The sequence below is a fragment of the Labrus mixtus genome, chromosome 15, assembly GCF_963584025.1.
Source record: "Labrus mixtus chromosome 15, fLabMix1.1, whole genome shotgun sequence".
Taxonomy (NCBI): domain Eukaryota; kingdom Metazoa; phylum Chordata; class Actinopteri; order Labriformes; family Labridae; genus Labrus; species Labrus mixtus.
The window spans coordinates 1,167,274-1,743,989 of NC_083626.1; the positions used below are offsets into that span (position 1 = coordinate 1,167,274).

At 40.4% G+C, this 576,716-nt stretch overlaps 7 protein-coding genes and 4 long non-coding RNA genes across 26 annotated transcripts; 5 read left to right on the forward strand and 6 right to left on the reverse strand.

Annotated features, from left to right (window-relative positions):
* Positions 1-620: 620 nt before the first annotated feature.
* On the reverse strand, positions 621-36,866 carry LOC132990298 (NACHT, LRR and PYD domains-containing protein 12-like). Of its 3 annotated transcripts, XM_061058468.1 has the most exons (14): positions 36,734-36,866; positions 30,855-30,963; positions 30,593-30,703; positions 28,093-28,203; positions 27,897-27,975; positions 27,540-27,744; positions 21,294-23,097; positions 21,015-21,188; positions 17,652-17,825; positions 17,385-17,558; positions 17,116-17,289; positions 8,421-8,588; positions 8,254-8,300; positions 621-1,808 (listed from the first exon to the last, which is right to left on the reverse strand). In XM_061058468.1, the coding sequence occupies exons 2-14, from the start codon at positions 30,929-30,931 to the stop codon at positions 1,264-1,266; spliced, it is 3,843 nt and encodes a 1,280-aa protein (XP_060914451.1). In that variant the 5' UTR covers positions 30,932-30,963; positions 36,734-36,866; the 3' UTR covers positions 621-1,263. The 3 variants fall into 3 exon arrangements, with proteins under 3 accessions (XP_060914451.1, XP_060914452.1, XP_060914453.1); XM_061058469.1 differs by lacking the exon at positions 30,855-30,963 and having other exon boundaries at positions 36,734-36,757; XM_061058470.1 differs by lacking the exons at positions 28,093-28,203; positions 30,593-30,703; positions 30,855-30,963 and having other exon boundaries at positions 36,734-36,784.
* A 52,004-nt stretch (positions 36,867-88,870) lies between these two features.
* On the reverse strand, positions 88,871-90,747 carry LOC132990323 (uncharacterized). The gene is made up of 2 exons (XR_009676045.1): positions 89,627-90,747; positions 88,871-89,440 (listed from the first exon to the last, which is right to left on the reverse strand). It is a non-coding gene; the product is annotated as an uncharacterized LOC132990323 (long non-coding RNA).
* Positions 90,748-100,164: 9,417 nt separating this feature from the next.
* On the reverse strand, positions 100,165-368,638 carry LOC132990324 (uncharacterized). Its single transcript, XR_009676046.1, has 2 exons — positions 368,538-368,638; positions 100,165-100,709 (listed from the first exon to the last, which is right to left on the reverse strand). It is a non-coding gene; the product is annotated as an uncharacterized LOC132990324 (long non-coding RNA).
* Positions 153,550-297,024, forward strand: LOC132990316 (kazrin-like). 6 transcript variants are annotated; one of them, XM_061058507.1, is made up of 16 exons: positions 153,550-154,101; positions 235,897-236,004; positions 266,481-266,672; positions 276,894-277,030; positions 277,244-277,414; positions 277,789-277,872; positions 278,797-278,986; positions 280,166-280,302; positions 280,658-280,781; positions 291,557-291,765; positions 291,907-292,025; positions 292,942-293,173; positions 293,283-293,384; positions 293,921-294,087; positions 295,565-295,706; positions 296,037-297,024. In XM_061058507.1, exons 1-16 carry the CDS (start codon positions 153,933-153,935, stop codon positions 296,193-296,195), a joined length of 2,442 nt encoding a protein of 813 aa, XP_060914490.1. In that variant the 5' UTR covers positions 153,550-153,932; the 3' UTR covers positions 296,196-297,024. The 6 variants fall into 6 exon arrangements, 5 of the variants coding, with proteins under 5 accessions (XP_060914490.1, XP_060914491.1, XP_060914492.1 ...); XR_009676043.1 differs by lacking the exon at positions 153,550-154,101 and adding an exon at positions 184,471-184,719 and having other exon boundaries at positions 295,570-295,706; positions 296,037-296,175; XM_061058508.1 differs by lacking the exon at positions 153,550-154,101 and adding an exon at positions 184,472-184,719 and having other exon boundaries at positions 277,247-277,414.
* Positions 300,328-305,805, forward strand: LOC132990321 (transmembrane protein 51-like). Its single transcript, XM_061058514.1, has 3 exons — positions 300,328-300,518; positions 302,036-302,476; positions 303,168-305,805. Exons 2-3 carry the CDS (start codon positions 302,079-302,081, stop codon positions 303,556-303,558), a joined length of 789 nt encoding a protein of 262 aa, XP_060914497.1. The 5' UTR covers positions 300,328-300,518; positions 302,036-302,078; the 3' UTR covers positions 303,559-305,805.
* On the reverse strand, positions 305,801-309,702 carry LOC132990318 (chymotrypsin-like elastase family member 2A). The gene is made up of 8 exons (XM_061058512.1): positions 309,634-309,702; positions 309,291-309,379; positions 309,006-309,103; positions 308,352-308,474; positions 307,754-307,890; positions 306,666-306,811; positions 306,332-306,484; positions 305,801-306,201 (listed from the first exon to the last, which is right to left on the reverse strand). Exons 1-8 carry the CDS (start codon positions 309,671-309,673, stop codon positions 306,184-306,186), a joined length of 804 nt encoding a protein of 267 aa, XP_060914495.1. The 5' UTR covers positions 309,674-309,702; the 3' UTR covers positions 305,801-306,183.
* On the reverse strand, positions 309,958-314,147 carry LOC132990317 (chymotrypsin-like elastase family member 2A). The gene is made up of 8 exons (XM_061058511.1): positions 314,017-314,147; positions 313,795-313,883; positions 313,027-313,124; positions 312,274-312,396; positions 312,022-312,158; positions 311,131-311,276; positions 310,500-310,652; positions 309,958-310,154 (listed from the first exon to the last, which is right to left on the reverse strand). Exons 1-8 carry the CDS (start codon positions 314,087-314,089, stop codon positions 310,137-310,139), a joined length of 837 nt encoding a protein of 278 aa, XP_060914494.1. The 5' UTR covers positions 314,090-314,147; the 3' UTR covers positions 309,958-310,136.
* LOC132990320 (chymotrypsin-like elastase family member 2A) lies at positions 315,460-318,310 on the forward strand. The gene is made up of 8 exons (XM_061058513.1): positions 315,460-315,611; positions 315,777-315,865; positions 315,956-316,053; positions 316,488-316,610; positions 316,723-316,859; positions 317,396-317,541; positions 317,698-317,850; positions 318,227-318,310. Exons 1-8 carry the CDS (start codon positions 315,575-315,577, stop codon positions 318,242-318,244), a joined length of 801 nt encoding a protein of 266 aa, XP_060914496.1. The 5' UTR covers positions 315,460-315,574; the 3' UTR covers positions 318,245-318,310.
* LOC132989205 (uncharacterized) lies at positions 325,197-329,240 on the forward strand. The gene is made up of 2 exons (XR_009675898.1): positions 325,197-325,346; positions 328,823-329,240. It is a non-coding gene; the product is annotated as an uncharacterized LOC132989205 (long non-coding RNA).
* A 33,419-nt stretch (positions 368,639-402,057) lies between the features above and the next one.
* LOC132990322 (uncharacterized) lies at positions 402,058-403,633 on the reverse strand. The gene is made up of 2 exons (XR_009676044.1): positions 403,500-403,633; positions 402,058-403,377 (listed from the first exon to the last, which is right to left on the reverse strand). It is a non-coding gene; the product is annotated as an uncharacterized LOC132990322 (long non-coding RNA).
* prdm16 (PR domain containing 16) lies at positions 403,370-574,521 on the forward strand. 9 transcript variants are annotated; one of them, XM_061058495.1, is made up of 17 exons: positions 403,370-403,616; positions 459,422-459,891; positions 493,992-494,042; positions 550,319-550,459; positions 555,115-555,217; positions 558,872-559,073; positions 559,220-559,385; positions 559,574-559,727; positions 560,241-561,903; positions 562,065-562,152; positions 564,037-564,209; positions 564,357-564,434; positions 565,092-565,261; positions 566,049-566,220; positions 569,510-569,761; positions 570,327-570,507; positions 571,069-574,521. In XM_061058495.1, the coding sequence occupies exons 1-17, from the start codon at positions 403,580-403,582 to the stop codon at positions 571,201-571,203; spliced, it is 4,236 nt and encodes a 1,411-aa protein (XP_060914478.1). In that variant the 5' UTR covers positions 403,370-403,579; the 3' UTR covers positions 571,204-574,521. The 9 variants fall into 9 exon arrangements, with proteins under 9 accessions (XP_060914478.1, XP_060914479.1, XP_060914483.1 ...); XM_061058496.1 differs by having other exon boundaries at positions 562,068-562,152; XM_061058500.1 differs by having other exon boundaries at positions 560,274-561,903.
* The last annotated feature ends 2,195 nt before the right edge of the window (positions 574,522-576,716 follow it).

The window sequence follows — 576,716 nt, forward strand, 5'->3', positions numbered from 1 at the left end:
TGGCCGAAATGAGTTTCCTCCGGAGGGTGGCTGGGCTCAGCCTTAGAGATAGGGTGAGGAGCTCAGACTTTCGGGGGGAGCTCGGAGAAGAGTAGCTGCTCCTTTGCATCGAAAGGAATCAGTTGAGGTGGTTCAGGCATCTGATTAGGACACCTCCCTTTGGAGGTTTTCCAGGATGCCCAACTGGGAGTAGGGGTAGATCAAGAGTTTGCTGGAGGGATTATGTATTTCGGCATGGTAACGCCTTGGAATCCCTCAGGAGGAGCTGGAAAACGTTGCTGGGTAGAAGGAAGTCCGGTTTGACTTAGTGCGCTTGCTGCCACCGGACCCAACTTTGGATAGGGATGGATGGATGGATATTTCTATATTTCTGTCTGGCCCCAACAAGCGAAAAAAGGTTGTCTGTAGGGATCATTGTTTGTGTGCGGAATACAGTTAATGTACCTAAGCTATCTTACAACCAGTTGATAAGTTACTAACTTAACTTGTGTATGTAGTGTGTCCATGTGTAGTTATATAAATATATATGAAGCAAACACACACGCTATTAATGCTGTGTGTTTGTATGTGTGTGGGTGACAGTTAAAGTTAGCAACTGGTAGCAGTCCAGCTAGCAAATATGAAATTTGATTAGCCTTTATTAACAAATATAAAATGCGTAAGTGGATGGGAATATTAAGGAAATGGCAACAAACAGTATAATGACCAAATATACCATTTTGATACTTATTTTTGCCTCAGGATTACAAGAGGATGATGACCGGGGAGTAACAACAATTTTCTTAAAATGCAACATTTTTAAAGGGACAGTAACCACAACAGAAGACCCCCACAAAAAGAGGTAGACATGTTTAATACATTCCTTCCATATTTTGTGTCTTTGATTGACAGTTTTCAGTGAAGAACCATCTTAGTTTAAAATTCAAAAGATACGTTTACACCCTGTTAGATGGTAGCCATCTTGGATTTCTGGGTCAAAATGATGTCATAACATGAAACTGATGTCAGCAGCAGAACCATCCGGCTCACTTTGATCCTGTTTGGATCACCCTGATCCATGAACACATTTAAGGATTATCAAATCCAGATTATCAGAGCTTTTATTTTGTCACTTTTTTATTGGTGAGATCAGCACAATACAGACATTACAGAAGGGGGTCCATTATTCACAACCCCACCCCCCATTACCACGCCCATCAACCATGAACCAGACCAGCTTGACAGAGTGATCAGAGTCAGCTGATCTTCAGTCAGCAGTATTTATCAGACCGACACACCACTCAGAGACACTGAAGAACCAAGAGACCAGAACATAAACCCAGGATAGAGAGGTTCAGTGAATGTGGTGTTGAAGGTGTGGAGGTGGATCAGTGTGTCAGAGGAGACTCTGTAGAAGGACAGAGAGCCAGCAGGACAGTCCACATACACTGCTACTCTGTTAGAGACAGAGGAGGAGGAGGAGGAGATCTTTGTTTTTCTTTTATTGTGACAGACAGAGTAACCTCCATCAGAGCAGATCAGACTCCAGGAGTGGTCATTACATCCAAACACACATTCATTACTGTCTCCTCTCCTTATGATTCCTTTGTAACTCACTGATATATCAACCTCTCCTCTCCACTCGACCTCCCAGTAACAGCGACCACTCAGACCAGTCCTACACAGCAGCTGAGGACACCAGTATTCAAATCTGTCTGGATGATCAGGATATGACTGATGCTCCTCTACACGTGTCACCTTCCTGTTGTTGTCAGACAGTTTGAGGGTTTTGTTCACTGTGTTTGTGTCCAGTTCCAGCTCACAGGCGTCTGATGGAGAGAACGAGACACAACACAGCTGCAGGTTATCATCTGTTCATTCATCAACAACTTTACTGACAGTTACTGAGAGTCAATCTAATTTACAGTTCATATTCAGCACTGAATGGTGTTTGACAGCACTGAAATGTAATAATCCACTTCTAATCAAGTTCAAATGGAGTTACCATGGCAGCCAGGATGTGTGGAGATAAGATGAATGGTGTAAGGACACACTCTCTAGCTTCTCACTGGGGTTGGTGACTGAATCACCAAAGTGCAGAGTCAGGTGTGTTTGTGGCTGATTGGCCTTGATTAAAGCCAGGTGTGGGAAGCTTATTTATACTCCTGGAATTCAGTGCTCTGTGCTGACTCATTATCTTACCTTCAGTGGTAGTGAGAGGTTCTCCCTGTGTTGTCTCTTGTTGTCTGTGTGTTCATAAACACAAACAAATAACTTTCTGTGTATTTGTGTCTATTGCTAAAATAACTTGGGGTGCTGGGTAGTTGATATACCCCAGCCTTTAGTGTTGAGTTTTAAGGCCTCCCTGGCAGCCTTTACTTTTGTGAATTGTTTCTGGGTCTCCCGGACAATTTAGTTTCGAGTCAGCTGCTTGGCAGCAGTGGTTTATTTTCGGTGCATTAGTTAGAAGGGTGTTTTGGCTCTATACTATTTCATTGTTCCCTACTGGAGAAAGCTGGAACAGCAGGTATATGAAGCTACAGCTGTAGGAACTCTGCAGGGCTAAAATATAACAGAAACACAAAAACTCAAAGGCTACATGTTTTCAAATGAATGCATCACTGCATGAAAATGTTCCTGATGAACATAAAAAGAGAACACATAACTAAATCATAATTTCAAAGTGTTGCAGAAAACCTTCAAATTGTGCATGAATATTGATCAAATCAAGGGAAAGACATTTCTGGTGCTAAAAATGTTTTGGGTGGGAGACCTCCAGACCTCCTACAAAGATGTTTTTCAAAATAAACATAGACATAGACTAAACTTGTCAGCACAGTTTTTGTGCATTTAAAAACATTATACAGAGAAATAAGTTTGGTTGAGCTGGTCAGTAACTTGCAAATTAGTCTTAAGATCAGTATGAAAAAATGGTGATAAAATCGTGATTTTACCCCAAAAAAATTGTGATAACATATTTTTTCAATATCGCCCACCTTTACTTGCCACACAGTGGAACAACTTGTCAACATCAGGTCCATGGTGAAAAGGGACTGGGCAGCCGGAAAGGAATATTTGGCTAAAGTGAACAACCAGAAACCCCCGGAACAAAACTAATACGAAAAAGAACAACCAGAGGCTCAGAGATGGTCAAGACATCACTTCCCCTCACCCCTCAAGTCACATGGCCATAGCCAAGGTAGAACCCCCACACCTTCTAGTGGTGCCCATAGAAACTTGTGGCTATACTGGTGAGGAAACTGGTAGCACCTACACTCTAATACAGAGCAGCCTGCGGCAGCAGTTTGCCAGCCCAGGAGAAAAAATGGATGTAGTTAATGCCCAGCCCTTTGTCTTAGCCGATGGAAAGCCCATGTAGCTCAGGGATTGGGAATGCTATCTTGTTTGGCATGCCTCTGTCTGGTCGGTGGAGACTTACATCATGGATGACAGCCACTTGTCTTTTCCACTGATCCTTGGATTCAACTTCAACATTGATGATATCATTGTATATTCCCCAAGCCGACAGCAACATCTAAAAGATCTGGATTCTGTTTTTAGCAAATTACATCAAGTTAACCTCACCTTGAACCTAAAAAAATGCCACTTCTTCAAGCCTCAGCTGAGGTTTCTGGGACATGCGATCTCAAGGGAAGGAGTGGAGATCAATCCAGACTAAACAGCAGCAGTGACAGGCTACCCAGTTCCCACCTATATTCCATTACTGAAGATATTTCTAGGACTGGTAGGCTGGTACCACAAGTTTACACCCCACTTTGCTGAATTGGCAGCCCCGCTTAACCGCCTTTAGCGTAAAGGAGAAAACTTGGAATGGACTGCAGAATGCCAGCTGGCCATGGAAAAACTTAAGCCGCCCTGGAGAATCCACCCATACTTTCATAACCGAACCTGTCTTTACATTTCCAAGTCCACAATGATGCTAGTGCTGTGGGCTTGGGGTCAGTGTTGAGCCAGTCAACTCCAGAAGGAGATAAAGTAATTGCTTGTGCATACAGAGGTCTCAGAGGTGCAGAGTACAATTACTTCACCTCTGAGACCGCGTGTCTGGCCTAGGTGCGGGTGGTGGAGAAATGGGACCACTATTTGGAAGGGGTTCCATTTGAAGTGTACACTGATCATGCAGCCTTGACCTGGGCTTTCAACACTCCCAAGACAACCTCAAGGTTAATGTGGTGGACCCTGAGGCTTCAGCAATTCCAATTTCGGGTCTGTTACCGCAAGGATTGCATGAACTCAGTGCCGAATGCCCTCTCCAGAGCTGCACAACCTCCAGGTAAGGTGCTGATGATGGAATGCGTGGCTACAAAAGCTGCCACTGACCTCCCTGTTACCCTGGCTGAAATTGCTCTGGCCCAAGATCTTGATGACTGTGTGCAAGATTTAAAAAATAACATTCCAGGTCCTCAGCAGGTTGACAGGATCAGATGGGAGGTCCAACAGGATATCCTATACAGAACTATTCCAACAAAGGATGATGGAAAAAAATATCAACTGGTGTTGCCGAAATCTCGTCAGTGATTTCCTTCGGTATTTCCATGAGAGTAATTATAGTATTGGACCTCATGGGGCCATTCCCAAGGAGCAAAAAGAGCTATGCCGACTTACTGTTGCTCGTAGACACCAAATGGGTGGAAATATTCCCTTTGAAAGAAAGCAAGACCCCAAAAGTCTGCCAGATCTTGAAGGATGAGATTTGCAACAGGTGGGGGGTGCCCAAGTACATTGTCTCTGATCGAGGGCCACAATTCACCAGTCAGTTACTCTCTGACCTCTTTCAGAAATGGGGAGTGATTCAAAAACTAACAACTAGCTACCATCCTCAAACCAATCTTACTGAAAGGGTTAATAGAACTCTAAAGACCATGATGGCTTCATATCAAGATGGCGGCGCGCACAGACGCTGGAGCCCGGAGCTCTCCGACAGCAAGCAGCAATTTTCCCAAAAATAGGACCTACACACGAACTGAAATGATAAATCTTAGACATGCTTCAACTACTAATACTCCTGAAGGATTTGGCTCATTCCCTGCGGAGATAACTCGCTCTGCCGATTGCAAAGCTGGAACGAGGATCGGTCGAACAGAGAGGAAACAACGGAGGCGATCCGAGAGGAGGCAGAAGCAAGGCAGACGAGCCGGCATCCGGGCTAGGCTGAGAGCAGCTCCGCACAGAGCTGCACTACCGAGCCTCTTTCTTGCTAACACCGTCAACTAAGTCGACGAGATTAAACTACGGATTTCTAACCGCTGCTTGAACAGCTGTGCAATGATCATAACAGAGAGCTGGCTCCATGAAAACATGCCGGACTCAGCACTGGAGCTAGCTGGCCACACCATCTATCGGGCAGTCCGCAAATCAGACTCCGGTAAGGCAAGAGGGGGAGGTGTGTGTGTGTGTGTGTACATTAATAACAGCTGGTGCACCAATACCACCATAACCCAGAGACACTGCTGCCCAGATCTGGAGTTTTTAATGCTCAGATGCAGACCCTTTCATCTGCCAAGAGAATTCACCGCAGTGTTCATCGCAGCAGTATATGTTCACCCCTGGGCTAACACCAAAATAGCCATGAGCATACTGCATGACAACATCATCAGACAGCAAAACAAACACCCAGATGGCATCTTTATTGTGGCAGGAGAATTCAATCACTCCAATCTTAAGTCTGTACTGCCGAGATTTTACAAGACTGTGGACATTAAAACAAAGAACAGCAAGACACTTGACCAGGCATTCACAAATATCCCTGGTGCATAAAAGGCACACTCATCCCCCCATCTTGGACAATCTGACCACCTATCCCTGTTCCTGACACCAGCAAAACCCAAAATAAAGACAGTACAGGTCTGGAGTGAGGAGGCTTCATCAGCACTCCAGGACTGTTTTGAGGACACCATGTGGGAGGAAACAGACATCAAGATCCACACCTCATCAGTATTGTCTTATATTAACTTTTTCCATGGACAATGTCACCACGACAAAGCAGCTCAAGGTATTCCCTAACCAAAAACCCTGGATCAACAACAACAACGTGCGAGTGCTGCTCAAAGCCAGGGATGCAGCATTCAGATCAAGGGACATGGAAGCATACAGCAGAGCAAGAGCAGATCTGATCAGGGGCATCAAAACTGCTAAACTACAATACAAGCAACAGATTGAGGCCTACTTCAAAGACAACAATCCCCGCTCCATGTGGAAAGGCATCAGGAACATCACTGATTACAAACAAAGTCACAAAGCCACAATCCCCACCGACACCTCTCTCCCAGACTAGCTCAACTCATTCTTTGCTCGCTTTGAAGACATTTCTAAAAAAAAAAAAAACATCCATCCCCATCACACCCTCAGAGAACGACCAGCCACTCATCCTGCAGACCCATCAGGTGAAGAGGGCCCTCCTCAGCATAGACTGCAGCAAAGCAGCAGGGCCAGATGGCGTCCCTGGACGAGCACTGAAGGCTTGGGCAGACCAGCTTGCTGCAGTCTTCACACAAATCTTCAACAGGTCACTACAACAAGCCACAGTCCCCACCTGCCTTAAAACAGCAACAATCATCCCAGTGCCCAAAACATCGGCAATCAAGCCTGAATGAATACCGGCCGGTTGCCCTGACTCCGGAAATTCATGGAGACACTGGTACTGTCCCACATCAAATCCTGCATTCCCGCTGGTTTTGATCAACACCAATTCGCCTACAAGACCAACAGATCCACAGACGACGCCATCTCACTCGCACTGCACACTGCCCTCACCCACCTGGAACAGCCCAACACCTTCGTCAGAATGTTGTTTGTTGACTTCAGCTCTGCATTCAACTCCATCCAGCCTAGCAAACTGGTCAGCAAACTGCACACACTGCAGCTAGGAACCCCCCTCTGTCTGTGGATCCAGGACTTTCTAACTAACAGACCTCAGCATGTCAGGCTGGGAGACAGTATCTCCTCCACCATTATCCTCAACACCGGTCTACCCTAAGGTTGCGTCCTCAGTCAAATCCAGACACCACCATTGTAGGTGGTGCACATCAATACAAAGAAAACCAAGGAAATAATTATCGACTACAGAAAAAAACAAAAAAAACTCCACAACAGTCTGCACACAAACCAGGAAGAGGTGGAACGTGTTGCCAGCTTTCAGTTCCTGGGAGTGCACATATCAGAGGACCTGAGCTGGAGCCTGAACACCTCACACATAATAAAGACAGCAACACCTCTTTTTCCTGAGGACCCTGAGACGTAACAGACTTCCTCGCGATCTGCTCAACCCATAAACACCCCCCCCCCCATTATGTGCAATAATTACCTAACTGCTGCTAACTGTTCAATGGTACTTGTGCAATAACTTTTTAATTCACTTTTATAATTGTTTATTTATTTACTAAGGCACTGCACTTTAACTGTCTATTTATTTATTCATTCATTGCACTAAATATGTTTATTTACTCATCCAGTCACAGCACAATAACAACTGTATATACTCTTTCACTGCACCATAACTTCATTTATCTGCACTATAGCTCTCTATATATCTTTGTTTACCTAATCAGTCCCTGCACAATAATAACTGTATATATTCTTTCAGTCACCAAAACTGTCTATTTATTTAGTATTATTACTATTCATGAACAGCAATTGCTCTGGCCACTTTTCACAAACATATTTGTCTTTCATATAACCACAAATATATTTTTATATAGGTGAACTGTTTTTATAAACCCTGCTGTATAGGATTGCTGCTAACGAAGTTTCGTTGTGTCCTGTATACAATGATAATAAAGATTCTATCTATCTATCTATCTCAAATACAACCACCGAGACTAGGATAAGTGGCTGCCCAAATTAAGATTTGCCATTAACAGTGCAAAGCACGAGTCCAAAGGACACACACCCTCAGAACTAATGATGGGAAGAATACTTTAAAGACCTCTGGAAAGGTTAACTCAAGCACCCAACCCAGCTCAACAAGGAAAGACAAGACACTATTAATGTGGTGAATGTCAAACCCTTCTTTGGGGCTTCACCCCTGATGCTGCTTTCTTTTCTTTTCAATGGAATTGCACAGGTTATAGGTCACACTAAAGGTAGAAACGATAGATTTTTGAGTAACAAAAACTGCATGTTGTCCATTTTGTATTTTAGATTTCAACTCACTTGAGTTTCCACCCTCGTTTTTATCATCACTCTGTGTTACTTCCAGCCCTCATCCAACATGTGCTGCTGTGTTCTGATGAATAGAAATTAAAACACACTCACACTCCCTCAGACCAGGATCCAGTCTGTGCAGTCCGCCATGGTCCAACCTGGAGGAAGAAACCAGATCAGAATCTACTTCATACATCTCCATTTAAATCCACCATCAGACAAGAAGCAGAGTTCATCATTCAGAAACAGTGAGACAGCGTCTGTGCGTCTGTGTGTACCTCAGTGTCTCCAGTCTGCAGTGTGGATCCCCCAGTCCAGCAGACAGCAGCTTCTCTCCTCTTTCTCCTGGATGATTGTAGCTCAGGTCCAGCTCTCTCAGGTGGGAGGAGCTTAGAGCTGAGGCCAGAGATGCACAACCTTCTCCTGTGATCAGACATTTTGACAGACTACACACACACACACACACGTTTGTCTCCACATCCTCATGAAGGACTTTCCTACTTTGTTTGCTTTCGTAATGTGTCGTTCGTGACCGATTCGTTTAAAAAGACCGAATCTTATGGGTGAACGAACTGAACTGGATCACTTGTGTAGTGGAAAAATACTATCTGTCTGTCGTTTTCATATGAACTTAAAAGATTTAGATGTCCGTGCGTCATTTAGCAATTAAAAACTGTTTCTCTGTATGGCCTTGGTCTGTATCTCCAACAGGAACTCTCCTCATTATCTGAGTACAGCATGATCCTAAATCAGTGGCCTCCGGACAAAGGAGTTTCTGTTGGTGTTCCTCTGTACCAGGTACCTTTATGGAAAGAAGGTTGCATAGATAAATCATCAGGCAAACTAGCAGAAGGCGTAGTCACTAGGGCAAGCTGAAACCAATGACGATGTATTACTCGTGTATATATAATATACCTACACACTCATGTATATGTAAAATACCTACACCCTGTGAAAATATAAATATGCTGTGCAACCGGGACTGCACCGGGAATCTTTGATGCACTTGTGACTGATGTTGCTTTTGTAGCTGATTACCCCTTTTGCAAAAGAACTCTTTACTATATGCAATCAAATATAGTAAAAAAAATTTTATAACTCATCGGATTTTATTCTATTAAGGAAAATGGCTATGCCCATATAAGGGTTGTGGTAGATTTGATTGATAGCTCTGCGCGTTGCATCTATCTGTCAGTTCAGGAGCAGGTCAGGAGGCTATGTGGCAGCTTGATCCGCCTGATTTCTCGTCTTTTTTACTTTGTTTGGAGAGTTTGTTTAACACATATCTGACAACATACATGGCTTGCTGTGCGGCTAACAGACCATCCAAGAAGTTGATGCTTCAGTTTTTTTCGGTAAGTGATATAGTAGTGTTATATTTACTGCATACTCATGTGTCGGTATTTATATTTACGGACCTAGCTTGTTTAGCATTAGCTTGTAAACCAGTCGGCTAACTGTACTCAGTGTAGCCCATTATTTACGGTCAATGGTTTAGCCGATCAAGACTCCCATTCATGCCAAAGAAGCTAATGTTAACATAGCTAGCCAGCACTATTAAACTGGAGAAAAAGTCCTTCTGAATTGTTAGAAATGTTTGTTGTTAAGATGTTGAAAATAATGAGTTTGTGTGATGTTAGAAGCTAAAGGTTCACCGCAGTGGTTAACCGCAGACTGTAAATACGGTTATCTGACATTATGATGAATGTTATACTCCACGTAAATGTCGACATTAAAAAACAAACTTTGTGTCGTAATTATCCGTCAGTACATAAACGTAACTCAACTGAACCTAATATGCTGTAGGTTATAGAGGATGACATTAAAGTGACATGGTTGACTTAGTGTCTTAAGATTTGTGCAAACTGTTACCAAATTTAAAAAAAAAATTCACATTGTATGAGTTCAGAGAAAATTTAATATGGCTATTAATATAGTTCTTAATCGTTACAGATACTCTTAAACAGAATATAGCAGTAGAAATATAAAATAAAAATGAGATATAAAGCAATTAGTGCAAGAAATAGTTTGAAGAATACAGCCATGTACCGAACTCATGTTAATAGTAAATGAGCTACTGTATGTTCTGTACTAAAGCACAGAGAGTTGGGACCTGTTAATGATTTAAATAATTCAGTTAGTATTTGTTTCATGTTAAGATGAAGTACTATCCACAATAAATTGCTTAATTTTTCCTCACACAAAATCCGAGGCAATTTGATGTGGAATATCATTGTGCAAGTGAGTGAGAGCTGAAAATAGCATGATTACAATAAGGTTTATCTTATTAACTTTGAATAGATGTTGATTACCTGAATACTGTACCTTTGTTGTCTGGGTAGTACGCTGTTGAATTCATAAATGTGCTCTTACACACAGATGAATACAGAAAATGCACAAAAAAACTGATTTAATGAATAACTGCTATTTTCTCTCTTTCTTTGCCATCCTGAAGACCCGCACTAAAAGTCCATATTCTCCTGGATCCATGTCACATGCTCAAGCTTCTTCAGAATGACATATCAACAGTCAAAGTTCTGGTGAGAGAAGATGGCCAGCAGATAAGACGGCAGTATATCAACGAGCTCCACAGGCTTCAGGAGGAGGAGGGTTTGCACCTTGGAAGACTGTATTCATGCTTCAGCTGCTCAAATAAAAATAGATCTCCTCCTAACAACTTGCAATCAAACCATTTTCTTCCCATTTTAAAACCCTTTGTCCAGTGTAGATGGGAGTAGTTGATATTATGTGATATTGATCTGGGAAGACTACATTTCTAAATCATTTTTAACTGTGTTTTTATTCACAAGTTACTGATCTTATTTACTCTTGATGTATCTTGATTTAAGAATGGGGCTGTGTTTAAGGGCACATTTTGCAATGACTCTGTTCCATCCCATTTTAAGAAATTAACTGAATTAGTATTTGGTAAAAAAAAATGTCAAAAGAATAAAAAGTAGACTTCCTTCCCTTAGCTATTGAGTTGAGCATTAATGCACATTTTAGTCTTGTCATTTCAAATCTGAAATGTATACTCATAAGTAGACACAAAGGAGTGCATTTATATAGAAATATTTATTTAATCTGAAAAACCACATTCAAAAAGTCTCTTTTTTACAGCAGAGATTAACATGTTTACAGCTTGGTACAAAAAAACCCAAATAGGTCTGATTAGCTCATGTCTCGAACAACACACACTGTAGGGGGTCGTTTGATTTGATGAAGGATAAGAGTTATAAACAATAAGGCGTGTAGCTGACCAGCTTGACAGGCGGGCGCGGTGTAACGGTTTGTCAGGACGTTTAAAACCCGCCTCAGCTCCAGCTCTCAGCCTGTGGGTGACATCACTCAGGCCATCCGGGGCAGACCTCCCTCGCAGCGAGCTGTTGAAGAGAAGCAACCGAAGTCCACCCCAGAAGAACCAACAAATGCAGATGTTGTTGAGGCCCAGGTTTCTTCCTCTGTCTCTGCAGCTCTCTGGGCACCTCGATGGACCAGTCACCAATAATCCACACTGTGTCTATAGGAGAAATAGAAAGGTGTTTAATTAATGCCACAGACAAGACAAAATGTACAGTTCACTACATGTGACAGCTCAGGGTGTTTTTTTGTTATTAGCCACATCTGCAGGAATAATATTGAACAAGGTAGCTGCAACTCATAATAATAGATGCCAGTCTTAAACACTATTTTTTCTAATACTTAAAGTTTTTGTGTGAAGCTGACACTGGCCACAGACTCCATGACTTCACGGGGTCCTATAGAAAACAAATGTCTTATAATAAATACAAAATAATTATTTTTCAATTGTCATGTTCACCGTCATCGCTGTTGACATCAGTAAATATAAGTCCAAGCCATTCCTCTTTTTGTCAGAACAGTAACATGAACTGTATGCATTGTAATATTGATTTCTTCTGGATGTCTCAAATATTTATTTACAGTCTATGGTCTAACAGTAGTTTTATCAACAACAAAAAGAAAAAAGATGCCAAAGCTCTCGTCTTTTATCGTTTAAAACAGACTTTTTATCCTTAAACATGTTCTTACACCCAAGTAATGATTTGTAACACAATGTGATCATTTAAATGTAAAGATTTGCCTCAAAATGTTTCTTACATGTTATGATAAAACTTTGCTAATGTATTGCTCTGCTAACCCTGACAAAGTCAAACTGCTCTGACAAATAACTAATAACCATAATTGTAGTTTTAAAACTTTAATTAAATATTTGGGTTGAATATAATTTGTTTTAACTGTGTTGTAGAAAAGTTAAATGTTAACTTACTGTTTATAGAATTTTCTCAGAACGAGCAGGAAAGCAGTAGGGGATGATAGCAGCCTAGCCGTGAGCTATGCTGTGAAGTGGACTGCTAATGTCGAGCTGAGTGGGCGGAGTTAAGTCCCGCCGGTCCTGCCTTACTGCTGTTGCTAGGTTGATCCGAAGTTAGGTTGAGACTGCAAACCCAATATGGATGCGGTTGTCGATTGGATTCATTTGCTGTAACAGACGGGTCAGGGTTTGTCCAGTAATATTTACAGTCTATGGTGGTAACATGCAGTAACTAAACCTTTAAACCACTCATTAACAGCACGACCATAAACCACGTTACTTGGTGGCTGACTGTTCAGATTGTATGACATTGCTCCGTCTTCTATATCTCATGGTGCTAAAAAATTGTTGCATATGCTCGGACAATTTCCGTGTTTACGTTAGTGAGACCACAAGCTCACGACTGGAGGTGACTTACAGGCAGACAAAACGGAAAATATTGATCTTCATGTTATGTAAAGCCTAATCCTGGGCCGATTTAATACTCCTGCTGATTTTAAAGCACAGACTGGACTTGGTTTTATTCATTTGAATGTGCACAGTTTAACCTCTAAACTTGATATGATGCGTATTTGGGCGCATTCAACTGATGCAGATGTTATTGTTTTATCTGAATCATGGTTGAGTAAATCGGTTATGGACAAAGACATTGGTATTGAGGGTTATAATGTTTTTAGGACTGATCGACCTAATGGGGGAGGAGGGATTGCTATTTATGTAAAAAATAAGTTTCATGTTAAAGTCCTACTGTCCAAATCACTGAGTAAACAATTTGAATTCCTGGCTCTTGAGATTTCAAAAAGGCTTCACATTACTGTTGCAGGCTGCTATAGAACACCTTCAGCAGTCAGTGATGCACTTCCCTCTTTAATGAAGTTCACATCAAAAGTAAATACTAATAAAATTGTTCTTAATGGTGATTTTAATTGCAACTGGATGACTTCAGTGTCCGATGATTTTAAGGCACAATTTGATGCATTGAATCTTTTTAAGATTGTTAATAAACCAACTCGACCCAATCTGAAATGTCCTGTTAAATCATCTTTGGTTGATCTAATTTTAACTAATGTTCCTCACAAGTACTCTCCTGTGTCCATCTTTGCAAACAATATCAGTGACATCTGTGCTATTGCCACAGTGAGAAACACCAAGATCCCCAAATCCAAACCACAGATCATTATTTAAAGAAATATGAAGCGTTTTGTGGAACAGCGATTTTTTCATGTCCTCTTTGACTGGGAGAAAATGAATCTTATTGTTGATGTTGAGAGTGCATGGAAGTATTTTTATAATGGTTTTGTAGGTATTGTTGATAAACATGCTCCTTTCAAAAAATTCAGGGTAAAAGGTTGTGATACTGCATGGTTTACTCCTGACCTATCTGTGTTACTGAATGAGCACAATGCAGCTTGGGCTAAAGCGCAGGGTTCTGGCCTGGACTTCGATTGGTTGATTTTTAGACAACTGCGGAATGCTTGTATGAGTGTGTTTTGTGTTTGTTTCTCTCTCTCCCTCTCCTGTTGCTCTGCAGGTTGGTGCTCTCCCTACAGCTGGTGATTGAGCTCACCTGATGTTGCTTTGAAATCAAGGGACTCAGCAATAAAAGCAGGAGAGAGGAGGAAGCAGTGGGTCAAACCGTGATTGGGAGGAAGCGAGTGCTTAACTTACTTCTTCAGTGGAAGAAGGGTGTAGCCATAGTTAATAGTTTCTTTTGTTAAATAGGATTTTGTGTTGGTGTTTAATTTTATCAGTGTTTGGCTTCTATTTAGTTATTCTTGACAGAAGCTTATTTTCAGTTAAATTGTGTATCCAGTTAAAGTTGTTAAAAAAAGTATTTGTTCGTTTTTCTAAATACCCGTCTTTTTTCTTCATTCCCAATTTTCAATTATTATTGTTACTCCCCTCCCCCTTAGCCATTTCGGGAAACGTAACAGGTAGCATCAAAAAAGCTAAGGCAAGCATTTCCATAGTGAAACTTCCATTAATCTCAATAATACCAGGTTGTTCTGGAAGACTATAAAGTCATTATCTGGAAATAGGAAAGGTGTAGAGCTTCCCCCTTGCATAGTCAATGACTCTCAAAACATTGCTGACAAAGCAACAATGCTTAATTTATTCAATGAGCACTTTATTGCCTCTGGGTCCCTGTTTGAAACAGTAAACCATGTGCAGACTAAATCCCCTGTCCATTCTGTACATCACGAAACTGTTCCTCTTTTATCTGATTTTAGGCCAGTTACCGTTGCTGAGGTGCACAAAGTCCTCAGACTTTTAGAAATAAAGACACTTGGTTTCACGAACTATACTTCTATGTATTCCCCATCCATCAAAATCCTGATTTGAAAAAACATTTAACATCAATTAATATAAGTAAATGGACAAGTTTCGGCATAAAACAATTTAGAGCTGTGTTTCATAAAAACTTACAACCAAAATCATTCATTGACTTAAAAACTGAATATGGCGTCCCGAACACAGATTTTTTAAAATATCTACAGATACGGAATGTTGTTGGATCACTAATCAAAGAAAAAAAGTTACGCTTTGGATTATCAGAAATGGAGGATACATTAATTTCCTCAATAACAACTAAAGGTAAAATTAGCGAAGTATATGGTACCCTATCTACAATGGGTCATTCATGTTTTCTAACTTTATTAAATATCTGAGAAAAGGACCTAGGGTTGTTTTTAAATGAAAATATTTGGTCAAACATTTGTGAAAGAATACATTTCCCATATACAAGTAACAAAATCAAGGAAGCTAATTTAAAGTTCATTCATAAATTCTATTTCACCCCAATAAAGATGCATAAAATCTCAGAAGATAACTCACCAAAGTGTCCGCGATGTAAAAATGAAGATGCAACATTTTTGCACATGTTTTGGCAATGTGATGTGCTGAAGGATTTTTAGAAGTCTATTCATTCCTTTACTAAATCTGTTTTGGAAATGGAATTTGATTTAAACCCTTGTCTGTATTTATTAAATGACTCCCCAGATTTTCAGTTAGATAGAAAAAAATGCAGAATATTAATAATTATAACATATTTTGCCAAGAAATGTATATTACTTTTTTTGGAAAAATGAATCTCCGCCTCCGCCTTTAAGTTGTTTTTGGATCAACAGTCACAATTCTTACCGTTAGAGAAAATAACTTAAGAAAAATATAACCGTGGCCATATTTTTCAGGACTTTTGGCTTCCATTGATCTGTTGCTTGGAGGAATTTTCTAAAGGTTGTTAACAATGATAATGCAATGATGTTATGATATCTAATTATTATTATTTTTTTGTCTCGTCTTATTATTTTTACTATCATTATGAAGAGATGATTAGTATTACTGCTAGGATTGTTTTTCTTGTTTTTGCTTTGTTTTTCTGTGTATGCATGGAGGCCTATGTATGCAGACATGTATGTTGGTGGAGGGAAGGGATATACTGACATTCTGTGTACAGTTTGTTGATCATTGTATACCCATACCAAATAAAAAGATGATAAAAAAAAAAGAATAAAAGCTAACTGTTCTCAAACAGTTTGTCCCACAAAAGAAATAAAGAAACTAGTAGGCCCAGATAATTTAGAGCCTTATTTTTAAAGTTAGCTGCTGATTTTATTGCATCACCATTAACTTATCTTTTAATCTTTCTTTGGTCTCCAATGAAATTCGTGTTGCATGGAAATCTGCCTTTGTTCTCCCCCTGTTAAAAGGAGGAGACCCTACACTTTTAAACAACTATAGGCCGATTTCAAAACTTTCTGTCTTGGCTAAGACTCTGGAATGTCTTGTAAGTGACCAACTTAAAGAGTTTTTATTAAAAAACAACATTTTATCTAAATATCAATCAGGGTTTAGAAAAAAACACATTACAACCACAGCGGCTTTAAAAGTAGTCAGCGATTTTGTTGAGTCCATGGACAATAAGGAACACTGTGCAGCTCTTTTTATTGACTCCTCGAAGGCCTTCGATACTGATACAACAACCATGCAATTTTAAAAGAGAGACTGCACACTATTGGACTGTCTGAACAATCTGTATGTTTGTTTGTCAATTATTTATCAAACAGATCACAATGTGTCCAGGTCAAAGGCATTACTTCCAGATGTCTTGAAGTAAAAAAATGGTGTGCCACAAGGCTCTGTCCTGGGGTCACTGTTACGTACACTTTACATTAACAGTATCGGTCAGAATGTTCCCGAGGCAAATTTTCATTTATATGCAGATGATACTGTTATTTATTGCTCTGCTCCTACACAGCACCAGGCTCTCTGTCACTTACAAAAGGCCTTTGATTCTGTACAGGACACTCTTCAGGAACTGAAATTGATTTTGAATCCTAATAAAACTAAACACATGATGTTTTCAAACTCAGAAAAAGCCGCTAAAACTGCCTTCTATTGTTACATCTCAAGGTGATGTGATTGAGTTTGTATCATCTTATGAATAACTTGGAGTCTTAATAGATGATACTCTGTCTTTCAAGCTTCATATTCAGCAACTTGTAAAAAAGCTTAAGGTGCGGCTGGGTTTTTATTTCAGAAACAAATCTTGTTTTTCTTTTGCTGCAAAAAAAAACAACTTGTTGCTGCTACTTTCATGCCTGATTGATTATGGTGATGTTTTATGTATGCACACTAACCTGAGAGTATCCAGTCTACAGAGTGGACTCTTTAGTCCAGCAGACAGCAGCTTCACTCCTGAATCATGCAGGTTGTTGTTGGTCAGGTCCAGCTCTCTCAGACTAGAGGACTGGGAGCTGAGGACTGAGGACAGAGCTTCACAGCTTCTCTCTGAGAGGCTACAGACACTCAGCCTGAAGTGGATTTTCAACCAATCATTAAAATGATTATTACATGAAGTGATACAGTGCTTAGATTGTCATTATTTTTTAAATACCTGCACACTAACCTGAGAGTTTCCAAACTGCAGAGTTGACTCTTAAGTCCAGGAGACAGCAAGTTCACTCCTGAATCATACAGGTTGTTGTTGGTCAGGTCCAGCTCTCTCAGACTAGAGGACTGGGAGCTGAGGACTGAGGACAGAGCTTCACAGCTTCTCTCTGAGAGGTTACAGCCACTCAGCCTGAAGAGGAGTTTTTTGTATAAAAATTAAAATATCAAATAAATAAGTACATGCAAGCAAATTGGGTAAACTTTTGCATGAACAAGTTCTGACCTGACAGTTTCCAGTGTACAGAGTGGAGTCTTTAGTCCAGCACACAGCAGCTTCACTCCTGAATCCTGCAGGTTGTTGTTGCTCAGGTCCAGCTCTCTCAGACTAGAGGACTGGGAGCTGAGGACTGAGGACAGAGCTTCACAGCTTCTCTCTGAGAGGTTACAGACACTCAGCCTGAAGAGGAGTTTCAACCAGTCAATAAACTGATTAATACATGAAGTGATTATGTGAATAATGAAGTGAATGTGCAGTGCGCATGCCCCAAGAGTGCAAGCTGCCTGCTACAGTTGCTCCTGTTCTTTTCTTACTTTTGGTACTTCACTGTCCTTATTTTTATTGTTATTGCTCTGTTTTTGTTGCTGGCAACTTTTTAAGCTGTACCCTTCCTATTCATGCTTTGGGGAGAATTCTGGACAGTTTATTACCATGGAATCACGTTCATTTATCCTCACCACCGTTGCGCAGCAACCCCGTATTGTTTACAGCCGGGACCAGCTGATCGCGCTGAAGACGGTCGGCTCGGCGGCTACATCATTGCTTATTCCAACGGACATATAGATATTTAGGACACATAGGGGATGCAGAGGAGGAAAGAAGCTGCGAGGGAAGGGAGTGGCGGACGGAAAGACGGAAACGTATAGAGAGGACTTTTAAGCCGTGTCTCCCTTCTCTTATCATGGGCAACGTGAGTTCCCTGGCGAACAAGATGGAGTCAGAGAGAGTATCGGGAATGCAGCATGATGTGTTTCACGGAAACATGGCTGCATCAAGATGTTCCCGACATCAACTTCAGGATCAACGGCTTCCATGCTGTCCGGGCCGATCGGGATGCCACCGGGAGCGGTAAGAAGAAAGGCGGTGGGCTTGCAGTTCTCATTAACAACAGATGGTGTAATCCCAGCCACTTAACTATTAAGGAACGTGTTTGTTGCTCGGACATTGAACTGTTTGCCGTGGGACTCATGCCTTATTATTTGCCCAGGGACATCTCCCATGTTATCATCCTGGCTGTTTACATCCCCCCCTCTGCTAACCCGACGATGGTGTGTAACATCATACACACCATAGTATCCAAACTACAGACTGACCACCCTAGTGCCTTAATCATTATCTCGGGTGACTTCAACCACGTCACCATGGCTAAAACACTGCCAAGCTTCACACAGTATGTGAGCTGCACACCCAAAGGGGAGAGGACTCTGGACTTGCTGTATGCTAATGTAAAAAACGCATACAGCTCCTCACGTCTCCCCCTCTTGGAAGATCAGACCACAATCTGATCCACCTCACCCCCTGCTATGTACCTCTGGTGAAAAGGCAGCCTGTGACAGTGGAGATGGTCAGAGGAAGCCTATGGCACACTGCAGAGTTGTTTTGAGGTGACAGACTGGCAGGCATTCTGTGATCCCCATGGAGAGGACATCAACGGGCTCACAGAGTGCATCACGGACTACATCAACTTCTGTGTGGACTGCACTGTCCCAGCCGGACTGTCCTTTGTTATTCAAACAACAATCCATGGATAACAAAGGACATCAAGGCCATCCTCAACACCAAGAAAAGGGCCTTCAGAGATGGTAATCAGGAGGAAGTGAGAAAAACTCAAGAGGTCCTGAAAGTGAAGATCAGGGAGGCCAAGGACAACTACAGGAGGAAGCTGGAGCGAAAGCTCCAGCAGAACAACATGAGGGAGGTCTGGAGTGGCATGACGACCATCACAGGCTTCAAGACGACCAGCAGAAAAGGAGTTGATGGCAGCGTGGACAGGGCCAACCAGCTGAATCTATTCTTTAATAGATTTGACACGGTCCCTGCTCCCACCCCCCCCGTCCCTGCTGTCTGCCTGCAGCCACTCCACTGCCCCCTCCCCCTCCTCAGAGCCCACGATCTTCAGGTGAGGGTCCTTTGCACCCCCCCTCCTCTGGCTCCCTGTCTTCGAGTGAGGGTACTTCTCACCCCCCTACTCTGGTTCCCAGTCTTACAGCCCTTTCTTAGCAGACGACTCATCCACCCCTCCTGCCACCCCAACCATGTCCTTCACTGCTGACCATGTTAGAAGACAGCTGATGAGACTCCACGCAGGCCCAGCCCCAAGGTGCTCAAAGCCTGTGCCCCCCAGCTCTGTGGAGTACTTCACTGTGTCTTCAGCATGAGCCTGAGTCTTCAGAGGGTCCCCGTGCTGTGGAAGACGTCCTGCATCATTCCTGTACCAAAGACTCCACGCCCCAGCGACGCCAAGGACTACAGACCGGTGGCACTGACGTCCCACATCAGACCCTGGAGAGACTCATCCTGGATCAGCTCCGGCGGACAGTCAGTTCCCACTTAGATGCCTACCAGCCCCAACTGGGAGTGGAGGATGCCATCGTGTTCCTGCTCAACTGTGTCTACCCTCACCTGGACAAGCCAGACAGCACAGTGTGGGTCATGTTTATTGACTTCTCTAGTGCCTTTGACACCATCAGACAGGCTCTACTGGGTGAGAAGATGGCAGGATGCCATCGTGTTCCTGCTCAACTGTGTCTACCCTCACCTGGACAAGCCAGACAGCACAGTGTGGGTCATGTTTATTGACTTCTCTAGTGCCTTTGACACCATCAGACAGGCTCTACTGGGTGAGAAGATGGCAATAATGCAGGTTGATGCTCCTCTCGTCTCATGGAGTGAAGATCAAACCAACTTTGCAATGATCACAAGGAGTTACCCCAAGTAAGAGCTTTTGTCTGGGCAGAAATAGTTATGTTTCTTTCATACCCACTGATAATTATGCATCATTGTTGACGAGACATCACATTCTGTTTATTATCTGTTGTAAGCTGATGCATTTGTTTTATTGTGATGAACCGCCGTGTTCGCCTATCTGTGTAATGCTATGCTAGTTTACCATCTTGTTTTCTCTCTCTCTCTCATCCACACAAACACATAACTACACTTTTACACCTCATTCACAAGTTTTGCTTGATAATGTTTGTTTGTTTAGATTAGTTTGTAATAGTTATTTGTTTGATTAAGTTCATAGATTTTGGATTGATGTTGCTCTGTTTAAATAAATTCTGTTATAATTTAAGAGAGCAGTTGTTTGTGACTACTGGTGTATTTGCATTGTGATATAAGCTGGGTGCGAGGGCTTTGTGTACGGATTTCACGCCTTCAATTTATTAAATATAGTTATTAATTATTAATAATATTAAGTAACTAATTTGAGACTGATTTTAGTGATATTTTGGTTATTTTTCCCTGATTTCAGGGTGGTGCCCCCGAGTTGATTAAACATAGTTTAATGATATTGTTATTTATATTAATAATAATTAAATATAATTATTAAAGAATATAACCACATTTTTTAAATACCTGCACACTAACCTGAGAGTTTCCAAACTGCAGAGTTGACTCTTAAGTCCAGGAGACAGCAAGTTCACTCCTGAATCATACAGGTTGTTATTGCTCAGGTCCAGCTCTCTCAGACTAGAGGACCGGGAGCTGAGGACTGAGGACAGAGCTTCACAGCTTCTCTCTGAGAGGTTACAGCCACTCAGCCTGAAGAGGATTCAGAAGAACACAAATGAAAGCAATTACAAACAATAGTTGTTATTTCTGAATAAAGAGAATTACATTTGACTGGATAGTTATGTGAGCACGTACAGAGCTTTGTTTGAAGCTTTGATCACAGGCAGCAACCTCAGAAGAGCCTCCTCTGAATCAGAGTATTTTTTCAGGTCAAACACATCCAGGTCTTTTTCTGATGACAGTAAGATGAAGACCAGAGCTGACCACTGAGCAGGAGACAGTTTATCTGTGGAGAGACGTCCTGATCTTAGGGACTGTTGGATCTCCTCCACTAGAGAACAATCATTCAGTTCATGCAGACAGTGGAACAAATTGATGCTTTTCTCTGCAGACAGATCCTCACTGATCTGCTTCTTGATGTACTTGACTGTTTTCTGATTGGTCTGTGAGCCACTTCCTGTCTGTGTCAGCAGACCTCGTATGTGATTTTGATTGGTCTCTAGTGAAAGACCGAGGAGGAAGCGGAGGAACAAGTCCAGGTGTCCATTAGGACTCTGTAAGGCCTGGTCCACAGTACTCTGATATAAAAGTGTTGTGTCAGGTTTTCCTCTGAATACTATGGACCACCAGGAGGTTTTTTGTTCTTCTGACATCAGATTGACTCCAGAGTTGATGAAGGTCAGATGGACATGAAGAGCAGCCAGAAACTCCTGAACACTCAGATGGATGAAGCAGAACACCTTTTCCTGGTACAGTCCTCTCTCCTCTTTGAAGATCTGTGTGAACACTCCTGAGTACATTGAGGCTGCTCTGATATCGATGTCACACTCAATTAGGTCTGAGTCATAGAAGATCAGGTTTCCTTTCTGCAGCTGCTCAAAAGCCAGTTTTCCCAGAGACTCAATCATCTTCTTGCTCTCTGGACTCCAGTGTGGATTTGTCTCAGCTCCTCCATCATACTTGATGTTCTTCAGTTTGGACTGAACCACCAGGAAGTAGATGTACATGTCAGTCAGGGTCTTGGGCAACTCTCCTTTCTTGGTGGTCTTCAGCACATCCTCCAGAACTGTAGCAGTGATCCAGCAGAAGACTGGGATGTGGCACATGATGTGGAGGCTTCTGGATGTCTTGATGTGGGAGATGATTCTGTTGGCCTGCTCCTTATCTTTGAACCTCTTCCTGAAGTACTCGTCCTTCTGTGGGTCAGTGAACCCTCTGACCTCTGTCACCATGTCAACACACTCAGGAGGGATCTGATTGGCTGCTGCAGGTCGTGTGGTTATCCAGAGGCGGGCAGAGGGAAGCAGTTTCCCCCTGATGAGGTTAGTCAGCAGCACATCCACTGAGGTGGACTCTGTGACATCAGTCAGGGTCTCGTTGTTTTTAAAGTCCAGAGGAAGTCGACACTCATCCAGACCGTCAAAGATGAACACATTCTGGAACTCTTCAAACCTGCAGGATCCTGCTTCTTTGGTTTCAGGAAAGAAGTGATGAACAAGTTCCACCAAGCTGAAATTTTTCTCTTTCAGCACATTCAGCTCTCTGAAAGTGAATGGAAATGTGAACTGTATGTCCTGGTTGGCTTTGTCTTCAGCCCAGTCCAGAGTGAACTTCTGTGTTAAGACTGTTTTCCCGATGCCAGCCACTCCCTTTGTCATCACTCTTCTGATTGGTTCATCTCTTCCAGGTGAGGCTTTAAAGACGTCTTCTTGGCTGATGGTTGTTTCTGGTCTGTCTGGTTTCCTGGATGATGTTTCAATCCGTCTGACCTCGTGTTCATCATTGACCTCTCCAGTCCCTCCCTCTGTGATGTAGAGCTCTGTGTAGATCTGGTTCAGAAGGGCTGGGTTTCCTGCTTTAGCAATCCCCTCAAACACACACTGAAACTTCTTCTTCAGGTTAGATTTGAGTTTACGCCGGTACTCTGCAGCGACTGTTCCTGAATAAAGAAATAACTGAAATCAATGAACAGATCCTGATATAGATCACATGACTATCTGAGTTTGGAACTTTAAACCTCTTTGTCCTTTTTCTAAAATACTAAATCAAATGTTCTTACTGATCGGATTCAACAAAGGGACCGCTAGGGTGCGTAGGGATGTAGGACGCGTTTCTCCGCTGCTCCTGGGAATGTGACTTACTTTTACAAACTTTTGGCAATATCCTGGTCATTTATAGTTCCAATACACAGAGTATATATTTACAAGTACTGTAGGTGACTTTTGTCAACCAAAACGACCAAAATGTCTTCTGCTCGTCAAAAATCGGAGCTGGCAAGAGGAGGCCGCAGCAAAACATCGCCCTGTCCTGAATCGGCTGCTCAATAGGTTGTTGATTCTAGTGCTAACGCTCCCAATGCCGAACTTCTGAAATTCATGATGGACTCCCTTAAAGCTGATATCTTCGGAAAACTTGACTCTCTGTCATGCAGTCTCTGCTCCGAGATTACCTCCGTTCGTAAAGAGCTGAAAGAGTCGATAGAACCACTGCAAAAAAAAAGTCGAGCAACACGGGCTAACCATGCTAGAGCTCGAGCAAGCAGCTACTGACCATAGTGGCCGTATAACGGAGCTGGAGGCTAAAGTTAGGCATCTGGATGATCGATGTGAGGACCTTGAGGCGAGATCCAGGAGAAACAATATCCGGCTTGTGGGTTTACCGGAGGGACTGAATTCATTGCCCAACTTCTAGAAGAGCTACTTCGCCTGGATGAAAAGCCGCTGCTGGATCGTGCCCATCGGACGCTGCGGGACAAGCCTAAAGAGGGAACTTCACCCCAACCATTTGTGGTGAGAGTGCACTACTTTCACCTTCGCAACAAGATTCTTCGCCGAGCTGGGGAACTCTCCCCTCTCCTTTATCGAGGCAAGAAGGTTTCCATCTTTGCTGACTACACTTCTATTGTCGCTAAAAAGATGGCTGCCTTTGGAAATGTTAAGTGGCTACTCCACTCATGCCCGGGCATCAAGTTTGGGCTGCTATTCCCGGCTACACTCAGAATAACACTGCCGAGCGGAGACACACTTCGGTTTGAGGACCCAGCCACCGCAAACGACTATTTCAACAAGCACCTGAAGAAAGCTGTCACCCCAAGTGATGTTTGAAGAGACATAGCTTATGTGAGTTTATGCCGCTGATTAACAGTGCCTTCATTCATTTGTTTACATTGACTTGGACTACATTTCCCAGTAAGGCATTGCTGCACAGCGCACTAAAGGGTGACTCGGTTAGCTGTCATTTACGGCAATGTTTCTCTTTTTTTCTCTATAGATACTCTGTTTATTCTATACGTGTTCATATTTGACTACGTCACTTTTCTCCCTCAGGTAGCTGTGCGTTATAGCTTATATATAGCCATGGCTACGATGGAGCATTTAGCACGTCTTATAAGGGTTAATGCGCGTGTCTCGTTTGGGGAGACACTTCCGCCAGGGTGGGTGGGGGCAACGTGGTTAATTTACCACAAGGGAATGTTCTGTTTTGTGTTCTTTGTTGGTTTTGTGGTGGGTCTGCTTGGTCTACATGTGCGAAATATATGCACTAAATACTGGTATCTTACCTTCACATCACTTTTTTTTCCCCAGTCCTTGCTTCTCATGACATTACCATAGCTTTGGCTAAATTATCACAGCATGATAGGGGTGGGATAAAATTTTGCAGCTGGAACTGCAGGGGTTTAAATAATCCCATTAAGCGTAGCAAGGTCCTGCACCATCTTCAGCACCTGGGTGCCCAGATAATCTTTTTACAAGAGACTCATCTTAAAGTATCTGGTCATTCCAGACTAAAAAGTAGCTGGATTGGCCAGATTTATCATTCTTCATTTCCCAGTAAATCCAGAGGAGTAGCCATTATGTTCCACAAATCTGTTCCCTTTGTTTGCTCTAAGGTTATTGCGGACACAAATGGGAGATACGTAATTGTTAGTGGCAAAATTCACAAAACACAGATGCTTTTTGTTAATCTTTATGGTCCCAATTGGGATGATGACGGCTTTTTTAAAACACTGTTCTCCATTCTTCCAGACATATCCTCACATTTTCTTATTGTTGGAGGAGATTTCCTCCAACAACCTCCAAGCCTTGTTGACTTGATCCAAAAATGGATCGCTCCTCTACCCAAAATTGCACTTCCTCAAAGTCCGCTAAGTTGATTCAGTCTTATAAAGATCACTTTGCCATATCTGACCCCTGGCATTTTTTTAACCCTTCTGGTAGAGAGTATTCATTTTTCTCTAATGTGCATCATACCTTTACTCGTATTGATTATTTTCTCGTTGATAATAGAATCCTTCCATCTGTAAAATCGGTTTCATATAATGCAATAGTCATATCCGACCATGCCACAGTCACTATGGACATAAAACTTGAAGGATTTGATAACCACTCTCTATGGCGTTTCAACAACCGCTTACTTTCAAACAAGAACTTTGTGGATTTCATCTCAAAGCAAATAGACTTCTTTCTCAGCGTAAATAAGTCCCCAGATGTGTCTGTATCTGTATTATGGGAGACCCTAAAAGCTTATATTAGAGGTGAAATAATTGTGGTTTCGAGAGGAAAATTAAAAAAGATAAGTTTAGCAAACTGACGAAATGCATTTCACAATTAGATGCGATATATGCCGTCTCCCTCTCTCCATCTCTTTTCAAAGAACGTCTTTCTCTGCAGACTGAGTTTGAGGTTCTAGCCACAGATCACACAACAGAAATGCTACTGAAGTCCAGATATACTTTTTACGAACAAGGGGACAAGGCCAGTCGGTTGTTAGCCCACCAACTGCGACAGACCTTGGCAACTCACCAAATTCCACAAATAGGTACAGCTTCAGGTGTGACTATTGATCCTAAGACAATTAATGACGAATTTAGGGATTTTTACAAATCGCTATACACTTCAGAAAATACAGCGGAGATTTCTCACTTTGAAAGTTTCTTTAACTCACTTAATATACCCAATGTCCATCCTGATGTTGCTATTGACTTGGAAAGAGATATTACTGTTGAAAAACTTGTTACAGTAGCCAAGTCTATGCAGTCTGGGAAGTGCCCAGGGCCGGACGGCTTCACATTCAGTCTTCTGAATCTATAAATTACTATCCAAACTTTTAGCCTTACGCCTTGACTCAATACTTCCATCCATAATTTCCCCCGATCAAACGGGTTTCATTAAAGGCATTCCTATTTTAATTTAAGACGTATGTTCAATACAATTTATAACCCACCTACATCTACTGTTTCAGAAGCTTTAATATCTTTGGACACCGAGAAGGCTTTCGATCGTGTAGAGTGGGGTTACCTTTTTTACACACTAGACAGATTTGGTTTCGGTCAAAAGTTCATTACATATGCCCAATTTCCAAACCTGCCTGCCGATACAACCCTAGATACTCTCTTTATTCAAGTCCCAATCATGAGAAGAGGTATGATTTCACATATTTATAGTCAAATTCAAACCCTATCCTCAACCTCTTTGAATATTGTGAATGCTCTCTGGGAGGAGGAACTGGGGGAGGGCATTTCAGACGAGCTCTGGGGGGATATTCTTAAACGGGTGCATACCTCATCTATCTGTGCCAGGCATGGCTTAATCCAATGTAAAGTGGTTCACCGCACTCACTGGACTAAGGTTAGACTCTCCAAGATCTATGACACAGTTGACCCGTCCTGTGAGAAATGTCACCAGATGCCTGCAAACTATGTCCACATGTTCTGGTCCTGCACATCTTTGTATAATTATTGGACTGCAATTTTTAAAACTCTATCGGAGGTAACTGGGCCATTTCTACAACCTAATGCTATGACTGCCTTGTTTGGCATCTCTCAGGTGCCCTTACCTAAACCGCAATCAGATATAATCGCCTTTGTTACTTTATTGGCTCGACGTCTCATTCTAATGAGGTGGAAATCAACAACACCCCCTTACCACACCCTCTGGATAAAAGAGATTTTTAATAACTTTAAAAATCGAAAGAATTCGATATACCTTGAAAGGATCCTCTCGTAAATTCAGAGAAGTCTGGGGCCCCTTCCTTGTTAATGCAGAAAATATTATTTTCCCACTTGTTCCTGAATAAGATCCTGCTCTGTCTGATGCTGCTAGCCTCTTTGTCAATTAAGCCTTGTAATTATTGTATTGATGTATGTATTTATTTATTGTTTCTTTTTTGTCTTCCCTCTTCTACTCTGCTTTAAGGACTGAGATTGTTATGCATACTAATCCATAGTATGACCAGACTGACCACCCTGTTCCAATGTTGTTTGTTTTTGTTTGTTGATGTAAACCTTGCAATACTGTCACTCACAAATACTGTGAACCTATTGGCTCTTTGTGTACAAAAATTTAATAAACAAAACTGTTAAAAAAAAAAAAAAGTTCTTACTGCTCTGCAGACAGTCAGCCAGCTCCTCCTGCTTCATTCTCCTCAGAAAGTGGAGAGTGATCTTCAAAAATGCCTCTTTACATCTTCTCCCCTGCTCTTCATCCTCACTCTGACTCTCTAAGCATTCTGGGTAATCTGGACTCAGAACCCTGTAGACTCTCTTTAGCTCATTCTTCACAAAGGTGGCGATGTTCTCCTCCAGCAGCTGGAACAGAAGGAGAAACTGGATATTTAATATAAACTGGTAGAACTCAACATGTGATTCATCTGTCAGTCTGAAGGTCAGCTGGCCAAAACAGAGCATTAAATTAAATTATTGTAATGGTAGTAAATTAAATAACAGTGTGTTGAACACACCATAAAGATGGAGTCCAGGTCTGTTGGATTCTGCTGGTCTGATTGATCTCTGTGAACCTCGGAGCTCTTCTGTTGAACTCTGTGACAGGAAATATTACACAAGAAAACAACGGGTCATATATTGTGAAGCTCTGAGCCAAGATATGAGTCTTTGAACAACAGACTCAGAACATTTACTTCATTTTTCTATTCTTACCTTCCATCAGCAGGATGTCCATCTTTAAAGTCAATAAGATGACCCTTAGAGTTGTCACTCTTCATGGACACACAGCTGGGTCCAGGAGAGTCTGGTCTCTGTTCCTGCATCCTGATACAAACAAACAGCTGGTTAATGAAAGCATTTAGAACAAAGATCAATTTTCAATCAGAGTGTTCCAGTTCAAACTAGCAGATGGATAATCAGTAATCAGGAGACAGAGGTGAAGTTCTCCACAGTTCTCTCTGTTTCTATTAGAACAGTATCTCACTCAGAATCAGTGACGTGCGGTGAGGTTCGTGGCTGGTGAGGCACTGACTTTTTTAGAGTCAGATTTACAAATATATGAACCCATTTATAGAGTAGTTTAAACTCACCATTCAATTGGCAGCTTGCACATTGACTACAGGTTGTGTTTCATATCTCATATCAGCATTATTTACACACACACATAGAGGTAAGGTGCATATTTGGCCAAGGAAGAACGTTACATTTATAGCGCCTCAGAATTTTTTTTCCATTACAATTCATACTCATTAAATAAAAATAAAAGTAGGCATATACTGCGGTGTATTCATTGTCTTACCTTTACTTGTAAACAAAGTCCATTTGCCTATCCTTCTGGACTAAAATATCCGTGACTTTGTTGTAAAAGTCCTCATTATCTTCTTTTAGTTTTAAAAGTCTTCCATTATTTATCACTTCACGTTTTGATTGAAAGTCCATTTTTGAGAAATCTTTAAGCTAGATATAAAATCTTCCTTTTCCATTTTTGCAATCAGAGCGAAATTTTAAAATAAAAATTCTGCATAGAAGAGGAGCAACATAAACTCTTGGCCTTATGAGCCTCACGCATCCTTCAGTTGAGGCAGAGGGACAGGCTGCCTCACCTCATGCTTTTTCAATGCGGTTTTATGTCAAATTAGAAAGATTAAACATGTTATAAACACATGTGAAATACATTACTTATTCTATGGAAAGTGAGGACGTATAATAAAAGTGTCTACAAACATTACATTGGTGACAAACAGTAAGAAAGCAAAAGGCATACGCTCAACCCAGTTTGTGAGGGATTGTGCAATCTGAGATGAGGCACAACTTGTCGCTGCCTCACCTCGCATGTCTCCGGCAGAGCCGTCCGGAAATATGCGAATTCAGCAATTTTCATCATGAAAATGATTGAAATTTTTGGAATCGTACAGAAATAACATTTATAACACAGATCAGTAGAAAATATATATATTTATTTTATTTAATCATTATTTGTTTTTTACTCTTGATGATGACAGGTGAGGCTCTGCCTGTCTCCCCTGACCACACTTACAGCCAGAAGAACTCAGGCTACCTACAGACAGAAGTTCATAAATATACTACCAGTGACCACCGGGGTGGGGGGGGGGGGGGGGGGGGGGGGTAGAAGGACAACCTCAACAAGATGAGTCACAGGACAAAGATTTATAAAATAATGAATGATTACAGATCAAATTAATCCCAAATAGGGCCCACAACTGGCTCAGAACGTAGTGTAAGATGTCCACTAATATCATGAATACAGACCTTACTGTAAGTCCACAATCTGCCCTAAATTACTATCAGGATACAGAACAGATCCTGATCCAGGACTCGTCCATAACAACTTCAGTGTCCTCAGCCTGTAACTTCTGGGGCAAAGTCTTCAGACAGACACCACTTCTGACGGGAATAAATGCTACTTGCACCATCACAGTAGTTTTTATCTTGCTGATCCAACAGGTCCCTTGTTCTCCACAAATACAGAGTTTTGTTTCAACTGGGCTTTGCAGGGTGCCCAGGTTCGAACCCAGCCTGTGGCTCCTTTCCCGCATGTCATTCCCTACTCTCTCTCCCCGTGATTTCCAGCTCTATCCACTGTCCTGTCTCTCCATTTAAGGCACATAAAGCCCAAAAATAAATCTTTAAAAAAAGGTACCCCATATTCAGAGGCTAAAGTCCTCAACACAGCAGTCACTGGCACCAGTCCCAGCCACAACCCTTTGCTGCATGTCATGCCACACTCTCTTCTCCCCACATTTCTCGTCTCTCCTCAGCTGTCCTGTCAAATAAAGTCAGGACATCCAACATCCACCTCTGGGACCATAATCCACTAATCACAGATATTCAAACTGTGCTTAGTGTGAAGCTCATGCAGATCAACAGAAGTTTAAATGATCACAAAAAAACCCACCAACAGAACAGAAACCACTTGAAATATACTTTTACTTGATCGATTACTCTGATCAGCACGTTCTGTCTTTGAAGTAAGCTGCTGCTCTCATTACTGGATGTGATGTTGTCAAAGACTCACAAACACACTGACATGGTTTATCATACTTCAATCACTGAATTCTTTGACAGGTGATTGTTGTACAGGTGAACAATGGGCTGCCACCTCCACCATTATATACTGATGACACTACAAAGTGCTGGACCCACGACATGAGTCTTAAAACAAAGAAAATAAACTTCAGTTTTCAGATCTCACCTTCCATCAGCAGGAAGTCCATCTTTAAAGTTCATATATAAATCTTTAGACCGGTCACTCTTCATAGACACACAGCTGGGTCCAGGAGAGTCTGGTCTCTGTTCCTGCATCCTGATACAAACAAACAACATTATTAGTTACTGTGAGCAGCAGATGAGAGTGATGATGATGATGATGATGATGCTGATGATGATGAAGGTGGAGTGATGTGAGTGCTGAGCTGTGACATGGAGAAGAGTCATGGACAGTTAGAGATCCTCATCTCAGAGCTTCATGTTCCTCACACAGAGAGGTTTTAAAGGGAGGGACTCCCTCCTCTGTGTCCTCACACTGATTCATAGCAGAACGCCCCCTGCTGGGAGAGCTGCACTCTGAGAAGAACGATCATTAAAGAGTTATTACATCTTCATATGAAACTTTCCAGAATCATCTTAAACTCGACGTATTTGGACCTTGACTGGGATAAAAAATAAACAGTCCTGTATTTGGACTGGGCCCTCCAATCTGTCCTGTGATCCATGAACACACCATCCTTTCAGCCCCCTGACATAAACACACTGCAGTATCCCCCAAAACCACCCTGAAGCTGAACAGTTAGCACCATGGACAAGAGTAGCAATTTTCAGATACGATTTAATCAGTAGTCTGTTTACCTCATATTGCCTATCTGTCTGCCTGTGTGTCTGTCTGCCTGTGTGTGTGTGTGTGTGTGTCTGTCTGTCTGTCTGTGTGTCTGTCTGTCTGTGTCTGCATGTCTGCCTGCCTGCCTGCCTGTGTATGTATGTATGTCTGTCTGTCTGTCTGTGTGTCTGCTTAACTCAGTCCCGCCTGTGTAGACAATAGACCACGCCAGAAGGCGTCTCTTTAAGGTGTCTGCCACATGTGGTTACACCGCCATCTTGCCCTCTCTCCCCCCCCCCCCTCTCTCTTTCTCTCATCCCCACACACACACATGCACTCAGGGGTGCCGCCAGGAATTTCAGGCCCCATGAAAAGATATCACATTGGGCCCCTACCACGGCCCAAACTTACCCGGAAAATTTCTATAACTGCACCTCCATCACACAAATGACCCATAAAAACTTTGAACAACTATGCTTTGTTTTACACCCTGAAAAAGGAAGATAAATAATCACTGTAATATTTCCTCATAGTTTAAAAATAATTTAAACTTTGTATCATTTGCACCTCTCAGACAGTTGAAGCATTTCCAGCAGCATTATTTAACTTGCTATAGGCTAGTTAATGTTCTAAAGGCTTTTATTGTCTAAAATGATCTTATTGGTTAGCTTATTGAATTAAAATTTCTACTGGCATTAATGATCAACTGTAAACATACAATAAATCAGAATTAGATTCTACCACACTTGTCAGCATGACTTTAAAATGAGGCTGAAATAGTTCTTCTCAGTTCTGACTTCACTTTAATTCTTCTTACACTGCATTACCATTTGTCTCACCTGACGTTCAAAATACTGTTTTTGGGGCAAAAGTAGTGGACTCAGTTTTGATGCTAGTTTTGATATCATATGAATTGACAGTTTACAAAGAATCTGTTGATATCAAACATGTTACTGTAGCTCGCTGGGAAAGATGCTAAATATCGCTCCAAAGTGGACTCTTTTTTACCGCGATGTAATATTTTTACAAAATAGGGTCGTATGAAATCGTTTCTATGAAGGGGATTCATATGATGAATTCATGCATAAAACACAAATATGATCCAAACGATATTCTTGGCTGAATTCCTCATCTGGTTTAATCTGCAGCCTGCCACATCTCTCACTCTTGACTCGACTGACCGCCGACAGTTAAATTCAGTCGAGAGGTGCGGGGCGGACAAAACCATTCTGCGCATTCAGAAGGGGGGGAGAGGGGCCTTTGAGACAGACTCCACACTTTTTCCAGAAAGTAATTCGGAATGTTTGTTTATTTATTCAGACAATTTTAGTTATCTTATTATGGTTATAACTAAGAGAAAAAAGAGAAATAAGAAATACATTTTTATTTCAGGCCCATGAAGGGCCCCCTCCCCACTCGGGCCCTGGGTAGTCAGTCCCACTTTTCCCCCCACTACGACGCCCCTTCATGCACTCACAACCACACACACAACCTACACAGAGGTGTAAAGAGTACTAATATATTCTACTCAAGTAAAAGTACTGTTACTTTGATAAAATTTTACTTAAGTACAAGTACCGTAAAATCCAGTGTATAAGACGCACTTTTAATACCTATTTTTTCGTCTTAAAAGTTGGCTGCGTCTTATACACCGGTGCGACCAATATACCAGTATAAAATACTGAAACACGCACCGTCATTACAGCGGGTGCAGCAGCCACTATCACTGCGACCTGACGTGATTAAAAACCCATCCCCATTCATTGTGTATTGAATGCTGGTTGCACGCTGTGCTGGGAAAGACGGCGACACAGACCAGTCTGGCTGCCACCTTTTTCCACATATTTTCTCCCTCACGAGGTCATAATCATGCATTTACAGAAACAGTGGTCTATTGTTCCGTAAATAAACCTTGTGGAGTTCTCTTTTGATTGAAAGATTCCTATATTAAAGTTAAAGAGTGACCAGTGGACTCGGGCAGCGCGACTCGCAAGCTAGCAGGTCTGTGCCTCACAACTTTTCCTGCAGGCTGAGAGCTCAACTACCGTACTGTAGCTAGTAGTAGCGCAAACTCCCGAAAGTGAAAACAGACGGAACTAAAAGAGCGACACAGCTGCAGAGAAAATGCACGTTGTAGACATTGCTGAACACAATATAAATCAAAACGCAAGAAGACAGTTTAAACTTTTTTTTTCTCTTTAAGAGACCTTCAAAACAGGGTCTCTTATATACCTTATACCCGTATCTTCACACTGCATGTAAATTTACTCAAAATGACCGTGATCTAGAAACGCAGTTAAGCAGTGAGTACAGTATGTCATTCTTCTTTTCTCTAGTCCCTCAATTAAACAACTTTTATACACGAGGGGCCAGCTGGCCGTCCCGACGATGTAAACAAACTGAAGATAGGACTCGGAAAACTCGGAAAGCATCACAGACAGTGGGACTCGGGTGTTACACCCATCGTAGACAGTCATGACTCACAGAGTTATTTTCAGAGGATATACTTGATTTCTATTACATTTATGTGTGAAAAATTGCCTTTAAACTATTTAAGAAAATACACTAAAGGGATCTTTGTCTCAATCATAAACAGTGTAAAGAGTATTTTAGTGTTTTTAGTTTTATTATTTTGAGGCTGGTTAGTCTCAAAGACAGCCTCGAAGGCTGACATAGCTGCAACTAAACCTGAGAAGAAAGATAATCCATTTATTGTTTTAAAATGAACCTTTATGAGCTTAAATATTAGATGTTTTAGTCAGTGTTTGTTTAACTATTAGCTACTGAAGCTTCTAACTGAATCTGTTTGGTTTTAAGTATTTACTTTCACACATCTCAGATGTGTTAAGTTGCAGCAGCTTATAACACCCAACTTCCTCATACGTCTGCTTCAAAATAAAAGCACATCACAGAAATGGCAATTAGGGACTTTTATTGTGAAAAACTTTCCGGACCTTAATGTGTTTATCACTCGGAGCTTTCGCAGAGCTGCGATTGTAGTCACAAATGCTGCAGTGGGAAAAAGCAGCCTCAGCCACTTCTTTGTCCAAGAGTAAGAACCACAGCCAACTTATTTTAATCATCTTGGACTTAATGAGACATCAGTTTATTAACACCTTCAGCAGGTAGACCCACAGTAGTGGAGGTGCTTATCCGTGCTGCACTAGCTGAAGAAAAGGGTCTCTGTCTCTCGTCGCTCAGGTGCGATGAGGGAAAATCATTCATAGCAGGCCTATTTTTTTACTCAGTAACGGATGTGATTTAAAATGTAGCTACCGTAAAATCCGGTGTATAAGTCGCAACGGTGTATAAGACGCACCCTGTTTTTAAGGTCTCTTTGAGAGAAAAAAAAAATTTAAACTGTCTTCCTGCGTGACGATTTATATTGTGTTCAGAGATGTCTACAACGTGCAGTTTTTGTACAGCTGTGTCGTTCTTTAGTTCTGTCTGTTTTCACTTTCGGGAGTTTGCGCTCCTACTAGGTACAGTACGGTAGTTGAGCTCTCAGAACTGCAGGGAAAGTTGGCAGAGGCACAGACCTGCTAACTTGCAAGTCGCGCTGCCTGACTCCGCTGGTCACTCTTTTACTTTAATATAGGACTCTTTCAATCAAAAGAGCACTCCACAAGGTTTATTTACGGAACAATAGACCACTGTTTCTGTAAATGCATGATTATGACCTCGTGAGGGAGAAAAGATGTGAAAAAAGTTGCGCAGCCAGCCTGGTCTGTGTCGCCGTCTTTCCCAGCACAGCGTGCACTCAGCTTTCAATACACAATGGGGATGGGTTTTTAATCACGTCAGGTCGCAGTTAGTGGCTACTGTACCCGCGGTAATGACGGTGCGTGTTTCAGTATTTTGTACTGGTATATTGGTCGCACCGGTGTATAAGACGCAGCCAACTTTTAAGACGAAAAAATAGCTATTAAAAGTGCATCTTATACACCGGATTTTACGGTAATTACAATACTTAACAGAAAACCTACTTAAGTAAAAGTAAAAGTACAGATTTTAAGAACGACTTAAAAAGTAGTAAGTACAGAAAAAAACTAAATTACAGTAACGCGAGTAAATGTAATTCGTTACTTTATGTAACGGATATGGTCAGGGGGGTGAAGAAAACCAGACTTTGACTGTTTTCCAGCTTTTACTTTCTGCCGAAGACAAAAGAACATTCAATTTGCCTTCTGGACATTTGTTTTCTGCACCTCTGCTCCCTCAGCAATGCAAAACGGCACTGTCCGAGCTCATAACCCATTTATATTACATAGAAATACATTACAATCATCATTTCAGTATTTTAACTACACGTAAATATTTATAACCAAGAGCTGCTACAAATGGCTGAAAAACTTAGGTTTTACAGTGTATATTAACAATAAATCTCATTAAAAAAACATGACAAACAGTATACCAAATGGTAAAACAGTGACACCTAGTGGACAACATAAACGACAACATGCGGCTGTAAAACGAAACAGAAACTATGAAAATACAAGGAAAAACATACCTGCAGAAGACAAAAGAACATTCAATTTGCCTTCTGGACATTTGTTTTCTGCACCTCTGCTCTTACACACGCAAAATAAATATTATTTCAACTGAGAATATCTGCGGCGCTACGTCAATCACGTGACACAGGGGCTGTAGGATATTACACAATTCGTGCCAAAACCGCTACATTCAAACAGTCTCCAAAGTGATATAAAACTCTCAAAACCTAAACAAAATAACTGATTAACATTGTATTACTATCAGTTTATAAAATAAACCGAACATTACAACTTACATCACTTATTTTCCACAGTAAATAAGGTAATGATGCAGCAACGTTTTTACATACAACTTACCCTCAGCAATGCAAAACGGCACTGTGAGGGACAGACAGAAGGAGCTACGGTAACCCAGGAGGTACAGAAGCCGCAAAGTGCCAAAAAGGTCATTCTCAAAGGAAACATAAATTTGATAAAATAACAGTAAATATACATAACTCGTTAAGATAAGTCACAAATACTTAACAGAAATGAATTATAAATGAAATCTCAAATATAAATTGTAAACTGTATTCAAAAATAAAGTGCATTTTAACTCCGTTACACCTACACCTTTGAACCTACATAACTACACTCTCCCACCTCATTCACAAGTTTTGCTTCTTTCATGATTGGTGTGTTTGACACATGAAGAATAAAAGCTGACAGTGTGACTCATGTTTCAGCTCCTCTCATGTGTCAGAGCTGCAGCTACAACATTACACTGTTTGATTTACACTGAACTCACTCAGAGACCCTCAGTCCTGTCTGAAGAGGACAGACTCCTCTTCCTCACTCTGCTGTCTAACTGTCCTGTTAGCATGGTTAGCATAGCCTGTGTGCTAAACTGACTGTGAGTCATCGTGATTCCTGCTCTTCTACTGTAATAAGAGCAACTAATGAACCTGGTGGCTAGCTGTTAGCTTACAGCTCTTTTGACACTTAAATTAAACAGAGAGTCTGAACAACAGTGAAAAGAGTCTCTTACCTTCAACCAGAGGCTTATAATATTTTACAGGACTCTGCCTTCAACACGGAGAACAGATCTGCGTCACAACTGGAGAAAGTGAAAGTAAAAAGTCCTGTCAACAGGAAATAGCACAGGGTGTTTATCACCATAGCAACGGGGTTTCAAACGTCCCAGCCTTCATTTCTTAGAGATAAAAGTGTGATTAAACATTTAATAAAACACTGAAAATTATCATAAAATAAACACAATGATTCAGTTCTACTCCTTCAATCTGAACATTATGAGGGCAGAGAGGTTCAAATCCTCCTTCAACAGTTGGTGTGTTTGTGTGGGGAGTCAGGACTTGAACCTTCAGCCAAACGTGTCTCACTGCAGCTGGCGAATCACTGCTGGCTGATCCTGACACTCAGTAGAGGATGGCTTCAATGTGGCGTCGAGTTTCATTGTAGCAGCCCTTGGCAACAACAACAACAACGAGGTGAATAAAGATGTCCACCTGTTGAACTCCACACCTCCTCCTCCTTGTTGTTGATCTGCTCTTCTCTAAAACTGTAACACCAATAAAACTTATCCACTCTGAAGTTGCTCCGTGATATTTTCAGCCTGTCGTCAACAAATCGTCCACAGTGTAAAGAATTAAAAAGTAGTAAAAGTTAAACTGTAGACAAACATGATGAGTACATCTGTAATCTTCATCGTTGTTCTGTTAGAATACTTGACCGTTTATTTAAAGTTTAATATTTATTCTCTGCTTGTCTTGATGTAATCCTCATTTCAGAATAAGCAGGACTCCAGTGTGTTGTACCATTGAATGACTTTATCACTGTGTGTCAGTGTCCAGCAGAGGGCGCTGTTTGCTAACATTGCAGTCACAGCAGCTGCTATCAGAGTCTGTGCACATTAGAGAAGCTGTGATTGAAATGTCATGAAGGTTAATGTGAACTGACAGACAGAGAGGAGAAACAAAGACGTTTCATCACATCCTGTTGTCTGTGTAAGAATGAATTCATTCATCTTGGTGATTTTGTAGATATTTAAATCTGTCTACCATCTTAGGGTGGTTCTTCTTTTGGGTCTGTGTATCTGTAGCAGTATGTGTAAGACTCTCAGAGCAGCAGAGCTTCATGTGGAGAGAAGCAGAGTGTATGTTGGGAGCTTAAAAAGGTAACAATGTTAGCTCAGACTGAAATGTGTATGTCTGACATTTACAAGTCAAGGTAATGTCACCTTTCTAGCCTTTTAGAAGTGTATCCACATAGAAAGGACTCTGTCGTTTGTACCTGTTGTGTGTCTATCTGAATACTGAATTAGTGCAACCTGAATCAAATCATGACATGTATGGAATCATATTTGTGCCAAAAAAATCAAACAAAACTTCTTAAATTGCAAACAAAAATAAGACTTTGAAAGAGATATAATCTCACTGAAGCAAAAAACAGACGTGGACGGCGCAGGAAAGTGACGTCAGACTCCAGCTCCCAGGCAGGTGAAAATATTTACAGTCTATGTCTATGAGGCGAGCGGGCAGAACGCGCACTACGAATGGGTGGCGGGGTGAATCTTTAACACTAGGGCAGACTTTAGGTCACACTGTGATACAGGTGGCGATCGGAGTCTTTTTTTCAGCGCACACTGAACTTTTAGCGAGCATGACGCAGCAGCTTTATAACCAGAGCTGCCAAGTCTCACGCATGACACCATGCCACTATCTCTGACCGTGAGAGTCACTCAATTAAGCATCTGCATGCCGTGAAATTCACACAGACGTGTCCTAAGACCGGTTTATTGATAGATTATAGATCACTCTCTTCTCTGCTTAACTTAGTTACATTAAAAAAGATTATCGATTTAATTTTCTGTTTCAAATAATCTCTCCAGCTCTGTACACAAAGTTTTAATGTCTCTCATCCTCTGTGCGTAATGGCACACACTCTCCCTCTCTCCCCCTTTCAGAGGTTGTTTTGTAGTTATTAAAAGAATAATCAACTACAACGCCAAAATTGAATAAAAATCAGGGCAACAACTAGTTTGGAGCTTGTACCAGCGTTAAAGATTCACCCCCCACCTATCGTAGTGCGCGTTCTGCCCCCTCGCCTCATAGACTGTAAATATTACATTCGCCTGCCTGGGAGCTGGAGTCTGACGTCACTTTCCTGCGCCGTCCACTTTGACAATTCATTTTCGAGTTGGTTTGAATTATGATCACTTTTTAGCACAGAAAGTTTAAAAACGAAAAGACCTTTTCATTTTCATTTGAATTATGTCATACAATATGCATACATAGAGAGTAAAAGTATAATGCAAACTGGATGAATGAATATTCATTTTAAATATAGGTCAAATAATGCACCTATATTCTGAAAATTAAAACGTCTTTCTGTTACTGTATTTTCATTTTAAAATGAGCTTTTTCATTTGAATTATGATACAAATTTAGCGGGGCATTTTTTTAAAATGAAAAAGCAAATGTCATTTTCTTCTTTATTTTAATTTAGTCAAAGAATGTGCATTTTTGAAGTTGAAAACTAAAATTCTAATTAGATAAATTAATCATCATTTTATTTTTGAGTCAAATAATACACTCATATTCTGAAAATGAAAAAGCATTTCTGTTAATGCATTTGAATTTTCAAATTAGCTTTATCATTTGAATTTTGATCACTAATCGCTTCCCTAACAAACAAGGTCACATTTGAAAGGTAACACTCTGAAATTTCTTCCCAAACAGCCATAATCAAAGTTGTTACTACTGGTATTGAATAATACAAGCTGGAACTCCAAAAAATAATATATTTTTTATTCCGCCTGAATATTTTCTCTAAACAAAAACCAGCAGATGACTACAGCTGGGAGCTATTAGCTTGAAAAATGAATTGGGCTGTGTCATAAAGCCTTACCTAGTTCAAGTCCAAATTTGATAACAAAAGCACAAAAAATGAATGTTTTAGAGCTGTTTTTCTATGGGTATATCAAGGCGTTTCCAAACTGTGCCATTTGGATACTCCAAAAGGACCCTTGGTAACCATGATGACATACCTGGGATGAAAAAGGCTGCTACTCCTGAACGCTTTGACGTACATGCATCTGGGTTCTATGGAAAGGTGACACTCAGAGCTACACTATACAATACCCAGAATCACTATCAGTATTACTGACACAGATTTATAGAAGCATAAACACATTTAAAGTGCATTTTTCTAGCTTTGTGCATTACCGTTCTGCATAAAAAATGAGTAGAAACAAGTGTTATGGTGGAAAACTATTTATATAAAAAGTAAAACTCAGCAAACTTTAAAAAACACACATATTTACATTATTTACACGGGCTACACACTATCTTCAGTGTGTACCATTTTACAAGTTATTGGCAACATGCCAGCCATTACAGCAGTCTCTTTTAGGGATAAGGCACAAGGGGTCATCACAAGAAGCACACTTTGTCACTTTGTGACAATACTTGCACTTTCGCCGACCAATGGTGCGGTCCCCGCTGATGTGCACTGGCCTATGGTGTGTTCCACTTGGAGGAGGAGTTTGTATGGTTCTGGCTGTGGAGCTAGACCCCGCTTTTGCCAGCTCCACTGCAAGGGTCTCTCTGAATGCCTTTTGGTGCAAAGGTACCTCTTCTTTACCCTTTGCAATCTCCTTGTGAAGGAAGACGGCATTCACAATTGCAATGTCCATGAAATGTGAAAAGAAGGTTTTATACCACTTCTGGGTTTTGTTGAGGACTTTGTGATAGACTATGGGGACTATGGGGCAGATGAGAACAGTGAGAAATATATACCAAAACATGATTATCTATAGTACAGACATTTTTGTTTTTCAAACGGCAAAAAAACACATTTGAATATAGTGTACATACCGGTTGTAGTCTTTGACAGCTGGGGGAACAGGAACATCCTTCAATTCCCAGTGCCCATCTGCACCTTTGACTCTCCTCTGGACTGTCACCTGCAAGTGCTGTGTGAAGAGTTGAGCACATGAAGACATCCCTTGTGTCTCCCTTGTGAAAATTAATAGATAACAGTTAGTAATTACAAAATTGGACAAACTTTCACGTACTTTTTGTGTTACCCCAGAGATACCAAAATACACACCCCTCCCTAAGAGACCAAAGGTAACACCTCAGGATACACTCCCCTCCCCCACAGATCAACAGTATCACACCTTGAGACACACAAAGGAGAGAAAGGGGCACAAGCACAAAAGAAAGAGACACAAACAACCCCCTCCCTCAAATAGCTCAGAAGACTCAATGCACATACACAGTGAAAAACAATCTAATGCGTATTCACAATTCAAATGCTAAAACTATATAGATATTTTATACATATATTATTACATTAGATATTCTCAGATGTACCTCATTTTGGCCAAATTAATTGTAGGATACTTTGTTGTCCCCCAGGGGGAATTTGCCTTTGGCAAAATTGCAAATAAATACACAGCTCCGTGCAATGGAATAAACAACCATAAAAATGTTTTTAAAAAAAAAATACAAAAACATACTAAATACAAATAAAAAAACTAAACCTGACATAACTACAACAATTACAAAAGTTAAAGACATATAAGTTGTATATAATAAGATACTCACTTGTCCAGAGTAACGTCTTCTCCTTCCAGAAACATTGCTTCTGCTTCAGAGTGATCAACGGAGATAATGCTGTCCTTTGACCATTTTTCCCCCGACTCATCACTATCACGGCATCTAGTACATTCCTCCACAGCCTGTGATAGTGTAAACTTAGTTTTTTCCTTACTTTTCGACATATTTCTTCCATTTCTTCCTGAAATCCTTCAAAGTATTCAACAACCGGCTTTCTGACACGCACACTGCTATAAAGCACGGAGAGCTCACAAAACACAACTTGTGATGTGTAGTTTGTGAATGATTCGTTCAAAACGAATGAATCATCTGGGTGAACGAACTGAACTGAATCACTTACTGAAAAGAGTCATTCATTTCTCAACTTCAGTTGCACTCTCCTCTCTCCCGTCTCGTGTCTCTCTCTCTAGACCATAAGAGTCGCTCAAAGCCCGCCCTCCCTCCTCTCCTCAATCAGTACAGTGTGTGTGTGTGTGTGTGTGTGACTGAGGCTGGTGACTCGCAGTCTCGCTCGTTCACGTTCAGTCAGTGTTTCGTTCACTGAACGTACTGAGAGGAAGACAGTGACTCGGAGGCGGAGCTCCCGTTCAGTTCGGCTCCGACGTGAATCACTGAACGAACTGAATGAGAGCTCCGACATGAATCACTGAACGAACTGAGAGGAAGAGCAGAGCTCTCGTTCAGTGAACGAACTGAACGTGTACCGAACGTACTGAACAGAACGGTCGGAGAAAATAAATGTGATTGTTTTAGCAGCTTTCAGTTTGCAAACTGTAGCTTTATCCAACTAAATTCTCAGCTCATTGGTTTATTATTCACCACCGGCTGTTCTCAGTACGATCGCGAGCAGAACTAAACGTTCGGCTGTGTTTCAGCTTATTAAATTCTGATTCACAGACAGAGCTGCTGAGAAGTACTGAACGATTCGGTGAACGAATCTTTTGAACGAATCACTTTACTGAACTGATTCTACTGATTCAGTACACTGAAAAGAACTGCTTTTCCCATCACTAAACACAACACAGACTCTCTCTGCTTGCGCACGTAGGTATCTGTTTTGGTTTCTGAGCTACCCATGGAAGCTGCATAGCATCTTTTTCGTAATTTTATTGGCTACAAGACAGGTCAATCATTTGCATCATCACTTGTAATTGGCTGGGGCTGTATCCATGAGAAGAGAGGCAGGCACCTCTCGTTGACCCCGGCACTCATTGGCTATTGAGGGGGCTTGGCACTGAATGGAAAGTTATTATTTGCTAAATGAGGTGTCAATCAAAAGGTCAGACTTCAGCCTCCATTTTGCTACATCACAATAGCATATTTTCGCTAGCATATGTAAAGTATTACAGATAATACCGTGGAATATTGTGAACTGACGCAACATATATGAAATTATATTACAGCAACTTGTGGACTTTTAAGATAAGATAAAATAATCCTTTATTCATCCCACAATGGGGAAATTTACATTTCCCATTATTTATGGATGTAATCATGTGTTTGGACTACTTTTTTCACTAGATTTAATTAATGTGGACCCTTGCTGATAAAGCAGCACCGTTTCAATTGGGATATTATCTTCAGAGATTTATACTACAACTTCAGAAAGTGAGTTGCGTCTAGGGTTGCCACCTTCCGAGCAGAAAAATAAAGGACACCCCCGGCAGCGGGGGTGCCAATCTGCAGGGGCCCGACCACCAATGGCCTAATAGTGGGGTGGGGCATCAGTTGTGGTAAATCATAATGAAGACATTGTTTTAATAACGTATTACTTAAAGTTTGAAGTACTTTATTGCACACTGTTTTTCAGAAAATATCTGCAAACGTAAAACTGTGTAAAAGCAGATACAACAATTAAATGCACATAACACAACTTGAGTAAATGCTTACTACAAGCTAGTTAACCCAAAACTTAACTTGAAATAACTTATTAACTTAGCATTAATTTATTAAATTAGAATTAAACAAATGCTTTGACACTTTCAAAAAATATGTGGTGCAGGAGAACACAACAACTTTTAGAAAGTAGGAATAACCATAAAATATAATCTCATCTCAGGATGGTGATGCTACTTGTGCACACATGACTTTGCATGTCAATAATTTTATATCCTTTCTCTTTCCTGTTTCACCACAAATGAAAGAAACCCGAAACAAATTCTAGGTGTGCAAATAACAAACATTAAAACTATAAAACTATCCTTCTGCCCACATCTCTGTTTTACAAAGTGATCTGTTTCCTAAAAATTGTTTTTTCTTTTATGTGTGGCGCAGTAGTCCATGCCAAAGAGTCAACAGCCTACTCTCTTCCTAAATGTGCTACTTCTTTTTCCATGTGTACTTCTTGTCACTTCTTGAAACACTGAGTAGCTGTTTGTCTTTCAAAACACTGTAGTAAAACTCTGAACAGGACTGCTCAAAGTTGAGAGTGATCAAGAGCTCACTCCTCATAAGTTCCACAGAGCACCTGTTCCTGCTGTCACTCCATTTGTTTGTCATTCTTGAAAAAATCCTTTCCACGTATCCTGTGGATGCCAGGATGCTCAGGATGTGACTGATGATGGCCAGCATGTTGGGCAGGTCAGCTTCATGAAAGAGAGCCACCCACCTTGCAGCCATGTCTTTGGACTTCCATTCATCTTCTGCTTTCTCTTTGAGCTCCTTCAGAATGGTATTTGCAGTTGTGCATTCCTCATATAGTTCATCCATGTTCACTTTATCAATGAGGTTGAGCTTATCAGTGATCTTCTCAATATCGCTGAAGGTAAGCATGCCACAGTGCAGAGAGAGAGGTTGCAGGGAGAACAGCCAGTTGTTGTCGGAAAAGTCAAACCATTTGTCTATGTATGAAATTGCCGTGTTGAGAAATGCAGTGAAATCTGACCTTGCCTTGTTTGCATCATGTGGGAGGAGACGTTGCAGCTTCACTTTTGTTAAGTAGCCATAGAACTGGTCATCTCGTCTGTGTGTGAGTTTTTTCTTGAACGTATCCATGATGGAGTATAACTCAACACAAGTTGTTGAATCACTCTCCAGCTTCTTTACAACTTCCTCAAAGAGGTAGAGGATGTTATTACAGAACAGGAGGTAAACCTCCACCTCATCAACATCTCCCTCAGTTGTATCTTCCCTGAGTTTTAACAGAGCACTGATGTGTCGGGGACACTCATCCCCCAGGCTTATGAAATGAGACCGGAGAGCAGTCCAGGTTTGCAGTAGCCGGGTGATGGCTGGATTTAGGGACAGCCACCTTGTTGTCACATGTCGCAGAATCTCCCGGAACTCCACATCACAAAACTGGCAGAAGTCTTTTAGGGACTCTCTTCGTTTGGCAGATGAAGAGAAGAAGCTGTAGATCTTTAGCACAACGTTTTCCTCATCTACAGTGAGCTGGTCGAGAGCATGCTTTACTGTGTTGTGCACAATGTGGGCATGGCAGTTCCCTTGCAGAAGATTCTTTTGCTTTTTCTTCAGGTTGGTGAAGACATAGTTGTGTATTCCATAATTGACATTAGTGTTGTCTGCACTATATGCTGTAACTTGATCTAATGATAAGCCAAATTTATCGAGGGATTTTTGTATACAATCTATAATGCCAGCAGCTGACTCATCTGCATTCTCAATGAAATCCAGCATTTTGTTGGTGATCCCACTTTCTGTCCTAAAGTACTGAACAGCTATGGGAAACATCTTCCTGTTCCCCTTATTTGATGCATCAGTTTGTATGGAGAATGGGAGGGGTTTACCTGATGTTAAGACACCAATTACATCACCCACTGCCTTCGGAGCAAGGACGTCTTTGACCATCGCTTCCGCCTTCGTTCTCCCTAGAGACATTTTCTTTCCAATTTTGGAATCATGGAGTATCTTCTGATTAAGTTTGTGTCCACAGTCTGCGCTGTTGTAGCTGAGGTTGTGCTTGACCGTGTGGTACACCTGTGTCAACTCAGCTGTTGTAACCTATAGGGGGGGAGTAGGTTGACAGATTTGTAATTAAATAAACAGTAAGGATTTTATAGTATTTATTTATTTATTCTGCCCTGTCTGTCTTTTTGTTGTTTTCTCATGAAATCATGAATGGTACTATCAATATTGTTTTGACCTTTTTTCTTATTGTATTAATGAAGTGTCTATTCTTGATGTATTGATGACATATATAGGCTACAGAAATAACCTATCTACGAAAATATATTAAATAAAACACTATGGTAGCTTAAACATAATTTATTCCTTTTTAACATCTCATACTGTTGATTCATCAGTAGGATAAATTTTTCCAAATGAATCATATATTATTATTGTTATTATCATTATTATTATTATTATTATTATTATTATTAATAATAATAATAATAATAATAATAATAATAATAATAATAAGCTTACTGTATCTGCCTCTGGAGATGCTTCAGGTACGAAGAACTGTGAGACTGCCGTTTGGTATTTGTTGGTCCTGATGTTGCGGGAATGTTGCTCTCCCGCAGCATGCTGTCGCACATCCGACAGGCCACCATGCGCCACAGAAAACACTCAGCGACAGATTTTGCTGTTTACTTTGAATTTGTTTTCACTGACACTGTCAAGCCAGTCATTTGAATTTTCCCACTCACGTCTGTATTTTTGCATCCGTTTGCGTTTCAATGGTGCACGGGGCGGAGTACCAGATGCAGCCGCAGGCGCAGACATGTTTGCTTCTGATTTCCTATGACTTGCTCTCACCCAATCAATGACAAGCACTCATTCCTCATGCCTAAAATCAACCAACCAAACCAACTGAGTAGGCGGGAGCTAGCTGATGTTGAATCCGGCGGAATGGTGCTGCGTTCAATGAAAATTGGAAATACAGGACAAACTGCGTCCCGTATTGATTCAAAACGGGACGCAATGTTTAAGTGTGAAATACGGGACAATTCCGTATTTTACGGGACGGGTGGCAACCCTAGTTGTGTCACTTCTATAATTGTTTGTTTGTTTGTTGCAGGTCTAATAGATGATTATATTGTGGTTGCTGTGGTGGTTGAATCTTATTGTGGTTAACATTTATGGAAAAACAGCAAAAAAAATCTTTCTGGCGATATATGGCATGTAGCAACAACCCTGGATGTACCTTGCATGTACCCCAACCCTGGGCGCACTAAGGTGCCCTCCATAACATTCAAAAAAAGGTCTGTGAATCGCTGTGCGGCCGTGTGAGACATGGCCAGCACCATCACATCAAACTATAGCCTGTAGGTTGCAGACAGAAATAACCGTATCTACAACGTAAGCATTAAAGTAGTATCCTATTTAACGGTTTTGAACAGAGTTCTAAATTAACAAGACAGTATAAATCAGGATTACTGCATGTTGACTTGACCCGGGTCATATTTAAAGCATCAGCGTCTGTTAGTCCAATGATAAACTAAAGGGGAGACGCTTCATCCCATAACCCATCACAGTCGTCAACCAAGCATTATCGGAGAAGATAAAAAAAAACAAAAAAAACAAGCAAAAACAGTCATATTTACAGCGCATTCTGTCGTTGCGAATGAGAGCTAAACATTAATTATTAATTTTAACTCAAGTAGCCTAAACTGTGAGATAAGTCTGGCGCACAGTGTCCTTTACTCTCATTAGACTGTTTTAGTTAGCGGGGAAGCCCCTAGATACACAGTAAGCTATATCGCAATCAGATGCTATTTATATATTGCACTGCCTTCTTGGGGTCCCTAAATTCTTGTTTACCTCCCGTCTCCGTGTAGATTCTCCTTCTTCTCTCGAGCTGCAGTCTGTATATGTTGGACGTCATGGAAGCGCAGAAACTTCGCTATTATCACTCTCTGAGGTTGTTCTGTGCCTTGTCTGGTGCCGCCTGTGCGGTGAGCTCGTTCTATGACCAAGCCCCTTGCGAAGTCCAGATTTAGCATCTCGGGGACAGTATTTTCCAGAAAGAGAGTGACATCTCGACCCTCACAATTGTTAGGGAAACCTACAAATCTTAAATTGTTCCTCCTGTTTCTGCCTTCCATCTCGTCCAGTTTGACACAAAGTATTTCCACTTCGGTCTTGGTCGCCGGGGGGTTCGCTTTGGCTTCTTCGGTGCCCTGTTCCAGATACTGCAGGCGACCTTCAGTCTCTGTGAGCCGCTCAAGCATGCCGGACAGCTTCCCTTCTATGGCAGCGATAGATTTATTGATGACTGCCAAAGTTCCTTTGTGATCAGTTTGACTCAGTTTAAGCAGTGCATGGATACTTGAAACTTCGTTTGCCAGGTCAGTCGGAGTTTCTTTTTCGCCACCATGTTGATTAGTATGGCTATCAGGTGCGTCTGTAGCTTCTGTTGTAGATTTTGTGGTCACTTTAGAGTGTTTTGCATTATCCTTGGTGGATTTATCAGGCATTTTTAGATAGCAAAAACAGCAATACAGCCACATACATACATTGTTCTGGCAGGCCGTCAAGGAAAGGAAAGTTTTAAGTCTATTCTTAAAAATACAGACTGTGTCTGCCTTCCGGACCCCGGCTGGAAGATGATTCCAGAGGAGAGGAGCCTGATAACTGAAGGCTTTACCTCCCATAGTACACTTAGAGACTGTAGGTACCACTAGCAGGCCTGCATTCTGGGACCGTAATGTTCTCGAAGGGTAGAACGGCACTAGTAGCTCCTTAAGATAAGATGGTGCCTGGCCATTTAGAGCTTTGTAGGTGAGAAGAAGGATCTTGAATTATATTTTAGACTGTATAGGGAACCAGTGCAGAGAAGCCAACACAGGAGTAATGTGGTCCCTTTTCCTAGTTCTAGTCAGCACACGAGCTGCAGCGTTCTGGACTAGTTGAAGAGTCTTTAGAGACTTACCAGAGCACCCTGACAAAAGAGAATTACAATAATCCAACCTGGAGGTAACAAATGCAAACTAGTTTTTCTGTATCATTTTGCGACAGGATATTCCTGATCTTGGATATATTACAAAGGTGAAAATAGGCTGTTCTTGAAATTTGTCTGATGTGAGAGGTAAAGGACATATCTTTATCAAATAGAACTCCTAGATTCCTAACAGTGGTGCTAGATGCCAGGCTGATGTCATTGAGGACAGTCACATCACTAGAAAAAGTCTCTCTGAGGTTTTTAGGGCCTAGCACAAGGCTTGTCATCAGTCTTGTCTGAGTTAAGTAGCAAAACATTTCTGGTCATCCAGATCCTAATGTCGTATGTAAGCCACGTTTCTAGCTTACATAACTGACTGGTGCCATCAGGCTTCATTGATACATAAAGCTGAGTATCATCTGCATAACAATGAAACTGTATGGAGTGTTTCCTCATAATATTTCCCAGAGGAAGCACATATAATGTAAAGAGAATTGGTCCAAGCACTGAACCTTGTGGCACTCCATGGCTAACTTTGGTGTGCATAGAGGACTTATCATTAACATGTACAAACTGAGATCGGTCTGATAAGTAGGATTCAAACCAACTTAAAGCAGTCCCTGTAATTCCAAGTAAATGTTCTAGTCTGTATAATAGGATCTGATGTTCAATAGTGTCAAAAGCAGAAATAAGATCTAACAAGACGAGCACAGAGAGAAGTCCCCTGTCTGAAGCTAGAAGTAGATTGTTTGTAACTTTAACTAGTGCAGTCTCAGTGCTATGGTGGACTCTAAATCCTGACTGAAACTCCTCAAATAAACTGTTGTCATGGAGAAAGTCACACAGCTGATTAGCTACCACTTTCTCCAGGATCTTTGAGATAAAAGGAAGGTTGGATATAGGCCTATAGTTAGCTAGAGTTCCTGAATCTAGAGTAGGTTTTTTAAGTAGAGGTTTGATTACCGCTAATTTAAATGCCTGGGGTAAGTAGCCTGCCAGTAAAGACATATTGATCATATCTAATATAGAGTTGCTAACTAAGGGAAAGACTTCCTTAAACAGCTTGGTTGGGATTGGGTCTAAAAGACAGGTTGACGGTTTCGACGCAGAAATAATTGAATTTAGCTCTGAAAGGTAGATTGGAGAAAAACAGTCTAGATTAATATCAGGTCCTGGAACAGTCTCTGCCATATCAGACGTATCTGCACCAGGTAAGGGCAGGAGGTTACCAATTTTGTCTCTGATGTCTAGAATTTTGTTGTTGAAAAAGCTCAGGAAATCATTACTGCTGAGGGCTAAAGGAATACAAGGTTCAATGGAGCTATGACTCTCTGTCAGCCTGGCTACAGTGCTGAAATGGTATCTAGGATTGCTTTTGTTTTCCTCGATTAGAGAGGAGTAGTAGGCAGCTTGAGCGTGACGTAGAGCCTTCATATATTTTCTATGACTATCCTGCCAGAACAAACGAGATTCTACCGTTTTGGTCGAGCGCCATATTCTTTCAAAATTTTGCGACGTTTGTTTTAGAGTACGGGTTTCTGAGTTGAACCATGGAGCTAGTCTCTGCCGTTTGATAACCTTCTGTTTTAGGGGAGCAATCGAATCCAGAGTAACTCTCAGCGAATCCACTGCATTAGCAACAAACTGATGTAGCTGAGAGGGACTAAAGCTATCATAAGAGTTTCCAAATGGGCTGAAACACGGTACTGAATCAAAAGCAGCTGAAATAGCTTCCTTAAATCTAGCTACAGCACTATCAGATAAACTTCTAGAGAGCACATTTTGTGGCGTCTGCACTTTTCTATGCAGTGGTCTGCTGGGGAGGAGGGAGCACAGAGAGAGACAGGAAGAGACTGAACAGACTGGTCAGGAGGGCCAGTTCTGTCTTGGACTGTCCTCTGGACTCTGTAGAGGAGGTGGGTGAGAGGAGGATGTTAGTGAAGCTGACATCTATCATGGACAACCCCTCTCACCACCTACATGACACTGTGGGGGCCCTGAGCAGCTCCTTCAGCAGCAGACTGAGACACCGACCCTGCAAGACAGAGCGCTACCGCAGGTCATTCATCCCATCTGCAGTCAGACTGTTCAATCAGACTCTTTAACAACATCACCACCTCATGCTACACACTGTGTGTGCTTTTTTAAGAACAAAACCTTTTTTGTAGTTTTTTTGTAGTTACTGTGTAACTTTACATTATTGCATTTTTTTATTTAACTGAATGTAAATATGTTTGATTTGATTTTAACTTCTATTTTTATTTTTAATAATTGTATTCCCGTCCCCTGTTTTCTGGAGCTGCTGTAATGCACAAATTTCCCCCATGGGGGATCAATAAAGTTTATCTTATCTTATCTTTATTAAGCAGAGATAATTCTGGTAGGACAAAGTCGAAAGTAATAAGGAAATGGTCTGATAGAAGAGGATTTTCTAGGAAAACTGTAAGGTTTTGGATTTCAATGCCATAAGCTACAACAAGATCCAGGGTGTGGTTGAAACGATGAGTAGGTTCGTTTACACCCTGGGTGAAACCAATGAAGTCTAATAATGACATGAAAGCTGTGCTAAGGCTATCATTATCAACATCCACATGGATATTGAAGTCACCTACAACAATTATTCTATCACTGCTAAGGACTACATTTGATAAAAATTCTGCAAATTCAGAATATGGGCCAGGAGGGCGGTAAACTACAACAACTAGAACTGGCTGAAAGGTTCTTGAGACTGGATGTGAAAGACTAAGAACAAGGCTTTCAAAAGAAGAAAAATTCAGCTTTGGTCGAGGGTTAACTAGAAGACTAGAATTAAAAATAACTGCTACTCCACCACCTCGTCCAGTGTCTCGAGGTATATGAGTACTAAAATGACTGGGAGGAGGTTTTATTGTGCCTGTTGATTTTACTGACCATTCATTGGTATGTTGTCACATTTCTATAAGTAAATTAAAACACGAGAGTGCTTTTTGGCATTTTAATGCTTCTTTGCTCCACAATAAAAACTTTTAGAGAGTTTTAGGTTTTTATGGTGGAATTTTAGAACTGCATGTCCTGATTTTAAGTGTTTAAGACAGTGGTGGGATTGTGGGGAGGCTGAAATCCGGAATCTCAGTCAGCAATACACTCTCAATGTCACGCAGGAAAAGAAAAGCCCTGACAGACCTGCTGGGCACCAGGGCCCAGGGAGCCCTCATCAGATCAAGGTTCCAAAGTGTGGCCCAGATGGATGCCCCATCCAAGTTCTTCTTTGGACTGGAGAAAAAGAATGACAGAGCAAATGCATCCATCACCTTCAATCAGCGAAAGGACACAAACAGAAAGAAACTGGAGACATCGGGAGACATGCTGTGGACTTCTATTCCGGACTATACAACAGTGACAATAAAGATCTGTTAGGGCAGTTATCACACTGCTGCCAAAAAAAGGTGATCTTCAGGAGATCAAGAACTGGCATCCTGTTTCCCTGCTCTGTTACATATACAACATCTTCTCCAAAGCTCTTTCCAACAGACTGAGGGCTGTCATGGACCAGATCATCCACCAGGGCCAGACCTAAACCCTTTTCACACATACAGAAATCTCCTGAAAAACTCAGGAGATTTGGCTACCCGGAGGTTCTTTAGGATGTGTGAACGCAAACAGCCGCATTTTTTGCGCGGACTTTACCCGAAGTTTCTCCGTCCAGACTCCTAGTATTTTTTCTGCAGAAAGTCAGAGTGAGCTGATGTCTGAACGTGGCAGCATATGTTTATGTTTATTTACGTCAAGTCTTACCTCAGGAAATCCCCCGACCCCCCTCCACAGATATAAAACAATTTACAGCAAGTGAAATATATTTTGCAGAATGTATAAAAAAAATAAAGAAAGTCAAATATATTTCGCATCAGTCCCTACATTTTGGGTTAGGGTGTTTTTTTTTAAATGTTTTTGTGTTTAATTAAATACTTTTGCATGTAGTGAAATGTTTTTGCAATCATGAAATATTTGCACAGTTGACCTTCAGGGCCACCGTTACTTAAGCTTTATTGTGCTGAAGGTAAGTTCGTTTAGAGCCTGGCATTAAACACACAGCGGATGACAGAGAAGAGAAAAATCAAATGATTGATTTGACAATGATTTATATAAGACCTGCATTTAACTCAGTATGTTCACCTTTCTGAATGATTTGTTGTGTTTTTGCTTTACTTATATGTTTCGCTCTTCTTTTGGGGGAATGGAAAGTCCTTTTTTTATCTCTACGTCACATATCACATGTCACATATCACATGTCACATTGAGAGTATCCTGGAATCTGCTATATAGCAAATTTGACAGTATCCTAAAAACAAATGTGTGAGTCACCTTAAACAGATATAATTGTTCTTAATTGTTGTATATATTGTCCATCTTACAACACATAATCTTGCCAAATCAGCAAAGCAGGTTCAAAATGGATTACAAAAGGGAGATTGAAGAGGATGAAGAGCCATAAAAAAATGCAGCTGCAGCAACAGTGTAACGTTGTCATCATCCCTATTCACACTTCAGTCAGGGAAGAGTCTGTCTTTTCTCTGCAGCAGGCTTCTCCTTGTCACCCCCCCTCCCTCTCTCTCTCTCTCTCTCTCTCTCTCTCTCTCTCTCTCTCTCTCCTTGTTCATGCTGTGTTTGCTGTGCTCTCTATCTGAAGCAGCAACACATATGAGCACTAATGAGTGTAGCAACCCAAACGCAGAACTTGGATCAGCAAAACAGCAGCAGCTGCTTGACAGCATCTCAGGCAAAGAGAAACAGGACTGATCTGCATTTAGCGAGAAGGAAGATTTGGCGTTAAGCCAATTACAGCCCTGGGAAAGTCGAACGAGAGGTGGTGATGTGGCTTCAGTGGTAAATAAGCAGTCAGTTTTGAGAGAGTGAGAGGAAAGGATTAGATCTAGAGTAACAGCTGACCTTCTCCACACTCTGAAGCTGACTCTCAGTGCAATAATTTATCTGGCTAAAGGCGAAGAACCTTTCCCCTCCTGGAGGAGTTAAGCGATGGAGGAGACGCTCACCTGCACCCGAAGCCCTTTCTCCCAGGTGTTTGGACGTCAGGGTCAACTCATGCAAGCCAGTGAGTATTGACGACAAGCTAAAGTCTGCAAAATATCAAAATGCAAAGGTTTGACAACCTTCTGTTATTCTGATTGAGTATACAATGGATGTATGCCTTGTGAATGAAGTGCATCTAGAGTTCTTTTTTTGTGTTTTGCTTTAAACAAAAACTAAGAAGCCATGAAAAGGAGTCTTTTAGTGGGATGTTCTGATTTTAAATGATAATATTAAATTACCTTTTTTATAATGCTTCTCTTTTATCAGTTGTATGGGGTGATAATGTATTTTCTGTCTTCTCTGCTCTGATTTCCTGAGGCATCATTCATAATGAGTATTTCATTCATGTGTTATATATTCTTTACTAAGAAATAACAGCCTAATACATTGTGGCAAACAAGTTAAGTAAAGATTATTATCAAATCATATCTGGTGTAATACAGTTTTACAAAGCAAAAAGTTAATGCTAATAGACTGTGATGTTCCTTTCATGCGCATGAGTGATGTGTGATGTGTGAGTGTGTATGTGTATGTGCTAAGGTTTGTGCAAGAGTGGAGCTTACAGTCCGAAATGACATCTTACTATGTGGGCTAATTTGAGTACAGCTGAATCATATAAGAGAGCAGATTGTTTTTCAACCTGGTTGACAAAAAACAGAGTGCTGACAGCATTGATTCCCATTAACTGAGAATTTAACATATTTCATTTACCTATTCCCATTGCATCTGTGTTAAAAACTGCCTATGTAATGTACTTTATGGGAATCACTTTTTGATCAATATCTGAATGGCTTATCTTCAGTATATGGTGCCAGACACCCACAGCCTCCAATCAACCCCTATGTGTGGGTGCATACATGCACTATTGTTCTTGTATATGAGACTTGGCGTCACTGTGTGCTAGAGCTTTAAAGCTCTTTGGTTGCTTTCTATTTTTTTAGGATCAAACCTCACAGCAGGATGAAATATGCCTCAGGCATTCTGTTCCAAGGTGTCACATTAGTTCCAAAACAGAAAATAGCACCTTTTAGCTGTGCAAGGTGTAGTGGGATGCAATTTGAAACTGAAACTAGATAATACTAGCTTGTATCTGCTGGGCAAGTTTCTTTAGTACAGAAAATTATTTTATTTCCCGTTCAACTTCCCATATAAGGCAGAATTGTTACTTTCTTTGTCATGAATTGAGCTGTTCTGGTTTTATTTTGTTATTGATTAATAAATAATGACCATTGCTTCTAGGCTGCTGGTCTCTACAGCATTGGAAATCTTTCTTTGAATCTAGAACAGAAGCTTTCCTTCCATCTTTTGTAAACCTGCTCCTGGTGATTTCCTCTGCTTTTAGGTCAATGGCTACATTTTGTTTGTTTGTTGGAGCCTTCAGTTATGTCCACATTGGCTAAGATTGGTTAGCTTCCCTAATCTGAAAGATTTAAATTATTACTCTCTTAACATCAAAAGAGATTGAGGAAAGCAGCAGTCAAAGTGCAGAGTTCTCATTTGAAATATCAGTCACTGCAAAGGTGATCTCCAGGTGAATTAAACCTAAATGTCACTCTCTGGTTTTGATAAATTACTTTATCATTGCATGTGTTGTGTTGTACTGCAGTCAGTATTGCGTTCCCAAAGTTATCTATGCTCTTTGAAGCTTGTGCTGCATGTCTGAGATTTTAGATACGCGAGGGAGGGAAGTGGAGGGAAAGGAGGGGATGATGGAAGGAAAGAAGAAGAAGCAAGGGAGAGGATGCTGGGGGGGTGAGCAAGCTGCAAATTGTGTGAATAAGATATGCATGTTTTTTATTCTATTTTTAGCAACAACCATACAAACTGTTACATAGCTTCTGGCAGACTAATCCACAGTAGCGCTGGCTGGTAATATCTGAACGGAAATTATAGAAGGATTTATTGTTATCTTTGGCTGTCACCCATCATTGGCTCAAAAGTCCCACAGCATATAGCTCTGTATATGCAGAGACCTGCCTGAATTGTAAAGAGAAAATCCATTACATGAGTGTTGCACATGCCCAAAGACTTGAATATTAACAAACTTCTTGTGAAACCCTAGCAGAACACACTTGACAGATTTTATTTTTCATGAATCCCATTCACGTGGCAGAGCCAGGTGTTTAATCCTGCTACGATTTATTTTACTCCTTGCTGAAGCTATTATCTGCTCAGTATATAGTGAGTGTATATTACATAGTGTATATGTGTTGTGTTGTCAAAAAAATCCCTGAGCATACAAGGCTCGCACTTGACAATAGAGTGTGATAACAACATTTTTAATAGTCATTTTCTTGGGGGAAAGTTTGTTTTTTATGTTTTGAACTAGTTCTGTATTTTTAAAATGTTATTTAACCTTTATTTAACCAGGAAAAAGTCTCATTGAGATTAAAAATCTCTTTAACAAGAGCGTCCTGACCAAGACAGGCAGCACAATTACAGGGTTTCAGACATAAACACTTAACAACAATTTACATAAATAAAGGAATCACAAAATTAACTATTCATCTGTCATAAGTCATCAGCAACAAAGCGGTCAAAAAGGGCAATATGAATTAGTTAAAACATCTACAGTCAGATGTTTCTGCCTACAGATCATTAAGACGACCTTTAAAAACATTCATGAAAACCAGCTCCCGAAGATTTAAAGTATCTTGCAACCGATTCCAAGAAGAGGGAGCAGCATACTTGAACGCCCTTTTTCCTAATTCAGTACGGGCTTTATGGATATTTAAAAGTTGTAAATCCTGCGAGCGAGGATGGTAACTTCCAGTACTTATTTGAAGTATGTAGCTCCGTAGGTAGGATGGAAGCAGACCGAGAATACCCTTATAAATAAAAATATGCCAGTGGTTTAGACTACGTGCAGACAAGGCAGACCAACCAACCCGAGCATACAAGGAGCAGTGGTGAGTAAGAGCTTTAAGATTGGTGATAAACCTCAGCGCCCGATGGTAGACAGTATCCAGCGCATGTAGGCTTTGCGAGGATGCGTGCATGTAAATAGCATTGCCATAGTCTAGCAGAGACATAAAAGTGGCAGCAACAAGTGTTTTTTGGCCTTAAATGAAAAGCAAGACTTCAATCAATCAATCAATCAATCAATCAATCAATCAATCAATCAATCAATCAATTTTTATTTGTATAGCGTCAACTCATAACAAGTGTTATCTCGAGACACTTTACAAAAAGCAGGTAAAAGACCTTACTCGTTGTCTGTAACATTACAAAAGAGCAGGTAAAAAGACCATACTCATTGTTATGTTACAAAAAGCAGGTAAAAGACCTTACTTATTGCTATATTACATCTACAGCCTATCCATCATGAGCACTTTAGCAAAGCAGCAAAAGTTACAGTGGTAAGAAACAATGTGTTGTTCAGGCAAGCCGTCCATCAAGAGTAATGTGGTCCCTTTTCCTAGTTCTAGTCAGTACACGAGCTGCAGCGTTCTGGACTAGTTGAAGAGCCTTTAGAGACTTACCAGAGCACCCTGACAAAAGAGAATTACAATAATCCAACCTGGAGGTAACAAATGCATGAACTAGTTTTTCTGCATCATTTTGCGACAGAATATGCCTGATCTTAGATATATTACGAGGGGAAAATAGGCTGTTCTTGAAATTTCCTTGATGTAAGAGTTAAAGGACATATCTTGATCAAATAGAACTCCTAGATTCCTAACAGTGGTGCTAGATGCCAGGCTGATGTCATTAAGGACAGTCATATCATTAGAAAAAGTCTCTCTGAGGTTTGTAGGGCCTAGCACAATAACTTCAGTCTTTTCTGAGTTAAGTAGCAAAACATTTCTGGTCATCCAGGTCCTAACGTCCTTAAGGCACGTTTCTAGCTTACATAACTGACTGGTGCCGTCGGGCTTCATTGATACGTAAAGCTGAGTATCATCTGCATAACAATGAAACTGTATGGAGTGTTTCCTCATAATATTTCCCAGAGGAAGCACATATAATGTAAAGAGAATCGGTCCAAGCACTGAACCTTGTGGCACTCCATGGCTAACTTTGGTGTGCATAGAGGACTTATCATTAACATGTACAAACTGTGATCGATCTGATAAGTAAAGATAAAGATAAGATAAAGATAAACTTTATTGATCCCCCATGGGGGAAATTTTTGCATTACAGCAGCTCAAGAAAACAGGAAACAAGAATATAATTATTAAAAATAAAAATAGAAGTTAAAAATCAAACATATTTACATCAGTTAAAAAAAAAAAAAAAAAAAAAAATTACACGGTATCTACACTTCCACTTGTGGAAAGAGTTATTGTTATTAAAAACACACAGTGTGTAGCATTATTGAAATGGGTCATGAGGTGGTGATGCTGTTAAAGAGTCTGATTAAACAGTCTGACGGCAGATGGGATGAACGACCTGCGGTAGTGCTCTGTCTTGCAGGGTGGGTGTCTCAGTCTGCTGCTGAAGGAGCTGCTCAGGGCCCCCACAGTGTCATGCAGGGGGTGAGAGGGGTTGTCCATGATGAATGTCAGCTTCACTAACATCCTCCTCTCACCAGCCTCCTCTACAGAGTCCAGAGGACAGTCCAAGACAGAACTGGCCCTCCTGACCAGTCTGTTCAGGCTCCTCCTGTCTCTCTCTGTGCTCCCTCCTCCCCAGCAGACCACTGCATAGAAAAGTGCAGACGCCACCACAGTGTCATAAAAAGTCCATAGCAGAGTCCTGCACACTCCAAAGGACCTCAGTCGCCTCAGCAGGTGCAGTCGACATTGGCCCTCTTGTACAGGACGTCTGTGTTGTGAGACCAGTCCAGTTTATTGTTGAGGTGAACACCCAGGTATTTGTACGTCTCCACCCTCTCAATGTCCAAGCCCTGGATGTTCACCGGTGCAGTCTGGCGTTGAGCTGAAGTTGTTTGAGCTCACTCCAGTCTACAAAGTCCATGATGACCTGCCTGTACTCCTGTTCGCTCCCCTTAGACACACACGCCGCGATGGCTGTGTCATCGGAGAACTTCTGCAGGTGGTAGCTCCCAGAGTTGTAACTGAAGTCCGAGGTGTACAGGGTGAAGAGCAAAGGTGAGAGAACTGTCCCCTGAGGGGCCCCTGTACTGCAGACCACATCAGACTCACAGTCCTGAAGCCTCACGTACTGTGGTCTGTTGGTGAGGTAGTCCGTTGTCCATGCAGCCAGGTGACAGTCCACTCCCGCCCTCTCTAGCTTCCCCCTGAGCAGTGCAGGCTGGATGGTGTTGAAGGCACTGGAGAAGTCAAAGAACATGACCTTCACAGTGCTGCCGGTGTTCTCCAGGTGAGTCCAGGATCTCTGCAGCAGGTAGATGACGGCGTCATCCACCCCGATGTTCGGCTGGTAGGCAAACTGCAGAGGATCCAGATTTGAAGTCACCAGGGGGCGGAGGTTGTTGAGGATGAGCCTCTCCATGGTCTTCATCAGGTGAGAGGTGAGGACCACAGGTCTGAAGTGGTTAGGCTCCCTGGGGTGAGATGTCTTTGGGACTGGCACCACGCAGGAAGTCTTCCACAGAGTCGGTACCCTCTCCAGTCTCAGGCTCAGGTTGAAGTACGCAGAAGAACCTCACAGATCAGGTCTGCACAGTCCTTCAGGAGTCTGGAGCTGATGCCGTCGGGACCTGTGGCCTTCCTCGCCTTGATCTTCCTCAGCTGACTCACCTGATCAGCTGTTATGGAGAGGCCGTCGGTGGAGGAGGAAGAGGAGGAGGAGAGGGCTGTTGAGGGGGGTGGCAGGGTACTCAGATGGAGTGTCTGAGAAGCGGGCTGGTCTGTGCTCTGGTGGGTGGGGGTGGGGTTGGGAGCAGAATCAAATCTATTGAAGAACAGATTCAGTTCATTGGCCCACTCCCTGTCTCCTGCTTCAGGGCCCCTCCCACGACCTCTGCTGTGACCTGAGATGTTAATATGGCCCCGCCAGACTTCAGTTGCATTTTTCTGTTTTAATTGCTCCTCCATCTTTGCCCGGTAGCTGGCTTTCCTCTCCTTGATTTTTTTCTTGAACTCCTTCTGCACCCTCCTCAGCTCCTCTCTATCTCCAGATCTAAAAACCCTCTTCTTTTCTTTGAGCAGGGTTTTCAGCCCAGGGGTCACCCAGGGTTTGTTGTTGGAGAAACACTGTATTTTGTTGGTGGGTACAGTGTTCTCAACACAGAAGTTTATGTAATCTGTGATACAATGGGTTAAGCCGTCGATGTCCTCTCCATGTGGGCTGCTCAGCACCTCCCAGTCAGTGGTGTCAAAGCAGTCCTGCAGCGCCTCAGTGGCCTCCTTAGACCACTTCTTCACATACTGAGTTGTGGGGGGTTGTTTTTTCACCATAGGTATGTAAATGGAATGCAGTCTCACCAGGTTGTGGTCTGAGCGGCCCAGGGGGGGAGGGGTGATGATCTGTATGCATCCTTGGTGTTTGCATACAGTAAGTCCAAAGTTTTATTGTCCCTGGTATGGCAGTCAACATACTGAGTGAAAGTATGGAGAGTGGCAGACAGGGAAGCGTGATTAAAGTCTCCTGAGATGAGATTAAGAGACTGGGGGTGTGATGTCTGTAGCTGAGACACTACACTGTGGATGAGTTCACAGGCTGCTGCAGCGTCTGCCGAGGGGGGGATGTAAACAGTCACCGCGATCACGTGTGAAAACTCCCTCAGCAGGTAATATGGCCGAATGCTCACAGCCAGCAGCTCCACATCCTTAGTGCAGCGCTGTTCTTTAACGGTGATGTGCCCAGAGTTACACCATCTCTCATTCATAAACATTGCTATTCCCCCGCCTTTCTTCTTATCACTCTCCCTCATGCTCCGGTCCGTTCTGACGAGGTGGAAGCCGTCCAGAGTTACGAGCGTGTCCGGAGTGAGTTCATTCAGCCATGTCTCCGTGAACTGCATGATGCTACACTCTCGGTACTCCCTCTGAAGCCGGGTGAGCGCCATCAGCTCCTCCATCTTATTAGGGAGAGATCTTACATTCCCCATAATTAAAGACGGCACGGATGGTTTGTACCGTCTTTTCTTTCCCGACACTCTGCATCCCCTTCTCCTCCTCCGTAGTTCTGCGGGGATGTCCGGTCTTTTGGCTGGATGTATCTGAGGTTGGCACAGCGCAACCAGCTGTTCGCGGGTGTAAACAATGGAGCCATGACTGAATGGGTCTCCCGAGGAAGTTTGAAAGAGTCCACAGAGAAAGAAAAACAGCACCAATACTCCAAAAATATGAATGTCCATGTTTGTTGTTTGGAGTTGGAGATACTCACAAAATTACAGCAACAAAAAGTAAATATTAACAAAATAAACTAAAAAACAATAACGAGGGGTTATGGAAGTGAAACCAAGTAGGATTCAAACCAACTTAAAGCAGTCCCTGTAATTCCAAGTAATTCTTCTAGTCTGTGTCATAGGATTTGATGGTCAATAGTGTCAAAAGCAGCACTAAGATCCAACAAGAGCAGCACAAAGAAGTCCCCTGTCTGAAGCTAGAAGTAGATCATTTGGAACTTTAACTAGTGCAGTCTCAGTGCTATGGTGGACTCTAAATCCTGACTGAAACTCCTCAAATAAACTAAAATAAAATCCTAATTTTAACTTTTGTTTTTACCAATTGCTGTTTCTGTGCCCAGGAGTTTGAGGGCTTTGAGCACTTCTGAGACTGTAATGACTTTAAAACTGAAGGATTGACTACAGAAAAAACAGAAAGGGACTTATTGAGTTTGAGCTTATTGCTAAAAGAGCCAAACAAGGAGCCAGAGGCTATGCAATGTTCATTAAAGCAACCAAGCATTTTGGACTAATCAGTGATTTTAAGTGAGTCCTTAACAATGCATGGAGGAAGCTCAATTCCATTTTTATTTCCAGCCAGGGATTCAATTGTCTTCCAGAATTTCAGGGGATTGTTGAGGTTGCTTGAGGTTTCTGAGAGGAAACGATCAGCTTTGGCTTTGCTAATTGCAACTGTGAGGGCATTGCACATCTGCCTGTAAAGCAGCCAGCCTGAATCCAGACCTGATCTCCTGGCCTTTGCCAATGCTATATTTAGCTCATGAAGTGAGTTAGATAAATCTAGGGTGAACCATACATTATTTCAACCTTTAACTCTGTATTTTCTGAGGGGAGCATGCTTATCAACATTTTTTGTTAAACCATCATAAAATAATTTCCATGCACTTTCAACATCAGGAATATGATGCATTTTCTGGCAGTCAGAACGAAACAGGTCATGAAAAAACCCTTGTTCATTATAAATTTTCATGTCACACTTTATAATGGTGTGTGGCTTGGTTTTGGGGATTTTTATTTCTCATTGAGTCAATAACACAATGGCCACTAATGTCATTTGCAAAAACAGAAACGGTTGTGTATTTATGAGGAGTGTTTGTTAGAATAAGATCAATTAGAGATGATTTTTCAGGACATTTAAGATTGGGTCTAGTGGGGCTATTGACAATTTGAAAGAGGTTTAGCAAGTCACAATAAGCTTTAAAATCATCAGATACTTGTTTTAACCAGTTCCAGTTAAAATGAAATTAATCATAACTCATAACTATGCGCTTTGCAAGGATTTGGGACATCAGCTATTATTTTTTCAAAGCAAAGTATATTTTATTACTTATTATTGGTGTGGAACACTAAGCATAAAGTACAAATTATTTCTTTATAAATCTCATTACCAGTTGGAATTCCCTGTCAGGGATGTGCACTCATGAACAATATACTTGGCTATAGATTAATATTCATTACAAATGAATGATGGGATAATAGTTAAATAAATGAGAAGTAATGGTGGAGAGTGCTCAGATCTCCCCTCTGATGTCATGCTGAGGACAGAGTTATTTCCTTACTTTAATAAAGAAAAATAAAACATACATCTCACTATGCCATGTTTTAATTATTTTGGTACTGAGACCATGCAGGGGATAAGCTGTGAGCCAAGGAATGGAGCAGAGCAATTCAGGTGAGTTTGATTGATAGAACTTAATTGTCAGACATGGTCTGATATTTGTCTAGCATCACAGCGGGTCCATTAGACAAGTTTAAGATACAAAGAGGCAAATATTTGACCACATTCAAACGCCAAACATTCAGAGGCCTTCAACTTGCTTTGCTCGGGGATTCAGCTCTGCATTCAATTTTAGAATTGGCTGGTGAACAAAAGATTGTCTCAGTCAACTTGGGACCCTGTAAAAGACCATACTAATTGTATAGATAAATTATGCTGAAGTATAGTTTAAATCCTTATAAAGGACAAATGTCTGTTGTTCACAAATTGAACATGATTTTGCTTTCAAATGAACTGAACATGTTCTGTTCCTTATTTCAAATAAGATGTTATTCCTTTGTAAGATCAACAAAAAAAAAATCTGGTAAAGTAATACATAGTAAAAAAAATCTTATAGGAACAACTTTTCTGCTCAATAAAGGTACCTTATAGCTTTTACTCAATTTGAACAATGTAAATAATGTTAGATTTAATAGATAAAAACCTCACTTTGAAAGTAAGTTGTATGTAACATGATCAATCTCAAAGACAAAGTTTAACTTGACCTTGACAACTTTGTCCTATTTTTGCTTTCCTCTGATTTGCATTTCTTTATTTGTTTAAATGGATTTAACTGAGTGAGAGACTAAGGTATAGATAAACTAAGGTAAAATTCCCCCTGCAGTTCTCCATTATGTGTATTTCAAATGAAATGCCAATGAGATTAATGACTTTCAGAGGCAAGATTAAAAAAGTACATAATTTAGTAAACCAGACTGTCTTTTCTTACCTTCCACTTTAACCTTGAATATCCCCTTATACCTCCATAAACTTTCAGTAAATCCCAGCTCAGGAGAGGTGGATGTGATTTGAAGTTTTAATACGTGACCACTGAAGATGTAGAACACATTTTTGGTCTCCTTTGATGTGAATAATTCCTCTCCTTCCACTTGTATTCTGGCTTCAGCATACTTAAAAATTCCTTGCTACTCCTTACCCGGTGGGCTTTCCCTGCAGCAAGAGATTAGCTTCATGCTCCTGGTTTTGCTAATCATGTAGAAAGAGTCACATTGCATAAAGTTTTAAGTAACAGTCAGTGTGTGCGCTCTCAGCAAGGTAACTATATTTTTTCCTCCCTGGTGAGTCACAGATTGGATTCTGTTTCTGTAATAAAATAGATGTATTGGATGAGCTACAGCAACAGGCCATAATTGAAGCAGTAAAACAACTGTTATATCTCCACCTTATCTGGGTGCCTGTATAACAATTAATAGTCGTACTCCGACTGAACGTGTTACCGTTTATTGGATGAATACAACAGCGTGGTGTAACCACGGCATGACTCGTAGTAACAAGGTAACATAGCCCAAGTCCCAACATTCAATGCGCGACTCTTCTACGGAGGTCACAGTAGGCCAAAACACATAACAACAACAATACCCCAAAGTGTATATCATGAAGAATTCTATATCCGAGACAATATTAAATAGAGAAAACAAATCTAATCGGGAGACCTGTCACTGTGTGAAAAATAAAGAGTGGGACAGAGGATGTTAAAGGGGTCATATTATGTTTTTTCTGGTTTTATATGCTCTTTAGTATGTTTTCCATGTGACCTGTTAGGCACATCTATTTGCAAAAATGAAAAGTATGCGGAAACGCGGCTTCTCCTAAGTCCTCCTGATAGCAGCAGCAGTAGCTGCATATAACGCTCGGTTCTATGGAGATTCTGATGCTTCTGGAAGTTCACAACCACAACATCATACACTTCATTTATTGTATTTTTTATTTGTTTGAAAACAACTTTTTAGCTGCTACGGATACATTAGTTCTGTGAAGGCTGTCTGTAACTAAACTGTAAGCCTCGGCTAACATGCTAAGTAATGCTATTTTTTCTAAATATGAGCAGTACTAAACTATTTATCAACTTTCACCAAAGCGGTAACAGGTATAGCAGTGTTAACCACCCTTAAGCCCAATTCACACATACTCCGTGCGCGCTGCGGTCCGTCAGCGCCGTGCACTACGTTGTACTTAGCCTCCACTCTAGTCAATCATTGTGCTCACACAGAGCACGCTGTGGTCCGTCTCCGGCGCGTGCCACCGACGGCACTGCGCTCTGCTCCATTTCAAATACGCAGCAAGTCTATTTTCGCCGGAGAGCGCTGCAGGAACGCATCAAGCTGGACAGAATATGACAGCCCGGACAGGAAGTCAGACAAGGAAACACACAGAGCATCCAGTCAATTTAAAAATAAAACACAATATACGGACTCGCGATCATATTTTTCATCACTTTATCAACATTACGTCGAAACAGGAACCGAATTAACAACAATGCATCCTCAGAATGAGAAAGCAATATGTTGTTTGCATGTTTTTCTCTTAATTCCCGCGGGATCTTGTAGTTCTCCTGTGATGTGTCATGAGTGCGCTCCGCTGTGCTGACGTCGCAGAAACGGATCCAGTGTGAATGGGCGCGAGCCGTCCGACGGAGAAAAACCGTGGCGCTGACGGACCGCGGCGTGCACGGAGTATGTGTGAATTGCGGGTCAGACATGTAAGTAGTGTTTTGGGGGTCCAGATCAGCTTTTTACGGACTCAGAGCATTATTGGACTCTGCAAAGATGTGTGCAGCAGGCACTTTGTTTTGAAGATATGTGTGGTCTGCTTATTTAGCTATGAAAAAGAAGAGAGTGCATATCTGAATCTTTTTAGATTGCCATGCTAAATTTAGCATTTTTTCAGAGTTCATCACAGCAGATTACAGACAACAACCTCCAGTATCCCATCGACTGTACCAAGGTTCCATGATGAGGTTTGGTGGCAGACAGACTCCCCAGAAGTCTCAGAGGCCACACAGACATACCTACCTCCAAAGGGGTCATCAGTCCACACACAGTTGGCCTGGGGTATACTAAGGGACAAGCAAAGGTATGCACACAAAAATAGTCCAACTGCTGAAATCTGAGCAAGAATATCAGAAAACTATGATTTCATTACATATTTGCTGATTTTAGCTTTTTGTATTTTAGCTTGTTGCTGTCTGTGATGCATAACAAAGAACATGCTGAACGTGATAAAGCAACACCCTCTACAGGACAGCTGGTCTATAAGGTGGCATTCCTCAAATTAAAAAAAAAACAGAAACAACAAACAGTGAGTTATAAATTATTTTATTTTTTCAACCCAAAAGCACAATCTATTTTTAGTCATTTTTAAAGTGATAAATACCTATTTAAATATACCTTCAAAGTCTTTGTAAACATTTCCAAAAAACAGATGAGTATGAAATCCAACATTTCATACTCCATAATCCAACATACTGTCCAGTCGGGTCAGGAAGCTCGAGGAGAATCCTCAGGACGACACACAACAGGATAACCACTCTGCAGTTGTGTTACCTGGGCTTTTGTAGTCAAAGTAAGTAAGTCTATTATGTCATTGATACTTACAATTGCTCATTTAATTTTTAATCACATCAAGGAGGTGATTTAAAATGCAGAACAAGGTGAGTGGCTGCAATAAACAACGTTCAGTACTAATGTAAATACAATAAAATTGTATTGTACAGAACACATTTGTGGCCAATAATCATATTGTAATCAAGCCAAACTTTGTGAAGCCACAAGTAAGATATATATTTTTGGATGAGGGGAATATGCTGGTAGCTCCAGTCAGTGAAATTGGAAGAGGCTAACATATTTTTCAACACAATAATAGTGAGAGTTTTCCTGATAAAAAGACTTGATACAAACATAAGGCATGTGTTACTGTTGCTATGTTCTTGTTGTAAGTTATCATGGTATTCTGCAGCACACGGTGTCTGCTTCGGTAAGCATTTAACTGCAGTTTCCACACTTAGCCTACACCTAAACAATGCAATGAAGCTACCCGATTAGCATATATTAAACACATATTACATCTGAAAATTCTGCAAAATAAATACCTACAACACTGAAACGTCGTGCTCATGCCTTCGTGGCAAAGGTTGTTGTGTTTGTTCCTCCTCTCTTTTGTCAGATTGGTGAAGTTGAAAACCGGCCATTGCTGTTTGCATACCGGTGTTTTTGCTCCCCTCGGAGCCAAAGTCTGCATTCCCAATATACTGTATATAAAAGGGGCGTGACATTTCCGAGAACCGTGCTGAGCGACTGACCAATTACAACAGAGCCGACCGGCCGACCAATCAGATCAGACTTGGCACACGTGGGGACCCTGAACGTGGGCACTTCAGAGCCTTAGAGAGAGAGTCAGAAGCGAGCCGGAGCGGCAGTACATGAAAACACACTTTTTTCGAACTTTAGCGATTGTGAACATACTTTAGTAGGTACATAGATTAAATATACGAACCCATAAAAGGGCATAATATGACCTCTTTAACAAACACTGTTATAGTATGATCTAATGATTCTCCGACAGACTGATTCGCTGCACTGCAAGTCCACACTGAGTTGAAAACGTGCGTACACGAGCTGAGACCTGCTGTGGGATTTGAGCGTAGACCTCCGCTCACGTCCAAATTGTGCCGAACTTTGCATGGAAATGAACGTAAACCCATTTTTCTGCTGCACGTACGTTAGATATGTGAGGGCCAATGTGCTTTACATTGAGGTTAAAAACAAAATCAAAACACAGCAATACACAAAAAAAAGTGTTTCCACAGTCATTAACAAGATACAGAAATCTAACCGATGAAGTCATACACACCACAAAGCAAACATCAGCTAGCACAAAGGTGATCATGCACACACACATACAAAAAGTAACTACTCATATGCTTTGGAGAACAGATAGGTTTTGCGTTTTGCTTTAAAAGTAGAAATAGTAGTGATGGACCTAAGGTCAGCAGTTTGTTCCAGAGAGAAGGACCACAGTAACTAAAGGTCCCCTCTCCGGACTTTGATCTGATTCTGGGTATGGCTATAACACCTTCACCTGGGTTGTAGTCTGTTCAGATTCAGAAATGTACTCAGTAGCTGAACCATGGAGTGCTTTATGGACTAATAATAGGATTTTGAAGGTGATTCTGTGTTGTACGGGGAGCCAATGGTGAGTTTTGAGGACTGGACTGTCAGGACTCTGGCTGCTGAATTTAGAATAAATTGAAATGTTCCAACAGATTATTTGGATAATCCGGCATATAGACTTTTGCAGTAATCTTACTTGGCTGAGATGAAAGCATGGACTAATTTCTCAGCATCAGTTTGGGATATGAAGGATCAGAGTTTTGATTTGTTCCACAAATGGTAAAATGCTGTTCTGGTAATGTTGGAGAAGTGATTGTCAAAGCTAAGAATCCCAAATAATGCAAAGATTTCTGGCCTGCTCACTGTATTTCATGGACATGGATTTGAGGTGAAGATGGATATGCTGTCTCTGATTGAGGTGCTTGTTACTGAGGTGGAGGCCAGAAAACACATTTAATTCGGTGTTCTTTTCAGGAATCTATTTCCACATACTCTGCGTGCGCTGCTGACTGCAGACTTTACCATTAGGTATAGGTAGAATTGCCTTAGGCCCCCAAACTGCAGGGGCTGCACAAAATGCCCTTAAAGACATTTTAAAGATTTTTTATCTATTTATGGTTATCTGTTAGTGATTATTTTTCTTAAAACTCCCTACGCAAAAAAAATGTCATCAGAAGAATGGCATATTCATATAAAACTCATATCTCATGGCCCCCTCCCCCTTTGTCTGCACTACAGTGACTATTCCATGATGCGCAGCCTGTTTGAGGAAATGATTGATGCGGCGAACACATTAGGCAGAGAGTTTTATTTTATTTTTATTTAACCAGGCAGGTCATTAAGAGACGTCCCCTTTTTATAAAGACGGCCTGGCAAAAGACAAAAGCCTTTTGAGGGGAGGGGGGAAGGTCAATGTTAAAAGGACAAACAGCACAGAGTGAAAGAGAGAGAGAGATGATAGGAACTTACAAACAAGTATATAGGAGAAGCGAAGCTCATCTAGCAGTGCAGAAAACAAGGATATGACGGGAGGAAGAGGAGCGCTGTTTGTTGTTGTCCTCACTGCCAAAAGTTATAAAATGTTTTATAACAGGCTACTGTGCTGCCCCAAAGTCCGTAACGTCATTAACACAAGCTTACAGATTGCTTCAACTGGACATGGTGAAATAAAGAAACAGACAGAGAAAAAGGAGATGAAGAGAAATGAAGAGTTATTCAGCAACCTCACTTCGGCTCACTTCAGCTGTATGAACCTGAAAAAGAAACAGACTTTCTTGGGATTTACTTGCAATTAACAGGAATGAAGTTTGCAGAAATAACAACATCATTGTGCAGATTTGTAATAAAGTAAAAGTCAAACTTTGTCAACTCTGTCCTCAAGAAGAGCAGATAAACAACATTTAAAATGCTTGCCAATTGAGGCGGTGGATGCGTTTCAGGAACTGAGGGAATCTAAAGGCTCATTGGTTTTTGTGACGGGGATGAAGAGAAACACAGACAAAGGCAGAGAAAGGGTAAATAGTTGTAACTATAATAGCATTGTTTATTACTTTTGTGTCACCATAATTGTATTTTCTTGTTTGTTATCCTATCACTGTAGTAGCCTTACAAAAGATATAACACAGTAGGATGCAACCTGCTAGAACAGTAGGACATTCTCAACTGGTCTATCTTCAGGAACCACCGCCAACTCCTTCATGAAAAATCTGTAACAAAATGTCTATTACTTTTAACCAATCACTTTTATTTAATAGAAAATTCTGCAGTTTGCGCCCAAGCGGCAACCTCCGCTCTTGAAAAATGAAGCCAATGCTTCCGCAAAATTCTGCAGTTCATCAAGTGTCCGCTTGAGGCTGGCTCCAGGAACCCCGGAAGTTACATACACACCACGGCCAAAAAAGCATAAATTAACATGTTTACAGCTGTGTACAAACAACGAGATAGGTCTGATTAGTTATTGTTATCATGTGCACACACTTTTGTAGGGGGGGGATTTTTTTAATTTTTTTAAATGGCTCTGTTTTGATTTAATGAACGATATGTGTTATTCATAGTTAGGTTAGTTAGGTAGGCGCGATGGAACAGTTATCAAGAGGGTAAAACCCGCATCAGCTCCGGCTCTAAACCTGGCATTAGGTTGACTGCAAGTTAGGCTGGGGCAGCATTTCCAGGTTGGCGGCTCCTGCTGGAATCACAGAAACTGATTTGAATAAGACAAAATATATATGCTGTCATCATGAATCTGATTTGCTCTTCTCATTTGTGATAATTTTTAGCTTTATATGTTCATTCAGAATTAGCTGTTTACAGTTCAACCGTGAGCTTAGATGAAGTACATGATCCAAAGAGTATCTGAGATCATTTCACCACTAGAGCATTTTTGTCTTTAAAGGCTTTATATGCGATTTTTTGATCCAGCATCCTTGAGCACCAGCATTAAACCAAAACAACTCGCGGTGCATTGTTGTGTTAGCATGCTAATGCTAGCGATCTTTATTATGCACGTATCTTCACACTGCATGTACATTTATTTATTATTGATCTAGAAACACAGTTAAGCAGTGAGTACAGTATGTTATTCTTCTTTTCTCTAGTCCCTCAATTAAACAACTTTTATACACGAGGGGAGGAGTCAGCCGGCCGTCCCGGCACTATCAACAAACTGAAAATATGACTCGGGAAAACTCAGAAAACATCACAGACAGTAGGACTCGGGTGTTACACCCATTGTAGACAGTCATGACTCACAGAGTTATTTTCAGAGGATATACTTGATTTCTATTATATTTAAGTGTGAAAAATCGCATATAAAGCCTTTAACGACCTACCTTCGCAGAGAAAATATGAGTGACGCATTAAAAAAAATCATGCCTTGTGGATGTGAGATGTCTGGGAGTGCATCTGAAGTTTAACTCTTAACCTCAGTTAGAGATGTTTATGCTGCTATCCCCATTTTCATCGTTAAAGTCTGAAAGATTAAAAAACAAATGAAAGTCTGTTTTTAGACAAAACACAGGAAAAGATTCACTGAGCCTCTAGATACTTGGCCTAGATTGAAACTTTGACAGTTTTTTTACCAAGTCACTTCTAAACATGCGTGAAAAACAATGTAAGAAAACTTATCAAAGTATAAAAGTCAGACAGTTATGAAGTTGACTTAAGAGTTTCTCATATTTAGCAGAGGACTACATGTATTGAATCATTTCTGTTTGTGCAGAGCTTTGTGTTTGCTGTGACCAACACAAACTGCAAAGCATTGCACATGACTTTTACTTTCAACAAGTCTGTTTATGAGCCCACAACTGTTTATAAGGCTATATTATACGAATAAGTTATTATTGCACAAACAACCTTAGTCTAATTATGTTATAGCTGCTGTCCTTTTGTGCCCCATCATCAGATACAGTTTCTGTTTTTATTTCTCAAATACTTAAATGGACAATATGAGCCCATTCTGGTCTGTTATCCATTCACCAATTGAGGGTATTGTTTCAACTGCAGCAGAAAAATAAAGGCAAAGAGAAGACGGGAGCTCCAATCATTTAAAGCACAGCACAGCACATGCAGGTTGAAAAAAATAAATGCGGATGTATTCTCTACTGGAGGAAGAAATGTGCAGATATGGTGAGCCACATCTTTCTGACACACAAATACACCCTAACTCACACTTAAACATGTAGAAAAAACATTCCTAATTGCAGCGCTAAACCTTCTCCTGGAAACAGCATGCCATTTTTGCTTCTCTTTCTCTATTCCGCCTATTACAGGGGCAAGAGACACGTTCAGTGGGGTTTAATGAGCTCTGCTGAAATAAGAGTTGTGCTCGCTGTTTTCTACTTCGCAGCTACAGAACCCCCAGGGTTCGTCTCCTCCAAACGAATGATGTGCATTCCAGAGCCTGTCTCATTGTAGTCACCATGTAAATCTAGTTTTGGTGGGAAGCCCGATGGAATTATGTGGATTTGTGTACATGCTTATAAACATGTATGGGTGGTAGAGTCGTCGCCTCTCAATCGGAAGGTCGAGGGTTCGATCCCCAGCTGAACAACATGTCCGATGTGTCCTTGGGCAAGACACTTAACCCTGCATTGCTCCAGTTGTGGTGGCGGTGTATGAATGGATTAGTGTTGTACTTAACTCTCTGATGTACATCGCTTTGGATAAAAGCGTCTGCTAAATTAATTGTAACATTGTAACATGTATAAAGTCTGCCCAAGGTGCCCATGACCTGTGGTTTAAACATGTATGACATGTATAAAATCCCAAAGTCCTGTTGACCAGAATGTAGTTTATCCTTTACCAGATGACATTAACTGCAGGAAGGTTAATACTTGAAAGCATCTCAAAAAACAAGAATATGGTCTGTTGTTACTGTATTTGTTTCTCACTATTTCATTGCTTCAATATATTGAATATGTTGTACTTTTTCATTTAACGTAAAAGTTGTATTGCTTTATATCTTCTTTTTTTTTACAAACACCAATAGCCTATGTGTTCCTAGCCCGGCTCCACTTTTCAGAAAATGTGTGCTCAAACAGGCCGTTTGGAGATTTTCCCTTCATGACATCACAAAGAGCAGTTACCCCTCCGCCAGGTGGGTGTTTGTTCTGCCTTCTCACCGTAAAGAAGAACGCCCAAGCAACATCCCTTTCCAGAGGGGCGTGGTCGAACACGGCTCACTAGTATTAAAAGCTATATGGACACAGAAACAGCCTGTTCTGAGCCTGACTGAAATAGAGGGGTTTACAGTAATGCTAAAATACAGGATCAGTGGATTTTTCATAAGAAACTTCACAGACATGTTTTGTGGACCTCTGAAAATTTTTGAAAAGGAGTATAAAATGGGATCTTTAATGCTTTGTAGCTGAATACTTTTCAGCACATTTTTATGTATTTTGTATGCTGATGATTATTGTGCAAGGTTTTCAGTGAAGGTGTTTGGTTCCCTTTGAAGCCATAGTTCATAAACTCCCACCAGCCCCAACACTGAAAATCCACAGAGAACTTCTGAAAACCATTCAAACACCAGTGCACACAGCAGTAATAATCCCTTAAGAGAATATAAAACCCTAAATGTATCTCTCTGCAAAGTATTAGTGATTCCCTGCATAGACATAACCAAGCATAAAAAACTGCACATTTAAACCAGTAATACACTGCAGTAAAATTGATTTTCATTTAAGATTGTTTCGCGCCTGGGAGTGTTTCTCACTGTGATTTCTCTGATTTACAAAACATTTAAAAAATCTAATTTAATGTGACTGGAGTGCTGTAAACAACATAAAACTACTCTGGTTTACAGGTGTTTAGATTAGATTGATTCCTATACTGTGGTGTTTGATTGTTATCAGCTGGGGGCAGTATTGTACAGTATAACAAATGGGTATGTTATTTGTTCAAATGTGTTTTGATTCTGCATTCCTTCAATTACAATCTGTGCCAAAGTATTTATTATGATGATAACCACTTTAGTGAGTTTAGGGCTGATGTCTCTTGTTTGTACAAAATACTACTACTTTAGAATCATGTGCTGGCCTACAGTGTCTGCTCAGACACAGGTACTGACAGGCAGTGCAGGGACAGTGCACTGTTTTATTTAAGTTATGATATCATTATCAACAACAACATTGACCAACTGAAAATATGAGTGAGTGCGTGTATCGCGAGAGTCGGACAAAGCGAGATTCAACATGGCGGCGCCCTGACGCTGGAAAACACATCAAACAGAACGGGCTTTCTCTCATTTATTTTGTAGCCTAAATCTAAAGTAATAAGTCAAAGGATCTGAAGACAATTAAAAATCATCAACATCCCATCTACCCGGAACGTAAGACCCTTACGGTGGAGGACTTAACAGACCTCGAGGCATTCATCGATCACTGTTTCTACCAGCTGCAACCCACCATGGACCCGGACACAGCAAACCCCAACACGCGCAAAAAGACAGACTCCTCTACAGACACTGATGACCTACAAACAACAGAAATAGAGGTGAGTGTACTGGCGAGCATCAATAAAAAACTAGACCTCCTTCATATCACTGCACGAAGAAATTAAAGACATTCGCAATGGCCTGGAGTTCGCTCATCGAAACATCGTCACACTACAGATCTCAAACCAGGAATTAGTAAACTCCGTCGAAGCTCTCAATGAACAAATGCATGCTGTTACTAAAGAAAACAAACTTAAAAGAAACCGTGCTGGACATACAAACCCGTTCCATGCGTGACAACCTCATCTTCTCCGGCATTCCCGAACAAACACCCGACAATCCGGAATCTCTCATCAAAAACTTCATGACAACTCGCTTGAAAATACCAGCCGACACCGTCAAAAACATAACATTTCACAGAGCTCACCACCTCGGCAGATCATCAGACCAAGGACCCAGACCAATTATCGCAAAATTTGAACTATCAGCAAAAAGAACAGGTAAAAAAAAAAGGAAGGGACCTCAAAGGAACATCATTTGGAATGAATGACCAATACCCAAGAGAAATAAATGAACGCCGGAAAATACTTTACCCCATTCTGAAAGAAAACAGGAGCAACAAACGGGCATCTCTGGTCGTTGACAAGCTGTATATTGAAGGACAATTATTCCGAAACACAAAAATCACACCATGGCTTTTCTGAATGAATGGATTTAATCTATCTCAAACATTCCTAAAATAAAATAAATAACGCTCTCTTCTATTGTACTCTAAGCCCCCCCCTTCTCTCCACACTGGCTCCTCTCTCCTTTTCCATTCAGACCAAGACATACTGTACATAACACCCAACAATGCACTCACTTAACATGGAATGTACGTGGCTTCCGCACTCCATCCAAAAGAATCAAAATCATAAATCATCTGATAAAGTTAAAGGCTGATATATGTTTTTTTTACAGGAAACCCACCTCACACACTCAGAAACACAACACCTCAACTTCAAACAATTCGATAAAATATATTCATCAACATTCAACAGCAAACAAAGAGGTGTCTCAGTCCTAGTAAATAAAAACATCCCATTCACACATACCTCATCTCTCACTGACCCAGATGGAAGATTTATCATCATTAATGGATCTATAAACCAAACAACATTCACACTTACGAACATTTACGGCCCCAACAACGATGACCCATCCTTCTTCCAAAATTTATTCTCACTACTAAATAACTCATCCAATATCATCATAGCTGGAGACTTCAATACTGTTATCAACCCCACAACTGACCGCTCAAGCACCCCCACTAACTCAAGAATCTGGCACTCCACTGAAATAATTAAGCAATACATGAAGGATCTTGGACTTGGCGATAGTTGGAGAATAAGAAATCCATCATCCAGAGAATATTCTTACTTTTCACCCCTCCACCAATCATCCTCCAGAATAGATTTCTTCCTCATAAGTAATTCACTCTCCCGACACATTAGAGAAAATACAATTCATCCCATCATAATCAGTGATCATGCTCCAGTCTCCCTGTCAATAAACATCAAATCACACATCAAGCCGTCCACAAGATGGCGCTTTAATACATCACTTATACAAGACCCTGATTTTATGTCATTGATTAGGAGAGAGTGGGCTTTCTTTCTGGAGATGAACGACTCTCCAAACATTTCACTGTCACTTTTATGGGAAACAGGCAAAACAGTAATAACAGGAATAATAATATCATATTCATCACACAAGAAAAAACAGCAACAAAAACAGGAAAATGATCTAGACACAAAAATCAAACAATTAACAAGACTACACAGCGATAACCCCAGTGAACAAACACAAAATGAATTGAATCAACTTAAATGCCAACTGGAAAGCATCATACATAAAAAAACACAGTTAATTATCCAACAGCTCAAATATGAGAACTTTCAATACAGTAACAAATCAAGCAAATACCTGGCTAATCTTCTACAATTCAAAAAGGAAAAAGCAATAATCCCATCTATACCTAACACTGACGGCACCATCACCCATAACCCAGAAGATATAAATAAAGTATTTTATAAATTTTACAGCAACCAGTACTCCCCCGATCATGAACCCAACCAATCAGAAATAGACACCTTTCTGAATAACCTAGAACTACCAACCCTGCCATCAGAACAAGCCAACTTTTTAGATACACCCATCACCTCTGAAGAACTACACAAAGCCCTACAAGGGATGTCAGACATACGGCCCGACAGCAGGTTTCATCTGGCCCGCGAGACGTTTTGGGAAGGAGGAAATGTATTGAAAAATATTTTGAGATTTTTTATAAATTAAATATTTGTAATACGTATTTTCCCCGAATTGTATTAAATGTATTGTATGTAAAATGAGCAACGTAAAGGTTGATATCATGATACGAACATTAATTAAACGGGGCACTTTGAATTATCTTCTCAGCAGGGAGTATCATAAAAAAGACGAGTGGCCGAGCGCACAAGCTGCTCCTGCATTACGCTAATCAGCAAACAGGCTGAACACCTGAGAGAGGTGACCGAGAATGCAGGATTTCAAGAGAGATCGAAGGAGTGATATTTCTTCAGTTTAATTTGCTCACAAGTTGCCAGAATCGTATCAAAGCTACGGGACTTAACGACAGGCACACAGCTGCACTGCGCCCGCATCATGACGGTCTTTGGTTCTGTGCACACTTCTTACCAGTTTCTCCTGTCTTGACTGATGTAAAGCAAAAGTTTGACTGATAATAACAAAGCTTCCTATGGAGTGAGCCACAAAGAGCAGCTCCTGCAAATAAAAAACAATCATCTCTGCCATGCGTAATGGCCCAGACCGTCTCCACACATCCAGACTAAGTGTAGGTTGTGGACACCGGCGTTGAGCCTGATGCATCTCCTGACTAGTTTTACCTCTGGTTAGTGTAAAAATAGTAAATTAAAATTAATATTAACTGATTTTATTTACAGATGGTTCATTTTTAGGTCACCCAGAGAACGTGTTGTGTTGATCACCTAAAAGTTTCAGCGCGACATCACTTCTAAATGCAGTAGCCTGCTGTTGCGCTTTTATCACCAGCTTTCATCAGACTGTAAAAATATAACTATTACTGAACATTCTTATCTTATTCATTCTTATCCAAAAACGATATCACGCACAGGCTGTCCGATCATACAGAGGTCCGCTGGTTTAACCGTGGAGCAGCGCTAAAATGCTGCCTTGAATTGCGCACGGAGATGGCACAGATTCATGGCGCATAAAAAGTGACAGAGTTAGATTACGATAGTGCGGACACGTAGAAGAACGGACTGCCAGACTCATCAAAAGTCGTTTAACTGAGTTTACTTAGTTGAAAAACGTGCACTCCACACGGAGCTGATCAGACTGCAGTGCGCAACGCTGAAGGATCAATTCAAGTCTGTTCGTTTGGAAACATGTTATAATTTTATAATGCCTAACACTAAAATACCCGAAGATGACTTCGGTCTTGCATCAAAGACACTCTGTTTGTTTGTGATAACTTATTCATGTGAGCAGGTTTTATCTGTAATGAACCTTAACAAGTGCAAACTGTGCTGTGGCCTGACACACACAGATCTAAAGTATCTCTCTCTCTCTCTCTCTCTAGTAATGCACTGATCCCAGGGCAGGTAGAATAACCTGTGTCAAAGTTTGTATAACCTTGAACAGCAATATTAAAACATAATATAATAATATCAAACAAAACATAATTATTGATTTTTTCTTCTGTTATGGTGTACAGAAGTCACTTCTGGTCAGACGCGGGAGGAGCCAGGCCCGGAGGCAACCCACAGTGCCCAGAGCCTCCTAGTACCGCCAACACCCGCTGCCAACAGCTCACATGCCACCCTAAGCCCCCAAGAAACAGCAGCACCTCCCAACAACCCATAGAGCCTCCAAAGCCAGCAAGCTCCAACCATAACAACTGGTTGTGCACCTTCGGCCCGACCAAGGATCCAGTGGCCCCAATCCTCGAAAAGAACTGAGTGGCAGCAGTTCGATGAGGATATAGATCAGGTCCTGGAAGTGACAGCCAAGGGGGATGTGGACCGTCGGATGAAAACGATGACCACCTTCATAGTGAACATCGCGGCTGAGCGATTTGGAACCGAGACACCCAAGCCCACGCCATCGGCCTATGCTCCAAGCCATAGAGCAAGGAAGATCAGGGAAGAACTCAAGCTGCTAAAGACGCAGTACAAGACAGCAGGGGAAATTGAGAGACTTGGCCTAGCGGACCTGAGAGCAATCCTAAGGAAACAACTCTTGACCCTGCGGAGGGCAGAGTTCCACAGGAGGAGGCGGAAAGAGAGAGCCAGCAAGAGAACAGCTTTCCTGGCCAATCCCTTCAAGTTGACCAAGCAGCTTCTTGGTCAAAAGAGGACTGGCCGCCTTACTTGCTCCAAGGATGTCATTAACAACCACCTCAAGGCCACGTACAGTGACCCTACTAGAGAACAGCCGCTGGGCCCATGTGATGCACTGACAATACCACCAGAGCCTATATCGGACTTCAACCTGAAGGAGCCCTGCCTCAGTGAAGTGGAGGAAGTGGTGCGGAGAGCAAGATCAAGCTCGGCACCAGGCCCAAGCGGAGTGCCTTATAAGGTGTATAAAAACTGCCCAAAGCTATTACACTGGCTTTAGAGGGCCCTGAAGGTGATCTGGAGGAGAGGAAAGATCGCCCAGTCATGGAGGTATGCGGAGGGAGTGTACATGAACACTGAAAGATGAAAAGTCTGAGACCATCGACCAGACTCTCTAACTTCCTGTTGAACAATAAATACATCGACACGTCAGTGCAGAAGGGAGGAATACCGGGGGTTCCTGGTTGCCTGGAACACACAGGCATGGTAACCCAGCTCATCAGGGAGGCAAGAGAAGGCGGAGGGGATCTGGCTGTGCTATGGCTGGATCTCACCAACGCCTATGGCGCGATACCCCACAAGCTGGTGGAGGTCACTGGAGATTCCATTAAGGCAACCAGTGCTGACTTGGAGGGCTGGTTGAGAACAGTGGACAAGTCTGGGCTCCCTGGAAGATTCAAGGCCTGGGTCTACCAGCATGGAATCCTCCCAAGAATCCTCTGGCCTCTGCTTATCTATGAGGTCCCCATGACTGTGGTGGAAGGATTTGAGCAAAGGGTAAGCAGCTATCTACGCAGATGGCTGGGATTGCCACGCAGCCTAAGCAACATTGGGCTGTACGGGAACACCAATAAGCTTACCCTAAGTGTCCGGGGCAGGGATTGTTGTGAGGACAGGGAGGAAGTGGAGGGCAGCGGATGCAGTCCAGCAAGCAGAAACTCGACTGAAGCACAAGGCCATCCTTGGAACAGTGGCGCAAGGCAGAGCCGGACTTGGGAGCCTAGCAGCGGCCCGATATGACTCTGCCAGCGGAAGGGAGAGGCAGATGTTGGTGCAGGAGGAGGTGCAAGCTTCAGTCAAGGAAGAGCGAACCAGCAGAGCAGTGACCATGCGGCAGCAGGGCGCCAGGATTAAGTGGGAGCAGGCGATGGAGCGGAGTGTCACCTGGAATGATATCTGGCAGTGGAACCCCCAGAGGATCAAGTTCTTGATTCATGGGGTCTATGATGTCCTCCCAAGCCCATCCAACCTATGCATATGGGGCAAAATAGAAACACCTACATGCCCCCTGTGTTCCAAGATAGGGACACTGGAACACATCCTGAGCAGCTGCTCCAAGGCGCTGGGTGAGGGCCGGTATCGATGGAGGCACGACCAGGTCCTCAAGTTCATCGCTGAAGCAATCAGCAAGGGGATCAAGGGTAGCTGACACACCCAAGCCACAGCTAAGGCCATTCACTTTGTCAAGGAAGGACAAAGACCGGAGAAAACACCAAAGAACCGCTCTGCTGGAGACTGGGTGATGTCAGTTGACCTGGAGAGGCAGCTGAAAATTCCACCACACATCACCCAGTCCAGATTGAGACCTGACATCATCTTGGTCTCAGAGGCCACAAAACAACTCTTCTTGCTGGAACTGACAGTTCCATGGGAGGAGAGGATGGAGGAGGCTCAAGAAAGAGGGAGAAGTACCAGGAGCTGGTGGAGGATTGTCGGAGGAATGGGTGGAAGACCAGGTGTATGCCAGTGGAGGTGGGCAGTCGGGGGTTTGCCAGTCACTCCCTGGACAAAGCCTACGGCACACTGGGGATAACAGGTGCAAACCGAAGAAGAGCCATAGGCAACAACGTGGAGGCAGCGGAAAAAGCCTCCAGATGGCTCTGATTGAAGAGGGGAGAGCAGTGGGGGTAGTAGAATGCCACTTGGACACAGGCCGGGGTCTGATCAGCCTCGGTCGGGTCGCCTGGAGGAGGGTGTCTGTTGCAAGACCCGAAACACCCAGTGACTCCAGGAAACAACACTGATGATGTGTCCAAGTCTGTGCATCAGTAGATGTATTATTAACATTTAAATATTTCCATGTGCCAACATGCAGTTTGCAATGACAGAGTTAACCCCTCTGCTTAATGTACTTTTACATTTTATGCGTTAACATACAGTTTTCTATACAAGTACCTTTTTTGGTCTTTTTTTTAAAAATCATACATTAGCCTATATATCCATGTGTTGAGTTATAGTGATGTCTGCAAAATTAGTACGGCTCACTTGAGGTCTCATTTGAACAAATCCGGCCCCCGACCCAATAGAACTTTGACACCCCTGCCCTACATAAAATGCCAAGCAATAAATCTCCCGGACCAGACGGACTTCCTGCAGAATTTTACAAACACTTTTGGGACATATTATCACCACTATTCCATAGAGTAACTACAGAAATTAAAGCAACCTCCAACATACCCACACACATGAACACTGCTGTAATGACACTACTTTTGAAACCCAATAAGGACCCAACCCACCCCTCCAGCTACCGCCCCCTCTCACTTATCAACACTGATTTAAAACTTATTACAAAAACACTAACAACAAGAATAAAGACAGTCATTCCAATGATAATCCACCCTGACCAAACTGGTTTTATCAAAAACAGACAACATCCGCAGGCTTTTCAACTTAATCCACATATCACAACAAAAACAGGACAAAACCATGATCGTCTCATTGGATGCAGAAAAGGCCTTTGACAAAGTCAACTGGACATTCTTATTCAGCGCCTTATGCAAGTTTGGTTTTGGAGAGTCGTTCATCCATTGGATAAGAACACTGTACACGTCACCTAAGGCCACAATAATCACAAATGGGATCACTTCACCGAACTTCACACTACACCAAGGGACCAGACAAGGATGCCCATTCTCTCCATCCCTTTCCGCAATTTTCATCGAACCACTTGCAGCAGCAATAAGACAAAACAATAACATTAAAGGAATCTACAGTGAACAAGCAGAGCATAAAATAAGCCTTTACACAGATGATTTATTATTACACCTACAAAACCCTTCAACATCATTACAAAAAACCTTCAATATTATTACAAATTTTTCTTCCGTCTCTCACTATACCATAAACTGGAATAAATCAACCATCCTGCCATTATCAGAAGGAGCCTGGCAAAAAGAAAAACGCAACAACCAATGGCTAGAACTGGAACAAAACCAATGTAAAACCACTTCAATTGCAGACCTTCCCTTCCTATCGCCAAGATCATCTATCAGAACTGGAAATCAAAAAGATACTGCCACATAACCCACTGGACCAACCTACTCACAGAACACATTGTAATAGAAAGAATCGCAGCCTGCAAAAATAACAATATATCAGCCTGTAATAAAACCTGGAATCCATTCATAATTCACCTCAACCTCAGAAATAACATATCTTAAACTGAAGCCACATACATGACCAAAATCCCCTGTCTAATAATAACCACACTCCACACCCTCATTCTCCACATCATTTTGATCCTTTAACTTACTTATTTAATTCCGACATATGACACACTTATATCCCACAACACTCACACGCCACCACCCCTATTTTTTTTAAATATATTTGTTTATTTGTATTTATTTATTTATTTTCCTAAGAAAATTGTTATATTATCATTACCAATAGTGATCACTGTTATAGTTGTTATTATTTCTTTCCCCCTCTCTTCCTTTCATGGAAACATTACTTATGCAAACAATAGTTACTTAAAAGAACAATATTGACCATCATTTGTATTATCACTGATTATATATTATTATATGTATATTATTGTTGTTATTATCATAGATAATAACAACATTGAGATATACATGCATATATACATGTATATATATATACAATTTATGATTATGTGATGTTATGATCCCGTATTATTACTATAATAATTATTATTGCTATTGAGGAGACGGAACTTGTGGGCGGACAGTGTTGGCTTTCAGGGGTTGGGTAGGGGGTTTCACCTTCGCCTTTGGCACTCTGGTTGAAGTGGCTGGAACGCAAAGGCAGTGTTTGGCTGCAAATGCCAGTTTAGGGTTGCGGCCAGTGTTTTGCTACCACCATGCAAGTGGAAAAAATGACCATTTGTGTGTTTGTTTATGTGTTTATAAGGTTTATATAGAGTTTTATACCACATACATCGTATTATCTCACACTGTCGCCACTTAGTTTGTTTAATTACCACAGGAATTATTTTGTCTCGGCACTCTAGCTGATGGCTGTGCTCTATGGAGAACACAGCCGGTGGGTGTTGACGGACGAGGGTGCACGCAGACAAAACGGACCGGAGGGGACACGCAATGCACACGTATCTGGTGGAAGTTCGGTGTGAGATACATTCTGCTTCTGCTGCACTCTCACGGTCACGACACACCCGACATGCAGGAAGTGCGAGGGCCCTTCATCATCGCATGCGGTTTTAATTTGGTTATTGTTCCCTGATTTCAGGGTGGTGACCCGTTGTCATCAGTTCAGATTAATAATATTGTTAATTTATATTAATAATAAATGAATCAGAATTATTAATATTGATTTAAAAGCCAAATTGACTACATAAAAACCCAAGATAATTTTTGCTTGCGTTTGAGCTCTTCAAAACCCCTACAGCCTCCAGTAGATTTTTTTAAGGACTCTAGAGAGAAAGAGAAAAAACTGCTTAGTTTGAATATGATCGCAATACATTAACAGCGACACATTATATACAGTAGCATCTTGTAGATATATAAAATGTAAACCTGGGCAATAGGTTGGCAGACATAACTTGATGCATTGTAAAACAACAATAGAAAAAATAATGAATTTATTTTAAGAGATGTAATGTTACTGACATCTGAAATGAGACATGCATTCCCTTCTAACACAGAATATAAAATTTGACTTGCACAGTGCATTTCAGTTAATGAACATGATGATTTGAAGAGAGAACTACTATGACTGTAAACAAAATCACATACTCATTAAAGGTTATGTTGATCATAGTAACCCTAACCCTAACCCATAGTTTTTGGATGTCTTTTTACAAAACTCAGGTGAGTTTGACCTCGCACAACTCGGTGCATGGTAGTAAATGTAAGTCTGAAATCAGAAACGCACAAAAGAATTGACTTCGGATTATAATTTTTCCATGTTTTTCAATATATTTACACCTGTAAGTGTGCTGGGAAGAATCCCATGACATAAGCCACTTTTAACAGACTTTAGATTGACTACTGCCCAAATGCTGCTACCTTATCCTGTTAGGTTTGTTACATAGACACTCATTCCAAGTTTTTACATTGGCAGTCTGCATGTTATTTACCCTGTAACCCAGAGTTCTCCCTCCTGAACAGATAAAGACCTGACGGTGCTGTGATGTCCCCTGCTCCTCATTTTTCTATTTAGTTCATGCTAGGACATGTAAAGCACTTTGAGATTTTCCTCCACCGGTGAGACATAATATAAATATATATTTATATCTATATATCTGTTTATTTATATCTATTTTAAAAAACAGTTGACAGAAAGAGGACAGGAGACGATAAATGTGAAAGCGCTGACATAGCATGACAGCTTTCTTTTTTCTTTGCACCCATTTTACTCTACCTGATGCAGTCTCCATAACTTTGCCTTTTTCCATCTGTTTTTGGATTAGCTGAAGGAAAGCTGTCGGTAAAAATATATTTTCGTTTGCAGATGAAGACATAAAATTAAAATCGTAGTTTTTATTTTTCATCATAACCTTGATAACAATGTCTCTGCATTTGCCCGTTTGACACATGGTGCACTGAATTACTTCGATAATAGAGAACATTTGATGGAAAGTAATATATTGAAAGTAAATATTTGACAACATCAGTAGAAAATAAATGTCAGTTAAGGCCTTTAAATGTTATAATAATAATGACATGCTGCAACAGACTGTCCTGATCGAGCAGTTGTATCCACCAGATTACCAAGTTATATAATACCTAATGGCCATTAAAGGATACATTTAACAAATTATGTTATATGTATCACAACATTGGGTTCTAAATACAATTTTATCAGGATTTTTTATTTTTCCAATTTTTTGGAAAAAAGACATGAGCTATAGTCAATTCATGAATCAATATTATTCTTGTATTTAAAATATCTGTCAATTAATATGCAAAATATAAATTTTCCTTATTCTTTATAGATATACGTTTTTAATTTTGAAGTTGTATACCTGGTAGCTATTAATAAAACAATTCATCGTTTTGTCTTCATAAAAAGTGACACTGACTAGTGCTGCGAGCGGAAACAATAGTCAAATGCCTCTGCTGGTTAAAAGAAGAGTATTGCTATATATATTTTTGACGGATTAAATTGTCCATACAGTATATCTGTATATTTTTTTATTGTATTGGGAGGTATTACATTACATTCCCAATCTATAATATATAATTATAATTTTAGCTGTGTGTGTGTGTGTCTGTGTTTGTATGTTGGTCACCCTTTTATACTGCAGAAAAATATCTTCATTATTTCATTGCAACGAGTAGCTTTTATGATCAATGTGAATTTCTAATGTATCAGTGATATTTGAGCTACAGTGGCAATGTGTGCTTAATCTGTTCAATACATGCTATATGCTTTTTGATTTCCCTTTAACTAAAAAACGAGATGACTTTCATTTAAAATTATCAATTTAAAATTTTCATTTAAAATATAACATGTTGCTTCTGTTCATTAATATTGAAACAGTAGAGAAAGCTCTTACAATTGTACCCAAATAGCACAATACTGTTGACTGATTTTACCTTCTTGCCTAACATAGCTAAAATGGAGCCAAATTATTTTATTGACAGTGCTGTTGCATTCTTTGTGTCTGAGATAAAATTAATTACAAACCATCTTGAAGATTTGCTGGCTCATACAACCAAAAGCTATTCTTTGTTGTCAGGATTTAAAAAAGGAAACCTATTAATATTACACAGCTTTAAATCCATTCATTGCCTGAATGTTCATTCCTTGTCCAGTAGGGGGCACTAAGAGTAAGCTGCAGAAATAACATCTGCAAAAGCTTGACTTAAAGGGAGAGAAGTCTTAAAATATGATTGTGCATCAAATAATGTGGCTTTTACTTCAGTGAAGTATACACAAAATAGTTGGAAGAAAAAAATAGCTTTTAAATCGACCATAATTGAATCTAAAGTGAAAGATGTATGAGAACACACTTCCACTGCCTCACCAGTTCACTGATGTCCACCCATGTCTGTATTAGACAGTGGTTGTTGGAGGGGTAATCTGACTGCATTGTCTGTGAATGCAGGTAACAACCAGCCCACACACGTCTTCAAACATCGAATGTCTGTCTGTCACCTGGAGGGGACATAGTTGTCCTCTTCAGCTCTATCTCTCACTTCTTATCTCTGAGGCCTTAAGTTCCAGCTTGTCAAATTTCCTATTCAGAGCTTGTTTGCTTGGAAATGTAAGTAAAGATTAAATAATTTGTCAGTTACGTAACACACTATTCTAGCTGTCTCTTTTTTGCACATGGTTTTGTGTATGGTCAGTCCATGATTTAAAAAGAAAAAAGAGTGGGTTAGCGTCAAAAATCAAGGTCAATTAATGTAATGATACATAACGGGACATTTGGAGTTAGCATAATAATACATGAAAAAAAATAATGCTTATTTAAAACAGCATAAAAATTTTCAACTTGACTTTTCTCCTGTTTTTTTTATTTATCCAACATATCGGCCAAGTGGTCAGGATCGGAAATAGTTTTGTTGACCTTTCAAGGGCCGAGGGGGATTCATGTTAAATGGAAGAGGGTGAGGAAGTCTGTATGTGTGTGTGTTAAAAAGAGGAAATGGGGGAGGGTAGATTGTAATGTGGAAGCCTTTACTGGAGAGAAAACCTGGAGAGAGGTTTGCCAGGGATACACAAGGGCATATAGGAAAACAAAAACAGGATGGCTCACAGGCTGATATGGAACATTATGGACCAGAAAGGGAGTTGACAGAGAAAGTTGTTGACAGTGTGACAGCAGGAATCTCACTTCTATCATTGTATTATCACTGTTGGTACTATTAGGTAAAGATGCTGGTACATCCATGAAAGAAGAAGTAATTATTGTGTGTGCATGTGTGCGTGCGTTGTGCTGCTCTGGTGTTGAAAGCATTTTATGCTCCAGTTAAGCCTGTCTGCACTTGACAGGGAGGACATATAAAAAATGTAATTATTCTTTTTTTTCCTTTTGTGTTCTGCTATTGTTTTAGTAAAAAACTGCAATTTAGTTTAAATCCACCAGAGTAACCACTGATATCTATATCAAAGTAGAACAAATACACTTTTGTTTACAACCCTATGTAAAGCTGTTTCTTTTTGCTCCTTCCTCTAGCTGTGCAGTCTCTGAACAGCCTGAATGACCAGATTGCGAGCCTCATAGTGACTGGATCCAAGCCTCTTGAGCAGGAGGAGCCTGCATTTCACCCTCCTGAGAAGGAATCAATGCAGAAGTCCATGACCCTGATGAGGCACCTCCTTGTGGATGCACAGGTGAACGGAACAGTACATTCATTACCTCATAGGATACAGGGGGCGCTGCAGAGGGACTGCTGAGAGACCTACCTGACAAAATTGTTTGATTAACACAGGTTCTGAAAAGCAGCTCTTGTGGTAAAACCTCAATTAGAAATTGTTGCTGTTTCTACAGCTGGGCAAATAAGCATTCATGCAGTGTCCGATTGAAACTAGGGTTCAACAATGAATTTAAATATTATTAAACTTTAATAAGTCACATAATACCACCCTAATTTAAACATTTTTTTATTAATATAAAAGTTCAAATGCTTCAGTGCAGACCCCAACGAAAGACATCTCTTTGATCATTTTCCAGTTAAAATGAAAAGCAAAAATTTCAATTCAAGCAAAAAGCGTGAATCAATATCCATTCCAAATATTTGTAATATTATACATTTTCTATATACTGATGAGACCTACTTAAACCAAAAGTAGGGTTTTTATTTTTGTATATTAATGTTATAATGTTTCATTGGCTTATCGTTTTCTTAACAGATGTGCCCATTTTCATAAGCAGTCAATATAACTCCAGTTGTCTTTTCATTTCAACATTGTACATCGAAATATGAAAGAAATTGATTTTACTTCACTGTCCGGAGTGTCAGTTTAATGAACAGGCTCAGGTTTAATGTGTACAGACTCCAACCCTAGTCTACATAAGTCTCATGTTTTACCAGTTAGACCAACGACTGATTGCTTTCTTCACCATCTAAGGTGTGAAAATGTCTGTCATGCCCATATAAGGGTTGTGGCAGATTTGATTGACAGCTCTGCGCGCTGCATCTGTCTGTCAGGTCAGGAAAGGTAGCAGCTTGATCAGTCTGATTTCTCGTCTTTTTTTCTTCGTTTGGAGAGTTTGTTTAACACATATCTGACAACATACATGGCTTGCTGTGCGATTAACAGACCATCCAAGAAGTTGATGCTTCAGTTTTTTTCGGTAAGTGTTACAGTAGTGTTATATTTACTGCATACTCGTGTGTCGGTATTTATATTTACGGACCTAGCTTGTTTAGCGTTAGCTTGTAAACCAGTCGGCTAACTGTACTCAGTGTAATCCATTATTTACGGTCAATGGTTTAGCCAATCAAGACTCCCATTCATGCCAAAGAAGCTAGTGGCAACATAGCTAGCCAGGACTATTAAACTGGGGGAAAATGTAATTCTGAAGTGTTAGAAATTTTAGTTGGCAAGATGTTGAAAAGACAGAGTTTGTGTGATGTTAGAAGCTAAAGGTTCACCTCGGTGGTTAACAGCAGACTGTAAATATGGTTATCCGACGTTATGATGAATGTTATACTCCACGTAAATGTCGACATTAAAAGACAAACTTTGTGTATAAAGTTCAACATTAATCAGACGATACTCGCTGATTAAACATGTTATAGAGGATGATACTAACGTTACATGACTTCGACGGCCCACAAACTCAAACTTCAACATTTTCTGTCATTATTATTATAACATAAACAAGCGATAACAAGTACAAAACTAAAAATGTCGACAGACAGAGATCAGCTATATGTTGAAGCTTGAACATAAAAATCAGATTTGTGCAAACTGTTACCAAATTAAAAATTTTTGTGTCTTTGTATGAGTTCAGGGAAAATTAATCTGGTTATTAATATAGTTCTTCATCGTTACAGATTCTCTTACACAGAATACAGCAGTAGAAATATGAAAGATATAAATAACATATGGAATGAAAATAAGATATAAAGCCATAAGTACAAGAAATAGTTTGAAGAATACAGCCATGTACCGAGCTCATGTTAATAATAAATGAGCTACTGTATCTTCTGTACTAAAGCACAGAGAGTTGGGACCTGTTAATGATTTAAATAATTCAGGTTATATTTGTTTCATGTAAAGATGAAGTACTATCCACAATAAACTGCTCAATTTGCCCTCCAAAATCTGAGGCAATTTTATGTGGAATATCATTGTGCAAGTGATTGAGAGAGCTGAAAATAGCATGATTACAATAAGGTTTATCTTATTAACTTTGAATAGATGTTGATTACCTGAATACTGTACCTTTGTTGTCTGGGTAGTACACTGTTGAATTTATAAATGTGCTCTTACACATAGATGAATACAGAAAATGCACAAAAAATTGATTTAATGAATAACTGCTATTTTCTCTCTTTCTTTGCCATCCTGAAGACCCCGCACTAAAAGTCCATGTTCTCCTGGATCCATGTCACATGCTCAAGCTTCTTCTGAATGACTTTTCAACAGTTTGAAGTTGTGGTGAGAGAAGATGGCCAGCAGATAAGACGGCAGTACATCAAGGAGCTCCACAGGCTTAAGGAGAAGGAGGGTTTGCACCTTGGAAGACTGTATTCATGCTTCAGCTATTCAAATAAAAATAGATCTCCTCCAAACAACTTGCAATCAAACCATTTTCTTCCCATTTTAAAACCCTTTGTCCAGTGTAGATGGGAGTAGTTGATATTATGTGATATTGATCTGGGAAGACTACATTTCTAAATCATTTTTAACTGTGTTTTTATTCACAGGTTATTGATCTTATTTACTCTCAATGTATCTTGATTTAAGAATGGGGCTGTGTTTAAGGGCATGTTTTTCCAATGACTCTGTTCCATCCCACTTTCAGAAATGAACTGCATTAGTATTTGGTAAAAAAAAATGTCAAAAGAATAAAAAGTTGTGTAAAAGTAGACTTCCTTCCCTAAGCTATTGAGTTGAGCATTAATACACATTTTATTCTTGTCATTTCAAATCTAAAATGTATACTCATAAGTAGACACAAAGGAGTGCATTTATATAGAAATATTTATTTAATCTGAAAAACCACATTCAAAAACCCTGTTTTTACAGCAGAGATTAACATGTTTACAGCTTGGTACAAAAAAAACAAATAGGTCTGATTAGCTCATGTCTCTCAGACTGTACGGGGGGGGGGGGGGGGGATGTTTTGATGACTCATCAGTTTTGATTTGATGAAGGATAAGAGTTATTCACAATAAGGCGTGTAGCTGACCTGATTGACAGGTGGGTGCGGTGTAACTGTTTGTCAGGAGGTTTAAAACACACCTCAGCTCCAGCTCTCAGCCTGTCGCTAGGTTGAATGAAGGTAAGGGTGAGACAGCATTTCAAGCATGGAGACCGCCATCGATGCAGGAACATGTGGGTGACATCACTGAGGCCATCCGGGGGAGACCTTCCTCGCAGTGAGTTGTTGAAGAAGGGAAGCAGGCCTTTCAACCGAAGTCCACCCCAGAAGAACCAACACATACAGATGTTGTTGAGGCCCAGGTTTCTTCCTCTGTCTCTGCAGCTCTCTGGGCACCTTGACGGACAAGTCACCAATAATCCACACTGTGTCTATAGGAGAAATACAAAGGTGTTCAATTAATGCCTCAGACAAGACAAAATGTACAGTTAACTACATGTGACAGCTCAGGGTGTTTTTTTGTTATTAGCCACATCTGCAGGGATAATATTGAACAAGGTAGCTGCAAGTCATAATAATAGATACCAGTCTTAAATACCATTTTTTCTAATACTTACAGTTTTTGGTGTGCAGCTGACACTTGGCATTCATCACTGGCCACAGACTCCATGACTTCATGGGGTTCTATAGAAAACAAATATCTTATAATAAATACAAAATATTTATTTATCAATTGTCATGTTCACCCACATCGCTGTTGACATCAGTAAATAGAAGACACAGACATTACTCTTTTTGTCAGAACAGTAACATGAACTGTATGCTTTGTAATATTGATTTCTTCTGGATGTCTCATATTTACAGTCTATGGTCCAACAATAGTTTTATCAACATCAACGAAAAGAAAAAAGACGCCAAAGCTCTGTCTTATATTGTAAGAAAACAAACTTATTATCCTTAAACATGTAATTACACCCAAGTAATGATTTGTAACACAGTGTGAGAATTTAAATGTAAAGATTAGCCTCAAAATGTTTCTTACATGTTATGATAAAACTTTGCTAATGTATTGCTCTGCTAACCCTGACAAGGTCAAACTGCTCTGACAAATAACTAATAACCATAATTAGATATTTTTTAAAAAGTGTAGTTTTAAGACTTTAATAAAATATTTGGGTTGAGGATAATTAGTTTTAACTGTGTTGTATAAAAGTATAAACCCCAATAAGACTGCAATTCCAATATGGATGCGCCCGTCGATTAGACTCATTTGATGCCTACGTAACAGACGGGTGACGTCACTCAGGGTTCGTCCAGTAATATTTACAGTCTATGAGTGAGACAAAGCCTACATGGCACTGTGCATCATCATCATTCTAAAAGCCTTCTCTGTTTTGATCAAAGAAAGTTATGCACCAAGTTGATTTTCAGATGAGACTTGGTACATTTAATTTAAAGCTTACATAGCTGTTGCATTTCTCCATTACTCAGTGACTTAGTTATAAATAAGTGCATTGAAACAGTTTACTCTGTCCTCTTGACTAAAATGTTTTTTTTCTTTTTATAGGGTGGTCTTTTAAATCTTGTTCACTGTAATATGGAATTTGAATTTGTATACTATAGATTCAAAATCTTTTGCCTATTATGTGTAAATCTGGCCGAGACTTCCCTGATATAACCATGGCACTGAAATTTATACATTAAAGAAGTAGCCTAAATACTGATCTTTGAGGTAACCAAATAGCCTGACTGCTTAAATATAATTGTAGCACATGGGGGTCCTAACCTGGTTGGACAGATGAGATACTAACATCGATCTAGGTCCTAAGGAGTATACACCTTGAATTACCCACGCAGGGAGTTAGTGTTGGTTTTATACTTCACACTTTTTAATGCCTTTTTTAGCATCATGAAACATTTACATTAGCCCTGTGTGTACAAAACAAAACATAGAAAAACATAGAATGCTCCTCTATATAGGGGAGTTGTGAGAAGAATTTAAAGCTCAAAAAGAGTTCAGTTCCGGGGAATAAAATAAAAATGTGTGTGTTCAGTATCTTGTCTACTACCAGGGTAGGTGAAAAGTGTGCATCTGTCTTATCTGGATTTAGAACGAATGAGTCACGCAATCTATCGTCCTCTGGGGCAGATCCTGCAGCTTGCCACACTGTGTAACGAACGTCACTGGGCTGGGCTCGCCATCACTAAGTTCATCTATGTTATGTTATTTTCTGCTGTTGCACCTGTAAACACAATTCTCAGCCAAATTGCCATGACAGATGCATGACAGGCTGCCGTCAACAGTGTCAACCTGGATGAATTTTGGAAAAATTATTTATTACTGCTACAAGAAAACACGGATGTCAGTTCTTCAGAACCTTCCTGAAGTAGGCAGTACAGAATTTCCCTGTTCCTCAAAACATAAAAGAGCTCCAACGATTTACTGAAAAGAGTCGTTCATTTCTCAACTTCAGTTGCGTTCTCCTCTCTCCCGTCTCTCTCTCCAGACCGTAAGAGTCGCTCAAAGCCCGCCCTCCCTCTCCCTTTCATGTCCGTGATATGTACTGACTGAACCAACAGGACGGAGTCGGTCGGGAGCTCTGTGTCGCTAAAGCTCCTGTTCAGTTCGTTCAGCCTCACTCTTTCTTTCAGTCAGTCAGTGAGTGATTCATGTACTGAACGTACTGAACAGAATGGTCGGGGAAAATAAATGTGATTGTTTTAGCAGCTTTCAGTTTGCAAACTGTAGCTTTATCCAACTAAATGCTCAGCTCATTGGCTTATTATTCACCACCGGCTGTTCTCAGTACGATCGCGAGCAGAACTAAACGTTCGGCCGTGTTTCAGCTTATTAAATTCTGATTCACAGACAGAGTTGCGGAGAAGTACTGAACGATTCGGTGAAGGAATCTTTTGAATGAATCACTTTACTGAACTGATTCTACTGATTCAGTACACTGAAAAGAACTGCTTTTCCCATCACTATTGGGCTATGGCTTTTGAGGCTTTGAAGCAACACCTGGTGTCACAACACAGAAGCCCAGCACTTGCCTGATCCAGTTGGCCCTCCACCTCTAGGAATTCTCCTTTACTGTGGAATATCGAAAAGGAAAGTACAATACTGTACCGGACGCCCTGTCAAGAGCTCCTGTTGTTGACACCCAACAACTACCTGCCACCTGTGCTGTGGAGCCCCGTTCAAAAAACACCACAAAAAATCTTCAAGTGACTGATGAGGACATAAAGGAAAGCTCAACAAGAAGATCCTGACGCCCAGTCATTGTATGATAAAATCATGGAAATGGGAGAAGTAAATGAAAATGCAGATACAAAGTTTTCATTGATTCACATCTCTGGCAGCTGATTACTCAAGCCTACAAAAAGGCAAAACGCAGGAGAAGGACAAACTCTGTGAGCCATTGTGCGTCTGCTCAGCCTGTATGTATGTGCGTGGTCCCGCTGTGTGTATCTGTCTCTCTCTCTCGCGCGCACAGGCTGGAGGGGCGCAGCACGTTTAAGGGGTCATATTATGCTTTTTCTGGTTTTATATGCTCTTTAGTGTGTTTTCCATGTGTCCTGTGCATGTTTAGGCACATCGATGTGCAAAAATTCAAAGTCCGCGGAAACGCAGCTTCTCCTACATCCTCATGTTAGCTGCAGCTAACAGCCCCCCTCGAAAATTTGCAAGTGTGACGTCTTGTCAGTGTGATATCACTGATCTAAGCCCATTGGCTCGTTGTGGCAAGCCCAGCAGCTCATGTTGCACGCCCATTAACTTCTGTAGCACGCCCACAATATGCCGCAGCCTGCGGTAGCACAGTAGTGCTAAGGTGCTAATGTTTTTGGTCCCCTGAGCCAAAGTGGCTGCATTCCCAATATGGTAAAAGGGGCGTGACATTTCCGAGAACAGTGCTGAGCGACTGACCAATTACGGCAGAGCCGACAGGCCGACCAATCAGATCAGACTTGGCACACGTGGGGACTCTGAACGTGGGCACTTCAGAGCCTTAGAGAGAGAGTCAGAAGCGAGCCGGTGCATGGAGCGGCAGTACATGAAAACAGACACTTTTTTCGAGCTTTAGCTATTGTGAACATACTTTAGTAGGTACATAGATTAAATATACGAACCCCAAAAAGGGCATAATATGACCTCTTTAACATATTTAATAAATATCCCTGTAATATTATTTGGTCGCGGAGGGATCATCAGGTGAGAGTCTGTAATCATCATTTCAGGGAGAATTCAGCTGAACAGAGTGAAGCAGTAAACTGTAAAAAATATCGCAATATAGTTCGCAGGAAACAAAAATATTGCAATGTAAATTTTTCTCAATATCGTGCAGCCCTACTTTGAATCCTCCAAGCACACACCAGACGACTCGGCCCGATCGGGAGACCACACACCTGCCATTTGTTGTCACGATTTGACAGTGCCGTTTTCAGACCTCACAGAAAGTCACGTGATTAGACGTGACTTCAAAAGACACGAATGATGATCATCGTCAGCTGGCTGTTCTCTGCTCTGCAGCAACGAAACAAAAAAGGAAAAAAAGAGTGTTGGTGAAATCCTGGCTGAGAAGGGGCTCAGATGTTCGCTGCCATCTTTGTGATCTGTCAAAGTGCGCAACATCCGGTGGCTTCCCTGTCCGCTTGCTCTCATTGGCTGTTGCAGGTATTTCCGTTTGAAGCAGCCCGACTAGGAATCGTAAATATCAAACAGGGAAGCTCCGAAATGATCGTGAGCAGTAAAATAATCGTATGACACCACACACTTAAGGATTATTCTGACAAAAAAAATTGTATGCGACAAGCCTCGAATCAGGACACACCCCCCCGATCGTCGGGAGGGGCAAATCGGGGCTAAAATCGTCTAGTGTGTGGCCAGCTTAGGTGAGGGCCATAGACATTACTGCCAATAAAATGGGGAGGTCAATAACTGTAGTAAAGCGATGCAGAAAATACTTTAATCTCACTGAAGCAAAAAAAGTAAAAGTTTTCCTCTTAAAAGTAAAACGTATTACATGCAATTCAAATATTTGTGTAATTGTGTAAATAATCGACCTTTTACTTTTCTTATCATCACTTCTTTTGTTTACAGTTCCCTCTTAAGGGAACTGATTTTGCTCTTACTGTCGGCTTTGAGGTTACAATGTCAGCTTTCTCATTTGCGCTGCCTGACTTTTTGTTTGCAATTCTGGCACAAACCTCTCGAGTGGGTGGGGTTTGAGGAATGCATCGCCATTGGCTAATGACAGCTCAATGCCCTTAACGTTCCAGGAAGTCTTTTTATTAACAGACCCGCCCCTTTATCAAATATCACTCATTGATTTGACACTGCAGAGGATCAGACTTCAGTGAAACTTATCAACATCAGCTGAGTTTAATTACAGAGAAAAGACGGACATTGAAAAGACGGTAAACAGACCGTCGGACATTTAAACAGACTGGAAACATCTGTCAATTTATAAAGAGTCAGTCTGTGATGAGCTGGGATTAAAAAAGTGTTTGACATGAGGATTAACAATGATCAACCCCAACTTTTTTAATTGATTGGTTTCCTGATTCCCCAACAAACAAAAAGTCTGTTAATTGTAAGTGTTAAAACCAAAGGATCAGAAACGACTCCATTATTAGAACAATCTGTATTCAAAAAAATGCAGGTTCTTGAGCGCTTTAACTGATTTTGGGTGTCAGTGCTGTGCTACTTATAAACATTGGAAAAGGCAGTAAAAGCCCTATTCGCACGGGACTAGTATTACCTTGGTACCTCTAGTAATTTGTAATAAATGCGGAGGTCGTCTGTGATCTTAAACCCGTGCGAATCTGCCATTTCCGTAATTTGTAAAGTAAAAATTCCACCTACTTATACTACCTACTATATTTCGCCAAACACAGAGGTTATGTGATAATATTAGTCCCGTGCGAATCGGCATCTCTGTGATTTGGGGTAGTTTTTTGTTTTTGTTGTGTTCTCCACACCTTTTTTCTGCCTTTTTCCCAGTCGAGAATTATGCAGTCTGCGTTGGCAATTATAAATGAAAGTTTTGACAGCATTTTGGGTGCAAATTCAGAAGGCTCATCTAGCTACACAGCATGGAGACCCATTCGCAGAAAGAGCAAGCTCAAAACCATCAGTAGAGAGAAATCTCCAAAGATCACAAGATGCATTACATGCATGGAACATTTTTCTATCTGTTACGCATAGATTACGCAGAGCCTTGTGTTATACGAGTAACGTATGTCTGTCTGTGAATGGCTCAGTGCGAGTGAGGAAAGAGAGAGAATGAGGGGAGTGTGTGTGAGAGGCACGTTACTGATGCTGGGGACTGGAGTAGAAAACGCGTAGACAAGAAATTGTCAGCATCTGAAGTGTATGTATAGTTCGAGCTCTGTGTGCGTAAACGGCCCGACACCTCAAGTTACAAGCCGGACTCTCCGTGTCTGTTTACAACTTGCTGCACCCCAGTTAAAGTGAGGGCTACAACTTCGCCCCTGGAGCAGAGCAATGCAGTCTCCCCTGTGTGCTCCGACCAGGTCGGAACGGCGAAGCAGGAGAGGTTAACACTTGACATCATATCCAGGGGATAATGTCAGTAAATTTGAGTTAAAACACAGACTTCGCTTATCCCGTGCGAATGCTCCGCACGAAACACAGATGTGGTGGGGTAATTTCTAAATCACGAGGTCCCCAGGTAATACTAGTCCCGTGCGAATAGGGCTTATGTCTGAAGTCCTTTGTTAATAAGTTCTGACCACATCAGAGTTCTTTTATATGATATCTGTTGCTCTATGTCACTGTCGGAAGTTAGCAGATGGTTTCCCAGTTTTCTCTCAACTTCAAATGTCTCCAACATCTCTTGATGTCTTGGGAGGAGGAGATGGGGGTGGGGGCCACAAACCAACTGAGAAAAAAACTCAATTAAGCCCCCCCCCCTTCCAAAACTAATAATAACATATAAGAACATGATAGTTTTATCACACCATTAATATTGTCCAACAAGACACTGCAGATGGGGCTTCATGTGCATCTTTATTTTCCTCCCAAGGCCCATCTGGTGTTCATCCTGCAGTCAAGCTGGGAGGAGATTGTCTGCTGAGCTTTTGCCACAGACCCTCCCTCTATCTGCCCTTCCCTGTGCCGTACCTGGCTGTGATTACATTAACTGAGCTGTCACTCAGTGGAGGGAAATTGGGGGAGAGAAAGGGAGGTTTTAAGCACTGGGGGTGACATGGGCACATTAGAGAGGCCAGTAAAAGTGACTTTGACAGTGACTGAGTGGAAACGGATAATAAGATCCATCTGACTCCCTCTGACCTCCTCTCTGCTCTAATCACCAGTGCATAGCTGCAGCCAACATATGCCTGCCTGTAATAATAGTGTCCAAATTAATATTTGAAAACAAAGGATTGACTTGGTCAATTGTGCTTGTACCTGTCCCAAGGGTCATGGAAGAGCAGAGGTGGCTAACAGTCTCAGAGGACTTAGGGGAGGTGCTGTTGATGGAGTGAGTGTGTAATGGGTCCGGCTGGGTCAGTCTGTCCCTCCCCGACTGCGGCCTCAGCTGGCCTCCAGAGCCTGGTTCTACCCAATGCATAATACATCACCTCAGTCCCATCTGCCCCCTTAACCTCGCCTCAGACTCCACCAGGCCTGTCTAATAGGCTTGACAGGGAGATGTGCAGTCATGTGCCAAACAGCTGATGGCTTATTGTGGGCCAGCTCCAGTTTGTTTTTTCAATTACAAAATTATTTTTTCAAATCAAAAGGAGCTTAAACTAAGAACATCATTTGTGTCGTTCTTTTTCATATTTTAGTTAACTTTATATTTTCTGTTTGCCTTTCCACATAGTTACAATTGCTTGTTCATGGTGAATGCAGTGGGCCAGAAGGTACTTAAACAGACAAGGTCAAACCTTTATTTTCTACTTGCTACTGCAGTCAAGATAGTAGAGCTTAATGGAATTTCCAGGAATATCTTCCTATATGTATTCATTGACCAAAGAGTATCAAGAAGGAATATTTAAAAAGGACTGTTTTGATTTCAATCTGCTGCTTTAAAATATGTTCTTTTTGGGGAGAGGGACACAAAATTTGAATTATCCTGAGAAATACATGATGTTTCATATTACATGCACATGGTTACATGTGTCTGCCCAGTGTTGATTGCCCTGATTGTCTTTACCTGTTAGATTATTCTGTCATGATTCAGGAAAACACGAGGTGGACCCAACTGCAGAACAAACAAACAAAAATATATTTTATTTTAAACAAAAAGGCCAAAGGCAAACAAATTTTACTTTCTTCAAACCAAAAAAGGGAAAACAAGGAGCCACTAGAAAACACTGGAAAATCTGACATAGACTGACACTGACATCAAACATAGGACAATTTACATACAAATTAACAATGATCTGACAACAAGAGGGAAGGAACACTGAGACTAAATAGACACAGGGGTAATCAGACACAGGTGAGACTAACGACACAGGTGAAGACGATCAGGGCAATCAACACTGGAGGGAAACACACAGGCTGTTTTTGAAACCACATACTATACTACTAGTATATCCTGATTTGGCCAAAATGCAGTATGCAGTATGCGAACAACTGCGAGATCCGCAGTATGGCAAAAATACCAGAATGTCATACTGATTCGGGAAAAATTTACAGTATGCATCGGACCAGTCTACCTCGCGTACTGTTTCCCAAAATGCAAAGTGCCAGGTTAGAGATCAAAATGCCGGAGCGCAGCTGTTTGAACTCATCGTGGTGGTGACTGAATATCTTGCCACATTATGGGCATGAACCAATAACAAATATGAACTGTTCATATATTTATATGTCTTACCACCTCAGATTTTCCTGCTTTTTAGACTGTACAGTGCATTTGCCACAGCTGGACAAGCAGCTGCAGTTACAGGGTCCTTGGCTTGCTCTTCATATTATTCACAGCTGAGTAAAAGTTAAACCTGAATGTCTGAAAAGTATTCTACAATTTTAATAGCATGCCAATCATATTTCAACCCAGGGCATTGTGTATAAATTACAGAATATATGAGAGATTGTAGACTTGTTTTATTTTAACTATGTTAATTGCCTCCAGATGGGCTGTTGTTTACTTCCGCATTCCAGGACCGGAAACCAGTTTAACCATGCCAAGCATATTACAAATTAACCAACGACTGGCAGTCATACTACATACTACTGTTGAACTACTGTCGTATGCAGTATATACTGCATACTGATTTAGAAAGTAGTATGTTGTACGCGGTTTCGAAAACAGCCACATTCAGGAGAACCAGAACTACAATATAAATCAGGATACACTGAAGATACACAGAACTCAAGAATGTTACAATAACAACACTAGATCATAGAGAAACACAAGGATAACAAATTACAAAATAAAACAGGAAAGACTAAACTATAGAAAACATTTAAAGAAACACAATGGAAACAAGCAACACTTGTTTCCAACACTAAAAGGCCAAACAAGAGGAGAGGACATTCGTGTGGCTGTTGTGAAATGTTTAAAAGACAAACAAATAAACACCAGCCACATGGTATCAGTGGCTACAGATGGAGATGGTGCACCAAGTGTGAGAGGGACACATAAGGGCTTTGTGACGATATTACAAAAATCCCTGGATCGAAAGCTGCTCACCTTTCACTGCATCCTACACCAAGAAGCACTGTGCGCTCAGAGTGTGTGGCGGTGACGGACTTCGTGATTCAGATGGTAAATAAAATTATAGCAAAAGGCTTAAACCACCGTCAGTTCCGTGCACTGCTGGAAGAGGTTGACTGCGCATATTCAGACCTCCTGCTGCACAACAAAGTCCGGTGTCCAGAGGTGAGGTGCTGAAACGTTTTGCTGCATGTGTGGAACATGTGAAAACGTTTCTGCCTTGATTATCATGAACTGGACGATCCGGAATGGCTGGAAAAGTTGCACTTCATGGTGGACATGACAAATCACCTCAACACGCTAAACTTCAAACTGCAGGGAAAGGGGAGCACAGCACTGCAGCTGCTGGATGATGTTTTTTTTAGCGTTTGAGCGCAAGTTAATGGTTAACGGTGTACAGAGAGGCACATTCTGTCATTTCCCCTCCCTGAGAGAATTCAAAGAAGGCCAAAATCACATAAACTGTGATTATTTACATCTTGCAATCACCGGAATGCAGAGGAAAGATTCAGGGAGTTCAGAAAGGAAAAAGCTACACTCTCCTTTCCCATCACACCATTGGATACAGACCCATCACTGCTGAACATGTGCACATTTACAGGAGTAAGTCAAGCTGAGCTTGAAATGGAACTGGCCAACATAGACCTGTGGGTGTCCAAGTTTAGGCGCCTTACAGCTGAGCTCCAAGATGTTGCCCGTCAGAAGGCAACTCTCGCACAAAACCACGTGTAGGAGCCGCATTTAAGTTTATTGTATATGCATTTTAATTTGTAACTAATTTTGTGTGCGCCCTCTATAGGCAGAGTGGCGCGTCTATAAGGGGCAGTGCAGAGCGCACCTGGGAGGAAGACGGGTCACGGCGCATACCGTCATTGACCGCAGACTCAGCAGTCGCGTTTAATTATATGAATTACATGTTTTTTAGGTCATTGGAGACACCACACATACTTTTTGGTTTACTTTGATTTGCAATAACACTATCAGCATCTTTAAGAATCAACTCTCACTGGATTTATTTTGGATCAAGTCTGCGCGTTTGATGAACTGTTCCTGTTTCTTGGTAAAAACAAGAAAAGAGCTTACAGGACAAACCTGATTTTTGAGTTTTTGCTACTTCACCACGAATGGAGCGACATGGAAAACCTGACAAACTTGTCTTTCAAACATGGGATGCCATTCCCAACAGTTACAAAAACAATAAAAATTAAAACCGCAAGCGGTGATGAAGGGCCCTCGCACCCCTGTGCATGTCGGGGTGTGTTGCGACCGCGGGAGTGCAGCAGCAGTGGAACGTGGCTAAGCAGCAGGCCGTGCAGTCCGATTTGTGTAAAAGTCGTACTATGGTATGCTGAAACAGTGTAATGAAGATCCAGGGGTGCAAACTGATCAGGGATGAAAAAGGTGACATCCAAACCACCTAGGGGGGTCCGGGGGCATGTTCCCCCGGGAAGATTTAAAAAAAAAATATATCAGCTTTAAAATGTGAATTTACAGACAATTTTAGCATTCAGACCGACAAAAGAAGCAGTGCAAACAATAAGAAAACACAATTGCTTGTCTATAACTATGTTCTGTTTTAACTTTTTGATAAAGCTTCAGTGAAACATGAAAAACCCATTCTCCCAACCTTCAGTCCCTTTGTATAAATGGGATGAATTTGCAGAACAGGGCTTACCATGTTCTACTAAGGGGTGATGTGAAGGGCAGTCACTATGCAAGTAGCTCTCAGAGCAGAGTCTGAGAGAGCATCATAATACTAACAGTCATCAAGTATGGCAATATTTTCCCATCTTTTCTATCATATATATGTAACATTATCAATCAATATCATTATCAATATATTAACCTGATGTTTTGCTCCTGCTGATTTTCATTAAGTTTATATTCCCTCTCTTATTACATGTGTTGACCAGCTGTCACTTTAATGTTGCCTGAGATAATAATGAACCAGAAAGCTGTATGAAGTTACCTTCAAGCTAGCACGCATTTCTCTCAACATCTTTACCTATGGCTACCAAACAGTAAATATGATCAGACAGTATGTTTAACAGAAAGGCTGGCTTGCTAGCCAGACTTCAAATCTTTCCACAGTGTTATTACGGGAAAATAACTTTATGTAAATTAGCCATGTGCTGCATATTGTGACTCATTGAATCATGCTTCTTACCTCATCTGTATCATGGGTCCTGTATCATGCATGAGAAATTTTAATATGATTGAACACTAGATGGCAGAGATATAAGCAATTACTTTTTTGGCACCTTGCCAAAATGCTCAAAAAAGTTCAAACGCATGCCACAGCCACAAAATAACGTGCAGAGCACAACGAGATATGCTGAACCTGTCTAGAACACACTGACACTGAGTTTGCGCTGATCGGATGAGCGCCCTCGGACAAGTGCGTTCAAATAGGAAGGCTGAAATCGTCGATCTTGAGCAATTTTGGGCCATTATCATGTGGACAACATCCAGCTCATGGAGCTGGATGTTGTCCACTGGAAGGACCAGGTATTGCCCCACGCCTCCTCAGAAATCTCAATCCCCGATTCCCTTTCCCATTTACCTTTAATGTATAAAGTGTTATTATTATTGGCATGGGAAAGAGCTGTGTATAGTTTTGAAATTGAGTTAGAAGGGGTCATGGTCATGGCATTTTTCAGAATGTGGAAAAATTCTGATTCAACAACTGAAAGGTCAGTCAATTTACATTCATGATCAATATATGATCTTATTTCATATGTTTCGGGATAACTGAAATAGTTGCCTCCGTCCAAGAGGGTGGGATTTCTCCCTTCTGTAGGACGTAATTAAATGTCTTAAGTAATAGTGGAACTAGTTCTGTCCTTAGGCTGCGATACCACTGAGAATTGTACCCGTCCGGCCCAACTGCCTTTCCTGACTTTAGTCTGGTGATAGCTGCATTAATTTCCTCCGCTGAGATTGGTTTTATTAAATTCTCATTTTGAAAGTCTGAGAGTGAAGGTAAGTCTAGAGAGCTAAGAAAGGCATCAATGCAATCCTCTAGGAGCACTAGGTTGTGAATATAGATCCCTGAAGAAGACCTCAAAACATTCCTGAATTCTTTCCAATTTAGTTTCCAGTATATTAGTTTTAGGGTTCTTAATTTTGTATATTGTACTTTCCTCCTGTTGTTTACGTAGTTTGTGCGCCAGGTATTTTGCTGATTTCCCTCCTATCTCATAATATTTCTGCCTCAGGAAAGTTAAATTCTTCTCGGCCTCCTGTGTGTAAATATCATTGATTTCACCCTGTATTTTCCTGATTTCCTGCTTCACAGTGGAATTTGGGTTGTTTATATCTTCCTGTTGTTTCAGCTTTAAATTCATCTGTAGATCCACTAGTTTTTGCCCTTTGGTTCTCTTTAGGTGAGAAGTAATAGAGAGTAATTTACCTCTCATTACCGCTTTAAGCGTATCCCATAGAATAGTTGCCGAAACCTCCCCTGTGTTGTTAATTTCTAGAAATTATTTTATGTCTTCCTTTATTTTAGATACTATGGCAGGGTCATTGAGTATATATGAATTAAATTTCCACAGAGTGTTTCGTTTTTTCCTAGCCACCTCCAGAGACATAGAGATAGGACTACGATCAGATAAATCCCTTGTTAGTATGTCACATTCTCTAATCTTAAATCTATCCACATTAAACATAAAAAAAGTAATCCAGCCTAGCATAGACTTTAAATGAACCTGAATAGTGTGTGTAATCTTTGATAGATGGGTATAGCTCTCTCCACACGTCTATTATCCCCATTTCTACCATATCAATCAATCAATCAATCAATCAATTTTTATTTGTATAGCGTCAACTCATAACAAGTGTTATCTCGAGACACTTTACAAGAAGCAGGTAAAATACCTTACTCATTGTCTGTTAACATTACAAAAGAGCAGGTAAAAAGACCTTACTCATTCTTATGTTACAAAAGAGCAGGTAAAAAGACCTTACTCATTCTTATGTTACAAAAAGCAGGTAAAAGACCTTACTTATTGCTATGTTACAAAGATCCGGCCTATCCATCATGAGCACTTTAGCAAAGCAGGAAAAGTTACAGTGGTAAGAAATATATATATATATATATATATACATGAGTTAACTTTTCTTATGAGTGGGTTAATCTGAATAGTCGGATTGGAGGAGTCTAGTTTGGGATCGAGCCTAAAATCAAAGTAACCCCCACAGATAACCGTGCCCTGAGAGTCCACCATTAAATCAGAAATATTCCTATAGAATACCCAATCACTCCCGGGTGGGGCATATACATTTAATATTGTGATTTCAGACCCCTCTATCCTTCCTGTTATCCTGACAAATCTGCCTTCATCATCACTGATTTCTGAGATATGTTCATAGTTAAGTGCACTAGAGATAAGTGTAGCCACACCCCTTTTATGTTTAGATATGACAGATGAGGAGAATACATATTTTAAACCCTTTCTTTTCAACCTCAAGTGGTCCGCTTGGTTCATGTGTGTCTCCTGAAGTAAGGCAATCTGGGCTTTTTCTTTCTTTAGTTTAGACAATATCTTACTCATCTTAATCACATTTATGACCCCATTTACATTAAAAATAAATAATTTTCACTGGCTTCACTTTTACCAGGATCAACCTGGGCTGGGAGCCGTCTGGTGGGGGAGATGATAAAGCTCTATGCGCCCTCTGGATCTGTAGTGTTGTTGATGAGGGGATGTTGAGATTCTCCCGAAGTAGCTTCTCCACTAAATGGATCATAGATTGTGATTCTGATTCCGCTCCCTCCGGGACCCCTTATCAATCAATCAATCAATCAATCAACTTTTATTTGTATAGCGTCAACTCATAACAAGTGTTATCTCGAGACACTTTACAAGAAGCAGGTAAAATACCTTACTCATTGTCTGTTAACATTACAAAAGAGCAGGTAAAAAGACCTTACTCATTGTTATGTTACAAAAAGCAGGTAAAAGACCTTACTTATTGCTATGTTACAAAGATCCAGCCTATCCATCATGAGCACTTTAGCAAAGCAGCAAAAGTTACAGTGGTAAGAAAAAACTGCCTTATTAAAAGGCAGAAATCTTCGGCCGGATCCCCGGCTCATGACGAAACAGTCTTCACAGGCCTAGACTGTGCCGGGCTTGGAAAGGGATAGGGGGAGAGATGGGATAAGATGCAGGAAGAGGGATAGAGAGCAAGGGGGTGGGGGGAGGTAGACCGTCCATCAGCAATCTGGTGGGGAGGGGAGGGGGTGTGGGGGGGTTGTTCTGGCAGGCCGCCAACCCACGATCCGGTGGGGAGGGGGTAGTGGTGGGGTAGGGGTTGTTCTGGCAAGCCGTCAACCGACGATCTTGAGGAGCCTAGGAGAGCTCAAGAGCTCCCAGGAAAGTAGGTGGTTAGTGACTGAGATTTATAGATAGATACATGCAGTAATATAATGTACTGTATATGCAGAGAGAGAGAGAGAGAGAGAGAGAGAGAGAGAGGAGCTCAGGGTGCCAGTTCCCCCGGTAGTCTAAGCCTATAGCAGCATAACTAAGAGCTGGTCTACACCAGCACCAGCCCTAACTATAAGATTTATCAAAAAGGAAAGTTTTAAGTCTAATCTTAAAAATACAGACTGTGTCTGCCTCCCGGACCCCGGCTGGAAGGCGGTTCCAGAGGAGAGGAGCCCGATAACTGAAGGCTTTACCCCCCATAGTACACTTAGAGACTGTAGGTACCACCAGCAGGCCTGCACTCCGGGACCGCAACGCTCTCGAGGGACAGTACGGCACTAGTAGCTCCTTCAGGTAAGATGGTGCCTGGCCATTTAGAGCTTTGTAGGTGAGAAGAAGGATCTTGAATTCTATTCTAGACTGTATAGGGAGCCAGTGCAGAGAAGCCAGGACAGGAGTAATGTGGTCCCATTTCCTGGTTCTGGTCAGTACACGAGCTGCAGCATTCTGGACCCGTTGAAGAGTCTTTAGAGATTTGCCAGAGCACCCTGACAAAAGAGAGTTACAATAATCCAGTCTGGAGGTAACAAATGCATGAACTAGTTTTTCTGCATCACTTTGCGACAGGATATTCCTGATCTTGGATATATTACGAAGGTGAAAGTAGGCTGTTCTTGAAACTTGACTGATGTGAGAGCTAAAAGACATATCTTGATCAAAAAGAACTCCTAGATTCCTAACAGTGGTGCTAGATGCCAGGCTGATGTCATTGAGGACAGTCACATCACTAGAAAAAGTCTCTCTGAGGTTCTTAGGGCCTAGCACAATAACTTCAGTCTTGTCTGAGTTAAGTAGCAAAAAATTTCTGGTCATCCAGGTCCTAACGTCCTTAAGGCATGTTTCTAGCTGACATAACTGACTGGTACCATCGGGCTTCATTGATACATAAAGCTGAGTATCATCTGCATAACAATGAAACTGTATGGAGTGTTTCCTCATAATATTTCCCAGAGGAAGCATATATAATGTAAAAATAATTGGTCCAAGCACTGAACCTTGTGGGACTCCATGGCAAACTTTAGTGTGCATAGAGGACTCATCATTAACATGTACAAACTGAGATCGGTCTGATAAGTAGGATTCAAACCAACTTAAAGCAGTCCCTGTAATTCCAAGCAAATGCTCCAGTCTGTACAACAGGATCCGATGGTCAATGGTGTCAAAAGCAGCACTAACATTTAACAAGACGAGCACAGACAGAAGTCCCCTGTCTGAGGCTAGAAGTAGATCGTTTGTAACTCTAACTAGTGCAGTCTCAGTGCTATGGTGGACTCTAAATCCTGACTGGAACTCTTCAAATAAACTGTTGTCATGGAGAAAGTCACACAGCTGTTTAGCTACCACCTTCTCCAGGATCTTCGAGATAAAAGGAAGGTTGGATATAGGCCTGTAGTCAGCCAGAGTTCCTGAGTCCAGAGTAGGCTTTTTAAGTAGAGGTTTGATTACCGCTACTTTAAATGTCTGTGGTACATAGCCTGCCAGTAAAGACATATTGATCATATCTAATATGGAGTTGCTAACTAAGGGAAAGACTTCCTTAAACAGCTTGGTTGGGATTGGGTCTAAAAGACAGGTTGACGGTTTCGATGCAGAAATAATGGAATATAACTCTGAAAGGTCGATTGGAGAAAAACAGTCGAGACTAATATCTGGTCCTGGAACTGTCTCTGCCGTATCAGACGTATCTGCACCAGGTAAGGGCAGGAGGTTACCAATTTAGTAACTTATAGTCTGAGTGTCTCCCTCCTCGAGTAGGCCTCCAACGATGTCAGTTTTAAATTAAGCTTTTCCTGCGTTGTTGTCATCTCGGATAATAGCTCATCGGTATTTTGGAGCTTATCTTCATGCCCAGCAACCCTGGTTTCCACTTCGTTGAACCTCGCGTTGGTTTTGTCCAGCTCTCCTCTGATGTCCTGTAGTTGTGTTTTCGTGTCTTTTCAAAAATCTTTTACCTCTTTCTCAACGCCTCTTAGTTTTTCCAGTATCAACATCAAGCTTACCGGTTCGTCCTCGTACTCTGTCCCAGCGCCATCATAGCTAGGAGCGGAGGAGGCACCCCGGCTAACCCCGGGAGAGCTAATGTTAGCTTCTTCTGTTAGCTGCATCTCGTCGTCTTCAACTTGTTCGATAATTGACTTTTTACCTCTCCTGTTCTTTTTGAACATCATTTGTGCCCCTTCTGCCTTAGTTTCGTGTACTTCGCTGGTTAGTTAATGCACTTTGGGGCAGTTTTAATTCATTCTTGTCGAGAACTCTCTAAGTTGCCATCCCCTCTAGACCGGAACCGGAAGCCCCTGTTAGTTCACTTTTATCAACTATTTGCCTGCACACTTTATTTATCATCAAAGCAGGTTGCTTTTCTTTTCTTTTGCACAACTGGAGAGGACTCAGCCTGCGTGTTCTAGCCTACGTTTTTGTTTAATTTATTAATAAAGCAGGAAAATTATTCTTTTTATTTGCACAAAGAGGAGGAATTTAGGTAGCTTACCTAAGGCTTCTAAATGTAAGCTCCATTTGAATGTTTGAATTGTTTGCACAAAACATGCAGCTCTTCGTTGCTCTATTTCCAAAGTTAATTTTGTATTTTGTTGATAATAGCACTTTGCAATAAAAAAATATTTAATCATTTTATTTTTTGTGGTTATCTTTCCATAAATGCATTACAATTATTGGAATGGACATAGGCTACCTTTGACGGACAGGGTCATAAAAATTCCATCACGACGTGTTATTACCCTTCATTTTTAATTTTTACTTTTCCAATGTAAATGAAACCCTGACATATTAAATAGCATCAAGTTAAAAAAACTAAACTTTGATCAACTTAACAGTTTTATCCATTTAGAGAGAAAAGATTCAGACACATGCAGTGGCAAAGGAGCACACTAAAACGGTTTGCAGTTTCCTAAAACAGGTTTCCTAAAACAGTAAATATTATTGATGCAATTTTAAAACGCTATTACAATTAAATATGGAAAAGCCTTTTGTCTTAATGATACCTTCTTTGTAAGGTTAAAATATATATGTAGAAGAAGAGGGGCCTGATAACCAAAGGCTTTACCTCCCATAGTACATTTAGAGACTATAGGTACCACAAGCAGGCCCGCATTTTGGGAGCATAATGTTCTCCAAGAGTAATACGGCACTATTAGCTCCTTAAGATAAGATGGTGATGGTGATGGTGAAGGTGAAAATAGGCTGTTCTTGAAATTTGTCTGATGTGAGAGGTAAAGGACATATCTTGATCAAATAGAACTCCTAGATTCCTAACAGTGGTGCTAGATGCCAGGCTGGTGTCATTTAGGACAGTCATATCATTAGAAAAAGTCTCTCTGAGGTTCTTAAGGCCTAGCACAATAACTTCAGTCTTAGTTAAGTAGCAAAAAATTTCTGGTCATCCAGGTCCTAACGTCCTTAAGGCACGTTTCTAGCTGACATAACTGACTGGTACCATCGGGCTTCATTGATACATAAAGCTGAGTATCATCTGCATAACAATGAAACTGTATGGAGTGTTTCCTCATAATATTTCCCAGAGGAAGCATATATAATGTAAAGAGAATCGGTCCAAGCACTGAACCTTGTGGCACTCCATGGCTAACTTTGGTGTGCATAGAGGACTTATCATTAACATGTACAAACTGAGATTGATCTGATAAGTAGGATTCAAACCAACTTAAAGCAGTCCCTGTAATTCCAAGTAATTGTTCTAGTCTGTGTAATAGGATTTGATGGTCAATAGTGTCAAAAGCAGCACTAAGATCTAACAAGACGAGCACAGAGAGAAGTCCCCTGTCTGAAGCTAGAAGTAGATTGTTTGTAACTTTAACTAGTGCAGTCTCAGTGCTATGGTGGACTCTAAATCCTGACTGAAACTCCTCAAATAAACTGTTGTCATGGAGAAAGTCACACAGCTGACTACCACTTTCTCCAGGATCTTTGAGATAAAAGGAAGGTTCGATATAGGCCTATAGTTAGCTAGGGTTCGTGATTCAAGAGTAGGCTTTTTAAGATGATGGGTAATTACGGCTACTTTATGGAAGGTCTTGATTGGTTATGCACTACTTTTATTAAATGTTCTCTCCTTAAAGCCTTTTGGTGTAATGATATGGGTGGATACGGCTGTCCTGCTGCTACTTACACATTGTGTCTGTGAAATTATAGTTAAGAAAAACAGTCTAGAAAGGCACATGGTGCTGACTGATGTGAAAGTCCAGGACAGAACATATATTTCACTATGGGAAGAGAGCGCATTTCTCTCTATTCATTGTTTTAAAAATTATTTCTGGGAAGATGATGGATGTAAGGATTACAGTGCAGAAACATTTGCTTTGATCTGGGATTAGATTTTGTTGTTGAGCCAGCCATGCAAAGGAAAGAAAATATCAGTGTTTATTCATGTTACTGAAGGTTTTGGGGGATTAAATCAGGAAAAATCAGTGTTGAGTGTCAGTGGGAGACTGAATGTAAAACCAAATTAATAATATTAGCATAGCTGCAAATGCTCACGCATTGGCCGTGAGACACACGCATTTGATTGGCTTCACACGCCACTCCCCCGATTTCTCACACTGAAGTGTGCAAAAAAAAAAAAATCTATTCTATTATCTGTTATCTACTGTACCTGTTGAGCTATGGCTTAGAGTGACAAACGCCACCTGTGATCGATTAGTTAAGCTTTCAAAGCCAGTGAGGGGGTGGAGCTCGGATCTTGCGCTGTCGGAACCAGAACCAGAGACCGCTGTTGCATTGTCACAACAAAGTCACAACCACTGGTTACAACTTAACATTCTCCACTGAGGTGGCAGAGAGATGTCGATTTCCCCCTTTCCAGGTATGTATGTTTTAAGTATTTATGCCCTTAAACTTTAAGAAACGTTTTCTTATTCGTTTTGTGTGTTTTTAAAGGCATTTCGAGAGCTTTGTAAAATATTATTTTGAGGTCTAAATTCAGCTAGCCACTACTAGCCACAGCAGCTGTACGGCAAGGGTTCGCATCACTGCTGGTGTCATTCTAGAAAATAGAACACTCTCCCATTTTTTGACGTGAACTGCGAGAGTAAAGAGACTCTGAAAACAAGTTGTAGGTCTACTTGTAATCGTCAGGGCTGGCAGCAGCATCTCATTAAGCTATCATACGAATTTAGCTATTGTGATTGGATACGGTATAGGCCATGAATTTAGTTAATTTGGAAGCCATCACACTGGGAATATTGTACAACAACTTACAAGGCAAGTAAGAAGCAGCCTAACATGACAAATGCAAGAGACAAATGTTGTAGTTTATTTTGCAGATATTTTAAAATGATTTATTTATATGTAATAGCCTATATTATTTTAAATGACAGTTTCATGGCTATTTACCTGTTACATTTTATTTTCACCTGTTAAATGAACAATGAGGAATTTAGACACATCAAGCTGTATGTGGAAGTAACTGAACAGCAAGAACGGGTAAGCTATATTCAAATTAAATTCAGAATAAGCACAACAAACTTGTATTCCAGAAAAAAGCATGTTGTAACTGATACACTAGTGTAGATTTATTGTACTAACATGACTTTTATTAAACCTAATTCTTAAAGGGTTCAAGGATGCCCAGTAAAAAAAAAAGCATGGCCAGCAGCAGGAGAAAAGAGAAACCTTTTCTTTTATTTATCTAAAGACCAGCCACATCAGAAAAAAGCTGCAGAACAGCAACAGACAGAAGAGCAACCAACAGAACAGCAACCAGAACAGCCACAGACAGAACAGCAACCAACAGAACAAGTGCCAGGACAAAAACTTCCTGCATTGTAAACGAGGCACTGGCACCACATTCTATGAGGGAGTTGGTCGTTCTAATGAGGGAATAACCATACACCCTCATCACAGATGGATCCAATGACACAGGTATTTCCCAAACTATTGAACGAGATGTTTTTCACCTCCACAATAATCTTCCATGATTAAGTTTTTAAATATGTATATAAGAAGATGGGATGCTTTATATGTGTAGCAATGCTGTCATTGTAGGAGTAGAGAAGATGAACCCCCTGACTGTCTGGATCGTTATCAAAGATAAGGTTGCACACCGCTTCCTGGGGATGTGTACTACTAGTGGGACAGCAGAAGTCATCTTCAGCAACATCAAGGCCACCTTGGAAGAAAAGGCTATCCCTTGGCAAACCTTTGTTGGTCTCTCTGTGGACAATGCCGCAGTGAACACAGGTTCACACAGGTTCACACAACTCCATTTCCTCCAGAATCCTGAAGGAACACCCTACCATTTATCTTCATGGTTGCCCATGTCATATAGTCCACAACACCGCTAAATCAGCAGGAAAAGGGTTTTTGGAAGTAAGTATAGGCCTATGTAACTTAATATTTGTGTACTGATTACATGCACTAACCTTAATGTTTATGGTCTGATTTATATATTGCAGGTTTCCAAATTTGATCTGGAGGACCTGGTAGTGGATGTTGGCTATTGGTTCAAGGGTAGCACCAACCAAAAGGGTTATCAGGTATGCACTTTTGACAGTCCCAATTATAATATTGAAATACCGTGCTTTTGAATACATATGTTTTATAATGAAATGCCTGTAACAGAATTTTGTGAGCTCCACGAAGCCGAATATATGGAGATCTTCCTGCATATCTCTGTTCGCTGGTTAAGCCTTGAGCGCTGTGTGACCCGGATTCTAAGGCTGTATGACCCTTTGGCCAGCTACTTCAAATCTGCTAGTATGGTCCCTCATGTCATTTCCCTTATGCAGCGACTACTAATACCACAAGATTGTTAACTGTACATATTGACAAACTCCTTTTTTTTAAATTCAAGATGACAGTCAGGCGAGGTTCAGGAGACTTCGGGAGGCGTTCTCCAACCCCATGACAGAGGTGTACCTGCTCTTTTTCCAGGCCACCATACCATCATTCACATCTTTTAACCTCCTACTGCAGAGAGAATGTTCATCAATATTCTTACTACATGATGAGGTACAATGGGAGCCGGGGATATGCTTCTGCTGTTGTTTATTTCTGTTCTGTTGGGTTTTTTTTGCTGCTATCTGCCACAACATGTTTCACCCACTGTTTTACACCTGTAAATGTCTGTGTTGTAGATGATTAAGTTCATTCGCAAGGTGTGCAGTAAATTCATGGTGCCTACAGTGCTGATAGGCCATGAACAGCCATATGAGATTGCTTTCAAACAAAAGGACAACCGTTTGCCAGGTGAGTGTTTGATATTTCACTATCATTATTATTAATACTTCTAATTTGATGAGACCAAACTGCAGGGGAACCAGATGTCATGCTTAGCCTTGTACCTAGCCTTTTTTTATATCATGAAGAGAGAAGCTTGGTAAGATTGTCCTAGTTTTTTGGTCTAACTAGAAGCTCAGCAAAACTTTGAACTTCATACCCAGTGCGTCATGCTGATATTGTATGATTCGCATGACACAGCATATCTGTTAACCTTAATTTGTTGTATCTGTGACAGGAAGAAAGCTGAATATTGGCTTCACCACTAGGGCCAAACTCAACAGATTGCTTGATGATGGAAACAACACACCACAGCAGATGTTGAAATTCCATGGAGCTGCCTTGGCTTTTCTGATCAATGCTGTAGATTACGCTTTGAAGAAGCTGCTGCTACAAGAGCCACTGCTCAAGCAAGCCAAGTTTGTAGATGTCCGGCAAAGGTTGGAATGTGGCATAGAAGATGTTCTTTACTTTGTTGAGAGGTCAGGATTTTTTTCAGCAATTTATGCTTGTTATCTGAGACTAAATGCCCTGAATTCTATACCAAAGCATTGTAACTATAGAATTTTGCCTCTAAGCACATGAGCCATCCCTAAGTGTCTTTAAAAAACCCAATTCTTTAGGTTGATGACCATATATCAAAAATAAATGACATGTAACTGTGCTTTCTTAAATTAGGTTCCCTCACCTGCTGCCCTACCATGGGCCACAGGAGCATGAACTACTGAACGAAGAGTTCCTGGAATACCAGGCTATGACAATGCCACCCCTGCAGGACTCAGAGGAAATTGAGATGGAGAGCTTCTGGGCTGAGATGGCAACCCGGTGTTGGGGTTGTATCAAGTCAACTTTGGTTATATTCTTTAATAATTATATTTAATTATTAGTAATATAAATAAAATATCATTAAACTATGTTTAATCTCGTTTTGGGGCACCAACCTGTACTCAGGTAAATATAACCAAAATATCACTCAAATCAGTCTCAAATTAGTTATTTAATTACTAATATTATTAATAATTAATAACTATATTTAATAAATTGAAGGCGTGAAATCCATACACAAAGCCCTCGCACCCAGCTTATATCACAATGCAAATACACCAGACTAAGTCCTTAGCAGTGATAGAGTAATTGTTGTAGGTGACTTCAATATCCATGTGGATGTTGAAAATGATAGCCTGAGCACAGCTTTCATGTCACTATTAGACTCTATTGGTTTCACCCAGGGTGTAAACGAACCTACTCATCGTTTTAACCACACCCTGGATCTTGTTTTAGCTTATGGAATTGAAATCCATAACCTTACAGTTTTCCTAGAAAATCCTCTGCTATCAGACCATTTTTTTATTACATTCGATTTTATCCTACCAGAATTACCTCTGCCTGGAAGAGGTGTGCTCTCTAGAAGTTTGTCGGATAGTGCTGTGGCTAGATTTAAGGAATCTATTTCAGCTGTTTTTGATTCAGTGCCGTGTTTCAACCCAGTTGGAAACTCTTATGATAGCTTTAGTCCCTCTCAGCTAGATCAGTTTGTTGATAGTGCAGTGGATTCGCTGAGAGTTACTCTGGATTCGATTGCTCCCCTGAAACAGAAGGTTGTCAAGCGGCGGAGAGTGGCTCCATGGTTCAACTCAGAAACCCGTACTCTGAAACAATCGTCGTGGAATTTTGAAAGAATATGGCGCTCGACCAAAACGGTAGAATCTTGTTTTTTCTGGCAGGATAGTCATAGAAGATATATGAAGGCTCTACGTCACGCCCGAGCTGCCTACTACTCCTCTCTAATCGAGGAAAACAAAGGCAATCCTAGATACCTTTTCAGCACTGTAGCCAGGCTGACAGAGAGTCATAGCTCCATTGAGCCTTGTATTCCTCTAGCCCTCAGCAGTAATGACTTCCTGAGCTTTTTCAACAACAAAGTTCTAGACATCAGAGACAAAATTGGTAACCTCCTGCCCTTACCTGGTGCGGATATGTCTGATACGGCAGAGACAGTTCCAGGACCAGATATTAGTCTCGACTGTTTTTCTCTAATCGACCTTTCAAAGTTATATTCCATTTTTTCTGCGTCGAAACCGTCAACCTGTATTTTGGACCCAATCCCAACCAAGCTGTTTAAGGAAGTCTTTCCCTTAGTTAGCAACTCCATATTAGATATGATCAATATGTCTTTACTGGCAGGCTATGTACCCCAGGCATTTAAAGTAGCGGTAATCAAACCTCTACTTAAAAAGCCTACTCTGGACTCAGGAACTCTGGCTAATTACAGGCCTATATCCAACCTTCCTTTTTTCTCGAAGATCCTGGAGAAGGTGGTAGCTAAACAGCTGTGTGACTTTCTCCATGACAACAGTTTATTTGAGGAGTTCCAGTCAGGATTTAGAGTCCACCATAGCACTGAGACTGCACTAGTTAGAGTTACAAACGATCTACTTCTAGCCTCAGACAGGGGACTTCTGTCTGTGCTCGTCTTGTTAGATCTTAGTGCTGCTTTTGACACCATTGACCATCGGATCCTGTTGTACAGACTGGAGCATTTGCTTGGAATTACAGGGACTGCTTTAAGTTGGTTTGAATCCTACTTATCAGACCGATCTCAGTTTGTACATGTTAATGATGAGTCCTCTATGCACACTAAAGTTTGCCATGGAGTCCCACAAGGTTCAGTGCTTGGACCAATTATTTTTACATTATATATGCTTCCTCTGGGAAATATTATGAGGAAACACTCCATACAGTTTCATTGTTATGCAGATGATACTCAGCTTTATGTATTAATGAAGCCCGATGGTACCAGTCAGTTATGTAAGCTAGAAATGTGCCTTAAGGACGTTAGGACCTGGATGACCAGAAATTTTTTGCTACTTAACTCAGACAAGACTGAAGTTATTGTGCTAGGCCTTAAGAACCTCAGAGAGACTTTTTCTAATGATTTGACTGTCCTTAGTGACATCAGCCTGGCATCTAGCACCACTGTTAGGAATCTAGGAGTTCTTTTTGATCAAGATATGTCTTTTAGCTCTCACATCAGTCAAGTTTCAAGAACAGCCTACTTTCACCTTCGTAATATATCCAAGATCAGGAATATCCTGTCTCAAAGTGATGCAGAAAAACTAGTTCATGCATAAATCTTATAGTTAGGGCTGGTGCTGGTGTAGACCAGCTCTTAGTTATGCTGCTATAGGCTTAGACTACCGGGGGAACTGGCACCCTGAGCTCCTCTCTCTCTCTCTCTCTCTCCGTGCATATACAGTACATCATATTACTGCATGTATCTATCTATAAATCTCAGTCACTAACCACCTACTTTCCTGGGAGCTCTTGAGCTCTCCTAGGCTCCTCAAGATCATCGGTTGACGGCTTGCCAGAACAACCCCCACCCCACCCCTACCCCCTCCCCACCGGATCGTGGGTTGGCGGCCTGCCAGAACAACCCCCCCACACCCCCTCCCCTCCCCACCGGATTGCTGATGGACGGTCTACCTCCCCCCACCCCCTTGCTCTCTATCCCTCTTCCTGCATCTTATCCCATCTCTCCCCCTATCCCTTTCCAAGCCCGGCGCAGTCTAGGCCTGTGAAGACTGTTTCGTCATGAGTCGGGGATCCGGCCGAAGATTTCTGCCTTTTAATAAGGCAGTTTTTTCTTACCACTGTAACTTTTGCTGCTTTGCTAAAGTGCTCATGATGGATAGGCTGGATCTTTGTAACATAGCAATAAGTAAGGTCTTTTACCTGCTTTTTGTAACATAACAATGAGTAAGGTCAGTTTAAACACACCTTTAGCTGTGATGAAGATGCTAATCCGTGCTGCGGTCAGCTAAAGAGACACCGAGGCCGTATCCGAATTGCCAAGTACATACTCAATCTTTCAGTAGGCAGTAGTCAGTAGGCAGTACGTACTATCCGTGCTGTATACTGTTAGTACCTACTATTCAGTATGCACACACAGTAGGCAGATATTTGTGCCTACTTCGTCTGATTCATTCAGTATGGAAGTGACGTCATTTACGTTTCCAGAACCGCCCGCATCCACCCGTTTTTTTTTTTTTGTTTTGTTTTTTTGTTTAGCTTTATTCAAGAAGAGAAATGCGCATATACAGTCAGATAAACAAAAAACAATATCACAATGTAAATCAAGTAAAAGGCAGATTAAATAACTAAATCACATACAGTACATACAGGAAAGTACAAATGAAAGACAGTAAGATACGGAATATAAAGTAAAATAAACAAATAAAGACGCACTTAAATAGTGAAATCATTATTTCAATAGAGGGGGAAAGGTTTTATAATAATGCAGATATTTGTTATATTTTCTGTTGTTAATTAAAAGTAGCGATTTCAGTCGGGACTTTAACTCTAGATTAAAAATTGATTAAATTAATCCACGCTCGTTTGTTTTGATTTGGAGGCGCATGTGACGTGCCGATTTACGTTTAATTTCGCACAGCATTGTGGGTGGTAAAATACAATTCATTTCCTGAAAGCACGCATCCGATCCATACTGCATGAAACCCGGAAGTTAGTATCCATACTGAAATGTTCAGTATACTGCACGGACCCAAAAAATGCATACTGAATGACCACGAAAGTTCAGTATGCTGAAACTCCCTACTGAATAGTACATACTGCCTACTGAACTGTGACAATTCGGAAAGGGCCAGAGTCAAGCCGTTTCAGCCTGCAGCGGAACACTGTTCTGAGCCTGCAGGACCAGCTGACTCTGCTCATAAAGTCAGCAAGCACAGGAGCAGAACTCAATTTACGTTGTTTTCTGTCACATATCCCTCTGTTAGCCTACATTACTTTCATTACACACCACTGTGTGTGTTCAGGTAAAACAAACTCACTCAACGCTGCGCAAAACGACCGCATTTAGCGGTTAGCAGATGCTTTTCTCTAACCCTCGTCATAATCGATTACGTCCTGTCCCTGCATCGATGCATTAATCGTCTAGTCTGCATCGCAATGCATCGATTAAATTATTAATTTCAACAGCCCTATCCTTTACATTAAGTTTCTTACCTTGTAAAGTCCACATTGTTCTGCCGAATTTAGTGTGGGGATGTTCAAAAATGTTAAAACATTACCTAGCTTTTGGGGTTTTTCATTTTTATTCAAATGTTTCTTGCAACATATCTGTATACTACATATCTGTTTACTATTTGATGACTTTTTTTTTATACAGAATCCCAAAGTAAACATGCACAAAATGAGCCATGCTGTGTCTTGTATCTTACTGTTGGGTCAATTGGTTCTGTTTGTACACTCTGACTAAGGCTAATACATTGAGAACCACTGATGTATGGTAAGCACTAAAAGTTTTTGCTTATGGTTATGATCCTGAATGGGCCAAACAAAAAATTGCTGTGTATGCGGCAAAATTTTGGTTGGCCCCACCAAATCTCACTCCAAGGTTTTTTGAAAAGTTGACAGCCCTGTATTAGGATTCATTTGCTGACAACCAGAGTCTCGACTATCACAACATGTAATCTAGCGCGGTCAGACACGATTTAAGAGTAAACAAACATGAAGGACGACGAGCAAGAGGAATCGATGTTGGTGGTTTTTGGACTCCTTTTAACTGAAAAGTCGTGGAGACGGCATGAACATGGGCTGTACATGCTACAGCGCGAGTTGGAGGTGAGTAGCCCTACAAATGGTCACAAAGATTACAGATGGCTGGAGAAAGTTTAGGGTGTCTGTTAATCCTCATAATGTCGTAACGTTAGCTCTGGCCAAACACTAGAATAAAACCATCAATATTTTAAATTCGAATGGATGGTGCACGAAAGGGAAACCCTGGGGTCTAGGTTCCAGAAAGCAGAAAACTGTAAGATGAATTAAACTTTAAATTTCCCCTTTCGCGAAACAGAGTTGAAGTCGCTGACAGGTTTCTTCAGCAAACCTAAAGTTCAAACGCTTACAGTTTGTCAAATCTCTTTTCTGGGATAGCCCCCTTGTTAAACATAGTGTATGACTCACGACTGACTAATGTCACTTTATATCACTTTTATGCATGACACAATAATAAAATAAAATTCATCAATGTCTTCCTCAAAAATGAAATCATAATCTACAGTATACAAAACAGAAACAATGATTATATATTTTGCTGATTTTAGTGATTGATGAATGTTGTTAGTTATCTAGGAAAATGTATTATTTGATAAATATGATATATTTACTTTTTATTTATAAATAAAAGGTATTTTCAATTCACAAAATGGACTATGCATTAAAACTATTTGTTGTTTTTAGCATGTTTGTAGATACATTACTGCCAAGGAGAGACTGGCAGTTACACTCTTGGCAACAGGTCTGTCATTCTATTTGAAGCTGTTGTGTATATTATGTTTACTGTTGCCTAAATACCGGCAAGTTACATTTTCTTTTGTGTTTCTTTTGATTTTTAGGAGAATCCTTTTCATCCTGAAGTTACCAGTTCAGGGTTGGAGAGATTGTGAGTGAAACATGTGGAGCCATGCATCAGACACTTCAAGAAGAATATCTGAAGGCAAGCTTGATTAATGTCTAAAAAGATGTACAATAACAAGAAGGCTAAATTATGGGAAACATTCACAAGATAATATTAATGATATTTAAGCAATATTGCATGAGAGGGAGCGCTGTTGTACTGAACATCGGCACGGCTGTGATTTGGTAGTAGCTTTGAGACTGCATGCCGAGTACTGAGAAGAATCACAGCCGCAGTGATATTAAGTACAACAGCACAAACTTGGTTTTCCATGACACTTCTACAAGTACCATGTATTAGAGTTCAGTAATAAGCAACAAAAAACATTATGGCTTTATTTATTTAATTCTTTATTTGGTTATGCCAAAAAGTTCTAATACCGGTTTGGACTGTTACAGTTCCACTCAATATAAGTACTCATGGAATACCTCTTGTGTGATAAAATGACTTGATTTAAATTAAATGTTGTATACATTAGCATATATAGACTTGTTTTTGTTTTTTTGTCGTATGGCTACTTAGTAAGGCACTGTATGTAGTGCAAGCATGAAAAATATTTTACTCATTTTTCATTCATTACTTTTTATGCTGCAGCAGTCTAGCAGACTGAAATGTATATATTTGTATTTGTGATCTTGGCACTAATTATGAAACTGATATTTTCAGACACCCAGTACAGAAAAGGAATGGCTAGAAATTGCACAAGACTTCCATCAGAAATGGCAGTTTCCCCACTGCCTTGGCGCCATCGATGGAAAGCACATCAACATACAGCCACCAGCACATAGTGGAAGCACCTTCCGTAATTACAAAGGACGATTCTCTGTGTTGATGATGGCGATTGTTAATGCCAAGTACAAATTTCTGTATGTCAGTGTCGGAACACAGGGCAGAGCATCAGATGCAGGAATATTCGCTGAGTCAGATTTCAAGCAAGCACTTGACAGGGGTCTCCTCAGTATTCCTGCAGCAAAACCCCTCCCAGGCTCTGACATAGAAGCCCCTTTTGTGTTTCTGGGGGATGATGCTCCTTTGCGCACTGTTCTAATGAAGCCATACTCTTTCTGCCAGATGGACCATCAGCAGAGAGTTTTCAACTATAGACTTTCTCGAGGACGCAGAGTGGTGGAAAATGGGTTTGGCATACTTGAAAACAGGTGGAGAGTTTTCCTCAATTAAGCTCAACCCTGATAAAGTGCAGGAGATGGTTTTAGATTGTGTTTGTCTCCACAACTATTTGCGTGGGGTTCGGTCTGACACATACACTCCTCCAGCCCTTGCTGATTCAGAAGATGGAGACCATGGTCTTGTCGAGGGTACCTGGAGAAATGATGGCCTGGGATCCATGCTCCCTCTTCAACCTGGAAGAGCTGGCAACAGCTCTATGGCTGCCAAAGAACTCAGAGACAAGCTGAAGAGTTACTTTGTTACACGTGCAGGCCAGGTTTCCTGGCAGGATAACTTCATTTAGTTTTCAACTAATGTGGGTTGTGAAGCTGTTTTCAGTGGGTCTTAAATGTGTCTGGAAAAACATTGCAGCAAAAAGTCTGATGTATAAAAGTCCTAAGCAGACATATTTAACTCTGTTTTGCTGTGATAAAGAGCACATTTGAGTTGTGTCTCAAGAGCTCCACATTGTTCTTGGTATCTTTGGATAACAACGTTGGTTTTTCCATTATAATGTGTTGTAATTTTATTTTTTTAGAAGTTTAGAATACATTTTTTTTTGGACTTATTACAAATCTGTGTGGTTTACTAGTATTTATTAAACAAGAAATTGACACTTAGCTGCTTTAACTCAGCTTGTTTTATTTTTGTAAATAACAAATAAAAATGTATTTCCAGTACTTTTCTCTTGTTGTAAATGTAGGAAATGTGAACATTTAAAAATTATATTCAGAGTGTAAATAAAAGGCATTAGATTGCAATACCAATATAAAGTTCTTTTTTTTATAGAAATCTTGAAAAAAACTGGTATAAATGGAACATTTTCCTACTCAAATATGGCAAATGGCATCATAAAAGTGCTAGTGTCTTGGAACTGACTCAAGAAGTAAAATGTAAACAAAGAATATGAAAAGCCATCAGAACACAGACTGGCTAATAATCTAAACAATAACTTTTGCTATACACAGTGGAAACTATTTCAGATGTGTCACTTCATTGTCGTCATCAGCATCCTCCAAAAGCTTGTCTGGTGGTTAATCTGAGGAGGCTGGTACTGATGGTGAGGTAGTGCTTGTGTAGGTGTGTATGTGGATAGAGACGATAGCTGTGTTGGGGGCATCTGTACAGGTGAGGGTGGATGGGGTGGTAGAGGGTATGAAGAGGATGGCATTACATCGTGCTGGTCACGCTCCTGTGCCTCATATAAATAGTTCATAGTCTTCTTCTTTACTCCAATCATTATAACATTGTTTTTAATTGCCCTCAACTCCTCTGCAACTTGCACCCCAAAGGTGCTGTCACTATCTGCCACAGGCCTGCTCCTGCCTGCCTGAAAAGCAGAAGACATCTGCTGCAAGATTTTCAATTTCTCCAATTCAATTGAATCAGCTGATTGGATTTTTCTTCGCTTCGTGGTTTGGTTGAGGGGTGTAGGACTGCAATGTTCATCATCTTCAGGAGTAAAAGGTTCAGACACGCTTGCTGACATTGCTTCAGAGGTTTCAGAGATATCATCCTCTGGCTCACTTGTGGGGTCCTTCTCTGCAGCAAGGGCATCTTTCAGTGATTGGTGAAGCTGTATGAAAAGGATATGTTAATGTCTCAATGTCTATATAGGTGGAATGATTACATAAATGATTACATTCAACAACAAAAAAGCTACTGTAATAGCACTTACACTACTTTCAGATGTGCGTTGGGTGTCATGTTTCTTCAAAAAATGACCTCAACAGTCAATTTTGTTTCCTTGTCAATGTCTTGTCCCCACTCCTGCTGGGTTTGATTTTCAAAAGCTTTGAGTACTGCGTTCTTAATGTTGTGGCCCTCGTCTGGATTACGACCACTGCATATTGAGCACCAAATACAATAACATTTTCCGGTAAAGGTTGTGACAGTGCACGCACACACTTTTTCTCAAACACACCAGTGCCTATCTTTCACTCATCTAACAACAAACGTGAGCATTCAATTCAATTCAATTCAAATTAGCTTTATTGGGAAGACAGATCAACAAGCCATGAAGCCAAAGCAGTACAGAAAAAAATTAGATCAACAAGCAGGCTATACATTCTCTCTTATTCTGAAAAAAGGATAAGTTAATGTCTCAATAGGCTATATCTATATGGTGGATAAAGGGATGAATGATTGCATTCAACAACAGTATCATTCACAAACAACTCTTACATTCTGATACTCACACAAACGTAAAGCAACCGTTACGATGGTAGAGCTGAATGTGGCTAGCTGTTGGCTACTTGGTACATCCGTTGCCATATCGATTTCTGTCCAACTCCTTTCCTTGTCAGTTTGATTGTGGTACGTTTTACAGGATACGTTAAACAAACACTCGTGTTGTTGCCACAAGTCAACGAGTTGGCCCCAATCGTCTTCTGAGCAGATCGGGGAGGTTAAAATCACTCCTAACACACCTCACACCACAGGAGAATCTGGCCAGATCATCTTTAGAACATCAGATAGTTGGGCCTTTGCTGACTTTGGTCATGAGGGGGGAATCGGACCCAAAATAGGCCCGATTATCTTGTAGTGTGTACCCCGCTTTAGTCACAACTCAGTTGATGAGTCAAAAGTTATCCACCTTGTGACAGCAAACATTTCACCTTTTTAACGTTCCCTTTAGCTGTTTTTATTTACTTTTCGATTCATAACAAGTTTCGATTTTCCGTGGTTAAGTTAATAACCTTAGTGTCATGATTTAGTCTGATTTGGTTCTATTTCATCCCTGCTGACCGCCAGAGGCGGTGCTTAAAGCACTGAATATTCCCTTCGTGCATGCGCAGTTCGAGTATGTATACCAACAATGTCACTTGGATGACCCGAGAGAGGTTATATCTTCCGGTGTCATCCGGGGTTCTGGTCCTTTTTTTCTTCTCGCGTGCAGTTTGCATCTACTCCTAGAGCATTAGCTGAAGCTAATTGTATGGAACTTACTAAAAAAAAGAAAAAAAAGAACAACATTTCTTGAACTACTTAATAACAGTCGCTGGTAGCCTTGGCACTGTATCGGTCGGAGCAGTGAAGTTTTCGCCCTCCAAGGGCTACGACGGCCGTCCAACCCTCTTAAGGGGACGGTTTTGTTTGACACCAGTAGGGTAGCCTCTCACTCCCCTCTACGGACGTAAGGTACGTGTTTAGTTTTATTGAAATTTCATGGCAAATTAGTGGCTGTGTTTCGCCGAAGCTAATTAGCCAAAGTTTAAGTTTGTGTTTACAATCCTTGACGGTGAAGGCAGCGTTGCGCTTCCCGCTCCCAGTACCGGTGGGTAGCCTACTTTGTTTATTCTGTAACTCTGTCAATGAAAATAATTAACGAAAGAGTGATAGCAGAATTTCTCGAGTTAAGCCTCTGCGGGTATAGGCGGCGTGCTTGTCCCTTCCCCCCGCTTATGGTACGTATTATTACCCTAGCCAGCTGTGGTTTCCAAAGCGCTGAGTGAACGGGTACATTACTTTTGTTTGTGTTTAATTATTGCAACCTCTGCCGGTGTAGGTGGCTCTTCTCCCAGCTTACGGTGCCGAAATTGTTTGGTTAGCGGCAGCTAACTAGTTATAGGCTACCATTAGTTTCTCTCAAGCCTCTGCTGGAGAAGGCATCGTTCGCGCCCCCTTTCCCAGTTTATGGTGTGATGCTAAATTGCCTGTAGCATCCGTGATAGGGCTGACTGGAATTAAACGTTAAACCGAGCATTCACTCAAACCTTTGCTGTTGTAGGCAGCGTCCGCACCCCCTTCCCTCAGCTTACGGTCTTATTGGCCTAGTTCATGGTCGCATCCGAACCGAAGCAAATCACTGTAGTGACAGCTAGTCACTCCCACATCTGCTGTGCAGGCGGCGTTTTATGCCCTCTTCCCTCAGCTTACGGTAGTGTCTACCACAATGGACGAGTGTCATTACTGTGCTGCCTGTGGAGTTTGTCTTCAGGCTGATGATGGCCATGACCTCTGCCCGATGTGCCTCGGTCCTGACCACCTGAGGGAGCTGGAAATACCTCAACAGGCTGAATCAGCTCCTGAAAGTGCCTTCTTCAGGCACAGGCGGGCAGGCCCGTCTCTCAGCTGACGGTCGAGCCCTGGCTGCCATGCATGAGGTGGCAAGAGTTGGCCTTGATCGGATGCCGGCTGTAGAGCCTACCATCGCATCCCTCATTGTGTCTCCTGAGGAGGCACTGCGGCCAGCTGTCAGGTGCCCTCGACCCCAGTGTCGGGTCACAGATGACCTTCTCACCAGGGCTTATAATGCCGGAGCGTGTGCCGGCCGTACTGGCAACTCCCTGGCTCACCTCATGTTTGCCCTCTCTGCTTCGCTGCAGGAGGGTGGACTCGAGGCTTCCTCCATCAGCCTCAGTGATGCATCATTGCAGGCTTTTGCCCTAATGTCAAGGGAACTTGGAAGGATGATGTCCTTCCTGGTTCAAACTCACCGCCAGGTATGGCTCGCACAGTCACTCCTGACGGAGGCATGTAGGAGGACCCTCAGGAGCGTTCCGGTGGCACCAGGGGAGCTGTTTGGTTCAGCTGCGCTGGAGGCACTGGAGCGAACCGTTCAAGCTCGGCAGACTAGGCAGCAGCTTTCGAGTCTCAGCAGAAGCATGCCTCCCCCCAGCAGGCCTAGGGGCCCCTCAACTGCCCCTCGAGCCCACCACGGACTCACTCCACTGGGACTTTCGTGCCAGGGACTTTCGTGGCACTGCCCACTCGTCCTATAGGCCACCTCGAGCCCCGGATCCTATCCGCCACCCCTCCAGGGCCTCTAGGGGCCGGAGGAACCAAGACTGAGGTTTCGGGGGCCGGCCATCGGGTACTTTTCCCACCAGCAGCTCGGATATTGGGCTGCACACACTTCAGACCCCTGGGTGGTTGCCACCTTAACCCACGGGTACAAGCTACAGTTCTGACGCCGGCCACCTTCGTCCGGCCGGGACAAACACACAATCATCAGCGACCCGGCAAAAGCCCTAGCGCTGGACCAGGAGTTATCCGCTCTCCTGGCCAAGGACGCGATCGAGGCCTTAGATCCTCTGTCGCACCACAGAGGCTTCTATTCGACATACTTCCTCGTCACAAAGAAGACCAGCGGATTCCGTCCAGTTTTGGACTTGAGGGGACCCAACAGGTATATTAAAGTATTACCATTCCATATGATAACCACTGTGGATGTTTTGCGAACTGTCGCCCAGGGGGAATGGTTTACGTCCATAGTCTTGAAGGACGCCTACTTTCATGTCCCCATTGCACCGCAACACAGGCAGTTTCTGCGTTTTGCATATCAAGGCCGCCACTGGCAATTCAGGGTACTTGGGCTCTCCCTCTCTCCAGGAGTGTTCACCAGGTGCATGACGGCAGCCCTTGCACCTCTGCAGTCTCAGGGCATGAAGATTCTGCCGTATCTGGACGACTGGCTGATCTGTGCCCCATCCCAGGCTCAGGTGGTCCAGGACACAGCTCGTCTTCTCTCCCATGTTGCCCAGCTGGGCCTCAAGGTAAACCTGGAGAAAAGTTGTCTAAACCCCTCCCAGACCACGACCTTCATTGGTGTGGCCTTGGACACGACAACCATGAGGGCATGTCCGTCCACTCACCGTGTGGACGACATCCTTTCATTATTTCAAAGGGGCAGGTTACTGCCGTATGTCACATTCCTGCGTCTCTTGGGCAAGTTAACATCAGTCTCTGCTGTTGTTCCGTTGGGCTTGCTATCGCTGCGCCCTCTGCAGATATGGCTGAACAGCTTACACTTGGATGCCAAATGGCACAGACACCAGAAGCTCCAAGTGTCACAGCAGTGCATCCTTGCCCTGGTGCCGTGGAGGGACATGTCTTACATGTCCAGGGACGTCCCTATGGGCTCAGGCCCATCCCGAAGAGAGGTTGTCACCACAGATGCCTGCCCCTCAGGGTGGGGTGCAGTGTAGCAGAACAGGACAGCTCAGGGACAGTGGTCGGGACGAAACCGCACCGAACACATCAGCTGCGAGCGGTGCATCTCGCTCTCCAGCACTTCCTGCCGTATCTGAGGGGAAGGCATGTGCTCATACGGTCGGACAACAGCTCGACCGTCTTCCATATCAACCATCAGAGCGGCTGCAGGTATCCCATGACCTCCTGACTTGGGCAGCCCCCCGTCTGGACAGCCTGCGGGCAATGTATTTACCGGGAAGTCAGAATCAGCTTGCCGATTTCCTCTCCCGTCACAAGCCTACACTGGGGGAGTGGCGCCTCCATCCAGAGGTGGTGCACACAATCTGGGGCCTCTTCGGCCAAGCAGAGGTGGATCTCTTTGCCTCAGAGATGTCGACCCACTGCCCACTCTGGTTCTCCCTGACAGAGGCAACCAGCCCTCTGGGCCAGGATGCACTAGCTCACCCTTGGCCAGAGGGTCTTCTGTATGTTTTTCTGCCGCTTCCTCTGATTTGGCCAACACTTCAGAGAGTGCTTCAAGAGGGTCACAGGATGTTACTGGTAGCCCCCTTCTGGCCAGCAAGGACGTGGTTCTCTCTGCTTCACAGACTCTGTCGCGGCACGCCGTGGTGCCTCCCCGACAGGACAGACCTACTGTCTCAACTGGGGGGTCGGATCTGGCATCCCAATCCTCAGCGCCTCAAACTGTGGGTTTGGCCGCTGGAGGTCCCGAACCGCTGCGTGGACCCTGTCAGGCAGACCATAATGAACACCAGAGCACCATCCACCCGTCTAGATAGAATAAATAGAACGAAAGTTACGAATGTAACTATGATTCTATGAATCCCGAATGACCGCCAGAGTGCTCTGTCACTCAGAATCATTGTGATCCCGCGAGAAGATTCTGTAGAAACAGAACCCCGGATGACACCGGAAGATATAACCTCTCTTGGGTCATCCAGGGGTCACAAGTGACATTGTTGGTATACATACTCGAACTGCGCATGCGCGAAGGGAATATTCAGTGCTTTAAGCACTGCCTCTGGCGGTCATTCGGGATTCATAGAACCGTAGTTACATTCATAACTTTCGTTTTATATTATGTATATTTTCAGAGTAAGATCTTCTTGTTTTATTTTGTTTGTTTCCCTTTTGTGTTTCTTAGTTGAGTCTTTAGTGTTTCCTGTGTTATTTTGTAATTTTCTAACCTTGTGTCTCTATGTTCTTGTGTGTATTATTATTGTTACATTCTTAAGTTCTCTATGTCATTAGTGTTCCCTGATTTATTTTTTAGTTCTTGTTGTGTGTCTTGTATTTCTTCCTGCCTCTGTGTGTGTTTCTCCTCCAGTCCTGATTGCCCTCATAGTCTTCTCCTGTGTTTGATTACCCCATGCCTATTTAGTCTCAATGTTCCTTCCCTCTTGTTGTCAGTTAATTCATAGTTGTCAGTCAGTTCACTGTCAGATTTTCCTCATGTCAGTTGTCAGTGTTTTCCTCGCACTTCGGTTCTCCTCTTTACTTAAAGGTTCTATATGTAACTTTTTACATGTATACATTTTTTTTTTATGGCCCAATAATAAGCGAATGGTTAACTGATGTGAAAAAGTAGTTGTTCACTGTCTATCTGTGTTGCCTGTATGAAATGATTCCCAGGGTCGTATTTTCCGCGAAAGCTCCAGGAAGTGACATTTTATGCACTTTCTCAACGTCCTCACTCCGCTCCGCTTACAGAGATCTACAGCACAAACTCATCACATACTCCCGGTCTTCACCTGCACAGCCAGAGGCCGTCTTCCACGCACTTCTATCCAAATATACAAAATATAAAACCAAATCAGACCAAATCATGACTCTTAGATCTATGGCATTATGTCAGTATGAGAAAAATTACATTTAATTCATATTGTATTGTAATAAGCCCGTGTGGCACATGCATTTTGATTGGCGCTACATGGTAAAGCAGTCATTGGGTCCTTTTTGAAAAGTAAACCGAGTTGTTTTTCCTGTTTTGGTGCTTATCCTTAAAGGGGTTGTTTTTATGATTCTTCAGAGGTGACTTCTTTGTGGGAAAAGCTTCTGACAAACTTTCTCTGAAAATAAAAAAAATAGTGGCTGTTTTTTCATGAATACAGTTCGGTAATTTTAACATTAGTAGACTGAGTGTTCGGCATTGAGCATTAAGCATGACAAATCTACAGTAAAAGTGCTCTGAATTGTGTAATTTTGCACAGCCCTGCAGCAACTGTCTTTAGCCAATAAGCTGCAGTTTGAACTCTCTGTGAATACAATCCATTCCATTCAGTATCAAAAAAGGGTAAGCTAGGAGTCCCCCATGGTCTGCATATGGAAATAAATGGCCTGCAAAAATGTACATTTTAATTCCAGAGACCATTTGAGAAATTACACTTCTGCAAAACATGAGCTGATATAGTGTACAGGAACGTGATTGCCATTTTTCCATAAACAGTGCAGGATGAATTAACACGTTTGTATATTAATTAACTTGAGGAAATGGAAATGACCCTAGACAAGGTAGAGTAAACTTGATTCATTTAATGTTCTGCTAGGGTCGATTACCAAGCTTCAATCAGAAGAGTCAAATAATGTTGCATCGTTTTTGACTGATGTCCGTTAATGGCAATTTTGATTAAAAAAACTGATAACATCACTATGAGTCTGAGTTTAGGCCTAATTAAATAAAGGTCAGACTTTCTATGTCTGACTTCCTCACTGAGTTTGCAGTTCTGAGGCTCTGTTTGAAAAGGTCAGATTGTCACAGTATGTAAACAGAGGCCTTATAATAAAATAACCTGCCCCATTTTGATGCATCACACAGCAGTGGGTGAGGTAGTTGTTATGCTTCAGAAAAGATGGAAATTTGTTTCCATCATGTCATATTGGTTGAATGAGGCTGTAGCAGAATCAGGTTGAATTATAACTTAAAGAGTAAATGCCACAAATCAGCTGATCACTAAAGTAGGGAGATGGTGGAAGTGGTAGAGAGGTAGTGATGTGTAGTTCGTGAACGATTTGTTCAAAACGAACAAATCATCTGGGTGAACGAACTGAACTGAATCACTTACTGAAAAGAGTCGTTCATTTCTCAACTTCAGTTGCACTCTCCTCTCTCCCGTCTCGTGTCTCTCTCGAGAGACACGAGTCGCTCAAAGCCCGCCCTCCCTCTCCCTTTCATGTCAGTGATACGTACTGACTGAACCAACAGGACGGAGTCGGTCGGGAGCTCTGTGTCGCTAAAGCCTGCCCCTACTTCTCCCTCTCATGTCTCGAAAATTGAGGAAGTAGCAAATATATTATTTAACATTTAGGTGTCGCGAAAATGTATGTGCTTTTTATAGCTGCTGTCAGTTTGCAAACGGCTTTTATATGCAACTCAATTTCACTCAGCTGACTATTTTAACATCCACTAACGATCGTGTTTCAGTCAGTACAGTGTGTGTGTGTGTGTGTGTGTGTGTGTGTGTGTGTGTGTGTGTGACTGAGGCTGGTGACTCGCAGTCTCGCTCGTTCACATTCAGTCAGTGTTTCGTTCACTGAACGTACTGAGAGGAAGAGAGTGAACAAATCTTTTGAACGAATCACTTTACTGAACTGATTCAGTACACTGAAAAGAACTGCTTTTCCCATCACTATAGAGAGGGAGTGGCAAAATTGAATGAAGAAATTGAATAAATGTGTGAAATATAACCAGTCTCCCTGCTTGAACTAACACTGAGCTCCATACAAACATTTCCCTTACCTGCTAATCTAACTCCTTTATGACTTTTTTTAGAATTGACTTCACATGGGGTTTACTCTCATCACTGAGTAAAAAAAAATCATATTCTGATAAACAGCTAGTAAACTAATCCATTACCATGAAAGACTGGTCTGGATAAACAACGGCTTTAAAGCATCTTTAAACACTGGGACTGCTCTCCCTATTTGCAAAACTCAGATTAGTCTGCACAGACATTTTTTGTTGCACTTTTGAGCTAATCATTTTGATGGAGGCCTTTAGAGCTAATGCGTCAATTTCTTCATTTGTTTTCCAAAGCCAGCTGTAATGTTGTGTTGTGTGCCGCTCTGTTAACTCATCATACAGTGATGACCTTTTATCTGGCTCTGCATACACAGGAGGAATTACTTACAGCATACATATGTGAGTGAGGCAGAGGTGGTAATAATGAAATATGTACATTCATCTGATGTCTGCACTACTCATGCATACATTTGAGGCTATTTGATCTGTGTTTTGTTAGGTTTGTTTTTTCGCAAGAAATAATCACTCTGAATTTATGATAAATTGTAAAACAGGTTGCCATGACAGCACCTCAAAATATTACAAGGTTTACACATATACTGTATATACTAGTGGATAGCGTTAGTCAGCCTCCTTCCGTTGAACCGGATGAAGCCAGAATATCGCCGTGACAGGCACTGGCATATTGCAAACTTGTAGCAGAATCCGAGCAGTAGGGATTGGCTGTCGCAGTATTGACCTCATGCTGTTTCCGCTAACAAAAACACACATTTAACTTACTGATAAAACAGCAAAAGTCCCTTAGGTGGACACAGTCCAAAGGTTTGATGCACACACTCACAGATATGGAAGTTCAATGACTCTTGTATTAGCATTTGTTTTGTTTTCTACTGTTGTTTTGTTGCTCTGCAGTACTCAAATAACAAACAAAGAAGACCCTAAACAACAAAGATGACTTGACAACAAAATGGTGTGACAATAATGACTAACTATCATGACTATGATGTGTATTTAGATTTTATAGTTTGACCCATCTGTTATCACTGATGAGCATCAGCGACAAAATCAGTTTAATTCTATTGTTTCCTACCAAAGTGTCCTAACTACCTGCAAGAAACGCAGCGCGACGCGGCGTGCCGTTTTCACCTCGACACCCTGTTTCTATTTTCCTCTCTATCGCAACGAACTAAGGAGGAGGGGGCTCTACACAGTGCTGTCACCCAACAGAGCTTGTTAGCTTGCTTGACAAAGCAATATACAAGCTCATGTCCATTTACCATTTAGTTTAACAAAGTGGAGTTATTATCCACATCCTTGATTGAAATGTCTCTGCAGCAGGTGCAACAGATACATTGTAAATGGTAAATGGACTTGAGCTTGTAACAAGCATTTCTAGTCTTCTGACTACTCAAAACACTGGAACACCATAGGTCACATGTACCCATTCCCACACTGAAGGCAGAGGTTGCTATGTAAAGTGACCAGAAATAACTAATCCCATTCACACACATTTATTCACAGACAATGAAGTAGCTGAGGATCAAACCCCCGCCATTCCGTTTGAGAGATGACTAAAATTTAAATTATCAATTGTCTGGCCATCAAGGGGCTGTTGCAAACGTGGGCCCAGGCTGCAAACCTTGGCCAGCCTTTGGATGAATCTACGCCAGATTGTTGTCGCTTACAAAATGAGTGGATGTTCTTTCGGAAACAAAAGTCACACCAAAGATCTGATTTGGGCTTTTCTGTGCCTCCTCACCTCATGCTGTAATCACAAACCAGCCATAGTTATCCTCATCCCATTGTTTTATTTAGTTAATTTGCTAAAATCTGCATATTTTGAGAGAAGTTACAAAGGCAAACACCAAGAATGATGGAAAAAATCAGAAGTTAGACAAAAGATAGTAAAAGAGTTAGTTTTTGGAGCATGTTCACACATTTAAACTCCAGCTTGTGTTAAAGGAAGAATATGCGATTTTTCACACTTAAAGGCAGGGTTGGTACACTTTTGAGAATTTGGTTGAAATTGTCTTTAGGTCCTGACAGAAATTAATAACTCATGTGCTCTGAAAAAGGAATGAAGAAAATCATCTGTAGCAGTTCAACCAATGTCTGCCCCGAGGTCCCAATCTGATGAACCAATCAGGCGCCTCCTTGTTTCCCTGCTCGTTCTCTACCTCATGCATGGCGTACCTCAGGCGTGGCTTTTGAGGGAGCACAGAGGGGAGGGGGTGGGTGCAGACGGCGCACTGAGAGAATGCTACTTTCAAAACCATGCTAGTTTTCGAAAATGACCAACCCTGCCTTTAAATGTAGCAGAAATCAAGTATGTCCAATGAAAATAACTCTGAGTCATGACTGTCTATGAGTGAGAAGCTCCAGTCCCACTGGCTGTGTTAATATAGAAGCAATGTTTACATGGATGGAAAATCCAAACGCGGAAGAGGACGGGATACAAGATGGTAGAAGCCAGTAAGAAGTGTACTACTGAAGACCTTCCACCTTGTCCCCTACCTAAAAAAGGAGGATTTATTTAATTAACTAATTTACACAAAATGTATGCATCTATTCTGTTAGTCTCTGGACAGGAATCATCCACCATGGTTGTGGCTGTCACACTTGGTCTGCCATAATTGATCATCATGACCATCTGGAAGATTTCTGCCATAAGGAGTACATTAAGGAGAAGTCAGAGGCAAACAACGCTCTCCTGAACATTGTACACAACAAAATATTCTTGAAGGATGCAGAGAAGTTTTTGACCTTCAGGTAAAGTTTGTTAGTTTGTAAAACACAAACAATTGTAAGGCCATGCGTTAAAAATGTGTTAATTTTCCTTTAGATCTACTGCAGATTTGGAGGTCTTTCCACAGCCAACTGCTGATGTATGTCCGCAAACGGTATGCATTTTCACCGCCAGTCTATGAAGCTTGAGTCCTTCTTCCATTGACTAGAACTTCCAAAGGAAGAGACCATACAGGATGTCAAAAGATGACAAGAAAATGTCAGTTATTCATGCAAAGAGGGGCTTAAAAACTTGGAAAGTTGTCATGTGCATACACGCTTACTGTGTTATATGTGGTGTGCCAGCAATACTCCTTGCAAGAATATAACTGTCAACTTATGTGCCAATATTTTTTTTGTTGTTGACCCAACTGTCACATTTTATCCCATCCTTGGACAAAGTATAAGCAAGAAAACATATTGGCTTACTTGTTACAATGTGTGTTCACTGGGTAATGCATAAAGGAGAGAACATTTTTCTTCCTACTAAAAAACATGTAAGTGGTTTTCACAAATCATGATGAGAATATGCAATCGATCACACCTTTTTTTCCACAAATTTAGATTTATTTAAAAAAAATATATATATATATATCATGATAAAGTTGTGTTCCAGGACCATAACCAGTGTACTGTGATCAGGCCACTGATCCCTGATCCTCCAAACGCAGCAGCTAGGAATGACCGCTCAGTTTCCCCGCCCTACTGCACCAAGTTGCCAAAAGATAAAGCTAAGCCCGGCTCCCTTGCCCTGCCGAGTAACGTGATGTTCTTCTTGAAGTTCCTATGAATATGCAGAATACCTGCATCAAGGCAGTACAGGGAGAAAGATGCTAAACAGCTGAAGCAACGGGCCGGCTCCTGGCCACAGCACATCCTCTCTGCGTCTGTGGGCATGTCCCTGAAATGCCCACACACACTCACCACCCTGTTCTTTGCCACCCTGCAAGTGTATGGGCAACATGCCTTCCCAGATGCATCATAATCAACAACATGTGTTTCTATCTATAGCATATCATGCTTCAATAGCTTCCATTCCTTCTGCTTCCAGCGCTGTGTGAGGTGGCCGCCGGTTGCAGCAGCTCCCGTTGTCTGTGTCGTTATATCATATTTTTTGATTAGTTATTATTTGTTTTTACCGTGTGTTTTTTGAGTATTAGTTTAACCTATTGTGTGGAAATGGCTACTTTCGCTCTTGGAACTTTTTGCGCTGTTTTTCTGTTACTTTGGACATTCTTTCTAACGGAGAGCAGCGCACAGCTGAGTGAGGGCATTGTTTACACACGTGATCAGCTGATGGCACTCTCCAAGGTGCTACTGCCCGGAGCAAGGCCTGTAATTCCGGGGGAGCTGAGGAGGCGACGCCGGGGTTGCAGAGCTGGAGCTAAGAGAAGAGCTAAGAAGAGAAAGCATAAGCCTTCTGTACCAGCAGTGATTATGGGGAACGTGAGGTCTTTGGGCAATAAGACGGACGAACTCGACGCGCTTGTTACTGCCAGTGCAGTATTATGTGCTTCACTGAGACATGGCTGCACTCGGACATCCCGGACCACAGCATGGCGGTACCCGGCTGACAGGGACGTTATTAAGAGCGGTAAGAAGAAAGGTGGATGGATTGCACTGTATGTGAGTGAGAGATGGTGTAATCCTGGCCATGTTAGTGTGAAGGAACGTCTCTGCAGCCCGGACATTGAACTGTTAGCTGTTGGAATGCGCCCATATTACCTGCCCAGGGAATTCACATGCGCCATTGTTATAGCTGTTTACATCCCACCGTCAGCTGATGCAGAGTCTGTGAGTGATGCCATTCACTCTACTGTTTCACAGCTTCAAACTAAGCATCCAAATACTTTTGTAGCCATTACCGGGGACTTTAATCATGTGAAAATGGACAAAACACTACCCATTTTTCATCAATATGTTAACTCCCCCCCAGGCAGATCAGACCACAACCTGGTCCTACTGACACCAGAGTATATCCCCCTGGTCCAAAGGCAGCCTGTGACCACAAGGACTGTTAGGAGGTGGACACAGGAGAGCAATGAGGCACTGCAGGACTGCTTTGAGTCCACAGACTGGGATGTACTCTGCAAGCCACATGGTGAGGATGTTAACAGCATGACTGACTGCATCACAGAATACATTAAATTCTGTGAAAACACTGCTTTACTGGCCCGGACTGTACGCTGTTTTCCTAACAACAAACCCTGGATCACTAGTGACCTGAAAGCCCTTCTCAACAAAAAGAAACAAGCCTTCAGGTCTGGAAACAGGGAGGAGCTGAAAAGGACACAGCACGATCTGAGGGAAGTGCAAGGACTCATACAGAAGAAAGCTGGAGGCTGCAGTTGATGGGTGTGGACTCGTCCATCACCTCCTGGATTACTGACTACCTGACAGACAGACCACAGTTTGTCCGACTTGGCAGTGTTCAGTCTGGAATGGTGGAGAGTAGTACAGGAGCTCCACAGGGGACTGTGCTGTCTCCTTTCCTTTTCACCTTGTACACCTCTGACTTTCAGTACAACTCCAGGTCATGCCACTTGCAGAAGTTTTCTGATGACTCTGCGGTGGTGGGGTGTATAAATGATGGGCAAGAGGGGGAGTACAGAGAGCTGGTGGATAACTTTGTGGAGTGGACAGGAAGAAATCACCTGATTCTGAACTTGGATAAGACCAGGGAGATGGTGATCGACTTCAGAAGAAAGAGGACAGAGCCACCACCGCTGTGCATCCTGGGAGAGGATGTGTCTGTGGTGGAGGAGTACAAGTACCTGGGTGTCAACATAGACAACAAACTGAATTGGAAGGCCAACACTCAGGCTGTGTACAAGAAGAGGATGAGCAGCCTCTACTTTCTGAGGAAGCTGAGATCCTTCAACATGTGCAGCAAGATGTTGGAGATCTTCTATCAGTCTGTTGTGGCCAGTGCTCTGTTCTCTGCTGTGGTCTGCTGGGGGAGCAGCATTGGAGCTGGTGACACTAAGAGACTGGACAAACTCATTAAGAAGGCCTGCTCTGTGATAGGCTGCAAGCTTTTGTAGTGGTGACAGAGAGGAGGACTCTGAACAAGCTGTTATCCATTATGGATAATCCTGATCACCCTTTGCACACCCTACTGGACAAACAGCGGAGCAGCTTCTCCAACAGACTGATACAACTCCGCTGTCACAAGGACCGATACAAGAAATCCTTCTTACCGAAGGCCATAACTCTGTACAACAGCTCACCTCATGCGAGCAGAGAACTGTCATCATGATAATATCTGTCTCTCCATACTGTAATCTGTTCTGCACATGTTAAATTTACAAATTATCTCTGCACTCATATTCACTTCATTTGTCTGTCTACTCGCTGTTATATTGTATAGTTTCTGCTTATAATATGTCTACACTCATGCACTTTAACTTATGTCAATACTGTCCATTTACTACTCTGTTTTTGCACATTTACATTTAATCTTTCATATTTAATTTACAACCATTTACAACTATGTTTTTGCGCATTTATATTTAATTTTTCATATTTAATTTATAACCATTTACGACTCTGTTTTTGCACATTTACATTCAATCTTCCATATTTAATCTTCCTATTTAAGACTAGTAATGCTTAGTTGCTGGTTGTATATATTCACATTCTTATTTTTGATATCTTTTAGTGCTTATTTACTTTGTATCTAATATTATATTGTGTTTAAATTAGCTAACATTGTGTTTTTTTACTCATATTGTGTGTTGGATAACCTGCTGCTGTAACGCCACAATTTCACAGTTTGTGATCAATAAAGTAATTCTATTCTATTCTAATGATTGCAATACCATTATATGGAGGAAATACTGCTAGCAATATAAATTATAAAACTATAGTTATTACTTAGCCTACATTTTTTCAGTAAATGAAGTATGTTTTCCCCATTAGGCTACAAGGATGGTACATCTCCTCTCTTCTTTCATTACGGGGGGCTTCTATATGGTCTGCCTTGGCTCTGTCTTCCTGCCTTGAGCCTCTAGTTCTTCGGCCCTTCTGTCCCCAGCTTTGGCCGCCCCGACCCCGCCTGCCTCTCCCCAAGGTTGCCAATGGCCGCCGCTGGCCTTGTCAGCAGGGTCAAAGTCAGACTATGAGAGTGGAGTGAAAGATTAGATGATTCAAGGGGGTATTCTAGTGTGACAAAAAAACGACATAATGGCGAGACTTTGGATTCTTCTAAATATAAGACATAATTTCATAATTACATTTTTGGTAAGTTTGAAAGAATCAATACAAGATTAATGATGCATGAGTGTGACTTGTGTATGATGGATGGTTTTCAAACATGCATTTTCTCTGAATAGTTTGTGCAATTAATATGCATTTGGTTTAGGCTTAGATTTGGTAGTTAAGTATAAATATTGAAAATATTTTTATCACTTATTTTGGATTTAATCACATTGTTTTACCACTTTTAAGCTGCCACTGTTAACAGTTAACTGGTTAAACTTCAATATGTTTTTATTGTTACTTGAAATTGCTCACTGTTAGTGATAAATGGTTTTACTTAAGTAGGCTATAACTTGGTTAACAACTATGTATTCATGAGTTGTTAACACAATGTCTGGATGTGTTAAATAAATGAGAGGCATTGAAGTCATTTATATTGTTTGGGTTCTGTAATCATTTTTATCTAGGACAAAAAAAGGTTTTGGTGTTTTGAATGTGTTAAATGTAACACAATCTGAAGTGTTAGTTTAGTTTAATCGTTTATTTGAATCAGGGACAGTGTACAAAAAAAACAATCTGTACCAGATTTAGCTAACTAGCTAATTTCCATCTGTTGTCCCTGGGTAGATGATGGCAACAGCAAAATACAAATCAACCAGACACACACACACACACACACACACACACACACACACACAGAAAGAGTAAGTTATAAGTTTAACTAAAGATAAAAGTTATTTTTTCCTCTAAATGGGAGTAGTATGTATTTTAACTGCCACAAGAGTTCAATTTAAATCCTGATAAGAGTTTAAATATCAACTGCCAGAAAAGAGTTACTTTAACTAAGCTCTGACTTGATTCGATGGTCTCACATGTACGCTCATATTGAGTTGATTTCAAGAGAGAGTTTATTCCAGAAGCCAGAATTTGTTGTGTATTTAAATGTGATGCATATTAATCAAGACTTCTTACAAGTTTTTCCACAAGATCAACTTTATCAATTAACCAAACATAATTTGGGTGTTTTCTTTCAACTTAAGATGTTTTGTGTCCTACTATACATATTACAGCAACTAAAATTTGGTTTTGACATATTCTCTCATATCATGCTGCTGATTATGAATACAATCTGAACATAACCATTGGTTGAGCAGTTATATCACAACATTTCTGTACTATAATTGTGAACCCATTTCCTTATAAACTCATTTCCAGTCCATGTAAGTCATCAAAGTAATTTGGATTAATTTTCTGTAAAATATATTGGAACTAAAAGGGACACTTTATAACTCATTCCTGTGTAAAAGGGCCACACAAACCTTTGTTTGAAACTTTGAATAGATTAATGGACTACTTTTCTATTAAAGCTACATCACATACATGACAAGGTTTCCAACAAGCATTAGGTCATGTTTTGTGTTTTTGCTATTTTTTTAAATTATTTATTTCATGGTTAATGTTGTGTTTTTGTACTTAACCTTGTCTCTGTCTTTCAGATCCTGCTCCTCATGTTCCTGCCTTGTGTGTCAGCCCCACCCTGATTACCCTCACCTGTGTCTCGTTGTTCCCTGATTGCCTGTGTATTTAATTCCAGTGTGTTCTCTCTCTGCATTTTGTATTTAGCTCCTTGTGTATGATTCTCACCTGCCTTTTGCCTTTTACCCTCTGGATTTGTTGTTCATTTGCTTACCTGTCCAAACCCCTGCTTGTCTTTTGAATGCTATACCCCTGAGTCTGCGATTGCTTCCATATACTGTGTCTTTGTGTCAATACACTTTTAATTACATTTTTGCAAATGCATAAATGGTCAAATTAAATGTGAATTATCCTTATTTTCTATGATAGGAAGTACAAACTTAAAATACTAGCTATTAAACTGTCATTGCTAACTGATAATACATAAAAAATTAAACAATTAGGAAGATGGCGGTAAACTTAACTGGTGTGCTATAGACATGTTTGTTTTTCACTGAATGGGCTTAATGAGGGCTAGTTAGCTTAGCTAGGGAATGTTAGCATGGTCCCCATTTATATTACTTCAGAACTTGCAGATTCATCCTCAGACCTTGCACACTCACTGCTGTGCTTGCTCTGCATCATAAATGGAGTATAGCAGATGACTAGACTGTTAAAGCCACATTAAGTAGTCCATTGACCTCTAGTAGAGGAACAACCCCCCAAAAAAGGCTTTAGTTTCCGAGATACCCCTACCCGAGGTAGAACAAAGCACAACCATATTTTTTCATAACTTGAACATGTCTAGTTTATGAAACGGATAGTTGTATAAAAATATTTTACTGCAAAATAACTTTTTTGGGATGTTTTATGCATCTTACCAAAAAACGAAAATAGGTCAAATTAGGGCTTCTCCAAAAGGGACAGCTCTAGCCTTATCACATGTATCTCTGGGAATCAGAATCAGAATTTCACCAAATTTGGACAGGATGTTCACAGATAGTTATTAGTTACAATTATGCAAAGTTTTTATCAATACCATTTTCATTTTTTGAATATCTCACACTTAAACATACATACGGAAATTGAAAATTGAAACAAAAATTCAAAAGGTATGTATATCAAAGTCTGTCATTTTTTAAGTAAGGACACCAAACATTAAAATATGTCATTTTTATCTTCTTTAGACTGTTATCTCAACATAAAAGCAAGTTATTTGACTTTTCACTTGACCCTATGCTGTCACCAGCCCCTAACAGGAAACTAGTGCAGCCAGGATTTCAGGGTGACCTGGTACAATGGGGCTCTATGGATGTGTATGTGGGAGGAGGTGTATTCTGTAATATATATATAATTAAAAATGTAATGGTTATTCCTAATACATTTTGTCTCATATTTTCTATCTTACATATGATTTATATGATGACACTCAGAGTCAACGCGCTGCTTTCAACAATATTGTCACCTATGACATTGTTTCTATTTCATTCTAAAAAATTAAAGCATTGTCTTGACATCAGTTGTGAAATATTAATGAACTAAAAAACACTATTGATATATATAACCTTGAGTTCTTAGAAATTAAATATACTTCATATAGTGTATTTGTATATCGGCTATACAGCCTGTTGTAGTTTTTTACATGTATTTCAGTCATATAAAGATGGTGTGTAGTCACCATATCTCCTGCTTTTAAGAAGAACCCTAGTTACTCCAGAGGATACACTGGATGAAGGGATAGTTTTTATAATACCCTAAGTATGATAAAGTGTTAAAAAAAGCTACAATAGCTATTTTTGTTGAATGATTTATCAGGCAACCAATGGAGCTGGAGACAATTCTTATGATGGCGTAAATGTGTGTAAGGTAAATTAGGATAACAATCATGCAAACATGTTTATAAAAAACTTCTTTATACACTTATTTTACCTCATTATATATAATGACATTTGATTTTAAATGCTAATTACAAAGGATGAGTTCCACTTTTAGACAAAATGACTGTGAACCTGAGAGCTTAACACCTTGCAACTAAAAACCTTTGTGTCACACTAAGCATCCCCTGGAGACAAAGTTTGACTTCTTGTCTCTTCGCTGATCTTGTCCTGTGCTTGTGTAAGTTGTGTTTACTGATGAAAAATCTCCTTCTGCCAAGTTTGAACCATCAAATGTATCCCTAACTCTGAATCTTGGCTGTAGAAAATGACACCAACCCGCTGAAAGAAGTAACGAATAAGAATAACTTCACAGAAGAAAATATATTCTATCTTAAGGTCTTGTTTGCTTTTGTAAACCATTTCATAATATCAGTATAAGTTTAAGTGAGCTCCATAACCAACCAAAACAATCCTCCCTGGATCTTTAAGAAAACAACTGCTGCAGAAATTAACCATCAACAAAGTCAACCAACTAAACAAAGATAACACAACCAAATCAGGACAAAACAACCAAATCAGGACAACACAACCAAATCAAGACGCCATAACTAAATTAAGACACCACAACCAAATCAAGACACCACAACTAAATCAAGACACCACAACCAAATCAAGACACAATAACTAAATCATCAATAGAAAAGTGGTGTCTTGATTTAGTTGTGGTGTCTTTATTTAGTTGTGATGTCTTGATTTGGTTGTGATGTCTTGATTTGGTTGTGTTGTCTTGATTTAGTTGTGGTGTCTTGATTTAGTTGTGATGTCTTGATTTGGTTGTGATGTCTTGATTTAGTTGTGATGTCTTGATTTAGTTATGGTGTCTTGATTTAGTTGTGATGTCTTGATTTAGTTATGGTGTCTTGATTTAGTTGTGATGTCTTGATTTAGTTGTGGTGTCTTGATTTAGTTGTGATGTCTTGATTTGGTTGTGGTTTCTTGATTTAGTTGTGATGTCTTGATTTGGTTGTGATGTATTGACTTGGTTGTGGTGTCTTGATTTAGTTATTGTGTCTTGATCTAGTTATGGTGTCTTGATTTAGTTGTGATGTCTTGATTTGGTTGTGATGTCTTGATTTGGTTGTGGTTTCTTGATTTGGTTGTGATGTCTTGATTGTGATGTCTTGATTTGGTTGTGATGTCTTGATCTAGTTATGATGTCTTGATTTAGTTATGGTGTCTTGATTTAGTTGTGATGTCTTGATTTGGTTGTGGTGTTTTGATTTGGTTGTGATGTATTGATTTGGTTGTGTTGTCTTGATTTAGTTATGGTGTCTTGATTTAGTTGTGATGTCTTGATCTAGTTATGGTGTCTTGATTTAGTTGTGAGGTCTTGATTTGGTTGTGGTGTCTTGATTTAGTTGTGATGTCTTGATTTGGTTGTGGTGTCTTGATTTGGTTGTGGTGTTTTGATTTGGTTGTGATGTATTGATTTGGTTGTGGTGTCTTGATTTAGTTGTGATGTCTTGATTTAGTTATGGTGTCTTGATTTAGTTGTGATGTCTTGATTTGGTTGTGTTGTCTTGATCTAGTTATGGTGTCTTGATTTAGTTGTAATGTCTTGATTTAGTTGCGATGTCTTGATCTAGTTATGGTGTCTTGATTTAGTTGTGATGTCTTGATCTAGTTATGGTGTCTTGATCTAGTTGCGATGTCTTGATTTAGTTGCGATGTCTTGATCTAGTTGCGATGTCTTGATCTAGTTATGGTGTCTTGATTTAGTTGCGATGTCTTGATCTAGTTATGGTGTCTTGATTTAGTTGTGATGTCTTGATTTGGTTGTGATGTTTTGATTTGGTTGTGGTGTCTTGATTTGGTTGTGATGTTTTGATTTGGTTGTGATGTATTGATTTGGTTGTGGTGTCTTGATTTAGTTGTGATGTCTTGATCTAGTTATGGTGTCTTGATTTAGTTGTGATGTCTTGATTTGGTTGTGATGTTTTGATTTGGTTGTGGTGTCTTGATTTGGTTGTGATGTCTTGATTTGGTTGTGATGTTTTGATTTGGTTGTGGTGTCTTGATTTGGTTGTGGTGTCTTGATTTAGTTGTGATGTCTTGATTTAGTTATGGTGTCTTGATTTAGTTGTGATGTCTTGATTTAGTTATGGTGTCTTGATTTAGTTGTAATGTCTTGATTTAGTTGCGATGTCTTGATCTAGTTATGGTGTCTTGATTTAGTTGTGATGTCTTGATTTGGTTGTGATGTTTTGATTTAGTTGTGATGTTTTGATTTGGTTGTGGTGTCTTGATTTGGTTGTGATGTCTTGATTTGGTTATGGTGTCTTGATTTAGTTGTGATGTCTTGATTTAGTTGTGATGTCTTGATTTGGTTGTGATGTTTTGATTTAGTTGTGATGTTTTGATTTGGTTGTGGTGTCTTGATTTGGTTGTAATGTCTTGATTTGGTTATGGTGTCTTGATTTAGTTGTGATGTCTTGATTTAGTTATTGTGTCTTGATTTGGTTATGGTGTCTTGATTTGGTTATGGTGTCTTGATTTAGTTATTGTGTCTTGATTTAGTTATTGTGTCTTGATTTAGTTATTGTGTCTTGATTTGGTTATGGTGTCTTGATTTGGTCGTGGTGTCTTGATTTGGTCGTGATGTCTTGATTTGGTTGTGATGTCTTGATGTAGTTATGGTGTCTTTATTTGGTTGTGATGTCTTGATTTAGTTATTGTGTCCTGATTTGGTTGTGATGTCTTGATTTAGTTATGGTGTCTTAATTTGGTTGTGATGCCTTGATTTATTTGTGATGTCTTGATCTAGTTATGGTGTTTTGATTTGGTTGTGATGTCTTGATTTGGTTGTGATGTTTTGATTTGGTTGTGGTGTCTTGATTTGGTTGTGATGTCTTGATTTGGTTATGGTGTCTTGATTTAGTTGTGATGTCTTGATTTAGCTATGGTGTCTTGATTTTGTTGTGATGTCTTGATTTAGTTATGGTGTCTTGATTTAGTTGTAATGTCTTGATTTAGTTGCGATGTCTTGATCTAGTTATGGTGTCTTGATTTAGTTGTGATGTCTTGATTTGGTTGTGATGTTTTGATTTAGTTGTGATGTTTTGATTTGGTTATGGTGTCTTGATTTGGTTGTGATGTCTTGATTTGGTTATGGTGTCTTGATTTAGTTGTGATGTCTTGATTTAGTTATTGTGTCTTGATTTGGTTATGGTGTCTTGATTTAGTTGTGGTGTCTTGATTTAGTTATTGTGTCTTGATTTGGTTATGGTGTCTTGATTTAGTTGTGATGTCTTGATTTGGTTGTGATGTATTGATTTGGTTATGGTGTCTTGATTTAGTTGTGATTTCTTGATTTGGTTGTGATGTCTTGATTTAGTTGTGATGTCTTGATTTGGTTATGGTGTCTTGATTTAGTTGTGATGTCTTGATTTGGTTGTGATGTATTGATTTGGTTATGGTGTCTTGATTTAGTTGTGATGTCTTGATTTGGTTATGGTGTCTTGATTTAGTTGTGATGTCTTGATTTAGTTGTGATGTCTTGATTTGGTTATGGTGTCTTGATTTAGTTATTGTGTCTTGATTTAGTTATTGTGTCTTGATTTAGTTATTGTGTCTTGATTTGGTTATGGTGTCTTGATTTGGTCGTGGTGTCTTGATTTGGTCGTGATGTCTTTATTTGGTTGTGATGTCTTGATTTAGTTATTGTGTCCTGATTTGGTTGTGATGTCTTGATTTAGTTGTGGTGTCTTAATTTGGTTGTGATGCCTTGATTTATTTGTGATCTTTGGTTGGTTGACTTTGTTGATGGTTATTTTCTGCAGCAATTGTTTTCTTAAAGCTCCTGTGAGGTAAGAGGTCAAACTTTGTCTCCAGGGGATGCAAACAATGCTTTGCCCACTTAAAAAATGACAGACTTTGATATACATACCTTTTGAATTTTTGTTTCAATTTTCAATTTCCGCCTAAACTACATGTATGTTTAAGTGTGAAAAATTCAAAAAATGAAAATGGTATTGATAAAATCAAAATAAAAAAAAATAAAATTGCATAATTGTAACTAATAACTATCTGTGAACATCCTGTCCAAATTTGGTGAAATTCTGATTCTGATTCCCAGAGATACGTGTGATAAGGCTAGAGCTGTCCCTTTTGGAGAAGCCCTAATTTGACCTATTTTCGTTTTTTGGTAAGATGCATAAAACATCCCAAAAAAGTTATTTTGCAGTAAAATATTTTTATACAACTATCCGTTTCATAAACTAGACATGTTCAAGTTATGAAAAAATATGGTTGTACTTTGTTCTACCTCGGGTAGGGGTCTCTCAACTTCTAGGGGCCCAAGTTCCTCTACTACTCAGGACTCCTAAAGTTAAACATGTCTTGATTTAAGTACGAGAGTTTATTTTTCTGATGAATTGACAGATTCAATGATCTAGACCTTAGACAACCTTAACATGTTTTGTTTAACTTTCCAACAAGAACTTCATTTTAAATTCATTTTACCTTATAATGTGATTTATTTAAAAAGCTATTCAATGAATAATTGAAGAGGATGATTAACAATTGTGTTTTATTTTTTCACCTCCTTTGTTGTTAAAGTGTCAATTGGCTTCATCTTTATGGTGAATGTGGTTTTGATGCATCAAGCAAGCTAGCCTCGACCCCCCTAAAGCACCTAAACAGAGCTCTTCTCAATCCTCGTCTCAGAGACAACAGCTGCTGAATACTGAGTAGAAGAGACAGGAGCTGCCCCTCGACCTGAAACACCCAATTATTCTCCCTCTCTCTCTCACACACACACACATACAGCCAGACATTCATGAATATGCAAACACACGTAAAATTAACTACACTTACTGAAAAAGCACACACCTACTCAGGTTTTGTAGTTCACAGTACACTAAGAGCATCAGACGTGCAACCACACACTCCCTTTCAACAGGAAAAATGAACCATCTGTGAGCTCTTCAGGCCACCAGCCAATGACATTGTTAAGGACTCATTTTAACAGCAGTCGTGAACTGCATTTTGAATCTTTGTTCAGCGTCTGTGGTATTTGGTGTTTGAAAAGCTTTTTTTGTTCTTGTTGTTTTGCAAACATCTGTGTATGGATTCAAAGCGATAATAGCACTGTGCTTCACACATACCACTATAGTTGTTATTGAACAAATTTGCGGAGGTAGTAAAACACAACTATAATGCCAATGAGTTTTAGTACTAATACATATGATTGAATTTCTATTTCAAATACATTATAGTCCTCTGATATCAGCAAATTTCTAAGTTATAAAGAATAACAGAAACTCACTGTCCTCTCCTTCACTATAATAAGAAGGGGTGTTCCAGTCTGATGTAAACTACGATTTAATGTCTATAATTTAATGTTGTTAAAAGATGTATCTGACATTAGTCTTCCTCATTTGATATTTTCATGAGTTATGTGGTACAAATACCACAGATTTTGATTAATAAAATAATTCACTTTTTTTTTTGCCACTTCAGTATCAGGTTGACTAATGAAAAACAGCAAAAGCCCTTACAAAGGTTAAAATAAAAGCAAAGTATGAAAAACACCAAGCTTAGCCATGTCTGAATGTAGGTAAAACATCCACCTTCATTTAAATTAAACTGTACATGATAAACATATGTGTCTATATGTGCATAACATAAGGTATGGCATGCTGAACAAACAGTGAAGTCTGTTAACAATAGGGCTGAGAAGCCCTTCACATAAATATGAAGCGGTGAAAATCAGGAAATGACATGCCTACCATTGTTGTTTTCAGGGCTTTTTTCCAGCATGTATCAACGTTTCCATCAAAGACCAAAAACCTGTCTGTATCTGAGGTTAGCCTCAAGTCCTACATAATACAGTGAGCGTATTGCATCACTTCCTGTTCTCTGCTGCTACTGTGTTGTTCTGCGCTGTCTATAGTTATCGAAAGAGAGCAAAATTGTTAATTTTTCAGTTTCTTACCACTGTTGTTTCTGAAACACTGCACGTTTAAACACAAGGGAGTTATCAAAAAGCATTCTTGCATTCTAGTGACTACTCTGCTAAATAATTTTCTTAATTTATCTAACTACTCTACCTTTTTTTTTAAATAGAAATCCAAACATGGAAAATCAAAATTTTGAAAACTACGAATAAAATTTAGCAAAAAAAAAAAAATCAGACAATTAAATGCGGACTATTAAATATTCGATCATTGCTATCTAATCTCTATTAGTAAATGATCTGATATCAGATAATAATTTTGATTTACATTGTAAAATGAAACCTGGCTGTGTCAAGATTAAATTATTATTATTAAATGAATCCACCCCTCCCAGTCATATACCTGGCAAAATAGTCATAATAATAAATATATGAAGGCTCTACGTCACGCTCGAGCTGCCTGCTACTCCTCTCTAATCGAGGAAAACAAAAACAATCCTAGATACCTTTTCAGCACTGTAGCCAGGCTGACAGAGAGTCATAGCTCCATTGAGCCTTGTATTCCTTTAGCCCTCAGCAGTAATGAGCTTACCTGGTGCAGATTCCTCCTATAACTCTGATATGGCAGAAACGACTCTAAAATCTTATATTACCTCGACTGTTTTTCTCTAATTGATCTTTAAATTCAATTATTTCTGCGTCGAAACTCAACCTGTCTTTTAGACCCAATCCCTGCTGTTTAAGGAAGTCTTTCCCTTAGTTAGTAACTTTATATTAGATATGATCAATATGTCTTTACTGGCAGGCTATGTACCACAGTCATTTAAAGTAGCGGTAATCAAACCTCTACTTAAAAAGCCTACTCTAGATTCAGGAACTCTAACTAACTAACTTTAGGCCTTTCTCTCTCTCCCTCTCTCTCTCTCTCTCGCTCTCTCTCTCTGTGTGCATTCACATCATATTGCTGCATGTCACTTTTTACTGTATAAATCTTAGTTACTAACCATATATTTTCCTGGGAGCTATGGAGCTGTCAGGTCTTGTAGGTTCCTTGGGATTGTCTGTTTCAAATACACTGCAAGTCTATCTGTAAAGGAGCCTGCTGCAGCCACGTGTTAAGTTTGACAGAATAGAAATATTGAAGATTTTAAAATGTTGACAACCTTACAGTAACTGTTAGATCAGTTTAGATCCAGTTCTATTTTGTCAAATATTAACAACACAGGTAAACGTAGTCACAACCAGCAGCAATCTTGGTTATGTAACTGAATAATAAAAACTTGGGCTGTTTGGCTTTAGTAGTAACTCATGCTGTAGACAATAATTTCTGATGATGCTGCCATGCAGGATCTGTTGCATGAGCCAGGGGGCATTTTACTCTCCTTGTGATGCTATCTGCTGCCTCTACCCACAAGAAACAAGATGTAAAAACATTTCAATACTGTGGACATAAATGTTGTGATCCTGTTCAGAAACAGTCTCCCTCCCAGCGTCTCTTTCCCACAATGCCTCCTTCTGATCCCCCCCACACACACACGCACACTGTTTGTGTTTAGTGCTGTGTTCTCACTCTGCAGAAAAGCTCTTTCTTCCCTGAGCCTCATTCTCCTATAAAGTAATAACATATGATGTTAATAACATAACTAGATAGTGTTCAGTTACAAAACAAACACACACCCATTTACACATTTAGAGACATTAAACCTTTTTGTTTTGTTTGAAAACAATAAAATAGAAATTAAGAACCAGAGAATTCACATGAACAAAGCCCTGCATTACAACATCTTTCCACCTCACTGATTGGACTTTCCAGATACTATCAAAAAGCAGGTGATTTTGGTGCAGCCCAAGCTCTGCATTGCAGAGGCATTGTTGGAATCACTAAATACAGAAAATGGCGAAGGACTCTTTTCATTGTGTTTGGCCTAGACTGTCTGCACAGCAGTGACCCCCTACTTAGAAGCAGAACCTTGACTTCTGATAGTATGAAAATCAGATTTTCAGATTTTTTGTCTTATGAAAGATGCAATGTTAGTGTAGCCTATTATTTGCTTTCCGCAGACAGCAAATGTGTTTGAACACACATTAGCAGATCATTTTCTCTGTCCACCATATTAGGTTCCCAGCTGTCTGTCTTTGAAAATTTTGAAACGCCATAGAAAATGTGTCATCATCTGTTGACAGGTTGACAACAACGCTACAACACAAGCAAATACAGTTCTACCTATATTAACTCAATGAAACACACCTAGCAGCCTTTGATTTGTACACTTAAACGCAAAAATGGCTTATAAGAGTAGTGCACAAATAATTTTTTTCTGTTGCAAGTCCAGAGGAAGATACATCAGCTTCTTACAACACTACTCAGTGGAACTATAGGAAGATAAAACATATTTTTTCAGAGAAAAATTATTCCAATATCTTCAGAGCATAGTAGATTTTTATACGATGCTCTGAATGGGAACACAACCATGAAACTCTGCCTTAAAAACATAGGACAAGCACACATAGACAAATTATGTAACAAATATAGATGTATACATTTTGGCATTATTTATCGCAAAGTTGAACTGTGTTTCTATTGTTGCCAGACAACTAATACTATCCCAATGCTAAATGTACTAGTGAGTTCCATCCCAGCAAGTAGAAACACTTAAAGGGATACTTCACCCGTTGAAACATGAATCTGTATTGACATTGGGTCATATATGTAGAAATGTGAAATAAATTTTGAATTTGGTGCCTTCTTGGCCGAGAAAAGGCAGAAAGTGTCTTTTTGGATCATGTAGATGAAAGGCACGTAATCCCAGAATGCACAGCACCACAGGCCACTCCCACTAAGGTCCTCGATTTCAGAATCAGAAATACTTTATTAATCCCAGAGGGAAATTTGATTGTTACAGTTTCTCCAAAATATACAATATAGCAGTAGAAATATAGTAATAAAAACATTTACAGACATATTTACTTCAACACATAAGACTGTTTCCTCAACTGATTCAGAGATTTCTTCCAGAATTGATCTTGGAAATTCCTGTCAGAAAACAGACTCTATGTCTGTGTCCATAGACAAACAGTGAGAGCACCGACACTACCAGTCTGCCCCAGCTCGAGCCGGCCCCGGCTCCTCATCCTCACCGCCGCCGACAGGCAGGCCTTATGTCTTGGCTGCTGAGCTGGCAGCGGCCAGCGGCGTCCAGCAATATAGCTGCGAGACGGTGGCTGTCGACAGGCCGGTCTTGTGTCGCTAGCGGCCCCGGCGGCCAGCACTCGCGGCCCCGGCGTCCGCAACTCCTATTCACCGCTTCCACAATGGAGGCTTTGAACATGGACCACTCGAACTCCATATCTCCCCGGCGGCCAAAACACAAGACTGGCCTGTCGGCAGCAGCCGTCTCATCGCTATATTTATATTTTTTCGCCATTATCAGCTTTCTCCATAGAGCCTTGTATTTAGATAGAAAAGTCACATTTACATTGGTTTACTTTACAAAAAGTGTTTTTCATACATTAATTTCCATAATTACACGGATTACATATGTTGCATGAACTTATGGGAGGGTATGAAGAGCCAGATTGCATCTCATGTGTACATCATGCTGTTCCTAGGTCAAAAAACGAAATTCCTATTTTAATTATTCTCATTAATATAAGAATAAATGATCATTCCTTACCTTGCCTGCAGGTGAAAATATAGTATTCTAATGTACAGTATGTGTATTTATGTAACTTACCAACAGCTCATGAATCCTCCTGCAGCGCCTCTACTGTCTGTCCAGCTGGCTGTAGAATGTGTTGCAACGGTTCATATTTGTCGAGCGATGGAACTCAGCAAACACCTGCAGACACCCGCAGACATACAAACAAATAAATGTACATAGATTAATTCATAGGTTTTAACTATAAAACGTGACAGCGGAGTGCACCCATGACACGTCACAGGAGAACTACAAGATCCTGCGGGAATAAAGAGAAAAACATGCAAACAACTATAAAACGTTGTGTATAGATTATTTGTAGTGTTACTTTAGCTTGATTCTACGGAAACAGGTTCAATTAGCAATATGTAATACTTTATATTATTCCAGTCAAACAGAACATCATAATCAAAAACTTAACTTCATTAGATTAAAATTAATAACAAATCTTATTTACCAATACAAATGTTTCTATTTAGTGAGTCAGGTGACTTTGGAATGATTAAATGCCTTTATCTCCCTGTGTCCCTGTGTCACAAAATGAAAACAAGCTTAAGATTAGTTTACAAAATAATGGCCTTGTAAAAAACTGCTTGCACTGTTTGAAACTTTTTTACAGTACAGTTCATCAGACCAAAAACTACAGTTTCAACAAACAACGCTCACCAATATGAAACTTTTGTTTCACAGTGGAAAAATGTCCCTATAGTAGCTAAGAAAGATGATAACTCTACTTGTGGGGCAGACAAAAAGCTATGGGTTCACAGTTAATAATATGACACTTTTAAAACAGCTTCAAACCATTTCACATTACCTTTTACCAGAAGTTTTTAAAGCTTGAAAAACACAGTGCTCATCCAATTAAGAACCATGAGCTCTCATCTAACAAACATATCTTAGTTAGTTACACAATTCTTTATTCGAAGGTAAGTTAAAGCTATATAAATATGTGTGTGTGTGTATGTGTAAGACAACACTTTTAATCTCCTTGTTGGATACTTGTACAGTAATTCAATATCTAATATTTTAAGTAGTATTTATAACAATTTTCAAAAATAAATCTCATACATCATTATATCAATTTGATGTTTAAGAATACTTCAAATAAATGGACGTTACTCCACATGTTTTGTACCCAATAACAAAACCCAAACGAACAACAAAAATGGCCTAAGCTCTGTTCTTCATGATCATATGTTTTGACAAATGATTACAACGTCAACAAACATTATATTTGATCTCAAACAAGTTACGTTCAGTACAGCAGCTTCCCTGCCTTCACAGTAGGGCCACGTTAAAGCTAAATAACGTTGGTGCAGTTTCAGTTAGCTCAAGGTATTAGCATGCTAACGTTATAGCTTCTGTTAACGTTACCTTTTTTTCTCTTTTATTTAACCGGGAAATAAAAGAGATTAAAAATCCCTTTTAAAGAGTGTCCTGGCTTAAACAGGCAGCAGCACAATCAACAGAGTTTCACACAGACAACGAGCAGCCAAACTACAAAAAAAATACATCATTGGACATTAAAAGACACAAACAACAAACAACAAATCTGAACAGCAAATGTTTGTCAAAATCATCCACAAACACATCAGGGAGAACATCTACAGCCAGATGTGTCCACCTCCAAGTCATTTAACTTCCTCTTAAAAGCATCCAACAAGAGAAGTTCATTAAGTTTCAGCTCTTTTTGTAATTCGTTCCAAGTAAAGGGAGCAGAAAACTTAAAGGCCCTTTTCCCCAGTTTAGTTCTGACTTTTGGAACAGACAGTAAGAAAAGGTCCTGAGATCGAAGATTATAAATCCCTGTACTCTTCTGACTGATGAAGGTTAGAAGTTATGAAGGAAGTAGATCCAAAACAAACACATAGTGATGAGTGAGGGATTTAAGATTAGTGATGAACCTCAGAGCTCCATGATACACAGTGTCCAGAGCATGTGAGCTTTGTGAGGAGGCGTGCATGTATAAAACATCACCGTAATCCAGCACAGACATCAAAGTGGCGGAAGCCAGCCTCTTCTTAGATTCTATTACAGGCTAGATTTTATTCTAAAGTAGTAGTTACTACCCCTGCAAACAGACAAGAGAAGTTTAAGAAACTTTTGTACTAACCACAGCAGATCACTTATGGAACAGCCCCAGACTTAAAGGCAGAATGTGCAACATTTTACACATCAATATAGCAGAAATAAAGTGTCCTCTGTAAATGTCTCTGAGTCATGAATGACTTGAATGACAAGTAAGACATGTTTACATCATGTTTACATTGACACGATGGCCTTGTTAAGCTGTTTTAGTCAAGGAGAGAAAAGAAGAATGACATAGCCTACTCACTGCTTATTTGGATGTCACGTTAGTGTCTTTAGATGACACTCATTCTGTGTCAATTATGTGCAATTTGAAGCTATGAGTTAACCAAAGTGTGCTAACATTAGCCAGCTAGCACAACAATGCAGACCACAGGCAATAGCAGCTCGAGCCAAAAACAATTTTGTCCGCCGCTTGCGCTTAATGTTGCGTAATTATGGTGCATTCTAATTGATAACCCCTTGGTGTGAAGGCGAGTGGAGAGGGAATCTGATGTGTGTCTCTGGAGGAGAGCGGAGGCTTCAGAACATTTGAGGTGTCAGCAGTGACAGCAGGTTGTTTTGGTTTCATGCTGGTGCTCAAGGGCGACATCTACTGGATCAAAAATTTGCACATTCTTCCTTTAAAATAATGCCGGCAGTCAATGAATGGTACAGTGGCTTCAGTCACATGTTGACGTTAATATTAGCTTTATTTCAAACTCGTGTTGCTTCACAAAGCATAGCCATCGTGAGTTTTTCAACAGCGTCACCCGTTGTGTCCCTCTGTATACTATAAATATAAATAATATGATTTAGACATGGATATTTACTCAATAACATTGATCCACATAAAATTAAAACATCACTCGTTCAGAGAACAACATTTTTTTTATTTTTTTTATTTTTTTTTTAGGGTCCGGTCACATTGGCCATCCGTACCGTGCCCAAGCACGCTTCAACCCTAAAGTCCAGTTAGTTTGTCAAGTGTGACAGCTCCGTGCCGTGCTCAGGGACGGTACACTTCCTTGGCTTTGGCACACTTCAGAGAGGTGTGCTTCTGCACGGATAAAAATGGCTTAAATTAAGCCGCAAACTATGTATGTTTTTGAATGCTGTACCCTTAATATCTTTGAGTAGTAAAACTTTTCGAGTTCACAGTCAAGCTTTGGACTAATGTGTACACATGCAGTTTATTGATGCAATACAGTCTCTAGGAAAAAAATTAAGAGTCCTGCAATGTCAGATATATCTCTAGTTTAAACAAAACATGAACACGACAGGTTCCTAATAAACAAGGCACCCAACAACAAAAGTAACCAATAATCAAAATATTTTAGACGTCTTACCACCCTTGTGTATGTGTGTGTGAATGATTGGACAGAAGATGTGTGTGTCTGTGCCTGCCCTCCCCTGTAACTAATGTATTAAAAACCGCAGCAGGGTCGTCTATAAATAACAGCATGATGTCCATATACTGACGGGGAGAGGTGTCCTGTGTCTGAGCGGATGGATAAATGTGGAATATGTGTATATTGTTACCCTATTTGATTGTGTGAGTTGTTTCCTGCCCCTTTGCCAGCAGTGCATACTGTAGCAGGCTGTCAGTAAGTTTCTATTTGAAAGAACACTGTGGCCCTTAATAATTAGCCCACACACACACACACACACACGCACACACACACACACACACACACACACACACACACACACGCACACACACACACACACACACACACACACACACACACACACACACACACACACACGCGCACGCACACACAGCAGTTACTCGCTGTGTAGTGCAGATTGGTGGCTGATCTGTGCTTACCACATGTACCATGGTTCTGGGTCTAAGTTCACATAACCTTGACAAAATATAACAACACAGCTGTACTGCTGAGTAAGTGGGCATGCTTTGACAGCCGAATGTTGGTTCACAGCTGAGAATTTAAGGATAGAGTGGGGTTGTTGGGTGGGACCTGGAGCTCAAGTCTGCAGCCCAAGGACAACTACTCGGAGTTGTTCTAGTACTTTTTTTTTTTTTTTTACAACCTTCAGTCAAAAAACATTTCCTGGGCTATGAGAATATATTTTTTCTTCCTAAAAGAACGTTTTCTTCTAGAACTCAATACTGTCTTAAACCAGACCCTGACTGTAATCTCTAACTGTTCAGTTGATAAAGGTTTTTACTGACCCTGTGGTTTGAGTTTCGGAAGAGCTCTCGTGTCCAAAACTAAATACTCATTCTTTACATGAACCTTTTCACACTAAGAATATTGTAATTGGTTATTTTCCAATCCAACCGGCACAGAGAAACATTTGCATATGTTATATCCCCAAATTTATATTTAACTATTTTGCTAAATACCATGTTTGTGCATGACGATTATTTTACATATGCTCAACTGCCTCTTTGTATAACTAACAATTTGCCCCCCTTCGCTCATGAGAGCACACATGGTGTTGCATTCAGGATCTGTAAAGGTAGTAGGAGGAAAAGCTACAGTGTTTCACAGGAATGGTCACGTTTCCTCTGTCAGTTTAGCTAAACTTAAAATCCAAGATTCTTACAACAGTATCTCCAGAATGAAGGACCTCAGATTTCCATGTTCTCAGATGGTTTAGCTGACCCCCCCTCCGACTTTCTCTCCAAATGGTTCAGTCCATTTAAAAAAGGTGCTTGTCATCTCTCAATGCTCTGTGTGCTTTCAACAGTCAGCTGGAGGGAGCACATATCACAGAGACAGTGCTGGCTGTCCACACACACACACACACACACACACACACACACACACACACACACACACGAACACAAACGTCATGCCGTTACAGAACTCAAATACACACACAGGCATGATCGCATACTGAAACACTCACCACTTAAACATACCTCCTGAGAGTGCACTCCCTTCGGCAGATACACACTTCCCCCTGAACCAGATGCCTCTGTTAAAGGTGGAGGACATACTGATTTGAGGATTTAACTTGGCTGTCTCCGTAAAAGGGGAGTGAGAACAAGACAGAGAAGGATTTATTTGGGGACACCTTCCGCCACAGGAAATGGTAAACTTGTCAGCATGACACGTTGTCTGGATTCCCCTCTCCACCTCAGGCAAAAATCCTGAAAATGATGGATGACAACAAGCAGTTGGCTCAACGCATCGATGGTGCCATCCAGTCCGCCAGTCAGGAGGTGACAAACCTGCGGTCAGAGCTGAGCGCCACCAGCAGCAGACTGGCCGAGCTGGGGGCTACCGACTCCGGCATGGTCGAGATCCTGCAGCACAACCACAACGGTAAGAGAAGCGATATGAGTGTGGAGGGAACAAACTGCTGAGAAGCTGCAAACATGTGTAGAAGGATGAGTTCACTCGCTATGTCTAGTCTTGCAAATGTTCCCAAGCATGTATTTGTGTTTCAGATGTGTATCTGTGTGTAAAGGAAGTTGAAAATCCTTCCCTCATGGGAATAAGTGCATATCTGAAAGTCATGACTGAATGAGTTGAACAAAATGATGATTTTTCTGTTGGCTTGTATCCACTCTCAGTTCCCCAACAAATCCCTTCTCATGTTGAATAATTAACCTCTTGAACCTTTAAGAGGGGGTAGAGTCACACTTTAGTGAGGGTAGAGTGGGTAAAGTTACAGCCTCCTTTCACTCTCTGGCACACCGTCTGCTATAGCTCATTCCATTCTCCCTTAATGGTGCAATTGATCTGTGTCTCTTGAGGAGGAAGGGAAAGGGTGCAGGTTTTAGGGTTGCCATGGGTTACTGTTACCGAGAGCTGTTTAAATGGCTACCCAGGCTTTAGAATGCTGTAACCTGTGTGTTTATATGTACTGCAGCTGCACATTTTGCCCGTTTCCAACGTTTTTTTTTACTAAGATAGGTAACGGATTTGTGTTTTTGTGTGCATGCATAAGCATGGGTGGCTGTATGCCAGTATGTGTGGGAATGCACACCCATGGTTGTCATGTCCATTCAACTTTTGGCACACACATATTCTCACACTCTTGCTGTTTCCGAAGTAGTCAGCTGGTTAACTGACCTGTCAGAAAGGATATTCTCCATCCTGGCTCTGGCAGATTTAAAACTACATATCTCTCATATACTTCAGTGACCAAGCTCAGTGAAAGGTCTTATGTATTTCCTCTCTCACATTCACAGGGAAAATCTGTTGGCAATATATTTACCTTTGAGATGACAGTGAGCCTTTTGGTTCTTAGTTGACCCCTGCAGGGTTTTTTAAAGAGGAAAATATGATTGCATGTCGTCTTACCCAGTTGGTCAGGGACAGTTCAGTCATGTGTCAGCATTGTTTTTTTAAAGACTGCCCCTGTCACTTTGTTTTGCAATTATTTAGTTCTGGCTGTGTGTCTGTGAATGTGCCTTGCTGTATCCCTTTAACCCTGATGCACGCTAACACTCCTGCTGTTTCCAGAGCAGTGTGTGTGCCAGTGTGAGTGACGACAAGCATTCCTACGGGAGGGTTTGATCACTGATGTCATTTTGCCTTGTAGCTGTTTTTCTGCTAAGCTGAATTTCTGGGTGCAATATGCAATGTTCAGTTGTGGAATCTTCATCTGTAAAGATGATTCACTACATGAACAGAGATGACAGAAAAAATACTTATGAGTGGTCCATTTTTTAAATGTTGCATGATGAGTATGAAATGATACACTTTCACAAACTGGCACCTGTCTCTCTTGAGATAGATTTGTACAGACATAACTGTATTACATTAGTGGCCGTATTGGTTCTGAGTGCCCCATTTTTAAATATCAAGAATGACACAAGCACATTCACAGACAAACATGGACACACCCCTCTCATACTGAAAAAATGGTTGCTGATTCTTGCCTTTGTTGGCTTATATATCTTTACTGTCATTGTGTCTCAGTCAAAATGACTTTTTTGTTATTACACATCCACCTCTTAGTGCCTGTTCTGAACTCCCCCCACCCCTACCCCCCTCTGCCTAGCTGTTCTTACAAACCAAGGGTATACAATGGAATAGGGTGGGGGGTGATTATGTCATTTATCACCAATGGTTGTGTTGGCAAGGGAGGTGTTTGCTGGAGGTTGCTGGTTCATTGCACAGCCGACAGAGTGGGAGTCCTGGGGGAAGCTGCCTTTGGGGGGATACCTGGCACTTCCATACTGGCAGCACTAACCTTGCTAGGAGGTTTGCTTACCTTATTGCATTCCTTGTGCATGACTGTTTGGATTTACATGTTACAATTATTGGAACAAGAGCTGAAATTGTGTATAAAATGGGAATACGACATGTAATTTCTCGTGTGTGCACGGTGAAGCAAGTGCTACTCATAAATTAACTTCTCATGTCTTTATGAAAATGACAATTTTGATACAAATCAGGAAATAGTTAAGCACATTGGGATATCATCCTTATCATGAACCCAGAATTGGGATTCATATGGTATCGTTGAGGGTACATCCCTTATGCACTGAAGTTGTCCATTACACAGTCTGTCTCTCTTGAACGCAACAAGCTGCTTGTTACATTTTGCTCAGGTTGTTTCTAAGAGCTCAACATGTTTTAGGGTTAGACCTAACTAATTATTGTTTCAAAATGATTGGCTGAGGTCATTGAAAAAAGATGACCTTGTTATTAAAACTGGTGACAAAATTAAATGATGGTGTTTCAGGATCAAAATCTGTTTCTTAATGCTAGAGGGCCTGCTTATTCACCTCTTCCACTTATACCTTTAATTACATGGGACTGAGTTTAATTTGGCACTTGCAGTCATTCTGCTTTCCATCCAAACTCTCCATGACGTCACCAATAAAACACCAAAAGTTGAATTAAAATCCTTCCGCCTACACAATCTTTGCACCTGTTATCATACACTTTTTCGATCACCCGCAAACAACCAAACGTAAAATTTTTTTGGAGTGAACACGCAATTTAGGACTCTTTACGTGGGATCTTAGCAAATAATGCCCAGAGTGTTTGGTTGCTTAGCTGCTACTGTCATCCATAAAGTTGATATCCTGAGTCAAATGGACTTGAACACTTTTCTAGTCTTCTGACTACTCGAGCTCTTTTACACTGCAGGTCACACCTACCCATTCACACACTGATGGTAGAGGTTTCTATGTAAAATGACCATCACAAGTAACTAACCCTATTCATACACACTCATATGCTGCCGACGATGCAGCGGGAGCAGTTGTCTTGCCCAAAGACACACCAGACACGTTGCTGCAGATTCAGGTGACGGACTCTACTAACTGAGCCTCAGACGCACGGTGTCAAAGACTCCACATCTCTCTTGCATACCCCCATGTGCATCCTCTGATTTCACTAGTGTCTTCATGTTGTTGTGCATATCTTTCCACTGGACTTAAATTGACAACATTTAGCTTTGATGAGGAAGAGCTTTGTGGGGCTTGAAATGGTAAATGGACTTCAGCTTGTAAAGCGCTTAGTCTTCTGACTACTCAAAGTGCTTTTTACACCCTAGGTCACATTCACCCATTCATTCACACACCATATTCACACCCTGATTGCAGAGAATGGCACCTAAAGTGTGCATCAGAAGGAACCAATCCCATTCCTATTCACTTTCCCAACTAACTTGACAAATGCTGACACAGCAGCGGGAACAATTTGGGGTTCAGTGTCTTGTCCATGTGACTGCCGGAGCTGTGGTTCGAACCCCTGATTTGCCCATAGTCCCAATTAGTACAGTTCTTATTTTGTCTTAATTATTGTATTTCAGACAGACAACTCACATTTGTATCATTTAAAATATTCATTGCAGTAGAACATTTTGAAGTAGAAATTTGTGTTTGGCGGCTAGGCTTATTATTTTTATTGATGCAGTGACAGTTTTTTGTTTGCATTAACTTTAAACTTGCACTTTAGATTTAGACTGTAGGACTTTAACATTTCTTAAACATAATCTTTATCTTTAGATAATAACAGACATCTCTGAGATAGGCCATAGATATGCAGTTGTCAGATCAATGCAGTGTTGGCCACCAATTTCATCAGTAAAGAATTTGAAATCTTTCTAATCTAATCTTTTCTCCAACAGAACCCAATGGCACCTTAAAATAGGAGAGGGGGAAGCAAATTTCTGCCTCACCCCTGAACGTGTACTAGAAAAGTAAAAACTGCTATAGAGTTTGCCAATGTCTGTTTAATATGCTTTAAAACAGGAGTCACCAACCTTTTTGAGCCTGAGAGCTACATGAAGAATAACGAGTAATATACTACTACTACTATTAGTTACTTGTTTGATAAATATGCATGACTAATGTAAATTTGCACAGCCTACCTTTTAAATAATGAATTTAATGCATTTAATAGGCTATATGAGACTGTATGTTTTACTATGAATGATTCCTTAAATTCATAATGATTTAACCATCAAAGGAAAAACACATATATGTATTCTAATTATCGTCTAATCGCCCAGTCCTACCTCTACCTCTTCACCCCCTACTCTGACCACTGGAGAGGGTGAAGAAATAAGGCTGAGGCACTGTGGGCCTCACAAAAGATAACTTTCTCCATTGTCTTCTTTACTTCTTTGATTTCAAAGTTGTGGTTCTATCAGAATCCCAATTAATTTGGGTGAAAAGCGCCTCATATAATCTAGATTATAGGTTTCCCCATGAATTGTAGTTTCCACTGTCTGTTGTCTGCTCAGACGATGTCTGAAAAACCTGACATTTTACAAGGTGCCATTAACCTTTCATACTCCCTATCACCAACTTGATGAAGAGGGATTGGTGTAAAGCTGCTGCCACTCAGGGAGGCATTTGATGCAGAATACAGACTGAGTTCCTGAAAAACAAAGAAACAAAAAGAGAGAAGAGATATAACAGGGTAACGCATTTACAAGAGACTGCAATGAATCACCACAAGCTGTGAAATGGCACCAAATCTCATAAGTGTTTTTCTTCAATGGAGATGGCTTGCGACTCCCTCTCTATGTATGGCAATAATAAACTTAATGACTTGTGTGAGGAAAAATTATAATCCTCCTCAGGTTTCATGTTTATGGCACCATTTATGGACATTTATTTGACAAAGTTACCAAACAGATGGCTTGTCATCAAGGCAGTCCTCACAAGTGCAACAAAAATTGGAAATGCTGCAATAGCCTTTAGCAAACTTAATTTAGCTCATCTCCTGCTGTCATCTGCAGTAACTTTCCCAATGAATCCCAAGCTTAGAGGGAATCACCACCCACCGGAGGATGTTTATCAAATGGAACAACCCATGTTGCTTTAATTAATAAGGCTGCAACCTGAACATGTGGTTGTTGGCAGTCATTACTTGTCTATAAAGCATGGTAATGATATGTGATGTTAACCATATGTTTAAAGGTCATTCATTACATACACAAGTAGTCATTAACTGAGTGAGAGAACCTTGTGATTTGTAATTGTCAGATACAGTTTAAGACATGGTGGGGTGTCTCTTATATGTGTATTACATTTTCTGGGTGTTTATTCAAAGCCCTGACACACATGCATACCTCTCTGAGGCCTGGTCAAAAGTTGGAGAGAAAAAAAAGAAAGAAAAAGTTTTCCAGACTGTCTTAAGCAACCGTGATAGTCGGGGCGGCTGTGGCTCAGTTGGTAGAGTCGTCGTCTCTACACCGGAAGGTTGATGGTCTGAGCCCCAGTTCCTGCAGCAACATGTGTCCTTGCGCGAGACACTTCACCCCGAATTGCTCCCACTGCTTCGTCGGGATGGGATTAGTTACTTCTGATGGATGATACTACATAGAAACATCTGCCATCAGTGTGTGAATGGGTGTGAATGGTTAGGTGTGACATGCAGTGTAAAAGTGCTTTTCATAGTATTCTGAAGATTAGAAAAGCTCAAATCCATTTAGGATTTATACAATACTGATTAACTCATACCCTCACATCTATACCACACATAGTATTTGTCTCTGTCTGAGTAGACAATATGGTGCCCTTCATCGTGTTCTGGTAGGTCAAGCCTGTAGTCCATATTTGATGTTTCACCGTATGCATTAATGAATTTAAGAAACTATCGGGTATGTACATAAATGTAGCCCTCTGTCCTTCAGATTGCCTTTGCTGGAAAGGGATGATCACAGCACTATCATACTTGGTGGCAGATGGCATGAGGGATCGTGTATGTGCAATGTCACCCTTGGTAATGGGTGACATTACATATTTATACATATTTAGGTGTCATGAAGTACAAACTCTGAGATGTGTCATGCATAACTGAGTACAGGGTGAGAAAGAGGGAAAAAGTTAGACAGACACTTTAAGGGACAGAACACCATATGGATAGACTAGGCCTGCCTCAGACTAAGGATTCACATATTTGATCCTCATTCGTCAGATACTGCCTATCGTTGACTGATAGTCAAATGTTTTTGCACTCGTTGATCCATATTGTCATTAGAGTTTAACAACATAACTTTTCTTCAAGACTTGGAATAACAATTTATTCTATCATAGGACTTGATCCATTGTTTTTTTCTCATGCATTAAGTCCGCGTTAAGGTGACCTTAAAAAGATCACAAGAAAAGAAGTCAAACACACTGATGGCCCAGTTTGTGCGGGTCAGACCACTGACAAACAAACAGCATTTTTAAACTGAGCATTTAAAGATTTAATGTTCTCTCCTGATCATAATATTCCACCAAAATGATTCCCCACGATTTGAATGCAGTAATCGATTTAATCAACAAAAAAAACATTACATCCATAACGATCAAAGAAAATGTTGCAAAAATTCTGCTATTCTGCTGACCTTTAGATGACACCTAATTACTGCCTGTAACAGTCAATGCGAGCCTTTGTTGAAAGGATGTGCCTCCACCTCTTCTCATGGCCAATTGCATGCAACCGTGCCGATGACTGACATTTCTTGTAGCCAATGAAATTCTCAAAACATGGATCTGCTGCTTCTATCAATACTTCATAATCACAATAAGGAGATGGATGTAAAGTACGAGTGGTTTTCAGAACTGCATTCAAAGTATTAAAAAGGTGATATTTATACCAAGATAGCCATGAATTATGTCTGTAATCTATCTAAAATGAATCATTGAACACCCCCATAGTTGGAATGGAATGGTCCTTGTGCTCGACTTTGAGACTGGCAGTCCAGAGAGCCTTGGGGTCACCTCTAGGATAGACTTCTGAAAACAATGATTACAACTCAAATTAAATTGATAGAGAGGTTCATTAGTGGGTGATAGTAGGCAATGGGACCCCCTTTTGTCTCTAGATTGTCTTAATTTCACATGTTTGCCACAGGTCCTAGCTCCCTAATCGTATCAGAACAATCCAGATAATGTGGGCAAGAATCCTTCCCAACAGAAGTGTTGTCAGTAATCCATTGATGAGGAAGGGAATAAAAGGAGACATTTGAGTAGCTAAATCTAGGCAAAGCTTTACTGCAATTACAGCAGATTGGACTATGGTGTAGAAATCTGCTAAGTGTGAGCTGATAGGTCTTTTCTGTCGCCCCAGAGAATGTCACTTAATAGGCAGAGACAAGAGATGAGGGTGTGTGCTCCTCACGCACCAAGCCCCCAAGGGATTTTTGAGTGATGTGATGTGATGGAGACAGGGGAGGGGGAGGGGGGATCACTGTGGGGCATCCTAAGATTTCGTCAGCAACTATTCACAATAAGGTGCAGGCATACATCAGCTGTGTTAGCAGCAATTATGAAATGACATTTTCTGTGTTTAGAATGCGTTTTGGGGAAGGACTGGATTGAAGGAATGGGAGTTTGGCTCTCTGTTCTGCGTCAGTAAAACTGATACTGTGCATACTGTACAATTAGAGTTTCACCATTACAAAGTGCTGCAGAACCAAGTGGAGATAGTGTAAATCTTGACATCATTCTGATGCTCTGTCATTGCAGGACTCATAAGTAAGTGCTCGTCTTTTTCCCTGTTTAGGGAGCTCAGGTCAGCCAGGCGCTTAACTATGCACAACTTGTATCCTACTTGCTGGATATGAAGAGAAATGCTTAAATGATATCTTGTTAAAACCAAAATGATGGACATGTATTCAAATTAAGCACAATTATGTTACTGAATCATATGTTAAAGCAGACTTATCAATAAGTCAGAAATCTTTAGTTGCTCAGTTGAAAACAGGAACCCTTCCCCTCACTCTTGAAGTTGGCAGATTGGAAAACATCCCAGAGGAACACAGACTGTGATTTAGGAGAATGAATGTATGAATGAATGAATGAATGAATGAATGAATCATTATTTGTATAGCTCCAATTCATAACATGTGTTATCTTGAGACGCTTTACACTTCCTTGCCGCTGAGGTGTCATTTTCTTTTGTATTGTCCTTTTTATGACAAGTTACGAAAATCTGTGTTTAATGAAATGTAAGCTTAGAATCTTAAAATGATTTGGAGCAATGATGATGACATGATGTAGAGCTTGTTTAATTTGTATTATTGTCTACTTTTGGTCTTTGAGCATTAATAAAGGTGTCTTATAAGCCTGTTTTGGGTTGGGCATTTTGTTAATGCCTAACAAAATACAAAAAATTAAATCAATCAATCAAAACCAACCTTCCTAAAATAAAATCAGATGAGTTACAGTGTATGCTGATGCAGACAATAACTAATCAGACCAAAATTGTTAACATATTTATTTCAAAAATAAATCTTAAAAAAAAAGAAAAGTTTATTCAATTTCAGATTGCTAAATACAGTTTTCAGCTTATTGGAATTCAGTCTCAAACTCTTTTTTTTTTAATTTCAATTCATGCGGTTTTAGATTCAGTTTTAACATTAAATATTAAAATTATGTGATTTAAATTAACATATTTTATTCAGTTATTTAAGTTGAACAATTCGAATACAGATATTCAAAATTCAAATTCAGTTTTTGCTGACACAAATTATTGCCCATATTCTCCCCTGATCCTTGTATACTGGGACGAGTAGAGTAGCCCAAATAAATGGCCTGAACAGGCTTTTACCCTAGCTTGACTTAACTGTGCATGAACATACTGAATGTACTTGTTTTGTTTTGAGGGCTGCAAACAAATTAAATTAACAAAGGCTCACAAACCTGCTTTCTTTTCTTCTCGTCATACCTTTTGTTTTCCTTTATAATTACCATATGAACAATCACATAACGTGTCTAAGTCTGTGTTTGTTCTAGTCAGTTAGTCTGGCCTGGCTGCTGTGAACATGACTGATCATCCTGCCCAGGATCATCTTTCAATATGCAAGCTGGCGGTCTGGCCAGCTGGTACCTGCTGGGTTGGAGAGGAAGATTGGGCAATCCTGTATGTGGCTATGGTGGCAGGTGGGCGCCTACTTCAGGTAGCATTATGCCCACTGGAACAGACTTGGCGGTCTCAGAGCGGCTGGTATAGGGAAAGAGACTGTTTATGTGGCAGAGAGAGAGAGAGGCGCCTTGAGCGGTGTGTACGCTAACCCTTACAAATTGGATAAAGCTTCAAGTGGATGGGAAGGGCAGTGACAGTGTGAGGCTGAAATATCAGGATGACTGGCACGGTTGGTGGAGTGGGCAGAGGGATGGAGGAAGGAGAGCAGATGTGGGTCTTTTTCCAACCCTGGCATTAGGCTGAAGGGGAGGAGGCACTGCTTATATTAATGAATGTGAGAAATCAGACACACACATGCACAGAGAAATTAGCAATGTGTGTGCGGACGTGTCAGCATGTGTGTCTGTAAGAAATAGGAACAGGCCTTCTGTAACGGGCTAAAAAATAATGCTTCTTGTGCTTCTTCTCACACATACACTGCAGGTACTCTTCACCACATTAGTTATTTCACATATCATACATTCTTGCGTTTCTAATTCCATTTCCTTGTTTGAAAAATTACTTTCAAGTCCTGTGTTACCTGCTGATGCATTTATGCTTTGAAAATATTCACATGTTGTGTCAGATTGGCTGCACTGCAGTACTGAACAATCTGCATTGTTACTGTTCATAAAAATAAAAATGGTACCTGAAGGTAGTTATTTTTTTGCCATTTTTGCCTTTATTGGACACTACTGATGACAGGAATTTGTTGTTTGGAAAGAGTCATCCCCAACTCCGGGTAGTCTATTTGGACTGACAAGGCAACCCTCAGCCGCTATGACAAGGACTGTAGCTTGGACATGGGGCTTGCAACGTAACCGCTAGGCCATCCGGCAACCCAGAAAGTGTGTTTCTGTACCTTTGTCTGTTGTAAATTATCCTGAACTGCAAAGTGTTCTAAATGAATGTTTCTCCAGAGTTGCCTATTTGCCTAGACATATATTTTCTATTCACTCTTATAGCTTTTTGGTGTAAAAGGGTTCATTCAAATTGATTTATTGGCACGACCAAAATTATCAACCAAGGCTCAGTCTCAGTCTCAGTTTCTTTCTTGGTAGCCTGAGATTTGTATTTGCATTATTCCACTTACAGATCTGTCCTGTGTTTGGTTTTCATTATATAAATCAGAGCAACACTACCATAACCAATCCTGCTGTAGGAGTACAGTATGTTGATTATGCGTAACAAACACATTACAAGTGGATAAGATAATATGTTGAAGGCAACTTGCAGTCTATCTGTATTGTTGAATTGAAATGTCATTGATTATCTAAACTGCATGTCCGAGGCAGACTCTCATTGAGCCCACATGACCCTTAACCATGGGCCACACAACCTGCAAACAGGAAAGTGATCAATGTATCACTGTACCTGTTTAAAGGCCCAGTGAATCCTTATTAGCAGCAAGGCAGATATTTGATCTGTATAGAAAAAAGAAAGCACACACATTTTTTTGAACTCACAGAAAGGAAGTGTATTCACTACTTAAAAGGATACTTCACCCATTTGAATTAAGCTTTGTATCAATAGAAACCTGGTAGTATTTTTGAATGGTCGTGCATCCCTCCCTCATTTTCCCCTGAGACGAGAAATCTTTGTATTTCTAAGTCTGAAAAGGAGCTTCCGATGACGCACAAATCATAATTTTGCGTCACTGGAAGCTGTTGCGGTTAGCGGGGTGAAACTACAACGCTAGTTCCTCATATTTTCGACCACTGAAGCTACAGACCAATCACAGATCAGTGGGTGGGAACTCACTCCCAGAATCGAAACTTAACGTCCCCCATATTGCTTGGAAGCTATGCTAAGAGGCTCTATGGCGAAAGCTGAGAAGAAACGACAGTGGAGAAAAAAGTATGTTTCAACTTCAAACTGATATGGATGAAGGGGACTTTGAAGGTCTTGTACTCGAATCGGATGTTTGGGCTATCTCTACGAGCCGCAATATAGTGGCGAGGCAGCTGCTGCAGGCTGCCGTCGCCTGCAGAAACTCGGCTCGGCTGCCTCGGCAAGGACGAGGAGCCGGGGCCGGCTTGAGCTGGGGCGGACTGGTAGTGTCGGTGCTCTCACTGTTTGTCTATGGACACAGACATAGAGTCTGTTTGCTGCCAGGAATTTCCAAGATGCCAATTCCTTCTGGAAGACATCTCTGTATCAGTTGAGTAAACAGCCTTATGTGTGTCTGTAGAGGACCTTAGTGGGAGTGGCCTGGGATGCTGTGCATTCTGGGAATTGGTGTCTTTCATCCACATGAGCCAAAAAGACACTTTCTGCCTTTTCTCGGCCAAGAAGGCACCAAATTCAAAATTTATTTCACATTTCTACTACATATGACCCAATGTCAATACAGATTCATGTTTCAACGGGTGAAGTATCCCTTTAACAATAAAGCTACATGCAGAGTACTTTATATGTTCCTGTTTTTAAGCTTCTAGCAATCTAGAATATATTCAAGATATTTTTCACAATAGCTTACTGACAGTGGCTTGTCTAAAAGTAAGAAAAAAATGAGAAAATTGTCAAAATCATTTATGGCAAAAAGCAGTCCAAAACTAAATTGTGTGTAGTCTGTTTAATTGATATTTGAAACAGTTCATCACAGTCCTCAATAACAAAAAGAACAGATGTTGTAATTATGTTGAAACTGGAATTTGCAACATGTATTACTCTGCAGGTAATTAGGTCAAATTGGTTTGCTAATGTAGCTAAAATTTGCACTGCTACAGTAGCACCACCGACCTTTGGTCCACCTTGCATATTTACACCCGCCTGACTGTTCTTGTTACACGTCGATCCAGTCAAATGGTAAAAGCTTCAATGATCTCCACTGTGATTATTTAAGTTCCGGCAGTAGAGTGGACAGAGCAGGCCCAGTAACCGAGCTGCAGTCCCTGCTTATGGCGGAAAGCTGCTGTCAAGCTTAGACACAACATTTAACCAGCAGTTGGGCCTATATTAATAAAAATACCAGAAGTTTTCCCCTCACAATTAATGTTAAATAAGCAGGCAGGTCTTCTAGCTCCACCAAGTCATCTTGCTATATTACTCTCTTTCTTCTGCGTTTTGTTTTATAGCAGTTGACAAACCACTATGAACAGCACTACCACTTGGATTGGAGTGTGTAATACTGCCATGTGTAACTGCCAAGTAATCATTGCTGAGATTTTTGGCACTCAGAATTGTACACTCTGACCTACAAGCTTGTTAACAAACCCCTACATTGCTGCAAATGCAGCTTCTCAAAGAGGGAGGATGTTGCTACAAGCAACTTTATAATGTAAAACCTTTTTGCAAGCTTGATTAGCAGATTGTAAAAAGTACAGGACAGTTTTATTTTTGTAATGACATTTCAACCCCATCTCTGCTATAATATGCTAGATTTTTATCTTGTGTTAAATTGGTATTTTCTGTCCTTTACCTGACCTGTTTAAGTTGCATTTCCATGCAGATTGTCATTCAAAAACCTTTATGTCACGTACTTAACCATCAATTAATGCAAATGTTTCTTGCCACAGGAAAGCCTCCTAATGTTTTGTCATGTCCTATTTGAACTTAGGTTTTTTCTTATCTCAGTCGTAACACAGGGACAGGTACTGCCAGCTGCTCTGTCTGTCTTTAAGTAGTTATGACACTTCAACTCTCGAGCAAAGAGGTTTTGTCTGGTACCAACCATCCAAACAAGCAGAGTTCAGCCAGAGTTCATTAGAAAGTTGAGCGGTACAGCAGGGTTTTCATTTCCCTATGTGTTAGTTACTCCCCACCTTTTCGTCCCACTTCTATGGCAAGAGGAGTGCTTCAAAGTTCTGGTAGTTTGTAGATGTGAGGGAGCTTTCTTTCTACCAGCCAGTTTGAAACAAGAATGCTGCACTGGAGGGTTTGTCATCTTTCAGGGAATATCAAGAGGAATATTTGACTCAGCTGGCCTCAGGGGAACACTTTTATACTTATCAAAGATGCACTGCAAAGAAATGCTTGCACAATCCACCTGGCCCAGGAAAAACCCAGGCGCTATAGTTTAAGTAAAACTAATAACGTTTAGAAATGGTGTTTGAAATGGTCATAATTTATCCAGGGAGAAAAAGGATGACAGCATAAGGAGTTTCTATGTTGAGTGTGTCATTGTGCGAAAAAAGACGAGTGTGTGCACATCCAAGCAAACTGTATACAGGTGCAGGACAAAAAAACGTATTGAAAGATTGCCATTAATAAAGTTTGTCATTGGGAGCTGAATAGTGTGCAGACCTTTCTTTTTTTTCTTGATTGTTCAAAAGGACTGGGACTTGGTGGTTGAATGCCTTGTTGTTGCTTATATGGATGCATGTACACACATTACTTAGTGTTTTATTAGTGCATTCTTCCATACACACACACATACACGCACACCTTGGACATGTGCTTTGTGCAGTTAGTGATCCATGTGCTGGCATGCTCTGTGGCCGTTAACTGATGTGGCTGGAATTGTAGACAGAATCAATTTTTCTCAATGACCGTAAAGCTCAATGCTAAAACTTTATTCTGTCCCAACTTACAAGGCCATTATTTGGTGGCACCGTTATAGAGATTCATAGAAAATGTAAAGTATACCAAAAAAATCAGCTTTATTTATATGATAATATAATTGCTCTCTATATCAACACTGCTCATTTACAATTGCACTGTTGACATCATTGACATCTACCTCCAGCAAAGTATGTTTACATTCAGTTAAACATGACTGACAAAATGTTGGATTTCTTTTTTCATATTTTAGACTAGGAGTAATATTAAGTTAAATCCTGGATGTATATATTTCTTATTTATGTGTATATATATATATATATATATATATCTATATCTATATTAGTGCTTATTTACTTTGTATTTAATATTATATTGTTTTATTTGCTAATATTGTGTGTTTGATAACCTGCTGCTGTAATCAATAAAGTAAATCTATCTATAAACAACTGGGTCCATAGCAATAGCTACTATAGCCTAAATGTTGTCACATTACTACTGTAAATAAAATCTATGTATACAGAGACAACTACCTTGAAAGAAAGAGGGATTTTGGGCCTCAGAATATAAAGACTCCCTGTGGAATTTTATTTAAGTTTCACAAGATTCACCAGGGCTAAGTATTTTATTTTCAGACTATTTGTGATTTTTTGTTATTTCTCAAATTTGGTAGAATACTCCAGCGTCTTAGCCATTCAAGTTTGCTTCAGTTTTGAAAAAAGTTAAGTAAAAAATGAAACCCTGAAGGCTAACGTTAAAATTTGCAAACCAAATTGTTCAATGTTGATGAAAAAAAGAAAGAATCAATGCTTCACTTAGGCCCGGGCGATAAAACGATAACAATAATTATCGCATATATATATTTTTTCTCAACATAAATATAAAAAGTGTTTGATAAAAGTTTGATAGATTCAACCTGTAATCACACCACCCAAACACTGGGAATGGGGGCTGCTAATGCGCCTTAAACGCTAGTTGTCAACTGACATTGAAGAAAATAAGAAAAAGACGATGGACAGCCAATCATGTCGCAGGGGTTTTGGTAGGCGGGCTTACAGACGTTTGGAGCAGAATAGAAACACAGCTGAAATGAGCTACAGCGACGCTGAGCTTACCGGCTCAAAGCAGGAGAAAACATCGTTGACAAGAAAGGGTGCTCAGCTGCTGGGGTTTGGAGATATTGTTGGCTCTATTTACAGTCCGACAAAAAAAACGAGCCACGTGATAATTAGCGATATTGACTAATATGTTTTTATCGTGATAACATTTTTAGTCATATCGCCCAGGCCTAGCTTCACTTTCCTTTTTTTCAAAGCTCCATCACAGTCTGAAGTGATATGAAGGGCACAGTTTTGGAACTCAGGCTATGGAGGTCAGTACAACACGTCTCTTCAAGATTTTGTGAGGGATGTGTATATTACATGAGAAGTGTTCATTTACAAGTTGCCAATAAAGAAATACAAATACCTTGAGGGATTTTCTTGTTACTTCCATGCAATTTATTGTAACAGTAGGAACCAGCAACATTTTGGTAATGAAGAGAAGCTTAAGACTCCAGAAATATTACATTGCATCTACAGTGTGTGTGCTTAAATCCTTTTTTATTATATCCCTGATATTGATGTCTCTGTGCATCTGGAGCCAAAGCAATAAGCTGCTTATACAACATTACATATCCTTCAGATCACAAAACAACATCTTGGTTCTCCCTTCCATAATCCATAATCAGACCATTCACACAATCTTTAACTGTTATCTCCAAAATTCACTGATGCATTTCCAAGCTCTCAACCTTTAATGTCCTATAATTCTACAGACTGTAATGCAATCAATGTTTTCCCTTTGCTTGTCCTATTTGACTGAATAGATGGATGGGCAGCTCTAGGTGGTTGGTTAAAGGCTTGGGAGGAGGAATAACGTCTGACACACAATCGATCTTTGTCAGGGATGACATGCCAGCTGTGTCTGTTTCCCTGTACAAAATTGACTTACATTAGGCTTAGTGCTCAGATATTGCTCTGCTGCTCAGGGTGTCAAAGAGTGATACCGTGGCTTATGCGCCACACCAGGATGCCAAAGTTTATCATTGATTCATTGCTTTTCGGTTTATCAGCTGCACAAAGTCTCATTGTCAGTCTGGTTTATGGTTTATGAAGCTAAGCTAACAACACCCAATACTCCTGTTTTATTCTTAGGCTATGAATTTATGACACTTCCTTCACAGTAATTGTATTAGTTTCATATGTGTGAGTGAAGCATGAAAATTGTTAACACAACTTTCACAACAAGTTTGCATTAAAATATAACATTATCATGAGGGCAAAATACGCTTCAAGTTACCCTCCTGGGCAGGCGCGGTTTGGACGTCTGGAGCACAGGGACATTTCCCAGTGGCCTGAGGTACAATTTGGCCTGCTGTGAGCAGTCTGCAAAAAATGACGTCATAGCATCCCTATACACATTTACCTTTATCATATGAATGCTGCTTTTTTATTTTGCAAATGATTGTGCAGGGCAGTTAGCTTACACAATTGATTTCATAGTTATATATAATTATTTTTTTAGCAAATTGGGTGTAAAGGTCAAACTTTGAAGTAACAAAGGTCAAGTGATGGAAATCAAAACTACCTTCTAGATGTCATCAGAACATATTTATTACACATTGTAAGAGTTTCTTTTTTAAATGTGGCATCTCATTGTTTTTCTGTGTTCACCTTTTAGAATGACAGGAGTTTGGTAAAGTTAATGTTGTTTTGTATCACTGAAGCTTCAAAATAAATGAACAATTTTGTTTGCACTTTACTTCCTCTAAGTCAGGTGGTCTCTAATTGAAATAAAATGTTGGTTAAATGGGAGATAGAGCGACTCAGTAGAGAGGAAATATGCAGTGATTATAAGAAATGACCCCTTGGCTATAAAGAAGGAAATTGAGTGGAAAGAGCACAGGTTAATTTCCAATGTTCCCTTCCTGAAGCTGAAATAACATACAAAGTTTGTGGTTGTTTGGCAGTGTTTGTGTTCATGCTGCTTTTCTAGTGTCAGGTTATTTCACTGGATAATTATATTATTACAGTTACTGAAGGTCTGCCTGACTGCCTGTCATTTTTTTTACATTTGACCTTGCATTTCTGTCTACAAATAAGCTGGGGGGGTGCCTTGAAACCTCATACATTCTCTGGTTAAAACAAATACAGACAATTTTGGTCCGAAATCTAAACTTATTAGGAGGACATACTAGCTGCTGCATTGTTGTCAGAGAAGCCAGCACTTCAACATAGCATGTTTCCTTAATGTCTGATCATATAGTAAAGTAATTTTATGATTTAATTTAGTCCATATCTTACGTATTGATCGTTTAATAAATCGATGTTTCAAACAACTGCTAGAGCTGTTCAGGGCGGCCTCTGTTGTGATCATTTAGAGTTCATTTTGTTTGTAAAATGCAGCAAACCTAACTGTGATAAAGATGAAACCATTGCTGGCATGGCCTTGTAGACACTGTGAACCCTTAAAAATATATTTTCAATCTTCACTCTAGGCCTCTGAGGGCTTTGGCTTTCTGCCCCTGATTAGAGCATTGCTTGAAGATTAAAGTCACTTTCTAAGCATTTGCCTCAAATCCAGCACCATTTATCACAGAGTAATGATCATACTATCAAAGCGTGTGCTCAAGCATCAGATCAGATTTTCAGATTTTTCTTTGCATTTTTTCCCTTATTGGAAAATGTTCAGGAGAAGATGCAGGTTGGACAAGAAATGGTATGATATATAGGTCACCGCCCAGAATCCAATTGTCAATGTTTCACAAGGACTGTTACAACTCAGATACCTTTTAAGATCTTAACAGCTCAGTAAAATTAATCTTGCAAAGACGCTTAATTGTATTTCTAGCTGGAGGTGTGGTTACACTTATGTGGAAGCTCAGTGACAGTATATGTAGATTGAAGATAGGAGCAGCATGGCAGTATGCTTGCCGAGGGCACTGAGAGAAGAATAGCAAGTTTTCTCTGCTCATTAAGATTCTTGTGTGACCTGCTGAGTGGGGCTGAGATGAGAAGATGTGATGAGAGGAGAGGCAGCAGAGGGCCAGAAATAGATCAAACTAAACTGTAGTCCAGAGTACTGGTGGACACAGGGAGAAATAGAATGCTGGCCCTGTAGGCTGGCAACACTAAATGGAGCTATCAAACTGGATTATAGAGGCAAACAGGAGAATGACAGCAATAGCGAACGAGCTAGCCAGCTAATGATCGGAAGTATTAAGGATGGCTGATAAAAGTAAGAAGGGGTACTGGCTGTGATTGGCAAGGATGAAGATTATTGAAACCCTCAAGCTTTTCTCTGCTCTGACTTCTTTTACTCCATCTCGTTCCTCCCTCTGTTATCTCCTCTTGGTATTGCTGTTCTGACTGTGATTAGTGGAAAGATAAAAGGCTCATGATTTCTCTATTTTCTGCTCCATTAGTCTGACTCATTTCATGCGGTTGGTCTGTGTCAGTGGCCAAGTGGCTGTTTGTTCTCTGGCCTCCTTCATCTTCCTTCTGTTTTTTTCAAGGCGTATCACTCCTCAGCCTTTCATCTGGTGTGCTGCACAGCTCTATGCTGCTTATTCTTTTCAACATTTTTGTGAATTTCACTTTCTGTTTGATGTGTGTTTAGAGCGGTGAGGGCCAAAAAGTACATTAACAATTCCGTGATCATGATTTTTTAAAAGGAGGTTTTTAAACATTTCAATTTGAGCTATGCATCCAGTATCTGACTAAGATATTTGTAGCTTCTTGAAAATGTGACCAAAGAAGGTCTCCATCTCTCTAACTCCTGCATTGTTGTCCTCCCTTCTTCCAAACAGACTATTAGAACTGTGCCAGTCCAGTGTTTCCCACATGTAGACAATACATGGACAGGCCGCCCAAGTATATTTCCGACGTGTTTTTATTTATTTATTTATTCATAAAATTGCTGCTAGCATGAGAGAGCGGGGAGAGAGGGAGGACCTTACAGCTCTGGGCTCAGTGCAGCATTACAAAATGAAAAAAAAAAAATAGAGAGAGAGAGATAAGACACAGCAGAACCAAGAGAGCAGAATCACATCAGCTTCAGAGAGAGGTCAAGAGAAGGTCCACTGTCCATACATCCCTCTCCATTGAGGTACCTTGCTCCATCAAAACTGAAGCTTCTCATGCCTTCGTTTTAATAATGTACAGCTGCTTGCTGCTGATTCTGTGCTGAACTCCTATAAATAACTGAATATCGAGTGGAACTTTTCAAAATGCGAGTTGTACTCCTTGTGTCTGTGCGCATGCCAGGTTAAATTGAGCAGATTAAAATTGTTGCAGACTTAATTAATTTACATATAACTGGAAAAACACATTTGATATACGTAAACACAAACCTAATATTAAAATATACTGTAAGATAACAGTAAAAAAAAAAAGTATGTCGATCCCCTGCAACAACACCCCCCCCCCCAAACTCCACCGCCCAGGTATCGCGTCATTCTGTGGGAAACACTGCGGTCACTCTACAGCTCTGTAGATGGTCAACATTTAAGACACATTGCCTTTAGCAGTTCCTCCCCTTCAAAGTTCTTGTTTGTGAACCTTTCTCTCCCTCTTCTCCCTCTACTTTGTCATTTCTCTTGTTCTCTCATTTGCTGTCTTCACTTCCGGTCCTTCGTGAGTTTCTGTGAGCAGTTTCATTCTTAAAATATATTTTCGTCTCCCCTCATCTTTTAGCTTCCCTCTCTTGTTCTTTCTCTCTGTCTCAATCTCTGTTGTATTTCCGTGGTTCCGTGAGTGGAATGGAGGCAAATAAAGCCAGACAGTGAGGTAGAACCCACCGCCTCGTCTGGTAATGAGCCTGGAAAGTTCCCAGTCACAAGTACACCATCTCCATGGAGACTGAAGTAAAGTTGCTGGCTCTGTCTGCGCCCTGTGTCTTTGAAGGGGCCCAACTTGAGTAAACAATGCCAAGGTCAATGTTTCCAGTGGTCTGTTTGAGCATCTGTGACCACAAAGACACATCGCGGTCTCTGAGGATGTCGTGGGAGCTTGTTTTGTCTGTCATCGTTTTCATCCAGGAGCTTTTCATTAGATTTCCTGGACCACCCTCACAGTCATTTACCGCCCAGGTCACTTTATTTTATTTTATAACCTGCCAACTGTGTGTTAACCCTTTTCCTTGTCTAAGAGTGACCTTTCTAAACCCTGTTATATTCGAGGCACACATGTTGTTTGTGTGCTTCTTTAGGTTTATACCTAGGCATATTGTCTCTCTCATATTGTGTCTCTTCATGTTTTTGCATTATTAAATACCCTCTCTATGTCCTTCTGATGCCTGCTAGTGTTCTCCTTTCTCTGCTACCCACCCCTCTGCATCTCCCTTGGGCAAGCTCCATGTGTTGTTCAATATAATTATACACGTTCTTAGTTCTAGACCGGGGGACAAGCTGCTCTGTTGTTTATTCATGCCTTTGAGCTCTGACTCATTCACGCTCTCACTTTAGCACAGTAGCTGCCGCAGAGTCACAAGCCATTACTAGTTGGCTAATTACATACAGCAATCCCTGCCCACATACAAAGCACAGTCAGCTGGTTTTGTCAATTTCGTTGTCAAGACAGCCTCTCTGGCACGAGGGTATATTTGGATCTGCTGTTCAAAGCTGAGTCTTGACGATTTAACAACACAGTTGTCATTCATTCAATCAATCAATCAATCAATCAATCAATCAATCAATCATTATTTGTATAGCGTCAATTCATAACAAGTGTTATCTCGAGGCGCTTTATAAAATAGCATATTGAGTCGCTGCCCCTAAGGTAGGGTCGGAACTGGCCGTGCATGAATGAGGATGGCGGTGGTTGAGGGACGATACAGTCCGATGGTGGAGGCTGGGAAACAGGCGGTGGTTGAGGGACGATACTGTACGATGGTGGAGGCTGGGCGTCGGGCGGTGGTTGAGGGACGATACGGTCCGATGATGGAGGCTGATGAAAGAGCCATTGCAGTATATAGGTTTCATCAAAGTTCATTATTCCAACATTTCAATTTTTTAAACCCATGCTTAAATTAATAAATAAACACAGATACAATTCAAGCAAATTCAAGCAAAGACTTATTTAATTTATAATTCACTTTCATTTTTTGTCTGTTACGAATGTATTAAGTGATGCTTTAAAAACAAGCTTTAAAAAGAAACAATAACAGAAAATTTGACTAAGTTCTTGTACAGAACAAAATAGTTTACCAGCAATCAAAACCATTTAAACTACTTTTGCTTTTTGTGAAGCATTTGGTCTGTGCATGCTGCTCTAATGTTTACTTAGGTTGAAATTCTTCATGAAATATTTGGTTTCCAGGCTCACTAAACACATACTGTACGTTGATCATGAAAACAAATACTACTCTTATCTTTCACCCTTTGCAAAGTGCATTTCTCTGCTTGTTATCCACATGGGAATATGCAATGCAGCCATCATAATACTTAAGAAATACATTTGCTGATAGTTAATATGAGTTGTTTTTGTAACAGAGGGTTGGTAGACGGTAGAAAGTTTTGTTTTCCTTGTCTACTGTTTTGGATATGGAGCTGATCCAGGGTTGAAAGACAAGGACACACTAACTGGTACATCCTCAAACGCCTGCTTCAACTCAGCCCATACCCAAGACTGAAACATAGTGAACCTGGCTCCTAAGGTGAAATCACACCATGATTGATTTAATTCATGTCTACAAACAGCCCTATGAATAATCAAGTTACTTAATTCATTCCCACAGACCGCAAGTTGCCAATCCCTGGTCTAGAATAAACATGGGAACTAAACAGAAAAACACAATCCACCATTTTTTTCTCTTGCAAGCCTGCACAACAATACTGCACTACCATCTGTCTTCAAAGTTACCTTTTAAGAGCTAGTTATAAAATGACCAATTTGTAACAGCACATACATCTCAACAAAAAAATAATGATACTTGATGTTTATTTGTTTATTACGATCATAAACATACCTTTTAAGACTCTGAAATCGAGTTGCTGGGTTCTTCTGCTCTCTAAAGTAAAATAAAATTAGCTAAACCCACATGTTTACTCAATAAGACACTTACATATGTAAGAAAACAGAAAAAAAATCCATGTATTTAAAAATGTTGTTGCAGTAAGTATTAAAAGATAGCTAATATTTTTTTATTAACAACCTCTAGTCCATGACTCATAATTATAAAATTACAAATCTGGAAAGGTCATGTGGGCTTATGGGATTAATCAGTGCACAACACTTTTACAACCATCCGGTAAAGGTCAGACAAAATGTTCATGTGTCTGTCTAAATCTGAGTTACAAGCAATTTGAGACTAGTGCTTTCAAACTCATCAAAATCTACATAAACACAAAGCTGTGTGACAAACCTTGGCCGCTTATGCAACTCTTCCAACGGGTATATATGCAGGAGATTGATAGTCGGCCCTGTGAAGCCATGTTTGCATATACATCGTGCTGCATGTCCAATGAAGTCTCAGATTCTACAGGGCACAAATCCAAACATTAATTGGGGTGATGGGCAAACCCAATAGAGATGATATTTGCACTGATGAAGAAGAGGATTCTCTGAGTTTACTGCAAAAAAGAGGAGAGGAGAGACCAGGAGGTCAGAAATTGGAAAGAGAAATAAAAGAAGATTTCCGAGAGAAGAAGCAGGAATGCATAGAGGAAAAAGAAATAAAAAAAATGTGCTTCTTCTTGGCTTTTGTTGGTTGCTTTGTTACAGCTCTTTGTTCTTCAAGCATAGTCATGAACATTTTTTTTTTAATTATGCGGTATATAATGAGCTAGATCCTTGTTGTTGTCTTGACTGCATGATTTCACATGCAACACCATAGTTACGTACGGTAAGGGTATACCCACTTGAACCCCCCCACCCCCACCCCAACCTCTCTCTGTATCCCAGATCATCCTTTAATTACGACTGATAGAATCTCCAGGAAACTCATTCAACTTCCTAAAGTGCAAAGTTAACTTGATGAACAGAGAGCAATAATGCGTCTGTGCCCTCCATCAGTCATCATTAAAACAGAGAGCTGGCCATTGCATCTCATTATAGCATTATTAGCAGTGGGAAATCTCAAGAAGATGGAGCGCTCTGCATGCTAAACTGGACAGCACGCCTCAGTCCCATGACTAGAATGAACAGCTACTCTACTATTAACTTTTTAAATGATCAGAAGCACCACCTTCAGGCATTCATATTTTCATCTCTGATATTTCCCTCTCAGGACTTCTGGATCACTCAGAGGCACATCATTTTGCCATGAGCATCACTGCATTTAAAATTTACCGGCACACAAAAAAGACTCTAAGGATGCAAAATACAACCTGCATCTCCCAGATAAATCACTTTCACGACAGTCATACTAATATTTTATTATCCAAATGTTGCAGAAAACAATTGCATTCCACAGAAAGCCTCACAAAAACATTGGATCTTCGTACTGGGCATTGTTTATTCCTCTATTTTGCCGTCAACAGCTAAAACAGTGTTTTCTGAATTGACTGCCATTTTTCCTTTTTCTGTTTCTCGAGACACCTGTTGGGGTTGTATCAAGTCAACTTTGGTTATATTCTTTAATAATTATTTCTAATTATTAATAATATAAATAAAATATCATTAAACTATGTTTAATCTCGTTTTGGGGCACCACCCTGTACTCAGGGAAATATAACCAAAATATCACTCAAATCAGTCTCAGATTAGTTATTTAATTACTAATATTAATAATTAATAACTATATTTAATAAATTGAAGGCGTGAAATCCATACACAAAGCCTTCGCACCCAGCTTATATCACAATGTAAATACACCAGTAATCACAAACAACTGCTCTCTTAAATTATAACAGAATTTATTTAAACAAAGCAACATCAATCCAAAATCAATGAACTTAATCAAACAAATAACTATCATAAACTAATCTAAGCAACAAACATTACCAAGCAAGGCTTGTGGAAGGGGTGTGAATGTGTGTGTGTGTGTGTGTGTGTGTGTGTGTGAGAGAGAGGGGGGGAGAAGAAAAGGGGGAGATAACTTCGTACCCACGTGGTCGCTCACAATGGCGCACCTAACAAAGGCCTGGGTGTATGCGTGCGTGTGTGTGTGTGTGTGTGAAATAGAGAGAGAGGGGGGAAGGTTACTCCGTCCCACGTGGTCGCCTTTCCGATGGCGCACACCTAACAAAGACCTAATGTGGCCTTAATGTCTGAAAGAGACCGAGTTCGGCCCTACACGATCTGTGTCTCTGAGGCGTCTGGATGGCCTCGAGTGTATAAAGCTCTCTCTTTATGTGTGTGCGTGTATGTGTGTGTGTGTGTGAGTGTGAATGGCCTGTGTGCGTAATGGCGCGGTGGTGGAGTTAGTCTCCCGATGTACGTCTACCCGAGAATATGTGTGTGTTAGAAAGAGGGAAGAAAATGGGAGAAAATGGGAGGAAAAGAGGAGAGTAGAGGAGGAGAGAAATGCGTGCCTGAAGAGGCCGGATCACAGTCTAACTCCCGCGCCACAACTCGGAGTAATTCCCTTCATTCACAGAAACAAACCAATGGCCGAATTCAAGTTAATACGGCTTACACTGGCCTTTCTGATCAGAAGAGTAATACCCGGTTATAACGCTGTTACGCTGAACACATACAGGACGCAGCGGTCCGAAACAACAACAAGAGTTTTAAACAGGTAAAACTCAGGACGCGACGGTCCAACAAAGAGAAAAATTACAGTTTCTGCTTCAATCAAACAATTGTTAAAAACACTCTCTAAAGCTAATTCTGCCCAGACCTAATTAAGCCTCACTTGTGAATCGCTTTGCCTGCGATCGGTGAAGGAAAAAGGAGTCCGGCGATAAAACAGATCTTCTGTCTGTCCTGGTGTAGAGGCGTCTGATGGCGGCGAGGGTCCCTTACGGCAAGAGCGGCTTCGTTGGTTCTCCGTCGAGGGGAAAGATGTCCGTTGATGTCCTTTCGTTGCAGGACGGAATAAGACCGTTATCTTTCTGATGATCTGTTATAGTCTAACGCTCTCCGAGAAACTGAGATGCGTTCACTGGACAATCCGAGCTCGGAATTTGGAACACACGTAGGTGTGAAGTGCCGCAGGGAATTCTGGGATAAAGAGTCCTTTTAGGCCATCTCAGTAAATAACTCAAAGGCCCAAGTCCATGGTTTGACTGTCCTAAGCCTGCGTGGCCCAACACACCACAAATTTGCAAAAATTTCTACACTTCTGTTTTTTTTTCTGTCAAGATGGGGTGCTGAGTGTACATCAATGAGAAATACAATGAACTTTTTTGATTTTAGCAAATGGCTGCAATGAAACAAAGAGTGAAAAATGTAAAGGGGTCTGAATACTTTCCGTACCCACTGTATATGGTACTGATTTTACTATTCAGTTATGACTGTCACACTTTACTATTTAGTGTGTTTGTATTGAATACTCGTACACTTGGCCTGGAAGTAGTTCGGCCTCTAGGGACATTGGTTGGGGACCTGAGAGCTGACAATACAATTCCCGGTCAGATCAAAGTATGAACATGGGTCTAGTTGCTGGTGAGAGGCCAGCTAACTTCAATGCTGTGGTTCCCTTGAGTAAGGCATTACTCCCTGCTTGCAATCAACACATTTTGTATTTGTATAGTGGCAATTCATAACAAATGTTATCTCAAGAAACTGTAGAAGAGAAGGTCTAGACCATACTTTTTAGGTTAATTGACATTTCTTCATATGTGCATGTCTGTAAGTTCCTGTTTTTGAATGTTTGCGTAATCCTGGCCTATGCGTCGATGTGTGTTTAGCATGTTGGAAAAACTGAATGTAAAAACAGAGTTTCCCTACAGGGATAAATAACGTGCTATTCCTCTCCTTCTCCTTCTCCTTATCCAAAGTCTTTATTTGAACAAATCTTGTCTAGAAAAGAAAATAGCAAATTATGAAACGAAATGGCCATTTAACTTTTATTTGAATTCACTAACGTATGAGTGTCTGTTTAACCAACAATAGCATGATTTTAATTTTATAATTTAATAAATAGTTTCTGAGGCTTTTTTAGGCTTTTTAATTTGTTAGTTTTATTGTTTAGATGAAGTTTGTTGAGAATCTCCATTTAATCTCAACTTGAAAATCTATATGTGTGGTCTGAAAATGTGTTTTAGTTAATATCTTTGACTTGTTAAAGTAAAACAATCTTACAAGAATACAATACTTCTCACATTGGCCCCTTTAACCTTTGACTGTGTGGGAGGCCATGGAGTGGCAGCAGCAGCACAGTCACACCTGTTTTGCACACATGATGGACCGCGATGCAGGCAGTGTCTGGGAAAACAAAGCCAGCATTTAGGCCCACTGTTCTTCTCTTTTGTCCATGACATAAATCTCAGTCAAGGCACACAGAGCATTCCTAAAAGAGTGGGCAGGAGTTATTTGTTTTACTTTACAGGGAGACTGTTGGAGGTGGGTGGTGAAGATTTCACCTTGTCTTTGGAAAGGTTGTTAGAGCATGATAAAAGAGTTAGGACAATAAAAAAGATGGTAACAGATATGGATGCATGATGCCTCAAAATGCATGTTCACTGTCATACTGGAAGGCTTCTTATAGCCTTCTGAGGCTGTGTGGCTACTGTATGTTGTCTATAGATTAGGTACATTTTGACAGTGAATGGTTTTGGTAGTGCTATAGTGTGTGCAAAACTTTTGCGAAATCAGACAGCAGGCACATTTTCTCTCACTGCGTACCCATATATACAAACACACTCGCATGTAAAATCTCATATTGGCAGATAAATAGGTAGCTGGAGATTGGTTCAACCCCATCAGCAGCTGCTCATGTCTGGCCACTGCCTTGTTAGCTGCAGCCAACCATGCAGTCAGTGGATTGGATGACAAAGACTGCATGGTCTGACTATGAAAGCATGTGTTGTGTTTGTACAACACAACATTGAGACAAGACAGACCCTGAATTATATATATTTTTTGTTAGTTATAAATGTATATTGTGATGGAATGCATATACAGTCAGCTCAATGTATAAAGACAATGAGGGCTTCACATTTCAACACACTCATACACACCAGTGTTTCCCATACATTGGTTCTTCTTTGGCAAACACCAAGGTGGTTTAAGAACAACCTACCCCCCAACCCCACAAGAACCCTACTTTTCCACTAAAATGTAGAAATATACTTTAATAATGCAAATAAACAAGCAAACTTACAGAATCAAATTGTGCATTGACCATTTGGAAGTATAAGAAAGAGAATAAACTTAGCAACTTTTAGTGATGCCATTGGCTCTTGTTTTCTGAATCTTCTGAATTTAAAAATATGTTTTTTTAGATCCATTTACCTAGATTTTGGGTGTTAAATATAGAGAGAATTGCACAACATCATGGATTTTCCTAATTAAGCAAAGATCCTGATCCCACTACAACAAGGAGAACATCTAAATGTTAATGTTTTCATTGAGATATCTCCTTATCTATAGCCGTTTTCACATATGCACTCCAGATAATATCTAGATAATTACAGGAGGACCGCTCCGGAGATTCTCCCGACCTAGCCGTTCACATATGCTCCTCACAGCGGGGGACTTTCCCTGTCAGAGGGGAGGGGGCTCGGGGGATTTCCCGACGTAAGATGTTACGTAAATAAACAACGTGGAAGTAGCGGCCGAAGCAACAGAGTCCGCTACATGACGTTATAATGAGAATATTTGTCTTTATATCGATGCTATGTGTAGTCCAACTGAATGACAACATCCACTACAGAGAGGAGAACAACATACTGACGAATAGAAAACAGAATGCAGCCGTTTAATTACGTGCACGGAGATCGTAGTGGTCGCGTGCAGACACTTTAGACAGTCACTATATAAACGTCATTCTCTTTCTATTGGCTCGAGTTGAAATCTCCAGAGTATATGCTGCCGCGTTTAGACATCAGCTCACTCTGACTTTCTGCGGATAAAATACTAGGGGTCTGGCCGGAGAAACTCCGGGTAAAGTCGGTGCAAAAAATGCGGCTGTTTCACACATAGCCTAAAGAACCTCCGGGTAGCCAAATCTCCTGAGTTTTTCAGGAGATTTCTGTATGTGTGAAAAGGGTTTATCACCATAATCCCCTGTGTGAAATAACAGCTCTAGGTACTCAGATACTGCACTACTCTAAAACATACACAAATGATTGGACACACATTCTTCAAACACAGTTAGGTTGGTGTGCGGCCACATTTCTAAAAGTCTGATGGGTGCAGCTGTTCAGATGTATTTTACAGAGTGAGGAGAAATTAAGAGGAAGCCTGAATGCAAAGCCAATGGGAGCATACAAATAACGATCAAATAGAACTTGTGGTGACAGGTTATCCAGGTGAATCATGTAAAACTTGAATGAAAACATGCAGATGTCCCAAGATTTTTCAACAATTACCATCACTTCATCTGACTTATAATCAGTAATTGTTACTTTAGTTCTCACGATACCAGATGTTTTAATGGTTTATGTTTGGGCTTTGTGTGCTTTTATTTAGAGATAGGACAGTGGAAGTATTCTGAAATCAGGGAGAAAGAGTGGGGAATGACATACGGGAAAGGAGCCGCAGTAGGCCTGGGCGATAAAAAATAACGATAATTATCGCAATATAAATATAAAAAATGTTAAAAGTTTTATATATTTAAATGTGTAATTACATCATCCAACCACAGGGAAACAGGGGGCGCTAATGCTCCTTGAACGCTAGTTGTCACCCGACATTAAAGAGAAGAAGAAAAAGACAACGAATAGCCAATCATATTGCAGGGTTATGGGTAGGCGGGCTTACAGACCTCAGGAGCGGAAAGGAAACAGCCGGAATTAGCGATAGCTACTGTGAAGGAAACGCCGAACCTACCAGCTCAAAGCAGGAGAAAATATCCTCGACAAGACAACAAGAAAGGCTGCTTAACTTCCAGAGTTTAGAGACATTTTGGCTATTTACAGTCCAACAAAAAAAAACTGAGTAAAGGGCTATGTTAACTATGCCGAAGAGAAGTGCAGCTAAAACGGCAACACGAACCTGTCCCCCCATTTGAAACAATATGACCCATTAAAACACACTGAAGGAAATAAATATCCAAACGTCCAAAACGAGTGTTAGTGTGGACCGTATTGTCAATAATATAAACTGTTTATGCATGGTGTGGACCCCAGCGGGCCAGTGAGTGTAACAGCAGCAACAAACTGTCATATCAGCGTTTTCCAGCTCCATGCTCTGAGCTTATGATGCTGAAATGTTTCTGTTTAATTATAATTCGTCATGTTCTTACAATAAAGAATAATTATACCATAGTTAACCATCTGGTTTCTTCAACTTTCACTCAGGAGCAAAAATAAGCTTTTACATTTTAAAGAAATAATTATTGACAATTATCGTGATGATTATCGATATCGACTGATATAAAAAAATTTATCGTGATAACATTTTTGGTCATATCGCCCAGGCCTAAGCCACAGGTAGGATTCAAACCCAGGCTTCCCACGATACCAGAATTTTAAACTTAGATATTAAACTTGTAAAAAGCAATTGATATTGATATCTATTTCGATACCACAGCCATAAAAAATTAGTTCTATAGGCACCACATTGTGGGTACTTAATTGTTTTAACCAACAATTGCAAGACAACTCCTACACGTTGGCAGATTTCAGAATTTACAATATTGCTCTCAAGAAGTATTATCGAAAAGTATCAAACATTTAGACAACCTTACTTGATACTGATGTCAGCCTCACAGTACTTAAATTTCAAGTAAAACTTCAGGGAGCTTTCAATCAAAACAATTACAAAGGTGATGTTGAGGTTGGCCTAACCTCCCCCCACCCTCGATGACAACAAAATCTGAGTTGACTGTAGTCAAGACAAACGGGTAAAACACACCTGAGTAAGTGATTGTGTTTGTGACTATGTATCCAAGGATAACTGACATGCTGTTTTAAGCACAGCAGCACATACAGCAACAGTACGGCAGCTTTCCCGCTTCCTCATGTAGCGGTCTATGACGTAAAATCCTGTGTTTCCACGGCAAGTATAAACATGTTGTGTCTGTCATGGCAGCTGCTGCGACAAGACATCCCGTTACAATTATAAATTCAGGATTTCTCTGGATTTGTAAACTTGATAACAAAACAGTAATATAACATAGGTTTAATTATTTTTTTAATTAATTTAGATATTTGTGTGTAATACAGTTTCATTACCTATCTAACCTAATCTGCTCTTATTGTCTTTTAAAACCTTTTCTCTCTGTCATTTCTATTTTTTCTACAATCATTGTATGAACAGTTACTAATAAAACAGGTTTTCCAATGAGGCTGGTACCTTTTTAGCTTTCCCGAACAGTTTTATAAATCTAGACTAAGGAGGTGGACACTAGACAATATTGTGACACTAATATTGCTCCAATCTGATGTCATTGCTTGAATACAGCATCGATAAAAAACAATCCCTGCTTTCAACACAGTTTAGGGACTACTTATGTTGCCTAAACAAAATCATAGTAAAGGGGTAGACATCATTAAGGGATCCATAAGAGGGTTTTTTTTGTGTCATTTCTGAAGACACTTAATAAACCTCAAACATGCTGAAAATGAACCTCCAGTTCAAGCACAATCTCTGTCCTGAAAGCCCTCGGTTTGTCTCCTTTGTGTGTGAGAGTGTCCCTGCTGATCAAGGCGTGTCTTCAGATGGTGATCAGGGGGCCAATGAGAGGATGCCTGGGACAGAGACACACATACACACACACACACACACACACACACACACTCTCACTCTCGGGCTCATAGACACACTCACACACAGATTAGCAGGGTAAGCTGTGCCGCTCATCTGGGATAAATGCGGTCAGAAAGGGTAACAGCTGAGCAAACAGCTCTGACAAGAGGCAGAGAGCAGAGCGGAGAGAGGAAGGCAGGGATGACGAACTATTCATCCCGGCAGAATGTCGGCGACCGGCTGCCACGCTGGATATGCATCAGTCCTGAACCTGGAAGAACAGTGACCAGTGGAGGTAATGGCTAAGAGATACTCAGATTCATAGTGCAGGCTGATACAGTTAGATACCAATTTCCTTTTTGTCGTATAGCCCGGAACAAACCGTGCTGCAAAATGGAAATAGTATGATGGAAGTAGTTCATTGTGCCCCTTAGGAAAGAAATGATTGGTCTTTTTTACAGTGACAAATCAAGGACAGGTGACACTGCAGATGTATTCTATGTGTATCAGTCCAACACTATGGCAGTAATGAAACCTGCTGTGTCTTGTGTAGAATAAAAAAAGTAACACTTAAATACCATTCAAATTTTAAAAACTCTGTTGTAAAATGTTGCTCTGAAAAGAGAAGATGGCGCAATTTTATGCCTCCATTTCAAAGGAAAACTTTTGTTTTTAGTGACGTGGTTTGTAGCACTCCAGATGTGGCACAGCGGTTAAGTGAGCTGTTGTAGATGGAACAAGCAAAGGTATTATGCCAGGACATGCAGCCTTGCTATGCACTACATTATGAGGCCAGATGGCCTAATGCTGACAGTCAGTTATAGAATGGATAACAGTGATATGCCACATAAATCCTGCATCGATGTTCAGATGAAGGGGGGAAATCATTGTTTGATGATTTACATGATTTAAATGCTTAGGGTTTGATTCTGGGATAGTAAACACTTAAAATGGTAAAATGGCAAATGGACTTGGACTTGTATAGCCCTTTCTAGTCGACTACTCAAATTAACATTTTACACTACATGTCACATTCAACCATTAACACCACATTTACACACTGATGGAAAAGGCTACAAAAAGTGCCCATCAGTATTAACTAATCCCATACATAAGTGTACACACATCGCTAGCTGTGCCACTCAGGAGGAATTTGGAGCTCAGTGTTTTGCCCAAGGAAACTTTGACATGTCGCTACAAGAGCTAGGGATTGAATCCCCAACCTTCCAGTAGAGAGACTACACACTCCACCATTGAGCCACATCCATTTCAGCTTCTAGAGAAAGTGATCCTGTATGGAAAGATAGGCATTCCTATTAGATAAGAAGGACTAACTGCATTTGCTCCACTTCATTCAACACTCCTGAAATGTCAGACACATCAACCTGTCCCTCATCTCTCCATACAGAGAAGTCTAAACTAATAGGTAAGGCTCAGTGCATTTTGTAAATTGAATTGTGACACTTAAAAATAAACTCCCATCTCAAGGCTTTCAGAGGTTGTCATCTTTTGAACCCATATTGTTGCCCAACTTAATTTACTCATACTGAAAACCTAATTTTCAGTGTCACTGTTTTAGGAATTACACAGCAAAAACATGAACTGTGATCTTGCACGCTCTGTTGGCATGTTGACATTTCTGGGATGGACTTGTTGTTGTTGAACCTGCAGAATACTGCATGAACATAAAAAACTTTGTCATATACTAAAAGAAAAAGGACATACTGTAAGAAAAATATGCCTCAAGAGTAGTATTGACTTGAAAGTCTTAAGACTTCTTGTGACACCTAAAGTGTTTGTTTTGTTTGGTTCTCTGCAATGGTTCCTTTTCATGTCTAGAAACACTTGACATCCAAACAGTCGTTTGGGTTTTAGAAAAGGCCTTTGTCAACTGCTCCTCCTGGTGTAAAAAGGCATGTAATGTATACACCATCTATAAGTTAAACGCTAGGTTAGTCTTAACAAACTTTTGAACTGCCTTTTTAGCTAGATGTGACTTACTTGTGGATAGCTGTTTTTATGTTTTCAGTTGGGTTTTTTTTTTACTGCTGCTGCATGTAAATGGTAAATGGACTTGAGCTTATATAGCGCTTTTCTAGTCTTCCGACTATTCAAAGTGTTTTTACACTGCATGTCACACCCACCCATTCCCACCCTTTCACACACCTGAATTCAAAGGGTCAGTTGGTGTATGGTATGAGCTTTTTTTGCAGAATGATATTGGAGTTCAGCTAATGATAAAGTAATGTTTTCATTTTTCTGTTGGTAGAGTACTTCTGCTTCCTGCTTCATTCACTAAAATGTAATGTTGAACTATTTAATCATCTTTGTGGTTTGTCTCAATCAAAGCATTAATCATTCAAGTTTAAGGAAAACAATTGAAAGCCCGATTATAATTCAATGGATTATAAATGATGACAAGATCACAAGAACGGACATATTCAAAAGTCCTGAGCAGATGGCTTACCTAATGATGCAGATCAGACAAAGCTGGATGTGTGCTGGTACAGATGGCTGTCCATACTTGTTTGTTCATGTCCTTTTTATTTGTCCACTTGTGTTGGTCTGTGTTTGTGTAGGTGTACATATGTATTTGTAGAAAAACCTTGGTCTCCTTTCCTGTGGCAGTCACAGTCTTGTTGTCCTGTGTCGTCATCCTGCCAGATCGGTAGAGCAGCTGATGGTGGTTATCAAATTCCCACTGCTCCTCCGTCAGTCTCAACCATTCTACAAACCTCCTGTCAGCGTCTCGGGAGGCTCTTGTCAGGTTAAATCAAATCAATTCCCATGTCCAAATGATTAGGCCTTACCCAATTGTAAATTACCTAGAACATGAAAGTAATGTGGATGGGATGAATGGCAGGGGGACACATGACTGGTAGAGTCATGTGGTTGTGAAGATTTTTCTGCAGCTTTTCTTCTGTCTAAGCCAAATAAATTGAATATTTTAGCTGTAGTTTGGAAACCTGTGATGGTTACTTTGCAATTATTTTTACAATTTATGGTTTTAGTGCCTACATTATTGTCAAAAAATAATTTGAAATAGAGATGAAGAAAGTATGTCTTTTGACCTAGTAATGACACTGGCCTGGCTAATTGTTATAAAACTGGGGTTGATGTCTCTGTCTTACCAAACCAACTGCTTTCATGAATATGAAGGTCTGCCAGAGACTTTCATGTACTCTGCACTGCACATCCATCTACCAGTATTACAGTAATATCAGACCAACAACCAATCATTTTACCCCCAAGTGAGTCACTTAAATTTTAGGTCCGGTTTCTGAGTTTTCCTTCTGTTGCTCTGCCAGAAAATGGCTTTGTCAGGCTATTTTAGCGGCGGCTTCAAAGATTACATTTCACCAGATTTGCTATTCTGGGAGGAAAATTGCCTTTGTGGTGTAACAGGCTTCTGATGGGAAATGCTGGTGAAGGGAGAGAGAGCCCTGGGTCACTGTGACTTTGGGCCTGCAGATATACTGCAAGTCTGTCCTGCTATTTAATGTTCAAAGGCTTGAGTAAACTGTGAGACTCAAACACACAGACAAAAATACATCCAAGCACAAACATTCTCTTATTTTGTTACAGACACTGTTTATTCCCGCCTCTGTGATGGAGACTGACAGATGAACTACTCATAAACTTTGGTCCCACTCTTGCTAGCTGGTTTAATCTGCCTACACTTAGCTTTCCACATAATCTCAAGAACCTTTTTTAATCTGTAGATGTCTGCAAGCTTTCAGTATAAGCCTCTATGACGCCACACTTTGTGTGTTTGTGTGTGTGGTTTTGTGCATATTTCCATGCTCCTGCTCTGTGCATTTGCTGACTCGATGTTTCTCACCACTCAGTAGTTATCATGAAGCTGGTTTGTGGCAGACTTCACACAAGCACCATGCATTATTTAGCTAATGGTCAGGTGGCAGATGCTGGAGTGCTCGTACCAAAACCAGCATCCCAGTGGGCAGAGGCTGTCCTCCTTCATGCTACACTCACCTATTTGTTTTCTGAATAGGATCAGTTATGTTCCTCTCTGTCGGTCAGGGCGGCCGGTGTTGCGTTCCTGGGTATCCTCCCAGTAGTTAATGTAGTCTTTTAGGACTTTGTGTTTGAATGCTTGCGGCCACCCACAGTTTCAAGGATGTAGAAATACCAAACACATTTACATGATCAAAAAACCAAAGCAGAGCATCCACACCAAATTGCCAAAGCAGTTTGGAGATGTATTTTACATTTCAAGGGAAAGCCAGCTTTAAACATTACTGCATATTTATACATTAAATATTAGGTTGGACTTTGAATCACTGAGTTAGGGATTCTTTAAATTTATTGAATTAAAAAAATATAAGATTTACTGCTTATGGGTCTAAAATAAAATGAATTAGAGCATTACTGCCTTTTACCACTTACTTGTTTAATAGACTTTGAATGTATTCTGTCAAATCAGATGTGAAAGGAATTCTAACTGCAACTTTTGTTAGTGGCATCTATCCAATTTCTTAATGGTTATAATTGTAGATTGTATTTATTTTAATTGTTGATATATTGTTTTTTCCTGTTTAGTTATTTCTTTAAAAAAACATAAATGTGATTGATCATTTTACTGTAGAGTATCATTTTATTGTCAATGTGTTCTCAAGAAATAATTTCTTGAATTATGTGGCCAAAAAAACAAAACGTATCCAACTTTACAGCAATGTGTTTTCAAGAAATAATTGACTTAAGAGAATGCAAGTTATTACAAAGAGGAAAGAAACATAACACTGGCCATTTCTGGTTAAAAAATCACATGTTTAGTGTTGAAATTGTATTGGTCGGTTAGTTGAAGGGTGAGCACGTGACAGGAAATTATTCTAAAAGGGGTTATGATCAAATTTTTTTCAGTCACATTTAAGACAAAAAATGCTACTGCCATACAGCTGGTAGAGTCTCTCAACCATAAGGTCGAGGGTTCGATCCCCAGCTCCTGCAGCAACATGTCTGATGTGTCTTTGGACAAGACACTTAACCCCGAATTGCCCTGCTCTTCGTGGTGGTGTATGAATGGGATTAGTTGCTTCTGATGGTCTCACTACATAGCGACCTCTACACAGCAAAAAGACCAGTGTTGAATTAACTCCCACAGAGTTGATTTCAACCCTTTTTCAGGGTTTATATAGCTCCACACTTTCTAGAGTCAAATTAATACTTTTGAAATAGTTAAACATTTAACACAGAGAGAGTTCTGTTTTCAACTCCCTAAACAGAGTTAAAATAACACTTAGGGATTAGACAAGTAACTCTGCTACAACACTTTTTTTTAAAACTACCTGGCTAGTGTTAGTTTAAATCCATTAAGTGTCAGACTATCTACACTACAAAGTGTTAAAATTAGAGAAAGAATGATTTTCAATAAAAAAAGTTATTAGTTATTTTCAAACAGTGACATTTTATTTTCTCTGTAAATCAATACATTGTGAATGAAGGGACAATATACAACTTCCACATTTTTCAAAAATGTGTAAAAATTCACTAACCCAGCATCATAAGACATGTTAAACACAAAATGTGCTTTGAAAAGTTCATCAAATGCCCAGAGGAAGCAGTTTGCCCAACATGGGATGAGATGCTTATCCATGGTGATGTAGAAGCTGTCAATCTTGCTCTTCTGACGTCCAACAGGAAGGAGGAGGTATGGATACAGACTCTGCTGGCTGCGGAGATGCTCCTCCAGACTGCAGCATGACTGGGGAAAAATAAATTATACACAAGGATAATGTTAATAAAGTTCCCTTACAAAATTAAAATCAAAGTTAAAATAATTATTAATTTACTCACCTTTTTCATGAAATTGCATGTAGTCAACCTCCTCCAACTTCACATACTTCTGTAGTTGTTTGTATTTTACTGGAACCAGCATATTCTCTGAAATAAAAGTTTGACCAAGTTAATTAACACAAAGGGAGGAAATAAAAAGGGTAATGCTGGTGATGCTCACAGGGCAACTATATGCATGTGAAACATGTGCCTGCATGCTGGGACAGTGCGGTTAAAAAAACCAAAAACAGAAATATTAGCTTCAACCTCAAAATGTAAACCTAAAAAAACATATTTTCATTGCTACCAGCTTTAAAAGTGTCTTATTTATTTACATTTATAACGTTTAAATGATTTTAAGGGTTAGCTAAATGCACGAGGCAGCTTGCTAACATTAGCTTATCACTCTGTTTGCCATTTAGTTCATGGCAACACACAAGTCCTTTAAAAGTAGATCATCTCCACAGATATAGTATTTTACAGTTGTTCAGAGAATCACATTACTTTTTTACATTATAGCATTTATTTTACATACCGAGTAGAACTGCAGAGGAGGAACATTTCTCTGTGTCTCAAACTGACAAAGTGAACTGAGCGGGAAACCTGGGGGCGGAGCTTGGATTAATTAATTAATTAATTAATTAATTAACTCTCTGCAGAGTTGGACGACAGTTGACCAACACTAATGGATTAACACTGTAAAACAACTCCAACAATAAACACCATTTCAATCAGAATGAGTTAAAATCACACATTGGGAGTTGAAATCAACTCTGAAATGTTTGACCCTGAAATTTCAACTCTCCAATTTTTGTGTACCATCAGTGTGTGAATGTGTAGATGTGACATGCCGTGTAAAAGTGCTTTGAGTAGTCAGAAGACTAGAAAAGCGCTGTACAAGCTCAAGTGCATTTACCATTTACTTTCTTTATTGCTAGAATTTGTTAATTTATTTTCCCAAAGCCTTCATTTTATATTGAACATGCACCTTTGGTTTATGGTAATTGTAGCCTTATCGTTGCATCATTTTGCATTATAGGGAACCTCAGAGTCATGTGCTATGATACCAGTAGTATGAGGTAGACAGCTCAGGGATAATCAGATAAAGTTCTCAGGGACCTGAAGTATCAATCCAGCCTCTCTCATTATTCTGTTGCATACACAACAAATTGAATAATTTATCCCGTATTTTCACACATTGAGCAGAGTGGCCAAAACAACAAAACGTGTCCAACTTTACAGCAGCTGAGACCTGAGCTCAGAATTTAATGGTGTTAGATTGCAGTCATTAGCCTGGCTTTAAGGGGGAGGCTCAGATGTTTGGACCTGGGCATTCATAGTGACGCATTGTGTTGTATTATGAAGCATCATCCAAAGCTAACTGGAGCACCATTGAGGACTGGCTGGTGTAATTGGGAGATGTTAATTAGTCTATTGGATGGAGCTTGTACCCTCCTGTGTATTGCCTTTGTGTGCTGCCCTTTTCTGTGTGCAAAGCCAACCTAATGCTTATGTCAGTGTAAATGCTCCAGTGTGTGTGTGATGGAGAGACAAATCATGGGACAGCATGAATGTGTGTCTGTTTGTATATATGCACACAACACTCTAGGGGTCCAGCTAATGAGGCAGTCATTTGTTTAACGTAATCACCCACTAGTTTATGCCACCCGCTTCCCCTGGCACACGGACAAGTCCCATTATAAAAAGGCCGTGTTTGAATCACATTAGCATGGAAACAAACACGCCGTCTTCCTTTTCCCCCTCACCACAACTCCCCAGTCACATTTAGAATGGGACTATCAATACACAGCTGCTAATGCTCCAGCCAAGCATTAATGATGCTATCCACCAGGGATGTGCCATTGGTTCTGTCAGTCTTTACTTTTCTCCATCCCTTTTGGAAAATGACACTTCTATATGTTAAATACTGAATAAAAATTGTTTTTCACAACACTTAGCATACAGCCAAGTGCTTAGATTTTATGCATAAGCTGTCAGAAAATACTTCACATGCATTGCAGCCACACATGAAAGATACAAAGTGGTAGGATGAAGCCAAAATTGACAGCATAGGCCCTTTTTATTTGTTTTTTTACATCTGATGGCGACTTCACGAAATGTAAATTGTTATTGGTCTTGATGTTGGTTTCAAACTGTTGGAAGTTTTTTTCAAAGCAATATAAGTGTGGAGTCAAAATTTTGAACATCCACTGATCCGTGCAAAAGCAACCACCTGAAGCTCAACAGCAGCAAAACAAAGGAGGTGGTAGTGGACTACCGGAAGAAGAAGAGGCCCCCTGCCCCAGTCATCATACAGGGGGAGGAAGTGGAGAGGGCAGACTCATACAAGTACCTTGGGGTCCACATCAACAATAAACTGGACTGGACTCACAACTCTGACGCCCTCTTCAGGAAGGGACAGAGCAGGATGTTCGTTCAGTGTCTGCAACAGACTCCTGAAGACCTTCTACCAGTCTGTGGTGGCCAGCACCCTCTTGTTTGCTGTGGTGTGCTGGTGGGGTGGCATCAAGACTGGTGAGGCAAACAGGCTGAACAAGCTGGTGAGGAAGGCCCGCTCTGTAGTGGGTCTTGATCTGGACACTTTGTGGGTGAGAGGAGGATGAAGGACAAAATCTTATCCATCCTGGATAACTCCTCTCACCCTCTACATGACTAGCTGTGGCAGACGGGCAGCTCCTTCAGCCAACGCCTCATCCCCCCAGGTGCAAAACAGAGCGCTTCAGACGCTCCTTTGTGCCCACTGCCATAAAACTGTACAACAGCAGCCTATGACAACAATAACAGTCCGTCCTTGACACAAAACTTCACCCCCATAAAACACTACCCTCATGACCTGCTTCATTATTATTATTGTATTATTATTATTATTTAGCATCAATATATATATACATATATACTGTACATTCTATATATTTTTATTATATTATTATACTAGTCTATATTATATAACATTTTCATTATATTACACTATATTGTTCATATTGCACTATATTATATTATATTATACTACATTATATTATATAACTGCACTCTGCATTACTGTGGTACAACACTGCCTCTCTTCTCTGCTCTTTACATTACTTGCTGCTATTTATCATACCAAGTCACTTTAATCATCACTTGTCACTGTATCTTGTCATTCTATGCAAATACTGCCTCAATTCCCCCCAGTTAACTTCATCATTCATTTTGTACTGTATATACCCCCTGTTTTTATTTTAATTTTAATTTTAATTTATCTTATCTATTCTGTTTAATGTGTATTTTTGAGCTTTCTTGTCTGTACTGCTGTAACGCCCGAATTTCCCCTCAGGGGATCAATAAAGTACTTCCCTATCCGAAACTTTAAAATTAAATCAGTACTCTGTAGGGTTGGAATATTTGTTGCCTGGCTGCTGGCTGTCAGATATTATTATACGTGATTTTATGATACTGCTAAATATTTAGATTCTGATCTTTATAAGGTTTAATATGATTTTAATGAAAATCAAATAATACTGATCTGTTTCGATAGGCAGTGATTATAGAAGTCCTGGGCACCCAATATTTCTTGTTTTTAATGACAAAAAATACAGACAAACTCCTTCTCACTGACTAAACTGCACAGATGTTGCAATTCACATTTAGCTAATTGCACGTATATCTACAAATAAGCCTGTGTTCTTTCTTTGTGGCAGCATTGACAAACAAAAGATCTAATGTTTTCTTAAAGCTTTACTTTTTGATGGGTCGTTGAAAACATGGAGATTGTATTGTTTTAAAACATGTATTAACGAAAAGTACTGAAGTATTGAATATTTGAACAACCTCATTTATTTTCTTATCTACACCACAAAGTACAGGTTGTGCATTGCACATACAGTATCAGTTATATAGAATGAATACATGCTTTAAGAGCTTTCATAGAGCAATTTTATTATAGTGGAGGTCAGGCGAAAATTTGATGAAAAGTGAAAAGTGAATGAAGTCATTTGTTATTAGACAGAAAGCAGACAATCTGCATATCAATTGACAGACAGCTTATCTGATCCTCCAGCTGCCTGTCTCCTACAAGATAACAAACATCGACCCAATTGGCTGAGAGAGAATCAGCTGCCACTAATGAAAACAAGCCTTTCATCACTCCTAAGTCTTGGAGTGAAAATACAGCAGCCGACATTTATAAAGTATAAATCTGGCTGGATGTGTGGCTTTCATGTTTTTAATGTGGAAAAGGAATAAACAGCTCACATCAAAGATACACATATATAATTCTGGCTGCATCTTCCCCTTCACTAAACAAGTGTTTTGTTTCTGATCTACCCTTCGTGTTTCAGTTTTCAAAAGTAGGTGCAAATTGTACTTGAGGGAAGTGGAAATTAAGGCCTGGGTGTAACGAATGGATTAATCAGAGCTTACATGGAGAATGCTGCAGACATTAGACGATTGCAAGGATAACACTGGGATCAGGCTGGAGAAGTTCAGCATATTCATTGAAATCAATCAAATCATGTTAACCAGAGTATCAAGTAAGGAGAAACGAGAATGGGTTGCATTCTGTAGTTACAGGCTGCAGGGTGTAACAAATATGTAGATTCATTTGTAAATATACGTATAAAGATTTTGTTTTCTAAAACATTGTTGAGTGGCAAATAATGTGTACTTAAATTTAAATTTGGTGTTACAATGTCATCAGAAAATGCCTTCACATCCTACCAAAGCATAAGTCACCATGTACTTTGTCTTCTCTTGTCTTCTGGACAAGGGTACAAGATAATTTTAATACTAAGATGTGATTTTGTCATGCACACAAGGATCTGTGGCAGTGGTGTTATCTAGTTTATTTTTGTGGGAATAGTCAGATTTTTCCCCTCCCAGCCTTGTACACACTTGTACACACCAGAAATGAATGCAATTCTAAGATGACCATGAATTAAATATATCAATCATCATTTGTATAGGGTCAATTTATATCAATCGTCATCTCGAGATGCTTTACATAAGAACATATGCGATAATATGTAGACAGGATTTCTCCTTTGTATTCCTCTCGTTCCTGTTGCCCACACTTCCTCGCTGCTGAGGTGGAGGTCGGAGCAGGCAACTATACTATACTCTCATTGCATACAGAAATTGTTTGTTTGGACCAGCTTTGCATGTTGGCTGATGTATACTGAACTTTAACTTTCTCTAATCTAACCAAGGATGCCTGTTTTTAAATCCCCTTGCCTGACTCTCAGTCCACAAGGCTGGCGAGGAATAGTTCTCATCCAAGGAACAAGGGATTATACTGCAACTTCTATCGCTGTATATCATATACACTGGGTAAAAACATTGCATTCTGTTGATTTCTGGACACACACAAACACATCAGCTGCATCTCTTCCCTTTATTCATTCATTTATGTATTATTATTGTGATAATGTATTTTTAAGATTTATTTTTGGACTTTTATGTCTATAGAGACGGGAAAGTAGACATAGCGTCAGAAATCAAAGAGACAGAAAGTGAGCAATGACATTCTGGAAAAGAGCCACAGGGTGAACTTGAAACCGCACTACCCGCTTCGATGACGTGTAGCCTCTGTACATTAGACGTGCAAACTGACCACTAGTGCACCAGCGCCCCACTCCCGCATTTATTAATTTCTGCCTCAGGGGCGCCTATGGTAAAGTTGTGCATGTTGCACACAAAAAAAAATAACATTATAATGTAAATAACTTATACCTGTGTATCACATAGACTAATCCACTAATCCATTGCACAACCAGCACAGACATGGAAATGAAAAATTGAAATGAGAAAATGCCCTAAAACTCGTATAAAGTTGTAACTTCAGCGGATTCAATGCATATCCTGTGGTAACACAGTTGCTTCGTAGAGATCTATAATATCACATAAGTTATTTTGCCAGCCCTCTAAAGTATGTTAAAGGCTGTTTTGGCTGTGAAGTGCTTTTGATGTAGCTTCTTGTGAGGAGCAGGTAAAAGAAGAATGTATGGAAAATGTTAAATATTCTACCACTGTCTCTGCTGGATAGTAAAATAGCCTCACAACACAGCAGGAATCCTACTTCAAAAACTGTATCTGAAGTCAGAAGGGGACCTTACCCGCAGCAGAAACAGTCATAAACATCCCCATTTCACATTCTCTAAGATCCAGCTGTGCTTTGTATAAAGGTAGAGAGCATTTTGGAGTCGTATTTATTGGGTTAGGGTTAGGGTCATTTAGGGTCATAAAAGTCATTTGAAAGTTAAAATAGAAGGATTTTATGGCCATTTCCTCCCATCTGTGATGAGAAAGCAGTTGAGAAGCAGCGGGTAATTTAGGTTGATCCTCCAGCCAACTGGCTGTTGGAGGAGCTGAATTTATAAATGCCAGGATATGAAATGAAATAGACCATAATAACACCTCAAATGGCGTCATAGAATATATAGCCTCTAAACTGGAGGTGCCTGTGAGTTAAGTTAGACTAGGCACAAACAGGAGGGATGAAACGTTATGTAACCAGATGAGCATCTGGACATTTTCTTTCTAATTGGACTGATTATTAATGCAGGAGGCCAAGAGGCCAGCTGGGGCCTGCCGTTACCCTTGTGCTGTCCCTCTGGGAGCCGAACTGTCCCATAGAGCTGTGGGCCGAATCAATGGCTCTGAATGGGCCTGCAGCTGTGTCTTCTCTGCAAACATTATCCACACAAGGGAGATGGAGGCTACTTTATTGAAATAAATGACTGTTCACATTAACTGATGCAAGGATACCAGACAAGAGCCATGTATCTAAATGTGACATAAACATGTGGTACATATGTAATTTACTGTTTGATAAGGCATCAGCATCTAATTTATTTCTATCTTTCTATCTTTCTTTCTTTATTTCTTTCTTTCTTCTTCTTATTTTTTACTTTTTTCTATACATGTCAGTGTCAAATGCTAACATTGTGATAGACTGTTCAACATAGGGGATTTTTCCATGACTAAGAATCCTTTCCATCCTTCAAACAAGCAAACTGCAACAATCAAAGGCAATCTTAAAAAATGGTTCTAATTTGTCAAACTCCAGTTCTGCAAATAATTTAAGTCATCAAAACTGAAAGTGTTATTTTCTTCTGCCTGTCAATGATGAAGGTGTAATTCAGAGTGACAATCTTTGTTGGTATTGCCAAAAGCAATTTGCTGAACATATTTGCTGCTTAATGAATTTGAAAATCAAATACAAACAGGGCAGAGTTATGTTAGAAATTACTGTTTGAATACCACAGTGCTATCTATCTGGAAAAACAAGTTGCTGATATACGGCAAATCAGGTAGTTACAGGGAAGCCTCCAGTCAAGGTAAATCCATTTTCGCTCTGGGGCTATAGCGAGGGAAATGTAAACTGTGTTTACTCTGGCAAATACAGTGTCATAATGTGATTAATACCAACAACCCAGCCAAACAAGGCTTTCTCAAATTAGGGAAACAGTTTATAATCCGACAGCCATATAATTTGAACGTCTTTGAAAGGTGGAGGTGATGATGAAAACTTTGTGTTATTGAGCTTCTCAAAGTATAACAGTTCCTCCAAATGCAGTGTTTTCATGTTTGTTTTATTTCATGAAACTCCCTTAGTCGTGTGTTTCTCAGAAATGTTAAGCAACTCCACAATCCACAAACACTTTCCCGCAACTAGGTAAAAAATGTATCCTTGATAGTATTAAACTGTCAAATCTTTTTCTTAAACTAGCTGCACACTAGACAATTTTCAAATCCTAACCGATTTTATAAATGTGAAAAACCGAGGACATATGGAGAGTTTCAACTGATTTTTAACATTATAATCCTCCCAACACACACACCAGATGATCCGCCAGACCACACTGATGCCATTTGTAATAAGGATTTGCTGATTCCACAGAAACAAGATCTCACAGAATCTTGTGTGATCAAATGTGACTTCAGAAGAAAACAAGATGAAATGGTGACTGCATGATGTCTGATCTGTATATGAGTCTTCTATGAGCCTTACTAAAAGATCACAGGTATAGAAAGTCCAGGGATGTTAAGAGCCACCTCTGCAGTGTCCCTACTCCCGCTTGATTTGGGTTAAAGGAGTTTACAGTACTGGGTCCGTAAGAACGTGGTCCTAGTCTTCACGTCCAGAACTGCAAACAGCCGTTTCTTATTTTCTCGCTCTCACACTCAACAGTTGATGCCAAAATGTGCTGCTACTTTGTTAGCACCAGCCCATACACTCACGTGTTACATTTAACACCACTGTAATTTCTGCCCAGGCCTTTTCCTTGTCGGTCCTGTCGTGGTATGTCTTGCATGAGACAGTGTTGGTGTCATTTTTCCATGAGCTGGTGTATTTCAATATTCCACTTGTCTGGGCTCAGTTTTGTTAATGTTCAAGCCATGTTTGTGATCTGTGAAATTACGCAACATCCGCTTGGTGATGCTCCCGGTCTGCTGGCTCTCATTAGCTGTTGCGGATATTTCCGTCATAGGTAGGCCAACCAGGAATCTTAAATGTTCAAGATCGGGTGAACTCCAAATCAATAGGGAGCACTACAGACTTGAGGATTCTTTGGACAAGAAATATATATAATATATAACAAGCCTCAAATTGGGGTCCCCCCGATCATTGGGAGGGGCAGATCAGGCCCAAATTGGGCCTTAAATTGTATAGTGTTTGACTAGCTTTACCTAATGGTTTTGTGATGCAAAATCTTGCCAATCTTATCTTGCCATTTCCTGCACACACTGTCTCAATTCCCTGCATAGTTAACTTTATCGTTAATTTTGTACTTTTTTTTTTGTACCCCTATTTTTATTTATCTTATCTAATCTATTCTGTTTAATTTGTATTTTGTATGACCTTACTTGTCTTTGCTGCTGCAACGCCCGAATTTCCCCTCTGGGGATCAATAAAGTACTATCCTAAAATGATTCCACTTAATACACCATATTTAAAGGGATACTTCACCCGTTGAAACATGAATCTGTATTGACATTGGGTCATATATGTAGTAGAAATGTGAAATAAATTTTTTAATTTGCTCATGTGGATGAGAGACACCAAATCCCAGAATGCACAGAGCCGCAGGCCACTCCCACTAAGGTCCTCTAGTTCAGAATCAGAAATACTTTATTAATCCCAGAGGGAAATTTGATCAATACAGTTTCTCCAAAATATACAATATAGCAGTAGAAATATAGTAATAAAAACATTTACAGCCATATTTAACACATAAGGCCATTTCCTCAACTGATTCCGAAATTTCTTGCAGAATTGATCTTGGAAATTCCTGGCAGAAAACAGACTATATGTCTGTGTCCATAGACAAACAGTGAGAGCACCGACACTACCAGTCTGCCCCAGCTCGAGCCGGCCCCGGCTCCTCATCCTCACCGCCGCCGACAGGCAGGCATCATGTCTCGGCTGCTGATTTATTACTCAAAAGAATGGGGTTTTCATTCTCTTGTTTCTTCCCTCCAAATTTCAACTTCAGGTATTTCTTTTATGCTTTAGTTGTTTTGTTTTCTGCATTCTCTTAATTAAGTCTCTATTTTTTCCTCAGTTTTAATCTTGTTTTTCAGCTTTCTGTTCCTTGAATTGTAGAAAGGTTACTTTATGTGGATGATCCTATCATTTATTTGTTGTTTGCCCTTCCAATCAGACACATGCAGCTTGTATGGAAATATTGAGTTTTTGGTTTTCTAGATCTAGAGAATAACATCCTCTGACATTTTCGCCTGTAATGTTGCAGCAGTATTTGCAATTTAGATTCATGCAAAGCTTATCAGCTGAGGAAGTTTCTTCCTCTCACTCTGTTCCAAAGGGACTGAGATTTGTGCTTGTTTCTCCTCATACTAACTCTGAGGTCATGACATGATTATTCCAAGGCAGACATGGAGCTTTGACCTCTACCTTTACTCGCCTTTTTTCAGAAAATGGCATTGTTTCTTGACTTAGCCAGCTGGCTTTTATCTTGCCCTAGACTTAAGTTATGCTTTAGTCATACCACAAAGCAGGGCATAAACTCACAGACCCTAATATTCTGGTGACCTAGTGATGCTTGGCAGGCAAAGTCATTACAGCAGTATATCTAAGATTGTGAAATTAAGTATATCCAAGCTTGTCCAGCTGGACAATCTTGGATATACTTAATTTCATTAATACCCTCGTGCCACAGGTTCTTTGTCTCCTTTTTATTTGCTCTAGACCATGGGGTGCGTTGCTCAACCCATCTCAGGCCTGCCCTTACTGTCTGGGTCCTGCCCACCACCTCCTGGTATTGGAATCTGTTCACTACCTTCCTCAGCCCTCCATTTTCCCGTTGCAACTTGGACCTGAAAATCTCTCACTGCTGTGTCTGAGGAGTCCATCAGTTCCATCTTCTCTCTCTAGATTCTATCCACCCTGCTTAAAGCTGATGAGGTGACTTTACACAGCTTCAGAGACCACATTGTCCTTAGGTTTAGGGACGTATGTAATACCATACCTGCCTAAGGTAGCCTGCTAACAGCTACTATAGGTTGGCTTTTCCCATTTCCTTCTCTGAGAGGCTAGCTGTATATTTGCCTCCCAGAACTTTGTATCCCTTGGTTCTGTGATGCAAGGGATGGTGAAGGTGACACTAACATTTCATTTCCCTTTACCAAAGGAAAGACTCCATGACTTGCATGGCTTGAATTTCATCCTTGCCCAGATGATCAGTTCATCCAACTTTCAGGAGTATGGATGTACATGATGCAGTATGGAGCAGGAAAGTGACATTGATGCTAGTTATAATGGAGAGATTTATAGCAGCTGTATGGGCAGAGCACCAGAGCCTTGTTGGTTGGTTTGTCAGTTCATCCATCACATTGGTCCTAATCTCTTAAAACTTTTTGATGGATTACCATTGTATCATAATTGCCAAACTTGGTTGAAATACTCATGTCTACTCTGAACAAATGAACTTCGGTGACTCCTGAACTATAACCAGTTCTCCAATAATTTGGTTTATCATAATAATATAGGAATGCATTACTGGCATACTTTATCTGTACCTTGTGCTTATGGCTGTTTAGTCAATTGTATCATGCAACAATTTTAACTGCTAACATGGTAACCTGCTAAACACCAGCGTTATAGCTTTGCCATATATTAGCATGAAGCCGTTGGCTCGCAGTCTTTTTTGAAGAATGGGAACAATATCCTTGCTCTTGTAGCAGAGAACATGTCTTTGTACACTATACTTGTCAGAGCGATGTTTGTTTTCAAATACCACCCCATCTCCTATATTTGGGGTGGGTTAATCCCAAGGACTAGGGAATACGGTTGCCTTCTTGCTTCAAAATTATATTTGATGTCTCCTTAGAAAAATCTGATTTGCAGTGATTACTGTGTTACCTTCACTAGCAGTGGGGCGAGCCATATAGTCAGCAATGTTGAAATCTGTACACACAGGTTTTGTCAGATAGGCACATGTGTATAGAGGGCGGTACGCCACCATAAATTAAGATTATCCTGTCTATGAAAACAAAAGTAGTTTAGTTGTTAGGTTTCTATCACACATTCAACGTTGCATTGCTACTTCAAGGACTATACCAGCTAGGTTTTGGCTGCAGGGAGTTCAACGGTTGGTCCCATGGTATCGGATAAAAAAAGCCTGTACCTGCATTTTTTTGCTGCATGCCATGTACTGGAGCTTGAATGCACTGACATGACTGCAATGTTGCCAGGAAAATACTTGGCAACAACACATTTATTTACAAAAGAATATCGTGTTTTTTGTTGTTGTTTTCTTGAAAATGGTCCACCCTGAGAATAGACAAATCTGAAGGTGGTAACCTGCTGTTTCTATCTGACATCATTGGTCTGTTTTTTTGTAGAAGACAAAAACAGTTCTGTGTTCAAATAAAATGCCCTAAGTTGCACCAATAATGCACCATCTTTACAACTGGTATAAAACTAACTGAGCTCTATCAAATCATCTCTCCCCTGACACCCTCTGTCTCTCCTTCTTTTTGTGAAAAGGTATCAGCTGGCACCAGCATAATTCGAATCTTTACAAGCAGCGTCTGATTGACTTTCGACAGGCTCCGTCAGGCTTTTCTTTTCGGTCTTTATGTCCTTAGAAATGGAATAAACTGTCATCCGTTTGTCTCAATGAGGAGATGCTGAGGCTGAAGAGTTACAAAGTCTGCTTTGTTGTAAATCTCTCACACTTTCCTCTTATGATTTCAATGTCGGAGAACGAGTGATTGAATATGCTTGGGTTATTAATGGAGTTTGGAGGGGAGTCATTTGCTGGCACAGGATTGTGTGTCAGTAGCAGCAATTTAAGTGTTGTTATGCACACTGTCATCCTTTGGCAGGGCAACTGTGGAAGCAGTCTGCCGAGATTCTTCATTTGTCTCCCATCATTTGATTTGAGCTAATTGCAGTTTTTGCATGGCTTTGGGGAAGAAATAAGAGGAGGAGGGGAACAGCTATCATTCTCTAATTTGTGCCGGAACCTGTCTGACACGTACATTCACATGCCAGATGAGAGCAGCTTGTTCTTGTTTAGTGAGAGAGGACAAGGCGGTTATAAGAGATGGCTGGACAGAAAGGACAATTGATGATCAATCAAAACACAGTCAGAGGAAGGGTAGGAGATATTAGAACTCCTGATGCAACTCTGATGGAGAGAAGAAAAAAAGAGCAAACAATTACTGTAAATAAATATATTTAAAGGTATATTAAAACCCAAACATGTTGACACTTCAACAGTTGTATTGTTGAACAAAATATTGATTACAAATGCCTTGTAAAAAAAAAACAACATAAATCTCAGCTCGATAAATGTAACAGTGTGGTTTTATCTCACAGAGGGGACAAAAATCCTTGAGTACACCATGAACTTGGAGGCTGCATGATAGCTTTCCTGGCAAGGTTGGTTTATTTTGTATGGAGATGATAAGCTGTTAAAAAGGGAATCTGAGCTGCAAATGCTCTTACTTGGCCACTAAACAAGTAACACAAAATAAAGTATCGAAAACACATGTAGAAAGGTTGGACAATAAATGACAACTTCTCTACTAAGGTGAAAAGACAAAAAACAGACTAGCAACCTCTACTGCCAAAAAATGCTGACTCGTTGGATGAATATCATTGAAGAGAGCCCCGGAGTGACAGAGAGCAATGATCCACAGGATTCACATCTAACACTGAGAGAAGTGGAGAGACAGCCAGAGAGACGATGAGAGGAGATCAGGAGAATCGAAAGAGGGAGAGGGACAAAGTGACACAGTATCATACAGGAGACCTAAAAAGAAACATTTATGGGGCAGGAAAGCCTTGAGGCTTCAGCTCTACTAGAGAGGGTTTAATGATGCCAGGTCAGACCTTTAGTTTGTTTACAAAGACATCCACAGCTGTTTTCACTATTTTTCGCTTCCTTTGCCATGCTAGAGAGTACAAACTGAACTCTACAACTACAGTTTCCAACAATGGTACCTTTGTTTTGAAAAATAGTAAGTGTTTTGCATCCTAGCAGTTTAAAAGTGAACATGTGAGTAATGTATGAGAAAAATGTTAGGGAGGTGAAACAAAGTTTCTTGTGGCTTATTGGAGCCTACCTGCCGTTTGGTATTGTTGTTTTAATCTCTGGACATATTTAGGCCTTTCATCTAGGACACAGGTGTAGCAAGCGTAGAAACAGACTTGTGTTACTAAATGAAGGTCACAGAGCTCGAGAGCAGAAAGAAGGTGATTTGCAATTTTTGTAACCTTGACCAGACAAGTCGGTCTCATGATCCGGAGGTAGTGTAGTGTATTTTTATTTTCAGAAGAATATGGAGTGCTCAAGCATGCTGTGCTTAATACAAGAAGCCTTTTTATTCACAAAAAGTACAAGCACACTCCAGCACAGACTGCGTAAATGACACTGACCTCTGCGGCGATGCTGCAGCATAGTATCTATTACAAGATGCTGTTTTTAACTGAGAGGACCACCTTAATTTAGCTGAGACTCTACTCTAGGTGACCTATGACCAAACTGCTAGATTGGCTGCTCCACTGTGCTATTTTAAATATAGGAGGCTATCAAGTCCACTCAGTCAGCTCCCTGATGTCATGCCGCTAACTCTGCCGCCGTTGACTACTACTTTATTCTAATGTTTGTTAGCTGGAAGGTTGAACAAATGGTGTGTTCAGTAAAGTTAGGTATGAAAAAATGTGTACATTACATATAAATTGTTACTAAAATTACTTTGATGCTGATAGCGGTTACAATAACACGGTCCAATGATATGAGAGATAATTTTACCTTTGAGTCCTATGTGAAGGCGTTCTCTTCAGAATCAGCACTGCAAAGACAAGATGATGGCGTCCACCTTCACAACCTGCTGCTTCAGTCTGGCTGCATCATGGTCACCTACAGGAACACCACAGAAATGCAATCAAAGTACTTCACTTTATTTATCAGAGGATATATTGTATGAAAAGTAGACGTTTTTTTAGCTGTAATTCCTCAAAAAGATTTGAGACTGCTTTGTTATTTGAGAGCACAGATTGTTTCTTTTCCCTTCTCTCTGTTTGCCTGTACATGACCTTTTAGTGCTGTAAAAGATGCTACAGTAAATCCTGGATCAGCTGTGTGGATGGTGTGACTGTGTGGTAAAGCTTTATTAAAGTTGTTACGCACATACTCATCTGCCTTTGGAGAGTAAAAGTACAGTGTGGTGGCAAACTGCTTATAAAATATAAAATAGTATTTTATTGGTGAGGTGCCCCAATCAAAGTGTCCTACAGAGTAGCAACAGCGGGCTTTAGAGGGAGGAGACGAGCGCATTATGGAGAGGAGTGCACCAGAGGGGGCGAGCTGGGGGAGAGACGCACAACCTGAGAAAAAGGAAATCCCCAGTTTATAATATAATGTTGGTGAAAAGAGGGAAATAGGAAGACATAAATGTCAATGTTGAAATTCTTTTGAATGCAGAGGCTGTGGATGTTCCGTTTTCTTTGGCTATAAAAAGACAACAATAGCCTGTAGTTTAATCATGGTGTTTCTCTTCCTTAACGATTATTGAAGCGAAATAAAAAATAAATGCATGACATTTAAAACATATTAACATGTGTGGGGAAAAACGTGATCTTTATGTCTTCTTTTATTGTACCTATGTCTCCTCCTACAATATCAATCAATCAATCAACTTTTATTTGTATAGCGTCAACTCATAACAAGTGTTATCTCGAGACACTTTACAAGAAGCAGGTAAAATACCTTACTCATTGTCTGTTAACATTACAAAAGAGCAGGTAAAAAGACCTTACTCATTGTTATGTTACAAAAAGCAGGTAAAAGACCTTACTTATTGCTATGTTACAAAGATCCGGCCTATCCATCATGAGCACTTTAGCAAAGCAGCAAAAATTACAGTGGTAAGAAAAAACTGCCTTATTAAAAGGCAGAAATCTTCGGCCGGATCCCCGGCTCATGACGAAACAGTCTTCACAGGCCTAGACTGCGCCGGGCTTGGAAAGGGATAGGGGGAGAGATGGGCTAAGATGCAGGAAGAGGGATAGGGAGCAAGGGGGTGGGGGGAGGTAGACCGTCCATCAGCAATCCGGTGGGGAGGGGAGGGGGTGTGGGGGGTTGTTCTGGCAGGCCGCCAACCCACGATCCGGTGGGGAGGGGGTAGTGGTGGGGTGGGGGTTGTTCTGGCAAGCCGTCAACCGACGATCTTGAGGAGCCTAGGAGAGCTCAAGAGCTCCCAGGAAAGTAGGTGGTTAGTGACTGAGATTTATAGATAGATACATGCAGTAATATGATGTACTGTATATGCAGAGAGAGAGAGAGAGAGAGAGAGAGAGGAGCTCAGGGTGCCAGTTCCCCCGGTAGTCTAAGCCTATAGCAGCATAACTAAGAGCTGGTCTACACCAGCACCAGCCCTAACTATAAGATTTATCAATAACAGCAGCATGTTGTGTGTAACACTGATCTCCTGTATTAACACCTTCCTTTCAAAGGTGTTAAATACAGACACCGTCACAATCACCACAATGTTTGTCAGGTTTTGTCAATTTTTAGTACAAATTTTCAATGAGCGTCATTAAATTTACAATATGATCAACTTGTGACTGTTGAATTGGTGTGTGTGGAAGACAATGCAGAATATTTATCACGTTTAAGCAGCATGATGCTCAGTTGTTTCAGTTAGTCTCTTAAATCAGTAACAATTATATTAAATCAGATCTTACCTTTAGTTTTATCTGGATAGCTAGAGAAATATTCTACCCTCGTATATAGTACTATGAATTTCAGCCTGCACGGTGAAAGTAAAACCTGTTACTCTCACTTATCACTCAGACTGTAAACATGTACACATTAGTAATGATGCAGGCCAGATTAAAATTATTTGACTTTGTTTTTGCCCTAGATACTTTTTTGAGACTTTACCAGACTATTTATTTTTGCTGTAAAATAACTGTACAGTCAATGAACCGCATCTATGAGCAGATTTTTTATTAAGATTCTTGGTTTTAAATACAATTTAAATCACAATAATGATATAACAATATCAAGAAACATAGCATGTCAGTTATTAGGTTTGCTCATTTAAAAAAATAAAAAATAAAAAGATAAATCATGCCGGATAAGTAACCTAGCTTTACAACATTTCAGTTAACCTTAGACTGCTTATGTGTTAGCTAGCTAGATAACGACTTTAACCAATGACACATAAATCACACTTTTTTACTTACCGAAAAAACTGTAAAGATCCCTTAGCTCCCACAGGTCGGTTAGAACAGTTTACTGCAGAACAACTCATTTTGCCAGCTCAAAAAAGACGAAAAAACTGAACGGAAAAATTCAATGGCGTCTCGGCTTTCCTTCACTACGTAACTTTTGATATTCACAAAGAGAGCTACGCAAGATCGGCGGCTGTCAATCATCGTCAAATATGACGTAAAATCCCGTTTTTCAACCTCAAATAACTTATTTAAAACAAACTTCACAGAAAAATGAGCACTTGAACACAATGTAGGGTGATAATAACTAATGATCACAGCAGAGTTTAGGTTTGGAAAAAAATGATGTGATGAGTATTTTAGCTTTACAGTTTGACCCACATCCCGTCTGTTTTCATTGAGGAGGCGGGGTTTATGACCTATACTGCAGCCAGTCAGCAGGGGGAGCTCTAAAAATAAAAGCTTCACTAGACCGGGGACCTTGTCCCGTCCATTATTTTTACAGTACTCTGAGTCCGTCAGCTACGCTCTGCTGAGCCCACACTGCAGAGTCCCCACGTGGGCCAAGTCTGCTCTGATTGGTCTGCTGATCCGCTCTGTCGTAATTGGTCAGTTGCTCAGCACACGTCTCGGAAATGTCCCGCCTCTTTTACCATATTGGGAATGCAGCAACTGGCTCTGTCCGAGGGGAGCATAAACATTAGCACCTTAGCACTACTGTGCTACCGCAGGCTACGGCATATCGTGGGCGTGCTACAGAAGTTAACGGGCGTGCATCATGAGCTGCTGGGCTTGCCACAACGAGCCAATGGGCTTAGATCAGTGATATCACACTGACAATGACGTCGGACTGACACATTTTTATCGAGGGGGGCTAGAACCGAGCGTTACATGCAGCTAATGCTACAGCTAACAGGAGGACATAGGAGAAGCCGCGTTTCCGCGGACAATTTTTGCACATAGATGTGCCTAAACATGCACAGGACACTTGGAAAACACACTAAAGAGCATATAAAACCAGAAAAAGCATAATATGGGACATTTAAGACATACTAATCCATCCATGCGGAGTTGTTCTCCATTATTTGCTTTGTCTGACCTGCAGACCAAAACACTAAGATAATAATAATGTGTGTTTTTTCTGGAATAACAGTGGTAATACAAAGTAAGATCATCCTTGCTCCCCAAATGTCATTGCAGAGATAAAAAAGTGGAAAAAATAAAATATGTGGCTACAAGTGGTTACTGCAGACACAGCCATGAGCCTCTCTGTCAGTTACTTGTCAGCTGTGGATGAAATGACACAAATATTTGGCAGAAAGAGGTATCGGCTTGACAAGGACAGTTGTGGAAGAGCACAGTGGCAAATAAAGCAAAAAAGCTTTTTGGCAGGGTTAAAAAACTTGACAGTGTCATGTCTTAAAGATCACTTACCGCTCTCTGTCCATCTGCTGTTGTTGGCAGTGTTTACTCTTAACAGCACTTCCTGTTGGTGGCAGGCAGACAGAAATGTCAACACCCAGTAACTGCACCACTTAAAGACCCCCTCCACCTTTTTGCCTAGCAACACATTGCAGCGAGCGTGCTGGCAGAGTCCTCTGCTACAGTCCTTTCTGCGGCTATCTGTAAATTTGGAAAGCCTTAGCATGGAATACAGAAAAGTCACAGGAAATGCTAAAAGAATCTTTAATTTGGCCCGTTTTGTGATCGTTGGTTCGTCCCATGAGGGAATATTAAGAGCAGCTGTGCTTAGATCTGTGCACTTGCGTTCCAATCAGCCAGATCACATCACTTACACCGGGTTAAAACTGAAAAAGGTTAACATACTACAGCATACATGTAGGGGAAAAGAATATGGGAAAAACAAAGAAGCAACAATTTGACATCAAGCCTGAGATTGCATTGCGGCCTATATTTTTTTTACAAACTTTCTCGAGGTGTTTCTTTTTGTACGACATACATGAATAAGATAACAATGTAAATTCATTAAGGTCGACATATCTTAATATATGGGGTGCCGTTTAATGTGTGTAATGATGTCAGCACTTACAATTACATAAACCCAGAGAACATTTTCTGATGCTGCAAACCAGTGCTCTCCCAGTGTCATTATTAACCTTTGTATGTGATGTCTGGCTTAATGCTATATAGCTAACAAGCTAATTTCTTCACATCTAGTAGTCATGATGTTGTGGTCTTCCTCATTTGCAAATGTAATTTCTCTCTGTTAATGGCCACCACTGGTTGCATGACTTTAGAGACGTGTATTTATTATAGGCATTAATGTTTGTGTCATTACTACATAAGAGCGGCAACAAGGAGCTTAATTATGCGGAATAAGGTCCTCCTGACTATTTTTTACAACATTGTTCACCATAACAATTTAATGTATACGTGTAAAAGAGAGCAATTGTTTTGTGTTCACAATAATAATCCAATTTTCCGAAGCAATAGTACCCTTTTTACATTTTCCAAACAAGACTTTGCGGGTAAAGATTGCACAAAGAGCCATCGTCTTTCTTGTCCTCCCTTTTGTGTGAATGCTGGATGGCATGAATATTGAACATTTTACTGTATTAGCTTTGGTGAATAAACAGTTATACACTGTCAGAAGCAGAAACTCCCAAAATAGGATAAACACATTGTTGTTATTCATTGAAACATGCTTGCTTTTCAGTAAGGGGGTATATCAGATAAAACTGGATCACTATCTTTGTTACTATGGAGTAAAGGCGTAGCATGAAACACGTCTTTAGTAATTTAGTTTTCTTTGGGTGGTCCTGAGTTTGGTATAAGAAACACAATGTCACATCAAGTCATTTTATTGGTTTCCAAATATTAACTTTGGCATCAATATTGTTAAACAAACAATTGCATTTTTTATCACCAGATGGTACAAAAGAAAGGTCATAAAGTGACAATATTACATATGATTTTACAGCCCTATTATTTACTATACCTTCATGTTCATTTCTATTACTTTTTTCATAATCCCACAAACTGCACTTTTTTATGACAACCCTATTAGTAAGTCGGGCGTTTGCCTACATTTTCCATTTAAACTGCGGATGCTGGTGACACATTTTACATGGCCTCTAAATAGGTATTTTTGGGGGGTGGGGTTGTGGCATTGAATCCTCATAAAACCAGAGATGTGGATACGAATCATGGTTAATTTCATCTTTGAAAATGTCAATTATTGGGATTTATCCAACAAATAGCCTGAACCTTAAAGATATCATTAGCTCCCACAAATAAAATACATTATAGTTACATGTCTAATAGGCTCCTGTATTAAGGTATATATTTCCCCTCTGGATGTCAAGACTGCATAGCTACGTCGGGTTATATGGGGATGTTGGAGGCCCCAGATATTAGAGTAAATGCTTTGTCTTGTTGTACATTCGCTTTGCTGGAAGGAAATTATTTTACAGCCACTGAGTTTTCCACTCGGTTCTCTCATGGCACATTGACTAATGTGACCGCTCCAGAGCCAACCACCAAACCAATATGTCTCATAGGAGCTTGTTAATCATGGACCTGCAGTGACCCAGACGTCCTTGCCTGTTCCCTCAAAGCTAAATAAAAAAGGTACAGATTAACTTTTTTTCCCCCTTAACAATATATTTTTTTACCTCTTGGGGGATTTTCCACATTCACAAATAAACCAATTTAATATCAGTTATTTGAGGTTATTGCTGGTTGACTCATGACTCCAAAACACGTTGAATAGAACGATAATTCTGTCTGCGTATAAAACACATTTTAGAAATCTGAAACCAAAATTATAGCAGTCTTGGTTGGCACACTGTTTCGGGATTATTCCTTCATCCTTGACTACACTGTTGAAGCCAAGATTCTGATTTGGGCTGACTGTTTGCAATCCCAGCCTGCTGCCCCCTGCTGACTTTTCAACAGACCGACCCCCTCCAGTCCCCTCTTTCACCCATTAGCTGATCGATAAGGTCTGAGGCACACCTGAGCCTGCAGCCTCAATGCTGCTCCTTCTATTGAGTGCTTTGGTGCAGTGATTAAAGGCCTTTGTCAGACTTTGTAGAACCCAACAGCCATCACATGAGCATCTGGAGATGTTTTGTGGTTATGGGAAAACTTTTGAACAGGCTATTCATGTCTTTATTTTACTGTGTGTATATGGTAGTACTTGGTTTCAGGTTCTATTGTGCGTTTTGTGTGTGTGTGTATCTGTGTGTGTAAGTGAGTCAGAAATGAAGGAAAAAATCAAATACAGAATGAGGCAGCCAAATGAGTAATTGCTTAAATCCAGAAGGACAGTTTATACCCATGACCCAATTCATTCATATTATTCATCTCATCTCTTTAAATTTTTATGTCAAGTGAGACCCCATTAATAATGTACACAGGCCAATGGGATATATTAACCTTTTAGTCAGTGAGTTTAGAACTTTGAGGCTTTTCTAAATTTAAAAAAAAAATAATCACGTTTTTAGTGTTCATGAAAAATATAACATTAAGCTATACAGTAGTTTCACTTTCGTTTTTTGTTGAGTTTGGCAACCGCAAGGACAAAGCAAGACAACTGTTTTTGTTGATTTTGTCTGAAAAAATAGAAAATGGTAAATGGACTTGAGCTTTTATAGACCTTTTACACCACAGGCCATACTTACCCTTTCACACACATATTCACAAACTGATTTGAAGGCAGAGTTTGCTATGTAAACTAATCCCATTCATACGCTGCCAACGAAGCACCGGGAGCATCTTGGGGTTAAGTGTCTTTCCCAAGGACACATCGGACATGTGGCTGCAGGAGCTGGGGATCGGACCCCCCCACAATCCAGTTGAGAGATGACCGTCTCTACCAACTGAGCCACACCCACCCGGATTGATTTGCATTTTCAGTAAAACCTGGGCTCTACCTATGCACCTGTCAGAAACATTCACTGACTTATAGCAGTAAAGTACTGTGAGGTGGGGATATATAGATTTATTGACAATAAAACAAGTTTGAAGTTTAGCCAAAGCTTAAATTTCCACACCAATAAATGTCAATTGTAAAAAAAGTAAGCAAAAAACAGCCATGTTCTTGTAATTGAATGAAATGTTTCAACTTCAAACATGGAGATAAGTAACCCATGCAGTTAATGCACAGAAAGGATTATGTTCACTAAAAGTAAAACAAAATTAAAAGTTATAGAACTTTTTCATTGGACTTTACTGTTAAGTTTGGTTGAAGTAGACCACAATAAATATAATATCAATATAAACCACTTTGGTAACAATGAACCTAAAGTCTACCCTGTTTTTGCACATGCATTTTATGAGGAATTAACAGCACGGCTTGCAATTCATATCTGTTGACCTCCAGAACTCAGAGGGAGCACCACCATGATCATTTGGTATTCATGATGCTGAATTTTCCCAGTCGATGATAAAAGTGCTGACTTGAGAAAAGATGTTGCACAATGTGTAACAGGGCTCAGAGCCCACCGAGGTTTATGTCTGGCAGTCTGTTGGCCTTGAAAGGAGGGTAAGCGATCCTTTACTGGTAATTTGTTTTGCTGTGTGAGTTATTGAATAAGAAGTGCAGCACTGGGCGCTGTCATGTTCCCTGAGCTTCATGGAACTTTGGTAACCTCTGTGATTTGTTGTATCCACACTCTGGAGGAGGTGTGCTCTTTTCAATTTAAAGTGTATCTTGACACAGAAATTATTTATGTAGCAAAATACACTTTTAAGAAGCTGAAAATTCATGACATTTCACTACAGTACAGATCGTCAATAATAGGCATTGAGGAGTGCTACAAGGCTACAGTTTGATGCTAGCACTTACATGTTGTTATTAACATAATTGTCAAAAGAGTTAGTCAGTGTCCTCATCATTAGCGTGAACTCCTTTTATCTTCAGGCCTTCGTTTAATTTATGTGCTATTTATTTATTTGTTCATTTATTTTTTTACAGGTTTTTCTAAACATGTTAACATCTTAATATGAATGAATATGGAGTGTTATCATTATCAATTATCCTGATCTTTATTAAGATCTCGTATGCTTAAACAACACACAAAAAACAGCCATTGTCTAATAATTCTTTGTTGCAGGCCATTGTTGTAATGGTGCTGTGCTGCAGCTTGATACTGTTTGAAAGGCCTCTTTACAATGCTAAACTCTTATCACACATTCATGCAATGGGGCAGCAGAGTCACCTGACACCAACTCTTTAATATGAATACATGGGTACAGATAAGAGACTAAAGTATATCAATTACATTTTTGATGAATTAACTGACACAAACCTGTTTTCTATTTAGCATGTCAGGTATAGATGATGATGCATAAAGATTCTGTTTGCATTTACAAAGATTAAGCTGTTATGTTTATTTGGACTATAACCCACTTCCTCAGCTCATAATCTGACATTATTATTTTGTGCAGCTGATGAATACAATAGTGTAATATTTGAAAATATCAGCTCGAAATACACAGAAATAATGCTACTATAGATGGATTTCAGGAACACATATGAAACACTCATGTCTGTCCTTTCATACTTGTATCTCAAAAGGAGATTAACAAAGTATCAGTCTACATACGGTGGCTGAGGCTCAGTTGGTAGAGTCGTCATCTTTAAACTGGAAGGTTGAGGGTTCGATCCCCAGCTCCTGCAGCAACATGTCCGATGTGTCCTCAGGCAAAACACTTAACCCAGAATTTCTCTGCTGCTTTGTTGGAGGAGTATGAATGTATGAATGGGATTAGTTACTTCTGATGGTCTCATTACATAGAAACCTCTACCATCAGTGTGTGAATAGGTATGAATGGCTAGGTGTGACATGCGGTGTAAAAGCGGTTTGAGTAGTCAGAGAAACTAGAAAAGCATTATACAAACTGAACCCATTTACTATTTACCATACTTGCTTTTTCTATCATCTCCCTTTCATCTGTACCTTGTCAGTTTTCACACAGTGTCTTTTAATGAGCAACATTTGTACCTGCTTCCAGGCAACACTGGGGCTCATCTATCACACCATGCACAAAACAAATGAACACAGAGATGTATCTATACAGAGGCATCAAAATTCCTGCATGGGCAGACTTCTGTGTTTCCTTCATCGCAGCTTTAATTAGAAAGAAATATCCAATTCATGTGTGCAAACAACTGTGGTGTGTTTTGACTAAACACACCACTCACAGCATGGGTACATTTGCCCAAATCCCACTTGATCATTACTCATTCTGATCCAAGTTCTTTCTTGTTTGAGTTGTTTGAAGCCTTGGTTTTGGATTTAGTTATTTTTGTTGTTCTTGTTGGACCATGAGCAGTTAGCAATTATCAAACTGAATGAATTCACAAAAATACCAAACCCTGGCTTATCCCAGGGATTTGTTGTGTGATTTCTGACCTGTGATATGAAAGGATTAACAGAGCACAAAACACAAAGAACATGTTGGAAAAGAGATTAATATCAGAATACACTATATTGTATATTATATGGAACAAATAATTCTGTACAACATGAGAACTACATTTACCTCTTTTGACTTAAGCAATAAGCAAGTGTTCAATTTCCAAATGTGCATTATTGTTGAACCATTTTTTTACACAGCTTATTACTCCCTGTTGGCCAATACCACCTTAATATTGAACTGCATGCTTTGCCTGGACAAGTCCAGACTCCCCACTACACTTCTAATGACTCAGGCAGTTTAATGTCTTCATTGTGGAATTAAATCCTTTTACCAAAGACTCAGCCACATCAGTGTGAAGGAGAAGACATGTCCAGTTTGTTCTGTTCTGTTTTTCACTGTCCTCTCCTCATGTGCTTCACCTACCATCCAAACCCTATAAAACTAAGATGCCTGAGAAGGGCACAAGTCAAGTCCTTTATGGACGTTAAGGTCCTTGTAATAAGCGTTTATTAACAGTAAATAAGTCACTTGTAAGACCTAGTAGGATTCTTATTAGCATAAATAGTATAAGTGTTGATGAAAGCATGTAACAGATGTGGATTTGATTAAAAGATACTTACAGGCTCTAATAAGAAACTTGTTCACAGCTTACATACCTGTCATAAACATTAATAAGACATGTATTAACATTTATATGAGTGTATATAACAATCATAACTAAGACATTTATTGTTGCTTATTAACTCCCCTATAAGCGCATACTTGAAAAGTTCATCTATCCCTTATGTACCATATCATAAAAAGATGTTTATTATGTCATAACGATAATTTAATTATTTGTTTTATCAAATCAATTTGTCAATTTGTTCAAGAAATAAGGTGAAAGCAGGTTAAATGTATTAAAGGACATGTTATTTAAGCATCAGGATAGCTAAGTTGCTTGGATCTTACCTTAAGTAACAAATTCAAGCTTTTCAAAATTTGCAAATTTTGTCCCATGTGATGACCCGACACAGGGTTACATACAACTATGCTTTTTCACAGATTTGATTGGATATGTTGGTAGCCATGTGACGCAAAATGTTTTCATGATGTTGCTTATAGGTAAAGTTAAAGATAATACTTGTATTTGTGATTGCACTTTTTTTTTCAAAAACATTTTGAGTGGAAAATTGATAGACCATTTAATTTCATCTCTGTCTTGTACTTGAAACTTCTGAAATATGACATTGTTCACATTTTAGATCCAGTAGCTGCAAAGGAGCATTGTTAACTCCTAATAGGTGCTTAATAATGGATGTATTAATGCTTATAAGTCATTTATATTAACCTAATATAGTCTTATTAGCCTACTGTCTTTAAACATCTTATTAACATTGATAAGTTTATGAACAAGTTATTATTAAGTATTCATAAATATCTTACAAGCCAATTCAGCATTTTCTATTAGCTCTGTTGTGCAACAAAAGTATGGTGTCTCATACTTGAAGGTCCCATATTATGCTTTTTCTGGTTTTATATGCTCTTTAGTGTGTTTTCCATGTGTCCTGTGCATGTTTAGGCACATCTATGTGCAAAAATTCAAAGTCCGCGGAAACGCGGCTTCTCCTACGTCCTCCTGTTAGCTGTAGCGTTAGCTGTAGCATTAGCTGCATGTAACGCTCGGTTCTAGCCCCCCTCAAATTTTTTTTGCCTGTGTGACAACTTGTCAGTGTGATATCACTGATCTAAGCCCATTGGCTCGTTTGGCAAGACCAGCAGCTCACACCCGTTAACTTCTGTAGCACGCCCACGATATGCCGTAGCCTGCGGTAGCACAGTAGTGCTAAGGTGCTAATGTTTTTGCTCCCCTCGGACGGAGCCAGTGGCTGCATTCCCAATATGGTAAAAGGGGCATGACTTGGCACACGTGGGGTCTGTAGAACGTGGGCACTTCAGAGCCTTAGAGAGAGAGTCAGAAGCGAGCCGGTGCATGGAGCGGCAGTACATGAAAACAGACACTTTTGTGAACATACATATATTTAATATAGATTTATATATATTTAATTTATGTAGGTACATAGATTAAATATACGAACCCCAAAAAGTTCATAATATGACCTCTTTAAATTCATTGAAAAATGTATCAAATCATTGATCAGTGTTAACACTATTCACAAAATAAAAAAAGAATTTCTTGCTTTTGATTCAAATTTTGACCTACTTTGCTTCTCTTAACTTCAACTCTTATGTAACAATGTGTGTGTGTGTTCTGCAAACACCACAGTCAATTAAGGGATTAGGGGCATTTAAGGAACATCATGTTGCATGAAACCATAAGCAGAAACACAGACGTGGCTGTCAGTGTCACAAACCATAAAAAAGTCCAACAAATCTGCATCGGTCACATTTCCCACAAAGCACCCTCACTCTGCAGATAACTGGCCTCATAAACAAAAAGGCTTCCACATGACTGAGTCCATCCATTTACCAGATTCTCTATTGCTGTCTTGTTCACATAATGCTTATGTTATTGGACGCCTCATTTGCCAATATTTGCTTGAGACAGACAGCTCTTACTAGCCTCTGTGGGTCAATCTGCTCCAGATTTGAACTATGTTGGTATATCATTATAAGATAGCAAATGGACGGCAGAAATTTGAGCAAACATTTGCATAGAAAAACCAAAAGTGAGGGCACAAGAGAGGAAGCTTATGTCAGTAAAGGCAAATGTTACATAAGGTGAGATGATTGAGACACTTGAGAAAAATGGAATGAGCTGTGTGTTGGAGGTGGAGGCATGGATCCTGATCTACAGCCAGTGGAATAGAGAGAGACAAAGCTCTCTCTCTCTTACCCAGCTTTTTGCCAAAAATATGACTAGTATAGCGTTTTACTCAAAGCACGTTTACACCACATGTCACACCTACCTATTCATACCCATTCACACGCTGATGGTAGAGGCTGCTATGTAAAGTGGCCTTCAGAAGTAACTAATCCCATTCTTTTACATTCATACGCCACTGACAAAGCAGCAGGAGCAACTTGGGGTTAAGCGTCTTGCCCAAGGACACATCGGACATGTGGCTGGGGATCGACCAACTCTACCAACTGAGCCACAGCCGCTCATGTAGAAGCACACACACTCACAAGCTGTCATACAACAGACAGTTATATAATAAATCTTATTCATTACTTTGAGTGACACTATAGACCACATATATTTATACAGACTGTCTAATGTCCATTACACATGCATTAAAGAATGTAAACAAGGATTGCACCAGTGAAAATAAGTAAATAAATGTTTACAGCCTACCTGTATGTGATGTGGAACTCACAGAATGTTTAGTTTACATCCTGATCCATCCTGTCAACTCTTTTGGAGATTTTTATGAATGAGGATACACTTTTGTGCCTCATGCAGAAATATTCACTGAGTCTTTCTTATTGCCTATGATGTTGCAAGAATGTTTCAGGGGAATCATAACACTAATCCGACATCAACATATTTCATACAGTGTCACTGTGTGTGTTGTGTGTGTGTTAAGGCATGGATGTCAGACATATGGCCCGTGGGCCGACAGCAGGTTTCTTACGGCCTGCGAGACGTTTTGGGAAGAAGGAGGAAATGTACTGAAAAATATTTTGAGATTTTTTGTAAATTAAATATTTGTAATACGTATTTTCCCCAAATTGTATTAAAACCTATGTAAAATGAGCAACGTAAAGGTTGATATTAATATTACGTTACGTAATGTTATTATTAATAACGAACATTAATTAAACGGGGCACTTTGAACTATCTTCTCAGCAGGGAGTATCATAAAAAAGAGGATTGGCCGAGCGCATGTGCTGCTCCTGCATTACGCTGGTCATACATCACAACAGAAAACAGGCTGAACACCTGAGAGAGGTGACACAGAATGCAGGTTTTCAAGAGAGATCGAAAGAGCGATATTTCTTTAGTTTTATTTGCTCACAAGTTGCCAGAATTTCATCAAAGCTACGGGACTACGCATCATGACGGTCTTCGGTTCTGTCCACACTTCTTACCAGTTTCTCCTGTCTTGACTGATGTAAAACTAAAGTTTTACTAATAATGACAAAGCTTCATATGGAGTGAGCCACACAGAGCTGCTCGTGCAAATAAAAAACAATCATTTCCGCCATTTCTCCTCACATCCAGACGTTGAGCCTGATGCATCTCCTGACTAGTTTTTACCTCTGGTTAGTGTAAAAACAGTAAATTAAAATGAATATTAACTGATTTTATTTACAGATGGTTCATTTTTAGGTCACTCAGAGGTGAACGTGTTGTGTTGATCACCTAAAAGTTTCAGCGCGACATCACTTGGATTCAGTAGCCTGCTGTTGCGCCTTTATCACCAGCTTTCATCAGACTGTAAAAATATAACTATTCCTGAACATTTAATTCTTATCCAAAAACGATATCACGCACAGGCTGCCCGATCATACAGAGGTCCGCTGGTTTAACCGTGGAGCAGCGCTAAAAAGCTTTCTCGAATTGCGCACGGAGATGGCACAGATTCATGGCGCATAAAAAGTCAGTGACAGAGTTAGATTACGATAGTGCGGACACGGAGAAGAACGGACTGCCAGACTCATATGAAATGTTGTTTAACTGAGTTTACTTAGTTGAAAAACGTGCACTCCACACAGAGCAGATCAGACTGCAGTGCACAACACTGAGGGATCAATTCAAGTCTGTTGGTTTGGAAACATGTTATCATTTTATAATGCCTAACACTAAAATACCCGAAGATGCATCAAAGACACTCTGTTTGCTTGTGACAACTTATTCATGTGAACAGGTTTTATCTGTAATGAACCTTAACGAGTGTAAACTGTGCTGTGGCCTGACATACACAGATCTAAAGTATCTCTCTCTCTCTCTCTCTCTCTCTCTAATGCACTGATCCCAGGGCAGGTAGAATAACCTGAGTCAAAGTTTCTATAACCTTGAACAGCAATATTTAAGTATAATATAATAATCTCAAACAAAACATAATTATTGATACTTTCTTCTGTAATGTGGTACATTTAAATATTTCCATGTGCCAACATGCAGTTTGCAATGACAGTTAACCCCTCTGCTTAATGTTAATGTTAAAGTTTTCTATACAATCATACATTAGCCTATATATCCATGTGTTGCGTTATAGTGATGTTGGAAAAATTAGTCCGGCCCACTTGAGGTCTCATTTGAACAAATCCGGCCCCTGACCCAATAGAACTTTGACATCCCTGGTTTAGGGGCACAATGATAGAAGATAAGTTCAATTTTCTGGCTGGAGTACGGTCTATCTACGAATAAAAACTGAAACCTGCAGGTGCGCCTGGCTCTTACAGGGAATGAGAGCTGACACTCTGATTGGTTAGATTCATGTTACACCAAAAATATATGCTGTACGTGCAATCAAGCCATATAATCCAACCTCTTTGGGTTTTTTGCGTCCAGATTGTGCGCCAATAGATACCAAAATCAAGTTGGACGCACCCCAAATCATTGTGTGCCACGAGCTTTAGACAACTTGTTTTTATGTGTGAAGAAAGAGCCCTAAGCCTCATGGTGAAGTCTGTGGTGTTTGGTGATAAGCACCTGGGAGGCTGGTCTACACCACACACCACAGACTTCATCATATTAAGGGAGGTGCTAAAGTGGGATCCCAAATTTTGAAGAAGATGGCATAGAAAAAATGGGCTGGGATGGAGGCACAAATGAAATATATAATATAATAGGAATGTGCAAATCTTTGCCTAACCACTAAGAGTGGACATCTGTCAGGCCTCAGTATACTGGACAAGATCAGATTGATTATTTTACCTCTCTTGAAGCTAACACAATAAGCAGAAACAGTATGTTTTCAGGTTGTTTGTCCGCCTGTCCCATTCCTGTGAATAAAATATGTGAGAAAAGCCTGAAGGGAATAGATCTTTCAAATCTGGATGAAATGTCCTCTTGGACTTAAGGATGCAGTTGTCTAAGGTCAAGATGATTGCTATCTCTCAGAAATCTTTTACTTGAATAACTCAAAAGCTTACTTCCCATTTAAAAGTCAATATCTCTGAAGTACAGTACGACAGTATACCCCCTTAAATACCTGTTTGTTATGTTCCATGAAGGGTCCATTGACAACTGTAGGCATTGCAGAGAGAGAGAAAATGAGGGAGAGAGATTTAGGAAAGGAGTGAAAACTGTTGTACTAACATAGTTTAATAACCTAGAACAGGGGTGGGCAAACTTTTTGACTCGCGGGCCACAATGGGTTCTAAAATTTGACAGAGGGGCCGGGCCAGGAACAGATGGATGGAGTGTTTGTGTGAACTAATATAAATCACATGTAAAAGCCATTACATGAAAGGATTTGGCCTTTAACAGGTAGCAAAGCATGAATATGCAAGGCTCATTGTACAAATTGATTTCCAAATGCATTCATTTAATTACACTCATTCATGTGTGAAAATATGTCCACAGCAAATGCAAAGTCACAAAGCCAGTTCTTGTCGCTTAGCTGAGGAAATTTGTCGGATTTCCCCATTAACTCCAAAAATGCGCTGATCTCCTCTTTCAGCTCCCACACTCGTTGAAACACTTTGCCCAAACTTAACCAGCGGACACGAGAGTGGTACAGTAAGTCCTGATGATCCGCATCAGTTTTCTCCAGGAACATAATAAACTGACGATGCTGAAGTCCCCTTGCTCGTATAAAGTTAACAAGTTTTACAGCTGGATTCACGACATGATTAAGCTGCAATACAGACTTACACAGAGATTCCTGATGGATGATGCAGTGAAGGAAAATAACATCCTGGTCAGGGTTTTCCTCTTTCACTTTATCCTGGATTCTTTTCAGCAGACCAACATGTTTTCCAGTTAAATTTGGTGATCCATCCGTTGTGACATTGGCAAGTTTACTCCAAGGTAGCTTCATTCTCTTGATGACAGCAGACACCTGGTTATACAAGTCCTCTCCTCGCGTTTTTCCTTTCAGGGACTCCATGGTCAAAAACTCCTCCGTTATCTCAAAACTGTCATTAATCCCTCAGATAAAAATGAGGAGCTGAGCAGTGTCTTTTACGTCATTACTTTCATCCAGCACTAGTGAATATAACTTAAAGGACTCAGCCTTTTTGTTTAATTCTCTGGCTATATCTTCGTCAATCAGTTCCACACGGTGAGTCACAGTCCTGTGTGATAAACTGATTTTTTCAAACTGGCCTTGGCTCTCCGGACACAAGAGACCTGCTGTCTCTACCATGCATTCTTTTAAAAACTCGCCTTCGGAGAAAGGCTTGCTAGCCTTTGCTAATTTGAATGCCAGCAAAAAACTTGCCTTGGTAGTTGACTCTTGAATCGCAGTTTGTTGGTGAAAAAAATGTTGCTGAGTCTATAAATTATCCTTCAACCTCTGAGTTGTAGCCGCCCGTTCTTGCGGGGACTGCTTGCTAGCGTAGTTAGCATGCTTCGTAGCAAAGTGATGGCTGATATTGTACTCTTTGAAAACTGCGACAGTTTCTTGGCATATCAGGCATACAGCCTTTGATCGGACTTCAGTGAAAAAATATTTAGTTGTCCACTCCGTATTAAACACTCGGCATTCACTGTTCACTTTTCTTTTCTTTGATCCGCTCATTTTTACAGAAGGGCTCATACGGGTTCATAGGGCAAAGTGAAAAAGTGAAGAAGGGAATAATACACCACACTCCGAAGTGCACCATCTATTGGGGAAACGCGGGCATTACAGGGGAAAACGAACGAGGTTTAATTATAATAAAATTTAATTTAATAATAATATAATTTGGACAAGTTCGGCGGGCCGGATTAAAAAGCCCAACGGGCCGTATATGGCCCGCGGGCCGTAGTTTGCCCATGCCTGACCTAGACTCTTCTAATTTTAATGTTGTATTTTTTTATTTGTGTTTTTATGTTTTGTTTTGGGATAAAAGCATTTTATATGCTGGGGGGTTTGAACTTGAGTTCAAGTGAGCTGGTTATACTATTTGTAGTATCTAACTTATTATATAACATACCTGCACTATCTTTCTTTTGCATGAATAGCCTAGTCATCTTTATTCCTTTTCCATTTACTTACTGTTACTTGTTTAAAACCATAAATAACATATAAGCACGTTGACTCTTCTATGATAAAACTGCCTGTGGATGATATGATGAGAATTCATTATTACTGTTTTGCAAGTTTTCAAGATAATTTAGAATTATTATTGAAGATAAGATAAGATAAGACACTTTATTGTCATTGTATGCGATACAACAAAATTTGGTTGGTGACAAACAGCCCAGCAGCAATCTGAGATAAAAATAATATAAAAAATATATTAAAATATATTAAGCAGCAGGTTAGGCACATACAACAGCACACAGTATAAGTACAGGAATAATAGTTATTTCACAGAGTAACCATGTTGCAGAATGTTAGAAGTGCAGTAGTGCTACAAGTCAGTCCTTAGCAGCTCTGGGGGGGTGGGGGGGGTGATAGACGCTACAGCTCGGGGGAAGAAGCTGTTCCTCAGTCTGTTAGTCCTGGTTTTAATAGTGCGATACCTCTTTCCAGATGGTAGGGGGACAAACAGTCTGTTTCCTGTAGGCGGCCAGCATACACAGCATCAAGGTCTGGAAGCACAGCTCCTGTGATCCTCTGCGCTGTTCTTACGATCCGAGTCAAGTCCTTGCGGTTTTCTGCTGTGCAGCTGGCGTACCACACTGTGAAACATTGACAGAGGATGCTTTCTATTGTGCTTCTGTAGAAGTTGACCAGCAGTTGGGAGGATAGTCCGGCTTTCTGAAGTTTTCTTAGAAAGAAAAGCCTCTGTTGAGCCTTCTTTACCAGGTGGGACGTGTTGAGAGACCATGTTAGTTCCTTGGTTATGTGGACACCTAGGAATTTGATGTTTTCCACAATATCCACCTTCTCACCGTTTATGTGCAGTGGGGGGGTTGTGGTCTTCTTTGTTCTTCTAAAGTCCGCAATTATCTCTTTTGTTTTCATGGTGTTGAGAACCAGATTATTTTCTGAACACCACTCAACTAGATGTTTGACCTCATCTCTGTAGTGTGCTTCCTGGTTGTCTGTAATGAGTCCAACTACAGTGGTGTCATCAGCGAACTTTACTATAGTGTTGGAGGAGTGAATGGGTGTGCAGTCATGGGTGAACAGGGCTGGACTGAGCACAGAGCCCTGTGGCACACCTGTGTTCAGAGTGATAGTTGAGGATGTGTTGTCACCTATTCTGACGTTTTGTGGTCTGCAGGTCAAGAAGTCCAATATCCATGAACATAGTGAGGTGGATAGTCCTAGGCTACCCAGTTTGTGCACCAGTTTATGAGGGATGATTGTATTAAAGGCGGAGCTAAAGTCTATGAAGAGCATCCGGGGCTTATGTGTTTGGATGCTCCAGGTGAGCCAGGGCTGTGTGAAGAGTGAGAGAGATGGCGTCCTTTGTGAATCTGTTTGCCCGATAGGCAAATTGATGACTGTCTAGGTCTGTGGGGATGATGTCTCTGATGTAAGATAGGACAATCCTCTCAAAACACTTGACATGATAATTGGGGTTAAGGCAACTGGACGGTAGTCGTTGAGGCATTTTACAGCTGACTTTTTCGGTACAGGTACAATTGTTGTGGATTTAAGGCAAGTGGGGACAACAGCCTGTTGTAAGGAGAGGTTAAAGATGTTTGTAAAAACCCCTGATAGCTGGTCAGCACATGACCAGTGCGGCCTGACACCCCATCTGGCCCTACTGCTTTGGAGGTTTTTATTCTCTTCAAGGTGGATTTCACCTGATGGAGCTTCAGGGTGAGTGCTGGCTCCTCTGAGGGCAAGGTTGCCTGTTCTCCAACTTTGTTTTTCTGCTCCTCGAAGCTTGCAAAGAACCTGTTCAGGGTGTCGGGCAGTGTGCTGTCCTGGTTGATCTGAGGGCTGCTGCCCTTATAGTCAGTGATGGTTTTAATGCCTCTCCACATATTCCGAGGATTGTTGTTGTGTGCAAAGTGTTCCTCAATACGCTGCTTGTACTTGAGTTTTGCCTCTTTAATGCCCCTTTTTAAATCCTTTTGGGCACCATTGTAGGCCAGCCTATCTCCAGTCCTGAAGGTAGCATCGCGGGCCTTGAGCAAGGACCGAACATTATTGTTCAGCCATGGCTTCTGGTTCGGAAACACCTTGATGGTCTTGGTGGTTAATACTGTCTCTGTACAGAAATTAATGTAGGCAAGGACGGCTGAAGTGTATTCCTCTAAGTCTGCTCCCTCTGCAAACACTTCCCTGTGCTTTCAAAACAGTCCTGCAGGAGAGGGGTGGCCTCCTCACTCCATACCTGGACAGTTTTAATAGTTGGTCTCGTTCTGCAGATTAGAGGTTTGTAAGATGGAGTCATTACCAGTGAAATGTGGTCTGAGAGTCCGAGGTGTGGAGATGGTGCAGTTTTAAAGGCTCCAGGGATATTGGTGTAAACTTGATCCAGAATGTTTTTGTCTCTGGTCAGGAAATTGACATTTTTGTGGAATTTGGGCAACACTGTCTTTAGATCTTTGTGATTAAAGTCTCCTGGAACTATCACAACACCCTCCGGGTGTGTATTCAGCTGGTTGTTAATGATGTTGTGCAGCTCTTCCAGGGCTATGCTAGCATTAGCAAGCGGTGGTATGTAAACAACTGTGATGAGTATAACAGAGAACTCTCTAGGCATGTAAAATGGCCTGCATTTTACAGCAATGTATTCTAGATCCGGAGAGCAGTATTTCCCAATAATGTCCGTAGCAGTAAACCAGTTGTTGTTAACATAAACGCATACTCCTCCACCTTTGCTCTTACCGGAGGCAGTTGTCCTGTCTGCTTGGTGAATGGAGAAGCCTGCTAGTTCGATAGCGGCGTCCGGAACGGTGTTGCCCAGCCAGGTCTCCGTGATCATCATCACACAGCTGTTGGTGTTGTAAGACGTGATCCTCAGTCTCAGCTCGTCTATCTTATTGAGTGACCGGGAGTTGGCGAGAAAAAGACTCGGTACTGCAGGTCTGTGCGGGTTAGCTCGTAGCCTAGCTTGAAGGCCGCTCCTCTTACCCCGCTTTTGCCTTCTTTCTCTACGCCGCCTCCGACGCCTCTTCCGCGGGGTGATGATAACTCCCTCGGGGTCTCTCTGACGCTGGATCTCCGGCGGAATGAAGTGCAGGCTTTCGGGAGTTAAGTCCTGATACCGTGCTCCGATGTTAAAGAGTTCATCATGTTAATACATGATAAGAGCATCGAGTGCTTTAACAAGTAACAAAAATACACACAAATACACTATAATGTTGCTGCTATGCCGAGAGCACCGAGCCGCTGAAACCTATGCGCGCCGCCATCTTGGATCTTCTTTCTTTGAACAAGATTAACATGTGACATTTAATTCTGGTTTAATCTGGATACACAAATATTACTACAGGTATATAGAGCATCTAGCTCCTCTATATGAAACATGTCATTAATAACTTTTCCTCTCGTTATGAATAAAAAAAAGTATAGGCTGTATTGACACCTGAAACAATTCTTAATTTCAGTTGCTGGCTTTTAGATGTTACATTATGAAATGCTGGCATGATTTTGATATCCTTTGTTAATCCTCGAGGGGAAATTTGGGTTTACAATCTGTTATTTATAGGGACATGCTTCTCACACACGTAAGCCTGAATCACACACAGGCACAAACAGGACCTGTGGAGAGATGTCAGAGTGGGATTGCTATAAGCTGCTAAGCAGAGAGCGCATCAGAGCAGTGCAGTGCCTTGCTCAGGGGCACCTCAGCAGTGCTCGGGAAGGGCCCTGGCACCTCTGCAGCTACCAGACCAACTTCCAGATTATGGTCCACACCGGGACTTGAACCGGCAACCCTCCGGTTCCCAGCCCAAGTCCCAATGGACTGAGTTACTGCCGCCCCCACATGTTATCCCATGATAAAATGTAACACTCCGGCAGCACCAAATGATATGCATATAACAGCAGAGTTTAATACTGACTGCCAAGCCTAGGGATATGAAAGTAGAACAACAGTCTCCTAGGTTCTTAGGAGAATACCACTTGAATAATTGTACATTGCCTTTAAGTCACAACTGCTCATTTGGTGTAGATAGTTTTTATTTAATTTATTCTGAACAAATTGAGGGGTGTTGTAGAGCATTTGTTTTAAGTTTTACCTCCAAGGTTTTTTTTATATAATTATATTGGTATTCTTTTTCAAATATAGTCATATTCATTCTTGAGGCAAATCATTTTATTAAGTATCCACAGTTTCTCTGTTCTCTGTTGGAACATATTTTGTTAAAGTAATTGTCTTTAATGCCAAGTCCCAGGGTGCATTTTGTAAGAGTATTGTTTTCTGAATACCACTACTGCAGCATTATGGTTTAACAAATTAATATGAGAGATTTAAAAGAATGGGAGATATGCAATACACCTTATAGGCCAAACAAAGTGATATCATAATCATGTTTTGTTTTTTTTATGAAGAAGATTTACTTTATTGATTCCCGCAAGGGGAAGTTCTGTTTTTACACTCTCAATGAGTCATGCAACACACACACAGGCTGAAATATACACATGCACAAACAGGATCCTATGGACATGCACTAATGGAGAGGTGTCCATTAGCGGGCGCTGTCTCATCTAATCTTCATAACTGAAGAGTAAAATTATAAAATAACAAAACATATTCCTTTATGGTTTTAAAGTTTGCTTTCCTTCAAAACTAGATTTAGACTACCTATATTTGTTTGCACAGTGGATTTTTACATTGGAGGACTAGCAAATGTACAACAGCTGTCTCTGCTGCTAACAGCTAGTTACACACTTATTATCTCTTTTAGTGAAAGTCCTTTTAAGAACATACCTAAGGTGGTAGACTTAAGGTGTTATTTAAAGCCTATCAAATCAGATCTAAATGTAGCAGGCTGTCAAAGCAGGCCAGTTTCATCACATTTCATATTCCTGATCTGAACTGTCATATGACTCTCCATCTCCTGAAGTGCTTTGATTCTAGGGACACATGAGTTGTTGAAGTGGCTATGCTCCAGCCGTTTACAGCTTTCTGCAGGCATCTGTCTCCTGTCTAATATGACGCTTAGTAAATGTCCATTTTTCATTTTACATACACAAGCGATGTGTTCATTCCTGTGAGGGTGCTCTTAAAAACACATTCATATGCTAACAAAAGCCTGCTTCCCTTCAGTTAAGTCTCACAGGTAGAAGCCAATTTTTTCCAAGTCCTCCTTACGGCCTTCAGAATCTTTCTGAATAGTACGGTAACTAGATGTAGATGTCTTTCATTTTTGTATGAATTGACGAGTCATCTTGCACTAGCTCAACACACTCCCAGTCCATTAGTTTCATTATGATTATTTATTATTTTGCAGGATATTTATAGGGCACCTTGGATTGGGGTCTTGGGGCAGATGAAGCAAAGGAGGAAAGGCCCATCCTGACTCCTATTGATTAATGCATGAATACTCAAGCTTTATCACAAGTCCGGCAGCCTCAGGAGTGTAGAGTATCATTGCATTAAAAGTCTGTTGGCAGATGCAGGAAAAAGAGAGACAGCGCCTATCTGCAGATTGCAGACTGAGCTGGAGAACACTGGCATGCTAGGTGAAGCTTCCAGCAACACGGCCTATTCATCCCTTAATCACCTCCACTCCTCATTAGGGCTTTCTTTTGTTCAAGCCGTCGTCTTTTCCTGCACTGTGCCAGCAGATAAAATATAGCATGCTCAGAAGAGAGAAGAGCTCAGGGAACCCCATTAAAACAGTGACAGAGGAAGGATAAAAAATGAGTAGGAGGCAAGGAGCGGTGACGCTGGCGTGGTGGAGTCAGTGAGCTAAGGAAGAAGATAGGACTCAGGGGAGAGGGGTGGTGACAGGAGTGTGAGAGACAGAGAGAGTGAACTGTCCGACCATGGAGGCTGGTAATTCGTATACCCTACCTTTAGGAATGTTTAAAAACACTCACGTAAAAGAGGCTTACAATACGGAAAGTTTTATACCATAAGCCCTCAGCTCATTACAGCTGTTGATGCTTAAATCACCCTAAACTCCACAAACCTGTCAGTTTGAACTGTGGGTAAATGTAGATAATCATGTTATGGATGCAAAATATTTTATTTAATCGTCCTATTACTTAATATAACTCTGTTCATGGAGATAATGTGTGCCATTAACAGTAAACTCTGAGAGGTTGAACTTGTCAGGGCCGTACAGAGACAAAAGAGAAGAGGAATGTTCTGCATAAGTTTGTGCTAATAGCTGAGAACTTTGGCAGCTAACTAGCCTTGATGATATGTCTACACCTAGGTTATTAATACCTTGTTTATAAGAGGGGGGGTAAAAAATTGATAAAGTATAGTATTGTGATATTTTGTGTGGCGATATTACGTCGTAGGATCGTCGTTTTCTCAATAAAAATCCAGGTTGTTTTAATATGATATGTTAGGGTGGCAATAGCCTACTACAGCGTATAAAACAAACAATTTTATTGAACATGGCATGTCTTTAAGTCGGTATGAAGGGGCTGCATTACTCCACAGGGAATTAGAGCCTAGGCTACATTAACGTCGGGAGATGTTAATTCAATAGGGTTAATTTATAAACTAAACAGGATAAAGGTGAGAGGACATTTAGCCTATGTGTGTGAATACAGATTTATGTTGAGGATAAAGTTAATGCACATTCAAACGGACTCTGAATGAAGTTAACTATAAATCTATATGAGCCTATTATGTTATTATATTTAATTTTGAGCTGTTTAAAAGTCGATTTTCTTCTGCTGGATTGCATCTTAATGAAAATAAATTGTATAGGTTTAATAGCCTACCGTTCCATCAGTTTTGACCTGCAATATTATAATTCTGATTAAATATTAAATTAATAGACTTTACAAGCAGCTGTTTTCTCTTACACCACTTCTCTCTCCTTTGCCGCTGCGCTGCAGCAGTTTTACTCTTTTTTCCTTCTTAAAACCTGTTCATTTTCGCTGTAGACGTATGACGCCGAAAACTGAGAGTTTCCCATCTGAGAGTAAATCAACTCAGAGCTCAGGGTTAGACTGAGGGTTTGTTGAACCTTCTTTCAGAAACGGGCCCCTTATCTGTTAATGTATTTAGATGTTTTCAAACCTTGGAGATGGTTCACACTTCACGGTTCTTGTCCTGATTTTAGCTCCTTGTTTTTTAATTTGCTGTGTCTTTGTTTTCATGGCTTACTCTCATTCGAACAAAATGCTATGACAGTGTATTTACTAACAAATATGATGTATTCTGCATTTTCTTCCAACAACATATGTTGGTTTTCAATAAATAAAACAAATACCTTTATGAGGGTAAAATACTGGTGTGTACAGATGTTGTGATTTCTTTAGCTTGTGACTTCTGTAGCATTAATACACAGTATCTGCTGTTAACATGGCATACTATACAAGGAAACTGTCTACTAGATGTTCTACATGTAGTGTAAATCGTGATATCAGTTCACACAGAATAAAATATTTTGTGAATTCCAGTTACCAAACCTGAAAATTGAAAGTACCACATTTGAGAATTTTGGTAGATCATCCTTTTATTAACAATTAAAACCCTTTATGCCACTTATATGTCAGTTCACAATTAAGACTCAGTAGTTCCCAAAATATAAGCACTTACAGTCCAATCAGTAATATATGTAATGTAAAGCCATCTCCTGCTAAAGCAGAAACATTATTTCTCAGCTATAGGTTTACTGTAACATGGAATATGTGGTAAGGGCTTCAGTATAGTCCATATCTATAGCCCAGCTATTTGATGGCTGCTGTAATCCATTTATTGTTCCACAGCCTGTTGTAGATAAACCTGAATGTCTGGGTCACCGCATGAATCAATTGTTTGCCTGGCCTCCGGAAACACATTTAGTTCCCTGTCTTCAACAGCAAATCCACAGTCCCTTGAACCAAACCTGCAAATTCAGACAATTATAGAATTATGAAAAGTTTTTTTAACCAGATATTAGAAATGTAGTTTGAAATGGCCATTGTTAATAAGATGTGTTTGCTTGTTGATACAGAAATGTGAAAGTAAACAAAGGCAGGACAACTAGCCTAGAAATTATATTAAATACTATCATTTACAAAAATATACAATAATCCAAATATAGTAACCATAACGAGTGCAGTGCAGTTTGTTATAATACAATATTCAGTTGATGATCATTTAACTCTGAGTTGATGTGGATTACCTGTGAGGCAACAAATAGAGTTCGTTTGGAATCCCTCCAGGACATGAGGCAAGTCTGGATGGTCGAATCCTGTGCTTGTTCCAGAGGTCCGTACATTCATCCAGGTCTTTCTGCAGAACATTACTGAAGCAGAATCTCAGTAAGCACTGGTGTTCATGGCAACCGTTGAAGTGTCCAGAGTCTCTTAGGTCTCCAAACAGGTCCATCCAAAACTGAGACCTAGGAATACATTAAATGCAAAGTTGTTGTTGTTGTTGTTGTTTTTTTACACACGAGGAGAAATGTTTAATTGATTGAATAATCTAGAGGGCTGAGATGAGGAATGTTATCAGCATTTTAAAGAGTGGTCTGAAAACAATAATTCATAATAGTCACCACTTCTCATTTTGATCTGATCACTAGGCAATACAGTTACATACCTTCCAGTTCTGAAAAAGGACCATCATGACTCGATACGCTGATTCCCTGTTGATGAGCCGTAACTGTGGCTTGACGAGCCTCCATAGTAGTCCGTATGTGCATGGCGGAGGGCACATTGTGTTGCTGCCATTGTCCCATTTTCTGTTCCGAGGTCAGTTCTTAATCTCATTGGGATCACACCAACACTTTTAATATACAATTAATATATTTGTGCACGATGACAGATGGGTTGTTGTTAGCATTTCCACAAACAAGCCACATTATTCTTCTTGAAAACCCATCTCTACATCCTGAGAGGGCCAATCCAAAGGGTTTCAGTTTGTCATAGCCATCTGCATGCCATATGTAGTTCAGACTCATGGAATGATACGTGCGTCTTGTAAACCTCCGGCGTGTTCTCAAAGCCGTCCCATGTGGATTTAGTTGTTTCAACAAGCTCATTACTACTTCTCGTTTCACACGTAGTTTGTGTTTTTGTTGAAGAACTTGCCACATAGTCCGATAGCCGAAGAGTTGCCCTGCAGCTCAGTCTGAACCTCGGCTAGTGGAGAATAGTTCCGTCGTCTGTACAAACCTGCTTCTTTTAAACGTGTCTTTAGCGTACGGATATTTGAATGTTGTGAAAGGTTGACAGCATACCCAATATCACCTCATATGTATGGCCTGCATCAGAATATTCTCTGAGAGTAGATTCTCCGGTTTCGCTCATGTATTGAAATCAACTCACGGAAGCAGCATGCAAACATTGCGTTCGTCCAATCAGCGACGATCCTTGTCGACTGCAGGTACCTACCTTTTCCGGTTAAAGTTAATGTCGTTGTGTTTTCTTATTTGTGTTTGTGTTTTCTTATTTGTTGTTGTGTTTTCTTATTTGTTGTTGTGTTTTTTGATTTGTCGTTGTGTTTTCTTATTTGTTGTTGTGTTTTCTTATTTGTGTTTGTGTTTTCTTATTTGTGGTTGTGTTTTCTTATTTGTGTTTGTGTTTTCTTATTTGTGTTTGTGTTTTCTTATTTGTGTTTGTGTTTTTTGATTTGTGGTTGTGTTTTTTGATTTGTGGTTGTCTTTTTTGATTTGTTGTTGTGTTTTTTGATTTGTGGTTGTGTTTTTTGATTTGTGGTTGTGTTTTTTGATTTGTTGTTGTGTTTTCTTATTTGTGTTTGTGTTTTTTGATTTGTGGTTGTGTTTTTTGATTTGTTGTTGTGTTTTCTTATTTGTGGTTGTGTTTTTTGATTTGTGGTTGTGTTTTCTTATTTGTTGTTGTGTTTTCTTATTTGTTGTTGTGTTTTCTTATTTGTGGTTGTGTTTTCTTATTTGTGGTTGTGTTTTCTTATTTGTGGTTGTGTTTTTTGATTTGTGGTTGTGTTTTCTTATTTGTTGTTGTGTTTTTTGATTTGTCGTTGTGTTTTCTTATTTGTGGTTGTGTTTTTTGATTTGTGTTTGTGTTTTCTTATTTGTGTTTGTGTTTTCTTATTTGTTGTTGTGTTTTTTGATTTGTCGTTGTGTTTTCTTATTTGTGGTTGTGTTTTCTTATTTGTGTTTGTGTTTTCTTATTTGTGTTTGTGTTTTCTTATTTGTGGTTGTGTTTTTTGATTTGTTGTTGTGTTTTTTGATTTGTTGTTGTGTTTTTTGATTTGTGGTTGTGTTTTTTGATTTGTTGTTGTGTTTTCTTATTTGTGGTTGTGTTTTTTGATTTGTTGTTGTGTTTTCTTATTTGTGGTTGTGTTTTCTTATTTGTGGTTGTGTTTTCTTATTTGTGGTTGTGTTTTCTTATTTGTTGTTGTGTTTTCTTGTGGTTGTGTTTTCTTATTTGTGGTTGTGTTTTCTTGTGGTTGTGTTTTCTTATTTGTGGTTGTGTTTTTTGATTTGTCGTTGTGTTTTCTTATTTGTGGTTGTGTTTTCTTATTTGTTGTTGTGTTTTCTTATTTGTTGTTGTGTTTTCTTATTTGTGGTTGTGTTTTTTGATTTGTGGTTGTGTTTTTTGATTTGTGGTTGTGTTTTTTGATTTGTGGTTGTGTTTTTTGATTTGTGTTTGTGTTTTTTGATTTGTGTTTGTGTTTTTTGATTTGTGTTTGTGTTTTTTGATTTGTCGTTGTGTTTTCTTATTTGTGTTTGTGTTTTCTCATTTGTTGTTGTGTTTTCTTATTTGTTGTTGTGTTTTTTGATTTGTCGTTGTGTTTTCTTATTTGTGGTTGTGTTTTTTGATTTGTGTTTTCTTATTTGTGTTTGTGTTTTTTGATTTGTTGTTGTGTTTTTTGATTTGTCGTTGTGTTTTCTTATTTGTTGTTGTGTTTTCTTATTTGTTGTTGTGTTTTTTGATTTGTTGTTGTGTTTTTTGATTTGTGGTTGTGTTTTTTGATTTGTCGTTGTGTTTTCTTATTTGTGTTTGTGTTTTCTTATTTGTTGTTGTGTTTTCTTATTTGTTGTTGTGTTTTTTGATTTGTCGTTGTGTTTTCTTATTTGTTGTTGTGTTTTTTGATTTGTGTTTGTGTTTTCTTATTTGTGTTTGTGTTTTTTGATTTGTTGTTGTGTTTTTTGATTTGTGGTTGTGTTTTTTGATTTGTTGTTGTGTTTTTTGATTTGTTGTTGTGTTTTCTTATTTGTGTTTGTGTTTTTTGATTTGTGGTTGTGTTTTTTGATTTGTTGTTGTGTTTTCTTATTTGTGTTTGTGTTTTTTGATTTGTGGTTGTGTTTTCTTATTTGTTGTTGTGTTTTGCACTTCAGGGCCACCGTAGTTTCCATTCCGCTCCAAACGTCTGTAAGCCTGCCTCCACATATCCCTGCGACATGATTGGCTGTTTGACGTCTTTTTCTTCTCCTCTCTTCTCCTCTTCCCCCCCTTTTCCCAGTGGGTGGTGTAATTACAGGTTTAAATCTATAGCACATTTTTTTATATTTATATTGAGAAAAATTTTATTGCGATAATTATCGTTTTTGTTTTATCTCCCAGGCCTAAGCGCTTGTCTGAAAGTTTGAAAATAGTTTGAAAACACTTCTGTAAGGAGCTGATCTAATCTAATAAGATAATCACATCATTACACATGGTGTACAACATATTAACAATTTTGCTAAGTATTTAAGAAAAAAATACATCTGAATGTACATTTTTTGGAAGACACAAGGATTAAATTTAACAGTAAATTAACTAACATTTCTATCTGAAAGAAGTTTGTTTAAGACACGCTGTGTTTAATTGACTCAAGTTCTTAAGAGGCTATCCATATTTTAGTTTCATCCTGTTGTAGTAAATACAATATTGAGTCTCACCCTATATTTTCTATCATATTCCCCTGCACTCATACTTTTAATTCCTCCTCTCAATCCCCATCAAGCAAACCCCATGATTTATTTATCCCTCATTTCATTTAATCCAGTACCTCTATTCTTCTTTTCTCTCGGTAAGTTACTCTATGTAGGTGAGGGTCTGTCAAGGGCACGGTGCAGGGAAGATAAAACATGTTCATGAGGGCACTGAGCAGCAGCAGCAGCAGCTTGAAGCTAGAGCAGATAAGTATGCACTGTGAATTTTTACATAATTCAGAAAAGGGACAACTGTGTTCCTGGTAACGAAGGCTGCACCGTGGGCACCTTTTGAAAATTAAGCTTTTGCAAGGTGTTGGGTGGCAGAGTGTTATGTACAATTTTAAGGAACATCCCTTACTTGCTCTTACTAATCACCTTTGCCTTCATACATGTAGGGGGAAGTAGTCAGGCTGTTATTTGTAGCTCTATGAATTCTATCTTGACAAGGCTGTTGAGTAATTTAACCATAATAACAGTTTGCGCTAAGACCTTGAGCTCTTCATCCTGACACATAATTACACAAAATGAGTGCATATAACTCAGCCAGTTATAGCTTCTTACCTGTTGGGTTATTTACCAATGGAAGAAGCACTATGAGGAAGAGGAGGAGGAGGAGGACAGAGAAATGCAGGAATTGAAGAGTGATGTGGTGATGTTGGAATGTGAATTTAACTGTGTGTGTGTGTGTGTGTGTGTGTATGTGTGTGTGTGTGTGTGTGTGTGTGTGTGTGTGTGTGTGTGTGTGTGAGAGAGAGAGAAAAAGTGCCATTTGTAACATTTTCTTGACCTTTCGAAAACTTAACTTTTGAATAGACTCTCCATGCGTCAGTGGGCCGAATTGGTAAAACTGCAGAATTGGACTCCACATGTTAAAGCACCAAAGCCATTTCAACAAGCTCTCCTTGTGGGAGCTGACCTGGAGCCATACTTTTAGTATGTATTCACTACTAGTGAGGCTGAACCTCACCAGAAATATAATCACACTCTGGTCATAAAAATGCTAATATTTATATACAGCAGTATCCCAGAGTTGCCACTGTGTTTGTATTTCCGCTTATGTTTAAGCTTGTGTGCTTTTGCCACAGCACTGGTGTTCATGCTTTTCCCAGAGACAGCGGCTATGCTGATGGTAAACTACTGTTGACTTAAGACTGTCTGAGCAGCAAGGAGCTTGCAAGTTCATAATGTGTGTGAGAGAGGAGTGTTTTGATGTGTGCCGCATTAATTATTTTGTTCCAAAAATGTCTTGATACATTCTGTTCTGAGCTGTCAAACATTTAAATCAACTGCAGTTTGGGTGTATAGACTTTTCTATTGCCCTCTCTTATTTTGCTTTTGCTATCTATTTTCAAAAAACATTATTTTATTGCAAGTTTATTCTAATTGCTTCAACAAACATAATCCAAACACTCAAGCACCTGTAAAAACTGATGATAAACTTGGGAGATATTTGTAAAACTGTCCAACATATTCATTTAAAAGTAATTAGAAATGACTATTTTTGCTATTTGGCTCAAATCTTATTTCCATGAAAAATATCCATCCGTCCTAGATCCTGTTTTACTCAAGTTTTCTGTCAAGTTAACCTTGTTTGCTATTTGATTTCTTCTTAGATCCCTCCTCCCAGCCGAGGCAGAAGCTGCCAGCCACTGACCCCTGCTACAAGTCTGACATCAGCAGTTTAATGGACTTCAACTCTCCGGATGCTTCCCTAGACAAAGGTAAGACCTGACCTGCTCCATTGAACCAGAGCTAGATGACTTGAATGATTTTTGTTCCTGCAGTGGCATGTTGAGAATGTTTGAAATACATGCAAGAATACAAATGCATGCAGAATATGCACAAACATGATGCACCTGCTAATATGTATTGCACATAAGCTTCCCTTTGAGATGAAGGGTCTTTACAAAGGTTAAACCAGGATTCCCTAATGGGGTGGCAATGAGGGTTTGCTTATTAGTTGCCACCCTACATCTGTTAACTTCCTAGCTTATCAGCATCATTGCTTGCACCTGTTGTTGGAGGAATGGGAATCAATTCCATGTTATTCTTGCTAATGGATGCTGATGAGCAATTTTTAATTTAATCAGACTATTTAAAAGGCATATTCTTGATTTAGTTTTTGCAAATGATGATTTAGAAGTAGAAATATAGCAATATTTGACAACTGGTTCTTCTATGTATGTGTAGTGTGTATTTTTGCAGTTTGGCTAGTTGCTGCATGGTTGGCTGGACCAGCAGGTCAGACATTATATCCCTCACTGCACTATGCACAATAATAATCCAGGGAGGAAATAACAGGCTCGGAATATTTTTTTTTGGGTAAGAATGTATTATCTCTATTTTGTTTCTGTAAAAATAGGTTTGATGGCAAGAAATAATTGCTGGTTAACGTGATGTTGTGATTGTTGCAGTTGATTCTTACATGCACCCTTAACTATTGTGATAACAACACAGAGTGTTGTTGAACGTAGGTGTTATTTAACGTTAAGCTTGATCCCTGTAGACCATACGATTTTTTTAACTGTCAATTTACACAACACAATTATCCTCTTTTGTTGCCTCCACAACAACCACAATTTAATCTTACTTAATTACATTTACGCCTTTTGCACCAGCTGTTAACACTTTGTGAATCATATAGTATTACAAAGTCATCAAAAGTATGTTTAGGGTCATTAAACTCAGCCAGTGGTTGTCTTTGAACACACCATTGCTTGCACTTGGTGTAGGAATTCTTTATGTTGCTAATGAGGACAACTTGATTATTTTTGCTTAAAAATGAACATGTTTATTTATTCTTATCCTTTAAATGATGATATAGTGAAGCTCCCTGAATGGTAAACACCACAATTCTCCATAATCATCTGTTTACAAATCTGCTGTATTCAGCCACTAACAATCCTAAAAAGCAGCATAACTTTAAAGTCTGTATTTATGCCCTTGCTCGCTCACTGGGTGGTCTACTGATCTCTCATACTGTAGGCCATAGGGTCAGCTCTCCAGACAAATACAGTTTCAAAGGTTTATGTGTAGTCTGTCTCAATGTTCCAACCCTTTTATGACAAAAAGCTTCTTTCAAGGACTATGAGACTTGTAGAAAGGATCAAAGCAGCTACTGATGGCACCATTACAAATGTATCTCTCTCACTGTGGATCCTGTAAGCCCGCCAGCTCCAGTCGATGTCTAGTGTCACTCAGGGAGCCCTCAGGGGTCCTTTCCTCATTAGACTGTCCTGCTTAGGGGTCTATTTAGCTGCCAGTTTCTCTTCTCTCCTATTAGCGTCTGTCAATGTCAGGATGATACTGAGAGAGCTAACAGGTCATTGAAAAAAAGGTTTTTTTGGGTTACTGTAGTTTGTAAGTAAAGCAAACTGTTACCTTCTATGATTGTTCTGCAGACATGTAATAATGTTCTCTACTAAACTGGCTGTGGCCCAGTGGTAAGGTCGGTGGTCTCTCAACCAGAAGGTTGGATATTCAGTCCCCAGCTCCTGTAGTCACATGTCAAAGTGTCCTTGGGCAAGACATTGAACCCCAAATTGCTCCTGCTGCTGTGCCACCGGTGCGTGAATGTGGGATTATAAATAGGATTAGTGAACACTGATGGACTTTATGTAGCAGTCATGTCATGTCGGTTAATGTTGAATTATCTGTCAACCTTCTCCTTTTTGTGTCCTTCTTCTTGGCAAATGTATCTACTAAAAGCCTTTTTTAGTCTGAAAAAAATGTCCATGCTGAGGTACACTAAAGCAGACCTAACATTTCAATCAAATTTAAATGACAGCTTTTGGTGGCATGAATACAATAGCAGAAACATAAGCTAGCCTGCTTACTAGGCTAATGTTTACACATCCAGCAAGATAAAAATGCAGCATGATTGAACTGACTCAAATTAATTGATAATTGGGTATTGGGGTTTTAAATATAATATTAATAGCTAATTGCATGATATTTTTAAAAGCTGAGGCTAATGCAGCTGGTTTCTTCCTACTATTATAGCAACATGTAAGATAAGAGTGTTATTTATTTCTCACATAACACTATTGATTTGCTTAGGTTACTACTGCAATAAGCATACTTGTGCAAGTTTAATGTCACAAAAGGCTTTTTCTAATAAAATGCTTGGAAAACATATTGTTATCTTGAAACTTTTTTTACATGTGCAAATGTGAAAATGATACAAGAGCTATAATAAAATAAAGACAGTTTTGAATAGACAGACAAACTCAACCTTAAATCTTGAACGGTAACTTAGTAAGTTACTTAGTATGTTTCTGGAATAATTTTTGAATTCCATCCAGTTGATGGTGAAGCCATTGCTAGTAAAATGTGCTTTATAAACAAACTTCACTTTTATTTATTACATTGATGGCAATAGTTTAATGATTCATGACAAATATGAGGATAAATGTTCATCAACAACCATCCATCCATAAGGAAGACATGACATTGAAAAAAGTCTCTGCACACCTCAATGTGTGACAGTTGCATCGAAGGAGGGTTAAACTTAAAGACAATGCGAAGGGCTGCCACACATTGACTCGCTTTACGTTGACAAATGCATTTGATAATACAGTGTTTCGGTCTATTCGACCTTCACCGGGTATAATAGCAGCAAGAAGACATTTCCATGTATATATCAGAGAGCCTGAGATTGATGATCACCTGAAGCTGCACAGTCCATCAACAGCCAGGGATGAGTTCAAAGGCCATGAAAAAGTAAAATAAATGTTAAATATTCATGTAACCTTTTTTACCTCATGAATTAGGGGAACCCTTGTCATTATAATAAAAACTACGACAAAACATTAATATTGTTTTCAGTAACGAGATGAGACAGGAATAAAACCTTAGTTCAGTCAGGAATTCTCTCTTCATAGATTTAACCATTTATTGCACTTGTGGTTTGTACAGTTGTATTGGGCGGTATTGGTTTTGCTCTTAGCTCTCAGCAGTAACCATGCAGCATGTCACAGATTTTGCTGGCAGCGCAAACCTTTACTTCCCCCCATGGGGACATGCTCATTCAACATCAGCCAGCTGCCAGCTCCAGAGCTATGTGCTCGTTCTCTGGGTGCTGTAAATGTGCAGACTCAGGAAAGCCATACACAAACACCCCTGGCCAAGGCCACGTGTACCACCGCAAGTTTCATCAGAATGAGAGCAGGGAAGTCAGAGGCTGTGTTATCAGCAAATTCATCTCAGGTCTGCAGTAAGAGGGACACAGAGAGACAGGCAAGGAGAGGGAAACAAACGAAAGCAGCAAGCACTGTATCATTATAGAAACAGGTGCTGCTTGTGCACATTACCTGGCAGTGATGTCACAAGCTAGGTGAACATTTTGGCATGCAGTCTAGTATAAATAGGAAGATCAGAACAAAGAGGTCGAACCGATTGGCCAGAAGAAAAGGAATTAAGAAGGAGGGAAACCAGAGAGGAAGACAAAAGAGCTGTTTTTGATGATGTTTTTTTTAAAACTGAGGAGGAGGAGGAGGAGGTGAATGACTGCATAAGGACAAAGACTTGACCTTCATGTATTCTGACTAAGAACACAAAAAACATACAGTGAAGTGGAGAGAGACAAAAATTACTGAAAGAACAATCAAGAAAGGGGGAATGGTAATGTAGATATGTCGGTGTGGGTGGATGTGTAGAGTGGTCTCTGCTGTGCATTTTTCGCATGTGCTGACACTTTCCAAACACCTGCCCCCACCCACACCATCATATAGCCAATGGGAGAGTGGCACTTAGATTGCCTCCAGCATATTATCCAGGCCTCTTCACTGTTATACACATCAGAAATAACTACTCAAGCATGCTCAGACACACTGGCTGTATAGTCAGGATTTTACATCATGATTTAATTTAATTATGCCAAAATCAAACAACTACATTCTCCTTGTAGACACAATCAGACTTTAAATGATCATGTTCACTTTGGGAAAATCCTGCAGAGAAGACTTGTGATTTGAGTTTGATTAATACCTGTGTGTTCCACCTTGGAGTCTTGACACAAAGAGAACCGCCGTATAGTACAACCGGTCAGCAGTTGCAATAACTTTTATCTGCCCTTCAGTTAACTGTTAAATGGGCCCACAGGTAGCTAATCTGATCTGGTGGTGAATTGGCAGCATATGTGATGCTGGAGAGGGACAGATGTCAGAGCTGTCAGATCAGTGAGAGAGCTGAGTGGCACCTGGTGGCTGAAGGTTAGTAAGTGGGAGAAGAAAAAGAAAATAACATAGCTGATGGAGACAATAATGGAGGGAACTAGTCTGCTAGAGTACATTTAACAGTAAAGTTTGCCCAATAGTTGACTGAGAACACCAGACAATTAAGCAAAAGAGATCAAGTGCAGCAAAGCAGACACCTTTAAAACCAACAGAAGATCAAGACTATAAGGTTCCATAGCCTAAGGCCTCATGTCAAACAAAAGACCTGAAGTTGAAACCCTCAGTATTTGTATTTTGCCTGAGGTAGAAGAGTAAAAGGCAGGGGGTGTAAAGGACAAAATAGCATCCCCTTAAAGGTCATAACCAATCTTGAAGCACAACATTCCTCGATAAACCGCAGAAGTTATCCTCAGGTGACACTCTCGGGTAAAATATGCACTGATGCAATGATGTCATACCTTTAAAAAAAAAAAAATTTCATGCAGCTGACTTTAGTTTTTCTATGGTATATGAAGATTGAGTATCGACCCTAATGCAAATTGATCTGGCAACACAATACATTGACCAACCACAAAAGTGTGAGTACTAAATGGATATCCTTGACCTGAAAATGCTAAAGTTCCGATTAAACATGCAAGAGTCTGACCACCTTGCACCAATAAGTTTGAACATCTATAAGATCTTAAAGCTCATGCATGTGATACTGAAACTAGACTTACTCACTTGTATTACATCTTCTTCACACTGGTAACTAAAGCAACCCATACCAATGACATTTCAACTATACTGTATGTCTACAGTCTGCATTAAAATATAATTCAACCCTGTATCATTCAGAGCAGAAAAGTGCTCTTGCCTCTGACAGCTGAAAGAAAACGCCTGCTGTGAATTTGCAGCCTAGAAATGCAAAGTGTTTGAAAATTCAGGTGATGGAGAACATTACAGCAGTTTTGTGCAGTAAGTGATCCAGAGATGGACCACCCTTCATAGTGTTCCACAATGACTCAGAGTGCTATTACCACTACATGGCTGCAATATTTTCCTTCATTTTCTTATGTGGGGTGGGTAATAATATATTCCAGGTCGCACCATATTTCTTTTCTACTCTTCACAGCTCACTGAATATTTTTTTCTCTTCTAGTTCACACTTTGTGAGTGGTTGGCTGATCTATTGTGCTGGCTTATTTCAAGGTTTTGCTGTGCAAGCAGAAGTATTGGAAAGGCAATCAAGGGAACAGGAAAGTGGCAAAGTGAGAATTTATGGATGGGAGGGTGTCCATTAACATGTGCATTGTGTGTTGTAACAAAAGATAGTTAGGTGGTGCTGGAGATGGGCATTAAAAGGAGGGATGCCACCATTTTACAAGCCACTAAAGAGCTCAGTGAAAAGAAGTTGACCATCTGCTTCAATTCAAGCACACACACACACACACACACACACACACACACACACACACACACACACACACACACACACACACACACACACACACACACACACACACACACACACACACACACACAAGAAAGTCGAATTGATTTCTAATCTTTTTCTCATTGTCTCTGTTTAACTCTCATCTCTTTTTCAAATCAACAAAGAAAGGTTGACGTCTTCCTGGCAGTATGAGATGGTGCTGCTGTCCATTTAGGTATTGCGTAAACTGACTGCAGAGAGAAAGAGAGAGAATGGGTGCTTCCATTGATTTTCATTTAAGGTATAGAGCTCTCAGCTCATCACCTCCAGACAACCCAGATTAAAATTGCTGATGCAAGCCTTGTGTACTAGTATGTTGCACATTGTACAAGGCTAGCATCAGCAATCACACCTAATGTTCTTTTTACATATGAAAACCTATTTTTTGTTTTCAAGGTATAATAATCCATTCAAGGAGTGCATGTATCAGGAAGCTTTCATCCTGTTGTCTGCCTGTCCCCATAGTGAAATTTGATGCTGTCTTATTGCAGTGTAAATAGCTAGTGCACGCCAATTACATTCTTTTAATTTGGAAATCCAAAAGACCAGCTGATTAGCTCTTTATCTTCATAAGTGTAAAAGCCTTAGCTGAAGCAGGACTACTTCCTGGTTATAAGCATGACCTTCAAATACCTCTACAACCCACAGCTTCATGTGATGAATGACACTTTTATTTTCCCTCCATTCGGTCATTTTAAACTTTTTGTTAATATGCAGAGGCACATACACTCCTAAAGCCAATTCAACAGCAACCTTGGTTGTCAATGGCATTAAAGTCAATTGTTTGTTGTGGAATGGCCTAATGACTCTAAGATTATTCCACATTACAGAAGTTATTCTAGAGCTTGTCTCTTTATCGCAGGCAGCGGGCTGCACACCGGTCTCTTATTGGAGGAGGATTTATTAATAGTTTGATCATGAAAGCCTCGTGTCAGGCGGATTTCTTTACAAATTCTGCAAACTGTACATTAGAATTAAGCATAGAAACTTTAGTTTTTACTGCATTTATTTCCTCCACTTTAAAAACCCAGTGGTAGTTTATTTGTAACTTTGTCTTTATCACTCAGGGAAACTAAGTGTCACTGGATCAACTCCAGTTCTGAGTATGTGTGAAGGAGGAGGAGAGACGGAAACTAGGAGGAGCTACTGTAGGTAGGCACTGGCAGATGAAAGCCTGGTGTGGCAACTAGTTTTGACTATAGACTGTAGATGTATATCTAAAATCTGTTTGTACTCATAGACTGTATATAATACAATATGTCATTGAAAATCTGGTTAAACCTATAGACTTTAAAATATAAAACATATGTCTTATACAATCTTGTAATCAAATGTGCTCATACCAGGGACTGAAATAAAACACCACACACTCCACATTCCTGTGGACAGAGAACAATTCATTCTTCTGAGGTCTTTTACAGCTGCTGTCTTTTAGCTGGATAGGTAACATTTTAAACACTTACGAGCCGCTTCTTAAAAAGAAGATATTTAAAGTACATTACCTGAAAAATCCTGAATTAAATCTAATATTAATTAGCCTTATTATACTGATATCTGTCTGATAGTAAATCAATTTTTGGACATGTAAATACACTGATATCCGACATTTAGAAGAGGAATGATGCATGTGTAACTTCCAGATCTCAATCAAACCACATGTTGCTTAGAGACAAGGTGGAGGTAACTCTGAAGTCATTTCCTCTTCTACACAATTCCATTTTCCTAAATTAGTGTGTAAAACAATGTCATAAATTTTGACTAATTCAGAATCAGAATCAGAATCGGGTTTTATTGCCAAGTACATTTACACATGTGACTTGGTGTATTGGTGCTAAACAATTAACAAGGAAATAAAGCAGAACTAGCAACAACTTAAATAATACAGTATAAGAAGATATTACAATATATAAAATAGAATTTAAAAATGTAAAATATAAAATATAAAAAAAAAACACAAAATGTACAAAAGGTGCAATGTAGGAGCTGTGCAGGACTGTGATAACAAAAATAAAAAAATAATTGAATCTAGCCCAACTAATGGCTAGCGATAATTTAAACCCTTTACATAGCTATAGTGTTCTTACTGAATTGTTTCCACAATCAACAGATTTATGTTGATTCTTAAGCATTTAAATACATACATTTTGAAAATATGGATATTTACATAAATTCTACTTTATGCATACACACCCATTTTCTGACTTCAGAAAAACAACCTTTTACTTTAACAGCAAAGACTAACTTCCAGTTTTGTGCCTGATAATCTGCTGCATAATTGAGCACAGAGGAGACAGCAGAAGGCCTGCATGGGCTGAAAACACTCGTTTGAGTATGCAGTATTTATTTTCCTCATCCTGTCCATAATGAATGTTCACAATTGACAGAAATGAAATTATAATCATGTTGAATCACTGAAATGGGGCGGCTGCTTCTTTGCTTCTTTGCACAGTGCCTTGTAATCAAGAAAAGTTTAGTTGATAATGATCGTTGATTAATTCTAAAATACATTTAAAACAAGTAAAGAAAAATGCTTATACTACATTCACGTTCTAAGAGAACAGTTGCATAAGGTTGAGTCTAGAGCAGCTTTGTTGATTAATGCAGCTATGAAATGGCCATGAAAGTCTCCCGTTACAGTAAAGTGTTAACTCATTTTAAAATGTTCCGCAGCACACTGGCTGTGTGGCAAAGATACTGAATATACCGGTAAATGTAATAATATTCATATATTGAAGTATGAAACTCTTTTAAATGATGGATAGTTCTGTTTGAATGTGAATTAATTACAAGTTAGAATCTGCATTATTTATAATTATTCTCGCTGATTAAATTCAGATTGGCGCACCAAGGTCTCACAGAGAATGCTTCTTTATACTAATTAATTTAAGTAATCAAAGCAAAAACCTCAGATAAAAATCGTTTTTTTTTTTTTATTGGACTTCTTTTTGCTGTTTTTACCTTTTTTCAAAACCAATTCTGTACTTGCAATTAAGATGCAGGGATAGCACGAGCAAGAATAGAGAATCATTCATGCTGAGGCATATCACTTTAGTTTAAAATCAGGGCTTCTTCAGTCTGAGTAGCTGACACATCATCATCAGTCCTTCATTCACCTGCCTCCCTCCAAGCACATGTACGTGTACAGAGAATGGATGAACAAACAGTAGTCTGCACAGATAGTTAAATGTTGTTTGCTTAGTTTCCATGCCAACCAGAGAAATTAAAATTATGCAACTAAACTAAAAAGTAGAATTCTTAAAAAAGATAGTAATGAAATACATACAAACCCAGTTCATTGCAATTTAAAAGAGAGCTGTATTTTAATCTGCAAAAAAACTACAGTTTGTCTTTGGCCAGAGTTTCCTACTTCTGTGGTCAACCTTTTCATGACGCATTGGCTGCTATTTTCAAGGTATAAGGTTACTGGGACCCTTAGGCAAGGTAACAGTTGGCAGACCTGTTGCTAATCTGCCTGCTGGTGTTAGACTACACACAGACACACACACACACACACACATACACACACACACACATACATTGCAGAACCGTGCTAAGGTGTTGGCTTGCAAGCAGGTGAGCGTCAGTGTGTGTGTGTGTGTGTCTTTTGTATGTTTGAGTAATGTGGGAAAATCCTTGTGACAGCATGAACAAGCTCCTCCTCCACCATACCCAGTAAACCATTTGAACAGGGGGGGAGGGGCTGAGTGTACTGTATCACTGAACCTGTGGGAGGCACTTTGAACAGGAAAAACACAGCAACAGCTCCTGGATGTATTTCCTGGTGTCATCTGAGTCTGGTCTTTAAGTGGGGATTACAAAAATGCTTTTATTTTGAGTGAGGACAGGCTGAGTAAGGAGATTTTTTTTTCTTCAGGTTTTGTCTTTAAGTGTGTCTTGTCTTCAGCGCACACCTGAGAGATCCTGGAATCGTCTGGAAAACTCCCCTCATGGAGGAGGGGGTGAAGTCAGACGGGGAGCAGGGAAAGTCTGGTGAGTGAGCAGAAACATCAAGCGCAGCTGTCAAACTGTGCCCAACCAGATGATCCTTTAATGGGAGTTTATCCTGCACCTTTAAATGTTTTACTGTAATGAGAAGGTGGCATGTTGGGATTAAGATCCCAGGAGGGGAGACACAGTGTGTTTGTGCTTTCCAGTATGAGGAGCAACATACTCACGTGTTGGCAGGTGTCACCTGTTCGTTGCTGAGCCGTTGGGAGACTTTAACCTGCACTGACCTCTGAGTGGCTGTTATTGATTGACCATGGGGGCAGAGACTTCACTAATAATTGATTATTCTGCTGCTTGTTGTGTGTAATATTAGTTTCAAACTGAATATCTGTGTTTTTGCACATAAAGTAGGGAATTCTAAAAACAAAGGATCAACAGATGACAATAGTTTGCAATTTTGAGTTGTTTAATGACTGATGTGTCACTTTGCAGTCCATTATTTCTGCTGAGGAGTCACTATGGGGGCTTTTCTTCCAGTCGATGACAACATCGTTGTATTGGGATGTTTGTCTCCTAACAACAGTGTTTTTATGGTCAAGTAAAGATGGCTTTGTGTTCTGTTTGTATTGTAAACACTATGGTCTGGGGTTGTTGGCTGCCTGAATGCACATTCACAAAGCTTTTTTTTTGTGTCAGCTGGGCTAGTTTTTCTCTTTTTAACTGAAAGGCATTGCTGTTGCAGCAGCAAAAAAAGAAAGTTGCAATTGTGAGAACAACTGTGGGGTTTGGTTTAGGCTGTTTTGCCTCCAAATACCTGCATTATTTCTTTATACTGGTAGTTCACCTGCCATTCAACCGTTGTCTAAAAATAGCCCAAACTCAAAGGTAAACGTTCACCCCACAACTAAGATAAAACCTGTGTTTTTTGCCTGCTACATTTTGTACAAATTCAACATGCCCAGAAGTGTGGTGTAACAATAGTCAAGCTAGAGTTGAATGTTTTTCTTGCAAGTCAAGTAAATCCTCCTAGGATAACGTCAAGGTGTGGTGGTGACACAATTAGTGGTTTGAATGCAAAACAGACACCTGCAGGCTATGGATGCCTCTCTTTGCCTAACCCCTACTACTGCAGGCGTGGTAAGTTACAATTGTTCTCTGTCACATCTTTCTGTCTCACATTTCTGTGACAGACTCACACTGGAAAACATAAGCCATGTTGCCATTATTCCTTGTAACCATGGCTGCAACATATATATATATGTATAACCATAGCTGATTCTAATGAATTCTAAGCAGAATAACAGAGAAGTTAACTGTTTTGTTTTTTTTACTCCTCTGCGTTAAACCACATCAAGCCTGAGTTCCCCGGCCTGGCAGTCAAAAGATTCATTTCAGATTGGGTTTCTCCTTTTTGTCTCATGGCTGTCACTCAGAAATAAAGCAGTTGTTTCCAGAGTGACATGATGTCAGAGTGGGCTGTAACCCTGTAGAGTTACACTTTTTGTGAACCACACCATTAAACAGAAGCTGTTGTTATTATCCACAGGCTAGTCCGTTACTGTCTGCCTGATGTGACACCTATACTTGATCATGTCACAGCTGTGTGTGTGTGTGTGTGTATACTTTATTTTAATATGCACCCAGATAAATGCATATGTCTGTCTGTGCATACATGTCACTCAACATATGGAACATTTTTCGATTCCAGCCGACTCAGTTTGACAGCATAATTGCAGGAGTTGCTTTCTTTTAACTAACGGTGCTCAGGTGAATGACGCGAGCAGCTCCCTCAGGTGGTTGCTAGTTTCTTTGTATTGTGGCAGACACAGAACACAATTTGGAGTGAGTTGAATCAATCAATCAATCAACTTTTATTTGTATAGCGTCAACTCATAACAAGTGTTATCTCGAGACACTTTACAAGAAGCAGGTAAAATACCTTACTCATTGTCTGTTAACATTACAAAAGAGCAGGTAAAAGACCTTACTCATTGTTATGTTACAAAAAGCAGGTAAAGGACCTTACTTATTGCTATGTTACAAAGATCCGGCCTATCCATCATGAGCACTTTAGCAAAGCAGCAAAAGTTACAGTGGTAAGAAAAAACTGCCTTATTAAAAGGCAGAAATCTTCGGCCGGATCCCCGGCTCATGACGAAACAGTCTTCACAGGCCTAGACTGCGCCGGGCTTGGAAAGGGATAGGGGGAGAGATGGGATAAGATGCAGGAAGAGGGATAGAGAGCAAGGGGGTGGGGGGAGGTAGACCGTCCATCAGCAATCCGGTGGGGAGGGGAGGGGGTGTGGGGGGTTGTTCTGGCAGGCCGCCAACCCACGATCCGGTGGGGAGGGGGTAGTGGTGGGGTGGGGGTTGTTCTGGCAAGCCGTCAACCGATGATCTTGAGGAGCCTAGGGGAGCTCAAGAGCTCCCAGGAAAGTAGGTGGTTAGTGACTGAGATTTATAGATAGATACATGCAGTAATATGATGTACTGTATATGCAGAGAGAGAGAGAGAGGAGCTCAAGGTGCCAGTTCCCCCGGTAGTCTAAGCCTATAGCAGCATAACTAAGAGCTGGTCTACACCAGCACCAGCCCTAACTATAAGATTTATCAAAAAGGAAAGTTTTAAGTCTAATCTTAAAAATACAGACTGTGTCTGCCTCCCGGACCCCGGCTGGAAGGCGGTTCCAGAGGAGAGGAGCCCGATAACTGAAGGCTTTACCCCCCATAGTACACTTGGAGACTGTAGGTACCACCAGCAGGCCTGCACTCCGGGACCGCAACGCTCTCAAGGGACAGTACGGCACTAGTAGCTCCTTAAGATAAGATGGTGCCTGGCCATTTAGAGCTTTGTAGGTGAGAAGAAGGATCTTGAATTCTATTCTAGACTGTATAGGGAGCCAGTGCAGAGAAGCCAGGACAGGAGTAATGTGGTCCCATTTCCTGGTTCTGGTCAGTACACGAGCTGCAGCATTCTGGACCCGTTGAAGAGTCTTTAGAGATTTGCCAGAGCACCCTGACAAAAGAGAGTTACAATAATCCAGTCTGGAGGTAACAAATGCATGAACTAGTTTTTCTGCATCACTTTGCGACAGGATATTCCTGATCTTGGATATATTACGAAGGTGAAAGTAGGCTGTTCTTGAAACTTGACTGATGTGAGAGCTAAAAGACATATCTTGATCAAAAATAACTCCTAGATTCCTAACAGTGGTGCTAGATGCCAGGCTGATGTCATTAAGGACAGTCACATCACTAGAAAAAGTCTCTCTGAGGTTCTTAGGGCCTAGCACAATAACTTCAGTCTTGTCTGAGTTAAGTAGCAAAAAATTTCTGGTCATCCAGGTCCTAACGTCCTTAAGGCATGTTTCTAGCTGACATAACTGACTGGTACCATCGGGCTTCATTGATACATAAAGCTGAGTATCATCTGCATAACAATGAAACTGTATGGAGTGTTTCCTCATAATATTTCCCAGAGGAAGCATATATAATGTAAAAAGAATTGGTCCAAGCACTGAACCTTGTGGGACTCCATGGCAAACTTTAGTGTGCATAGAGGACTCATCATTAACATGTACAAACTGAGATCGGTCTGATAAGTAGGATTCAAACCAACTTAAAGCAGTCCCTGTAATTCCAAGCAAATGCTCCAGTCTGTACAACAGGATCCGATGGTCAATGGTGTCAAAAGCAGCACTAAGATCTAACAAGACGAGCACAGACAGAAGTCCCCTGTCTGAGGCTAGAAGTAGATCGTTTGTAACTCTAACTAGTGCAGTCTCAGTGCTATGGTGGACTCTAAATCCTGACTGGAACTCTTCAAATAAACTGTTGTCATGGAGAAAGTCACACAGCTGTTTAGCTACCACCTTCTCCAGGATCTTCGAGATAAAAGGAAGGTTGGATATAGGTCTGTAGTTAGCCAGAGTTCCTGAGTCCAGAGTAGGCTTTTTAAGTAGAGGTTTGATTACCGCTACTTTAAATGTCTGTGGTACATAGCCTGCCAGTAAAGACATATTGATCATATCTAATATGGAGTTGCTAACTAAGGGAAAGACTTCCTTAAACAGCTTGGTTGGGATTGGGTCCAAAATACAGGTTGACGGTTTCGATGCAGAAAAAATGGAATGTAGCTCTGAAAGGTCGATTGGAGAAAAACAGTCGAGACTAATATCTGGTCCTGGAACTGTCTCTGCCGTAACAGACGTATCTGCACCAGGTAAGGGCAGGAGGTTACCAATTTTGTCTCTGATGTCTAGAACTTTGTTGTTGAAAAAGCTAAGGAAATCATTACTGCTGAGGGCTAGAGGAATACAAGGCTCAATGGAGCCATGACTCTCTGTCAGCCTGGCTACAGTGCTGAAAAGGTATCTAGGATTGCCTTTGTTTTCCTCGATTAGAGAGGAGTAGTAGGCAGCTCGGGCGTGACGTAGAGCCTTCATATATCTTCTATGACTATCCTGCCAGAAAAAACGAGATTCTACCGTTTTGGTCGAACGCCATATTCTTTCAAAATTCCGTGATGATTGTTTCAGAGTACGGGTTTCTGAGTTAAACCATGGAGCCACTCTCCGCCGCTTGACAACCTTCTGTTTCAGGGGAGCAATCGAATCCAGAGTAACTCTCAGTGAATCCACTGCACTATCAACAAACTGATCTAGCTGAGAGGGACTAAAGCTATCGTAAGAGTTTCCAACTGGGTTGAAACACGGTACTGAATCAAAAACAGCTGAAATAGCTTCCTTAAATCTAGCCACAGCACTATCCGACAAACTTCTAGAAAGCACACCTCTTCCAGGCAGAGGTAATTCTAGTAGGACAAAATCAAATGTAATAAAAAAATGGTCTGATAGCAGAGGATTTTCTAGGAAAACTGTAAGGTTATGGATTTCAATTCCATAAGCTAAAACAAGATCCAGGGTGTGGTTAAAATGATGAGTAGGTTCGTTTACACCCTGGGTGAAACCAATAGAGTCTAATAGTGACATGAAAGCTGTGCTCAGGCTATCATTTTCAACATCCACATGGATATTGAAGTCACCTACAACAATTATTCTATCACTGCTAAGGACTAAGTCTGATAAAAATTCTGCAAACTCAGATAAAAACTCAGAATATGGGCCAGGAGGGCGGTAAACTACAGCAACTAGAACTGGCTGAAAGGTTCTTGAGACTGGATGTGGAAGACTAAGAACAAGGCTTTCAAAAGAAGAAAAATTCAGCTTTGGTCGAGGGTTAACTAAAAGACTGGAATTAAAAATAGCTGCTACTCCACCACCTCGTCCGGTGTCTCGAGGTATATGAGTATTAAAATGACTGGGAGGAGTGGATTCATTCAAACTAACATATTCATCTCGACACAGCCAGGTTTCAGTCAAAAAAAGTAAATCAATGTGCTGATCTGATATCAGATCATTCACTAAAAGAGACTTGGATGCTAAGGACCTAATGTTCAAAAGTCCGCAGTGAATCCTCCGATCTTGTAGCAAAATCGTATTCGTAGTTTTGATTCTAATCAGATTCTGATGATTCACGCCGTTTGGATGACTTATAAAAATGGGTCTGGGCCGGGGGACAGACACAGTACCTATAGTATAACTACAGTTCGATTCAGAATTACAGCTATAGTGACTGGGAGACAGATCTAAGGGAGGCGCAGAGAAGTGTGTAAGACTGCAGCTCTGCCTCCTGGTCTGAACTCTGAGTTGTTGTCAGGGTTTTGGACTAATAACCTCTGCTATGTTTCTAGATAATAGAGCTGCACCGTCCAAAGTGGGATGGATGCCATCTCTAGCTAGCAGACCAGGTTTTCCCCAAAAAGACTGCCAGTTATCTATGAAGCCCACATCGTGTGCTGGACACCACCTCGACAGCCAGCGGTTGAGTGATGACATGCGGCTATACATGTCATCACTGGTCTGATTTGGGAGGGGTCCAGAGAACACTACGGAGTCCGACATCGTCTTAGCAAAAGTACACACCGACTCCACATTAACCTTAGTGACTTCCGACTGGCGTAGTCGGGAGTCATTTGTGCCGACATGAATTACGATTGTATCAAATCTACCTTTAGTCTTTGTCAGCAACTTTAAATGAGATGCGATGTCGCCCGCTCTGGCCCCGGGTATACACCTAACTATGCCCGCTGACTTCGCTAGCTTCACGTTTCGGACTATGGAGTCTCCAATAATCAGAGTTTTATTCTCAGCGGGTGTGTCGCTGAGTGGGGAAAATTTGTTTGAAACGTGAAGTGGTTGGTGGGGAACCGTGTGCTTCGATTTTCGACTATGCTTCCCTCGGACAGTAACCCAGCCACTGCCTCCCGGCTGCTCGGGAGTTACCGGGGGGGAAGCCAAGCTATGTCGGCCCGCACCGGCTACAGGTGGCTGGCTAACTACTGCTGCATACGATGACTCCGACTCAATGGTGCGGAGCCGTCTCTCTAACTCAGACACCCTCGCCTCCAAAGCTAAAAATAAACTACATTTCTTACAAGTATCATTATCACTAAAGGAGGACGAGGAATAACTTAACATCTGACACGTAGAGCAGGAGAGAGCAGGAGAGGGAGAGACAGAAAAAGAAGCCATTGTAAAGCTAACTGTTAGGCTAAGCTAAGAGTAGGTACACAGTAACACAGTGCAGAGGAGAACAGAACAAGCAATTATGCAATACGCTCACCGTAGTACGCTGCTCTGCTCAGGTGCTGCTCGCTGCTCTGCTCAGGTGCTGCTCGCTGCTCTGCTTGAAGATGATAAGTTGTCTGTAAGAATATGATTTGTAACTGTGATCATCTCTATGCCATGCTAAGCGACTACTTCCCTGGTTTTGTGATTTATTACATATGAAATGATTGGCCTTTATAATTATTAGTCTATCTTCCTCTGTTCGAACACCTTGTCGCAATATCATTATTATTCAAAGAAAAAAAGCTCAGATACCGTAAATATGGCTGCTCACTTTGTCTCTATCACAAATCAAATTCTTCCAAATGTGAGCAGCTGTTCTCAGACTCTCTATCCTCTACTCATCAAAAATTGAAGGATGGGGATAAAAACTACCATTGAAAAGGTATCTCACATATTCTGTGACAGATTTTTCTATCTCCTAGCCTTATTTGAAAATGCTTTCAGCAGAAACCTTATTCATTTTGAAGCCTGGGGACAAATAAATCTCTATAGGAAACCATGTTTTTTGGCACCTTCATACCCTATTGGTCTGTGAAATAATTGTGATCTTGGTTTGTAGTTGGCAGTGTAAGTAGGCTTTCATGTTTGTTGATGTGCGTTATCGTTATTACCGTGGTAATTTACCTTGCACCAAATGCATACAAACATTGAGACAAAAGACCTGAACAACCACAGCACATACAAAAATGAAACAAAATAATAAAATTTAAAAAAATTGAATACACCTTTAAAGCATCGCATGAATACATGTAAGGGTTTTCAGCAAGATCAATAGAGTGCAGAGTGCCAAGTTCATACTATATTATCAGAGCTTTTGGAGCAGCAGAATGCTCTTTTAGTCTGCATCCTGCATTCTGTACCTGCGCCCTGAAGTCAGGAGTATATACTCAGACCAAAGGAGGTGCAGTGGTTCTGGTATGGTCTTCAGAACTAAATCAGGGTGTACTGTTCTGTCCTGTAAGAAATACTGAACATTTGTTTCCCAGTTAACTTTCTACCTATAATTTGATATCCTTCTCCAGTTTGTTCTTATTTTGAACAGACAATGAACCTCCCAACACTGACAACAAAAGGTCAGTACACTTTCAAAAAATCTTTTGTGGTAGAATACCTTACACAGGTACTCTTAGAGTTTGTGTGTGTGGTTGTGTGTTTGTGTGTGCAGACTCATCTACAGTTGGATGAAATATCCATTGTGACACATTGTGTGCCCTTCCATTTGGCCTAGCCTAAAAATAACAGCACTGTTAACCTTCAGCACCAAATGTCAATTCTTGACTCCACACACACACACACACACACACACACACACAAATTGACACATAGCTTGTTATTATAAGATGTTTCAGCTGAATTTACGTTTTAAGGAACATTTTCTCCTAAACAGAACTTTTGGTTCTTAAATTATTGCTATGCCATCTCCTCGGCTCTTAATCACGCACAAGTATATTCTCTTTTTTTTTTTTAAAACCAGAAAATAAGGGTTAACATAAAAGCACAATGTTTAAAACATGAAACAAACATTTTACCAGATAGAAAATCCAGTGAAAATGAATGTTACAAAACACATGTGTTGCTGATAGGTTGTGTTTGCTCCCCCTGTAGATAATATTCCTAATTATGACTAAAGAATGACATATTCTTCTACACACTAGCTCATCAAGCATAACCACTAGCAATAATTGCCTGGCTTGATGCGACCAATTTACATGCTCGTCATGTTTTCTTCATGTGTAACACCATCTTCTATCTGCAGGAAGCACCTTAGCAAAACATGAACATATCAGCATGCAAACACAAACAGCACTGCACAAGTAAGTAGTTATCCTTCATAATAAGCAAATAGTGCATGTTTCTGCAATTACAATATACTGAAATTGGCTCTGGGTTATATTCTTATAGCATCTATTTGCCATTAGAATGCCTACCGACACAAAAATAATGAAGGAAAGTAGAAAGCATTGAGCTAATGTCACGAAGGAGAATGTTGCCAGGGTGGACTCTCATTATCACTGCTGTGGACAGGTTGCCGTCTTGGCATATTTGCAGTCTCGCGGTCCCCAAGCAAGATGTATTTTAATGGCTCCATCCATCGTTGTATCTAGCAGCAATCTTATCTCCTATTCAGCTGACCTGTGCAGCACTGCTTCCAGTTTCATTGAAACTCTGCTGCTAATCTCCACAGCGAAGAAATCTGAAAAGCTGTCCATTGTATCTGTGCATCTGCAGCCTGAGAAGACAGTAATCTCTCTGTCTGGGGTTTTTCACATGAGAGATAGACTGTAAAACAAACACAGTGTTTGGATGGATCATGACAATACTGCTTATATTGGCTGTGAGAGAGAGAGGGCTGCTCATGTAACTGAGCAATGAAGATGATTGTAAGTCTGTCATGGCTACTCTACTTACAGATTTAGGCCCTAAAAAGTAGAACATTTGAAATGTGAATCTGTGATTTTTTGGCTCTATTCAGTCAAAGAAGCTGCATGTATGGTATGTTTTGAGAGGGCTCTATTTGAATGTACACAGCTTTCTCAAAACAGCAAAGCAAGTTCTGGCAAGTGTAGCTGATACAATCAAAAATCAGGCAAAAGGGTTTTAAGCCAGCGGACGCAGAATGTGATGGAATGCAGCCGAGATTACTGCCTATCTTTCTCTTTGATCAGGTTTTTTTTGCTCACTTTCGTGCTCTGTTCTAACCCCACTCTCGCACGAGTTCAGCCCCCATTACTCCAAGGACCTGGAGCATGAAATAGGCTTGCCAGCGTGAGGATGTCAGATTCTGTGATGTTAAAGCATAGACTTCTTGATCGACACTGACTGACTGGAAGGGAGCGAGTCATGCAATGAGTGACATTCCCATTTAAATGGTATTTGATGTGAATTAACGCTGACGGCCTCGTTCTGTGAATTCCTTTGTGTAGTTGTGCAGTGGTTGTCAGTCGCATCTCAAACAGAAGGTCGGGGGTTCCATCCTGGCTCCTGCAGTCACATATTGCAGTTTCTTGGGCAGGACACTGAACCCTGAAATGCTCCCGCTTATGCGTCAGCGGCATGTGAATGTGTATAAATGGATCAGTTACTGATGGACACTTTACATAGCAGCCTCTACCATCAGTGTGTGAATGGGTGTAGGTGTGACCTGCGGTGTAAAAAGCACTTTGAGTGCTGAGAAGACTAGAAGGGCTATTCAAGCTCAATTACCATTAAGTGACAACATCAAGTCAAGCCTGTTAAACCGTAAGAGTAAAAATAATAGATTTGATGAATTGATACTAATTTATAAGGAAAAAATAACCCTTTACATGTTAATTTACTCGGAGACAAATGCATTAGAAGAAACGTATTTAAACACATGGTAAGAGAAATATCTCATACTTTGATTTAACTTTATTAGAAATACAGCTTTTCAGTTCTTCAGTTCTCAGTGGCAATGGCAGTTCTATTGCAGACTAATATATAAAATACTTGTTCCATCATGCTATAAGTTTCATTGACATCTTCATAGTCTTCTCTTTATTATCCTCCACTTTAAAGCAATCATGAGTTTATTTCAGTCTAAAGACACTAGGGACAGGAGGGTTCTCTTTGCTCGTGTGTGCTCATCAATAAATCCATTCCCATATGTGTTATACTGAATACCAATCTCTCTTCACCACTGTCTCTATTCAGCTGATTTCTATGAGTGCCCAAAGGCAGTTTTTATTTTTCAGTTTTCATCAGGCATGACCCTGTCATCTCCTCAGGCGACGCAGGGAGATTGTTCTACTCATGAGAATTGACTGGTTAATCCTGAGCAAAGCACTCGCAGACAGAGCAGACACTCATTCAGACCTTAGACATTACTACACTGATGAATATGCTATCAATGGTCCATAAAGATGAGTGTGTGTGTGTGTGTGTGTGTGTGTGTGTGTGTGTGTGTGTGTGTGTGTGTGTGTGTGTGTGTGACAGAGAGACAATATATTCTGACTTGTATTAATGACCTTAGCATCTCATTTGAGATAAAAGGTTTGATTTCATATATTTTTCAAACCCCTCCTGAATGAGCTGGAGAGGAGTGCACATGTGTTTCACTTTCATGAGGACCTGCTACGTTGACGTGGTGCATTAACATTAACAGTGCTCTTTTGGACAATTTCAGAGGCAACCATTCATAATTCAAACTCAGAAGGACATTGCATGGTTTCTTTTTTTATTTCTAGTTTATTAATGCAGAATATTTTTTAATGCATTTACTACAGTTTTGGCATACACCGATTTTGGCAAATACCTGTTATAGCTATGATATATTTCTGTAAATATGAAGATAAAAAGCAGCTCTTAGTAAAATATATAAATAAAGCACAATTGAAGTTTGCTATGGTGGAGCAAGTTTCAGGATATTTAAAAAGATTTGCGTATTACAACTAAAGGGAATTGACAGACTTTGAATATCATGGGGACTTCCTCTGATACAGAAACAACAGAAGGAATTATACCATTTGATTATGGAAATGGAATCATCTGTAAAAGGGGAAACAGAGTAAATATCACAAAAAGTCAACAAACAAAAAATCAGCAGAAGACTACTTAGTGATTCAAGAAAAAAAGTATCTCTTGAATCAGTTGGAAAAATAACCCCCCTAGTCTTCTCAAGGATTTTCTCTGTGACAGTTAAGCCCCAGGTTAGACCTTCAAAATTGAGACCAAAGCCCTTTGATGAAAAAAAAGTTGCAGCATGTGAACTTTTGAGCTGGGATGCTGATGTTGTGGCCTGTGCTCCAGCTTGTAAACTAACCATTGGATGGTTAGAACATACGGAACATTACAACAGCCAATCGGCTCATAGCAAATTCACCAATAGCCACATGTTGGTTAGAGTACAAACTTCAGTTTGTCTATAGAACAAAGGGATGTAAAGTTGGTCTTAAAAAACTATTAAAGCACTTTCTGTGATAAAAAAAAAGTACAATGTTTTCAGACAGCAAACTAATATATATAAATAAGTTTTAATTGAACTTTAATTTTTATTGAACTGTTGAAATATTACCACCCACATGGTGATTAGACTCTTTCTGATCTTTGATTTAAAGAAACACAGTTAAATCCACATTAAGCAAGCTTTTGGCAAGAACAAACTTTGAGGAGAGAGAGCGAGACAAAAAGAGATATAAAGAGGCTGAACAGAGTGAAAGAGACAAGCCGACAGAAAAGGCAAAAGATAACAACAGCAATACTAATGTAACACGTGATAATCAAATGTGAAACTGAATACAGAAGTTAAACACTTAATCGCATAAAGGGATCTCATTAGGGCCTTGCAGGAAAAAAGTAAGCACAATTGTAATGCTAAAGTTAACATTAGTTGTGTGGCACCTTCAAGAGGGCAAATTAAAAGTTTTCAAGAGTAACATAATTTATGATTCAGTTTGTCCACTGAGTTTTAGTGTCCAAAGGACAAACAGCTTCCTTTGGGAATGAAAGGTCAGATAATGACTGCTGTTTGTGTTCATGCCTGCAAAGGGCAAACATTAATCAGTATCCCATCATGCATTTAGTAGTTTGGTGGTGTGCACATAACTACCTGAGTATTTGTGTGGGATAATGTTTCACAAGAAGTTTTTCTGTTAAGTCTAACAATAATTAATCTAATGGAATATACTTTAATTCTGAAAGGCATAACAGTAAGTGAAGCTGGCTCCTTTTTTTTTTGCTCTGTCACAGAAACTGTAGAGGATACAGGAAATCCAGACAGTTAGGCCTGATGACCCCATTGTCATAAGAATGTGCTTGTAGGAGCATAGTACTCAAACTTTATGAAGGTCTGTTAAATGGATCACTTTGTAAAGGTTTTTAAATTAGCATGAATTGGGAGCTGACATGGCTGGAGAGTTCATTGAGGTCCTCTGCCCTCTGAGCATGCTCCTCACTGGAGCTCACTTCTAGGCCCTGTGTCAACTGAGCACCAGTGTCTTTTTTCAATTGTTTTCAATGGGTAAATGGTAAACGGACTTGAGCTTATATAGCGCTTTTCTAGTCTTCCGACTACTCAAAGCGCTTTTACACTGCATGTCGCAGCTGCGCTCTGCCATTTTTGTGCGGCCGCTCCGAGCGCTCAAGTTGAAAATGTTTCAACTTTCCAGAACGGCGCTGTTGATGTCACCTGCACTCATTTCCAAATGTGATATTCCCGCATTATTGCCTCCTACAGATCATATCTTGTATCCGTGTCTGCTGGGGTAAAACACTATCTCACACATGAAACATGCAGTGAAAAGTAACGGAGCAGTGTCGGTCATACAGCGACTGTTATCAACAGACTGTTGCCATGGAGACAGAACGGGCACAGCCAGCGCTTTTCTGCCTGGAAAAAACCTCAGGTGCACACAGGGCCTTACTTGTTCTTTTTCTTATCACCTGTTGTTGTGTTTATATGCACCTTATGGCTTAAACAGAAAACTGTCAAATATCTGCTTAAATTATTATTTTTATTTGAAATGTATCCAAAGAAATGCCATGAAGGGTTAAGCTTTCAACCCAGCATGCATTCCCTGAATGGGTCTTAGAGAAAATCTGTTGGACTGTAATTATTCAAGCAGAGCTACGGATGAGTTCAGTTCAAAACAAATAAGAGGATGTGTGCTGTTGCTTCCGTCATGAAAGCACTTGCTGGGTGCATTCTTGACCCTGATCGCTCTTTTATTCCTGGGGAATGACGTCAGAGCTCGGCTACTACTGCACATCTTTACAGCAATGTTCTTCCATTATATATGACTTTCTTCATGTAGATATATGGCACCGTCGGAACGAGATTTTGTGTTGGGATATTGTATACACAATGTGTATAATTTGTCTAAATAATTTTTTATTTTGTAACATTTTGTTATCAAGATTTATGAGAAAGTTAATGGCCTTCTCTGTAGATTTTCAGCCCTGACAGTGCTATCATTGTATAGTACATATAGTACGTATTGTGGAGTAGAAGTGCCAGTGCTTTATGCCTTCACTCTGCCAGCTGGCTGAATACATTTCAGTGGGAACAATCAGCCCGTTAATTGATTTTGTCTCCAGTAACCGGCAAAAAATGAACCCCTACCCATCTTTCTAGTCCGAATAGGGAGAACCAATCTAAAAATCTCTCCTCTCTAGACACATACTGTCACTCCCTATCAATTTTCAGCCTCCAATCCCGCTCCAGCCAAGTCCAATTTCAGCTGCCTCATGGCAACTGGACTGCCTGTCATATTCTTGGACCTTTTGCAACTTTTGTTTCTGAAACCTTCAGTTAGGGTGCGAGACAATGACAATGGGACAAAAAGGGGCCCTCTTATAGAAAAATAGGATCATCATCAAATGGGAACCCCAGAGAGACATAATGTGTTTTATGGATTTGCTGAGTACAACATCTGAATAATCTTTGTGAACCAAGAAAAGCTGCAGATTTGAAGGCCTACATAAAAACCGTATTGTCCCAAAAGTGTTCATACATCACTGAAAATAACCTTTGTCATATTGGAAAAAAAATGTCTATTTTTCACCTAAAAAGTAAAATCTCTTTTTTGCACCATTAAATCCAGGAGAAATCATGACAGATTTTTGTCCCCAGAGAAGTGCTGATATTTGGAAACCGATTTATGAGTGGTTTTCACCATACCAAGGCTGTTATACAAAGCCTGCAGGATTATTTAGGGATACAGTTTCCGCCATTTTGCTTAAATCATACAAATAGGAAATGGCATTGATCATATTCATAATTCACTGGTACCAACTGCAAGTCAGCTGATGCATGGCTGTTATTATGCAAATGAACACATTTAAGCAGCCATTTACATCAGTGGCCGAGGATGGAGATTTTATTTACTGTTTCAATGAATCATAATAACTTGAGGCGAGCCCGTTTAGGGAATTGGAATGGAATGGAGGCAGAGAGGGAGGGAGGGTCAATGAATGCACATAATTCCTGCAGCTCGAGTCGTAGACGAGATCAGTCGTCATTAGCCTCAGTTTAATCTCTCTGGTACTTCACAGATGCATAAGACTTCAGTCAGAGAAACACATTAAACATGGGCTATTTAAAGGTAGTCCCTGTTCACAGTTTTATGGACAGTCAGAATATTAGATAGTCTTAAAACAGTTTATGGATATATCTGACTATTTTTCGGGGAATGATAAAGAAGTTTATCATATCATAGTCTCTGGTTTGACATTGCTCTTCATGTACATACACAAAAACAAACAAAGTCCAAGATGAGGATAATAAACTTGATGGGGGGGAGGGGGTTCATTGAATTTAAAGAGACACACACACCAAAATGGAGTGTTCTGAGAGAGCTGGTTTGGGTCACAAACCTCCTCTGGTGCTTGATTCATGTTATATTTTGACCAAAGTACAGCACAGATGTTTCATTTAGACCACAGGGGGACTGTTTGAAAAGGTGGAGAAGGGGAATAATATGTCCTCTTTAAAGTCAACCTTTTAGGTACACGTCAGCCAACTCAAGAAATGTCAGTGTGAGTTGTGGTAAGGTGGTTAGTTTTTTGAAAGGTCTTTCTGGTTAATTGTAGTAATCCAGGGGATTGTTAAGAACTCGAAAAACAGTAACATTCATACATAAAAGTCAGACAGGGGCTGTACACACATGCAGTTTGTCGAGCTGGAATAGTAAATTCTAGAACCACACATTTCATTAATACATGCTGATACATTTTTCTGTGCCACTTTCAGATGTGACAAAAGTAACAAAATTAAAAAAAAACAATGTGTCCAAAGAGTTTTGAGGAAACATAACGACGGTGTGATTGTGTCATTGCTGTGAACCTAGAGTATGTCCTCATGAATCTGCAGCTCCTCACAAGCTTATAGCTTTAAAGCCTTCAAGATTCATTGTTTGGCTATGGATGGAGATAGTAAAACAAAGGTCATGTCAACAGTATTTTTTTCTCTAATTTAAGGGAGAAATATTCACTTTTACCAAATGTCTGTTTTGAAAAATATCTGGAGTGTAAGAATCAGCTGCCTCTGTCAGACCACAGGGAACAGGTGGTGCTGGCGGCTGAGCTAACAGCACAGAGGGAGCAAACATCCTCTCATCCCCACCAGTGCTGAGGTTGTGATGGCAACAGACAGAACAAGCAGTCTGTTGTGTTGTCATACTTCCTGCATGTGCTCACAGTCCTACACACTGACAGAAACATATCTTTCTATATCTGTCAACTCTCTTTTTTGTTTGTTTCTGTTCAAGCAAAGAAGTAATTATGTCCAGAAGTTTGTGTTGACTGTTAGTGGCAGTGCAGCTAAAAAGCCTTGGTTGGGATGGGAAACAGTTGAATATGACTGAATATTGGGAAAGGATGTTTTGAGCACAAATTATGAAAAGCATTTAAGCTTATTGAGATGAGTTGTATTGAATTCCTCTCAGGGCTGTAAATCTTTGAGTAAAAAAATGTATCCAAGGTTAGTATTAATTATGAATTACTCATATTTGTAATACACAGTGTAATTTCCTAAACACAATGTATATATTCTATAACCTATAGTTATAAAATTGTTGTGGTACTTCATTCTGTCAGACCTACAAAAAAATGCAACTTAATGCAAATAATCAGAAAAGAAAATAGAGACTTTTGATTACTGAAAAGTTCATTGCACCATACAAAGTTAAGAAGAATGTGTTGGTTTATTTGCACAATACAAAAATAAAAGACTAAAGGCTAAAATTAAAAAGATAAAAGTACAAAACAAAACATAAAAAGATTACTGTGTTGATTTAAATGTACATACATGCTGAACAAGGAGCGTCAGACTTTCTATGACACAAGTGTAGCTGGGACCACGTTCCATGGGAATTAACTGCACCGAGTCCTGGAGGGCAGAGCGGGAGAGATAGCACTTATCAGGAAGCTTCCACTCTGACTGTCATTAGTGATGCAGCACATGAAAACAGTTCATACTTCTTGCCAATCTAGAGACGATGAGGACATTGAAAAATAGGTGGCTGTCTCCTGTCCTCTCCACCCCTCCCTCCCTCCCTCCAGCTCTCCCTGCCTTATCTAGAGTACTCAGCAGCAGCAATGCAGGTTGCAGAAGGCTGAAAAAGACAATAACCTATCTGTTTTCCTCCTCACACACTCTATTAACTATGTAGCTTACTTAGACAGCTAATCTTGCATTTCCTATCAAGGCTGGTGAGGGTCCTCTTGTTGGTAAAGCAGAGATATTTCATCGCTGCAAATAGTTGTCTAGACCTCCTCGTTTTCTTATTCAGTGTTATTACACAGAACTGAGTCCCCAAGTGTTACATTTGGATTACAAAAGCAAAGATTTGGTCTTAATTCTAAATCTAGTCAACCTGAACTTTCATACTCTCCTGGAGAGGTTGTGTACAGCCACTTCGTAGAGATGTCTGCCAAAGTAATGTAATCGTCAAAAACACTAAAAACAACTAAGGTAAAGCAAGTTTAATATACCACATTCACAAAAACAATTCAAAGTGCTTTTCCAAAATGCAGTGACACCATAAGAGATTAAAACACTGATTTAGAAGATCAAAAAAACTTTGACTAGATTAAAACAGTTGGAAATACAGGTAGTTCAGGATGCCTTTGCACGTTTGAAGATGATGAATTAAGAACATAAAAAAATGTGGAATATAAGTTGTTAAAATATACGTAGATATGTATGTCATTTTAAGTTAGATAGATAGATAGATGGATCCTTTATTCATCTGTTTGTTGCTTTTCTATTTTTAGTTTGAACTGTGAGCTAATTAGTAAGTAAAATTTATGCAGAGGTACAATCATTGTGTGTACTCAGTTTAGTCATATTAACTGACTATGGAAGGAAATCATATGGATAAGCTTACATAAAAAAATAATATAAACCCAGCAAGAAGTATATACTGTTATTGTATGCAGTTTTCTTTCATATATATATATGCCTTGTATTGACAGAGTTAACCACCCGATTTGACTTATAGATGGTTCTCTTTTAAAGCAAATCTTGGTGTTTTGTAAATTGTACTTTGTCTCTCTTTGTGTCTCTGTCTGTAACTTTGTGATTTTGCTGCTGACTCTTGTGGCCAGGTCTCCCTTGGAAAATAGGGTTTTATTCTCAATGGGACCAACCTGGTTAAATAAAGGATAAATACATGCATTTATCTGCAAATATATACACATATTCTAGTTATCACAGAAACAACACAATTCTGTAAGTTTGAAAGTGTCACAGCATATTTCCCAGTAGAGGCCGACCAATTAATCGGCTAGCCGATAATATCAGCCGATATTAGCATATCCAGGTATTGGCTAATTTCATCGCCGATATGCCAAAGATGTATTCACCAGTCAAAAAGCATTTCATTTGAGTATAATTGTATTACACTTACTGTTCTCTTTCTGGCTGTCACCACAGAGTATGCTACATGGATTAAAACAAGCATTATGTCTCTCCAGCGTGTCAAATAGTGATGCACATACATGCACAGTTACTTTCCATTTGAGTGACTATCTTGTCTTTATTATATATCTTTTCCACAAGGGTATGATAACTGCATGTGAGGGATCAACACTATAAATGTGTACAGTATATCTGATATCCATCTATCGCTAATCAGACGATATATCGGTATCAGATTTTTTTTCTATCCAATATCGATAATCCCCCACCCAGTGGGCCCTGATTTCCAGACAGTATTTATGAGTCGTAACCAACATTTTCTGTGTCCTTGTCTCTTACAATATTTATGGCTCCCCCTTCTGCTGCTTTTGCACAATCAATATATGCAAACTTAATGAACGAGTAATGGAGTCTGTGTCTATTATAGGGGTTTAAAACACCAATGAACTGTATCATGCAGGGGGTTGTTTCTTTAACGGACCAGCTCTTTGGTTTGCCAATAGCGCTGTTGCCGCTTGAGTTGCTCCGTAAAATGTGGTTCTATTATCGGGTCCATTAAGTATACCTCTGTGTAATGACACTTCACTCGACTACGTTTTTCTCTTGCCCCCGTCTCCTAATAACCTCTTTTACGTTTCATTTTGGTTTTGAGCAGGAGGCCCTTCTCCTCGGCCACTTACATTTAGTCAGTGAACACAAATTAAGAAACAGGTCCACATTTTACAAACAGTGAGCTGGTCTTAAAGGTTCATTTTGGTTTCAGGGGAGGTGAATGTGAGCTCTTTGATGCAGTGCTTGACCCTGCATAGTCCCCTTGTGTAACATATCAATCACATTTATTGGTGCAAGACAAGAGTTAAAGGGGACATACTGTATTATGAAAAATCCACTTGTACAGTGTTTTTGAACATATATTTGAGTAACCTGAGTGTCTACTGACCCACAACATGTGAAATAAATCCATCCAGTCCTTTGTTTGTGGTCTGCATAAGTCTTACAACACAGAGAAAAATGCTCTGTTTCTAATTTGCTCAACTTGTGATGTCACAGTGGGATTCTGTTAAAAAAAAAAAAAGCCCTCCCTTCCACTGATATCGCCATCCATGGACTCCACCCCCAGCCTAGAACAAAACTTTTGCACATGTCCGCCATTTTTATTCTCTTAACAGAGGAGCGAAAACTCAGGGGGGGATGGGGGTTGCTCATTGCATTTAAAGAGACACACACACCAAAATGGAGTGTTCTGAGAGAGCTGCTTTATACAGGGTCACAAACCTCTTCTGGTGCTTGATTCATGTTATATTTTGACCAAAGCACAGCACAGATGTTTCATTTAGACCACAGGGGGACTGTTTGAAAAGGTGGAGAAGGGGAATAATATGTCCTCTTTAAAGTCAACCTTTTAGGTACACGTCAGCCAACTCAAGAAATGTCAGTGTGAGTTGTGGTAAGGTGGTTAGTTTTTTGAAAGGTCTTTCTGGTTAATTGTAGTAATCCAGGGGATTGTTAAGAACTCGAAAAACAGTAACATTCATACATTCAACATTCATTTTCCCTGGTATACATTTTCACACTTCATCACACTTCATTACAAAGCTAAGAGTAATCTGTATTCTGTTTTTAATCTGTCTTTTCCGTTGTCAGTAGTTTGTCCCTTAGTCTCACTTCTCCCATTCATCTCTGATTGATTTTATTTTTTCAGAGAGTAATATTGGAGCTTGGATTGGAGAGAATGAAGTGTGATTTATGCCAAGCACTTGATAGTGCCCCCACCCCCCCCCCACCTTAGCGCCTGGAGGATGCATGAAATTGAGCAGAATGACTCTTCCCATATGCTCCATCTAGACAGGCACATTCAGTGTGCAAAAAATACATTTTTAGATTAAATATTTCTTTTGAGGATTGATGTGAGAAATCGAAGTGTGAATTGTTTTTCTGTTGTGGCCTGTTTTAAAAGCGAGGCCTGCTGCTACTTTGAAAACACTTTGAAACGTTTTCAGTCAGTCAAATTTAGAGGAAAAATCTATTTCTCTCGGCTGTTGTTTTCCTTTCATTGCTTGCTTCTTTGACAACACAGGGAAGAAGCTCTTTAAAGCTCCAGTCAGATCATTTTTAATGCGTACACCCTTTTTCTTCGCACACAGAGCATTTTCCACAGACAGCTTCAAAGACAAAACTCAATAGAATATCATTTTCTCGTCTATGCTCATCTACTGGACCCCTCCTTGTCTTTGTGTTGCAGCAGTAACATGGCACTGCAGTTACCTCAATTACAAATGGAACAATAACCTCCTACAGTGTTGCTAAATCAACTTTGCATTTCAGAAATTTGCATTTAAAGCTTACACACACTTGATTCAATAAGCACAGGACCCTTCTCTTTCTGCTGGAGTCACATCTGCCTTCCGCTTCAAAACTATTTCCCTGTTAATGCTTACCCTGTGAAGGCCGTCTGGCAAAGACATAATTTTCATGATTATAGTTGGGTGTCAGTCTGATAAAGCTCCATTTTTGCTTCTGTATGTTGTAGTCCTGCTGCGTGAGGAGGTTGCCCAGCTCCAAGAGGAAGTGCACCTGCTGCGGCAGATGAAGGACATGTTGAATAAGGACCTGGAGGAGACCCAGGGAGGCTGCTCGGCCGACGTGCTCTCAGCCACCGAACTCCGTGTGCAGCTGGCCCAAAAGGAGCAGGAGCTGGACCGAGCCAAGGAGGCTCTGCAAGGTATGGACCTCAAGACTAAAGGAACTGCGTGTGTTCTGTTGAAACATTAACACCATTTCCATTACAAAATATAGAGTTTGGTGCTGGAAGGAAAAAAGATAGCCTCAGGGATAGCGATACTATTAAATGTTTGGCTAATAGTTTCTGAATAGTAAGTTAAAATAGATGTTGATCATGCATTGATACAATTACTGTAACAGTTTTATGTCTTACTTATTGATGTCCTAGAGATCTAAGAAATGTGCCATGATACCATATTTCACATGAGACAAAAAAGTGTTTTAATCATTCTACTACATTCAAGACTTTAGCATAGATACACCTGTAAAAATGTGGACGTCTAGTAAAGTTATGCAAACGTGCAATATTTTACATCCCAAAAAAGAAAATGCATCTAAATTTTTTAAATTATTTTTTACATTTTTCCACAGCTAGATGTCAAAATAGAGTTCTCGAAAAAATCAAAAACATACAGTTACATTAAACCACACAGCATTTCTCTAATAAAGAATAGGTGATATCGTCATCCTTTGCATTTGAGTTGTTAGGTGTAGCTGAGTTTTCTATAATAAATGGATGCATGCAAAGCAGGGTGAAGTTTCTGCTCAAAGACATCTGTAATCCTCTCAAAGCAACCGCCTTGGGGTTTCTGTTTGACGCTCCTCAATCCTGCTGACAAAAAAAAATCTCCAGCATTTTGCTCCACAGGTCTTAAAACCATTTAACTTTTCTTTGTTGCCGCATTGTCAACATTAGAGTGTGTTACAATGTGGTTAATGCTGCCTATTAGCTGCATTATAGTCCATTACCATGTGTTTCACTTGACTGTTTCACAGGGAGGGGTTTGAGAGCAACCAATGATGCTTTGACTTTCTTTCAAAAAAGCTGCTCCATGCTAAAGGCAAATTATGCTCATGCTCTTTTTCCACTCTGCACTTCCCATGTAGTATAAATAACACAGAGAACAATGTAATGCAGAAGCTCAACGGGATTATCAAAATAGAGCAGGATCCCTTTAGTATGAGAGTTAACATGTCTGTACTTACTTCAAGTACACCCTTCAGCTCAATGCTGAAGTTTTTTGTTTGGGTGTGATTAAAAATGTACACGCAGAAGAGCTTCAGACTTCAGATTTAGACTCGAGTTATATGTCACACAAATCTCCACTTAAGCCTTGTTATGGACTAGAATGTTTTAAATTTATCTCTTAAGACTTGGGTTAGAGATTAATCTTTGAGAGCAAAACATTTAAGTCTATGAAAATTTAAAAATAGTCAAGACTTTGAAAGATTTTTAAATTGAGTAGAATTGCTTTGAAAGACCTAACCCTTAAAGTGTTAACCTGTTGTTAATCTGATTTTTTATTTTTTTTTGCCTTTTTTCCATGGCTGTGATGTTGTAATCTTTGGGCTACCACAAGTACCTTATTTTCTTTCAAAATAAAAGCAGCTTTGTATCTAAACAAGAAGTGAAGTACCCTTAGGTTACAGTACAAATCAAAGCATTAAAAAAATTAAATGCAAAAAAAAAAAGTTAGTTAAGTTTATTATAGTTTATAATTTATATAATTTAATAATTTATAATTTTAAATTTAAATTTAAATTTGTTATTAAAATGCAATTAATCCCAATTAATAATTGAATTTCAGAAAAAAAAAATATAGTTTGACAGCACTAGTATAAATATAGGTCAAAGTGTTTTACATCTACACTTACCTTCTGTCTGTTACTAATCAAATTGAACCAGACATAGAAAGCACCCTAAAGGGCCTTAATAAAACCCTCAATTATTATTCTTTCAGTATTGATGAAATACAGATTAATTTCTGTTGACAGCCATATTGTTGGTGCTCTGTATCTGCTTTATACATGACACTATGGCAGATGGCTCTTCACTTACATTATGCCTTCATACAGACTGAGCACAGGCTCAAGTAATGAACAAGTTCTGCCAGGCGGTGCACAGTGGGTTACAGGACATCAGGCAGAGATATCAGTCAGGAGATATCAGTGTGACACTGAATTATTCTTTTTAGAGAGTTATCACCCATGGAATGAAGCAGAGCACACAATCACCTTTTGGTATCAGATAAACACATGACATGCTGTCAGGGGATTTTGTTCCTGCAGTTCACTTCACATCACAGCCTACAGCTTTTTCTGGAGAAAAGCACAAAAACATGGACTGGGGCAGTTTACAATACAGCACACATCCAATAAATACTTATCTCTTCTTCAGCTGGATGTTTGGCTCATACAATCATGTGTATGACTCAGGCCTGTTAATGGAGGCCAAAGCCTACCAAGCCCAGCAGGCACTGACAGCAATCAGCAACTAATGAAAGCTTTAGAAAGAAGGACTTTGGTGAGCTTACAATGTCCTGAAACGCTAAGCACGGAGGATTTGGTCTGCAATTAAGATGGGGTGTGTGGGAGGGCAACAGGAAATTGGCTCTTGTCATTTATGTTTGTGTCGGTGGGAATAGGTTGAAAGATGCAAAGGAAAGTTACTATGACTTGTTTGTAAGAGGTCATTCCTGACCTTAAAGTAAACTTTTAGGCCAGAAGTGACCTGTGAAAGAGTTCTGAATTATTTATATTTTTACTTGTTTCAATAGCTGGTCTCTGTCAATACGCTAACTCCTTCATACCCTCTGACCTACATTAATCAGAACAGTACAGGAACCTTAAAGCTTCGTTCTCAGGACTTTTCTTGCTGTCCGTTCCAACAGTCAGAACTGAACTGGAAAAAAAAGGAAAGGTTTGCTGCTCCCTTCATTTGAAACGAATTACATTACGACCTGAAACTCTGGCTGTATGTTCTGATATATTTAGGCTTGTGGGTGATCTTAATATTTGCTGTTAAAAGTTGTTATCTTGTGTCTTTAAATCTTTTATAACTATGCATGTTATGATATATTTGTATGTATGGCTGCCTGTTTCTTGTCAGGAACTGTTCATTGTGTTCAGTAAGTGAAATGAAAAAAGGCAGTGAGGAATGTTTATCTAAAACAAACAAGCAGCCATTAAAGACACCAAGGGTTAAGGGGAGAAAGCAAAAAAAGATAGATTTTCTTTTCTCTATGCAAAGTAGGAAGGCAACATGATGAAAGGATGCGATGCTCTTTGGCAAACACAAATATGTCTGAGTCAGTTTTGAATGCATGTTTCTGGGATAGAATTTGTCACATCTGTGCCTGAAAAATAGCTACAAAGGTCATCGACAACATCCGAGTCCTCCCACGTCCAAAGTCAGAAGTGTTTATACCTGTTTTCAACAGCCACATGAAAGGGCAAGGAGAAGGGCTGGCTGTCATACCCAAAGACAAGATGCAGTGAAGTATATAAAGGGGGGTTACAGTGCTAGCTTTTTCTCTTCTCGACGGTGCTAGTGCTGTTGACTGCAGTAGTATGCAAGAAGTAAACACATAAACATCTCTTATATGGCTGATTAAAGAAGATGTTGGATCTGTTTTGGAAAGTCATGGCTTCTCATTCAACTCTCTTTGAAAGGGGATTTCAGATGCTCGAAACCAGAACAATTTTATTTCAAGCCTATGCCTTTGTTTTATAGTACTATCCTGTTTTCTCATGCATTGCATGAAACTGGTTTAGATTTTTGCTATAGGTTCCATGACTTTATGATTATATTGAGTCACCTTTCATTTTACACATACAGGCTTGGAATGATAGTTTTGTAGGTAAACTGGTTTGTACTGGATCAGGCATCTACGTTTCTGATGTTCTGAAACTCTCAACATAGAATACTTGACTTGGAAATAGTTGGTTTTAAATTGGCTTCTTGTGCGGGGAAAAAAAAAAGACAGAACAAATGTTTTAGAGAAAACCTCATTAACTACAGCAATTTCCATGTGCTGCAAATAGATTGGATGCAAGATGGTGATTCTGTTTGATCTCCCCCTGCTTTCACAGTGCCGGCTTAATGTGAACATAATCAATCTATCATCAAATGATCAATCACTATTTGCATAGCGCCAATTCACAACAAGTGTTATCTCGAGACACTTTACAAAAAGAGCAGGTCTGTACTGTACTCTTTATAATATTCCTATGCTCTGGCTGTGTTTTCTAGAGGAAGAGCAGTGTTTGGAGAACTTTCGCCCCACGGGGGGTTTTAATTGAAGTGCTACCAATGTTTCAGCAAAGCAGAGAAGCTTTGCTTGTTTTTTTTCCTGTTCTACTTTGGTGAAAAAGAAAAAAGGCTGGTGATGAAGTATCTTGAACAGAATGTATCATCCCCTCATTTGCTGTCTGCTGCTTGAGATAATACCTGTTTAGTTTGGGAAAGGTTCACAGAAACGTTGTTGCTACTGCTGTTCAGAAGCTCTGTGGCTAAATGACATGCAGATTCTCTGCTGCCCATGAATATAAAATTGAAAATGAGAGGACAACTACTTTTCTCTCCAGCTATTCATCATTTTCTCCCCCGCGGTCTCTCTGCCTGTGTCTCCCCCTCTGCCTGTGTTTGGTGCGATGCCCACACTGTGTCACAGTTAAAGCCTGAGTTCTCGCCCACTAGGTGCCAGACATCAGCCTGTGAGGACTATCATTGTAAATGTTGGTAATGACCAACCTCTAACAATTGCAGGTTTTTGCTCTGATGCCTGTGAGCACCCTGGCAAACGCAGTGACTGCCTCTTTGACTCATTTCTTTCTCCTAACCTTTAAGTACACGAATGGAAATCAAACCAAACCCACAGTTAAAGGTGAAAGGACCAGAAATTAACCGTGTGCCTAACACAGTCTGACTGTTGCTAAAAGGAGTTTAAAGGGCTGTCACGACTCTTATTTAGACTTTCTCAACAAAGTTGTGACTAATTAATTTTTCAAAGTAAAGCTTGCTCTCTTTGGCTGTTTTTAATTAGCTATTTCCGTGTTGGCTAATTACTGTCACTGAGGGACTCCCAGTCAATCCAGGGCTTAAATGAAAGCATCAGACGGCTATGTATCATCAAAGCACAGTCTACCTGCTCTGTTTAGTGTCATTTCATGCTACACCGTACTCAAAACTCAGCTCTGTCCTTCACTACAGGGCCTCTAACTTCAATAGGCAGACACACATTATGCTGCTATACCTGATACATTCAAGTAATTGCAGTGGGCTTTTTTTTTTTAAGTTGATTTGTCTTAAAAAAGACTGCAATTTCATAATGCAAACTGGGGAAATCATTCCGGTTGGTGTGATTTCATATATCTTTTGTGATTTATTCTCTTGAAACTGACAACCACTTCATAATGAGCGGTATTGACGATGGTTTACTCCTCAATTTGGACCTCAATCTATTCACACTTGATGGCTTTAAGTGAGAACACGAGTTTGGGTTACAGAGGTGGCCCCTAGTGGCAATCCTTTATATCTCAAACAGAGAGTCTGACCTTACTCTTGGCACTCGCTGTATGTTGCACTGCTTTCACAGCCTCAGCCTTCCACTGTGTTCTTTGTTTTGATCGTGTGAAGACAGAGAGGAGTAACGGCTGCTTTTATAGGATCAAAGCATGATTCCTCCCTTTATTAATGTGTCATCACTGCTGTTTAAATACCTCGTACACACACCCCCTCCAGTTCACCTATTAGGGGTCAGGGTTTGATCTATTTTTAATGGCTTACTTATGGGTGGTGCATGAGGCTATAACAAGGGTCAATGTCATTACTGAGGTTTGAAGATTCCTGATTAAATAAAAATGTACCTTAATCAAGGTGTTGGAATATCACTGTGGCTGAAAGTAGTCGGTTACAGTAGTACCCTATTCTACAGTGTTTAATATTTCCAATGCAGATATCAACCTCATAAAACCAACAAATGAGTTTTTACTGTAGAAGAGACGAGGTGAGTACACTGTGCAGCTCAGAGGTTCGTACTTCATTATTCAGTTGAGCTGGCAGATTAAAAATTCCGAACCGTGAACACTGGATTCCCTCCAATGAGCCAATGTGTCCTTTGTTCTCTCCTCAAATAATTATGTTAAGAGTCGACTAAAAGCCTGTCCCATCTCTTAAGGACTTCAGTTTTATTGAGTTATGTCAGTGTTGAAAAGTTCCATTCATTTATGTTACTAAATCATTATTTGAGAGGGTGTTGATGAGTGAGTTGATCTTTTTAGTTGTCTGCTGTGACGGCATGTAGCCATCTGAACTGTCCTGTGGTTAAAAGGGCTGAGCCAATGACCTCATGAAAGGATACAAGGCAGATACTTTGAAATTCTCTGGGCACCCAAATTGTGTACTTGTTTTTTTTAACTACCAACCCGTTCATAAATATATGCAAATATTATATAGGTCATAGTGATCAGGCGACATCTCTCCCTACTGTGTTCACTGTTGGTCTGTAAAAGACACTAATGTAACTTTGCAACTTAATGAGATGCCAAAAGACAACCTATGAATTTGATTGGTCTGTCTGTGTCAAGGCTGTTAAGCTGTAGGTCTAACGCATTGACTGTATTTTTAAATGGAGCCCTTCTCCATCTTCTTCCATTGCTTTGAATTTAAGTCAGACTATCCACCAAAACAGGAGCGGACATATTGTGCTGGGGACATAATTTGGAGCTAAGACATGCGCAGAATGGAGGTTGCATGTAATTCATCCCTTTAGTGTTTTATAGTGGTGGTCCACCAAAGATCATTCCTTTAAAAATGAAACATTGGAGACATTCTGTGAACAGTTTCTGGTTTACTTTTGCACAAACAGCAGCAGCTCTGGTCCAGCATGGATTCAACTCACTTCAAAAAGGATACCTACAGTGAAATGTTTTCACAGCAGGAAGAACATTTTGAAAAGTGATTTTTTTTTTCTTAGCACTAAAATTCAAGCCTCTGCTGTCCAGACATGTTCAGGGAGAAGAGCCAATCAAATTTTTGACTGGTACATACCCTGACCTTACAAAAACTACTGAGTTGTGTCTGGACAAAATACATTTTCCAAAGAGCTCCAGGAGAGTTGCACTTTCCTTCGAAAAGTTCCACACAATGAATATGCTGAGTGTTGCAAACACTGCAAGTGTCCATTTTCAGTCACCCATGGTGGAAATACTGAAAGACAAAGCCATATTAAATCAAGCAAACACAAACGGTAGGTACAGGCACTGTTCCGATCTACTCCAGTTAGGCAAATGCCGTTGGCAACCAACTTAAATGGGCTGCTCAAGAGGGCACCGTTGCCTACCAACTTGTGTGACTACTTCAGGTCTACTATCTGGTAAAATATAAATTCAAATGTTCTATTACACGTGTTATGGTTGTTTTTAGGAGACAGGATTTTTCATCTGCTGTAGCACTTTCCTTGATGTTAAAAGGTGCTCTGCTGAAAAATCCATTTGTACAATGAGCTCATACATATGGGTTTGCGGTCGTATTATAGAGTCCTTATTTGGAGGTTTGAAAACATGGTCACCCTACTGTTGGCTGTACTTTAAAAAATGACATACAGACATGAGAGTGGTATCAATCTTCTTGTCTCAGTCTCAGTCAGAGTGACCAAGCGTTTTCCCCAAATAATTTTTCTTAAAGTAACAATATTTTTTAAACAGAAGCGCCTCCAACAAGTAACTCCCTGAGGAGTTCAGTATTCCTGTTTAGTAACTAACAAGTTGGCTCACTCATTGTGCGCTAACTCCTCTAGCATAAAGCGTCACAGAAGAGTGCAGCAAATGAAAGCTTTTAGCCCACTACAGGAATGCATCCTCACATTAAACTACTTTTCAACACAAGGGCTTTGGCACCTGAAGAGCTTAGACGTGATGGGCCAAATAACACACAGATTTTAGAGCATGTGTCAGGGGAGCATGATGTAGGCAGTTGTTTTTGGTCTATTTTCAAATATACTTCTAAACAATGCAGATTTGAGCATACAGCAAAGTAAAATGGGGCCCAGTGTTTTGCAAGACGACGGGGACAACTTTATCTTGAACCACGGCCAGAAACTCTGTTTTTGATGAAATTGAGCTCTAAATCATTTTTAGTGGTCATGTCTCTTATAACATTAAGGCAGTAAATCCACACACTGGTGACAGAGGTTGCTAGTAGTGAGACCATCAGAAGTAACTAATCCCATTCATACGCGGCTGACGAATGACTGCAGGAGCTCGACCTTCTGGTTGAGAGACGTTGACTCTACCAACTGAACCACAGCTGCCCCTGCAGTCTGGGGCCATACACAATCTGAACGTGAAGGCCCCGCTAGGTTTAAATAAAGTTTTGGACTTAAATTATCTGCTAATAATGATTTTGCATGTAGTTGTGCCAGCAGGTTCTTGCTATTCCTCCATGAATAGACTTTTAAATTCCTCTCAGAAGCTCACTCTGTCTTCCTCCTCCTCCAGCTCAATACACATTAGATCCAGCTCTGTACACTCCCAGGTGGTTTCCTCTTGTTTCATCTGTAATAATTCTTGGAGGCTTGGACTGAGCAACGGAGTGTGTAAGTCATTTATATGGCTGTCAGTCACTAGGAGGAGATTTGCTAGTGCTTCCCCATCTCATCCAGTGTGAATTCTATAGTGTAACTTGTCTGCGATGAGCCACAGGACCATAATGATCATTTAAAGTGTTCATTCATAGGTTGTACATTTTAAGCAACAGTGTTAACATGAATGGACCCTTTTAGAGAGTCACACAGAGTGCTGTCTTGTATCTGACACCAAGTAGTCCATGTTGCCAAACAGTCACAGGTGCAGGATGTGAAGCAGAGGCGTTTTGGCTCATCTCAAAGATGGCTTTGATTTCACTTCCTGACGCAGGTGCTGGGAGGTTTCCTGTTTTTCTTGTGGCAAATGATTCTTGACTTCTTTTGCTGGCCAGTGTGGCTTGAATATCTCTGTTTGCGCGGGGATTCCACCGCTAAAGAACAGCTGAAAGGGAGACATATAAAATTGTGACAGGAGGAAAATGAAGGACAGGAAACGAGAGCCATCCTGTCCTTGTAAAAAATGCATTTCATTCCACTTGCCTGAGCATGCTCCCCAGATGCAGCTTGTGAATGTCAAGATATTTACCAGGCTGTGATATAAGTTAATTAATGACACACAGCTGGCTCAGATGGGAAATTATAGGACTGAAAAAGAAAGGTGAACACATGATACCAAGCCTGAAGAGAGGCATTTGATGGTGAGAGAGAGCTACTGTGCTGTGAGAAAATAGATGTCAAAGTGAAGGCGACAAAAGTGGACGGACACAAAAAGAATACGTAAAATGTAAATAGAGCACACATTGTCAGTTTGGAAAGATCACTGCAGGGAAAGTTGTCTGAAAGCAGATGCACAGAAAACAGGCTTGAAGAGGAAGAGAAAATCCAGAGAGAACAGGAAGCAGATGCATTGGAGACAAAAAAGGGCTATGCTGTCTGTGAAAAAATTAGACATCCTGTGAATAACTACATTGAGCCACATTCTTTATCATGACGCGTGGGTGAGGTGCCGGGGGATTAGAGAAAGTGTGCAGCAGAGAGATAGATGAAAAGAGCGAGCCAGCTTCTAAAGAATCCAGCAGCAGAGGGGAAATTGACAGGATGGTTCATGTGTTCACCTCTTTATCAGCATACAACCACACCACATTTGATCAGAAACAGCAGGGGTATTTCATTGTTTGACTTAACGCCTAAGATCTGAAAGCACTGGACAACACAAGATATATCAATAAATATACATATTAAAGTAATAATCTCAAAGAAGAAACTGCTTAAATCTGTATTTGTGGACAGCATACTGACTTAAAAAGGAAACATTGTAGACAAGTCCCCTCGACCATGTTGAACAAATTGAGTTCCTGTTTTAGTTGTTTCTTGAAATTCTTGTACTAAATAAGTCTGTGCAATTATTTGTGAAATAAAATAACGGTCAATTTAAAAGTTAAAAACATGTGTCTCCTACAATCCAAGGAAGGCAGCATTTATGATTGTTGTTCATGTATGCTATTCCTTTTTTGGTCATTGATTGTTTGAATGTTATTGTGGGAAATGGACAAGTGTAAACATGTCAAGTTTTTTTGTTTCTATTTCTGTAAGTGGACTATTTGCACAAATCATTTTGACTCTTGTTATTCTTTAATGAATGACCAAAATAAAAAACATTAATTCATTCATATTCAGTGGAAATAAGGTACTTAACACATTGTCATTTATTATATCCTTCATATGCAAAGACATGTTAAAGGTCTGTGATGTAAACTAACCAATCCTCCTCTCACTCTCTGTATTTTTCCTTGTAGCCATGAAGTCGGACCGAAAGCGTCTGAAGGCGGAGAAAGCAGATCTGGTGAACCAGATGCAGCAGCTTTACGCCACACTGGAGAGCCGGGAGGAGCAGCTCCGAGACTTCATACGCAACTATGAGCAGCACAGAAAAGTATGGCTTCCGTGGGGCGACCAAGGACATGCACAAAAAAATCAACATAAAAAAAAGGAAGGTGTCTTTCAAATGAAATGTTATTACATGGGATTAGACAATAACATAACATGTCATAGAATCTGTGTTTATAAAAAGCTGCATTACCAGACTTCATCAGTTTTCCAATGCTTGATAAGTGAATCAATCGATCAGGTTCTCTGTATGTACTAGGAGAGCGAGGATGCGGTGAAGGCGCTGGCGAAAGAGAAGGACCTGCTGGAGAGAGAGAAGTGGGACCTGCGGCGGCAGACAAAGGAAGCAACGGAGCACACAGGGATGCTGCGCTCCCAGCTCGACCTGAAGGAGAATCGCATCAAAGAGCTGGAGGCTGAACTGGCCATGGTGAGTCAGGAAGACGGACGGATGTCTCTGTCATTAACCTTTTCAAACCCTCTCTAGTTTAGAATGCACTTTTAAGTGCAATGAGTAGCTTAACAAAATGTGGAGTTTTTACTTGTAATATAAAGTAACCAAAACGTGACAGAGAGCCAAAGACCTTTATGCATATTGAACTGAAGCAGTTATCAAAAATCAGACTTTTCACATGTTTAGCAACTTCTCACAAGGAAATTGAAAAGAAGATATTAATACCAATTACAGTAAATAATAGATAATCCGAATTCTGTCTGCACTATTTTGGGTATACTGCATAAAATCAAGCACCAACATCCTTTAAATGTAAAGTATAGCCATCCGTCATGTCTCCAACCCCCCAGATGAGTAACTGTGTCAATCAGAGAATGGAGTTCCGGGTGTTTGAGCGGGTTGCAGACAGGGACTACTCTCCTAGGTTCATGGCGGTAAGATGAGCCCAACTTTAAATTATAACCTTTCTTGACCTTCCTATTCCCTGGAAATGTCTCCTACCTGTGACCTGTTTGTGGTTTTGGAAAGCACCTCCTGAGCTGCACGTTTTTTTTTTTTTTACTAACCCTGATTCCAGTGATCCTAACATGAGTGATCCCACAGATTCCCCTCCTGTGATTGACATGTTTGTGTTTGATGCGTAATTGAGCAAAGAATCACCTTGGGGATAACCACATCAATATTCTGGGAACTAATGATTACTCTGGAGGTTTGTGATTGATCTCTGTTTTGCATGTCAAGGACTATGATTTGTAATTGTTTGACTACTGGTAGGTAGAGATAATTGCAATGAAGCTCATGGTGTTGATTTGCAGCCTGTCCTTTGCTTGGCATGATAATAAGATATGAAAAATGACAAGTTTTCAGAATTTGTAAAACACCCACGTGTGAAGACTTATCAGAAATTTAACACATCAAATAAAATCTTACACGGACCCTAAATATACATGCAAAAAACTCAGCCCCAAGGCTCTGGCAGCACGCTGTTGTTCCTGCTAAAGGGCGCTTTACAGAAACAAAAACATCCAACATTTAAAAACATGTATCTGGACGCTATCTTCCACTCTGAAAAGGAAGCAAAGAGCAAACATATTATCCACATATTCTATTCATTTTTCTACTCTCAGGAGCCCTAAAAAGTTATTCACACAACGAAAGACGTACATGTGACCAGCTGACCAGACATGTACATGTGTGCACATACATAACATATGAAACTGTAAAAAAACATCAAGAACTGAAAAGGGGAAACACAAACTCAATCATAAAAAAAGATTATTGCCAAATAATGTTTCCCCAGATGGTTGTTTTTTTTTAGCTTTCTGATTGATTGCATCTGTTTTGTCTCTTCTCTAAAGGCCAAACAGTCACTATCCACCCTGACCAAGGATGTGCCCAAGCGTCACTCTCTGGCCATGCCCACAGAAACGGTTGTCAACGGAAACAACCAGGAGTGGGTGATGCATGCGGACCTCCCCCTGACCGCTGCCATCAGACAGAGTCAGCAGACCCTGTATGTTCACACAGGACATCCTACTGACAGACAAGGTATGGTAACACCTTAATCATCATGAACTGACGCACACATCAGAGATTTAACCGTCATATACCCTCTGCATGCACATGTGGACCTGCTTACAGACATTCCCTATCACCATCTGCTCAGTTCATTCACATTGTTGGTGCTGATGCTCTGGTTGTGACATTTCATGCGCTTTCTGTAGTAGCGGTACAGCAAAAGTATTTTTGGCTTTACAGCTTCCATACAGTATGTGCTGATGAACAGAAATGTCTCCCATGTATTGAAGAATGGTCGCAGATGAGGTTCTGTTGGGTGTTCAGTACTGTTTTTGTCTGGTTAAATGTTTTTTCATCAAGAACACGGTGGAATTTATAGATGTGGGGTGAGAGCTTGGACAGAGTCAAAACAGAGTTAGGTTAGTAAAGCCCTTTTTCACAGGGGAACTTCGGACATTTTCTAGATAATTTCAGGACACTCAGGTCCTGATATGTGTGAAAGGATATTATGTGACAGCTACTTAGGTTAGCTACATACAGAAGAAAGTCAAATAACAAAAAATGTATTATACGTTTTAATATCTTGTATAAAATATTGTTATTATGAAGTAAATCGTCTGCAGTTAACAGTAAACTCACATGGACTAATTTCTAAGGGTCAACCAGGTGTCTTTGTGAATGATCGAAGCTGTAAGCCTAAGAGCTTCTTCCAAAAACAAAAGAGGGAAACATAAACATGAAGCTTACTGGTACCTCACAGCGGATTTTAAGGACAGCAAAGCCTTCAAACTTGTTGCCAACCCAGGTCAGAGACGTCAGGAGGAAGAATCATACTTAAATAGGGGAAACATGTGAGCAGTCACCAGCGCCTGCATACTGTAGCTATGCAATGGATTTTATTCTATAGATCAGTCTCATTGGTACATAATACACACACACACACACACACACACACACACACACACACACACACACACACACACACACACACACACACACTTGCTCAACCTCTGTGAAGCTGTTTTCACTGTTGCTTAGCAACTGCAGATGATTGCAAATAATTTCAGGCTTTTGGTCAATTTTTTTTTAAAATTTATTTAAGGCTGTTGTGGCATTGTTAAGAAGACTCAGATTATCCCTGTGAGCTACTTTTGGTGCCCAAATAAACCCCAAGGAAAACCAGCTTTTCTCTTCTTCTCGTCTGTTTAGTGGCTGCCGTGCGTGTAAGCCCTTGTCACTCACGTCAGCCCTCCATCATCTCTGACGCCTCGGCTGTGGAGGGAGACCGCTCATCTACACCTAGTGACATCAACTCACCACGCCATCGGACTCACTCCCTCTGCAATGTAAGAGCTGCCCACCTCCCTCACCAGTAGTCACCTCCCTTTTAGTAACTGCTGAACTGCTGGCTGTCCTGCTCTCTGGCCGCTGTTGTTTCCTTCCGCCATTGTTTAGGCTGAATCCATGTCTCTCCCACGCAGTTTGTGGTGATGTGTCCTCACTCTGCAGCAATGACTTGTAGTTTTGTAAACTTCTTGTGGTTGTGGAAAAGTGCATGCTGGCAGCATGTCAAGAGTCACTCCCCCACTGTGATGTGAACTTTATCTTTTCTATTCCTTATTGCTTACTTAACATCCCTTCTCTGACTTCTCTGCATCTCTCCATCTCTTCATCGTCTTTCCCTCTTTCTTCCTCCTTCAGTCCCTAGAAGATCTGGAGGAGGCGAAGCGTAAGAAGAAGAAAGAGAAGATGGGGCTGGGCTCTCTGTCGCGCGTCTTTGCCCGGGGAAAGCAGCGCAAATCCCTCGACCCTGGTTTGTTTGATGGTACTTCAACGCCTGATTATTACATAGAGGAAGATGCAGACTGGTAAAGCACACATGTCCAATCGAGCCCCCTGAAGAGCCTTTTGTGGCAGTTATCTGAAGACAATGTTGTGTTGAAGTGCAGGTGTGAGAGGATGGGTGTGTGTGTGATGTCAAAATGTACAGATATATGATGTGTGTGTCTGTGCAGCCTCACATGCATGCATTACTTAACGTATGTGTGTGTGTGTGTGTGTGAGAGCGTGTGCATGAGTGTGTTCTTCATGGTCAGAAGCCATGTGAGAAGCTGGAGGCAGGTCTTGCTTCGCTGAAGTGTAAACCTTAACGAGCAAATTGCACCTGCATATACAGTGTACAGTCCTGTAAATAGAGTGGACACAGTGTGGATATGTACCAGTGGATCTGCCCTCCAAAACAGCTGTGTTATTGGATCTTTGAATTGTTCTTTACACTTTGACTTTTTGTTTTCACTTGACTGGAAACTTGAAGGACTGCTGTACTTGTAAATAACCACAGTTGATGTGCACTTTGTGAGTGTAAATGTCTCCTTGTCCTGAATGCCTTTTGTTCTTTTGGACATGTACTCCCCTTCTCACGACCTTTTAACTTAAACTCCTCCTTGTTGACTGTCCTGCTTGGTCCATCCCCCTCCTTCCTCGCTGCCATGATGAGAACAGTTTCCTGTAGGCAACATGCAGACTCCTCTAAAACACCCTTTATTCCATTTGTTTAACAAATCCCCGAACAACCAAGCAAACTGTTCACCCCTTGATATCTGCTCACGAGACTTCAAAGACATTGTGAAGAGACGAACAAACTACCCTTGCAGAACAGTTTGTTCCAGGGCAACATGAAGCCAAACAGGAAATGTAAGAAACGTGTTTTCTATCTGTTAAGATAGAAGGTACATGTTTGAGGTACAAGTGTTACATGCATGCACATAGCTCCAGTTGCCTGCATGTTGGACAAACCCTACTAAACATAAACGTATTTTTCTGGGTATGTTGTCAGGTAGGTTTGTTTAAAAAAAAAGACAGTTCAATTGCTGACCTCATGCTATTCAAATAAGGTAGCAGTTTTGTTATTCAGAAAACATGTTTATTTATGTTCAAGAGGCTTAACATCCCAAAATAAAAACAGAACATATATGCACTATTGCATTTGAAATATGAAAAGTCACAGGTCAGCAGTAAAATTAAGATCATTATCATAACAGATGCTTGTAGATTTCCTTTTATAAAACTCGAATAGGCTGTCAGGAATAGAATTAGAAGATGGTCTTAAAACACAACCCTATTGTCACAGAAGACTGAGAGTCATTTAACCAGAAGAGGGCTTAAATTCAGAGTCCTGAGCATGAAGCAGACATTTAGTGAACTGTTATACAGTAACAATACAGAGTACCAACTCAGGAGGTAAGAATCAGAATTAAGCAGGCTAGTCAAACTGATTCATACCTTTTCCCATGACCCTGTGACCTCAGCACAAAATTCCAAAGCAGAGTTCAGGCGATTGCTGAAAAAGCAATTAACTTTGTGCCAAAGGTTAATAGCATTTTGTCAAGCAAAAGAATAACTACAGATATTGGATTATTTTTTGCCCTTTCATTGGATTGAGCTGGAGTCTGCACTGCCACCCCCAGGAACTCTTTTCTCTCACTGATATTTGACTAACACTGGGTATTTGTCAGTCTCCTCTGAAACACTGTAGAGCCACAGATTACACTGGAGTATTTAACCACAGAGCTCTTCAAAAAAGAATGGCCATAGAGGCAGTGAGGGGATTATCATTTAACCCTAAACTCAACCTACATTTGGGCGCACAGACATGGGATTTAGAGATGAATCACAAAGGTAATTCAAAGATAAGTCATCGTGTATCAAAGTGTGTAAGAACAACAGCTCAGCCAGTTTATTTCAGTAAACATGCAATGAAATGGAATGTGTAAAATCTCCGCTATTTTTATTTGACCTTTAACCAACAGTTATGATCCTCATCTGAAGGGGAAAAACATATCAAATGGAAAACAGTGTATACTTTTCATGTTTGGAGCCACGGCCTCTTTGTTCTTTTTATTTTCCACAAATATTTTACTTTTTGTAAAGTAGACAACATTACAGAAATAAAATTAATATTATTATTATTAAAGAGTTTTATTTAAAGTCAAAGAAGTAGGCCTCAGTGGAGGGTGTCTATTGTGAGGCTCTGAGATGTTTAGAGTTGGAAAGGAGCTATTCAATTTGAAAGGCATGGCAACAAAATCACGCAAAAAATAAATAAATAAATGAGAAGAATATGATTATTTTAAAATAAAATGAATAACGTTGAATTTCCATGTGACTGTCCTCTCTTTCCCTGTGTTAATGTCTGTGTGTATATGTTCATTTGTTGTGGTATGGCTCTAATCGATTGGACCCTTTATGCTGGGGGGGCTGCCATTTTTAACATGTGTTATCCTCCCTCAGCCCTGTGAGTCCATCTGTGAGAGGACTGCATCCCAAAAGCTTCCAAATGGCCTCCTTTCCTCTCTCTGACAATATTAAATCATAATTTGTTCTGAAAAAGATATCTCCTGTGGTTCTGAAACCAACAATCAGAAAACAAAGGAAAGGGGAAAGGAAGCCATGTCAGATTGTTTGAACATATGTGTCAGCACATGGTGTCAATAATGTTCTCTGACCTCTAACACCGACCCCTCTCCCCCAACCTCCACTGGACTCTCAACACAGTGAAGTGACCCAGAGTGATCAATCAGACCAAGGTACACCAGTTTCAATTGCTTTTTAAAAATGAGATCGTCTGGGTTTCAAGCTGTGATTGCAGATGCCTGATGAAAACCTCCAAATGCATAACAAAATGACCCTTAAATGAAGCACTTCTTCAAGTTCAATCTGTTTCTGATGAGAACTGTCGTAACACAATTAAGTCCTTTCATGTCAGTATGCTTTTTGGTGCAAAGAAAGTTTTTTTCCCCATGTTTCTTAATATTTATCCAAAATACATAATTTGAATTTTATTATAAATTCACCAGATTTAATTTGGACTTTCCAAATTCATACTTCAATCAACATCTCAACAACTTACATTTGGCAAAGGAGTAGTTTTCAATTGTTTTCTTGTTGACAGTTGTTTCAAGTTGAATATGAGGCTGTAATCAGAAGTGGGTTAGCATAGTTTAGCATAGACTGAAAACAGACTGGATGTAGTTTAACTGTATTGTTATTATGCAGACATGAGAGCGGGAGGGAGTGTCTCACTTCCCTTTAAACGCAAATATACATATTTTCCAAACTGCAGCCGCTGGTCTTGAAAAGTAAAGCCAATGAGGAAGTGAGAGCCCAGATTAAATATCAAAATTATATATTTAGAGATCAGCTGGAAGAGCTGCGGTATTGATGTTGCGCTGCTTCCGCTACGAAAAAACACACACTTGCCGATAAAAGGACAAAAATCCCACAGGGGCGGACAGTCCACAGTAGAACAGTTTCTAGTATGGGTTTGAAGCAGACATTCAATAAGCAGTTACTGGCACTTTAAACATGTTCTGACTGTGCCGTGCACTCTGGAACTTTATTGATCCTGTGAGGGGAAATTCATTTTTTACACTCTGTTTTAATGAACATGCTATACAAACATAGGCTGAAATACACACACATGCTCAAACAGCATTATGGACATGCACTGATGGGGGGGTCTCCGGGTGCTCCTGGGCTGATGGTGGGGGATTGGGTGCCTTGCTTGGGGGCACCTCTCCAGCTACCAGACCAGCTTCCAGACTTGGTCTGTGCTGGGACTTGAACTGGTGATCCTCTGATTCCCAACCCAAGTCCCTACAGACTGAGCTACTGCCACCCCCAGCTTATTGTGCCCCCTCTAGTCTTGTGTTTCCACTACACTTGGTCCGTCTACATCGGGTGCCAGAAGCGCCATTCCTCTCCAAATACGCAAGTCTATTTTGAACGGAGCCCACTGCAAGCATGCGTCAAGCTGAACAGAGCAGATTGACCAGGACAGGAATAATAATAAGAAAAATAATAAATTAGATTTATAAAATAGGATTTTATTTCTGTGATGCAGTCAGTGAGGATTGAGTGAGTGGCAGGAGTGATGACTTTGGTGGCGATGTGGAGCTGGATGTCGTCGGCAAAGCAGTGGAACTGGAGTCCATGGCGGCGGATGATGTGACCAAGGGGGAGCATGTACATGAAGAGGAGGGGACCTAGTACTGAACCTTGGGGAACTTGGGAGAGAGGAGCAGTGGGGGATTTGCAGTGGTTGATGCTGATGAACTGGTATCTGTCCGAGAGGTATGATTTGAGCCAGGAGTGCAGTGCCGGTGATGTTGAATGTGGTTTCAAGGCGGGAGAAAAGGATGGAATGGTTGATGGTGTCAAAAGCTGTGGTTAGGTCCAGTAGGATGAGGATGTTGAGGTTTCCGGCATCAGAGGAGAGGAGAAGGTCGTTGGTGATCTTGAGGAGAGCTATTTCGGTGCTGTGGTGGGAACGGAAACCAGATTGGAATGATTCATAGAGGTCATTAGCAGAGAGGTGGATTTTGAGTTGTGAAGCAACAGCACATTCCAGAAGTTTTGAGAGAAAGGGGAGGTTGGAGATGGGTCTGAAGTTGTTTGGGATGTCAGGATTGAGTCCAGGTTTTTTCAAAATGGGGGTGACAGCAGCAAGTTTGAGAGATGGTGGAACGGTACCTGTGGAGAAGGAGGAGTTAATTGTTGAGATAATGAGTCGGGATAGGGTAGGAAGGCAGGCCTTGACAAGACTGGTGGGGATGGGGTCCAGAAGGCAGGTGGAGGTTTTCATTCCTGTTGTGAGGTCAGAAAGCTCTGCAGAGGAGATGGGGGAGAACTGAGACAGGGGCTGACAGGTTAAGGGGGGGCAGGTGGAAGAAGGGGGACAGATACAGAAGGGGCTAGGTTGTTGTAGATGGTGTCTATTTTTGTTTGGAAGAATGACAGGAAGGAGGTGCATTTGTCTGCTGTGAAGGATTGGGAACCATTGTCCAGAGGGTTGAGGAGTTTGTTGATGGTGGAGAATAGTGATTTGGGGCTCCTGGAGCCAGACTGTATCAGATGGGAGTAGTAGATGGATCGGGCGTGGGAGAGGGCATCTTTGTATTGTTGGAGGTGATCTTTGTAGGCTTGAGCGTGTACAGTGAGTCCGGTTTTGTTGCATAGTCTTTCCAGTTGACGGGCATGGGTTTTCATGTGACGGAGTGAACCAGGGAGCAGAGTGGGTGAAGGAGATTGTTTTGGTTTTAATTGGTGCGAGCTGGTCGAGGCAGGAGGAGAGAGTGTGGTTGTAGTAGTCGGTGAGGTCAGAGGGAGCGGTGAGGTCACGGGGAGGGAAGACAGACATTTTGTCCATGAGGGCAGATGATAGAGTGGAACGAGAGACAGTGTTGAGTTTGCGGAAGTGGATTGAGCGTTTTTGTTTTGGCAGGGCGGTGGGAATGTCAATGTTTATGTTAATAGCTAGGTGGTCGGAGATGGTAAGATCCATGCCTGAGAGGTGATTTATGGAGAGACCAGTGGAACAGACTAGATCCAGGATGTGACCGCAGTTGTGGGTGGGGAAGTTGACATGTTGAGTTAAGTTGAAGCAGTTCAGTATTTCGATGAATTCAGTGGATATTGTTGAGTTTGTGGAGTCCAAGTGTATGTTCAAATCACCAAGGAGGAGGATGGAGGGAGAGAGAGCACAAAGCTAGGTCAGGAAATGAGAGAAGTCAGAGAGGAATGATGGGTTAGGCTTGGGAGGGCGGTAGACAACAGCCATGACCAGCTGTGTGGTGCCAGAGTGTTTAAAAGCCAGTGATTCAAATGAGGGAGCAGGAGGAAGGGAGATGAGGCTAGTTTTTATGTCATGTCTGTGTATGACTGCAATGCCGCCACCTCGGCCCTCAGTGCGTGGTCTGTCTATGTAAGTGTATCCATTTGGTGTGGTCAGGTTGAGTGAGAGATAATCCAGGGGCTGTTGCCAAGTTTCAGTGAGACAGAGGAAGTCCAGTTTATTGTCCAGTATGAATTCATTGAGAATGTCACTTTTGTTGTTAAGAGACCGGGTGTTAAACAGAGTGAATTTCATGTGGGTTTGCATGGTGTTTGTGTCCAGGGGAGCTCGAGGCAGGGCTCGTACACAGGGAGAGCACGTCTGCTCGTTGTTGTGATGATGACGTAGAGGGGGTGTGTCAGTCCGCTCAGCTGACCAGAGTGATGGGATGGAGTGGCCATGCTGGCTAGACCGGGAGTAAACAAACTTGCGCCGGGAGCTTCTGTGGATGTATCTGGGTCGTCGTAGTAGTCCAAAGGTTTTAATGGCGGAGATGCATGCAGGAGTGGAGTTATTGTTGAGTTTGAGCAGTTGTGAGACGGAGTACTTCACTGCCATGCCAGCCGGGGATGTTGGTTCGCTAATCCTGGAGTTGTTAGCCGGTAGCCGCAGGCTTGTCAACCAGAGTAACAGGCAAGTCAGGGTGGTCCACAGCATAGCAGTCAGTGGGGCTGAAGTGGTGCCGAATGAAGGATGTCCAGACGTCCCCTGTAGAGGATGACTGTATGGAGGCGGAAAGTAGAAGACGGGAGGCAGCCGAGTCGGTTGCTAACGATAACTGCATTAGCCTCAGTGACGGGAGCGAAGGCTAGCTAGGCTAGCCGCGGGAGCGGACTAGCAGCTAGCTTGTGGAGAACGGCAGTTTTTCCAGTAAAGACTGAGAACAGCGGGCCGATAGAGTGTCCAGGAAGGGGCTACCAGTAGTGGTGGATCAGCCGGTTTTGTCGACAACCAGAGGATCCGGTAGTCGGTAGTCAGGGGCCGAAGGTCTGAAGCCGGCGTTGACAGGTGCCGACGACAGGTAGGCTATGTGAACGCTCAAAAGAAGCTATAAAGTGAGATTTAACCTTTAGGATTAAATTGAGGTTAAATCATAAGACACAAGAGATGGAGGGATAGGTCAAAGTAATACAGCAATAATCAAGAGTAGTCGACACTTAGGCTTAGCTGGAGAAGCGGCGAACAAACACGCCAGCGTCCTCTCCGACCAGGAAGACAGACAACAATCAACATTACTACAAAGCAAGAACCAAATGAACAACAAATGAACCTCAGATAGGCAAAGTAACTTCTTGTTGTAATCCTGTGATCTTGTGAACCCGCAGGTTCGGCTGCTCATGGCTGCGCTCTTCTGCACTTACGCTTCAAAAATGGGGTAGGGAGGGCGTGTCACTGGACGGATAAAAAACATGCTAGACACAGGATGCTGCGCACTGCGGATCCTGTGGAAACTGTCGGTTTTTGTTAGTTACGTTTTCTCTCGTCTTTTCTGCTGTTCTCTGAATTCCTCAACAGAGCTGTCAATCATAAAGAAACTTAAGAGAAAAGAGACTTGAATAGAAACTTGCATGATAATAATTTGCTACCATGACAGATCCATGTTTGAAAAAAATGAATCTGATTTGCATGTTGATTTCATCGTTGACCCAGTCCCATCCGACATCATTTTGGGAGGCCAGGTTTATGACCTATACTGCACTAAGTCAGCAGGAGGAGCTCTTAATATTAGGGCTTCACTCAAGGGGCTTTTGCTTGTCTCTATTGAAACTAATGGATGATGTCACTGACACTGCGTCTATGTTTGTAGTCTATGATTTTTTAGAGCACAGCTGACACATCGATTGGCTGACAGGTGTAACAGTATGGACAAAATAATTACAAAAAACACAGCAAGAAAGTCAGGATCATTTCACCCTTATAGCAGAGTAGGTATCAGTTTTTAAGTTCCACAGTAGTACATTAAGTATTGTCTTACATTTCTTTTCTCATAGCTAGAAAACAACTAGCCTAAGTACAGTTTACAAGGTACACCACTGGAAAGCCACCTTGGGTTTTTTAATTGATGTTAAATTACGAACCTAAATCAATCTGGAATTATAGCAAATCCAATTAAGAGTAAAATATATTAAACTATTTCTTACAAATGTATCATGTGCATCTTGTACACAACACTACCTGCTCTTCATTTATAAATATTGACAGTGACACCATTTAAGAAATGCTGCAGTGTTGTTGCAGTAACATCCATGACACAAGCTATTGAAGGGCACATTTAAGAATTGATTGCTTAAACAAGTATACTGTGTCGATTGTAATGTTTACAAACTGCTATTCTACCCGGACAAAAGGATTAACGATCCATCACAGTGTTTACAACGCAGACTTAACACTCAGGCACCTCAGACAGAAAACCCCTCTCAGTGACACAACCACCTAGCTGTGAGTTGTTCTCACTCTGCTTTCAGTGAGTTTTAAAGAGGGTCAGTCCCACGGGAGGAGCTAACTGTGAGGTCACAGAGAGTCCAGTCTCCAACAGTTTAGTCTTCAACTTCATGTCAGACAGTCGATTTCACAGCTCTGAATGTGGCAGGTCTTTGTGCAGACGCTCTCCGCTGTGAAAATAAGACATTGTATCTGGACAACAGAGCACTTCTGTTCAAAGAGCAGATTTATTCAAGGTAGGATGGAAGCGAAAGGCACTCTCGCTTGAGCCAAGGATAAAATGACTTTATTTAATCAGGGCATAATGGCAAAAACATAAACAATCAGGGGAAAAAACGTCTGATTTTGATCGCATATGGTCTTCTTCAGGGCGTGGAAGAGTTGAGATGCTCTGGAAAGGGAGGTCCACTTATATCACCAAGTGGCCTGGAGGATGAATTATAGCAGCATATATTAACATAATCCATAAATGTCAATTTAAGCAGTGTTTGGATTTAGTACATTAACGCAGATGTACACAGTGTTTAGTATACAAAAATACACAATATTTATATACTCTTACACATGCATGAGCAGATTTATAGATTAGTGCACCTTCAGTTAATACATTTTTCTTAAGGGGAAACATAAAGCCATTCAGCTTCAGATTAATTACTGAAGTGGAATGTCATGGGAATGTTTAAGTCTGCCTAGAAGTTGATTTTCATGTTCTACAAATAAATAGACACAAAGAGACAGAGCCAAAAACCCAACCTGATGATCTTTTTTTCTTTTTAAGGTTTTTGGCTCCAAGACAACTACAAACGTTATGATTCCAGCGTAAAGCCTCATTGTTTCTTACATTTCTTTATATAAAATAACTGTCAAAAAAAATTTCATGTTTTTGCAAATTAAAGGTTCAACCAGTATGGTTGTCTAAAGTTCATTAGCTCCTGACAGTTTAAAAATGGTAAGGCTGTAACTGGAGAAGTCCAGCACTGGAAGAGAGAGGTTACTTTGAGGTTATCCATTTTGGGAAACCAACAGAAAAAATCAAGTGTTGCTGACCAGGCAGAATTATTTGCATTGTAGGCCTTCTCTAATTTTGTCAGTGGGGAACACATATATTTTAAAGAGCCCATATTATGCCCTTTTTGGGGTTCGTATATTTAATCTATGTACCTACTTTTGTACGTTCACAATAGCTGAAGTTCGAAAAAAGTGTCTGTTTTCATGTACTGCTCCTCCTTGCTCCCTCTCCGCTCTGAGTCCGTCAGCTACGCTCTGCTGAGCCCCCACTGTTAGACCCCACGTGGGCCAAGTCTGCTCTGATTGGTCTGCCGATCCGCTCTGTCGTTATTGGTCAGTTGCTCAGCACGCTTCTCAGAAATTTCAACAACGAGCCAATGGGCTTAGATCAGTGATCTCACACTGACAATGACGTCGGACTGACAAATTTTTATCGAGGGGGGCTAGAACCGAGCGTTACATGCAGCTAATGCTACAGCTAACAGGAGGACGTAGGAGAAGACGCGTTTCCACGGACTTTGAATTTATGCAAATAGATGTGCCTAAAAATGCACAGGACACTTGGAAAACACACTAAAGAGCATATGGAACCAGAAAAAGCAAAATATGGGACCTTTAAACAAATATCACATAATACTCCAAATGTACTTTAGACTTAAAGAACAACAACACATTTACTTTGAACCTATGTGATGCTATGTCATCTGCTTATTATGAAACTGGTACTAGTTTGCCACCTGCTGGTAAAGACTTGAAATTACCTTCCAGGGACCTGAAAGTGACCTGCATTGTTTACTAATATTAACTAGGCCTGATTCAGCAGTCATTCAAATATGTAGATAATCCTGAACAGGAAATATTGGCCACTCTTCAAAGCATAACTGGTAAACAATACCAGGATAGGCACAATAATCCAAAGAGGTACAACATACAATTTAAAGGTATACGTTTATCATAATCTTTTATAATCTCAGGCAGATTTTATGCCAAGTATCTAAACATAACATGACTTGAACTTCTCCAAAGCTTTTGCTGCAGGCTAATTTAGACAGATGAGTCATGAAACTGTTCAAACAGCTGCCTGCTTAATGGACTTCTTAAGTGATGAGCTTGTTTATGAAAGCTTCAACTTTATTTACGGCTGCTCTGGCAATCGTTTGGCTTGTTGTCATCCAGCCAAATGCTTAAAGTGTTGTTAAAGGGAGTTTATTTTGAAGAAATTATTCTAATTATCTAATTTGGCTACCCCCCAACACACACACACACACACACACACACACACACACACACACACACACACACACACACAGACACACGGGTTGACATTATGCTTAAAGTACTAATTTGTTACACTATGTTTTTTGTTTTTATTGCTCACTACACTCACTCCCACCTTTGCCCTCACCCACTCCCTTCAACTACAATACCCACATCTCCTCCCCTGTCCACTCGCCCCTTCCCCTCACCCACTTACCCAGACTCAGACAGCCTCTCCAGCCCCACCAGACACAGCCTCAGCCTGTCAGACGGCTCAGAGGACCAGCTGGACCGCCTCCAGCAGGTGGAGCTAGCCAGGACCACACCCATGTCCCTGTGGAGGGCAGGCACTGTGCAGGCCTGGCTGGAGGTTATCATGGCGATGCCCATGTACATCCGCACATGCTCTGAAAATGTCAAGAGTGGAAAGGTATGATACAATTAGCCAACAAATGTATATCAAATATTTGTGTGCACTATCTTCATTCAACATGGTGTCTGTTTATAGGACACGTTCACTGAGTGGTTTTACTTGCAGGAAACTGTACCAAGTTTCTCTGACATTTTGCAGGTCTTACTTGGGTTAACAGATGAAGACCTGGAGATGGGTCTAGGGGTCAGCAGTATAATGCATCGCCGCAAACTCCGCTTGGCCATTGAGGATTACAGGGATGCTGAGAACGGTAGAGGGTAAGCAAGGAAAAAGAAACGTCTTGCCTTAACTGTGCATTGTGTAATATAAGAGAGCCATCTGCTGGTGGTTTATAGTTACAACATTTTAAACTATTATTAATACAGAAAAAGTAAGAATATAGGCTTTACAAAGTTATAAAGAAAAACCTCCTGTTTTTTTTACCACTGATTTATCCATAATTGATCCTGCCTTCATGAACACTGATAAAAATAAATAAATAAGTGAACCAGTCAGCTCACAAGAATCAGAAAAAAATCCCAATTTCTCACTTGCCATGTAGTATTTAAATATGCACTCCTATGACTTCAGTGAGCCACGTTTTCTTTTAAATACTCTGCCAATTTCACAACAGAATGGAGATCTTTTACTTTAACTATTTAACAGTAATGTTCCTTTCAAGTAGCAGTCTCCTGTTACCATGGAAAATTCATAAACCGCAGTTTTTATTGGGATTTCAATAAACAAAAAAAATCCCTTTAAAGTGCAGTTGACTTGCTGTAGTTATATTTAATAGGAATGCAAACTAATTTTTAAATGCGATTATAGCATATAAACTTCAAGACAGACATTTCATGAAGCTCAGGGTGAAAGACGATCAGTCCTAACTCATGGATATGATTTTGACTCTCAAAAAAGACCAGCAAAATCAATCGGATTTGTGTTTAATGAGGTTCAACAAGGGTTGGTACTTTAAATTCATATCTGACCTAAACAGTTATTTGTGTCAAGTGTTTGCATGGCAGGCCATCCAATAGCTGTTGAGATTTTCAACAGTGGCTGACCGACTAAAGGTATCCAATAAACTGATGTGACTTTACGGCAAGATACCATAAGAGTTGGAAGTTAAATGTAATTTCTTTATTTAGTTAAAGTGACCATTGAGAAGAGGTGTCTCTGTGTGTGTGTGTGCAGGCTGTCCAAGGCTGCAGATATGGACCACCACTGGGTGGCCAAGGCCTGGTTAAGTGACATAGGTTTGCCTCAGTATTCTCAAGCCTTTCACAACCACTTGGTAGACGGACGCATGCTGAACTCTCTGACACGTCGTGACCTTGAACGCCACCTCAACATCACCAAGAAGTTCCACCAAGTCAGCTTGCTTCTAGGTATCGAACTGCTGCACTTACTCAATTTTGACAAGGAGGTAAGTAAGAAAATGGACAAGCTGTACCATTATAGCATTATTATATAGTATACTGTAGCTTCAAGTGAACAAAGTGCTTCTCTGAGGTGTTTGGTGAAATGGTTTCCAGGCTCTGCAGGCTCGCCGTGTACAGTGTGAACACCAGAACGTAGATCCATTGGTGTGGACCTCCCATCGGGTTGTGAAATGGGTCAAAGATATTGACCTTAAGGTGAGAAAAGAGAGCAGGAGAATGCAGTCTAAACACATGTAAAAGCATTGATCTTTATAAGAAAACTATCACCTGGTATTGTTGGTAATTGAGGCTCTTGTTAGCTCAGCATTCCACATCTCCACAGGGTAAGAGAAGAACTTAGTTATTTACCCTTTAGCTAATACTAGTTGATTAGAAAACCTTTTAGCTTGCAGCTGCTGTGTAGCAATATGAATATCTGTAGTGTACATTGTCTGCTGTCTTGGCTCAGGAAAACATGGTTCCATTATGCTTCATAACCACATCAAGGGTGTGAAGAGAAAAGGCTGCCTGGACTGACATCCTGTTAATATCCTCAGGGAGTGTGAATTTATACTGACATCAACAACTGAGTCCTTATGTTCTTTGACGAGGAGTAAATATAAAAGCATTACTGACACTATTGATATCAGGGAGTTTTTTTTCCAGCAATAACCACTGAAGATAATAGTCTATTTGATGTATGGAATGAAAGAAGTTACTCTTTTGTCTTTTTTTTTAATCCACCCGTACAGGAGTTTGCTGAAAATCTTTTGAACAGTGGAGTTCACGGCGCTGCCATGGTGCTTGACCCTACTTTCAACACTGAGACCATGGCAACATCACTGGGGATCCCAAGCAACAAGCACATGGTGAGGAGGCACCTTGTTGAGGAGATGAAAATACTGATTGGCCCAGCCAGGTGAGAGACATTCACATAAAGACAATATAATATGTAATAGAGTATATGTGCTGTATTTGACAATAGAAATTTTACAAATATATATTCTAATATTTTTGAGTATTTTTTCATTCAGTCATAATACATAATACATAATACAATATTTTTAAACAATATAGACAGTTAAAAAAATGTCAACAGTCATGTGATTAATCAGTGACTAAAAAGGCGTAGGCAGAAGCAAACTGCTTTTAATTAGTAATATGCATGGCGTTTGCATCGTTTGCAGTATGATGATCAAAACGGTGGATCCCCACAAGTCCACAGCGTAAATATAACATAACAAGTGAGCAAGAGATTATATGCATGGCCTTATAATTTAATATATTTCTAGATTTACAGAATTGCTATTGACTTTGACATTTTTCTTTTGATATAGTCAGTATGTTGCTTCCATGTTAATTATGATTTATAACATCCCAGGAACTTTGTCTTATAAACTCTTTCAAAAGAAGTATTACAGATTTTTAACGTTTAATCAAAAACATGAATTTAGTTTTCATAATATCAAGAAACATTTTATTAACATATAACCAAGTTTTGAGAATCCCAAGCTCCCTTTGACACAACACAGAAAGTCTTTTTTTTTTTACCAGAACAAAGTAAATTTGTATTATCTGCAAAATAATATATTTAAAAAAATCAGTAAAACTGCAAATAACATGAATTCATAGTATAAACAATTTTTGACCAATCACTGATCCCTGGGGTTCTCCAAAGGTAACCTTCCTGACACAAAATCATTAATTTTAACACACGCTTGTCTAATTTCTAAATAGCTTTCCAGCCAATAATAAGCAATACCTCGTATCCCATACTTACCAATTTGTGTCTATAATTGTATGCGATCTATAGTATCAAAAGCCCTCTGCAGGTCATTATAAAAGCCAATGAATCAATCAATGAATCAATCAATTTTTATTTGTATAGCGTCAACTCATAACAAGTGTTATCTCGAGACACTTTACAAGAAGCAGGTAAAATACCTTACTCATTGTTATGTTACAAAAAGCAGGTAAAAGACCTTACTTATTACTATAAGGGGGGGGGGGGGTGTTGTTCAGGCAAGCCGTCCATCAACAATCCGGTGGGGGGGGGGGGGTTGTTCTGGCAGGCCGTCAACCAACGATCTCGAGAAGCCTAAGAGAGCTCAAGAGCTCCCAGGAAAGTAGGTGGTTAGTGACTGAGATTTACAGATAGATACATGCAGTAATATGATGTACTGTATATGCAGAGAGAGAGAGAGAGAGAGAGAGAGAGAGAGCACTGAGAGATGAACACTCATCATTTTGCTTGCGTGTGACATTTCTTCTACCTTTTGCATTTCTGCATAACTAGTGGTTCTATTTTCCCTAAACCCAGTGTCTTTTAAAATTGCTACGTGTGGCTGTCCCCATCACTCTGCAATCTTGCTTACAACTTGCAATCTTCACTTCAGGACAGATGCCAAGCAGGACTACGAGGGTCTAGGTCTTGGAACGCCACCAACCCTCCTTCGCCAAAACTCCCTGGTTAGACCGCCCAGCTCTACTGGACGAAACACTGATGATGACGGCTCGCTCAGAAGGAGGGCTGTGAAGGTAAGGAAAAAAGTAACTGGAGACTGTCATGGGCTTTTTATCTTTCTTTCAGACTATGTACTGATATGAGAATATTCACTCTGTGAATACTCAAGCAATAAAGTTTAGATCAGTTACATTACAAGACATTAAAAAGATGACTCGCTTAGATTCAACACAACATGTATTGAACATTATTACATTGTGAATATGGATCAGACAAGACACAATCTCTTGTAGCAGGCTGATTAAGACATAGAAGACAAAAAACACATTATTACTTTAAAAAATGTATATTTTTTCCCGAGTAAAGGGAGCAGCTTCTTTCAGTCTGTTTTTCTTTGTTTCCAGCCTCCAACAGGATTTAGCCCCAAAGCACGCAATGGGAGGGACCTGAGTTGCCATAGCAGCTATGGCTCCCTGCCTCGAGATGTTGGAGACCAAACTCCCCCCAGAGCCGAGGGAAGCCCTATCCGAGGTTTCACCAGCATCGAGGTCACCAACGTGTGATGACCTTACAGGAGGGGCGGACAAACACAAGTCATCAGCATCAGCGTCATTACAGACAAATCTACATCATGGACATTTGTCTTCCATGTTACGGTTATCTTTTGTAATAATGAGCCTTCACAGGACAGATTGCACTTTTTAAAGGGACAGGAATCTATTTTACAAGTTTCCTGGTTTCAGAAAAGAAAAATTACGAGACACTTTTTGGGCAAATGTATTTTGCTGTTTTCTTCCCCAATGCCAGAATCAGAAGATGCAGGATTCAAGCTAGATGATTATTTTTGTATTTTCTTTGAGTAAATGTATTCTTGTGAACCAGGATGTTGTTTGGCAATTTGTTTTTGACAAATAGTCACTATTGACTGACAGTCTGTTTCTATGAGATCACAGTTTTAAAACTGTAATACTGAGACTTGTTGACTCAGTGAAAAAAGTTTTATGAGTGTAAATTGTTAGTTTCATTCAATTCTGCTGTTTGTGATGCCTTGTCAACGTAGCTGAGGACAGTGGACAAAAAAAGGACTTGAGTTGAATTTTAAATTCTAGGATATGTTTGTTAGTCATTTTTCATCTTGCACACTTACACAGTCGTGTCTAAAGAAATGTAGCACCCTATTCTGATTTATACTGTGCAGTAAACATTGAAAAATATTAGAATAATGCCAAGAAAAGATGACCACAGTGCTGTGTGTCCATGGATGGTGTGTGGATGTATATTTGTGACATTGAACTATTTCATTTTAATAAAATAAAGATGACATCTCATATTTAGGAGTCATGTGACCCTAATCTTCAGCAGAGAATTCAATAAAAACATGTTTTAAAAGAATCTGAATATTTGAATAAGATGACTATAGGGGGCACTAACAGGATATATCTTACGACAGGCCCAATTCTACTTTGTTCTACTGAAGACACTGGTAACAATACAGACACTGCAGTGGGTGGTGTAATCTAGTTTCTGTTACCATGTCTGGAAAACAAATTGAAATCACAAGTTCAGTACTTACAGTAACAATGCATGTCACTTCAAAATGTACTGTGAAAGGTAGTCCTCACAATTACAAACTTGCAAAGTTAGTTAAAATATCAGCTGACTCTTCAAATCCGCACAACTTTATAGTTCTGTTTTGGTTTTACTGATACAACTTCACATTACCTTTCAATGCAACAGTACAGACGCTGTGTTTTAAATTAAAATGTTCCAGTAAATTAACTTTAGGCAGTAACACAAAAACAACAAGTTGAGGAACCAGCTTCAACCAGCAGGAAGGTCTACATTTGTTATGATGGAGGTGGTACAATGTCAAGCGAAGAATGAATATTATACTGACATTTAAAACACGGCATGAGACACTTAAAAAAAACAAAGGTGCTTCTTTGAACAATTTAGAAAGGAACTACATCTAGCAGATGCTGAAAGCTACATTAATAGTCTATTTTGTTTTAGTGGGTTTTTTCTTTTTAGGACATAAGTTTACACCAATACATTAAAAAGCCTAGCAGACACAGTTACTGTACGGACTTGTTTAGCAAAATGTTTCCCATTTAAAGATTATTAAATCAATGATGTTTGTATGAAGTGAGAAGAAAATTGATTGGTCAGATTTGGGTTAAAGTATAATAATCAGATTTTTAACTGAGACAGATATGAAATGATGGAGGCAGTTAAGGTGTATGAACAAATTATGACAAAAAGGCATGGTTAATAGATCCCAGACTGTGAGAGAAACAAACCCACGTTCATTTGCATGAGAGATTGTGAATGGTTTACTGCCTCTTATCTGATAGATATGTGGACAGTGTCATTGCCTTAGTGTGCTTGTAGAAACATTTGATTTCACAACAGTATTTTGATGAGTCAGTGTTTTGGTGATTTCCTCCAGTTTCCTGTTTTCTTCCTCTCTTTACATCATGTTAGCTCAAGCATCCTATATGCAATACAACATGGTGTAACAAGTTAAACTTCACATCTTCTTCCTTTGACTCACAGTGTCTCGATCAAACTAAGGATGACAAAGCAGATGAGACAGCTAGCCTCTGATTACTGGATAACAACAGTGTCCCTCCTGAAAACTGTCTGGTAATCCGCCTGCGGTTGGAAAACAGAACACGGGCAATCCATCATATGATGCCACTTTGCACTCTGGGATACAGTGGTATTGTGTTAGAAGGCGTGTCAGAGAGAAAAGAGCTACTTCAAATGAAAAGTTACATTTAACATATGCTTATCTGGCAGACCAATAATTACATTTTAATAGGTGTGAATGAGTTTGCAAATTGTATTAAAACAAACTCATCCCTTATTGTGATTAAAGGCTGACAGTGATAGGGGTTCAGGCCAGATGTAATCAAGGCTTGTTCGCATAGTTTATATCTTTCCTTTGTGTTTGTGTGTGTTTGAGATGTGTGCGTGTGTATTGTGAAACAGAGGAACCAGACAAAAATGGAGGAGGAAGAAAACCTCCCAAGAGCCCCAACAACAGTGTTTCCTAACTCAATGGAACAATACAGAGAGTGGACAAGGCTAATTAAGAGGACATTTTAACAGGGAAGCAGTTAGTTATGGGCATGCATGGGCCTGAAAATGGTGAGAGTGAGTTGGTATATAGTACAGCTGCTGTCTAAAGATCGTTTACACATCCTTGCATATTGTGGCTTTATTGATCTATTCCGATACCGTTTGAATGTTTAAACAGTTTTTAAGCTTTCACTTATTGACATTCATAGATAAACTGAGAGACTGTCATTTTGTTGTATTGTTGTGTCGCACATCAATAGCCCAATGACAGTAAAGCTTTGTATTCCTATTCGTGGTTGGTACATTTAAATAAGAAGTGAAAACCTAATCAGATTAGCCAGATCAAAACCATTGACCTGTGATTGTGTCCTGCAACGTGACATAATGAAGCATCAATGGGTCGTTGGCATTCAGTCTTTGTTGTTGGGAACAGTCAGTGGTTTAAAAAATAACAGAGTAAAAATATTTCTTTCATGAGCATGAAACAGAGGAACCAGACAAAAATGTAGGAGGAAGAAAACCTCCCCAGAGCCCCAACAACGGTGTTTCCTAACTCAATGGAACAATACAGAGAGATGAATGCAAATCTGTCTCTAAGGGAGGAGAGGAAAAGTTACTGTTTAAATTTAGAGCAGTTGTAATATTTTTTTCAGATTGATTGTATTACGGTCAAGCAAGTTATTTACCACATTTGTACAGGACAGATCCTTAAATAGGTTAGCGTGTTAAAGAAATGTGGGCCATATATCCAGTTAATTACATAAAGAACACTACCTATGTTAAAAATATCCCAAATGAATCCACAGCAAAGATTAATATATTAGCCCATCAATATAAATCAAATTGCATCTTGCCCTCTTGTAATTCCAAACCAAATTAGTGTGCCAGGAAATGACAGGCTAAGGGTAACACAAAACACAAAACTCATGATTATCTACAAACTGCATACAACACATTTAACAGGGCTCTGAAGGGTTTCATAGCATTCAGGCTCACACAACAAATTAACTTTAAGACATTCTGCTTGTTGGATGCAGTAGCCTACATTGTCATGATTTACAGAAGTAGGCCTTCAGTACAACATAGCTGTCTTTAATGCTCTTAGTAACACAAAATTAGGGGCTATTTACACATCCAGAAGTCAAGTCTGCTGTGAAAAAGTGGAAAGCTTTGTTGCATTGCATGCTACAACCGTATTGCTCAGCTGTCCTCAGCTATGCTTGCTTATTATTAAGATCAATGGAATTGGATGTGTAGCCTAATGAAATAAGTCCTCTTATTTAACATCTATCACATTTTTGTCATATAGTGTCCCTTAATTGGGATAGGCCTATTTTTTAAGTTTCTGCAAACAAGTACTGCCTATTGGTCCCCTGTTTAATGTGGGCCTATTTTAAATCTGGGGGTGGCATTTTACCTCGCACTACAATAAAGGGACCAGTAGGCCTACAGAATAGTAATCTCACAGCTGATAATGTATGATTCGGACAATAGATAAAATAAAAAACCTTCTCACAAAGTCTGCTTTAGGCTATTTGTATCGCTCAGCCATGCCGAGAGTTAAGGGGTTAATGAAACTGGAAGTGTTGCACTGAGCCCCCTCCCTCCTGCTCTTTCTCTCGTTCTTCGGCCTGGACCCATCCGTCTCAGATGAAAGTTCCTGTCTGAAATTTAAACGCTATTTGTCAACTATCATGCCCCAGGAACTACTGTCAGAGCTGGCGAAGTTTGAGAATAAACTCCACACCCACCAAGTTTGAGGAGAACAAGCGACGCGATACTTAATGACAAACGATGCTAAGGTGAGTTTAAAACCGACAGTTATTTACTGTGCAAGTTTTTAATGACTTCAGGCCTGGAAAGTTTTGTTGCCCTGCATTACGTATCCTGAGTCAACGTAAGCAACCCGCCCAGTGTTAACGGACGCTGCTGCTGGTGTTCGCCAAACAACGGCCAAAAAAGCTACGTTTACTTTGTGACTTGAATGCTCAAACAGGGCGATTGTTACAGGTTGTTACACACCCAAAACGTCGTGTATACAGTCGGTGAAGCGTTTGCCTACATTTAAAACATACAATGCAAGAGTAAAAAGTCGTTTTAAAGTCGTTTGCAACAGCTGGCTGATCTGAGTCCGACTTTGGTGAAATTCCACTAAATGAACACCATAGCCTACACACTCACTCATGGTGTTTTGTACAGAGCTTTGTTGAGTGGAAGTTTTATGAGGAGGAATGTCAATGTTTTACTTATTTTACAGTCGGACCTGTAGTGTGGTGAAACATGAACTTAAGGCTGAGCAGTAAAAACCCCTTCCTGTAGGCTATACCTGATGTCTTTACGTCCATACTCACCTATGGATTTCACAACTGTACAAGGCTTGTGACTGTGTGTATTGGCTAAAGCTAGCAGGCCAGTTAGTCAGTCACAGTGCCCAGCTGTCGCGATGAGCTTAATTCAGCCTCATTCCATACATTGTTTTTGGAGAGGCTGCCGCTCCATTGAAGTGAGTTGACTTACTTCGTGCTGTCCCCCTCACTGCCAGCATGTCTAGACATGTAGCAGACTAGTCACTGACAGTTTGTTCGTACATGTGTAGATCTACTACATCATGATGCCATTGAATGGTCACAGAGGTAATATTTAATTTCACGGATTTAAGTCTGAGCCAATTTATTATTCTAAGTAAATCATCCTCTACTCTCTGATGTAAGACCAGTGATCAGAGACAAACAGTTTTAGCTTAATGCAGGGTGGTCTTATGATCAATGGCATGTTCTTAGTATGAAGCAGACATATATAGAAGGCCTATTTCAATGAGTCATTTTCACTATGTATCACTAAAGTTAGGCTAATACAGCTTTCTTTAATTTATGTAGATTAATATCAAAGCAGGTGATGATGAGATGAATATAATACATATATTATATAAAGCCAGGATATTGCAGTCATTTTTGAGACCATTGTTAGTGTTGGCCATTACTGTCCTTACCTACCCTTGTAATGTTGACATTGGGTAACAAGCAGCTTAGAGGCAAAATTGCTCTTATTACGATATAGCACACACATGCTTAGAAGGCTCTACAAAGATAATTAATTTTTATATTCCACAATTTTCCTTGAAAAATGGGCTTGGACACTTGTAAAGAACAAACCTGTAAGCGGAAGTGCACCTCCTCCACAGATGGTTAAAGATATCGACCCATCAAAGCAGGGAGGATATCTTGTATCCATAACTGTGAGTTTGTTAGATAATGCTCGGAACAACTTCAAGTACATTTTAACTTGCTCAGATTTACTTACCGTGCCTTTCTCTTTACAGCTTTTGACATCGCTGGTCTGCCTGAAAATTAGAGATTGACAAAATGCGTTCCACTGTGGATGGACACCTTGCTGGAGGTGGCACTGGCAGCAGTAACAATAACAACAGTAACAATGAAAACAGTGGAAACTCAGGTTCCCAGTATGCACTGTGTGCTCTCGGGGTTGGGCTCGTTGCCTTGGGCATTGTGATGATTGTGTGGAGTGTGGTACCTGCCGATGCAGCCGGAAACAACAGCAGCAATTCCGGAGGACATGGAGATACTAGTAGCAGGAAAAATAAAGCGTCTTCCATCGCGTTTGTCCTAGTGGGGTCAGGAGTGTTCATGCTACTGCTGTCCCTGTGTTTGGGGTTGAGGAACAAACAGCGGGAGCAGCTGAGGCTCGCACAGGCTCGGAATCACGGGAGACAGGCAGCTGGGCGACAGGAGGACAGAGAAACGTGAGTGCCATTTTAGCTTCTAGTCAAATACAATTTGAATGATTTCACCTTTTTCTCTTGTTGTTACATCTTAGAGCAGTAGCTCAGTCTGTAGAGACTTAAATTGGGAAACGGAGGGTTACCAGTTCAAGTCCCAGTGTGGACCAAGTCTGGAAATTGGTCTGGTAGCTGCTCGGGCGATGTTGTAATGTGCAGCCTGTCACTCTGACATCTCTCCATTAATGAATGACAGGATCCAGTTTGTGCATGTGTGTGTCTATCAAACCCTATATGTGTGTAGCATCATGTATCAACTATCATTTCATTGATTCAACAATGAAAACATACATTGATTTCAAAAATGCCTCTTTGGAGATCTGATATCTGATACTGGAAAATGTGGCTACAAACAGCAGCCTTTAGTATTAGGAAGCTGACACATTCACATTATCCATTTAATAACACCTGTGTTGGCTGACATTGTGATTTTACTGACATTATTGGCAGTCAAGGCCACGGTGGAATCAGGTGAATTAGTGCATCTCTAACAGAAAGTCAATTCTTAAAACACGCTATAAATCTACACTTAACATGAAACATGATAATTACAACATATGTAATAGATATTTTCCTTCAATTATAAGCTCAAATGAAGGACCTTGCACTGACATATTCATGTGTCATTCATATCGATTTTTTCTAATGTCTGCAGTGCTGAGGAACAAGCCCAGCATTACGCCGTACCTTCCTATGAAGAAGCAGTTGGCAGTGGCCAGTACCCTGTCCGTCAAAGTAACCTACGCCCGAGCACCTCCCAGCTGCCTTCTTATGACGACCTTGTCCAAGTTGATGCTGTGCAGTATGAGAGTGAGGTGCCAGAAGTCACATCTCCAGGATCACAGCCTGCTCCTTCTGCTGCTGCTTCCACATCAAACCGCAGGCCGGGAAAAAACAACCGCAAGCTCCTCCCTATCAAGATCCGCAGGATTAAATCTGAGAAGCTCCACATGAAAAACATTGACAACTCTCAGCCAGCAGCTGGATTTAGTATAGAACCACTTACCCCACCACCCCAGTATGAGGACAAAGTGCCGCCGATTTAACATATTGATCATATTTAAAACAATCTTTGTGGATCTGGATCTGCCTTATAAAGTCAAGACTTGAAGATAGTTTGTCTTCCAGAACGTTCTCAGTGACATGTTGGTATCTATTCAAAAGTCATCATCAGTAATGCCACATCACTCCAAAGCACTGAACAGAGAAACCTTTATTTTTTTAAATGTTGGATCTAACTGAACATCTGCAAGCAGAAAGAGACAGGTCATGAGTGACATATTGTAATTCCTGGATCATTCCTTACGTTGACAGATTCTGTCACTCTGTGGATCATTGGGTTAAAAGCACACACCAAATACAGTTTTTCTCAATATGAAAGTACTTCTCATCTGTATGTGACCAACCTCCAGTGTACCCGTGAGTTGATCGTGGAAGAGATAACGGAATATCATTGAGCGGTCATGGAAAGGATTTGTGAGCACACATACATAGATATGTGTAAGGCACTCGTTTTTTTTACAAGTGGCTTCTGTTTAGGCGACATTTCTCCACAGAGCTTTTACTTTACTGCAAGCTTTCTCATTCTGTCCAAGAGAGCCTACATTCGTTGGTATGGAGCTAAGGTGCCTCTCTACATCTGTGTCAGCTTTAAATAGACTTTTCTTTATCCGTCCAACATGAGAAAAAAATCCAAAACGTGGTATAAGAGTTTTCAAAACATGTGTTATAGCGTGGTTTATACTGAAATACCATTTAAAGCATATTCTATTTTGATAAACGGGTACATTTCTGAATTGAATGTCATTTGGGCCATACAATATGCAAAAACAATAGCACTCTTACATCTTTACTAAATAGTAGTGTCCTGATATTCAGTTATACTATTAACTTCATGGCTGTAGCTACATGAGTAAGCCTGTCATTGGAGACATGTTTTTGGCAAATTCCAGAAAGTAGTTATTACAAATTCTTGGAAAGACTTCATGGCTGGAGTTTCATATTCACTCCTCTTAGTGTAGCACCTTAAATTCCAGGAAGGAACCATTTTAGATTGGCTAAAGGTCTAATTTTATGGCCTCTTTAAGGATCTGTAAGGCTTACTGCGTGCAGCTCCGAGTAAGCCCTGCAGTGCTTTTCTGTTCTGTTCAGAACAACGCTATTGCTCGTCCTGAAACACTTCAAAAGAAAATATACGACTGAACCTGAGCTCTAATGTTGCTCTTGTAATGCAATGTGACATCATGCAGACAGTGGGTAAAGAAGGAAGTATGTGAGCATGAGCGAGGACTCTTCTGAATAGTTGAAGTCTGTGCTCTGCAGTCATGTGAAAACTGCTGAGCTGTGAAGGCAGCGAGTGTATTCTCAGTTTCTCTCTGGGCCTTTTTTGGTTCTTACTCAAGAATTCCAACAGACAGACTCTTTGACTGTGCAGCTGTGCCATAATGACAGCAGCCATTGCTCACTCGCTAGCTCATGACTCGCTTACTCGTCCAACCACAGCCTGACTGGCAGGCCGAAGTTTCACTTAGAAATATGCAGAGAATGAGATGTGAAGAAAGTAAGACGGCTCAAGGCTCAGGGAACATGTTCGAGTGCACTACTTTATCAATACCTGTCAACAAACCCTTCTTTCTTCAAGTTGGTCTCGTTTCAATTTGAGCAGCTGGAACGAAATGAAATCTCATATTTCATTCAATAAGCTTTCAAATGTTTTTCCACAGCAGAGATTTTCATTGTTTTGTTTACTGGGTTAAAGGCACTTTTCATTTGTGACTTCATGACCCAGATCTTTACTTTGTTTCTTTAAAGTGAAGAACTGGGTATAGTTATTGGTGTCAGTGTAGTTAATATTGGGTCACTCCAGGTTTGTCATTGGAATATACAACTGGTATGTCTACATTTTATGATTTGTTTTGAAGTTGAAACCTGCCACACAATGTGTTATTATGTTGTTTATTATGTAGGTTCTGTACGGAGGCAAGAGAAAGTCACTGTATCTCATTTGGAGGTGACCAGTTTAAAACATGATTTATTCTATTTCTATTAAGTCAAAATATACTCTGACAAACATTGTGACTTTCTGGTTTACTTTGATGAGTATCTTTAGCACATACTGTGTGCATCATTGTGTCATTTTTTATTTCCTCTTTATTACTTAGTTCTTATTTTTTCATATTTGTACTGTGAAAATCTGCTTTTCTATGGTAACTCTTGTCTGTAAATGACTTTCTCTGGAAGTTTGAAAACAAATGTATTTCATACGAAATAAAAGGAACAATTTGTTAATTGTGGCATGTTGAAGTAGTTTATTTACTGAATAATGATTCAATTTTGCCCATATGTTCAAATTCCTGGAATTTGTTTTTATCACCTGTTTCCTCTAGCTTTGTTACTGTTTAACAATATGTAGTTAATATGCATCTACTGTATCTGAAACCCAAAATTAGATTATGCAATCGTTTCGTTAAGGCCCTGCATGGTATGGAAAAATAAAAGGTTCTTATTTGAAGTGTTGAGTACATAGAGAATATTAAAGCTCCACATTTACATACAATTACATTGCACTTGTTTGCACCACTAAACTCTTTCTTCTGACCCTTCAGAAAAAATACAGCACATTATTGATCATAGTTTTTACATTTTCTGACAAAAGCACCTCAATGTCTTCTTTAGTTGGTGATGATAACCTGCAGAGGAAAAAAACAACAACAACAAAAAACAGTTATAGACTTCCTGTTTTTGAAAGCTGTGCCTTGTGTTCACTTCAGGTTTCATTGTTAATGCTGGCTATGTGAAACAAAAGAAAATGTCCCTCACTGTGTTCATCCAGTTGATGTAGGAGCCAACTTTTGTAAAGACAGTGGGCTTCTGAAAGACATTGCAGCCTTGACCAGAACCGAAGCTCACCACACCGTGGACATCCCATGAGCCATCAGGGTTCTGACAGTTCAGGGGACCGCCAGAGTCTCCCTGTGGGTCAGCACACACACTATTGGTAAGCAGTTTATTTACAGATACTAAGGAGGTACAGTATAGCTACCAAGAATCAACTTTCTGTAAATGTCAATTTAACAGATTACACTGCAAATATCAATAAATGCTAATTGAACTACTGTTGCATCTTATGTAACCCTTTTTTGTGTGAACTCACATTACAGCCAGCAGTGATGCCATCACCTCCAGCACACACCATCTTGTCTGTTGCCAGGACGCTCCACCAGTCCTGCTGTGAGCAGGTATCGTGGCCAACCACTGGCAGAAGAGCCTGCTGCAGGGTGTCAGCAGGAGGACCATCGGCTGTGGGGAGGAAACATGGTTAATTTGAGGTAAGACATAAGACTTCATGCAGGGGACTGGTGGAGTGCTGCAGGCAGAGCATGGAGATTGCACACAGATGGTAATCTCACAGGGCTATTTCAGTTGTTAATATGTTTAGCTCTATTCACCATATTCAGATGGAAGCCATTTTTCTCTGACGTCATGCTCCGATTAGGAAGATCACATGCTGTATATATAATGTAATGCTTGGTCAAGGTAGTACAAATGCTGGCTGTATCTGAAAATCGTTCTCATTTCACCCTGCAAAATTAATGAGCAACTGAATATGAAATTGGCAATATGTCAAGTAAAATCAAAACCCATTAGTTAGCCTTTAATAACACCTCTCTGTATTCAACCACATCCAAGCTAACATTATCATTTGATAGTAGGAGGTACGTTAGCTGTTGTGACTTAGCTGTCCTAATGATTTGACAAATATTTTGTTATGATATCTTATGAGCTACCTGTCAGCTAAATGGTAAACGGCTAAGTCCCGACAACTAACTATATTAGTTGAATTCAACCAATTCCAGGTAAGTATCACAGTTAGCAAGCTAACTCTGCTAGCATTGTGTTTCTTTTCTATTGGATCCTGTAACTCTACCAAAAAGGAATATAACCTTTGAAACATTTCCCAGCTTACATAACATGAGCCAGGAAATAATAACAGAGGCGACAGCTGTGCTAAATCTATTCATATCACAACCTGAATCACAACAGCAGAACACCTAAACAGCATTTGAGCTTTCAACCTTCAGAATGATGTTAGTGAAAAATGGCCTCTGTGTGAATATCTTCAGTTGTTCAGTCTAGTGCTCAATCTAGAAGAAATGATGGCTTTTTTTCACTTGGTAAAGCTCATCTGGGTAAACCGAGTTCATTGAAAGTGATTCATCTAACTGAGGTGTGCTCACTTACTGGAGAGGCGACCCCAGCCGGTCACGTAGCAGGGAGCACCATGGGGCAAGACCACGCCCTCGTCTGGGATGCAGGCGGGCATGATTGTGTCAGAGAAGGTGACAGAGGAAGACAGCTTGATCAATGCAATGTCGTTACTGCAAAAGGCAAAACAAATCACCCACAGTTAGAAGGTAATAGCAAAAAAAACATGTTTTCTGTTGTATTAATAATCTTTGCTGAATCAACTTCCCTACAGATGTCCATTAATATTCTGAATAACAGGTAATGTAGAATGTGCTGTGCAATATGTCAATATGTCACCACTGCAGGAAGGCGTTTTTTTATGTAGGCCTATATGTGGAATTGGTACATGTTTTGTATGATCTCTATGCATGATTTCCACATCTATGTATTCATAATTGTCTATGAACTGCAGGACAGAGTCAGAGGCAAATTTCCCTTTGGGAACAATGAAATATATATCTAATCTTATTTTGAGAAATACCAATTAACTGATCACTGATACTCTGCTGCTTACGCATTCAGGAGAGCTGATTATGCTAGCTTCACATGGACTCATGAGGTGATAGTGAGCTGTGTGTGTTGCTGCTGTTACCGGCTGAGCAGGATGTTGTAATCCTCATGAGTAATGATTTTAGCTGCCGTCAGAGCCACCGAGCCCTCCTCACTCTTCGTCAGGCTGTGTTTACCAAGCTCCACTCTGTAGTTGTAGCGGTCACTGTGGGATGGCAGATGACAAGGTGTTTCCATGGGGAATTCAGAAAGTCGTATTGACTTCTCTGCCTGTGTGATCTAAACTGTGATTAAGATGAAATTGGTTTGCATTTGCGAGTTAGTTCTGACAGCTCTTAAGACTATTTTGTGTAGGACTTGTTTTTTTCTGACTTAGAAATTTCTTCACAAAGAGGCTTGTTACTATTGGGGTAGCTTTTATAATCTGGAACTTTGTGGTAGTTCATCTAGCCAACCAACAGCTCATGCAGTCACATAAAAAGCTAAAGGGAAAGTATTTCCTGGCACAGACTTTTGTTTTGGCATTAATGCTTCCTTGAACTGGGCATATTGAGTCAATTTAAAGTATAAATTAATAATTTAAATTGGTGAAAGTTCTTTAGGGTTAGGGGCTAGGGGTTAGGGTTAGGGTAACCCCTAACCCTACTTTTTAAGTAATATCTTTTTAAACAGAACATGCTTCAAAGTACTTCAAATAACATGGCTAGGCTTCCCCCTAGTGTTGACCGAAACATACTTGATGCAGTGTGCAGCAGTGAGAACCCAGTCAGGAGAAAGAAGGCTTCCTCCACAGACGTGCCTCCAGTATCCACTGCTGTCTGACTGGAGTGAGATCTGATTGGACAGTGTGCATTACTACACTTTTCAAATATAATTTACAACACTGCAAATCCATTTAATCATGTATCCGTCCATATCTTCCCTATAGGAAGCATTATCAAAAGTTAAATGATATTAACATGTAGGTAGGAAGTTCACATGGCCAATGTAAAAATGGTTCTACAGATGCTCCAGATCTTACCTGCCATGGCCAGCTGTGGGGCCTGACATCCTCTCCTGCGACCACCCTGCTCAGCACAGGAGGGAAAGTGGGGAAGCCACACCCATATGCTGAGATAAGGTTAGTTATTTGTATTGCAATTTTTCTACCAAGCTAGAAATAAAAAGTAGTTAATTATTTATTCTGGCAAAAAAGCAAATATATCTAAATTAAGCAAATGTATAACAGACTGTTTATAAAATCTATAGATTCTAGGTAGCCTATTTTTTGCAATACAATTATGAGACAATTCTTTTGGATCAAACGATTAAAAAACAGCTCACACAATTCAAACATTTTAGTGAGAATATTTAAACTGTCTTACCGGTTGCTACCACAAAAGTGAGAACCATCAAGCTCCTCATGATGTATGTTGTGTGTGCCTAAATCTTGTGTTAAGGGCAGACTTGTATTTATACTGTAAGTTAGCGACTTCTAACCAGTGTACAAAAGTTCTGAGAAACCTGGTTGACGCTTGCGGAAAGACAAACAAGTGTTGGGACACAGCATGTGGTGGCTGACAGGATTTTCCCATCACGACTCCTATTGGCAAGTTTATACCTTATAGGGCATTATAAGTGCCATTGATAAAGCATGATGTATGACATCATTTCTGGAATAAAGGAAAAACCCAAGGTGATTTCTTGGCTTAAGATTCAAAACTGCTTTATTTGTTTGTGTTTTCACATTTTTGGAATACTACAAACTTGTTAATTAAAAAAAATATTTTAAAATAAAATAATACAAGAGTGATTTTTTGTTTTGTACTTCAAAATAGTATTTATTTTACATGTGCCCTTTTCCCTTGATCTCCAAAAGCCTGTCCTTTCAATAGGTCACCATTTTCTGTGGGAGAGATGATAGAAAGAGATGTGAGATGTAGTGTAGCACCATATTTTCAGCAATAAAAGGTTACATAGTTTGTTATGTTATACACATTTAAAACCTAAAATCAATCAATCAATCAATCTTTATTTGTATAGCAGCAACTCATAACAAATGTTATCTGGAGACACTTTACAAAAAGCAGGTAAAAGAACCTTACTCATTGTTATGTTACAAAGACCCGATGTCATGATGAGCACAGAACTTAACAACATTTAGCAAAGTTACAGTGGCAAGAAAAAGCACACATCAAAAAGAGTTATACTCTTCAACTGGTGATTGAGTGTGTGTGTTTGGTGAGCTTACAGAGCTGATCCAGTCTGCGTAGGAGCTGACTTGAGTGAAGACGGTGGGCTTCTTGAATAAATTGCATTTGAGTCCAGAGCCAAAGCTGACAATACCGTGAACCTCCCAGGCACCATCGCTGTTCTGACAGTTCAGAGGGCCGCCTGAGTCACCCTGAATCATCATGTTAGAGACAACACATGATCAGTACGGAAGCCACTGGTAACTGTAACTTCCTCTTCCTGAGTGTGGGTGTTTTGTATTCACATTGCTCATGACAACTTAAAGACACTGAATGTTTATCTGAAATTACGACAGGATTTTTTATTCTGAACTTTGAACAAGATAGCATACAATATCCAGAGTGGTATCTCCTTTTTATTACTGAAAGGTTTGTTGGTGTAAAGATTATGGTCATTAGGAATGAACTCTGTTTGATAATGTTGTGGTGAATTGATATCTTATTATGGTATTGTAGATGTGGTGTTTTGGGGATATACTGTATGTTGTGGTAGCCTATAGCTGTTTTTTTAGTGTAGTTTTAAAGTCAAAAGTATTAGTAGTAGACAATAGTATTTCCTGCTATTTTTGTGTTTGATGTCTGAGATCATTAGGGAATAATGTGTCATTCTATTATTTATTTTAAACTTACATTGCAGCCAGACACAACTCCATCTCCACCTGCACAAACCATGGTATCCTTCACCTGGAAACCCCACCAGTCAGACTTGCTGCAGGTAGCAAAATCCACCACGGGCAGGAGAGCCTGCTGCAGGATGTCAGCGATGGGTCCTCCAGCTGTGTAGGAGGAGGAAGATGCATACAAGTTCCAGTTCAGCTCAGGTCAAATACTGGTTAGAATCATAACCTCATCATGACAGCTGTATCTGACTAAAGCCTTGAGGGAAGCCATCTGATTGAAAGAATGAGGCAAACAAACACTGTCTCTCCTGTTCAACATAGACAACATTCACAAGTGCAACAGTTTCTTATTTTAGACTGATAGACCAGTGTACAGTTTGAATAAATATTGTCAATTTATTAAATCTCCTCTATTAACAAAACTAGAAAATTCAAAAAGTTCTTAAAATGACTGCTTAAATTTAGATCACTGATTGTCTTTTTTAAAAATTGAAAAATTGTAGTAACTTTGCTTATGAACGGAGTGCTTGTCAGAAGAGGTAATTAAACTCTCAGTGTAATATGACATGAAATGACACTGGCATTACTACACTGAATACTACATGACGAGTCTGCAATGGCTCTGTCTCTCTTTACTTTAGCCTTTGTAGTTCAAATACTAAGATAATACCATTTACTTATCTATCAGACAGCAGTACTGTATATTTTTAATTGAAGCTGCTGAAAGAATGATTTCTTTGCTTCAGTTTCCATAATTACATGTAGTTTGTATTTTGTGTTTTTCATAAACACCGAACAATTGAATACCAATTTGGACCCTGCCATCTGAATATATTTAAACTGAGCTATTTTTACCGATTTAGATTTTGCCTCAAAGAGATGGAGGACATTGTCCACTCACTGTAAAGGCGACCCCATCCGGTGACGTAGCAGGGCTCGTTATGAGGGAGGATGACGCCAGCAGCAGGAAGACATGCGGCCATGATGCTGTCTGAGAAGGTGACAGGGGACTCCAGCTTGATCAGGGCGATGTCATTACTGGGGACAAAACACACGTGTTAAATTAATCATAAGACCAATTTTAAGGTAACTTCAGGACTGTTTATGTTGTGGATTTTCAGAAAGGTCTGAAAACAGCCGAGTCATTTTGTACCGGATGAACAAGGGGTTCCACTTCTCATGCACAATGATGTTAGCAGTGCCCATAAACACAGCAGCTTCCTCTGTCTCAACCAGGTTGTGCTTTCCCATGGCGACTCTGTACTCTCTGCCAGTGCTGAAAGGTGACAGAGAGAGGAATGTAAAGGTATTAAAGACCATATGTTCTCAACTTACACAGTCTGTCAAGGGGTCATGAACACACAGACAATGGAATGGAAATGTTGTGATAATACTCAACTCTGTAGAAAGCTTAGCAAACAATTAGTAGCTATTTACCAACCACATTTTGTGGAAAAATTCACCTCTGTACAAGCATGTGAATTGACTGTTAAGTCCTATAAGTAAGAAAGTAAAGAAGTGTGCTTGTGATAAATCACCATAGCCGTTTTCACATATGCACTCCGGATAATATCTAGATAATTACAGAAGGACCGCTCCGGAGATTCTCCCCTGTCGGGGGGGGGGGGGGGGGGGAGACTATCCCTGTCAGAGGGGAGGGGGGGGATTTCCTGAGGTAAGACGTGACTTAAATAAACAACGCGGCCGAAGCAACAGAGTTCACTACACAACGTTATAATGAGAATATTTGCCTTTATATCAATGCTATGTGTAATCCAATGGAATGACAACATCCAGAAAAGAGAGGAGAACAACATACTGACGAACAGAAAACAGAATGCAACAGTTTAATTACGTGCACGGAGAATTAAAATATGGAGGAGAATATTCATGAATAGTTTCATACCTGATACAGTGAGCAGCAGTGAGGACCCACTGGTCAGAGATCAGAGTACCTCCACACGTGTGTCTCCACTCTCCCTGTCTGTTGTACTGCAGAGAAATCTAAAGCACACACATGAACACAATCAGCTTGCTCTCAGTTCTCCTTTTGACTTCATGCGTCTGCGTTATTTATTATACTGTATTACCGAATATTATATTAATTAATACCAAGTCACTTTAATCATCACTTGTCACTTTATCTTGCCATTCACTGAACATAATGGCTTAATTGCCCTTTATAGTTAACTTCACCATTTATATTGTACTTGTATATACCCCCTATTTTTATTTATATTCATCTTATCTATTCTGTTTACATTTTTTATTTTGTATGACCATCTTCTACTTGTCTTTGTGCTGCTGCAACGCCTGTATTTCCTCTCTGGGATCAATAAAGTATTATCCACCCTAACCTATCCTATAAAAAGACACACAGTGAGAATGCCAACTTCATTCATTGATTTTATAATTTAAAGGGTCTTTCTTTTTAAGTGCTGTTTGAATGAGAATTTCTTACATTATCATATGTAACTGCACATTGCTTAATATCAAAACATTTTTTGCCATATGTCCACATGTCAAGCACTGTGATGTGTGAGCTATAAGACAATTATTTGCTTTATTCTATGATGTCTGCACTCTGAAAATCATTTCAAAACAGCTGATTTCTTGTGTTGTGTGTGTATGAGAAACAAAGAGAGTTAGAGAGAGAGAGAGAGAGATGTTTTACCTGCCAGGGCCAGCTGCTGGGCCTGACATCTTCTCCTCCAACCACCCTGGTCACCACAGGGGGGAAGGTGGGCACGCCGCACCCATAGGCTGAGAGGACAGACAGAGACAGATTTTAAAATTGTGAGCTGGTGGGCACAACTGTAATGTGTATTCATTTGCTAGAGAAATACTGTATATGAACATTGCTCATAACAGATGACATAACAACAAGAATTCTTACCACTAGCAACAAAGAGGGCGAGAACCACAAACTTCATCATGTCCGTATGGCCACAGTTAACCAGGCCAGGCATATTTATACCTTTGATGAGATTGTGCAACCTACAAATGCTGTACCAAGTTCTTAGAATTTTTTTCTTTGACAAATCCTAATACTTGGGTGGAGCCGGGTAAATATTAAATAGGACATGAATGCTGTGCGATACTAGGCCAAGGCCAGTGTTGTGATGCCATATCTAATTTTCAAGTTGTTTGTTGAACAAGTCAGGGAAATGTAGGGTTGTTAAAGTTTCTAGTTGCTCTGAATGTGTCCTATGAATGTACTGTTGTACTTTGGAATGATTAAGCAGTACAATTATTCTACATGAGTCATTAACTTGTGTTTTCAACATTTAGGTGACTAAAATGTTGTTTATAGAATGATCCTACAAAACACATCTAATGCTTTCATAATATTAATGCACAATACCAGTCTTATCAGTATAGAAAATACCATCCAAACCAAAATATTTTAGTGCTGCCACAAATTGAATGTTAAAATGTTAAAATGGACTTGGACTTCTATAGTGCATTTATAGTATTTTAGACTACTACTGCTGCTTTTACACAACATGGCACATTCACTCGTTAACACTGATGGCAGATGCTGCTATGCTCAATATAAAGTAATCATATTCAAATGCACTCACACTCCACTGGTCATGCCACTAAAGAGGAATTATGGGTTACTGTGTCTTGCCCCAGGATACTTGACGCGTGGCTGCATGAGATGAGGATCAAAGTAGACCAGCTCTACCTCTGATCCACAACCGCCATAGTATTGATTAAATATAACAGCAAAATCAAACCAGATAACTACACAGCTACTGTTAATCATTTATATTATTTTTCAAAAAGGAATTCAGGATTTGTTAAGTTAGAGTGGGGAATGACATGGTAGGAAAGCAGTCGGATTCGAACCCAGGCGGGTACTAACTACTAACCACTCTACCACCGGTTCCCCAACCAAAGTGTTTTATACCGGTATGTCTATATGATCACATCAAAGACTGATTTTAGATTCAATTAAATACATCTGTTTGTTGCACATATTCTTAATTTTTCACAAATATTCAAAAAAGTCACTAGTCAACTTTTTCTTTGGATTTTTTTCAAAACTGTGTGTTAACACAAAGAGTAAGGTTCATATAAAGCAACATTTACAGAGACTGACTTCTGTTCTAAAAGCCCGGCAACTTAAGCTTCAAGTAAATACTGTTATTTTTCACATCCAAAAATTGTGTTTTAAGTTGTATTTATTTCTTCTTATAATACCTAAAGTTTAAAAACCTGACACACCCAGGTGTCTGACACCTGTGAGGTTCACACAGAGTTTGAGTATGAGAGATAAGGTGTATTTGGGGATATCTGTGGTTGCTTATCTCCAAGGCTGAGTTATTTTTCCCACCAACTTTTTCCTGGCTGCTCTGAAGCAAATGTCGAGTCACACATTTCAGGTGTGTTAAAGCACTATATAAGGAGGAGCATGTCTCTCTGACATTCTACTGAAGACAGTCACAATGATGTTCGTGATCTTGGCTTTGTTTGTCGCTGGTGGTAAGCTTGAGCTTTTTCTTTCATGAAGTGGTCAAGGAATTTGATAAGAGAGTAAAACAAATAAATATATTGGCCTATGTTAAAATGATTTTCATAGTTAAAATAGAATACTTAGTTTACAGCTTGTATTTAGACATATATCACCATAATGTTTTATGTTTTTAGCCTACGGGTGTGGTCTGCCTACCTATCCCCCTGTGGTGAACAGGGTGGTCGGTGGAGATGATGTCCGTGAGAACAGCTGGCCCTGGCAGGTAAGCTACCTTAAGGCCTGTCCTTTAAAATCTGTCATCTCTAAAGTCATACAGCATTCATATCATTTTTATGTTTTCTGTCTTCCTCAGGTGTCTCTACAGTACAAGAGTGGCAGCAGCTTCTACCACACTTGCGGAGGAACCCTGATCTCCAACCAGTGGGTCCTCACTGCTGCTCACTGCATCGGGTAAGGCTCAAAAGTTATCTAAAGTCATCTCAAATCAAAGAGGGGCATGAGGAACAGAGGACAAAGCGGTTCAAGCCTTTGGTATGCATTGTACTTATGAAGACAGGTTAAAGAGGCAGTTGGGAAGGAAATGCTACTTTTCCCTCCGTCCTTCTGCAAGAAAATCTAAAGAGTTCAAATAAGAATCCAGTCTGGTTTTTAACTAAAGTCATTCACAAGCTGTCAAAATCAATTGTAAGTGTTTTTGCTTTTATTCAAAAAATTATTTAAGAGGAATACTAATCATTTTCAATGGGGTTTATGAAAACACTTAAGTGTTAAATTAATGATTTGTAATAGGAGCAGTAGTCTCATAGTAATATTATTGAAGTTGAGGTAATTGAATCTACTCTTTTTTTTCCTGTGTTTTGTGTTTTTTGTGTGTGGCTGAGCAGCAGTCGCACCTACAGAGTCTACCTTGGCAAGCACAACTTGAAGGACAACAGTGAGGCCGGCTCCATCGCCATCAGCCCCTCCAAGATCATCGTTCACGAGAACTGGGACTCTTACAGAATCCGGTGGGTTCAGTCATTTAGTTCATCTTTAGTAGAATAGTTACAGTATTATGCTGCTTTGTTAGAAGTCTATTTCACTTCCTGAACATAAACTTGATATGCTTTCCTGCTCTAGTAACGACATTGCCCTGATCAAGCTCTCTACCCCTGTCACCTTGTCTGACACCATCATGCCTGCCTGTCTTCCCAACTCTGGAGACATCCTGCCTCACGGAGCTCCTTGCTACGTCACCGGCTGGGGCCGTCTCTGGAGTAAGTTCTGAACTTTGAATCAAGGAGAGCATCATTAATTTCCTGTCATTTCTTTATTGTTCAAACAAGTTCCCTGTCAAAGAAAAGTCACTTTTTTTTCATCACCTCCTCTTAGTTTCAAATTACATTATGAGTTAGACATGACACAGAAGATCAATAATCAGCTGAATTATTATTGGCTATTCAATGGTGATTAAGTGGTTGAGTTCATTGTCAGTTAATTTGGAAATTACGTTTTAGTTTTTTCTGTGTCATAGTTCTAAACTTGTCGATGTTTTGTTACTTTTGGATGCTGTCTTTGTTTTTGTTTTTCTCCAGAAAATATGAAGGTTATGTCTTGCAATACAGAACCAGATATATTTATATAGAAGCTTCTTCAAAAGACAATAAATATAACCTCTGTCAATCCTCATAAATCTTCAAAAAACTCAAATTCAAAATTTGAATAGAGATGTGATTTACTTTTGGAATAGACACTGATGTGGTGTGCCATGAGACATTAATCTGAAAGTCTTGTTTTTTGTTTTTTTCTAAAGCTGGAGGTCCTATTGCTGACATCCTGCAGCAGGCCCTCCTCCCTGTGGTCGGACAATCCACCTGCACCAGGTCAGACTGGTGGGGCAGCCTGGTCACCAGCAACATGGTCTGTGCCGGAGGAGATGGTGATCTGGCCAGCTGCAACGTGAGCTTATTTCAAACTTGTTTTTAATAACACCATTGAAGTCTTACACTCAGGCAAAGCTGCAATTACATTACTATGATTTTAAACGATTATTTTATCAGGGCTTTTGTCATCTCCTGTTTATTCCAAATACTGCTTGTCTCTGATCCCCTTCAGGGAGACTCAGGTGGTCCCCTGAACTGTCAGAACCCTGATGGCTCCTGGGACGTGCATGGTGTGGTGAGCTTCGGCTCCAGCATGGGATGCAACTACCCCAAGAAGCCCTCCGTCTTCACCAGGGTCAGCGGCTACATCTCCTGGATCAACAAAGTAAGTGAAAAAGGCATTTGAAACCAAATCTAAAAGATTTTATGATACACATGTAAGTTAATACATTTTTCTTTGATTTGGCTCAAGCAGACAATGCTAAAGCCTTCCTCTCCCATGAAACAGTCAGCCTCTGTTTGTGCTCATTGCATTATGTCAATCAAATATTGGAGAAATCATTTCAATTAAGAAGAGCAAAGATGAAGTTTGAACATTTTCTTTAATTTCACTCAAACTGTTAAAAAAAAAACCTATAAAAGTAGTAAAAGTAAGTTGTGAAATTCCCCAGTATTTGTCATCTGATGAAGCAAAGTTTCTTAAGCGCCATCTGGTGGCATGTTTGTGACATGCTCTTTATGCTTTCTTTTTTTTGCCCCAGGCAATGACCAGCAACTAATTTGGAGAGTTAAAAGTCACAGCAGACTTTTGCACCATCAAATAAAGGATGCAGTAAATCATACAATGTTTTCTGTGTTTTCTGTATTTGGCAAACACATTGTGTCTCTGTGTTGGTTGGACTAATATCACAAACCACTCATCTCAAGCTTAAGCTGCATAATGTTCAGCTTAAAGTCTTATTTAAGTTTTACAAAAGGTATTACTCTGAAAAGGTTTAAGTTGCTTGACTGCTGTAATCATTTCAGACATTTTAATTCTAAACTGAATAATAATTTGGGTAATTCATTTTACTAAGATGACCAGCAGTCACACTTGAATGGTAACAACCACATTTTAATCAACTAATTACATGTGAAGTTAATAAATGTTATACCAGGGTTGAGAGTTCAAAAACAAGAATATATTTGTGGGTATTATTTCAGCAATAATAAAGGCCTGGTAGGCTTTTGTCAAAAGGGCATTTTTAGACAAGTGCAGCATCACACAGTGCTGGATATATTAAAGGTGCACGATGTAGATTTGATAGGGGAATTTGAGTTGGAGAAGTAAAACAATTATATGCTATATTTTGTGAACTGAATACACAAACTTTATTCAAATAAAAAAATGGGTCCCTGAACACTGTTTAGAGCTTAAAAGCTACCAGGAGAGTTGTGGTTTCACTGTTGCGGGCCCCCTACCATAACTTCTCACATAGCATGTTATCTTCAAACAGTTACAGGGACCAAATGTTCCTCTGAGGACAGTTTGTGTTTAGAGTTATGAACATATACCACTGAATGTGTACACTTCTCCAACGTTCACATTCCTCTTCCAAAACTCCATAGTGCACCTTTAAGCACTGAAAAGGAACGTGACCATTTTATCTCAAACTTCTCTGATAAGGTTCTTTTCTTGTGTCTTCCTGTACATATATCACATCCTGTCGGGTTTTATAATCATTAGACATTGGTCTTATTGGAAATCAGTATTAATGCAACATCTAACAAATTGAAATAGACACAAGCTGAGTATCTTGAGTTGCATTTATTGCTCAAAATTGTAGTGCTTTTATTTAGCCTCCTCAGTAATTTTTCTATCGTATGAACATATGGGTCCAGAATTATTTCAAAAACAAGGAGGGACTAAACAAGCCACCAAGAATATGTTCCCATAGAAACAAATGGACTAAATGTTAAAGCGTAATGTCTGCCATTTTACCTGGATACTTTTACAATTACCTCCTGCCGTGACACAGTGCAATTACGTCCTGCCCACAGATAGGTGGAACAAATTAATCACACCCATAGGTGACAGCTTACAGCCGATGAGCCATTATGGCCATTTTTATTCTCTCATATGTAATATTGAGATTAATCTATCTTGTTTAGGAGTTAGTAGAGTGCTTGGTGTGGCCTTTTACACATGTATCCGCGATTACATTCATAAAAAGTCAAATAGGGCCAGCCTTTTAGATTGCAGAATGGGGATGGGTAAAAGAGAACTGCCCCCACCCCAAAATGAGTTTCTAGTCCAACCTCCCCTGGGAACAGACTCGTATAAAATGAGCAGAAACCATTATTATGTTATGATTTAATATTTTTTGTTACATGTTCTTTTATCACAACCCCAATTACTGTCCTGTCTTGTGTCTGGAAAGTTCTCATTAATAACTATGATGTTCCACAGTAATTATTTACACAGAACAACTCTGCCCCTTTTTTCCTCCCAGGGCTCATTTGCATGTTAATTATCATTAGTAACATTGACAAACAAGTCATGGTAGTTAAATGAGCAGCCTTATAAGTCATATTGTATTTTTTCCGTATCATTTTTTATTTGATAACCCAGGCTTTCAACTTGGTTCTCACACATATCTTAATCTTTGAATAGAAATGGTTATTTATCAAGTGATCAGGTAATGCGTCAACATTTAAATAATACTGATGTCTGATACATAGCTTAATCAATAACAACACTTTGATGAGCCTTTATTAATGTAGAAGGACTTTAACACGTATTTGCAGTTATAAACACTGCTGTGAAGATCAACTTTTTTTTTTATTTGTATAGCGTCAACTCATAACAAGTGTTATCTCGAGACACTAAAAGGCAGGTAAAATACCTTACTCATTGTCTGTTAACATTACAAAAGAGCAGGTAAAAGACCTTACTCATTGTTATGTTACAAAAAGCAGGTAAAGGACCTTACTTATTGCTATGTTACAAAGATCCGGCCTATCCATCATGAGCACTTTAGCAAAGCAGCAAAAGTTACAGTGGTAAGAAAAAACTGCCTTATTAAAAGGCAGAAATCTTCGGCCGGATCCCCGGCTCATGACGAAACAGTCTTCACAGGCCTAGACTGCGCCGGGCTTGGAAAGGGATAGGGGGAGAGATGGGATAAGATGCAGGAAGAGGGATAGAGAGCAAGGGGGTGGGGGGAGGTAGACCGTCCATCAGCAATCCGGTGGGGAGGGGAGGGGGTGTGGGGGGTTGTTCTGGCAGGCCGCCAACCCACGATCCGGTGGGGAGGGGGTAGTGGTGGGGTGGGGGTTGTTCTGGCAAGCCGTCAACCGACGATCTTGAGGAGCCTAGGAGAGCTCAAGAGCTCCCAGGAAAGTAGGTGGTTAGTGACTGAGATTTATAGATAGATACATGCAGTAATATGATGTACTGTATATGCAGAGAGAGAGAGAGAGAGAGAGAGAGAGAGAGAGGAGCTCAAGGTGCCAGTTCCCCCGGTAGTCTAAGCCTATAGCAGCATAACTAAGAGCTGGTCTACACCAGCACCAGCCCTAACTATAAGATTTATCAAAAAGGAAAGTTTTAAGTCTAATCTTAAAAATACAGACTGTGTCTGCCTCCCGGACCCCGGCTGGAAGGCGGTTCCAGAGGAGAGGAGCCCGATAACTGAAGGCTTTACCCCCCATAGTACACTTGGAGACTGTAGGTACCACCAGCAGGCCTGCACTCCGGGACCGCAACGCTCTCAAGGGACAGTACGGCACTAGTAGCTCCTTAAGATAAGATGGTGCCTGGCCATTTAGAGCTTTGTAGGTGAGAAGAAGGATCTTGAATTCTATTCTAGACTGTATAGGGAGCCAGTGCAGAGAAGCCAGGACAGGAGTAATGTGGTCCCATTTCCTGGTTCTGGTCAGTACACGAGCTGCAGCATTCTGGACCCGTTGAAGAGTCTTTAGAGATTTGCCAGAGCACCCTGACAAAAGAGAGTTACAATAATCCAGTCTGGAGGTAACAAATGCATGAACTAGTTTTTCTGCATCACTTTGCGACAGGATATTCCTGATCTTGGATATATTACGAAGGTGAAAGTAGGCTGTTCTTGAAACTTGACTGATGTGAGAGCTAAAAGACATATCTTGATCAAAAATAACTCCTAGATTCCTAACAGTGGTGCTAGATGCCAGGCTGATGTCATTAAGGACAGTCACATCACTAGAAAAAGTCTCTCTGAGGTTCTTAGGGCCTAGCACAATAACTTCAGTCTTGTCTGAGTTAAGTAGCAAAAAATTTCTGGTCATCCAGGTCCTAACGTCCTTAAGGCATGTTTCTAGCTGACATAACTGACTGGTACCATCGGGCTTCATTGATACATAAAGCTGAGTATCATCTGCATAACAATGAAACTGTATGGAGTGTTTCCTCATAATATTTCCCAGAGGAAGCATATATAATGTAAAAAGAATTGGTCCAAGCACTGAACCTTGTGGGACTCCATGGCAAACTTTAGTGTGCATAGAGGACTCATCATTAACATGTACAAACTGAGATCGGTCTGATAAGTAGGATTCAAACCAACTTAAAGCAGTCCCTGTAATTCCAAGCAAATGCTCCAGTCTGTACAACAGGATCCGATGGTCAATGGTGTCAAAAGCAGCACTAAGATCTAACAAGACGAGCACAGACAGAAGTCCCCTGTCTGAGGCTAGAAGTAGATCGTTTGTAACTCTAACTAGTGCAGTCTCAGTGCTATGGTGGACTCTAAATCCTGACTGGAACTCTTCAAATAAACTGTTGTCATGGAGAAAGTCACACAGCTGTTTAGCTACCACCTTCTCCAGGATCTTCGAGATAAAAGGAAGGTTGGATATAGGTCTGTAGTTAGCCAGAGTTCCTGAGTCCAGAGTAGGCTTTTTAAGTAGAGGTTTGATTACCGCTACTTTAAATGTCTGTGGTACATAGCCTGCCAGTAAAGACATATTGATCATATCTAATATGGAGTTGCTAACTAAGGGAAAGACTTCCTTAAACAGCTTGGTTGGGATTGGGTCCAAAATACAGGTTGACGGTTTCGATGCAGAAAAAATGGAATGTAGCTCTGAAAGGTCGATTGGAGAAAAACAGTCGAGACTAATATCTGGTCCTGGAACTGTCTCTGCCGTAACAGACGTATCTGCACCAGGTAAGGGCAGGAGGTTACCAATTTTGTCTCTGATGTCTAGAACTTTGTTGTTGAAAAAGCTAAGGAAATCATTACTGCTGAGGGCTAGAGGAATACAAGGCTCAATGGAGCCATGACTCTCTGTCAGCCTGGCTACAGTGCTGAAAAGGTATCTAAGATGGCTCATGTTGCCAATAGACATTGTTTTTTGTCAGCTGTTAAAGGTTTGTAAATTAAGACTGTGATATGGAAGTTTTGGAAAGCACTTCGGGAAAGTAAACAGCAACAATAAAGCTTCTCCCTAACAGGGGTGTGTCCAGACTTTTTTGAGTTTATGTTCAAAGAGACAATTTAAAGTACCAAAAACTCCTGCACAATGTGTAACTTGTTAAAATACATGAATTGGCAAGGTTTTGATCGTAAAACATTCCCATGAAGTTCAGTAAGACAGAGTGCATTACTTCCCTATGCACTGGTATTTTACAATTTAAAGTACAAACAAAAGAAAATGTGTGAAATTGTACAGAAAAATACTAGAAGTCTTTTGCATAAAATCCCAAATAGTCGTTTTTCACACATCCCATATCTGAAAGGGCAAAGAGCGAATCACAGTTTAGGATTTTTGGGGTGCCACCTGGGGTGGCCAATCAGATTTCAAAGGGGTCTCATGCCACCCCTGCACACATCCCTGGACACACCCCTGCTCCTGAGTATGTATATGCTTTAAAAATATATATATTTTTAGTAACACATCCATAGATCTAATATAGTAGTTTTTGATCTGATTGGAGTGTTGGCTAGATCTTTGGCGGTGAACACAATTGTTTTCTATGATTTTATACATTTATAGGTTATCATGTTCTGAATCAAGAAACGGACACCTCTCATTGTCGACAGTTGAAATTAAGTTTGGAAGACTTGTAAAGTTTTGATTCACCTTTTCAGATCTAAAAGAGAATAAACTGTATCAGATTTATTTAAGAAGGATAATGCCATAGCCATATCTGTGTATCTCTTCCAATGAAATGATGAAATCAATAAAGACACATTGGTACCTGAAATGATCATTTAACTAAAAGTTTAGGTGGTCCAGTGTGTGTCCAAGAAAAATGTTGTTCTCTTGCCACAAGATGGCGACAGAATATTGTTTTGGCCCTGTCAAACTGTGAAGAATGTGATTTTACAACTTTTTATTCAAACTTTTTTGAACCTAAAACCATTTTCCTTTTATTAATGAAAATAAAATCCTTTATGAGTCCACTTGGCAAAAACCGTACGTTTTAAAAAAATACCTTAATCCAAAATATAGTCAATAAAACATGAATCACATGCTCCATGTGGATGCTGAGGGATATTCATTTCACAATGAATTAGCTCCATTGAAATGCAGCAACATTTCAATACATGTATTCTATAATTTTGTTGTATCTAATCATGAAGCATCACTGTAATATTAAAACAGCTAATTTTTGTCGTTTTTAAAAATGTAACCAACTCAAATACAGCATGTATAGAAATGTGATGCTGCCAGTGTGTACATGATAATTGATTTGTCTTACATTTAAAAAAAACCATTCACAAATCTTTGTTGTGGTTAAACTAATTTTCTTTGAAATAAAACAGCTTTCTATAGTTGAGCCTCGGACACCAGCAGGTGTGAGGCTTTCTATCCATGCACTAAACCCAACAAGCAGTAATGTTGAACACATGTAACCTTTCAGCCTCTCCTGTGTTGAGATGAGATGTTTTGGTGCTCTGTAGAATTCCTGGATGACTCTCTCTTGCTTGGCTTAGCCCCTAGCCCATCTGTTACTGTGTCTAAGGTTAGAACTCTACTGAATGCTACACATGCTGGTGGCCTCGGGGTGTGGGCAAAATGTTTGGGTGTGAAAGGGATGCTGCGATGAACTGTGAGGGCGAACATATGATCTATGAGTGGACCTTTCAAGTTAAGTACAGTTGAACCAGCTGTAAATGAAATGTATTTGAAGCAGTAATCACTGTAATGGCTGCACTAAAACATGTATTGTGTTATTGTAGTTATTCAGATATTTCTGAATTGACAATAATAGCAAAGTCATAACTGAAATCTTAGTACAGAAATGTAAAATATATAAATACATTTAGTTTTAATTATTAAGTGCTGTGATCTACCACCCATGAACTGTATTCGTCAAGTCTTCCCTGGTAGGTTTGCTGATGGGGAATGTAGTTGAAACAAAGCACACACCACAAGCTATTCAGTGGCCCTATAAATGTAAATGACCAGAATTTACCATCATTTTTTTAATAAAGAATATATTAAAGTGTGCAAAGTGACAACCGCAGAGACTGCATGCCACACCTGCTCCATTGTCTTTCACTTTGTACTCCTGAGTGTGCTAATCAACTCCTTGAAAGAGGGCCATGAGATCACAGTCACATCTACTTTGTTTAGTTTTCTAAGAAGGATTATTGGCTGATGAGATCCCATTGTTGCAATTCAGTAATTTATAGTTTAATACTAAAGTTTTATATGAGTCTATAAGCACATGTGTAATATCACTTGTCTCTATTTCACTGTTTGATCTTTATATGTTTCTGCACTTGTGGCACAGTGGCACCTGGGTTTAAGGTTTGATCACATGTTCCATTTGCCTTAGGCCTTGGACTTGGCAGTGCCATGTGCTTTTTAAGCATGCACTGGTGCCACAGTGGAAAACGGACTTGCAGGCAGGTAAAAATCCTACTTTTTTAATCAACATAGTGGAACTGTGGTATTAAAAAAGTATTAGTTTTGACTCTCTCTGTTTAAGAGGAGACACAGTTGGGCAAAGCACTATTAAAATGTTGCTGTCTAGAGGGAAAATATTACCTTGGTTGATATGGGTTCAGTGGCCTTGCTGATGTCATTATTGCGCAGTGTGTGTGTGTGTGTCTGTGTGTGTGTGTGTGCACAATGAGGCAGACACTTCCCGTGTGGGCATCAGGGGACAAAGTAGTCTTTATGCAGTGTGCTGCGCTCCAAGGCAGAAACATTGTTGAGCAGTAAAAACCCTTGGTAACTAAAACCACATGCTCCAAAGTGACGGACAGACAAACACAGGCAGCCTCTGCAGCTCAACATCAGAAGTCGGTGCCCTATCATCAGGAGCTCAGGGGTTCCTTTTTGACTCCAATGCAACACTCTTGAACATTCTACGTCGTGCATTTTATACGAAAAAGAAAACTCAAATCAGGAACAGATTTTCCATATACAAAAAAGATGCATATTGAGTGAGGGGGAGAACAAAGGACATATTTGGTTGGACACATTTTGAGCAAAACCGAACATGATGTCATTTGCTGCCGAACAAGTCAGGAAATATAAACCTTACTTACATTTGATTATCTACCAGCAGGCAGGGGTAGATGTTAAATGTATCTCTCTGCCAATAGCCCATGGCTCAGTGACACACATGTACCAAAACAAAATGGCCAATAACCATAGAATGACTATTTTGGTGAATCTGCTAATGCTTGGGAGACTTTAAAAGTTATGAAGTAAAACAATTCCATTTAGCTATAAAACTGCATAATATACATTTTCATTAGGTAATTCTATTTGTGTCACTTCTTATAACTACTACTCCAACACTACAATTACGGTACAAATATTGTACTGTAAAATCTCAAAATCTATCACTTTTAAAGGCCCAGTCACTTTTACTAGCCTGCCTTGCTGGCTGTTTTTAACAAATCTCAAATTGAGACCCCTATGCATTTCATGTTGAAATAGTTTGCGGATGAAAAATGAGGAACTTCAATATCTCTCTAAGAAAGACAGAATAATGCGTGTATGTGTACCAGTGTGAGAAAGAAGGTTAGATCAGCTGGAGATTCATATGTGATTGGGCATTGTCAGAATTTGAGCACTGCCTCTCAGAGTCTCCATGATGATCTGGAAAAGCCAAAAAAATCTAAACCTCATAGAGGGACATGAGTGACGGGTATAGCTCTGCTGCTTGAGCTGGCTTCAGAGAGGGAAATAATTGTTGAAATGATAAATACAAATGTTCTTTCCATCTAAGTGGAACATTCCATGTGTTAATGCTATAACTAAACAACTAAATACATTCTTGTATGTTTACACAGCTCCATAGGCCAGCACAAATTCAATTATACACAGGAAAATGTTTTTAAAAAGTTCTAATAAATGACTTAACATTACCTGAATGTGAAGAGATAAGTTCAATAATGCTGAATTGTCAAAGGCAATGGAGAATTTAATTTACAGTATTCCATATAAACTGTAGTTGGAGTATTTCTAAAAGAAAAACATTCTACATCGGTTTGGACAGAAGAGTTGATTCTTCATCACATTAAACGTGGCATATAGTATAGGGTATAGTTTATACCAAATGCAGGATGGAGATGTATACCAAAATCTGCTGAAAAAAAGATGAGCAGGTAGAGAGATCATGTAGAATCACTTTGGATAGTAACACATCATTTCTAACTATCTCTTACAATACTCGTAAAGTTTTATATTGTAGATTTGTGCTAAGGGGAAAAACCAAGAAAGGTAGCAGGAGGCAATTTGTGCCTAAATAAACATCAAAAACTCCCAACCCCAAAACACCACGCCAACGGTTAACTTGGTACCCCTGTAAAACAAGAGCTAAGCTAACTGTTTTTACTCACATTACACTTAACTTTTTCTCTGAGGGTGAAGTGGGACATTGTAAACAGGTCTGCATATACTTCCAACACAGCTGCTGATTTATTTTCCTGTCTCCTCACAGTCAGGATTATGCTGGCATTTTCCTTTCAATTCACCAGTCTTTATAAAATTGAATTATGTCTAATAGTGTTATGTATGGTGGTGGTGAAACTGACTGAGATGGTAAGTCCCTTTAATCGGCTTTATTGTTATCCATACTTCTCAGACTCACTTCACCACACCTCACTTTTTCCCCTGCTTGTTTAGAGTCTGCTTCAAACAGCCATTCTTTAATCTTTAATGGCAGCTGTGGCTCTGTTGGTAGAACTGGGCCCTTTCCAAATAGCCACAGTTCAGTAGGCAGTACGTACTTTTCAGTAGGGAGTTTCAGCATACTGAACTCTCGTGGTCATTCAGTGGTCATTTTTTGGGTCCACCTCAGTATACTGAACATTTCAGTATGGATACTAACTTCCTGGTTTCATGCAGTATGGATCGGATGCATCCTTTCAGGAAATGAATTGTATTTTACCACCCACAATGCTGTGCGAAATTAAACGTAAATCGTCACTTCACGTGCGCCTCCAAATCAAAACAAACGAGCGTGGATTAATTTAATCTTAATTTAAAGTCCCGACTGAAATCACTACTTTTAGTTAACAAAAAATGTAACAAATGTCTGCATTATTATAAAACCTTTCCCCCTCTATTTAAATAATGATTTCACTATTTAAATGTGTCTTTATTGGTTTATTTTATATTCTGTATATTACTGTCTTTACTTTGTACTTTCCTTTATGTACTATATGTGATTTAGTTATTTAATCTGTCTTTTACTTGATTTACATTGTGATATTGTTTTTTGTTTACCTGACTGTATATGCGCATTACTCCTCTTGAATAAAGCTAAACAAAAAACAAAAAAACGGGTGGATGCGGCCGGTTCGGGAAACGTAAATGACATCACTTCCATACTGAATGAATCAGAAGAAGTAGGAACAAATATCTGCCTACTGTGTGCACCTACTGAATAGTAGGTACTAAACAGTATACAGCACGGATAGTACGTACTGCCTACTGCCTACTGCCTACTGACAGATTGAGTAGGTACTTGGTAATTCAGATACAGCCCTGTTGTGTCTAAATCGGAAGATCGAGGGTTCGATCCCCAGCAACATGTCAGATGTGTCCTTGGGCAAGACACTTAACCCCGAATTCAGAGTATGAATGTGAATGGGACTAGTTACTTCTGAGGATCTTAGCAATCAGTGTGTGAATGGGTCGGTGTGACATGCGGTGTAAAAGTGCTTTGAGTAGTCAGAAGACTATAAAGTGCTATACAAGCTCAAGTCCATTTAGTATAATATAAGTGGCAGACACAACACATAACCATTACTGTTAACTTCATGTGCCATCCTTGGTTTTGTAGATTTCTCTGTCACAGTGTGCAGTTTTTGCATCTTTTAACTCTTTTCAACACTGTTTATGTCTCCTTTTTCTTTTTTCCACAGTAAACAGACCAACATCAAATGAACCGAACTTCTAAGGATTGGTATGATTACAGTTAGTCCTACAAAGTCTGTGATTGGAGCGCTTTTCCTAGCAGCTGTCGGTTTTTCAGATTCACTGTGTGTTCTGTGTTCTGTCTGTGATCAAGGGATAGCAGACTGCTGCTATAGGTAATCAATTGGTGTTTTCTTCCACAAAATTTCTTATTCTGCAGTCTCCATTTTTGTCCAAGTCCAATGAAGTCTTGCAATTACCTGATATAATTCAGAATATGTGCTGTGGTAATTAGAAAGTTCGTAGGAGTTCACCTTAAATGTATTCCCAACTACCCTCAGTTCATCACATGCTTATCTTAAGACCTGTTTAAGTACTGTTGCCTCCTCAAGAGATCAGCACTAAGTAAATGGTAAATGGACTTGAGCTTGCATAGCGCTTTATAGTCGTCTGACTACTCAAAGTGTTTTTACGTCACATGTACCCATTCACACACTGATGGCAGAGGTTGCCATGTTAAGAGACCATCAGAAGTAACTATTCCCATTCGTATGACGCCAACGAAGCAGAGGGAGAGTGTCTTGCCCAACCTTCTGGTTGGGAGACGACTGACTCGTTACCAACTGAACCACAGCCTCTCCTAAATAAAAGGGACAGTGTGCAACATAAGCTAGCAAGGAGTCAAGTAAGTAACAGAATATAGACCATTCAGCCCCCAAGGTTAAGACTGAACCTTTGACCTATAAACCCAGTGCGCCGATTTCCTTCTTGTTTTTAGTTCTAGCTCATACCATCTTAGTAAAGCTTAGCTGAAAGCCTGCCCATTTAACTGTGATCAAGGACCAAACAACGGCTCATACTATAGGTACCCCACTCTTACTCGTTCTGTGTCTTTCCATCGTTCTCTTAAATTAACAATAATATTTACTCTGCTCAGATTAGGAAACTGCTTGACTGGTAAACAATTACTGTCTATGTGGTGTTCTAATTTTTTTTTTTTTTTTTAGATGAAACCCTGACAAAAAAAACAAAAACATGTTACCTGAATAGTTGTCTATGCAGATTTATGATTTACAACCTGTAAAAAACTTGATTTCATTGCCACCCTGTATAAGACCTGCTCCGTCAAAGACTAAACTTGTCACAGTTGTGGAAAAACAAGGGAGGTGGACCCAAGTGCAGAATAACCAAAAGGATTTAATTTAACAAAAAGGCAGAAGGCAGAAAAACAAAACTTAATTTAAACCAAAAACTAGAAGTCAAAACATTAGAGCAGAAGATGACCGACATCCACCATAGACTCACATACGACAGTGAACTGACACAGAAACACTGAGGAAGAAACACTGCACTAAATAGACACAGGAGTAATCAAACACAGGTGAGACTAATGACACAGGTGAAGACAATGAGGGCGATCACAATGGCGGGAAACACACAGACAGGACAAGAAACACTGGAGACTAGAACTACAACATAAATCAAGAAAAACTAAGATACACAGAGAACTCAAGAATGTAACATAACCACTAGAACAAAGAAACACAAGGATAAGAAACTACAAAATAAAACAGGAAACACTAAAGACTAAACTATGAAACATTAAGACAAAAACACACAAGGGAAACAAGCAACACTAGGATGAATAACCACAAGGAAAACTTAACTTTGAAATGGACAACATACAAACTAAAGACTGAATCATGACAAAACTATGTATGCCACTAAAGCAATATATTTAATTTGTGATTGTTAATATGAGTCTTTAACTGCTTCAGTTAATATAACCCATAATGGTTTCTTTTGAAGTTGTAGATCTGTGTGTCAGGGGCCATGTTTGTGTTATTGCAGATTCTCTGAGAGCCCATTGTTTGGGGACCTCACAGGGTCCTCCTAATCTAATTGGCCATGGATGTACTGGCTTAAGACCTTTTTCCTCGCTTTTAGGATTGACAGAGCTATTAACAGCTTGAAAAGTCACTTGTCAAAATACAGCATTGTTTAATTACAGACACAGGATGCATGCGTATCAAGGCACATAACCCCCCAAACCCAATAAGTGCCCAGTCTAAGTCTTTTCAGACTAGATATTCCACTCCACCTCTGAAAGAATCTATCCATAGAGGGTCTGGATTTTGGTCTCCTCCGAAAGCTTTTAAGCGCCTCTGTTCACCTTTACCTTGCCAGTGACATACCTCCTTATGGTTCTCCATCCAGTGTAAACAGAATGAGATCTTCCTATGCTATTACTTACACCGCGCTTCCCTAATCCTCACCCCCCCCACCCCCCACCCCTACTCCCATACCCAGCCAATCCCTGACCACCAAAGCCTCCACTTCTATATTCTGAATTGCCAATCCCAATCTAATTTATGGAATATTTTGGAGGTAACTGAATACGGCAGCAGGGGAGATAGCATCTCCAGTCCCCTGTGAAGGACAGGAACTAGGCAGTGTGTGCTTAATAACATAAACTGCTGAAAAAGGGCCTGGGCCGGTGCATTGGCAGAGGAGCAAGTCGGTGAGACGGATAGTGGGAGAGAGGAGAGAGGGGATAGTGTTCTGGGGTGGGGTAGGGGTAATTGAGACCATGTGAGCCTCCCCAGTGGAGGGATTAGAGAAGAAACGGAACTCTCTCAGCCTCAAGATCGCTTTCAATTAGATGCGCCCAGAGCTAGGGTACTGGGGAGACAGAGAGAGACCGACATTGGCCAAAAAAGTAAGGGCAAAGAGGGTGGAAAGGTGAAAGAGAAGTTTGGGTTGTGTACCAACCTCCCTCTCTTCCTGGATGTTAGTGCCAAAGTCTGGGCCATTCGGGTCATGGTTGTGTCATAGATCAGATCCTCGTCATAAGGGCCCACATGACAGGATCATAACTAACTTATACTATATTAAATGTTCTTGAAGTAGGTAGACCAAACCCACCCTTTCTTTCCAGTGATTATCTGCTGTCAAATGCAAAAAACAAATTTGGAGTTTATCATACAGACTTTCTTTTTCTGTGCCATGTGAAAGCAACAGCCTTTATACCATTCATTTGTTTTAGTGCATACAGAGAAGAAAGTTTGAACCTCAAATGGTATGTAACTGATCCGTCAATTTACAGTATACATTAATATTTATTCTTATAGCACTAAATCACAACACAAGTTATCCCGGGATACTATAAAGAGCAGGTTTAATAGTTTCCAAGGAAAACTTCCATGACCTGCTGAGCTGGGAAAGTGGAATGAGAAGCAGAAACATAGACTGACAGACAGACAGCAACATGTCCTTCATACGTCCTCAGTTGTTCTTATGTGCTATGATGACTGGTGTCACAGTAGCATCTGGTTTTATACTCTCAATGTTAAAACAGCATGGATGTACCTATTTGTTGGAGCTGGAACTTTAAGCCATGACAACCATTGGGCCTGCTGCCTTATGCACACAAGGGATGTCTTATACTAGTATGTGCTGCAGCAATAATGAGTGTGTGATGGCCCTCTTAACTTCACAGCTGCACTACATCAGCATTGACAAGTTGTTGACAAATGTATGTACCCTGTCTGTCTGTGGTACTACAAACAGAAATGTGCCATTTTCTGTATTTGATTAGTTTCACAGTGTATTTCCGAACTTAGAGGTCAAACTAGAAAGGTCACACATTAAATATGTGAAATAAATTAGTCATGAAGACTGCCTGAAACATTTGATAATTAAGGTAGTTTGACAAATTCATCAGTTCACAGCACCAGATAGTCCAAGTGGACAACAGAAAGCCAGAATTTTGAGAATGTGCTGTGAGGCGCAGCCACTTGGAGGAAAAAAAAAACATACAGTAAAAGGGAAGTTTTGTCTCTCAGACTTATGGGACACATATGGCTTTCACACTTGTAGAAAACTCCTGATATTTGCCAGAGGAGCTGTGTGTGTGAACGCAAACAGCCACATTATACACGCACTCACACAATAAGAAAAAGAGATACAAACAAGAGGGGAACTGTGGTACGATACAGTTTTGCAAGCAGATTTAGACAAAAACAAACAGACAAACAAAACAAAAGGGTCAGTAAATAAAATGAATGAATTAGAAAGAGGGACAAATAAGAAGGATAAGTAAATGAGCAAACAGGACAAAGAAAAACATGGGGACAGTGTAGTAACAAAATGATGTAAAATAAAACTAGTGGGATAGGTTGTACACATGGTGACGATTTTTGGCGTTATTTGTTTGTTTTTGTTTTGTTTTTCACTTTGTATGGGTGCTAACATGATGATTGCCAAATACTGTTTGTAAATTATATTAAAATTGTTGTACTAATTTCCTCTCTCCTCCTCGTTTACCTGCCTGGTTCTGCTGTGGCATCAACTCGCCGGCATCAAAATGGTGGTGAGAATTGTGGAGTATATTTTGTTGAATTCTGTGAGTTGGTTTTTGAGTGTGGCTGATTGTTGTTCCAGTGATATCTGTTGTGTAAGGAGGTCGAACCATTGTGATGTGCTGATCTTTTTGGTGAAACATTTTTCACCCAGACTTCACCCGGAGTCTTTGCTGCCAGCCCTATTTATCCGCAGCAAGTCAGAGTGGGCTGATGTGAGAACGCAGCAGGATATTATCCGGAGAATTCTTCTCAAGCCAATGGGAGGGGGGAGTGACGTTTATATACTGTGACTGGAGTCAGTGCATTGACTTTCTGCCCACAGCCGCTACGATCTCCGTGCACATAAAAGAAAAGGCTGCATAATGGTTTCTGATCGTCAGTATGTTCTTTTGTTGACATTGTGATTCCGCTGAACTAAACGATATAAAGGCAAATATTCTCATTATAGCATCGTATAGCTTCGTCCGCTATTTCTGCGTCTTTTTTTTACATCACGTCTAAACCCCCCGCCCCCCTCCCGTCTGACAGGGATAGTCTCCCGCTGTGAGGTGCATATGTGAAAAGCCAGGTCAGGACAATATCCGGAGCAGTCCTCCTGAAATGATCTAAATATTTTCAGGAGAGTACATGTGAAAACTGCTTTAGGAACACATCAGGTTTTTTCGCTGACATATCTAACCATTGAGAATGTTGTTGGTTTAGATTATCTTAAGGACTTATTTTTCAAGAAACTGCTCCAAAAGATATCTTAGACACAAGCAAAATGAAAGGAAATAAATCATTTTGCAAAAAGTTGTTAACAAATGCTACAACATAGAAGCAGAAATGCATTCAATCACAACAGATAAAAACTCTAAATTCAGCCCATGAGCCTGAAACAGCCACAGATGTTGTAAATGGAATCGTACAAGGCAGCACTTCATTTCCCCGTCTTGCCAATCCAGGGTGCCGGCCTTTTGTATATAATGCAACTTCAGCCCCTCCTGTGTTTAGGTTTCTATTGGCACAACCAAGCAAGAGACCTGATTGTTTAGAGTTTTGTGTTTATTTTCACAGTCTCTAAATGTTTTAGACGTAACTCCTTACCGTAAAGACTGACAGTCAGAAATCTCTATGTTATGCTTTCAGCATCATTTAAGTCAAACTGAAGGGTTTATATGCATGCTGTTTCATGCCCGCAGTCTGCTCCTGGCTGACTCCTGGAGGCATTTGTATATCATTTTCCAAAGGTCATAAACTCCCACTATGCCTGACAAAGTGTTGCTACACTAAGAGGTTCAGATATTTAACCAACTATAAATGGCCTGAAAGATTTTTTTGTAACATACAAATGTGATTATTTTGCAACTAAAAATTAGTTTTTTTTCCTTGATTAGATTCCTTAATGATTTTTCAAACAAGGCTGCCCTTAAACTTGATAAAACCTGACTTGAATCCCCAATTTTGTACTTCCCCGTACACAAATTTAGACTTAACAAAATACAAGTACATTTCTTATCTTAAAGTTTTGCAAGTCATGTTTTGTCAAAAATCACTCTTCCCCCACACACACTCATCTGTATAGCATGGCATGAAAAAACGTTTTTTTGGGGTTACATATTGAAGCTATTCATTCATATTATAGTTAGATCTAAACATCAAATAACCAAACACTCGACCATTCAGTTCTCAACTATGGCTGAAAATACAAAATGTATTTCAATTGCTGGTGGACCCATTTTATGTTGCTAATATATTGTGAATGTGTAGGAGAAACACAATGACACAACACTATAGATCTGAAATAGTTAAATTATAGGTAAACAATAAGGCTATGTAAACATAATATATAACAATGGAAAGGAACAGTTTCTATTAGTAATGCCACAAGGTGAAAAAAAAAAAACAGATTAAGAGAGATTAAGAGCGTGTTTTGAATCATCCATACTTCAAAATGCTGATGTTGGGCTTTTTCAGTCAGTTTAAACTTTCCGCATTGGAAGCTTGAGAAGTGGCCCAACTCTTCATGATTTGAAACCTAGCTTCATTTCTTGACTCCTTCAAATACTTTTTGGTTTTGATTTACCGTAAAGTGAGGTGACAAAGTATGAAGGGTGTAAAAGTCTTCCTTTGGGCATCGATCAACATTCATCCAGGACCAAAGTTATTATCAGCTGAAATCAGCAGTCAAGTTGACTTCATTTAAAAAGTTGACTACTTTTTGGATTAGCTTAGTTATGCAATGTACATATTTGAGTGTAGAGATGAAGAAGACAGAACATGTTTTTTTTTGCTGTTTCACACCTTCATTCACATTTTGAAATTTGATATAATAAATAAGCTTTATTGTGAAAGTCTGATTGGAGTTTGATTATTTATGCATTCTAACTCGACCAAATATTTTGATGTTTAGAGGGAGATTGCTAGTTAATTTCACATTTGTACAGCTGTGCATAACTTGTGCAAGTTTGGTGCCTGAATCCTCAAATTTCAAAGCTGAGGGACCACTGACCAAGCTTCTGCATTTAACAAACAATTATTTTGGCTATTTGTTGCACTTTCTTGCACTGAACTTGTTGAACTCTACACTCCATCCCTTCAAGTTAAATATTTCATCATCATTAGAAATGCTGCTATAGTAGCTTTAGATCTTTGTTGCTTGATGTCAATTCCATTGATAGTTTGTGGATTTATTTTGGAGAAAGGCTGCTTCTTTCCATTCTTAATAATATCAAAATTCCAGCTCATTAGCACTTTCATTACATGGGGCATTAGTTTGGGCGTGGATTGGTTTACAGTATGTTTAAATGTCCAAGGAGGTACTGTGGGTCACTTTGGGAAAAAAACATTTGTAGCCTTATTAATTTTCCCTGACCAACATTGACCTCTGAGGGAAGATTGTTCTGTAATTTTATTAGGTCATGTTATGTTGTCATAGGGTCTCTGCTCCATTTGAACTCAACCGGAGGCATCATTGACCGAATGTAATATAAAGACAGGACAATCAACCTTGTTGTTTTTCAATTTGGCTGCTTTTCAGGTCTTTATTTCTCTCCATGAAAGAAAAACTTGTGCAGGCTTGGAGGTAATCAAGCAGAGTAAAAAGCATTCTAGGCCAATCCTGTCCACAAATGGTAAATGCTAAATGGACTTGTATAGTGCTTTTCTAGTCTTCTGACTACTCAAAGCGATGTCACACCTTACCATTCACACCTGCAGTTGTTGCTATGTAAAGAAACCATCAGAAGTAACTGATCCCATTAATACACATGCACGCACCGCTGACAAAGCAGAGGGATGAATTCGGGGTTAAATGTCCTACCCAATGAGACATCGGACATGTTGCTGCAGGAGCTGGGGAACCCTTAACCTTCCGGTTGAGAGAGGAATTACCAACTGAGCCACAGCTGCCCGGGCGGACACCCTCCACACAAAATATAGTTGACAAATTGTAAGTAGTATGTAAATATTAGACTGTCAATACAGATACAAAAAATAAATAAATAAGTAAATACAGTACATAGTCTGCTCCAAATTCATAGACCATTTTAAAGAGTGTTATCGGTTTATAATTTTTTAACATTGTGTGTGCAGTAAAAATGACAGAGTTTACATTCCTCTCCCTGAGCTTAAAGGACCGACTGGAGAGCTCTAAGTGTACTGGGTTAAAGGCCAGAGTCATTGTCAGCCCCTTTGAGGTAATTATGTGTTTGTGTTTATAGCATGTTGACTTTCCACTTTGTCTCACTGCTGCACTCCATCTTTCTGCCTAACCCCCCCCCCCCCCCACACACACACACACCTTCTCCTTCCACTCCCTTTCTCCCTCGCTGTTCTCTGCACAAGTCGTCTCCCTCTGGGAAGAGGTGCCTGGGATGTTGGTTGGGCCATACATCTCTGTCAAAATCTCTATGAATAAATTAACCTTTTAAAGATTAGTCCACCCTAATACCTCAGGGTTTTTTAAACAGAAGAACGGAGCCCCTGCACCCCCCTCCCCATTCCACACCAAGCCTCACCAACTTGGTGTGAATTTTGGAACAAGAACTTTTAAAGGCACAGAGGGATTTTTTTTACTCACTGAAAAAAGATCAATTAAGATTATCATTATTTTGTAAGCTCATTATTTGAATTTGTTAAAATAAGGTGAATTCATGTATCTTGTTTTGAAACCTAATATTGAACAGAGAGCAGAATTTTACGTCATATAACATTCTGTATATTTATTACATTTTACATAAACATACTCATATTTAAAGAGTTAAAATAACATTTTTATACCAACATATTTTGTCAAATGACATAAGCAAATTACCGTAATCTTTTCATAAAGTGAACTGACACAACACATGTTCACAAATGTCCTTTTTGGATAAATTGCTTTTTCTGTTAAGTTATGCTGGTTGGAACTCTATTAATCAGTTAAAATAAATATATAACTTACACTTTTCTGAAACAGTGAACCTGACCCAAAGCTCTCCTCCACAACTCTACGTAGCAAATGTATTTCATTGTGGGGGTGGTGTAATAGTAAGTGATTGGTGCTCACATATTGGAAATAGAAGGCGTGATATTTACGCCCCGGCCCCACATTTCTTAATCTCCTTAGAGATATGCCGCCCAGCTTGGCTGCTCACTATTTGTCTTGAAAAATCAGAAATATTATGTCACTGTTTTCTTTACATGCATGATTTTGACACAATGATGAGAGAGAAAAACTGTTACAAAGTAGTGCCGCCAGTCTGGCCATCCCAGCATGCTTTGCAAATAGCTCCAGACATGTTCTCCCTCATTGTGTCAAAATCATCAATACAAAGAAAAATGTGGAATATTATTTAGTAAATAAACCTTATTGGTTGTTTTTTTGTTGTTGAGAATACTTCTCAATTGGAGGCAACAAGTGAGAAGCACATCTCCAGGTGAATTGAATTTTCTTGCAGTGTGTCAGTGCACTAATGCATGATGTAGCAAATTCATTCCGCCTCTGATCCGCCATCAGAGGTAGTATCAGAGGCATAACGGTGGGGGAAGACAGTGGCAGTGTGTACTGTCGGAGTCAGCAGGGTTGAGCAGCACTGTGTGTGTGTGTACATGTCTGAATGTGTTTGTATGTGAAGCTCCTGCTGTCTGGTTTGCATGCAGTGCCTCTCGTGTTCCCACCAATAAAACCCCATAATGCAACGTGAAACCACACACAGGGACACAAATATGATGCAACTGTATATGCAATGTGTAAGGCGTAATGACAGCAGAACTTTGTTAAAGCACTGCAGAGGAATTGCAAACTGCAAAGATCTAATTATTTCCTGCATTGCTGTCATACATATTTGAATTTACACCCTTCACCACTCACTGGCCAGTGGTGAGTACATAGCAGATTTAACTTGAAATGAAAAAAGACACAAAAGGACTATCGTCATGTGTGAATGTGCTACTTCCACCTATTGCGAAAAGCAGGTCAGGGGGATTCAGCTTTGACATTACAATTTTTGCAAATGTCATTCACATCAGAGAAGGCCAGTTATTATTTTAAGTATGACAAAGTATCAGCAGTTCATTGGCAGGAAAATATACTTGTGTTTATTATTTAAAACAAGTAGAAACAAATTTTATAGACGATTTAAACCCTTCAGTTGCACAAGCTTAAATATGTTTCCTACAATCTGCGTCAGCACAGCTCCAGGAGAAAGTCATTAGTTCTTTTTTTGTTCCTTCTCATAAAAACGTCTTCATGAGACCTGAAGTGAGATTCAGGCAAAAGCAGGGAGCAGTTGGATCCGTCTCTTTCTGGCCCTTTTCTTTGGCTTTAGTTATTTAGATGGAGAACAGCACCTGGAGAAGTTCCAAGCACCCGTAGGCACTGAGACTGAATGTATATGACTCTGTCTGCTTTTAAAACATGCCCCCATATTCTGTCTTTCTAAACAGAGAAGATATTTACTGCGTTCACTGCAGAACAAGACATTTTGTCATTGTTTTGGAAAAGTGAAAAATTGTGTCTTGCTGAAAAGAATTTATTTTCTCTGACCACCAAACATAACAGTGGTCTCTTGTTGGCAATTGGACCAGACCTATCCACCTTGGTTTTTCAAACAAATCAGGGTAATTATGAAGAACAGGTTTTAGGTTGAAATTCCTTTAAAAATAAACTATTCTTGACTGAAAGAATATGACATGCATTGGCTATGTCACTGGTTTTAGGTTTCACTCTCAGGGCAGGCAGAGGCGTCTCCTGGATTTCCTGAGCTCTAACTTGTGCCAACTCATGTACTAGGGAACTGGCCCCCTCCTCCTCTTTTTGGGGTGGGTAGGGGGAATCAGCAAGGGAGGTTTGAAGGACAAGAGTTTCTTGGTCTTGGTCCTCAGTCTCCCCTGTTCGACCTCATCACTCAATCTTCGTTTAGCCCTTGACATGTTTTAGCCAAGCGCTCTTGGTCTAATTTATGTCTGCACAGACAAGCTTGGCAAAGGGGAGCTTCCAGTAAAAGGCCACTGCTTGAGCTGCTGACCCATACCACAGCAAAATGGCTAATTCAATTTGGAAGAGGTAATGTCTCTATTACCATGAAGAAAAAAATCAATCAGTTATCTTGGAAAGTTCGGGGTCAGACAAATGTTCTCCTGGATTTTTTTTTCCTGCCTGATGTAGACAACATCTGATGAGAGTCAAGAGGGTCACACTGACCCTTTTTCTGTGAATCTGCTAAGGTTGACAACATGTGGCTCCCTGATATAAAAAAAAAACACATCCTCTTAAGAATGGCAAACACTGCAGAACACGGCCCAATTATCTTCACTGGCCTCTAGACAGGTCTAGAGTGCCCTTGAGATTTATGGGCTGAATTCCCACTTCTAATAGTAAAGTAGACTTTATTAACTTTTCAAAGTAAGTCTGCCTCTCAGACCCATGCACCCATGTCCCCCTTCATTTTTGTGTCTGCATAAGCTTAGTTTAACTGCCTGATTAACAGTGACTACAGCTGCTGTACAGGGCGGGGAATTAAGGCAAAAAGTAATTTTGAAACTTCAGCTCATGGCGATGTATGATATCTTAACAGTGCTTCAATATCCTTCAGTATTCCTCATGTCTTGAGTCTACAAACTGGAGGAACGAGAATCTTATTATCTGATGCACACCAATGTTGGTACAGCCAAGAATAGGATGAGAGACAGTACCTGCTTTTTCTCAGTAGGAGGCTCCAGAGATCACAGAATGCCCTCATCTCTTGCTTAACCCAAGAGCCCATCTTTTGGTCTGTTTCCCTGCCCAACGCTGCCAAACCCACAACAGCAGCAACAGTCCACATATGGAAATGCTTGATTTGATATATTGTCATTTTACTTTGCAGAAATGAGTATATGCATGTTCTCCTCCTCTCTGCAACCCGCCACCGCCACCACTGGAACCCATGGAGAGTGAAATATAATCCAGGGTTACTACCAGAGCTGTAAAAGAAAGAACACACTTCTTATTAAATGATTATAAAGTTACACAAAATGAATATTGATTGTAGCTGGAAAATATTTGTTTTCACTTTAAAAAATCAGTCTCTGTATACTTGATAACGAGACAATGTATTGTTCATGTCTTTGAAGCTTAATATTTCCTTTGTATTTTCCCCTGGGCCTTGTTCATACCCACCTTAGCACAATGTACATGCCTGAACGATAAGAAAATGTCCTGCCTTATAGTCATAGCCAAACGGGTTCGTAAGAAATTCCTTTCATGCAACTTCAATGTTGTGTCAGTTATGATATTGAATAGCATTTAACTTCTGATGGTTATATATTTAGTTCGTTGGAGACAAAATTTCAGGTATTATTAGTTCAGTAAAGTGTTTTTTTTATTTGAATATAAATCCTTTCCACATAAGTCTTTCTGTATTTTTTGAACCAAGAGATATTTTATTCTGTGTATTTAAAAATCTACTTTCATACAATGAACTGAAGCTAAAGTTTCAGATTTTAGATCTTTCAAAACATATTCACTAGTTTATCTTTTCACAGCACACAAGCTGTGCAGCTTTAGTTCCATATTGCCAAACATGTATGTTTCAGATTTTTTTTTTTTGTTCCTTATATCATATTTGGGGGTTGAACTGCAGCAAAGTACGACATTGTGACAGACTGTTAAAGGACTGATATGCATTTCTGTTCTTAGCCTGTAAGCAGGAGTCTGAGAGTAAAATATGTGTTTGGGAAGAGTCCAGGACTCATAGAGCCAAGTTTGCTGAAGACCAGAGGAGAAAGCGAGAAATACAATGTTATGATGTAAGTCATCAAACCTTCAAAATAACAGTGCCAGTTGTGATTTCCTGAAGTTTCCCAGATTTTTGTTTTGTTTGAAGCTGCTGGTATGGTATTGCGTCATCAAAATGTGTTTTCTCCCTTTTTGGGCTTTTAGCTCTTTTGCAAGTGGAAAAAAGAGGTCTCTGCTCCAAGTGGTCAAATAACTGCAGCTTTTCCAGCTTCTGTGTACAGCCCGCCTGCTGAGATGTAAGCGAGGGGCCAGACAAAACCAAACAAAACAACAGTAAGCAGGCTCAATGGACTTGTATACCTTTGCAGAGTCTGAGAAATACACTGAACGATTTCTCGAAAAGTATTATTACCAGAGGCGCCTGGTGCAGTTTAAAGGAGGGATTTATCAAAGAAATACATTGTCGTCCATAAATATAAAACAAGTATATGGATCAGTATTTATTTGACATTTTTTACATCATGATGTAACATATTTTTCCAATAATTACAGAAGCCTTAAGGATGCAATGATTACAGATAATATCATGTAAACTGTGCTTTAATCAACCTTCTTTTTCAGAGGAACATTTTCTCCTGATGAAAGTGACAGGACTATAGCCACCATAGAGGTTTTTTACTCCTCAGATGCTGTGTGGGAAGCTAACAGAACACCTATCTGTTACCTTTTACAAAGGGAACCAGAGTTCCTCCTAACTGAACAAATGGACCTGTCTGGTGCGAGAGCAGGACAAAGGCATTCTCACTTTCAGTGGTACCCAGCCCCATGCTGCTGCCTAAAGACCAGTAAAACTGCTCAAATGTTTCCTCCGCCCCAGAGTCTAGGCTAGTTCCCCTTAATCTCATACTAGTTGAGACCTCAAGAGTCTGTCACCTTTCCTGTCACGCTCGGCTGCCTGCAGCCCATTGGCCGGCAGCAGATTTATTTCTCCCTGTCAGGGCCAATAGCGTGGTGATGTGGCTCAGCCCACTGTTTAGTTACAGTGACAAACATGCTGATTAGAGAGGCCTGGATGATGGATGGCTCCTCGCCGGAGAGCGGCCTGAGTTTTTAGCGGGTCATAATGGGCCTGACACTGCACAGCCCTTCTCTCTCTTTCTTTCTCCCTTTCTTTCTGTCCTCTCCAAGCGGACAGACCCCTCCCCCACAGGTCACACTCAAAAGGTCAGGAGTTAACGGGCCAGCCTTTGCGTACTGCCGCCAAATCAAAATGACCCCTGTTTGGAGTCATATTTGTAGACACTCCATCATGATCATGGCCACTGCGACACCTCTATTCCCTTCTTCCCTATGGCCTTTTCTCCTGTGACCATAAGCTCCCATTCGGGTAAATAGGAGGGTACACAACCCTGTTGGCTTATTTAAACTGCTGAGCCTTCTTACTCACTTTTGTGCCTCAGAGTCATCATCTGCACTATACACACACAGACACTCACTACCTCTTTTAATGCAAGAACTTTTTATACTCTTGTATTTAATATATTCTACCAATTGGATTGAGCATGTAGCTTGCAGAGTGTGTCAGAGAGTTGGCTATCGAGTCATGCTTGAGAGACTGTTCTATCTGGAAATATCAGTCCACCACTTAATCCACTTTGAGGTCTGAGTGTTGCAGACCTCTGCTTGAAGCTTACGCTACTAAAAACTGTGATTTCATCAAAGAATATTTCAGGTAACCTTGACCTTAAGGCCAAGCTTCCTTCTCTCTCATATGCATATATATATATTTTTATTCAGTACAAATAATGCAAGGCAGCAATTTGTTTTGTAATGTTGTTCCTGCTTTCTGCACAGCTCAGAATATGACGATCCAGATGTTTAACCTGAACAGTGATTTTAAATATGCGGCCAGTCAAGTCAAAAGACATGGCTCTGGCTTTGCACTGTGGAGTCCAGATCCTAGGGGCCACTTTCCCCCTGAACATCAGGATGCTGTGCCCTGAGGCACGCCTGTGTGTGTGTATGTATGTGTCTTAGTGTGTGTGTTTAGGTGTGTGTGTGTGTGTGTGCCTGTATGTGTGTGTGAAGCTGGGAAAGTGCAGAGCAAGACAGCACCTCATTTGTATTCTTTTGGAAACAGATGCTCGGCTGCATTAACGACTTCTAACTAAAACATTCATAAAGTGTTATTGGATTTTTAGCAGTGGGGTTAAGAAGTGTGACCTTGGAGGTCTGAAGGTTGCCAGCTCTTCTCTCTTGTTCCCTCCATCCCGGCCTCCTCCTCCTCTCTCCTCTTTTCTCTGTTTGGACGCTCCGGTGACATCACAGCAGCTCGGCTTCAAATTGGATGCAGAGAGTGAGAAGTTCAGCAGTAGCCCAGGGCACTGAATAATTTTCCATTTATTTAAGGGGGGTGGATAGAGGAGAGTGGTGTGGGCTAGCAGGACATGTAGACAAAAAGGGGGCATAATACATTACAGGTTAAGTAATAAGTAATCAAAATAGTTCCTTCTGTGTGTATGCATACTCCACTCAATCTCATGGTTAAGTGGACCATAGCTGTGCTTGTGTAGAATTCCCTTTGGACACCTGGCAGTTCTGATAAATAAATCAACAAAGAATTAGATAGAGTGTGAGAAGGGCAGACAAAGTGAAGGGGTATTATTGGTTGCTTTTTTGCTTGTTGTATCATACAAATTGTGCATTAAGTTTATGATGTAGTAACTGTTGCACAGCCTGGCATGGGTAAATTGCCATTATAAATCATGAGCTCCCTCATCTTTCCTTTGAATTATTCTCAATCAATCAATCAATCAACTTTTATTTGTATAGCGTCAACTCATAACAAGTGTTATCTCGAGACACTTTACAAGAAGCAGGTAAAATACCTTACTCATTGTCTGTTAACATTACAAAAGAGCAGGTAAAAAGACCTGACTTAGTGTTATGTTACAAAAAGCAGGTAAAAGACCTTACTCATTGTTATGTTACAAAAAGCAGGTAAAAGACCTTACTTATTGTTATGTTACAAAAAGCAGGTAAAAGACCTTACTTATTGCTATGTTACAAAGATCCGGCCTATCCATCATGAGCACTTTAGCAAAGCAGCAAAAGTTACAGTGGTAAGAAAAAACTGTCTTATTAAAAGGCAGAAATCTTCGGCCGGATCCCCGGCTCATGACGAAACAGTCTTCACAGGCCTAGACTGCGCCGGATTCTCAAAGAATCATTAGTGTAAAAAAAAACAAAAAAACTAGTAGCAAAGCAACTATTGTTTTGTTAGAGGGACGATTCAATTTCTGTTATGTCAGTTTATGATTTATTATCTTAAACTGGAATGGCATGATGTATTGCATTATCATTTAAGAGTCTGTCTTAATTCACAAATGCTGTCTTCTACCAAAAACACATCTGCATCAGAAAATATTGCACAAAATAAATGTTTTTTTTTGGCAGTTTTAGAGTTTAACCCATTCCTAGAAGTGCTGACATAATAAAAAGGGCGTTGAAGAAATGTTCAGTACAAGTGTTTTCTGTAGTTGTATTTCTTTCCTTCATTTTTTGCTATAAAAATATGATCATGGAGTCTGTCTTCCACTAATACATGTGTGACATCAAATCCATTGACCACTTTTGATGATTGTTTGAAAAATGTATATTAGCATTTAAGTAGATACACATTGAGAGTTTAGACACACCCATGGTACAAATGTTTGTTATAATTTCTCATTTCTATAAATCCTCATAAAGTCCACTATATATGTATTATTTGTGGTAAATTTAACTTTGGTAACATCACACTCTCTTAATACAGTTAAAAGACAAGTATGAGTCACCTCATTCCTCTGCTGACTGAATCTGTCTGTGTGTGTCTGAGCACATGTGGTTTGTGTGGCTTCTTATGCATGTGTATATGTGGTGCGGAAAGAGGCCCACAGAGAAATCCAGGAAATCCTAGGCTCTTGTCCCATTTCTTGAAAAGATATGTTTTTTTCTGTGGGTCTGCAGTGTACTGTGCACTTTATGTGTTAGTGGCTTTCAGCCTGGGCCTGAAGGGAAAGGCCATGTAGAGAGAAGCTCATACTCAAACAATCATCTGCACAATGCGTATCACATTACGCTCTCTCAGTGAAGCTCACACTCGTGTAGCAGTTATGGTTCTAATCAACAGATCATTCTTGACATTAACGCCACACTTCCTAAATGAAGTGCAGTTGCATTGAATAAAGAAAGTTGCCGATCGACTTGGTACGTGGTATCTTAGATAAGTTCTTATTTGTTCCTGTCACAGGCTCTCCACTATAATATCTGGTAAAATGGATCGGTAAATCAGTCTGAAGGGCTGGACCCTCATAACACAGCAAGTGTAATCTAGTGAGAGAGAAAGTGCTAAGCCACCATGAAATAGAGGTTGGAGTTTGATGCCAGGCCCAGTTTGTCTTGTCACCCTGCCAAACCATCTGTATAGACCAGAACGAAAGTCAGAACAGTATTTGCTCCACTCCCATCCATCTTTAACTAAAGCGACAAACCAGCAGGAGCGACCTACCACTGGGACCCCACAGCCTGAAGTGAATGTTGAAATCTATAACAATGAAAAAGCCACTTTCAATGAGCATGTTAGAATGCTGTGGGGTTACCTTGGAGACCAAATATTTTTTACATTATACAGTTGTGCTGTATTTGCTTTTTGGATTCTTACTGGAATGGATTTCTATTATAATCCTGAAGACTTGTAGCCCAGAGACTGCTCATTAAACTGGCCACCCATGCAATAAACATATTAAATAAACCACAGATTAGAAAAGGCTGTCTCTTTGTGTACCAGGCTCTCTGCACAGAAATGGTGCTGCCCTGTTTGAGATGGATTTGATGGTCCATAATAGTGTCTGCCTCTATTTAATAATGCCCAGTCTACAATGCAAGACCATGCTTTATTAGCCTGTTTGAGTCCGAGCACAGAGCCTATTAGCAGGGGCCAAAATAGCCCATAAAAGTTGGACCAACTCTAATTATGTGCCACTCTTACAGTATTAAGTATTTTGGAATGCGTCATCATTGCTCTTTAGTTTATATCTAGCCTTCAACTTTAGGTTAATTAACTTTAAACAGTCAATAACTAGAGAATTTCCTACTTCAAAGACCTACACTCAGGACTGACCATGGCCTAATTTGTATTTCTTTATGGTCCAAGTTTCAACATAAGGGGGCATTCCTCACCATGCTTTGTGACTCAAGGTGGTGAACTTTATTTAACTTTAAAATGACATGTGTTGATGTGGCATGATTAGCATAATTGTCCCATGTTCATATGGCTGGTATCGACAGTGAAGCAGGAATGCATATCCAAGAGTACTGCCTAATCACCATAATTACAATTGAGGATATTATTGCCTTATTACTGTTGATTCTGTTTTGCACACTACCCAAAAGCTGAACAAAGGAAAGGGAAAAGGAAGAGGCTGGGCTGTATGTGAGCAATATTACACTTCTTTAACTGCTTGCCCCAGTGGCGTTAATTCTTAACCTCCACTGACACAGCTCTCTGCCTCTTCCTCAAGGTTAATATCTTTAATAAAAGTTAATATGTGGAAAAGCTAACACTCTCCCAATCGGCCCTAACAGTCTAAATTAGACTTCTCACAGAAAGCGGCCTCTCTCTGTATCGTTTTTTTTTTTTTTGGTTGACGTGTGAGGAGCAGCAAATTGCTTTCTTATGCTGAATGTTTGTTCTGCAGACTGCCTTGTGTTGTCTGACCTGCTTTGATTTTAAATGTCATATCTGCTGCCCGGGCTTTGGTGGAAACTATAGTCAGTTAATGTGTGTGTCTAGACCCATCACCTAGCTTACCCATCATCTTCCCACCTTTTCTTTTGTCAGCCTGATTCCATACAGATTGAGTGTTTATTTCTTCTAAATGCCTTTTCATTACAGCTTATTTCGGCACTATAGATTAGATTTCATGGTTTGTCATGTCTGCAATAGCGCGTGAATGTTCATGCAAATAGCTACTGGTCATTTTTTATTTTTTATTCTGCCCACAGGTTCACTGTTTTTTATTTAAAGATGTATGTGAGGTGGTTAACCCTGAAAAAGGCTGTGTATGTCATGTGGGTTATTACCCAACTTTTTCTGTTATTAACATCTTCACGATGAAATAACCAATTTAATAAAGGCTTTTTACTTTTTTCAGAAGAGTGACTTTTTTTTATACCTTTCTAATTTTGTTGTGTTCCCCACCAAAGAGTGCCTTGTTTTTGCATGAGATGTTTCAGTGGCATTTCTGTGCACTCCATTTTAATTCCTTGTGGTGTTCAAGCATGCCTTTGTGCGAAATATATACACAATATGGAATGTGTTCAGTGTGTATGATATAAAGCCGTTATGTGTATGTATGGGTATACCAAGCTTATTACATTTTCTGTGTACCCGTGTGTGAGAGAACGTGTGTGTACAGACAGATGTGCATGGAAGCGTAAAGGGAGCATACCTTGCGCGCAGCCACAGCTAAGGCCCCGGGCCATGTTTGCACTGGGTGACAATAACCCCTTTTATTCTGCTTCTGCCTTCACCAATGTTTTGATTTCTACTTAAAGTTTTATGTCAGTGCCCTCCCTCAAGGGTGCCATTACCTTGTATGCTAATAGAGCTATGCATATTCTATTACTGCTGTCAGGGCAAGATAAGGGACACATTCAGCAAAGGAGCACTTAGGGGCCAATGAACCCAGCGAGGGGTCCTGCTGCTCCTGCATTATCAGTCATCTTCACATGTGAATGGAGCTAGCTTATGGGCCCGCTCTTCTCTCTCCCTCTCCCTCTTTCTCTCTCTCTCTCTCTCTATTTGCAGTAATGACTAAGGACCGTCTTCCGTAATAATCAGTCACTGGGAAAGCGCTCGATCCCTATCTTACACACACCAAACACAGGCGGCCGTGTGAGCACACACATACACAAGCACACATTGAAATCATGCACAGCTGCAGGCTCAATCCAAGCCGACCACAAAGAATTCAAGAGCAGGGCAATAACACTAACACTGTCACACGGAGACAAACATGTCTCATTTGGGGTCAGTTTGGATGGGGCTAAGTAGGTCTTTATTTTCAGACTGACTGAAGTCTTCTCTCCCGCATAATGGTAATGAAGCCATATGGTATGTGGAATTGGATTACTAACAAATGTTCCATACCACCGTCTTTCCCCTGGCTTTCTTTTTTTTCTTCACCCCCCCCCACCCCCTTCTTTTTACTCTATCTGTTCCTTTCTCCCCTGCTCTCTCTCCTGTGTCGCTGTCCCCCAATAAAGCAGCCATTTCAAATTGGAACAGCATGTTGTCTAGGAGTGCGCACCTCATTTATAAGATTAAATTAAAAGCCAGCCATGCTCGGATGGCATTTAGTGATGATGAGGAGAAGGAGGGGGAGGGAGGTTTGTGGAGGAGGGAACAATTTCAGCTGCACACAATCATCTTCCTGTCATGTGATTTGCTGGTTCCTGGTGGTGACACCTTCTTCCTGTCACCTGCTATGATGTGTCAAATACTACACCTAAGACCATAAAGCTAATATATCCAGGGTAATGACTCCTGCAGTTTTTTTTAGTTAAACCATTCTTTGGAAATGTTATGGAAGCCTTTTTTTTAACACGTGTTATAAAGTAGCTAAACATGGTTACAGGTTGGTGCCTTGTCACAGACACAATGAAATGATATATCACACTTTGAGCTTTTCAAATTATGCTCTATAAATGGAAGAAAATCTCATTCTGCTCTCTACCTAAAAACAGATGAACTTTTATTGAAAATGTGGAAGCGATTAGTTTAAGGGGCGTCTTTTAGTGTAATTCCCAAATGAAACGAGCAGACTCTGTATTTATGAAGCCCGTAGCACAAAGAAGGGAGCTCTTAATGAGACAATTAAGCTGAGGGGTTGAGAGACTTTGATCTAGAGTGCAGTGATTTTTACAAAAACATCGCACAGTGATAGATACTCATAACTCAGGGGCCTTAATTGTGCTTAATTTGTTTGGAATAGGAATGTGCTTTCAATTAGACTGTGGATTTGGGCCTGTGTGTTTAAAGGAGGCTGTCAAGTAAAATTAAGAAGCAGTTTGGTTCCCCTCCCATGTTACTGTTTTTTATCACGGCTGGAGAGAGAGAGAGAAAGTCAGCAGATAGATGAATGAAGAGACCAAACAGAAGGTCGAAAGAGGTAATTAGACAACAAAAACAGACCCCTTAGAGGAAGCTATGGACCGATGGATTGTTGAACAGAGCAGAGGAGGGAATAACTGCTCAAGTCCCCTCTGTGCATGGGTGTCTGGCCCAGCAATTAAACACTGTGCTTACGCTAACACAAAACTACTAAACAACTTTTTATTTAATGCTGATAAGGCCAGTCTTGGTGAGAATGTTGCAGTGACATGTGAAATTAGAACAAGCAACAAATGCTGTGCAGATTATTCTAATGTAGGTATTTAAGCACTATACTTTACCATTAAAATGCCACTATAACTTTAAATATTTAAATCATGACACATAATTATTTGAGGGGTAGAAATACACATGTTCTAGATATAAAGTATGTTTTACGTTTATGTTTTTATGAACCACCAATGGACCATCATCAGCTGACCAATTATAAGTCATAAATGTCAGCTGAAATGGGACAAGAAAACTCAGACATTATGCAAGAGCTCATCAATACAAGAATCTGTTGATTAATAACATGCTATGTTTTCACCACAGTTTACATCAGTTACTGAGGACACTACTGTAAATGCTATTGAGGGTCAATGATGGGTATCTGCTGTTCCTTTGTGTGGAACTTTTTGTGATTTTACAATTATTCATATGGAGAGGAGGTCATGTGGCTCTATATACTCAAAGTTGTCCATACAGTAGATTCCTTATTCTCCATATTGTTATTTTGTTACTGTAATTTTTTACGACTCTAATGCATGTATTTTTTATCCTGGAAGAGATTCCAGTCTTTGCAATTCTTTCTGATGCGTTTTCCTGTCATAGGTGTTTTAGAAATATTTTGTCTGATCTTATTGTTGAAGTATATCATTAAGATTTCGAATTACTTATGTTTTAGCTGGAATTGTTTAATGATTAGTGTGAGATATAAATATTTATACACCCCAACCTTTCACCATCTTTTTAAGAACTTGGTGTTTATGCTCCATTACAACCCAATGGTCAGATCTTTTGCACTGTGTTGTTTTTGTTTTCATGCCAGAGTTACTGGGTTACACAGTGTGAAATAAGCATTAATTTATTTAGAAAAATCATACAGTATATTGTGTGTAATGTAAGCTGTTTTTTGTGGATACATATCTGTATTTATTTATTCACAAATTTACTTAATACTTGTTTAAAATAAATCTTGCGGGGAAAACAATTATCTGTATAATTATCTTCTATTATTTGAAATTGCATAATTCATTGAAAGTCCTCCCTGTTCTATTTTTTAGTACAATTATTTATCTATAATGCTGTAGACACCAGGGATCATTTGCAACTTTTTCGAAAAAGGCATGCATATTGTTGTTTTGTCAGATTTTAATGATTTTTTCTTAGTTCAACCTTTCCTTGATTTATGGAAAGTTAGTCACATTTTTTTGTTGTAAACATTTGTATGCCATTGAAATTGTGAAATTCACTTCATACTGTTGTAATCTTTGCAATATTATCATAACAGAGAAATAATTTTGAAAGGTGCCAACAATCCCAAAGTAAACCGAACGATATGACGTTCTTCAAAAAGACCAACGAATAAGCCTGTCTTGTCTGTTAAAGATATAAAGTAGCTCAGTTTGTAAGGACTTGGGTTGGGAACCGGAGGGTCACAGGTTCCAGTCTGGAAATTGTTCTGGTAGCTGGAGAGATGTCAGTTCACTTCCTGGGGACTTCCGAAGTGCCCTTGAGCAAGACCCGAACCCCCACCAACAGCTCAGGGGACCTCGCTGACTTCACTCTGACATCTCTCGAATAGTGCATGTCCTTAGGATCCTGTTTGTGCATGTGTTTATTTCAGTCTATGTGTGTGAAGCATATTTAACAACACAGTGTGAAAATGAGTTTTCTCTCGCTGGATTAATTCAGTATATATTCTTATTCTAAACATTCTAAAATGTGTCAGATTTATTACTGAAAGAACACATGAAACCTAAACCTTTTCAAATCTATTTTTGTGGAAGAAATCCCTAAAATGACTTTATTTCACACTGATTCACATGTTTAGTTAGTAGTTAGTATTTCAAAAAAACAATTAAAGAATACATAGTTGGTTGGTTTGTTTAAACATGATCATAAGTCATCATTCTGAACAATTTTATCTTGTTTATATCCTGCTGTGTTCTTTTATTTCCCCCTCTTACTCAATGAAAGCACTAACTTTGTTGAAAGTGTACAATAGAGATATCCTATGGAGCCTATGGAGCTGATCAAACAATTTCAAGAGAGATATTGCTGAATATTCTAGTGTTGAAATGTAGCTTTTTCAAGGTCTAACAAGCAGCATAAACACAAGCAGCTAACTGTGTTAGTTCACATCTCATGTAAACATTTAGATTTCCATCTGGATGGACAAAGGTGTGTATGAAAGTATGACTTTTAAGCCTTTTGCAGTTAAACATCCTTATGCAAACCCTTTTACAGATAATCATATATTCTACAATTCTACAATTCTACAATTGACTTATCAGACTCTTTTATCCAAAGCGACGTACATCAGAGAGTAAGTACAACACAAGCAAGGATCTAGAAAAGAGGGAACAATGTGAGTAAGAGCAAACGATCAGCTTTGAGTCTGATTGGACACACAGGTGCTGACAGGAAGTGACCAGAGGCAAAGCACAACATTGAGGGCAGTTCTTGAGAGTTCTAATCAGTATAGAAACCATCTTATAAGTCGTCGTTATCAAACAAAAACCATCGTCACTACCATCATCATCATCAATAATATGGAGACCATCATCATTAAGTTAGTAGGTATTCATGAAAGAGCTGGGTCTTTAGACACTTTGAGTTAGAAAATTGAGTCAGAACAGGTATCACAAGTGTCACAGGTATCACAAGTGTCACTTTATGTCTCAAAAACATGTTTTATGTCAATTTTGAGCTCAGCTTCACAAGATACGCTTAATTTGATCAGTATAGCTGTTAATAGCATTGTATGGCTCAGGGAATGTTGATTTGTTATCGTGCTTTTTGCATTTACTAAACCTGTCTTCTTTTTATTTACATCATAACATAACTACATCCCTACATTCATCAATTTAAAGATTCCTAAAATGTTAAATTTGACAGTGCACATACAAATGTTTGTAGGTGCAGCTATGAATTGAAGCCCTTGTACCAAACAGTGCCCTACTTGATAAAATGTAGCAGAAAAACACTAATGAAATGATTCTCAGGAATAAGTCAAGGAAAACTTAATAAAAGTAATATATTAAAAGATAAATTCATACGCTGTGTAAGTACTGTTCAATCAATCAATCAATCAATCAATCAATGCATGAATGAGGACGACGGTGGTTGTGGGGACGGCACAGTCCGATGGTGGAGGCTGGGCGTCGGGTGGTGGTTGATGGACGACACTATCCCTATATCTACACTTAAATATTATCTTCTGTGTTGCAATTTATTGACCTGCAGCTTATTTCCAACAAGTGTCAGGTAGTTAAGGAGGAGATAAATGATGTTTCTCCTGTTGATTTGTCTCTCTTACGTGTGTGTGTGTGTTCGTGTGTGTGTATCTGAATGATGGACTGATTTAGACAGTTAAAGATGGAGAAGGAGAGAGAGAGGGAGAGGCGTGAGTGTACTCTGTGCTGACAGGCAGATGGTCTCTCTCGCTGTCTCCCAAGGTCTTCCACTTCACACCCCATTACACCCGCCTCTTCCCATCAGCTTGTTGTCTGTCATTCACTGAGCTCTAACATCCACCCTCTCTCTCTCTCTTCCAGCTTTCACTCGAGCTCTCTCCCATCCCTCCATGCTTGTCTGCTTTGTTGGCTGCATGTCAAGTGTCAGGTGCAATCCGGACTGACTGATCCACTGTGGCGTGTGCGTGGGTGTAAAACCAGTAAAGTGATGTCCCCCAGTCGCTTTCTCTCTGTCCCCGGAGCTGTCGTCAATGGTAAAGCTCCTGCTTGTTGAGGCAAGCAGGCCCTCGGCGGTCTCCAAGGAGCTGTTAGGGTGATATCCCCCCAGCAAAGATACTTGGCAGCCATTTACAGCCACCAGGGACAGAACCTCTCCTGATCCTGTTGTTCCTCTGTTAGTGAGTAACAGGCTGCCTCTCACTGAACATTCATGGGTTGCAGTTTTTTATTTCTTGGACCAGACTGACATGCTGAGTCTATACCAATTCTCAAATGACTGATATGTTGATGCAGAGCTTTTAAAAATGACATCCAAAATGAAGATATACTATCAAAACTCGGTATATAATATGATGTAGATTGTGCAGTAAAATGTATCATGTTATAAAACTAAATAATTACATTAAGCCTAATAAAAACTTGTTTGGTTAAACCAATAGGCAGAATATCATGATTTAAATCGAAGTATGAGTAACGCTAAACAAAACCCTGGTTCATAAATCTACATTATACACAACTTTAACAAACAGGCAATGCAGGCATTTCACTTCATGTCTCAAGTCTAAAAACCTGATTCAAAGACCGAACCCTATATTTTGACAGACTTGACAAAGCTCTTCCAGATCAGCAGAAGACATCGCACCGCTCATCAGAGTTGACAAATAAAGAATAATGAGAAATCAATCAATCCCTCTTTAATAATGCCTTCCTTTCTTATTCATCATTTAGGAGTGTACTGTGTTCCATCCACATTTGTATATTTGCTGGCCACTTACTTTCTTTCCTTTCAGTTAAAAATGCAAAGGGCTGATATTTCCCCGATCACGCTATCAAAAAAACCAAAGCCCCAGACTACTTTTCTTGAACAGCCCAGTGGCCAGGCATTCCTTGTGGTACTCTATTTAAAACAAGAAAGGTGCATCTGTTGTATTCTGCTCCCAGCTACAAAAGATGTTACTAGTAAAAAGCCAACATCTACCCCACAGAACATCACAGCATCAAGAATTAGAGTTATCACAACCAAGTTACGGCTTAGGCTTTATTTTAGACTTAATAGGAAACAGTGGTAGGCCCTAACCTTTCAGCCTCCTCGGGTACTTTGAAAGCTTCACCTACATTTTGACCTGTATCTATAAAGCTTTTGGTGGTATTGATAATCATCAGTAAGTTTTTTTTTACATAAACCCAAAACAAATCTGATATTATTATATTATTGGGCTTTTCAGCATTGTGAAAAATCTACAGTATCACTCAATTTGTATGAAGTTGAGCCAATCAGCAGAGTAAGAGAGGTGTTGCAACTTGCATTGCATTGTGTATCTGTGTTATGTACCATCTGATATTAAGAACCTTTCAGGGTTGATCACAATGTAAAAGAATGTTTTTGAATGAGAGATCATGATAGCGCACACCTTCAGTGTTGGTCTTTAAACTGCATCAATTAATAGATTTCTATGGAAAAGGGAAAACGTCTGCTAAAGATTTGCCGGCTAAGCAAAATTGCCTGAGCTGTTTCCTGCTTTTTTCTCTGCCGGCTTTGTTGTTGAGGTAAACCTGGTCTTGCAGGAAAAAAAGAGCCTTTAATTAGCTTGAAAAATAGCCATGCATGTATGGACTTAATCCCTTTCGGCCAGCGTTACTCCGTTAATGGTTTCCTTGTCACTCACCGAGCGCTGCATAAAAGCATGCTCTGCTTTTCACTCCCAACACCTTTCTTTCTCTCTGCTCTGTCCCTCCACTCTCACATCCAAGCATCATTCCTCCTGCTGCCTTCTGCAGACTTTTCTTTATCCCCTTAATCCATCTCTTGTCTTCTGTTGGAGCCCTTGATTTATAATGAATCTGTTCCTTGTTCTCCTTTAGGTTATCCTTCCCAAACAAAAGAATGAGTAACTAACTCACTTTTATTGTATTTATTCTAATACTGTTTTTTTTTATTTCTTCGGCGCTGATATGTTTTACTATACTGACACATTTGTGTTTTCCCATAAAACAACAGTATTGGAAGTAATTTGACAGTCAAAATTCACAACATTTAGAAAACATGGACTGAAATACCACTTCATGATGAGTGCAGTTTTCTCTCTGTCCAATGTTGATAAAGCACTAGTGATAAAACCGGTCTTTTCAGAGATGCAGGAATGAGTTGAGCATTCACCTTTTAGTTTTTTTTCAGCATGACAAATGCAATTAAAAATCAAGCAATATCCTTATGATTTCCCCTTTATCTTTAGAAATTGTTTACAAAATGCTACGTGGGCGGCTGTGGCTCAGTTGGTAGAGGCGCTGCCTCTCAACCGGAAGGTCGACGGTCCGATCCCCAGCTGAGCGACATGTCCGATGTGTCCTTGGGCAAAAACTCTTGCTCCCGCTGCTTCAGCGACTGTGTATAAATGGACTAGTGTTGTATTTACTCTCTGATGTACGACCCTTTGGATAAAAGCGTCTGCTAAGTGAAACAAAAGACATGTATTTGCATTGTAACCCCCCTCCATTGGTAGCAGAGAAGGAACTGTTTACATCCAAAAGTTCCAAAATGTAAATCAGTTACATGAGCACAGAAATACATTTTTAATGTTCAGCCAGACCCTTTCCAGAGAAAGAAACAGCAGAGTTGAACAACATTTTACCAGCATCATCTAAAGCCAGAATGTTCTTGCTATTCACATCCCTTACCAGGTCTTTCCCTCTCCGTTTGTGTTTCTTTTTGAGTGTAATTTTCTTCTGCATCTGGATGCCAAGAGGCAAACAGGCACAGGTCTAACATTAAAGACAAACATCAGCAATGGCTGTATACCTCCAAAAGGAAAAATTCACTTTCCCCCTGCAGTTCTGAGGACCTGGTATAAATCTTTTAAATTAGAAATCGATAAATAGTTAATGCAATAATAGGAATCTTAATAAATATTTAAGAGGATAGAGAGGAGGGGCTAAAACCCAATGGAGCTGTGTGTAATACTGAGTGCACACAATATCACTAGTGCATGTGCGCGTGCATACAGATGAATGTGGTCAACATATATGTATTGTCTGCCAACCTCTGAATGTTTTATTTTTGCAAATGTAAAAGGATGTCTACATATGTGAATATACGTAGACATCCTGTGTGTCAGAAAGAACTACATGTCTTCAAGTGGCACTCATTATCATGTCTGTGCAAAATGTATAACTTCAATGACAGGCAAGAATTACAAATTACGAGTCTTTAAACATCAGCAATTTTTTAGCTGCTCACTAATGTGAATCAAATGCATCCACTACTAAAAACATATTTAATCGTCACTTCTGGTAAGAAATCTTCTCAAAACATACCGTCAAACATACTACCTGTTTATCCTCCCACCCTTCCATCTACCTGACAGCCCTAACATCTTTCCCCTTCGCCGTCGGGAGTTAATTTGCCGGAATATTCCCACTGCATACTGTGATCACCTAGTGAATACCCTCATAATTCTCTCTGCCTCTGCCTCTGCCTCTCATCCAGCCATGGAAATGACACCGAGGGGTTGACAGTTCAATTTACCCATAACAGATGGCAGCTATCACGGCAGTACCCGCACGGCAGCCCTTTTCTGTTGACTTTTATTTTTACCTGCCGCAAGAAAGATGCTGCTGGAGCGTGTCCTGCCGTTCACCCCTCCAGACTCCAGCGACGCCTCATCTCCTCATCATCACCGCTGGTCCTCTGGGGAGAGATGCTGCCACTTGTTTATGTGACCCTTTATGTGACCAACCCCCCCACCCCTCCCCCATCACACATACACGCTCTTTTCCCCTGTGATCTTATCAAGCAAATTATTCCACCATTGCCACCCCCTCCTCTTCTCATCTTCATAACATAATAGAGGAGCTATCGATCTATATCTTTGGCCATGATGCCTTTCAGCTTGTTGTCGTTCGCCCCTCAGCATGCCTTTGATATACTCTCTCTCTTCCTCTAAATGATTTTCTCCTTCCTCTCGCCTCTCTGCCATTATCCAGCCCCTTTACATAAATCCACCTGATCATTAGATCCATCAAAAGCTAATGATCATCATCTTTTCTCCTTCACTCCTGTCCCCTTTTTCTGTTTCCCCCTGTGGCTCACTTTCGCCTTCACATGGACACACAGTCTGAAATGTGTACGACATGTGCAATATTATTACAATGATTGTGAAGAAAAAACACACATATTCCCCCCTCAACTGTGGGAACTATATAATTAAACACCCTGAGGTAAAGCAGTCATATAATATATATATATATATATATATTATAATAATTCTCAACACATACACACTCATGCACACACACTCCTGTCTGTGTCTCAAGGAGATGCTCCTTCACCCTGGCATAGCTGTCAGCTCTAGAGGACATATATTTGTGTCATTCATTACCCTCTTGTCTCTCCGTTTTCTAATAATGAGCTGAACTTATAATAAAACAATTATAGAGTGGGGACATGTTCACTTATACCCCTCCGCCCCTCCCCAGCCCCCTCTTTCCTCCTTCTTCTAATAGACGTTGACATTTTGGTCTATAATCTAAGTTAGGTCTTCCTCGTGCTTGAGCTGTCAGCCACCACTAGCATCCTGAGTGTGCTTGACAGATAAATAATGAGACTGAGACACATCGCTCGTTTGTAATGTTAATAAGGTATAGTCATGGGTGCTGCCCCTCCCATCGGTGCCTGTTAAATGAGCTTGACTGTCCCTTGGATGATGTGTGAATGTCATAATGAGGAATTTGAAAATGCTGCTTTGACATTAAGTAAAGGTCGAGACGTAGCTGTGTAGTATTTTGAGTTTCCGGTTTTTGTGGCTGTATCCTACTTACTACTGGTCTCTGCTGCCAGCTGGGATTAAATTGGTTGTGAACCAGCCTGAGGTATTCCACTTATGTCAGGCAGATACAAAACCCCATAGATTTTTATATTCCATACATACCAATGTATAATCAAAGGCAATGCTTCCCTGCATCCAAAAGTCCAATTTAAGTGCTGGCACTGAGTCCATACGAAGGTGGGCACACAGGGCTATACAGGTTTCTCTCTCTGCAATTTGATCTAATCAGGCTCTGATTCAGATTCAGTCAGGACACCATGTGAGACTAGCTTCAAGCAGCTTTCCAATCAGCCGACCAGAAGCTAGAAGGGATATCCAGTGCTTCCGGAGGAAACCAATGGCTTCTCTAATCACTGAAACAGAATGGGAACTTTTGAGATAACTAGGCTTCTTTCTTCCACCTGCAGGGTGGTCTTGACACTTGTAAGGTGTACCTGGGTGAAGAGATTCAGGAAACAAAAAACGTTTTAAACCATAGGATATTCTTGGCCATCAGTTCTAAATTTGGTGACGCCATAAGGTTTTAGAACCTGAAAATTGGCCAAAAAAAATGATACCTTAAAATCTTTGCTTGTATGTTATTAATAGCATCATTGAATGCATTTGTAAGTTATGACTCTTGGCGTTCATTTATGGTTATAGATTTTAATTTCAGACAGCTATGGCTCAGTGGAACAGTCGGTAAGTTTACAACCAGAAGGGTGGGGGTTCGATTCCCAGCTCCTGCAGCCACATGCTGATGTGTCCTTGGGCAAGACACTTAACCCCAAATTACTCCCGCTGCTTTGTCAGCGGCATGGGAACTTGTATTCAAGGATTAGTTAATATTGATGGACCCTTTACACAGCAGCCTCTGCCATCATTTGTGAAAGTGTTTGAATAGGTAAGTGTGATCCGTGGTGTAAAAAGTGATTTGAGTAGTCAGAAGACTATAAAAGTGCTTTACAAGCTCAAGTTCATTTATCATTTACCATAATGTTTTTCTGTTGTTCAGAAATACTTGATTGCTATAAAGTCTCTCAAATACCTTGTTACTTAAAATAAGGCACTCGATATGTGGATAAAGTGAAGCAATTAAAACAACCCATTTCTAAATAGGTTTTAATCCATCTTTTTCCAAATGTTTAGTGACACTACATTAGGTATGTACTTATTTTGAGTTTAATTAAATAATTCAAAAGTAAAATAAGACCGTACTACTCAGTTTACTTTTAAGAAAAACAAAACTGATTAAGTATGAATGTGTATGCCATTAGGTGAAAAACACTTTTATTGGATATTGTAACCCAGTTAAAGTTCAGGTAGTACGTTTTCAACCTTTTTTTTTTTTTTTTTTACTTTCAAAGGTTTTAAATTACATTAAATACATAATATCTCCCTAAATGATTGGGCATATAAACACTGATCAACCACAACATAATGCAATCCAATATAAGAGTTCGACCATAAATTAGACGTTTTACATTTTTTACTTCATAAGTCTACTTCATATATCTTACTGAAGTTGTAGCAGGTGGTGGTGTACTAAAGTCCATTCCATTAAAAGTGTTCTCAATATTTTGCTCACCCCTTTGACATTCAGGAACCGAGCAGGTTTAGTGTTTATATTTCTCCCCGTTTACTAAGTATAGTATGTCACGTAATTTTGTATTACTCACTTTAAAACTATTCAAGTTTTTTTTTACTAGTGCTAGAACAAACATTTATAAAAAAAATCCTAATGCTTGACTTCTACCTTCAAAGCAATTGGAATGTTCTGTTACAATATAGATCAGTAAACATATGCATGTGTGTGTTATATTTGTTGTGCACAAATTATTAACAGCCTGAGTGGGAAAGAAGTCCTCACTCAGCACCTAGTGTGGATTGAACTGCATTTATGGCACTGTTCTGTAATGGGAGAGAGAGTCCTGGATAAAGTGGATTTTCAGCAGATTTTAGGCAAAACATTCCTCCTTCTGCCTCCTCTGTCAGCTCTGTTTTAACACTACAGCCTGCCCTGTCCTGAGCAGCAAGCCATTTGAATCTTTAAGCAGAAGAAGATGGAATGCATCCCCAACAAAGCCATGGTTAATGTTTAAAGAGAAAATAATGGAAATACAATGTCGGGATAACACCAGAGAGAATCAAAAATGTGTTTTATTACTGGGGAATGTGACTAAATAATATATTAGATGTGCATGTTTTACATCATTGTGAATATTGAAACACAGCTGAATGGGTGGAATGCATACAGTGGTGACAGGCTGTGGGCTTCTACATAGACATGTAAACAAACAGGCAAAACAAGATGTTTTTAATGGATGGCGGTGATGTTTGATAATGGATGCGAGACATGCGCATGGTTTTCTGGACAAAAGGACTTTGACAGTTTTGCTTGCATTTGTTTTTTGTTTTTTTTAAGCGATGATGTTTCACTAATCTTAATGTTTTTTCCAACCTTTTTTAGTGCTCTCACAGGTGAGCTTGCTCATCTGTGAACAGTGCATGAGAAATGCATGTGCTTTTCTTGGTTCCAATGCTGAAGTGCACATTTATTCTGATAATAACAACCTCAAAGAAAATTCCTTAAGATCATGCATATTTCAGGTTTAACTTGTGATGACTTTTAGTCTTATTTTCTACCATCATGTTGTGTCCTTTCCCACCCAAGCAGAACAGAACGTTAATAAACATGCACACAAAGTATTAAGCAGGACTGTGTGAAGTGTGTTCAGGAAGGTCAGAGCACTGCAGCTGCCCTGAGGACAGTACTAAAGTCATTCAAGCCTGTTTTAGTGTCCAGACACCCTGATACTCACACACAGCTGAAGAACAAGCCTGTGGTCTCTGATCAGTCACTCGGTGGCCTTGGCTTTATGGCCAAAGTGTCACAGTATTCAAACACATTTGGACCTGAAAAGCTGTAGCTTACCATTCTGGAGCTCAAATTAAGAAAGGGTTGCCAAAAGTAATCCGTTGAGCTAAATCTACAATCTTTATCAAAATTGGTAGAATCTCATATGAGGACTAGTAAAAGGTGTGTATGCTCTAAAGAATTTTATTCAGCTCAGACTGAAGTTTGAGCCCCTGGCACTAGGGGGAGCAAGTCTCTTAGAAGTACCCACAAAGGAAGACTGCTGTGTCACACAATTAACAGAGCAATGTTTTAAGAGGGGTAGGAGACACTGCTGAATTCATGGTGGTTACTGTGGGTAATTAATACAAGAAAAGTTTATCATCTATTTAAATAATCCACATTTTACTATCAAAACATAGGTTGATTATTCTACTAAACTGTAAGAGACACTACCACAGCGGATATACAGGTGCTATTTTATTACAAATATTCTCCATATTGATTTCATTCAAAGCAGTGTCTTAAAACTCAGAGGAAAGCTCAGGGGCATGTTAAATGTGGATCCAGGGAGTAAACAGATGTACTTTTTGGCTGCAAGTGTTTAACTCTCACCAGTCAGGGATAAAAATAATCTCCACTGTAGAACATGGAAAGAAGGGGAGGTGCAAAAATAAATAAATAAAGAAGGCAACTACAAAATGGTGTTATTAGTTTTTATAGTTTGCTAAAGAAACACTAATAAGGCCTAGCTGCTAAACCATACTCATGATTAGAAGTGAGTTGAGGTAGAGCATGCTATTTATTTGTAAGCTAGTAATGCCAGCTCATGACTTGGTTTCCCAAACCTTCACTGGGACAGTTAAGGATGCTTTGGTGAAGATTTTTTACAAATGAGACAGGAAGAGATACTTTTCTTCCTTTAATTGATTGGAACCCTCCCTCAGACAACATCAATATATGTTTTTCCCATTCATTATTAACAATACTACTTAAAAATACAATTTAGACCTGGAATGGGAAGCCCTTAAGTTTAATTTTATGATCAATGTTATTTAAAAAATGAGATATAAGAAAACACTTATTTTGAAAAGCTGAGAAACATGATACATAAAAAATGATTTGAGGAAATCCCAAACCCTTCAAATTCTGGAGAGTGAGGTGAATGAGAGCGTTTGAGTATTTTGGAGGGACTTCCCTTTTGCCTCTCATCAGCATGTGGTAGTGATTAGAAAGGGAAGTGAAGGTGAGCTCAGGTGGACTCTGTCTATTATACTCTTTAGTCTCTTTCTCTTGCCCCCTTAACAGCCCCATACACATACCCTCGGGACCCATTATGTAAAATTAGCCCCATGTTCTGAATGGGAAAGTGTCGGACACACATGCTGGAGTGCTTTACCTGTGGCATCTGATCCAATTTGACTAATTGAGGACCATCCAAAACATGAACGTGCTACAGGGCCAAACACATTTTCATCAGATGCGCTGGCGTTGGGTCTCACTCGCTGCTTTCACTGTCTTCTTTCTCCTATTTGGAACAACACCTTGACCTAAACACAAGCTGTGTTCAACATGAACTATGTGATAGTATCCAGAAGTCTTGACCTCCTCTGGACTTTCAATGCATTCTTACCCATGTATTGTTATTTTAAGTTTGCTTCCCTTTACGGTTGGTTCCCTAGGTCTCTTTATCTGCCTGTCCCCGTCCCCGGTTATACATTTATTTGTTCAGTGACTGATCAGGTTCAATGGAGCGTCTAAAGGACGTGCCATGAGCTTGAACAGAAGCCAATATCAGCATCACTTCAAAGCCACAAGGTACCTATACCACCCAATGAGACATAGCTCCAGGGGACATGTGTTAGTGGCTCCAGTTATACCATCATCCAGTCTTTTTTTTTTCAGTTTAACCTTAGTCTTAGATCTCTCACATATCTAAAAGATAAGAATGCTTGAAGGTTCAGAGCATGGTCCTTGCACACATGAGGAATTTTTGTAGTGCATTTTCTCATGTTATTCTAAGATATGGTGATTCCTCTGCATATCCTTGCGAGTGTTCCAGGTGACTGGCTAAGAAAGAAGTCATTGCAGGAATTGTTTAAGGGCAGCATTACAAACCCAGATCATTTTTTATTATAGATATCTAGCTGCTAATTTAAGAAAAGAAAATCCTCACAGGATTCTGTCAGAGCAAACTCAAGGCCTCACATATGACATATCTCTCCCCACGTTCAGTTTGTGTTAATGGGGGACCCTTGCAGGTGGAGGTCTCCTCTTACACAAACACCAGCCGGTGATTGCCTCCACTTAGGACCAGTAAAAGTAATAAATGATGACCGATCGGGTCACACTGTAAATTCTGTCCAGTCAGTCTGATGGATGGTCAGGTCTAAGTGTGGTCTGAGCCAGGTCTGTGGGTTTAATGACTGCTTGGTTTCCTCCCAGGAGCTTATGCCTGTCTGAAAATCATTCCAACAGGAAGTCACGGTGGGAATTATTTTTCTAAAAGAAGAATCACATATTTTATGATGCATTGTACATTTCTCAGACTCAAACTACCATATCTGGTGCTTCATGTTGTAATGTTATGAAGTTTTGCTGTAGTTTAAGTAGTCACACAGTTGAATTATTCAAACAAGGGTACATTTTAAGATGAGTCATGCGGCCTCTTGTACAGCCCGTAAAAACAAAGTTAATTCTTTAGTGAAGTCTAATGGAAATTAATAATGCAAAATCTGGCTTAAAATTGTTCATGAGAGATGGATATAACAAGTTTATTGAGGGTTTTAATGCTTGTGGCTCTTGATAAACACACTATTTAAGAATTAGACAAATCACCATATTTAGGTCAAAGACATACATTTGGTACCAACACACTTCTCACATACTGAGTGATACATTTTTCAGAACACAAGAGCACTATAGTGTGTTATTCCTTTGGGTTAAAGTAGGAGAAAGTACAAATAAAGTTAAATTCTTAAGTTAAGTTACATTTTTCTGCAATAGAAAACATGCTAGAATTAGGACAGCTTTACTGCTTTAGACAGGGGAGTAGTCCAGGATTGTTTAGAAGGTTTTTTGAGAGATTTTTTTTATTGAATTATTTTTAGAAGCTTAACATTTATGATTTATGATTTTTTTTTATGAGTGTCTGAACAATGGAAAGATAATCAGTCCTGTTACATAAATGAGTAAAGTTTGAAAAAATAGTCACTAAAGTAGTGATTTAGAACTTTCAGTCTGCTATATTCTTTACACTTAGAAAGGTTTAGCCTGTCTTGATAGTTGTTTGCTTTCAGTACAGGTCATTTAAGCAGACCCAAGAAATCATGCTCATCTGTCCACCTCATGCTCTTCTCAAATATATAAATTATTTACCCAATAGGGCACTTTGTATTATAACACCATAGATTACACTACCGTATGCATGTATAAATTCAAAACAAAATAAATCACATTGTTTACCATCTATTTGTTATTTGTTGTGTGCATCTCTTTATACATGTGTGGCCTGGGTATCCAGTACATATTGGTAAATATCTGCTCTCTTGTTTGACTTGGCCGCTACACATCCTGTGGGGATTGTGCTGAATCCCTCTGCTCGTGGCTGTGTGGTAATCTCGGTTTTACATTCAAAATCTCTAACACATTGCAGAGTTCTCTGTGTTTTTTTCTGAGGTCCATGCAAGACTTAACACTTGAGAGACCAAGAGCTTAGTTTAAAATGATACAGCTCAGGCATGAATATTGTTTTGTGATGTGTGAAATGGGTCCGTGCCAAAAAAGAAAAGAAAAAAAAAAGCCTCTCCAAGTGGGATGGCTTTAATTAATTCTTACCATCAGACATTAAATTGTCTAGATTTAAAGAACAGTGTCTTGGTCTTTCCAAAACTTCTCATGAAAGAGTGGGAATTAAAATGAGTATTGAAGGCTGTATTGAACTGCACATTTACTCAACACAGAGTCAATCATTTTTGTGGCAGCAATTAAAAAAATCCCCCTCCTGTTGTAAAACCCTGGTAATATTATGTTCATTTCTGCGGGGTTTGGATATAAATCCATGCTGTCTGCCGCAATTCACTACGCCACATTAAATTCTTTTAGATCAATTAAACTTCCCTGCTCACTTTACAAGCCACCAGTCTTAATGTTGCCTCCCCCCTACTCCTTGAGGAGAGGAATATTCTTACAAGGTAGAAGGCATGGGGTGCTCTGCAGAATTTATTGAGCTATTGCCAAATGAACTGTGGGAATTTAGGGAATTCATGATTTAGTCATATTCAGCTTTTTATGCATAGGGGAAGTTGCATGGGATTGACCCTTTTAGCTTATTTATTTTTTTACTTTTTTAATGTCCCTGCTCAGACTGTGGACAGCATGAATGGGTGCTACTGCGTTGATAGATTTATAAAATGTGGAAAAAAAGATATTCAAATATAAAGTAAATATAAATAAAAATGTTATTTACTGATGGAAATAATCAAAGGAGGCACTTGCACATTCATGGGTGCTTAACACCAGAATGGAGGCACATTATGTCCGGGTCTCCCTCGGTTGCTGTTTACGACTGGGACTTGTCTGGATTCCTCTCTTTGTATTTTTAGTGGAGGGATGATCTGAGAACAAACAGGTGGACTTGGGCTCTGTCACCAGTAAGCACACAGATTTGCAGCTCAGTTGTGTGTGAATGTTTAAAATGCTTTCAGACTGAAATAAAGCGTTGTAACTCGTGGATGCAATACTCCTTCATTTTCACCACAATCAATTTGATAGGCTTTTGCACATTTGAGTCTTCTGACTTGTTCCAGAAATGTAATAATGAATCTTTATTAAAACAACAATTTTCTTTGTGCTTTACATAAGGCAACAACTTCACAACAAGGAGAATCAGGTTTTTATTTCTCATTTGTACTCAATGTGTGTTTGTGTTTTCACTTCTTATTGTGTGTAATGTAAAGGTCATTCTCACTCTCTTAGATTTCACCCATAGTTATTATTCACATTTAGAGACCATTAAACATTTAACAAGCTGATAGCAAAGACTGAATATCAATTATTCACTATAATGCAGCACCAAAGAAAATATAATAAAGGCGGGCTTAATAAACTAAATAGCACCAGGTGTGCACCCTGAACACGTCGACGTATAGTTGATTTTTTTTTGGGGGGCAATTTTTAAGAATTAATTGCTGTAATTTTGTCAACCATCCCCACCCCCTACAGAGACGTTTAGAGTCAAGGTGCGTGCTCAAATCGAGCTAAGTAAATTCACTTTATGACACTGCTGTGACATGTGCATCTGTGATTTCACACGCTTAATGTTAAATTTACAGTTGCAGTATTGAATGTCATTCGGGCAGTGGGGAGGGCTGGGGGTAACCGGAGCCCCCAGAGAACAAAGCGGGTGTTTTGGCCCAGTCCCCCCTCGCGCATGCCTCCCCGGCTGCCACCCCTCCCTGCTGCTCTTTACAGCTGTGGAGGTGTGATCTGAGCACGACGGTTGGCCTTATAACCGTTAAGCAAGCACCATGGTGCGTCTAATAGTCAGAGGCCCTAATGACCAAAACACCTGGAACTATGGGAATGAAAATGAGCTTTCTCAGGGAGCTGGTGGACGTTTAGTGAATGAGTGGATGTAGAATAAGCTGGTCAAGTCCCTATCTCACACATGGTCACATGTGTATGATCATTGAGTAACATTGTCATCTACACAGCCTCACAGGGCCCTGCTGGAATGGAGTGGTCATGTAAAGAAGAGAGAGGCCCACTCTTACTTAAAGTTCAAACATGGATTAGGCACGCTCGTCCCTTGGTGTCATGTTCAATGGCAAACCGCCCCCTCAGGGAATTGATCCCCACACTAGCCTCCAGTATTGATTTAGTTCTATATAGATTAACAGCCTTAATCGAGCGATTATCCTGCAAGTCCGGCATTGTAAAGACAATGAAAGGCTTTTAACACATATTGTTTTCCAAGTTATTCAGGTCATTTGAGATCTATCACCGTTACACAGATTAAACGAGTACTTATTGTATGACCGGTGAAATTTACTCTTTAGCAATACTCAGGGCTTGACATAAGGTTCATTTTCACGTCTGAGTCAGCTAAGAATCTCTGCCTGGCATTTTTGTGACTATTAACCAGTTAAAGTCAATGCCAAACACACATGTCATTTTGAATCCTAAAAAATCCCCATAAACAATCAAATAATGATAATAACTAATAAACTTTCAGTTGTTGCACCTTTGCACGTTATTGTAAAATCAACAAAGAAGAGTAAAGAAACTAGGGATTATCTTGGTGTCTCAAGCGATATTCACATGGTATTAGAATTGCCCGGGGACCTCTGGTAATTTGGGAGTTACCCTAAATTTGGTGCGGGGCATTCGCACATGATAAGCAAAGCCAGCAATTTTCTCCTGTTTACTGAATTTTCTGACTGAAAACATAAAGGTGCTGCATGAATAATAACCACCTTGTGTCTGCTGGGCAGCATCACACTTTACAGCATACAGCCTGCTTGACATTCATTAGAAAAAGAAGTCCACATCCGGTACACATGAAATTATAAATAACTAACTACCAACCAAATAAATAACTTAAAGTGCTGTCCAAACCTTTCTTTACAATGTTTAGCACAGCCTCCGTTATTCTCAGGCAGAGAAACGGGCAGAAAAAGTCGCAGAAACCTTGTTAAAAAAACCCACCCCAAGTTACTGAGATGCCAATGTGTACGGAATTACTATTATAAGAGGACCTCTGGTTTGCTAAACTATGGTAGTTAAATTGCCCTGGAATTTTTGCATTACTAATTACAGACATGGTCGATTTGCACAAGTTTAAAAAGACACAGATCCTCTGCAATTATTACAAATTACCAAGGTGCCCAGGTTATACTTATGCCGTGCGAAAAGGGCTTAAGAAACATTTTTACAAAGACTGAACAGAAAATGAGTAATCTAAACTGAACCAATAACCTTCAATATTAATATTGACTCATTTACATATAAACTCATCTTTTATGATTACATTTCTTGTATTTCTTTCTTCACGACGCACAAAGAGAAGGCTTCACAGTTAGTCACTGCCCAATGTAGAGGTAACTTAGGCATGTGACATGTTTTTCTAAATCAAAAACTTGGAAACTTAAACATAGGAATGAAAGTGTTAGATAGGTGGTCAGACAAACTGGAAATGTTTGGAGTTAAAATTGCTGTTTTCTTCTCAAAAGTTATAATGTTTTTTTAAAAAATTGCATCAAAAACGAATGCACTAGTACTTCATGTTCCAGTTACACTGAAAGAAATAGGGCCAGTGGCTTTTCAAGGTCACTGGCCCCTATGTTTTAAAGTCCCATATTAGGCTTTTTCTGGGACTTGGCCCACGTGGGGTCTAACAGTGCGGACTCAGAGCGGAGAGGGAGCAAGGAGGAGCAGTACATGAAAACAGACATTTTCTTCGGACTTTAGCTATTGTGAACGTACAAAAGTAGGTACATAGATTAAATATATGAACCCCAAAAAGGGCAGAATATGGACTATTTAACAACGGGCCCGGGAACATTACTTTTGGTTCAGAAAATAACAGTCAAGAATTTAGTCTGGGAATGAAGATAACACCTTATCTTTTCTATAATCAAAGTATATGTGCTTAAATCTGCACTCATCAGAAGATTTGTCTAAGGACTACATTTTTGGCTGCATCAATTTCCAGCCAACTCCAGCCGTCTCACCAGAGTGTTTGGAACTTTCTCAACCTTATTTTTTATTCTCTCTGTCCCTCTCCCTTTAGTCTTCAGGGTAATGGTAAATGGACTTGAGCTTGTATAGCGCAATCACACTGGCAATCCGCACCGTTTTTTAAGCATGATTCACCCCTAAAGTCCAGTTCTTATAACTTGTTCAGTGTGAGCGCTACATATCCTTCTTTGGCCCTGGTACGCTACAGAGAGGTGTGCCACTAGTCTTCTGACTTCTCAAAGGGCTTTTACACTGCATGTCACACCTACCCATTTACACCCATTCACACACTGATGGCAGAGGCTGCTATGTAAAGTGACCATCAGAAGTAACTGATGCCATTCATACACATGCATACCCCGCTGACGAAGCATCGGGAACAATTTGGCCAATAGTGCCCGAGCTTACTTAAACCTGATTTATACTTCTATGTCAAAACTACTCTGTTACTACTCTGCCTAAGCCGTCTTGAGTACTATACTTGTCCATTGGTGTGTCTGCATAACTCATACTTTGCTACAAACGCTATTTAGCATTGCAATTTCTATGCTAGTTATATCGCCAGCTTTCAATTCCACTACAGTCTTCGCTTGTTTGCGACTGAAACTGAGCATACTATGTTGGAGTTGGAGCTGATGAATATGGACAACAGTAAATTATTGCAAAGAAGAAAAGAGAGGAGACATCAGAGGATTTACGGCCATCAGGCAGAGGATACAATGCTGCTTACCAACGGACCAGAGGTGCACGCCAGGCTGTGTACGTAGGCTTCTGCATAGGATTAGGGCTACACAAACCTATGGTGTATGCTACAATGTAGACTCCATGCACAAGTGGAAATCAGGCTTTAGTCCCCAAATTCAAATTGTAGTTGCCTTTTTTGTGTCACGGATGCAAATGTTGGACCCTAATCTAATGTATGAATATCCAGCTTTTATGTGGCAGTTCCCAATGAGCATTAAGAAATATAATTCACATGACAATGCTTTCATTATCTTGACTAATGATGGAATTATTTGGTTTTAGTCTCCTTCTTTTGGGCCTTCTACAGTACACCTGGTCCTAATAGGCACTCACACATGTTCCACTCCTCTCTCTTTTCCCATCTTCTACCTTAAAACAAGCTGCTGTTATTCCACCAGCGTGCTGTAAACCTGCAATAAAACTGTTGCCTGGCCCCTATGTGAAGTATGGGTAATGCTCCATATACTTTAATGGTACACCGGACCAGGCCATATATTTCTCTTCTTATGTGAAATTCAAAAAGCTTTGGTAGTTTGTGGACCATCTCCTGAGTTTGGTGTACTTTATGTTAATGTATCCCATTCTTTCCAACAGAGAGATATGGAAGACACGTTCTATCTCTTGTCTTCAAAGATAAATTATTTAAAAAACTAAACATTACCAAAATGTTCAATGTCTTTTTTCCACGATACCACTGCCAGATTTGATAAAAATGAGATTTGTAAAATAAAAACCATTACATTGTGTTGTGTAAAAGTATTCCATTTTAGAAATGAATTTCTTGCTATTTAAGTCATAAGGACATTTTTAAGGGGCTTAAAATGTCTTTTCATTGATGTCTTTAGTGCTTCATTACATGGATTCTTGCCATGTCAGCTTATATCTTCAGAGCACATATGACTTGTTCTGCAACACTACACCACATGTTCTGATGCAAACCATCTCTTACAAATTTCATAACAACAAGAGAGGATAGGTCTTTCACCACCACAACCGCTAAACACTCCTCAGAATTAGATCCAAATGTGGTAATAGACATCAAGTATTTTTTTAGAGTGCGGATGTTACTCCAGCCTACCGCCACATGATACTGACGATCAGTGCAAAGTTGTGGTTAAAACAGATGTCTGAACACACAAAAGTGTTGACAGGCTGAGGCCCAATGTTTACAGTTGCTGGAGGGAAGGATGCTGCTTTCTTTTGTGGAGAAAATATGACTGGATACACAAATACAGACAGACTCTCAGAAGAAATCTATTGGTGGCATTGCAGAAACACTGAAAGTTAACCTTCTTTCGTAACTATTTCAGGTCAGATCAGGTAATTATATTTCCTTGTTAATATAATAGTGGAATAATCATGTATTTAAATACTTATTTTGGGCTTTAGTGCCTTTATTGTAGATACGAAAAAAACTTTATATTATTATTATTGCGGTTATTATATCAGTGGAATAAGCAATCCTTTAGCCCAATTTGCATAGCAAGGACCTATATATTGTAAAATGATGTAAATGTAAAAGACAATATCAGGAAAAATAGATATACAACCAGATAGACTTGTTATTACTTCAACACTTAATAACATTGTCCCTCTCACAATTCTGTCGACTTTTTCCTCAGGATCAACTTGCATGGTCCATTAAACCTTCACTGATACTTTTGTCCACTATTAGTGCTCCACTTTGGTCCTGGAGGCCTCTGGTTTGTTCAGTTTTTGAAACTGGCTTGTGGCTGGTTATATGCCAACTAACTAGTAAAGAATCACCATGAAATGTTGTGGGTTTGGTTAATTACAAAAGTGTTTTATTCACTCAGTGAAGGGAACACAAAAATCTAAAGTAAAACACTTCAGTTATCCAAAGTACATTATCATACCTTTTGTAAACACTCAAGGCATTCATAAAGCTTCCTTCCTTAAGGACAAAGGCTTGGTCAAGAACATTAAAGTTTAACAGACCCAGAGACAACAAAGGGCAGCTGGTGAATGGCAGTTGGGATTTGTTTCTAAAAAATACATTTCTCAATAATGTTGTAGTTGACTGTTGGGCACAACCCTAGTTTGATTCCAAAAGACACACTCACATTCTTCACAGACCCAATATCTTGCTACTTATTTTACAACTGGCCTCGGTGTTGAAAGGGTTATTTGTCCTGCCACATTTATTTTTTTTAACTTTTAGATATTTAACTACTCTTCCCTCCTGTTTGAAGAAAGACAAAAGAGGTAGGTAGGAAGTTACATTCCTCCAGGCATCTGTGGTTCCAAACACTGACTTTTTGTCTTACTAGTAAGAGGTCAGCCAGGTTTAAAGCCTGATCATTTCACCTGTCTATCCTTGGCTACTCTGAAGAAGGAAGTTGCATGTGTAAAACTGCTGTAGTGGAAATGATCCAAGGAAACTTTGTGGTTTGAGCCTGCTGAAGGAATGCTTTGTTTTTTGTTGTTGTGAACTTTCAAGGCCTTTTATTTGCAATCCTCTTGGCTCAACAATGTTTTACATTCAAACATGCACATTTTACATATACAAATACAGACACATCCATATTCATACTCCAGTCCCTCATTTCTGGTAAATCCCATGCAACAAGCTGTTTTTTTCATAGTATTAATGAGAATGACTTGATGTTTCTTGATGTCCTCCATTGTTGTGTTAACAAAACTGAAAGACACTATTAAAATTGCTGTAAAATATTAGGCTTTAAATGATAGCATAGTGTTTTACATCCACTACAGCAGGGGCATTATTTGGGATCAGGCAGGCCTTTTTCCCCTGAGTAACCATGAATTTATCCCAGTTGTGCCTTACATGGGGTACGCCAACTAACCACTAGGCCACCAGTGCCCTTTATTCATGCTTTGTCTAATGAAAAACACAGTAATCGTAAAATGTTTACAGTGTCGACCCCCAGTAATCCTTGGAATACAGATTATGTTACAGGGCTCTAATTCTGCAATCATCAATGGATTTTAATGGAAAATTCTTTTGTCTTAAAAAGTAAACTTGCAAACCCTTGTGACCTGCAACCACGTTCCAAAAGGATTTTCCTTCATTTTTTCACTCTGACTGACTCCACGTCATGTTTAATGTAACAAGAAGACGGCTAATCCAAACAGCAGTTATGGAGCCCTAAATGTGGTGTCAAGGCTGTGGCTACACAGGAAATGAATGTGGAGAGAAACAGCTCAGTGACAAACCTTTAGACCTCGGCCATGTATGGCAGAGATGGGTGCAGTCAGCAAAACTAGGTTCCTGACAGAGAGTTTTAGGTTTTACCAGACCGTCCTCCCCTCAGATGCGGATGTTCACTTCTTGTTGTCGCCATCTACCTTGAGTCACTGATAATCACAAAACAAGGTTTCTCCTTTTTAAACGCCTTTCCTTTTTCTTCCAGGATAGCTTTGGCCAGGAAGACTCTTTCGCAACTCATCTTGTGTGGCCACCCAAAAGATGAGGCTGAATCCAAAGTTTAGCAGGAACTCTGAACAGCTATAGTCCTTGGGTTTCTACAGGCTTGAGGAAATGAGATGGAGAAAGAGGAAGAGAGAGCGTGTGTGATACATAGAGCAACACAGATGAGGGAGAGTAAGAGCTGTGTGGAAGCACACCAGCGGAGAAAGAAACCTGATTTATTATCACCAATAATCAACAGCAGATGTAAGCTCATAGATTCTCGTTCTGCCGCCAATTATACACACTCACGCATAGATCTGCTCAGCCTCAGTGCTTGCCTTCCTGTACACAGACACAAATTTACACTGATTTACAGAATGTAAATAGAGTTCAGTTAAAAAAGCTTGAGCCAGAGAAGTGTCCTCTCAACCAGCTAGTCCAAAGGCATCGCCCAGACCACATGATCCAACCTGGACGGCCTCAAGACCATAGCATCACCCTAATACGACTACACCAGTCTCAGGACCACAATTTATATTTTTTTAATTTTTTAATTAATATTTCTCCCTCAATAACACATGTACCCCTGAACTTTTAACACAAAACATAGACAAAAACTCTCATCTACTGCTAAAAAAAAGAAAAAAAAGAAAAAAAAAAAGTGGTGAGATTATAGCTGCAAAATGTATCACAGCTTGTCTGAGTTTTTTGTTTGTTGACCACACACATCACAAACACGCATGCATGTATGCACACACACACAAACAGGCAGTTTTTTAATGAAATTGTTTTAATGTAATTAAAAAAACAAGAGCCACTGGACCATTCACCCACCTAGATTACTTACCACCACTCTGCTTAAGTCAATGCCAGTGATGGATAATGAAGATGTCCATAAAAAGTATAAGTGGTGTGATGTCAGCAATAATACTCCCCGGAAAGATCTCTCTTACCCTCAAGCCTTTTTCCCTCTGTACGTTGTTCCACTACGCCTGTCATTATGTGCTATTTCAAGTCGTTACTGTAATCACCAAACCATCCTCTGGATTTAGTGTAATCTGTCTGCAGATTTTGGGATTTTATTGTTTAGAGAAAAGAAAGACTTGAACTTGATAATGGCTCACATAAATCATGAAAACATGATTGAAATATGATTTAATCAGGCACAGTGAAGTTTATGCACATAATCATAGAGTCAGAGAAATGACTGTGAATGTTTGTTCTGATTGTTCAGATACTGGAACTCATCAGTCAGACATCAAAGCTGAGGCTGAAGCCCATGTTGGAGATGAAATTGAGAAATGGACAGCAACTGGGCTTAATTTCTCCAGAACAAACAAACGGCTGTTTATTTGGTTCAGTGTCATTATGTCTCTTGCATCAGTAGCCGTACAGACATGTTGGAGGAAAGTGAAGACTGTGAGGTAGGGAATGCCCCTTCTTGTTTCAGTGAGGGGTGTAGGAGCAAGGTGAGAAGATAACGGACAAATCAAAAACACTATAAAAAAGTAGTATTGTATTCAAACAGGAAGTAAAGTACCCTTAGCTACATAAATATAAAACAAAAGCATAATAATTGAATTTCAAATGTGATTTATTAATACTGCACTTGACACCCCTCACAAGTGAAAGGTCTGAGAGATTGCTAATTGCTGTGGTGTTTCAAGGATTTGGGCTGAATAATAACGTAAAAGCCATACAAAATACAGTACAAATTGTATTTCTGAATTTTTAACAGTTGTTATAACCATACTTTTTGAAAAACATTTTATAGGTTTAAAAAAAAGTCATTTATTTAAAAAAATCTGTCTTTTGAAATATTTCTGTGCTTCAATGCCAAATGTCAAACACGTTGCTGTTTATTAAGCAAGATGCTTTTTTGGAGCTGTGAATGTAGTTTTTTATTTTTTTATTTGGGATTTTAAAATCCTTCATTTGTTTTAAATACAATTTGTAACAGGTGTCTATTTGAAAGTTAAGGGTCAAGTTTTCTGAAATAAAATATATGATTGATATAGGGTCGGCTGTGGCTCAGTTGGTAGAATCGGTTGTCTCCCAACGACAAGGTTGAGGGTTCGATCCCCAGCTCCTGCAGCAACGTGTCCTTGGGCAAAACACTTAAAGGCTTTATATGCGATTTTTTGATCCAGCAGATGTCGCCCTTGAGCACCAGCATGAAACCAAAACAACTCGCGGTGCATTGTGGGTTAGCATGCTAATGCTAGCGATCTTTATTATACCCGTATCTTCACACTGCATGTAAATTTACCTGAAATGAGCGTGATCTAGAAACACAGTTAATCAGTGAGTACAGTATGTTATTCTTCTTTTCTCTAGTCCCTCAATTAAACAACTTTTATACTCGAGGGGAGGAGTCAGTCGGCCGTCCGGGCGATGTAAACAAAGTGAAGATAGGACTCTGAAAACTCTGAAAACATCACAGACAGTGGGACTCGGGTGTTACACCCATTGTAGACAGTCATGACTCACAGAGTTATTTTCAGAGGATATAGTTGATTTATATTATATTTAAGTGTGAAAAATCACATATAAAGCCTTTAAGCCTGAATTGTTGGCGTATGAATGGGATTAGCTACTTCTGATGGTCACTTTATATAGCAAACTCTGCCATCAGTTTTTTAATGGGTAGGTGTGACGTGTGGTGTAAAAGCGCTTTGAGTAGTCAGAAGACTAGAACAGCCATTTACCATTTATATATATAAATATACCGTAAATAAATTATTATAAATTAATATATAAATGATGAATATAATTTATCATATAATAAACATTATTCTGAAGGGGGAATCAGATGAAGAGTGTAGTAGCTCATTGTGCATTACCACTGAAGGAAAAGTTGTCACATCAGGTGATCCAAAACTCTGCTTAAAAACCGAGTGTGTTGGTGTGTATATTGCTTAGTTTCAGTGAAGTTGTTCTGTCTCCTACCTACACTCTGATTTTGATTTGCACCATGAATGTTTTCCTCTAAACCCGTCTTTGTTGGATAAGCATCCTCTATGTTTACTGATACTTCCCAAATCACATATCAAGGCCATGCAACATTTCTGATTGTGGTTTAATCATTCAGGCCAATGTTTAGAATCAAATGCATTTCTAAGAAGTATTGTAGTTTCTCCACAGCCAAATTAAGGTCAATTCAGGTGGTGGAAGCCAGGTCGGAGTAGACATGCATATGATGGGAATCAGGGTGGAAAACTAAACACTATATTTATACAGCATGTTCTGTACATTTTTGTCGCATTGCTGCAAGATACTGCAAAAGGAAATGTCATGTCTTTACTTTTAAAATGCAGCCATGTACATAACAACGTTAGACTTTTAAACTTAAATCGGTTAAATGGAGTGAAAAGGAACTTGTATTTACTTGTATTGATTTTAACAACCCAACATAAATAAAGAAGTTGATCAAATGATCATGAAGATCAAAATATTCCGCAGCTGTGTAAACTTTGACATATTGAGGTGAAGCAATGGATAGAAAACATCCTTAATTAATGTTTTATCTTATATTGATTCAGTTTTTCCATTAGCAACATGTGCTGTTTATTTTATTTTATTATTTAGATAAAAAATGACTAACTTAAATGCTCCGAAGTGTTTACTGGCTTTAGCTATTGGAACAAGGTTTGCTGGGTAAATGGGTTTAATATGAAAATGGTTTGAAGGGCCAAACTATGCAAATAAGCGTGAAATGATTCATAACAACAGATGTACCAGGTTACTACACTGACACTGATTGGCCATGTCACATAGAGCAATGCAAGTAACATGAGAAATGTGCAGCCATTGTCATAGTCACACACACACAAACAAATCTTAACAGTATAAAATGAGTGACTTTATTCATATGTATGGTTATTGAATTAAGAGAAAGCAGCAATTTCAGCTAATGAGCACCAGCAATCCAAAAATGAATTCCATAACTAAACTTGTGTAATTTCTGTCTAAGTCCTTGTATTTGGGCTGTATGTGTTTAAGGGAAGAGGGAAATGGAGGAGAAAATAAATATTTAAAAGAGACAACATAGCGATGCTAGAATGCTTCATAAAGCTATATGTGTACCCAACTAGCATTACGATAAAAATTTGTGTTACAGTATTAATGTGTTTTCATTAGAAGTAGAACAACATAGGCACTGTGGAAGAACTCATTTTATGCTGGTTCCTACCAAGTTCAAAACATTATAACCAGTCTGCATAATAAAGAATCATTGACACAGTAAGGCTTTGGCATTTAGGAAGAAAAAAAAATGCTACCTGTTAGCTTAGTGATGATCTTGCCAGAAGTTGACACAGAGGCAGCCAACACTCCTAAATGTACAAATTAAGGATGTTGCAGCTTGATACCTCACAGCAGGGTGCTCTCTTCATACCATGTAAAATGACATTAGCTACTTTAATGATTTCTACTGTCAAGTCTGTCTGCATAACATGCATATAAAAAGACTTCTGCTAAAAAAACAGATTGATTGCCCCCCTCCTAAATGCAATACAGTAATAATGGTAGGGCAGCTGTGGCTCAGTTGGTAGAGTCGTCGCCCCTCAAGTCAAGGGTTCAATCCCCAGCTGAGCAACATGTCCGATGTGTCCTTGATCAAGACACTTAACCCTGAATTGCTTCCGCTGCTTCAGTGGCAGTGTATGAATGGTATTAGTTACTTCTGATGATACTACATAGCGACCACTACCATCAGTGTGTGAAAGGGTATGAATGGGTGGGTGTGACAGGTGGTGTAAAAGCGCTTTGAGTAGTCGGAAGACTAGAAAAGCTATAGAAAAGCTATATAAGCTCAAGTCCATTTACCATAGAGTTATGTGGGGAGTGGTAATGTGACCAGAAAGTTATTGCTAAAACTATGCAAGGTTCTTTTAAATCAAGGGGTGAGCACTATTGTTAAAACCAAAGTGGCGGCAAAAGTTTTCTGTGTAACTAAGGTGATGATTTATATTATTATTATTATAATATTCTGAAATAGGAAATAGTGACCTTGGTAAAGCCAAGATTTCAATTAAGAATGTCCATAAAATTATGTCCACTGAACAACAGTTAAAAAAGTCAGGCTATAAAACACAAGTAAAAAATAAGGAGTGTCATTTACTCCTGCTGACTGCCAAGCTCTCATTTCCTTCTCCAGAAAGGTACGGACTGCTGCTCTCCTCCTGATTGCTCCTCCTGCTCCTTTGTTTCCTGGTTTGCCAGTGACTGGTCACCGGCCACTCGTTCTCATCCACCGTAAATTTCTAGGTATGACTATCAAGGGGCAGAGAGCTCTACAGGTGCAAGTGATCACTCTAATTTTCTTTCAACGTCGAGGCAGGAAGTAAACAACTTAAAATCTTAATGCATGACAAAATAAAACTCAAACCCTATAAATAAGATTATAGGTGTTTAAAGATAAAAATAAAACCCTATTTTAGATCCAGATTTCTCTGTTCATAAGGGAACAGTTCCAAAATCCCCCACCCTCTCACTTGAATAGTTTTAAAACATGCAGATTCTGATTCATTTTTTTAAACATCTGTCCACTTATAATCTATACATCATTATTCATTTTGTTAGTTCTGAGAATAACTTAGTTACTTAATGTGTTATGTCGTGGGCCCTGAGGGGTTAAACCGTCTCAGGGATTTCAAAGATAAAATAGACTGACTTCTTAGTCGTTGTGTTTTTTTTTACTAGTTTTTTTTACATGGATTTCACCTGTAACCTACTGACTGAAATATTGCAAACCCAGCATTAAAGGTAAATCTTTCACTGGCGTACATTCACTAGTTTGCTGGCAGCACACAGGATTCAGGAGTGTCTGTCAGCAGGAGTTTTACATTGCCACCATGCTTTGTGTTCATCTCATGGACTGTCAACATTCTCACATACTGTATCTCCAGCCTGAAAGTTGATTCATTTGATATGGTCTAGTAAGGTTGTCAGGATACCATATAGCTAAACTTTGATACGACTCTAGTAGAAATCAACCATATTGATACCTATTTTGGTACCATGGCAAAATTAGAAGTCCTAGGCATCCAATATATGTTAATTTCTATATTTTTACAACAAAATATTTGCATGCAAACTCCTGCACACTCTTTATTTTGCACAAATACATGAGCAACGTTTCAGTACAGAAACATTCCCCCAACATGTTTGTGTGATTTAGACAGTTATCTTTGTCTTTTGCTAGTGGCGACCTTTTGTTAAAAATATGAAAGATCAGAAGTTTTTTTATTTTTTTTTTAAGCTTGTGTTCTTCAATACTATCAATCACAAAAAATGATCACACGTGGTATCGAAAAATTTTGAATACAGGAAATGTCGAACACATTAGTGTCATGATTTGGTTTCATATTTTATATATTTTTAGATGTTAGATTGTCTTGTTTTATTTTGTCTCATTCTTCCCTAGTTGTTTGTTTCCCTTGTGTGTTTCTTAGTTGAGTCTTTAGTGTTTCTGGTGTTATTTTGTAATTTTCTATCCTTGTGTCTCTATGTTCTAGTGTGTTTTATTGTTGTCACATTCTTAAGTTCTCTGTGTCATTACTGTTCCCTGATTTATTTTTTAGTTCTTGTTGTGTTTCTTGTCTTGTATTTCTCTCTGCCTCTGTGCGTGTTTTCCCTCCAGTCCTTATTGCCCTCATTATGTTCACCTGTGTCGTTTGTCTCACCATGTGTTTGATGTCTATTTAGTCTCAGGCCCTATCCGAATACCCACAATTCAGTATGCATGTCCGACTTTTCAGTAGGGAGTTTCAGTATATTGAACTCTCGTGGTCATTTTTTGGGTCCACCTCAGTATACTGAACATTTCAGTACGGATACTAACTTCCTGGTTTTGTGCAGTATAGATCCGATGCATCCTTTCAGGAAATGAATTGTATTTTACCACCCACAATGCTGTGCGAAATTAAACGTAAATCGTCATTTCACGTCCGCCTCCAAATCAAAACAAACGAGCGTGGATTAATTGGATCAATTTTTAATCTAGAGTTAAAGTCCCGACTGAAATCGTTCCTTTTAATTAACAACAAAAAATGTAACAAATATCTGCATTATTATGAAACCTTTCCCCCTGAGACCTGTTTTTAAATAATGATTTCACTATGTATGTATGCGTCTTTATTGGATTAAATTATTTATATATGTAATTACTTTCATTTGTACTTTCTGTACTGTATGTTATTTTATTATTCAATCTGTCTTTTACTTGTTTTACATTGTGATATTGTTTTTAGTTTACCTGACTGTATATGTGCATTACTCCTCTTGAATGAAGCTAAACAAAAAAAACAAACGAGGATGGATGCGGCTGGTTTGGATAATGCACCTTTCAAATGACGCCACTTCCAAACTGAATTAATCAGACAAAGTAGGAACAAATATCTGCCTACTGAACAGTAGATCCTAAAAGTATACAGCACGGATAGTAGGGACTGTCTACTGTCTTCTGTCTACTGTCAGCTTGTGTAGGCACTTTGCAATTCGGATACACCAAGAGTCAAGTACTTACCTGAAAGTACCATTGTAGAAAGCTCCTCCCTCTCCTCCTTCCTGCTTTAGGTCTGCAGTATGCCTGCTGTTCTTGAATCATGTAGACCTAAATCTGTGTCCTCACAATGAGTACTCTGCAGATGTACATATGCTAAGAATAGAAATGCAGATGTACATTTTGTCCCTGTTGCCAGTGAGTGTACAAATGTAGTTGAAGATGTACAGTATATGACAACATTGGACTTTGGTGGCTCTTAAGGCAGTAAGAGGCAACTGAAACAAAGGAACTGTAACAAGTCAGGTGAGTGCATCCAGCAGTTTGCTTAGTCCAGTCTTTAAGGGCTACAGCTCTAATGCTGCGTACACGCCAAATGTGAAAACAATATTCCCACCGCGGCATCACTCAAATTTATTGAAGCAAAATTTTGCTCGTCTGACCCTGAAGCCACAAACCGAGAGGGGAGGGGCTTGTCACCTAGATACCAATGTTTGTTTTTCGTTTCCTTCTCCTATGATCAGCCACAGTGGATACTGTTATCGCTGATTTTTACCTGTTGACCAAAGTCAGAAACGTTCTAGATTCCAACACTGTCATCTCTGTTTACATCCTTTGGAGCCGCACACAGCTCTGTGAATATCTCTGTTTTCTTCAGGAACTGCGTCCGGATTACAGCCGCTTTCAGAGCTTCTGCAGGCTAACCACTGGAGTTGTGCAGCTCCAGATGTTTCTCCTCCATTTCTGATGTCAGCCTTGTCATCGTCTTCGGTCAATGATGATTGGCTGTCGCGTCAAGGCATCAAGGGAATTTGTCGCATATTCTGCCTTTAAACTGTTGTTAGTCATCACTTTTATTGACAGTGAAGTCAATACAACAATAATAATAAAGGAATTGATTGGTTAAATGAGCCTCAGGCTGGATTTATAAACAAATAAAAGGTTCATGTCACTATAGGTTCATCTGAGCTTCAAGACACATTTAGAGCTGGAATGCCATCATAGTGAACCCACACATCATTTGGGATATGAATATTTATAACAAGGATTTCATTACTGTTACAGGTGACTGACCCTGTGAGAAATATTATGTTCAGTGTGGTGATAAATGTGGCACTCAATGACACAGTATCAGCAGTGCCAACCTAATCAGAGCTTAATATGTAGGTTTACACTAACTTAACGATCTGTGAACTACATAACAATAAGACCCAGCCTAATTAGTATGTTTATGAGAGCTCTTTCATTGTGATAGACGACCATGCAGGGTGCAGTGCCGCTAGCTAAAAATAGTAAACCTAAATGTAAACCCCTCAGTGTCCAGCAGTCACAGTGACAGCCCAAGTTGTAAAAACATTTAGAGGATTAAGAGGATGGTGGGGGGTCAACAATGAATTTGGTGTGTGTGTTTGTGTCTTTGAGTGTGTCTGAGTGTTTGATAGGGGTCAGTTGATATACAACTCAGGCAGCTTTTCTGCTGAGCAGCGTAATTTTTAAATTATCTTTTTTTTTTTTCCCCCTTTTTCTCTCCAAGAAAACCACTCACGATTAAGTGCCAGCTCTGTTTCTCTGTCACTCCTTAAGGGCACCTGGCTAATACTGTTCACTGTATAGACACACCAAGTCGCCATATTTAAAGGGTCCCCAGTGAAGTCCTCATGTACCTGAGGGGTCAGGGGTGTCATTTCAAAGAGAATATGTGATCATTAAAGACGAGTTCAAATACAGATTAAATTGAGAGAGGTGTGTAAGGTTGATCATGTTTCTGCTGTTGCCTTTCTCTTTCATCAGCTTCCACTCTCCTTGAGAAACACCAGTCCAGTCGAAGAATCGACTCCCCATAACATTTAAAGATAACACCAGTGTTTTGACCTAAGAGCTATGTTAGAATGTTTTCATATTTTGATAACACGGGATCCAAATAAGACCTCATGTTTGTGTTACAAAACCATGTCTGTATATGGAAATATTACTCTATTTGTTTATAATTGATATAAATAGCATGTAAAATAAACTAATTATTACTGTACAGTGTTTTATATAATATGTAAATCACTCTAGAAGTCGGCTTTTGTGTCAGACAGAGGGACAGGTGTTTTAGAGGGGAGGGGGACAGGCCTCAGGAGAAGTGATTCTTTCTGTTTTCAACAAAGTTAAATAGGTCCAATATATAAGATATCTTCTGAATTAAATCATAAAGCTACCTTACTTTATCATCAGACATTAAGGAAACATGCTGTGTTGAAATGCTGGCTTCTCTGTCACCAACGCAGCAGCCAGTAGAGTATGTGCTCTTAAGTTAGATTCTGATGCAGAATGATTTGTTTTTGTTTTGACCAGAGAAGGTAGCCGGTTTTATGGCAACCCCACTTGCCCCTCAGTTTGCCAGGCAAAACAGCAAACCAACAAGCAGTGGCCCCAACAGCCTGCCTTGCCTAGTGACAAACAATGCCTCTGCCAACAGGAGTTGCAGCGATGGAAGCGGGAAAATCCAACTGGATAAGATATAGCGGATTCTACCCGATCTAAAAAGCCTCTGCATTTTATAAAAAGCTCCACAACAAAAAATGTGGTAAAACTAGGATTATATTGGAGATGAAGAGATAAAGGAGATTAAGCGAAGCTTCGGTGACCGTGACATGCCAACCTGCATGCACATCGACTCTAGAGAGGAGGGGGCAGGGGGAGGATAGATATCTTCAATGTTTTGAATTTGGATTCCAGTTTATAGTGTGTTTCAACATGTTTTATAGTGCTGCTTTGAATGAAATAAGCAACAATTCAAGTTCCTGCTAACTTTCTTGCTGTCAGCTCCAAATTTCAGAAGTGAACTGGGGAAAAAGGACTTTAAAGGGATACTTCACCCATTTGCATTAAGCATTGTATCAGTAGTAAACTGGTAGTATTTTTCAATGGCCGTGCATCCCGCCCTCATGTCCCCCTGAGACTGGAAAGTTCTGTATTTCTAAGTCTGAAAAGGAGCTTCCAGTGATGCAAATATTGTCATATTGCATCACTGGAAGCTGTTGCGGTTAGCGGTGTGAAACTACAACGCTAGTTCCTCATATTTTCAACCACTGAAGCTACAGACCAATCACAGATCAGTGGGTGGGAACTCACTCCCAGAATCGAAACTTAACGTCCGCCATATTACTTGGAAGCTATGCTAAGAGGCTCTATGGCGAAAGCTGATAATAGCGAAAAAATATAAATATAGCAGCGAGACGGCTGCTGCTGACAGGCCAGTCTTGTGTTTTGGCTGCTGCGGCCGCTGGCCGTCGCTAGCCGCCGGGCCGTAGCGACACATGACCGGCCTGTCAGCAGCAACTGTCTTGCGGCTATATTGCTGGCCAGCACAGCAGCCAAGACTTGATGCCTGCCTGTCGGCAGCGGTGAGGACAAGGAGCAAGGGCAGACTGGTAGTGTCGGTGCTCTCACTGTTTGTCTATGGACACAGACATAGAGTCTGTTTTCTGACAGGAATTTCCAAGATCAATTCTGGAAGAAATCTCTGAATCAGTTGAGGAAACAGTCTTATGTGTTGAAGTAAATATGTCTGTAAATGTTTTCATTACTATAGTTCTACTGCTATATTGTATATTTTGGAGAAACTGTAACGATCGAATTTCCCTCTGGGATTAATAAAGTATTTCTGATTCTGATTCTGAAATCGAGGACCTTAGTGGGAGTGGCCTGTGGTGCTGTGCATTCTGGGATTTGGGGTCTTTCATCCACATGATCCAAAAAGACACTTTCTGCCTTTTCTCGGCCAAGAAGGCACCAACTTCAAAATTTATTTCACATTTCTACATATATGACCCAATGTCAATACAGATTCATGTTTCAACGGGTGAAGTACCCCTTTAAGTTTGCTGCTCCCTTTACTTGGAATAAATGACAAAAGACCTGAAACTTAACAATCTGGTCCCATTGGATGCTTTTAAAAGGATGTGAAATGACTTGGAGGCCGACACATCTGACTGCTCGGCCTGATATATTTAAGATTGTGGGCAATATTGACAATTATTTGCTGTTTAAATTTCTTATTTTGTAACTTACATTATGTTTGTATGATTGGTTGATTGTTGTTAATCAGGGACTGCTTGAAAAAAATTGTTACTCTCAACAAGTTTTTTCCTGGTTAATTAAAGGTCAAATAAAATCAGATAAATATAAAAATTAATGCTGATTATTTGTGTTCATCCTTGACATAACAAACGTTACAGTACAAAATGTATTATCTGTGCTTCTTAGACTATTTTTAGCATGAATGCCAACTCCTTGCACATAGTTAACAGTGTTTAGTCACAAATGAGTGAACATGAATGTTCTGCATAGTATTTCAGCTCAGACCCCCTAATTAGTTTAACATGAACAACCACAATCAAACATACGCTGCTCTGAAGTGGGGGAAGTTCTCAACCTCACTATTTACTTTGTGCACCCCTGTTTGCGCCATTAAAACAGCTAATAGGTAATAATACCCTTCCCCTCTCTGATAACGACTGAATTAAGTGCCTTTAGACTGCGTGTGGGTTGAGATTTTGTTTGGGAACAAACTTTGAGAAAGTTAACTAATGGGACTATTATGGTGAATTTTAAGACCGACTTTGTTCTTTTTGGACAAGAGAGTCCAACATAATTACGTTTGATGGGCTCTACATTTTTGCTGTAGATAAAAGGCTTACTGGGGCCCTTAATGATCAAGTAAATAACTTTGTCTCACCTCTGCATAATCAAACACTTTCACCATGCTCAGCATATCTATCATTTCAGGGAGACAAAAGCCATACCTCCTAGCCTCATCCAATCTTACACCGACTGAAATCTCATCCAGTATCACCAGCTAATAGCTCAAGAGCGACTTACCCCCTCAGTTGTTTTATGACTGGCATTTTTTATGAGACCACAGTGGCCCTTCCAGCCCTGAGAGGTCAGATGGATCGACAGCAGCGGTCAAAATGAACAGCTCATTTCCTAGCCGTGGCATGATGGAGAGGATAAAGTTCTTCTAACCTTTCCTCCTGGCTGTCAGTGACGAGACACACAAGCAGAGCCAATCTTAAAGTGCATGTCAAAACCAGTGTCTGCTAGCCCTGCTTCATGTACCCAACACCACATGGGTCATTAGGAGCTGTTTCAGTGCAACAGATATCCAATGAGGACAGAGACGGAGATCACTCAAAGGGATCTGTTCTAGCCTATTAAAAGGTAGCAAGTAGTTAGCCACCCCAAGAAGATGTGGTTGGTTTCATTTTATATGGAGTGAAACAATGAGTCAGGATGGGCTACTGCTGAGCTCTCAATGTGAAAGGCAGCTGTCCCATCTGGAGGTGACTGAGTAGGATTTGTATCAGCCAGCACTGGATATCCTTGCTGTCGTCTTTTATACGTTCATGAGGAGAAAGAGGCGAAGGGGAGGAGGAGGAGGAGGAGGAGTGCAGAGAGGGCGGTATATGGCTCAGAAAACCAAAAAGGAATTTTGGCTTTTTCCTTGTGCGTTTTATGGGAACTCAGAGCAAACGTCATTGGACAGCCCACTCACAGATCAGGCCCCCACGGCTATAGGATATCTCTGGTTTCCATCATGAGGAGAGACGTGTGCTCAAACATACATGAGGATGTATAAAAGGACAATTATGCACACGTGCCCACAAATCCTTGCAAATGCACTCATAGACTTCAGCCTTAAACATGGGTATAAGTGAATTGTTAGCTGCACACATTGGCCTCCGCAATGTTGGTATCAGTCTCATATTAAACACACAATCCTTTCTTTCCCAGACACACACACACACACACACACACAGACACACACACACACACAAGTACACACTCTGCAGCGAGGGTCTGGGAGCAATCAAATAGCTGCACTACACAGCCCGTCTGAATCCTGTTTTCCTGTGAGTCTGCACCCATGTAGCAGTGGTTCCTCCCCACTGCTCCAATAAAACCTCACTAATGATCCCCCCCCCCCCCCCCCCCCCCCCCCCCCCCCCCCCCCCCCCCCCCCCCCCCCCCCCCCCTCACCCACACCCCGGCTCTGGCACTCGGCCTGTAGATGCACGAACCGAGGGGCACTTTACGAGTTAGGCGGCCGTCCTTACCCGTGATGTCATCCCCAGCTCTCACTTAATCCTGCCAATCCCCCGAGAGCTGCCAGCCAGACACACCAGGAGAACACAGCCGCTATTTCTCCCTCCTTTCTTCACCAGCTCTCCGTCTCTTCTTTTCTATTTGTTTGTTTATTTTGCAGGCTGTAAAGAGTTTTCACTGTGTGCACCACACACGTTTTCTGAGTCGCTGGGTGGATGTCTTTTTAAAGGGCTTTTCCCAAAATATACCGCTTGTCCAATTACTGACACATTAACTGCTTCTCATCTGACGCACTGAGTGGTGAGCGGACACTGACTCACTGTTTTCAGAATGACTTTATTCAAGCAGCATAGAGGGATTATAGGTTTCTCTCTGCCCTTGACATGGCTACCTTCATTCAAAGAGGAAGTAGTCTGACATGAACTCACACTCTGTAAATCTACCACCTCATGTTTTTGCCTGGAAAAATAAAAAGGAATATATGATCTACTATAAGTGTTCCTCTTTTTTTTGAGTCGGCCACAGTATTTGTATTTAAAGAAATGTACAGATATTAAAAAATTCCATCCATGCAGAAAAGTAATGAGCTTCAAACCATGTAATGTCATCTTGTCTGCACCTTCAAAGAAGCACACAACGTGTGCACTGCATTCTGAAGGGTTCAGCTTAATTCTTTTGTGGTTAATACGTCAAGTTTTCAATTTATCAAAAAAAAAAGTTTGATACTCTACTAGTTTTAATATATGAATTTTATATATATATATATATATATATATATATATATATATATATGACATTTAAAATATATATTTTTAAAATTATGAACGCTTTTGGGTTGTTGCTTCAGTTCATGAGTAGTAATTGTGTAAATATTTGTTCCAGTTTCAGGTCACAGGGTGATGTATGGCCCCTGTCACCTAATCAGCTCTGGGAAATGAGCACATAAGCACAGGCATGCATTTAAACACACACGAGTTGTTGTAACATTTTAGATAATGTGAAGAAGCTTTTAGTCATTTATTCCTGTATGGAAAAAAAAAACAAGAGTGAAGCAACAAGACTGTGTCCATATTTATATACTTTACAAAGACTGCTATTAAACAAAGGAAAACATAAAGATAACAGTGCAGCTTTATTAAGAACGACTTAACTTTTCCTGACAGCCTACTCTCTAACTCACACACACACGCACGCATACACACACACACACACACACACACACACACACACACACACACACACACACACCATGCAAAATCCAACATGGGTAGCTAATTATGGGGGAAATGACCCTTTACTCATTTGAAAGGTATCCAGACAAGCTCTTACAGCACCTACTCAATCAGCTGCCATTTGTCCCCTTCAAGTGAATGACTTGCTCTATCCTCAGTCACCCAAAACATGAACACACTTCACTCTTTGATCCGCTGTTCAGTTGGACCAGATCTTCCACCAGTGAAGTACTGAAATACTTGACGGTCAGATGCTTGTGCACTGGCAAAGGAGTATAAACATATAATTCGTACTGTACAATCTAGGTTGATAAAGTAAATTAACCATGCTATTTCATGAAAAAAAAAACAGATTTAATCATTATTTCTTCACTGCTGTATTTAACAGTTTAGTGACACAAAGAGTATTTCTAAGTCATGTTAATGGGCTTTTGTTACTGACACAAAAGCCCATTAACATGACTGAGTAGGAATGCTTTGCTTTATTAGAGGCCCAATATCAGCAATTTAGTCTCTCTAAAGTGTTTCATTGTGAGAAGTTAGAATTTTAAGATAAAAAAAATATTATCCTAAAAGTTGATAATTCGCTTGCATGTTCAGTAGATTTTTAAGTAGCTTGTTAAGATTTTTAAAAGGCACACTACCCTGACAGATTTGTGCCCAAAAAGCAGAAGTCCATTCCAGATCAATTGATGGACAACTATGGATCATCTTCTCAGTAGACTGGCAGGTAAAACCTCCTAGTATACATGCACGATTACTCACAGTGTTATTAAAGACACAGGCAGTTTATGTTTGGCTAATAATGATAATTCTCTAAATTAAATCTTTAATTTCTCACAACAAAAAGATCGCAAATAATACAAGTGAGTGTGTTCTATGTTTTTTTTCTGCCTTTCTGAAAATTGTTAACAGTCTGTCCTGAGAGGTTGCACACGACAGAGTGGACATGTGACTGCTAACCTCTATTCCTTCCACTGAAAAGAACACAAGTCATAAAAAAAAAAAAAAAACTTTCTCAGCTAAAGAATCTCTGGGTGAATGGAGAGAGGGAGGAGTAGATGGAGTGAGAGAGTCCATTAAAAAGAACGACGGCCACAAAATAGGAGGAAAAAATCCCCACGGCAGCACACAATGCCATAGCTAGGGTTAAGTGCTAGGATTTCAGTCGATGGGGGATTTGAGGGTCCCTACGTTTTTAAGCCTCTGTCCCCAAACCTCGCCTTCATTCCACCTCCCTCCTAAATACATTCTCTCTTTTACTCTTTCATTTTCACACACACATGTACGTCCCTCCCCAATCTACCATCTCCACCCCTCCCTCCCCAAGTCCCAGTCATCTGCCATAATCAGAACGATGATATACGGGCCCCATTAAAAGAGAGGGGCTGCTGACATGCAGGACAATAGCCCCTCACAGCGTGTCCAGGATGCCTGCCCATCCAGGTGCACTCTCCCTTACAGCCAGAGGCCTGCCGCTCTCTTCCTCTCTCTCCCCCTTTTTCTCCCCAATCCTCCAAACGCAGTGTGAGTCCATTGAGAGGGACGGAGAGGAGCAAATGGGGAGCGGAGGCGTTGTGTGTGGGGGGGGAAGGAGGGATTTCTGGGACTAAGATCCGAGAAAGAAAGAGGAAGGTAGCGGTGGGGATGGAGGGGTTAGGAGAGTGAGGGAGAGCTCAGGTGTGTTGAAAAGACAGGACATTTGAGCAGTCAGCAATGGGGGGAGTCAGTGAGCTTGAAACAATGGTGATAATAAAAGTCTCCCCTTTCACCCCATATGCCTCTCTGCTTCTCTCCCTTTCTCTCTCTTTGCTCGCCCTGTCTACCTATACCTGACCTACCGCAGCACATTACAGAGCAAAGAAGGAGGCCCGCGTGAGAGAGGAAGAGGAGCGGAGAACGACAGAGAAGGATGGTATTGGTGGCAAAAAGAGGGGGGAGTGCATCACTGGTGGCCCATCAGCACATCCTCACTGACAGCCATTGGCTTGTCCATCAACAGGTAATTTATACCAGGGGGGTCTGTTACCCCCCCCCCCCCCCCCCCCCCCCCACACACACACACACACACACAGACACACACACACACACACACACACACACACACACACACACACACACAAAACACAAGCACAAGTACACGTGCAAGTATATGAGTGAATCAACTCAACAACTTTTAATTTTCTTTTCTGGATAAATGATAGTTTTTTTTATTTTATATGTGCAAGTGTGTAAATGCCTCCATTAACAGATTAGTATATGTAACAATTCTACTTATTGCTGAAATATAGCCAATGATGTTTGGAATGTCAGTCTCTCAGCCCATGACTTATTCTAAGGCTGCATTCACACTGTGAGCCTTGATGCTCATTTCTGTTGTTTTTTTCTGCTAAGATCTGATGTGACATATATCCGACTCCTGTGGGAATCCAAATATGAAAGTGGCTCAAATCTGATTTGTAAAGATCAGTTTCCATGTGAGTTGTGCTGTTCAGATTGTCATAGAAAAGTCACATACTGTAGGAGCAAAAAAAATCAGATTCAGGTCACTTTAATTTGCAATGTGAATGCTTATTTCCTACATTTCATTCAAAATAAAGATCGGCAATACTCTGCTACAGCATGACACTGAGTGACGACTAATACTCAGGTACTGGAGTAAGTGTCTTATTAAATATCAAGTATTGAGTTAATTTTATACAGTGTATACATAGCAAGCATGTATTTGGTTAGACTGAGGTCAAAAGTCATAAGCCTCCTCTTAAAAAATCTCAAATTATTAAATGATTGATGAACTTTTTGAGATAAGATTATCTTGGATTCAATTCAAACAAATGCAAAACTTTTAGCTAAATTATTGATCAACGAATCATCACATTAGTAATAATATAGTACTTATACTTGTATATTTACTTTTCAAAAGTTTCTCTGTTCCCTCTTCTAACGAAGCTTTAGTGGCTGAGACACTGTCACCAATACCAAGGTCCACCACCAGACCCTCGAGAGGCCTCCAGGGTCCATTGCACAAATCCTCTATGCACCAAGCAGTCTGTTAATAGACACCGACTATCTGCCCTCCTCTCTCTGTGTGGTCCTCTGTCAGGCTTCAACAAAGAGAAAAAGAAAAAAAAGAAAAAGAAAGAGAAAGCTGACATCTCAGGGTGAGATGCTCTGCCTTTTCTGCCATCACTTTTTCTGTATATTTGGGGCAGGGTCCCCAATGTTCAATTTAGAAAAGGAAATGGCTTATTTCCTGTCTGATTTTTTCTTCTTTTGTGAATAGAGAAAATGAGAAAATCAGGATGTAACACACTCCACTGTGTCTCACTTGATCTCAAGATGAGGCCATCTCCCTCATTTTTTAAGTCTTTTTTTTGTATTAAACATCCAAGCAAGAATTGATCTAGATTTTCTGAAAAGGTTTCTCCGTCCTCTTACTCACAAGCTCCGACAGAACAGAAGTCAGCATTGATTCATTCATCAGAGTCTAGAGCTGTTTTCCAGGACATCCCTTCACCGTCCAATTTAACGTTTGTTTCTCTTGTTCTTACCCAAGTTGCACTCTTTCACCTTCATTTAGTAACTTCCAAGTCTTGAGAGGGAAACGAAAAGCTGGTTGGTGAGATGCAGTCAACAAGGTAGTAGGAATTTTAATGACTGGCTTTCTGCTGCCTTTTTCTCTCCTGCCGTTTTGGCACTCAAATAATGATCCTGCAGGCTTTGCTGCTTGGCACCCAATGGCCACCTCGCCAAAAAAAGGTGGTGGACAGCATAAGAAGACAAGTCCACCAAACCCCCCTGCCCACTCTCTTTTAAAAGAGAAAGTACTTTTTTTTTATAAAAAAAAAAAAATGCAACAAACAACTTGAAAAAACAGATATTACAAAAGATTCCCAGATTTTTTTTTTCTGTGAATTTGTTTGCTTGATTTTTCTTCTCATATGATTCAGACAAACATTACTTACATTATGCATTTCCATATGTGCAAGCATTTTGATAAATTGTCTTAATGTATACACATAACTTACATGAAATAAATGTGACAGGGAGTCAACCCCCTTGTGGCAGACATAACTAGGGTCCAGCGAGCAGGGAGCATTTGTCATGACCAATCAGAAGAGCCGGTAGAGTTTGTTATTGGAGCTTTGATTTTGGACCTGGAGCGCTCACACACTCAGCGGTAGGTAAGTCTGACACAGTCCTGGTTTGTGTGTGCCTCAGAGCAAGTGTGTGGCACACTCTGTTCCTATCAGACCTCTCTCTCCTTCTGGTGAAGCAGAACAGATCCTCTGGATAAGCTCACCCAGTGGCAGAGAATCCCCCACCCCCAACACCATCACCGCCATACATACATCTATATACATATGCACATTTCATCTAATGCTGCATGCCTCCCCTCCTCCTCCCCATCACTTCTGTCCTGGTCTAATGCTCACAACATAATGGAAGAAAGACAAGGGTGATTTTCCTCTTTTTCTTTGATTTCACCTTTTCAGTTTGTATATTGTAGATGAAGGTCCTGAGTTTCCCAGAGCAGGCAGGCAGCCAGGCAGTGCTAAGCTGCTGGTAGCAGACAGCAGCCGATTGTGAATGTGAGGAAACAGATCAGTCTGCCTGACTACAAACGCTGCAGTCTTTGCAATGGAGAAAGATGACGGGTGCCGATGCTTCGACTCTCATCTTTAATGATGTGTGTGTGTGGGACGTATGTGCACAAATGCAGTGAGTGCCTTTGCTTTGATGAGTTTGCATTTGATAGACTATTTTTCATTTCAAGTTTTCAAATTCAGGAACAGAATGTTTACAAAATCAGACTGCAATATATCTCAGTGATATTGAATGATGAAGCTCAGCTCAGTCTGTTTGAGGCATTCAGCAACAAAACTATTCCCTTCCTCTTTCTCCATCCTACAAATACTGGCAAAGATGGACTCCTATGGCAATAGGCATACAACTTCATAAAACAATTCTATTTTTTTTCCCTGTGTGACAACAATTGACAATACTTTGTTTTTCAAAAAGATAAGAAATGTGTTCTCAGAAGTGAGCATAGTGTGTGATTATAAAGTCACTACAAAGAACAGCCAAATTCTGAACAATCACAAGTTGTTCACTACAGGCCACCAGGAAACCAGAAATCTCTTAGTTTCTAAGTACCATGAAGACGTCAGCTGGTGTTAACCATGGTCACTTCATTTCCTCCTCGCTGACGCTGGAAAGTTGACTGAAGCTGAACTGTTAGATGACATCACTTGAGGACAACGCTAACAAGACGTTATTGTAAATCCGTCATTGAAATCACAACAGAGCGATGTGGTGACTGATGGTGTGAACAAAGTGGAGCAGGGATAGAATGACTGACGTCTGTTTTACATTGCTATAACCTTTCTTTAAATAGAACCTCATATGGAAATAGGGTGCAGATGGTTACATTGATTGACCACTGTAATATCAGAGGAAATGTGTAATATTGCTACTTGGATCCTGGAGAATTAGTAATGGTTTTTGTGTTCTTAGATAATATAGACAATTCCTTATACTTTAGTTTCAGGTTACAAGAACATACAAAACACGCACACACACACACACAGACCAACCCTCAGGAAAGTTGATTGGTGCAACCATGACCCCGCGCCTACAGGTGTGTGCAAGCTCTCAGGTTCTTCCACACACTGAAGTTGCAGCAGCTGACAGGATATAAGTGTCCCACAGCAGCCTTGTTCCAAATGACAGCTTCAAAGGTTGCACTGCAAGGGTCAAAACAAAACATTATTTTCAGCATGTGTGTGACGCATCAGCAGGGGGAAAAATCACCAAAATGGAGTGGCAAGCCGTCCAGTTTTTACGAGATGGCAAATGTCACTGTGTCACATATATGGGCTTATGAAAATGGCAAGCGAGGACAGGGCGGATCGTGGATCCAATCGAATGTCACACTTTGTTAGCACAAGCCAAAGGACTGAATCTTTCCCCTCTTGCTTTGTGACACATTTGGTCCACAGATGAGCTCGACTGTAAAACAAGCCAATGGATGTTAACAGAAACCACACTGTTGAATAAAATCCTTCCCATGATGAGCAATCAGTATAAGTGTGCAGGAAAACATTTGCATGCAGGCTTGCGACTCGGCGAGTGTTACTCTGTGCTCCTCCTCTGCTACCTCATCTGAACAAACATCACTTTGAATGCACCTTGGAGCTACACACTGCACTTCAACATGCAGGTTTATTTATTTATTTTTCTTTAGAAATGGGAGGAGAAGGCCCAAGTGGTAACAATTTGAAGTCAATAAACTCTTCTCCTCCAAATTGCCCTGGCTTCAAAAGAGAAGTGTGGGTGTTCTGCACGGCGGTAATGGAATTGTTAAGCACGCTCAGGGAATTGGCAGCCGGCTCCCTTCGGAAAAGAGCAGGGAGAGGAGGATGACAACCTGTTAAAAGTCAGCGTGTCTCTCTCTCTCTCTCTCTCTCTCTCCCTCTTTCTCTCTCTCTCTCCCTCTTTCTCTCTCTCTCTCTGTCTCTCTCGCTCTCTCTCTCTCTCTCTCTCTCTCTCGATTAGTTGCAGCAACAATGGCACACAAACAGGGATGGAAATATTTTGTTTGATATAGGTGCTACACACATATTCAGGTATTGTGTAAACAGATTTACTGTACACAAATTATAAGAGAGAGTTCACCTTTCATACAGTTTATAACTTAAACATTATGTACTATTTTGCGGACTCTGTGTTCTGATTGGCCTCGTAATACATTTCTATGAAGAGAAAGAGGCTTGGCACAAGTCTATTTTGCAACATGTGCTTGTGTGTCTGACACAGGAGGGCAGACTTTCAAAGCCTCTCTTTACTTGTAAAGAAGACCAGCTTATTATATTCTTGAATCAGACTCTCATGTCTGCGTTTTGGCAGTTGTTATTTTTTTTAATGTAGATGTTCTCTAAAAAGGATGTAAAGTGTTAAATTTGGCTTTCTGGGTAATGATTGATTTTCTTTATCTCCAACAAAAGAGAGAATGAGTGCCTCTGTGTAGCTTAATATTGAAAAATTCTTCACTCTCTGCCCCTCATGCCATTACATTTTTATAATTTGTGAGAGTATCAAAACAGTCCCGTCAATGCATAGCGCCCTTCTTTCAGTTGCACTACATTGCCTGTCCCGCTGTCACCATTTTTTTTTTTTTAACGAACTTGTACAACACCTACTTATGCAATCATAAGTAAATCAGGTCCAGAGTCAATATTTAATCAGGTTGTGCTTGAAGCTATCTGCCATTTCAGCACTAGCTGTTCCCCTTGGACAAACATGCAGTTCAGATGCACACTGAAATCCCTCTGCATGTGTTCCTCCCCCTGCCTCCTTCTTCCTCCTCTCTTCATTTTTATAAAGCAAACTGTTTCACTTCACCCGTGCAGCCTGTTTGTGTGGATATGTTTGTCTTCATCAAGCCCTCTCCTAATACCCACCCAGACATCCCTGGGTGATGTGCTGTGGTGGAGGTGATTTTGTGGAGTTGTTTGGTCCTGCAGAGGAAGTGGCAACAAACCCCAGGAAATGCTGTTGTTTTGGACGTGTTGCCCAGCCCCCGACTCCATCTCCAATCACCAACAACGTTCTCCTCCTCCTCCTCCTCCTCCTCCTCCTCCTACATGGTTGGAGCTCCTATTAATCATCTTGTCAGTCCAGCAACACACATATGCTTTGTAGCCACAGACGCACCGCCACCACCACAACACACATACACTGTGCAACAACACAAATAAATAAATAATAAAGCTGCTCTCTGCACAACGGTAGGAGCATAAAGAGAGAATAGGAAACTAATCTCTATGGAAACAGTGAAGGAGAGCTGCCGGGTTTGTTTGCTACTTGCAGTGTTTGTGCTTCAGTTGTTGAAACCTTTATTGGTCTTTGTTGGGCTGTAGAGTGTTTGGTGTTTTACGGTTTGTTTCCTATGTGATGTCAGGCTTATATTGTGTAAGATTGCTGCTTGGCCTAAATTAGTTTTTCCTTGAGATGGGATTCTTTTCCTCCTGTGGGGAGAAGAAGCTAACTTGCAAATGTTTGCCTCTGTGTAAAACAGAAAACAGTGCTAGGTTCTGGACTGATGTAAGTGTGTGTGTCTGTGTGGAAGTGTATCAAGTTAAGTTTTAGTCATTTTTGTGATTTGCTGAAATCCCTTGCAGTACCCCTCGCGCTAAGGGTCGGCGTACCTTGGCAGTGGAAACACATTACTGCAAAGCAGATCCTCTTAGCCTGAGACTGCCAGCATAACTTTACTGCAGTGAATGGGATCTTTAATTTATTTGAGAGACATACTTGTGGATATCTGTCGTCCATTTTTAAGCAAATTGAAAATTGTAGCATTCAAAACCTTGTCTGGTATGTCCACACTGCTCTTGATCTAGCATCTATTTTTTTAACACTGGGCAGAGGAAAATGCTCCAAAAGTGACTCTTTACATTCCCCCCCACTAAGCATTTTCACCGCTGAGTGTGTGTATGTGTGTGTGTGTGTGTTTTGTTGTGGGGCCCCTCTGTAGCTGGCTGCAGTGACGTCACTCCTTACATACAGTTGTATAATACATCAGAGTTGTTTCAGATACTTGTATGGAAACCGTGGGAGCTGGAGCTGTTGGGGGAAAACTAGATATCCTCCATATTCCTAATAGAGGAATCTGCAATTCCGTAGTATTTCAAACTGTGAATGATTTAAGCCATTTTGTTTATTGATTTGTTTTTGTGATAAACATTTTCTGTAAGTTGTTGTTGTGTTAGGATATCTGTTTTATATTTTCTGCCTTTGACTCTCAATTGCTGCACAGATATTGAAAGGGACACAAATCCACAATGACTGTGACATTTCAACCAGCTCTTAATACTTGATCTAATTCAGTCACATCTTCTTTTAAAGCTTTTGTACATGTAGTACCATTGATACAGTAACAGACACACTTGTATGTTTTTGTCCCCAGCAGTTCAAAAATGTTCACTATAGCTTGAGAACTAAATCTTGGATAAGATCTTTACTTGAGGTGAGAAGGCACTGGTTGGAAACCTTCAAGGAGGTGTGTTTCAAAGATGTGAACCAGAAATCTCAGAAGCTTGTGTGCTTCAAAGAGTTGCTGACGGCTGGCAGACCGCTAGCTGGAGTCCTCACCCGCCGCTGTTGCCAGGCAGGTGTGAAATGGACACTTGTGGGCTCGGTTCTATCTGTCCACAGTTGTTAATGATAACATTTACCGGCCTCAGCACTTCATGAGCCTCTTGTTGCCTGCCAAGTTGTGTGTTTGTTCTTGGTGCTAATACTTCCGACCCTATGTTTGGTAACTACTGGACTTCATCTGTGTAATAGTTCTCAATAAGTTGAGCAAGGAAAGTTGCTGAGAGTTGCCTTCATTTCTTTTTTTCATTATCACTGATTAATTCAACATTTGATAATATTGTATTCATTGTTAATCATATTGATCTTCTTATGAATCACATGACCTGTAAAACCTTCCAGCTTGTTTATGCTAAGTTCCATAGTGGCTCAAATGTGAACTTATTCACATGTATATTCCTAAAACATTTACAGTTGTTTTCATTTTAAATAAATATGGTAGGCCTATTTGAGAAAACTTAGCCAAAAATGAAAAAAACCCTCATATTTTCTAGATTCCTGGAATATTTCTGTTTCCTTCTTAGTTGAATAATATATATTTGTTCCCTTATTGCTTAATTGACTATATGATTTTACTGTAGACTTTTGATGTTAAAATTCTAATAAAATGTAACATTTGTTTTTTAATTATGCCTGTGGTTAAAAACAACTTTGTGTTTCTGAGGTTATAAAAAAAGGACAACTGTAACACACACAGGCAGAGAGGCCTCTGGGCCTCCTGCCTACCACATAATGTCAATATACCGTGCACATCTACTATATTTCCTCCTGCTCAGTAAAGCCATATTGTTGCAGTGTACTTTCTTTGTAAATGTTACTGAACTTGTCCGCTCTTTGGCTGAGTTGTAAAATATGACAGGCTATTTTCCCCCGCCGCTCCACACTAAAAGATTAACATTGTGATTGTCAGTGTCCCAGCAGACAGCGTGATTGATTACATCATATTAAGGTCATTTCTACATCAGGGTAATTTTCACTCAGGCCTCCCGGCGATATTTTAATGTGCGTTTGTTTGGCGCGTTGTCGGCTCCTCGCTCCTCTGATCAGCGGGAAAATGGATGGCGACATTAACGAGCGATTAATTAAAAACAACAACACTGACGATGATGGTAATGATGGGACACGAGGAGGTCCCGTTTTGCTCTTTTTCATTTTTTTGGAAGAATACTTAATTTCACAGTTAGATTTCCTAAGAATGTCTTGTTTGTATTCTCATTATGATTTATAGTCGTCGTTTCTTATTTGGCTTGAACTCAATTTTGTGCAAAAAAATAGGACCATATACATTTTTTTAATCTTTGAATTAAACCCCGTGATGTTAAATTTGGAAATAAAAGAGGCTATTCTTTGGTATCTGTCTGGTTACTCTTTAATTATATTTGCTTCTAAAAAAGATGTTGCATTTTTTTAAGCAGAGTGATCAGCTCTTTATACTTAATGCAGAATCAATAAATAGCCTACTACTTTTTTAGATTCTCGGATTCATGCAAAAACGTCAAAATGATTTACCTTGTTTTGCTGATGAGCGGTATTTTAGCTCAACTTACAGCTATACGTGTGTCATATATCTAGGCACAAAAATAGAAAATAATCTATTGAGAGGATATCAAATGCTGTAGGTAATAGCGCATATAAATTCTAAAAAAATACCATTCATTTGTAATGTGGATAATAAAGGTAATGTGAATAATAACTAAATGTAATGATATTCTTATCAAAAGATTTAGTCGTGCCTGCGTTGGTATTTTAAATTTACAGTAAAGGCTATAAGGTAAACTTTATTAGGCAATTTTATAGGCACTCCATTACAATGATAAACACACCAAAAAAATGTATTTTCTTCTAATTTAAGATCTTCAGATGTGTTTCTAGATGAACACTCCTTCCAGTGCTTCAGCATACCTCCTGCAGTGTGTGTGTGTGTGTGTGTGTGTGTGTGTGTGTGTGTGTGTGTGTGTGTGTGTGTGTGTGTGTGTGTGTGTGTGTACAGTCGCTGCCCTCTAACCTTCATATTCGTGCTATCAGTAGCTGTGGCGCAGAGCCCGTCTGTCTCTGACAGCACGTTAACAACGCTGCTGAAGGTCCCAAAGAAACGTCTTGGATTAGCGGTCAGATTTCCCATTTCCCAGAGACGCCCAAGGTCTTGAACCCAATTAATGACTAATAATTACAAAGGCAATTTCACTGTGAGCTTCTGGGGACTTCATTAGAGGGAAGGAGGGAGCCGCGCGCTGTGGAGGGCCGCTCCATACTCATACTTTAAATGAGAATCTGGGATTTTTTTCTTATTAGCTTTACAGATCTTATGGAATTTATTTGTATCGATTCGAATGATAGAGGTGATATTGTCATATGATTTTACTTGTTTAATTCTAGAGATGCAAATCTGTGTGGGTGTAACTGTAATGCCATGTTCAGCGGTCTACCTGGTTGTACGGGCCCCATGTCCCCTTGCCCTGCCGCAGTTACTATGTTTACTCTCCCATTACATCGACTGTGGCAGAATGACAGTTCGCAAATTTACAATGCTCACGCGCTTACAAAAGGGCCCACTGCGGCTGTTTGATGTCTCGCGGCCCGCCTCATCCGCAGGCCGGAGCGCGAGGAGCTCCATTTCACATATCTAATGTGCGCTGATGTTATCTGCGCGTAACGTCTAATCCACTGACCCGGAGCCTTTTCCACCGTGGATAAAGCTTGAGTTTCAGCAGCCTATGTGTGTGTGAGTGGGTGTGTGGGTGGGTGGGGTGTACAGTCACCGCAGTCTGACCACACCAGTCCACAGTGTTGTAAACGTATGTACCCTCCCCCCAACCTAAACACACACACGCACACACACACACACACACACACACACACACGCACACATGCACACCTCTCATCATCAGCGCCTGCTCTATCAAAGATTGGTGCGTGAAATATTGTATTTATTGTGATAGGTATCTAGGCCTACATCTTTTTATAGCTACTAAAATCAATGAATTTTTAAAAAATCAAAACGTATGTCATCTCTGTAAAGTAGCCGTTATCGTATCCTCTTTGGCTTGAAGTGAATCATTTTAAGAAGTATCGATTTTCCAGGGTGTACGACGGTTTCTTTTGTTCATGTTAAGCCTAAGAAAAAATCACACAATAGTAATAACCAAAAAACAAACACGCAGGTATTCGCGGCTCGAAGGCTCGATCCATTCGGCTTACTGTCGTGGCCCTCGGACGATTAGGCGTGCGCAGTCACACTGGTCACGTCATCGCTTAATCAAGACGAGGTTATGAAAGTGAACCGAAGTGACGCAAATTGTGTTCTTTCTGTTCACAGAGAAATGTGCACGCCTAAATGATCTATATTATGTGAGACAGAAGCCGTGGAGACAACATCTAGGCATATAAACAAAAGGCCTACTGTGTGAGTATATTTGCAGCCACAGAGGTTGCACTTTTGGGCACTTTTGAGCAAACTAAAGGAATAAGGGTTAAATACTACAAATAATCAAAATGCCGAATTTACCACATATTCTTTAACCGCATATTCTTTAACTGGATGCTAAGGTTTTACTCATTTGATAAATATTTTTTATTTTATTATTCATGCTTGTTTGAGATGCTTTCCAAACCCCTCAGTGTGATGAGGTGATTAATAAAACCAAATGTGGATGGTTGTGCACGAGCTCACGCGCTCCCTCCAGCCGCAGGACAAAGGAGTAAAAAGAAATCCACACTGTGGAAAGCAAGTCCCCCGAAACGCAAGCTTTTCCTGCGCAGCCGTTCTCCGTTTCCACAAACCTGTTAAAGGTCGGCCTTTAAATGACGCAGAAAAGTATTTCCCAACGGGCCCTGTCGAAGAGCAACACTTTTCTTTGCGCGCGTAATCGCAGTTAATTGCTGCTTTAAAAAGGCGTTGCACCAGGTGAAATCAGTTGTCCAACCCGATGTGCAGAAATATGCTGAAGCCTTAACTGTCTCGAGTGGCTGATGGAATTACTTTTCACAAACCGGGGAAAGTTGTGCTGAATGCCTTATTTCAGTTTTCCTCTCATTGAGTCTGGATGCAGGACGCAGTATCAATAGAGCCAATCGATACAGACGATGGATTATTGATAATTTGTCGCCATGCTCCCCCGCTTTTTTCAGACACCAGGGAATAAACAAAACCTTTGTACACCACTGTTATTCACATCATTTATTACTTCTTTATCGATTTGTCTCTCCTTTTTTGGCACATCCATCTCTGCTGCATTCAAGGCCGCGGAGCTTGTGTCTAAAAGATGCAACTGTTGATTCTGTATGCACAATTAATATAGTTACAGCCATTTTATACAGTGGTTTTAGAAAGAAAATGTTAAGTTCCGTAACACGGTGGCCACCTCCTGACACTTCACTCCCTGTGGGATTGAATGCGCACTTAACACGCTTCCCTGCATTCCGTAAAGCCAATAAAATGAACCTTCTCGCTGATGATGCCAAGACAAACTCCCTAATATACAAATAATGAATGCTAATTACTGCTGATTATTATTGATTAATGATTCAATTCACTCCAACTCATGGGAAAACATCCCACGGCAATTTGTGTCCAATATAGGCCTGGGACGTGTTTGATGAACTCAAGCCTTTATTTAAATCAATTGTTGTTGCATTTATGCATTATAATGAGAAACAAGCTGCGGGTTAACGACGATACAAGAAAAAAGATCAAGCGATTCACTGCAATATTATATGCAAAAATATAATAATAATATTAATGATAATATGAATAATAATAACAATACATCAGATCAAATATATGTTAGACTATATGACGAATTTATAGTATAAGTTTGCTAAGTGTGCATACAATTGATCTCCCAGCAGTCTGCAGTGTCTCCATCAGCACGGATCTTTAATAGACTCCAACATAGAGCTGCCTTTATTCAGCCAAACTAGATGGAAACCATTCCCATCTGACATGTAGGCTACAGGCCAAAACACTACAGGAATATGACAAGCAGCCAAACAACAACAGTTAAACATTGCTGTATCAATTTTTTTATAATTAATAAACCACAAATACATTTTAATATCTAAGCTTTTATCCATCCTTCTTTATTTGTTTCTAATGTCGGTTAGGCTTTCAATAAAACGAAACAGAATTATTACACGTGATAGCAATAATTAATATAATGATAATAATACAAATAATAATGATACAATTATGCACAATTTAAAAAGTTGAAATCACATTAACTGGAACTGTAGGCTATTTAAAAGTTAACGAATTAAGTTCTGTAAATTGACTTTCTTAAACTGTCTTTTTTTTATAGCAAGCAGTATGAAAACAAAATATGCTGTGGAATTATTTACGTGTCCGATTTCTGTTTCTATAATAAAACATGTATATAAATAAGACAGTTAAAAATACATATTACCTGTAATTATCCGGGCTACACCACACAGCTGGACGTATGGATGGAGACCATCACCTCCTGCAGCAAACAAACAAACAAACGAACAAACAGGTGCAAAGTGAAAGTCACACCTACAAAAAGAAAGTCTGTTCGCCTTCCCTTCAGGTGATCTGGGCTCAGCGTTAGGCGGTTACAGCAGCTCCTGCAGCGAACATAAATGGAACATTGGTTGAAAGAAAGAAAGGAAAGAAAAGAAAAGCCTGGACTTCTCCCCAGTACGGACTCTGCCGGTGGAGGCTCCGTGCATGCGTCAAACAGCTGCTGGCCGCTGCTTGTCCTGAGGGCAACACGGTTTACACAGACACACACACACACACACACACACACACACAGACACACACACACACACACACACACACACACACACACACACACACACACACACACACACACACACACACACACACACATGCACACACACACACACACACACACACATGCACAAATCATAGGCTGTAAAGTCCAACTCAAATCGAGTCTTACCATCTATGCCTGCATTTAATGAGGTAAATATAACGCAATGAGTTTCTGTAAACGGAACAATAATAATTGTGTTAGCTTTTCATGGGTTTCAAAAAACATGTAATAAAATTACAATATGAAATAAAATATATTTTCAAAAGACTATAGGCCTATTGATAATAAAAATAACAATAATTTAGTTGCTGTTCCATTTTTATGAAATGAACTTGACCCTACCGTACCTCCCTGTGTCCACCGCTTCTCGGAGAAAGCGAAGTTGTCGCACTTAAAGGGGTATATCCAAGAGGGTGCTGGCAGGAGCTGAATGGGCTAGTTGGGGGGGTTGAAGGGGGGAGGAGGGGGACGAGAGTAATGGGATGGCGAAGGGGGGGGGGGGGGGGGGGGGGGAAGGTGAACTGGTGAGGGGAGAGCAGGAGGAGGAGGAAGAGGAGGAGGAGGGGAAGAGATAAGTGATCTAAAGGGGAGACGATAGGACAAAAAAAGTGATGATGATGAATACATTGGAAAGTTTTTTGGCCCCGGCGCGGGTGTCAGATTGAATGGCCTGTGCGCATGTGCGAAGGTGTCCAAACTGACAATGCTGGTGAGATGAAGATAGTGTTGTTGCAGCTTCTGGGCTCACGGAGGACGACGAGAGGAATCTACAAGCCGACAAGATGAGATCCAAGGCGAGGGCGAGAAAACTGGCGAAAAGTAGGTCTTCTTTCTTCCTCTTTTTTTAGCCTACAGTTTTCCGCCGCCGGTCCCAAACTCAGCGTGTGTACATGCCCGGTGTGTCCTTGTCATTTGTCATATCCTTAAACGAGGGAGTTTCTCATTGTCCAGAGTAAACTTTTCTGCTGAAAATGTGCCCCGCTCCAGCTACACGCGTTCTCGTTTCCTTGCATGCTGCGGACTTGGCTTTGGTTGTTCCCGGTGTCACAAAGTTTCATGTGTAATGATAAACGCCGCTGGTTCTTTCGTTGATTCCTCTTCAGACATAAACTGTGATCTCGTTTTTTTTTTTTGGTGTCGCAGTTTAAGTAGAAGCGTAGATTCGTTTCCCGTAAGTTACCCAGAAAGTTGTTGAAAAGGATAGTAACTTTTTTATGGAGCCGTACATAGTCTTGTGAAATCATATTCCCGGCTTTTGAAATAGTGGGCGCTGTGGCACTGCTCTGCTACGAGCTGCTGCTGTTCAGCTCACACAGCGAGTACGTACAGCGCAGTACAGCGCACTCTTCCCCTCGATGCAAACGGAGACGCCAAAAAATGGGAATTCAGTCAGAAGTGCAATATTTTAATTATTTTTTCAAGTGGGTCCTGCTTGAACCGCAGAGTCTCTCTCTCCGGTAACTTATTTTGGTCCTGGGCCCTGCGGACTGCTGCATGCTGGTTCCTCCTCCAGGGAATGCCAATCAATAATGCGTCCTGTGCAAGAAAGCGCCCATACCACCACTACTACTAAGTGGAGTGCTGCTCGCGTCACACGGAAAAAAATCATGTATTCACCTTTTTTGAACATGAGCACCTTGATGTTGGAAATGGACAATGTTTGTTGTTTGACATTTGTTTATTGTTGGTGGATTGATTCATGGATCGCGTTTGTTTACCACGTCTCTTTTTTGTATTCGTGCATCAATGTACTGTGTTTTGTGCGGCTAATGATGTGGGTCAACCTGCTTTATATACACAGCTAATTTAAGAGACAGTTGCTTAACACGTTGACGATTAATGTAGGCCTGATGGCTTTTGGGTTTGCTTTGTCTTAAACTGTTTCTCAGACTATAATTTATCCAGAATGACTTTCGATTTGTACTTATGTAAAACGCAAATCTAAAAGGCAGGACAGGTTATGCCTTGTAGTCTTTCTTTATTTCTAAGTTATATATATATATATATATATATTTTTTTTTTAAAATACCTGTTATTGTTTTCATGTTTGGTATGCCTCATTGCACGTTTACAGGCCTTTTAAAGGTTTGTTAAGTTGCCAGAGCTATTGGCCTTAATTCAACACGAGCCTTGATTTTTATAGTAGACATAACTCAGGCAAAAAAGAAAAATAGAACAGTTTATATTTCATTTCAGGCCAAATGTTCAATAAATGTTCATGTACAGCCTGACAAGTCTTGATTTTTAAATGAGCTTACTTTTTTTCCCAATACAATTAAAGTAATACTGTAACGTCTGCACGTATTATTATAAAATGTCCAGTAAGAATATTAGCACACATGCATCCAGATAAAGAATAAAAATAACAACCAACACTCCTTTTTTTACATTTTTGTTTTGGTCATGACTTTTGCATGCTCTCTAATGATTTGTGCATTGTGAATAAGTTCCAGTAAATGTTTAAGACGAAGACTGGGGGAAAAAAGAAAAGAGGGGGGAAGAAAATAAATGAAAAGCAAAACTCTAATTGGGCCTCTTAGTGAAAATACTTAAACATGTCGAGGATCGTGCTTGTTGCCAGTAATTGCACTCGGTCTTGATCTCTAAACAGCCTTGATAGTCTGTTGATCCGGGTGCTAATGAACACAAATACCTGGCTTTGTAGCACTCTCACATCGGAGCAGTGGAGCCTCTGCAGCCCACAGGCCTCACATGTGTTGTGTTGCAGCGGCAGCAGAGAAGAACAGAACAGGCAGCGAAATATATCATGTTCTCCTTAACATTCAAAACGTGCAGGCCCACAACTTTTGAATACGGCGCGTGGGAGAATATTCCAGTCTCCATTTTTTTATTCTTTCTCTGCCGCTGAGGTAAAATACAGCCCTTTGAGCTGAATACAGAAAGCCCCCAGCAACATTGAGCAGCTGCTTTATCATTTATTTTTAACCCTCCTGTGTATTTATTCCTCTCGGCAGATTGCACACAGCCCACACGTTAAAGGCCACGTCTAGGAATATGTTTGTATTTCAAAAAGGACTTGCATTGATTAGTGTGTAGTCGTTCTGGTTTGTTTACATAGGCTAATGCTTTTGGGTCAAGATGAAGTGAGTGTTGAATGTGATATCGCTCTTACAGGTGGGATTTTTTTTAAAGAAGCATTACTTGTTTTGATCTGTTCCCCACACTTTAATGTTGTTATCATAACTCTCATAGAGTTTAATAAGGCCAAATTGCAGGCCTACGTTTTCTTTTTAAATATTTTATAGATTTTTTTTTACTCTACATTTGTTAATTTATTATTGATTATAATAATTAATTTATCAGATAATTAAAAAAGAAAATTGATTAAATCCACCGCCATGGATTATATGAGCTATAACATCTTATTTTATGAAATATTACTTTTATACTTTAAGACTCGATCTTAACCATGAGAAAAAAAATCTAAGAACAAATTAACGAAACCCAGATGAGAAAACACAACTAAAGTGACAATGATTACGTTTTTTATTTACACACATTGGCTTGTGATATACACATCATAGCCCATACTGCAAATGTTGGTGAGTTTCTGTGCGCTGCTGGCACGTTGCGTCAGTTTTTACCCCTTCAAATCCATACACAGCTGCTATTTTGGGTGTGATCAATAACGACCTCAAGTTGACTGTGTGTAGATTTATTTCCCCTATTTTGACTTTAATTTGACTTTATTCTTTTTTTATTAATTTATTTTTGTATATGTGAGAACGTAGATTTACATTTACAGCCCGCATGCTATACAGCTATCGCGCTCTACTGTACATTCACAACCGTCTACACACAAATTTAAATAAATGTAACTGTATTGGAATCATGTAACAGCTTCATCTATACGGTAGGGGAAACAGAAAGGTGTTGGATAAAGCCCAATTCTGACCAAAGCAAACATGTAATTGATTTTTATGAATTGATTTTTAAAAACCCTAACGTTGTTGTCGTCTGCATTATCAGGTAAATTAAATCTCGCGCATGCAGCGCGAATTTCCTTTTACCACCTGTTTTTTTTTCTTTCTCGATTTTTTGCTGATTTTGCACACACTAACCCCCTCCCCCTGTCGACCCTTCACACTGAACAGTTCTGGCAGTTTTCATCATATATACACAGTTCTCTGTGTCTCTCACTTTCTGGACTATATATACTAATTGCCAGATATCCTATTGATCTTTGTGTTAAAGGCCCCTTATTAGATGGACTCCCGGTCATGAACTTGGCCTGGCTCAACAGCTTCTGATGTTTTGACAGAAGTAATAAAACCCAGCCCATAACACTTTTAAAAGCAACAATGGTAGCGATGTTGAACTTCTGGCCAAACGTTCAGGCTTCCCTGCAGCCAGGCTCCCATGTATTACTGCTATGCAACTGTAATGTTTGTCAGATAGCCCTCTGACATGTTCACAGATTAGAGCCTGGACATAAAATGACAGGATCAAAAAATGAAAAGGAAATTTGTTGTCAGTGTATTGTAGTGAGACTGAGTGAGTGAAATTCAGCTGTGCTACTTTTGTCCAAATCCCTATGTTATTTTCTAGTGAACTGAAATTCGGAAGTTCAGTGTAATTGTAATACTTACACCGTTGCTAATGACAAAGGCCAGGGTTAATCCTACAGTGCTTTCAGACAGCAGGGCATTTATTTATCTTTTCAAGTTGAATTGCAAACATTCTGGAAAAACCAGTGAGGAATACCAAATACCTGTGAGATCTTGAATCATCGCTCCAGACTCTTCATAGATAAAACACAGTGGTGAAATCCAAGACTCTTGTGGCTCCATGGAGCCCATTTGCATTCATGTGTGATGATGTGAATGATCTTAGCAGCTCTCTGGATAAGTAAGCACCAGTTTTACAGTTTTACAGTTTTACATCTCTGACAAAGACGACTGCTTAGGCGCTGTGATTATCACAGTCTCATTAATCTTTGCACCCCAAAACATTCAGGATCTGTTAGATTTTAAATGACTCGACCAAACAAAAATACTGTTCACCTTCCTATCAGGGAGATGTTGTGCACTGTTTTGTGAAATCACATGTTTGCTTAATTTACTTTCTGTACGCTGTTAAAGAGTTATTTCCCTTAGCATTTTGTATTGATTTTAGGACCAATTCCGTCAAATTTTAAAGGATTGAAAAATTGTGTAGCCTAACTAATTGCATCAGTTCACATTTTGCACGGCATCATATGCTGCATAAGAACGTGATTAGGAGAGTTTGTTGAATCATAGTGTATGCACATGAAGGATACAGTTCAATGTGTGTTGTGAGCAGTAAGGCTTTAAGTCTTTTTCCATATTTATTTCCAGGTCTGGTTCCCCATGTTAGTGTAACCAGTGAAATACCTTACTGTAACCACTTACAGTACTATTAATCTAAGACAACTGTTTTCTCAGAAAATACATTAATATCCTTTTAAAAGACCAACTTGTTCAATCAGAATCCTAAAAAAGGTTAAGGCGCGTTTATTCATAACAAAGCCATACAGCTGACTTGCTACATATTACATTTGAAGGGGAATTGGGTAACTTTTTGGTCATGGTTAAAGCTGGTTCCATATTAGGTCGATGTCTCTTTCAGGAGAACAAGGTTCACATCTTATTTGCATAAAATGAAAATAAATAGAAGTTTTATTTTATGCAACCATCTCATTAAATGTGCTGTGAGAGCAGAAAATTAAAAATGGTATGTCTTGTATTCATATTTCCGGAAGCGATCCCAGTTGTCATAATTAAGACATGTGGGTGTCAGAATGCCTCATTAATGACTCCCGATTTTTAAAGGCATTCTTAGTGTTTAATTTGTATTCAGAATTGTGTTTGCATGATTAGTTAGTGGCCTATTTGGTGTTTGGCAGAAAATGTAACTTAAGTTGAACTTTTCTTTTTCATTCTTTAGCCTTGTGACATCTGTAAAGAATGCTTAGAAACCATATATATTTATGGTAAAGCAGATGGTTACTCAGAAACACACACACTTACACACATACTCTTAAACACACCTTAGCGGTGACAGATTTTTGGGCAGTGTTAGGATTTAACCCCAATCAATCACAAACTAGAAAGGTTCAGTGGGCATGTCATCCCAACAGCAGGAGCTGGCACTGTTGCTGGCTGGCTAAATATCTGTGTGCATGTGTGTGTGGCCAAGGTGTGTGTGAGGTGTGCACGTGTGTTTATGCACACCATTTTGTTCAGTCTTTGGAGGTCCTGTCACTGTTCCGTGCCTTGACCTTGGCTAAGTTTGGCACAGCAATGGGTGAGCACGTCTTACACCTGGACACATGCAGGAACACATACACAAACTCCCAGATACACACACACACACACACACACATGCACATGCACACACAATTACACATTTTTAGCCCCATGAGTCCTGCCTGGTCTCATGCTGGCTAAGTCAAATTTTGAATTGACATACAAGTACGACAGCATTAAGCTCTTGCACATGGATCTAAATCCCATTCATTTCATTGATACATTGACCTCACATTATCCAGTTGGCAAATATTTCCCTCTGCACAATGACCTCATCCGCCATGTTTGTAAAAACACAGCAATCTCCTGATCATTTGGCAGTGCAGACTGTGGCTGGCCAACAGAGTTTAAGATATATCCCCGATGTTTTCTTTTGGCGCAGCCCCCTGTTCTTCGTCTCTCCTCATACCCCTCGTTTTCAGCTTGCAGATGGGGGCAGGGTCTTGTTAAAAATAGCCGAGCAGCATTGGAACATCGGTATGTGTTGGCAAAAAGGGGGTTCAAAAAATGAAAAGCTATTACCCTGCAGTGAAATGCATTTTGACTTGACCTGTGGCTGCTTATCGCGTTACGTCCCATCACCACTGGGATGTCTAGAAGATTCCATCAGCTTCTTACAGCTAAGAATACTACTAGACTGCGAGAGTAATCCCTACAGGAAATACCTCATCCTTACTTCTTGAGTGTCCTGATTCATGCTAAATGATTATCTCTCTGTGTGTCTGCTGTGATTGCGCACCACCCGCTGTTAAACAGTGTGTTGTTTGCAAAACAAGGGGCAAATGTGTCGAGTCCCTAATTAGCGTGTTTTAGCAGCCCTCATGATTCCCAGTCGCATTGTGATATCCTAGGGATTGCTCAGCATTGTGACTAGTCTTATCTGGGTCTAATCCTGATTTGTTTGGTATAAGCCTGCTCATTTTCTCCCTCTTTCTCTCCCTTTCTTTTTATTTCTTCATTTGTCCTCAGCTAGCTCTATTCCCCTCGTTTGGTCCTAACTTCCTGCTCTTGTCTCGTGCAGAAACAATGTGTGTTCTTTTTTTTATCTTTATATATTCCACTGAACTATATTGTCACAATATAATTGTATAGTTTTGCGGCTTAACGTATTTCTGTTGTCCAATTTCTATGTAGTGAGGAAGTTGTCATAAGTAAAATGTACTCTAAATTAGCTCTACTTTGAAACTGGCAGACTTTGTATCATGGCACAAGACAGTTAATCACCTTTAACTTAAAGATGATGATAAGCAGATGATCTTATAAGCTATCATATTTATGAAATGTTATTGGAAAACTGAATACCTTCCAGCCTTGAAATGTGACTTAAGAAAATGGTCTTAGATCAGCTGTGGAACTAAAGTCATCAGACACAGGGTTTAAGATGTGTGGTAGTTTTGACAATTTTTATATATAACCACAGAAACATGACATTAGTTTATCAATGCACCAGGTGAGTGTGATGTTGTTAGCCTAGTACTGCCACTAAATAGTGAGAAACATTCAAAGTTATTTCGCCAAAATCTTTTTTTTTTATCTTTATCTATCTATGTTTCAAAAAATTGTAGCTCATCTCTTGACTTGCACACAAACACACACGCTCCCAGTCGAAGTCCCAGTCTGTGCATGCTGATGATGTCTCATCCTGTGTAGATATGATAAGAAGACAAACTGCTCTGTCCCCTGGGCTGTTTGTCTGTCTGTCTGTCTCTGAAACAGACAGTGGTGTGTCGGGGCAGTGTTGCTCTAAGCTCTCCCTGCCTGTTTACTCTTTCATCAGACCGCCAGTTCAAAGCTTTGGCTCCATCTTCACTTCTATCTCTCTCACCCCTCATCCCCCCCTCATAGTCTTTCCCCCTGTGTTTCGTCATTACCACAAAGAGATGGGCACGCAGTGTCTCATTAAAGCGGATTAGAACCATCTCCGCGTCTCACAGGGGCTGAGCGGGACTATTTCTCTCCTCTAGTCACCCCCCCCACCCACCCCTTTCTCTCAGAGATCAGGTTCTTTGATTTGGCCAGATAAAGACCTCTTTCATGTCGGTGGGGACGGTTAGTGATTACACTGTCGGGACCCATCGTTTTGGGGAGTTTGACAAATTTGCCGTGCTGGGTGGGGTGGCTGTGGGGATTGTATCATGGGTGCAGGGGAAGGGGGGGAGGGGTTGTACAAGGAGATTCACTGTAATTGAGCTGTCATTATCCAGTGACCCTGCCAGGCGCGAGTGCACAGGGCTCACCAGTTCTCTATTTGTTTAATACTTGGCTAACTTTCTTTGTGAGTATGATGGATGGAAAAAGAAGGAGAGAGAAAGATGGGGGAGAGGGTGGAAGCGGGGTACCATTCCCCAGATGAATGCCTTTGCCTATTTGACCACCTCTCTTGAGTGCTGCTGTCCATGAAAATAGGCTCCACTACATCACTGCCGCCGCAAGTTTCCTCTCTCACTCAACTCCTCCTCGATGCAACACAATTAGGCCCATATCAACGGCTGCCATTTATTTTCATACAAAATGAAAACTGGTGGCATGTTGATTACTGAAATCCCCCAGAGACAAAGGGCCACAATTGGTGTGGTTTAATTTCATTAAGTAGAGTGTGGTGCACAGGATAAATATATTAAGAGCTCCTTCTCATTGCGGGCCCTCCAGTTACCTCAGCCACTTCGTATTCTGAGAAAATCCTGTTGTGATATAAATGAAGAATTTAAACAAATCTCCTCAAATGTTTCTGTTCAAAGAGGCAAAATTCCATTAACTCTTCCATTTTGTGTTTTTTGTTTTGTTTTCTGACCTGTTATTTCCTGTCCGTAATCTGTGCACAATCCCCCGTTGAATAAGAAGATTATATTTTCAAAGGGTATTTTTCATGAATTAGCTATTGCTGATTTTTTTAATATGCTGTGTTGATAAGTACTTTCAAAGGAGCCTTGTGATGAATACAAAAATTGTGCAGCTGTTCTCATTGGTTGTTACCATGCACTGTGTGATGTGCAGCACTATGTGCTGTCTCGTGTGTGAGAGTTAATGTTACTATATTAGCCCCAAAATTTTGATGATGGAAGTAAGAGCGCTTCTTGTTAACTTGGGGTCAGATTTGTTCTGAAGCGATGAGTATTTCAGTTACCATTCTGAGTGTCTGTGTGTGTGCGCATGTGCGTGTGTGTGTGTGTGTGTGTGTGTGTGTGTGTGTGTGTGTGTGTGTGTGTGTGTGTGTGTGTGTGTGTGTGTGTGTGAAGGTGTTGGAGGGGTCTGGGCTAAAACATTTCAAGATGGCCCATTAGCGGGCGCAGGGCTGTCCCCTCCCGACACCAGGATTCCTCTGTGCTGACCCCCTCTGCTCCAACCCTCCACCTCTCAGCCCCTCTGTCCCAGCGGCCCCCAGCCTCATCCTGCCAAGTGTACGGTTCCAAAGTAACGATGAAGCTGCCTGCGTGTGAAAATATTGAATTGCAAAAACATCCCTCGGTGAGAGGGTGTGTGAATGGAGCTTTCAGCGCTGGGTCCGACCCGGGCCCTGTGCTACTGACTGATGGACAACAAATGGTATTTTGTGTCCAGAAAGAGGGAGAAGAGCAAGGAGTAAGGGGATAGAGAAGGGAAAGAGAGAAGAAGAGATGAGGATTGACACGGAGAAAGGGGGGGCCATCCTTAAGGTTTTCAGACCTCTTCAGTCTGGGGCCCTCATGTGCCGGTCTGAAATGCCTTATCACATGACCCGTCTGACCTTTGGCCCCCTCCCAGCTAAGGCTGTCAGGCTGCTCTCAAATAGGGAGCACAAAGCCTCACAGCCTCAAAGGCCACTATTCACCCCCCTGTGCAGATGTACTCCAAAGGTAATAGGTAAGAGTAATGTCAGTGACCTCCACTTTCCTTCACTCTACAGGAGGGCAAAACTCTTAAGATTCCCTGATAATGTCAAAGGTAGAGGGGTGGCCATTTTGGCTCCTTATCCACTGTCTCTTCTCAGCTCACATGAGATGAAAAAGTGTAAAACACACTGGACTTCCCTTTGATTTAAGAGACATCTCATAGTTTCATGCCCCTGGAAATGATGGGAACTAAGCTGGAAAATGATAGAAATGTAAAAAAACAACATGGTATTGTTTTTAGTTGCTGTGGGAATACATTTTAGAAACTCAGCTCTATGTCCTATCTGTGTGTGTGTGTGTGTGTGTGTGTGGGACACTAGTGAATTTCTGATGTCTCAGAGGACTGACTGGGTCACAGTATGAGCGTAACCTCCTGTCTCGCTTTGCAACCCACACACTGGCATCTCTCTCCCTGTCTCTCTCCTGACCAGTCCTCAGAGTCTTTCTTCTCTTCTCTTTTTCACTTCTTTCCCTCCTTCTCTGGAACACTGGAGTTTCTCTCTCTCTCCGGTCTCCTTTGAAAAGATGCGGCGTCTTTGTCCGGCCTGATAAAGGATGCCATAGTTCCCCTTTTCCCCTTCTTTGTGGCCCGGGGCTGGCGGCTCCTGTAGAAGTGCAAATGGTATCCTCTCGGAGGGGCTATCCCCGCGGGCCCTGGAGGGCCCTCTCTCTCTCCTCCAGGCTTGGCTAATTACCACCCTGCTCACCCCCCACAGCCCCCACCAGCTCTGCGGTCCCTGGAACCATGGACGGCACATTCCCACAACCAGCACCTGGCCTTCTTTTCTCCTGGCCCGCTTTGATGGCTGACACCCCAGCCTAGCCCTCCCTCCTTCCTCATCCTCTTCTTCTCTCCGCCCCACTACCTCATCTCTCCTTCTCTCCCTCCCTTTAACTTCTCCCTCTCTCACTTCTCTCTTTCACTGACTCTCATTACGAGAGGTTTTAAATTGCTTTCTGACCCTGACAAACTGCTCTTGTTGAAAAGGGAGATGTGGGTGAGGGGTTGCAGCGGATGTGAGCAAGAAATAGAAGAGATGAGGGAAGCAGTAAGAAGTTGTTCTATATGTATCCATCGTCCTGTATTTAAGTTCCTTCAAGGGGGCACCTAACCAGTCTCAAACAACAAATACCGTTCAAGGAAGACAGTGAAAAGAAAACAAATTGAGCGCTTCCCCCAACTTCTGGTTTATTAATTCAAAGACAAAGTGATGAAAATGAGTTACTCAACGGCTCATTTACAGCCTTTCTATTCTTTTGATAAATGAACACAGTCCCTGTTGAATAAAAAAATGTAAAAGGTTTTCATCACAAGGTTTCACAATTTATTGTTTTCAAAAAGGAGAAGAGTCCGTTTTTGACAGGCTTTGCTTCTAAATACGATAATGCAATGTGGATGAGAACACTTGCCTAGTGTTTGATGCAGATTACGTTGATTTTACTCCATGCACACTAACACACACACACGCACACACACAAATATCTCATTTAGTTGCATATCTGCGTCCTACAAGCCGTGGGGCTGATCAATAGCCTGTCCCTGTGGATTTGACCAATTCATAGCTGGCCTTTGTGCAGTATAGCGATCCCAGTGAGGGCCTTTGGACAGCTTTCTGAGGAAAACAAATAGCCCTATTACAGGCATGCGTCTGTGTGATGCTCTGTGTCCCAAAGGCGATGTCCAAGGACTGTATTAATTGTGTAGTCTCCATGCAGGAGACCATCCAGTATAGCACAGGTTCATCTGGCAGAGTACAGACAGAAGAGTGTTGTACAAATACAGGCAAATTGTTCCGGGAAAACACACAATAAGTAATTTGTGCAGACACATTTTACAGCAAAATATCATACAGCTTTTAATTTTTTTAATAGAGATGCAAAACTCACTGGGCTTGTTTTTAAGATCTGCATACCTAAATGTGTGGTTTGATACAAGGTGTATTTCAGCGACATGTCTTGCGATGCTGGTAGAAAATGCTCGCTTAAGTTGCAGCTTTTACTACACGGTAGCAGGAGTTGGTTTGGCTCGAAGTGCAGTGTCAGCTTGTACACGATCCAAAACCTCTCTGACCTTAAGTGGTATGAGACTGTAAGCCATTACCGAGAAGTCAATAGTTAAGGGGAGATCGCTCCAGAAATGGTGGACGTTACCATGAGATAATGTAAAAATGTATCACTTAAATTGCAATTAATTATTTTGTAAATACTAAAAACATTTTGAAGTCTGGAGTGGAAAGAAGGAGGACACACACACACGCACACACACACACACACACACACACACACACACACACACACACACAAACACACACACACACACACACACACACACACACACACACACACACACACACACAAACACACACACACACACACACACACACACACACACACACACACACACACACACACAAACACACACACACACACACACACACACACACACACACACACACACACACACACACACATCCACAATCAACGCAACAACAAGACCGGTTCCACCAGTGTGGCAAAGTGTGGGTTTAGTTGTAAAGACTGGGACTGGTTAAGTTATTATACTGACAACATTGTTGCTACCAGAACTTCAATTAAACAGATTATATCCCAGTGAGCTTCACAACTGTCTTGACTGGCTATTTATGTCAAAGAAAAGGATATTTTTTAAAACCCTCTCCAAATTTAAATAAGTTTGAGTTTTTTTCTGCTTCAAACCAACAGCTGTTATAAACTTTTATGAAGCATAAATGATGAAATTCTGCTTTTTCTTCAATGACATCTTGTCTTAAACATCGCCTGCTATCCTGCCTACATCCCAAGTGTCTCACTCTTGCTGTCATTTCCCAGCCACAGCTGCCCGTCCCTGTACAGTTCACACATCATCACCTATAGGCCTCCGATGATGTCATGAACTGGGCTGTCTCTTCATTGTCAACCGCGACCATAATGACCATCAAATGGATGTTGCAGCTCTGTTGGAGCAATAAGGCAGTGAAATTCCACACTCAGATACTAACAATGCTAGACATAGTTGAGGTATTTAATACATTTTAGGGGGCTTATTTTGGTCAAAATACATTTTAATAGAAAATGTGGGCGAATGTTTTTCATTAGATTGAGTGAGTTACAGGCAACTATTACTTATTTTATTGTCTCTAAATTCTAACATGCTAGAATTTATAAAATGTGTTAAAAGGGGAGGCTTCCAAGTTTCATCTCTTCTTCCCTCTCAGTCTCTCTCCTCATCAAGTCTACCACATCCTCTCTTTCTGGTACAGAAAAGGAAAGTGGAAGATTCGGTTTGTGAATTGTGTTTTATGAGTGGTTGAAATGGCCACTTCCGTGTTTTTTTTTTATCCCTCCGCATTGACTGTTCAGCTTAAAGTTCCTGAGGTTTTGGAGACATGTCAATTTAGCTGTTTAAATTTAAAATTCTGTGATGCAAACAAATGTTTGCACTCTGGGACCTGAACACTGTTTAAATGGGTGTTTTTTTTTTTCAAATGCTGCTTGATGCCTTTATTTTAGCACCACATTGACTTTGCAAGTATGTTGTTTGCAATTTCCCTGAATGCAGTTTGCAGAAGTAAAGCTCACTTGGATAACTGGATGCACACATACCTGCACTGGCAGAGTCATCTTGTTTTTCAGTATCACTGAAGTGCAATAAATGTTTAGGAATGACACATAGCCAACAAAAAACACAAGGGGCTTAGGGGTAAATATTGAAGTCCTTGGCACTATTTTAAGTTTTTTAATATTACTTTAGTTGTTATCACATTAACAACCCACAACCCCATTTATTTTATGAAACATAACTGACACTTTCTTTAGACTTTATTTGTAACAATTATCCCTCAGTTTATACTCATGATGGCATTTTTTCTTTTCCAATGCATACATTCCCACCTCTGTGCTCTTTCTCTGCTTCCTCCTCTTCATCCACAATGCTCTCCCTTTTAATTAAAACTAGGTGTGAGGTTTGCCATTTTTTCTCTTGACACCTCGCTATTTATCTGACGGACGCAGGCTCAGGGCAGGACCCACGGAAAAGAAGGGCAGATTTTTGTTTTCGGAGGACTGCACGGAACTTTGATGCCAAGTTCCTCTGCGGCAAAAGGCAAGGCCCCGACCCAGCACATCTGAGAGTACTTTGGTGAAATAACAGCAAATGTTTGTCTTGTATTGTATGGCACGCTGCTGGAGGAGCGCTAAAGCCCCTTCTTCCAGCGCCTAAAGCACCTCTTAATAAAATAGTCAAGAATAACTCCTTCACCTTAATCTTCCCCTCAGATTACTGCACTCAGGGCGGGAAATGAGCAGCAGGCCCATGTGCTTCCTTCTTTCTTTGAAACTGTTAACGTCTTTATTTGTAAGCCTCCCCTTTCTTTCTTGCTCTTCATCTCTGTCCATCATGGTATCCCTCCCTTGCTTGTTACATTTTTTTATTTCCTGTCTTCCTCTCACCACCCGTCATCTCTCTGTGTGGCAGCCCAGATGAACTCTTTGTGGCGGGGCGGCGGCGGGGGGGGGGGGCATTTTATTGGGTCAGTATTAGAAGCAACATGTGGCTAATGGGTGGCTGCATTTTCCATGGTCTGGTCCTCATCAGTGCAGAGAAGGGGCCTAAACAACTAAACATGGCCGTTGACAATTGATACGAGGCCTTTTAAGTGGATCTGCTCAGTTGAGGGGGGGGGGGGGGGGGGGGGGGTGTGAGAGTCTTTGTGCGACAGAATACCTGCGCATGTGCGTGTACATTTACCTTTGCATGTTAATAAAAACAGTAAAAGACACATGCACACTCATACACACACACCAGCAGAGTATACTTCTGGGAGCAGATACAAGAATACATGTGTGTGTGTGTGTGTCCCCTGTGTCCAACATTGTAACCCACACCTTCAGTACGGTAGCGGCGGTAGCTTTGAGAGTGGTTTGTCCCGCCGTCTGATCCTGGTAACCAGAACTCTCCTTTACTGCTTCCTGTCCGCTTGGCCCACCTTCCCCTTGCCCGCCTGCCATCTGGGTCTGCCAAGACACACACACACACACACACACACACACACACACACACACACACACACACGCACACACACACATATTTTCGTACACACACCCACATACACACAGCAGAGGTAGGAGAGGGGTCCTCATGTGCTAACCTGTGTCTTTTCTTAACTCTTCCTTTGAAACCAATATCACGTGAAGGAGAAGCGATAAATGGACCCGAGCATCTACGTTCTCAACTTCAATCTCAATGTTTTTTTCTCCCAGAGTACTTCTTTATAACATTTCACATTTCACGCAGTACAAACGGTGTCACTAAACATAAGGCTTGCATATTGGAGAGTGCCAGAATAATTGTTTAAACAAATGATTGATTTAAAGTGGAAACCAAACCAAAGTCTAACTGGTCATTTTTCAGAACACTAATTCCATTTACAGAACATTTTGAATACCATTAGTCTTTTGAGGTGATAATAGATGATTGTTGAAATGTCTGCAGCGGCTGTGGCTCAGAGGATAGAGTGTGTTGTCTCTCAACCGGAAGGTTGGGACCCCCAGCTCCTGCCTGCCACAAGTCAATATGTCCTTGGGCAAGACACTTAACCACAAGTTGCTTCGGCATTGGCGTATGAATGTGTATGAATGGGATTAGTTAATACTAATGGACGCTTTACATAGCACCCTCTGCCATCAGTGTGTAAATGGGTGTGCTCAGGTCCGTTTATACCTGTCAACACATGTTCAGGTGGATCAGCATTTAAATGCAGTAGATTCCAAAGGAGCCTGAGATCATACTTAAAGTGTAGCTTGTAGTACAGTTTCTGAAGGTAACAACTCAAAGCCTCAAAGCCTAGTACTCTACTGGGTATCAAAATGACCTACCTGTGTAGATAGCGTTTCCGTGCTGCGGGGCACTGTGGGTTTTTAGTAACACGGGATCTTGTTGACACTTTGATCACTTCCTCATCTCACCATACCTACATTGTGTTTAAGATCAGATCTCACAAACACATGCACACAAACAGACAGACACACACACACACACACACACACACACACACACACACACACAGCATTGGTGGATGGGGCAGTGTCAGGTGTAACAGGGATGCATATAGCAGCGAGCCAACATGGTGTCTGTGACGATGACGGCAGCAGAGCACTTCTCAAAGCTACTCCGCTCCCCTTTCTCAAGACGCGGTCACAGAGTGTGCGAGGAACGCTGCCGTCCAAAATACAAACATGTTTGACATAGTTAAACAGCTGACATAACCAAAACAACATACAATGAAAAGTAATTAAGCTGGCTGTAGAAACTTGTGACAGTGGAAAAATACGATTGTTTTCATAGGTTTCTCATGAGGGGATGATGGATAAGCAAAGTCTGAACAGGAAAAAAGACATCTTATTTGTTTTTGGTGCTGCAGGTGTTCACTCACAGCTTATTGTTTTTTTCAGATGGCTCTTTTACTCTACAATTGATGTCCCTCTTGTCTCTCTCCAGAGGCCAAGGCTGAAGTGGTTCGCTTATTTTAGCTGGGTCTCGTGGTCTTGACTTGTGGCGACATATTAATTGAGCGGTTCCACTAAAGAAAAGAAAGGCCAGTGCCTTGATTGGTCAAATGTTGTTTGCAGAGCTTTGAAAATTGGTTTTGTTTGGCTGGAAAGCTCTGAGGTGTTTATTTACACATCAGAATGTTTTAAAAATGGCATCTGGCTCTCTGTGTGTATGGCTGAATATATGCTGTATTTGCTCACTTATGTACATAGCAGCTGTGCAGCGCATGTTTGCATGTGAGAGATAAAGACTTGGATAGAAGAAAATAGGTGAGTGGGACAGTTTCCTTTGTCCGTCTGCCTCTTAAGTTTCTGTCCTCTTCATCCATTATTGACCACATTCATCGACACCAGCCTAGAACTGATTACGACTTCTGTGTGGCTTTCTAAGGAGAAGAATGCATTTGTGTCTCGTAATTCTCTCAAAAGAATGATAAAGTCGGATGATGGTTGTGTCGTACTGTGTGTGTGTGTGTGTGTGTGTGTGTGTGTGTGTGTGTGTCTGTGTGTGTGTGTGTGTGTGTGTGTGTGTGTGTGTGTGTGTGTGTGTGTGTGTGTGTGTGTGTGTGTGTGTGTGTGTGTGTGTGTGTGTGTGTGTGTGTGTGTGTGTGTGTGTGTGTGTGTGTGTGTGTGTGTGTGTGTGTGTGTGTTCAATGTGGCTGAGGGGAACCACTATGAGTGTAAATCCTGTCATCCAGTTTTTGTAAGTTTTTAAATTCTTGCACTGTAACATTGCAAACACATTCATACAAAGTAGAGTTGCTGTTTAGCCACCTACTGTATCTGAATGTATAGTTACCAAGACAATGATTGTTTTAGCTGGCATGCCTGTGAAGAGGAACATTAAAATAACAACATGAGGCCTCAACAAATTAGGCGGTTGGAAAGCTGGAAAAATTACACATTTGTTCTGTGTTTACTCTGGAGTGAATGTCTTGTTTTAGGAAAAGACAAAGCAGAGTTTGCTTTCCACCTTTGTTTTCCATCTTCTGTGATTAGACATCTTTAGATGCATCATGGGAGACATAAGAAGAAGTCAATTGTGGTGGGTTTTACAACATTGGAAGTGCTTTTGAGTGACCTAATGGCTGTAGAGAGACAATGTTGATCACTTATTGGACACCATGAAATTATTGTGTAAACTGAGCATTAAAACAGTAAAGGAGTCCTTGGAATATATATGCATATTCATACCTTACCCAATATTCTGTATATGCACTTCTGTATAAACATCAAAATGTTTCAAATAGCTTTTAATGAAGTGAGACTGATCTCTCTTCCTCCCTCTCTCTCTCTTTCTATCATGCTCAGTGTCTCTCTGCTCAACTGAAGTATCAATAATAAGATTTATCTTTTCCCCCGCAGCCTTGATTCAATTATCTTCATCTCTCTCCCTCTTTCTCTTCCTCTGGCTCCCTCCCTATTTGCCCCTCCACCAAGGATCCGTTTCCAATTGAAGGCAGGTCATGCTTTGTGTTTCTATTTGTCATGACAGGCTTCCTTAACGAGTGGAGTCTCTCTCCACCGAGGCTTAATCAGATCTGGATAGAAAGGAGGAAGGGATAGAGAGGTGGGGGTAACCAGGTAAAAGTGGGGTCACAAGTAGTTTACCTCAAACCCCTCATTGTCTGCATTTCCCCTTTTTAGCAAAATTAAATTTGTGTGGTCCCTCCTCTTCCCCCTCTGAGAAACGTGTGTTTCTTTTTCAATCCGTAGCCTTTGAAGTTTGAAGGGTCCCTTGCCCCCTACACACACCCTGCTACCCCCCCCCCCCCACACACACACACACACACACACACACACACACCTGAGGCTGTATTGGAAGAAAGAGACTCAGCTAATCAAATTGACTTTGCAGGTTTTCTTCCACCGGAGGAAGTGACCATTGCAGGGTCATTGGTTCAATGCTAGGCTTCAGAAAAACGTCATGAAGTGGAAAATAATCATTGAATAACTTAGTGAAAGACCAAGAGTGGCCTTTGCATTTCCAGTCATGTTCAACAACATATGTGTATAAAGGGAATAAAGAAAATAAATAATTCTGTAAAGAGCACATGAAAACCTCTTGCACAATATTTCCAGTTTTATGTACAGTGATGTCCAAATAAAAGCGATAACAAGTACGGCACAACAGCTTTTACACTTGGCTTATATGAAAAAAGATTTGTTGAATGCTGACAAAAACACATGTTCCAAACACACCATGTATATATAGTGGTTACTCAGTGTCTTCTGCTGTGGATGAAATGTTACTACTATGCTGAAACTTGTTTCTCCAATCCACCAGAAAGCAAAAATGTACAGGGCTTGTGAGGATGTAAATAAAAACAACTTCAGTTCAGACTGTGATCCTTGTTGCATGCCATCCTTCTCTCCCTCTGCCTATAGCATTTGGTAGAATCATAGAATCATTGAGAATCAGATAAAAGGTAATACAATATAACTAAAAATCTAAATTGCTATCATAGCAGAGAAGCAGCAATACATGGTGAGTTACTGCTGCACCCTATATCCTATTTGCACAGAGAAACTGAATGAAAACACAATTATTTATTATTTGCACTTAACCTCTTGAAGTCCTTACTCTTAAGGCTACACCCCCACCCCCACCCTCAATTAAAAAAAAAAAATCAAAAAATCCAAAGGTAGAGTGAGTGAGGTAGAGAGTAAATTCAGAAATACAGAGCTGAGTCTGTTTACAATTGGCAGGTCTGGAGTGTGAACATCTTGAGGTGAGCCTCTGGCTAACTTCACACAAGCAGTGAAAGAAGTCTTTCTCATGGTGTGCACTATGCAAATGGCTGCATTGCAAAGGCACATTAGCAGTAAGTTTACACATGCAAAAAGTGCCTCCTCCGTCAGAAAAAAACACTGACATTTCCACACACGTCACTTACAAACACACATGAGGGAAGTTGCAGCTGTTGAAGCAGCCAAAGGCATTAGCTGCTATAGTTCAGCAGCTTTGCATTGGCCTTGTTTTCAGGCTCGCTCGCAATTTGCAGTGGTCTTGAATTTCCACAGGGAATACAGGGTATGTGAAAGATACCAAGCATCTGTCCTGTTGCTCAGCAAAGAAATAACACCGTTTTAAATGTAGTCGAAGGGAGGTTGGATGTCATATGAAGAAAACGAGTGGCCATGTGGGCTCTCTTAAATGTTGTTTTACATACATTTAATCCATTTTGCTGACTCTTGAAATCAGAGAGAGCTACAGTTAGATTCTCACCAGGAAAAAGTGGATTAAAGTTCAGTGTCCTTTTTAAAACTGTCTGTGTGTTTTTTGTGTGTGTTATCATGTAGACTATCCTGTGAGGTTTGTAATGGCTTTCTGATGGCTGTGAATTCACTTTTGTTTCTCTTTCACAGCTGTGTCATTAAAGTTGGTCATTTTAAAGAGCTCCAAATAACGACGATTGCAAGCTAGAACATTATTATATTTTTTTACAACCTATTGTTGAAGCCACCACTCACATCTCACAAATCACCAGTTTTTTCCGAAGAGGAAGCATCACTCAATCAATAATTTGTTTGTCATAAAGCAGTCTATTTTCTCAAGTTACACACCAATGTCTTCCTCTCTATGGCTGCACTGTTGTGTGTGTTACAGTTTATTTTACCGTAAGCAGTGGGTCTGAACTCTTTGCCCTTTTCTGACTCAGCAGAGATCCAAATACACAAGAGCAGGCTTTCAAATTGTGAGGAAGTCACTGAAGTGTTGAACGCATTGCTATATGTAGAATGGAGCAATAGAAAGCATCAACATGGTTTATGTGTGTGTGTTGGCGTTCCCCGGCTTTGGCTTTGCGTTGACCTCTCACCCAAATTAAACTTCTTCACTTTTCTCCCTCTCCTCCCTCAGTCTTCCTCCACTGCCCACTGCCAGGCACTTTTGTTTTCACATGGCGGACTTCTCAGGGAACACGCTCATATTTGTGGCTTTCGGGGTTGGCAGCAGAGTGTGCTGCGCCTGTCAACTTTTTCTCTGACTTACCCCCGGCACCCAAATTGAACTATTCAGTCATTTCCTGTCATCCCCCTTCAACCACCTCCCTGTGCCACATTCGACAATATGTTAAATATCAATGCTTAATCCACCAGGGCTGAGCATTATGTCCCAGACTGTGTCTTTTCCTTTGCATCTTTGCCCACACTCAATGAACAGAGAAAGTGGCCTTCTGAAACATGATGGCTGAAAACCTCTTGAATCCAGATAAGAAATTGATTTACGGTAACATGGAGCTTTCCATCATATTTTGGCTACTGAGGATTGCATTTGTTTAAAAGACCTACAAAGCAAACTGCAAACATTTTGGTCTTTTTGAGTATACCACAAAAGCTCTATGAAAAGGCCAGACTCATCCAACGCACATCCCTGAAAGCGAGTGAGAGAGAAAGGGACATGCAGAAAGAAAGAGAGAGAGAGAGAGAGCAAAGATGGTTATCTGAAGTGAGGTCAGAAATGAAACATGTCATAGCAAATTAGAGCCATGTTGTTTGAATTACTCTGGCCTGCTTCTTAAAGAACAGTCTACTCGGATGAAAAAAAAAGTGGGCAAAGAGAGCGTGTATTGAGTAAAAAGAGTGAGACACACACAAGGGGGGGAAAATGGAAAAAAAAGAAAGACACGGAAGGTAATTTAGAGAGCAAAAAAAGATAAAGACGTAGGAAGATATGAAAAGAAAGAATAACAGCGTAAGTTAGCAGGAGAGAAAATAGAGAGGCAGAGACTTGACAGAAAAAAAAAATGATGTTTTCTCTGGAACAAATAATATGACTCGAGCTGAGTCATGGGCCTGCCGAGGAATGATTATGATGATGATGATGAGAAGAAACCTTGGACTCATTCCTACTTCGAGCTAAGTTTGGGGCATCATTTACCAAACTACTGGAGAGGGGCCCCTGCGTCAGAATGTATGTGTGCGTATGTGCAGTAATAACCACATTCTCTAAGCATCTTCAGCCACCAGGGCATGTTTTTATAGCTGGGAAAAGGGATGGGCCGACACTCGTTAGGAAGACTATTTCGGAAGATACGAGGGGATAAAAACAGAGGGTTTGAGGGGAGAAGGATGACCAGAAGGGGGTGTGCAGCGAGACGGAGAGCCCGCAAGATCACAGACTGTCTTGTCCAATTGGGACACATCTAACAAGAGGTGAGCCAAAGATCTGGCCTTTCCTGTAGACACCCGAGACCGATGCACGTAGACAAGATTTCACAACTCTGAGAAACTTAAGAACACTTATACAACAGGAATGGTAATTCTTGATGAGATGGGTGAAAATATACTTTTGACCTTACACAATGGCTTTTTCATTTCATTTCATTTTCTCGTTTTCTTTTGTCCTCTCTTCTGTAATTGCATGCATGTTTTATGCAGCTCTCTTTTTAAAGTCTTGTTTATTTTGTTGCATGCAGACATACATAGAAAACACAAGCACACATTAGATATATACGGGTGTCTTTGTCAGTGTATGTGTGTTTGGGCAGGGGGGATTGAGTATATTGCAGCAGCCACAACGTCAGGTATTAATGGCTGCAAAATACAGCCGCGGACAAAAAAAGGAAAAAGTGCCAAACAAGCAGGGATAAGCTGATCCGGTAATCTTCCCTCCAACAAAGGAATGCATTTACAAGACACGTGTGTGTGTCTGTCTGTTTGTGTGTGTGCCTGTATATATATGTGTGTGTGTGTGTGTGTGTGTGTGTAATTGTGGGGTTGTGACTGTGTATTCGTGTGCAAGCAGCATAAGTATCTGATTTTTCGTTTGTATTGTGTAGCAGTCGGCCACAGTGCAAGTCATGCCACCATAAACACAAGGGGGACAGGCGTCTTTGAATAGCAGCAGTGTGTGTTGGAAGACATCAGGCGGTGAATCCATCACGCTACCACTGACAGGTCCAGCGATGGGAAATAAATATTTACTCTAAGCTTCCCTAAATCACATCCAGAGATGTCTCTCTGAGCTCTTGGTCTCTTCAGAGCTTGTCCTCAGATGTTGTCCCCTTTCTAAATCTCTGTCAGTGTGTCCTGCTCCTGTTGTGTGTCCTCTTTTCTTTTTATTTGATTCTTTCTTCTTTACCTAAGCATTCTCATTCTCTCCATCATGTGTCCCCCACAAAAAAAAACACCGCAGTGCAGGGGCCCATGTAGACGTGGAACACAGGTCATGTTTCCACTCAAGCACATACACCAACTCCCCCAAATGAGGGTACAAATGTATACACATCATGCCCACCACACACACACAAACACACGCAGGTCAGCCAGAGATATCCATCTGGGGTTTGTCATGTCAGACATGGCCCATGTCTCTCTCTTCTGTAATTATTGCAGTATTTATTTTTTCAGATCGTTCCCCCTGGGTTAGGAGCGTCCCGTGGTGTGGTTTGGACTTGGAAACACACACGGCTCTTGACATCCAGCTTAGCTGAAAAAAAGTGCACACAGAACATCGACTAGAAATTGGTAACCCATAATTCAGAGATTTAATGTCATGTGGAGGAAGCGTGCATGTGCTTGTGTATGCACAGCTGTGAATGCAAGTTTAGGAGAAAGGGAAAGAGGCTATAAGTTTTAACAGTGCGATAAATGCTCGACAGATTGAACCTCACCAATGCCAAGAGAGTTCGATTTAATATAACTTCCCATTGCATAACATAACACTTATGAACCGCCTATAACCCTTGTTACAACTTCTGTATTTGTGAAAGTCTTTCCATCAGCTTCATGCGCAAAGCACTGAAGTAAACAGTAACATTTCCAAAAATGTGTGCATTCAGAAATATATCTTTCACTGATACATGTATCAAGATGTGTAACAACAATTTCAATGTTTGATATGTCAGTTTTTATTGAGTATTGGTTTGTGATATTGTTGTGAATGAATACGAAAGATTATAATCTTGATAAAAGTATGAATTATGAAACAGCTAAAGTATTTGATGAAAATTCTTAAAAGTTGTAGTTTTCCTCACCCAAAACTGTATCCCAACCCAAATCCTGGATTTTTTTTAAGACTTCCTCTTTTCCTCTAGGTCATTGGTTCCCAAACTTGGGTCCTAGATCTCATGAGGAGGACTTTGTCTGCTCTGAGGTCGTCAAAATTAGATTTGCACATATTTATAAAATAATGATAACACACTGGATAGTTTATGGTCTTTGGTAAGACCAAGTGTGTGTAAGGGATTTTATCAATGAAAACAATTAAAACTGATCTTAGACAGCAATGTATCACTTTCTTTTTTCTTGTGTGGGTCCCTGGGCTAGGGGTGGAGGGGTGGGGCAGCTTTTCTTGGATACAAGTAGGCGGGGCTCCAAGGACAAATGGTTGGGAACCACTGCTGTAGGTTACACAACTCATAGTAATGACTGTGCGTGTGTGAGAGCGTCTACCCTGCTGAGTGGACTCATCCTCGCCTGGGCACACTCAGTGAACTTGGCACTCACACTACCTGTTTCAGTACTCCCCAGGCTCCCTTTCATTTTCTCCTCCCTGTTCGTCTGTCTCCCCATTTGTCTTCATCGCCTTACAAAGGCTTTACACTCTCACTATCTTTTATCTCTTTCCTCCAGGCTGTCTTATTCCTTTCTTGAGGAAAACATAGATGAGTCCCCTTGAAAAAAACAAAAACCTAACAACTTAGAGATAATGGAGTATGTCCAATCAGCCTGTGGTGCTAATAAGGGACTATCGTGGGAAAGGCACAGGGGGATAGGGGTGGTGGTGGTGGTGGTGGTGGTGGTGGTGAAGTTGGTGGTAGGAGGAAAACCAGGCCAATTGTCCCGGGGAGATTAAAGTCCCCGAAAAGACAGCATTGTCCACCGACAGGGATAAATCTTCCTCCTCCCGTCACTCAGGGCCTGAATTCAATTCTCCTCAACCCCTCCTAAAAGAGAGGCTTATCTCCTGCTCAATAGCTTGTTGCGCTACAAGCCAGGCAGGAATGCACCAAGTTGTATCCCTGACACCCGCTCACTGAGTTAAAAAGGAATTAAGGGGGGCAAAGAGAGAGAGGGAGAGAGTGAGTGCCTGAATTGCGACCTCTATTTTGCCAGAGGATGTGCGCTGGGAGGCAGATCGAGGTGCCGACAGAAACTGACAGAAGGAGAGGGGACGGGAGAGTGGGATTGATTGACTGCTGCCGGGGGATTGAGGCCAGCGGAGAAGAATAGTGGCCTGCTCAGTCTGCTTTCTGTAGCGCTGCGAGCAGCATGGTAAACTGCTGCCCCATTGGAGGACAGACAGAGGAGCCCCAGCGGAAGAAACCACTTGGGAGCTCCTGGCATGTGGTCTGGATGCCACCTAACAAACTCACCCCCTCCTTCCCTCTCTTCCCTTTTCTCTGCCCCCTATTGCTACAGCAGCATCTCTCTTACTCCAGTCCAGGGGGCATCACCAGTTGCTAAGACTCACAGCTTCACAACACTTGGATTCCCATTTATCCCTCCAAACAGATTCAATTCAGACCCCCCTGGTCCCAGGAAAAGGGATAGACACAGAGAAAGGATGGTTGACAAATAAAAAGAACTTGTGCAGACTCAGACCCATAGTCTTGATCTGTTTGGCCCACAGAGAAAAAACAAGCCTTACGTCCCTATTTTTCAACCCTTTCTCCCTTTGACTATCACTCTAACCCTATGGAGCTATCTCTGGGAAGAGACACAAAAAGCCAAATAAATGGATAGTGAGACAAAGCGAGATTGATACAACACTCGCTGAATGCCCCCTCATTTTTGATTTCCCTCCTCTTTTGGGTTCCCTCTTCTTACTCTCCTCATCTTGGGGGAGTCTAAGATGGGGTCTATGAAAAAACAGGATTTTTCCGCTTTGCCACCAATTTTCCCAGTTGTTGTTTATGCCCTCTCTGTCCTGGCTCTCACAATGCAGCCCTCCTTCCCTTCACCCCAGTTTGCTGTGACTTGGCTCCACTTAATGACGGGGCTTACACCTGCTTACAGGATTAAATTAATTAGCACGAAACAGGGATCGCTGGAGAGATGAGGGGTCGAGTGAAGAAGGGGAAGAGGCGGGGGGTTGCAAAGGAAAGACAACAACAGGGGGTCAGGAGAAAAGTACAGCAGGAAGAAGAAAAAAAGAATGAACGGGGGGGCTCGGCGGCTGGTACTCAGACTCATGTTCTGCCGTTTGCTGGGGGTGGTAGTGTGTGTGGGAGGGGGTGAGCGATTGTTTTCAGAAAAGGATATTGGATTGGCCAAATGGATGAGGAGACTTGGGCAGTTGGTTGGTGTGTTGCAGGGACAAATAGTATCCTGAACAATGTTTGGGTGATCAGGGTCATAGGTGACAGCCAACATTGTGGGGAAACGTCTGTACAACAGCAACTGCTGCTTGGTCCCGGTTCCACTTTTTCTGACTGCTGCTCTATTCCTCGTCCATAATCATAGCCTTTTAATCAGACCTGCTTTTTTAAGGTAAAATAATTCCTTGAAGCCAAATTACTGTTCATACACATACATACACAATACCTAAGTAAACATTATGGCCTTATGTGTAAAAAAACAAAACATGTTTGGAACAGTGAAAACAGTTAAAAAATAATGCAAATAGTTTAAAAATATACCATCAATAATAACTGAATTAAACAAAAGGAACAGTAGAGCTGAACTGAGTACTTTATTGTTAATTCAAGCCCACACAACCAACCATATTCACCATGCTGTTTTTGCTTTGTAAATTCTGTCTGGTAGTTCTTATCTGACTAAATAATCATCGATCCATTACATGTCATCCTCACTGCAGTCCATTATGAGATGCACACACTTTCATGTTTGATTGATACAAAGTATTATAATGTGGTCTTTATTTAGAAAGGGGTTTATGAGAATGTGCAGGCCTCAGCAGCCTCTTCCCTTTGGGCTGGGCTATCCTCTGTCATCTGTCTCATTTTTCATGGCCGCAGTCTTCTCTCAGTCCTTCTATCTCTGTCCCTTTGCAGCAGCAATATGTGGTGGTTTGAGGGCTAAACACTTTCAGATGGGTTCCTAGCCCTGTCATACTGGATGTCTCTATTATTTTCCTTCGCCTTTTTCAGTCAGGGCAACGTTGCACTCACTTCACATGGCCGTGGACAAAAAGGAACTCAAATCTGATAGTGTACCCAGGCAAACTTAGATGTTTCCTGCGAAAGCCCTATGGTTACCACTTGACGAGCCTGTTTAGTGCATTCATTGTCCTCCCATGTGGTGTGTTTTATTAATGTCCTGAAGACTTTAAACTGATAAGAACTTAACCACCAAAACACCCACACGAATACATGTGTCCTAAAGGGCAGGTTTAAAGAGAAATAATATAACTGGAAGACTCATGCCTGTCAATAGACTCATTTCTGATCAATGTCCTTAAGCAAGACACACACATGGGACTAGCTAGAAGACAGATGCGGTGTAGTTCCGGCCCATTTCGTGGCATTGGTCACTTCAATCCCTTCCATATGACAGTGATTAGGCAGGACGCACATGATGCTTGTAGATCCCTGATCTGCCATATAACACACACACACACGCATACACACGCACACACGCACACACACACTCTCTCTCGCTCTCCTCTGACCCTCACACTCTGTGGCTTAGCACATTCTGTACTTGTATTAACAAACAGCTACACAATTTATTTTTGTACAGTACATTTTTGTTTACTTGTAGAGTAGGTGGATTGCACCACAGTTGGATTGACGGTGCAGTCTGGGCTCATTGGTTGTATAATCACATGTTGTCTGGTATAATTGATATATGTACAACAATATGTAACAGAATTCAATTCCTTTTAATTTACAAAATAGTCATTATTAATACAAAAAACTTTTTTACTGTGTTGGGGTCAGGGGCTTTTCGAGAGTTTTCAGTGTGTGTGTGTGTGTGTGTGTGTGTGTGTGTGTGTGTGTGTGTGTGTGTGTGTGTGTGTGTGTGTGTGTGTGTGAGAGTTTACAGCTGTGACAGCCTGTGGCCTTGCCCAAACCGGCCTCATAGTGATAACACCTAGACAAGATACTGGCAGACAGCTGACAGTACTGTAGGTGAATTGTCACAACAACTCATTCTCTCAACAGGTTAAAAACCAGAGGCAATGAAACAATGCAGGGGAGTAGGGGGGAATATATTGTTTGACTTTTTTTTCGAGACATCAGGTCATGTTTATGTACTTAGTGTCAAGAACAGTGAATAACAGGACTCACACTGTAGGACAGTGGATTCAATAATACGCGAACAATTGAGAACATTCAAAATGAACAAGACATTCTCATTTAGTGTAAATGTTACAGTCATAAAATGCCGTAAGGGATCCTCATCGTAATGATGAAATGACTTCAACTACTCATGTGTTCCAGCTTTTTACAGTATTTATACTTGTATATTTTATGTTAGAAAAACAAATCTGAAATATGTAAAGTTTAAATCATTTTTGTCTCATTGTTATAGTAAAAAGCAGTTTAGAAATTGATTTGGTAAATAGCAGTGGTGACACTTCTTTCCCTTTTTTCTTGTTTAACTCATTTTCCTCCTCTTCCTCCTCCTCCTCCTCCTCCTAACAGTAGGATTTGAGAGCTTAGTCTGGTTCATTTTCTGCCCATTCCTCATCCCCTGCCGAATGCAATCAGCAGACACGGCTGGTAATAACTTTCCTTTTCTTTCAGCACCTTTTTCTCCGCTATCTTCCATCTTTGCCATACTCTCTTCTTTTTAAAGTGCCTTACCCCCTACCTCTCTTTCCTATCCTCATTCCCTACCTTCCTATCTATTCCAATTGACAGAAGGTGTTCTAATGAATGACCGTTCTCCTCATGATAAATCACATGATAAAATGTAACTTTCATCGAGAGAACAGGTTTTGTTTTCTTGTTGTCCATAAACTTCAAAAGTAAAAGTTGCTGCCTCAAAAAATGCCATTTGCCCCAGCCTTGAGATGAATAGCAATCTCAAATTTAGCATCAATGCAGGGGGTTAAAAGACAAAAAAGCAACCAAGGGCCCAACGCCATCAAAGCGATTAGTGGCTACCCAGGTAACCCCCCGCCCACAATTCTTCCCCACCCCTGTCCTCTTTCCTCTTATCAGGCTAATTGAAGACAAGCTCTTTGAGACGGATGCACAATAGGGCCAACGGTAGAGTGGCATTTGAGACTCAACGGGTGGACCGGAGAGAGGGAGATGCCGGGGTATTCTATAAGAACCCCCATCCACCTCCTTGTCTAAATCCCTTTCTCTGTCTTTCTTTTATCCCATGGCGTCTCATTCAGCAGCCTACTTGACATAGCTCGACCTCTGAACCCAGAGTTTATGAACTGAAGCAGCAGCTATTTATTTGGTGTGGGACTAATGTGTGGCCAAACCATTGTGCAGAGATTTGGAGCAATGTTAACATTGTGCTTGAGTCGCTGTGTGTGCTTGGATAAGCTGGTGGTCAGCAGACTTGGGTATTAAAACCATTGCACGGCAACAGACAGCTGGGCCTGACTGAATTGTCACCTCAGAAAATCAATAAAGTTGCGGTTAAACAAATCCAAACATTTTATTTTCTATAAAGTGTACACTCTTTCTCTGGGACTGACCTCAATGCCAAAAAGCAAGTAGTAGATTTTTAAGCCAACATAAATCATTTTATAGGCAAGAAAAACATACAAATATGCACCTGAAGGCGTTGCATCATTCTGGCACATTGAGAGAAATCCAACCCTCCACCCACTGAGTAAACAACTGTAATCTTTGTAAAAAAAAATCAGTCTCATCATTCATAGTTCAAAGGTAAGACTGTCATATCCTTCTCTGGAACTATTCATCTAGTCATCCCAGTATCTTTCTATATGTAGTTTAGTACATACAGTATGTCTTCACTTTTAAAGAAACAAATTAAAGACTCAATAACACATCATTCAACAGCCACACTGCATCCTATGATATGAAAGTGTAACTTTGAGAATTTATGTTTTATATTTAACACTAAGTCATCCTGCCAGTGAAAGGATGACAACAGTCTTTGAATTGGATTGCATTGTCAGAGCAAGTTTATCCAGAAGCTGCACCAGATATCTTAATGCCTTTAATAATTCCAGGGATATCATTAGACAAAAAGCCCGGGTGTTTATTAATAAGATGGAGTCACAGGTTAACAAGACATGGCCTGTCTGTGTGCTACCTGCTTGTGTGTATGTGTTGGTGTGTGTGGAGGGAACAGGTTAGGTTTTGAAGTGGTTGCGATGTTGCAGTCTCTCTTTGGAGGACATGCAGCTTCAAGCAAACACAGAGCTCTGCTTAAACAAACAGGGGAGGACAGGAGAGCAAGACTAATGATGGGATCCATGCAGCTTACACACACATGTACACACACGCGTGTACACAGATGCACGTATGCACTTACAGACTCACTAGAGCAAAGACAAGTGGAATTTGTCCCAAGGAAGAGGAGTGGTGGAGATAAACAATCAATCTGCAGTAGAGGATGAAATGAAGGAAAAGCTTGTGACCTTCTTTGTAACATCACATCCAACCTTTCATAATTGCCTTTTAAATCAAACTACTGAATGACATAGATTATTTTAACATTTTGAGGTTACAAATTTAACATTCTTTTAGGCTCTTGGTCTTTGATGCTATGTGTTCAAAGTACCCCACCCTGCGTAAGTGTGTGTGTGTGTGTATGTGTGTGTGTGTGTGTGTGTGTGTGTGTGTGTGTGTGTGTGTGTGTGTGTGTGTGTGTGTGTGTGTGTGGCTGCACATGCACGCCGGCCCTAGCACCTTGACAGCATTGTGCAGCAGAGTCCTTGACAGAAGTGAATTAATCAGACCCCTCTGGCCCATTTGTCTCTATTTGGAGGGCTAATTGGAAAAGAAGCAGGTGTTAATAGAGAGAGGAGAGAGCCACGGTAAGAGAGTGCATACAAGTGTGTGTTTCTCGTGTGAGTGTGTGCATGCGTGTAATAGAAGTCTCAGAGCTAAGTTAACCAGACTTAATTAGGCTTGCTCAGGCTCCAGCAGACCTTGTATCTTTCTCTGAGGTGAGGCAGCGAGCGAGAGATGGAGGGGTGTGGGGGAGGAATTAAAATCTGAAGTCAGGCCTCTTGTATGTTGGCTGGCTGCACTCCTGATAACAATTAAAAAAAAAAATCAAATTAAGGCATGATGCTGTACACAGATGCAGCTACACAGCCACAAAACAGTGGAATTTGTGATGCCGCCTGCTGTTGAGAGTGGGCACCGTGTGAAAGACAAGAGCTACACAGAAATGCCACTCCTCTCTGTGAAGACATTTACCTCCACTGCTGTAAGTCTGGGATTGTTTGTTTGAGATGCTCAATTGCGAGTGTATGGCAGGCCCTCGTCCTGTCCTGCGGGTAGCTGGTAATAAAGTTTGAACCTGTTTTGAAGCTCAATCAAAGGCCCCACTAGCTTGTTAGCTCCCTGCATATTTAGCTGGATAAGTGATGTCAGCAAGTTTTAATGGACAGCAGCTTTTTTAAATTACGCAGGAGGGAGGCGAGCAAACTGTATCCAGTGCTATATATGTGTGTGTGTGTGTGTGTGTGTGTGTGTGTGTGTGTGTGTTTGATGTGGTGTTTACTCAGTTGAAAGCTGTCTCCTGTGTGGTCTCGCCACAAAGTTATCCCCCTCCAGATCACACACATGCTCACCTGAGGCAGTGTATCTATGTTTGTGTGTTTGTGTGTTTGTGTCTTTCTGGATGTCCTCATGGAGACAAGTAGGTGTAGGTTTAATTCATAAAACATCTTTATAGATTTCTGGGCACACTGCTCTTCCCACCAATATCCGGAACACTCATGTGCACACAGACTCATAGATCCAAACACATACACATAACACAAACAGATATACAGATATCCAACACGTAAACATACAAGAAAATCTTCCATAATATTTAGATATTTTACAATGCACACAATTCTAGCCATATGTACATCCATGTACTGTATATATACACATGAAGACACATTGTTCTGGCTTTTTTTTCAGTCTCTCACCCACTCAAAAGTCAAAGAATACTGGAAGCTGAAGAGCTTCAACACTCAGACAACCAGTCCATGATCCATAGGGCTTCTATATAGGGCTGCATACTGAACCTCCATACCTTTTTGTCATATACAAAATACATTGTGTTTGTTGCATTGATTATTAAAAAAATCGGCAGAATTCTTGCTCAGATTTGAAAAGTTATTGGTGAGTGCTCTATTGAGAGAATTTGAGATATTAATCATAATTCAACAACATTTTGACCGTTATTTATGTTGTATGCATACTTTTTTTTATACAGCTTTTCTTTTAATCCTTGAGTCCTTATTGTGAGCTAGGAGAATCTTTTGTTTTGGTGCCATTATTAAGATGCCATATCAGACTAGCATGGAAATATAGTTATATTATAATCTCCATTCTCTCATCAGGTTCACGTTTTCATTTTTTTTTCAATATTCCATTTTTATTGTACATGTTATTTATAGTTTGTTTTACATACGTTATAAACTAAAGCTGACAATAGATAATTAAAACAAACAAAAAGTGAAAAGGAAAAGAAATACTGGTAAGTACAGTAATGAAGCCAACTTCTATACACACACACACACACACACACACACACACACACACACACACACACACACACACACACACACACACACACAATCACTGGGCACACCTGTGTACATACGTCACAACATACTCACAAACACTTGCAAACACACACACATATAACAATAAAACAAAAACAATACAAAGGGGTAAAAAGAAAAGCATTCATGGAGTAACTCTTTTTGTACAAAGGGGTTCATGCAGAGAGGTAAGAGGTTCTATTAGTCTTTGATGTGCTGTAGCACTGCGTTCCATATCGGGAGAAATGTCTGAGGATTGCCCAACAGTTTATATCTCAGCCTCTCTACAGGTGAAATATCCACCAGCTCCCATAACCAAACCTCAGACTGAGAGGCTGCTTCAGATTTCCACAGCTTCAAAATGAATCTCATTGGCAGTTACCATACAGGCACCAAAACTGTCCTGGCATTGTGGTCTAGTTTTCTCACCGTTAGGAAGAGCAGTTCAATGATCTGGAATTAATGTGATATTGACAACATAATAGAACGATTAAAAAGAAATGAGACCAAAAGATTGAAATCTTTAGACACGTCCAGAAATAGTGAACAAGAGATACATTCAGCTACCTTACACCTATTACATAAAGGTGAAAAAAAACGTTATGCAGTTTAGACTTTGAGTTATGTTATCTATGTATAACCTTGAATTGGATTAATTGGACTATAGATTAACATTTTATATATTTTTAGTGCCACCTCCCAGACATCATCGCAAATTTAAGTATGTCAATCTTCTTCCCATGCAGGCTTGTTTAGTGCTAGATTTTAGTTTGATTAGTTTGTTCCAGAAGACCACACATGCTGAGATGAGATTTTTAGCATCTGGAGAGCCCAGTAGTGGGTTGAGCTGTGGCTATCTGCGGGCAGATTTACAAAATATGAAAAATTCTTAATTGTAAATACCTAAACAAATGAGAACTTCAACTGTAATCTTGAATGAGGCAAAACGTCTGTTCATATAAAAGACTTTAGAGATTTTTTTTCCTCCTTTCTCCCCCTCTTTTCTCTTTTATCCCCCTTTTTCCATTTGCAAAAACTGCAGCCACTTTTCATTCACACAAGCAAATACAATTAGTTGAAAATAGCGATTACTTCATTTGTTGGAGAAAGCTGTGAAGGAGGAGTGTTATGTTTGTTTATGTATTACATATTTATTTATTTCAGGAGAGTTGTGTGTAAAATGTTGAAAGTTCATTGGTTTCTGTTTACTTGTGTGTGTCTGTGTGCGCCTGTGTGTGTATGAAAGGGTGTGTTAATTTGGCAAAATATGCATCTATGTGAACATACTGCCCTCCTGAACCTGGGATGCCCCCTGACACACACACACACACACATACACACACAAACACATAAAAACACACACAGACACACACACCAGTCAGAGGTGGGATGGCTGCAGGCAAAGAGGCAGGTCGGCAGCGATTAGAGGGGCTGTGTGTATAATGGTTGCCATGTGCAGACCCATCTCATCCACCATTACACACACACACACGGCGCCCACATCCCCAATCCCTCCAAGATATCGTACACTTTTAAAAACATTAGCCACTAATGCTTTAATGCCCTCACGTCGGCGTGGGGTTTGACTGGAGCTAAAATGGCAGACACAGAGGAATGCTGGCTCGTGTTTGCTTAGTGTATGAGGAAGGGCTCTGGCTTACTTTTGATTCAAACATGATGGATCTTTAGCCCTGTTTCGTACTATTTGAAACACGTCATGCATGCATAAAACACAATAATACAGTCAAAATGTTGAACTTTTTAGAATAACTTTGTGCAGTTGTTATGTCATTCTCATTGCATATACTAAAATACTATAAACTAACCAACACACCCAGCCTTTTCCTTTATTCAGCTCATTAATCATGGAACTCCATGCAAAATGCCAACCGGGGTGGATATTTACATGAGAATAATGTGGCCATTCTGCCCAGCCTGGCCAACAAAACGAACGCTGGGCAGGGCTAGTGGCTTCTCCCGACGTGTGCCAGGTGTTTGTTCCAGGCCAGGTTGCATGAAAAGCAGCGCCTGACCTTGGGACTGGTGGGTGAAACTTGAGTTGCTTCCACCACGTCTAAATGTCAGGCACCTGAAAATGTCCGAAAGCCCCTCCCTCCTGTTTGCTCACTGTTTCTCTCCACTCTACCTGTTGCTCCACCCCTCATGATGTAAAAAAAAAAGAAAAAGTGGGAGAGTCCTAGTACCCTCCTTCTGCGCCTCCTTCTGCGTCTCCTCCCTCTCCTCCTCCCAATCTCCAGCACATGCACGTACAAAACCTTTGGCCATTGGACACAGCTTCCTTGTATGTGAGCTCAGTGACTGTAAGCACAACCAGAGAGGGCGCAAAAACAAAAGTGTTATTGCAAGGGATTCATTGTGTCAACATCTTAGTTGGTGAGCTCCAGAAAGGAAAAGAGGGCACAGTCAAGACTATTTACTGACAAAGGGGAGCGGCATACAAGGGAGTTATTTAATGTGAAGCTCACCTTTACTTGCACCCGTTAACTAATCAGTAAAAGCAACATTTCTGAAACGAAAGGGTGCTGAGATTCTCCCCTGAGGTGATGTTGCTGTGCAGATGTATCATGTTGGAAAGACAGTTATGAAAAAACACATTGTTCCGCCGAAGAGTTCATAGCAGGAAATTGATGAAGAAAACAAGGTTCTAATGTTAGGTTGGCTGAATATTGGCATTCAGGAGTTAAAGACCAGGACGTTAGCGGGTACATTTACTAAACATTGTTGGTTTGTTTGGCAGAAAGAAGCATTCCTTAAAGCAATGAATGATCTTCTTGAGCACGTTCCTAGAAGGCAGGGCAGTGAGATAGACATCTTTTAAAGAGAGAGACCCCGCCCGACACACAACGCACACACATGAATGAATAACTTGTGGGCATGAACCATCAGAAAAATGTCATTATCAGCACCACATGTTTAATCTTATACTGCAGCTCATTGCAGGCTGTAAAGAGCATTTGTTTCTTGGATCTTGATTAGTAATTTAGGGAAATGGGTGATAATGAGTCTGCCGGTAACTTGGCACTTGAGAGTGTAATTAGCAAAAATCAGATGGAGGTTAGTATGGACATTAAAGTGAATGTGCTTGGCCAGTTTGTCAATAGAATGGACTGACTTCTCCTGTGCCCCCCTTAGCTGAATACACTGGTTTGTTTAGATTGGAAACCAATAAGCTAGCCCACCTATAGCTCAAGAGACATTAACAGGTAGGAAATGTGTCTGCCTTTTCTTTCATACTAATTGGCTAAACCTGTTTTGCATAAACCTACAGAAAAGGTAAGGAAGGGTAAGTAGTATTCCAATGTGTGGTCAAACAAAACACAAAAGAGAGAACAAAACCGATGAGGAGAAAAACACACGAGATTGGATAGTTTGTCACTCTTGACAAGCTTTAATTCAACCTATTATTTGTTAGAAAGTTTGTGGTAAAAGCTGTGAATTAAAGATTCTGGTTTATGTGTCTGTAAGGCATTCCTGCAAACATGACTCTTGATAAATTCAGTGGATAATCTTCTCACCACTCCTCTGATCTTTCTTTATTTTGCTTCAATCTATCACTGTGAACCCTTCGCCTTTAGACATTAAGTGGGGATCAACTTGATCAATATAGAGCTCTCTCTCTCTCTCTTTCTCTCCTTCTTTATTTGGCACTTTTTCTCTCTCTGTCACTCTCCCACACACTTGACTTGTCCCCTGGGTGTTGCAGATTAAAAATGCTAGCTCTCTCGTCTTTCAGTGGAATGCAGAGGGAGAATTGTATAGAGGTCCTTAATGAACTGGGTGGCCAGTGTTGGCCTCAACACCAATTAACACAGCTTTTAATTATGGCCGTAATCTCAAGAGCCCCTGCAACCCTGAATATGAGTGCCCTGCTGATATTTCAGATGCACACGAGCACATGCACACATATTGCAGAAGTACAAAAACCAAGCTTATAAGAGGATGTTTCCACTAAGAATATTTCATTCCTTACCCAGCTCCCCTATTCATTTATCTTAAAAACTCCTTAATTTATCATTGACCCTTGAGCTGTCTGCAGCCAAAAAGGGTTGAAAACATATCTGGCCTTAAAATAGCCCAAACACTTTGTATTTAGAATCTCTAAGGCAGCGAGTCAAGGGTACATGCTGACCCTTTCCAAAAACATGAAGCAAGAGGAAGAGAATGTCTACTGGAGAAGTTTGCCAACTTCCCAAGCTGAGGGATTTTTTTTTCAGTTGTCTTTATGAAGCGAGGACACTGACAGTTTGACTGAAGAGCTTGGGTGAAAGTTTAGCTTTTGCTACAAGGAAAATACAGAAGACAGGTTAGAGTAAAAATATGTCAGTTATTAACATGATTATAAGGTGGAGAGCTTTCTTATGGATTTTAGTTTTAGAATCAGCTTGATTCTATTGTTTCCTATTGGAGAGTCCTAACAAACAATATCTAGTGCTTTTGTGCTGAAGGTGGATAAACTCAAGTGTGGTACATTGTATTGAGGAGCTATTGTAGAAAAACACAACACTCCGAGGCTCGTCAATGAACGGCGTGCGGTGAGCCAAAAATACGATTTTCTCCGGTGTTGTTAACACAAGTCAAAGCACAACATTTCAAGAACAAATGTGGATATTAATAATGCACCGTTATGTCTACTTCGTAAAACAATCTTAACAAGCTCTGTTGAGTGAGAAAAGCAAGTGTCAGTGCCTTGTAGAGCCTCCTCCTTACTCGTTCTTCATCAGTCTAAGTAGAAACAGGGCGTTGGGGTAAAAAGTTGTGCTGCATCGCTTGTGATCAGCAAGGGATACTAAAATTCACAGAGCAAAGACTTATATATTTAATGGATACCGTGTGGACAGCGACGCGATATATAACGCTTGTGTGCTGTTACAGGAGTTGTCCTAAAGGAGTTGAGCTTCATTTTTTTTTTTTATCAGACTGTCAATAGCCTGGAAATGACCAGAGGGGAGCTTCCTGTTCCTCTGGAGAAAATTTAATATTTAGTCAGGGATTTGAAAACAAGTATTAATGGCAGCCTTCTACCAAATATATTTTATTAAAAGCAATTATTTATAACTGGATTAATGGGTACACTGGACTTTTGTTGACATATTGACCTATTGAAGGTTTCAGAGAAAAAGTTAAAAGAGCTGACGGTGAGTCAGTTTATTCATATTTAAATTTTGCTGGGTATACTGTTGTATGGGTCAGATATATCTTGTCTCAATGATTTCATAGCTCAGAAATATCAGGTGTTAAAAACTCACTTTTGGGGGGCCAGTTTAGTTGGTAGAGCAGGTGCCCCCTTGTACGGAGGCTACAGTCCTTAAACTGGTCATAGTATCAAGTCCAGGTCCTGACGTTACAATATTTGGTGCATGTCATCCCTGACTTTGTCTTCCCACGTTCCCTTTCTTTTTTATACCTGTCTATGTAAATAAAGTCGAAAAGCACAAAAAGTAGTTTTCTTTGTCATGTTCCATGTTGTGTGCATGCAAATTTCTTGCATGAATGCCGTATAAGCTTCCTCATGTCAATGCATATAAGCCCAAGTCTTTTTGTGGAATGATGATGAGGGTTAGGTTTATCAATGCTCAAGTCATCTGTCTGAGATCTCTAACATTATTCCTTTATTCTCTGCTCTTACCATTTTTTACCATTTTCATCTCATTTTCTTTCCATCGCCTGTCTCTTTTTTGCATATTCTCTTGGAATTGTTAGCTAAGCTCACCCACTGTTCCTAATCAGCTGCCTTTGTAGAGTGCAGTGCCCCAATACCTGAACATAGCACTTACTAGCATCACACACACACACACACACACACACACACACACACACACACACACACACACACACACGCACACACACACTCTCACCTATACACAAAGGGAACACATACCCCTTTGGAAAACATTTTTTAGAATGTATTTTCTATATACTTGCCTTTTCTATCTTGCTTTGTCTCAACACTGCACAGATATACGTATGTTGGTACAAACACATGCAATCTTGTTCACATACTGATAGTGACATAGCACCGCAGACAGAATGGCATTAAGAATGACAAATAGAGGAAGATAGATTGTAGGGTAGACAGACAAGGAGAAGCAGAGCCGAGAAAATGACCCTCTTTAAAGCCTGTTAGAAATCACAGCCGTCAGCACACTTGGAGCTGGCATGGCAAAGTGTCGGAAAACAGCCCATCCGTTTCTCAATGTTCTAAAGCAGCCCTTCTTTTTCTTTTTCTTCTATGCTCTCTTTTTCTTTCCGTGTCTCTTTGTCGCTCTCCAACTTGGTTGTACTTCCTGTAACCCTGGTAGCCTTTATTCCTTTCACTGAGAGAATTGGTTTGTAGTTGCACTGCAGCTCCTAGTGCATTGTCTGGCTTTAGTGTCTATGCTTCCTTTTTATGCTGCAGGCAGAGAAGGGAGACTAAAGTTGATTCAATGCAACTGCTTTCTTCCTCAACTTTATTTACAGTTACAATTTACAATATGCATTGCCTCTAATTCAGTTTATGTGCAAGCTGTGTATGTGAACTATTTCTATGCATGCAATGGTATTTTTGATGGCAAAACTTAAGTTCAATTTAAGCTAAGTTAGTTTTATTTTTTGTAAAAGAAAATTCTTAAAAGTTTTGCAAACAGTGGAACAAGAAACTATTGAAATGATGTTTGATTTAGATGAGATAAAATTACACAATAGAACCTCTTGAGTATCAGTCTATTGACTGGCATACTGAAAAATGCAATATTGGGTATGCCATTCAATGTGCCAAAAACTGTAACCCCCCCCTTAAAAATCCACAGTTTTAAGCTTAATTATCATGACAATAACAGACAATAGCAGTTGTCTCAGCATAGTGTAGTAATGTTAGTTAAAGCTAGCAACATGTCAGCAACCTGTGATTTTCCACCAATATTGAGTATATTAACTTATGATATTAGTATTAAAGGGGTGAACTGAAGTCCAGGTACTGGAAAGAGGAAAACAATTAATAAGAATCTTGAAATGAACTAAAGAGGAGGTTTAATGATTATGAATATTTAAGTGTGAAATACAGATTTTGAAAAGAAAAAAAACACACAACTTGAGATTTATTTTTTCTTGGGTACAATTCACATTTGTTAAATCTCTATACGAATTGAGTTGGTTGATTTCAAAGCGCTCCTGATCTTTTCATCACCTGCTGTGTTTCATTATATCAGCGTGTAAGTCTACAGGGGCTTGTTGCTGACACAACACACACAAGTATAGACACACACACACACACACACACACACACACACACACACACACACACACACACACACACACACACACACACACACACACAGACACACGCACACACACACACACACACACACACACACACACACACACACACACACATACACACACACACACACACACACACACACACAACTCTAACCTAATTAAACTGGCCTGGTTAAGCACCATGCGTCAGGGCCTAGCAGGGGTAGGTGTTAGGCATGTGGAGAGGGTGGGGGCGTTGCGTGGTGGGTGCACACAAATCTCAACTTAAACGCAAAGAGATTAGACAACTTTTGCAAGATATTAGCTGTTCAAAAATGAGAAAAATGTCCCTAAGCCTCTTGTACAAGCGCTGGACCCGGTCAGACAAGGCTTGCTTTTGTTTAAGAGGCTGGGGCATGGAGAGGTGTGTGATTAGTGTGTGTGTGTGTGTGTGTGTGTGTGTGTGTGTGTGTGTGTGTGTGTGTGTGTGTGTGTGTGTGTGTGTGTGTGTGTGTGTGTCCGGTGTATTGCAGAGAGTCATTATGCCTGAGGTGTGCAGGATGAGGGGACAAGACTTATTCAGTGTGTGCGTGTGGTAGCTGCATGTGTGTTTGCACTCAGAATATGGTCTTCTGGCTTGTTTCAAAAAGAATCAGAAATGATAAGTTGTTTTTAAAAAGTTATAGAGAGGACAATACATCATTATAAATGAATCAAGCTGTTAACATTTTGTTACTCATTGTTGAGTAACTCTTGTGATCAGTATTAGCCATTTCACTTTTAATGTGTGCTGCTTTGGCTACTGTTTGAAAGCTTTTTCTGACCAAATATTAAACTGTGATAAAATACAAAGGTGTCAGGTAATAAACAAGTCTGGCAAGCGCAGCTATGAAAGGATTCCAGCCATGACATTAAATCTGGAAACAAAGATGAAAAAACATGGCTATCCTGATGTAAACAGTGGGTTTGATTTGTTAGCTTGATCAGCAATAATGTCTCAAAATCTTGATTGAATTATCTGTAAAATGTAAATTGCTTTTGAATTAGGGTTTGAAGTTCCATTATAAGAGTGAAAGGACAGACGATGCAGCCACCCAGTGAACTCTTACTATCTCCAATGGAGGTGAAAGGTATGCAGTGGAAAAAATAGCACAGAGACACTAAATGCTTATAGTCTTAGAGATTAATTATTCTTTCTACATAAAATTGTCAGTTCATTCATTTTTTTCTACCTCTGTTCATATCCGTTCATAGACATGTACATGTTAAAGTGTGTATCCATGTTGGAAGTATTGTGGACATAAAGTGAGTCCACTGTTCTCAGCAGTAGTGTGTTGTTCCTGCCGTGCTACACAGACACAGAGAGATAGGAAGAGAAAGAAGAGGGGCATTAAATGAAGCCCACTCTGCATGATAAGGTGGGCCACCAGAGTTCCTGGTGTGTGACATGGCCTGGCCTCTGTCATCACAGAGCTCCTGTTGTGGCTGAGAAATATCCACCTCCCTCGTACCTCCTCTCCCTCATCGTTAGCCCAGAGAGAGAGAGAGAGGGGGAGAGAGAGAGAGGAGTCAGACAGACAGAAAGAGAGAGTCCAGACAGAGGCCATGTGAGTGTGTGTCATATGGAACAGATTTAGTGCTAATGACCACCCCCATCCCCCTGCTCTGTGCCCACTCTCTGCCACCCGTCCCCCCCCCCCCCCCCAGTCCATCCTGGCGAGTATTATCACCTCATAGTACATCCCTTCATGCCGCAGTTCCAATGTCCCATGGCTTCATCCATCCAAACTCCCGTTGACCCCTCTCACCCTTCCCAGCCTTGTATCCTAGACTAGACTTGGACTTAAGTTTTAAACAGTGAGCACCTGTGACATTAGCTGGAGTGCTTTGACTTCACTTGAGTCAAAAATATTCACATGAATACATGAACATGAACCTGCTGCTTCTGTTTTTTATCATCACAAGTTTTGTACAGTTTGATTTAAGCTGAAGGTCACAAAATACAACAATTAAAAGGGACACATTTGTTTATTTTGGAAAATACTCAAGTAACTTTACTTGGGAATTGACTTAAGTTGACTTAATTAACTTAAGCCATAAGTTTTTAAAGAAATTCATTTGAAACTTGTCTGAGTTTTACTCTGAACTTTTCCTGGACATTACTGCAAACTTGACTTCCCCATACCCGAAACAGCTCTGTCTCCTACTGGTACCAGATGAAATCAAGATTATTAGAATGAGTGAATGAATGAATGAAGGAAAATTAGTAATGACACAGAAGATGAAAATAAGAATACCCAGCAGACACAGTGGAAAAGGCTTTGAAATTGTGAGAAAATGTGTGAAAAAGTGTAGACGGAAGGTGGGTTCACCTGGAAATGCTGCTCTCCCTTAGCTAACATCAACTGTCACAGACAGAAAACAATCAGAGTCATTAAAACACATCTGCACAGTTTTGGCATCAAAAAGACAAATGTACGATCAGGGTTTTTCAACACCTTAAAAAGTGTGACGGTGGTTTGAGTGTCCAACACTACACGGGACTTGACCTCAACATCGACCTTCACCCACCTCATTGGGCCCCCACACTTCCCCTATCTCTGTCACATTGACACTGGCATTCTTTCACGTTAGCGCATCACAGCACCACAGATAGGCCTGCCAGACACCCCCTGTACTCTCCTAGTATCTGTGTCTCACACACACTCACAGACAGACAGGGTTAATTGGTAACCAGAGTTTATGAGCAGCCGGGAACTTTTAGTCAGACTACGTTGTAGCGAGAAGAGATAATATGTCGGCTTTTGGTGAGTTACAACCACATGTGTGATTGTTTTAGAAGAATGTCTGAAGTCGGGTGCTGTGTGTGTGATTAGGCTCTTTACATGGCTGTTTGGATATGAGCCAGGGTCCTGGCCGTTTCTTTTTCGTCGGATGACAATGTTTGTTAGGAAGGGCAACTTTCTCACAATAAAGTGTGCACGATATGGACTAGTTATCTATTTTAGGTTCCTTCAACAACTAGGAGGTTAATACTCATCTGTCATGCTTTCACACGCTGAATGTTATCGCTTGTGCCGAAGATTAGCCTGCTGCAGCATCTTATCCTGACATTTTCTGTTACCCTGACCTATGTAGGTTAAAATGAGACATCTAACTCACTGCTTACCAGATAGTAAATGTTTTTGCTTAGCATCAGTTATTCCCTCTTTTTTTTGTCATCTTCAGTGTTGTAATTTTGGTTTCTTTTCATCATGATTTTTAATACAGAAAGAAATAATAAATGTGATGTTTCACTTGCCGGTTTACTTTGTTGTCTTTTCACATCCTTCTAAAACACCTCCGAAGTAGCCTATAATAAAAATGGTATATCCCTTGTTAACTAACCGTTTCTCTGTCACATTGGGGTAGAGGGTCATCCATATCCCGAACTGTCACACCACTAAACTAGGTCCATCCTTCATTCCTTTCTCATCTTTCAGGCCCTGTCCACTGCACCAATCCATCTGTCAGGCCAGGACTTGACCTCTGACCTCAGAGGGCCCGCCCATCTTGTTACCCCTAACCCTCAGTTGATTGTGTCATTGACCAGCAATAGTTTATGTGTCCTTTATTTTTAGGCTTTCAAAATAGAAGATATAGGGAATACTGCTCACAGGATATTTTAAATACTCAAAATGAAACATCACTCATCGTAAAACTATCAAGGTTTTTGTAATGTTCAAACATTTTACAGAGAGCAGGCTGTACAAATGTTGAAAAAAAATGCATTAGTAAGATAGGAGAGTATTGATGTAGTGCTGTAGTTTTATTATATTGATGTCCAATAAATCTCAAGGAACATTCAATCAGGAGTTAAAATTGAAAAGATGAAGAGACCATCCATTCCTTTGAAATGATTAGAGAGATTGACACCAATGCAGAGGAGTACAACAGTACAATTGAGTTTTTTTTTTGGTTTTTTTTACACCCTTATTCCTTCTCTTTCCCCCTGTCTCTCTCCCTCCCTCTCCCTGTCCTTGTATCTCGATTCCTGCTTAAAGTCCAGACTGATGAGCCCAATTTGGGCTGGTTCTGCAGCCGGCCATGTTTGATTAATGACTCTAGTTTAGGTAGCATCAGTGCTGCCTCGTCCTTGTTTCATCTCAGACACACACACAAGTACACTGACACACAAACACACACACACACATATAGCCACTCATTGCCACCAGACCAGCCTTATAATTGATGACTGAGCATTTGCAAACCAAATGTGCAAATGGTAGACAGAGCAAACGTTGCTTCTTACACCTCTCCACCTCCTCTCTCTCTCTCTCTCTCTCCATCTCTCTCTTTCTGTCTGCCTCTCTACCTCCCCTCACTGTCTATACACCCACTCTTTCATTAGGCATTTGTCACAGTGATATGAAGGGCCAGGGCAGCATTGTGACATGCTCAGAAGGCAGTATAAATATTTGATCAGCTCTAATGGAAATCGTCGCAGCGCGCTAATTGTGCCACACATTATCTGAGGTGGGCTATCAGAGGCGGACATCCCCTTTGATCCTTCTTCCATCTCCCCCCCTCTCCTCTTCCTCTGGCACATCTCAGCCTCTCTTTCTTTTGTTTATGCAGTTTATTTTGGGCCACTTGTCATTATCTGCCCCCCCCCCCCCTCCTCCCTTCTTCCTGTCTTTTCTTGTCAGTAATCTCTCTCGTTGTTGTCATCTTTCTCTCAATGCACAGTGACGTCTCTGTCTGCCTCTTCCCTCTTCCTCACTGTGTCGCCCATGTTCTGTGTTGTCCTCTGGTGCCCTGTTGGTGACATATGCACACAAATAGATTCACCCAAGGGAATCAAGGACAATACACAGCAGGGAAACCACATGCACATGTATTGTTCGCTCTCATCTGCAGCTGGAGGTCTGACACTTTTACCTGCAAAACACAAATATTGACTAAAAGCTTTACCTTTAAATGATGTAGACAATCCACAGATAGACACAAGTTAACTCATTTAAAAAGTCCCTACTGCTGATTACAGATGAAGGTCATTAACTAGACATCAAAAAGAAGCAGATGGTGATTTGATGTAGGCTGATATTTTTGCCATCAAGCAAGTAATCATGGGTTAGAAGGTTGCTCATACAAAATAAACTTCCTTATCTTTTTCCAACTTTGGAAATGTTTAGTAACATGTGTCATTTCAGTGATTGTAATCTTTTAATGTGCACACAACACGTTTTTTTTTATTCTCAACATGTCCTTCCTTAACCTCAATTCAGTTTGTGTTTACTTGTTGTCATTTACGACGCGTCTTCAGCACAGATCTTTGACATTGTTTGGTGTCGCTCCTCTTTTCTCTCTCTCTCACCCTCCCTCGGACGTTTCCATTTAGCCAAAGACAAAACAAGTTAATTAGATCGGAAGTGCAGGCCTATCAATGGGGAATCAGTATTCAAATCAAGGCCTTGTCTGGACACAAACAGCAGGAAGCCAAACAAGACCCCGGCGCTGCTGAATGGGAGGACAGGAGAGAGAGAGAGAGAGAGAGAGAGAGAGAGAGAGAGAGAGAGAGGGACTGAGTTACAGCCTGTAGTTTGAACGTCTTGGCCAAAATACACACACAAGACACTGTTTATGTGCTGGATCATTGTAATTCTGTTTCCTTTTATGTCTGTTTGTTTGAATGTTTGCATTAATAACTTTTTGTTGTCCATTTTTTTCTGCTGGAATGTATGACCATTACTTCAAACTTGACAATGTGTTTACATTGAAAAAGTGATTCATTCTCAGTTTGATAACTACAGTTGCATTTATTCTTACTTTGCTCTTTTAGTATGCTGTTGTGTTTTAGGTTATGATCTGTACAGTTAAATAAATCTGATGATCCAATCGTACTTCTCTTTCTTCTGTCCTGGAGTACTATTAGTGTAGTCTCACCAATTGAAAAAGTGAAGTTTTGTACATAAATATATAATAAAGAAAAAGGAAAGGACAGGAGAGGAGGAGGGGAGAGGAGATGAGAGGAGAGCAGAGGATAGGAGAGGAGATGAGAGGAGAGCAGAGGATAGGAGAGGAGAGGAGAGGAGAGCAGAGCAGAGGATAGGAGAAGAGAGGAGAGGAGAGGAGAGGAGAGGAGAGGAGAGGAGAGGAGAGGAGAGGAGAGAAGAGGAGGGGTCCCATTATCTTGTGTGGAGGGCCACCTGAGCTAAAGACAGCCATTTGTTCCCAAATCGACCTGTCGACCCCCACCTAATTACCAGCCAATTATTTCCAAATGGACCACATTCACCCCACACCCTGCACACTTAAAGAGGAGAGGGACAAAATTGCTTGTCTTTTCCTCTCTGTCTCTCTCTCTCTCTCTCTCTCTCTCTCTGTCTCTCTCTCTCTCTGTCTCTCTCTCTGTCTCTCTCTCTCTCTCCCACTTGGTTACTCTGTCTTGCTCTCTTAGTCTGACTCAAATGTCTTCGTAATACATTGTATTTTTGTGTTTCTTTTTCCCTCTCCTCTTGTTTCAGCATTTTTTCAAAGATACTTTGGCAACTATTGTTGTTTTTTCTAACCACCATCCACTACACCCCACGCACACAGACACATGGACACACAATGACATACATATTCCCAGTTCACTCTGCAGTTCTTTGGTTGTTAATTAAGTGCCTTTCCTATTGGAAGATTTGAAACTGAGTATGTGTGTGTGTTGATGTGTGTGAGTGTTTTCATGTTAGTGTTTTTGCCCTTTTCACACAGGACTATTATGATGCAGCTCTCATAAAACTGCCACATATCTCTGTGTCCTCTCTTCCTCCCTCCCTCTCTTTGGCACCGGTCAGTCTCAGCAGGCTGATGTGTATCGATGGGTCCGGCATGCAGGAGCCACCCAAAGGAGAAGAAGGCTTTGCCCCTGTTCCCAGAATTCTTTGTGGTTTGCCTCCATTGTTCGCAGCCACTTGTATACAGTATTGTCAGACTGATTGTGAGCCTCGGCTCTCTTGCGCTCTGCGGACGGCCAGTGAGCGAGTAGAGCAGAGGAGGGAGACGAAGGGAGAGGGGATGAGGAGGAGGAGGAGGAGGAGGAAGGGAGCTGTAAGCATTGTGTCCCTTGCTTGCCATTCTCCTGCCTTCCCATCTGTTTCCTTCTCTTCCTTCCCGTTACTGTGGGATAGTGAACAGATTAGTTATAGCACTGCCACAGCTCCTAATAGGGGAAGTCATGGTCGGGAAATACGATGGATCGGTTTGAGATATCATCTGGCTGAACGGTGTAATAGTTTTGAACTCTGACACCTAGCTGTTTCCTAGCTGACTTTGATGTGTGTGAGCATGTTTGTAGTACGTGTGTAGAAGATTACACTTTCTGTTTTGTTTTAATACATAGATGTTGGATGTTTTACTCAGCTTGCAGTTAAACCAGCTTTTGTGACTTTCTGCCAAACTCTATTCAATTGATGCTGTGGATAAACTGATAGAAGGGATGCAGTGAACATTATTTCCAATATTAAATACATAAAGGTGAACTCCAGCACACTGTCTAGCTTGCAAACAAATATTTATTGGCAACGTTTCGGTACTAGACCTTCATAAGGCCATTGCCAATAAATGTTAGTTTGCAAGTTAGACAGTGTGCTGGAGCTTTAACTTACGCACCTGTCTTATAAAATGGATGTGCAAAGGCTTTTTCTATTTTCAATATGAAATACTTGAAATGTAAATGAAATGTAATTTTTTATATTTACTTCAAATTTCTTATGAAATATGAAAAAAAGACAGTATCTTACATTTTTCTGGATACATTTTCCGAGCAAATTTGTGAATATTATAATTTTTCTAGATTTTTTTTACCTTATAATTTAATTGGTCCTGGAATGTCAAAAACGGTCTCAAAATGATATTGGATGATATAATATTATAATATACTTTGACACAACCTCATCAACAACTGAAAATTAAAATGTATTTCAGATCTAATTTTCATTTGATTTAAAATGTTATATTAACTTGCCTTGTAACGACCCCTGTATGGCCAGTTCAGATCCTGTTGGGCATCAGCTCAAAATCCCCACAGGTATCGTTAAACCCTCATCTGATCTCATCTGATATACATATTCTGGAAAGTTCATTGTTACATGTTTTAATGTGTCTGCCACAGATGTGTGTGTGTGTGCATGTGTGTGTAGGTGTGTGTGTGTTGGTGTTCTGTGTGTTCTGCTCACTGCGGGCTGAGACGGGGCTGCGTACCGGCCTCCTGGCTGAGTTTGAAGCTAAGTGGATTAGCATATCTCCCATGTCAGCTCCATTCACTGTGACAGCCTGATGACATGGGACTGTGTGACGGCCGCGACCCACCTGATGTCCACGGCTCAGGCCTCCCAGCAGGTGGTCTGACTTTGGCAGGGAGGGAGAGTGAGAGAGGGTGAGAGAGAGTTTGAGAGGCGGGGGGAGTCAGAGATGGGATTATTAAAGGCACGGTCATGCTCTTGGGATTTCTAGGTAGACAGCAAACACGTCACTTTGGCTGAATATTTGTCTCTGAGTCTAGTTGCTTCGAACAAATGTGTTTACCTTATTAATAAAGCACCACAATACACCTCAAGAGTTTTCTAGAAGTTATGTGACTTTGTTTCCTATCACTGCACATTATTAGTTCAACTTCACTTATTTGGTAAAGGGCATTGATGCATTAATTTAGTATAAGAGCCCTCATTATTTAGGAGGTTATCTCTCGTGATTCTTTTTACAATGTTACAATGTTACAATTCACTTAGCTTTTATCCAAAGCGATGTACATCACCATTCATACACCACCACAGTAGCAGCGGGAGCAATGCAGGGTTAAGTGTCTTGCCCAAGGACACATCGGACATGTTGCTCAGCTGGGGATCGATCCCTCAACCTTTCGGTCGAGAGGCGATGACTCTACCAACAGCCGCCCCTTTTTAAAGGAGAACTTGTTCTTAAATACTTTGTGTATGCCAGTAAAGAAGGGGTCTTTGTAAATTTGTTTCACTTCATTTTTACATAAACGGTTGGTTACATAGATGGTTGGTTCTGACCATTATTCAACTGGGGATCATTTTGTACATGAAAAATCATTAAATTAAATTGTATGCTGGTAGTTAGTTGCATTTTTTTGTTGCAACTCTGCTCATTGAGGTCCAAAAAGACCACTGCTTGTCAACCGGTCTATTGTTTTTTGAGAACAGATAGCATCAGAACTTGAGTGCAGGTTTGTTTAGAAACAATAGGCTTTCTAACTGTTAGTAAGTTGAGTAACAGAAATCCTACCCCTCTCAAGTCTACCATAACTCTTTTATCAGCTCTCTCTCCCTTTCTCACCCTCTTCCTGCACCACCAACATCACCCTCCTCTTCCTCCTCCTCCCCCTCCTCCTCCTCCTCCTCCTCCACAGTCTCGTACCGGCCTAGCCAGGCAATGCTAACACTTTTGTCAGGGTGATTAATAGCATGCTGGATTGTCGTTAATTCACTGGCTAATGACTGCAGGGAGCAGGCGAGAAGAGGAGAGGAGCAGAGCGGAGCAAGGCGGCAGAGTAATAGACTGATGTATGAGTATAGGCTGCTTCCAGTGGCAGAGGTGAATATCATACCCCCCCCCAAACACACACATACACACACTAAGTCCACACTAACATCCCCCTACACACTACATCTTCAAACAAACAGCTACTCTATATGTTCCAGATACAGCTAGTATGTTGCACATAGACTAACATGAGGCACATGCAACAGCAAAATGACTCTCAGGTGATGTTTTGGTACGTAACACCCAGGTGCAGTGAACATTATTTTGGAGTAATAAGGTTTACAGAACATATTTGGCATCCTGTCAAATGACAAACCCAAATATGTAATTCATGATGTCACAATCATTTCTTGAAAGCACTGCAAAATAACCTTTATTTGTGACTCTTAAACAATCCTTAAATCCCTTCCACTTTCTATTATTCATTGTTACATTTATGTAAGAGCACTAAGTTCAAGTTTTGGGAAGCATTCAGGTTACATTTTTTGTAGTCAACCTTTGAGATAAAACATATTTTTGGAATTTCAGGAACTATGAATTGATCATGCAAAAATGCAATGATATGTTTGTGGTAAATATTGATTTTCAAAATCAAGGGGCTCTGCATGTACAGAAGTGAGGTTTGCTAAATACATGCATAACATAACAGATGCAATGTATTTTTTATGAGGGATTTATGTTTGTATTTTGACAGGTTAAACATAAGGTTAAAATGTTTGATGTACGCAACTGGAAGTTCATCAAAATTCCATGAGATTTTGTTTTCACAAAGAACAAACGTGACTACTTTTTTTACATTTGAAAAAAGGGACCAACACTATAAGAAAAGGTTTTGCTAAAAAAAAAGATGTCTCCCATAGACATTTGCACACACCATATAGACACACCATGCAGCTAACCCTCTCTGTCCCTGGTTAATAAGAATGGATGGGCTTGTTCTGCATGCTGTCGGCCTAGGTGCTCCCTGAGCTTGCAGTCTGGCCTCCATGGGTTGCTAAATGAAGCTGCACCAGAAGTGACTGTATAGGGACAGGAACTCACCCACACACACACACACCTACCTGCAGTGTGAGAGGAGCAACAGGGAAAAGAGAGTAGTGCAATACTTTGTTCCCACAAAGTGGAAGGTGTTCTCTGTCAACTTCTGACCAGGTGTCTGGGATAAATGCATTAGTCTATCCTTTTTTGGAATATCCATTTAAGTATAAGTCAAGGACAAACTTCTTCTTGTATAAGTTGTAGTCACACACCCTATGATTGACCTCAAGTTGTTGAAAAATTATCATAAATTTAAATAATAATCAAAAGATGCAAATGATTTCCCTTGCTTGTCTGCAAAGGCTGCCACTATGTATCTGCTGTGGTATAATAGAAAACAATACAGTGGATTTGATTAATTGTTTTAAATGATCTTAGTGAGAAAATATTTGTTCCTCTTGCAGAGGTATGTCAAAGCATTTGTTAGTCTGCCAACCTTTAAATAGTTAATTGAGTTAGTGACTATCCAAGTCTTTGAAGCTCTGTCATTCATTTCAAGTTTTTGTTGTTAAATCATATCTCTTTTTAATTCACTCAACTTTTTTCTATTTCAATGTGATTCCATTTTTTCACTTGTTCATATTGTCTACCCCCCTCTCTGTTCTTCCAGTTTCTCCTTTCTCTCTTCATCCTCTCATTTCTACCCCGCTCCCTCCCCCCGCTCCCTCCCCCCTCCTACACTCCCCCCTGGGTGATGTTTGCAACTCAATTTGGTAAATGTAACTCAATATTGATTACTATTAATATTTATCATGTTTGCGAGCATGTTTTCCTCTTGTGCTATTAATCTGCCCTGTTAATAAATGTCTGCAGCGGCCGGGGCCCTGAAGCCCCTTGGGGCCACGGGGGCACCAACGCACGCAAACACACAATCACACAGACACACACAAACCACACTGACACACATACACACACACACACACACACACACACACACACACACACACACACACAAACACACACACACACACACACACACACACACACACACACACACACACACACACACAAACACACACACACACATACACACACACACACACACACACACACACACACACACACACACACACACACACACACACACACACACACACACACACACAAACACACACACACACACACACAAACACACACACACACACACACACACACACACCTGTTCTTGGCTGCAGGAGGTTGCCTTCTGTATATGCCTGGAGGCTTGATCTCAGCCTAAATGAACACACACACACACACACACATATATATATATATATATACAGACACATACACACTATTGGAGAATGGAGTGCCTCCAGGCTACTCTGCACGAAAAAACACATCAATATATCGGCAGTTTTGTATTAGAGCAACACACAAACACAAAATGTGCATTATTGCATAAAAAACCAGTTCCAGTCTGTTTCTTATCTAGCTGAAGTAACCAAATTTAGTCCAGTTTATTGTTGTTGTTTTTGTGGAATTGTTCACAAGCGCTGCGATTGTGTTTTTTTTTGTTTTTTTTACTGTTCACAAATCCAAAAGAAAGAGGATAGGGAGAAAACAAACATCAACTTGGAGAGAAAACTAGATAGGGACAGCTCCCCCTAGCAGCTTACATAAGCAGATAAAGTCCAAGACAGCAGGGCATGATTGAGTTGAATTGGATTGCAAACTTTGCACAAGTTCATACAATAAATAAAAACAGCATTTACATTATGTTTATATGTCACTTTTAGTCAAACCAACAGTTTCACATAATTTTACCTCACAATTCTAGGATATAGTGAGTGTAAACCATGAGTCAGCAAAAACTAGCAAAAATAATATTTCAACATGTTATGTTAAATTTGTAGATATGTAGCATTGCATGTGCAGTCCGGTAGGGAAAACACAAAAACATATATGCAGCAGATATTAATGTACAAACATATACATTTTATATATATTGCAACTTGTTCTGTTTATTTGTATATTTATTTTCAATTCCTGTATTTTTATCTCTTTTCAACCTTTCTGTAGAAGTTATGCTGTAGTTGCTTGGAAATGTTCCTTGGTGCTTTTACAAGGGAACCATTATGGAGTTTACACTCCATGTAGAGAGGGTTGCTGGTACCACAGCCCCCATTGCTCACTCACTACACACACCTTCTCTTCTAAACATCCTCCTTTGGCTGCTTCGTCACATGCTTCTATTTATACATAATTTCGAATATATATTACCCCAGTGCCACCTTGGAAAAACACAGATTTTCACCTCTCACTTACCCCATCTTTGAATTGCACTCATTTGATTTTAGCCCCTGCCTCTCCTGTTTTAAAGCAGTGAATGTTTTTCCTCCTTTGTATGGAGACAGAATCATCAAAGGCCTGCTTACTACAGAGAAACAGGTACCAATATCACTCTGCGGTGCAATAATGCAGCTAAGTGGGACCATATTGACACAATATAGCAGCACAAACAGCAGATTATTTTCTCACACACAGATGTCCATGTACGCACAGAGCTCCCACATCAAAATGTTTGGCCATTTATTGCTCAACCAGCACCCATTTTTCATATCTGTCATGGTCCACGCATTCTCCCTCTGCCTTCTTTTTTCTTTACCAGACAATCTTTTCTTCCCATATTTGGAGCCAGTGGAGAATTTTGCATAGTTGTGCCTTTTCCCTGGATACTGTCTTTTCATCAGTGGCTGCCTTTCCTTTTGAATTGAACCAGATCAATTTACAGCCAAACAAAGATACACTCTCTGTGTGCGCTGGAGAGGGAAGGCAGTGAGGGACATACGACGTGTGCGCTTTATGATGGCCATCATTGGCACACAGAACCCTCTTTTTAAAGAATTAATCAGCCACATAATTCTGTCTGCAGTGCTTCACATTTTATATGCATCTTTGCATCCCTGTGCATAAGTAAAAAGCATCTCTAACTACATTTTACAAAGATTTTTTATGAATTAATGATTTTTCTCAATGAAGGGATGGCTGCTTATTCTGACAGAAATGACCCTAATGAAGTATTTATAGACTGTAACCTAGAGTTCTTGCTAGAAGTCAGTGTTTCTTTCTACCCAGACCACATCAACAATACGGCTCAGTCTCTGCACCACCAGGCACATGTGTTTGTGTGCGTCCAGGCAGACGGCAGAAAATGACTGCAGATCTCTATCTTTCTGCATTTAAGTCTAGAGTGCTCTGATTAAACTCAACCACAGAACAATTTCCCCGTTGTAAAGCCCTCCGATTAAACCACTGATTTTCAGCACCATGTCAAGTTATTTTGCCATGGCAACACTGATTACAATGTTATCAGCCTTTCATATTTATATGCTGTTATTATTATTTTTTAATCTTGATTCTTGAAAAGTTACATTTTCAGGGGGCTTTTAGCTTGTGCTGTGTTCTTGTCTAATGAAGTATTTGACATTTTGGTTTATTTTAGAGGTTACTGTCTATACATGTCGGGCGGCTGTGGCTCAGTTGGTACAGTCGTCGCCTCTCAACCGGAAGGCTGAGGGTTCAATCCCCAGCTGGGCAACATGTCCGATGTGTCCTTGGGCAAGACACTTAACCCTGAATTGCTCCCACTGCTTCAGTGGCAGTGTATGAATGGATTAGTTACTTCTGATGGATGATACTACATAGCAACCACTACCATCAGTGTGTGAAAGTCTGCTCCTGCTGTTGCAAACAGATGTGTGTTTGTGTGATAGCCTACATTCCCTAAAATCTTTGTTATTGCAAGCTATGCTACAAGGCAAAAGAGCTCCGTTTACAGCACACATTTACAATTTATCAAATAAATGGGATGCCTTCATGTGGCCTGGGCCCGGTTCTCAGGCAGAGCAGCGTAGTTTTCCACTGTAATAACAGCCTCTGAACAAGCAGTCCATTGTAGCCGCAGCCAGCACCGGGACCCCCAAGGTGCGAATTAATGATTGACCCCTGATGTAATCAGGATAAATAGCTCCCCGTAAAAGAGAAAGAGATGGCAGGAGGAACATAGAGAGAAAGAACAACATAAGGAGGCAGGGAGGGGAAGGCACTATCTGGCCCGGGTGTTTTTTAAGAAGCCCTCAGGGAGACGAACCTAACATCTCTTTCTTGGTCTTTCGAGACCCTAAGCTAACATACAAAAAAGCAGCTCAGTCGTCAGATTTTAGAATCTGCAGCTCCTCCTCTTCAGCCTCTCCCTGGCCCCTTTCATTATTTTCCTGCTTACTTTTTCGCATCTGTAACTTTTTTCAGCATGGTCCACTTCTCTTACAGGGGAGGCAGAAGGAATCAGAGCTGGTCTCTATTGGCAAATTATCTAAAAATGTCCCATTTTTCTTCAGGCATTTTTTTCCCCTTATGAATCAGCTCGATTACAACTGAGAATTAAGTGTTTAATATCACACTGGGTCTGCCATTCCTTCCTCACTTTACAGCTTTATGTCTCTCACAAAAGATGTTTTGTCCAACATAATTTAAGAGGGTTTTTTTGTCTTACTTCTTGTTACTTAATTATTTGTTGCAACAATCTGTGCATTTTTTTGGAGGGAACATAGGCTCCTAAAGGCAAATGTTAATGGATTTTCCATTAAGGCTGTCTTTCTTGCTTGTCAAAATTGCTCTCAGTGAGCAGGATTGTGAAGAGGGAGAAAGAAAGAAAGAAAAAAAAACTGTTTAACAGCCTGAAAACACTTTTGATTGAGCATAGGGAGCAGCAGATAGGGCTGAGTTATAAAACTTTAATTGATCTGTGAAAAAGTGGAAGCTACTTCTGGCTCACATGTTCTGATGCTTAATTGCACGCATGGTCTGAGCCCCTGTGAAACAGTGATCATTAAATAATGCGGTTCTTTTCCAGCCAAAATCAGTGGATGACGCAGAATCAGTCATAAAAGGCTGGAGTTTACTGCTGAAGCTTTATATGATACGTTTCCCGGATCAGCTGCAGGTTTGCCAGGAGCTAGCAAGCCCTTGTCGCATGCGTTCATAGTTTCAAGTTTCACATTCTTAATGTACATGTCAGTTAATTTAACAGCTTACACTGTCCACATCTGTCCCCGGGCACAAACCCAAATATTTATCAAAGAACCAAAGTTCTGATAGACTGGACAATGAATAGGCTCTTGTGCGATTTTAGTGATGATATTTTTTAAATATCAGTTACTTGATGAGCTCATTTAATTGTTTTAGTTAGGGAACTTACTGGCCATAGTGAATCCCTCATCACCTTATAAAGTATAAAGAACAATGGTTTAGAATCTTAGAACAGAATAGAAATCATTGTTCAATCTAATTCTTTTATGATGCATCTATTACAACAACTTTAAGAAAGATTCAACTCGCAATGTTCGCTGTGACCCAATAAACTGTCATGTGCTTATGAGCACATTTTAAAATGTCATGTTGCAGTTCCAGCTTGAGCCTGGGAAGTGTTGGCAGCCTTGGCAGCAGGCTGGATGGAGGTTAACAGAGGGAGAGAGCTTGATTGAAACCACTCCTGCTGTAATTTTGGGCCTAGTTAGCCCACTGATTGCCAGGCCCTGTGTTTAGATAGTAAAACTGCAGTGGTGCTTTGACTACAGACACCAGGATCTGTCCAGAATGAGAAACAAGGAGACACACATTGATGGTTTGAGGCAATCACACACACACACATACATACACGCACACACACACGTATGCACCCATGCGCATGCACACAAACACACAAAAACTTTTTACAGACAATGACTAAGTATTGAACCTGGTAGACTGGTGTATGAAAACTGTCAAGTACAACACAAGCCACATTTCATGAGCATCCACACACATATTTCATCATTTTCTCTCATAATGAAATGGTCGGATCCTCGAGCACAGACACAATCATACAGTCTGTGTGTGGGCAGGACAATAATGAAAAGTGACCAGGGTAACTAGGTCATCGATGGACACAGCCATTATTTGTAAAAATTAGTCCTGGCACAAACAGTGACTGTGATGAAATTGAGAACTTTACCCATCAACCACTTGGCTTCCCTAAAGCTGCTCCTCAATTGGCTCTTCTAACATAAATCACAAATCTGTTAGCGCAACAAGCATTATCTGAAGGCTTTAACTTGATGGATAGATATTATTTTCTCATTGCGCCATGTGTTTTTAACAGTTTGCAGTTTGTATAATGAAACTGTACTATTTTTTTTTTGTGATTTAGGTACAAAAAGCATATTTTGGAAGTCCACAATGTCTACTGAGTATGGAGATATGACTTTAGACATCAGTACCTTAGACATCAGTCCCTTTTATTTCACACTTGATCCAGTTTGTTAATGCAGTGGAGTGTTATGGCAAAATAATACATAATTGTCTGTAACCCTGAAAACAAAACATATAAAAGCTAGGGCATTGTTGTTTTATAAATGTTGGAAAAATGTGTTATGTTCTATCTCTTTTGCCTTTGATTAACAATAGCTGTGTTTGTGTCTGGACTCTTAGATGACAGTGAGCCAGTGGACAGCATGTACGACACAGAGGCCGACCTGCCAGGTTTAGCGCCGAGCAGTGGCGGTGGTGCCGACAGCCCAGAAGATGACGCAGACGACAGCGTCATCAACATGTCCCCCCTGCCTTCACCGACCCCTTCCCATCAAAACAACAACCACCACCACCTGCTGCACCCCCACATTTATGCCACCCACCACCACCACCACCTTCACAACAACAGCAACAGCAGCAGCAACGACCAGGACTTCACCACACCCAAAGAGGGCTCGCCCTATGAGGCACCCGTCTACATTCCAGATGACATTCCCATTCCCAGCGAACTGGAGCTGCGGGAGTCCTCTGTGCCCGGGGCTGGCCTGGGCGTTTGGGCCAAGAGCCGAATTGGTGCGGGTGAAAGGTTTGGTCTGCACAGTATGCTGCATCATGGGGCCATGGGCAAAGACAGCTCCTTTGGATGGGAGGTAGGAACCAGCCTGGCTTCTTTGTACTTTGTCTTTGTTCTTTGGTTGCCTACTGTTTTTGTCTTTGTTTCATTCCTATACAACCCCCTATCACTATTGACTGTCCTCTTAAGTGGCACAAACACAGTTTTATATTAAGAAAAATACACACACATAAAGTAACATAAAAACGAGTGAGAGAAACATTAAAGCAGCTCTGGACAGGGTAAGTGAATGAATGAGGCACTCTTCTGTCACACTTGGCATTTCCAACCGTCGGTCTTTATTCACAGACAATGTTATCGTCAGCAGAGATGTCCATTCCATTTGCATCCCCCTTGTGATTGGACCTCATCTTTGATCATGCACATACATCATTGGCAATCACACACATACAAAACACACTCATCCAGAATTCCGGCAGCACAGCAATGTCAGATGGAAAAATCTGGTTGATTAGTGGAGGTATCAGCTTTTCTGGGCGTCGGACCGAGCGAGCACCCTCATTTGGTCACGCCACCTGATATGGAAATAGAAGAAGCATGGCCCAATGCAGTTGCGGCATATTGAACTATTAATTTTCATTTCAACATGACATTAAAGGATATGGAAGCTGCTTCAGTAAGCTCATTAGGGGGGAAAAACTGATCTCTGTCTCACTCTCTCTGTCTCCATCTCCCCTTACTTATACGCTTAATCAGAGATGAAATTTACTGGCCTGCTTTTAATTTTACTGACTCCTCAACTCTTCACATTAAGGGGGTTGGTCTTTCACATGTTCTAGAGTAACATTTTTATGTTACATGGAAAATAGCTTGAACATGTAACTTTGTGTGACATCATATTAGAATGGACACATTGTGCTTAAATGAGACACCAATAGCTGATGTACATTATGGCAACTCTATACATTTTTTGACAAATTTCAACACTTTTAACAAATATGTTATATGATATATTAGCATTTGGACTTAATAAAAAGAACAGATGAAATTAAAGAGTTAACTTGTAGAGTAGGAAGTGCTTAATGTTCAGCTTAAATTCTATATTTATTATTATATTTTGCACTGCAGAAATTACACTAAATGTATATTAATCAAACCATTACAGATACCCACTACTGATGCAGTTATTTAAGAAGAAAACAGAAACAAACTGAGTTTAACTACAACAAAAAGATAAGATACTCATTTTTCAAAGCTTGCCCTCATCACTTGGTTTAAGTAGAATGAGAAGATAGTTTAGACGTTTAGGAAGCTATGGAGGAAATGTTCGAGAATCCCTCATTGAAAAGGTTTTTAAGAAAGAACCTCTGAATGTTCCCTCAAGGTTCAGTCTAAAGAACTCTGGGTGGTTTCTACAGAATGTTTCATTTCTTTTGTTATACTTTTTCTCTTTTTTACAGTTGTAGGAGCATGCAGGCGATTAGAGCTCACAGGCACACGCCATGTGGCAGTGTGCCAGGCCGAACATTCTCCTTTTAAAGTTCATATTATGGCTAGCCTTTCGGGGTGCAAAGGGCACCTCTCCAAAAACTACACTCTCTCCTGTGGCTCTCATGTTTTCTCAGTTTTCCTCTTCCTCCTCTATTTCTCCCCAGACACCCGACTAATGCATATTCATCAGGGAAGCGTTAGCTCTCAGGCTTTAAGGAAAAGGGCCACCTTCATCTCCAAAGAGACATTTGTATGAGAAAATGTCCCAGCATACTCACACACATTCTTATACACAGTCAGATTGAAGTGAAGAAAGATTTTAATGAACCACTTTACAACTATAAATACAGTCACACTTCTGTAACTGTGGCTCCATCATTTGTGACATTTTTATAAATTTGTTTGTTTGTCAACAAGGCCTTTTTTAGATATACTTGGGTGTTGCTGTTTTTTTTTGCTTCCCTTCAATCATTGGTCACCAAAGCTGTCAAAATGGAAAGATTGATCTGTTGTCTTCCTCTTACTCCTGAGTGGTCTTTTGAGGACTCACTCTGGTGTAGCATGGATCCTTTTTTTTTTTTTTTTAGATATCCTGTCTGGTTTGGGGCTGGAAGCCTTCAGGGGGCTCTCCTCTCCCAGACTCTTATCACAGATAGTCATAACAGTCAGCCTGTTGATAGTCATCAACAGACTCCCCTAGGAGTCCCATACGCCGCGCTCTCCACCCTTTCACTCTCTACCCCCTATACTCATCTACTGCCTCTGGTCTTAAACAAATAGACAGGCCGAGGTGAGGGGCAGGAGTATGGCTGAGTGAAGAAAGATGTGAAAAGTGAAAAGAAATAAGGGTAAGGAGGAGTGTGATACTCTTCATGAAAATTTTACAAATGTGTGCGTGTGTAACACATCTCCTGCCAAAACAGGGGGATGTGTTATGAGAAGTAATAATTGAAGTCAACTGAGATCTCTGTGGTGTAAATGGGATCATATCTAACCAAAGACTCATACATTAATGAAATGCTGAATTAAGTTAACTGAACAATTAGATTAACTTCCTCTTAGGAAAAAAACTGTGGAGAAAAGTGTTTCTTCCCCAGAAGCTCCTAGCTGCCTCGTTTTCTATTTCATACCTACTTCATTTGAGTTGTAGACTATACTATGCAAGTGGCCCTATAATTCCCTAAAACATGAAATCACCAAAATTGCTGTAACAAGGTTTTCAGTCATCGACAATAATATATGCCATCTGCAGTTGTACACAAAACCAAAACAGTTTAACAACATTGACTGCATTTTTGTGGATTTTTTTATAAGATTGGCAATAAGTTATAGTGTTGGCTTTTCAAACACTGCGGCCTAAACAGTCCAACATCTCTAATATTCACATGGCAGATGCTGTTGGAATTTGTGGATGCCTGGGTTTGAAGCGATGATTGGTAGAGACACACATGGATAGCAATAAAAAAGGTGAAGGTGTAAGAGAGAGAAAGAAGAAAGAGGAAGGCAGAAAGGAAGCCTACTATTGTCTGTCCTGGGGCATCAGGGACTGGAAGAGGTGTTAACTCAGACTCATTTCAGCGAGACGGACAGCTCAATCTAAGAGCTGCTTTGCTGCAGGCCATGGTCATTCTCCTCTGTCTCAGACTCTCTCTCTCTCTGGGCCAGCACCAAGTCATCCATTTAAAAACCATTATGCTCCCCTTTAGCACAACATGATAGAACGCCAGGGCCCCAGGTCTACCATATGTGTGTATGTCTCTCTGGTTCTGCGTGTGTTGGACTGCCAACCCCTCAGGATAGGAAGGCCTTAGCGAACAGAGTAAGGTGAGGCCCTTAGAGAGGCCACGTGGGGATCTACTGTCAGAGTGAGAGCTGCTATTATCTGGCCAGTAGATTGACCTGACTTACCCATTGATAGAGTCATGTCACAGTACAATAGCTGAGGGTATTGTGCTCTTCAAAGACTGGCATTGAATGGACTCACTGATCTAACTCCCCTGGGTGTTCAGATGTCAGCAGACAGAGCAACACATTTTTGGATATGTTTGGAGGAAGTTGTGCATGGTAATAGGGAGAATTGCCAGTTAAGCTTGCATTCTTTGTTATCATTAAATGCTTCATACAGAAACTACTTTTATCTTTAAGGAAAGGAGAGAAAGTAAATCTCAGTCACATTTATATTCCTAACATTCTTGATCAAACACATGGTTCGGCTGAACCCTCTTGAAGTACAATTGATGATGTTTACTCTCACTTCATCTTACCCTCTGACCATTGGGTGTATCCTTTCACCTCTGAATCATTGCTTTTGAAATTCTTCTTATTGTTTGAAGATGAACACACAACAAAGTTGCAGCACTAACTCTGGAATGATATGAGAAGATGGAGTCACTTACTTGTCAGTTTTGTTCAATTCCATGACAGCTAAACTTGTAATTACCGATCTCAGTGTTCTGCCACTGTCAGGTTAAATGATTAAATAATTGAAACACTGCATGAAACCTTTAGGGTATTTTCTGAGGCATGATAAAAAGGTTTCAAGATGGGCAGTTGTGCATTTTGTTTTCAGAAATGTGCACTCATGTAGACCTTTTGAACAAGGTCAAAATAAATGTTTTCTTACGCAAAGACATGCATCATAGAATTCATGTCAGCCCTGCAGCCATATTTATCTCTTTGTCACAGTGGACCTTGGGATGACTTTGTTGCCTGGGCAAACTTCTTTTTGTCAGTCCCTCATTCTTTTTCATGTTTACTTTTTGTGGGGTGATTTTCCATATCAGTATCATTTATCCAGCTATGTGTGGAAAGAGACAAAAAGTATGCTAGCTCTTCTGTTTACCCTGTTATTGACTTAGTGATAGACTAAGACATCTGGCAAGGCCCTCTCATGCCACCAAGGTTTCTACGTGACAGATACCTGTCCAGCCATGATATCATGCATCTCCGTCACCTCTTTAAGCCACTTAATCTCAAGATTGACAGACATTTTTCAAGTTGACACTGTGCTTCTTTTGTTCTGCACCTTATCGCTGAGCCAAGCTAACGTCCTTGTCTCTAAACTTAAGGCAGAAGAAGTCCTGGCGCACCCTGACACTTATCTGTCATGACCCACCTCTTGCCTCCTTAAGTGTTTGCTAGCCTTTTGTGTTTCGTCTGAGGTGGGCAGAAGGCCAAGTTATTTTGTTAAATATCCCAAAGGGCATTCAAGGTGCAGCTTGGAACTTGTCTAATCTGTGTGCCTTCCTCAAAAAAGGTGTTCCTTATCTCGGGGTTTGGCCCTTAAAGTGAAGGATACTTAATTGATAGGCAGAAACCTCTCTGGACTGTAAGGAGATAGTAACCAAGATAATTAATGGTAAAGATGAAGATAGAGAAAGAATATTAAGAATAAAAGAGGGTTGTTTCCTGGCAGATTTGTATTAATGTGATTAGCATTGTTCCCATGTTGAACCCCATGTTCTACTGCTTCATTTATGAGTGCTGGTTAAGATCCAAGAAGTTAGTATTCAATAATCACTAGGACTAAATTGGCTGATCGTCCATTTTTAGAGTCAAGCAGTTTGTCTAGAGAGTAGACAATTGTATAGAAAGTTTAGAGCTCCTCCCATAAATGTGGTCATAATCTTGTCTTTTAATTATTAAATAAGAAACCAAGTTCTGATGAGCATGGCCTTGAGCTCAGAGCACTTCCAAAAGCTGCAACAGAAAAAAAAACATCAGGCCTGTCTTCTAGCATGGAGGGTGTGGCTCTAGGAAGCTGAAGCTCACGGTCCAGCCTTTCAAAGGTGTTGTGGGACCAATCAGATGAAACACCAGCGAAGGGAGATTCCCTCCTGATAATCCCAGTGATGTCCTGGCTCTGGCTGCTAGTCAGTCTAAACATTTGAGTTGTGGGGGACAGAAGGGGCGATGTAGTTGGGAAGGTAGAATTGGTTGTCACGACCTGGCTAGCTTGCCTAAACAGATCCTGGGTCTGTTGAATGTGGCATCGCTGTTTTGGTTGAGGTGGCAACTAATGGCCATAAGGTAGTTCATGTAATCAGTACAGGTCATAAGGGCATAATTGGGATGGGTCTTTCCTTTCATTAGTGCACAAGAACCTTGTGTTTATTTCAGATTCTTAGTTTAACCTCATATGATCTGGTTTCATTTTAAATGGAATAACACTTGCATATCAAAGGGACCGTTCAACAAAATCACACATCAGACCACACTTTTCCACTTAACTATTGGGCTAGTTATGGAGTTAGTCTTTGAGAATTGGAACAATAAGACATTGTTGTATAAAAACAGAAAACAATCAAATATATATATTTATAATGGAATATCTGAATTACTTTCCTCTTACCAATCACCGAAGATTCTGAAGCAGGAACTACTTTGCCATTCCAACATCTCATTTTGAATAAAAGGGGACCAAAGGTTTGCAGTTTGGTTTCGTCAGCTGTGGAACATGTCTGAGGAACTTCGACTTAATACATCAGTTTATCATTTTAAGTCACTTTATGGAGTTTAATTCTCAAAAGGCTCTTGTAGTTCTTATGTTCTATCTATGTTGTTCTATTGACCATCATTCTACATTGTAAATGTCTCTGTTGTTTTCCCTGCATTGAACGTTCCGTACGTTTTGGATTTTGTCTTTAGTAAAGTATTTGCTAAATATTTGGTAACATTGTTTTTTACATGGGTGGCTGTGGCTCAGTTGTTAGAGTCGGTCGTCTCCTAACCATGGTTGGGGGTTCGAACCACCAGCTCTTGCCATGTGTCCGATGTGTCCTTGGCCAAGACAATTAACCCCAAGTTGCTCCAGCTGCTTAGTCAGCGACGTGTGAATGGGATAAGTTACTTCTGATGGTCACTTAACATAGCAACCTTTGCCGTCAGTGTGTGAATAGGTGTGAATGAGTACGTGTGACATGTGGTGTAAAAGCACTTTGTCCATTTATAAGTCCTACAGATATTAACTTTATTCTTACAATTATCATTTGAAGGGATGTGCAAGAATCCCCCTTTTTTGGTTGAAAAACATGTGCAAAGGTTCAGGATACTTTCCCATTGCATAATAAGGGATTCACCTACAAGGGATTAGAACAAAAACAAAACAATTTTAGAACCTTAAGTAATTTATGAACTTTGCACAGAATATCCACCATCTAGATCTTATGTTTATTTGACAAGATCCTCAACATACATATGGCTGCTTTACACTTATATGCATATCAGTAAAAAATGTTTTAAAATAAGACATTTGAATTTTTAATAGTATAAACTATGAAATAATCATTTCCACTATCTGCATGTTTTTATCATTGGTCCTTTATGAAATGAAGTGTTAACATAATGAGTTACTTTGGCACATGTGTGAATAGTCCTTTGGTAATGAAAAGGAGATCAAGCCTTTGGTTTCTAATAACAGTATTGACCAACAGTATGTGGTTTTCTGTCATCATTATTTGAGTTTGACAGAAACCCCAAGTTTACACACTGAGGAAAACACTAGAGAGCGAGCGTTACACCACAAGTCCTGGGCATGGGTGCAGTAATATCTTCCATTCACGTTCATTTCATGTAGGTTTTAAACATGCCATTAGCCAATTTAATCCAATTTTCCCAGCTTTCGGAGCACTCCAGTGGAACAGATTCCATCTAATATTAAACATATGGTCGCCGTTGCCCCTGGACACACCATAGCAGGACAGTTTTTTTTTTTTAAGTAAGCTGTTAAAGACAAGCCTCCTGTGTCCCAGTTCAAACCATTGTCAATTATATTCAATGAACACGGTAATTGATAATGAGGAAGCAGGGCAGCAAATTAAATGTCAAATTTTATTAGAAGCCTGATACCTTATCATTTGTTCATAACCAGTTACCACCATCTGTTAATTAAATAATAAATTAATCGGTAAGGTTCTGATGAAAGGTGTGCAAGCTCCTAAGGAAGAACATGAAGAAAGTCACCATCTTTGAAAAGAGTGGAACTTGACAAGCTGTTATTAATTGGTCATTGGTTTTAGACCTCAGCCACTACAACCAAGCAAGCTCAATGGAAGCTCTTGTTTGCCTGAATCCCCCCCCCCCACACACACACACACACACACACACACACACACACACGCACACACACAGTCTCCTCACGCATCTCCACCACAATGCTACCCTTTATTGCATGAGGTTTCTCTTAGGCGAGGTTTCTTAAACATTAATTTAAAAGACCTTACATTGGCCCATCAGTCCTCTGTGGTGAAGTGTAGGTAACTCGTCTCCAATCCCCGTCTCCCCATCTCTTTCTCTGTGTATCTAGTGAAACCCCATCATTCATCATTGCCCTGATGAATAGTCCCATCAGTTATGGCCTTAGGGGCAGGAGTAGACAATGACACTGCTCTTTTCCCCAGTGGAAGATGATGACAATTTTCAAATGCTGTTTATGTTGGTGAATAGATTTATGCTATCATGAAGACATACACTTCACTGCCTTCCCAGCTTGGGCAGAGATATATGTATTCATTAGTCATTGTATAAGGCTTATTCCATCTCAGTTCTGATTGTCTCTTATTTTGTTAAATATCAGTGAGAATGTGGAATATTGTTGTATTTGTAAGAGCCCTCTAATGCAATATCATGTGCCCTGTTTTTCTCAGATCTCTGTCTCTAGCTTCCATTTCCACTCACTTTTACTTCCTCCCTCACTTGAAATCTGAAGTCCTAACATGACTATAATTGAAGCAGGAAGTTGTGACCTGTTAATCATGTCCCAGTGGCGGTTTTGATCACAATTTTTATAATCAGATATACAACATTACCTGAAGCCTTGAAATACTTATTTTTGTTTAATCCATACAGTTCTTGTGCTGCTTAAAGACCTCAATCCACGAGAAGTGAGCCCAGGAGGAAACTGGAGCACAGCTGGGCTATTTTATGACTTTTTATTTGGTTTTAAGACATTTATTTTTAACATCATAAAGGGCACTCATAAACATTCTGTATATTTTGGATTGCATGAAATAGTGTTAAACACATGACCATGAACAGGATTATAAACTATACATGCATGTACACCCACATGAACTTAAGAAGACACAGCCAGGCAGGAAAATGTTATTCTTCCCTCTACTCGGTCATTAAAAATAACACAGCAGAGTGAGAAGCTAAGCCAGTGACGACATTTGATTTTAGAACAGTGTGGAGTTGTTGAAGTGTCAAACTCACTGGGACATCTTTACTTTGGAAAGTTTTGCAGATTTGCTTGAGTGACTTTTCACTCATTTTCTCCACCACTGAGACAACAAGGAGGTTTAGACAGAGTCCGCATTTCATGAGGTGTGCTCATGTATGTGAGTGCTTGTGTGTAAATGCACACAGATTTGCACGTCCACATTTCTTTGTCTTAATCATATTTTAACATCTTGAAAATGTATCTTCTGACATATTTTATTTTGTGGAAAAATTAAAAGTATTAAAAAAATCAAAAACATATCTCAGGAATTATCAATGTAACAGAAAACTAGTTTTATCTCTTAAAGTCAAAACAATTTTGACAAAAGCAGATGACAGTTTGTCCAGTGTGACTTAGACAGATATCATATTCATTGACAAATAATGTTTTAAAAAAAGTGAATTGCATTCAATCCTGCAATTATGTCAATTCCTTCTAATAAAACAGTAATGCGATCTCACATAAATCATTTTCAAATTTATTTCCTCACTTCAACGTATCATATAGTGTTTTCTTGTGTTATCCTGGGAGACAGGCAAGTCACTTTTAGTCAATATTAGAGCTGAAACGTTCCATATAAGACCTTTTTTTTTTAAGTGATCAAATTCCAACAGCTGGGTTTCTACATCTGTGAAAGACTACAAAGATATATATTAAGGTAGACATCTACATTTCAAATGTTCTATACAACTGCTCAGTGAAATTTAGGCTTTCATTACATTACTGTATGTGCTAAAAAATGATGTGTATATCCAGAAATTAAAAAATGGACCAGCAAGAGAAAAACAAACCTGAATCAATTTATTCCCCACTTAATTTGTATTATGGGGAACAATGGCCTGACTATTAGCTTAGATGTCTCGAAAGAAAGAAAAGGTTATAAAGGCTTGAACTTGATTACTGTAAATCTTCTTAATGGTCAGAACAGTACATGTCACATGATTGTGCTCTGTGTCACTCTTCCTGGATAGGATGTGAGCTGACGTGGGTGCAGCTGGTACACAGCGGTACCCAGCATGCCACCCAGTACCTCAGATTGGTGGGAAAAAAAAAATACCTGATAAATATTCTAGCCCTCTGAGACGCTTATGCCTGGCTGGGCCATGTGATACAGAAGTTATACAAACAACAGAAAAGTATTGTTGTATTGTGTGAGTGTGAGGCTGTGAGTGCAAATGTGCAATATAACCTTTAAATAATGTTTGTATAAAAATGATTACTATTTGATTGCATGTTAGTTGTTTTTCTTCCCAAAAAATGTATTTCATAAAATTCACATCATAACATTTATGTTGTCTTTTTCCTCCCATCTCTATATGTTGTTAATCACTACTCATCTTTTAAAAGTTAAAATCAACCTTGACACCATTTTTTTATATGAAACTCGTCATGTGTCATTTTATTTGGCTGTTAGAACATAAATCCTAACTGTTTCTGGTGACAAAGCTTGCTCCCCTCTGCTGGCCAAGGGCTTACAATGCCACTTTGCAAAAAAAGTTCCATGAGCTTTAAACATTGCATGGCAGACACGAGGGACAGGGAGGCAGCATTTCTTATAGAACTGCAGACTGACATGCCAGTGTACAGTAAGAGCCCACCACAAACACACACTGCACAAACACTTAAGGCAAAGGGGCCTGACTACCAGACCACTCAAGCAGTTCCTTTTAATTTTTTTCCTTCCCTTCCTTCTCCTACTCTGGAGTGGGGATTCTTTATGGGATTCACGTTGACTGTCTGTCTTTATATGTCTTCAACTCTTTCACAAAAACACACACACATAAACCACAGTTCAGAGGGCCTTTTGAGCAACAGTGTTGTGTATAGCTACACACTTCTGTTCAAACAAAGTCATGTTTTAATTAATGCTCGCAAACTACAGACTTTTATAGCTTCACGCATTCCAGTGTACTGTAAAGTGCTGGTGTCTGTGTATTTGACTTGTGCTTTCACTCATAAAAACAAGCCATGTACTTTAATTTATCCCGATCACAGACTCAAATCTTCTCTTTTGAGATTAATTGATTTTTGAACCCCCACTCGTAATCCTATGTGCCCTCCCTCTCAATTCTTCCTATGCTTCTTTGCTTTTTGCTCCCCCTTCCTTTTTTTCCCCGGCCTCCAGGGTCCCAGTGCTTCTAATTCGGCCTTATCAGTGAAGTAATTTAGCTGCCACAGCTTGGGTTTCTGTTGCGCGGCGAGTGGCCCCATTGTCCTGCCCTGCTGTTGCTGAGATAAACCCTCAGATTGAACAAAGTCCGCACTGACCTTTACAAACTCCCAAATCTCGCTCCGTACACCCCTCCAACAGAGATTCTCTCTAACTCAAACTCTTTTCTTTTTGTGTGTGTGTGTGTGTGTGTGTGTGTGTGTGTGTGTGTGTGTGTGTGTGTGTGGTGGGGGGGCGCTTGGGGCACATCAAGTGGGCAGTGGACGAATGTGTGTCTGTGTACATTTGTTAAAGATTGAGTATGGGCTAAGTTAGGATTGAGTGAGCGTGAGATGGACAGGGAAGAGGATTTAAGATGGCTGACTGAGCCTTCAAGCATTCAAGTGTGCATTTTTCTGTCTCCTTCAGACTGCTAGAGAGGCCTTTTGTTAGCCACATTCTTTCACCTTCCTGCCTGCAACTTTCAACCAGAAATATGACTTTTCTTTGCCTCTGTAACTAAAAGACAGATGTGTCTTAGGTCTGCGTACTTTTTTTTTTTACTTGCAGTTGATGTCCCTGAAACAGCTCATTGAGAAAATCCTGACAAAAGCACTGTTGAACCCCAAGTCTTACCTCCATTGTTATCTATCATGTCCTTCATTCCTTGGCAGAAGGCCCAAGAGGAGTCTGTCTGGATTGTTGCTTTGACACACAGTGAAATGGCTAGAGAGGAACGGTTCAAGCCAAGTGGTTGGATGGGGGGGTGGTGGTGGTGGGGGGACGGGGGGTGGATGCAGTGCAGGGAGGTTTTGGGCACAATGCAACAGGAGTACCCTCTCCATTGTGAGCCACTGTCATCCTTTAGAAGCCACTCGACTAACTCTCCACACCACAAATCCTCTCTGCTTTCCATTGCAGCTGCTCATCAAAAGGTCTCAGAGTTAAGGATTGAGACAGAAAGGGTGGAGGGAAGCAGTAATCGGGTGGTGGTGTGTCTATGTGCAGGGTTTATATGGCAAGGGTCCAGGGCACACCAAGGCCCTGAGTTCAGGTGTGGGCTTCAGAGTCAGGGATGGATTGGATAGAGTCTGCACTACTTTATCCGGTCAGGGTGGCCCTGTGTTCATCCCACCCTTCATCCCTCCATCAATCCGTCCTCCAATCCACCTCCCCCCGCCCACTACCACCTGCCTGCAAGCCACCACCAGTGTTCCCAGGGAGATGAGCGCCACGGAGAAGAAGGCCCACAAGGGATTAACTTTTCACATGGCTGGGAGTCCTCGTCTCAAAAGACCTGACAACCCCAGACGGCTTGATTAAAAAAGAAAAGAAGAGAAGAGGAAAGGAAAGGAGGGGGGAGGGGGGGGGGGACAGGAGGAGGAGAGGAGGGGGAATTCTTCACATGATGGCCCTGAGAGAGGGATTTTGGATATTGGGTGTCTTTTTTTCCCTTCATCCATAGCCCTCATGTCTTGGTTGAGAATGAGCAAATTGTTCCTCCTGTTCTCTCAGCAGTCCCTGTGTTGCCCAGCCTAAAGATGTGGGTGGGCAACAGAAAAATCGCTGGCTCTTCACAGGAAACCAAGAGATGTCATTTGTTTTAAAGAAAATAAATATAATCCATGAAGTGGTTGCTTTTAAATCCACTTCTCATCTGCTTCTTGGCCCTTTGTTCCCCACATCCATCAAACAAAGCTATTGAGTCATCAATTCAAATTTTCATTTACATTGCGATAATACTTGTATTTATTTTTTCTGTAATTGTGGTATTATCAAAAGCTCTTTGTTGTTCTGCGTATGTCAGCATTGCATTACAGTGAAGGAAGACATTTGCAGAGAGAGCTGACGAACCGTTGCCGGCTTAAAGTTCTAGTGTTTAAGTGGCAAGGCGCCCTATTTCCCCTCACTCTATCCCAGATAAATTGGGCCTCTCAGGTTTGTCTGTGAGAAAGAGAGGACAAAAATCAAAACAAACGCTCCCACTGAAGTGAAGATGGGAGTAGGGGTTGGCTTTCCTCTCTGGCTAGCGGATCAGCAACTCAACCTAGCGGGACAGCAGGCCACTTAATACCTCCCATCTTGTCCAGGTAACAGAGTGGCCCGACAGGGGGGTCAGGGAAGGTAGCAGGGTATCGTCTTACAGATCACCACTCACCCTCTGGCTTCCTCCACATGGCTCACTTACCCTCTCCTCATCTCTGCTGCTGGGACATATGCATCCTCTCTTCCCACAAGCCTCAGCTAGGATATACACATCCATTGAGAAAGTTCTGATTGTTGCTTACAACAGATTTCTCTAAAGGTTTTGAGATCTACATGTGTATGAAGCAACTGCACACTGATCACTTTTACCTGAATATCTACCTCACCTTGTGCACTGGAAGTGGTTCAGTGTTTTAATGGGCACTTCAACATGTTGACCAGAGGAGTCAGAGAATGGACAACCAACCCGGTGATTCATGGTGGAGCCACTCTACTTCCTAACCACACCTGCTCAACAATTTTTTTCATAAATCAAGACAGGAATATCCACCTTCAGTGAAAAATAGAATATTTAAATGGCAGATAACTTAAAGCTCGCTGCAAATCCCTATCAAAATAATTGCCATCGTAAAATAGAGAAAAAGCATTATTTTGCAGTGAAGCCAATGGTAAAAACGATAGTGACACACAAATTCATACTGTGGTACTTGTTGTGGATGTATAAGAATTTGGAGTTTATTGAGTATTTTGTTTAATATCTGCCACATACATAACTGACTTGATACAAATGATCTAATTCTTAAAGCCAGGTTGTACATTTTAGGGAAGCACATCTAGTTTCACACATCAATGGTAGGCTTTGCAATTTTTAATAATGTGGCAAAAAGTATGTAAAGTATGCGATTCCTAATAATATCCACTCAAGACTTGGACCCCTGCTGTTCATGAAGTGACAAAAGTGGCAGAAGTGATATGATACACTGACTCATATTCGTCTGACCCTCGTACTAAATCAGTATCCAATCAGTATTTCTTTGTATGAGCACTCCTTCGCTGCAGCACAGCTATCATTAAGTGACTCATTTAGGCCATCACAGGTAGGCCCACATCATAGCCCGCTGGTGGCTTTTAATGGGGAACCGAGTTCTTTCTACTGTAATGCATGCTGAAGTAGCTGGGGCTAATGTGACCCCTATAGTTTCCCACTGCATTAGTGCCAGAAGACACAGCAGTGAGCCTTTAACCTGAGGAAGACAGGGCCATGATTATGTTCACCGCAGGGTGGGCCTGGCCGGAGGAGACTCATCTATGCACACAAAGGGACACGCATAAAATGACATATGTTGACAACAGGGCAATTATCGGCTTATATTTTCCACAAGCGAGTAACATTGTTAGTCGCCTTTTATTACAAAGAAGTTTCAGCCACAGTTTTTTTGTGTTACTTTTTGAATTTATTTCATTTTTTTTCTAGTAATTCTGTGTAATGAGGTATTGTTTTATTACACTTTTTTAGTCCTAAAACATTAGCAAAGAGAAGAGTCATGTTGATGTCAGCACTTTTTTACAAGTTAATCAGTAAAATGTTATATAAAAAGACTATTCAGATATTCTACAAGGCGATGTTGTCTCAGTAATGGGACTTTTTTCTTTTTGGTAATGGATGAAGTCATACTTTCAATAATTCTGTTGATCTTAATCATTAATCGTAGAGCATATATAACCGATTACATGATACAACCCACAAAAACGTGCACATACACACATACACAAAAAAGGCACAATTAGACTATCTGTCCCATGTCTCTCTCACCAAGATATCAGCTCTACAGCTACCATGTTTACCTTCTCTACTGTCATGCACACACACACACACACACACACACACACACACACACACACACACACACACACACACACACACACACACACACACACACACATACACACACACACACTCACTCACACACACACACACACACACACACACACACACACACACACACACACATACACACACACTCACACACACACAAGATGAATTGTCGTATTTCATGATAATTCTCTCTCCTCTTGCTTCTCTTGTCTCAGTATCCTGAACCACTAGACACTGAATGGACCACAGGGAAAGTTGATCTCAGACACAAATTCACACACACACACACACACACACACACACACACACACACACACACCAGCACACACACACTAACACACACACACACACACACACACATAGAAAACTGCGTGTGGTCTCACCATTTCACTCCTCACCATACTTTCTAATGCTTCATCAGGTCCGAAGGTCAGGTTCTTGGACTTAAGACTAATCTTTTAAATTCCTGACTGTTTCAGTCCCTTTTGTCTCATCAGAAGTCACTTCCCCACCTTTATCATTTTCACACAATACCCTTTCCTTAAGATATCGCCTCTGTGTAACTATGCAAGGTTTGGTGGGGTACTTTCTAATCTTTTTGTGTCTCTCCTTTCCTCTCTGTTTTTCTTCCTTCTCTTCCTGTTCCCTCTTTGCATAATTCAAATCAGAATCCCCATGTGAGCACCTTGCTCTTGACCTAGCTTAGAAGGCTCCTGATTGCTTTAATAGCAGTCCTTGGACTTGGAAGGTGGGCGTCTTTAAGGAACTCTGGTGAGAATGCTGTGTACTTGTGTGTGTGTTCAATGTGCATGACCGAAGGGTGGTTGATTAGAACTGAACTCAAGAGTGTTAGGAAGAAAAGGAAGTACCAGTATGCAAAGTGGCCGTGTGTGCTTGCATAATTGGGGCAGAGAAGAGTGCAGCGAGGTCAAGTAGAACAAATGGTCAGCAGAGTGAACACAGATTCTATAAAAAACACACTACCCTCAGCACAAATGTGTGTTTAAGGGGCACCGGTCACTTTGAGGTTAGAGGAGTGCGGCTGCGGTGGAAAAAAGTTAGTAGTTCTACACCTTAGTGGCATGTGGTATATATTGGGGCTCTTTAAGTTGAAAATGTAAGTATAGAAAGCATACCATTAGAAAAATATTACAGATTCTCTGACTTTGACAGATTCCATTTCAAATATTACTTGATTTACTCAAAAATAGAAATGTAAGGCAGTGGGTTTTGCCAAAGAGGCAGGAATTTGCACAAGGCTAAATCCCTCAACAGTTGGATTGGCCTAGCATTAGCCAAAGTCAGGAGCCCCAAAGCTAGGCCAGCTAAGGTTGGGGTGAGGCCTGGCAAACCCAAAGATTGAGTCTGAATTAGGCCAACCATTCAAAGCTCCTGAAAGGAGTTCCTGAGCCTCCTATTCTCTCCCAGCAAATTGGGAGGAAATCTGGCTATTGTGCAGAGTTTTGAAGAGGCTGGTGTTAGGGAGGGGTTGCACACTGTGCTTACCTATAGATGAGAGTGGAGACAAAGGATCCTGGGACATCCAGGAGCGGCTTTGAAATCCCACTTGGCTGGAGACGGAGGCGGCCTTGAGTAGCTCCTGGTTGTAGAAAAGGTCAACAGTGCTTGGCATACTGAGCATAGACACCAACTAAAGAGTATTTAACTCTAAAATTTGCATCAGTGGAAAAAAAATAAGACACATGGATTTAAATCAGACAATTATATTTCCATTTTTTTATAAAAGTTACTTACACTCACAATAAACATCTAGGGGGGCTGGAGAAAGTTATCAGTTCCATCCAGTGATCAGCTTGAGACAAAAGTACCTAATTGTCCCTAGAAACTTCTCATATAGCCTAAATCTACTTCCTTTATCTCTTTTTGAACGTTTTTAGGTCCCCCTCCTCCTCCCTGTCAGCCTATTTTGGTCTGTAGTGGTCAGAGAGTCCGTTGTCTCTCAAACGGAGGTTTGGGGGTTCGATCCCTGCAGCTCCTGCCGCCATATGTGTCCTTAAGCAAGACACTTAACGCCAAATTTCTCCCACTGCTGTGTCATCTGCATGTGAGTGTGTAGGAATGGATTAGTTAATATTGATGGACACTTTACATAGCAGCCTCTGCCATCAGTGAGTGAATGTGGTGGGAGTGGGTAGGTGTTACCTGTGTTGTAAAATGTGCTATGAGTAGTCTAGTCAAGACTAGACCACTACAAGTTCAATTTACAGTTTATCATTTATTTACTCAAATCAGTGCATTGAACACAAGATGAAGTCCAATGCATAACAAGCTAAACCTGAATTAATGATTGCGAATTGATTTATACTTTCTCACAACTTGATGTTACCTTCACAAAATTCACACCTTATCATATTGGAATCAATAATCAACGGACTCAACACAATTTATCCAATGCTAACCACCACAACATCTGTTTCACAGCAGGTATTTAAAGTATCAGAAAATACAGCTTAGACAAAAAAAGGTGTAGAGTTCTGACAATTGCTGTTTTCTCATTGCATGAAGCAGCTGAGCTTCCTCCGTATGTGTGTGACAAAGTGACTACAAAGCAACTCCTAATGATGATGATGATTATGGCAGTCTTTCAGGAGCACTTTGATGGATGAGGATTGATGTGACCTGCATTGAATGGTGCACCTACATGTGTTTTTGTGTATGAAAGAAGACAGACAATCCCTCGGGCGAAATAGTAGGGGTATAACAGAACTCAAACACACAAACACACGCCTTCTGAAGGGCGGTGTTATCCAGCAGCTACCCTCTTCCTGATCAGTAGTGCAGCCGGGGGCTCTTCCGGAGTCTCTCACCCCAAAGAGGGTCCAGCTGCCCCCCCTGTCTGGTCTACTATACCAATGCCACCCCTCCTTTATTTTCTCTCTTCTCTCGCTCTGTCTTTCTCTCTCTCATTAATCAATGTCAAGCCGTTCAACAACAAGGCCGGCATTCTTCCCCTGCCTGCCTCCTCGGTTCCTCGTATATGTCATTGTGCCCTGACCCTCCCACTCCACCAAATCAGCAGCCACCACCATCCTTTCACATGGCTGCAGAGCAGAAACCCATGAAAGGTTGTTCAGAAGCAGCAGAAGGAAGAGAGAGAAAAGTGAGGAGGCATTTCTCTCACTTCTATCTTTTCTTCCTCGCTTTTTCCTGTCTTCCTCTGGCCACGGGAAGAAAGAGATTCCACTGTCGTTTACATAATTCATGGGACAGACAGGAGAAAACGAGCCATTGAGCACTAAAAAAAAAGTTTGGATGAAGCGGTCATGGGGGGTGGAGGGATATGTATGCCAGTCTTTGTGCCCCACGGACCCATCTTCCCTTCTTCTTTCCATTCATCCCCACTTCCCACACACACAGTCTTTGTCCCGTGTTCGTCATTAACCTCTGGTGTAAGTCAGCCACCTCTCTTTCTATCAAGACATGTCTCCATGGGAAAGAAATCATTTCATCATGTCTTGGCAAAGAGGGGCAGTGGATGTTTCCTGGCCCCTTTTTTGTGCTGATATGGAAATTGTGATGGACACTGCAGAGGCAAAAGTTATTAACCTGAAGGTAAGGTCGCTAATAAGGCAGAGACCGGGAGGGGTGGGGCTTTGCTTAGACCAAATGTATCTTGATTATGTTGCAGTGATGCTGACATTAGCCTTTTTGACTCTTCCTCATACATGTTCATATTATTAACACATGCATGACATTAAAAATTGCATTTCTAGCATTTTTTAGATGTCCTATAGGTGTCTATTTCTTTGTCACATGCCACATTTGCTTTTTTTCCAGTGTAAAGCAAATCACAGAACATCCTATCACTAATACCCTGTTTCAACACACTTAACTGTCCACGTTTACATTGAATAATGAGACCACGTCTCGCATGAGCTCTTCAGTATGCAATTTGTTTACAAAGAAGCAGATTGTCTATGAGTCATTGGTTGTTTTTTGGGGGGAGCATGTGCTTAAAAACCTCTGTGTCCTCCTTCCCAGAGCATCTGTAGGTATTTGTTGCACTAATGAACGGAACAAACGTTTCTGGGGGCCCTATGGAGGGGGGGTGGGGGGGAGTTTCTTAGGGAGAGCAGCCATGGCCATGCTGAATTGAAGACTGCTGAGTGGTCAGTCGCTGTGAGTTTGACGGTGAGAGAATAGAGGACAGCGAGAATTATGGAGACTTGACCCCACAACCGCTTCTGTCTTTTCTATTTCCTTTCCTCCAACCCTTCTCTGCAGATGATAGATGACACTCCCTCTCATTCATGTCAAAAGCTCTTGGCCTCCCAGACCTCCAAAGTCACATGCCTATTTTCTGTGCATGTTGCACATACACACACATACACTTTCTCAAGACAATCAGTCTTTTTCTTCTATGCTAGTGGATACTGAAACTGCAACCTCTCAACCTTACATGCAGACCCTCAGACCTTGTCATACACACATACAGACGCACACACTCACTATCACTCCCACTGAGACCTTTACCTCCAGGCAGCAGGTATGGATTTGTAAAGAGGTGGAGACGAATGAATGGATGGATAGACGGATCAGGAGAAGGGCCGGGTGAGAGCGAGAGAACAAGGAGTGCGAGATTGACACTGGGCAGTAAAGTACTTTGCCAATCAATCTTCCCTCTGGGTACCCTTGATGAAAGCTGTCCAAACTTTCCCCGACTACTTTAAGTAATCCTCCTACAGTTTGTCAGCTGAGGGCTGGGAAGCAGGGTGGACAAACAGGTTGCAAGATTAAATGTTGCTCGGAGGAGAGAAAAGGGAGACGTTTGGGAGGAAATATTTGTGTGTGTATCAGTGAACGGGGGTTGGGGTAGACTTTGGATTGAAGAAGAGTTAGAGATATATAGTGAGGATTGAAAGTTTTGTATAAAATATACATTTTATGGTTTGCATCAAGGAATCCATCCCATTTTTTATCACTTTAGGTTCATTAGTTTCCAATACACTACAACACACACCTCACAGGTCTTCATGGGTGGCATGACAAGGTGACACATTGTGACTTAAATCATGTGACACCTTCCAATTACAGCAGAACACAGGGCTAAGGCTTCAGCGATCTGCTACTGCCTGCAGACTCATAAACACACACACACACACACAATCTCATATTTGAACACACAAGGTAACAAGTGGACATCTCCCTGACCACATACGCATGTAGAACATAATACACACACTCATAGCCACCCATTGAACGTTTTCTCTTTTGCACTTGTTTCCTGGCAAGTTTTTCGGGTGTCTTTGCCCAGAACTGTGAAGGGAGAGTGTGGTCTGCTGGGAATGTTAATTTGGTAATTTGTTGTTTTATATAAGCAGGGGAGGGATGGTGGTGCAGTGACCGTATTACACACAGCCCGTGTGTTGAGGTCTGTTGGGGGTGAGGTTGGTGGTGAAGGGAGAGGAGGGTAATGCGGGGTGACAAGGTCCAGCTCAGTGATGCAGATTACTCCCAACCAACTTATTTTGCTAAGAGAGAATCCGGCAAAAATACCATGACGGTCGGAGAGCAAGAACAGTCCCATGTCCATAGAAGGTATTAAGATGTCTCTGATACATAGCTGCCCTCCTCCTCCTCCTCCCCCTACTGTTTCGCATGTCTCGTACTCTCAGTCACTCTCTCTCACTCCTAATTCTGGGATGGTGGCCAAGTGCCACCAAGGACACTAAGGCTAATAAATCATCCTCATTTCAACATCTGCCCAGTCCCAAAGGGCTGCCCACCGCCACCACCCCAACCCTTGTGAAGATGGGTCCTTGGCTTTATTCCTCTTTCAGCATCTCTCCATACTCCCCCACTGACTGACAAAACATCTATTGTACCATGCCCAAGTGAAGAAGAGACCCTCTTTTCCCCTCTTTGACAAAAGCCGTCTGAAGCCAAGATGGGGACTGCCAGCCGAGATGCCTGAGACCCGGCAGGGGTGCCCCCTCTCCCCCTTCTACTTTTCTCCCGCCTTCTGGTTCATCTATTCCTTGCTCTTGCTTTCTTTTTTACTTTTAATACTCCCCTCCTGTGGGGGTCACTCACTCAGCTCACCCCCGCCCTTTTCATCGTAGCGAACTCTCAGGCTTGCATAAAGACATCAAGTGACAGCAGTGAGAGAAAACAGCTAGATTTGGCAGAAAGAGATATTCGACATGGCTGTCAGTGGCCATTCTGCATGCCTTTTGTTCTCTTGGGTGTAGTTGAAATAGATAAATAAACAGTCATAGGCTGAAAAGCCGGGATCAGAAGCTTGTCGCATTTATTCATATTGAACGGAGAAGAAAAAAAGGCAAAAACCTGCTGCTGCCAATTAAGTAGAATGAAACAAAACTCAATTCACAGTGTTTAGATTTGTTTTCACGGCTGAGGCTTAAACTAGCCCATTCAGTGGCTTTCTGTGGTTTGCTCTAAAGATGGCAGTGGGTCTTTAGCATTGTGGGTGTCTCCGTGTGGCAGAGAAGATCTGGGAAGTTGTCTCTGGACTCATCAGTTAGAAGCACTTTCTCCACGGTTACTCACAAGGCTTCATTTACTGTGAATGCACAGCACTTTTTCCCAGCACCTCAAACTCACCCCCAACAACGGGGAGTGCCGCCCATAACTGTTCACGGGCCAGCCTCCGGCCACATTCACAGGACTGTCTGCTTGTACAGAGGAAAGTCACACCACTTTAACTTGTTAAGATATTTTTGAAGATGATTGTGCCAGTAACATTGACTAAATGTACCATTTGGATTCGTTTTAAAACATGACGTAAAATGTTTGCATCAGAATTTTAGAACTAAACAGTCCAAATTATGATAAATAATATACATATCCTGTTTTTTGTGTGCACTGTATGTTTTATAAAATGAATGCAAGCAAAATTATATAAATGTATTTATCTTATCTCTGAAGAATAAGATGATTTTATTATAAATATCAGTACAAAAATGCTATGATGTCAAACATTTGTTCATCTCCCTTTTAATTTTTTACTAGTGAGTCAAAAAAAAAAAACTTCATGCAAATGTTTTCATTTTCCTGTAGCTACTCAAGCAGGACAGAACATTTACCAACAAGGTCCTGTGATGAATTAGTCAATTAGTGTTAGTGACATTTTTTATTTCATATTTTATTCTAAATTATGTAGATGGAGGCACTGTAATTAATGTTTTTTTTTTCCTTTCTTTCGGGGTGGGTCATTATGTATGGAAATGTATTTGCTGAGCTCTGAGGGTTTGCTTATTAAAAATGGTTTGGGTTTTAGGACCGGAGTACATTTTCACAAAAGGCTCCTAATAAACATTATTTAGTGCAATCCTGTATCCATTTTTTACAAAATATGTTTTGTGTTTTGCAATCTCTCTTAACATAGTGATGATCAAAGTAAATGTATATCATTTATCATTGAATAAAAGTGTTGAAAAGATTTTCTAATCTAATTTTCCGCTCCCAGGTCGACTGCATTCCATCACAGCTCTTCTCTCCCCCTGCAAAACATTTAGATTTCCAATTAGCCCCTGAGAAGAATGGCTAATTTACCACAGCAAGCAGGCGCCTGATGTCTCAATCTGCTGGGTGTCAGCACTGTGAAAAGGAGTACTCTCATGTAGGCACACACACACACACACTTCTAGAGACGCACAAGCCCATAAAAAACAGCACGCTGTATGAAGTGTGAGGGGTGAGAACAGATCAAATCCAACATGGGGACTAGAAGAAAGAAATTATTATAATTTTTTAAATTAATGCAAAACAAATAAGTGAAGCATATTTTTTTTCAATCATTGAAGAGGGGTCTTATTGAGGCACTAGAGCGAGAGGACAGGCAGCAGTTCAGCCGTGGCCCCAGATTGACTCGTCTGTGAGTGTCCAGCCAGCCAGCTCCTCTGCACAACACCCACATTGTCCGCCGTGCCAAGGAGCCAAAGCAGCGCTCCACTCATCGGGGGGCTGCCTGAGACGAACACATTATAGATACATGTTTGCCTTGGCCTGACCCTCTGTAAACTGTGTGGAGCACTCAGCGGAAAGGAGACAGAGGAAGGAGGGAGGGGATGAGAAATGAAATGCACATGGAAATTATTAAAAGCTACAGAAAAGATAAACCCATCCGACAGCTTAACAGCTTCAAAAAAAGTCTTAAAAAGTCTTATAGAGAGAACACTCCCTCTTACATCTCCTGAATTGAGAAGGCTGTGAAACACGATATACTGTCTCCAGACAGCGGGTGGAAAGGGGACAGATAAGTGAAGGGATGCTATTTTGTGAGACGAAACACTTGCAAGAATCCATTGGCTTCATAAGCTAGTGGTTTCAGCTCTGGATATCTGTCAGAATCAGCCCACCAAATCTTCCATCTTTCTTGTTGTGCTGAGAGGCACGAGGCTCCCCCGCCTGTCCTGATGGGAAACCTCAAAGCTGTGGCACTATCACACTGTGTAATGGTCACTAGCAAGAGGCCGAGATATCCCCCCTAGCCCATGATAAATAGAGACTGGAAGAGAAATTCCTGTCTGGCTCCCAAAACTGCATTAATGGCACTGTCCTATTTCTCCCCCTTTTCCAGCCTGCTGTTAAAAACACACAGCTACCCACAAAATGTTGTTGTTTCAGCTTCTATCTCTCAGCTGTCATTAACCAGAAGCAGGCTGACTGACACTCCCCTCTCTGTCTATGTGTCTGCAGCCAGTCCCTCATTCACTTAAGGCCAATCAGCTGCCTCAGTCTTTATCTCGCTCAGGGTAGCCATGTGATAACACTGTTAACAACAGTAACGTGTGGTGCGAGGGAGCCACTGGAGCTGCCACTGTCAGGGTGAGCAAGTGAGGTCAAGGGCTTTTAACAGCTGATGACGCACCAAAACCTGTTTTAGCTCTGCCTTATGCTCCTCATACTTCCATGCCATGTGTTTCTTCTTCTTTTTCTCTCCATTCAAACATTTGTCCATCTTTTTAGTTTCCTAACCTCTTCCCCTGTCCTGAGAAAAAGAAAAGAAAACCTAGAAGGAACCCAGCAGAACTGAACGGGGCCCTTTCTCCTCACGTGCCATATGGTAAACACCAGTGTTATTTTAGAAATCACACTAGCTGTTAAAGATTAATGTGGGCCTGGAGGAGTGTGTCATCGTTCCTTAACGACAGGGCTGAGACGCTGAATAAAGCCGGCACTGTGTTCTGTCCCACAGCTAAGACAGATAAGTTTCCTCTCACCAAGCTCGGCACTCAACCTCCCCCCTTCTTTGTCCAATAACTCACTCCTTAAGTCATCTATTACAACCACAGGGGTCGAAATGAATAGAAAAAACTCCAAAATCCATTTCTCTCCTGCTTTGTGTTTGTTTGGTCATTGTATGATTCTCCTGTGTTGAAGTAGACTAAGACTAAGACTTGGCAAAGACAAGCTAACGTTCTTTGCATATATATGAACAACAAAAAAGTGACAGTGTCTACCAACCTTTTCTTTGCTGATTGCTCTAGTTAAATGACTAATGGAAAGTCCCAGCTCCAAGTTGTGACTGTGCAACTCCCCCAATAAAGTCATCAGTCATCATCCCATGGACTGGCTAGACAGACAGACAGCTATAAACCAGGGTTCAGAGACCACTGTTGAACATCCAATCAGTTCATATCATACCTTTGTTATTCCAATAGTCAAGATGATGGTGACAGGACAGCATTAAAAAAAAATTGGTTTTGTTGACCCCAATGAAGATAATGCTGATAAGACTTGAGAACGGTTGATGATGCCGATGACAAGGACCCAGGAGGTTTGATGAGTCTCAAGTCTGATATGTCTGAAGAGGACTTAGTATCTCTCTCTGAAGGTTTTTGCTGATAACGGAAGAGCTCGATAAGATGAGGATCATCAATCTTAGTGACAGAGGTAGTCTCTGCCTCACACTAATAGGGTTGTAAAGAGCCTTCACCTTATATAGCCCGGCTAATAAACTCATTTCTGATGAGCCCGAAGGTCAACTGCATTGGATACTCAAATTAACTGAATATAAAAAGTTGGTTTTGTCTTTGAAAAAGTGAAACCTCTGGGATTCAAATGTACATTTGATGGAGTGCTTAAAGTTGTGATCTTTATAAACAATTTAACAATTTTTGCTTCATGCATAAGACAGACTGAACATTGAAATGAAATGAGGTATCTGTCAGATATTAAAATGCTACTTAAGTGTATAGCACCACATAGTCTATTGTAATACACAGTTATTCCATTCACTGCCCCCTGGATAGCCAAAAGCATCATATCATCGCTTTTGTAACATCATTACAACAAAGTCTTTTGAAGTCTGATATCATCCCTGAAATTATCAAAGCAAGTAACACTTCAACTCATCTTGGGTTTTGATGACAAAACCATCAGACAATGGCCTTTGTACAAGGGGGTGGAACTGCTACATTATCTCCTCGCAGTTGTATCTTTTTTTGAAAAATCCTCAAGGCCGAATCATAAAAGCCTGATCAGAGAAGCTCTGAAGATGTTACTTGGCTACCGCCTGTTTTTTTACCATCTGGTGCTGCTTACATCTCAATGGACACATGTCTTTCAAACAAGTTGTGTATACAGGACAGTGGTGAATCATGTGATTACAATGAACTGGGACATTGTAGCCGTCTAATCAATTTCATTAGCTGCATAAATCATGACAGCTTGACATTTATTGTGGAGGTGATGGGTTGATCCTGTGGACTTGGAGACAGCTCTCGTGGTGATAAATGTTGCTATCTCTTGAGAGCAAGCATAAATAGAGTATGTGTACAGAAAGACAAAGGGAGGGTTGCAGGGAGAGGAAGAAAAAAAAAAGATACAGTGCATGAGAGTGCCAAAGAGGTTGTGCTGTGCAGCAACAAACGTTCAACTGAGTGGATCAATGAGCGCGGAACGGTGGGATGATTCATTTTCACAATGGGTTTCGATCTATCATGTCTCAGTGTTACCTTGGTGCACTTTGGATACATAGATTTTTCAATATTTTTGTGTTTGATTGCGAGATTTGGCATTCACAGTTTTCTTTTTGGGGAGGGTTTTGGTGTGACATTTAAAACCAAGGATGTACATGCAGTTAAAGTTCTATTCTAAATCCTTTTGTTAGTCTTTAACCATTTTTGACATTATTTTTTAATGCATTTTAACCTCAAGTTTTTTGTTTTTTTTCATTTGCTTTAAAAAATGTTTTCCTCACTGGCCACCATGGTGAATCAAATTAGTCATTATCTCCAGACAATATCTTTGGCAGTATAACAGCTGCCTCAACTGCTCTGGCTTTTTTTTTTTATGTTTCCACCATGAAAATAATCTGATTGGCCACTAAAAGAAATAACAAGTATAAACTTGTGAGTGCACTTGTTACAGTCCATTTGTTAAACACAAGCACTTTTTGTGTATTATCTCCACATCATAGTCAGAGAAATACGCATGCTAATAGCACCTATTAGAACTATTAGGCTGCCATTATTACTGTTGGTTTTGTTATCAAGCATGTGCTTCAGTCAGTTGCAATTGACTTAGAATCAAACCTTAAAAAAATAATGTTCAAGTCTTTTTCCTTTAACTGCTGATGTCATTGATGAATATTAAATCCTCCACACAATGCCCAAAGAAACTAAACATCTCTCAGTAAAAGAACAGATTAGCAGATCAAACGTTCAGAATATCACACTCTTTATGTGTGTTGTGGCTCATCGAACAAAGAAACACATTTGGTGTTTAAGTGTAATGGTGCAATAAAAGCAACTAAAAACACAGGCTGCCTGACAGACAGAGAGGCTTATGAATACTAGAATCTGTGTACTTTTTCCTCAGCACATGCCACAATATTCACCTCTGTCCTGCTGATGACCAAACATCCAAGTCTTTCCTGCACAGGGGCCACACCAGTACAAAAAGGCCATTGAGAGAGTGAAGACAGGCTAAAGGACAGAGTGATTAATTCACAGAAGAAAGAGGTTCTGATTAGTGATATACATATTTGTTAACTCTAATTATGGAATGATTCTAGTATGTGTATTCTTTTTTACTTGCTTAATGCATCAGATTAAACTCATAAACTTAAAGTCAAACACATAAACACACTTATACCCCTGTGCAGGAAATCATCATTTGGGCCTTGTTTATTTATCTGCTGGAGAAAACTCATCAGCGAGTCACTTGGTGTGGTTCTGGCCTTCTCAAGCATGGTCATAACCATCATCGTCATCATCATCGTGTGTGGAGCTTGACCTCAGCATAAACCCTCTGAGCCCTAAAGAAAGCCCCTGCTTGTCTCGGGCACTGACCCATATACACAAGCACTTAGCCTCCAAGTCACTGGAGACTTTTCACTTCTACGCTTGGGCCTGCACCCAAGCTACTTGTATATTTGTGTGAGTGTTTATATATTTGTGTGTGTGTGTGTGTGTGTGTGTGTGTGTGTGTGTGTGTGTGTGTGTGTATGTGGTCCAAAAAATGCAGAAAAAAACACTGAATGGATTTTCAGGGGGACGCCTGTCCAGCTAATACACACAAGTACAGATAGATTTGCTTGGACTCTCTCAAGCTAAAAAACTTTCATTCTCAGAATTTCTTTCTCCATTCTTTCATTTCCTCCCTGTCTTGTACTCTGTCTAATTTGTGTCCACTTCCAGCCATCTTGTGTGAGCCAGCTTCCTGTTCATAAATTGCATTTGAGGAAAGGAAGAGAGAGGAGAAATGAAAAAGCTACCAAAACCCCTCTGTTTATATTGAAAAATGCAAACAGTGTAAATATTTAGCCAGACCCGGATAAACGATATGCAATTTACTTGCCAGTTATCCATCGTCACGTGACAATATCTCCGTGGCTGCAGTCCAGAAAAGCCCCTGATGTGATGAGAGATCCCCCTCTATTTGTTCTGTGTCCTTTTCTACCTACCTAAAGGAATTCCTGGTTTGAATTAGGGATTCATACTGGCAGTAGAACGAGGGACAGACAGTGTGGTCTGGTGTATATGTTTCTAAATTCAGTTTGCACGGGGAAAAGGAGATATGAAACATATGACACTGCTGAGCTGACAAGCCAATATCAGATTTATGTAATGCATAAGCGTAAACATTCATATATTCAAAGGCTGCATAAACATCTCGCTCAGCTGAGGTCTGTGAAATGAAAAGTATCCGTGGCATGACCTTTGATTCGATCTATATGCCCTCAAGTCAAGACCTTAAATCTTACTCCCATAACCCCTGCTTGCTAAAGGCAATATGTGTCATTGGACGAATAGAAGATCATTAGATATAAGGCAATATTATTCTTCCTGCTGCCATGTATCGATAAACTGCAACCTTTATCAAAATGTAGAGTATGGACGTGATATATCATTATCTGAAAGGCATGCGACAGCAGCTGTTGATGCTGTGTTAGCAATCCTCTTAGGCCTATAGGTAGGATTATTTATTGGGCCTTAACCCTGTGGCTGTCACAACTTCTGCTAGCAGAAGATCTATCGGCACACCCTTATTCACTTATGATTATTACTGATCATCTGCCCAAATGACTTATCAATAAAGCGGAGGCCAAGCAGATAATTTATCTGTATGGTTATGTCGATATCAAGTTCAGAGTCAACGGCCCTAAAAGGATAAGAGTCCCTGGATGTCGGGTGATGGATAGTCCTACAGGGCCGGCATGAAAATATGACTCTTTTAATACATTTGCAGAATCCTGCTTACTCCCTTCGTCCCTCGGCCTTCCTTTACAGTCATCTCACTTTCTTTTTATGAAAGTGAGCTTCCTTCCCAGATTTGTTTGCTGATCAAGTGCAAACCCCCGCGGTGCAACATCTCTTTTTTTTCTTTTTTTTTTACAGAGAATTAAACTCAAGCACCAAAACTGCCAGATGTACGAATGAACATATTTGAATCACTCTTTTTACCAATTTTTTAATGTGTGGCACCTTGACCTCACGTCTATGCAACAGCTATGAATCACCCAGGACGTTGGAATGATGTTACAAGCCTTTTCAGAGCGAATGTTAACCCTGCCAAGATATTTCACTATGGCATTTTTTTAATAAATCACACAAAGACTCTTGGGACATACGGGGTCAATGCGCGTTCAGTAAATACCAGCCGTTTGTATTTGACAAGTGGCTGTGACTTTCCATAGTCACACAATAGTACTGGGTGTTTGCCTTCCAAATCTAACCTTTGTGTGCTAAGCTCTATCTCACTTACAGTTCTCAGATCAGTCACAGGCCACACCCTGCATAGACCCATCTCGATTTAGTGTTGGGTAACAGTGTTAGCATTAGCATGGTGTGATACGTCTTTTTTTCTGTTTACCAATAAGCAATATACTTTTCTTACTTTAAGCTTGTCGTCAAAGTAAAGATTGAGATATACAGAAAAGTTATTATGCTCATACCTCACATCCATCAAATAAGACAGAGAAACAGAGGAAGCGAGAGAGAGAATAAGTTCTCTATCAGTGTTCACCTGATGTTTGGTTTGGCAAAAGTACCTGAAGCCTTTTCTTATTAAATTAATCACAAATAAATCTGATGGACGCCCAGCTTCCTGGTATTTAGCTCTCCTGCCATAGTCTTCCTGACTCCTGACTTAAGCTCTGTGAGCAACCTCATTGTTGAGGCATGTTTTCAAGAAGTCATAGCTCTGGTCTTGTTTTGGGTCAGCTGTCAAAGATGATATCTTCGGGAAGTCCCAAAATAGCCCCCTTTTACACCCTTTTAAAGAACAAGCCCGATAATGGACTTGGAACTACAACCAGGCAATGTCTACTCGATGCTAAAAAGCAGATTGGATCGGACATGTATCCTTAGTCAAACAATCTGCAGATTCTGGCAGAAATGGCACAAGGTTCATTATCAAGGAGTTCAAATGATAGCAAGAAACCTCAGAGAAAAACACTGAAGACTTGATAGCCCCACTTTTTTCTTCCTTTTTTTTTGGAGTAGTCCTGTAATTTCATTGTTTTTAAAGTGTTCCAATCAGATTTGCCAGTACTTGTGAGTTAAAGGACTTAAATCCATTTGTTGGGATCATCTTTGACATTATAGTTAGATTTTATTTTAAAGGGACCAGCAATTAGAAACAGAGCCTTTCTTTTCAATTTGCTCATTTTCTTCTGTCTTTCTCTACATTTTATTATTCAACACGACCCGAAGTAAAAAAAAACGCTTCCTCTCACATCTATGCGTCAAAAAGATCAATAACTTGTCTGGGGCTCTGCCACCGCAATGAAATCCTGTTAGCATGCCAAGAAGCTGCAAAAGTTCCCAATAAATGCGTAGCAAAACTTTCAATTTGTGGCTTTCTTGGTGTGGCTCTTGCAGCCAATGGGCTGTCAGTCAGAGCTCTGCTTCAAAAAGCCCTGAGGTTTGTTTTCTGCCTGTTCTTTTTGGAAACTTGTGGCTTTGTGACATCCGCAGCCATCCATTGGGCCATGTTGTTGTATTGCCTCATATTATCCAGAGTTAAAGAGAATTGTTTTTGGCAACAGAATGCTAACATTTTCCTATGGCGCAAAACCTCCAAGTGGGGCCCTCCTCTTTTTCTTGCAACCAAGGATGATTATCAGAAAGCTTTGTAAGGTCCCACTCCAGTTGCTATGGTTACTTAAACAGCATTCAAGAGGCTGGGAGATTACTGTACCGGTCATTCACTCAAGCTTTGACTTTTAGCTAAACTTTCAAAACCATCACAAATGCTTTGTGGGCCCTTTACAGAAAGCCCTGTCTGGGTATGTCTGCTGTTTTGTTTTTTGTTAAATGAGTTCTGAATATAAACAAAGCTGGATTTCGATTCATCATGTGTTTAAGGTCCTTGTAAAAACAGTGAGGAAGTCCACTTACTGAGCGTCCCTCGCTATGTCATGTTTTCTTTTGTGCGCTCGGTCATCATGACATGTCAATACGAATGGTGCTAAAGTGTTGTTGAAAAACTCCTGACTGTCCAATAACAAAAGCTGTGCTATGAACACTAATAATGGTGGGGTTTTCCCTCCCACCTAGTGTGAAAGCACACACTGCAGACATGATGAAAGACACACACACACACACACACATACAGACACATATGAGGGTCTGGACAGGTCTGGGTGGATTCTGCAGGTGGCTACACTTTCATAAAGCCCTGACTGGATTTGTTTATGTTTGAGGTCATATGGGCCAATGAGAGAAGTTTGTGTGCCCAGACACACACTTAGACACACTTTCTAATTACCCTCGCTGCAGTGTTTTCTCTTTTCCATAAGACATATTGACATGTCAGCATTCAGCGGGCAAGATACAGAACAAATGGACAATTTACCTCTCTCTGTGTCGTGGAAAATGTATCCCTCCCAGTATAGGCCTGTCTCTATCCGGAGCTGTCTCACAAACCCAGAGTGAAAGTCACTTTGAGATGATGGTGACACGTGCAATAAATCATAGCACCGGCAGTCAGTGGCCAATCACATTTTCCTTCCCTAATTAATAGCTTATTTATTTCCTTGGCGGTCCAAGGCGGTTCTGTGTTTTCTGTTGGTGTGTTTTGTCTGGTTTGTGTGCCAGCATATCTTTGAGTGTGTGTGTGTGTGTGTGTGTGTGCGCGCGTATGTGTATGCCAGTTTTGAACGATCATCTCAACCAGCCATAGTGTTACAGTTTATGTCATCATTGCACCAGTCTTTTCTTTTCAAAACTTGAACCCCTGTACACTGCCAACCTTTTAATAAAAAATACAACAACAACAAAAAATTTAATCATTGGGTAGCTTTCAACAGACAAACAATTTGGATTATAATTGTATAGAATTCAAAGCCAGGAAGCTTTATAATTATCCTTTTCCTGACAGTCAGCTTAGAGTTTCTGGATCCAAAAACTGAGGTTTGGATGATAGAAAGCGCATTCATTCCCGACCCCCCACCTGAAGCTGAAAGGCATTAAGGCATCATTATAAATCACTCTTGTCTGCTTGCTTGTCTTCTACAGTTTTAGGTTACTCTTGCACAATTTGATACACACACATATTTACACTTGGACTGTAGCGGAACAGAGCAGAGGGAAAGTCCAGAAATTGTCCTATATAGTTGAACGCCTGGTAGCATTTTAGACGACCCAGCCAAGCTGTTGGTTTTGTAAACTGTTGCAGCTGGTCTTATGCATTATACGAAAGGGGAAGTCCTTGCTCCGTAACACCCCCCCCCCCCCCCCCCCCCCCCCCCCCCCCCCATGCACATACACACACACACACACTCCCTATTTTACTATCTCCTCTATCACCATGTTTAAAGTTGACCAATGTTTTTCAGTAAAGTGGCCTTTAGTGTCTCACTTTGTCATTCAAACCGCCACATAAGCATCTGTGGCTATCTTAACCAAAACCCATACAGGACACCGCAGAAAAGCCAGATTTCTCATCTGTGGTATATTAAATCATATACATTTTGAACATAATGTTCAAAGAAATCAAAGAACTAGACACACTTAAGATCAATCTTGTTGTTTTCTTCGTCCGTTTTTAGTCATTTTAAATCTATGGTTAAAGCTCCTCTGATTAATTTTTAGCTTGTTATGAAACAGACTAAAATTAATGATGCCTCTATACGGCCTTTAAAAGTAAATGAAATAATCAGCAACAACATTGGCTGTTTCTATATTGTAATTTTATAATGCCTTAATCTACTGGCACAGGGTAGGTGTCAGACGATAAAACAGGATTTTTTTTTTTTTTACATTTTTGACTTTTAAATTAAAGACAAATGAGATTCTTTGAGGAAACACGACATACATACGTACAGGACAAGCTCAGCAAAGACTCAACAGCTACAACTTTCTCCAAAGGGGCGTTGAAATGACCCAAACTGAAATTCCTCGGTGGGAGTGTTAATATAAATTGAGTCTCAGAGAATGTTTATTCCTCATGGACACAAATTTATTGTTGAGAAAAGTACACTTATCCACTCATTTGCATACTTTCAAAATAAGGTTGCTAGTCAAAAAGATGAGACAAATGTGATGGGCTATGAGGTAGACTGCTTCTCTTTGGAGATGACATGTTCAGTGTTGTGATGTTTGAAACTGTTTCCAGGAACAGGATGCTTCTGTAAAGGTTTAGATGAGGTGTAAGTAGGCTAAGAAAACTGTTGTAACTATCTCTGGTCTAATTGCTCCCATTTGGATATAGGCTGAGAAACAGGTCCCTTGACAGCTTAATGATGAAACCACTGAAAACAGAACATTGTTGCACATCTGGTTCTCTGGTTTAATAAGAGGAGAGAAAGAACAACTGAGAGTGAATTTGCAATGTTTTAAGATAGTAGTTTATTATCCTAAGGAATCAACGATCTTTTGGATGGGCTTTTTGACACCTTTATCTAAAAGCACATGTCTATGAACATATTTTTAAGCAGTTCATAATCACTTCCTCTGAATTGAGGCCTTGTATAGAAAGGTGCATAACGGTGTTGCTGTATGCAGAATTCAAAGAATAGCTCCACAGTTTTCAGGACAGATTCCATTCAAGATAAATGTCTCTTTCCCAGTCCTGATGGGCCACACTGGTTTATTAAATACAAACTTTAATATTCAGCTATAATATAAAGGCAGCCAGTCTTGTCACAACACCCAAACAACACCCCTACTGTTAAAGGGGAGATTGGGAGGATAGGGAGCAGGAAAAGGGAGGTTCAGATATGCTGTGTGTCTCTGTATGAGGAAGTTTTATAGGCCTAATTTCACTTAAACTCAGAAAAGTGCCATGTTGATCCCCACACCCCACCTAAAACCGCTCTGAAAACAGTCTGCATTGCTTCTTTGATCCTCAGTTGCCATCAATGGGCTTCAGAGGGAGAAAAAAAAAGGAAAAGAGACGGACGGACTCTGGGTTGCCATTATATGTGAAATGTCCCCTCGTTGCAGCAGAGCAGCCCCATCTCTTCATCATTCCCCCACTTCCTTCATTTCCTCTGTTAGACACTGGGTGTATTCTACCACCCATCTGCCCCCAGTAAATATTGCTTGAAGGCTTAATTACACACACACACACACACACACACACACTGACACACACACACTGACACAGACAGAGTCTCAGCAAAATTTCCTGCAACACTGAAGCGGAGAATTAACGTCAAATCTGTAGGGCATTCATTCATCAGAGTGGGTGTGTGTGCAGTGTTATGTTTGCTTCTGTGTGTGTTTTTGTGACCTCCCAGTCCATTATTATATCCCTCTGGTCACATTTGTGGCCCAGAGGGTATGTGTGGTGAACTGTGAACACCCTGTGCCCATGTCATCAAGCAGAAACAGTCACTACCCCAACCTTGAGATCAATATTCTCTTTAAATGCTTTGATAAACACACACTTTACACACTCCTATTAGTCCAAATAATAATTGTTGAGCTGCTAATACTTTGCTTCTTGATAATGTTCAATAAGGGTGTCAGTTTGAAGCTCTTTTAAAAATAAATATATTTTTATGTTTTCTCTCAGCAGATGATGAATGATCACGTTGAAGCCTCACCTGACAGTTGCATCAAAAAGGTAGGAAAGGTTGTCCTGTTTATACTTTTTTTTTTTTTTTACCTCTTCGTATTCATCACCTCTGCCTTGTGTAACATCTCTGTTATCTCTCTTGGTTTAACTTTACATCAACGGTGTCAAAGTTGTTGCGAGATGAAGTGGAGGGGTTTACCAAGAAATGTTTTCCTTTATTTCTATGGTGTATTGATGATTCCTCTTTCCTGGATCTCCTCGCGCTGATACACAATATATACCTCCATAAATGAACATCCAGCTGCAGCTTTGAATCATAAACATGACAGCAGCTCACAGGTTAGGTTGTTTCTCAAGTTTCTCATATCACCTCTGAACAGACCGTAACAGTATGATAAACTGAAACTTAGACTGAAGTGACAGAAACATATACCTCTGAGTAGCTTAACTTGCTTTTTTTATCCTATAAATGTCTTAATTTTTGTAGCTGTGTTTGACTGTGTGGGTGTGTAGGTGATGATTGTTTGAGTGATTAAACTTTCTTTTGTTACTTTTACATTTACTTGATTTTATGGTCCGTCCTGCAAAACAAATCTTGTTCCTGCATGAATACATCTGTACAATAGCTGAAATGTATTTTGTTGAATAGAAAAGTCATACACTAGTTAATAAAGTGTATTAATTTTAAAGAAGATTTTATCAGTATTACATTTGCTGAGCTTTCTCAATTCATTTTGATCATAGAAAGTAGATCATTGAAAATATAAATTGATGTGTGTTTATGCTTGATTTATCTGATATTTGACAAAAACACTGACACTTGCAGACACACAGTGACCGACACGTCCCATTGACCAGTCACTGACCATTTTATGAGGTGATAAATCTATTGAAGAGGCCGGTAGTTGGTTTTTACCGCCAGTGTCACCAGGTCAAGACAGGACAGGGAGAGAGTTCATGTCCATCTAATGGTCCATGAAAGAACAATGGCTGCAGGAGAGTGGACACTCTGAAAAATGACTGAGGCCATGCAGGCAAGCTCCATGTCAATAGCAGTGTAGACGAAAGCTAAATCAATGGCTGAAAATGAGACAGCAATAAGTACATTGGCAACAATTTTATGGTAAGAAGATTCACACATTTAGGATGAAGTATGAGGAAAAGAAGCAAAATTTAAATTTACGTTTTAAGGAATAGTCCATAGCTCTCTATGCTTTCTGGAAAGGCATCAGAGACCATTGCTTCCTCAGTGAAACAATGACTGAGCTTGAAAACTATCGTATTTTAAAAAAAATTTTGCTTACAGGTAGAAAATGCTTAAATCCAATTAGTCACATTCACCAATATCTTCTCAAGATTTCTCTTAAATTTGTTCTCAAGAAAGCTCTTAATAAAAACCTATGTCGAATTCAAGACATGTTTTTAAACAGCAGAATATGCCATGTCCTGGTGAACTGGAAGCTCATGGATGTTTTTTCTTATAAGCATAGAAAAACAATTATTTTATTTACGACTGTTTGCACACCGCACGCACAAGAAGTCACACTGGATCAAAGAGAGAAATGAGTAACCATTATGATCTCTTGTAATGTTCTGAAGTGTACATTGTACAGCAGAAAAAGTTACCTGAATAATTATTGCCTTACTTATTCAAGTAAAAGAACCTCTTCGATTATCTAGTAAACTTCCTGCTTTCTCCATTTTTAGGTGTTGTGACTTATGCCCTTTGATTAGACCTTTGAATTGTTATTTGTAAGTTAGTAAGTTAATTCTCCAACACACATGGTTTGCATTGCCTTTATTTTTCTTGCTGTCAATTAGTTTTCATCATGAATTAAGCTATTAAAGTTATCAAATCCAGGTCCTCTTAATAAAAGCTGGATGTTAGTGAAGAGAAGAGAACATAGGTATGGGTATGCTTTTGAGCAACCCTCTACTTAAGAAAAATTTCACTTGAAAAAGTTTTGGCATGGCTTACAGTTATGACAAATGTCACCCTTAGAATAAACAAAATCACTTACATTTCCTCATTGGCATTTTAGGTCAATGGTCACGTTGCTATATCCTTTATAAAAATGACTGAGTTCTTGGTTGAATTGAAATGCTACATTAGTCAATGAGCTTATTTTAGGAGTTGACCGCAGGTGGTTTGGGCTGTTCCCTGTTTCCCACATGTTGTACAACGTGGAAAAACCTAGACGGTTTTATAAACTAAGTAACCACCTTCCACATTAGAGTGGCCTGTGCACACAGCTATGCACTTACACACTCACTCATTCACAAACAAACACACACACACACACACACACACACACACTTCCACACTGACAAGCACAAAGACAGAAATGCACATATACATAGGCCTATACTAACAGGATTGTAAAGTTGTAATGCACACACTCAGGTGTACACAGATGACAGAACACAGACATAACCTACAGTAGAACGAAATCCTCTCTCTCTCTATCACACACACACACACACACACACACACACACACACACACACACACACACACACACACCGGCTTCATCTCATTATGCAGAGTGTGAGTTGCGGTGGGCCCTCATCGAGCGGTGGCAGACCACATGCCTGTTATGAATATGAATGAAATTATGCATGGGCCATTCCTTATGACATGACTCATTCATCCACATCATGCAGTAACACACACACACACACACACACACACACACACACACACACACACACACACACACACACACACACACACAACGCACAGACTCACATAAACATTGACTTCTTGTGCCTCCACCATGTCATTACCATGGCTATGCTTGATTAAAGCAGAATGTTAATTGAGTTGTAGCTCTTGAATAAAGTAGTTCACTAGTGAAAGGTGTGTGTGTGTGTGTGTGGGGGGGGGGGGGGGGGGGGGGGGTAGGGGGGCAGGGTAGCAACACCATATGTTATTAGTTCATATTTGTGCTATGTATTGTAGTTTAACTGATCTACTGCTGTGTTACTATGAAGTTGTTTTTTTCATATTTAGAGAAATATCTACATGGAACATCAGAACACTATATTTACTCAATGCTTTTGCCAATATGGTGAGAACAATGTTTTGCTACCAGTTTCAGTACGAGACAGCAGATAAAAATAAATAATAAAATAAATCACACCAGTTCATGGAATGTAAATAAATAATGATGACATATAGAAATAAATAAAAACAGGACTCAGGGATGTTGTCCTTGTCTTTTTGTCTCTGTTTAAATAATAAGTAATTAAAGAGATATGTGTCCACCATTTTTTTTCATATTAACGTATTTAAGTGGACTCTATGTCGTTTTGTGTATCTGAAAGGAGTGTAAAGGCATGTGTGGGGCACTGTTAGAGCCAAGGTTAAGGCAAGGGATACGGAAGCAAAGATGTTATTGTAGCTTCTCAAGCCCACTTATTGAAAGCTGCCCAGAGCTTACAGCTGTGTGTAAGTGTGTGTGTGTGTGTGTGTGTGTTTGTGCTTGTGTGTGGGTGTGAGTATATTGGTGTCCATGTGTCCATGTGTGTGCATGTGTGTGTGCATGAGGTCTAGGGCCTTGGATTCATATCCTGCACTAGCTTAGGCATGGATTGAGCCACATTGGCCTACACACATGCAGTTACATTTCCCACCCACTGACTGAAATAAAAAGATGTTATCCAAAATCTCGTCTCGGCTTACCTCGTCCATCCTCATCCAATCATTTCATCCCCCTCTCTCTCTGAGCAGACAGGATGGTGTTGTTGCAGCTATAGATTGCTATCGGTGGCTATTTGTGATAGGATCAGGGATTGTTTAGTTTGGTCTGGTCTGGAGATATAAAATAGGGCTATCTGTCTGTTTGTCTGTCTAGGCCCTGCTTACGTATATTCTCATTCACACACTGCACACACACACACTTAAGTCTTTGTGTGCGTGTAGAAGTTAATAGGGTATCGGAGGACTTTGTGTTTCTTTTTGGATTCCTTTGGTTTAAAAGTGGTAGCCAGAGAAGGAGTATATGTGTGCGTGCTAATCCTCATCTTCAGAAGAGCTCCGCTGTCCATCCCGACGTGTGTAAACACTCCTGCAGATCAGATGGCAGATAATGACTTCCAGATAGACACCCTCCATTCAACCAGCAGAGAAAATCAATGAGCACTGATTGCTTTTTTCCCAAGACGATCATCTCCCCCTGAAGGCTACTATCTATCTCTCTTTCTATCTCTCTGTCTGTCTTTCTCCTGAAGCCCCACTTCATTCACCTCTCAGCACCACTGAGATTAAATCAATTCAAGCGCCTATTCACAGCGGATTTATAGCGTAAAAATACACCGGAATATCTCTTTAAGACGATCAAGTTTCTTTGACTGTGTCACTTTTGTATGGGTGAAGGTGGACATGCCTGCCTAACATATTTCTCTAAAGCTCAGATGTTCTTCAGAGTGAAATAAACGTCTTGTTTTCTATACTTGACGGACATGCATTTCATGTTCTTTTAGTCAAACTCTAGCATTATTGTTTTACTTGCATCATGATGCAAGTGAAGCAGCAAATGTGTGTTTTAGTTGCCCAGTCAGTTGCAAATGGGAAAATGAGAGGGGTGGATATGAACCGTGACCTATAAGTAGATTTTTTCCACTCCATGCTGAAAGACTTGGGAGCCAAATGGGGGTCAGATGTAGCGGTGAGTGTATATGTGCGTATGTGCACAACGGTTGTGTGTTCATATCTTTTCTTCCCCCTTGTATCAAGCTGGGGAATTGAGTCTCTAAATACGCCGGCTAAATGACCCTAAATGTATGAGGACTATTATGTGGACAGAGGGAGGCTCATGGGTCACAGAAGTGATCCAGAGCTTCAGGCCATAGTTTACCCCCCGCTTACAGCACCACACTCTCCCCGTCCCTCCCCCTGTTTAAATAGACTCATGATTGATTGATAATTATGATAATTTGTTTGAAATGATTATCTGGATATTATAATCACTGCCACCATGGAGCCCTTAGGGGTAGAGTCATTTTTCATAATGCTAAACGTCACAAATGCCACCTGGTCACAGGGTTGGCTCTGTTTTCTGGAGGGTTGAATGCCATAGACTAGCATGGCATGATAAATACATCAGTGATAAACCCAAAGAGTCTTCGGTTGGAAAAGCTTAGAACATTTAAATAATTATGTTACATTCAACTGCACTCAGTGTAGCAGAGACATCTAGCATCTATTTATGTATGCACTTTTATCTATTTTTAAAGTTAAGTAAAAAAAATAAGAAAAAAAATCTTTTTTTTTGAATGAATGAATGAATGTCATCCATTGTATGATCAGGAAGTTTCCAAACATCTTTTTGTCATTCTGTGGCAGTGAGCTAACTTACCGTAGCTCCAATCATCCCATCTTCTCTGTCATCTTCAGGGAAAGAAGAGGAGGAGTGTGTGTGAGTGTGTGAGAGTGTGTGTATTGGGTGCGTCGATGGTTTTGGTGGGGGTGCAGGAATAATATTTGTGGTTTTTGCTTTGCCCCAAGATGACTTAATGATGATATGGGTCCCTTTCTTCTGCTGGGCAGGGTTACGTTTTAATGGGCCCTGAGTGACATGTTTTCATTTAGCACTGTAACCCGTCCCCCCTCTCCATCCAGCACCACCACTGGCACCCACCATCACCACCTTTATCCCCCCCTTCAAAATATACACTGCCAAATCTTGCACTGTGTCAGTTCTGATGTGGAAAAAGAAACGGAGGCAGTCAGCAGTCAGTGTTTGTGTGGTGGGTTGAAAAAGGGATGGGGAGCGGCTCTGTAGACAGACAGACAAATATGCAGAGATTGAGTTCACATGGTCGAAATCATGTATGTTGGGGAATGTTAGGATCCTAAGGCGGGATAATCTTTCAAAGCATACCGCTTGCTAGCTAACATCATCCTGTGCTTTAAGAAGGTTAAATTGAAAATAAACTCAGCTAAAAGAATACTTGAAAGAAACACACCAGGCATGCAAGTTTGAAAGGTGGCTCTGAGAAGTGGGTAACATCTGCCTCTAGAGGGGATGGATAGATATTACTGTGAAACAAGCGGCAGCACAGCTACTTCTATGCTGTTGAAGATGTTCAAAACACTCTAAATTGGGGTTGAAGAGCTTCCTTTAACACGATCAGTTTTAAAAATTTAAAAATTTTGAGTGGAGTTTGCTTGAATTAGAAGACTTTCCTGTTCAGATTTTGTTGGCCAATAGCCTCCGTATGCTGAAGGTCACATGGTGTGGACAAAGTCAGGGTTGTTATGGAGGAGGGAAGTAGGAGGAGAGGTGAAGACATAAAGAATTGCTCTCTCCCTCTCACTCTCTCTCTCTCTCTCTCTCTCTCTCTCTCTCTCTCTCTCAGTCTGTCTTGTCTGTGGGAACTGTCCAAGCTTTGGTTACTACAGAATGCTGTCATTATGTCTTGTGAGGAGCGTGCACTCAAAGGCCACTGTTATGTGTCACTTTGTTCATCTATGTGTGTGTGTGTGTGTGTGTGTGTGTGTGTGTGTGTGTGTGTGTGTGTGTGTGTGTATGCACTGAGTGACTGAGTGCTGCTCTTAACTTGCAGAGGCACTTTTGACTTGTGTGTGCATATATGTGTGTGTGTTTGTGTGTGTCTCTGTGTGTGTGTCTCTGTGCGTGTGTGTGTGGGCCCTGACTGACGCATCTCTGTTGTTATCGTCGATCAAAACCCTGACGTCACAATGGAGTGAAGCGCTGGGAGAGGAATTCAAGTGGGAACGAGAGAAAGAAAGAGTGGAACAGATAGAGAGAGACAGAGTGAGGGGGCGGAGGAGAAGCACGAGGTGATCGAAGGCACTTTCACATCAGCTGGCTCCCTGACCTCTCGTTCTCTCTTTCTCATTCCTCTCTCTCTCTCTCTCTCTCTCTCTCTCTCTCTCTCCATCTCTCATTCCTCTCTTGCAGTCTTTGTCTCTCCATAATCTCTCTCCCATTCCCACCACATTCTCTTGGGTCACCCAACAAAAGGAGGAGGGCAATGATCTGACACTTTTGGGGGCTGTCATATGACTTTTGCGTACACAGATACACACTTAAACGTTTTTTTGTTACCGGTATGAGGACATTATGTTGCTCTTAATTATCACCATCTCTGCTCCATGTTCAACAAAACATTTCACCCTGAAACACTTTAACTTTTATTGATCATTTGTTTTTTTTTGGACAGAACATCTTTTTTGTTTGTTTTATAAGTATCCTGTCAAACACATAAGTTAATAAAGCACTGTTATAGCACTGAAATATTGCAACTTGAAGGATGCTTTACAGAAAAAACTGTCCAGAAAGGCAGATTTCTGAGCTCATTGAATGTTCTCAAGCAATCAAAACCAAGACAGTAAAGGCTTTCACTTGACTTAATCCATGTGCTGATCTGATGCTTTGTTCGATGAGAGGGTAAATATTAAAAGCTGAGCTATTTCTATTGTAAAATTAAAATGAATTCCATGGGTAAAATGTCTCTAGATTTATTTTCATCTTTCTGTGGTTTTAGGAGTATGTGCTTGTGTTAGACATAAATACTTTCACACATTGACTCAACTAGACACACACACATTGTGTCTCGTCTGTCAAGAAAGCAGCCAGTCCATTAAGCCAGATAGAGTGAATGCAGAGGGCCGGCTGGTCAAGCATTGGTGATAATAACATGACGACCCGCATGGCGTTGCCACGGTGACATAGAAGCCAGGGGGAGGCAGAGAACAGAGAGTTGTGTGGTCCTGCTCGTCAAAAATATTTCCACGTGTCAGACGGGGGGAGATAAAGGTTCATCTGTGCCTGAGAATGCTGCTTACGTTTGAAATTCCACATCAAAAGGGGGAGAGTTCTTTTGTGCTAAAACTTTCTCTCTGTCACACTTTGCAACAGATATTTAACATTTCACAGTCATTTTAAGCTGCGACTAAGAGTTACTTACACAAAATGTTGTCTTGATATTTTGGGCCGAGACTATCTCACATAATTCCTTTGGGTTTGATGCTCTTAGGATACATGTTACATGTCGATAATGGAATCTTTGACTCGTTATTTCAAAGTTTATGTTTAATGATGTTCCTCCTTGTTATTTTTCAAAACATTTCATTTATTAACCTGGAAATTGGAATAACAAGATAGAGAAAACCCCAGATTGCATGAGAGATTTCACTGTGTCGACATAACAAATGTCTATAGATAGACAAGAAAAAGATGGAGTTGAAGCAAGAGAGCGGGCTTCAGCAAAGATGGAAACCCTCAGAGGGCAGGAGACAGCCGGAGGCAGGGGGATGGGGGGCATGACAGAGAGGAATGCCAGAATGCCCAAGAGAGGCCAGCACTGCCAGCCCAGTCACAGACACAGTCCGTCTGGGGAAGAAAGACGGAGAGTGGGGGGTGAGAGGCCGGCCCCCGCCAACACAAGGTCATGTGAAAAAAGATCCCCATTTCTCCACCCACCCACCTACTCATCCATCCATCCATCCATCCATCCTTGTTCGTGTCATCACTCTCCTCAAAATTTGTTTGAAAAATAGGAAAAGAAGAGAGGAGTAGGGGTAGGGAAGAGAACAGACTAAATGAGGAGATGGTTGGAGACAGTGGAAGTGTGTCTGAGTATAACAGGTCTAAGGGGAGCTTTTAGCAACATGTTGAGGCTGCTCTGGTTAACTGTCTTCATACTTTGAAAGTTATCTCAGTTAAACACACATCCCTATCCACCATGTGTGTTTGTATCTGCTCATGTCTTTTAGTTTTAAACGGTATGCAGAATCACAAGTAAGTCAGAGTTAAGCTGAACATCTATAAGAGGCATATTTCTGTTAAGTGTTCTCAAAATCAGAGCTTTGAGGAAAGTGAATAATAAGTAATGTTGGATAATGATGAAGCTTCATGTCTGTTAATTATTCAGATAAGCAGCACATTAGTTTAGATTACTGTCAATAGTAATAGTAATATATCACCAATAAGCCCTGTTAATAAACTGGTGAGTGCTTGTATGTACTGTATACTCGTGATTTTTATGATCACAGGCAAATCAGGTGAAAGTCATGAAAATGTGAAATAAATGTACCAAATCTTATCCCAATAAATGTCTTTGTTGTTTCTAGGTTGCACCTCGTGGCTCATAGTGTGTTTGTTGATTGAATAAAGGGGACTGCTCCTATAGCTAATGCAATCAGCGCCTTGATGATTAAAACCAGATTTTGTCCCCAGCTGATTCAGAAATCTTGATTAAGAATGAGCTAAAGGACATTTAAAAATGTTGGTTCATGTAATTGATCAAAAAATGTTTAGCTTCTTTTAAAGCATTTTTTACCCTGGTTAATGGTATCGGTACCTGTTGCAGCAAATGAGAAAAATCCATCTTAAAATTCAATCTGAATACCATGGGTTTGTGTCCTCTACTTTATCCTTTATCCTCACCTCCTCTCCTCTCCCCCTCCTTCTACCCCTCTCTCCTTCCCTCCAATCTCAGCTGAACAGTATGGTCTTTGACAGAGTCTTAATCTTCATTACAGGGCATTAGTCCACTGGGGAGGCCCTGTCTCGTCTCCCCATAGCGCAGCCTGGCACTGTCCCGTAAGGGACGTCCCGCCACGGCACAGCACAGACACCCTGCCAATCCCCCATCCACCCACCCTCCACGGCTTCACCTTGGTCACCCCTTCGCTCAAATGAACTGTTAAATAAACGGCAGGCCTTAATCCACATGAAGGAGCGGGGGGGCGCGGAGGTGGTGGAGTAGGTGGCAAGGCTGGTCAGGAGAAACAATAGAGCTGGCCCTGGACCCCTCCATTTAAAGGAACCATCAATCATACTCACCATGGGTTCACTTTCTTTCTTTTTTTGACATCGATTTTATCATTAATGACTGCATCTCAGGGAAACGGAGCGACAGTAATCTGAGGCATGTGGCCCAGCGCTCATATGCAGAGCGTGAGCATGGCCTGGTGTCTGATGATGCATCTGTGTGGGTTCTCTTAGTCAGAGACTGACCTGCAGCCTGCTTTACATGGCTCCCATTTACTTTCTGCATTTTACTTTAACTACCCCTTAACTTGCTATCTCATGTATTTCCAGGCAAATTAATTTCTATCACAAGTGCCTATACACTAATAAATGTCTTCCAGCTATCATCTTTTTAACAAACACACAATTAACAAACCTCCACAGCTATTTTGGCCTGTGACTCCTCAGCTGAGCTCGCTAACAAGGACAGTCGACTTGCTGTGAATTAGATAATTAAAGAGGATGGCTAATTGAGTAAACAAGCATCAGGGCCGTCACCCCTAATTAAGTGATTACAAGGAAGAGCACACTCAGCCGGCACAGCGCTAATTAACACACACAGAGACACGTGTGAGGACATGGAGAATTATCTGTTAGAGAAACAATGATTAGGCTGAGTGGGGGATCCCAGGAGAGGCTGGCAATGAGAGGACACACACACACACACACACACACACACACACACACACACACACACACACACACACACACACACACACACACACACACACACACACACACACACACGGTATCATCCCACGAGAGGGGTTTTCTGCTGTGTCTTAGCTCTAATTCATCGCGGATAATCCTTTTATTCAGCTTACAACATTGAAAGTGATGGGAACAGTTTGGCGCAGTCACAGAGAGTGACCTGCACTGCAAGATACAACCCCTCATGGACAATGCCTGCAGCCATGGGCCCTAAAGGAGAAGCTACACAAGAAATAAATACTGAGATTTCAGACTTCAAAGCTCAATTGAAATTCAGTTACAGCTCCTTTCTTTTTTTTGCTCATTATTGTCTCAAGCAATAGGTAGGCTTTCAGAGAAAAATGCTATACCCAAATAATTCAATCTAATCTTTGTATATATTTACATATTTGGTTTTGCTTCTCCACACTATTACATTAAACCTTTTTTTTTCCACACTCCATGGGAGTACACTATTCAGTGGGAGTCACCCCACGTGACTCTCAGCTGTGACATTTCAGATCAGTTGCTCATATGAGGATATTATCATAGAGAGTGTTTCCCAGGGGAGAATGATCCAGAACATTAAACAGGGAGTCAAAGTGATCATTTTGCCCCTATTCTCCTTGGGGATTAAGCAGCATGTATATGACATGATTTATTCTAATATAAACTATATCTCATCAAATATTTATTTAGATATTAATGGCTTTATTCAGTGAAAAGGGACTCTGCTCTAAAAATGCAAAAAAAAAAAAAAAAACTTGGTCTACATTAAAACACCAAATTCACAACAGTTCTATGGTTCTTAAAAGTAGATTTAATTTCAAGCTAAAGGAGATTACTCTGTGTTTTCATAACTCATTTTCAATCAGTTGCTTTTTTTAAAATGCACCAGGTCAGATGTAATGTTCTTCCACAGAGTACAGGATTTTCACAGCAGAGCACAAAAGCAGATAAGCTCGGCTTAAAATCCACTTACAACAAGAAAAATAAATGCATTAATTAAGAACCGCTCCGGGGATGAAGTCTAATTATATTTGGAGGAGAAAAGATTTTCCACGTTGGTCAGGATAACTGTGCTGTGGTGTTATCTGCTCACAACAAGGGCAGCTTTCTTCTCCCCTACCAGCACCATTATGAGGCTTACTTAAGGTCCCCAGCTAATGGGCATACATGCCTGACAAACATGACTTCTTAGCAGGTGACTCCTGTCAAGTTTGTCTGAAATAACAGGTAAATGAATTAGCAATAAAATGGACTTAGGGCTAACAGGCAGGGGTGCCCATTATTACCGCTCCTAATCACTAAAGAGATGCCATTCACTTGCCTTAAGAAGGCAGCATTTTTCACCGCTTGCTGGCCACCGGCCCCCTCAGAGCCACAACACATTTCTAATGGAAGGCTCTCTGCTTGAGATCCAACCTCCCCAAAGCCCCCAACCATTTCTTTCTTTAGCTCTCTTTTCTCTTCCCTCACTCCACCCCCCCTTTCTCTCCTGTAAGATTATCAGTTTTGATTACCGCCGGCAACAGGCTCTTACCAGCAGTCGGAAGCGGCGTCTCATAGACCTGAAAGGCCCTCAGCAGGTTGCAAGAAGCTTTTGAAATTATGGGGCTGGGCTCAGAGGGAAAGTGCTCTGCGTGCTGCTTCGCGGCCATTTAATCAACTCCTGACTTTTGATAGTCAAATAATGGCTAATTACAGTAGCACCTGCCCACAGGGTTAAAGGGAGGAACAGATTTAATGAAAGAAAGAGAAGAAAGAGACAGAGAGCGGGAGACAAGAAAATGAAAGACAGTGAGGAGTAAGGGAAACCGGAGAATGTGTATTATTATCTCCATGTCTGGCTGATTGGGCCCGTGAATCAGTAAACCCAGGGATGCTCGTATGTGCAACCACCTCTCCTTCACAGTAAGAACTTGTTTTTCTCACATGATTGACAAGGCTGCTGTGGTGCAAGGGGAGAAGAATGTGAGGTTGAAAGAAACAAGATTGACTTTGATTAACGGTTATGTTCGCGTAAATATGGAAAGAAAACAAAAATGGAAGAAAAAAAAACACACATCTGAGCCTCACTATTCTTTTCTTTGATAGCCGATATGAGCGCCATGTTTGTGCTCAGCCATAACATAAACATTTGTCAGGGTTTTATAAGATCTTCTTTTGAAACTTTTACCTTTGTAATTATTTATAAATGGACAGAATGAATTCATCATTTATATCTGGTTAAATCTGCTGTAGCTCTTTCCTCGATTGTCTACCTCTGTCTCTCTGTTCATCTCCAGGGAGTCAGTCAAAGAGATAATGAGGGAAGAAGAATGGAGCTATTACAGGGACAATTTGGTAGTTCACACACAGTGTGTCCTGAAACAAGATGTGCTTGATAGAACACACCCAAACAACCCTTTAAACACACACACACACACACACACACACACACACACACACACACACACACACACACAACCAGGGCCCAGCTGGGGTGACAGATCAAAGCATATTAAAAATGACCTATGTGTCAGTGCATTGATCTAAGACCAGGTGGCACCCATACACGCAGGCTGAGCTGCTTGTTTGCCTTTACACCCAACCCCCCCTGCTTACTCTCTCTCCCTCTCTCTCTCTTTCTCTCTCTCTTCCTCCTTCCTTGTGACCAGCGACAACTTTGTCCCGGGACTCTATTGTTCAGGCACAAAGACTATGTAAAGACAAGTCAGCGATTACAAAGCTGCAATGGCACAACTCAATTACTCAAGCGGTTGTGTGTACCGCAGTGAGATACATGTGTTAGTAGGTGTGTGTGGAGTGTGTGTATGTTTAAGAAAAAAGTCTGTGTACTCACAGTGAGTGTGTCGCCCCTGTGAGATATTAACAGGGTTGTGGCTGTGTCAGCAGCGCCACACTGTGTTTTTACTCTTTCATGTTCCATTTATTTGACCCCTGACCTTAAAAACACACAGCAGCTTCACTTCACTCTGCTTCATACAGACCTCTGCACCTTCACACACACACACACACACACACACACACACACACACACACACGTACGCACGTACGCATGCACATGCACACACGCTCTCTCTCTCCGTCTTTCCCTCTCTCTCTCCCTCTTTGTGCTATCACAAACCATATTTGCTCCATCCAATCAGTTTGATTAATCATGGGCCTGACCAAGGTCTTGCAATCAGATGACCAGAGCAATGTAACCCCATCCACAAACACACACACACACATGCACACACACACACACACACACACACACACACACACACACACACACACACACACACACACAAATGCACACACTAGCGCTTATGGGGAAGTATTTCCCCAAAGACATCTTCAGTGTGACAGCACCATAAACTGGCCATTTATCAAAGTGTCCCCTCAGAACACACACATACAAATCCACACGTTCACATAAATGCACAACAAAAACACACAAATTAGAGGAATTGACCTGCAGTTTTGTCTGAATTGTAGAAAAAGAGAGAGCTGTTTGGTTGCGGAACATTTGTTCGTAAAATACTATAATCAACTCACACTTGAATACAACTTCTAAAATTTCTCCACTAATTATTGGCAGACCAAGAAAGTATTTTATCTATGTATGTTTGTTAAATAGCCTATTAATAATCTTTGCGATGGGTCATCTTTAATAGTTTTAACATATTATCCACCTTGACACATTTTTTTGTCTTTTTTTTATTTGAATCAAAGAAAATTATGCTTACCTTTTTGTTTGACTCTTGTCTATACTCTCTTAAGCACATTTCCCTTTTGTAGTAGCTGCATAATTCTGAGGCTTGAGTAATGCAGAGCCCCCGCTGTTCTTTACGGCACATGGGTCAGTAGTAATCATAAAAGAGATATTCATAGACGTGTGGGGGGGTTTCACTGTGACATATCAGCTGAAGATTTAAAAGCACTGTTTCTTTTTCCTCTCACACAGACCCACTCATACTCTTTGTGTCTTTTTTCTCTGTTTCTATGATTCTCCACTTTTTATTCGGCCTTTACTTCCTATCAATCTGTCAGCCCTGTTAGACAAAGTCCAAGCAGCAGGGGTAACAAAAAGCTCTCAGATGTCCTGGCAACGAAATCATTGTGTCTAGTCCTTTCTAGCTCAACATTAAATTGATCTCCTCACACATAGGCCTACATATTCCCTTTTTTAGAAAAGTTGAACACGCTGTCAGTAGCTTAGAACATACATGATACGCACATTGAAACACATAGCCATGCACTGCATTTTCTCCTTTTTCATAGTAACAGCTTCTGTCCATGTCATCCATACTATCCATGCAGCCGGGGTTGCCGCAGCTCATTGAAGTCTTTTTTTATTGCTGGCCTCTGTTGCAGAGGGCACTCTATGTGTCAGTAATCAGGATATGGGGGTTATCCTGGCTGACCTGAGTATTGAGCTTGCTAGCGCAGCCATTTCCAGTGCTAACACCAGTTAAAAGCACTGACTCTCACTGAGATGGAAAGAGAACCAAATGACTCTTGTTCTTTAACAACATGATAGGATGAGAAATGAACTGTTGACCTCTCCAATGTGGCTAAAGCAAATGTTTGACAATTTGAAATGGTTGCAAATTTTCAAATCTTAGCAAAGTTATGATACAAAGTTTTTCTTTAAATGGTTACAATCACCTTAAAAAAGCTTATTCTCTAAAATACTTTTCCCAGAATCGGACTGTCCATACAACAAATTGTTTTTATGTACTATTTATTATGTAAAAAGTGGTTCTCAGAAACACAGCCAAATCTGGAAGACTTCTGGAGCTACAGATAAGTGATATTTGAACTCAACTCAACTTTAATTATAAAGCACTTCACACCCAACACTGTAGATCCAAAATGTTTTACAGAGCAGTAGAGGAAAAACAATGCAAGACGGTAACAGACAAAATTATATATTTTTAATAGAGTTGTGATCAGAAAATGGTTAGGCAGAGAAATCGCTGAGACATACCTGGAAAAACAAATAACCAACCATCTTCTACAACTAGGAAACTAGGCTTTTCTTACACTATGTATGCATCTTTTGTATAGTTCCTAACCATTGACCTTGGAGCCACTATTGAAGAGTTTTCTTTTTTCAAAATGTCTCTCAGTGTTATCGAAGCAAAAATGCCAAGACAGCTGCTGAGGGAGAGAACAAGATGGCAGCTGATTGTTTTCCAAAGGAATTAGCTGGGCCTGACCCTCTTGAGTCGAGCCATCTTTTGAATGGCTGACACTTTATTTGTTTTGTCCCTATAACAACAGAATCACCCGAGCACCGCAGCACCCATTCGCCCTGGTATTGTCACAAATAACTAGACTCACTTTTCCTCTCCTTGTCTCTGTGGTGTGGAAAAAAAGCCCCAGGCTTTTTACACAATCACAGGAGGTGATGCTGAGGTATGTGTGCTGTGATAAGACAGAGCGATGGGAGACAGATATGGGAAGGGCAACAGTGGTCACACACACATACACACACACTGGCAAAGCTTGCATCAAACATGATTTAGAGCTGAAAAGAAGCAGGGTGTAATGTTTGAATTATTTTATATTAAACATTAAGTGACAGGGGGCACAAAAGGTTTGTATATTTAACTTTCTCTTCTCATAGTGTGTGCGTGTGTGTGTGTGTGTGTGTGTGTGTGTGTGTGTGTGTGTGTGTGTGTGTGTGTGTGTGTGTGTGTGTGTATACATGCAGTGGCAATTTGTATGTCCTGCTGTGTGAAGGCGCCCCCTATTGTTTATTACCTTACACTTTCCTCTTTGAATACCGCAAACAAGGGAAAAAGTTATAGGCCTACATCTGAACTCACACTTACACAGGCTTACATAATGCATGTAACAACAGTCACATTATCGTAGCTGTATATCTCAGGTCATACAACATGATCAAATGTGCCACAGCGGATCATCTTCATCAAAAAAACGTCAGACTTTTTTATTGAAACAAAGGTGCTTAGCTTGCATGGTCTTATTATAGCTACCCACATCACTTTCCTGTCCTGCCACACACACACACACACACACACACACACACACACACACACACACATAATTCTCACCCATCAATCCCAGCGTGACCCTGTTTCAAATTCATTAACAAGGCTTCAAAATTTGCAGACACAGCAATCACCCCAAGCAAAATAAATTCCTGTGCCGGAGGAAAAGAGAGAGCTGTGTGTGTGTGTGTGTGTGTGTGTGTGTGTGTGTGTGTGTGTGTGTGTGTGTGTGCGCGTGCGTGCGCGTGTGTGTGTGTGTGCGTAAATTATAGCAGTGTTGTGTCGTCCACTGCAGAGCAGAGCGAGGAATCTGTTTGGACAACTGCTGAATGTTTTGGTTCCCCCACAGCGCCTTGGAAAGCCATGCAGCCGCTGTATCTTTTACAAATTAGCCCGCGTCGTCTAGCAAGCACTTTCTCTTATCCCTGGCCTAAGCCATGTCTGCCCACCGCAGGACAGCCCTGGGTGTGTTTAGGGTGGGTGGGGTTATGAGGAGAAGAGAGGGAGGAGAAAAAGAAAAGCATGATAAGAGAACCCTAATGAACATCTACATCTTAACTAGGCATATACATAATTAAAACCTATGCACCAACCCTTGTGTTCTTGTTTAATACTTGTGCTTTATTTAACATATAAACATACACCCTTTATCAAAACTAGCATATATTAAATTGTTCATTTAAAAGGTAAAAAAGTTTTGTAAATTTGAAAAGATACATTTTTTATTTCAATTTCAATTATTGGTAAAACATAAATAAGATTCCCTAATCCAATTATGCATGTGAAATATTAATAATATTGTTAAAGGAAGGGTCTACCTTTAAATATTATTTTAATTTAGATTTTAAAAAAGTAATAATTAATTCTGGAGATGTAACCAAAGTTGGAATTTAAGATTGTTATAGAGCATTCAAAAACAGAAAAAAAAAGCTTTTTGCTAACCTTCTTCCAGACAGATAATTTAAAAAACAGGGCCAATAGTAAATGTGTCAACGTATGAAGCTACAGCGTAAGGTTTGACAGAACGTGTAAAGTTCTCTCCATATGCTGTCAGTTTTAAGTATCCATCTGGGCCTGGTTAGCAGCAGTGCTAAAGGCTACAGTAGGCCGAGGTGGGAGATTTTTGATGGAGGAGGTCAAAGCTAGTCATGTGACGAGTGGAGCTGCTACACAAAGAGATGTTTTTACTGCTGATTTATGATCTAAAACCATTTGAGCTAAGGAAGCTATGGAAGAAAACCGGCATGTGAGTCAGTCAGTCCATTTGATGATGATGTCGATGATGAGTGCAGAGAAGGTATGGGTGTTCATGCAGTAAGCATCATTGTCAGTCTGCCTGCTGCTTCCCCAAAATTTACCACACAAATTTACCTTCGATTTTTTTTAGGTGAAGAGCAACATGAGACAAAGTTGTGTTGAGAAAGTCCATCTTAAAGGAGCAATATGTAACTCTGACATGTAGCGTTTAAAGTGAGTACTGCAGTACAAATTCAAAACATTGGAGAGAGTTGCCCCCCCCCCCCCCCCCCCCGCTCCCTCCTCTCTAGAGTCCATGTGAACGCAGGTTGCCATGTGGTGGACACTGAAGCTTCCATGTTTAACTAGCTCTGCATCGGTCTAGAAACCCTTCTGCCATCTAAGCTCTCACCATTTTTCAACAGCAATCCTAGTTTTATTCATGGAGCTTATTAGAAACATGCATAGGCTTTTCAGATCGAGTAGAATCAGTCATATCTGAACCAGTTTGCTTGCGAGATTCCATTGCTGCAATACCTGTTGGTTAGCCGTTTGGTTGGAAAACCGGGGGACATCCAAAACGGTGGGGGTGCCTTGAAACCGTTCTACTTCTCTGATCAAAACAAAATCAACATTTAAAAGGAAGACATACTGGTTGCTGCATTGCTCTCAAAGAACATAGCATGTTTCCAGAATGTCTGGTGATATAGTAAGATTATTCAGGATAATTCAGTAGATATCTTACATACTGCTCCTTTAAATAAGTCAAATTATTGTCAGTTCCGAGAGAATATGTTTTTTGTGTTTTTTTTTTTTCATTTTTCAATTGTTGCAATGCTGAGATGTTGGTGCCCAGACAAAACAGCAAAGGATTGTGCCCCACTTTTCTTCTAACTTTCCTGTATTTTTAATGCGTGTCTCCTCTCTTCATGATGTAGCGTGTCATTTAGTATTAGGTGGTCCAGGGTTGAGGAGGAAATCCTCTGGGCTGAGTTGAGTCGCTGCTCAACAGTTTGGCCATTGTTCACCGTCTCAGACACCAACACCCCCACCTCTCAAAAAGGGGGAAAAAAAAGCGAACCCATCAGACAGCCACTCTCTAGAACTCACAGCATGCCACATGGGGAGAACAGAGTACAAAGGTGTGTGTGAAAGATATAGAGACATGAAACTGAAATGTCTGGCTAGAACCCATATATTACAAATACATTTTATATGCTTATGGTTTGATCTTGTGTGTTTGGTTTTCTATACTTGTTGCGTATGACTTCAATTCCAGTGTTGAATTAACTCCCACAAAGTTGATGTCAACACTTTGTCATGGTTAATATAGCCCCCCTGAACTCTCAGGAGTTTCATTAAAACGTTTAGTTAAACAGTCGACACTGTGGGAGTTGCCTTTTTGAGTCATATTTCCAAAAAAGACATTTTTCGCCAGCTGGGAACAGAAATCTACACAAATGAACTGTAAATCTTCAAAATGTATTATTTGAGTTTGAATGAAAACCAGAAGGCATCATGAGATTTAAACTGTCTTCCATATATTGGTTATATATCCCAAAGAGCAGACTACGTTCAGTAAAACAGTCTAATGTATTTACATAGTCAAGAGACTAATGAATGATGTGATTGTTCCTCCAAGTCTGCATGTGCTATAAAACAAGCAAAACAAATACAACTCACTAGTTGCCTCATGAAGATCTCATCAAGGGTACTTTCAGCTGACTGACAAAGCAACCCAACTCTGATGGTGAAGTGAGCCATTTAGTTTCCCCTCCTTATCTGTATGACATTTATTAAAGAGAAAATGTCACATAGTTTGAAGAGGAGGGAGAAATGGTATAAAATCTAATTATTCAGCAGGAGCTTCTGTATAAATTATCATGTCAGCTACCTTAATGTAATTGGATTTGTTGATGTGTTTATTTGTGTTTGTACTATGTGTTGAGCCTTATATTGGAAAGATACTCTTAATTAATTAATCTTTTAAACAACCAGAATTTCTAAGAAATTCTACATCATTGGATGTTGACAACTTATCAATACAAAAGTCGAAATTGGCACACGTTGCAATGATTGTAGAGATGAGCCTTCATAACTAATTCAAGCTTTTCTGCAATTGTAACCAGCAGGATATGAAAATAACATAATCCAGGAGGAGAAATCTGTCTGCTCTGAATTCATCCACTTTATTTTAAAGGTTCCTTAAGAGCAGATGTTGAATATTTGTGGTAACTGCTGGTGCCTTTACAAACTTCCTGCTTGTTTTGAACTGTTATTAAATTCATTTAAACTGGGATTTAAGCTTTCTTCAACTTGAATGAAATTGCACTTTCAAAGACAAAGCAGTAGTCTTCCTCCACTAATTCCACCAACCAAATCCACACATTTCTTAACAACTTTGAAGAACCACCCACCATGGTTTGTCATAAAGCGGAGAAAAGAGTCAACCAATGGAAGAACAGACAGGAAATGTAACAGAAACTTTTACACAGGCAGCTGAGTGAACGGCCAACGTAACAGTGACCCAGTGTTGTCAACCACTACACGCGCACACACACACACACACACACACACACACTCAAACTTTAAACATAGTGTTTGCAGCAGCACAAACACATGCATACTCATGCACACAACACAGATTCAGACACTCAAGTGGGAATGTTCTCTCGCGGTGGTGCTCGTAATTGAATCAAGCCAAAACTCGAATGCTGCTCGGTTTCCCTGCTCACCCGCCCACTCGCCCGCCCTCGCCTCTGCCTTAAAAAGGTAAGCTTTGTGGCTGATGGGAAGCAGATGTGGACTGAGCCCTGCATGGTAAAGGTGCAGAGTCAGAGCCCCACATCCACCCCGAGCCAGGAATATATCTTCATTAAGGAGAATAACGGTGTCCACTTACATCTGCTCCAGCACATCAAATCACACTCATCTGTGTGTGTGTTTATGTGTGCAAAGGAGAGCCAAAGGGTGAACGATAATGTTGTGTGTGTGTGTGTGTGTGCGTGTGTGTGTGTGTGCATGTGTGTGTGGACCCCTGGGAAGTGACTGACACCTATGCCTATCACTAGACCCTGACAGCTCCACACGTCTGGCTCCAATATCCCCCCACTGTTTCTACAGAAACACCATCCCATACACCCATCCGTTGCTTAATGATACTTGTTAGTGCATATGTGTGTGTGTGTGTGTGTGTACGTGCTTGTGTATCTGTGTGTCTATGTCCCAATGTGTTACTGCCTTTTCTTGAGCCCAAAGATTGAGTTGCAAAAACATGATTAGCAACCTCAAGCTTTACGACAGGAACAGGATGTTGACAGTTGAATCCCTGGGTATCATATCTGTCTTCATTACTGAAACTAAAAGATAAAACCTGACCTGAACTTGTTCATGTTTCTGAAACCATAAAAACTGTCATTTCTGTTTATTTTAGACTTGGACATGACACACCCACTCCAGCTCATTTGGTTCTTTTAAGTGCATGTGATGTAAAGCACGAGTTAACTTTGAATCACAAAGTACAGCATTTTAATAATGACTCTTGTGTCCTTTCAAATAGTTGCACAAAAAAAACATTCTCCTCTTTGCACCGCAAGCTATATCTCGAACTATCACCAGTAGGCGCACTTCTTCCTAATTATGCTTTCAACCAGGCATTTTCTATTTTGGAGCATTATACAATGAGTATGTAATTATGGTCTAAAACACGATATGTTCGGCCTAAATCTGGCTTGTCTCTTTTAAACCTCTGGATCGCTTTCAGAACCTTACATAGCTATAATTCTCCCCAGCTGTTGCATAAAACCTATAAAGGACGGGAAACTTAAGGCATAGATGGCGTTAACATCCAAGATGGAGATATTTACTGTTTGCCTTCCCATGCCAATACTACACCAGGCTAATACTGATAAAACAGTTTGACTGTTTTTGGACATTTTGTTGTACAGTTTCATGTTAAATTCAAGGCATCGAATGTATTTGAAATCTGCCTTCATATGACACAAATGTCCAAAATAGCATGCTGTAACCAATTTTAGTTACAGATCACCTGAATTCATTGTGCGGTGCACCAAGCATCATCCTCGTTTACTTTCTGGTTGAAATGGTAACTTTTCTCTTTGTGTAGACATGGAACATCGTGATTTAACATTCATGAAATATCCCTCTGTCTCCTTTTCACTTGCTGTCTAGCCGGTCTTTTTCTCTTCCCATTGACCCTCTTATTGGATCCAGCAGACACAACACAAACTCAGACCTTTCCTTCTCTTCCCTCCTTTTCCCTCAGTCAATCCCCTCCCTTTTATTCTACCTCAGAGGATTTGGCAGTTGCCATAAGCCAAAAGAGGAGAGGAGTGCGAAACGCACACTGCGGCCTGTCAGTCTCATCAGTTTTCAGAGAGCGAGGGAAAGGGTGATGTAGGGTGGAGAAAGGAAGGAAAAGAGGTTTTTGTTTTCACTGCGGTGTTGTAAAGCCCTGGTTAGATCACAAAGGAATTCTGGCTCCTGTCAAAGAAAATACTTTTAATACACATTTTAAATGTTTTTATTAAAGTTGACAGTTCATGAGTGTCATAGGTGAAGCTGTGAATCCGATTTGAAAAAGTCCTACATGGCCATTTCATCCATACTTTATGTATGTATATATGAATATGTATTCTCTGTGGGAGGAGGGGTTGTTTAACAGAGCAGTGGAAAATCATATATTCATGTCATTTTCAGTTGACATAGTAGCTACAAGAGTGGCTGCTTTTTTGCAGTTATTATTGTTTCTGTTTTTTAAATGAAATGATTGAAGTGATTTGATGGTTTGACCTTAACAAAAAGTTAATATAAGTAGGCCTACATGTCTTATCAAGACATTTTTTGAAAAATGTTCAACCCCACATTTTTCACTCTGGCACAGAAGGACGGCATCATCATTCTTATTAAGTTTTCTCTGATTGGCTAAAGTAGTACTGACATGTTTTAACGGCTTGTACGAATCAAGCTTACTCCTTTTACGAGACATGCCAACATTTAAAAACCTGTTCCCTAAATTATTATTTCAGTTATTCCTCAAAAGCCATAGATTGATAAAATAAGTTCACAGAAAAGGAGAGCATCCTTTACTTGTGGAGAACAATACATGCCAACATGATGAAAAAACAGACAATAGTGACATAAAGTGCAGGTGAAGCAACAGGTTAAGAGTGGAATTATAGGGAGGCCAGAGGAATAAAGGGAGGGAAAAAACAGACTCTGCCAAAAGAGAGAGACCAAGTGAGAGCCAAAAACAAGGAAGGAAGGAGAGAAGGAGATGCAGAGGCAGCACAAGAGGAGACGTCCCGAGAGAGAGGCGGGTAGGGAGAGTTAGCGAGTGAGCAGCCCAATGACAGACAGACTGAAGCGGAGATGAGTGGGGAAATCCCCTCTGTGCACACATTCAATAAAATCACCCAGCTGCACTCTGTGTGTTTGTCAGTGTGTATGTGTCTATGCATGTGTGTGTACGTGTGTGTGTGCACAGTGTAATTGAGACAGTCAGAGGGGTGGATTCAGTTTATACAGTGGATCCAACCCTGAGGACTCCCTGTCTATATTATGTCATCCAAAAGCACTTATACAGACTTTCTGCTGGAACACACACACACACACACACACACACTCACACACACACACACACACACACACACACACACACACACACACACACACACACACACACACAGGCCCTAATATGTTCAGAGCCGTGCAGGCCTCCCACTCTGTCAGATGGCCGGGAGCACTTCTTTTAGTGTGGATGTATTCTGGCTGGGGCTTCCTGTCTGGTTTTGTCTTAATGTTGTTCCACACTGTATCTGATGGCCTTAACACACATGTGGTTTATATGTCTCATACATAAATACACATCGTATCCTCGTATTACACATTTACCCTCCTAGGATTGCCCCCCAGAGGTCGTTGGATTATTAAAAAGTATAATTTTCAAGTTCATTCATACACACCTTATCCTGGACACCAAAACACTTTTTTTGACAGTTTTCTGGTCGAATATTGTTGTAGATACTTTACATGTCTCTACTGGGAGTATGTGTTTGAATAGAAATATGGAGCTAACATGGATGACATCATTGATAGGTGCCTGAAGGGACCTTGGATTGTTTGATTTGAGCTGAGTTGCAGCTCTGGGATTTGAGATATTTTGGCGGTCCAGCCCATAATGGTAGTGCGTCTCAGTATCAACACTGGACTAAAACGCATTTTCCCAAAACATAATCAAAAGAGTGCCTATTAAAGGCAAACAACCAGATATGAAAGCTTTTGCTTCAAGTAACTGAATAAATATTTAGTTTTATTTAAATTTGTTGTCAGAGCTAACTGAAGGTCAGCTAACTCGATACATGCAATGGCTGCTGTGGATTAGTGGTAGAGTCGGTCCTCTCTCAACCAGACGGTCAGGGGTTTGATCCTCAGCTTCTGCAGACACATGTCAAAGTGTCCTTGGACAAGACACTGAACGCCAAATTGCTCCAGCTGCTGCGTCAGTTGTGTGTCAGCATGCAGGTGTGGATTAGTTAATACTGATAGACACTAACATAGCGTTTTGTGTTTTATTTGTGTTTTGTGTCATTGTGTTTTATTTCAATTTTGTTGTCTCCTATTACCGCCCCCCTTTTACTACTGTAAAGCGTCCTTGGGTTTCTTGAAAGGCGGTATTTAATCCAAGCTATCATTATTATTATTATTATTATTATCAGAGTGTGAATGTGGTGTGAAAGGGTAAGTGTGACCTGCGGTGTTAAAAGCATCTATTCCATTTAGTCCAACAGAAGTCTGCATTTGACATATGACTATTTTTCATGCATGTGCCTATAGTGATTGAGCTTTTATCGAAATGGATGGAGTAGCATATTGAAATTCAGTTTTCCTAATTCTTTAAAGCATTCTCCTTGGCAATTAGGCCAGTTTTAATGTTACTGACTGATCTGAGGAGGGATGAGCCAATAGCAAATATCAACTAATGACTGAGTGATGACCTGAGATGCTTGTCAAACAAAGCATACTTGAGAAGTGCTCTAGAATATGGCCCTTTTAAAGCCTTGACATTTCCCTTGTTAATAACCCATTCAAGAAAGATACATTTTTGAATGAGTACAACACATTTCAACCCAAAATGCATTCTCTTGTTTAAATGTTGTCACCTGCATCACCTGCAGCATGCACGACCATCTGATCATCCTCTTGTTTCCATTTTTTTATATTCGTCATATTCATTTTTCCTCACAATTGGCAAAGAAATATATACATTTTTGTCACATTTTTGTCTGTAATAGAACAATAGAACAGGAGGAAGAGATGAGCAGAGAGAGAAAATAAATATGGTTTATTATATTGGCCTCCCACATAGCATGCAAAAAGACTAAATATGACACCTCTTCACTCTTACCATGTCCTACAAGAGGAAGGGTAAGAGAGAAAGAGAGAGAAAGGGAGAAAATGCTTGGTAGTGACCCGCCTCGACCCTGCCAGCTCTTCCTGACCTCCCCTGAAGCCCCATGCCGCTTAATTCTACCTAATTACATTCCTCACTGACAGAAAGTTGGCCCCTGAATTACCAGCAAAAGGCCCAGGTAGCAAAACCTGCTGCAGTGTGACTGGCGCACATGGAGGATCCATCCACTGTGGAGGTGAAGACGGGGGGGCAGTGATGACAAACTAATTAATGGGAGTGAGAAATAAAATACACACAACCACACATACACACACGTTTGGATGTGTGCACCTTGCATGTTGTAAATGATGTATCCAGTGAGCTCTGTATTAGTGATATGCCAGGCAGTGATGGATGATGTTTAGTGTTTGCCTCATCAGTAAGTTATGCTGCCCACATTCACTGAGAAAATCCTGACTTTCCTGAAAAAAGAGACTAAAAGTAGAAACATTTCTGGATATCAAAGAAAGTGTAATAATATTCATTAAAATTCTGCTAGAGTGAATGAGTAATTAATCACATTATATTGACAGAGCTTTTTTGAATTAAGAAGCAGGTTGCAAATACATGCATAGACTTTTGGTTATGATGTGCATGTGAGCTTTGTGGCTTATGGTTTTTATCAGGCACTGCGGTCTCTGGCTGGTGTTTGGTTCAGCTGCATGGGATAGGGTTACAGGAGTTCGCCTGCATTTGTCTTTACAATGTAATTAAGGGATTTTAGGGGCCTACGGCCTCACAATGACAAACCCCTCTTGCTTTGAGAACTGGATGCCTGATAGGAAATCTATTGACAAATCAATTGTAGAAAGTTCATACATTTTACACACACCATACTGGATGTTACTTTTGAAAAAGCTGGGATTCCGGCTATCTTGTTTTTTTTCGGTTTGTTTAAAAGGGGTGACATTGGTTCAATGCTGATGCATTTACCTGTATCATTAGGCAGGGATTGCACTCTCTACTCAGGGGGGGCAAAGAAATCTAACACAGAATATTAACTGTTCAAAAGTCACCTCTGAATGAGCAGATTGTGGCAGAAATCTTGTGCATCCTACTGGTAATTGCGAAGCTTTGACTGAATACAACAGTGTTGGCCTGCATTTGATATTCTATAAACATAATGGTCTCATATGACTGTGTGGAGATAAATATCATGGACTGAGCCTGAGGGAGAGAAAAGGGGGGAGGTCCATTTTTTTATATAACATAATACAGCTCTTGTGTTCCCACAGAATACAAGGGGGCCTTCTCTTGGCCCCCTCTGCTAAATCCCTCAGCTATCTTTCAAACAGTGATAGTTACGGAAATTAGCAGCGCAGAAATCCATAAGCGTCCATCATCAGGGGGCTTATTAGTGTCTTTGTGAGGTTATGAGGGGAGGACAGAAGGACCGGAGCACCGCAGGAGCTCAGCTGAGACACTACCTTCACACACACACACACACACACACACACACACACACACACACACACACACACACACACACACACACACACACACACACACAAGGACATGTGCATTCAAAGTATCACACAGTCATGTACATGCATGGAAATCCAAAATCTTATCCATGCATTTGGAATTTTTAACTGAGTCAATCGTGTCTGTGAGACTCTTTTCAGTTAATGTGACAAGAAAAATTTGACCTTGTATGATTTCACCATACAACTCTTAAAGAAAATGTCAAAAGTTCACATACCCCAGAAAAGAGTTGTCTCATTATTAGATGTCTTAGAGCTAATAAAATTGAATGTTAGTTTACAAAATGAGTGTCTTTTTACATCTGCTTCTGTCAGTCAGGAGATGATATCATGTTAGTAGAAGCAACACTAAAAGTAAATGATGGGCCAAACATTAAGAGCAAATTAAACTGGAATGGATATATAGGCACCCTGCGACAAAAAACAATACTTACTTTCAAATGTGCAAACGGTTGCTTATCTGGGGGCAATAGTGTAATCTGAAGAAAACACACAGACTCAGCAATTCACAAGCCCAGCAGAATTTTCGAACCATAGAACTTTGCCAAGTATTCCCTCTTCATCTTGATTCAGTTTATGCTGTGTGCATGTGTGTGTCTTTGGTTTTGTGTGTTTACGTTTGTCTGAGAGTGTATGTGTGTGTGTGTTTGTTGGGAGTGGTGGGGGGATAATAAATGGCGGCAGACATGGACATCGATTTCAGTAATAACACGGAGAGCAGAGCAGAGGCAGTGGCAGACGTCAGCCTGAGGTCCATCCATCTATGAAACAGGACATGCCAGTAATAGGAAAACACCACACACCGTTATGGCCAGGGGCAAAGCACGCAGGCAACTTATCACAGCACTGAACTTTGATGCTTCGCTGCACGCAGGGGAGAAAATATATATAATTCCATTATTTCTTCACAGATGATGAGACACGAGCTGTGTGTGTGTGTGTGTGTGTGTGTGTGTGTGTGTGTGTGTGTGTGTGTGTGTGTGTGTGTGTGCGTGTGTGTGTGTGTGTGTGTGTGTGTGTGAGTGTGTGTGTGTGTGCGTGTGTGTGTGTGTGTGTGTGTGTGTGTGTGTTTGGTGTGGTAGGAGATGTTGGACTTTTGTGAACTAAAGGAAATCTTGCACACACACTCATACACAAAGGAATGTACAGTTTCTGCTGACTTGGGGAATGCACTTGTTTATATATTGAATTATTATAATTTGTTTTTTTCCATGAAAGTGTGCTCTCTTGGGGCATGGCCAAGTGATTGGTGTGAGTGTTTGAGCATCTGTGAGCTGAAGTCTACCATATACTTCTTTGTAATAGCACCTTAATGCACATGTCATGTAGCTTGATTGTGCATTTATTTTCCGGCTTTTTGAATGAATCAGAACAAACCCTCTCCATTCAAAGATGAGAGCACAAAACATTGAACACACCATGGCATACAGTAGCTCTGGTTAAGCAGAACTTGTAGAAATCCCCTAGAAGCTTCTGTGTCCAATACAATAGTCCTGCTATACCTGTGGTGGACAGTAACAAAGCACATTGACTTGAGAATTGTACTTAAGTACATTTTTTGAGTATCTTTACAATGCTTGAGTATTCATTTTTTTTCTAAAATCCAATCCAAAAGATAATACACGGTTTTGGTGTAGTTCTGCGTGTGGTTAGTGTAAGTGGTGTTGCCATACCTGTACATCGCACGTCTCCATCGCAGAGTAAACACAGAGCAAACATCATTCAGATCAGGCAGTTCGTTTGGTGGAATAGAGCAGTTGTCACAGAGGCCCTTTTATTTTTATACATTTTAGTATTATGTTGGGTGCTAACACAGCTGCAGAGAAGAGAAAAAAGCTAAGGGGGCTTTAGCACCATCGGGAATATGAATATGCTGAACAATTGTATAGTTCAAGAGGCCTTATACCTAAACTGAAGTGGCTGTTTACATTTTTTTGAAAATGTAATCCTAGCTGACATTTTCCCTGGTCAGCAGGTATTTGTTAAATTCAAGCAGCAGTTGTTGCTTGCTTTTTCATTCTGTAGAGACAAACATGTTTCTATCAATCAATCAACCATTATTTTTTATGATGGGGCAGCTGTTACTCAGTTGGGAGAGTCATCATCTCTCAACTGGAAGGTGAAGGGTTCGATCCCCAGCTCCTGCAGTCACATGTCCGATGTGTCCTTGGGCAAGAAACTTTACCCCGAATTGCTCCTGCTGCTTTGTCGACGGCGTATGAATGAAATTAATTCTGATGGTCTCACTACATAGCCACCTCTGCCATCAGTGTGTGAATGGGTAAGCATGACATGCAGTGTAAAAAAGAGAAAGAGGATGACATTATTGTTATGAAACACTTCTTGCTCATGTACTGGAGAAAATCAGTAAAGAGATAAGAGGTCCAGTGTTTTTCCAGTGGAGGCACTGTAATCGACACACACCAGAAAGTTCCTCTCAGGGGCTTTAATCAAAAACTGAAGCTTCTGTGCTGTGCACCCTGCATGCATGGCTCATCTTTATACAGCATAATAGTCATTATTATTCAATTTGATTAAGAGAAGCAGGTTGTGGATATCACTGCATTACCTTTGATACAAGACAAAACCAGGTGATAAAGAGTCACAAGTGATTGAATATGATTCCTTGGTGGGCATTATAGCTTAATGGGTTTTTATTGAAAAGTATAGGCTCATTCAAAGCTTGATAAACAAAAGTGCAATGAGTGTAAATGGTTAAAGGTGAAAAATATCTGACCAAAAGTATCACACACATTTATAACATTAAAATGATTTACTGAGTAGATGTTTCCACAGACTCGCAGCATGTCTTTGGAGCTTTTCTGTTGTAAAAGGGATACAAATATAAAAGGTTATAAAGGTAACCCAAACAAACACAGTTTCCATTCATTAAAAAAAAAATCAAGAATCGTGGTTACATTTATTTGGAAGCTTTAATCCTTTGTTGTTAAAAGGGACTGTGCATTAAACAGTCTTTGGCAGTGTGCTGGCCTCCATTTCACGCCAGAAGAGAAAAAAAACATCATTACAATTCCTGACTTTTCATAGCTCTGGGATTTCCCTAATAGCTAAAGAACTTCTCAGTGGATTGTAAAGAATGAGTCATGGTTGCTCACTGTGGTGTTTATGGCTGATTTTGCTGAATAAAAGCCGATAAATTCACACTAAATCACATTCATTTATTAATGAATTAATAAAGTTCACCTGCACACACAGAGCAGTTCACTGGAAAAAAGGCTTCATCAAATGTTGATGCTGATAGTCTCCCTTTAAATTTCCAGCCATACCACACACGCACATGCAGAAAACACGCGCGCACATACACACACACACACACGCCTCCTGTGTAACGAAAAGCAGATCCTTGCTAAAACAATCCCTGTTCTGTTACTGCCCGTCACTCACACTCATCCAGACGAGTCTCTACCTCTCTTGTTTCATTCTTTCACCCTTGCTGCCTCTCTTTCTCTTCCCCTGTGTTCTCGTTTGTTAGTGGCACTGCACTACATGATGCCAGTGGTTGTCTTTGTTCGAAGACAAAATCTGTCAAATAAACAGAATTTAATTCAATTTTTCTTTAAATAGAAAGAATATGACGTATTTCTTTAGTGTGTGTTCCCTCATAACTACTCTACAGAATGAGCTAATATACATTAAGCTCACAAGCAAAAGCTTTTCACCTCAGCCTACTCTGTGAATGATGTATTAATCCACATGTAAAAACTTAAAGAGAGCTAATTCACTTCCTACTTTACTTATTTAATCTCCTGCCCCTATACCTGACTTCCTTAACTGTAGAGAAGTGTGTGTGTGTGTGTGTGTGTGTGTGTGTGTGTGTGTGTGTGTGTGTGTGTGTGTGTGTGTGTGTGTGTGTGTGTGTGTGTGTGTGTGTGTGTGCGCGCCCCATAGAGAGAGAAAGTAGTAAGGGGATCTTTGAATGGTGTGAAAGTATTAAGTGCCAGTCATAATTGGAAGCGGGCCCAGAGAATCCAAATATAATCTTACAGTGGGAACACTTGTAATACATTGGTTCTGGAGATGAGCCCAGAAGACTCACACACACAAACACACACACACACGCACACACACACACACACACACACACACACACACACACACACACACACACACACACACACAAGCCTGCATTAGTTTCCTAAAACAAGGGAGGATGTTATGCCAGATGCTGACACTGCTTGCAGATTGCCCCCCCATTAAACCTCCAGATTCCTCCATTAACCTCCATTTGTCCAAAAGAAACATGGATTCTATTTTACCTGGCACGCTCCAGAAATCTTCCCCTGGTTTATTCTCACTGTCTTTAGCTAAACACCAAGTCAGGAAGAAAAGTGACAGCTCTAACCCTAATCTCCATTAAATTTCCTGAGGACTAAGTTGAAAGGTTTCTCTGAGGTGTAAATTCAAATGACAAATTGTATGATATAGATGCAACTTTGTTAGCTTATCATACTGCATTAAACAATTACTTCATAATCAATGTATTGCCCTCTTTGAGGACTATAGCCTCTGTACATGTGGCACATGATTACAAGTTTTCCTTTGTTGTATCTATAAGAAGCAATGCATACTCATTTATCTTGCTATTGGACTGAGAAATGAGCAGCAGAGAAGCCTCTTGCTGTCCCATGGGCGTCCCTAGCAGGTGCCAGTAGTGACTTGTCAATAACTGTTATGAGGAAGCCGGTGGTTGGCCCAGGCATTCCAGCGGCTTGCCTGCCCCGGGTCCTTTGGCTCATGCTTCATGGCCCGCCACAGAAATGCCAGCCTCTCTCAGTGTGCCCTAAATCTTTCTCTCTCTCTCTCTCTCTCTCAAATACATATACATGCACAGCTGCTAGACCTCACACTCCACCAATATTGTATTTTTAGCTGTTGCTGTTTTGAAAACCCCATTCAGTGCCCATTTTTTGCCTGGTGGCAAGAGTTAAAGGTTTATTTTAGGAGCATCGTATTTCCAGTCCTGGGAAGCAGGTACTGCTGTTGTTTTGTGGCTTTTGCTGCCATGGTGGCGAGGAAGAACCTCTTAAGCCGGCACGTTTTTATTTTCTGTCTTCTCTATACATTTTCCTGTTTCTACCCTCTGGGAGTTTCTGGGAAATTCTCCTTTACAAAGCAAGTGTGTGGTTTGTGAGGTGTTCCTATTTTTAATAGTGGTTTCTGCAGGGATTGGACGACAAAGTTTTATTGATCGTGGTTCCATTTTTTTTTCTTCTCATTCAATAAGTGACGCATTTAGACAGAGATGTTTGAGAATTCTTCTGTGTGGTGTGCATCTGTTTTTATGCCCATGTTTGTTACACATATTACGGGATGCTGCCACTTTTGGTCGGCCTGCTCTTTGTCACTGTAATTCCCCCAAATGAGGAGGTGGAATGGGACTCCCTCCTTTACTGCTTCAATTTACAGACCCCATATCAGATGGCTCACTCCCCACACACCAGCCACAAGCACTTCATTTTAATATCGGGCCACAGAGCAAAACCCGACCAGCCACAATCCATTTGGATTTGGATGGTGGGGCCCTGCTATTTGGGTGTGCAATTCTCCCTGAGGTCCATAGACTGCACTTGTACTGAGGCCTGACTTGTTCAAGCACTAGATGTTTATTGAATTAACTTGTGTTTTCTTAGTGCGGGGGGGATAGCACAACAAAAGAGAACAGATTGCGTTTAGTCTCCCCGTCTGCTTTGCTACTCCAAAGTACTCCTGATGATAGTCTTTTCCAAAGAATGTGAAATTCCTTCTCCTCCTCTGAATGAACCCCTTTCTCGTTTTTGCAAGTGCTACTCTAAATCTTCTCAAACACCTGCCGTTTATTTTCCTCTCATGTTGTTTTCTGTGCTCTTCTCTCCTCCACGCTTTTCTTCTCGCCACCTCTGAACTCCGACGATTATTTTCCCTGCCTCTCCCATGACACCTTGTTCCTCTTTGGAGAATCTTGTTCGTGCTTGTATGTTTATCTGAGGGATGGCGGCTTTCAATAAACCAAACCCCTGGACGCTGCGCACACACTTTCCCACCTACACACACAGGCCTTGGTAATTAATCTAATGCAAGCACACAGCAGCACACATACACATGTGTGAGGCAGAAGTACCCTGTAGGAAAATAATCACAGCAGAGAATGTGAGTTTTAGGCAACGTAAGAGCCTGCCGTGGTGTGCTTTGGATGGGAATACGTATTGAAGCGATCAGGAGGACAAACACTGGTGTCTGTTATATGGACAGACAAGGCTGCAAGCTGATAGCAGCCACCACGTATTCTGTTACCTCCACCTCATGTTCTGCCATTGCATGAGTTGGATTCTGAAGCTGGAAGGATGCTTAAAGGTCACTGTGAGAAAATAATGAAGGACAGAGCAAACAAGATGTGAAAAAAACTTTCTTAAATCCAAATTTAGACTTGTTTATGAACATAGGTACTTAGGAATTTCAGGTCATACAGGTGACTTGAGGGGTAAGGAGGAATCACAAGGGAGGAGATCAGACTTCACATGCACACACACACACACACACACACACACACACACACACACACACACACACACACACACACACACACACACACACACACACACACACATACACACACACACACACACACACACATACACACACACTCTACTACACTTGAACAGAGAACAACCTGCATTTGTGAACTGTGAACGCAGCATAGCAGGAGGGGAAGAGGGGCAGAGACAGACAGAGAGAGAAAGCTGAGCTGCTGGACCACACAGATAAAAGAGTGTGCTCTGTTCTTTTTTCCTCCTCATGCAACCTGAAGGAGGAAACTCCACCTGTGGGATTAAGGCTTGTGTTTCCCCAATTTACGCCACGGCTGCCTCAGACAATATATTTCTGTTCTGCTCATATTGTATCCCTGCGTCTCTTCTAGTTAAAACAAATATTTGTATTTCCTTTACAATGTTCATTCATGATGTAAAGTATATATTCATAACAACTGACTATCTCAATATTTTTGTGGGGTTTGTAAAGTGAACTTTGGGGCCTAGACCTCTAAGCGGACTGCCTGAGTTCAGGTCCGGCTTGTGGATCCTTTCCCACATGTCATTCCCCACTCTCTTTCCCCAACGTCCAACTCTTTTCAACTGTCCTATAGAAAAAAGCCCAAAAATCAATCCTTAAATAATAAAAATAAAAAGCGAACTTCTAGTATGATGGAATTCATGACATCAACTTATTATGACTATTATTTTTTTAAAGATACATTTTTGGGCGTGTTCTACCTTTGTTGTAGAGATACAATTTGATAGAGTCAGAAATCAGGGAGAGAGAGATAGAGGGGAATGACATGCGGGAAAGGATCCACAGGTCGGATTCGAACCTGGGCTGCCCGCTTGGAGGACTACAGCCTCCATACATGGGGCGCGCACACTAACCAATGGACCACCAGCGGCCCGTTATATGCTCATTATTAATCTTCATCATTGGAAGATGCAATTTAGTTTTTTTCAGTCTTGTAAAACATAACCTACAGTCAGAATGATCAGAAACTCCCTGGCACCTGTTCATACTGTTTGTATTACACGGTGGGTATAACAGCTAACCGTGATGCTGTGTGGGTTAGCTGTGATACGAGGGCATGCTCTGGCCTATTTGGTGGTGGAATTATCGAATTTGCTGTGCACTGCCCCTGAACCAGCCTACCTAACCACAAGAAAGACCTAAAGGAGGAGACGAAAGGTCTACACAAACATGGACACACACACACACACACACACATACGCACGCTGAGCCTCCCCCAGCACAAGGGGATGCTTTGCACATTCCCCCTAATTGCTTGTTTCAAGCAGAGGCTGATTGTGGAAAATTATACCCTTAGCATTTTTCCTCTGTGCTCCCTTCTGTCTTTTTTTCTTCTCGTTCTTTGTGTCTGCATATGCATACATGTCAAGGGAGCAAATGTACAGTATGTGCCGTAAGGTGTACTCTATATTTGTCTGTATGCATGCATGTGATTGGGTGTACCACCATTTCATTTTACTTTGACAAGTTTGTGTTTCTGTCAGTCGAGAACTCTTCTGAAGGTTTGTAGTGAGATAAGTGTCTGTCCAATGACACTCTTACAGTAAGTCCCCTCATACCAAAGTCCTGTTAAAAGATCATGACTGTGTGTGCATGACCGGGTTTGAAAACTACAAATTTTGCATTCCTGGATAAATCAATTTGTTGTGAGCTATAGGTTTCTGTGAATGGTGTGTTTGCTGTTTAAGGGTTTATGGGTTGAATAGATAAGACTAGATGACCAATAAACGTGATTGATGATGATTTTATAGATAAACAATTGTGCTATTTTATCATCCCAGCTTTTAACATAATTCTTAATGTTTTAGGTTGTATGCTTTTGGTTTGACCATACAAGTGTTTTGATGATTTCAGCTTGGGTAACTCACCTAATCAACCAGAGATCCAATAAAAATGGTTTCCCAAATATTGCCAAATTAGTAGATTTGGTGCTGTGCTTTATCTTCCCAAACACTTCTTTAGAAAATAAAAAGCATGTAGACTCATTCCCCTTTCCTTCCATCTCCATCCCCCCTTTTCAAATGTGTGGCTTCCTCACCGTGAGCTCTGCCAGCCTCACTCTGTACTGTATGCATTTCACCGAGCGTTGGCCAAGAGAAATGCATAGGTCTGGGAACCCCACTAAGTGTGTGTGTTTATGTGTTTGTGCGAGGCTGTGAACCAGGTACCTCTCGCCACAAGGTGGGCTTGGCAGGAGAGGCTGTGGTGGTCCCACTACTGTAACTACATAAGTGAGGAAATGAATTAAGTGGAGTTGGGAGAAAAGGTGTGTGTAGACAGTGTATGTGTCAAGTGGTTCCTATATTCAAAGGAAACACACGTAGACACACACAGGGTGCAAGGACAGAACATGACTCAATGGTACATGTTAGTCAGACACAGCAGAATAAAATTGAGGGTAATAAGATCAATAGATAAGTTTCAATTTATTATCAGATCACTTCAACACACACATGCACAAATGAACACACAGATACACAACACTTAGACACAGTCTGAGTCTGAGGGGCCTCATCATCTTCTAACAAGGCCTCTCTCTTTTACAGTATGTGCAGCCTGGCCTGTCTGGTGTGTTTAAGGGGCCAAGTAAAGTTGTCATTTTAGCCCCTGAACAGTCAGTCACTCACACACGCAGAGACACACACTCAGAGTCTCACAGCTGGAAAGAATTGGACTGTCTCTCTCTTCCTCTCTCTCTCTCTCTCTCTTTTTCTCCCTCCCTTCACCATGATGATAACCTCCACCGCTTGCCCTTACTGATTGGAGGAGGATTTATTTTAGCTATAACAACATATCTGTTGGACCCAGGGGCTAACAGTCGAAAAGACAGACAACCTTTATTGTTTAGGTGAGAGACAGGACTTTTCTTCTGTCTGGTAGTTTAGCTACTGGTTCAGTGAACAAGGGATTACATGAGTGTGTTTTAAATGTGCAGCTCTTTAAATCCCATGTTTTCAGTAGGACAAACAGAAACAGTTCCTCAGTTCAATCACAGTCCTCTTCATATTGCCTTCCACCTCAGTTCTGATATCAAATCAACATTTTTGGCTGTCTGGATTATAATGTCACTGGTGTGTGTGTGTGTGTGTGTGTGTGTGTGTGTGTGTGTGTGTGTGTGTGTGTGTGTGTGTGTGTGTGTGTGTGCATATGAAGACTCCTGGTGCCCCTCTGCAAACATGTCAGCTAAATCTGTGCTGGCGTCTCTGCAGTTTAAAAGATTCCAGGTCTGCATAACTAACTGTTCACTTTAGACGGCTGGTTATCATGGACTGAGCCTCACTTAAAAGTCTTTATTTGATACAGAGAGGCTCTGTGTGCACATGAACTTTGACAGTAGGACTGCTAAAGTGCAAAAGTTAAAAGGTGTGTACACCACAATTCCTATTATCTCAGATTTTTTTTTCTTAACTTGCACTTTCTCTATTTTTCATTTACCTTAACAAATACAGCATTCCTCTTTTTTATTGTATCCCATTCATCTTTTCAGTTGCTGCTCTTAACCTCACCGAGTGGCTTGTAATTTCTTAAACTTAATTAAGAAATATGTAAAAAAACAACAACAAAAAATGAAATCGCTAACATAATTACATGCAAATTTAAATTACACATTTTGAATTTTGCCAAATTAATCAATGACTTGAGAGGCAGCGCTCCAAGCAAACTTACTGCAATCAAATAAGGGGAATCTGAGATATTTAAAAGTATGGACAGGTTTATATAATCTGACCATAGACTGTAAATATTACTAAAATAAACATTACATAAATGTTTCTGAAATCAAATTTTCTAGAAAAGATCTGACATCAGAGCTGAAGGGAGCAAGTTCGGAGCCATTATGGGCAACTAAAGTAAAGTTTTGTGAGCATTAGTAATGTCTCGATCATCTCTCTGTCTTGTTTTGATGTGATGTCATTTTCCTGTTGTAACTTAATAGCACGCCTTCAGTGTGGACTGCCAGCATTACAGAGTCGCTGATAATACCTATAAATATATCTGAGCTGAAGCAGCAGCCAGGCCTGTCCGTCTATCTCTACCCATCTCAGCATTTTGGAATGTATGACCTTACATAGTCATATTTGAAGACATTTTAGCCCGTACCACTCTGATACAAATAATAACTAAAAGTTTGTATGATTGATTTTGTGCAAATTAAACTTCAAACTCTTTTTGAATTCTGTGTTAGCAAATCCTATAATGTCTTATTGGTTCAGAATCATGTATTTAGTTTAATTCAGTCATTACTTGGTAACTGATCACTTCTTTATGTGTTCATTGTATTTTCAAAACCCATTCATATCATTCTTGTTCCGATATATTCCCTGGTGTTGGTTTCTTTCCTGCTCCTCCATGCATTCTCTTCATTGTTCCCTCCATTAATCAAATCATGTGTGTGTGTGTGTGTGTGTGTGTGTGTGTGTGTGTGTGTGTGTGTGTGTGTGTGTGTGTGTGTGTGTGTGTGTGTGTGTGTGTGTGTGTGTGTGTGTGGCAGGTGCTCTCCTCAGGGAGCTGTCTTGGCCAGAATAGAATAAGGATATGAGTATAGGATATGTGCACCTGCAAAGACCACACAAACACAGAACACACACTTACACAAACACACATGCATGCACAGGCAAAAAATACATAGAGAGGAAATATTACATCCTATTGCACATTTCCATTGCATTCCACTGACTCTTTGAATAATAGTAAACAAAAAATGCCTCAGTAGGAAAATAAGCAAGAAACTTGTGGGAGCAAGTTGACAAAAAGGTGTTACTGTTGATGTGCATTCACTGTAACTTCTCTATAACCTGCATGGTTAAACCTCTTTCTCCCTCTCTTTGAAAAGGTATCAAGCAAAAAAAAAAGTTCCCAGCAGAAGGCAACACCAGGCAATTGTTATCATAACTGCGAAACAATATACAACTTATAAAACTTGGTGTTGGAGAACAATAAAGACAGTATCAAAAATAATCAGACATAGAGCAGAAATTAAACAAACAGCAGAATTAACAGGCACCAGGAAACGTTTATTTGAAAGAATGAAATCAGTCAATTAATCTGTATTTGTATAGGCCCAATTCTTCACAAATGTTAACTCAAGACACATAAAAGCGGGAAATATTAATAATAAATATATTAATTAGTTAAGAAAGTAATTATAAGTTGTAGCTCAGTTTTTAGTTTCATGTTGAACAGCATCTGCTCTGTCCCTGGAGTACTGAAGCCACTGTATGTTATCACACGTGTTTAGACAGTTGGGCAGTAAATAGACTGCTCTAGTGCTACTGAACTCTCTCTCTCTCTCTCTCTCTCTCTCTCTCTCTCACACACACACACACACACACACACACGCACACACACATACATAAAGACTCACACACACACACTTTGATCCTGTTGTCCTCCTCCCTGGAGAGCTGTGGTCTCCATTCTCTCCTGCTGGCTGCTGCAATGACTGCAGGGTCGTGGGGTCTCCCTGATAAGACCGCAGGGGTTTTGTAAAGGGAAGCTTGACTTTCAGAGCACAGGAAAGAGGGATGAATAACCCGGGGGAGAGGAGGAGAGTAGGGAGTGAGGTCGAATGAAACTCCAAACCTCCTGCGCATCTGATAAGGCAGCACACATTAAGGGAAGCGTAAAAGAGAAGGTTAGCAGGAAAATGTCAATAAGCACCCAGAGAGAAGAGAGTTAGGAGCAAAGAAGGAGAGAGAGTGAGAGGGAAATATAGAGAGAGGGGGGAAAAAAGAATCTATCACTGAAAGATCATGCAACCAAAAAATGTGAGGCTGAGGGGAACAAAGGCAATGAATTATCAATGAAAGAAAGACTACAGTGGCACCCTTGAATAGGTGATCTTTGACACAACACAATGACGCTTTGAAATGGAGAAGTTCACAATCATCGAAAAACACCAAAAAGATTTATAACCACCTCTCTTGCCAATAGCCTCCTAACTGAAATGTGTTGTACTTTCTGCTCATTGACGTATTGAGCGGTTATGACAAAGGAAGTGTGGGAGACCTCAGGTAGCTCTGTGTGGAACCATTGATTTCCACTGTCCGCATACGCCTGTTGATGGATAGGGCAGCGCTGGAGTCATTAGATACATTCTCTACCTGCATCTGAATACACATACTCAGAAGAGTGTGGTGTTATTCTGGACAGAGAGAGAAAGAGAGTCTATCTGCAACTTTCAAAATCCATAATCATGCATTTATTTAAAGTTTGTTTAATTTAAACCTGATTAAGATTAACAATCCCTTTGACAAGAATGTCCTGGCCAGGGCATAATTAAATGATCTTAATTCAATTCAAATCACTTTATTAACCACATTTGTATAAACACATCAGTGCATATACAGTTAGCATACATGAAACCACGGTACAAGAACTTATCTGACACACACACATTTCACACAATGTCTATAGCGAAATCCACAGAGGTGAGTAAAGACTGTAAGCCATTATAGATAAGAAAAAAAGGAATAATTATTATTAAAAATATTACTAACCATTTGTAAGTCAAAAGAAAATGTTCAAATCAGAGGTGTTAAAATAAATGAATAAAATCAGAATGTAAATATGGTGATAGAAGATGTAACTAACTATTTTGGTTTGAAGATGTTCTCTATTGTCGACCACTCTCTTCAGTCTACTCTCTGGTGCGACCTTTGTGCCTTACTGTCATGAGGACATATTTATGGAAGCTGTGCGAACCCAGGGCCGAGGTGGAGAGCTTATTTTACTGATTTTGCCATAAAACGCTCAGCTTGGAAATTGACAGACAAGGCAGGGGTTACCTTTGGGATCTTACTGCAAATTGATCTGATGGACAGTTTGTGTTCCCAAGAGAGAGACACAGGAGGGAAAAAAAAGATAACATGGTGACACAGACACAAAATCATGCAGAGGCTTGCTGACATATACACTGGTACTGTTATATGATTATAAGGAGTGAAGATTATAATAAGTTAAATGTGGCTTTGTACACCATTTATCTTAGTAGAGATCAATTGGATTGAACTGTTTTGAATATTTTTTTCAGTTCTTTTTAAATATGTGTTTATATGTAAAGGTTAAATTGGATTTGGCTTTTTAGTGAATGCAATTATGCAATACCTGGTGTTTTTACACATTTCACACACAGTTAACTAATCTTCTATAATAATAATAATAATATTTATTTTTCAAAAACACAACTTTTCGGCCATGTAAGAGTTTTCTCCTTCTGGCACATACAACATTGCACTGTGACTTTTACAGTGTACTTTTCTCCCTCATTTCTTTCTATATTTCATGATAAAGCTCAAGCAGTCTTGCATCAGGTTAAACTGCCATGTAACGTCAGACTTGGCTCCGTCTTTCTCATATGTTTAACTTTTCTGTCACTATGAACACATCTCTCTGTCAAAAGGAACAAATTGTCCTGACGTCAATGCAGACATTTGACATTCAAATGATGATTGAGTCAAATGGTCATTTTGGCCACTGAGCTGGAAAATGTAAACTTTTTTAAAAGGGCTAAGTTAAGATTTTTGTATTTTCCTTCTTGGTAAAAGAAACTGTTTACTCGTGAAGACGATGTGCACCAGAAATGAGCAGAATTAGTGGAAAGTGTTGAAAAGAGCTGCAGAGGTGGAATGTTTGTTTAGTGAATGGGATGAGATTTCTGACTCCATCATAGCCCAAACCTTTCAATATGTCTTTGTGAGTGGGGACACACACAGACACACGGTCACACATGCATATAATCCAAATGTCCATTTGACCCATCTTTCATTTCAAGCATTTCTTTCTTTAGGAATATAGCCACAAGCTGGAGGACTGTTCTTTATTTGCTATCCAAAACATACATTTACATTTACTATAGATTAAGATAGACAGAGGTGACATCTTCAATGGAAGATCGGTCTTATTTAAAACTCCAAATCTGATTTGATATCCGCATCTGCAAACTCCCATGTCCCCACCTTGTGGAAGAATGTTTTTCACCTCATGAACAGATTGGATGTGCAGGCATACCATGTTATCATTCAGCTCTACTGTGACCAACAGTGTAAATAAAGTAGGCATGCCATAGGGCCTTAGAGGATTGTGCTGGGTCTTTCCAGAAAGTCTGTCTGGAGAGCTAAAGAAAAACTGGACCGTACTGGAAACATCAAAAAATATTATATCTGACAGACTGACTCTGACACCTTGGTCTGGGGTAATGACATACAGGCCAGATATGTGTATGTGTGTGCGTGTGTGTGCGTTTGTTTTGGGTGTGTGTGTTGGGGGGGGGGGGGGGGGGGGGGGATCTGAAGAACTCAAATTTAAAAGTCAACAACTTCGTTTATCGAAGCTAAGGGACCTCATTCCCTCAGAGTACCACACACAAACACACAGGAGGTCACAATCAAAATTCTATGACTTGTTGGCCTTTCTCCTAAATGAAGCTTTTTTACGGATCAGCGAGCCCATCAGCCTTTCCTCTCCTCCTCTTTGCTCAAATCTCAGCAATTATATTTGACATGTAACATCAATAATCTCATTTATTTTCACGTCCCTCACTTTCTCTCTCTCGCACATACACACATACACACACACACACACACACACACACACACACATATACACATATACACATACACATACACACACACACACACACACACACACACACATACATACACACATACATACACACATACACACATACACACACACACACACACACACATATACACATACACATACACACACACACACACACACACACACACACATACATACACACATACATACACACATACACACACACACACATACACACATACACGCACACACACACACACACACACATACACACATACACACACACACACACACACACACACACACACACACACACACATACACACACACACACACACACACACACACACACACACAGAAGGGTCTGCTCACTCCTATTCTCTTATCTGTGTCTGCAGGAAATGTGAGCCACACAGCATTCGATAAAAACAATTTTTTGCACCATTGATCCTACAGCACTTCTTTCTGCCTCTTGTATTTTTTCTCTCCTCCATCTCCTGGTCCTCCTCTGAGAAAATGCTATTTCTTGAGATTAGTTGTTAAACGATGAAGTAAATATTAGGAGATAGCTTCATTTTACAAAGTCACCAGAGAAAACACCAAATAGCAGAGACACTGTTGGAAGAAGAAATCACAAATCACAAATCACTCAGGCTATGTTATTTTGCACACATATTGCACACATGTAAAGTGTTATTGCAGGTATGTGAGATAAAGACATCTTTTTGTGCCTGTGTTTTCTTTGCATCACTGCTGGCATTGTCTCCTCTGAGTAAAGAAGCCATGCAGGCTCAGTGGGTGCCACTTTCAACTCCCTCCACTACAGTGCCACGGATCAATATAGTTCAAGGCCCCCACCTCCACACACTTGGCCCCTGCAATCATTCCCTGCTCTGTGTTCTGCTTCATTCCCTCCATCAGCCAGGTTGTTGTTTATCCTATTATAACCCTAATTGCAATGCTTATGGTAACCTTTCTTCAACCTGCTACCCCCTGCTCTAAACTAATGGGTAATGGCACAGGAGGGCTAATGCAACCAAGCTAATTTGGCTGAGCTTAAATGTCCATATGGACACCTTAGTTGAGCACAATGCCCACGTCTATCATTCTCTTGTTGTTGTTTTTTTCTCGCTTTCTCTATGTTGCTTTACCTTCTTTCTCTGATAACTATCGTAGCATTAGCACTCAGTGTGCTGGGTGGCTCGGAAGCAGGTTGCAGCTAATGAGTTACCTCGTTGCTCCGGCTTTTTAATTAGTGTCGAAGTCCTAAGTGTCCCACATGGACCCTTCACCAGCCCCCTTTTCTTGTCATCCATCACCCTCTCCTTTTGTTTGCCTTTCATTTACATATATGCACCAGCCCCAAATTAGCTAGTGCCTCGTTAATTGGACGTATGGGGTAGTAAATGGATGGTGGTATGATGGGGTATAGGTACAGTCAACATGTTTACCTCCTAAAATACCCCCCAGGACCACTAAGACCCAGCACACGGGGAGGTCATAGTTGATACGCCCCTCAGGCTAAGAAGATCCATTGTGTTGTTTGGAGTAATTAGAACAACTAACAAGCTCAAGCCCACATTAAGAGAGATATTCTGTACGTAAACACACTCATACATACATACGTACAAACACATAAAGAAGTTGTTAACATGAATAGATTACATTATGGCCATTTCTATTGTGGTTGTAAATGCATGTAAATGTGTATTAATGATGCCTTTGAGTACTGAATTATTGCAAAAACAAACACAAAGAGGTATGTGAATACAGTTATACAGGCCAAAGGACAATTATTTACATTTAATGTGCATTTATCCATTCATCCTGACTTTACATAGTCTATCAAATTAAGTCTGCAATGCTTGTATTGACTCCTTATGGCTGACCTGGTCGATAGTAAGTAATAGATAATGATGTCAAAGTGCTGAGCGATGAAATGCTGCACCCTGGGTGTCCTCAGTGTTGCTGATTATAGTCAAACAACTTCATGGATCAGTCTTCTTCCCTGACACCAGTTTCATGCATCTTCTTTTTTAGATTATCTATTATCAGCATTTTTAGGAAAAAATATAACATTTATGATTATGTAAAATGTTTTAAAGCTCCATTGAGGCATCAGCCAAACATAAAACAATTTATAAAAACATTACATTTAGTAAAATAAAAGTTTTAACCTAATATAGACAGTGTTTTTATCTGACACTCATTAAAGTGCCAGCTGTAAATCATCTCCCTATACATTAGATATATTCAAGAAGACATTTAAAGGCATCATCAGTAATCTTAAAGGTAAAATCAGAACAAGATAGATCCTTAGACATTTTCAAGTTTATTACAAGGATCTTGATTACATACTGTATATTAACACAAGGTCTTGTGTTAAGTTGCTGTGCTTTTTCAAATCTGTATACATCAGCAAAAACAAAGCTTTTTTTCTGTCATCAGCAAAAATAATGATTGGACCTTTAAAAGAAAAACATATGTGGGGTAGTAGGAACCATTGCAAGCAAGGTACATTGACTGATCGTATGTTGGAACAGCCAGCTTCAAACATCAATTGATATTCCCAAGAGAATAACTGTGCTTTTTGCCCTTTGCGTCTTTTCTCTCTCTTTTTTTTGTGGTTGAGGTCTTGTCTAATGACCGCTTCCAACAGGCTCACTGTGTGAGGTATATCGTTTTGTTTGTTCCCAATGCTGATTGGCCAATTATGCCTGATTGTGTTCCTTGAGGGGTGCATTCTCCAAGAGTTGTTAGTGAATGGCCAAATTATGCCTTAGCTTTTAATGGGTGCATTGGGAGCCCAGGATCACTCCAAAAAGTTTTTTTTGTTCTCTGCAAAGCCACAAGTAACTTGTGGTGACAGCATTATTAGTCAAAGGATAGTTTGAAAGTCATTGTTATTTTCTAGTGTGACTTTAATGGCGACTTTGATGCCGAGGGCCGTTTGAGCTTTAATGAGAAGTTTCCAGGTGGCAATTAAAGTTGGATATGTATCCTTTCTATGTCCTTTTCTGACCCCACTGTACAACTGTCTGGCATTGTAAGACACAAGGCATTTATAGTTCTAACTTAATAATTAATTTCTGCATATAATCATTGATGCTATAGTATAAATAGTCTCCTGTTATTCTGCAAGCATTAAGTCTAGTGCTGGATTCAGTGGAGCCTCAGTGAGGTTTTTGTCTCTGTGTGTATGTGTGTGATGAGCTATAAAGGAAAGGATGTAGTCTGACATGCTTGAAGCAGTAATAGAGCAATATGTTGTTTCACCTCTCAGTAATCCCCCTCCGTCCACTCACTGTGTGTGTGTGTGTGTGTGTGTGTGTGTGTGTGTGTGTGTGTGTGTGTGTGTGTGTGTGTGTGTGTGTGTGTGTGTGTGTGACTTTATGTGTGTGTGATTGATGACACCACTAATGGTGCGTCTAAACACTGGCAGCCCTGTTATCTCTTATCTGACAGAGAGGAGAAGGCTTGTGTCAACAGCTGCTCCTCCTCCTCATTTATCTCTTTGTGTGTCTCCTTACTTGCTAGCTTCCTCTTACCCGTATTTCTTTCCTCCATATTATGAGCTCACAGAGTGTTGGTTCATTGTCATGTATGATTGCTAATTGCTTTTTGAGCAGCCAACTATTATATTGATTAATGATACATGTTTAATCATGATATAGTGAATGCCAAAGAAATATCCTGAACATACTGCTAAATTACTTTTATTTTCCTTTTTATGAGCTAATAATTGTGTTGGATAAATTGTTTAAAATAGTCAACCAACACCCAGAATTGATTTGAATTGTTGAACTCAAAAAGGCAAATAAAATTGTTCAAGGCTTTATTTTTGCTAGAAGTTGGTTGATGTTTCAGTCCATCCATCCATCACTATTAGTCTCCTTTCATGTCGTTTCCTGTCTTTTCCTTTCCATTCTTGTTTTTTCCTTTTCTTTTCTTTCCTTTCCTTTTCTTTTCTTTTCTTTCCTTTCCTTTCCTTTCCTTTCCTTTCCTTTCCTTTCCTTTCCTTTCCTTCTTCTATAGTCTTCTACTCATCCATCCCCACAACAGCCATCCTGCAGTTTATCCAGCTTCACAGCCATAGGAGATAAAAAAAAAAAGGGCCCTCAAGCCTCCTCATGCAGCTCCACAATGGGCCCCATCTCCACCATGGGTCTCAATCACCTTAATGCGCCCGTTTAGCCATTAGCTTCACTGAGGGGGGCCCATATCCATCCATCCCTCCATATATCCTGTCATACATTAAAGGGCAGATTGATAGCCATCAGCCAGGCCTGGGCCACTGACACACACTTAATATTGTGTCTAACACAAACCAGGTGGCTGCGGGGCTCTTTTGAAACACACGCACACATGATAGACTCACACACTGCTACCACAGGCCTGTCATAGAGGTTGCCTCTCTCAGGAGAGGGGATGATCTTCCTTAATTAAAAGTTGGATATATGGGCCTCTGAGTGGAGGTGGTCAAGCAGGATCCATTACCTGCACACTGGGGCCCATCAGAGCCTGAGATAGGGCTGACGCTTAAGATGACATGATGGGGGATCGACATAGTGGTGCTGTGACTCCGACTGCACTGCATCTTGGGTTAAAATTTAAAAAAAGGATGGAAGCAGTTTAGGCGGTCTGAGCATGAGGTGGAAGCCGAGAGAGCTCAGGGCAGGAGGTGCGAGCCATGATCTCAATAGCTGTATTGTGTTCACACTTGAACAGGGGCCAAAAACCCTGTGAAATATCAGAGCAGAGGGAGGGAGAGAGAGAAGTGTGGAAATGAAACAATGGTTTACACAACAGTGAAATAGGTCTTTTCCTCTCGTTCTCACCAGCAGGCCCAACACTCAGAGAGTCAGCTTTATTGGCCCTCCTGGTCTGGCTAGTCTCAGCCGCTGGTGTGCCCTGCATGTGTGTAGACAGTCTCTTAGGTTAGTGTTGGACTGAGACCCACTCCTATAGGCAGACTTGTGTTCAGCAGCCACACACAGAGCATTGGTGAGAACACACACATGAAATGATCCTTTGGTAGAGATGAGAATAGCCAGATATTCTTCTAATCCTGTCCAAGGAGAGTAACACGTCTCACAGCATCATGTATGCCTCTGTGGCTGCAGCTAATCCTTGTGGGCAGATCGCTGCTCATTACAACCTGTAACTTTTTGTATGGACAAAAGTTGGATAGTTAGTTTGTCTTTACATTCCACTTTTACTGAAAGAGGAGAGAATAAAAAATATCCTTGATTTTGTTAAATTCTTGATCATATGTTAAGACGTAATAAAAAAATGTTGGCTTCATTATTTACTTCATTATTTTATTCCACATCCTCGAAAAGTCTTTCTGTAAAGATCAGTCTGTAGAAATCAGGTACCACTGATATTCATACATGTCTGATGCTCGGGTAAGTATTTTAATTTCAGTCACCGGACTGAGGAGTAAAAGTCTGCGGCCTCTCATTACAGGTGAGCAGCAGGAAGTGAGATGAGGTGGAGAGAGCAGGAAGTGGAGTCTGATTGTTACAGTAAACCAAGAGTTCTGTTCAGAAAGTTCCAATATGTCAATGGCCTGCAGCCACACTGGGGTTCTGCCACATGCTGTCCTGGCCAGCTGCTGGGGGGGGACAATTTTTGTTTTAGCAATTTGAAGTCCTAAAAGTGCCGTATTTGGTGATTCCACTTCTCACATTCAAATCGGCTGCATTAACTAAGGTGGAGTGAGGGTGATGGTGTCACTAGAAAAGAGAAGACTACAACAAACTGTTTGTGCCTCTCAGTTAATTTTTCATCCTGTATAAACTCTCCACTGTCCTGTCAAATCATTGATTTTGTAGGATGCCACAACCTTTTACAGAGCAGGGACCAAATGACATTTCACCAGAAACGTACTTATAGGATGGATTTGTTGACAGTTCTGTTTAGTGTCAGTCTCTTTTCTTGAGATTCATGGAATGAGGTAATAGATGAGTTAAAATGTTAAGACTAGCTTTGATTTGATACTGAGCAGTGTATGCACGTAGAGGGGGGGGAAAAAATCTCTTTCTCTTTCAATCAATTTAATATTTGGAAACTCCTGTTGTCTGGTTTTTATCACAAAAAATAGGACTGTAAATGAATACTTTAAGTCACTGTGTCGCTCCCTTTTCTCTGCTCCCTCTCCCTTCATCAGTCACTGCTGGATCACAAAAGCAAATGTTGTTGTAGGAAGTATTCCTTTATTCGGGTGTTAATAAATAATTTACGGTGTTACATGTTCTAGAAATTTGTGCTGACCACCGCTTCCCTATTCATGTTTGCACAGTTCCAGGAATTGTCCAATTTTGTGTCTCTCTTCCGATGTCAGTGGATAGAGTGGAGGTCAAGTTGTGTTGGTGTTGAATGCACACTTCCTTCGACTTATTATTTGCCATTTTTCTTGGCATGGATGCATCAAGCTTGATTGATTTAGTTGCTTTGCTTGAGCTCAGGGAATTTAATTTTACATCCCAGCTACTTGAACACACAAAGGAGAAATCTGTCAGTGCTGATATGCAGATTTGGAGATCCATATTTGACCTCCTTTTTGTTAATGTTTTCTTTCGTGTAGAGCGCTTTGGTTCATCTTTTCTAAAGAATTCAAAGTATAAATGTTGTCAACTGCAAGAAACAAACATGTGCAAACACATGCACATGCAATTTCTTTCTCAAACCACATATAGTACTAAACGAGTCAAAAGAAATATATATTTATTAAGAATTTTTGAATTTGTTACAAACAATCAAAAAATAAAAAAAATGTTGTATAAGTTTGAATTTGTAAGTTGTTTATTGTATCTGTGTGCAGACCATTTTCTAGACAAGCCTAGCAGAAACATCAAACATAAATTCTCATATAAAATAAAAAAACACTTTGCTCATTGTGTTCTTTTGAGCCAATAAACACATTCCTTACTAACTCACTCTGCCTTTACTCAGGTTATATTCAACCTTTATTATCTTTTTACAATTATTTAAGCTCACTTTAAACCATTATACATTTTATCCTTTGATGCTGTGACTTCTTCTACAAAGGGCCTGAATGAGAACGTTTTCCATCACTCCCATGGCTCCCATTGAGTGAAGTGTGTGTGCTCCTGTTTGTCACATACATAAGTCTAGCTTTTTAAACACTACAGACAGAGTGTGTGACGGTCATGCACCGTTCATCTATTTCCCCGTTTACACTGCACCTGCTTCACTGTAATGAGCCAATATATCTGCTCACTAATTGCCCTAAATACATATCATAAAGGCTGGCCTGTAAAAGGCTGTCCAACAGTAAAACAGACATGGCATGATGGTAACCCCGAGACACACATGCACACTGAACACATCACAGGTACATAAAAACACACATGTACAAAGGTAAAAAGTAGTGCATGTAAGCACATACACCTGAATGGACACACAGCACATATAAGATGGCATACACATTTACTCACACAAGCACACACCCTGCTACACACACTCATCCAACCCTTTTTAACAAGGGGCTGTAAATAACACAAAGCCATTTAATTAATGAGGTCCAGCTTGAAAACTCGCTACTTCTCTTTTAAAGCACACACACTTCCTGTTTAAAGTTACCCTTACCTGGCAACTCAGCACATGGCAACCTGCTTATTGAGAAGAGCTGCAGGGGTGGACATGGTGGCGTGATGCTAAAAATACCAGAGCGTGGCTGCACACATGTTATCACTTGATACACACATGAAAAGCTTCTGTCCTGTTTTCAATTCAATACACAAGCACACACATTTGCCAATAGTTATTTTAAGATTTTCAAAGCAGAAGCTATGCAGGAGCTAATTTAAGCTTTTAGATGATCTGGTGGTCTGGTTTTTAAATGATCAAAAAGTATTATGCTAAAGTTGGAAAAAAATGTTTTTTATATTTCTTCTGTCAGTCGTCTGTGTAAATCAACATAACTGAAAAATATCAGAATCATAAAATGTTTGATTAAGATGCCTTTTTTCCCAGTTTTTCTAAAATAAGGACAATCGATGTGGTTTAAAAATTAGATTTGATGTCACAATGAGGTTGTGAGTGTGGGAGATTGACATTTTTCACATGTTGTTTTCAGTGCGGCACATGTGCACTCACCACAAATGATAGCTTTGTGACGGTGACTGTGGAGACCCTGATTTAAGAGAAGCAAGTTAGGTCATTAATGAGCCTGGCTAAATTCTGAAACTCACAATGCATGTACATACACACATTATACACACACACACACACACACACACATTACAACCCAGATGGCTTTTACAAGGCCCCAGGCCCTCCCTGGCCTGCCCGCCTGGTTTTTAATTATGTCGATGGCTGCCCAGCCCAGATAAAATGGGTCACATTAAACATGCCTTCACTCACCTTCACACACACCATGCATACACTGACACAATGCTAACACACACTCCAACCTGACACACACTTAAACACCTTGCAAACCTACTGCAAGGAATACAACAAATACACACACCTTTTTTTTTTAACTGCAGTGTTCTCTTGTGAATTTGACAGACAATAAATATGTGATATTCAACACGAAGGCCCTTACGTGTGTGTGTGTGTGTGTGTGTGTGTGTGTGTGTGTGTGTGTGTGTGTGTGTGTGTGTGTGTGTGTGTGTGTGTGTGTGTGTGTGTGTGCGTGTGTGTGTGCGTGTGTGTGTATGTGTATTTACAGCCTGTTTCCTCTTTAGCTTGTCATTCGGCTGCCAGACATAGCTACACAGGTGTATTATAACCAGCATCAGTAATTGCCCTTACACATGTGTAAGCACACACACTTTCTATTTTTAAAGGCTCAATCTATACACCAGTATGGCTCCTCCTGATTGACTTTGTTCAGTTGCAGTTAATATGTCTTCTGACATTTAAAAGAAACATCTACATTTGCACACTTTTCCATAAAAAATGTCATGCCAATTTATCTGCACAACCAAATTCCATGCTTCTACTTCGCCTGACACTTTGCACCATTGTTTGCAGTTTTTATTTTTTGTGTGTAGTTGACATGTAAAATTCAGGAGGAAGGAAAAAAAAAAGAAAATGCACAGTTCAAAGAAAGGCTCACACATGACATTGTGCATCACAACCAGTTAATTCTGCTAGGTCTTACGCCTGTTCAAACCTCCGGCCTGGAAGGCAAAATTAAGTAATAAAATCAGAATCAGAAATACTTTATTAATCTACTGGGGAAATAAATTAGTCATTGATCCCAAACAGTGTCAACTTCACCATCAGAACAGTGCTGAGAATGCAAATTACACTGGATGAAAAATACTAAACTTGAATGGAAATAAGATTTTGAATAAACTGAAGAAACTAGAGCCTTACAAATATAAAAATCAACTCACCTGGATATTTCCTGATGTGTTCGGTCACGCTCCATCATTTTTCTCTTTATGACGTCGTACGTGATCCATGTGTGTGGTGTACTTTTTTGTATTTGCATCAATAGACTAAATGAGAAAGGGTTGGATTTTGTAGTAAAATAATTAAAAGGCCTCTGATTGCATAAAGTTGAATGTGTTAAATGTTTGGTTTTTTTGGCATGAAGTGAAAAAAGGATATCGACAGTGAGTTCAACAAAGATTTTTTTAAACTTCTGAGCACATATTCAAAGTCAAAAACTTTCATCTGCTATGTAATCATGCCATTGATATAATTTCCTTACCAACTTATTGAGAAAAAACAATGAACATTTATTTATTACATTTATATTTTTTCACACATGTTTTTTTTTTATAAAATTAATTTTGCTTGACATTTCTGTGAACAACAGATTAATTTTTCTCCTTCTTAATGGCCTATATTTTTTCTTCCTTGATACATGTTCTGCACTGACAAACACCTATGTGTCACCCATTGAAGGAAATCAAATGTTAATCTCTTTCTCTTGATGTCTCTGGATCCCTCTTTTATTCTCTTCATTTTCTTTCTGCTCCAAGAGAAGGTTCATTGACAGGACCCCTTGTGTGCTTGTCCACCTCTCACATCCACCCACACACACACACACACACACACACACACACACACACACACACACACACACACACACACACACACACATTCTAACACACAATAATTTAGACCGTTGAGTGATGTGGCAGGGTAGGGTCATCTCTGCAGGCCCCCATCCATCACACACAGGCACACACACAAATGTAAATCTGCACAAACACATTGGAGGCTGTGGGGATCTGTACTCTGTCAGCCTCTTTATTAGTCTGACTGTGTGTGTGTGTGTGTGTGTGTGTGTGTGTGTGTGTGTGTGTGTGTGTGTGTGTGTGTGTGTGTGTGTGTGTGTGTGTGTGTGTGTGTGTGTGTGTGTGTGAGGGGCCTCCCAACTAGAAACAGATCCTTCTCCAGAAAGGATACACACTCTCACACACACTTCTTTACTTCTTGTTAGTCGTCCTGCACCTTAATTTGCAACACCTCTAACAACCAGCTCTGCAGCCCACTTCACGGCCACTCAATCTATCACTGTCACTGCTCCGTTTCCATCACTGGTGCTCTTATTCATCAGGGTACTACAAAGAGTGAATGTGTGCATGCAATACTCACTTTTTCTACCATGTTTCTATTGTGTTTTTAAACATATTTTATGTGTACAGCTGCAGAAAGACAAGGGAAGTTTTATTTGCACTTCTGCTCTTCTGCTGGAAGAAATTTCATTCCAGGCTGCCCCCTAGTTGCTTCAAGGAGAAGTGCATGCAATCTCTTCTCATTTTTTCCCCTCTCTCTCTGCTTGTGTTGTATAGGTTAAAAGATATTCTTGATTTAGACAGATTAAAAGCAAGATTCCAGATTGAAAAGAAACCTGTCATCTGTCCCAATCTTCGGACTTTCTCTTTGAAACAACTTATTTTCTTTACTTGTCGACAGTCTCCCCAGAATATAAGTGTGTAAACCAGGGGAGAGTCAGAGAGCTTTCTTTATATTCAATATATTATTTCCTGTTTTCAATGGACCGAAAAGAAAAAGATGAATATTTCACCTAAATTATGTTGCCTCTTTCTATGATAATCACTTAGAAAAAAGCAAGCATTAGTAGATGTATATGGATGGCCTTTCCTTGTTGCTTTTCTTGATGCCGAACAGAACAGAATAGAGTTGCAACATTTGTAGAGTTCAAAACAATGACCCTGCCTATCACAGGCACATTCAGTACACAAATACATGCAAACAAGGGTGTGTTCACACTTTGAAACACGGGGCAGAGCAACAGAGTACTTTGATCACACTTCATAAAAATATCCCCATATAGCCAAACAATAACCTAGCAGTTATGTCACACATGCTGTAAGTCTGCTTCTATCTCCATCTCACATCAAAATCACAATCGCCACCTTTGCTCAGAGCTGCCATTTCTATTTTGTGCCCTCCGTCGAACAGAAAATAATATGTACCTTGTCACCAGCGTCTACCTGTACGAGCAACTTTCCTCTACTAATTCAGCCCTGCACGCCACACACATCCGTCAGATATAACTGGCGGAGGAGAGGGCATGCCGAGACATCCATTAAAGGTTCCTAGCTGTCAAAGGTTCCCCTTTGTGTTATGAGGAGCGATATAAGTGTCGAGCTCTTATCAGAGCTTCCTGTGGAGTTTGCCCTGCATCCTGTCCACTCAGAGCCGCTTCTCTTTTCACTCCAGTCTCATTGTGTCTGAGTGCACATACATGTGTTGGTACATGTGTGTGTGGTGTGTGTGTGTGAGAGATATTTTCTGATGATGCTGTTCAATCAAAGGAAACTATATGTCAAACTCTGATATGGCCATTTAAGCAAATCAGTGAAATAGAAGTAAATACAAGTATGAACAAACATCAGAAGAGTGATTGTTTTGGCCCCTTTACCTGGACAAAAATCTAAAAAAAATATATATATATATATATTGTGATCATTGTTACCCAGTTACCCAGGGGAACTGTCATTTACAGCTAGATGTGTGTGATTCCAAATAAGAATGTTTAGGGTTAGGCTTTTATTTAAAGCCTGTGTGATCATGTGATCACTAGATCTGATACATTATGGTCTGTAAATTGCCTAGTTTTTCGTACACAGAAAGTATCGTATATCATTTGAATCAGTCAAGTTTTAGCTGAATCCCTGAACAAATGATCCATATGAGAAGAATGTTTGAATGGATGCAGGCATAGCAAAAATCATCAAAAAGTCGTTGATAGGTGGCTTCTGTGAAATATTGACTTTTATAATTATATATTTTAAAAAGCCAGCTTTGTTTGCTTTGTTTTGTTGAAACCCTTTTGCACATGAAGCTGCTGAGTTACACCCAGGTCCCCCTCCCCCTTTGACATTTGGGGGGGCCGGGGTTAGAATGAAAAAGGAAGGTAAATAAACAAACAATCAGCTGCAGGCTTGTTCGGGCTCTCCTTCTCTGTTGCACCTCATTTGAAGCCTTATAAATCAGGCTTCCACCCGGAGACAGGGTGTTAGCAGGCCTCAGAAACAAAACACACACACACGTGCACATACAGAAACATACAACACACAGGTCTGCTGCTCATTAAGCCCATGATCAGACCCATGGGTGTGTGTATTTTTTTTATTTTTTTTATTTTTTTTGGGGGGGGGGTGAAATCTGTGTGAATGCTACCTTGCCTGATGTGTTGCATTAATGCATGTGAGTGTGTCTCCCACAGTTCTTTCTCCCAACAGTAATTCCCCCTAAAATAAGAGAAAAGTTCCCACCCTGACTGCATCTGGATCTTAATGTGTTCATTAAACATAAAGGAAACCTGAAGCAGGTCCCCGGCCATGACAAGTGCACTCTGACTCCACCGCCTGCAGAAAAGATATTGGGTGGAGTAGTAGGTGTGTAGGCGGGGGTATGCCTGGTTGGCTTTCAGTGACTGTTTTCACACATAAAATAAAGGCCTGGACTTGATCAAGCCGGGTGTTTTAAGTTGTAAAGTGGAAGCAGAAGAGGCAGTAGCTGTAGATGTAGGGTGTGAGGATTGATACAATTCAGTTTTTTTTTATTTATAAGCTCTACCAGTGGACATTATCTGATTATTTTCACCACAGTATTTCAGTGTGAATCACAGAAAATACCTAAACCAAGACTGATTTGTATTTCAATATCTCACAATCAGCAAAACATTTACATAAGCAGTAGGCATTGTTGTTCTAAAACAGGAGCATATAGTGAAAAGGGGAAAATCACACCTTGGCTAAATAGTTGGGTCACACGCTGTTAGCTCAACCATGCGCGACACATTGGTCTAAAAAAGGTTGCCGTATTTGTATGAACAAGCACGTGGCAGTTTCCCACACCTCCAAACCAGACCCATTACATATTTATTCCCCAAACTTGGCACCTGCAACCCCCACCCACCAAAATACACATTCTGCACGCGCTCACCCAGACAACAAGAACATGACCATTCACACTTTATGAGCTGGGGGAAAAAAACACACAAACATGACTTTAGAAAAGCAGGCCAGTGACTGAGGTTCATGAACTTTGCACATCTAAAAACGTCAGAGGGCTTCTTGGTTCTTCTCCATCACACCTTGGTTTCCTTCAGCAGACATTTGACTGTGATTATGAGCGCATAGAGTCAAGCTAGAGGTCAGCTCTGGACCCGGACCGGGCTGATTGGGAGACGTAATTAGAGGAGTTGCTCTGTCTCAGTCTAGTTCTCCCCGGAGGATTCACACAGGCTCAGTATCACATGCAGAGCTGCACTGAAATCAGAGCTTGAACACAACTTTGTGGAAAGGGTGAGCTCAAGGGTTTCAGATGAGGCGCTGCCAGATTCCCCTGCACCTTGGACATCTTACAGATATAAATTCAGACAAACAGAGGACCCAAAAGAAAAAAAAAAGTCTTGCACTTCCTTAAAGATCTCTTTACAAATGTGTTTCATTAATACTTAATTATCATCCAATAGCTGCTGTCTAATGACTTATAATCTTTTACATTCCTGTGAAAAATGCAGTCCTCTTTTGGGAAAACCTAAAGCATTGTTACCCTTCCTGGTTTTCCCCTCACTTCTTGCTGAACAATAAGCCCTCTTCTCTTCTTCTTCTCCTCCTCCTCCGCTTCCTCCTTCACCTCTACCTCCATCCTCCTTCATTCCCTGGGAAAGCGGGTAACATGAAACCCGCTCTCGGAGTCTCAGGGGGGGGCGAAGGGGTTACAAAGGGTGATCAATATGTGCCAGAGAAAGTCTTTAGACAAGTAAAAGAAGCCATAGTTTGTCTACTCCCTCCCCCTTTCTCCTCCTCTTCCTCTTCCCTTGTCCTGTTAGGGTAAGGTGGCTCTAACACCCACTGACATGTTGCTGCTGTTTGCCTTGACGTTGGTTGACATCAAACTCCTGGCACAGTCTTTTTTTTAAACCCTGTTGTGCATCCTTAAAATGCCTGAACCTCCATTGAAAATATCATTTTCAGAATTGTGCCAGTCCCAGTTTTTGTTGTGAATTCCCTATACATGTTTCTAAATTGTATCTCTCCACCAGGTGGTCAACGACATGGGCAACATCAAGTTTGCGCTGGACACAAGCCTGGATGTCGCTAGCAACAGCTGGCTCAAATACATCCGCTCTGCGCCGACATTCGAGGAGCAGAACCTTGCCGCCTGTCACCTCACAGGGGACCAGGTGAGTGACATGAGCGAGGTGTCCTGGTTCAGTTGTGTGGGTGTTGAGAAGTGAAACAGCATTCTTTTGTCAGCAAGTTGCCTGAGTGAACACAGGGGTTGCGCATTGTTTAGTGTCAAGATGGCAAAACGTGTGCACTGGTAATGAGCAAGGAATGGCTACATTGTGTGTTTGTGTCTGGGCCAGTTGCCAGTGCTGATAGGAAATGACCCATGTTAAGAGGCTGAAGAATAGCTTGACACTCCTGAGTCCAGTAAGAACTCTTGTGCAAGGCATGGTCTTCTTCTCTGAAGACAGCAGTCTGTACCTTTTTATGCTTTGTATGTCCATCTTCTCCGCTCTCTCTCTCTCTCTCTCTCTCTCGCTCTCTCTTGGAAAGATGCCAAGCCAGGGCCCATAAAACCTCAACTGCTTAATTAGGCCCTAACCCCGTACCCATGCAATGTGTGTCAAGTTACTGCTGCAAAAAAAAAAAAAAAGAAAGAAAGTTGTGTAGTCGTTATTTGACACATATTTCACTTCATTGCAGTTTGGACTATATTTGATGCATTACACCATATTATTAAGATATTATACATGCAGAAATAAAAAATCCAAAGAAATGCACAGACACAATTTATGACTGTGGAATGACATTGCCAATTGCATCTATATGACTTGAATGTGTTTCCACATTCCTGTCACTCTGCTCTTATTTGTCTCCTAATCCCAGCCTACATGGCTCTTTCCCATTCCTGTCTCCCTCTCTACCCGCCTGTTCCTGGTCGTCTTTGTCTCCTTCCTCTCCTTTCTCTGTCCTCATGTCTCGATCTGCCACCTGTCACTCTGTCACACAGAGGGGACAGGCTAGTGTGTCCATTTAAGCTGCAGACATTAAGCCTGTCCGATAGAGAAAAAAGGGGGTTCGGGCCAAGTAAGAGAGGGAACACACAGGGGCCTCTGAGATTGACAAGCACCAATTGGCTGGCAACACCAACCCGTCTAATCCTTTTAAGATTTTCACATCAGTGCCCCCTGCCACTGCCACACAATGTCAAAGAAAGAATCAGGGCACTGGTGAAAATGGTGGAGAATTATCGGGCCCAGAAAAGGCCACGTGCACAATTGTTTTTTGATGGCTTTTGCGGATGTTTGTACTCAGCAAACAGCTTTGCTTTTGTTGGCCTGGCATAGTGGCTCACAGGTATGACCCTATCATTTATTTACAAACACAACACACATACACACATAGCCACTCAGTACAGGATTCATAATTGATAAAGAGTATTCTGTTTTTTTTCTCCGTCTACTTTTGTATCAGCATTCACAATGCATGAGTTTATGGAAATATGTGCACACAGGGCAAATTCAAATGCAGGCGGTAACCTTTTAAAGAGCAAGTGGATAATTTATTTGTTTATTTGTTTGTCATTAATGATGTAAGATGAACAAATGTGTGCATGATGATGCATAATTTAGATATTTATGGTCATGCAATAATTTGGAACTAACACAAGAGGAATGTTTGTGTCTGTCAGAAAGATGTTGTAGTGCTTTGTGTATGGAATCTGAAGAAAAAAACATTTTATAATCTCTTTCTCAATCGGTCCACACACAAACAAATTTCAAGAAACTGCTCTCACTTAATCCTGTTTGCAACTTTATACAAACACAATATCCAGTTACTTCCAATGGTGGCCTAAAAACAACATTTTTTTCCATAGTTTGTGGCTCAATGGGAATGTGTGCACATGATTGTGTGTGCGCGTGTGTTTTTTTGTGTGTCTGTGCGTGTACATTTAGCCCAATGAAATAGTTCCATTTCCCCTAGATTTCCATCAACTACGACTAGTGTGTAATAGAGCCCATTCAGTGGTTCTAAAGCGATGAGGCAAAGAGGTGGTGTGTGTGTGTGTGTGTGTGTGTGTGTGTGTGTGTGTGTGTGTGTGTGTGTGTGTAGTTGATGAGGCTTTGAAGAGAATATGAACCCTGTCCACCTTCTTGTCAGTCCGTCATCTTTTGTGTTTTGGAGCGGAGTCCTTTGCCATGCTGTTTGATCTGCCCCTCTACCCCTGGATGGATCCATCAATACGTAGACACTTGTGTGTGTGAGTGTTTGTGTGTGTGTGTGTGTGTGTGTGTGTGTGTGTATGTGTGTGTGTGTGTGTGTGTTTGTGTGTTTGTGTGTTTGTGCATGAGGCCACAGTGGGGGATTATTGCAGGCCCTACGGCTGGCATTGATCGATGATGCATCTGTCCGCTGAACACTGGACAGCGAAGGGAAAAGGTCATGACAGGTCTGAGAGTGGAGGCCTTACTGTAGAATACACACACACAGAAACCTCTCTCTCTGACACAAAAACAGGGATTTAAAATGCTGTAGACAAAACTGATTTCAACTGATTAAAACATCTTAATTTATGAATTGATTTAACTGATTGAAAATAAAATCCGATTTGAGAATGTCATTCTTTATTAGACTGTAATAAATGTAAATGAGGAAGATGTTCAATTTTAAGTATGAATTCAGCAACTGAAGTGATTTTCTTAATAAATAGAAAGGCAGGCCTATATAAATGTTTAAATGAGATATTGAAAGGTTGTGCATTGTATTTAATCTTATGCTTATTTTCGTGTCTTTTTTATTATTCCTGCTACAAATATAAATCAAAATTATTGTAGAAACATAATGTTCTATTGTGAATAATTCATCGTTTTAATTAACCGTGGATGCATGTGCGAGACATTTTGTTTTTTTTCTGAAGTGAAATTTAAATTTATAAGGTTTAAGTTTAGAAAATTACCTTTTTTTTCTCCATCTAAACTTAACCCCTCAATTAAACGAGGACAAAAAAAGGCTTTTCTTCGTCGGCATAGTGCAGTTACATTTGGACCAGACTGAGAGAAGGACAACAAAATAAAAAAATTTAAAAAATTATCCCGATTTGCCTTTTGATACATTTAATGTTTTACTATGCCCCATGATCGAATGCGCGTGCATGCAGGTTATTTTTCCGCGTGTTTGGCAGAGAAGAAATGAGTGACAGTGAGAGTGCAAGTCTCTTTAGCTGCTCAAGACATTTTTCACATCAATAATAGATATATCAAGCGGCGGCTCCGATCGGAGATGCTGGGAGGGGTCTACGCCGCAGATCCCTCAATCCTTTTGGCTGAAGATAAGACGAGGAGGAGTGGCCGACGGGTAACCGACAGAGCACCAAGGGGCAATCGGGAATCACTAATGGGAGGGAGAGAGTCAGAAAGAGAGAGAGAGAGACTCATCATTATCAAAGACGCGCTCACTGACTAGATTAGAGAGTAGCCCAGCAGAAAGACGTCAGGCTTCATCCAGCCACAGGGAACCATCGCCGACCGTCTGCAGCGCGTCTGGCCGCCCCGCGACCTCCTTTCCCCGGCCCTGCCCGCTCCAGCGCCCCGCTCCCTCGCCGGTTCTCCTACTATGGGTTGTGTCGCCAACTCCACCGGGACTGAAGTGCTCCTGCAGCTGGAGGCTCTCCGCAGCGCAGCGCAACTTTCCCAACTCCTCCGTCTCACGGAGAAAAGAAAGGTCAGGTCGTAGCAGTGCAGACAAAGTTTCGCAGCATTTGTTTTAGGCATAGTTGTTGTCATTATGCAAAATAATATTTAAAGTTGTAGCCTAATATTAACATGTGCTATTATTGGTTTTTGGCCTTTGCTCCTTGTCTTATCCAAAGCGCACTAAGTCTTGAAGAAAATTTCACAGACCTGTCTGTGTTGAGGGTGACTCAAGTGTGTGTGTGTGTGTGTGTGTGTGTGTGTGTGTGTGTGTGTGTGTGTGTGTGTGTGTGTCTGTGTGAATGTGTTTGCTCAGTTGACATCGTTGTATTGGTGCAGAGCGCCCCCATGTGTTCACAGTTCACATCATCTGCATACAGCTCCAAACTGAAGCTTTGCGCTGTGATGCTGAAAGAAGCTGCAGTAGCCTACTTTCCATCGGAAAAAAACATATTTAGGCTACTCTTGATGTGATCAAGTTCAATAAGATTTATTGAGATTACATTTCTATTCGCTGAGAAAGAGGACAGTTTGCTTCGCAGAGTTGTGCATGATGAATGGAGAATGGTAAAGGCCTCGGCTCAGGATGGCCTCGAATATTGTCTTATTTCAGTTTTCTGCGTTTCTTGATTTTCTTCTCAAAAAGGAGAAAAAATATATTTGATCATTCAGGCTCAGTTTTTTAAATTCAGGTATTAAAATGTTGTGAAAAAAACCGCATGAGAGCAGCCGGGCGGGTTGGTGTTTATTATTTCATCAGGTTACATTGCAGCACTATGTATCGTCTGAATCTCGTTTAAAAAATGAAATGGGAAAATCATTGAAACACGCAGATGTACTTTTTGTCCCTTCAGGTTTTTTTGGTTATAATTATTTCATTTTATTGTATAATTTAATAGAGTTTGAGGCCTAAATGACGATAACAAATGATTGTGTTGTATAATAGGCATACATTCAGATTTATCAGCCCAGACACATTGTAAAATATTGTAAAATTATTTTACATTTCTTATGAACATCTGATTAATATGCAAATATTATCCATTTCAATATAAAGCTCTTCCTTGCGTCAATAAACGTGTAACGTTCCATCTTGACCTGAAGCTGAAGTATTCCTCTTTGTTTCTCTCTCTCCTCAGATTTATTATAAAGCAGTCCGGGACATTGAAGCAGGGGAGGAGCTTTTAGTGTACATGAAGGACGGTATTTTCCCTGAGGGATCCATGGCACCCAACCTACAAGGTAAGATGAATGCGCGTCATTAGTGCACATTTTAAACAAACTCCATCCTGCATCCTGTGCTGCTTTCGCGGCCAACTCTCTATAACCCTGCTAATGTGACGAGAAAAAAGACACCATCTCTTCATCCAAGTTTTTTGCTCCTTAAGAAACCTGAATTATTCGAATCATAAATTTCCATGATGGAATTAAATACCGCATTAAAGCTTCTGGTTGAAGGTCGTATTGGAGTTGTCATTTAAACGAGGCCTGCCAATCATGAGGTCTGCTGCTACAATGCTGCAATGTAATACTGTATTAGGGCGTCAATTGGCACTTGTCATCTTTCATCCTCAGTGAGTAGAAATTTTCTGTTAACGGAAATCCAACATCAAACAGAAATTATGAGGAAGCCCTGTCCTTAAGGATGTAAAGTAAATCGAGAGTTTGGAAGTCTGTGTACCCTATCCCAACGACTAACATTGGCAGTTTTTCGCAAGAGATCGACTTTTTTACAAGTTTTGTGGCCATTAGGTTAATATAGAAGCCAATCAGATTAACGGACTCGGACATGCGTTTGGCTACCTAATACCTGCGGGAATCGACCCCCTGCCGTTTAAAAAAATAATGACACATATATTTATTTTAAAAAAAAACATCAACCAAACCTGATCAAACCTTCATTTTAAATATTTATTTATTAAACCCAATTATTTTGCAGCCCACGCTTTAAGTTAAAGTATTAATTTTTCAATTTCCTTTCGTTTGTTTATGTTTTCTTTTTTTTTTTAGCAATTGCTATTGAGAGACACAAATCCCATCCCCTTGTTTGGCCACGGGGTCAGTCAAATTATTGAAATAATTTGATAAAGGTCCTTAAGATGTCTCTGAATTTATTTTCCAGATATATTCTCATGCATATGTGTGAGTTATGACTTAATTATTGTTATATCATTTGTATTACACTGACATCTACAATCTTCAAGCTTGAGTATGTGAAGTGTATAAAAGTGTGTTGTGTGTTAAGGTGCTCTCCCTCACATGCTCGGAGTGGGTAACCTGAGTCACAATACTCACTACCTTCCAGCCGTGCCTCTGTATGTCAGACTGAATATGTCCAATATTTTATCTTATAATCTAACATGGACAGCTGTTCACTGTCAATCCGAGCTTTTCATTCAAAGTTCACCTAGGCAGAAAAGGGGCCATAGTTCCGCTGTATTTCTTTAAACATCTTGGACTTATTTTGTTGAGCTGCTGTTGTCAGGTAACATTGTTTTGTTGTGTTTCCAGTCTTTCTGGAACAGCGGTTGGAAAAAAAATCAGATTATTCTTACTTGTCATTGATTGTAAACTGGTGGAGGGGAGAACAAGATGTTTGTGAGATGTTCTGTGGTTCATCAGTATGCCCCCCCCCCCCCTTGCAGGCTGCACAGTGCAACCCTAACCCATGCACTGATCTTCATGCCAAAGAAACGGGTTAAAACAGAAGCTCAAAGCAAGCTTGATTGTTGATTAAAAGCAGATTGGTATGTTAGGAGTAGGTCAAAGATGAAACACACTTGTAAATGATTTGTTCAATACCTCTGTCTGCGTGTATGTGAAATATTGAGAGGCAAGCAGATAGAAGAGAGACACCCTTGCTGTTAGAATGTGTGTGTACAGGCTGAAGCATTTTTTGTTGTTTGTTGGTGTAGAGGTGCATATAAAATCCTAGAGTTTTATGCAATTTATTTGTAAATGAGAGACAGAGAAGCAGAAAAAAAAGAGGACAAAGAGAGTCCACCTACAGAAGGATTTGTAATGTGTGCTTGTATTCATGTGTGTGCGTGTGTGTTTGAGAGAGAGACAGACAGAGAGGGAGAAAGGCAGCAGAGCTGGCTGAGTGGGAGCTTGGCAGTGCAGCACAGCTCCCTGTGTCTGGCTTATCGGAGAAAGAATTTGAAGTAGAGGACTTGAGGAGTCCCCTGAGACCTCACCCATGCTCCCAGATTAGCTGCTAAACTGCACATAATTGTGCTTCCCTTCGTCTCCCAGAGAGCTATTAGTCTCCCCTTTATAACCCCACCACCACCACTGCCCCACCCCACCGACATGAACAGATTGACTGAAGCAACACGGGCATGCTGATACACAAACGCAAGTAGCTGTATTTACGTGCATCCTCGCTTACAAACATCTATGCAACACAAAAAAGTGAAATGCCACCTTTTTTTTCTAAAACATTTTGAGCTGTTGTGAAGGAGTCAGACAAAAGGCTGTTGAGATGATTAAGCAGCAAAGAAAACAATAGCCAGCCCTGCCTATCGCTCTCCATGAAGTTTGAGTGCACTGGTGTCAAAGTGAGGGAGTTAGTTTAGCATTTGAGCCCAGTGTAATGGCCCATTGACCAGAAGGTCATTTATCGTTTCCCCCAAGGTTAGACACATTGATGTTGCTCCACTAATGCCCTTTTAATGTGTCCAAGAAGTTGCAGCTGGATAAACGGTCACATGCAGTAGAAAACAGGTGAGCCCTGCACTGTAAGCCATTTTGGATAAACTCATTTAGTGCAGCTTGAAATGATGGATGGATGTGCGTGGCATACAGGGACACCTGGGGGGGCGACTCTGGGGTTGGCTGCTTGGGTCATGGCAGAGAGGGGATGGCAAGTTGGCGCTGAAATCACCATGGGGTTGGCGCCACTGTGCCCCTGCTTACCTCTGTTCCTCATAGCTCATTCTTTTTGGAAAATGTTCACATAAACACATGCACACTCGCATGCACACATACACGCCCGTGCACAAAGACACTCCACTGGGCTTTCCCCTGATCTGTTGAACTTGGCGTCTGACTCAGGAACTTGCTATTGAAAAAGCTGGTCCGAGTTTTATTCGTTTGACCTTGGTGGTGAGAAGTATTGTAAAGGTTATCAACATGGAAAGGGAAGACCAGCTCCTATTGTTTCCCGTGTGTGCCATTACAACTAGAGTCTCAAGCAAACACTTGTGAAAACAAGCAATTAACAGTGTTACTGAAGGCTATTTCACTGCTAATTGATTTCCATTTTATGTGAATGTCAATGGCAGGATTGTTGCTTTAACCATTTAAATGGGAGTCTGTGAAGCTGTAACTAACAGGGAGATAGGTAATAGATTGTTGTTCTTGTTTAGTTGTGCCATTAGTTTTTATATACAATCTCTCACTTTCTGGTCCATTATCTTAAGTTAGTTTAAGAAGTTTGTTTAAGAAACATAATTTAATTATTTATTTGTGCAAAGCAACATTTATATTGTCTTGACTCCAAGAATGTAAGTCAGTTCTGTCTGCACACATTGAAAACAGGTGGATACAATTAAATGTCCTCCTTCATGCTTTGAAGTGCATGCTTAAAATACTTTAGAGATTCTCTGAAGTCTTTCATTTCAGACAATTTGTTGTTGTTTAAGAACAGTGTTTGTAGTTTAAGACTGGTCAAAATGGAAAATGAGTTTTTTGACAACAGAGAATAACATTTTCAGTTTATTTTTTAACAGGTAAACCCTTGTGTCAAACCATATCATTATAAAGTTTGCTGTATTATCCATGTCAAACGTTTCCTTCAAGCATTTCAGATTGATCTCAATTGGTAATAATTATGCTTTCTTATTTCAATGGTGTGTTGAATAATCAAATGTGTATTTTTTTGTGTGTGTACAGATGAGCAGATGTATCGCTGTGAAGACTGTGATGAGCTGTTCTCCTCCACTCTCGAGTTGCGGCGGCACCAGAAGTATTCATGCTCCAGTAGTGGCTCGATCTTTGACCAACTTAGAGACGACTTCAAACAGGAACGTGAGGACAGCGATGAGCCCGTCCACGAGTGTAAAGACTGTGAGAAGATCTTCCCAAATGAGTACAGGTACAGACATATGACATTAATTTATACTACACTTCAGTACTGATAAAGACATCATTTATACAGCCCATTATTATTCTCCAGGCTACAAATGTAACTTTTTATGAAATACTGATCATACTAAAAAGTCTGAACCCCTCCTTTCCAAGTCTGGGCCAACACATGATAGTCCACACAGAGGAGAGGGAGTATAAGTGTGACCAGTGCCCCAAAGCCTTCAACTGGAAGTCCAACCTCATCCGTCACCAGATGTCACATGACAGTGGCAAGCGCTTTGAGTGTGAAAACTGTGATAAGGTACAGCATACCCGGCACGTAAGTTGTGCACAGGACACACAGGCTCTATCTGTTCAGACATTTTTGCTGGTCACTGATAATGATATTGGAAATAGATTCAGAGAATTTGAAAAAAAATAAACACATCTGATAAAGAGAACTTGTTTTTTAAATGTTGCATGTTATGATGGATATTTGAATTTCTATACTCTTGTTTGAAATTTCAGGTGTTCACAGATCCTAGTAACCTTCAGCGTCACATCCGCTCCCAGCACGTGGGGGCCCGCGCTCACACGTGTCCTGAGTGTGGCAAGACCTTTGCCACATCGTCAGGCCTTAAGCAGCATAAGCACATCCACAGCAGTGTCAAACCCTTTATCTGTAAGTGGGAGCTTTGGAAGTTAATTACCACTTTTATTCTTAACAGGCCATTTGTTTCTTAGTCCTTTTCTTTTCACCTCATCTACTCTTACATCCTCTTTCCTCTCCATGTACACCAACTTTTTTTTTATCCTGTTCACGTCTTCTGAACTAAGCACACAGATCCAGAGTTCATTTTGTCCATCTCTAAGTTTGATTACATGATGTTTGTAATAGAATTGTTTGTAAAAATGTTTGTTTAAGAAAAATGTTAAAACAAATGAATCCGTTTATTTAAGCATTTAACGCCTTTTTTACATTCTATTGCAGTAAAATGTACATTGCTTAGATACAGTTAATAAGAAACCATTTTGCAATTTCATTTTGAAGATTGAGTAGTTTGTGTCATTAATTTAAAAAAAGAAAGTTCATTCATTTTCTAAAACTCTACATCCTCACTTTCCATTTAGAAGTTTGTGTTGCTGTTGATCTGGTATTCAAAGTTAGAGACAGTGTTAAAATGGGTTTAACCAGGCCCTGATGGGCTGCGTCTTTTTGCTCCCCCAGGCGAGGTGTGCCACAAATCCTACACCCAGTTCTCCAACCTCTGCCGCCACAAGCGTATGCATGCTGACTGCCGTACCCAGATCAAGTGTAAGGACTGTGGGCAGTTGTTCAGCACTACCTCCTCCCTCAACAAGCATCGCCGCTTCTGTGAGGGCAAAAACCATTATGGCTCTCCAGCTGGGATGTTTAACCCTGGCATCCCCATGAGCTCTAGCCCCATCATGGCCAAGGCCAAGTCCCACCATCCCCACCTTACAGGTCTAAGCCAGTCAAGTTTAGGCTTCACTGAATACTTTCCCTCCCGACCTCACCCTCACGCTGGCTTGCCCTTCTCCCCAGGACCCCATGGCTTCCCCTCCCTCCCACATGGTTTCCCAGGTATCTTCCCCCCATCACTGTATCCCAGACCTCCTTTATTGCCAGCCAGTCCGTTGATAAAGAGCCCGCTTGGCAGCAGCAGTCAGGAGGTGAAGCTCCCGAGGAGTCCCCTAGATGCCCCTCCTCTGTCCCTGGTAAGCTCCACAAATAGCAATGGGGGTAACAGTTTGAGTCAGCTGGATGAGAAGGAGAACAAACTAGACTTGTCTTCTAGTGGAGAAGCCAAGCCAAAATCCAAGATGGTTGACATGTCTGATGGTAGTGACCTTGAAGACGTTAATACAACAAGTGGGACAGATCTGGACACCACCACTGGTACGGCTTCAGGTGATGGGTCTGACCTGGAGAGCGATGGAGAGAGTGAACGTGAGAGAAGTGGTAAAAGAAGGAAGTCCTCTGGGGCTGTATCGAGTCAAGAAGGCCACCAGTTAGAAGAAACAAACAGCGGATTGATATCAGCCGTATCTAGTTCTGGGAACCACGCTATCGATCGTCCCTTTCTTTCTTCATCCCAGCACTCCTTTTTCCCACCACCTGATGAGCAAGCCCTCCCGCCCACTACCACAAATGCCAATGCAGCCACCACAGATTCTATTAAAGCCATTGCTTCTATTGCGGAGAAATATTTTGGTCCAGGTTTGATTGGTCTTCATCAGGAGAAGAAGATGGGTCCATTGCCCTATCATTCCATGTTCCCCTTCCAGTTCCTTCCCAACTTCCACAACTCCCTCTATCCTTTCAGCGCCGATCGCGGTGCCCTCAATCCTAGCATGTTCTTCAAGGCGGAGCCCAAGTCACCCCGCGAGCAGCTGCACAAGATGGTCACCGCAGGAGCTCCTACCTCCACAGCAGAATCCCCATTTGATCTCACCACGAAACCTAAGGACACAAAGATCGCTCCTCCAACCCCGACAAACCCTTCAAACCCCAACTCTAGCAGTGGGAGCAGTAGTGGACCCTTAGCGATATCTAGCAGTGAAGAACAGCCATTAGACCTCAGCATTGGCATCCGGAGCAGAGGTGGTCATAATGGTGTGGCAGCTGATTCACAAAATAGAAAGAACCACATGTTCGGAATCGGAAAGGGGGTTTGTATAAAGGATGAAACCCCAGCTGGGTTTCCACACCCCCACCCCCAGTTATTGCACCAACCTTCCATCCCACAACATCAGCAGCCGCAGGCACATCCACACCAGCCACCACCACTGCACTATGCCAAGCCCTCAGCATTCTTCATGGACCCCATATTCAGGTATTTCAGCCACGATTAGACCAGAAATCACAATTAGCATGTAGACAGTTTTGTGTTAAAACATCAAAGTAGGTAGAGGTGCCTGTTTAGTAGTATGTGTTTTGAAGTTATAGATGAAGATTGACCTTGGTACGTAACCCTCTACCTTGTTGTTGGTCCAGCAGGGTGGAGAAGAGGAAGCTCCTGGACCCTGTAGGAGCACTGAAGGAAAAATTCCTCAGGCCCTCGCCACCACTCTTCCATCCACAGGTAGGTTTACATCATGACCACATGTTTCAAATCTAAGAAGCCACTAGAGACATGGAGACAATACATTTTGTAGACTCAGATATAAAGCTACTGCACAGGAATACAAAACACGGGAACTGAAGTCCAGGTATTGCAAACAGGCCAATTATTCCCAGATGCTATCGACTATTATTTTCAAACTGTGTATTATGTGAAAATACCTCACTCCTGCCTCCCACGCTGCGTCAACCTGGATTGATAGGGCCCTGTGCGCCATCATTCCACAGTGTTGATGTTATTTTCTCAAGGGTTCTGTATGATTTCTTCCTTTGTTTACTGAATGGCGCCTCTGTACCTCGTCACTTCTACCTTATTCAGAAGACACAGTCTGTTATCGCAGCCCCTTTGATAATCAGTCACATTGTTCGACTGTCCCCAGACCCCTCCCATACCTCTACAAATCTTGATTGTGAGGAACGATAGTATTAATAAAAGAGAGAATAATAACCGTTTGAATTGTAGCAATCTGCCTCTCTCGGCCACGCTAATCTCAGTTGTGGCATTGTTTTATGTAGTGCGAGCCCACAAGCCAGCTAATAACTCAACCCCCCTCACAGTTTTTTTTCTCTGTGGCTGGCTGGCCGGCTAGATAATAGCATCGTGTCCATCAAGGACATCCTGTGTTTGTCTCCAGGAGAATGGGGGGCTCTTGTCGGGGAAACGGTTTAATCTGACCTGGAAATCTGTGTCCTCTACAACTGTGACTTTTCATTACAGTCATTAAGTGCAAACAGATACATTTACAATACACATGTGTTTGTTAATAGAGCATTTACTAGTCCCTGAAAAAAAAATAGCTAACAGGATTTCTTTAAATATAATACATAAGAAACAATTTGACTCTTAACATCTTCTAATTTACATTCACCCTGTGTAAATAATTATTTTAATATTTATCATTCTGCACCGGAAGATCTGACCATTCTACAATCTTTTGCTGCTTTTTTTAAAGTCATCATGTTATAATTGATCACTGTTTTGAATATGAAAAAAAGTTTTCCCAAACTCCTACATAAAAGCGTGTCATATCAGAGTGCCTCAGCTGTAACACTCCCAGTGATCCCAACACAATGCCACCTCTAATTCAGTCTCATGACGGAACCCCCCCCCCCCACCACCTTTTCTCAGACTACGAATAAACACACTGAGACGGAGTGTCTGTCCCTGTGTCTCTCCCGTCCTGTATTCATTTAAAAAGGAAGGATATAAGCTGTTTTTGGCAAATAGACTTCTCCATAACTGGCCCCCTTTGTTCACAAACTTCTAGGCGGGGGGGGAGTCACTATCAGTTGGGGGTATCTCAAACTACATTGTACAGCTCTAATCTGGACTCTTTAATTACTCAAATAACCAGTTGTCAGGCCTGCAACAGTAGCTTCAGTAGAAGCAGGTTAGATGGAGATTACAAAGCACTGGTGAATTTGGAGATGAGGGTGTCTAGGGTGAGAAGGCATTGAGCATTTGTGAATGTTTTGGAGGTCATTGGGGTGACTTGTCATTAGCACATACAACAAGGCTAACCTCTGATATGCTGCTTCCGCTCTCTGTCTCTTTCCCTCGCTCACTGTATTTTTTTTAACATTGTGTCTTTGTTTTCAGTGCTTCCTTTAAGGCATGCATGCACGCACACACACACACACACACACACACACACACACACACACACACGCACACACACACACACACGCATTTATAAAACTGATTCAGAGGCTTCTCTTATGGTATGATTAAATAAATTTATGTTGAATGGATGCAATAAAAAGGAGATGTCTTTAATCCTGTCAAAGTGTTTGATCTCACATCTTTTACATTTTCTGTTATCTCCACATTCTCCTTCACCCTTAGATGTCAGCTATGGAGAACATGACAGAGAAGCTGGAGAGCTTTGGCGCTCTGAAACTGGACGCGCCGCCCAATTCACTGCAACATTCTGCTCATCCACTGTTCAACTTCAGATCCCCTCCACCTTCCCTCTCAGAAGCCATCCTTCGCAAGGGCAAAGAGCGTTACGCCTGCAGGCAAGTCACCTGTGGTGCACCATTTTTTGTGTTTAATGTTACAATGATTGCACTAATGACAGGGTACTTCTTTTGTATGTTACTTAATAATTTTTTCATGTCCCGAACTTCTTTCTTCCCTGCCTTTCTGTCTATTCTCTTCTCCAGGTATTGTGGGAAAATATTCCCGCGCTCAGCAAACCTCACCAGACACTTGCGGACACACACAGGGGAACAACCCTACAGGTATTCTATTCTATGGTCGTTTTATATCAGCCAGACAAGAAAAGTCAATGTAACTCAAAAGTTTGAACTTCAAGAAACAATAGGTTCCACACATACCAATGTTTAAAAAAAATGGTAACTAAACACCAAAATAATTAAAGGGGCGATATCCAAAATATCTACTGGATGAAATCATAAAGTGAACCTATTGCGTCATCATACATTATCTTGAAGTGCTTGATTCTCTAAAACTAGGATGCCTTTGAAAAATGGAGAGAGGTTAGACTGCAGAAAGGTTTCAAGACTGTTGGCTAAACACGCGACACGGCAACAAGCGTGCAAATTGACTCTAGGGAGGAGGGGAGACAGCTCTCTCCAATGATTTGAATTTGGACTGCAGTAAGTGTCAAAGTTACATATTGCTCCTTTAACAATTTTCAATGCAAACACTTTGTATTCTAAAAATGTTGTTTTTATGACACTGTCATGCTCTTCATAAAAGTAAATATATTCAGAAAGCTGAGGAATAAGTGAAGAAGTAAAGTAAGCCTTGCTCACCTTAGCTGCTTGATAGTCACCAAGCCTGTTATAATCTCTGGTTGAAGGGCAACCCCAGCTCATTTGTCACTCTACTGCTCCTAAAACCCACATTCACGCCCTTCTTTTCTTCTTTGGCAGGTGTAAATACTGTGACCGCTCGTTCAGCATCTCATCCAATCTTCAACGCCATGTTCGTAACATCCATAACAAGGAGAAACCCTTCAAGTGTCACCTCTGCAACCGCTGCTTCGGTCAGCAGACCAACCTAGATCGACATCTCAAGAAGCACGAGCACGAGAACATTCCTGGTCAGTTTGCAATGTCTTTGCCTCAGTTTTTTGTTGAAAACTTCAAATTATGATATCTGAAAAGTAGGTTGTTGTTTTCTAAGATTTATTTTGGGGCTTTATTTAGACAGGACAGTGGCTAGAGTAGGAAATCAGGAGAGGGAGGGACATGACATGCAGGAAAGAAGCCGTAGGCTGGCATTGAACCTGGGCTGCCCACTTGGAGGACATAAGCCTCCTTAAATGTGGTGAAACAACTTGAAGAATTAAAAAAAAAAAAATCTATAAATGCACCAAAGTATTGAATCTGAAGTAAGACTCATCTCTACAGTGAAAGACTGTTGTGGAACTGGGCGTGTCCTGTGTGTGTTTCCTTGATGATGTCAAAAGATAACATGTCTGATCAGTTTGGTGACTGAATATAAAAGGGATAGGCTCGTATTGTTCCAGTAGTGAAACAACAGGAAAATATGCAAATGATGTTATAAAGATTTCATTTCAATTGTCTTCTGCCTTTTGTCACTGTTCATTTTTCAAACAGAATTCCTAGAAAAGTATCCCGTTTGTAAAATACATTCCATCCAGTTTTAAAAAAGTTCAAGTAGGAAAAACGACACACCTTTACGTTTTAAGATTGTATGAAAACGTAACATTGTATTCAGTATTTTTTTTCTTGAAACTGGTCTAATACTGTACATATATCTGATGATTGTCAAACTAATCATGCTTGTATGTTTGTGTGTATGTGTGTTGCTGGTGTGCATGTCATTCTTGTGTTTATGTGTACGTCTGCACGCTCTCCTCACAGTGAGCCAACAGTCTGGGATGCTTTCCAACCTAGGAACCACCATCTCCTCCCCGAACTCCGAGCCAGACAATCATGCACTTTTAGATGAGAAGGAGGACTCATACTTCTCAGAAATCCGTAACTTCATTTCCAATAGTGAGATGAACCAGGCCTCCAGCTCCACCGATAAGAGGTAACGAGAAAACCGACTTGCCATGACCACATTTATGTTAACATATGTGTAGAGACCATGAGACCAGAGATCCATGAGTCTAACCCTTGAGTCTCAATGCCAGGTTCTTAAGCTTACCCAAGTCACTTTCTGTATTTCACTGTGATACTCAGAGGCAAAAGAACAAGAGGAAGAAAATATCTCTCCTCTTATCAAGACTTAACAGAAAACAAAACAAACCCACTACTACAGTTCAGCTCTTGGTTCTTCGTCCTTCTGCTTCGACACAAAATCTCTTGATAGACTTGGTGGACAGCGCCCTCTAGTGGCTTGGATTTGTATAGCATTAGATTTCAATTTAGGAGCTGTATCCCAATTACACATTTTCTAATAACAGTAGCTGGAGTGAGTAAGTGTTGCTGTAATCAAATAGAAAGTAGTTCATTTTTTATGGACGTAGTATTTTCTGTAAAAAACACATGTTGGGCAAAAGTATATTTAGACATCACTCAAGCATTCTATTTTTTTTTATTACTTACATTTTTTGTATGTAATTTTGGCACCTATCATCTCATATCCCCACTTCACATGAGGCCATCTCAACTATTTCTTTTTTCTCAGTCTGATTCATGTCCAAAATTATATTTGAGCTGTTTTTTTCTGCATCTGGCAATAGTTGGTGAATTTTCTAAACTTTTCATTGATTATTGTGTATGTGTTTTTAGTCCTCTAAAAAAAACTATATATTTATTTAACATTTTGTTTTCTTCTAAACTTTAAAGCCATTCGTCTGTTCGAGGTGACTCCATGCTTTGAGTCCTGAGATACTTTCAGTGTCAGCAGTTCTATTGTTAAGAAACTTTATGCAAAAGTAGCATATCTGAAAGGAAAAGGAGCATAAAAAACGTTTTTCTCCCCTAGTCAGTGGTTTTGCTTCTTTTGATGATTCTTTATGCCATTCATGTTTTCTCTCATTCTCCATGTGAATTCCTTTCTGGTAGTGTCACTTTCTGCCCGTCTCTTCTTCCATCATCCCCCCCTCCCTCGTGTCAACACACATTATGGTCAGCAGACCCAGTGGCAATTTAGCTTTTCTGCCATCTGGGATCAATACTGAGTCTCATCCACAACAAACTGGCCTGACATTTTAATATCTGTAATTCAGACTAAGTATTATGTTTTCTGTCCTCCCACCAGACAGCCCTCTGTTTATTCTCCCTCTGAGTGACTGAAGTCAGACGCAGAACACAAACACACATTCATGGATGACTATCTGTAATGGCTCTTAACCACCCTCACAACCTAGTCTCTCCCCTCTTTGAAACTGCATCTTATCCAGTCAAAAGGGAAGTCTCTAGGTAGCTGTCTTTTTCACATGAAAACTTTGTTTGACCAGTTTCCAGACTGAGGATGTCCTAGATGCTGAGGCAGCACTGCTGCTCTGAGGGTGGGAAATCTCAAACAAAATAGTTACGGGGTTTTGATGTACAAGACATTTCCAAAGCTGCAGTGTTGAAGGACTAAGAGGAAACGGTCTCCTCAAGACCACAATCCAGGACATAATTAGAGCTGGAGTAAGGGCCCGGTCGTGGCTTGAGCTCTATGGTTTGGCTAAAACTGCAGCTGGAGCCGGTTCCCTGTGTTGGACTGGGCTGCGATGGCTGGCAGTTTAGACCCTGAGGGGGACTTAGGTTGATCCATTTATCTAGAAGATCCACTGATGATGGAGCTCTTCCCCCATCCACACGATATATCCGTACCCCCAGCCGGCTAACACAAACACCCAACTGAAGTGTTTAGACTGAATGACAAAATCCAGGCCCCTCTATGTCAGAGCTACGCTTCTTTCTCCCTACACAGGCATGGACTTTCCCCCCACCAACCAGCTCTGCAATTTGATTATGGTGATATTTAATCTAGATTGAAAGAGGAGAACTTCATTTTTCCCCCATAGTCCCCCTGCCCGACTTCACCCACCCACTGTGTGTGACCCAATCCTGTCCCAGTGCTCCCCTTCCCAGAGGTAATCCTGTCTGGTTTGATAAATGTCCACAGTGTGGCAAAAAATGGAAAGGGTAAATTTGCCGTCCCATAGGAAATGATATCATGAGCCATGACATCGTGGTCTGGGGGTGATGGGGAGGAAGGGGGGGGTTGTGGTGCTGGCTGGAAAATGTACAGACGACAGGCTATAATGGTGGTTTGCTGATAGCCTGTTTGCAGATCAGCCATCGTCTTCCCTCAGTCTCACAAAGTATGTTCCACCATTAACGGGAACCGCTCTGGGGCAGGGGCATCTCCTGCTCTGTTTCTGGCGAGGTGGCCAATTAATCATGTGTGGGACGTTTGAAAAGTGCCCCCGGCACACTGTCAGCACCCATGTTGTTTGTGTGGACACTGGAGTCGGCCTGTGTGGGCTGTCTACAGATTATTTATGTTTCTCCCTCTGCTTGTGATGAGTCATGTCTTCAGGTGGTTGTGAGAAGGTACCAGCCTCCCAGTTACTCACTCAGAGAGCAAACTGAAAGAAGCTTTTCTCACTTTCTGACCAGTGTTGGCAAACAAAAAGGAGCCCTTACAGAAATTAATCATCATTTACGTTTTTGATACTAAATATCTAGAAAAATATTTTTACATCATTGCAGTCAATCAAACAATCAATCAATCAATCAATCAATCAATCAATTGATCAATCAACCAACCAACCAACCAACCAATCAATCAATCAATCAACCAATCAACCAACCAATCAATCAATAAATCAATCAATCAATCAATCAATTGATCAATTAATGAATAGTTTTTTCTTTAAAAAGCACCAAATTATGAAAATGGTTATCTCCATTTAACCATTTAACTAGTTAAGTAGTCTGGACCTATTCTTCGTTACATCGTTACAGAGATTCAAGCTTATTCCACCAGAATCAAGCAAACAGTAACAGTGGCATGGAAAAAGCTTGAGCAGAACCAGACCCAGTGGTGTGCAGTTACTGTATCTGCAGCGACTGGATGGGTGACACTGTAGGTGTTTTTGTTCCCCAATGCATCTCAAGCTGACTGACACAGTTCCTGTGACTCTGATATGAAGCGTAGTTCTCCTTAGACCTTTCCTGTTTGGCAACTGACAACTTCTTCTGGATGCTAGGAGACATTTTTTCTGCTTTTGTGATAATGTTTGTAATGTGCATTCTAAATGGCCATTTTATGAACACAAAGGTCAGGAATAGAAGAGGGAAAAGGAAGCAGTTTGGGAAACAGTAGTTATTATTATCATTAATAACCCTTCTTCCCTACTCTGATCCTTCTGCAGATCGGACCAGACTGAGGAGGAGCGCCCGCCCAGCCACAGTTTGTCTAACTCCAAGCTAGGGCTCCATGGGCTGGAGGAGGAGGAAGAAGAAGTGGAGGGAGACGATGAAGAGGAGGAGGAAGGCAGCCTTACGGAGAAGTCTCATGACGAGGCGCCCGAGTCCCCATCTCCACTCACAACAGGGGTGTATGAGGAGGACGAGGAGGAGGAAGAGACAACTCCATTAGCTATGAGCTACGAACACACGCGCAGGTATTGATTTTGTTGATGGTACAGAGAACCACATGAAACATGATTTAAGTACACTTTCACAAGCCTCTTCACAACCGAAAATGTACAACATAGAGTGGTTGTGTTATCAAAAATTAGACTAAAAGAGCCAGTTATGCCTTCTTATATTCTAAATAAGTTCAATACTTGAAAAAACACCATACTGAGGAAAGGCAGAAGTAAAGACCAGTTTAAACAAAAGTAGGTTTCTTTATAGACAACCAAAATAAAAAAAAGTCAGTGTAGCCAATGAGGTCAGTTCTGCACCTATTCTTTTGTCCTTTCTCTTCAATGAATTTGATTCCCTCTCTACCTGTCCTTCTATTAAAAGTACCTCTCCTTTTCTCTTCACCTCATGTCCTCTTAACCTAAATGTCCTCTACATCTCTCCATCTACCCCTCGCTGGTGTCCATCTTTTCAACTATTCTCCTTTCAAACTGTCCACTAACTGACCCATTCATACCATCCATACTATTTATATTTGCCATCCATCCATCCATCCCCCCATCCATCCACCCATCCATTATTCCATCAATCAATGTTTAGGTGTATAGAGGAGGAGGGCTCTCTTTTGGACCTGGAGGGTCTGCCCAGCTTTCCCAAGAGCCTGGAGGGGTTACGTAAAGCAGCCAGTGACGAGCAACCCTTTGATGTTAAAGACATATTTAACACTTCACTAGAGTCGGAGGCACTGAAAGAGACACTGTACAGGCAGGCTAAAACCCAGGTATGTGGCTGGCCTCTAAATGTCCAAAATAATAAAACGTCACAGCGAGGACTGTTTGTTCCAATAAGACACTAGAAGATAAGGGCAAAATACATCCAAAAGAGAATATTTCACATATTTCAGGTGCATGATGAAATAGATAGTCATTGGACATCCCATATGCAGTTGATATTGTCTGAAACTGCATCTAAATAGTGCCTCTGGTCCAGCCCCCTGCTTGTCTTTTCCTCTATTTTAATCTACTAACAAACAACGTGTAAACTTCTCTTCTCTTTCTTCTGATCTTCTGTCCTAAATCAGTTTTAAAACAATATTACAAGGTAGTAAAACATTAAAGGACAGTTATGGTTTATAATCATGAATTAGAGCATGAATCAGAAGCAGACTGAAATGACATTTTTTATTAATCATTGGAAATGATGGACACAGATTAAAAAAAACAAACATCTTAATGATCTTCAAACAAAATAGCCCTCAATTTCTCAGCAGGTCATTGACACAAACAATGTGTGTTTGAAAAAAGTTTCTCTCTTGTTAAAAATCACATTTCTTCTTCCACAGGCTTATGCAATGATGCTGTCACTGTCGGAGAACAACCCTTTGCACGCGCCCTCCCAGAACTCTCTGGACGCTTGGCTGAGCATGGGAGGTGGATCGTCAGAGACGAGCAGCTTTCACCCACTCAACCACATCTAGACGAGAGACAGAGAGAAGAAGTGGGAGAATGAGTAACAGGAACATTAGTTTTGCGAATGGATAGAAGCAAGAGTCTGCTTGGACTTGAGTAGTGAGAAAATGTGGACACAAGAGAAGAATTTGAGGTTGATTACATTCAAGATGGAAAGAATATGTTTGTTGTGTGTGTGCGTGTGTGTGTGTGTGTGTGTGTGTGTGTGTGTGTGTGTGTGTGTGTGTGTGTGTGTGTGTGTGTGTGTGTGTGTGTGTGTGTGTGTGTGTGTGAGTGTGTGAGAGAGAGAGGGGTAGGAGGGAGAAATTGTTCCCAGGTGAGGCCTCTCATAAGACTCTGTCAAAGAGAAAGCACTGCGAAGCTCCTGTTGATGTGAAGGACATGGTGAATGCTTATCAACAGCATTGAAACTCTGCGTTACTCTGATCCTCCCCGAGTCGACCAGGCTCACTGCAGCCCCAGAGATCTGATGTAAGGCTCTCATAAAGACACTTAATGACTAGTATGTCTCTAAAGTCTTTGTACAATGCCTACTTTAAGCACTGCAGCAAAAGCACTGCATTAGCACTGCATGTCCACAGGGTGGTGCTGTTTCACTAGGAACATAGTGGGTGTGTGCACTAATGTCTCCAGGTTTTCCCATCAATCATGGGCAACTCATTTACTGATCTTGTTTCAGCTATAACTGCAAAATCAACAATAGCACCACACTAACTGTTACTTGAGGAAGTGACAATTCCAGTAAACTGTTGATTTTCTAATGATTACACGGAGAATGATGTCCAAATGTGCACAACAACTGGTGATTTACTAGCCATTTCAACTGGTTACCCAATTTGATCATGCTGATATGAATTTAAATCATACTCAAAAATGAGAAAAGTCTTTCTCTGCTTATTTTATCGTCATCGTTTAATTGTATTTACTTTTCCCTCTTAGATACCACAGTATTGTTTCTTTGTAGGCACCACAGTGCTAAATTGTTAATATAATTATTTTAGAGAAGGACCAAAATTGTATGATATTGTCATATGATGTACAAAATAACCTAGATGTTCATAGCAAGAGTGGTATGTGCCAAATAACCCATAGAAAATGTTTTGTTCTCTGACAATCATTTCATTTCCAAGGGGCTTGCCTTTGCTGTCATTTTTTTTCTTTTTACACTCTTAAATTTGATTTCAGAAGTGTGTGTATGTATTTATTTTTGGTTGTTTTGTCATGACTGGAGGAGTGGAAATGAAGGAAAGTCATTTTGTCCCTCCGTTCTTGTTGCTGAAGGAATGAACACCTATCAGAGTGTGAGGGAGATCTGAATCTCTGGTTTTGATGCGTAAGTGTGCCAAAATGGTAAGAACCCATGAAATTAATTGTTTTTATTTATAGTGGAAAATAGCTGTAGTTAGTTTTAGATCCAATTTGGCATTGTAACGTTCTGCAGTGTTTAGTTTTTTTTTTCTTCTTTCACTTCAACCAGTTTACCCAGAATGCTGAATGTGTCTTGCTCAAATTGGTTCAGGTGTTATTGAAGGGGGGAGGGGGGGTCTTGGACAACTTGAGCTATGAATGTCAACAAAGGGCATTACATTGTAATTCTGTTGAAATCTGACTTGTTTCTATAACATCAAGCACCCCTTTTCCCCTCTGTTTTCCAAGTTCTACAGATAGTGTAACAAACACATATTCTTTTTAAACTAGTTGCCCGGTATAGTCCTAAGAATAAAAGAAAAAACAAATTAACCTCCTTATGAACATCCGATATTCATTCAAGTGACAAAACCTCTGGTAGTGCAAGACGGAAGAATCTAACATAAACAAAGATTTAAGAGAACTACAGCTAATGTTAATATGAGCATCAAAACTCTGCTGGTCGGTCCTTTTAACACATTCAAAAATGTCTTCATGATTCTGGACAGGAAACACAGACATTTGAACATAAGTTGTACGTTCATATTTCCTGCTTGATCATATTAGAAACTCATTCCATGTGGACTTCAAGGTAGCTGTGCCATGGAGGGCATGAGTCATTTACTGTAGATAGCTGTAGATAGCTGCAGGAGGCAGAGGAGAGGGGAGCATTGTTGATCATTGTTGCCTTGATCCTCCCTGCGTACTGGGATTTTTCAGAACTATAGGCCTGATGCTGTATTCTCAAACCAGTACTTAAACCATATGGGTCCAAGCCATATAATGATCAGGCTTAGGTCTCTAGAACTTCAAACACAAACATTTTCAGATGAGTTTCACTTGGAGTAGATGAGCAAATCTTGCTCAACATGGAGATATAAGAAAATCTGAAACGCAAGCACTGTAATTTTTCTTCACCACAGCAGGTGGTAGTATGATGCTACGACTGATGCATCATCTCATTTTTCTAAAGAAAGAAGTCTTTTTTATAATTCTACTGAATGATCTTTCATTCATGGTAAACACATGTTTTCCCACTTGTGGTTATAAAATGTAAAGACTCCGATTGTTAAGTTTTTAGTTTGACTATATGTAGTAATTCATGTCATGGACTACTGTAATAAGTACGCGCTGTGTAAAGCGAAGGAATTAAATGCATTGAAGTTTTCTGGTTCTCCAACCTCAGAAAGTATTCTGGCAGATGGTTGCTGAAATATGTTTCAGCATTATAGAACATGGTTGCTGCCCCCTCCCCCCCCCCCCCCCCCCCCCCCCCCCCCCCCCACTGTTACAGGAGAAAGTAAAAATATACACATTGTTTCTTTTTAACTGTATAGTATTCTAAAGAATGAAAAACAATGATGCATTTGTCTGAAGAAAAAAAAAGCATTGAAAAATATGGGTTTAAATGAATGGTGCTTGTTTTGTTTGGATCTGAGTTGTATATCTCCTCTGTTATGTTTATTGAAAACAAAAAAAAGATATTGTGCATGACGTGTTTAGCAGTCATAATGATGTCCATTTGTGAAATGCGTATCAAATCAAAAAAAAAAGAAAAAAAGAAGAAAAAAATAAATCCGTAGATGCACTTATTGTACATGTGATTAGGTTAGTAGGTTTGACTTCAAGTTCTTGACTGCCTTACAGGTGGCTCTGAAAGACATAGATAAGACTTGTGGTACAAGACTTAATGAAAAAAAAACAATTAAGGATTGTAGAATAATATTGAACAATTCTGAAAATTGCAGTTCTTTTGATGCTTGTGATTATTGAAGATGTACTTTAGAGAAAATTCATTGAAAAGATATGACTGATGTTAATTCTGTAGAATAGCAATGTATACCAAATGTAATCTTTCCAATGCTATGAAGAATTTATACATGAAATTGATATGCAATAAAACCTGTGTGCTTTTTAAATGAGGTGGTCACTTTTTTTATGAGCTTTCAGATTGATCTGCATTTATTTTGGTCCTTGGCATGGGTGTTTGAATTTACTTTTTGCAGCCTGTTTCTCCGAACAGCAATCATATGGAGACTTGTGAATGCCCTTATAGGCTACTGAACTATAGACCCTTCAGCTGGTCCTCGGCATAGACTGTATCCTTTCAGGACTTTATTGTACTTCATTAACCAAGTACATCAAAGTACATCAGATATCAATGACAGGACAAGGTTATAAACTCTGATACGGCAAATACAGAAATGAAAATACAATTAAGTAAATATATTTGTTTAATATGGCAGACAAACGTTTTTTTCCCAGTAATGCAAAGGTTTTTTTCTTTTGCTCAGGGGTGATTTACATGCAAATAAAGTAGCATAATATTAATTCAGTTACAAGAAAAAGAGAATGGAGAGAAAGAAAGGATGGTCAAGTATGGAACAGTTATTCATAACCTGGAAAGAGTTTAACAGGCTTATATAAAGTCAGGCATCAGCCTGTATCTACACAGTTCATACATAGTGTAGATCAAGTTATAAATTATAACAAAGCTGTAATCAGAAACACACGACTGTAGGGAACATAGAATACTCATTAAGCCGCCGGAGAGGGAACCAGATAGGAAAGTGAGGAACTAAAGATTATTGTAAATGTTTATTCTCTGTTATTTAGGACGATCAATATTATAATATAATTGTAAATTAACCTGGTTTTCATAAGAGGGGGAATAAATTGAGTTTGATATTTGTTTTAAACTACGGCAGAAAAACTTAAATCAAATAAATTACAATTCAAGTGTCACAAAAAGCTTTGGTTTTTAGGGCTGTGAGATTTGTACAATGTCTCCAGGTAGGATTTGACTTGTATTGTAGGACATGAAGACAAAAAGGCTAAGATTCTGTTTCAAACATTCGCTTGTGTGTGTATGTAATTTTACTTATGAGACGTATTTCAGAAAAACAGAAAAATGAATTTTAGTTAAATATCAAATTTTTGATTCAGATCAGTCCAGAAAATCAGACTTGAAAGTAGTCCCTGAAAAGGTGTGATCCATACAACCCTTGAAAATGATGGATGTAGCCAGCTTGACGTCATCCATATAGTTTCTTGACTGCAAAAATCAGTTTGGTTCCCTTTGTTTTCTGGAGCAAGAAGTGGCCATAATTGAAGGAATGGGTGGTGCTAGAGAAGACTGCTTATCAAAGTTAATAAACCAAGCAGTCAACACCTGTGGATTCATTGTCAGCACGTAAAGCAGGGTAAGCCTACCCTCAAGTTTCCAACAAGGTGAGATTTTGCTGTTGGGAAAAACCATCGTCAATACTGATCCCTAGCACTGGTTGACTTCTGCACATTTTTTTATTTTTTTTATTTAACCTTTATTTAACCAGGTTGGTCCCATTGACATTAAGAACCTCACTGGCCTAGACAGGCAGAGGCAAAAACACAAAGTCACAGACAGAGACACAAAGACAGACAAAGTACAATTTACAAAACACAGCATTTTGCATTCAAATAGAACCATCTATAAGTCAAATCTGGGAGTCAGTAGTTCAAGCAGTCTGTTTCTTTGCATCTCCCTCTATCCCCTCTAAACTCCAACACAGTTACAGCAGATGTTTCTGTGCTTGTGGTGGATTAATGTTGGGTTTTGTAAATAATAAAATAAAGAGAATGGTCTAGACCTGCTCTTTTGTTTATTAAAAATATCAACTTTTGTTTCAGTTATGGGTCTAAATGTTGGTCAATCATTAAAATACATTTTGCATATGTTAAAGTAAAGAAGTAAATAAATAGTTCATATTGAAAATGATTTGTTCATGATTTTATTTCTTTGTAAAAACATACATTATATAACAAATGTAACATTTACACAGGCACAGTCCAGCTATAAATACTGGATAAATACAAAAGATTAGACTTTTAGAAGCAGGTAGTAAAACAGTACTCTTTTCTATCAAGAAGTTCATTTAAAAAGCCAACATTTTCATAAAAATAAAATATTGTTATGCTTTTGATACTTTTATCAACAAACACTGACACACTGCTGCAGTGTGTGTAGCTTAATTAGACAGCTGAAAATATCACATCTCACATGGTAAAAAGCAGGTGACCACTGAAGGTGCTATGGTGATTTTCATTGTCAAATATCCTTGTGTTAACCCACAGA

Coding starts and splice junctions, on each gene's coding strand:
- LOC132990298 (XM_061058468.1), bottom strand. CDS start 30,931: ATGAATCAGTGTGAGGACACAGAGGAGGGAGTCCCTCCCTTTAAAACC. Junction 23,098..27,539: donor GGCTGACTGTCTGCAGAGCA/GTAAGAACTTTT, acceptor TTCTTTATTCAG/GAACAGTCGCTGCAGAGTAC. Junction 8,589..17,115: donor TGTAGACTGGATACTCTCAG/GTTAGTGTGCAT, acceptor GTGTGTGTGTAG/TCTGTCAAAATGTCTGATCA.
- LOC132990316 (XM_061058506.1), top strand. CDS start 184,548: ATGCGGTCAGAAAGGGTAACAGCTGAGCAAACAGCTCTGACAAGAGGC. Junction 293,385..293,920: donor TCAAAGATATTGACCTTAAG/GTGAGAAAAGAG, acceptor CCACCCGTACAG/GAGTTTGCTGAAAATCTTTT. Junction 295,707..296,036: donor TCAGAAGGAGGGCTGTGAAG/GTAAGGAAAAAA, acceptor CTTTGTTTCCAG/CCTCCAACAGGATTTAGCCC.
- LOC132990321 (XM_061058514.1), top strand. CDS start 302,079: ATGCGTTCCACTGTGGATGGACACCTTGCTGGAGGTGGCACTGGCAGC. Junction 302,477..303,167: donor CGACAGGAGGACAGAGAAAC/GTGAGTGCCATT, acceptor TAATGTCTGCAG/TGCTGAGGAACAAGCCCAGC.
- LOC132990318 (XM_061058512.1), bottom strand. CDS start 309,673: ATGAGGAGCTTGATGGTTCTCACTTTTGTGGTAGCAACCG. Junction 308,475..309,005: donor ACTGCTGCACACTGCATCAA/GTATGTTTCGGT, acceptor GCCATCCCACAG/TGACCGCTACAACTACAGAG. Junction 306,812..307,753: donor CGGCTGGGGTCGCCTCTCCA/GTAAGTGAGCAC, acceptor TCCTCCCCACAG/CCGATGGTCCTCCTGCTGAC.
- LOC132990317 (XM_061058511.1), bottom strand. CDS start 314,089: ATGCCTGGCCTGGTTAACTGTGGCCATACGGACATGATGAAGTTTGTG. Junction 312,397..313,026: donor ACTGCTGCTCACTGTATCAG/GTATGAAACTAT, acceptor GTCACCTTTCAG/CACTGGCAGAGAGTACAGAG. Junction 312,159..312,273: donor TGGAACCCCTTGTTCATCCG/GTACAAAATGAC, acceptor TTTTGTCCCCAG/TAATGACATCGCCCTGATCA.
- LOC132990320 (XM_061058513.1), top strand. CDS start 315,575: ATGATGTTCGTGATCTTGGCTTTGTTTGTCGCTGGTG. Junction 316,054..316,487: donor ACTGCTGCTCACTGCATCGG/GTAAGGCTCAAA, acceptor GTGGCTGAGCAG/CAGTCGCACCTACAGAGTCT. Junction 316,860..317,395: donor CGGCTGGGGCCGTCTCTGGA/GTAAGTTCTGAA, acceptor TTTTTTCTAAAG/CTGGAGGTCCTATTGCTGAC.
- prdm16 (XM_061058495.1), top strand. CDS start 403,580: ATGAGATCCAAGGCGAGGGCGAGAAAACTGGCGAAAA. Junction 494,043..550,318: donor CTGACAGTTGCATCAAAAAG/GTAGGAAAGGTT, acceptor TCTCTCCACCAG/GTGGTCAACGACATGGGCAA. Junction 566,221..569,509: donor TCCAGCTCCACCGATAAGAG/GTAACGAGAAAA, acceptor ATCCTTCTGCAG/ATCGGACCAGACTGAGGAGG.